The sequence below is a fragment of the Hyperolius riggenbachi genome, chromosome 10, assembly GCF_040937935.1.
Source record: "Hyperolius riggenbachi isolate aHypRig1 chromosome 10, aHypRig1.pri, whole genome shotgun sequence".
Lineage (NCBI taxonomy): Eukaryota > Metazoa > Chordata > Amphibia > Anura > Hyperoliidae > Hyperolius > Hyperolius riggenbachi.
The window spans coordinates 149,498,799-150,060,393 of record NC_090655.1 but is presented as its reverse complement, the minus strand read 5'-3'; the positions used below and the strand labels follow the sequence as shown (position 1 = coordinate 150,060,393).

At 44.1% G+C, this 561,595-nt stretch overlaps 6 protein-coding genes across 12 annotated transcripts; 2 read left to right on the top strand and 4 right to left on the bottom strand.

The window, feature by feature from the left end:
* Positions 1-9,187: 9,187 nt before the first annotated feature.
* Positions 9,188-45,754, bottom strand: LOC137536537 (nuclear receptor coactivator 4-like). 2 transcript variants are annotated; one of them, XM_068258757.1, is made up of 10 exons: positions 45,646-45,754; positions 30,042-30,190; positions 26,613-26,753; positions 25,041-25,129; positions 24,292-24,400; positions 22,386-22,487; positions 20,939-21,088; positions 15,857-16,867; positions 15,262-15,354; positions 9,188-12,051 (listed from the first exon to the last, which is right to left on the bottom strand). In XM_068258757.1, the coding sequence occupies exons 2-10, from the start codon at positions 30,174-30,176 to the stop codon at positions 12,046-12,048; spliced, it is 1,836 nt and encodes a 611-aa protein (XP_068114858.1). In that variant the 5' UTR covers positions 30,177-30,190; positions 45,646-45,754; the 3' UTR covers positions 9,188-12,045. The 2 variants fall into 2 exon arrangements, with proteins under 2 accessions (XP_068114858.1, XP_068114857.1); XM_068258756.1 differs by lacking the exon at positions 45,646-45,754 and adding an exon at positions 33,238-33,325.
* Positions 45,755-66,517: 20,763 nt separating this feature from the next.
* LOC137536532 (elastase-1-like) lies at positions 66,518-120,422 on the bottom strand. Its single transcript, XM_068258748.1, has 6 exons — positions 120,144-120,422; positions 92,028-92,137; positions 90,667-90,761; positions 88,575-88,855; positions 85,108-85,271; positions 66,518-68,849 (listed from the first exon to the last, which is right to left on the bottom strand). The coding sequence occupies exons 1-6, from the start codon at positions 120,238-120,240 to the stop codon at positions 68,670-68,672; spliced, it is 927 nt and encodes a 308-aa protein (XP_068114849.1). The 5' UTR covers positions 120,241-120,422; the 3' UTR covers positions 66,518-68,669.
* On the bottom strand, positions 100,996-105,455 carry LOC137535786 (uncharacterized). The gene is made up of 2 exons (XM_068257689.1): positions 105,382-105,455; positions 100,996-105,307 (listed from the first exon to the last, which is right to left on the bottom strand). Exon 2 carries the CDS (start codon positions 103,018-103,020, stop codon positions 100,996-100,998), a length of 2,025 nt encoding a protein of 674 aa, XP_068113790.1. The 5' UTR covers positions 103,021-105,307; positions 105,382-105,455.
* Positions 120,423-153,781: 33,359 nt separating the features above from the next.
* On the bottom strand, positions 153,782-464,236 carry LOC137536527 (GRIN2-like protein). Of its 6 annotated transcripts, XR_011024575.1 has the most exons (5): positions 464,120-464,226; positions 460,076-460,167; positions 454,815-454,881; positions 447,366-447,469; positions 430,536-430,757 (listed from the first exon to the last, which is right to left on the bottom strand). XR_011024575.1 is itself a non-coding variant. In XM_068258743.1 (4 exons), the coding sequence occupies exon 4, from the start codon at positions 156,440-156,442 to the stop codon at positions 154,628-154,630; it is 1,815 nt and encodes a 604-aa protein (XP_068114844.1). In that variant the 5' UTR covers positions 156,443-156,462; positions 454,815-454,881; positions 460,076-460,167; positions 464,175-464,236; the 3' UTR covers positions 153,782-154,627. The 6 variants fall into 6 exon arrangements, 3 of the variants coding, with proteins under 3 accessions (XP_068114844.1, XP_068114843.1, XP_068114845.1); XM_068258743.1 differs by lacking the exons at positions 430,536-430,757; positions 447,366-447,469 and adding an exon at positions 153,782-156,462 and having other exon boundaries at positions 464,175-464,236; XM_068258742.1 differs by lacking the exons at positions 430,536-430,757; positions 447,366-447,469 and adding an exon at positions 153,782-156,462.
* On the top strand, positions 168,799-541,838 carry LOC137536528 (synaptotagmin-15-like). Its single transcript, XM_068258745.1, has 9 exons — positions 168,799-168,845; positions 401,928-402,210; positions 428,331-428,529; positions 433,166-433,308; positions 436,867-437,162; positions 453,309-453,479; positions 455,203-455,317; positions 534,420-534,602; positions 540,622-541,838. Exons 2-9 carry the CDS (start codon positions 402,204-402,206, stop codon positions 540,756-540,758), a joined length of 1,251 nt encoding a protein of 416 aa, XP_068114846.1. The 5' UTR covers positions 168,799-168,845; positions 401,928-402,203; the 3' UTR covers positions 540,759-541,838.
* On the top strand, positions 335,719-372,116 carry KIAA1586 (KIAA1586 ortholog). The gene is made up of 3 exons (XM_068258958.1): positions 335,719-337,720; positions 337,832-337,949; positions 371,582-372,116. Exons 1-3 carry the CDS (start codon positions 335,719-335,721, stop codon positions 372,114-372,116), a joined length of 2,655 nt encoding a protein of 884 aa, XP_068115059.1.
* Positions 541,839-561,595: the final 19,757 nt, after the last annotated feature.

Sequence of the window (561,595 nt, the reverse complement as noted above, 5' to 3'; positions counted from 1 at the left end):
AGATGCAGCACTACGATAACCGCTCATAGGCATCTGCCTATGAGAGGAATCAGATTATGAGCCACTCTAGGGGACAGCCAAGTGACAGGGCTGTCCCCAGTACAGCGCTGTACAAAAAAAAGGGAAAGAAAAGAAGTTTTTGTCCCTGCAGCCTTTCGTCTTTGATCGTGGCTGGCAGCGGATGTTTATGAAGCTGTATCTCAGTGGGGATATATGTGCGTACATTCCCTGCTAATCTATGCCCTCTGCTCTTGATGCCAATCGGTGTTAGGGGGTCCTGGGGGAGGTACTGTGCAGCAACTCATCTGCGTTTGGCGGTCGCAGAGTGGTTAAAGGTGCCCATACATTTTAACAATGGTGGGCAGACTCGACCAAGAGACAAATCTCTCTCATCAACCCTGATTAGAGAGAGATTTGTTGGCTGCTCATACACTGCAGGCTGATTCCCGATCCAATTTGTGCATGAAATCTCTCAAGAATCGGCTGAGCCTGCTGCATTTGTCGCCTCACCAATTTGTAATTGTGTATAATTGTATTTCTAAATTACCTGTCCTGTGACCAGCGTGTATAGGTAAAAATGTATTTGAAGACTGACAGAGTGGCATGTGTGATGACTTTGGCAGCGTGTATGGAAAGTGTAGCGGCAGATTCAGAAGAGGACAGGCACTGCGACACAGGACAGGTAATGTATAAATACACCTACACACATCTATACATTAATGGCAGGAGTTATATTGCTTGCCGTTACTGCCGCACACCCGACTGACCACGATGGCCCGCCCTCTTGCATCATGTCTGATCGACTGTGCCCAATTTATTTAGGCCTGAAATTGTTTGCATTGTCGATCTGGCATGCACTTGGCGGCATTGATTTTCATCTGATTGTAATTGTATTGGTTGGTCAATCAGCCGCCAAGTCTCCTGATGTATGGCCACCTTAAAGGACTTCCAAGGTGAAATGAAAAATCTGTTTTACTCACCTGGGGCATTTTCCAGTCCTGAGCAGCAGTCAGTCCCTTGCTGCAGCCCCGATCCTCTTCGGTGTGCCCGTGCACAATGATAGCGACCCGCCAGTGTGGTCAGCTCTTCTGCGCGTTCACTTGTGCCCGCGCATCGTAATCTGGTGCATACTGCGCCTGCGCTGTAGTTGTGTGCAGTATGCGCCAGATGACGTGGATGCACAGAAGAGCCATCCCTGCCGGGGGTTGTCCTCATTGCGGGCGGTCAGCAGGTACACCAAAGAGGACTGGGGCTGTGGCAAGGGACTGAGACTGCTGCTCAGGGCTGGAAGAAGCCCAAGGTGAGTAATACATAGATTTTTCATTTTGCCTCTGAAGTCTTTTAACACTTGCTGTACAGGGAAACAAAGCGACTTCAATTCTTTAGGTTAACCACCTGAGCGGTCTGGACGAGCTCAGCTCGTCCAACACCGCCGGAGGTCGCCGCTCAGGCCCTGCTGGGCCGATTTTCATCAAATAAAAAGCAGCACACGCAGCCGGCACTTTGCCAGCCGCGTGTGCTGCCTGATCGCCGCCGCTCTGCGGCGATCCGCCGCGAGCAGCGGCGAAAGAGGGTCCCCCCCAGCCGCCTGAGCCCAGCGTAGCCGGAACAAAAAGTTCCGGCCAGCGCTAAGGGCTGGATCGGAGGCGGCTGACGTCAGGACGTCGGCTGACGTCGATGACGTCACTCCGCTCGTCGCTATGGCGACGATATAAGCAAAACAAGGAAGGCCGCTCATTGCGGCCTTCCTTGTTTATTCTGGGTGCCGGAGGCGATCGGAAGATCGCCTCCGGAGCGCCCTCTAGTGGGCTTTCATGCAGCCAACTTTCAGTTGGCTGCATGAAATAGTTTTTTTTTTTATTTAAAAAAAACCCTCCCGCAGCCACCCTGGCGATTTAATCAGAACGCCAGGGTGGTTAAAGAGACTCTGAAGCAAGAATAAATCTCGCTTCAGAGCTCATAGTTAGCAGGGGCATGTGTGCCCCTGCTAAACCGCCGCTATCGCGCCGCTAAACGGCGGTCCCTTCACCCCCAACTGCAACACTTGGTCGCAGACTTGGTCGCTCCTGGAGGCAGGGCTAACAGCTGCAGCCCTGCCTCCAGTCGTGTCTATCAGACTCGCATCGCCGCCTCTCCCCCGCCCCTCTCAGTGAAGGAAGACAGAGGGGCGGGGGAGAGGCGGAGCGACGCGTCTGACAGACGCATGTGGGGCAGGGCTGCGGCGGTTAGCCCTGCCCCAACCAGGAAGCGCTTCCCCGCTGCACCGAGGTGATTTGGGGGATCAGGGACCCCCGTTAAGCCGCGGGATAGCGGCAGTTTAGCAGGGGCACTCATGCCCCTGCTATTTGAGGTCTGAAGCGAGATTTATTCTCGCTTCAGACTCTTTAACCTCTTGACGACCAGCTAACGCTGATTGGCGTAAACTGGTCGTCTGCGGATTACCATGGAAACGGCCGCTCGATCGGCCTTTCCATGTCAGTTCACGGAGAGTTTCTCCGTGAACAGCCGGAGAGCCGGCGATCGTGGCTCGCCGGCAAAATGTAAACTGGCAGGGAAGAAATCCCCGCTGTTTACATCATACGGCGCTGCTGCGCAGCAGCGCCGTAAGGCAGATTGGCGATCCCCGGACTCTAATTGGCCGGGGATCGCCGGCATATGATAGGCTGAAGCCTATCCTTCAATGTGCAGGACGGAAATCCGTCCTGCGCAGCTGAGGGGGAGGGAGTGGCGAGACGGCGGAGAACGCTGCGGAGGGGGGCTTTGAAGAGCCCCTCCCCCGCTAAGCAAATGCAGCTGGCGGCGATCAGACCCCCCCAGCAGGACATCCCCTAGTGGGGAAAAAGGGGGGTAATCTGATCGCCCTGCTGCACTCCTGATCGGTGCTGTGGGCTGTAGAGCCCACGCAGCAACGATCATTGAAAAATCCCCTGTGCTATATGGACCTAGGTTTATCCCCTAATGGGCCCGATGCATAAAAAGGCAGGAGCTTTACCAGTCCTAATGCCCGAGGAACACTGCTTGCTATCATAACACGTGTTGATAATTGTAACAATGAGCATGGCACTAATAGAGTAACAGGTGGGGAGAACCGATAAAATTGCTGTTCACTGCCTGCACATTCCAAAATTCCTAGCCTTTTGTGTATCGGGCTTAATGTCGCATGTCCATTCGGGTCTCTTGGCTCAGGCCTGCACTTAGTAAACCTCCAGAAAAAAAAAATCTACTCAGCAGCACTGAAAAGGCTTGGTACTGAAACAGTTTCACAGCATCAGAACTTTGTTTTTCTTACCCAAGCCTTATTTTAGCTGCACAGAAGAAATCTGCTCAGGCATGATGGGATTTCTGATGTTCTGTTTCGGCACAATTTTTATTTTATTTTTTTGAATTTGAGATTTGAAGCCTAGCGCGCACAGCTGGGAGGGGTGATCAGGACAGTTGGAACTGTCTCATGCTCCCTGTCACCTCCTTTCAACCAAAAAGATGGCTGCCCCATGAAATCAAACATATGCCTGTTCTTTTTAAACATAGTGGTTAAGGGATTATTTTTACTGAACATAACTAATGTAACTTAATGACAGTACAGGAGTGCAGAATTATAAGGCAAGTTGTATTTTTGAGGAATAATTTTATTATTTAACAACTCTGTTCTCAATGAACCTAAAAAACTCAATATCAAAGCTGAATATTTTTGAAAGTTTTTTCAGTTTTAGCTAATTTAGGGGGATATCTGTGTCCAGGTGACTATTACTGTGCATAATTATTAGGCCACTTAACAAAAACAAATGTATACCCATTTCAATTTTTACCAGTGAAACCAATATAGCATCTCAACATTCACAAATATACATTTGACATAAAAAAACAAATCAGTGACCAATGTAGCCACCTTTCTTTGCAAGGATACTCAAGACTGCCATCCATGGATTCTGTCAGTGTTTTGATCTGTTCACCATTAACATTGCGTGCAGCAGCAACCACAGCCTCCCAGACACTGTTCAGAGAGGTGTACTAATTTCCCTCCTTTTAAATCTCACATTTTATGATGTACCACAGGTTCTCAATGGGGTTCAGATCTGGTGAACAAGGAGGCAATGTCATTAGTTTTTCTTCTTTTATACCCTTTCTTGCCAGCCACGCTGTGGAGTACTTAGACGCGTGTGATGGAGCATTGTCCTGCATGAAAATCATGTTTTTCTTGAAGGATGCAGACTTCTTCCTGTACCACTGCTTGAAGGTGTCTTCCAAAAACTGGCAATTGAGCTTGACTCCATCCTTAACCCGAAAAGGCCCTACAAGCTCATCTTTGATGATACCAGCCCAAACCAGTACTCCACCTCCACCTTGCTGGCGTCTGAGTCGGACTGGAGCTCTCTGCCCTTTACCAATCCAGCCACGGGCCCATCAAGACTCACTCTCATTTCATCAGTCCATAAAACCTTAGAAAAATCAGTCTTGAGATATTTCTTGGCCCAGTCTTGACGTTTCAGCTTGTGTGTCTTGTTCAGTGGTGGTCGTCTTTCAGCCTCTTACCTTGGCCATGTCTCTGAGTATTGCACACCTTGTGCTTTTGGGCACTCCAGTGATGTTGCAGCTCTGAAATATGGCCAAACTGGTGGCAAGTGGTATTTTGGCAACTGCACGCTTCACTTTTCTCAGTTCATGGGCAGTTATTTTGCGCCTTGGTTTTTCCACACACTTCTTGCGACCCTCTTGAATATTTTGAATGAAACGCTTGATTGTTCGATCACGCTTTAAAAGCTTTGCAATTTTAAGAGTGCTGAATCCCTCTGCAAGATATCTCACTATTTTTTAATTTTCTGAGCTTGTCAAGTTCTTCTTTTGACCCATTTTGCCAAAGGAAAGTAAGTTGCCTAATTATGCACACCCGATATAGGGTGGTGTCAGACCACACCCCTTCTCATTACAGAGATGCACAAATGTACTTAATTGGTGGTAGGCTTTCGAGCCTATACAGCTTTGAGTAAAGGCTCATACACACATCAGACCATAGTCTTTGGAGAATGAAAGATCAGACCAATTTTACCCCCTTCCAGGTAGTATGAGAGCCATACCTTCAGTCTTTTCTATGGAGCTGAACTCCCCATCAGATAGAAATTTTTGCAGGATGCTGTACACATTCAAAAGATCTGTTCCTTCAAAATGCATTCATAGTCTGAGATCTGCAGATCCTCATACACACCTTGTTTAACAGACATTCATCTGCAGATCAGATCCACCAGGATGGATTTTCAGATCTGCAGATGAATGTCAGTTAACCTCCTTGCCGGTCTAAAAAATCCAGCAAGGAGGCAGCGCCGCAATTTTTTTTTTTTTTTTTTTTTTTAAATCTCGGGGCTCGCTACATGATAGCCGCTGAGCAGCAGCATCCCCCCACCCACTCCGATCGCCTTCGGCGATCAGAGTATGCAGGAAATCCAGTTGAGAATGGGATTTTCTGCAGGGCTTCCCCAGTCGCCATGGCGACGGGGCGGGATGACGTCACCGTCGTCGGGACGTCACAGGGAATCCCGATCCGCCCCTCAGTGCTGCCTGGCACTGATTGGCCAGGCAGCGCAGGGGTCTGGGGAGCAACTCGGCGGATCGGCGGCGATCGGAAGTTACAAGCAGCTAGCAAAGTGCTAGCTGCTTGTAACAAAAAAAAAATTATGCAAATCGGCCCAGTGGGGCCTGAGAAATCCTCCTGCGCAGGTTACCCCGAGCTGAGCTCGGGATAAGCGGCAAGGAGGTTAAACAAGATGTGTATCATGATCTGCAGATCTCAGACTATGAATGCAATTTGCAGGAACGGATCTTTTGTGTCTACAGCATCTTGCAAAGATTTTTTTTGACGGGGAGTTCAGCTCCATAGAAAAGACTGTGAAGGTATGGCTCTCATACTACATGGCAGGGGGTAAAATTGGTCTGATCTTTCATTTTCAAAAGACTATGGTCTGATGTGTGGATGCGGTCTAAGACAGCATGCATAAAAAGGATGATGTGGTCAAAATACTCATTGCCAATTAATTCTGCACTCCCTGTATGTTTTAGGCTGAAGTGCCCCTTCAACCATGGTGGACAATTTGACATACAGAAAGTGCCCTGTATGCATTTTTTTTTAAGACAGTGGGATTGTTTTGCCATTCATCCAATCCAGATAAACATACCCTGGAGCTGTACTTAATATGGATGCTGTAATGCTCCCACATACATTAAAATGGACCTGAACTCTTGCACAGGACAGAAGGAAAACCAAGAGAAACACACCCTGTATGTATCTACAGTGTTTAGCCTGTATAATTCTTCCTCATGTATGACTAATCACAACTTGTAATTTGATCTCTCAGCTGGCTGCCATGGCAGAGATAATTGATGAACACAGGATTTTAACAATGTCTGCTTCCATGAAAACAGGAAGCAGAAACACTGCAGATTTGTATCGGCTGTAATGATTTTCCTTAACCACTTAAAGGGAACCTAAACTGAAAAAGATATGGATTTTTCCTTATAAAATAATACCAGTTGCCTGACTCTCCTGCTGATCCTGTATCTCCAATGCTTTTAGCCACAGCCCCTCAACAAGCATGCAGATCAGGTGCTCTGACTCAAGTCAGACTGGATTAGCTGCATGCTTGTTTCAAGTGTTGTTCAGCCACTGCTGTAGTCAAAGAAATCAGCAGGACTGCCAGGCAACTAGTGTCGATTAAAAATAAACTCCCATATCCCTCTGTTTAGGTTCCCTTTAAGGACTGCAGTGTTAAACCCCCCTAAAGACCAGGCCATTTTTCACTAAGGACCCATTTCCACTATCGCAAATTCACATAGCAATACAAGTGAATGGGACTGTTTCCACTTGTCAGGATTCCTTTGCGCTTTTCTGTGCAGAAAAAATTTGCATGGCAGAGCCATCAAAATTCGCATACCGCTATGCGAATCGCATACAATGTATTTAATAGGAAATTTGCATGAGGTTTATGTATGCAAATTTTCATGCAAATTCGCATAGAAACAATGGAAAAGCACACCAGCACTGCCATGGTTAAATTTGCATACATTGTCATCCATGCGAATTCGCATGAAAATTCAGACCTGCATGCGAATTTTTACTGTGGCGATTCGCACGGCACAAGTGGAAATGCAGCCTAAATGGGCCACACAACTCAGCACAGAAGTGATTTCTCTCCCCACCAACAGAGCTTTCTGTTGGTGGGGTCTGATTGACCCATCACTAGCCTGTCTCCCAGGGGGACAGCCGTGTCACACGGCTGTCCCCAGTACAGCGCTGCTGTAGAGCGCAGTGCAGTACTAATTAGACAGTGGTTTCACCGCCTAACAGTCTCCTAGCAGCCGCTGGGAGGCTGTTGGTGGAGCACTGCTCCATCATTCATGCGGAGATGCGCGTGATCTCCTGCAATCCCTGCCCCAAGGACCATATGCTGATTGGCGTTAAGCGGTCCTGGGGCTGCTTGCACTTCCACGCCCATCAAAGTGACTCGGTCGGCAAGAGGTTAAAGGTTATTATGCTTTTGCATATCTTATTGAGCAGAGGAAGTTCTGAGTTCAGGTCTGCTTTAACACTGCCTGAACCATACAGTATGTCGTGCACAGCTGTTTTGAAAGAACATTAAAGGCAGCCATTTTTGCAGACTTGGGGAGGGGGGGGGGGGGGTGACTGAGCAAATTTATTTATCATAGAATCCTCATTCAGGTTTAAAATAATCCAAACCTAAAGTGTACCTGAACTGACATTTTAGTATGTCCGTTAAATATGTTTGGGGGGGGGGGGTTTAGAACTCTCTGCCATCCTATCTACCTACCATTTGCCATTATCCCAGCTATTTTTCAACTGCCAAGGAAGTCAAATCTATTTTCTGAGAAGAGTCCAGTTGTGCTTCCATTGCCCGCTGCATTCAAGCTTTCCAGCAGTGGCATGTGCAAGATCACAATAAATGCATGCCCAATAGGATACACTCATGCATGCTTGTTTTCTGCACAAGTAATTCTTTTTACTGGATTTTAATCTGAGAATTTTTGAAATTTCATTTGCTGGCATCTTGTTTTATGTATTAAAATGTTACCGTTCAACTAAAAAAAAAAAAGCATGTAGCTCGTTCAAGCAGACTTTAGTCAGAGTACTTGATCTGCATGCTTGTTCAGGGTCTATAAATGTATTGGAAGCAGAGATCAGCAGGATAAACAGGTAATTTGCATTGTTTAAAAAGGAAATAAAGACTGGCCTGTCACATGTGCAAGGTAGATGCTAGCAACTGGTTCCTGTGCACCTCTTTGCGTCCCCTCCTTGTGCATGAAGGGCAGATAACTGGTAAAGACTATAATTGTGGAGGGGAATCAGACTGAGCACCATTGATCAACAAGACAATGACAGAAGAAGTCAGTGCTATACAAATGCATGATAACAGAAGCAACAGCAGGAGTAGCATGGTGTGCCAAAAATATTGGTAGGACAGATAGAAGCCTTTGGTCACTCAGCTACCAAGGTGTAAACAAAATGTTCTTTAACCACTTAACGACCGCCTAACGCCCATAGGCGTCGGCAGGTCGTTAGTAGTATAGCATGGAAACCCCATGCCAGTTCACGGAGACTGCCTCCGTGAACAGTGTGCGAGCCGCCGATCGCGGCTCGCACGCATAATGTAAACATGCGGGGAGGGAATCCCCGCTGTTTACATCACACGGCGCTGCTGCGCAGCAGCGCCGTGACGTAGATCGGCAATCCCCGCCTCTGATTGGCTGGGGATCGCCGGCATCTGATAGGCAGAAGCCTATTCTATCAGGCGCAGGAGGGATATCCGTCCTGCGCCGCACACAGGAGAAGGGAGAGGGAGGGAAAGCAGGGGAGCCCGGAAAGCGCTGCGGAGGGGGGCTTTGAGGAGCCGGCGGCGATCAGACCCCCCCCTGCAGGACATCCCCCTAGTGGGAAAAAAAGGGGGGGGGGGGGGGGGGGAGTCTGATCGCCCTGCCTTTTACCTGATCGGTGCTGCGGGCTGTAGAGCCCACGCAGCACCGATCATTCCAAAATCCCCTGGTCCTTAAGTGGTTAACATCTAATGCATGCTCGAAGTATCTGCAGTTAATCTATTTAGTCCTCTTGTACACGTTTTTCTGTTCTGAATAACAGGATGAATTTATAATACAAGTGAAAGTTGAAAATACTACACAGAGTCAGAAATATTGCTACAAGATTTTAATGATAAAATATAAAGGAAAAGATATTGTATTTTTTTTTTTTTTTTTAAAGTCGTGTTACCCATACGGACAAAACCATGATGGCTGATAAATAAAATGATGCACCACAGTGATTCATTCATTAGGTACAGACATACATTAGGCTTTAGTTACTAAGGGTTTACCAGGCTGGAGCTCAGTGAAGAGCATAGGTGATTGTGCAAGACTGGCTTTAACATTTAGGCATGGTTCACACGCATTTTTTTTCAGACTGTAAACCAGCACACATCCCATGTTAATCAGTGGGTAGTTCACATAACGTGGAATTTTTAGCTCACCTTGTATACACAGTCTGGACAGGCTGCAGCATTTTCTCAGACCCAGTGTGCGTTTGTTTTGTTTTTTTACAATGTGCTGCTGTGGACAACAGCAGATCTATTTTCACATACAAACAGCATGGTATTCCAAAAATAAAATGTGCAAAAAAGGTGCACAATTTCCGTGTATATAAGTGTGAGGCTACCCTAAATAAAAGAACCTCTCCCTCTAGTTTTAACTAATTCTCTCTATCCTTTCCTGCTTGTTTGTAATTTGTTTTAAAAGCTCCAGTAAAAACTGTAATGGCGATAATATAATTTAACTCTCCTGGTGTGTTATTGGCCATACACAGTTTCTTCCTGATAGAACCCAGGCATTCTATTATATTTACTGATATCTATTATACCATATCTGTCCCTCTAGATATCCCTAACTCATTCAAATAGCAGGAATCCGACAGCTGTCTAGGGGGAGTTTCAGGGCCCTTTCACACTGTTACGTTGCTAAATCGCAATGGAGCTGAAAAAGTAGGACTGTGACCTATACAGTACAATGAAAGTATGCCTCACATTGTAAATGCATGCATTGGCCGTCACCACACTACATATGAAAGCCCCATAGGAATATCATTGCAATGCAATAACTTGGTTCATTGCAATCCAATTGACTTAGGGTGAAAGTGCCCTTAACCACTAGCAGTTTATAACATTTGATCAACGCAAAAAATAAAAAGTAATAAATATTATTCCTATTCAATGCTAAACCTAATGACACTTTCTAAAATTCTTTATATTCGTGCTGTAAGTACATGCAGGCAATCTTTGCATAATTCATCACTAGTTTTCAAGCCTGGGAAAACCTTAACAAGTCCAGCCCATTAGAACAATTCAGAGGATGAGCTGCAAGCTTCCCACTGGGAATCCAGTCTAGGAACAACTGGAGCCAGCGTTGCCTCACACCGAAGTCAGTTTTCTGCAGGCTCTTCCAAATGATGAATGGCTATCCTAACGTTATGGGAACATTCAACAATAAAAAGTTCACAAATAATAAATGTATCCTAATAGATAATCAATAAAAATATATAAGTCACTTTAAAGTAAGATTGGAAACAGAAATTGTAATGTTAGATGTTAAAGACATACATTTTTAAAATAAATTGCATGTTTAACTTTTGTGCAAAATTTTAAATGGCTAGAGAATGTATCTGCTCATTTTGTAAAACCTAGGCAGTGACAACTAGTCACGATGGAAAGTGACCTTCAGAGGACAACACATGTGACTGATCAGACGTTTCATAAATATAGGCCGCTGGAATAATATGCAGATTTTTTTTTCCTGTAAGATTTGAATAGGAGGTTTCGCTGACAGAAACATTAAGCCACTCAGCTCCCATATTCAAATATAAATTTTGAACTCAAAAGCCGAGATAGGCATTACTGATTCTGTTGCCATGTAGCCTTCACTTGATTGTCACCTCAACTAGTGTATTTTTCATCAAATGCTCAGGTTGTTTTGCCTAGCTTTGTGATTGTTTTGCTTTAAAGTATCCCCAACCAAAAGCGGTACTAATATGCCCATTTATCTGTTATCCTGATGCCTACCCTCCAAAGATCCCAGAATATATCAAGTACCCTGATGCTTGGCTATACACTTCCTGCATCCTCGCCATTCAATGCCACAGTACTGGCAAGGCAACACAGCTTGCAGCAACTGTAGCCTTCACATGTGCAAAAAGAAAATTCAGATCTCTCTCCACATTTTTCCCTTCCACAGCGATTATGGAAAACTACTGCTTTCACCGTTACATTTTTTTTAATTCTGTTAAAATATTACCAGGAAATGCTAGGGTGGGTGGGTAGACCTGACTCAGGTGCAAAGGTGACTACAGCCAATGAAAGATTAGCATAAATCAAACTTTATTTACCCCCTCTCACCACACAAGTGTACTTTTATCACAAATCAAGTGCTGCCTATAACTACCAGTAACGCCCAAAGACAACATAAGGTAAAGGAACCACATGCATCTTTATGTTCAAATCTCTAGTGTGATTGTAAGTAGACAGGAAACGATAAATGGTTTTTGAAGCATAGCACCAAAATGTGATTCAAGTAGCTGAGGCTCTTTTCACAGAAAGGTCTGGGACAGAAAGGTAGACTGGACTAGGATTCTGATTAAAAGTATTTCTGAATATTCCAATTAAAATATGCCTAGAATCAAAAATTCCAGTTCTGTGCCCCGTTTTTAAAGAAAACATCAGGACACATACGGTACATAGAAGGAGCTAGGGTTATGCTAAAAACAGAAAAAGGTTGTATGTTACAGCATCACATAGTGGCAATGCCAATACAAACACTGAGGGCATTTTCCTGCATAACACTGCAAGCCACATAACCTAAAATAAGTTTGGTGGGGACTTAAAAAAAAAAAAAATGATGTTGTGAATAAGCAGAACAATCATCTTGATGTAACGGCAGATCGAGTGCCATGAAGATTTGTATGTGCGTTGTTAGCGAGGATCATCTGTGGTGAGATCACAAGGTGCTTCACATCTGAAAGTAGAGAATTTCATACATGTAAAACTAGTCACGGTTTCAGTTAGTTTAGCACTAAAGATTAAAAAAAAAAAAAAAAAAAAAAAAAAGACTAGTAATTGAAGTTTGAATGCAAATCTAATGCAATTGTAGCTTTGAAATTGGGGATGACGTCGCTGAGGTTTCATTTTGGGACCCTTTATTGTTGCACCGCATACAGAACTGTCTATATCAGGGCTGTGGAGTCAGCACAAAAATCATCTAACTCAAAATCTGACAACTCAGTTTATGAAAACACCAACCCAGACTCCAGGTACCCAAAATTGCTACAACTCCAACTCAACAGCCCTGGTTTATACAGGACTATTCAGAAATAGGCATATGTGTTTCAGGGATATGTCTACTCTCTTACTGTTTGCCAGCCACTAACATCAAATGACTTTGGGTTATGTTCAGACATCACATGCAATGAGGTTCGTTTTTAGGTCATGTACATAGCTGGAGGTTTGAAGGAAATCTATAATAAAATACCCATTACAGTTCATGGCAGAATGTAATGTAAATAAACAGGACTTGCAGCATGGCTGTGCTGCTCACACAGGCAAACCTCAAATTTCTCTTTCACCAGTATTCATTTTATAACCCAACAGTGATATGTGACAATTATACTCCATTTCAATGCTTGCCTCTTGACAAACAGTACATGTTTTACAGGAAATTGCATATATTTACAGATGGTGATTAATTAGTGACTCACCAGAGCTGATTTGTCCCTTTATAGATTCCCCAGAACAGAAAAATTGGTGTGACTGCAAAAGCGCAGGTTTGTGGGAAATGCAAACAAATTAGCATTGATAATGGGAATTCAACCCACCAATGCCAATCTGAGGGTGAACATAAAGACTTTAGATTGAGCGGACAATAAACGCTCAATTAAGAAATAAGGGTGCCCATAAATCAATTGATTTGCAGGCCAATTGACCTTTCGATCCAATAATTTTAGTCGAATCAATACCGCAACAGTCTTCTGATTTTCACACTTACCGTATTTTTCGGACCATAAGACGCACTTTTTCTCCCCCAAACATGGGGGTAAAAAGTGCCTGCGTCTTATGGTCCGAATGCAGCCTGGCGCCAGGTGTCCCCCTCTAGGACTTGAAGCAGTAATGTGGCCCGTGTCCCTGCAGCTGTCCTGTTATTTCCCCGTCTCTGTAAGGTGTCCGTGGGGAGTGTGAAGGATCGTTATGCCCACCCCTTCATGTCCCCGGAACTGCCCCGTCTCCTCTGCCCGGTCCTCTGCTATGTCCATCTCTGTAGCTTGGAAGTGTGCAGGATCGTAATGTACCCCCTTCGTGTCCCCGCCGCTGTCCGTCCTTACAAGCTCCTCTGCCCCGCCTCCTCTGCCCCGTCCTCTTCTTTGCCTATTGGGGGAGTAGTCTGTGGCTTACCGATGCACGGCACTACAGTGCAGAGATATCGAGTGGTAATCCTTCTGGGAAGCCGCTGCGGGGTCCGTGCACGTTGCTGAATGTTTATCTCCCTTCACTTCCGCTTACGTCATCAATGCGGAAGTGAAGGGAGATAGACATTCGGCAACGTGCACGGATCCCGCAGCGGCTTCCCAGAAGGATTACCGCTCGATATCTCTGCACTGTAGTGCCGTGCATTGGTAAGCCACAGACTACTCCCCCGATGGGCAAAGAAGAGGACGGGGCAGAGGAGCTTGTAAGGACGGACAGCGGCGGGGACACGAAGGGGGTACATTACGATCCTGCACACTTCCCAGCTACAGAGATGGACATAGCAGAGGACGGGGCAGACAGGCTTATAAGGACGAACAGCTGCTGGGACACGAAGGGGGTACATTACGTTCCTGCACATTTCCCAGGTACAGAGATGGACATAGAGGAGGCGGGGCAGACAGGCCTAGAAGGGCAGGGAAGTTGTGGGGACACGAGGGGGGCATTACGATCCTGTACACTCCCCGTGGATACATTTAGAGAGATGGGGAAAGAAGACAGGAGTAAGAGGGGGATGGACAGACCAGTACAGGGGGCATCTAAAAAAAATCAGGGGTCACCTATTTGCACACAGGGGGCACTTTAAATGGCACAGGGGCACCTAATAGCACACGGGGTACTTTAAATGGCACAGGGGCACCTAACAGCACACGGGGTACTTTAAATGGCACAGGGGCACCTAAAAGCACATGGGGCACTTTAAATGACACAGAGGCACCTAACAGCACACAGGGGCACTTTAAATGACACAAGGGCACCTAAGAGCACACAGTGGGCTTTTTAAATGACACAGGGGCATCTAACAGCACACAGGGGCACCTAAGAGCACACGGGGACACTTTAGAACACCCAGCGGGCACTTTAGAGAACACAGGGGGCACCAAAGAGAATAGGGGAGCATTTAAGAGGACACAGGGAAGTGGAGATCATAAAGGGGACACAAGAGGTACAAGGGTGACATATTAATTGAGGAGGAGAGAAGATCCACAAGATGCCCCTGAACCATGGACACACCAAGTTTGTTGTTTTTTTTTTCCCCCTGGTTTTTGTCCTCTAAACCTAGGTGCGTCTTATGATCCGGAGCGTCTTATGGTCCGAAAAATACGGTAATGATCAAAATTAACTCCTATTAAAGGGATACTGTAGGGGGGGGTCGGGGGAAAATGAGCTGAACTTACCCGGGGCTTTTAATGGTCCCCCGCAGACAACCTGTGTTGGCGCAGCCACTCCCCGATGTTCCGGCCCCGCCTCCGGTTCACTTCTGGAATTTCTGACTTTAAAGTCAGAAAACCACTCTGCCTGCGTTGCCGTGTCCTCGATCCCGCTGATGGCACCAGGAGCATACTGCGCAGACACAGACCATACTGGGCTTCTGCTATACACTCCTGGTGACATCGGCGGGAGCGAGGACACGGCAACGCAGGCGCAGTGGTTTTCTGACTTTAAAGTCAGAAATTCCAGAAGTGAACTGGAGGCGGGGCCAGAGCATTGGTGAGTGGCTGCGCCAACACAGGATGTCTGCGGGGGACCATTAGAAGCCCCGGGTAAGTTCAGCTCAGTTCACCCGACCCCCCTACAGTATCCCTTTAACCCTTTCAGACTGAGAAAGAAGAGAAGCAACACAGCATAGTCAATTGTGTGCTTGGCACTAAACATACACATATCCATCTCATCATGTAACTTAAAATATAAGGAAATTAGCATTTACCTGCAAGGGAGTGCGATATAACCACTGGTCTTTGTCTGCTGCCAATTTCATACAGGTAAAAAGGTCACAGACATCAGGAAGGCCATAATATTCCTATTTAATAAGCAAAAATGACGACATTTTACAAAGGCAGAAAAATTAAAGGTAACTTGTTACATTTAAGATTTCATACTATGTAATGAGAAAGCAATTCCTCTCAGTTCAGCTGTGTTTTAACTTTTAGTATATGGAGGCTGCCATATTTATTTCCTTTTAAACAAGATCAGTTGCCTGGCAGCCCTGCTGATCCCTCTGAATCACATACCTAAAACAAGCATGTGTCAAATCAAGTCAAATTTCAGTCAGAGCACCTGATCTGCATGCTTGTTTAAGGTCTATGGCTAAAAGAATTGGTGGAATTGGAAGATGATCAGCAGGACAGTCAGTCAATATACATTGTTTTGAAAGGAAATAAACCTGTCTGCCTCCATATCTGTCAAATACCAGGTGCACTTTAAATTAATCTTCAGAAAACATCTATAAAATAGCAGCATTTAGAATTTTTTCTTTTGCCACTGATAAACAGAGATAGTTAAAGAACTTTTGAGATACGTACATGTGCTTTTTTACGCAAGAGCCATTTATCTTGTAGTGCAGACTGTTCTGATGTTTCCACATTATCAGTGCTCTTGGAAGACAACACCCAGTTAGAGGCATCTATTGGCAAATGGAATGGTGAAAGTTCTTCGGTATGGTTCAGCTTCCATTTACTGTCTGATAACTCCTTCTCAACTTTCTCCTGTGTTATTGTAGATTGGACAACCCAGTTGCTCAGGGGTGTCTCGAGCAAAGATTTGAAATGCCTCAGTGCTGGATCACATTCTTCTGCTGTTTTGGTGCATGTCTCATCTCCAGAGGGTCTTTTCCATGGATGTAGCCACATGGTGATGGAAGGTTTCGACTTCTCAGAATCCTTGTTTCGGGTCTTGTGTTCAGGGTTTAAAGGCATGCCATTTTTATCTTTACCCTCCTTTTTTAAAAGCCACTTCCTCAGCGCATCTTTTTCACAACTTTCATCACAAATACACTCTGAGAAGGTGGAACAGGGCTCATTGGCTTTGCAGATTTCTTCCATCTTAAAAACTGGTTGCTGTTCCTTTAGAAGCCACATATCTATATTTGATCCGGAGTTTTTCTTTGCTCCAAGTTGCTCGTTCAAGCATTTGAGATTCACAAGGTTTTCTATTTCCAATGCAGCTATCTGACCACCACAACAGTTGCCACAAGGCTCTACTTTGTGAAGCCAATCACTCATGTTATAGTCCTGAACAAATGGATGAAAGATGACCTTCCATTTATCTACATTCTCAGACTCTGAGATACTAGCTGGAGAAATCAACCACTCTGAAAGATCCATTTCCTCCTGATCATCCAATTCAAAGTCAACATCCTCAACTTTTTCAAAAGAGGAAGAGGAGGTGGACTCTGAGTTGTCACGTGTACGGATTCCAGTTTGCTCAGGAAGAGCTTCTGTTTTTTGAGACTGTAGCAGCCAATTGTGCAATTCTCCCAGTGAGCCCCAGATTTTCTCCAGATCAAATGTGGGTGGCGCAGGTAGCTCTGAACACTATAACAGAAGAATTTATACAACAGGTTACATTTTACAACATGTAGACAGTCAAAATGATATTTACAGAACACTATGTGATGGCATGCACCAGAGATTCTGACTTGGCCATTCAACAGTTGATCACTTCTGATCTGCAACTTCTCATCCACCACATGACTAGATTTTTACCAATTGATAATGCAGTGGCCTGCAGCATTCACTTCATTAGGTACCCAGGGTATAAGCAAAGCAGGATTCCATCTGTATAAAGTATGCAGGTAACTAATGTATAACAATTGTGTTTCATTAGTTAACTTGCACACATACACACGATTCAATTTTCTTGCAGATTTACCTGCCTGATCAATTTTTTCTAACATTTCCAATCTGAATTTTGAACGATTTTTTAATTGATTCCCATTCACTTCTATGGAAATCGATTGGAAAAATCGATGGTAATTCAGATCGGACATGTTGAAAAAAATCGATCTGACAGGTAAACCTGCCAGAAAATGGTATCATGTGTACTTAGCGTAAGGCAGAAAATTTAAGCAAGGCTTGAAGTACCATGTTATACCCAAACAAACAGAAGTGATACAAATGCTTTCATATTTTATAGTGAACCTGAAGTGAAAAACTTATAAAATAAGCAATTGTATATGTGTTATGGATGAAGCATTATAGAAAAGTCTCATTTTTATTTTCAGTTTGATAACTATTTTTAAGATTGTATCATACAGTCACTGGTGCTGTTTAGAATCCACACACTGAACTTAACTTCAGGCTACTTACACACCAAGACGTTGCGTATTAGGGGTCGTTATGTATGGTGGTGTTGAAGTTGGACGTCAGATTGAGCTGCGTTATGCAGGTCTCAAAGCAGCCGCTCTAGGTTAGTGATAGGAAGTCCGGATCTTTTTAAGGATTCGGATCATTTGAATCGTATCATTGAAAAGATCTGGATCTTTGATCCGAATCATTTGAATCATTTTACTAGGGAAGCAGACTGGGTGACATGACTAGCAGGACAGGACTTTCCATGCACTGTACATTCTGTATGTTCCTGTTTCTTCCAGACAGACATCCACTGTGAACTGAATCTTTCATTGTGATGATCCGGATAATTCGACTAACAAAAAAGATCTGGATCAAATGAACGATTCGTTCATGATCTGGACAACACTACAGTCCTACCACAAGTCTCTGCAGTGCAGTGAATATTAATGAGCCATGTGGCTGGCTGCGGAGGAGGAGGGGAGACCTCCTCCTCCAACATTACTGAGCATGTGTAAGCAGTCTAACGCTGCTTAGCCCAGTATAACGTACAGCATGCAGTACTTTGTTTAAACGTGCTGCGTTACTGTGTAACAACGTGGGCACTGTGAACAGCACAATTGATTTTACAGTGCTGTGAGTTAGGCTGTGTTACTGGCTGCTGTAACGTGGGACTTTAACGTCCCACTGTGAAACCAGCCTTAGTGAAACCTGAATAGATTCCTTATCTCCTGGTTTCTCAACTGCATTGGCTTCTATTCACTATTCAGGAAACCAGACTGAATTTAACAAGCTGTTGGCAGGCTCTTTCGCATAGAGAACAACTCAAGTATAAAAAAAAAAAAAAAGAAAAGAAAGAAAAACTCTTGCTGTACTGGAAAACAGATAGGGTATTCTGTTCATTTTAAGGTTCTCATCATGTCACTTCAGGCATGTATTAAAGTAAACCTGTCATCAGGGCTGTGGAGTCGGTCCAAAAATCCACCGACTCCGACTCCTCAGTTTAGGATTCCACCGACTCCTCGACTCAGACTCCTCTAATTTGCATATTACAATTTTGTTGATTAAAAGTATGCAACATGAAATTCGTCTCTTAACTGCCAACGCTTAGGAATTTTACAAGACAACTGAAGTGAGAAGGATATGTAGACTACTATATTTATTCCCTTTAGACTAAAACTAGTCCTTGGTAAGAGTACTTGTAAAAGGTACAAACCGGAACAAAGAACATCTATCAGGCCCAAGGCAATGTAAGTGTGGGTACATGTAAGAATGATGTGCAGGTACTCTGCAGGGGAATGAGGAGATTGTAAACAGACAACACCTCTGTGTTCAATGTGCACAGCATTCTCAGTGGATTCCCTGCAGCTTTGTGGGAAATGCATATGTAGAGTATAGTACTACTGTGTAACAAAGTAAACCTGAGACAGATGAAATTAAAGTTTTATACATACCTGGGGCTTCCTCCAGCCACCTTCAGGATAATCAGTCCCTCGTTGTCCTCCTCCACCACCTGGATCTTCTGCTATGAGTCCAGGTACTTGAGCCAGTCGGGCGTAGTGCGCATGCACACACTCCGCCGCCAGGAGCATACTACACCTGTGCAGCACTATTGCGCAGGTGCAGAATGTTCCTGGCTGTGGGAGCTTCATGCGGCTGGACAGCGCTGACTGGCTGAATTACCAGGACTCATAGCAGAAGATCCGGGTGGTGGAGGACAGCGAGGGAATGACTAGACTGAAGGGGGCTGGAGGAAGCCCCAAGTATGTATAAAACTTTACTTTTCATCCGTCTCTGTTACCCTTTAATTTGTAGTCACCAAACAAATTTTAACAACATATCAAATTATTTGATTTCATCAGCAAAGGGAGTGCATACATTTGCATAAATCAGCATCAATGCAGAATTATTTCCATCTCGTTGACCATCTCTATTAGTGACACAGCTACACATCAGGCTTTATTCTTACAGCATAGATGTTATTTAGTATATATAAGAGATTCCTGTGTACACATCATATATACAGTCACAATCAGATGTATATCTGACCTTAAAAATATGGGGACTGCTTTATTGAAGCAGCACAAGTAACTAATTTTGATTGGTTTATTTCATTTTTGTGGACTGAACACAGCTATTACTGTATATATACATTATTTTTAATGACTTATGTGAGAAATAGAACATTTTATCATATTTTCTATTTTAATTACAGTTACAAATTCATTAGGAGTCGGAGCATTTTTTCCCGACTCCGACTCCAGGCACCCAAAATTGCCCGACTCCACGACTCCGACTCCACAGCCCTGCCTGTCATTACAGAAATGAAAGCTGCCACTTTAGTGTCTAAAGTTGTCAGTTTTAAAGCAGTCATGGGACATCCCAGGACTTCATTACTTTAGTGGTTTACAGATGTGACAAACTTGTAGGGTAAGAATTTTAAATACATTGGCTACTTGTGTGTTCCAGGTCAGTGTTTTTCTATATAGTGAAGTTATTTAAAAGAAGCTACACTACTTCAAAACTGAAGTCAAGTAAATAAATCAGTTCAATGCATTATATACAGTCACAGTGTTGACTATATTAAATTGAAACTGAACTCTTGCACAGGACACAAGGAAAACATAACCGAAATGCACCTTGTATGCATTTAAAGAGTTTATCCTGTGTAATTCCCCCTCATTTGTGTCTAATCAGTAGCTGTAATTTGATTTTTCCCCTGTGTCACATGACTGTCTATGGCAGGTAAGCCCATTTGAACGCACAGGAAACAATGTCTGCTTCCTGAATCAGAAAGTAAAAACTGTGCAGATTTAATTTAGGATTTCTATAGCTGTAACAAAGAATTTTTTTTTGTTTAAAAGGTTATTATGATGTTGTGCATCTTTTACAGCAGAGAGTTGTGAGTTCAGGTCCACTTTAAGGTGAGGGAAACAAATACGGAAAAAAATATATAGGTGGGCTTTACAGCACAATTAAACCCTGGGAGCATTGCTGCTGTACTCTAAAAAGTAAAGAGGAATGTGTCTTGTTGTGTACATTAGTGATAACAGTCACGCTGGAATAGCAAAGCAGTTGTGGCGTAGACTGGAAAATGGTAGTCAAGCCAGAAGTAGCTGCAATGGGAGTGCTCAGTGCTGCTATCATGTTGCAGCTGATTTGTTTTTCCACAAAAAACTTGGAGCATACAGCTTTACCCCTTACTGCAAATTAGTTGTAAACTGACAGTGGATAATGTTGCCAGGATTTAAAGTGGGCTTTATATTTTCAATAAATGACGACAATTCAGTGGAACATGTTTAAGCAAGAACTTACATCAACAGACTCTGTGATATTAGATTTCATCAACCAATCTTGTGGAGAAGTATTTGTAATGTACAGTGGAGGGCATGAAGGTACACTGCTGACTTTGTTCTCCATCAACCATCCAGATACAGAAGTGCTCAGACTTCCAGACAAGGTTTTCTGATAAAAATAATAAATAAATAAAAAAAAATAAAAAAAAAATCACTTAGTCAAACAAACCAGATTCTGTGTGAAATGCAAATCTAACACTGGGTGCCGTGCCAAAAATCCCCCAATACTTTAACAGGCCAACAACAAATTTGCAAGTAAAAGCTACTAAAATACAAAAACATCTTTATGCAAAAATATTTTCGCTGCGCTGCGTAATATGTTGGCGCTTTATAAATACAATAAATAAACCAAGCACACAGGATCTATCTTGAGGGGGCCCACAAACTAAAGCAGAAAACCATGGAACACAAAATTCACTGAGCAGTTTCACATTACTGGATTTAAACAATATTGCTGTCAAGCTTAAATCAAGCTTAAAAGGGAACCAGAGACAAAAATGAAAAATGTTTTTATGCATACCTGGGGCTTCCTCCAGCCCCATCCGCATGGATTGCTCCCACGCCACATCCTTCGCTGTCTCTATCGCCGGTACCGGGTCCCGTCACTTCCGCCGGACGCGGCCAGTTGTACGCATCCACAGGGTCTCCCTCGCCGGCGCCTGCACAGTGCGGAGAGCGCACTGCGCTTGCGTCAACTGGCCGAAGTGATGGGACCCAGTACCGGCGATATAGGCAGCGGAGGACAGCGGCGTGGGAGAGATCCATGCTGATGGCGCTGGAGGAAGCCCCAGGTATGTATAGTTCTAATTTGGTCGTTCGTCTCTGGCTCTCTTTAACCCCTCCACATTCCTGGGTTTTTACCCCATACCTTCCTGACACTTCAGCTGTATTAATACTGAATTTTTTCATTACTTATCACATTCAAGTGATTTATTTTAGATAGATAGATAGATAGATAGAATCTATTTAGTTTTTTATTTTTCAGGACAATCTAACATCATTCACCCAGTCTGTAGCGATCGGTTATAATTGCTAAGGCAACAGTTCGAGGGCCCCAGTGCTGTACGGATACAATGCTAGGAAATGGCAGAGCAATACATCTGTAAAGCATTGGGACCCCGAACTGTCACCCTAGAGATCGCAATTGATCACTATAGGCGGCAATCCTGAAAAGTATATTAACATGTATAAGTATTACAGGGGTTAAAAGGCTAGGTAGGGGTTAAAAATTAACTGAAGGGGAGAAAAAAAGAACAGAAAAACACTTTTTTGTGACAGTCACTTTCACTTATTTTCTAAACTTAAAAAAAAATAATAATAATATATATATATATATATATATATATATATATATATATATATATAAATCTGTAGGCGAGATGTCAGACATAGCAGGGCTAATATACCTGTTCCGTTGGTGGGACATAACAATGGTTGAGAAGCCAGGGATTGTGGGTAACAAAACTGCATGATGCTGGGTTGGCAGGTGCTGGAACCTCTTCACAGTTCTTTGAAAGACAGCAAAAAAAATAAAAATAAATTAATACAGAACATACTGAAACCTGGAAATATAAATATTCTAATCTTAAAGTGTACCTGAGATGGGGCCCCTTTCAAAAATGTATACATACCCAGGGCTTCCTCCAGCCCCCTCCGGCCTGATCGCTCCCTAGTCGTCCTCAGTTGCCTTCTCCCTCGCCCGCAACCAGAAAATCCTTCAGTCGGGGCCAGTTGGCACAGGCGCAGTCCGGCCAGGGAGCGTTCTGCGCCTGCTCAGTAGTACTGTGTAAGTGCAGAACGCTCCCGACGACGTGAACGCAGCAGGAGCGCACTCGTGGCCAGGCCGCACATTAGCAGTTGGCCACGGACTGAGGGACTCTCCAGGGCCAATTCTGGACGATCAGGGAGTCGGAAGAAGATGGCGTGTGAGCGATCAGCCCAGATGGGGCTGAAGGAAGCCACAGGTATGTATATTTTAAACGCCCATCCAAGGTTCCCTTTAGAGCCTATATCCAGGCCGATGTTTTAGTTATACTAATTAGACCCACCTTATCCCGCTACACTAGAGCTTTACAACACAATTTTCAAATTGAGAGCAACAGCCACCTTCGGACTGGAACATGCTTTCCATCCCATAAAAAAGTTCATGTGGGGGAGGGGATTTAAAGCTAAAGGAGAATAAAACATTCACAGGCAGACACTGGAGAGGTCTCACATCCTTTCACTATTAACTTGAATGTGAAATCTGGAAATCTAGAAATTTAATTATACGTTTACAAAACCAGCTTTGTCAAAAAAGATGTAATTGTTTATACACACACAATGGAGAAAGGTTAGATAAACTGGGTTTATTTAGTCTAGAGAAAAGACGCCTTAGAGGGGATCTAATTAACATGTATAAATACATCAGAGGGCAATATAATACCTTGGCGGATGAGCTTTTTGTCCCTAGGCCTTCTCAAAGGACTAGAGGACATGATCTGCGCATGGAGGAAAAATGTTTTAGCCATTTATTTAGGAAAGGGTTCTTTACAGTAAGAGTGATTAAGATGTGGAATGCATTGCCACAGGAAGTCGTTATGGCAAACTCTATACCTGCATTTAAAGGGGGCTTAGATGCTTTCCTTGCGTTGAAAGACATCCATGGCTACAATTACTAGGTAATGCCTAATGATGTTGATCCAGGGATTTTATCTGATTGCCATCTGGAGTCGGGAAGGAATTTTTCCCTTTAGGGGCTAATTGGACCATGCCTTGTAAGGGTTTTTTCGCCTTCCTCTGGATCAACAGGGATATGTGAGGGAGCAGGCTGGTGTTGTACTTTATACTGGTTGAACTCGATGGACGTATGTCTTTTTTCAACCAAAATAACTATGTAACTATGTAATGGCTCTAGTTTTGTGAAAGAAAAGTGAAAAGAGTTAGAATTACTACCTTCCCCATAAATAATATGAGGACATCCCTCATTATAATGACATTCCCCTCCTCCAAAAATGGCTTTAGACTGTAGGCTTGCAAGAGCAGGGCTCTCTTACATCTCGGTCTTGGAATTTGTTATTTTGGGTTGTGCAAATTGTTATACATTGTATTCATCATGTTACATTTGTCACTGTAATTACCAATCTTGTCTTTTGTACCAATTCTGTATATTGGTGTATACCATTTTTGTATTATAATGTACCCAATGTTACTTTCTTACTTAGTACACACAGAATATGTTGTCGCGTTATAAAATCAATAATAATAAGAATCATCACCTAGCAGACAAGTCAGTTTGAAAACAAGGCACTGCATGAACAGAGGTGCTCTTACCACAGTTTTAATTGATCCAAATGCGGTTATAGCTTTTCTGAGAGAAACAGGATCAGCTTCGAAACTGAGAGTGGATGACTCTTCAGGTTTTAGTGCAAGACTGCCCAGCCTGATAAGTAAAACCAAAACACCATGAAAAGGATCTCCAGATGAAATGGCAGTGAAAAACTAAATAGATCAGAGCGCCAACAGACATGCATCAATTCATATTCAAGGTACAAAATGCTAGATATGGAAAAACCTTACACTAGGAATCACAGCAGATGGACCCTGAAATCCCACACAAACCACTATTTCAGGGTTCTTGTAAACAATACAATGGATTTCTAGCAGATAAAGAGTTTGCTACTTCCTTTTACATATTAAATTTACCCTTGATGGTAGATGTTGCAATGCTATTCAGATGCCAGAGTTGTTTTGTTGAGGAACATGCTCTGCCATCCCACGCTGCCCACAAGCCCCCTAAAATAAATGATCTGTCTGAAAGTCTCCATCACTGCAACTTCCATCCTTCAGCATAGATGCTGATATAAACGGGTTTCCAATAAACTAAATGTGGGAAAATGATTACAGGACTAAATAAGGGATTTAGCATAACTATTCTGCAAAATAAAGAATTTGTAAATCTACTATTACAAGACAATGAAAAAACAAAAAGAGCACAAAAAATAAATAAATTACTCAATGAACACCCATCGCCTTATGCCCTTTTCTGCAATTTCAGCTGCACCATTCAAAAGACCACTTACTTTTCCAAACAAACTGTGATCTGGTTGGCAAGATCATTGCTATGGGGGGTCTCCAACTGGTGAATGAGGCAATTGAATTGTCCCAAGAGCTAAAATGTAAAGGAAAAACAAAACACTTTTACAAAAGCAAAGTGGTTACTTGACAGCCAGGCTATACACAAGGAGACCTCTTCCTGCCTGTCATTGCACACTGCCAATGCCTACTGACACGCTTTCCCTCCAACACAGCTGAGTAATCTAGGTAGCATAAAGTATCCAAGATCGCATCTACTATCACAGTGTAATACACTGGCACATCCTGACGGCGTGTCACGTGACACCCTGTTGCCATGGAGACTTGATGCTGAAAGTGGCTGTTAAGTGTTAACCCTCTCTTATCGCCCCCTGCAACTCTGCAGGGAGGAGAGGAATCATAAAAGCGTGTGCAGGCCAGATAGGGCCCATGGGCTGTAGTTTCCTAGCACTGGAAGAAGTCAATCTTGGCCAGGGCACTATGAGCATGAAGATTGTACATCCTCCCCATGTTGCCTGGGTTTCCTTCATGCATTCCAGTTATCTCCTATGCCCCACAAATTGACCATAGACTATTATTATTATTATTATTTATTGTATTTATGGTATGGTAGAGAAATTAGACTATGACCATAAGTGAGATTCTGAGCTCAAAGTTAAATTTGGTGACATATGTACTCTGCTAGATGTAAGATATTAGTGCTATGTAAATGCATAACAGAACAAAAATCCGTTGGGGGGGGGGGGGGAGCACATGTTATCACCTAACCACTGACCCAGACATGACCGGAAAGTCACAAACTACTTCTTGAAAACTACAAAAGGATAGGATAAGAAAATATATGCAAGCGGCTCGTGCGCGCACCCGTGCATGTGCAGAATATGATGATCCGGCCATGGACCATTACAGAGTGAACATGAACAGCTGATTACTGGCCGACTGCGCAGCTGCTACACAGACACTACGAGGGGCTGGAAGACGCTCCAGATGAGTCAAGCTTTTTTTTTTTAAGCTGCCTCATGTATCCTTTAGTCTATTTGAATTACTCATGTTGTCAGGCTATGTTTGCGCATCATTCGACATCTGTCATCCATGGTGATAAAGAAGGAACAATTAATATAAAGATATTTATGAATTCATAGTAAAACATTGAAGCTCAATATACTGGTTTAGAATCAGTGTGAATACTATCACGCTACAAACACACCAGAGATATTGTAGAATATATCACATTTTCAGCCCATGGTGAAATTGACTAAGCATTCATTTGCTCCTCATGCGTCTGAAAATAATGTGCATAATTTTACCAGGCTGTCTGGTCTTACAGACCTCTGTTCACAATAAACTGACACTAATTTTGGGGTGTCAAAGACTTCTAGCTGCACATCTCAAGCCCCTAAAGTAAGAAGCTCTCTAGTAGCAGCTCACATTGTAATCATAACACACGTGGTTAGAATCCTATCTTGTCATACATTTCCAAATGTAAGTTTTTGTTAAATAGAATACAGGCCAAACAGTCAACAGCAATTTCACACTTCATTACGCTTAGAAAACCTTACCCAGTACAACTGCTGAGCCTGTTGTTGTAAAGCCTCTTCCTTCAGCTGTTGAATCAAGTCTGCCTGCTCCAAGAGCCAGATTTCACGACTGCGCAGGCACTCCAAATGGCGACTAATACAGGACTGGATCTGTGCTTTTACCTGCATGTGAAAAGATTAAGCATTATGCATGGTAGATGTTCTCTAAAAAACAACACAAAGAACCCCCACAAGTGTAAATCCTTTCCCATATGATAGCATAAGTGGAGAGGAGCCCCTTCCTTTACACACACACACACATCTTCAAATGTGTGTCACGCAACAACAATGAAAGAAACAAAACACTCCTCACAGCTTAGAGAAAAAAAAACAAAATACGTTTTAAATATGCACTTGATATGGGGTGATGAGAATTATGGCGGACAACCATTGTGATACCCCTTTTTCATTCAGCTAATGCAAAAAAAAAAAAAAAAAAAAAAAAAAAAAAAAAAAATTGGAAAACTACACTACTTTCTTCTGAGGGGACCACAGTATTCTACTACAAAGGATTTGCTACATTTCCCTGCATGCCAATTCAGATCGGGAAATGCAGCCTATTAAAATCAAAAGGTTGCTGTCCGATTTGCATGCGGCATACAGTGCACTGAATGCATTTTAATGCATTCTGCTGCATTTTTAAGTTTCCATAGCAGTGCATTGAAAAGCTTTTGGCATCCACAAGAAAAAAAAAAATGCAGCATGCTTTTTTTGTGGATGCGAAAACGCACATCGCAACGAAATGTATTAAAAATAAAAAAGGCCCTTAGGCTTCTTTCATGCTGTACGTTGAAAAACGGATGCATTTTAACTCCTCAGTTGTTCCATAGCAGTGCATTGTGAAAAGCTTTCAGTTCTATCGCTTACAATGTAAATGGCTCCACAGGGAAACATGGACATCACCTTCACTTGGATTGCACATCAGTTGTCTGTTCAGTTATAACTGACAGCAACTAATAAAGTATGAAAGGACCCTACATCAGTTATAACCCTAGTTATAACTGCAGCCCATGTGAAGGTAATGTCCCTATTTCCCTTTTAGCAAGTTCTTATTATACGAGTTTTAACTGAAAGCTTTCTCACAATGCACTGCTATGGGACAAATGATCACTTAAAAAGCATCAGTTTTTCAGCGTACAGCGTGAAAGAGGCTTTACTTTAACAAAAAAAAAAAAAAAAAAATCTTCATAAAAGAATTAAAAAAAAAAAATGGATTTGTGCATTCTCTAACATACAAAGTATTTACCTAGAAAAACATCACAATTACTGCTCACTACAGAACATATGGTAATGAGCAAACAGCTTAACTTCCAAAATATTGTTAACAACCAATTGTTTTTCTGGCAGAAGCTATAATTAACTGAGGTTTGTAATACACTGATCACCTCAAGAAAAACAGGGTTAAGGGAAGACTTCGTTCCAAAAGTCAACAACCTATATCTTACATAAAAATACAACAACAAAAGGTCATTTTTATAAACCACAACAAAATATACAAAAAAAAGTAGTGGTAAAATTCCACATAACTCATCCTGAAAAATATTCATCTTTTTAGGTGTGGAGTTATCCACGTTCTTTACCATTAAATACAGTAACACAAATTCCCAATCTTAAATAGTAGGTAAGGTTCACAAAGTTTCTTCCTTTATGGGAATTAGAACTGTCCATAAAAAACTGGAGGGGGGGGTTAACTACATAGACCAAATCTCTATGTGCGAGTCTAAGTGGGTATATAGTATGGGTAGCCTTGCACCGTGCGGACTATATACCGTACTTTTCGCCGTACAAGACGCACTTTTTCTCCCCAAAAAATGGGGAGAAAAAGTCCCTGCGTCTTATACGGCACAGGCAGGGATTCCCCGACTTACGAACGCCCGCCGATACGAACCGCCACCCGCCGTCGGGGATTCCCTGCCTGTGGTGCTGCTGTGGCCGTCTCCTTCCTCCCCGCTTGCCTCTACCCGCTTCCTCGGGTCCCCCCTGCGTGTTCTCGGGTCCCCCGTGTGAGAAGCGTCAGCACTTACCTCCTCCATCTTGCCCGCGGCGATTGAAGACATCCGGCTTCTGTGGGCAGCTTCCTCTAGTGCCAGCTTGTAATGACGCGTCATCGATGACGCATCATTACAAGCCGGCACTAGAGGAAGCCGCCCACTGAAGCCGGATGTTTTCAATCGCCGCGGGCAGATGGAGGAAGTAAGCGCTGCTATTTCTCACATAGGGGGACCCAAGGACATGCAGGGGGGGGACCGAGGACACCAGAATGAGGGGTAGAGGCAACCCGGGGGTGGCAGAGAGCAGACACATGGGGGCCAGAGGGCAGACACCTGGGGGCCAGAGGGCAGACGCCTGGGGGCCAGAGGGCAGACGCCTGGGGGCCAGAGGGCAGACGCCTGGGGGCACACAGCAGACGCCTGGGGGCACACAGCAGACGCCTGGGGGCACACAGCAGACGCCTGGGGGCACACAGCAGACACCTGGGGGCACACAGCAGCACACAGCAGCGCACTGGGGGCAGACAGCAGGATACATGAGGACACCATTTGGGGGAGGTAATGTACAAGGTGCTTCTGAAATATGGATGCACCAGATTTAGTTTTATGTTTTTATTTTTTTGTTTTTGGCCTCTAAACCTAGGTGCGTCTTATATTCCGGAGCGTCTTATACGGCGCGAAATACGGTAATAAAATGTAGTATTTTGCATTTCTAGCAGATTAGGCTACACATGGATGTATGGCTGCATTAGTTTGTTTGGGAGTTTTCCTCCTTTTAGAGTTCCACTTTAAAATCTGATCTATGGTTGTGGGCACTATGTTAATGTTTTCTTTAATTTTTATCACTGTTTTTTGGGGTAAAAATTGCTCTATACAGAAGATCATCTGCTATCAGGCAATATTGATGTGGCAATCTTTTGTTTTAAATAATGTAGGTAAAAAAAACAAAGTCTTGTAAAAGCAATACCTTTTAATGGCTAACTGATAAAGTTAAATTATGCAAGCTTTCTGGTATTTAGAGCCAGTCTTCAGACATATTTCCAGATGTGATTTGTTTTAAATAAGATTTGTAAAATCAGATACCTAACAATGACGTCATGCGAAGGTGCTATAAAAATTGTGGGAACACAAATAATGCCAGAAAAGCCAGGCATGCATTCCAGACTGCTAGATTATAAACCACTATAGCATTAGTTATGGCACACAAGCATTCAAAAGACTCATTTTCTTCTGTTTCAACAGGTTCAGAAGTTTATTATGTAACTGAATTAGCAGACCTGATCTTATTAAAGAGAGAACAAAAGCATACACAAAAGAAACTAAAAGAAAATCATTTATTGCTTAAAGAATTTGTAGATCTGCTTTATTTTCCTTTATGTAAAATAATGAACATGCTGAGTATAAAGAAAGCAAGCAATACCTCTCTGCCATTTTCCTTCACTTGCTGCTCAGTTTTAAGTAGTGTTTGTATTGCAGCTTCCAATTCTTTTTTGGCTTGGAGACATTTGGAGAGTGGGTCTCTGCCACAGGAACTGAGGTCTTGGTCCAAATCCATGTCTTTTGGCACTTCTGGAAGGTAAAAACAAACATGTATGAGGCAGACTTCCTGATATTTGAAAGCAAAATGTTCTCTCCATGTACCTTTTAGCAAGCTCAGCAAGATAACATCAAGCAGCAAGAGAGAACTGCAACTAAAAGATAAAGAGGTGTGTCTCTACCAGGGAAAAATGCAACTCAGGATCTATCAGACAAAACAGCTGCTCAGACAGCATAGGGTACCCATATACACATCGAATTCCCTGCTGATGCAACAAAACGATCAATTCCTTTCCAAACTTGGTCAAACTTCCACTCAGCACATCAATCCTAAATATATATCAACTGGAGAACTATTGAAAATCGGTCTAACTGCAATATTGCACGGTGCTATGGCCAAGAAAATCAATGTGTGTATGACCTGATTCAGCCACCTGTATATTTAGCCACCAGAACGTCTTGCTTAGAGAAAACAGGTCATCTCTGCAGATGTAACTTCTGCTAAAGCCATAGAATAGTTCCCTCACTCTTAATGTTACTGCAGGATTATATACGAGCTTTGGGTTTTAATATAAACAAGAGCAAGAGATGGGAATGAAAACATGACATGATGTTGTAAACATTCCCTACTACCTTACAGAAAAAGAAAACAAGGAAGAGGATATGTAAAGAAATGGGATTAGTTGGGATTTACTCCTTTTCCTGTCCTCTGTTATGGTCATGGAACAGGAAGTGAGGTATAGTCTCTCCAGTGGGATATCCTGGAATCTCACAACAAGGGAAAAAAATAAACAAACCAAAAATACTGCATTATTGGTCACAGTCCTGTTAAAGTGATTTGTAACTGCAGACATACTTTGGTTTTAGGAGCAAAAGTATAACCACACCTATGCCTAAAGTGATCATATACTGCCTAATGCTGCACATTAAATATAGGGTGCATACAAACTAGAGATTCACAGGACAAGTGGACCTTGCCTGGCATACTACCATGGTCCTTGAAGGATCCTGTCTGTGAAGGCACCTGACACTTTTGCCAGCGTCAGAACTGCATCTACAAGACACACATGGCAGTTTGACCTAGTTGTTCCTTTCAAGCTGGGTTATGCCTGGGGCCAGAGCAAGGCAAACATTCCAAGCTGTTTATAGCACATCACCTCAGAACAGACAGATAGAAAACTGAACTTCATGTTGACCTAATGGTGGCCATACATGATACAATTTTTTCATACAATCTTACCATTTCTATGTAATATAAGGGAACTGCCTAAACTATCCTTTCAGTATATTCACTTAATTTACCCTCATACTACATAGAAATGGTAAGATTGTATGAAAAAATTGTACCATGTATGGCCACCATTACACTAAAAAGCAAATTCACAAAAACATATGCAGTATTTTTATGTGTGTACTGATATCGCTGCCGGTTGCATATTTTTGGAAAGTTTATCTGAGGGATTTTTATTAGCAACATCAAGCTATTTTCTATTATCCACCTCTTTAGGGTGCCCATTAACATTACAATTTTTAGCGATCATATTTTTGATAAGATCATCCAGATTGAAAGAAAAGACTGTATTTAATCTATCCACATCACTAAAATGTTCAACTTGCAATATCTAAACCAGTTATGATCATATCTATGGAAAAATTCACCAAGCAGAATTATTTATTTAAAGGGATACTGTAGGGGGTAAGCCCCGGGTAAGTTCAACTCTTTTTTCCCCCGACCCCCCTACAGTATCCCTTTAAGGAAACAATCAATACATTGTTCAGGATTGATTGGGCCATCAGCTTCTTGATTTTCATGCAATACGAGCAGTCACTATTTTTTTTTTTTTTTTTTACCATTAGCAGGCACCTTAAATCTCCTTGGCCAGACCTCTCATACTAGCAATAATTAACAGAGTAACCAAGCAGCTTAGGGCCCTTTTCCACCAGCGCGTTTGCGCTGGCTGAATCGCAAAACCGCAAACCGCTAGCGATTTTACAATCGCTACGGTTTGCTTTTTAACATAGGAATCGCGGTAGGTCATTTCCACTACCGCGATTCGCTTTTGTCGGGAACGCGAACGCGCGGCGGAGCGATAATTGCCGCGATTTTTTGCCGCGATTTTGCTATGCAGTGCATAGCATAGCAAAATCGCGGCGGCGAACGTCGGGGAATCGCCGGTAATTGCGATTCAGCAATCGCTAGCGTTCAGCGTGAACGCTAGCGATTGCAAGTGGAAAAGGGCGATCCAAACTACTAGGAATGTATGGAGGGATAAAAGGAACCGTCCTCATCAGTACATGGCAGGGATTGATAAAGCTGTATGAAATAGGGCTTGGACGAGTACAACAGAGTAACCAAGCAGCTTAGGGTGATCCAAACTACTAGGAATGTATAGGGGGATAAAAGGATTAATAATTAAGTTTTGGTACGCAGTCCCTATAATTGCTTAGGCACAACCGTGTCCAATCTAGCGGTGACAAACACAGGTTCAAGTCACCATCAAAAGAAATGACAAGATGGAAAGGAAAACAATGAAACTGGGAATAGGCGCTGCTGTAGGCATCATGCTGTGAATTTTACACTGCTTAATGTCAAGTACATTGTGGAACTAGCAGACAAATCACCAGGGAGATAGATATATTATGTATTTATTGCAAAGGGACCTCTCTATGGACAAACGTAACGATGACCTAAATGTTCTGATTATTATTCAATCTGAAATAATAATAACGGTGCACAACACAGACGGCCACTCGGCCAGCACCGCGCGCGCGCGCGCACACACACACACACACACACACACACACACACACACACACACACACACACACACACACACACACACACACACACACACACACACACACACACACACACACACACACACACACACACACACACACACACACACACACACACACACACACACACACACACACACACACACACACACACACACACACACACACCCAGTTCTCCAACACAGATTGCGGTCATAGGGAGCTCTCGCTCTCTCTCTCTCTCTCTATGACTATGCTGCACACGGCAGTCTATTTGCAGCAGTAAGGTGACCTCGCCATACCTGACTCCGCGCGCAGCCTCATGCCCCGGTCACCGGCACAGCACTGATAACCGGAGCGGGCCTAGTATAAAGCCACCGCTGACGTCAAGGAATGTGGGCGGGGCCTCGATACCAGGACGCTACTAGCAGGAAGCTGCCGCTCACGTACGCACGCAGCCAGCTATGAAGCCAGAGGAGAGCTAGAGAGGAGGGGTGTGAGGTAAGAAGACACAGAAGGGCCCTGCGAGAGAAGAATGTATGCCACTGATAAGAGCTACAAGACTCCCACTTTCCACACATGCACATCTGATTCATCTGCTACGGAACTGAGTGCGACTCCTCCACAACTCCGGGGGAAACACGATCACCAATGCGAGATCCATGATTCACAAACGCTTCAAACAATGATAATGCTATTGAACAAAGGACTAAATTGTATACGCAACCCCAGTTATCTATAGTCACTAGTTTCCAAAAACGCCAATGAATCAGCGTAAGCGTTTCTACTTTTAGGCAGAGTACCGTAAGTTTCCTCTACAAAGGGAAAAGCAGCTAAATTGGACTCCAGTTTAAAGCCTACACACGGTACAATTTTCCATCAGATCGTCTGTTGATCTGATAAATTGCATCATGGGTAGGCGTCTAAATTGCTCCCGATCGATTTTGCTGCCGATCGAACTTCCCAAAATCGATTGCGTTCCGATCAGAAAATTGCTAGGTACACACCATTATTATTATTATTTAGTATTTATATAGCGCCAACATATTACGCAGCGCTGTACAGTGTATATATATATATATATTGTCTTGTCACTAACTGTCCCTCAAAGGAGCTCACAATCTAATCCCTACCATTGCCACATGTCTATATTATGTAGTGTAAGTACTGTAGTCTAGGGCCAATTTTTAGGGGGAGTCAATTAACTTATCTGTATGTTTTTGGAATGTGGGAGGAAACCGGAGTTCCCGGAGGAAACCCACGCAGACACGGAGAGAACATACAAACTCTTTGCATATAGTGCCCTGGCTGGGATTCGAACCAGGGACCCAGCGCTGCCAGGCGAGAGAGCTAACCACTACGCCACCGTGCTGCCCACACCAATTATTATCTGACATGTCTGATCTGCTCTCGATCAAAGGGATATTTTTAGACCACTAAATCGATCGGGAGCAGATTGGACATGTCGGAAAATATTGGTTCAATCTGATAGGAAATAGAATGGTGTGTACTTAGCATAAGGGAACCGGAAGTGAAAAATAAAAATTTAACTTTTCCGCATACCTATGTGGAGGTATGTTTGTGATGTCCCGCCAGCCAGGGCATTGGATCAAATTGGTGAATCGCAGGGACCAGGAGGCTCTTGCTGTTTGCTGACTGGCTGCCTTGTCCATCAGTGTTATCGCATGGTAATTGTTCATTAACTGCAAGTCCACTATGGTGAAAAATTGTAAAATTTAAAATATATGCAAACATACAAAAAAGAAGTGCATTTTTTCCAGAGTAAACCGAGCCATACATGACTTTTCTCCTATGTTGCTGTCCCTTACAGTAGGTAGTAGAAATCTGACAAAAGGGACAGATTTTGGACTAGTCCATCTCTTCATGGGGGATTCTCAGGGATTTATTTATTTTCAAAAACACTTACTGAATGGCAGTTGCTCTGTTCAACTGCCTAAAAAACTGTGTAGCGAGCAGGGAAGCTGGCCAGCATCATTGTTTAAATCTTTTTTTTTTTTTTTTTTTTAGGGAATATCTTTAGGGCAGCAAAAGGGATTCAGGAGGAGCACCACAAAGTGTAAAGATTAGTGTGCCACAATCTTCATCTCAATGCCCATAGAGACTCCCAGCAGTCAAAATCCAAGATGAGATCGGCACCACTCCAAAAAGTAGTATTAAAGCTCTTTTATTGCATTAAAGTGGTGGCATACACAATGACAGACGCTGTTTTGGGCATTGCCCTTTCTCAAATTGTAATAGCCAAGGCTATAACAATTTGAGAAAGGGCAATGCCCGAAACAGCGTCTGTCATTGTCTATGCCACCACTTTGATGCAATGAAAGTGCTTTATTACAACTTTTTGGAGTGGTGCCAATCTCATCTTGGATTTTGACTAGGGAATAGCTTTATAAAGAATAAAAGCCTTGCTGAGAATCCCCTATGGAGAGATGGACTAGTCCAAAACTTGTCGCTTCTGTCAGATTTCTACTACCTACTGTAAAGGTGCGTACACACATGCGACTATAGTCGTTTGAAACAATCGTTCCCCGATCCTTTCAAACGACGATCGTTTGAAAAATAGCAGCCAACGACCATGTAGTCTAACGACGGACGAGCTAGATCGTTCAAAACGAATGATCTAGCTTGGCGGATTTTTTCCAACGACGATCGTCTGCAAAAGTAGTACATCATTGGAAACGATCGTTCGTACTAGGCTTGACATGCGCATTTCACTATTTCTCCATGGAACTTTTCATTTTTATGCGCAGGCGCAGTAGTTACTTTTACGTGATGTAACATTTTTTATAACGATGTGATCGTTACACACCTTTTAAAACTAACTTTACTTAGGTCGTTCTTTCATCAATTAAAAGTTCGTTCGTCGTTGACAACAAACGATCGTTGTCGTATGTGTGTATGTAGCTTTGGTGACAGCAACATAGGAGAAAAGTAATGTATGACTCATTTTACTCTGGAAAAAACATACTTCTTATTTGTCTATGTTTGCACATATTTTTCATTTTTAAATTTTACGCCATAGTGCCCCTTTAAAAATACTGAACATTTTACTTGCTTTACTGACTGCTCTGATGTTTGCGAATTGACATTAGACATGTGCTGTGAGAGGTATTTACCACACAAATCGTTAATTTACCTCACTAGTCAGTGGTTTTACTTTTCAGGGTGGTAATCGCTTTAGTGAATTTTATTAGATTTCAGTAAAAGCTCCCATTTTCTGCTTTGCCGAATGCGTTAATGCAGAAAACAGCTGATTTTTCTGGAACATTTTGAGAAATGTCGTCACTAAGGCTGTTAATACATGGCAAGCTGACATTTCTGACGAGTGAGGTAAACTGTTGGCTTGTGCAGTAAATACCTCAACACATGTCAGTAAATGTCAATTCACAAGATTGGAGCATAAGGTAAAGCCAAGAGAGATGTTTGGTTTTTACCTCCTCCTTCTGATCTGTCAGAAACTAGCAAATAGCAAGCAGTAGCATTGACATATAGCAGAAAGCCAATAGGAAGAGAATCCCCCTCCTTCTCACCCGATTTGATCAGGTGCACTTGTGGGCAGGACTTCAGAGTGGCAGAGCAGGAGAAGCAGACATTCAAAGAGGCTTTTCTGCATCATTTTAGATGCGCAGATCTGTATAGAGATACACAGAAGAGAGACCTCCAGTGGCATGTAAGCACATCTAAAATGATGCAGGAAGCCTTTTCCTCTGTAATAAGTTGCACAGGAACAGCTTATGCAGAGCAGTCCACACAGCTTGCTGCAGAAACTTCTCCACTTTCCACTACATACTGAACAGTGCTTGGTGAATTGAAGCAACATTTTTCGGTACATTACCAAACTTCTACTGCGCCTGAAAATCTTTGTGACTTTGGGGGGAAAAAAATCTAAAATACCAAATGTGGTATTTTACTGACCTGATTTTTTTTTTACCTGTTTTCAGGTGATTAAAGAAAAATATTCCACACTCCACTGATATCACTGAGACAGCATACATAATACAAAGTTGAAACACCACTTGATAAATAGGGATGAGCACCTGGCTTCGTGAGCTACATTTACTTCTTCAGGCAGAGCGTTTAGCCCTAAATTGGGCGTAATAATAGATATACCTAATACAAATATAGATCTGGGATACTTGAATACTATAACAGAATTTAAAAGATTAGCATCTAGGCCAATTTGATACAGGGAATCTCCTTGTACAGCCGACCTGACAGGACTCTACGGGGGAAAGCAACACGGAAGAAAGCAACGTGGAAGGAATTGGATAAAACTTGTGCATGTTAATATTATGGATGTATTTGTGAACATTATTCACAGTACTTCTGAATACTTATGTCCCATAACTCAAAAACAAGGAAATTACCCTGGATTCTCTTTTCTTCTTCCTCTTTCCCCCTGACGAGGCAGGATTCCCCGTATTAAACTGGCCATGTTGCTCATCTTACCAATCGAGTATCCCAGATCTCTACTTGGATACATTTATTATGCCCAATTTAGGGTCAAATACTCCTCCTGAGGAAGTAAATGAAGCTCACAAACCTCATTGAGCCAGGTGTTCGACCTACCTATCAAGTGGTGTTTCAACTTTTATTATGTATGCTGTCTCGTTGGTATCTTATGGAGTTTGGAATATTTTTCTCTAATCAACCTGAAAACAGATTACCTCACTCAAAGTGGGTTTGGAATACCGGTAATAATAAGATTGTACTTATACTGATTACTTTTATTATGGTGTGTATTTCCCCATTTTTAATTGTTTGCATAGTTCTAAAACATGTTTGAAATAAAAATCCTATTTTTTAAAATAATGAATGACATATGACTATTATTCTACTACTGCATTTGTGATTTACATCCCCTCTAAAGTCCCAAAGACCAAACCATTTATCAGTTAAGAATTTTATGGGATGTGAGGAATCTAGCAATGAATTACCTTGACCTATTAATGTCAATGCCTATAAGGCCTTCTGCATATCCAAAGCCTTGTACAGAGATACAACGCATGTTGCCTAGAAGAAATCAGGGGTAAGTGAGGGGTAACAATGGTCTCAGCTAGCTCTCGGCTGAGTAAATCCACCATGCTGATCGGCACTAGGGGCCGCTGTACATACACTAGATTCCAGGGCTGTGGAGTCGGTACACAAATCATCCCACTCCAACTTCCCAGTTTATGAAACTACCGAATCCAACTTTGACTCCAGGTACACAAAATTGCTTTGGCTCTGACTCCTACTCCACAGTCCTTGCATGGCTATGGAGTGTGTACAAAAATATTCCAACTCCTCAGTTTATGAAACCTCTGACTCCAGGTGCCCAAAAATTTCTACGAATGCCCTGATTCTCGGCAGAGGCAGTTATTGGCCACCTTGGTTTTTACATTATCTAGTGTGTGCATGATGCATTAAGGGGATCAAATGCTATTACTCCAGGTAGATCAATCGTTTACCCAATTACTACCTAACAAGATACAATATTAGAATAGGTTCCAACAGTAATCCGCTACTTTTATACAGCCTATTACAGCACATAGCTAATGCAGTCTTGGATTGTGTACCACTCCTACCAGTGCTTAGGGCTAGTTCATACTGGTCACTTTGGTAGCGTTTTGCTGATCGCCGGCAATCAGCCAAAAGCAGTTTTTTCACTGTTCAGGAAAGCGATTTAGGAGTGATCGCGTTTTGTGATTCTATAACACTGAAATGCAATCGCTCCAAAAATTCTGCATTCACCATCAGCAAATTGCTAATCATTGGTGATCGCTACAGTGTGAACACTACCATTGACTTGCATTAGCAGCAGCATTTTGCTGATCACCGGTGATCAGCCAAATACTGAAAAATCGCCCAGTGTGAACTAGCCCTCATCCACGTCTGCTCAATTAAAGAATGCCCTTTCCTGTTCATTCGATAAAACATCGATGTACAGAGCCTTCACTTTTATTAGATTTTCGTTCGATTTTATGCTTTTATAGAATCTAATGTCTAATCTATTAAAATCTATTAAATGTCTAATAGTGCATAGGCAAAGCTAGGCATACATTGCACAATCTATGCATGAGAAGTACAATATATATTTCCTGGATGGAATCTCAAATGGGAATTACTACTGATTATTTATCGTCTTGTAACCCTTGATATTGACACTTCAGCAAAAATTTGACCAAATATCGATTAATCTGCCAGTGCTAGATTTCTACTGCCCATTGCTATACAAACATAAAGGTGGCTATACACGCATAGATTTCTGTCCAATGTGGCAAATAGATTCCTTCATACACGGCACACATTTTTAATATATTTCCCCACAAAATCTATTGAAAATCTATCAAACTGTAGCATTGCACTAATCGATACAGTGCAACAATATGGGCAGTCGCTCCCCCACCGCGTCTGATCGACTAAAATGTCTTGACTGGTCTAATCGTAATTTTGATCGATTTTTGCTGTAAATGGATCGATATTACAATCAATTCAGCTCGTTGCATCACAGATAGCCGGCAGATTCGATCAGCTAACAGAATCTTCTGTTTTATAAGAAAACACTTTGCACAAACTTGTTTGATGAGAAGACTAAATGCAGCACATTCCAGTATTACGGTAATATTCTTTGGGTTTTCTTGTACAGTAAATTACATCTAAGCCTGTAGAGCTCGTGTTTAGGCCCTTCAGTGAAATTGGAGGAGAGCTGACTGAATGCAAGAACAACAACCCTGGAGAAGTCAAACAAGTTTACACACGGATCATGTATAATCAAATAATCAAGGATTGGTATTATCCCATAGTAAACAGCCAGTTCCTATAGAAAAATGTCTTCAAATGCTGCTCCTGCACAGTTCAAAGGAAAAGCAGGGCTGTTACACAGCACTGAATTCACCACCTGATGTATTGCTCCATTGCTTGCTTTGCCAGTGACTTCAAACACAGAACACCTTGTTCTTGTACTGTATTTAATAGGCAATTCAAAGCACATTAGTTATGCAGTAAAAGCAACTGCCTATTTTTCCATGACATCCTGCAAGTCTCAAATGAAGAAATGATCCGCTTACATAGGCTCTAATTTACTAAACGTGCCAATACACAGACGATGACCATGAGACAGCTCTCTCTCTCTGATCAGAAAGGGATATATTGCCTGTCCACACACAGCAGATTACCAATATCCAAAATCAGTCTAGCGCTGTTGCCTCACACCCCAAGGGACCCCCAATATAATAATAAAACTATCCCACTGGTGTCCAGTGCTCCATAAAGGTTCACCTGTCCACTGGCAGGATTCCTGGCCTCCTCCACCGTCCCTGGTGGCCTTGTGGCGGGGCCCGACCAGGGGGGCCATCAAGTACATTGCCATATCGTTACTGCCACGCTCCCGATCGAGCACTTGCAACCAAGTAATTCCAGCATGTCCGAACGATCCTTTCAAGTGATTTGGGGGTTTCAATTGGATCCCTCCAAATACTTTCCCAGAAGTTCCCTGGAGCTGCACTGGGTGTTTCAGAACTGCACAGGCGTGAGTTTCACAAGTGTGAGCACAGTAACAGTGAGCACTCACCCATGAGCATTTTCTTTCACTGCGAAGTGCAGTTTGAAATTTGTGCATGTGAGGTTCAGAATCTTTTGCACTGCTCAGAGGAACTTCCGGGAGACTGTAATGAGAAGAGGACCCAGCACAGGGAATAGGAGGGGTCATGGAGACAATCTGGGGACTAAATCCTGGTACACACTTTCAACACTGAATGAAGACCCTCATACTACATGGAGGTGGTAAAATTGGTCAGTGATTGGTTAATCATAATTGAAAGCTTGAGGAGGTAATCTAGCCCACCATGGGCTTCATTCAGTATTTTTCCCCCAATTCAGGGGTACCAAGAGACAGATCTCTGTCTGAACTGAATCTGATCGGACCCAGATCTGTTGCCAGCACATACTATGCAGGCTGATTCCCGTTTCAGCATGAAATCTCTCGGGAATCAGCCTTGTGAATCCGCGTCCACTGCTTCCGCTGTTCTCTCCTCTACTGTAAAATCCCCCAATCTCCCCCCCCCCCCCCCCCCCGTGTGTGAATACTTAACCTGTCGGTGTCCACTGCTGACTTTGTGCTCTGTCCACATACACATACCCCACATGGTTGCCAGCGTTACGTGGGTGACGTCACACATGCACCCAGGTATCCGCCGGCAACCACATGGGGCACGTGTATGTGGAGCCAGTGGCGCACGCCGACAGGTAAAGTATTCACGCACGGGGCACCTTTTACACTGGGGGGGACAGTACCGGGGGTTCCATCGCTTGTCCCGATATCACATGCCGTTAATGCTGTGCACCTGATTGAGCATGTCGGCCCTACAGCTTTCCGAATATCTGATCGATACATGCAATCAATTTCAGCCCAAATTTGGTCGCACCATCGATCGGGCATACTCTTGGCACCGATTTTCATCCAATTAAATTATAATAATCAAATCAGATGGTCGATCGGCGGCAACGTTGCCTGATGTATGGCCACCTTATGGTGCACTGATAGCACTTGTCCAGCTCTCTCACTATCTTATGTTGACTTCAAACTCAAACAGAAGCCATTGAGTTTACTTGGTCCACTCAGGCAGTCCTTGAGACACAAACTTTTAAACTTCCCCCCAAAAATATAAAGGATAACCGCAAAAAAAGATAGCATGTGAACTACTAATGATTAGTTAAACCTCAAGATAGTTATTTGATTGTTCTAGGGAAAAACTTCTGGCTTTCCCACGCCATACCTTGTGCACAAAGGATAACATTCCAAATTTGTTTAGTTCAGGAGGTTGAGATAGCTGTACAGATGCTGATTGTCAGTAATAAGAGTCCAACACTTAAGCCGATTACACACATACGAGGACTGTTGCTTACAGGGATCAGGCAATAAATGCATCAGACACATACTGTTGCTATGGAGGGGGCAGTGGGATGACGGCACAGCCCACGACTGAGCGACATGGAGCGAGAGGGTTATAGAAAACCCAAGACTGAGAGAAAGATAATTTATATCTACCTGGGGCTTTCTCCAGCCCTATCCAGGCCGTGGGCTCCCTCACTGTCCTCCCGGGCCACCTCGATCCTCCGCTTTCAGTCCCAGACCAGGACGGTGGTAAGGGAGCGGCCTGAAGAGGGCTCGAGGAAGCCCCAGGTACGTATATTTGTTGTCTCAGGTACACTTTAAAGGACTTCCGAGGTGAACTTACAAATCTGTTTTGTACTCACCTGGGGCTTCTTCCAGCCACGAGCAGCAGTCTCAGACCCTTGCCGCAGCTCTAGTGTCCCCGCTAGCCGTGCGCAATGATGGCGACCTGCCAGTGGGGTCGGCTCTTCTGCACCTGCGTCCATGTGACGTCATCTGGCGCCTACGCACCACTACTGTGCAGACGCAGTACGCGTCAGATGACGTGGGCAGGCAGGCGCAGAAGAGTCGATCCCGCCGGCGGGTCACAATCATTGCGGACGGCCAGCGCGGACACAGAGGACCACCATAGCTGCGGCGAGGGACTGAGACTGCTGCTCGGGGCTGGAAGAAGACCTAGATGAGTACAAAATAGATTCATAAGTTCACCTCAGAAGTCCTTTAAGGAGAACAATATCCCTGGCCTGTGCTAAAACAAGATAATCCAGATGGTTAGATCTCTCACCATGCACACACTAAATTATTGGCAGAGGGGGCCCTGAATGGCTGCTTCGGCCAAGAACCATCTAGCATGTGTACAAAGCTGTATGGGATGAGAGATATCTGGTAAAACTATTGTGTCACCACTCCCTCCCTTTAGATTGCAAACCTTTGGCAGGGCCCTCCCCCTTAGTTTATCATACTTGATATTCACACAGAATAACATGGATTTGTATTAACGGGACTACTACAGCACATGATCTGATATTGGGCATCTAATTGCTCATTACCTGCACTGTGTGGTCTGTCACCCCTATTATTATTGTTTGTAACCTTATTTATTGTACAGCGCAGAGTAATATATTGGCGCTATATACATCCAATAAATAATAATAAAAGCCAGAAACACACCTTAGATAAATGTCACCTGAACTGATCACTCAATATTTAGAGTAACAGTTTAGGAGCTATCGTTTACCAGACACGCTACTCACAGACTGCTGTGTTCTATGGCGAGGGGAGGTGGAAGGACAACTAAGAGGCTTTCCTTGTGTAGACAGGATTTTCTGGGCTTGGCCGATCGCAGGAAAGGAGGCCATAGAAAACAGGTGACATACATGCACACTAGATTTTCAAATGAAAATCACAAACTATCATTTCAGGGCATGTAACTAAGGCGTGTGCATAGTCTAAAGCTTACCTGAAGCAAAATTTATAATCCAGAGAAGTCCCTGATCCTGCAGACCACAGTTCCAGCTCTGAGTCCCTCTATACATATTCAACAAAAGATTGCTAAATATGTCTGTTTAAAGTGGATCCGCTCCCACCACATACAAGCTCTAGTGTTCTCCTCAGGCTTTTAGCTGGGTGCTCCACCCGGCTAGTTTTGGGGAGCACCCAGCTGTCATCGGCTCACCTCCTTCTCGAGTTGTGCAGAGAAGACATGGCCCTGCATTCTATCATCTCACCCCAACCGGCTACTTTTTCATGCCACCCAGCTGGAAAAAAATTTCTGGGGAGAACACAGCTCATCCGAGTATGCACAAATAAATTCTGTGCAGGACAACTAGAAAAAAAAAGCTGCTTGTGGACTTCATCTTCCCTCTGTGCATGAATGCGTTGTCCTATAGCAGTGACGGCTAACCTTGGCACTCCAGCTGTGGTGGAACTACAAGTCCCATGAGGCATTGCAATACTCTGACAGCTCTAAGCATAACTCAGGGAGGCAGAGGCATGAAGGGATTTGTAGTTGTAGTTTTGTGACAACTGGAGTGCCAAGGTTAGCCATCACTGTCCTATAGGGTATGTTCTTACTCATGCATACTCAGTTCTGATTTGCTCATACTTGGACAGGAGCGCGACCACAGGAAGAAGATGGTCTGGTGGAGGAACTATGGGCTAGAAGAGGATCTGAAAAGCCTCTGGACCAGCCAAAGACTTCCGACCACTGAGGTTAGTATCCACAATTGATCCTCTTCCTCATCACAGGTCTGCTTTAAGCTATTATGCTGGCCAGAACTATTGCGGATGGCGCAACAGTGACATCAGGTTGTGGGAGGGGTGAGGGAGTCAGCCACTGTGCTGTACTCTAGATTACAATAATGACTGCCTCTGCAGATTTTCATCTATTGTGTATACGAGGCTCAAAGGATGCCCAAGGCAAATGCCTTTGTACAAACGGAGGGAGCAGGCGTGTATGTGTTTAGTGGAATTTGCCTCGGGTATCCTTTAAAGGGAACCTGAGATAGGGCCACAGCATAAAAACATACACACCTGGGGCTTCCTCCAGCCTCCTCCGGCCTGATCGCTCCCACGCTGTCCTCTTCTGGCTCCCCGTTCACCCTGGAAAGTCCTCTGCTCCGGGGCCAACTGCGCATGTGCGGCAAGCCATGTGCTCCCGTGGCTGGGGACGCTCAGTGCCTGCACAGGCGCAGAATGCTCACAGCGACAAGAGCGAGACTGGGGAGCATGCCTGGCCGAACTGACCCGGACAGGCGGATTTTACGGAACCAATTGAAGGCGAACAGGGAGCCAGAAGAGGAAGCATGGGAGCGATCAGGCCAGAGGGGGCTGGAGGAAGCCCCAGGTATGTATGTTTTTATGCTGTGGCCCCATCTCAGGTACACTTTAAGGCCTTGTTCACACCATATGCAATGTACAATAAACACAAGGTGACAAACTAGAGCATACATTTTATGCACATTTTGAACTCGGCTATGACAGACGATAAAGAACTTCTCGAGAATCGTGAGTCAATCTAGCATGTGTACATGCCAGATCTGTAGCAATCCCAGGCACCAAACAAGCAACGATCGCTTGTTCTCCCCACTCCCCCGTCTGCAGGAATCCACTCCATTGCCCACTGCTTGTTCTCCCTCTATACCTTGAAGCTGGTGACAAGTACATACTGTCGCTCAAAAGTTCTTACACTGATCACTGCTGGGCAACAGAAATCCCCCAATGTGTATTAGGCTTAAACCGGTGTGTGCCGATGAAATAGCCTACCCCTCGAATCTGCCTATATACCAGGGCTGTGGAGTCGGGGCAATTTTGGGCACCAGGAGTCGTAGTTGGAGTCGGAGCCGTGATTTCATAAACTAAGGAGTCGGAGTCAGGTGATTTTTGTACTGACTCCACAGCCCTGCTATATGCAATGAAAAATTCATATAGACAGGAGGGTTAAGGTTAGGGCTGGTTCACACGGACGCTTGGTGGCATTTACCACCAAGCGTTTGGGACTCGACGGCTAAACGCTCGCTCCCATTCGTGAATGGGAGCGTTGACTTTCCAATCCCGATTTACCGCATTGTTTCAGCCGGCCCTAGCCGCCTGCCGTCTGTGTGAACCAGCCCTAAGGATAGTAAAGACATATCAGATAATATATTGGTAGTCGACAGATAAGGCCGCTCTGAAGGATGGCCACAGCTGATACCGCTGGGCATGCGCACTGCAACCCCCCGGAAGGAAGGACAAGGACAGCAGGCCGCAATGCTCCAAGCTGTCGCTGCTCCTTCCTAGGTCATCGTGCCGCTGCCACCAGTACGGCGTATTCACTCACCGCTCAGTTTCAGCGAAGCTCGGGGCTCCCAATTGAACAATGAATCCGATACTGCGACCGAGTCCCCACGTCTCGGCTCAGTCGTGGCTGTCCACGCAAGAAAAGGAAGCAGTGTAGTGTAACAAAACCTCGCAAGATCCTACTACAATGCTAGCCAAGAGATACTATGGCGCCCTCTGCTGCATGGGAGACACCGATGAGAAAAAAATACACAGTTTCCGTGCAGTTTCATCTCGCAGAGGAGCTGCTGTTTGGCTATGGATATTAACATTTCCTGAAGTGGAAGGCAGTGTCTGTTTTTCGAAAAAATTATATTTTATTACTGGATTAGGACCTTAGGGGTTTTTAATTAATGTCTGTATTCACATGAGATTTCTCCCTACTTCTTGTCTCCCGGTTCTCATTATGAATTTGTTTAATTGCCTGTAAACTTACAGCAGTTTGAGAGCTGGATCAAAGAGGGCGAAATGAGCAGGGGCACATAGCTCCAAAACAGAGGGGAGGCAGCTGAGGGGCCGCTGACTTTATGGGGGCATTAAAGAAGCCCCGGCCCTAGACTTTTTGCCTCCTGAGGCAAATTTTGAAAAATTTGTCGCTGCCGCCCAGACACCCCCCCCCCCCCCCGTGGGGGGCCGCCGAGCTGGAGGGGTAGAGGGCAGGACGGGGGTATTGGGCCTAGCCCTCCCTCGCCTGGGTCCCCCGATCTGCGCTCCCCTCCAGCTTTAAATAGTGAGTAAGCAGCCGACAGTAAGAGGCACGGGCGGGGGATCACTCACCTCTTCCTCGTTCCAACGTGCGCTCCACTGACGTCACTTCCTGCAACGCCGGCCACCTACAATACAGTGGGCGGCGTTGCAGGAAGTGACGTCAGTGGAGCGCACGCTGGAACGAGGAAGAGGTGAGTGATCCTCCGCCCGTGCCTCTTACTGTCGGCTGCTTACTCACTATTTAAAGCTGGAGGGGAGCGCAGATCGGGGGACCCAGGCGAAGGAGGGGGCGGTCCGACCCCCCTCCCCACCGCTAGGCCCAATACCCCCGTCCTGCCCGCTACCCCTCCAGCTCGGCGGCCAGCGCCCCCCCTGCTCCCACGGACGGGCGGATGCCGCCCCTAGAAGTTTGCCGCCTGAGGCAAAAGTTTCACCCCGCCTCATGAGCGGGCCGGCCTGGCCCCAGCTATGACCATCTGGTATATTTTTACTTAGGACTCATTCACATAGTGAGTTGATATGCATGAATAGAAAAGGTGAATGGGATGGCGCACAGAACCCCAGAACATATCCGAAAACAGCTTATTGGATATGTTATCTTTGCCATGCTCTCTGCTGAGCACAGTAGCATGGAGTTGCTTGTTGACAAGTGTCTACGGCTTATTGCGCAGGAGCAGCGCTACCCACACAGGAGCATGGCCACGATAGCAAATCAACAAGCTCTTTTTTGAATATGTTCCAGAGGTCCGAGCGTGGAAACAGTGGTCTCCAGGAGGGCACAAGAAGTCTCTGGAGGATCCAGGGGCTTCCCTCTTTATAGGCAAGTGTCTCATTTTTTCCATTGGGTTTGCCTCAGATACACTTAAAAGGAGTAAAAAGGGACGAATGGATTTGAAACCAAAACATCAAATATAGGAACCCGTGTTCACTCCCAAAGTGCTACGTGCTAAAATGCTGCAATGTGAATACTCCCAAACGGGGACACTGCACTAGCGATTTGCTGAATGTTGGCGATCTACAATCACAGTGCAATCGCCATGGAATTACCAGCGGTGCAAAATCAGAATCAAGTTTATTTCGCCAAGCATGACTGGGTCATGCCCGGAATTGGGTTCGGCACAAACAGAGAACTCAGCGACACAAAAAGGCAACAACAAAGACATTAAAAACAACCATGACATCTTACAACCAAAAACAGTAGATGGATGACGCATTACAGTAAAAAACACAATGGTGCAGTAAGTTGTACACTAAAAATAGCCGCAATACATATTTAGTGACTGGACAATGCATGGAGGAGAAGGGATCAAGGGAGGTTTCTTAAAGAGACTCTGTAACAAATTGTTTATCTTTATTTCTTCTATGCTATAAGTTCCTATGCCTTTTCTAATGTGGTCTGGCTTACTGCAGCTTTTCCTAATTGCACAGTAGCTGTGTTATCTCTGTTATATGATCTAATCTTCTCTCTATAGTCGGCACAGTCAGGCTGAGGCAGTCAGACTGGAATGTGCAGGGCTGCTTGTGATTAGCTAGAAGCTGTACACACCCCCTGCAGGCTCTGTGTGACTAACACACTCTGCTTAGCTGAGCCTATTAGAAGCTGGTTAGTTTGTTTGTAAACACTGCCTAAAACTGGCAATTACAAGCCAGGTTTGCAGCAGAGAATGGCAGAAACAGCACAGAGGGGACCAGGAGCACATAATGAATAGAATGGTATGCTTTTTATTGTAAGAATTTCAGAGTACAGATTCTCTTTAAAGGGAGGGCTCACGGAGTTACAGTAGTTAAAAAAAATAAAAATACTAATCCACTTACCTGGGCTTCCTCCAACCCGTGGCAGGCAGGACGTACCCTCGACGCCGCTCCGGAGGCTCCCGGTCTTCTCCGGTGGCTCACCCGACCTGGCCAGTCCGATGACGTCAGCCTGACCGTGTGAGACGCAGGTTGGAGCGCAAGGAGAAGCCGGACTGGCAAGGTTGGGTGAGCCACCGGAGAAGACCAGGAGCCTCCGGATCGGCGTCAAGGGCACGTCCTGCCTGCCACAGGCTGGAGGAAGCCCCAGGTAAGTGGATTAGTATTTTTATTTTTTTTAACAACTCCGTGGATCTTCCCTTTAAAGAGGAGTTGTCAACCATAGTATCTCAGAAAACAAAACCACATACAGTATATAAGTAGATAAATACTTGCTCTACTTACATAACATATGTATTGCACTGTCCACATTTTTATTTTAGTGATTTCTCTACAGTAAAAGAGAAAATCCTTCTTAGTATTTCCCATTTTAAAGAGTAACTGTTAGGCATTATATGTGAAATAAATTTTCTATATTAGTCTATTACATAGACAAAAAGGATGCTAAAAAGGCAATGCAACTAGTTAAAATCATTCTTACTTTTTTTCCCTAAGAGGTTTTTCTCTCCCCATGCCTGCAAAGCCGCAGAACAGAAAGCCGTAGAACAGAAATGACAGGCAGGCTGATTGGCTAAAGCCTCTGTCAATCACCTCTCTGCTCTGTGATAGGCCGCCTGCTCTCCCCTTTGTCTGCGGCGGTTGTAGCCGCTGTAAGAGCGCACGAAAGGGGGCCAGAGGCTATCTCCTGTCACTGTCCTCTGCCCCCCTCCTCCAGTGTGATGTCCGCGCCCCCCCTCTGCCCTTCTGCCGCCCGCCGCCGCATTATTCTTCTTCCCCGCACAGAACTTTGGGGAAGGATAAAGGCAGTGCACAGACTCCAGGAATAATGTTCCCAGGCGCTGCAGTTCCCCCCATACTCTCTGCACTGCCGCCGGTGGTAGTGCAGAGAGTATAGGGGGGAACTGCAGCACTTGGATCTATTGTTAGGTGAGTCTTTGCTGTCTGCAGCTTTTCCTCCCCGCTGTGCTGAGGATAAGTGCGGGGAGGAGGGGAGTGCGGGGGGGGGGGGGGGGGAAGAATATACCCGGAGGAAGCAAGATGGCCCCTGCCATGAAGAGAATGTCCCTTTATTTATAATCTAAAATTATATGGATGGAAACCGAGGACAGTGCAATTCATCTGTTATGTAAGTAGAGGAAGTATTTATCTGCTTACATATGTATTTTCTTTGGGGGGCATGTTATTGCTAATAGTGCCTCTTTAAGTGTGGCTATTTTGAAGCCAATTCTGATGTAATTTCCTCCCTAAAGCCCAATCTACACGATACGATTCTTTGTGTGAGTCGATTACGATTCTATTTACGATCCGATTAAATCCGACATGTCCGATCGGGAAAAGATTCGATTCAATTAGATTTGCCATTGTTTTGCAATGGCAAATCGAATCCCGATCAGACATGTCGAATCGGATCGTAAATAGAATCGTAATCGAATTGCACAAAGAATCGTATTGTGTAGATGGGGCTTAGTCTCCTCTGCCTGATTTGCCCGCCCTTCCTTATAGAAAGTGCATTGTCTCAGCATGAGAAATAGTGGCCAATCAGGGAGGAATAGAGGTTGGGGAGGGGAAAACAGGAGGGAAAGAGGCTTCAGCCAATCAGGCTGCATTAGTTAAGTCTGAGTGGAAGTACAGAAGCAAAAACGGACAACCCAGCATGCCCTGCAACATCCTTTTTGTGTACCAAATTTTGTGTGTACCAAATAAGTAAAGGTAAACTGGGGAATGATCATTTATCAACAAGAAAAGTAATAGAGATTTTAACTTTTGGATTGCCTGGTTAGCATCCTTATTACTTTGCCCTTTCTTGACCTCTGCCACCACCAAACTTCTCATCCATGCCCTCATAATTTCCCGCCTGGACTACTGTAATGCCCTTCTGTCTGGTCTCCCTATGACCCGCATAGTCCCACTGCAGTCCATTATGAATGCGGCAGCCAGAATTATCCACTCCTCCCATCGCTCCACCAGTGCGGCTCCCCTCCGTGAATCCCTCCACTGGCTGCCTATCCAGTCCAGAATCAGATTCGAGATATTGTGTCTGACCTACAAATCTGTCCACAAAACCTGTCCAACCTACATTTGTGATCTTACTCAGAGGTACACACCTAGCCACTCACTTCGTTCCTCCAATGAACTTCACCTGACCGCCCCCCCCCCCCCCCCCCCCCGCATCACACAGTCCCATGCACGCCTCCAGGACTTCTCAAGAGCTGCTCCAACACTTTGGAACTCTCTACCTCCACCCATTAGGGCAGCCCCCACCTTCAACATCTTCAAGAAGGCCCTCAAAACTTACCTTTTCACTCTGGCCTACCACCCCTCACAATTGCTTTAAACCCACAACTGAACTCTGGTCCCTACCTTTCGTGTCTCTACCTTTCCTTCTAGATTGTAAGCCTTTGGGCAGGGTCCTCCTCCTTTTGTGTCCTACCTGATCATGCACCTCCATTACTGTGAACCCATGCTATGCACTTGAGTGAACCTAACTTGCCTAATCTCCATGCTCCATCCAGTGACTGACTAAGCATTACTATATGCTCATACTGTGCTGTGTGATCTGGTTTTCTTGTATTCCTGTATCGTCATATTGCTGTATGTCACCACTAAATATTGTCTGTAACCTAAATTAATGTTTAGCGCTGCGTAATATTTTGGCGCTTTATAAATACAATAAATAATAATAATAATAAATTACTTGTTTACCAGATAAAAAATAAAGAATTGATTTTCTGCCTGACAGTTACTCTTTAAAACTTTGCCGACAGCCACAGGTAGTCCACCAGGTATCCTACTTGTGGTTCAACCTGGAATTCACCAAAATGCACCCATGATATGGCATCCCTTGCTCACTGATCTGGAAAAAAAAAGACATTAAAATAACGAAAATGCCTTTTTAAACAAAGGGTAATAAGATGGCATAGAATTTCAAGTCTCAGCCCCATGCTTTGACTTTTACCACGCTGGGGCTTGCTGCTTCTCAACGACTAGAAAAATGCAGACTGTTAAATGTAACGATCGGTGAAGCACAGAGAGGATCTGATTACCGGTGATCTGCAGTATCACTGGGAATACAGATATATACCAGATTATAAGTGATCTGCAGTATCACCGATAATCCGATATACCAGCTAACCTCTGTTCACCTGAGTAGAGTGTAGTGTTAGGTGCAACAGTAACACTTAGAGGACTAGGCCTCAGCGCAGTAAGGAGTACTGCACGGATTCCTTCCGAAGACCTGAACTCTCCAAGACGGGGAGGAGTCAGGCTGAGAGTAGGAAGGATTGTCTGAAAGTGACACTCTGGAGGAAGTGTCACTAACAGGATGGGGAACCGCCTTCAATAGTAAGGTCGGTTCTCGAGGTCGGACAAGCCAGGTCGTAAACACACGGACAGATAAAGTACAGATTCAGAAGGCAGAGGCGGAGTCTAAGGTACAGGCAGAGTTCGGCAACAGGGCATCAGATATATCGAGGTACAAGATCAGGATGCAGAAGCAGAGTCTAAGGACGAGCCAGGGTTCGGCAACAGAGTGTCAGAATGGCAAGGTACAAGATCAGAGTTCAGGAGGATAGTCAGGCAGGCAAAGGGTCATAACAGGAAATCACAATCAAACTAGTACTTTAAGCTATCAACAAAATCTAGCTAAGTGTAGGATTACAGCTCCAGCTGGTCCCGGCACACTTAAGGATCTGACTAAGGGTCTGAGTGCTCCCACGTTGTGTTCGCAACGCCAGACAACCAGCAACTGAACATCCTGCAGTATATATACACATAAAGCTGCCCAGCACCTCCCTAAGTGCTGGACCAATGAAAAGCGAAGCCAGCGTCAGCTGACCAACCTGGTCAGCTGACTCACTTCTGGCCGTCATATATTCCCTGCCTGAGTGCGCGCGCGCGCGCGCGTCACTCTAAACCTGGAGGGACTATGTGTCCCAGCCACACCAGCACCGCTCTGCGATGCCTCTGCAATGGGGCCATGCGCGCTAACCGTCCAACGCGGCGGTTTTTCCGCGCTCCGCTACGCCCTGCACGGGGACAGCCGCCTCAGACTGAGTGGAGACGGCTGCCTCCCTGTGCTCTGCCACGCCGTGCGCGGAAAGAGCCGCCTCCCATTGACTCATGGCGGCGGCTCTTCCGCGTTTCTTAACAGTAAACCATCCTTGCATGGAAGTTGCAAAACCTCTCTAGTCTATGGCTAAATCCTACATTGCTAAACAAAGCAGGTAGGAGATCCTCCTCCAGCAACTATTAGCCACACAGTACATGATATACACCTAACCGTATGCTGGGAATAAACGATGAGATTCTTTAGCAGATTTACTGTACGATCGATTTTCCAGTCGTTTTTCTATTTGATTTCTATTCACTTCTATGAGAAATCGATCGGAAAAATGAACGAAAATAAGATCGGACCTGTCGGAAATTATCTATCGAACCATCTATATGCCAAAAAATCTCATGGTTTATTCCCAGCATAATGCTGGGCATACACGGCTCATTTTTGAGCCATTTAGATGCCTCAATAGATTATTTCCGACATGTCTGATCTCCCACTCACATTCCGAGGGTCCTACTCCAGTAGAGACCCTCTTGGCAAAACACGCTTCCCACTCAATGTGGCACTAAGCACAAATACTTGCGATCAGGTGTGCAGTGATGCCCGCTCTCGTCCCGACTAGTTTCGGCCTTTCGCCGTCATCAGGGGATACGGATATGATAGTATCCCCTGATGACGGCGAAAGGCCGAAACTAGTCGGGACGAGAGAGTGCATCGCTGCACACCTGATCGCAAGTATTTGTGCTTAGTACCACATTGAGTGGGAAGCGTGTTTTGCCAAGAGGGTCTCTACTGGAGTAGGACCCTCTGAATGTGAGTGATTTAATTGCATTCTTGTACACCCATACTTGAATAAAATTGCCTTTTGAACTTTCCACTGAGAGACCCCTTTTTGACTCTTTCCTGTGCACTGAGCTGCACATTTAGGAACGCTAGAAATCTATATGGGATCTCTGGAGGTGGAAGAGGCACATGGTGACAATCTGCTATGGATTATATAGCGCTACTGAGTGACTTTGATACATTGCATATGGTGACCAGGATACACCCTGCAGTGGCAGCTGTGTGACAAGTGGACGTTAGCCAAGTTACCATCTTGGGGCGCCTCTCACACAATATTTACTATGGCCTAGTGCACACCGAGCGGTTTTTGAAGCGATCCGCCGGCCGCATCCGCCTGTAAAAACGCTTGGCTAATGTATTACAATGGGATGGTGCACACTGGCGGTTTGAGGTTTTTGACAAGCCGCAAACGCGCCTCCTGCTGCACGTTTGCGGTTTTCGGAAGCGTTTCGTCCTCAATGTAAAGTATAGAAAAAACACAAACCGCTCTGAAAAACGCTACTTCAGAGCGGTTTGCCAGGCGTTTTTGTTACAGAAGCTGTTCAGTAACAGCTTTTACTGTAACAATATGTGTAATCTGCTACACAAAAACACTCCAAAACCGTTAGGTATGTTTAGAAAACCTCTCTAAACATGCCTAGAATCGCTCTGAAATCAGCTCCCAAAAGCGCTAGCATATTGCGGATCTGCTAGCGGTTTTGGTGTGCACTGGGCCTATGTTTGATCTCCCGCTCAATCGTTTCGCTGCTTGATTCCTGATAGCAGTGAATGGAAAAAGATAAGAAAAACGAGTGGAAGATAAGAGAATCGACTGCAGAATCGAGCGGCGAAACAATCGAACAGATGACTCGAGCGGCAAAAACGAGCCGTGTATACCCAGCATTACACCTTTCTTCTTGTGCTGCCAATGCCAGCAATGTTTCTTCTCCTCTTACCTTCACTTCATTCTAAAGCTTCCCACCTGTGCTCTCCACCTGGTCTAAGTGGGAGCTCCACTCAGTGGTTAAAAGAGGAACTGCAGCCCTGATTTGATTGTCCTTCACTTCATCTAAACTTCTAAAGCTTCCCAGCTGTGCTCTCCACCTGGTCTAAGTGGGAGCTCCACTCTGTGGTTAAAAGAGGAACAGCAGCCCTCATTTCATTGCCTTCTACATATTAGGTACTGTATATAGTGTAGCTGGGGAAGAAGGAGGTAACTGGCATTTTATGAGGAGAAGACAGGAAATGGGACTTGAGGGTAGAATCTCTGATTGCCTGCCCCCCCCCCCTCCTCCCCCAAATTAGGATTATTGGGCACCATACCTGTGTTTGAGAGTTAAATGGAGATTGATTGAGCTGATTTAACTTTCCTGATCTGCGTACCTGTTTCAGGCCCTCACAGAGCAACATGCACAGATATGAGGGGAGATGGCTAACCTCCCAGAATCTGGAAGCTGCTGTCCCCATAGTAAGTGCTGCTTGTTAGGAAAACTGCCCTCACAATAGCATACCAGCAGTGATGTAATATTGGCTGCAAATGGGACAGGATGGAGTACAAACTCTGAGGCCGTTAGATTAAGGTAGTGTCTGGGGGCAGCAGTGTACTGGCACCCCTGGGAGCCTTAAAGGACCACTATAGTAAAAAAAAAAAAAAAAAAAAAGTAAGTAAGTAGTTAAAATCTGACAAAGCTGACAGGTTTTGGACTAGTCTATCTCCTCATGGGGAATTCTTAGGGGTTTCTTTGTTTTCAAAAGCATTTCCTGAACTTCAGTTGCTAAGTCTAACTGCCAAAATAGTAAGATAACAGTCAGCTTACATACTCACTTGCGTTTGAAAACATAGAAAATGCGTTTTAAAACAAAGAAAACCTTGAGAATCCAGCATTAGAAGATGGACTAGTCCAAAACCTGTCAGTTCTGTCAAATTTAGCTGCCTATTGTTTCCCTATAAAGTGGTCCTGTAAGAGTAAAGAAGCAGCTGTGAAATGCCTAGTTAATGGATCCCTCTCTGATCAGAAATTGATATGGTAGAGATCAGTTCCTACACCACACTGCTAACATACTCTCAGTAGATTTTAGAGTTTGTAATGTGGTGTAGAAATTGATTACTACCACCCAGTCAATCACTTACCGTGTCACAGGGCCAGAATTTTACCAGTATGGCCAGTAAAATGAGAAATAATTTCTGTGAAATTAACAGGAAAAGTAATTCCAGCAGGAAAGATTCAGGAAATATGGCAATCCTACTTCCCAGTGTAAAAAATATTCCCTCTGTATATCCTAGCAAAGCAAAAGTCCTCTTTTCTATCACAGGAAATTGCAAAAGCAGCCAACAAACCTGACCAGCTATTCCACACAGTTGACAGTCTATGCAAACCATCCTGCTGGAAACCCAACATCACATCCTCTAAGGATCTTTGTGAGAAATGTGCCCTCTTCTTCACTGACAAAGTCTCATCTGTTTGGTCTGCTATCAAATCCACACCAAAAACCAATGCAAAGCCTCATAATGGATGTCATCACACCCTACTGCAGTGGTCTGACTTTAAGGTAATTACTCAGGAAGACATCTCAAACATCCTTCTAAACCTCTGCTAGAGTACCTGCGACCTGGACCCTGGCCCAACACAGTTCATGTTGAAATGCCCTGATCTGTTCAGGCCAGCATTTCACAAGATAGTCAACCGTTCCTTGCAAGCAGGGAAGTTTCCTACCTGTCTGGAAGAAGCAATCAGCAGACCACTACTCATGAAATCATCCGTTGATCTGGATATTCTGAGCAACTACAGACCTGTCTCCAACCTCCCATTTCTGGGAAAAGTTATTGAGAAGGCTGCTTACCTCCAACTTTAAGCCAGGCAGTCAACAAATAACATTTCTGACCACCTACAATCTGGCCACAAGAAGCACCACAGCTGTGAAACAGCCCTTGTCCAGCTTTGAATTGACCTGCTCATGGCCAGAGACAGATGCGAGTGTTCTATCCTGATACTACTTGATCAATCTCTCAGCAGCTTTTGATACAGTTGACCATTAAATCTTGCGTAACAGGCTGTAAGAGTACTGTGGTGTTAATGGGTTAGTCCTCCAAGGGTTCTCTTTCTTTTTTGGCTTGCAGAACACAAAGGGTAGCCTTGGGGCCTTTCCAGTCCAACTTTGAACCACTAAAATATGGTGTGCCCCAGGGCTTAAAGTGAACCTTAAGTCAGAAAAAAAGGTGAGTTTTACTCACCTGGGGCTTCTACCAGCCCCCTGCAGCAGTCCTGTGCCCTCGCAGCCACTCACTAATCCTCTGGTCCCCCACTGCCAGCTAGTTTCATTTTTGCCGACAGGCCCGTCAGGACTGGCCACGCGTAGCTTTCTCCGCATTCCCGACTGCAATTAGCGCTATTGCAGGCCGCAACACATACAAAAATACGCATTGCCGCATATCTATGCGTTCGTAATGCGACAACGCGTATTTTTGTACGCGTTGCGGCCCGCAATAGCGCTAATTACAGTCGGGAATGCGGAAAAAGATACGCGTGGCCAGTCCTGATGGGCCTGTCGGCAAAAACGAAACTAGCTGGCAGCATGGGACCAGAGGTAGTGAGTGGCTGCGAGGGCACAGGACTGCTGCAGGGGGCTGGTAGAAGTCCCAGGTGAGTAAAAAGAATTTTTTTTTTCTGGCTTAAGTGTCCATTTAATACTATCCATTTTGTTGTTTACCATATAGATGCTGCACTCAGGAAAATCATCCAAAAACACGGTCTGACATACCACTGCTATGCTGATGACTCCCAGGTATATTTTTCATTCAACCCCAACATGACAGACCCCCCAAAAGAAAACACATGCTTAGCTGAGATGCAGGAGTGGATGAGTGAAAACTGGCTTAAACTATATGCTGACTAAACTGAGGTGCTTTTCATCTGAGGTCAGCGCCTGACAGCAAAGCATCTCCAGCAGGGCCGGATTACCGACCAGGCAACAACAGAAGTCGCTTGGGGCCCCCATTCAGAGTCAAAGGGGCCCCATCAGCACATAAACCAACCCTCGCCATCCTGTCAGCGGTGGCTGGATGGTATAATGGTTAAAGGGACTCTGAGCAGTGCAGTAACTATGGAAAGATGCATATCATTTTAAAGCTCTCTTTCTCCTCTTTCCAATGTCAGATAAACTGCCACCCTACGCCTTTTAGTTTTCGCTATTTTCACGATCGAAATCGCAGCAACGGCAATTTTCGATCGCGAAAATAGCAAAAACTAAAAGGCGTAGGGTGGCAGTTTATCTGTCATTGGAAAGAGGAGACAGAGAGCTTTAAAATGATATGCATCTTTCCATAGTTACATTGTATTACACAGGACGACTTTTCTCCAAAATCGGCAGCTCGATTCAGCACAATGTAATGAAATATAAGGAACCCAGGGGGATATAATTACAAACATCATGCTGGTAGGTGTGAGGATGTAATTAATTAGTTGTGGGTATGCTTAAAGGCATACCCACAGGCACTGCCCGGAGTCCCTTTAAGGGCTCTGCCTCTGACACAGGAGACCAGGGTTCGAATGTCGGCTCTGCCTGTTCAGTAAGCCAGCAACTATTCAGTAGGAGACCTTAGGCAAGTCTCCCTAACACTGCTAATACCTATAGGGCGCGTCCTAGTGGCTGCAGCTCTGGTGCTTTGAGTCCGCCAGGAGAAAAGCGCGATATAAATGTTATCTGTCTTGTCTTGTCTTGTCAAATGATGCCGTGTGCTGCTGATTGTCTTCAGAGCCAGGCTCTCCTCTTAGGTCCACCTCCTGCTACTGTGCGCTCTGCCGCTGCCCACTCCACCCTCCCTTCCCACAGAGAACCACAGCTGCAGCAAGAATGATAGCAGCAGATGGCAAACGCTCACTCACCTATCCATGATCCAAGCGATAGAGATCCCATCATCTGAAACCCATCTGTCTCTTCTACAGTGCAGCCGCTCGCTCTGAACTTCCTGATTCTCAGATCAGACAGGAAGTAGGAAGTAGTAGTAGTAACAGAGCGGCAGCACTCTAGAGCAGACAGATGGGCTCCGGATGATGAGTGACCAGATTTTTGTGGGTCCAACCTGGGACGGGGAGGGGGGGGAGCGGCGCGCGCAGCGGGCCGCGGCGAAAAGTAAGGAGTACTGAGGAGCGCGCAGCGACGAAGACTGGGGGGAGGGGCTGCGGCGCACTCAGCGCGCCGCGGCGAAAAATGGGCGTGACCATGACATTGTATGGGCGGAGCTAACATAATGATGTAACAGCGAGGCATAAGAAAGCAGTGTTTACGCCATGATGTGGACAAACGAGACTTTGCATCATGGGTGTGCAGAAACTGTGTGATGCTAATAGTATACCGTAACCACAAAGCAGCAAACATAGCCATCTATGACCATTAAATAATAAATGCAGTAACAGTTACCCCGGACACCAGAAAATAAACGCAATAGGCAACAGGTTCCTCTGGATCAACAGGGATATGTGAGGGAGCAGGCTGGTGTTACTGGTTGAACTCGATGGACGTATGTCTTTTTTCAACCAAAATAACTATGTAACTATGTAATATGTCAGCACAAAATAACCGCAATGCGGGCAACATGTCAGTATAAAATAAATGCAATGCGGGCAAACATGTCAGTATAAAATAAATGCAATGCGGGCAAACATGTCAGTACAAAATAAACGCAATGCGGGCAAACATGTCAGTACAAAATAAACGCAATGCGAGCAACATGTCAGTACAAAATAAACGCAATGCGGGCAAACATTTCACCAGAAAATAAACGCAATGCGGGCAAACATTTCACCAGAAAATTAGCGCAATGCGGGCAAACATTTCACCAGAAAATAAACGCAATGCGGGCAAACATTTCACCAGAAAAGAAACGCAATGCGGGCAAACATTTCACCAGAAAAGAAACGCAATGCGGGCAAACATTTCACCAGAAAAGAAACGCAATGCGGGCAAACATTTCACCAGAAAAGAAACGCAATGCGGGCAAACATTTCACCAGAAAAGAAACACAATGCGGGCAAACATTTCACCAGAAAAGAAACGCAATGTGGGCAAACATTTCATCAGAAAAGAAACGCAATGCGGGCAAACATTTCACCAGAAAAGAAACGCACTGCGTGCAAACATTTCACCAGAAAAGAAACGTAATGTGGGCAAACATTTCACCAGACAAGAACCGCACTGCGGGCAAACATTTCACCAGAAAAGAAACGCACTGCGGGCAAACATTTCACCAGAAAAGAAACGTAATGTGGGCAAACATTTCACCAGACAAGAACCGCAATGCGGGCAAAGTTCACCTGGAAAAAAAGCATTTACTCACCTGGCAGAAGTCTCCGGCCTCTGGCGCGCTCCTCCCGGGACCACCTTCCCCCTGCATATCTCCAGGGCTGACAGGGCTACGGCAAGATGGCGCCCGAAGTCCTGTACTGGAGACACAAATAGTCTCCAGTACAGGGCTTCGGCAGCCATCTTGCCGTAGCCCTGTTCGCCTGCCGGTGTTGGAACAGACACCGGAAGAGGAGGCTGGAGTGGGGCTGCAGGTAATGAACTGGCACGGCGTCTATAGACGCCGCTGCCAGTTCATAAGGATAGAGTGGCCAGAGTCCCGAGGCCGGGACGTCCCGCTGCTGAAAGCAGGACTTTTCCCGGGACCTCATTAAGCCTGGGACAGCGGACCCCGAATCCGGGACGCCTCCCGGGCAATCCGGGACGTCTGGTCACTCTAGACCTCTATTGCTTGGATCGCAATAGGTGAATGTGAGTCATCTGGTGCTGTCATTCTCCCCCGCTGCGGCTGCCTTCTCTGCTGGACTATCGTATTCACTGGGATGGAGGCTGAATGGTGGCTGTCTAGTTTGGGAGGAAATTGGTTGTTCGGTAGTGGGGGTGGTTATGTAATTCTGTCTGGGGAACGGCTTCTGGTTTGGCGGTGTCCAGAGCTTTCTGCTATTGCCAGGCTGGAGATGCAGGGGGAAAGTGCTGCTGCTGTGATATCTGGTGCCCTCTTCACAGGGGTGCCCCAGCCGCTGAGTGCAAATGTCACAGCCATTCATCTCTCACTCTGCATTTTGCTGCTGCTATTCCCTGCATTGTGCACCCACAGAGGAAAGCGGGCTGTTGCCTATAGCAACCAGTAGCTCGGCTGCCCCGGTGTGTGCGGCATGTGTCTGTGCAGCTGCATCTTCTGATTCTATTACGACATGATGGGGGGGCCAAAATCAGTTACTTTGCTTAGGGCTCCATTTAGCCTTAATCCGGCTCTGATCTCCAGACACAGTCAACAACACTGAGGTTAGGGAACTCAAATCTTACTATCTCCAACACTGTGCGCAGATTGGGTTTACTGATTGGTGGGGAATTAAACTCCAGGAATCTCTGGTGAAACATTATTTTGTTTCACCTAAGGAATATTGCAAAAATGAAGCACCTCATTCCTTCAGAGGATCTTCCAACCCAAGTTCTCACCTTCATTACATCATGGCTGGACTATTCTAAAGACCTACACCGCCTGCAGGTAGTACAGAAGACTGTTAACAAGCACACCCTGGCATTGCTACATAACATCAATTCTTTGCTCACTACACTGGCTACCCATAAAAGGGAGAATCCTTATCAAAATTGGAATACTAACATTCAAATCCCTACATGACCTAGGCCCGATACCTGAAGGATTTGTTGCAACTGCTTCACACCTCCCACAACCTCAGATCAAACGGAATAAATAACTTGACCAACCCCAGAGTTTAACTAAAAACATTTGGAGCCAGAGCTTTCTGTCATGCGGCCTGCATCCTGTGGAATGCCTTGCCAAATGTAATTAAGACAGCTCCAACCCTGGACACGTTTAAATCAAAACTGAAAAGCCACCTGTTCAGTCTGGCATTTATGATCACACAACATTTCCCCCTGTATGCACCACTTCTGATCTGAGACAAGCTTATGCGCTTTGGGTCCTACGGGAGAAAAGCACTTTAAAGGGAACCTGTACTGAGTAAAATTATTTAAAATAAACACATGAGGTAACTTCAAATGAACATTACATAGTTACCTTGCCATCAGTTCCTCTCAGAAGCTCACCATTTTCTTCTAACAATGATCCCTTCCAGTTCGGACAACATTTTGTCAGAACTGAAATATATCAGTTGCTGTCAGTTATATATCAGTTGCTGTCAGTTATAGCTGAGCGGACAACTGATGTGCTAGGTAATGTCCATGTTTCCTTATGGCTCAAGTGGGCGATGTTACAGTTTAACAGTGTGCTGACCAGGAAGCTGTTATGGGGTAATGGCCATTTTCAAAATGGAGGACAGAGAATTCCCTTGATCACAGTGGACAAACAGGTCCAGGGAGAGGAGAAAGAGATTGAGGAGTAGACTACACTGGAGGTATGACCTGTGCATGTTTATTTTGACTTTTAATTTTCAGTTCAGGTTTTCTTTAAAAATGTTTAGTTGTTGTAATGTGACTCCCCCTCCCCAATGTGTTCTAGAACGCCTCTTATGACATTATGTTTCCGTTTCTTCAGCCAACTACAGCTTTCACCTTAAGCCAACATATCTACCCCACTTGCAGAGCAGCACACGCCTACCCGCAAAGCTTTCCCCTTTACCCCTGCCAGTGTAAATACGGTCTACTCCCTCCCAGCACAGCTCCCTCCTTTTCACCTACAGGGCAGCTCATTTTCACCACTTTCTCCTGAAGCAGGTCATTTCGGCCCCTGCTTGGTGCCCGCACTGCACCGGATTTGGGTGCCACAATAATATCACTGTAATTTAGGTGCCAGCAATAGCCAGCCCCCAAATTATGTGCGCAAAGGAAGAAGTTAGATAATCAGTAGGGCAATATATTTTTTATATTCCCTGAGATTACCTAGCAAAGGGAGAGACGTTTTCCTGCTTCTCTCTGTGGCACATGTGTTCCTTTTACCCACCTTCCTGCAACACAGCTCCTTCCTTCCGCTCTCAGCAGGTAAAAGACAGGAGATTTCCAAGAATTTGTTCAAGCAGGAGCAACAGATGTGAACATGGGCATGCGTCGTGGCACAGAGTTTGCACATCTTGCTGCTGTGCTGAATGCTGCTCTCCCATCTTACCGACACTTCCACCTTCACAGTTGGAAATTGGGAGGATGGAGAGTAGCATGCAGTGCAGCTGAAAAAGGCAGCAATATAGGTAAGTTTCTCCTCTGTGCTGCTGCCCATGCCCGCGTACATGCATCTCTAATGATCATAATTGTGTATCTCGATTTATACATGAAAACCAGGGTGAAAACTAACTGCCACATAGGAGTCAGGAAGGGACTTTTTCCCTGCTGCGCCACAGATCAGATCTATCTTGTATCCTTCCTCTGTTAGTGTGGGATTCCTGCAGGCACTCAAGTTTCCACCCAAATCCCAAAAATGCACAGATATGTTATATGGCTTCCCCAAAAATTGTTCCTAGACTATGATGGACATATGACTATGGTAGGGACTAGATTGTGATCCCCTCTGAGGGACGGCTAGTGACATGACATCTGCTCTGTAATACGTTTGTGAAAGCAAAAAATGAATAAAACTAGTGAATGTAGAGTTAAATAAATTGACCTAGTACTTATAAAATGTACTGTATATCATTATCTGTTCACTTATCATTGATTAATGACAATTGTCACAAATAACAAAAGGATTCAAAAGAGTTTGATTGCATGTGTTATTTTATTAAGTCAACTACTGAATGACAATCAACCAATCTTAGAAGTGAACCTCTTTTTCCAGGACAGCTCAATCATTATGTGTCTAGTATAATTAATTAAAGATCATGATTCCATGAAATTAATCTGCTTTGTTATAGAAAAATATACTAGTCTGAAGGAAAACCAGCAAGCTTAGTGGGTTTAGATAAAACAAAGAAAGCACACAGTATTACAGTCAGGTACATGTAAGTGATGCACAGCACCAGTATGTGTGTTGGTATAATGCGCATTCACCTTGGAGTCTACAAACGTGAGTCAGTGTCATGTGTAGACATGTTGGATTACAAGTGCAATTCAACCACAAACAGCAAGCCTGATGGGCATAAGAATTGTGTGATGCCACTGAAAAGCTAATCAGGTGCATGTATGATACAGTCAAATTAAGAAATGTACATTAAACTGATAATTCAAGGTCCCTTTTATTACTGTTTGTTTGGCCTGCTCTCAGTAATGTTCTCATTCCATTCATGAGTAAACCTTTTTTTGAGGTTGCAGGGTTGTTTGAGCTCTACAGAACCTTTTACATAATCCTCATTTCTAGGTCAAAGCAGGATCACCCGCAAGGCAATCTAGGCAGGTGCTTGGGGCCTAAAGGGTATCAAAAGGTCTGGCTCAGCCTCTCACCTTTTTGTCCTCTCTACCATCTTCGATTACCAGAAAGACTGTGTTGGAGCCCAAACTATTATCTTGCCTATGACCCTAATGTGTCTTATTCCTTCTCTGTTCCAGCCCATGCTCTCCAACCTTTACCTAAATATACCTAAAACTTACTGTAACCCCACCTATATGCCTGACCCTAAAACTACATACACAAATAGATTTTTGTCCCCCAAAACAATCATTTGTTTATTTGTTAGTATGAGGTTTTCCACTAAGTCCTTGATGATTTTCAGGATTTTTTTTTTTTTTTTTTTTTGCTGGATCCCTAACAACCAATACTGCTGCTGTTTATTATTATTATTTTGATGGCCTAGCAATGGAAGGAGCAGTAAACCCCCTAATCGGCTACAAGGTAGTTAATTGAAAATTTGCAATTGGTTTGTACTGATATTGTTCATGGAGTAATATAACTGTATACAGTGTTGCTCATCTAGATCCCGGATATCCTAGTAACCCGGATATCCGAGCATTTTTTACGCTATCCGGGTCAGACTCCGGATCCCGGATAGCTATAGAGATCCGGATAGCTATCTGCGGATAGTTTGACGCATGACCCGGATATCTGCGGATATCCGGATCCGAAATACTGTAACTAAGGTGATGACGTCCTGGAGCCAATCAGAGGGCTCCCAGCAGACGCCCTAGCAACCAATCACAGAGGGGAACCCTGGCCAGCCCCACCTGACCTCATTGAGCCAATCAGAGGCCTCCTAGCCTAAGCCCTGGCACCCAATCACAGAAAGGAACACTGGCCAGCCCCCCTTGTATAATAAGGAGGGCTGCCATGATGAGACAGATCATTATGGCTTGCTGAATGCTTCCTGAGAGACATGCTCCAGTGCTGGTGGCCTAGCAAGGGCTGCCTGTACACAGTTATAAACCTAAAGCTGTTCATTGATTAACCCCTTCACTACTCTATAGTAATCGTTAATTAGCTTGACTGATGTCTCATAGTGTGACAGTTAGAGTGTGTGCTGTACAACTGCAGTGCTGCTGCTGGGCCAAAGGCTGTACAAGTGATAAGCTCAGTGATTAACCCAGACGCGTATTTGGAGAGATGCAGGCATGACATGTGCCCCAGGCGACCTCCCTCTTCAATCATCAGGGGGGCGCAGTGCTGCTGACAGCATTCCTGAGTCTAAAGGCCCATACACACGTCGGATTTTAGCGAACGACCCGTCCTTTGAACGTTCCGTCATTCAGACGTTTTCGCGTCAAATCCGACGTGTGTACAGACTATCGTTCGGGTGATAAGACTGGTTACCAGCGATCCGCCCGGCGGATCGTTGGTAACCAGTCTTATCACCCGAACGATAGTCTGTACACACGTCGGATTTGACGCGAAAACGTCCGAACGACGAAACGTTCAAACGACGGGTCGTTCGCTAAAATCCGACGTGTGTATGGGCCTTAAGGGAGTAACAATCATCCAGCAGCCTGCCCGTCTCAGCCTTTGTCTTATATCTACATTAGAGGCTATTGAGAGGTGAGCTCCAAACTTTTCCCACTCTCCCTGATCATGTCTCAGTCCCCTGAGATAGTGGCAGATGCTAGGGGTCTGGAGGTTACAAGATCTATTAATTCTCCTCTCTGTCATTCACACATTCCTCAGCCTTGTCTCAGTGTGCTGTTTACTTACTTTTATTTATGACACTCTCTGCACTTTAACCATTATCCTGCTGGCATCTCTGTGGCCAGATTTAACAACATCTCTCTTGTACAGTGTATCTCAGTTGTTAAAATGCATTATATTTCTAGCTCAGTATCTATCTACTAATATTTAATAGGTTGTCAGCCTTTTATTATGTTATTATCGTCACTGAAAATGTTTCATTGCTTTCATTCATATGAGAGTGGTGGCTGCCATATTTATTTCCTTTTAAACAATACCAGTTGCATGGAAATCCTGCTGATCCTTCTGGTCACTAGGGTCTAAATCACACACCTGAAACATGCATGCAGCTAATCTTGTCAGATGTGTCATAGATATTTTATCTGCTTGCTTGTTTAGGGTCTATGGCTAAGGCAGGGATCACACTTGTTTTTCAGTTTTCAACTCAGCTTTTTCTGCGCACATTTTCTGCACACCAAGTGTGTTTCTATGCAGAAAAATGTGTGCTTTTTTCACAACAGTTAAAAGTAATGTAATTGATACAGAAAACTGACAAAATGAGCAGAATTATCATGCAGAATGTCAGTTTTTTTTTCTGTGCAAGAAAAACACATTAAGTGTGAACTAGCCCCTTGATTAACATGAGTTTTCAGTTCTTCTGTGCAGAAAACGCGTATGAAAACAGTCAAGTATGTTCCCTGCCTTAAAGTATTAGAGGCAGAGGATCAGAAGGATAGCCTCATTTATTTCATAGTGACTGTTACATTCTGGTATTTGTGTGTGCGTGTGTGTTCTGAATGCATGATGGGGTTACCCTGTCTAAAAAGGTGAGACCGGATGCTGTTGATTGTAGGTGTGTGTGTGTGTGGGGGGGGGGGGGCTGGGGGGGCGCAATTTTAGTATTTGCCATGGGCGCTGCCTTGCCTAGATACGCCACTGGATTAACCCCTTCACTATCACTCCACTATTGTTAATTCATTAATGTGTTAGTGTGCACCAGTTAGTGTCTTCTCCTCTGCTGTCTGTCACTCTGCACTTGTCACGTGACACTTGGCAAGTGCCACGTACCACGTCTGTCATACTCCTGGCTGGCACACGTTACACCTGCTGCTGCTGCATTGCCCTGCTCCTGCTGTCTGTGCAGCTCCCACCGCCAGGACAGGGTGCCACAGGCCACTGATACCACCTATATTTAACCCAAAACAAAATTGCAGCATCAATTTTTGGAGGTGTCTTGACTGAAAACTGTCATGTCCCAGTTGTGCGGTTGGACTTTGGACACAATGTGGGCTGCACGACCGCTGTCTGGAATCTAGGCCTAATGTTGACAGTCATCTTTTTTTTTTTTTTTGGGGGGGGGGGGGGGGTATCGAAGTCCCCACATCATCAATTAGTGTTTCCCTTTGCAAAATAATGATGACACATGCCTCATTTACCCTCAAAACCCCTTTTAAAGCTATTTAAAGGGCACTTCCGGTTTTTCTATCCAGATATCCTAATAGGCCAGATATCCGCGGATAATGCGACCGGATATCCGCGTTCACGCGGATATCTAAAAGGCGGGATTCGGATATCCAAGCCGGATCCAGATATCTAGGTATCCGGATTGGGGTCAATTCGGATTTTAAAAAGTACTATCCGAGCATCACTAACTGTATCTATTTTAACGTAACTGGGAGCCACATTCAGCTGCTGATTACAGACCATCCATCATTCACTGTTCCTTCTGCGGATTCTTTGTTAAGGCAATCTCTGGGAATCCATTGTGTCTTGTCATTCATTACTCTGCACTGCATGATACAGAGGATCAGGTAGCAACAAAAGAAGGGGTAAAATAGTCCACATTACCCAGGGCAACAGTGGCTGTGAATATTGCCCTGAGAAGTTCTCTGAAGAGCAGTGTACGGAAAAAGGGTCTTCTCATGGAAGAGAATACATTTGTCCCTAAATGTTAAAAACTCATAGCTTACAAAACATAATGAAGAAAAATCCCACTACAGAAAATTGAATGTCAGGTGTCCTTCCTACTGGCCAGGAGTCTAATGTCAGGTGTCCTTCCCACTGTTCAAGGGTCTAATGTAGGGTGTCCTTCCCACTAGCCAGGTGTCTAATGTCAGGTGTCCTGCCCACTGGCCAGATTTTTAATGTCAGGTGTCCTGCCCACTGGCCAGGTGTCTAATGTCAGGTGTCCTTCCCACTTTCCAGGGGTCTAATGCCAGGTGTCCTGCCCACTGGCCAGGGGTCTAATGTCAAGAGTCCTTCCAACTGGCCAGGTGTCTGTCAGGTGTCCTTCCCACTGGCCAGGTGTCTAATGTCAAGTGTCCTGCTCACTGGCCATGTGTCTAATGTCAGGTGTCCTGCCCAGTGGCCAGGGGTCTAATGTCAGGAGTCCTTCCCACTCCCCAGGTGTCTAATATCAGGTGTACTTCCCACTGGCCAGGTGTATAATGTCAGGTGTCCTGCCCATTGGCCAGAAGCATTATAAATTGTTCCTTTAACTCGGCTTTTTTGTTTATTACAATAATATCTAAGCTTATGGCTGCATTTGTATTACACTATATTTAAACCTACACCTTTTATGCGATATATGTTTTAATCTCCCGACCTGTTTTTTTTTTTTCAAACCTATACAACAGTAACTTGTAGTTGAATAACAGTAAAAATAATAGGTGTATGACAGGTGCTCTTTAAATAACTGTAGAAATCACAGGAGTGTGATTGCTGTGTTATAATGCAAATTACACATTTGCAAGGTAAAATAATATTTTCACCTAGAGTTCTGCTTTAACAGAGTCTGAAACTTTTTTTTTTCCTCATAAGTCCATAAGTAAAATTATTAACACCTTTGCCTTTTCAGTTTAAGACATTTCTTTTTTGCTTACATAGCCCATTGACATTACGATGTGGCATCATATTTGCACTTTAGCAGATACGGTATATAGGAAACACCATGTAAAGGATTCAGGTGAATGCCAAAGTGACAGCCTCTGAAAACAACATTTACAGGTGAATACAGAATACTACAATGACAGCAACAACAATTATCTTTTTTTTTTTTCTTGCAAAATAATGCCATCCTCTACTACGTGTGGAACAGATACAGATATGGTCTGGGACATGAGATTGCTGAAACTAATGTGTAAGTTGTATATGACAGGTGTAAATATTTGATGTACAGAGATTGCAGTCACTTTAATGTTTACCTAAACTCCCTAGCACTGATCAGCTGACATTAGCCTAGTGACCACCAGTAATACCAAGGTGCAACACTGACCTCTGCCGAGCACATGACACTGTATTAAACTCACATCTGTGCGGACTGCCCATTTCTGTACTGCAAACGCAAGTAGCTACTGGGCTGCCCACTAATCTAACAATACTGAAGTTGTTGTATGCACAGGCTGTGCCATGTGATAAGACTAAATCCCTTCTATAAAGAATAAGCATAAATCCCTTTTTACAATCCAAGATTTGAACAGCTGCCACACTTGAGCTCCTGCTACTGTCTTCAGTGTAGGAAGAAATCACGGATCCGCGTGGCCTCAATCCAAGGAATGTAGGTGGAAGTTCTAGTGAAAACACTGGGTTTGTTCTCCACTGTGCAGCCAATGGGTCCGAAGCTGACTATTCCATGGACTTCCCAGCGCTCTCTTCCATTCTGACAGACGAGGGGCCCTCCAGAATCTCCCTGCAAATAACAGTGCCATTTAGGAATTAGCAACACTGAAGATATTTACAATAATAAGGGAAGATCATCCCTCCTAATAAGATCTACTCATCTATAGAGGCAGCGATGCTGTGCAGAGTACAGTAACCCGAGAAGAGCTAATATAGCACATGAATTCATCAGTCATCATTTGCATTACATGTGCTAGCAAGCCAGAATTATCACCAGCTCATTGATCGTCTCTACTAAAGAGGTCAAAAAGTATCCCTTATCAAGTCTGGATTTACACTTTTCTTGCTCTTATGCCAACGCTCTTATAGCTTCCCTTCTATGTTCAACAGGCGCCTCGGCCATTCTACGGGCAGCCTCTTCTTTCATGTGTAACATCCACAGTCCATCTCTCTTATGTACAGCTCTTTTGGACAACAGATCGTCTCCATGTCTTGTTCCCCATTTGCAACTTCCCTTTTTTAATTTATAGCCTCCTTTTTATATGCAGTAGCTGCCTAAGGCCCGAGCCTTTATGGCCTTTCCAGAAACCCAGACCTGCCTCCTGAATTAAAATAATACTAGTGAAATAATCAATGTTAAGATGAGTATGCGCTCTGCATTACAGTTGTCAATGGAGTCTGATAAAGACCACTGCGAGCGAAATATATGTTTACAGGAGTCCAGGTCTTTAGTGATGTCAAACACCCGAATGACCCCCGAGCACATTGTTGCCCCACTCACCCCACCAGCCAAAATCTTCATTCGTCAATTCTCTATCCCCCCCCCCCCCCCCCCCCCCGGTAGCAACAGATGTGATGTGTCATTAGCCTCTAGGCTGGTAATGCATTTGTAAACAAGTCAGATTTGAACTGTCGGCCGAGGGATCAAGTCCCAGACCCAGTCCCAATCCCTGTGGGTGTCCTGCCCACTGGCCAGGTGGCTAGTGTCAAGACTTTATGAACATACAATGCAAAGTGCTGCAGAAAATATCAGCAATATATATGTGCATAATAATCATCACCCGTTCACTTCTGTTCACCATAAATTTCACCCTTACTAGTTAAATTGAAAATCAATTAAATCATTTTACTAGAGGAATCTGAAATTAAGACACAGGAAAAACGATTTTGCTGTGTGCTGTGTGTTTTATAGTGTGAATGGGCTCTTAAATAGGTCACTGCATTTTGCACATCATTCTTGCTGCTTACAACGATTAACTGCATGTGCCAAAATGAGTACAATATATTATGGAAATAAGAATGTTTCTGCTCAAACTATCATATGGCCCCAGCGTTTTAAACCAATAATTATTTTTAACATGTTGCTCTTTCATACTTCTGTATTCTACATTTTGCCATACAGTGGTGTGTGATAAAACACATATTATGATTATACATCTTTTCATTATTGCTGATATAACACCCCTTCTTTTCTGGTACTTTGAACATTTTGGGCAAAAGTGTGAAAACCGGTGTCTAGGAGTCATATGTACATTTTTAGCACAACAATGTATTAGGGTTCTTTCACACTGTGCCCATGCATTCTGTCACAACAGGCCATATCATTGCAATACAATGCCACAATATTCTTAAAGAGAATCTGTATTGTTAAAATCGCACAAAAGTAAACATACCAGTGCGTTAGGGGACATCTCCTATTACCCTCTGTCACAATTTCGCAGCTCCTCGCCGCATTAAAAGTGGTTAAAAACAGTTTTTAAAAGTTTGTTTATAAACAAACAAAATGGCCACCAAAACAGGAAGTAGGTTGATGTACAGTATGTCCACACATAGAAAATACATTCATACACAAGCAGGCTGTATACACCCTTCCTTTTGAATCTCAAGAGATCATTTGTGTGTTTCTTTCCCCCTGCAGCTATCTTCCACTGAAGTGTCAGGCTGTTTCTTCCTGCAGAGTGCAGACAGCTCTGCCTGTATGTAATTCCTCAGTATGTGAAAGCCCAGCCAGCTCAGAGGAGGATTTATCCAGCTTGTAAAAGATAAGAGAGAAGCTTCCCTAATCTAAATAATACACAGGCAGTGTGCAGAGAGGGGCTTGGAGGGGGGAGATGCATCACAGAACCACAACACCGAAGAACTTGGCAGCCTTCCAGACACAGGCTGACAAGTCTGACAAGAGAGAGATAAGTTGATTTATTACAGAGATGGTGATAGTAGAACGTGCTGCAGTAAGCCAGAACACATTAGAATAGCTTTTAGGACCTGTAGGATGATAAAAAACAGGATGCATTTTTTGTTACGGAGTCTCTTTAAGGTGCTTTCACAATGAGTGTGGTGCAGTGGGTTTCGTTCCACTAACGCACAGCATACTGTAACCCACCACATGCTGTACGTGAAATGGACAATGTGCTTGTTTACAGTGGCAGTGAGGCTTCTTTTACACTGCAAATCAGATTTGTGATTCCAATTTGCGATTTTCTCTGGATGCTAGCAACACAAAAAGAAAAACGCAGAAAAAACACAACATGCAGGACTTTTTTAAATTACATCAAATTCTGAATCGCATGCAAAATCACATCAAAATCGGAATTGGAATGCTTCTGTGTATAGTCACACCACACAACTAATGCGCAGTGCGACCTTTTGGCACAGTGTGAAAGGATGCTAACCTGTAGTGAGAAAGGTACGCTGGCAGTTGTCTTTATTCCCTGAAAATGTGATACATCTGGTATTTCTGCTGCTGCATTGCTTCTGCTTTCTAACGCTAACCACAGAAGGATCACATTTTCACATTTTCCCCTTTTTAAAAAAAAAAAACAATAGATTTTAAAAATCGTCTGAATACAGTTTTCCACCACAAATGATCGGATATTTTTTTTGCTGAATATTTCTACAAAACTGATCGATATCCTTCAATCGAAATACAAGCTTTGTTCAGTTTTTTCTGTTCAGTTAATTATTTTATTGAATAAACTTGTTTGTATTATGTGTGGCCATGTATATGAAATATATCCTTTGGCCACATCTAAGCCAAAACACTGTATATGCTGTGTGACTAACCTGGCTGAGCGCTCATGGCAGATCTGTAACTCTGACACTGATGCAGGCAAGAGTATGATAGCCAGCAACTGGCATTTTTTTGGAAGACAATAAACAACGTGGCCTCCATATTCCTCCAACTACAATTTTCAGCATTAAGAGCTGATCCCAATTTTATTAGCTTTTTAAAAACAAATTATACTTGCATATTATGGATTATTATGTTGTTATTATGTTGTTAAGGTTGCTTAACAACATCTTTTTTACTGATTACTTTTTCCACTTTGTATGCCAGATTTTTGTGCATTACAAATACCTGGACTTTTTCCAATAGAATTACAAAGCCAAAAAGATAACAGTTCCAGAACGAGTGACACAGCATTGAGTCATGCTGCTGACTCAGCCTACCAACACAATAACAGCCAGGCAAAGGCTTTTTCATATTGCTCTACTGGTAACAGAATGATCTGGAGATGGACATTGTCAGAGTCCCTGCAGCATCAAACCATACATGTCACTGATATTACACAACAGTCACCAGCACTGTACATTTATTTATTTGTACTTAGACAACAAAAACAAAAGACCGAGAGCCCAAATTGTGTAGTATATTCAAACAGATTAAAATTATAAAAAGTAAATTAGTTATACTCACAAACATGGGTTGCCCCTAGGCAACCACTCCATGTGCAGGTGGGGAGAATTAGTACCTGACCCCACTCAGGTATAAGATGTCGCTCTCTGTAGAAGAAAAGTAGGAAAGATCCTTACCACCCTAGGTGGATCGCTTTGTTAGGAGGATATAAACCAGAGGCGCCAAAAGAGTAAAACCATAATGAATAAAAATGGGGGGAGATATATTCACGACTCACCACCCATAAAAACCAGATTACACCTCAATGTTTAGTAAGATCAAAACAATTTATTGGTACTCCCAGGTGCTACGCGTTTCACGGGATTATCCCGCTTCCTCAGGCAATTTAGACAGGAGTACAAGCTATAAAAAAACACACAGAACAATATCATAAATCACTAAGGGACCCCGAAAGCTTGTAGTTAAATATACACAGTCTAGCAAAATGGTCAATGTCCTAAAAAGACAACAATACGAAGTACATTGTAACCATATATCATGTCAAAAAAACAGAGTTCATTTAGAACTACTATTGCAGTTGCATTAATAAACATTGATCAAAAGCTGTCACTTTGTTATAAAAGTACATCAAAAGGAAATATGCTGAAGTACATTGACTTATATGTCAAGTGCACAATGTCCTGCTCATAAATCAACGGCTCATAACGTAATTCTATGCGGAATGGTGTAAAAGGGACTTACCACTTCGGGGTCTGGTAAACATTTAACGCCTCAATGCGGAGTGAGGCGTACTGAGTGCTACATATAGGGGATGTATTCGCGGAGAACGCCGTCTCCGCGAGGTGCTGTGTTACTTCCGGTAGGCTGAACGGAAGTGACGTAGGTCACGCATGCGTCTGAGGCCGTGGGCGCCATGATGGATATGGGTACATAGTCATTAAGCGGCAAGTGGTCAGTTAGGTGCGTCAATTCAGACGCCTATACGCGTGCGTCAGGCCAAAGTAGATGAACATACGTGGTGCTGGTACGCGTTAATCCAGCGGTCATAAGCGTACATTAGAACGCCCATGCGGCTATAGGGCATGTAGAACAAGATTGGCATAAGAGCGTCTGACTGACTATTTAAGTCGCATGAAGCATATAGATGCGTGTATCTGGATGCCAATAATGACCCTGATTTGGAGAAGTTTTATCATCAACACACCGGGACGGCCATGGGCAGTTCATTTGCACCGTCCTTCGCTAACCTGTCCATGGGCCTGCTGGAACATCTCAAACTCCACCCCCAACATCCTTTTGAAAACAATATTATCTTCTACAAGAGATATATTGATGATTTAATCTTTATCTGGCAAGGAGATTTCAACAGTATCACACATTTTGTTCACTTTATAAACCATAATACAGCAGGTCTTCAGTTTACAGCTCAACACCATCATAACACTATTGATTTTCTAGATTTGTCTCTGTTCACGGACGGGAATAGAATCAAAACAAAAACTTTCTTCAAGAAAGTAGATGCAAATAACTATATTCATTTCAATAGTCACCACCACAGACCCTGGACCACCAACACCCCCTACTGTCAATATAAACGTATCTTCCGCAACTGCACCGACCACAAGGATTTCCATTCACAATCTACAATTCTAACAAACAAATTCACTGAACGCAAGTACCCCAATAAACTACTTAGGGACGCTAAATTTCGAGCAACTCAGATAGAACCCATCCCATCCACAACAACCATTCCCCGTGATTCCCCCTTCCCACGGTTCATTACCCGATTTAGCGCTCAACACAAGACTATTAGATCTATCTTGCAAAACAGGTGGGATATCCTACTTCAGGACCCCTATTTGAAAACTGCAATACCCGACAAACCATCCTTAACCTATAGAAGAGCCCCAAACCTGCGGAACATGCTAGCCCCCAGTCGATTAAGAAGTTTAAATTCCAAAAGTAATGTCAGGCCCGGATCTTCTCCCTGTTATAAACCCCGGTGTACGGCGTGCCAGTTTGTAAATGAAACCAATAGTTTTCACTCGGCTACCACATCCAGTATCTATCCTATTAAACAATTCATTAACTGTGAGTCCCGTTTCATCATTTACCTCATCTCCTGCCCATGCGGCCTTCAATATGTGGGCCGTACTACTCAGGAGGCCCGCAGTAGGGTCGGCCAACATAAGAGAAACATTATCAATTTCCTGGCACTGCATAGTGTTTCCAGACACTTTGGCACACACCATGAAAAAAACCCTCAACTTTTCCGTATTACGTTCATCGAAGCCATTTCACCACACATCCCAAATACGTTTGAAGTCTTGCGCCAGAAGGAGATTTATTGGATTACTATTCTTAAAAGTCTGGTCCCCAATGGTCTTAATGAAGTTTTGGAAAAGGCCTTTTAAATACCTAAAATGAATACAGAGTTATGCTCTAAAACATCCGTGCGCCATATTTGGCCCACAATTGATAACGAGTAAATGGTTTTTATCCTTGTCCTCTCTTTTATTTTATTTGATCTGAACTATGTTTACATCATGATATATGGACCTCCATTCGTGGGGTCTTCATCCATATATATATATATATATTATATATACATATTCCGTGTTGTGGGTGTATTTATACTTTCATTTTATATTTTATGTACACTGCTCTGTTCATACACACCTTTTTTTATTGCTTCTATTGTGTTTACATGTATATATTATGTATGTTCAGTGTTTGGTACTCCCAATTTTAAGGAAATGATAACGTATGCATTCAATATTAATATTATTCAGGTTTTTTAAACTAATTTCTCCCTAGATATATTTCCCCCCGTTCTTAATCTTTTGCATGCTGATATCATCCCAAAAACCCCTCCCTTTGTCGCTTCTGTACTCCCTTATACTTGCCTATAGTTCACCACAATTCTACACTAATCAGTTTGGCCAGTCCAAATCAGGGTCATTATTGGCATCCAGATACACGCATCTATATGCTTCATGCGACTTAAATAGTCAGTCAGACGCTCTTATGCCAATCTTGTTCTACATGCCCTATAGCCGCATGGGCGTTCTAATGTACGCTTATGACCGCTGGATTAACGCGTACCAGCACCACGTATGTTCATCTACTTTGGCCTGACGCACGCGTATAGGCGTCTGAATTGACGCACCTAACTGACCACTTGCCGCTTAATGACTATGTACCCATATCCATCATGGCGCCCACGGCCTCAGACGCATGCGTGACCTACGTCACTTCCGTTCAGCCTACCGGAAGTAACACAGCACCTCGCGGAGACGGCGTTCTCCGCGAATACATCCCCTATATGTAGCACTCAGTACGCCTCACTCCGCATTGAGGCGTTAAATGTTTACCAGAACCCGAAGTGGTAAGTCCCTTTTACACCATTCCGCATAGAATTACGTTATGAGCCGTTGATTTATGAGCAGGACATTGTGCACTTGACATATAAGTCAATGTACTTCAGCATATTTCCTTTTGATGTACTTTTATAACAAAGTGACAGCTTTTGATCAATGTTTATTAATGCAACTGCAATAGTAGTTCTAAATGAACTCTGTTTTTTTGACATGATATATGGTTACAATGTACTTCGTATTGTTGTCTTTTTAGGACATTGACCATTTTGCTAGACTGTGTATATTTAACTACAAGCTTTCGGGGTCCCTTAGTGATTTATGATATTGTTCTGTGTGTTTTTTTTATAGCTTGTACTCCTGTCTAAATTGCCTGAGGAAGCGGGATAATCCCGTGAAACGCGTAGCACCTGGGAGTACCAATAAATTGTTTTGATCTTACTAAACATTGAGGTGTAATCTGGTTTTTATGGGTGGTGAGTCGTGAATATATCTCCCCCCATTTTTATTCATTATGGTTTTACTCTTTTGGCGCCTCTGGTTTATATCCTCCTAACATTTATTTATTTGTGTTGTGAAAAATTGGCTAGTGTGAAAAAGCAAGTAAAAGATTTGTATTGTTAATCAGAGGTGTATCAAATAAGATGCATTTATAATCTCCAGTTACAAAGATAAGACAATATAACTTGTGGTATGATCATGCTGAAATCAAATAGTGTATCAGTAGATGTAATTATTTTAAATATTTATGACAATTCTTTGAAAGGTGCTACAGACATTTCCTGTGTTATGGTCTCTGACACCAAGCTGCAGCTTCTATAGCTGGTGAAAAACAGGTCATAAGCTACATACACAGCTTAAGCTAGAGGCCTGCAGCGGGTCGGGTACCCGCGGGTACCCGTGGGTAACCCGAAATGCAGGTTGGGTACCCGAATTGATTTAAGGTGCGGGTCGGGTGTGGGTAGCGAGTTGCGGGTGCGGGTAGGGTTGCGGGTAGCGGTCTGCGGGTGCGGGTCGCGGGTAGTGAAAGCAAGCATGTAAACCTTCTTTAGCTTTGGTTTGTGTATAAAAATAGGTTTTATTAACTTTACAGCTCCCCACTGTTACTTTACTTTAGAAGAAAATGTAAAAAAGCGGGTCGTGTGCGGGTAGCGGTTCTGCGGGTGCGGGTCGGGTTGCAGGTATCAAATTCACCAGAAAGCAGGTCGGGTGCGGGTAGCGGGTCGCGGGTGCGGGTCGGGTATAAAAAAAGTGGACCCGCGCAGGCCTCTAGCTTAAGCTATACCAGAGCCGAAAGGCTCTGGTAAAAACTGAAGCTGTAGTGGGTAGGGGGCAAAAATCAAATACCCTCCACACCTCCCGCTCACCTCCGTTACCTGGCGCTCTTCTCTGGTCAGTCCCTTTCTCCTGGGCGACTTCGGTGCCTCCAAACCCGGACTTACTGCACCGGCCATGTGCAGTATGTCCGTTCTGCTCCCCTGGGGCCGTACCGAGTGATGTCATAGGACAGGAGCGCGCTCGCTCTCCTATCAGAGCTCACGGCAGGGTGCAGTCCACTCCTTTCCTGTGATGTCGCTACATGGCCACAGGGGAGTAGAACGGACATACTGCGCGGCGCGGCACAGTATGTCCTGGTTCGGAGTCACTGAAGTCATCCAGGTGAACAGGACTGACCAGAGAAGAATGGCGGGGGATGGAGGTGAACAGGAGGTATGGTGAGTATTTAATTATTGCCCCCTAACCACTACAGCTTCATTTTTTTACCATAGCCTTTCGGCTCTGGTATCCTTCAAAGAAAACTTGTAGGGATAAAAGGAAAGTTAAATACTCACCTCAGTGGTTGATCCAGAGGCTTCTCCGATCCTCCATCACCCCACTCCCCTCACTGCTTGCATGAACTCTACTCTTCTTCATTGTGGCTGCGCTCCTGTCCATGTACGAGTGTGACCACACAGCACAGGCACAAGTATGGTCCCAGCCTGCTCAGTAGCACAGAACCCCTCGGAGGAAAAAGTTGTGTACGAGTGGCTCCTTCATACTGCACAAGCACAGGCCATACTTGCACGTGTGCAAGTATATTGAACATATTCAACAAGCCATTCTCGAATATGTTCACAAGGTCCCAGCGTTTGATTGGATGTGACAAGGAGGATAGGTGAAGCCTCTGGCCTATACAGAGGCTTCCCACTACAGAGATTAGTATTTAATTTTCCTTTTTCTTTACACTTCATGTACCATTTAATGATTCATCGTGTTGGATTACTAATGACCAATCTCTGTTCTTCTTGAAGACTTTTTTTTACATTTTTGCAAAAGTTGCCCTTTAACAGAATTTTTGGTTCTGCAAAAGAGTGCCTGGGCATAAATTTTTTGTGAACTTCTGCAAATGGGGAGGGAGCGAATGTACATAGAATACTGGAAACTTTCCATGCACTTTCAATGAATGTCGAAGTAAAATATTGTATACAGTGTAGTCGGTAAGACCACAAATTATTCAGTGTTTGTAATGTCAAGAAACATTGCAGCATGGACCAGTAGGATCCATAAAAACTGTGTGAATTACAAAATACTTTAAAAAACTATATCTATTCAGCCATATAATAGAACTTTGGAGTATAGATGATCTTCAAATAAAGGATGGTAGAGCAACAAGGTTCCAGAAAGCATCACATTCCTTTAAGCCACAGAGCCTTGATAAAGGAATGTTATGTGTTACAAAATGTCCCTCAACCAGTTTAGTTCACATCAAGCCAGATTGTCAAAGAGCCAGTCAGAGCAGCCACTACCGTCAGTGTCTGGTCTAAAGGAAGGCTGTGGAGTCTGGTGCTGATGCATTTTTACCACAGGGTTCTGTGGGAAACACATTTGCAGTCTGGAAGAATTGTGCAGGTTGTTTTTTTGCATTGTGGTTAGCAGGGGCGCTGCCAGCGTACAAGAGAGGTACTCCCCCGCTTTAGGCCTCACTGTAGAAGGGGGCTTGTTCAGCGGCTGGGGGCCACCCACCGACCTGCCCTGGGGGTCCCCAGTAACTCACGTAACCCCGCTTCAGTGCGGACTCCTTTTACCGTGCTCTCCTCCTAATGCTGGGCCCACTCTCTCCTCCTGTTGCTTCTGCCGGGTTAGTGTCGTATCTCCATGGTTACTCGGCGGTGCCCATCATGACGTCAGAGGTGCCGCCGAAAGTAACCATTGCGATAGGATGCAGCGAAAGGAGAAGAGCATGGGGAGAGCAGAAGAGCCTGATGAGAGGAGTCGACGTTGGAACGGGGTTACATAAGTCACTCTCCAACCTATACTGGGGCACCACCTGTACCTGGCTACCTATATACTGCAACACCTATAGCTCGCTACCTATACTGGGGCACTACCTGTAACTGCCTATCTATATACTGCAGCACCTATAGCTCATTACCTATACTGGAGCCCCACCTGTACCTACCTAGCTATATACTGCAGCACCTATGGCTCTCTACCTATACTGAGGGCACCACCGGTACCTGGCTACCTATACTGGGGAACCTATAGCTAAGCTCGGTACCTATACTGGGGCACCACCTGTACCTGGAAACCTATACTGGGGCACCTATAGCTCGCTACCTATACTGGGGGCACCTGTACCTGGATATCCTATACTGGGCACCTATGCCTGGATGCCTATACTGGGAGCACCTATGCCAAGCTACCTATACCGGGGGCACCTATGCCTAGCTACCTATACTCTGGACATCTATGCCTGGCACAAGGGAAGAAAAGAGGCACAGGGGGACAGAGGTGACACAGAAGGGGACAAAAGAGGCACAGGGAGAACAAAGATGAGACGGGGGCATGAGATGAAACAGAGGGGGATAAAAGAGGCACAGGGAGAACAGTGGGGGACAACAGAGAATGGATTCAGGTTAAGTGTGGACATACAGTCCCTATCTGATTTGTTAACCGGGAACTACCTGTATTTTGCTAGTATTTGTCCCCACCCACATGGCATGGTCACGCCCACTATTTACCACGGCACACTTTCTTCAGTGTTGAGGCCACGCCTATTTTTTACTGTGGCATGCTTTGTGTGCCGCTCCCTTCAGGGAGGGGCCCCAAATTATGGACTGCTTAGGGCCACCAAAACCTTAGCTGCACCCCTGGTGGCTAGATCCGTTGTGGACTGATAAGTGTAAACGGATCCTACTAAGCCATGTTCACAGTGGCCATTGCCGTTCCCTATGACAGCAGGATCGCAATGGATCGGGAAAGCGGCACCGCACATTATCTGTGTGTTGTGTCTGGTACCGTGAAGCATACAGTCAATGAATAGTATGCTTCACTGTTACTGGTAATGTGTGTGTTTAGCAGTAACGCACTGCATGCAGTGCCTGTTATATCTGTTATACCTGTTATACAGCAGAACACCTGCCACACTGTGAACGTTGCATATGTGGTGCATTACAGCGCAGTAAGCCATGTTACAGAGTGGTCATTACATCGCACTGTAACGCACCACTGTGGTACCGCTGTTGCCTTAATAATACAGAATCGGTTTGATTGTCACTTTTTCTATTGAAAATCTATTGAAGATCCATTGAACCATAACATTGCACTGTTTGATGCAGCCTGGTTGGATTTGATGGATGAATGTCTTTTTTCAACCAAATTAACTATGTAACCAAGATTTTTGTCCTATTCAATCTATACTTTCGATCGGTCAAAATTGATTGAAATTTGATTGATTAAAGGAGTTAACATAAAAGTGTGTGGGTAGGGTTAAGTATCAGGAATAGGTTGAGGTTAGAGCTAGGTATGGTGAGGGAATCTATGTGAAACAGTGAGATAAAGGTTAAGGATACAGAAAAGGGTGTATGTTAAAGAGGAACTCCAGTGAAAATAATGTAATAAAAAAGCGCTTCATTTTTACAATAATTATGTATAAATGATTTAGTCAGTGTTTGCCAATTGTAAAAGCTAATCCTCTCCCTGATTTACATTCTGACATTTATCACATGGTGACATTTTTACTGCTGGCAGGTGATGTCAGTGGAAGTAGCTGCTGCTTGCTTTTTTGGCAATTGGAAACAGCTGTTAACAGCTATTTCCCACAATGCAACAAGGTTCACAGAGAGGAAACTGCCAGGACCATGGTCCTCACAGTTTCCTGTGGGAGAGCTTCACCACGATATCAGCCATACAGAGCCCCCTGATGATCCATTTGTGAAAAGGAATATATTTCTCATGTAAAATGGGGTATCAGCTACTGATTGGGATGAAGTTCAATTCTTGGTTATGGTTTCTCTTGAAGAGGAGAAGATAGGGGCAGGAATTACAAAGCAGTTGACATAATAGGGAAATGCTAAGGTTAGGCATGAGGAAGGGGTTAATGTTAAGGGGGTTGGTTAGGTTTAGGAGTGATGAGGTTAAAGCTATCCTTATAATATGTATTATAAAATGTATCCTTATAAATTAAACTGTATTATAAAATGGGAAGATAGGGTTAGGTTAGGGTTAGCCAAGAAATGATTAACAATTAGGAGCGGGGGTTGATTAGGGTTAGATATGGGTTAGATATGGGAAAACTGACTGGTGCATGATCACCAACAATAGCAGCATTGCATAACCAAGATAGCAGTGTGCCAGTAAATGCATTTATAAATCAAGCTAATAATAATAATAATTCGGCTTACACACCATATCTACCAGTGCCAAAATTACATATAGCTTTCAAAAATATCCTATATGCACTTTCAGTACAAAGGCTGTGGATACTGTTGTCTTGTATGGGAGCTAACTTGAGTGTTCCACCTCCAATCAGTAACGGGAAACGGGCTCTTTCCACTATGAAATGCGAGCGTAATCACGTTTCAATTTCAACCATGTGATTGCGATTGCAATTGAGCTACTATACTCAGTATAGTAAAGCCCAATCGCATCCAAAACGCGTCAGTACAACGATTGCATTTTGACCAAAATCGCATCGCAGTCAGATCGCACTAATAGAAATTGCTGCTGCATTTTCCATTAATTTAATGTACCTTGAGTTGTAGATGTTAACATAACAAGATTTTAATTCTCTTAACTTGCATTACAGCTGTAGTGTTGCCACACAAAAAAAAAAAACAAAGACATTAATTTGGTGGTAGGAATATTTTTACTGTGTTTACATGTCCTTTCAACCACTTGACTGTAAATACACTGCAGATCAGTTTATTAATTTATGAAGAAAAAGTCAATTCAGAAAAGATTTAATGAAGAATCAGTTTTATTTGTCTTAAAATGCTCACATAGATGAATAATATATGATCACATGTAAATAAACACATATGACAAAAGAGGACATTTCTGTCCCTGGTTTCATTTCCACCATTCATTTTTCTGAAGGCCTTAGGAAATGGCACCCAGAGGCCAGTGCTGGAGACATGAGCATTGACCAAGTTTCCACAGTAATGGCCTAAATGCACCATTCTCCTAGAACATAGGTGGCTACTGGAGGTACAGTGCAGAGAAATCAAGAAAGGAAATAATAGGTGGGTCTTATTGGACTGGACTGATAGCAGCAAGTGGTTGTGAACACATCTGTAAAAATACAACTACAAATTCTCGTTTAAAAGCAAGAGAGAAACAGGTAAGATGAGAGAGGAAAAGCAAGAGCAAATGGAATAGTAAATACAGTGAGAAAGAATTATACAAAAGACAAAAAATTACAAATAAAAAATGCAAGTAGCTTGCAGAGAAGTTCAGTTCTGAGTTAAAACCAGTACTGGAGCAGTTGAGCCAAACTCCCTGGGATAACTAGACCCAGCTTTGTAACAGCGAATGACTTGCAATGGGGTTCAGTGGGCAAATGGCGAAACCTGCGAGAAAGCATTTGTTGCCATGCGGGCTTGCAGGCGAACCCACAAATGCCAACACACATGTGGGAACTCTATGTAGGGATACGTTTTTTGCTTTGAAACTTAATGGGTTTAAAAAAGACATTCCCTTCCATGTACCACACGTTGAATAAACAACATTTATTAAATCAGGAGGCTGTCATAGCTTGACAAAGGAGCATGTCCAATTCTCCGAAACGTCGCTTGCTTGTACTATGTGTACTGTATGACAGCCTATAAATAAAATTGTAAAAGAGCTATTGATGGTGCCGGCTTTACTTATCTCTTCAAATTACTCAAGTGGTGACTGAGCCAGCCTAGGCACATCTGTTGACCGACTCTGTGGGGTAGTGCAATCTTCTACCCTGCTACGATTAAATCTGGAGCAGGCAACAGCATTACTGTTCCTTGTTGTTTGCTCTCACAATTTACAAATCTTTCATAATCCAGTAATCATACAGCATGCATGTAATGGAACAGTTGTTGTACAGAAAGCTAGGATTCGATTAACCAATGTTGTTGCACCAACGGATTTGATGTGCAGGGACCACCCCTGGAGTCACAGGGAAACTTCAGCAATCACCAAAGGTCCGCACCATCTATTCTTCAAGTTTCTTTATTTATAGCTCATAGTACAAAAAAACATGATAAAACAGGTCTGCAAGTAGATGACACACAGGCGTTTCGACTCTTCATTCTCAAATCAGACTCTGCAATGATTTGAGAAAGAAGGGTCGAAATGCCTGTGCGTCATCTACTTGCAGACCTGTTTTTATCATGTTTTTTGTACTATGAGCTATAAATAAATAAACTTGAAGAATAGATGGTGCGGACCTTTGGTGAGTACAGAAAACTAGGGACATAACTACATTGGGCCCCAAGGCCGCCCTGCCAAGATCTGTCACCTACCACAACCTCCATCACTGGAGGGCTGGGAACTAGGACAGGACAGTGCTGCCCACTGGCAAGCTGCACTGAATTAATCAGCCCTCGAAATTACAGTAACTCCTAATGTGACGTCTTCATACATACCATATTGGCATCGGGAATTACTGGGCCCAGTCCTGTACATAAGGCTGAATGGCAGCAGAGCTGCTCCCTACATTTCCTGTTCAGTTTGCAAGTGCCACGCTGCCAGCCAATCACCATGCGGCTTTAGTCTAATGTCATGTGACAAGGGCGGAAGCTGCATGGTGATTGGTTGTCTGCACGGCACTTGTAAACTGAACAGGAGGTGAAAAGGGTCCTGTATTGCTGATAGGGATGGCCGGAAAATCCGATTACCTTTCTGCAGAAATCTGAATTTCCAATACCAATTTCCGCGGAAAACGGAAAAGTTATGTTTTGTTTTTTTTAGTTGTTTTGCAGAATCCACTATTATACGGACATCCTTGATACACTACCAAATTCTCTGATTGGCCAAATACTTCTGAGTTGGAAGCATTGGACCAATCACAGGCTGCAGAATTTTTCAATTTTCCTAAGGTAAACCTCTGCATTTTCTGATTGGTCCAATACTACCGAGTATTTTGAGTCCTGCAATTGGCCTATAATTTCTGATTTCAGGCCAATCACAACACTCGAAATTTGGAAATACTAGTAGTATTGCACCAATCAAAGAATGTGGTGGTTTACCATGGAAATCAGAACGCCATGGAAATTTTAGACCAATCACAAGCCTTAGATACTACCGAGTTTTACTGAATCCTGTGATTGATCTAAAATTTTTGCGGCATTTCAATTTCCAAAGAAAAATTCTGCAGCCTGTGATTGGTTCACTGCTTCTCAGCTCTGTCATTGGGCTAACATTTGTAGCAATGAGACCGCACTCTCTGGCTTCTCCCCAAGTAGGGAAATGGAGCGTGCAGACCATGTATCCCGGGTATCACAGGATCTTCGTATAGCAATCAAACTGTAGAGATCTGCACCGCTTCAATATTCATCTCAGTTTATTGAATGCTTAAAAAGACATACAATTTAAAAGAACTGTGGGGCAAGACAGTCCGCTGTTTAAGGCTCCCGCCTTTCTTCATGTTGCCCAGTTCAACTTGGGCAACTTGAAGAAAGACGGGAGCCTGAAACAGCGGACTGTCTTGCCCCACAGTTCTTTTTAATTGTATGTCTTTTTAAGCATTCAATGCAATTCAACTGAGATTAATATTGAAGTGGTGCGGATCACTACAGATTGATTGGACTAACTGCGGTAAACTCATTTCTGCAGAAATTTTCCGACCATCTCTAATTGCCGCCGGAAACAGGTAATATATAACTCTAGGCTCCACTGCCGCTGTGCAGAACCGCCCCCCACAGACAACTGTGATATGAGTTGATATCAACACTGGGCCTATTGTTGGTGGCTTCACGAGAAAATGGATGGAAGCTAAGTAAAGTGTTGTGTATTTGGCCCTCAGTCTAAATGCTCGGTGGAGTTATGAAGGCCAGCAACATAACAAGCCATATTGGTACCTGGCAAGCAGCAGGAGGTTCTCCGATGTCTCGGAATCCAGCACAGATCATGGACTCCCGCACTCTCTCCCCCCAGAATTGTTTCTGCTTACACGTCTTGTTATCAATAATGGGCAGCTTGGCTTGGTTCAGGACTTCTGACAGTGTCAGGTTCTCCTTCCCACCTACAGGAAAATGGATGAATAGGATTATATATATTCTAGAACATTTACAATTTTGCTAATATATTTATGCCAGTTACTAACAAGTACAACAACAACAACAAATAACATTTGTAAAGCGCTTTTCTCCCGTGGGACTCAAAGCGCATAAGCATGGCTCCGACCATCGTGGTACAGAGGAAGAATTTTATGAATCTGGAAATGCCAGGCTAAACAGGTGGCTTTTCAGTCTGGATTTGAATAGCTCCAGGGATGGTGCTGTCTTTACTGGGTGTGGTAGGGAGTTCCAAAGAGTAGGGGCAGCATGACAGAAGGCTCTGTCTCCAGATTTTTTGAGGTGCACTCTGGGAGTGACCAAGTTTATAGAACTTGCTGATCTGAGGTTGTGCGAGATGTGGTGCAGCTTCAGCAAGTCCTTCATGTATCCAGGGCCCAGATTGTGCAGGGATTTGAATGTCAGCAGTCCAATCTTGAAGAGTATTCTCCATTCTACTGGTAGCCAGTGCAGTGAGCGAAGGATCGGTGTAATGTGACAGTGGCGAGGCTGGTTTGTTAGCAATCTGGCAGCAGCATTCTGCACTAATTGCAGGCGACGCAGGTCCTTTTTGGGGAGGCCAGCATAAAGGGCATTGCAGTAGTCCAGCCATGATGTGATGAAGGCGTGGACTAGGGTTGGAAGATCCTCTGGGGGAATCAGATGTTTAATCTTTGCAATGTTCTTCAGATGAAAGAAGGAAGATTTAACTACAGATGAAATTTGGTTTCTGAAACTCAATTCCCCATCGATTAGTACGCCAAGGCTGCGCACAAGGTTGGAGCTGTTTATGTCTGGATTCCCAATCCTGATTGTTGTTGCTTTAGGATAGAGCTGTTTTGATGGCGAGCACTGGCTTTGGACAAACAGGACCTCAGTTTTGTCAGCATTCAGTTTCAACCAGTTATCATTCATCCATGCCTGAAGCTCAGCTAAGCAAGAGTTTATTTTTGGGATAGGGTCTGTTCCACCAGGTTTGAAGGACAGGTATAGCTGTGTGTCATCGGCGTAGCAGTGGTACGTCAGGCCATGTCGTTGGATAAGTGTACCGAGTGGCAACATGTAGATTGCAAACAGCAGAGGGGATAGGATTGATCCTTGTGGCACTCCGAATTGTAGAGGTGCAGGTTTGGACATTATAGGTCCTAGGGATACTCTCTGTGTTCTGTCAGTCAGGAATGATCTGAACCACTGGAGGACTGATCCACTGATGCCACAGTACTCCTGCAGTCTGTTAAGCAGGATTTCATGGTCAACTGTATCAAAAGCTGCTGAGAGATCCAACAGGATTAGGATGGAGCATTCCCTTCTGTCCCTTGCCATGAGCAGATCGTTGCAGACTTGGATGAGGGCTGTTTCACAGCTGTGGTGTTTCTTAAAGCCAGATTGTAGAGGGTCCAGGATGTCGTTTACTGACAGCCTGGTTTCAAGTTGCAGATAGACAGCCTTTTCAATAACTTTACCTAAGAAGGGGAGGTTGGAGACAGGTCTGTAGCTGCTCATAGCATCTGGATCCATGGAAGGTTTTTTAAGAAGGGGCTTGATGATTCCTTCTTTTAGAGAGGTAGGAAACCTCCCTGCTTGCAGAGAGCAATTTACTATTTTGTGAAATGCTGGACCAAGCAGGTCAGGGCATTTCAGCATATGTTTAGTTGGTCCAGGGTCCAGGTCGCAACAAGTAGTATAGTGAAAGGTTATATTTATCACTTTCCAGTGTCATAGCAAAAGGGGTTGCAGAGGTTGCGACCGCATTGGGGTCCCTTGGGCCAGAGGGGCCCCGAAGGGCCCTTCCTCAACTACAATATTAGCTCTCTATTGGTCCTGTGCTTATAATAATCACTTCTATAGATACTTTGAATAGTGGTAATCATTAACAAACTGTTCTCCATCCCCTTCTTGCACTGTAATTGCCATTGGCAGGTTTTGGTGCGCCGTATCAATTGTTATGTATAGAGTGCTTGGGGGGCCCCATTGTAAAACTTGCATCTGGGCCCACAGCTTCTTAGCTACTCCACTGTCACTTTCCTTTAAATGTTTTTCCTACATAACATGCAGAAACACTTACATTAGAATTCTAGGGGCAGATACAGTATATAGCTTAATAGACAGAGTTGCTAAATGTTACCTTTTTATGAGAAATCAGGCTTCTGCTTATAAAAACCCTGTTTTATGTTATGCTGTTGAATCTTGTCAATGTATTAGTACAGGTTTATAAAATGGAGCTATTTACTTGTAGATGGAGTAGCCAATTTACTAACATTTGAAATAAAAATAAATATGAACGGTAATGGCTGGATGGCACATATGGGTGGAGAACAGGCTGTGCTCTGCTGCTGATGGTGATGCCAGCCAATAGGATCCTCGGTGGGTTAGTGATGTCACCAAATTTCCTGGAAGAGGGAAGCCAACTGACAACGAGAGTGTGGAGATACATCACCTGCAGCTGCGAGGGACAATTCAACTCATGGCTAGCATGTATGTACTGCATACGCCTGGTACCGAGACTCTGCAAGCCCCGTGCATATAACAAGTCAAAGTCCCAACTGTATTTATGCAAAGTTCCATACACCTGTACAGATTACTGTTTGATGACATCTCTGACACAAAGAATTCACAGGCCCAATTTTCACTATCATTAATAATTAATATGATCACTGAAAGCAAATACATTTAATGGACACATTTTGTTTTTAACTATTGTTTTGCTTTGAGCAGCACAGATCCATGTTTATAGCAATTTTTTTTAACAAAGTGAAAACATCACTACTAAAATCAAGTTTTTATGCAGCCCTTGATTGTAGTTCCAGCTGATACTGTTTGCTATGTAAGTATGCTTTATGATTGTTGCTCTCTGTATGGCCATCTTGATAGAAAAGCAAGAGGCTTTTGAAACATCTGAAAAAATAAAATTAAAGGTTTTCATCCAGCTTAATATTATATGCAGAGAGGGTATATTTTAAAACCTGTTCTACAAATAATAGATGCAGCAGATTTTCAGAATATACAAATATATTTAGATATCAGTGATGTCATTTTTTAACTGCTACAGTAGTAAGAAGAATGGAAGATAAGAAAGTTCTAAAGTTTTAAATGTTACAAAATAGAGGCAGTTCTAGTTTTAGAACTTGAGGGCTGGTAACTTTTTAGCTCCCAAAGCTTCTTTTATGTGTGTATCTGACACTATAGATACATAGAATATAGACATTGTGATGCAATTAGAAGAGTCTTTATCAATCATGTTACCTCTTGCATCTCCCCATCTGGTGTCTTACCTCTGGTGTCTCCCCATCCAGTTACCCAGCACATGTGGCCTGGTCGCAAAGTGTTGTCTTTCTTGGGGAGGCAGGCATACTGGATGAAATGAGTAGGCAGTATGTCCCCTACAGGCTTGACTAATGCAATGTCATAGTCCAGCTCATTCAGATGGGGGTAGCGAAAGCGTTCATGTCTATATATGCGCTTCACATCGTAAACCTTTTCCGTAGGTTCTGTACGGTTGAGGTTATGTTTCCCAAGGACAATCCTCCAGTTGGCTGCATCTTCTGCCTTCCCCCTGCAGTAGAAATCAATCATTATTTATCAGAAGGCGAGGGTTAAAATGTCTTAAGAAATACATTTGTGTTTAAAGAGAAATTATTCAGCCTTGCATTCAGATCTCTTGTCAGTGCTTTAGGGCTTATCAAAACACACACATTTTTAAATTGAGCAGGGAACAGATTTGTGCGTGATTTGTGGGGGTTTTGGCACGCATGGCAAAACAGCACTGCTGCATTTTCCATTGTAGCCAATGGCCCTCTTGGAAATCACACATCCGTTTGCATTCATTCATGTTCGGTGTTTGCGCTTTTCCCATGAATTTAAATAGGACAGCTTTTTGCTTTTTTCCATACGATGCACGCTTTCACAATTACAATGTAGTCTGCCTCATCTGAAAATCAGGGGACAAATATGAATAATTGTGTGTGGGAAAACGTAGAACAACGGAAAAGTGCACAGTCAGGAGGGGCCAGCTAAACTTGGCTGCCTAATGTAGCCACGCAGAGTGGGCAGCAGGGTGTTGTCACATTTACGATTGGACGACTGGATTGGCTTTCCTCTCCTCTTCCTCCACCTGCAGCGGCGCTGCCATGCCAACATCGTCTTTTGGCTTCTGATTACATGATACGGCATATGATCGGGGCTCAGAGGATCCCGTCAGTGTTACACCACCACTCGGTGGTGGGAGAGGGATGATGGAAGAGTCTCTTCCACCTCTTCTCTTCCACCACCAAGTGGCACTGTAACGCTGACACCATCCTATGGGCCCCGATCACATGTGATGTAATGATCTCATGTGATCGAAAGCCAGAAGACGATGTCGGGATTGCAGCGCTGCAGTTGAGGAGAGGAGAAGCCGACCCAGCCGTCCAGATATGTAACAATGACAGCTCCCTACTGCCTGCTCTGCATAGCCTGACAAGCTGAGGAAGGAAAAATGTGACCCTGCAGAGCACATATAGATTTACTATATGTGGCTGCTAAAAGGTTAAAGCTCATCTCCAGAAATTTGCCTTCTTAAAACAGAAGGTATTTGCGATTATTCAGGTTCGAGTGAGCATATGAGGTGTTCCACAATGCATCACTTGCTGAATATGCAAATCATCCCTTTCATGTCCCTGAAAGCTAAACACACCTCCAGAACCGCTGGAATGCAGTGATGTGTCATCTTGTTAATTGTACAGAGCCGTAATAATCCAACATGCATACAGACTGTTTCAGACTGGTTGGTCCTCACCAGTGCACGGCATGGCTTAATGTGGCTCTACGTGGTAGGACTTAAAAACACCCAGAGTTACAGATTGCCCAGCAAGCTCATGGTGAACCAGAACTCCTAGCAGTGTGTAATGGACTAATAAGGCCCAAACCTTTCAGGGACATCAAATTATGATATGCATATTCAGCAGTGATGCATTGTGGGATATCTCATATACTTACTCCAACCTGAATAATTGCAAATACCTTCTGTTTTAAGAAGGCAATTTTCTGTCTCATGGCATTTTAATAAGAGGGTCTTTTGGTCCCTTTTAGGCCCATAATACAATACAATACAATACCATTTGTAAAGCTCTTTTCTCCCATAGGACTCAAAGCGCATACACAAGCCTAGGAGTTCTGGTTCACCATGAGCTTGCTGGGCAATCGTAGCTCATCTCCAAGCACTTTTCCAAATATGCCATTTCCATGTTACTAATCAAAATTCCCAAATGACAAGGTGCATTCTCAATACTTGATACTACAATAATAGTGAATAAAACAAAATGTCTTTTTCACTACTTTAGCTGTGTTTATTATAATCTTATTAATACGTTGCAACCAAATACTTACTTCTGAAAGCAGTGGGCTGCAGTGAGAACCCAATTCTTGTGAATAAGTGTGCCACCACAGACGTGAACATACATCTTACTTCCCCTAGACCGCACCTTTCAATGGAAATCACAGATAATATCAAGCACAAATCATGTTCAATAAAATGCCAAAAGTTGCAGATAACAGTTTTCTCTCAGACCCAAAGTAACACAAAAATCTAGAAAAGTAAAACAGAAAAAGAAAAAAAAGATAAAGAAATAACAGCACTCCTCTCCACAGGACTTCTTGTCCCTCATGTTGGTTGGTATACCCAGTATGGCTGAGACGGAAAGCATAGGGCTCCTCCATACTAAACTATACCAGCCTGTATGATCCATAATATGGGGGGACTCGGCACGAGAGGAGCAGAAATCCTTCTCCTCTCTTGCAAAGCCCTGTCTATGTCTAGGACAAGGGGCTCATTGCCAGTTCCCAGGAGGAGGTGGGAGTAATTACCCCCATGCATGTGAGCATAGGTCCTGGGTGATTTATGTTGGAATCTGGAGACCACCAGATTTCTCTCCACTTCCAGGTAAATGGTAAGTCGAGTCAATTTTGACCCCCCTGCCCCCCCCCCCCCCCAACCTATTTCATCTGCCTGACACTCCAGGTCATTGCATAGACCAATAGGAAACCTTGGCAGCAATTTCAAAAATGCTTTTTGCTAGGCTCGCCTTCTACTACTGTGGCTTGAGTACAGAGGGAAGTGGTGGTGCACTGGTGGTCCTGATGGTGTAATCTGTGATGCTGGGGAGCAATGGTGTCGGGATGTCATCAAAAGGAGAAGCTCCCACTGTAGCTGAAAAGATTTCCACTCCAATCCAGATTTTTTAAGGCCACTTTTCCATGGACGGCTGGACTGCTTGTTTGTCTCATGTCCCATGCTCAGATGCAACTACATGGGGGGGGGGGCACCTGTCCACTGTCTGTGCCAAGCACTAGCAAGCCTCTGGCCGGTGTACAGGAGCAGCTGACAGGCCGTGAATTCACCGCCTTCAGCTGCTCGGGGAATAAACTGAGTCCACAAATTTGCATCACTGTGTAGGCTTTGTAATTTTTGGGTTATATATACAGTATATTTTATTTTTCTGTTTGATTTAGTTTCAGCATTTGGCCGAGTAATGTTAGCACTCTGCCAAGCAACCGTCACATTTAGCTTCTGCATTATTCATGTTAAAAATAAACATGTAAAATCTTTTTGCTTTGCATCCTTAGTCATACTGCGGTTTGGAATGTAACCTTAATGCCTGCTCAAAACCAGCAGAGGCATCAGTATGCAAATCATAAATATTCATCAAGCCCTAAAAAAAATTGTCAGACATATCAGATATAAGCCTCACCTGCAAGGAAACCTGCCAAGGCCAGGAGAACGGGCGCACTTCATTCCCAGACACAATCCGTCCAGCTGTGTTTTGTTGGAAAAATGCAACTCCACAATCTGCTGGCCAGTCTGACGTGAAAAAAGGACATAAAAAGGTGATCTATCAACTGAAATTTCAAGTATTAAAATCAACTACAAATTTGAACTGATGTCACTTGGTTTTTTTCATTTTAATTAATGTTACGTTCACAGTGGGGAGCTGCATTGCGTTCCCTATAAAAACAGGATCGCAATGTAAGGGAGGGGAAAAATCGATTGATTTATTAACCTGCTCGTTTTTTTAAGTAATAGATTTATTATATCCTCCAATCCCTAGCTCAGTGGTTATTGGTGACGTTAGTAGGCAACAATCTTCATTCCACCTGTTATAGTTTTTGAGAAATAAATAAAATGATAAGGCTACCGTTAGCAGTGATATACAAACCAAATGGTGTTATCATGTAGGGGGGCTGGGTATTGAATACACAATTAGCAAGAGGAGAAAAAAAAGAGTAAGGAAGGAAATTATGTCAGGATTAGCTTCATTCAAAGGTAACCAAGATGGAAACTGTCTAGAACAGGATTCTCTGCTATTACGTTACAAAATTCACAGGAATCATAACGTGGACAGTGCAATACATCTGTTATGTAAGTAGAACTAGTATTTATCAATGGCGTAGCAATAGGGGTTGCAGAGGTAGCGACCACATCGGGCCCCATGGGGCCCTAAGTCAACCGCAGTATTAGCTGTTTATTGGTCCTTTGTTGGTAATAATCACTTCTATAGATGCTTTGAATAGTAGTAATAATTAACAAACTGTTTCTCATCCCCTTCTTGCACCTCTTATACTGTGGATGACCTTGGCAGGTTTTGTTGTGCTGTATCAAGTGTTACATATAGAGTGCTTGGGGGTGGGGGGGGCAATGTAATACTCGCACTGGGGCCCATAGCTCCATAGCTACACCACTGGTATTTATCTACTTATATACCGGTATGTGTTTTTTATTTCTAGGTTAGCATGGGTGTCACTTTTTCTTTAATGGCTACCTGTGGCAAGTTTAATTCAGTGTGTGTACATAGCTTTTAGTATCAGGCAAACATAAAACTCACTTAAAAAGATCTAGCTAATAGAAAACGGAAAGTCCATAATATAGCCCCAAGCAGAAGTGCCAGCATTAATAATTTTTGTAATGCCTTCACAAGGATGACAGCCATACTATTTTCTCTCCTAGGGCTTAGCCTAGCATCTTCCATCTGGTGATATGCACCATAACTGTGGCTATGTTTCCTTACTTTGCATGCATGGCTTATGTATTACATGTGATATAACTCTTCCACAATGCTCCTGTGAAACAAATATATTTTTCTAGGCAAAACCCCTTAATGGCAGCTCTAGTGGAGCCATTTGCTTAAAGAGGAGCTGTTAGGTATAAGGTCTCAGAGAAAATAAACACATATATCAGTAGCTAAATATAGGCTGTACTTACATTACATATGCATTTCACTGTCCACGTTTGGATTTCACAGATTTCACAGAAATTTTATATAGTATATGCAGAGATTGATGCTCCATGTTTTTCTGTCTTCTATGAAGCCAAATGTGTCGTCATGTCCCGCCTGCTTCCTGATCACAGAAAAGCTCGTACTGAATAACACAGTGTGCAGTGAATATTAATTAGCCATGTGGCTAGGAACAATAGCTGACTCCTGCAGTGTACTCTGCCCGGAGATTTATCAGTGCTACGCGCTGGACTGATTACAAGCTGCTGTAACGTCTCATTAGCAGCCGAGGGGAGGGCCCCAGAATGCTTTGCAGTATAGTATGCGGCTTGCGTCCTGCTTGGGTCTAACAGCTTTTCTGATAAGCACACATCAAAGGTAAGAGAGATTTTTATCTTCACTTTTTGGCTTCCTTCTAAACTGTTTAACACAGGAGAATAGAGGTTTAAATTAGCTTCTGCAGCCTGACAGTTACTCTTTAAAAGAATATTGTCCCTGACATTCCAGACTCATGAGTTCTTCCTCATAATTTTACCACCTTGTCTGGTTTTATAGAATTGTGTTGGCCTGAGTTTAAAATTCTACATCATTGCTCACTGGTGGTGAGCCACACTCTCTGCTGAAGCATTTTCACACTTCAAATAAATTTTAAAGCCTTGTTCATACTATCACTTGAAGTGATCAAAAATAGATCCCTCGGGTGATATTTTGGGGCCCAGTCCTGCACAGCCATGTCGCTAGCCTGCAGGCTAGTGATGCATTCTCTTGCTATGTCAGTAAGGAAGGGAGAACAAGATGGTGCACAACAAAGCGGGAGGGGTAAGAAAGAGAACACTGGCCTCGGGCCTGCACTCAGACAAGATGATCTGGTACTCCAGATCTCTTGCTGGCACATTGGGGCTGTTGCATATGTGCTAGATTCTCGGCAGAGCCATCCATGACCATCCACCTTGGTCGAGAACCATCAATCATGAATACAAAGCCTTCATGGCACAGTAATACCTGCTCTTTGTCAGAGAATCGGTTAAACATGTCTTTGCTGTCTGGTATTTGCCAGATGATTACTTTGGTCTTCCTGATCATTTTTGTTCCTTGTTCCTGGATATTGTATTACCAACTAATTCCTGAGTTGTTCATTTATGTTTGCTTTTCCTTTGATCTCCAGTTCTCCATTTTGACCATGGCTTGGTGATCATTATCCATCTCACTTGCCACCTGCCTCAACCTCAGCTTGATTCCACCTATTGGCTATTTCGGAAGGAATCAGGTAGATATACCGCTACACTCCGGCAATAGACAGAACTGGATCTGGGCGGCCTGGGCCAATATTCAAGCTAGAAGAAGGAAGTGGGTCCACTTCAATATCTCCAAAATTTATTAAGGACCACACCAGGTCCGAAACATGTCAGCATCGTGCATGTCTTTCTGCTTTGGGATAAGTCCTTAATAAATTTTGGAGATATTGAAGCGGACCCACTTCCTTCTTCTATTGGCTATTTCCCCGCATAATATGCAGAGGCTTCCTTCTACTGAGGTAAGTATCTAACTTGAGGTACGCATTAATGTATGCTTTGTATACAAAGACAACTTTTTTTATGTATGAAATGTACATTTAGTCATTCGTACATAGCAGGGGCGTAACTAGACATCACTGGGCCCCCCTGCGAAACTTTGGATGGGGCCCCCCACCCCCCTAGCTTTCTGCACAGGAAAACTGAGGACTAATGTGTTTTCCCCATGCAGATAAAAACACTTAGACTTAAAGGAAACGTCAGGCAATCTATGCTACCCCCAGATCTACTTACCCGGGGCCGGGGCTTCCTCCAGCCCCTTGCAGCCGACAAGTCCCTCCTTGCAGCTCTGCTCCCAGTACATACATACACACAGCCATATTATTTTACTACATGAGAGCACATACTACATGGAGGAACATCAATGACATGCTGAACATAAGATATATGTAACGATTGGTGTCAGCACGCAGAGAGAATCTGATTATTGATGATCTGCAGAATCACCTATAATACAGATATAATGCTAACCTCTGGACACCTATAGGTATGTGAGTGTTTGGTGTAACAGTAATACTTTGAGTGATGCACCTGCTGAGCAGGCGATATAACCGTAAACAGACACTGCTTCTGGGAGCACAGGAACCTTCCAGCAGCCTGAGGCTCTCCAAGGGGAGGAGTCAGGCTGGAGACAGGAAGGGCCAGAGAGTGAGTGACACCTAAAGGTGGATGTCACTATCTGATCTGGAGACTATCTCTTAAGGGGAGAAATAGCTCTCGAGGTCGGGCATGCCGGGTCGGCAACACACTGACAGATAAAGTACAAAGACAGAAGGCTGATTCGGTATCCAAGTCAAGCAGGGTCTGGCAACGGCATATCAGATATGCGAGGTACCGAATCAGAAGACAGAGGAGTAGTCAGAAAAGCTATAAGTCATAACATATATCAAACAATGCCTATTCTGGGTGCGAGGTCCTTGGTCTCAGCACCCCGGAACTAGTCTGAAGTATACACAGATGATAATACAGTTCCCTAGACTGGGTGCGAGGTCCGTAGTCTCAGCACCCTGGAACTAGTCTGAAAGATAACACAGATGGCAATACAGTTCCCTAAGCTGGGTGTGAGGTCCTTGGCCTCTACACCCTGGAACTAGCTTGAAGTATAACACAGATGATAACACAGTTCCCTAAGCTGGGTGTGAGGTCCTTGGTCTCTACACCCTGGAACTAGCTTGAGGTATAACACAGATGATAACACAGTTCCCTAAGCTGGGTGTGAGGTCCTTGGTCTCTACACCCTGGAACTAGCTTAAGCATAAACAGAATACAATTCAAATAATCTGGCTAAGTGTGAATTCCCAGGTCCACCTGGTTCAAACACACTGAAGGATCTGACTAGGTCTGAGTGCTTCCACGTAGTGCTCGCAACGGCAGACAACTTGCAAGTGACCAGCAGGAACTATATATGGAGTAGTGCTCTCCAGCTCCACCCCTAATTGCTCAACCAATAGTATCCTGCTCTGGAGTCAGCTGATCGGCGTGGTCAGCTGACTCTTCCTGCTTAGTATAAGAATTCTGCCTCTCAGCGTGCGCGCGTGTATTTCTAAGCCTATGTGCACTAACAGACTCAGCCACACCAGACACACGCTGCCGCGTGCAAACCGCCGCGTGGGACGCGGAACCAGCCACCTTACTGTTGTTGCATGCGGCGGCTTTTCCGTGTTCTGCCCTGCTACCAAACACACGCTTCCGCGTGCAAACCGCCGCACTGGACGTGGAATCAGCCGTCTGCTCAATAGCACATGCGGCGGCTTTTCCGCAATTTCTCACAATATAGTATCAGTGTAACTTTGGCAAAACATTCAGAATGTCACAACAAGCTCTCTATGAAGCAGCAACAGTAATGCTGGGGATGCACGGTACGTTTCTGCACCATGTATCAACCAGCTGATCCGGACAGCTGATAATATTCAGCTGGCCCGATCAAGCCGCTCGACCCCCGCCCGCTCGATGAGCGGTAATCTATCCACGCGTACGCATTGACGAGCGGGGACGCGGCTGGGGTCCCGTGTATTCCCAGCATAAGACATCAATCTCCACTCCATTGAGTTGTAAAAGTATTCAGAGGCCATAAAGTCATTAGCCCGTGTGATAAGAATCTTGGAATCCTTTTGCTGAAAAGGGAAAGTCTACAACTTTTTTTTCAAAATGTAACTCATTTGTTTGTAAAGGCATTGTCAAGTCTTTAGACCTTAGCTGCAGTATGAGACAGATGTTTTTTACGAACCCTAGGAGGCAGGGACAGTGTACAAATTCCAAAGTGTGTGTGATTCCTTATCTGTGTGGTGGACACATACAGTCAATATAACAATGCTGTGAGAGCAGAATAAGTTTTTTTTCTCCATGCCCTTAGCTGTCAGTCTCTCAAACTTTTCCCCCCACGGGGCCCCTGTGGCGTCTGGGCCCCCCTGCGGAGGCATGCCTTGCAGGGTCTATTGTTACGCCCCTGATACATAGGGGACTGTCTATTCTACTGTGTTAGCCTCCAGTCAAAGCAAAAACTTTGGCTATACACAGTATTTCATATTCAATATGTCCTTTTCATATTCTTTTATGTATAATGTTTGATGAGAAAACCTTATGTTTCTACAGCTTGCTCTTTCAATCTATTGAAATTGCCAATAGGTTGTATAATCCTAGTTCCACAGTGAAGAATATAATTGCAAAATAAATATATATTTTTCATCTGTCTAATTACACTGGTCTTTTCTTCCTTCCTTAACTTTATATTAGCATTTAAAGAAAAGGTAATATAAAATGTAGCACGATGTTAGTCATTTTTTTGGGTAAATCTTTACATCAAATCAAAAAGAAGACTGATATCACAAGAGATAGATTGATGGATGGATTTACTTCCAAAAAGGAACAGCTGTGATCTTTGTTTTAGGTAACAAAGAATGGGACAGAATCACTGGGAGTAAGGGCTTTTTTACACAACACAAGATTCCTATTCCGATTTTCAAAAGTCCTGCATGCTGCGTTTTTTTCTGAATTTTATTCTTGTGTTGCTAGCATCCAGTGAAAACAGAATCGGAATATCATTGCAATTTCCAGTGTAAAAGAGGCCTAAGAACGCTAAAGATTATAGCTACAGAATAAGGAACTAGGAATCTGAAATAAAGTGTAGGACAGAATCAGAGTTAAAGGCCACAGCAGAATCAGAGTCAAGGGCCACAAAAGAATTAGAGTCTTAGGTCACAGCAGAATCAGAGTCAAAGGCCACAACAGAATCAGACTCAAAGGACACATAGGGCTTGATTCACAAAAGGGTGCTAACTTAGTTAGCACGCCTAAAAGCCCCTTAGCACTCCTAAAGCCCTTTAGGCCGCGCAAAAGTTTTAGTTTAAGCGATGTGTGGTGCGCGCGAAACCTTGCACCGGGTTCGGCTAAAACGTTGCATCTAGTGCGACGTTTTGGCCGCACCCAGTGCGACAGTTTAGTCGTGCGACGTTTCGCGCAGCGCTAAACTTTATGCGCAATCAATAAAACCTTTGGGCTTAGCACCCTAGTTAGCACGCCCAAAGCTTTTAGACGTGCTAACTGAGTTAGCACCCTTTTGTGAATCGAGCCCATAATCTTTAGGTAAGAACACAGTAGCCCCAGTAAAAAGCAGTAGTACCAGCCACAGCAGAAGCAAGGACAGAGAGGCCAGCAAAGCATTCTGCTGACATGAGTTGATCCCCATTAACTGTCTACGACAACCACACAGCTAAGCAGTCTGGTTTAATTAACCATTCCTGTAAATTACAATAATTTCTGACTGATGACAACCATCAATACTTCTGCTACCTAGATATAACATGTATGGGACAAACTGGATCATAAAAAACAAATAAACAACAAATGCTTGGAGTAAATTTAAATCTGTAACATAATGATTTACTGTAAATAATTCAACTTTAAATCTAGGCACTCATGGCTAGTTTTCTGTAGCCATTAATTCCAGGGTTTGTGTGATGGTTAGCTGATACCAAATAAATAACTCAATGGCTAAGCAAAGACATTTTAAAGAAGCATTCCTTCAAGCGCAATCGGCCCGAAAATGCTGCATGCAGAGTGATTGTCATTTTATACAAATCGCAATGCTGCAGTGTGAACACTTCCATTGTATTACATTGTCACAGCACTTTGCTGATCACCAGTGATGAGCAAAGTGCTAAAAATCTCTGAAAAAAAGTGTTACAGTGTGAACTAGCACTTTAAGTAATCCGCCAAGAACTCATTGACAAGCCATTGACAAGACATTCTGAATTGAAGGCTGCAATATTCTGTGAAAGCTGTGCCAGGGCCCCACCCACTCGCAGCTGTAACATTATGCTAAGCCAAGCAACAGACAAAAAAAACCACACATTTTGAATCAGGGAGAACTAGTTTCATAATTTTAGTTAAAACTAACCTGGAGTGAAAAAAAGTATGAGATATTGTATCAGTAGAATTAATCCTATATAGAACCTTCCTGGAGACCCAGGGCCGCCATCAGAAATTTTGGGCCCCTCACACATCATCAGGCCTGGGCCTCCCCTCCCTGGGCCCACCCACTGGTTGCTGTGCCCACCCACTGGTTGCTGTGCCCGCCCACTAGCCACCCCACCCCCAGTGTTGGTGCGGGAAGTGCGCTGCGCCGAAAAATGTGCATGGCTCCGACACTGAAGAAAGCAGCATGCACAGCATGATATGGCAAAAAGTAAGCATGACCATGGCATGTTGTGAGTGGAGCCAAATACTAGCAAAATACAGGTAGTCCCCGGTTAACAAATGAGATAGGGACTTGTAGGTCTGTTCTTATCCTTTATCCTTTCTCTTTTGTCCCCCTCTTTTCATCCTGTACCTCTTTTGTCCTCCTCTGTCTCACCTCAGTTTGTGCCTCTTTTGTGTCCCTCTGTGTGACCTCATGTTCCCATCTCATCTCTTTTCTCTCTGTGCCTCTTTTTTCCGCCTCTGTTACCCCTGTGCCTCTTTTATCCCCCCGTGTAACCTCTTGTCCCCTTCTGTCTCTGCTCGTCCCCCTGCTCTAGCCAGGTATAGGTGCCCCCAGTATAGGTATGCAGGCATAGATGCCCCCAGTATAGGTAGCCAGTTATAGGTTCCCCCAGTATAAGTAGCCAGCTATAGGTGGTGTTCCAGTATAGGTAGCTTGGTGTAGATGCCCCTAGTATAGGTATCCTGGTATAGCTGGTACCCCAGTATAGGCCAGCAAGATACAGGTGCCCCCAGTATAGGTATTCAACTATAGGTGGTGCTCCAGTATAGGTAGTCTGGTATAGTTGCCCCCAGTATAGGTAGCGTGGTATGGGTGCCCCAGTATAAGTAGCCAAGTATAGGTGGTGCCCCAGTATAGGTAGCCAGGTACAGGTGGTGCCCTTAGTATAAGTAGCCAAGTATAGGTGGTGCCCCAGTATAGGTAGCCAGGTATAGGTGGTGCCCCAGTATAGGTAGCTAGGTATAGGTGGTCCCAGCCCCGGTATAGGTAGCCAGGTATAGGTGGTGGCCCAGTATAGGTAGACTGTAGCCAGATTTTGGAAAACTGAATACTCACCTTCGGTAGTTTTCCTTTCCTGGTGTTTCTCCATGTCAGCATACTAATGGGCAAAAGCCCCGCCTCCTTTTGCCCAGTAGGACGTCTTAATATGTTAAATAGCCTAGTTTCACCCCATGCTGATATTCTATGTAATTTAGTACGAGCCGACAGCACAGGGTGGGCCCGTATGCTGACATGGAGAAACACCAGGAAAGGAAAACTACCGAAGGTGAGTATTCAGTTTTCCAAATTCCCTGGTGTTTTCCATGTCAGCATACTAATGGGCAATAACTAGACAGAACAAGGGATGGGTATGCTGAACACACAATTTAACGAGAATCATATAAACAAAAATCGGTCACAAGGCATTAGAGACTGATAAAGAAATTACTTTTTTACCAAAGTCTACAGCAGTCAAAGCTGCTGGATCTACACAGCGGTGCCTTAAAAACGTATGACCCGAAGCCCAATTGGCCGCTTTACATACATTCGAGAGAGACACCTTTCCAAAGGATGCCCAAGAAGAAGCAAGACTTCTTGTTGAATGGGCAACAATGTCCTGCGGAGGCTGTAAACCATTTGATTTATAGGCCTCTTGGATAACTGATACAATCCAATTCGCTAATGTTCTTGTAGAAGCCATTTTGCCTTTTCTATATCCCCTCGGAAGAATAAACAGGCGATCAGAATCTCTGAAAGCTATTGTCGCTTCTAGATAGGCTTTGACAGTAGAGGGCAAATCCAAAGGATGAGGTTTTGACGGATCCTCTACAGACTTAAAACTTGGCAGTGTCCACTCTTGGTTAAGGGGGAATATTGAAGTTACTTTTGGCAGGAATGATTGAACCGGATGCAAGACCAGCCTATCTTCATAGAACACTAGAAAGGGGTCTTTGTGTGAGAGAGCTTGCAACTCTGACACCCTTCTCCCCGATGTAATGGCAACAAGGAACACAGTTTTCTTTGATAGATTTTGTATGGAGGCTGAGTCGTTTTGCCAGTCTTTTGATTCCGACAGAAAATTTAACACCAAAGGTAGATCCCACTTGGGAAATCTGGGTCTTATTGGAGGTTTAAGTTTAATTGCTGCTCTAAAGAGCTGCTTTATTAGAGGGTCTGACGACCAGGAGATTCCTGAAATAGAGGATATTGCGGAAACATGTCGCCTCAAGGTTGAGTAGGAAAGCTTCAATTCCAACCCTTTTTGCAGAAAAGATAGTAGATCAGTAACTTTCATATTGGATACTTGAAAATTAGCAGCATTTGCAAACTCATTAAACGTTTTCCAGACCCTATTATATGATGCAGAGGTTGACGGTTTCTTTGACTTTAAGAGTGTATTGACTACGCTGGATGTACACCCTGAAGCTAATAGCCTAGCCCTCTTAAACGCCACCCCATCAGTTTGAGACGTTGAGCATTCCGGTGGTAAACTACTCCCTGTGACAGGAGACCCGGGAAGACTGATAACGGGATCGGATCTTCCATTTTTAACTGCCACAGGAGAGGGAACCAGGGCCTCCCTGGCCAGTAAGGCAGAACTGCTAGCACCGTTACCTTGAGGACTCTTAGTTTCAGAAGAAATCTGTGAATCAGAGGAACCGGTGGAAATGCATATGCTTTTGTGAATCTCCAGACCTGTGTTAGGGCATCTGTTGCTATCGCATTGTGATCCGTTAACCTTGAATAGTACAGAGGCACTTTGTGGTTTTTCGATGAAGCGAACAGGTCCACTTGGGGATGACCCCACTTCTGTACTAACAGGAGAAAAACAGAGTGGTGTAGGGACCACTCGTTGTTGTTTAGTTGATGTCTGGAAAGGTAGTCTGCTTGAACGTTCTGTTTCCCCAGCAGATATACTGCAGTCAAATCCAGGAGGTTGGACTGGGCTAGAGACATGATTGGAGTTTACTCTTCCATGAGACTTAGTCTGTGAGTCCCTCCTTGTTTTTTGATATACGATACAACTGCTACATTGTCTATTCTGAGCAGAACTGCTGAACCCCTCAGGACAGGCAAGAAATGCAGAAGAGCCTGATACACAGCTCTCATTTCTAAGATATTTGACACTAGATCTTTTTCTTGAACTTTCCAAGAACCCTGAGCTACCTGATCCGTATACACTGCTCCCCAGCCTAGACCACTGGCATCTGTGGTCACTATTTCCCATTTGGGCTGAAACAGGAAGCGTGAATTGTCCAGATTGTGAATGTTCATCCACCACGTCAGGGAACTCTTCACACGATGAGATAGGTAGATTTGCTGATTCATACTTCTCTTGTCCCACTGAGCAAGAAAATTTAGCTGAAATGGCCTCAGATGCCAATGTGCCCAGGACACCATCTGTATTGTGGATGACATTAGGCCCACTATCTTCAGACATCTCCGAACTGAAATGTATCTCATTTGGAATAGATCCTCCAGAGAGTTCCAGATCACTTGCATCTTGTGCTGAGGCAACGATACTGAATTTTGGACTGTATTCAGTGTTGCCTCAAGAAAGTCCATCTTTTGTTGCGGTACTAGCTGACTCTTCTTGAAGTTTATGATCCACCCAAACTGCTGAAGAATCTCTATGAGGATTTTCTGATGTTGTAGAAGGAGTTGTTCTGAAGATGCCAGGAGAATGATGTCGTCCAGATAATGTAGGACGCGTATTCCCTGAACCCTCGTGAACGAAATAATGGCAAGGAGAACCTTTGATAACGTACGCGGAGAGGTCGCTAGACCGAACGGCAGGCATCGAAACTGTAGGCGAAGCCGACCTACCGCAAAACGCAAAAACCGTTGGAAACCGTGAACGAATCGGGACATGGAAATATGCGTCTTTGAGATCTATGGACGACATCCAATCTCCTGGCTGAATTGACATTATAATTGACCTGAGAGTCTCCATTTTGAGCTTTGGTATGAGTATGAATCTGTTTAGGCTTATGAGGTCTAAAACAGGTCTCAGGTCTCCTATTTTCTTCTTTACTAGAAATATCTTTGAATAGTAACCAGTACTTTTCTCTGAATGAGGCACTACACTGACCGCTTTCTGACGTATTAAGTCTGAAACATAATCTTCTAGAATTTTTTTCTTTTGTAAAGTCTTTGGAATCTGTGTCTCCACAAACCTGGACTTTGGAGGACGTCCTTTGAACGTCCACCTGTGCCCTTCTGAGACTGTTTTGTTTACCCAGGAATTCTCTATCTTTCCCGCCCAGATGTTGCCAAAACAGAGTAGTCTCGCACCCACTGGTACACTCTGGACGGGCCTCATTCAAAAGGACTTTTTGGCTTCACCAGCCTGTTGAAAAACTCTAGACTTGTTCGCTCTCTGAAAGGGTTGTGACTTCCAACTTCTTTTAAACTCCCTTCCAGGTCTATAGGATTTTGCCTCATTAAATCTGTTATACTGCTGTTTCTTTACTTGAGGATACTTTGTTCTTTTAAACTTTCTGTCCTGTGGAATAAGTCCGGATTTACCCCCTGTGACTCTTGAAATTGCACTATCCATTTTGGACCCGAAAAGATTTTTTCCGTCAAACGGTGTTTTAGTCCAGGACTGTTTGGACGTGGGATCCGCGGACCATGGCTTTAGCCATAGTGCCCTTCTGGCCATAATATTATAAAGCATAGACCTACTGGAACTTCTCACTGTATCTTCTGCTGCTGCGCCCACAAAATCTGAAGCTAGGCTGAGCTCTTCTAAACCAAAAGTCACATCTTCTACTTCGGCACCTGCATGAATTGATTTCTGAACATCTTCTATCCATACTTTTAATGCTTTTGCTACTGACGTCAGGGAAATTCCTATTCTTGTGACTTCTCCAGAGGCTAAGAACGCTCTTTTCAAGTCCTGGGCAATCTGGCGATCCATAAGATCGCTGAAGGAAACTGAATCTTCCAGGGGTAAGGTGACATTTTTAACAATCTTCATTAATGACGCATCTACAAGCGGATTTGATGCCACCAATACTTCATCATTTTCGGACAGCGGATACATTTTTTGTAATTTGTTTTTTAGTGAGGGTTTTTTAACTGTCTGTTCCCACTCGTCTGTGATCAATTCCCTTATTTCTTCTAACAATGACACTTAATTTTATTTAACTGTTTATAGTATCTCTTTTTCTTAGGTGATGTGATCTCATCTTCCCATTGTATTGCCTCTTTAACGCTTGAAATAAAGGGAGGTACTTAAGAATAAATCAAAACCAACAGTCTCTTGATCAGATTCATCCTCTGAAGAATATTTTTCTGGAGAGAGAGAACGAGAAGGACCTGGTCTGGAAGTCGTCTGACTAGATGTCAACTCCTAGACTGTGTCTTTAACCACCTGTTTGATTAAAGTGGAGACCTCTCTATCTTCTCTTGCAATATCCAGGTGGCAAAGGTCACAAACTTTTTTATTAGGTAATGCTAGCCTTCCACAGATCCAGCAAGTCTCTTTGCTAGGAAATGCAGGTTTCTGTATATCAGGGTTAAAATATGGTTCATATCCCCCTAGAGAGGCATTGGAAGAAGACGACCTCTTGTGAGATGGTGAGCGAGAACGTGACTTTTTGTCCCTTAAAGTAACCACAGATTTAGTTTTGGGCTGGCTTTTAACACTGGAAGGACGTGAGTGATGGTCTGTGCTGCCTCCCTCCCAGGCATCTTCCTTATTGTTTGATTGAGATTCTTTTCTGCAAAGAATATGCAGAGTCTTAGTATAATCTTCTGGCTCAATTAAATAAAACCCATCACTTACCAACCTTACCTATTTGATTTCGACTTCGATTTCGATTTAGACTTCGAATTCGAGTTGTGGTGTTTTCCTTTCCTTTTCCCCATAATAAGCAGCTATACAAACAGAAAGATATTGGATTTACCAATCTTTTATTGGCAGCCAACCAAGTACTAAACTCAACATATACCGTAGAGTTTAATACAATGCGAATCAATCATTATATGCCTAACATAAAGTATATGTATATTTATATGTATATACATTTCAATCAAACATATACCTAAATAAAACATCTATATAAACAAAATATACAGATATCATATGCATATCCTACACATATAAATACATATACACACAATCAAATCCTCATCAGACTCAGTGTATATGCATGTATATATATATATCTCTTCCAATTTAAGCAGCTAGTACAGGCTGAGAACAAAATGTACTAAGGAATTGCACCAGAGACACACACACACGCTTGCCATAAGAGATACTCTTTTGAAAATCATACTCACTACTTCAGTAGAGGTGGAAGACCTGGCCACCACGGAGAGAGCACTGCACCACGACAGAAGGAAGGTGCCATAACGCTTCCTTATATACGCGACGGAAGCGCGTCAATGCAAGGGCAACAGCGCCCACAACCAAGATGGCCACCAGAGTACTTCCTGTTTTCGGAAGTAAAAGAGGAAGTTGTCACGCGCGCGCGCGCATAGGAGCTGCAGGCAGACTAAGTGTAGGACGCTCTCCCGGGATCCTGTAATAAACAGACCACAGAGGGAAACAGCGCGCCGCCACCAGCAACAGGTAAAATGTTTAAATAGAATAACACTGCTGGCACAACATAGCTGCGGGGAAGCTCAATACCATTTAGGTATCTAAAGAGCATGCAGGAACTTTTGAAAGCAAATGCCCCAGAGAACACCAGAGGGGGCTACATGTCTTGTGAGAGCATTTAGCTGCTTAAGACATGGACCACAACAGCTGAGCCACACTGTTGGTACCCGCTACAAGCGGAGGTAAGGTTCAAGAGAGTAGTCCTGCTGGAGGCGAGGACATCAAAAAGAATATCAGCGGGGGCGCATGCGCGGCGCGATCTGAGATGGCCGCCTGATCTCCAAGCTGCCGTCCAAGTCCCTGCGCCGCTACGGATAGCAAACGGCAGTGCAACCCGAGATCGACAATAATGGTGGGGTGAGAATCCGGAGTGTCGGCGGAGCAAATCTATGGGCTGCAAACGCTGTTCCGGGTGAAAGCAGAGCCGAGCAGTGGACCATTACTTCCTGAGGCCTAATCCTCCCTCACAAGTCGAGCACTCCAAGATGGCGTCTAAAGCATCCAAGACGGACCCAGCGGCTGAATACATTACGAAAGAGGTACTAGAGGGGTGTTTAGCAGACCTGCACAAAAGGGTGTCACAATCTATAAAGGACACAATAACATCAGCTTTATCTGACATCAGATCTGATATTTCTATTGCGCTATCGCGCACTTCCACCCTTGAGCAAGACGTAAGCTCTTTGCAAAGCAGGTGCACATACCTCGAGGAGGAAAACGCTAGATTGACGGACTCAGTGGCGGCCCTGCAAAGATCTCAAGAGGATAGTGAGAACAGAGATCGCAGACAGAACTTACGTTTTAGAGGAGTTCCTGATTCAGTTCGCCCTGCAGACATCAAGCAGTTCTAACTAATCTCTGTGAGACTTTTTCACCAGAAACTCCAAAAGAGATGTGGCGTTTTGACAGGGCTCATCGTGCAATAGGCCCCAAACCCACTGGAGCCCCACTCCTCCGTGACATTATTGCCAGCTTTCATTTTTATGAGGCCAAAGAGTCTATAGTAACGGCAACCAGAAATACGATCTCCTACAACTATCAAGGTATGGAAATACAAATCCTAAACGATATTTCTCCCATCACTTTAGCAAAACGGAAGAAACTCAGACCTGTTACTCAGCTGTTACGGGAAAAGGGAATCCCCTATAGGTGGGGATATCCCTTTAAACTGATTGCCGCTAAGGAGGGAGTAGTACATGCAATCTCAGACCCAGAAGATTCTGGAGATCTTTTAAAAGGTCTGGGCCTCCGTCTACCAATTCCGGAGCCCTCTCCTACCAAAGACTCAGATAACACTCACTCCCCAAATCATCAATCCGGATCTCCTATTAAAGAGCAGGATGACTGAACTAGGGTGCCATTTCTGTAACTTTTACAAGATCTGCGGAATGCAGGGACAGGGGGGATTCGCTTGTTGATCGGATGTGGCCGGTCGAGCAGTGTATGTTTCCCCTTTCGCGGTGTGAAGAGGGTCACACCCAGCCTGAGTTTATGTTAAACTCGGGTAAAGGTAAACTTAAACATGTTCCGCTCTACCTATTTACATTATATACTGAGGTGCTTACAGGTAGAGTCATTTTCTTAGCCAACAGTATGCAATTTGTTCTTTGTTCTCTCTCTATACTTTTTTCTTTTCTCTCATCTTTTCTTCCTTCTTCAGAGTCGGGGACCCAATCAGTAGTTAAGGAAACTTTGGGAGGGGGTAGTTCTGGGGCTCTTGTGCTATATTGGTCAAGCAACCTAATCTGGGACGATCATGGTTAAATTCTTAACATTAAATGTTAAGGGACTTAATTCGATCAGAAAGCGCTACTTGGCATTACGAGATTTGGAAAGATCAAAAGCAGACTTTATTTTTATGCAAGAGACAAGGTTCTCTAGTCTCAAGCCAGGCTTTCTGAAAAGCAAATCATATCCTGTAACGTATCTAGCCAGTTCACAATCCAAAAAAGCAGGAGTAGCTATTATAATTCGCCATTCTTGTCCCTTTTTAGTGACTGATGTTTGCAAGGATCCCCAGGGCCGCTATCTGATTATACGTGGTTCACTACATGGAATTGACATGATTGTGGCAACTATTTATGCTCCAAACGAACATCAAACACCATTCCTAGACAAAGTACTATCTAAAATTTCAAATATGGGCTGTGCTAATATTGTAATAGGCGGGGATTTTAACATGATTTATTCTCCTACTATGGATCGGAAATCTGGCTCTCGTCTGCTCAATTTTAAAGCAATATGTTCTGTTTCTCGTAGATTCAGGGATCTCTTAAAGCAGTATGGCCTTCTTGATGCTTGGAGAATACAACATCCTCTCGAACACGATTACACCTTTTATTCACATAATCACGGTACCTTTACCAGAATCGACCATATTTTTATTTCCCCTCCTCTTCTTTCCTGCTTAACAGATTCTCATATAGGACCCATATCGTGGTCTGACCATGCCCCCATTGATGTCATTTTAAATTTGACCCACTCTCCCTATATCCCTTCAGTCTGGAGATTAAACGATAGCATACTTATAAACGAAGAAGTGGTAGAGGATATTACACAAACACTGCAGGAGTTTTTCTCTATCAATGAGGGGTCGGTTACCAGTAAAGCAATTATTTGGGAAGCTCACAAGGCCACTATAAGGGGTAAATTCATCTCACTATTGTCCAGGCTTTCTGCCTTATATAGCAAACTAATCCAAGAAGAGGAACAGTTTAAAAAATCCCCAACCTCTGCAAGGTTTAGCCTCCTTGAGAGCATCCGTAAATCGATTTCAGACCTTCATTTCACTAAAATTGAAAGAGCTATATCCTTTACCAGACAATTATTCTATGAAAGAGGGAATAAGGCACACACCATCTTAGCCAAGAAGTTGAGGGGGATGAGAGCCAGAAATACGTTTTTTGCATTAAAGGACAAAAAAGGGAACATGAAGTATGATCTCAGGGAAATAGCCTCCATATTTAAATCATATTTTTTAGCCCTATATAACTTACAGCAAGACAATAGCACACCCCAGCCTAGTCTAGCCCAGATAAGTAACTACTTAAGAAGTTGCGGGTTATCCAGACTATAACCAAGTCAGGCGGCTTCATTAAATGCTCAAATTACATTAGAAGAAGTCAGAAATACCCTGAAACCCTTGAAACCGCATAAGGCACCTGGTCCGGATGGATTTACGGTGGCATATTATAAAAAATTTGCTGATCTTTTACTCCCTAAATTAACAGATTTATTCAACGCCTTTACTGATCAAGAGCGGATTCCGAGCTCTATGCTACGCTCTCATATGGTGGTGATAACCAAACCTGAGCGCGACCCCTCCGATTGTAAGAACTACAGACCAATATCTCTCATAAATACGGACTTCAAGTTATTTTCTAAACTCTTAGCAAACCGATTATCAGTACTCATGCCATCGTTGATCCATCTAGACCAGGTGGGGTTCATTACAGGGCGATATGCTGGAGACAACATCAGACGTACATTAAATATTATTGATTATATTAATCATCATAAAACTCAGTCACTTATATTAAGTTTAGATGCCGAAAAAGCGCTTGACCACTTAAATTGGTCTTTTTTGTTTCAGACTCTGACCTTTATGGGGATCTCAGGTAACTTTTTCCATACCCTACAAAAATTATATCTCAATCCATTAGTAGCACTTAAAATTCCATATACAGATCCTAATAACTATTTCTCCATTTCTAACGGAACACGTCAGGGCTGCCCCCTGTCCCCTTTGCTATTTGCGCTTTCTATTGAGCCTCTGGCGGCTAGGATAAGGGGCAGCCCTGATATCAGAGGTATCTCTATTGGGGATCAGGAATATAAAATTTTGTTGTTTGCTGACGACGTGTTATTGACAGTGAGTAATCCACTAATCTCCCTGGCATCTTTAAAATCAGAACTTGAACTGTTTGGATCTTTTTCTAATTATAAGATCAATGATACTAAAACAGAAGTTCTTCCTTTAAATATTCCTGACCGCCAACTTTCCTCCATTATGATGGGATACCCTTATAGACTACAACACTCTTCATTAAAATATCTAGGCATAAACATCCCTAAATACATATCTCAAATAGTTCAATATAACATCACTCCCATGATTTCTAAATTGATGGTAGATCTAGCTAAATGGTAAAACTATCCAATTTCATGGTTTGGCCATATGGTCTCATTTAAAATGACCTCCCTCCCAAAGTTACTATACCTAATGTCTGTCATGCCATTAAATATACCTAAACATACTTTTCTTCCTCTACAGCGTAAGCTTTTTCAATTTATTTGGCACCATAGACCACCTAGGATAGCAAAATCAGTATTAATGCTTCAGCGCCAACATGGGGGACTTTCGGTTCCAAAACTTTATAATTATTATGTAGCCTGTCAACTACGTCAGATGCTAGCCTGGATTTCTAAATCCCCACATGCCTCTTGGTCACAAATGGAATTTCATCACTTTTCACCATGGCACCCTAGTTCTGGTCTTTGGACTACTTCTAAAACAATACCACAATCAGCAAAAATATTTTCATCCATTACAAATAATCTACATTAATGGAAGCTACTCAGAAGAAAAATGGATCTGCTCCCACAGAACTCAATTCTACGTCCTGTATTAGGGTCTCCTGATTTTGTTCCTGGCTTAAGTTACTCCAACTTTTCAGGATGGCACCCTCATCACATCCGGTTCATTGAGGACTTACTGGACCCTTACGACAACAGATTGCTATCATTTGATGCTCTAAAAGAAAAATTTCATTTTGATAACTCTCAATTTCTCCAGTTTATGCAAATCAGGAACTTTCTGCGTTCTTTATCATCATCCCTGACCTTTCCTAAACAGTCAGAATTTGAGCGTATTTGGGAGATGGGTCCCCAACAAAAAGGTCTAATTTCATTATTATATTCTTGGGTGAATGACCCAACTTGTTGCAATCCTAGTATTAAGCACAAATATATGACTTATTGGGAGGAGGCATGTGATATTGAGATAACACAGGACTCATGGTCTAAGATATGGGTTAATGCAGCCAAGACTTCTATTTGTGTAACAACAAAGGAAAATATTTATAAGATCATGATGTTATGGTACAGGACCCCCGAACGCCTTCATAAGTGGTACCCCGAGGTTTCCCCACTTTGTTGGAGATCTTGTGGGAAGATTGGATCATTACACCACATTTTCTGGTCCTGCCCCTACATTAGTACATTTTGGGATGAGATTCTTTCACTCATTTTACAGCAAACGGGAATTTCGGTCCCTAAAGATCCGTGGATATGCATTTTGGCAAAACCAATGTTTGGAATTAAGACTTATACCCAGAGGTTACTTAATCATTACCTATCAGCTGCCAGATGCTTGATCTCTAAACACTGGAGAGACCAGAATGCACCCACAATACAGGAGGTCTTGGCTAAATTATCCCATGTATATAGAATGGAGTTACTTACAGCTAAGGTTACAGATAAATACTATCAGTTTAATAAGGTATGGGGAGAAACCACTTTCCATTCCTCTATGTGATGGCAACAGGACATTACTGTTGAAGTCCCCGACTCATCCTCATCCTCTCATCTTCCTATCTTCCTTCTCTTCTTTTTTTCTTTTCTCTACTTTTTTCTATTTTCTAGTAGTTCTATAGATTCTTTTCTCCTTTCTTTTTCTCTAATTTCCTTTAAATAAGGTTCAGCGTATTGGAGGGATTTAATCAGTTAGTTATAAACAAGTCATAATATGAGGACTGTGTTGTGTAGTTGTGTGAGTCCCCCTCACACCCAACACAGTGAGTTATATATCTGCATAATTTGTTATGACATTTATCTATGTATGATCCCTTTTATATGTAATAATTCAGATGTTGTTGTAAGTATGACAGCTTAATTTCCTCCAAAGTTGTTATGTACCATTAACATTTTTATTAAGATTAATAGAAAAAAGTTACGGTAAGTAAAAAAAAAAAAAAAAGAATATCAGCATGGGGTGTAACTATGCTATTTAACCTATTAAGACGTTCTACTGGGCAAAAGGAGGCGGGGCTTTTGCCCATTAGTATGCTGACATGGAAAACACCAGGGAAATAGGTGGTGCCCCAGTATAGAAAGTCCGTTGTAGCGCAGGGTCACTCATCTGCTCCCCACGTTCAAGTGCTGATGTCACTCTTCTCTCAGTGGGGGGCCCAGGACCCCCAGAAGCCCTGGGCCCCTCACTGCAGTGTTAGTTGTGCCCCCCTGATGGCTGCCCTGTGGAGATCCATAGTCTTATTTTGGATTTAAGGGCTGAAAATCTCAGTCTGAAGTATAAGCCATGTTTAACGTCACACTCACATTCACACTGAAAATTCAGTGCCCACACAGACAAATGATGACCTATGAAACCGTGATGCTGCAATTCCTTTAGGGTACCCTTGCTGATGCGAATTTTTTTCAAAATGCTTTAACTGTGCCATGCATGGTTATGGAGATTAGGATGCATTGTGTGGAAAAATGTAGCTGGCAGCATTTTTCATCCGACGTGATTTGGATGCAGCCTATTGGTTTCAATAGACCGCAATTCTGCATCCAAAATTGAGTGCAGGAAACTGCTGCAATTCAAGTGCAGTGGACCCTAATGCTATGTCCACACTATGTACATTATGTAACGCATCGCACACTCTGCACATAATAACATGCATTTTCAAATCATGAAGGATTGCTATGTGACATGCGTGTAATCACACACCAGATAACGTGGTCCGTTACTAGATGTAAACATGTCCATGTATGGATAGTGCAATTTACATGCAGCAATGCACATGGTGTGAATGCATGTGAATGCACTATTAGCCGCTATGGTTGGTTTATCCAATAATTAATAGTTTGTGTGCACAAGTGATTGAGCCACATCTGAACTATGGTTGCATTGCATTGCACTATTCTAAACGTGTGGTATTCCATAGGCAAACACAGGAAGAGGGGGGGGGGGGATTACAGCTGTCCAGAATCCCCCCTCAGACCAGGGCAGTGTCTTGGGAAAGGCACACGTTGAGACACCAGAATATCTGCAGGTATCCTGCAAGCGCACAGCATTGCCCCTTTCTTTCCCTGCTACAGCTGACTTTGGATGGAGCAGCAGAGTGTGTACAGAGCATGGAGTAGCTCTGGGGAACTTAAGGCCTCTTTTTCACGGACTGTTGAACGTCATGAACGACGTCACACTGATGCGTAGAGAGTGCCCGGCAACAGGAGCACAATCTAGGACGCGCTCCGCCGGCCAGTGCAGGCGTACTACTCCGGGTCAGAGCGACCCGGAAGTAGTAAACCCCCCAGAGATGTTCGCCCGGCGAACCGTTCGCCACATCACTGCCTATCAACTGTCTGTGGAAATGAGGCCTGAGGGAGACCTTTAAAGATTCACCCCCCCCCCCCCCTTGAAAATTGCCCATGGTATTCTGCTGTATCCAAAATATCACAGATGCATTACAAAAGTGATATGAATGCAGTGCAGCTGAAGCAAGCATATGATGCAATCATTTATTGCATTTGTACCATAGCTTGTGTTGTAAACAGGCCTCAGAGGATAATTTAGCATACCGTGTAATAGAAAGATCTTACGTATATAGAATGGTGGTAAACAACATTTCCTGATGAGTCTTAAGTTAGTATTTGCAAACTAGACATTAGGCCCGTATATTAATTGGGGCTAGGTTGCCATTCTGTGCATGTGCAGGATCACAATTCCACGTGTGCGCCCACTGAAACTCCCATTAAAACACTGATATAAAATAAATGGCAGTGAAACAAGTATATTGTATACTTTTTTGCATTCCCTGCTAGTAAATATTATCTACCATAAGCCACTTTTTGTTCTGAACATATTTTTATTTGTTGTCAGTGGACACATTGAGTAATGAAACACCTGTGTCATTATTTGCCATGTGCCGTGTGATGACACAGAGCTTCACCTGACCTTGTCAACACATATGGGTCAATAAGCAAAGTAAAAAAAAGGCCTGTTTTGCTAGTTACCTACATAGCTGAGTTTTACCAGTATTTGTATACAGTATGCTTCCAGTGAGTTTTGCTGCTCTTTGGCAGAGACTCATACCATGCCATATCTGATCACACATTACAGTAAGCACACTTTTATTATCACATTTATTACAGTTATTTTATCTTTGTGAATTGAAGACATGTAATCAGAGGTGTTACAACACCCCCCAGTGCAGGGACACCCAGGGGCTAAAGAGGGCCCCCTTCACCTTCATAATATGCAAAGTAGTGCAGAAGAACAAACATACCTGCTCCAGCGTCTCCGTAAGGCTCCTAATGCATGCCACTCCAATTTTCTCTCCTCGTCACAGCAGTCGTTCAGTATGCAGCAGCGTACCTCTATTAGGCTGCCAATGCATATCATATGACATATATTCTGGAGTCTTACAGGGGAATGGTACTGCACACTGAATAGTTGCTGTGAAGAGGTGTGGAGATAAGAGTGCCCATTGGTGAAGCAGGTATTTATGCTCTGCTGTGCTGCTCTGCATAATTGGATGGCGTTGTCTTTGAGAAATGGAATGGAAGTACGAAATCACTGCAAGCCTGTTGCAAACTCTGCAGTGCGTTGCTGCATTATCCGTACCTACCACACAGATTGTTATTACACATTATTAGCAATGCTAGTCTATGGCAATGCATGGTGACATGGTAAATGTAAACACTCGATCGCAGCATGGTAATGCAGTGACGTTCTTCCTGTTCAGCAGGGAGTACGTCACTGAGTGGGGGGTGGCGCTACGCATATTACCCTGTTGGCGCACTGAGCGCAGGGTAATATGGAAGCGGACTTTGTGCGGTGCGATCATCCTGCCCCCAGACTTTTCTGCCGCGTATCGTGTGAAACTAGCCTCAATCTTCCTCCTATTATGTTGACCTTGAAAAATTGGTAAGCAAGAGAAATTTAATTTTCTTATGCCTCTCATGGATACTGAAATAGTCATAAAAAGATACTAGATGCACACAGCACACTGTAAACTAAGCAATGTAATTATTCAGAGGTCCCATGTACATGGTTAAAGCGGGATTGTCACCATAAAAATCACATTTCAACAGCAACTGGTCTGAGTGTATTAAGTGACAAAGATGCTAATCCTGCATTCAAAATTTTCAATTTTTTTTCTGCTGTTATGGTTTGGAGTTATCACATACTTTAGGAGTACTGGCCCTTTAACCCCCTTGCCATTATGATTCTTTCCAGATTTTAGGGTCTAAAAGAGGTGCAATTTTTTCCACTCTTTCAGACCCTAAAACCTGAAAAAAAATCACTCTGGTGGGTAGATCTGCGGCAGAATTAAAAATTTACCTTCCTGGGCTCCAGCACTGCAGTTTTCACTTTGACCACAAGATGCCGCTTATATACATATAAACAAACTTCTCTATATTTCTCTAATAAGTCACGCCACCACCGCTGCTTCGCTGTTCCGATTGGCTGCCGGGTCCCCGGAAGAATAGCAGGGACATGGGGATCCCGGCGGCCAGGGAAAGACCCCACACTGCTGGGGAGAGAGGCTGGACTCCCGCTGTGCAGCGCGATCGCGCGTGGGACTCCAAAACTAGAGGTAAAGCACTGCACTGCCTACCCCGACCTGAGCTCGGGATCACCGCTAACAGCTTCTTTTTTCTACCCTGAGCTCAGGTCGGGAAAACCGCCAAGGAGGTTAATAGTCAGTGCCAAACATGCATGCTGGGAGTTATTTTTATCTATAATATATTCCTCCTCTTTCATTTATTTCCCTGCCTAGCTGCCTATCTGAAAACGAGATCCTCTTCTCACTTGTGTTTACAAGCAAGGCTGAGGTGACTCAGCGATTGGAGGAGAAAAGAAAAAAAAGCTAAGAAATGACATCAGTATTTAACCTCAAACTGTGGGCAAAAGCCATGGTTCCTACCAGGAACAGAATTCTCTTAATATATATATAAAATTCACTGAAATCATGTGGACAGTACATTACATGTACATGTGTTATGTAAGTAGATCAAGTATTTATCTACTTATACATGTGTTTTTTTTATCCCTGGCATAGTATGGCTAATCCTACTGCTTTAACATTCTAGTAGTGAAATAATACATATGTAAAGAGCTATACATACTGTAAGTCCTGAAAGAGGGACAACTTAGGTGCAAGGTTGTCATACTGCACATGTGCAGGCTCGCGGAGCCGCACAGGTGCTTGCTTGCAGACACCACACTGTAATTTGAAATGTCGTGACCCCTGAGCATTGTTCACCCCCTTACCCCACTGGAATCTGCTCAGTTGTGTGCCATATCATAACCACCCCCCTCCCCCCCCCCCCCCCCCGTTTTTGAGTATCAAATGGAATAATACATTAACATTAATAATACATTAACAAATGCATTTTCAATTAGACCACAATGTGAGACTGATGTGTAACACAGGTATATTTGTCCTTCCAAATCCTACATGATCTGCATTCTCACTTTTCCTAATAGGATAGCATTTTTTTATTTTATTTTTATTAAATCATTTGAGCACTCAACAAGCAAAAAGTGCTACAAATTTCACAAAAAAAGGCATACTGAAATAAAAACAGAAACAACTTATTGTGAATATTTTTTAAAAAAAAAATTGCCTGCATCTGATACTCTTTATCAGATACAGTTTATTACTCCTCTTGCATTTCTGAGATAACTCTGTTTACATTATAGGGTTGGGAACACTGCAGGGAGATGATAGCTGCTCCTGATCAAATCTTTATTCAGAGCATTACATTCAAATATCTTTATTTCTAAAACGACAGCAAAAGTTCAATTACACTTTAATTCTTTAGGAATAGATATTCATTCCCCAGAAATGAGGGGCTGGTATTGTTATCAGGAGCCTATTAGAAGGGTGTTATCAGATGATTCCCTTGTAAGCCAACCCCAGGTCCTGCCCCTTGATGTGTGATGTGGTTGCCCCCTCTTGTTCCTGAGCACCATAGATGGTGCCCAGGAACAAGAGGGGGTAACTACATCACACAGCCCCTTTTCCTTAACATGTACAAGAGTGTTTATCAAGGGGGAGGAGGATTTCTGCCCATTTTGAAGAACATTCACCCTTCCCATGCTAAGAACCATGTTGGCTGGTAATGTTCAGATAGTGAAGCCCCATGCCATTTTGGCAATGCTTGAGCGTTAAAGGTACATGGGATTTGTTTTTGTTTTTTTTAAGAAAACAATTTAAAATAAAAACTTAAACTCAATGTGGTGTGAAAGATTGCTTCATTCTGCACCATGCTACATTTTGTACATTGCATCATGTGAAACTAGTTTCCCCTAGTCATCGGCGTCCGCATGATCGGTAAATGGGGCATGCGCACTCCCCTGGCCAGCTCGCTCCCCCCTTTAGAATGAAGTGATGCGGGCGGCAGCGGCGGGACACTTACGCTATTAGCAGGCGCTCGAGTGACTCTCTCTGTCTGTGAGCCACTGTGCTGGTCTGAACTAGATACAGAGAGTTACTCGCGCCTGCTAATAACGTAAGTGTCCCGCCGCTGCCGCCCGCATCACTTCATTCTAAAGGGGGGAGCGAGAGAGAGAGGGAGCCCCAAAGGTGAGGGAAGGGGGGGGACTTCCTCCCTTCTCCACCGCTGCCACACGCTCCCTTTTGTCTCTCCGCACTGATCGGATTGGTTGAGCAATTTTACGCTACAAATTGGATCATTAGTGGCCACCTAAAAGGGGCACTATGGCGAAAAATTGTAAAATTTAAAATATGTGCAAACATAAACAAATGAGAAGTACTGTATATTCTGGCGTATTAGACTACTTTTTAATCCTTGAATATCTTCTGCAAAGTCAGGGGTCGTCTTATATGCCGGGTGTCATTGATGCCGGGTGATATGCCCTGTCCTGTGACCGTCTCTCAGATCTCGCTGCAGACGACTGTAGTGAAGTGACGCAGGCGCACATATGCGAGATCTGAGAGGCAGAGGGAAATGGGATACAAGAGCGGGCCAGAAGGGTGAAAGACACGTGTTTTATGGGCACAGCTCGATCTATTCTTCCATACCGCTCTGATAAACAGGTTGACATGGAGAGCTGACCAATCCAACTAGTCAATCCCCTGTATATTGTTATATACCGGGTACCACATGCAGTACAGCACCAGTATCTGTTTTTACATAGCACCAGTATGTGATTTTTTTTAAAAAAAAGTATTTGGTGTGCGTTGGAAGAGGGGTAGTCTTGTGTGGTGAGTGTATCCCATACATATATATTTTATCTGGAAAACTTGGAGGGTCGTCTTATATGCCCAGTCGCCTTATACAACTGAATATACAATATGTTTTTTCCAGAGTAAAATGAGCCATAAATTATTTTTTTCTTATGTTCGCTTGACTTACAGTAGGTATTAGAAATCTGACAGAAGCGAAGTCCATCTCTTCATGGGGGGATTCTCAGGGATTTATTTATTTTCAAAAGCACTTAGTGAATGGCAGTTGCTCTGTCCAACTGCCCAAAAACTGTGTAGGGAGCAGGGAAGCTGCCAAGCATCATTGTTTAAATGCTTTTTAAGGAATATGTAAAGAATAAAAGCCTTGCTGAGAATACCCTATGGAGAAATGGACTAGTCCAACACCTGTCGCTTCTGTCAGATTTCTATTACCTACTGTAAGTGACAGGAACATAGGAGACAAGTACTTTATGGCTCATTTTACTCTGGAAAAAAACATATTCTTATTTGTTTATGTTTGCAAATATTTTAAATTTTAAAATTTTTCCCCATAGTGCCCCTTTAATGTAATTGATAGAGAAATCTGACAAAATGTGCAGAATTATCCTGTAGGATGTCAGTTTTTGTTTCCTTGAACATGAAAAACACATTAAGCGTGAACTAGTCCATTGATTGACATATGTTTTTCTGTGCAGAAAACATGCAGGAAAATAGTCAAGGGTATCCCCTGCCTAACGCTATTAAGCACAATAAGAGGTCATTCATGAAATAGTTTTTTGTGAATCAACCATACAGTGGCTATCATCAGGGGATCACTAACAATGCTGCTATCATGTTATGTCTGTTCAGTTGCCCAAGTAAGTAAGGGTCTACAATTAAGTACCATTTAAAGTCAGAATTATCACAACATTGGTCACATATTGGTGTCACTTCTTGCTTTTCATTTACATACTGTATTTATATTAGTAGCATTGCGTGAAGTACTGCCAGCGCTCCACAGATGGCTTGGCTGAAAGGAGGACATCTTTTCCCATCAGTGAACCCTGAGGGATCTCCCTCCTGCAACCGTCTGTCTCCTTTGCTACACAATCTTTTTTTAATTACACAGAATTATTTTTTTTTTATGCATTATTTATATACGATTGATAAGACATACAGTTTACTCCATTCAATAGTTTGTGTCTTAGGAATAAGATACATCTTTCTCCCTCATGCCTACTCTCCTCTCTCCTCTCTCTCTACTTCTCTCCCCACCCATCCTTTCTTTTCATCCAAACCCCCTTCCTCCCCCATGGGTCCTTATTTCTCTTTCAGCCTTTTCTCTTTTTCTTTCCCATTCTCTTTCTAAATCCCCTAACACACTCTCTCTCTCTCCAACTTAAACAATATCTCCCCTCCTTGAACAATCTCTCTCTTCTCTTTCTATATCCCCTATCTCTCTCTTGCCCACAGTCCATCCATTTTTTACTTTCCTTCCTTTTTTCTTTTCCTCTTTTTTATTGTTTATCTTTCATCTCACCTCTTTGTCTCTCCCCTCAACCCTCTCTCACCCTATGTTTTTCTCTCTCAACCACAACAGACAAATAATATTTTCCAATATCTAAATATTGCTAATTTTAGCAAGAGATAAGAAAACACTAACTCAAAAGCATCATACGTTTACAGAGCTGTGGTCTAATAGCATCAGCAAGTATTCCACGGGTAAGAAACTGTCTATCCTGAGGGACTTACCTAGGTGTAGAAACTTGGGGTGGATGATGTGCTGTGGCGAGGTTGCCTGTGCTAATGACAGCACAAAAAGCAGGATAAGAAGACCCTTTACAATCATTTCCAGGTGCCTGAACTGCGGCAATGAGGACAGTGATGGTATTTATACAGCAGAGGCTGTGTCATGATAAGCTTTACACTGGGGACACAACACAAACTTTTGCTGTTACCAGGGTCCTGATAAATGCACATACAACAATACACTGGGATCAAAACACATAGGCCTGGATGGTTCTTCATGTACCTAGCATTCTAGCTAACTGACCACTGATAGTAATATCAGCACTTTTATACTGAGTGAGAGAAAACAGGCTTAGCTTGGACCATGTCACACCATGGCACGACAGAGAAATAAATACTGTATGTATCTCTTTATGGAAGCAGCAAATTAATTCTATTTATAATGTTTCAAAAATAGAAATTGCATTTCTTTTAAGGAAATGTCTTAACTGCTACAGAAATAAGAATCTATTCTAAGTCAAGGGTCCTTATTCAATTCACTTTTTCTCCGAAGGGCTTGTTTACACAGGCTTCTACAGGCAAGTGTCCTCATCACTTAATGCCAGGGTCAAACACCCAACATTAAGATGAATAACAGCATTAATCTCAATGCATTTATCATCGATTGTCAGCTATTGAACGAATATTGCCTGCAATCAAAATTCCTGTAGCATCCCGTGGTGGTTTTGTTTGGCGGTTCTGTGTCCCCATGGGGTTAAACCGCATATGCTGTGCAACAACGGAATGATGGGAACCATGCCTTTTAATCAGGTCCCCACTACTGCATCATATATATAGTATATATATATATATATAAATAAAAAACCTGAAGACCAGGTATACATATATACATATTGCCATGTTTACAAGCCTTCATGAAAGATCATGTGCATGTGCATCTGTGCCCAGACGTTAGTGCATGATTGGTGAAGCGGAACATGTGTTCCCAAAGCCAATAAAAGTGCCGGATGAATGAATAATCACTGCTCCAGCGAACAGCAGTGATTATTCATAGAAAAGAAAGTTAAAACCAAAAAAAAACCTCTGTGTACTGTCCTAAGTACACAGGATAAAGTATGTGGACACCTAGTGGATAAACAGTAACATTAAAATAAAAAATATATCAAAAAATAAATTTCCTTATTTATTCCTTCTACCCTCTCCCCCATAGTTAGCAATATAAAACACTTGTAATAGCATTTAAAACAAAATACATAAATAGTTACCTTAGGGACTTAGCTTTTTTAATATGTATGTCATGCTATTGTTATATTACTTATTATTATTATATTACTTTTTTTTCCAAATAAGAACTTGCAATTATTGATAAAGTATAAACAAACACATAAAGAAAGTATTTTCCTGTGTCCAATAAAATTGTTATCTTTAAACCTCCTGCCTGAGGTCTGCTTCATTACCCACATTGCATACTACATTGGCGCGCCTCCTCCCATTGTGTATACATATTGAAAAAAATACACCTTTATTTCCAAATAAAATATTGTCACCATGCATTGTACTAGGGACATCATTTAAATGATCAGGACAAATGTGCAACTATAATGTGTGGGTTTTATCTACAGTAGCACTTTTTATTTTTAAAGGGAACCAGAGACGCCGGCCACAGAAAAAGAAAAAAGATTTCATACATACCTGGGGCTTCTTCCAGCCCCGTAAGCCTGGATCGCTCCCACGCCGCCATCCTCCGCTTCCTGGATCAGCCGGTACCGGGTCCCATCACTTCCGGCGGACGCGGCCAATTGTCCGCATCACAGGGGCTCCCAGCATACCCTTATGCGTGCGGCTGCGCAGTATGCAGCCGCACGCATAAGGGTATTTAGGACTGTGATGCGGACAATTGGCCGCGTGCTGCCGCCGACTGGCCAAAACTACGGGACCCGGAACTGGCTGAAACAGGAAGCGGAGGACGGCGGCGTTGGAGCGATCCGTGCGTATGGGGCTGGAGGAAGCCCCAGGTATGTATAACTTCTTTTTGCTGGCGTCTCTGGTTCCCTTTAAAGCGGACCCAAACCAAACATTTTTTTTTAATTAAAAATATTTAGTTGCACCACTCTGACACATACAAAGATAAATAAACACTCCTTCAAGCCTATGAGCATTTCAGTGCATGCTTTTCACCCTTCTCTTTTCATTACTAGGGTTATCCTGGGGGCAGCCATTAGCAATTCCTCCATTGCCGGACACCACCTACTCCACCAGTTTGCCGGATTTTGTCCCGGCAATTTGAAAGGAAGGGAGGGGTTCCTCCAATAAATGTAAAATATTTTATATTTGTCATCATGCAGCTGAAAAAAGGCTGCTATTTATTATTATAATTTAGACAATAGATTTTATTTCTGAAATCTTGTATTTTTAATTTGGGTCCACTTTAAACTATAATGGCTAAAAACTGATAAATAATGACTTATTCCTTTTAAAATGCATACAAAATAAAATAATTCTTAGCAAAAAGTATTAGCCAAAGAAATCCTAGTCTGTCATGGGAAAAACAATATATAGGTGTAATAAGTAGTGCTAAAGATATTGATGAGTTAATGGGAGGAGTGTGACATCTATAAATTGCTCTGGCTTTTAAGGAGAAATAGCCTGTGGTTAAAAAGGAACTGTAATGAAAAACATGTAGTAAATAAAGTTGCTTATTTTTTTACAATATTCATTTATAAATATTTTAGTCAGTGTTTGCCCACTGTAAAATCTTTCCTTTCCCTGAGTTACATTCTGAAATCTATCACAGGTGCGACATCTTAAGCCCTCCAGGTGATCTCTGCAGAATGTTCATCTACTGAGAGTTCTATGCACAAAGGGAGATACTGTCTGCTGCTTGGCAGTTGGAAACATCCATTATTTCCCACAATGCAACGATGTTCAGAAACAGCTAACTGTCAGGGCCATGGCTCTGACATCACACAGTGGGAGGGGTTTCACGTCAATATCAGCCAAACAGATGACTCTGATGATTGATTCGAGAAATGGTAAAGATTTATTTTGGGAAAGGGGTTGAAGTTCAATTGTTGTTTAAAGTTCCTCTTTAAGCCACCAGCAAGCAATGAAATACTAAACAAGGGAGTTTGTGTGGCACTCAAACATTAATTTAGCAGAGAAAGTATTAAGGTTAGATCTCACCACATCCAGTTGCGGAATTCGACCGTCAAAGGTTCCTGATGTGCTCAGTTTTTTTGTCAAACTGATGCTATGCGAAGAAACGGGACTGGGCACCAACAGTAACCATACTGTGACTTTAATGTATTAGAGTCCAGCATACACTTGAATAGCACAGTGGCATACAATGTAAAGGTGTATTCATTCCTCATGTACAAGCGTGTATGGCTTAGACTGGCATGGGACACACACATACACACACACACACACACACCACATGTACACAGACCACATGCAAACACACACACATACACAGATCCAGCCACACATACACACTGCCACAGCCTCTCTCTCTCATACCCTGGCTATCTTTACAGGCTAGAAACTGAAATTGTCTTGGCAGAGGAGGAAGCCGGAAGGGTGAAGCTACATCTTGCTTGCGTGTGCTTCTCCCCTCCCTGCATGTGAAAATAGGTGATAAATTAAAGAACAACTTTTAAAGAAACTGTCATTCTGTAAACCCCACATACCTATAGAGCTTTTAGCCAGCAACAATAGAAGGCTTTTCAAAAGTCTCTCATCACAGCCTGTGTAAAAAAATGCATTGTTTATCAGCTGTTTGTAACAGATTGTGTTGACGTTGAGGCTAGAAGCTAGAACTAAACCATATAAATAGGTTCCACTTCTCTGTCACTAATCACAGAGGAATGATTTACTGCTTGTTCCTGCACTGCCCACACACACTGCTTTATTACAGATCATATGAGAACAGCTGAGGGATTTGTCAGCTACAGAGAAAGGATCTGAAGAGAAGGACCTGTACGTTATTCATGTTATTGCATGCTCCCTCCCTCCCATTCAGAATGAGCTGTTCCTGTCTGTAACTGTTTACTTTACACTGCAAGGCAGAGAGAGAGAGAGACACACAGGATCAGGCACACAGTGCTGCAGCTGATCAGTTATTAACACACCTATTTTAGGCTACATTTCTGCTTTCTATCATTCTGAACAGATTCCAGTCACAGTATTACAGCCAGTGAAGATTGTTTCTGCATTCTGGATGTGCTGGACACAGTCCTCCATAGTAATGTCCACAGTGAATACTGTCCTCTGTAAATGTCATATTTTCTTCGCATAAAACATGAAAAGATGAAAAAAAAAAACCTTTGTATTACTACTTGCTGGTAAGTACAGGAAATATATGTGGCATTTATAATTTTAGTTAACTTTGATAGTTGTCCTTTAACCACTTCACCCTTCAGTGTCGTTTCACCTTATGCATCCAAGCAACTTTCACATCCTATTCATTCGCCAATAACTTTATCAATACTTATCACAATGAAATGATCTATATCTTGTTTTTTCCGCCACCATTTAGGCTTTCTTTGGGTAGTACAGTTTGCTAAGAATTATTTTATTATAAATCCATTTTAACAGGAAGATTAAGAAAAAAATTGAAAAAATTCATTATTTCTCAGTTTTTGGCCATTATAGTTTAAAAAAAATACATGCTACTGTAATTAAAACCCATGTATTTTATACAATAGGTGTCCGTTTCATTGCCAGCTTCGCTACAGGGGTCCTTGCCGGGCAGCGTAATCCGTGCGACTGCATCCTGCTCAGCAGGCGGATGCGTCCCACTCTGGACGGTGGCTGCGTCCCACTCTCCACAGCAGCCGCATCCAGCACTTTACGGCAGATTGGGGGTGACCTCTGTAACGGCACAATAGTGCAGTTGGAAAATGGAAGGATCCTAACTGAGCTGGCCAGAGGGATGGGCAATAACGGCAGCTCCAACAACATAAAAAGATGCCTCCTACTACAACATGGATTAGCCTGAGTCACGTCAGTATGGTAAATCTGCCGACGTGACTCTAAAGCTGTAAACGTAATTGGCTGTGTAAAAAAATGTTTTTTTAATCTGCCACAATACATGTTCCTAAGTATGGTACACATACAAATATTAATATTATAGTGACAAAAAACAAAGAAAATAGCCATAGTGCCCCTTTAAGTGTAAAGGGGACAAAGTATATAGATATTGTAACGATCGGTGTCAGCACACAGAGAGAATCTGATTATTGGTGATCTGCAGTATCACCAAGAATGCAGATATATACCTGATTATTGATGATCTGCAGAATCACTGATAATACAGATATATTACTAACCTCTGGACACCTATGTATATAAGAGTGTTTGGTGTAACAGTAATACTTTGAGAAACACACCTGATGAGCAGGTGAACTTTGGCAGTGTAGGCAATACTGCTTTAGAGAGTACAGGAACCTTCCAGCAGCCTGAGACTCTCCAAGGGGTGAGAGCGAGTGACACCTGAAGGTGTATGTCTCTATCTGATCCGGAGACTATCTCTTAAGGGGAGAGATAGCTCTCGAGGCTAACCCCAGGAACCTCTGGAGTGCCTTCAGTCCTACAGGTTGGGGCCACTCCAAGACAGCTGAAACTTTTCCAGGGTCCATAGAGAGGCCAGAGGTCGAAATTATGTACCCCAGAAAGGCGACAGAGGTCACTTCGAAAATGCACTTCTCCAACTTAGCATACAGCATATTTTGTCTTAATTTCCGTAACACAAACTTAACATGTTTCCTGTGCTCTGAGAGGTTGGACGAGAAAATTAGTATGTCGTCTACATACACCAAGACAAATTTGCCCAAAACCTCTCTGAAGACTTCATTAATCAGCTCCTGAAAGACGGCTGGGGCATTACACAACCCGAGTAAATAAATCGTCTATTAAATGCAAAGGATAACGATTTTTTACTGTGATTTTATTTAGCCCCGATAATCAATGCATGGACGGAGGCCTCCATCCTTCTTTTTCACTAAAAAGAAACCTGCCCCAGCTGGGGACCGGGAAGGACGAATAAAACCTTTGGCTAAATTTTCTCGGATGTATTCTTGCGTGGCTAATTTCTCTGGCCCAGATAAATTATAGAGATGACCTCTAGGCGGCACACAACCAGACCTGAGATCAATGGGGCAGTCAAAAGGACGGTGTGGAGGAAGTTTATCTGCTGACTTGGGACAAAACATGTCCACAAATTCTGAATACTGATCTGGCAATCCCTCCATGTGAATCTTGGTTTTACCTAAGGTTACTTTCGCTAGACAATGATGATAACAATGGGTAGACCAGCTGACCTGTAGCCCAATTGATCTGAGGCGAGTTAATTTGTAACCATGGCATGCCAAGAATGATCGTGGAGGTTGTCATTCGTAACACCAGGAATTGTAAACTTTCTTTATGTAACATCCCTATTGTGACCCTAACACTGGGGTCTGAGACAAAGGGTGGTTACTCTGCAGGGGGGAATCATCCACTGCAGTGACCCGAATCTGTTGTTTTAATGGGGAGATCGGGATCCCCAATTTCTTAGCAAATTCATAATCCATGAAATTGGCTGCTGAGCCAGAATCAATGAAGGCTTCAGTGATCTCTGTCTTATCCTTCCAAGATATAGTACAAGGGAGGAGCAAACGTTCATCGTCTGGAGACAAAGACTGCTTGGGACAACTCTGCACTATATGACCCACCTCTGCACAGTATAGACAGAGCTGCTCTGTTTTCCTGCGCTTCTGCTCTACCCGGGACAATTTTGAGCGCCCAATCTGCATTGGTTCTGGTGGAGGTGAAGCGGGTGGAGATGAATCAGGTTGAGGCGCGGCGTAGGAAACTAATCTCATATCTTTCCTACTCCGAGTCTGTCTTTGATAACATAAGCGACGGTCAATCCTGATGGCCGATGAAATGGCCTCATCAATAGACTTCGGCTCAGGATGACCCAGCATAAGATCAGAAACTGCGTCTGACAAGCCTGACAAAAAGCAGTCTAGCAGAGCGAATGAGCCCATCTAGCTGACACTGCCCATTTTCTGAACTCTGCAGCATAGTTCTCTACCGGACCCTTGCCCTGCCTCAGTGTCTTAAGCTTCCGCTCAGCGGTAGAGGCAATGTCCGGATCATCATAAATTATAGCCATAGCTTTAAAGAATTATTCCACCGAAGTTAGGGCAGGATGCCCTGTCTGGAGATTATATGCCCAAGTCTGGGAATCCCCTGACAACAAGGTCTTAATAAAGGTTACTCTCTGGGCCATGGTTCCTGACGAATTAGGCCTTAACTCAAAGTATGATAACACTCTATTTCTAAAATTCTGAAAGTCAGATCTATGGCCAGAAAACTTTTCAGGTACAGGCATCCGTATGTCTGTGCTAAGAGGAGATCGCACTGAGTTTATAGCTGATTGAAGTTCCTGAATAGCCCCAAATAGCTGGCTGATCTGGGTCTGTTGGTTCAAAACTGCCCCACAAAGATTGTTTACCGCGGCGGTCAGGTCTTCAACATGACTATACAGTGCGTCCATTTGGGTTTGGTCTGCCGTTCTGTAACGATCGGTGTCAGCACGCAGAGAGAATCTGATTATTGGTGATCTGCAGTATCACCAAGAATACAGATATATACCTGATTATTGATGATCTGCAGAATCACCGATAATACAGATATATTACTAACCTCTGGACACCTATGTATATAAGAGTGTTTGGTGTAACAGTAATACTTTGAGAAACACACTTGATGAGCAGGTGAACTTTGGCAGTATAGGCAATACTGCTTTAGAGAGTACAGGAACCTTCCAGCAGCCTGAGACTCTCCAAGGGGTGGAGTCAGGCTGGTGGTAGGAAGGACCAGAGAGTGAGTGACATCTGAAGGTGTATGTCTCTATCTGATCCGGAGACTATCTCTTAAGGGGAGAGATAGCTCTCAAGGTCGGGCAAGCCAGGTCGGCAACACACGGACAGACAAAGTACAAAGACAGAAGGCTGATTCAGTATCCAAGGCAAGCAGGGTTTGGCAACGGAATATCAGATATGCAAGGTACCGAATCAGAGATCAAAGGAGTAGTCAGGAAAGCAAAAAGTCATAACAGATATCAAACAATGCCTAGTCTGGGTGTGAGGTCTGTGGTCTCTACACCCTGGAACTAGTCTGGTGTATAACAAGTTCCCTAGTCTTGGTGTGAGGTCCGTGGTCTCTACACCCTGGAACTAGTCTGATGAATAACAGAATGATAACACAAGTTCCCTAGTCTTGGGTGTGAGGTCCATGGTCTCTACACCCTGGAACTAGTCTGATGAATAACAGGATGATAACACAAGTAATCTGGCTCAGTGTGAATTCCCAGGTCCTCCCGGTTCAAACACACTGTTGGATCTGACTAAGGTCTGAGTGCTTCCACGTAGTGTTCGCAACGGCAGACAACTTGTGACTGGCCAGCAGTAACTATATATGGAGTAGTGCTCTCTGGCGCCACCCCTAAGTGATCAACCAATAGTTACTAGCTCTGGGGTCAGCTGACCGGCTTGGTCAGCTGATCCCCCCTTGCCTACCATAAAAGCTCTGCCTCTCAGCGCGTGCGCATATTCCTAAGCCTGTGTGAACTAACAGACTCAGCCACACCAGACACACGCTGCTGCGTGCAAACCGCTGCGCTGGACGCGGAACCAGCCGCCTTGCTGTCAATACATGCGGCGGCTTTTCCGCGTTCTGCCATGTTACCAGACGCACGCTTCCGCATGCAAACCGCCGCATTGGACGCGGAATCAGCCGCCTTGCTGTCAGCACACGCGGCGGCTTTTCCGCGTTCTCTCACAGATATAATATTAATATTGATTTATAAAGCGCCAACATATTATGTACCGTATATATATATATAAATTTATACTTACAAAGGTGGGTTGCAATCCCTGCAACCACCGTAAAGGCCTGCAGAGATTTAACTGTCCCCACTCTATGTCACTCGTTGCTCCAGATAACTGCAAGGTTATTATTACCTGCAAAAGAGATCTGACTGATATTGGGGTAGAATGGAGGCGCCCAAAAGCATGTCTTCTATTGGCGTTTTTAAACTTTAAAATTATAAATAATAAAAGAGAGAATCTCTCACCTCTCCAGAAGATTCTGAAACGAGTTCAACCATATTTTTTTTTTTTAGCAGCATAGGGGGTAGGAGAGGCGCCTACACTCTACCCCCTATGCTGCTAAAGGCATTTTCTTGACCTGAAGAAGTGGCCCATGACTCATGAAACACGTTGTCAGTATTTTTGATTAATTATTTTTCCAGTTGAACTGGTGTCTGTACCTTCTGGAGAAGTAAGAGATTACCTCTATTTTATAATTTATATTTTACATTTTTAAAACTCCAATAGAGAACATACTTTTGGGTGCCTCCATCCTACCCCAATATTGTCTAAACATACCACCAAATGAAACTGCAAGTCACTTCTGTGAAATTTCATGCATCAACAAAAATGACAGTTTGGCTTCAAAATTGCAATAGGCAAGATTTGTCATAAAACGACAACTAAAGCATAAATACATATTAATGTTAACAGCACAAAAATAAAATACAGTTAGATATTTAAACAGCAGATCAAGTTCTAGTTTCACCACTCAATTATATACAGTAAAGGTGTACTTGGTGGAGAGAGGACTAAAGCTCCACAAGGGGGAACTAGAGTCCTAATTCATGAGCTCTTAATCATAATGCACTGAGGCACTTCAAAAGAAAGAATCTGAATAGGTTTCAAAATCTGCAACATCTAACAGAAGTTTCCACACTCATTATTCCTATTCATACGCTACTACAGTGCTGTGACTTCACATTTTTTCTACTATTAATTAGAAATATACCATTGGTTTAAGCAAAAATAATTTTCACGTCAAAACTGCTGCTTTAAATGCAATTGATTCAAAACAAGTTTTTGCAAGCTTTCCTTTGATTTTGCTTCAGTAAGTAAACACTAGTGATGTGCAAAAAAATGCTTCTTGACATGCAAATCCATTGTCCTAGGGTGGGAATTAAACTGAGCCAAACAAAGCCTGTAACTACTTGGCAAATGTTTTATTGGACGCCAAAGGCTCCTAAAGTTATATAATTTCCGACAGGTCTGATCTGATTTCGATCGTTTTTCTGATTAAATTTTTTCATAGAGGTGAATAGAAATCAATCAGAAAAACAATCGGAAAATCGATCGGAAAGTAAATCTGCAAAAAAACAAACAAACCTCATTGTGTATTCCCAGCATTAGAGCATCTGTAATGCTGTATTATCAATATTCTACTATCAGCTTGCATATCACCTTACACAATCCTCTCTCTCAAAGCAATTCCATGTGTATTTGCCTAATGGTGCCCAAGCATGGCACAATTTTTTAATTTATTTATAATTACATAATTTTGTTTGATTATTCCATTAGATCGAATAGAGAGATTTTTCCAACATGTCTGATCAGAATTTCATTGAAAAAATTGGATAATCGTTTGTTTTTCTTGATCGAACAAAAAAATATTCTATTCAATCATATTGGTCGAATAAACATTTTTATTGTACCATATATAGGCACCATAACAGTAACCACCGCCAAAGTATACCCCTATCTTGTAAGCCTAATACTGACCCTCCTACCTTCATACTAAACCATGGTGCTGATATCCAGTGCTATATAGAAGCTGTGACACGGTATCACATAGCCACTAGCTAAAGGAGCTCCAGCACTATGTGGCCTGTAGCAGACACTCAACTACACGGTAGCCATGCACCAGCTATCAAATAGCTGAACACCAGAGCTTTGCTATACAGTAGCGGAACTCCGGTGCTCCATAACCACATATATTTTATGACAGTGCCTACAATAGCTTAGAGGCGCAACAAATGTAACTAATTCAGGATAATTAACCAACAGTCAGAAAATTGCTATACAGCTGCTAGGCTAGCTCTGATTAGCTTGACTTTTTTCTCTTCTCAGGTCAGTAGAAATTTGCACAGCAGAATATATTGCTCACCACTGATAAACAATGCTAATCTACAACAGCAGTTACTATTCTAAGTACACTGGTCATTAGCACTGTGTGGTGTCACTTTTAGTGTTGCTTGAATATGCCTCTATTTGTTTCAAAGACTGTTTATTAGAACAGGGCAAAATAATCACGGTGAGTAGGTGACAAATTTGAACCATATTAAGGTCAATGGGGAAATATTCTAATGATTTGTTCTGTTCTTTAGAGTATCCAAATGAACCAAAATGTCACTGTAGGATCACCAAATATTCAAGGCACTGGCTCCTATTTAATAAATACTGTAAACATGTGTCAGCAGTATAGAGGGACCATTTTATTCAGTGTCAATGCTAATCTACAACAGCAGTTACTATTCTAAGTACACTGGTCATTAGCACTGTGTGGTGTCACTTTTAGTGTTGCTTGAATATGCCTCTATTTGTTTCAAAGACTGTTTATTAGAACAGGGCAAAATAATCACGGTGAGTAGGTGACAAATTTGAACCATATTAAGGTCAATGGGGAAATATTCTAATGATTTGTTCTGTTCTTTAGAGTATCCAAATGAACCAAAATGTCACTGTAGGATCACCAAATATTCAAGGCACTGGCTCCTATTTAATAAATACTGTAAACATGTGTCAGCAGTATAGAGGGACCATTTTATTCAGTGTCAAGACTCAGAGCAACATGGGAAAGACACAAATCTATCAATTTAGCGCAGTGGGTTATTTATTTATTTTTTACTTTTAAGATGGATGGTCCTTGGAGGGATAGTCCTAACAAAAATGTACCTAAACTTATTTCGACATAGGAAAACCTGGCTGCCCCTAAGGGCACCAACAGCGTTGGCCCCTTTAGATCAAAGTGTAAGGCTATTGACACTTTCATCCCCTTCAGTACCGCACTGCACCACACAATATCATTATTATGTTGGTGCACATGCATAGGGGTGGAGCTAAAGCTTACTAGCTGGTGCCAGCCCTGGACCCTGCTGATGATGAGTTTCCTCTTTGCTCTAGTGCGAGGAGTTAGAGACCTGATCGGATGCCCACTTACACAATCACTTGCGTCCCCCCGCATACCGGATAAAAGTAAGTGGGGAGGGATGTGGATGGAAATAAAATGGTTTGGAAAGGGTTAATTCACCCACCTTGAATTAACTAGCATTTGAGGAAAGTAATCAGTCCAGGAGATCTTGAGGTGATTTATGCTGGTTATACGCAGATGTATTGTCTAACCTGGACCTGAGAAAATAGCTTTAGCCATGAAACACATTCTTGAGTGTCTATCTTTAAAAAAGTGTCCGTTGCAATTATATTTATTTTTTATGTAAATAGCACTGATATCTTCTATCTACAGTACTTTACAAAGCATGAAGTTTTGTGACTTATTATCTCTCAGAGGGGCTCAAAATGTAATCCTTACCACAGTCATATGTCCATCATAGTCTAAGGCTAGTTTTTTGGGGGAAGCCCATTATTTTATCTGTATATTTTTTGGGGATATGGGAAGAAACTGAAGTGCCTGGAGAAAACCCACACAGAAACAGGGATAACATACAAACTATACACAGATAGTGTTCTGGCTCAAATTCAACCCAGAGACCCAGCACTGCAAGGTAAGAGTGTGTTCCGCTACGCCACTGTGCTGCCAAAAGAAAGTGTTGTCCTTTGGAAGTACTGTAAGTGAATAACTGACTAGCTCGAGGTGAGGCGCCTGGATTAACCTCCTTGGCGGTTCAATTTTTCCGCCAAGGAGGCTGCATTGCACTTTTTTTTGAAATTTTTCTTTTTTTGTTTCATGTAGCTACCTGAGTGGTAGCTACATAAAACACCACTAGAGGGCGCATGTGTCCCTCTAGTCCGATCACCGACGGCAACAAAAGTAAACAGGAGATTGCGTATAGAACGCGATCTCCTGTTTGGCTTCTCCTGTCGCCATGGCTACGATCGGAATGACGTCATGGACGTCAGCCGACATCCTGACGCCAGATCCATCTGATCCAGCCCTTTGCACTGCCCGGGGCTGATTGGTCCGGGCTGCGCAGGGCTCTGGCGGGGGGGGGGCCCTCTTCCGCCGCTGCGTGCGGATGATCGACGCAGAGCGTACAGCAATTTACAGAACAGGAATCGCCCCACCAGGGGCTGAGATATCCTCCGCGGCGGCTTACCCCGAGCTCAGCTCGGGGTTACCGCTAAGGAGGTTAAAGGACCACGATCACGAAAAATCTAAAATACATGTGTACGCATACAAATAAGAAGTATGTTTCTTCTCGAGTAAAATGAGGCATAAATGATTATTATTATTATTGATTTATAAAGTGCCAACATATTCCGTGGCGCTGTACAAAGTAAGAAACAAACATGGGGTACATAATACAGACAATGGTGTACACTAATATACAAGATACATAATTAGTGACAAAATACAAAAAATGATACAGCATACAGAATACAAAATACAGAAGTGGTAATGACAGTGATAAAAGTAACATGATGAATAAAATGTATAATGATTTCCAAGACACAAAAGGGAGAGAGAGCCCTGCCCTTGCGAGCTTACAATCTAAAGGGAATGAGGGGAAACAAGAGGAGGGGTAGTATATGATAAAATATATAAATGTATTTTCTCCTATGTTGCTGTCACTTGCAGTAGTTAGTAGAAATCTGACAGAACCGATAGGTGTTGGACAAGTTCATCTCTTCATTTATTCTTTAGAACGTCACTCCCTGGAAAGGATCTATACAAAGATGCTGGCCAGCCTCCCTGCTCGCTGCTCACTTTTTTTGGGCTGTTAGACAGAGTAACTGACAATTACTATGGGCTTTATAAAATAAAGAAAACCCTGAGAATCTCCCATGAGGAGATGGGCTAGTCCAAAACCTGTCGGTTCTTTCAGATTTTTATTACCTACTTTAAGTCACAGCAACATAGAAGAAAAGTAATTTATGGCTCATTTTACTCTAGAACAAATGTACTTCTTATTTTTATGTGTTCACATGTATTTTAAATGTGCATGATTTTCACTATAGTGGTCCTTTAAGTGTTTTTTCTTTCATTTGATCCTTGTGGGCAGGATTTATGCAGTGCTCTCCCTCTTTTCCCTTGTACATTGTCAGCATACACACAGCTTATGCTGGTGCATGCATGGTACATATCGGGCCTGGATTTACCTCACAGGATCCTATAGGCACAGATGTCCTGGCACCCTAGACTTAGCCCTCCATGAACCTACAAACACCCACCAAACTGCGACGCAAGTGTGTTGGCCGGCCCAGCTTTGACCTCCCCACACTTTCCCTGCCTGGCATAGGTAGCCACAGGTGCCCTTTAGTATTAGGAAGTACCGTCAATATTAATTATCTTGAGGTGCCTCAAAGTATTAGGTAGCTAGAGATGCCCTCTATTGATAGTGGAATAGAGAGAGCTGGGTGGGTAACCTCTCATTTATGCTCTACTCAGGACTCTACTCAGGACCTGATGATGGAAAGGTGAGCCACCTTTCCATCATCAGGTGCCTGTAGGCACGTGCCTACAGTGCCTTATGGTAAATCTGCCCTGTTACATATGGATACTGGTTGAAGGTGAAGTGAATAATTTATTCTCCAATGTTTATAATTTGTATTTATTTTAATTGTTTTATAAGATTTGTGGCACCTCCTTCTCTAGTTGTTTATAGCTATTGGGTGAATTATTGTAGGCCCTTTTAGGCTTTACATAATACTATTTTTTTCTAATGTAACCATCATTTGGCTCATCCATCATCCAAGTAGAAACAGGTTTGTTTTCTTTTCAAGCCTGCTCAGTGGTTGTTGTCTATTAGTTACAGTTACCACATTTTGTGAGCATAACACTGATAGCATAATATGCACGCTATTAGTATTAGTAGAAACTACGGTACATTGTATTGGTTCCCCGTGTTTTTGTGGTGTTGTTTTTTTTTCCTTTGTCTCTTTGATTTCAAGGTTATCCCTACAGCCTATTTAAACTAAACTTGTTTACTACACCTGAGCTGTAAAAGTTAAGTTGGCACTACTCTTTTTAAGTGCACTCTGAGAATGAGGGCTCATCCATACATCCAAACAGTCCCCTGCCCTTTTTAATCATTGATATTGACATCACTTGATGTATATATCACATGATAACATAAGCACCACTCCACTGTCACGTGACCCGTAATTTCAGTATCTTAGCTTATATCACATGATGTAAGAGGAAACAGTACCCTGGTACCTTATATAAGGCCAGATTCATAGAAGACCCCTCTCAGTGACAAAGATCACTAAAAAGGGTGCAGCTCTTGTACTGTAGATTTTGGGGTATTTGGTGTATGTATTTAGTTTGGGGTGTGTGTACAGTGAGAAGGGGAGTGTGAGAATCTGCTCAGCTGCCTGTGCAGACAGGCAGCTTTTTGACCATTGTTTAGGTTTGCATGCTGCAGGACTCTGGAAAGAAGAGCTTCTGTCAGTTTTGCAGCTTGTGCTTGCTGAGGAATTTGCATACGTTGTCATGCAAATTGCCTGGCCACATTCATTGGAGGCGTGTACTATAAGTACTATGTGTTTCCCACAATGCTTCGCTGGTCATAAGGATCTAGTCCTGTGTAACACTCCTGGAGGGGTGTCAGCCTAAGGCCCGGTTCACACTTGCGGTTGTCTGCCAAACGGACCGGATGACCTGACCGGATCCGGACCGGATCCGGATCGGAACCGTACAGTTCTGATCCGGATCCGATCCGGATCCGGTCAGGTTGCATTAGGTGTTCATCAGGATGCGATCCGGATCCGTTTGGCAAAAGTAACGTAAAAAACAAAAAAAATGTTGGGGTCTGGGAGGTCAGCAGAAGGGGGACCTGTGGAATCAGGCCCTCTGCTGTTTAGCACTCACCTCCACCTGCGACATGCTGCCAACATCTCCGGATCCGGATCCAGCTGTGCTGCTCCACTCCAAAATGCTTGCCCACGTGTCCCCATCCAATATCGCCGCAACAATCCGCATAGGAAGTGGGGTAGAACATCCGGATTTCTCAGCCAGTGTGTTGTGCGCTCTCCGGTTCCCATTGGTTTGTATTGGCCGGATGGTGCAGTCCGGCTCCGCCCCGGATACGGCTGCCGGAGGAGCCGGATCAAAAAATAGCGCATGTTGGAACGGAGGCCGGAGTCCGGATCCGGCCCGGATCCGGTCCGGCTCCGGTCCGGCAGAACGGACGCATGTGAACGGACGCATAGGCTTTCATTGCTATGCCGTGCGTCCGTTCCGTCCGTTCTGCAAGCGGTGCGGCTCCGGCACGGCGATTCCGGACGGCCACCGCTAATGTGAACCGGGCCTTACTCTCTGTTTGAAGATCAGCTTAGAGTAATTCCTGGAAAACTGCACTAGGCAGGTTTCCTTAGTGCAGTTAGGATTGCTTATCTGTTTGTTTGTTCTGTTGCTATTGTCCTGTCCCAGCGGTGGTCGACAGGAAATGGTTCTGATCTCTGTTTTTGGAGTATAGCTGGTGCAGCGGTTGCTACCAGCTATCTCTTCTGTTCTGTCTCCTTGGATCGCGCTAGCCACTTTGCGCTAGCGCTGTGGATCCTTCTGTTCTGTCTCCTTGGATCACGCTAGCCACTTTGCGCTAGCGCTGTGGATCCTTCTGTTTTGTCTCCTTGGATCGCACTAGCCACTTTCCGCTAGTGCTGTGGATCCTTCTGTTCTGCTACTCTGTACCTGGATCGCGCTAGCCACTTTCGCTAGTGCTGTGGATCCTATCTCTCGCTTGTCCCTGTTTTCGTGTGACTGTCTTGTCTGCTACGAACGCTTGCTGGAGGCTCGGTGAGGTAACCGTTAAGCAAGCGCTCGCGTCCTCTGTTTCATGTTTGTCTGTCAATGGTTAGTTAGGCGTGCTTGTCTCTATTGTGCTTATCACGTGGAGACCGCGCACGAACGCGTGCACTGTTGCGAATGAGTGCGGTGTTCGCGTTCAGTTAGCGTTTGTTATTTTCCTTGTTATTCTCATTGTATTATTTGCTGTGCCTTTGCTGACCTCGTATTCTGTTCTGATCTGCCTTGTGTCACGTCTGACGATCGCACCTCTCGCGATCGCGTTCCTATTTCATATCTGCTGTTGTGTGTGCACTGTCGCGGGGTGGCGACTAGGTTGGCGCACACACATGCAACCTGTCCCTTTGCTCGTTATCATTCGCAATCGCCTTTCTTGCGATGCGTTCTGCGCTTCGTACAATTCCTGTCTGGCATTTGTGGAGGTACAGAGGATTGGTTCCTCTGCACTCTCCAGCGCCATCTGCCGACAGGAATTTCCCTCTACGGGTGCGTATCACCTTTTGCTGGGTGCCTGCAAATATACGCTTGTGGAGGATTTCCGCCGTATCAGCGCACACGTTGTGCGCTGATCACGGAGAAAGTTCCTCAATCGTTACAGGGAGGGGGCCTAAAACTCTACTTATGTATGAAAGAGTTCTACTAGAGTACTGAAACTATTTAGATCTGCTTATTGCGTTTTTCTTTATGTTTGAAAATTGATCTGACTATTTACCACACACTATGTTGCGTTTACTGATACGCTCCCAAATATTTTGTGTTTCATTGAGAAAAGATATAGGTACATTTGTTTGTTAAAATAAACCACTCTCAACTATGATACATTTTTTTCTTTAGCTTTTGCTGTTTGCTGAATTTAATTTTCCCTAAACAAACCTCTTGGCGCTGGCAGGGATTTCAGAGCAGACAGCAATGTCGGAATTTAAGAAGGTGCATTTAAATGGATCAGGCAGAGCTTCCGATTAAATAAGCTTTTCATGCTGGCAGGACATTTTAGATAATATCAGAGGCTGACGTCTATCTCATTGCTATCAAATGTTATTAGTTAAGTTGTTTTATTCCTTATATTCGTGATGATGCAAGTCTAGTTGAATTCCTCAGGTACACAATAATGAAACAGATTTCTGAAGATATGACGTATTATTATTATTGATTTATAAAGCGCCAACATATTCTGTGGCACTGTACAAAGTAAGAAACAAACATGGGGTACATAATAATACAGACAATGGTGTTCACCAATATACAAAATACAGAAATGGTATGATAATAACAGTGACAAAAGTAACATGATGAATAAAATGTATAACAAAATGCAAAACTCAAAATAAATAACAAATTCCAAGAAACAAAAGGGTGCGAGAGCTTGTCCTTGCGAGCATACAGTCTAATTTCTTTGAATGTTGGATTTTATGATCCAATCGGAAGAGAAAAAATGCCCCAACTGACCCATTTATGGGAGCAATTGATAATTAACTTCGGAGTACTTTCAATCATAACAATCACGTTGAAAGATTGCATCTGATTAAAAAATGTATCCAATGGGAGAAAGAGAAAAAGGGGGGAACCACTTCTTTAAAATCCCTTTATTTCAGTTGGGAGAAAGCAGGTGCAGAGTAGTGGAGGTATCAAGTGCCCTTTATACCCCCACTGCTCTGTACCTGCTTTCTCCCAACTGGAATAAAGGGATTTTAAAGAAGTAGTGCCCCGTTTTTTTTTCTCCCATTGGATACTACAAGGCCATGGGACCTTGTGTCCCAGCTCCGTTTGTTCCACCCTACTGCATTTGGTGCCAGGTGCTGTTTTCTTTTTCACAATACCATTGATTAACATTTTTTACCCTTTAATAGGTACCTTTAGAGCAATATGTATTGTACAGGCAGCATGGTGGCATAGCACTCTCGCCTTGCATCTCTGGGTCCCCGGTTTGAGCTCCATCCAGGGCACTCTGCATGGAGCTTGGATGTTCTCCTTGTGTCTGCTAGGGTTTCATCCAGGCACTCCAGTTTCCTCCCACATACCAAAAACATACAAGAAAAAACGGGTGGTTGTGGCACACCTTACACAAGGGTGGGTGCAGAGCCTGTAAGTGCCAAGCCGAGGCACTCGTTCACATAACACAGGGTATAAGTCCAGGCTCGCACACCAGATTCAAAAATGCAACAATCTTGTTTATTGCTCCATCAGCACAAAATAGTGACAATTGTTTCGGGGCCACTAGGGTCCCCTTCCTCAGACAGTGCAGACAAAACGGTTTTGTCTGCACTGTCTGAGGAAGGGGACCCTAGTAGCCCCGAAACAATTGTCACTATTTTGTGCTGATGGAGCAATAAACAAGATTGTTGCATTTTTGAATCTGGTGTGCGAGCCTGGACTTATACCAAAAACATACAGATAAGTTAATTGACTTCCCCATAAATTGGCCCTAGACTACGTTGGACATATGACTCTGGTAGAGATTAGATTGTGAGCTCCTCTGAGGGACATTTAGTGACTAGACTAAATATACTCTGTAAAGCACTGTGGAAGATTTTGGACTTATATAAATTCTAAATAATAATAATAATAGTACGTGTGTACTTGGCACTACATGTAAGTGGAAAGATCCCCCCTCTTCAAGCACAAAAATATTATGAAAAAAAAGTGATGAAGGTATGCTGTTGAAGCTCAACGGAGGAGTTTGCTTGCAACAGCATTCTGTACTAGCTGCAGGCAGTGTAGGTCTTTATTTTGAAGGCCTGCATAGAGGGCATTGGAATAGTCCAGCCGTGATGTGATGAAGGGTTGGAAGATGCTCTGAAGGAATGAGGTGCTTAATCTTTGCAATATTCCTTGGGTGAAAGATGGAATGTTTCACAAAAGATGAAATTTGATTCCTGAAGATTAATTCCCCATTAATTAGTAAACTCAAGCTGTGCACACTGTTGGAGCTAGTACAGTCTGAGTTACCTACCCTCCGTGGTGTTGACTGTGTCTAGATGTTCTTTGCTGTTAGGTGCTGACCTTCAATGAAAAGAACATAGGTTGTGTCAGCATTTAGTTTAAGCCAGTTTTCATTCATCCACTCCTGAAGCTCAGCTAAGCATGTGTTTATTTTTGGAATGGGGTCTGTCATGTTGGGTTGAAATGACAAATATAGCTGATTGTCATCAGCATAGCAGTGGTATGTCAGACTGTGTTTTTGGATGATTTTTCCAAGTGGCAACATGCATATGGTAAACAACAAAGGGGGTAGTATCGAGCTATGGAGCAGATCATATTTTAGTGGTACAGGGTTGGACTGGAAAGGTCCAAGGCTACCCTTTGTGTTCTGCCACTCAGGAAGGAGGAGAACCATTGAAGGACTAAATCATCAATGCCACAGCACTCTTGCAGCCTGTAATGCAGGGCATACACGGGTCGATCCGGCGGCCGATTAGCCGCCGGATCGACCCCAGCCGCGTCCCTGCCGCATCCCCGCTCGTCCGCGCGTGCGCACGGATCGATTGCTGCTCGTCCCCGCCGGCGCTTCCTTATCACCGCTCGATTCCCTGCCATTGTCCGCCGGCGGGGATCTAGCGGGAGTCGAGCGGCTTGATCGGCCTAGCCGGATCAGCTGGTCGATACACAATACAGAAATGTACCATGTATCCCCAGCATAAAGCAAAATGTTGTGATCAACTGTATCAAAAGCCTCTGAGAGATAAAGCAGTATCAGGATGGAATACTCACCTCTGTCTCTGCCCATGAGCAGGTCATTGCAAATCTGGAAAGGGACTGTTTCACAGCTGTGGTGCTTCTTGCAGCCAGATTGTAGGGGGTCAAAGATGTTGATCATTGAGGGCCTGTCTTCAAGTTGGAGATAAGTAGCCATCTCAATAACTTTTCCCAGAAAGGGGAAGTTGGAGACTGGTCTGTAGCTGCTCAGAATATTCAGATCTAGGGATAGTTTATTCAGTGGTGGTCTGATGATTACTTCTTTTAGACAGGTAGGAAATCTCCCTGCTTGCAAGGAACAGTTTACTATTTTATGAAATTCTGGCCTATACAGATCAGGGCAATTCAACATGAACTGTGTTGGGCCAGGGTCCAGGTCACAGGTAGTCTGGCGTAGGTTTAGAAAGATATTTGAGATGTCTTGTTTGGTAATTACCTTAAAGTCAGACCATGGTAGTAGGCTGTTATGACATCCATTATGAGGCTCTGTATAGGTTTTTGATGCTGTGGATTTGATAGCAAATATAAAAGTACAAAGCCATCCATATGGAAAAACTGTAACATCTCCATGCACGTCACCAAGATATAGTGTCAAAAATTCACATTTTGATGACAATGAACTGAGAGAGGTCTGCTAACACATGAGTCTCCAGTATCTGATGAAGGGAAATACATTTAAGCCAGCAGCTATTGATCAATTAGCTGGCCAGTGGCCACTATTTAATTAACATCCTTGATTAATTAAATTTAATCTATGCTCTGAGTCAGGGGAGATATGCATGCTAGAATTTTTTTTTATAAATACACGAAACAGGCAGCACTGCAGCAGTCCAGGCTTCAAAACTTTAATCTAGGGAAACAACACTTCGCAGGTTAATTAAACCTTTGCAGGTAAATCAAGAACGGAGCAGCACCTGACCATGAAAAAAACATGTTTGCTCATCATTAGTTATAAAGAAGCATATAAGCTGCATTCCTAGACTTCTGGCCTTATGATTATTGCAGGACAGTAATGCATATGACACCTTATGAAGAATATAACAACATAAGTGTACCAGAGATGTTATATAAAGTAAAAGTTTTATGCATACCTGGGGCTTCCTCCAGCCCCATGCGCACAGATCGCTCCCACGCTGCCGTCCACAGCCTTCTGTATCACCGTTACTGGGTCCCATAACTTCGGCCAGTCACAGCCATTCTGTGCAAGAGAAGTGTGCTCTCTACTTATCTCTCCGGTGGCTGGATCCATGTGCATGGGGCTGAAGGAAGCCCCAGGTATGTATAAAACGTTTACTATATACTGTCTCTGGTTTCCTTGAACTCGATGGACATATGTCTTTTTTCAACCCTAATGACTATGTAACTATGTAACCCTTACGTATGAATGATGTACAGTTTTTGTTGAATGGCCATCCATTAGTGAAGCACTAAGTTGTCTTCATCAGGGATGTAATCATAATAATTTTTCCTTCTTTGAGGTACACCTTGGGCTAGAAAAACCCTTTCAAATAAGACACCACACTCAATAAACATATACCCATTATCTCATCAGTAAAACTTCTGTGCTGATGTGAACTTCCAATCACTTTATATGGCCACTTTATGCTTAAACTGACAGGAAAAAGGTGGACTTAAGCCTCCCTTAAACAAAATGTGAATTCACCCTGCAAATGGTGCAAATTTGCCGAGGTGTGCATACTGCATCTTGTAGTAGTAGTGTGTACCTGAGGCAAACTTCAGTATTTTTAATGCCTTACATATTAACATATACATTTTCAGCCTGTGACCATTGAAGAGTTGAAGACTCATAACAAAAAACATCATTGCTTCATAAAACTGCGAACGCAGGCAGGCATCTCTTGTTAGCATCATGTTTATTTTCTGTGAAACCAAAAACAGAAAGGAATGCTTTGTGACTAAAAAAGCCCTCCCCCAGCTAACATTTACTTGGCTGGAAGTGATGTGTGAATAATGTGAGGGGATGTGTGTCTCCCAACTGAGAGAGAACACTTCATCACACATGATTCTGGAAAACATACATATTGAATTCAAAGAGCCAGACCATATCTGAAGCAACTCAGTTGGTATTCTTCATAACCTAAAGAACCACACAAATCAAAACAAATCTAAAACAACAATCTGAAAAGGACACATTCCACTATCCAGGTAAAAGGAAAAAATAACTGGATACACCCGAGTCCTCCTTAAATTTCAGTGCTGAAAAATGAGAGGCTTAAAGTGTACCTGAGCCAAAGCTCGGGTAGACAATATCACATACTTACCTATAGAGAGGAAAGGCTCAGGATCCTATTGAGGCTTCTCTCAGTGGTCTGCTGACCCCCGTCGCTAAGCACAGCCCCCGAAGATTAGCGACAATGCATTGCCTCCTCTTCTGAATTACAATCAGTAGCTGATAACACTTTTCCACAAGAAATCTTTACTCTTAAAGGGAAGGTTCAGGGAGGGAGGTAAAAAAATAAAAATCAATATCCACTTACCTGGGGCTTCCTCCAGCCCGTGGCAGGCAGGAGGTGCCCTCGCCGCCGCTCCGCAGGCTCCCGGTGGTCTCCGGTGGCCGACCCGACCTGGCCAGGCCGGCTGCCAGGTCGGGCTCTTCTGCGCTCCAAGGCCTGGCACTTCTGCGTCCCACGCAGCCGCGCTGACGTCATCGGACGTCCGCCGGGCTCTACTGCGCAGGCAGCCGGCCTGGCCAGGTCGGGTCGGCCACCGGAGACCACCGGGAGCCTGCGGAGCGGCGGCGAGGGCACCTCCTGTCGTTTACTACAAATCACTTCTCTCAGCAAGAGATCAGTATTCTCATGGATTGGTTAATTTTACACTTACAAGCTGGTACTGTACTGCAGACATCCTAGGTACACTGGGCAAGCTCAAGGTAGTGCCTATGGTGAACAAGTAGAGGCAGCAAGCCCACGTCTGCTTTTTCTCATGTTTTGGGTAAGGGATCGGGGGAGATATAAAAGATAAAACTGTTTCAATTGTTAACTTGTATCTGCACTTACTCTCCCTTTGTTTATTGTCTGCTGGCCATAGACTATGTTATGTGTGTGATGGTAGCACTATGTATTGTGTGGTAGCTCAGGTAGGATCTGATTATATTTTGCTGATATCTATATTTACTGTCAGAACCACTATATAGTCAATTACAGAAATCTGACAAAGGAATGTGGCCATCAATCATATGCCAGCCCCACTTGCTCCTCAATTTCCTGTATCTGCAAAAGAACAGACTTTTCAATGTTCAAGCTTTAGCTTTGAATAGGTTTTCATTAGGTTTTTATGGAATCTAATGTCTAATCCATACACATTGGGCATGGGCCAGCTTTATGCTTGCCATTTGCTGTTGAACTTCTAGATCAGGTAAACAGACAATTTCTTTCTGATAACAATCATTTAACTGGTTTGCCACCAGGGCCGGCCTTAGGTTTCACAGCACCCTGAGCGAAACCTGATTGTTGTGCCCCCCCTTCATCCTCTTCACTCATGCGTGCACACACACGCACTCACACACACAGGCCCATATGCAATTCACCTTTTCTCCTGAGATATCTCCTAGAACAGTGGTTCCCAACCTTTTTGAAGTAGTGACACATCACGCCAAATGCTCAGATCTTTGTGACACGTCACATATGTATAATAGGAAAAATACTATTAACCTCCTTGGCGGTAATCCCGAGCTGAGCTCGGGGTATGCCGCCGGAGGTCGCCGCTCAGGCCCTGCTGGGCCGATTTTCATTCTGAAAAAAGCAGCACACGCAGCCGGCACTTTGCCAGCCGCGTGTGCTGCCCGATCGCCGCCGCTCCGCGGCGATCCGCCGCGTGCAGCGGCGAAAGAGGGTCCCCCCAGCCGCCCGAGCCCAGCGCAGCCGGAACAAACAGTTCCGGCCGGCGCTAGGGGCTGGATCGGGTGGCTCTGACGTCAGGACGTCGACTGACGTCCATGACGTCACTCCGCTCGTCGCCATGGCGACGAGGAAAGCGAAACAAGATAGGCCGCTCATTGCGGCCTATCTTGTTACTTTCGATTGCCGGAGGCGATCGAAAGTACGCTTCCGGAGCGCCCTCTAGTGGGCTTTCATGCAGCCAACTTTCAGTTGGCTGCATGAAATATTTTTTTTTTAATTTAAAAAAAACCCTCCCGCAGCCTCCCTGGCAAAATAAATAAACCGCCAGGGAGGTTAATAACCACGAATGGATGGAAAGAGTGCATTATCTTGAATATACTTAAAAATGAAGACTAGAACCTTTCAGTTATATTAATAAAAAACAATCAGTGGGACAGTTAGCCGCCCCCCCCCCCCCCCCATTTAGAATGATAGCACATCACCGACAATTTGCACCATGCGTTATATCCTCAGTGCACCCCCCCCCCCCTTCCCGATCTCATGTGTAGGTGCCCTCAGTATAAGTTGCCAAGCATAGGTGCCCCCAGTATAGGAAGTCAGTTGAAGGTCTCCATCCCCCCCCCCCATAGGTTGCCCGGTGTTGGTGCTCTCAGTAAAGGTAGCCAGCTATAGGAGCCCTCAGTATAGGTAACCAGCTATTAGGCGCCCCCTTGGAAGCCGGCGCCCTGAGCGACCGCTCTGGTCGCACAGGTCAAGGCCGGCTATGTTTGCCACCTTGTACCACTAAACATTCAGTAGAAATCTTATCACATTCCTATAATTTAATGCCATCCCATTATCCTATCCGAAAATGCAATCCTGTTACAGAATTTTATAATCCCACCCACCCCACCCCATAATCACACCCACCCCACCCCATAATCACACTCCTTCATCTCATCACATAATATCATCTCATATTCCCACTTTATAATAGCATCCTACTCCATAATCTCATCCCATGAGCCTTTATTATAATCCCAGTTCACTCTATAATCCCATCCCAAATTATCATCCCATCCCATGATCTCATCCAACTAACGCTCCGAAGTCAAAATCCCACCACATACCTTATTCCCATGCCATCAAGCTTTCCCATAATCCCCTTCCATCACAAAATTAACTCCCATCCACATATACACTAATATACAGAAAGGGAACAGCCCCCCCCCCCCCCCCCCCACACACACACACAAACACTCACACTATATATAAATGTACATGCACTCCATGAAAATATAAAGTGACACAAATCCACTACAATGCTAGAGTTCAGTCCATTTTCACCCAGCATGTGCAGTGTGTACCTAACAGCATTTGTTCCCCAGCCATACTGACTCACTATCTCTAACCCAACCACAAAACATAATGAAGATTATTTAACCTTCATTATGTATTCAATCAGAGAGAGATTTGCTCTTGGTCGAATCTGCCCATCATCACTATATGTATGGCTACCTTTATTTTAAACAGAAGATGAAACATTATCTCCTAAGAGAAAAAGCAGGAGAAAAAGTTAATTGCATATGTGCCATGGTGTAGGATCTTATTTAAGCTTGTTCTCACCTACATTTGTCATATTTGTTAGATTTAAAACAAATGTACAAACATACGCTTAATATAACATCATTTTTATTAGCTAAAGTATATACAGAATATCAGTATAAATGTTATTTAGAAAACAAACAATGTAGGGTTTAGATTAAATATTTCTGTAATTTTAACCATATAGTGCGGGTATAATGTAAATCACACTTTCAAGTTCATAAACATGTATTACATGATCTAGTGCTGTGTGTTCAGAAGTGTGGCTTTTTACAGACTTGTAAGCATTGTAGACAATAGCATGAAAATAATACACCAGTTATTTAGAGGGTACATTGGTATAGGTGTGTAGATAGAGAATGGTGGGAAACTATTTAAGGGAGCAATTACACTTGTGTCTGTGGGAACCGCAGACAATCCCCCGCAAGTTTTTTGCCGCACAATATGTGTGGGTTTTGTGTGCATTTCAACGCATATGTTTTTTTCTACAGTTTCCAGTGATTTCAATGAGGAATCTCATGTGTTCTGCAGAAAACTAGTGCAAGTTGTATCTTTTTTTTATAATATGCAGAATCGCTGATGCCTTCTGAAAACGCAGTGCCCCTGTAGAAAATTAATACATGCGTTTTCACATTTTGGCAAAACGCTGCTGAAATGCATTTTTGCGATTACTGTCTCAGATCTTTGGTCTACCTATTCAAGGGATTATTCTAACTTTCTATTGCAAGACACATTACAGGATGTGAAAACATTTCTTCAATGGAAAAACATAAAAAAAATGAAAATATGCCAAAATTGTATCCTTTCCTCAGATTTCCAAATCATTTTTTAAGTAAATAATTTTTATAACTCTCAGTGTCATTTTAATACAGTTTCCACTTGACAGTGCAGATAGTGTAAGGAAATCTTTGTTTGGTGACACAAATAGCAACGGAAACAAGACATGTTTCATTCTTCCCCAACCATTGTTTGAGGCCTGGAACCCACTACAAAACGCTATTGCTAATCGCAAGCGTTTTTAATGAGCAGTTTGTAAGCGATTTTATGGTAGCGTTTTTAAAAAGTCTCAGATTTTTGGCAACGATTGTGTAGCGACTAGTGTTTTTAATTCTGATTGGTCCTTTCAATTCATTTTAATTTTTTTACAGTGTGCAGTAATGTAAAAATGCTAGCAAAATCTCTGTGTAGGATTTGACAAGCGATTTTGCCAGCGTTTATATACTTTACATTGCAGAAACGCTAATGCTAATCGCTAAACATGCTGCATGTCCTGCGTTTGCGATTTTGGTAATCGCTCCAGTGAAATTTGGCCCACCCATTAACATTAGCTGAGCGTTTAGGGAAATTACTAGCGTTTTGAATCGCTCCCTAAACGCTCACAAAATTGCTCTAGTGGGTTTGAGCCCTCAAACAGCTTTTCCTAGACTTTATTTACTCAAATTTACATTGAAGTTCCATTAAAATGTATAATTTTAGATATCTGGATAAGTGCTTGGAATGTCTGTTATATTTCATTTGTATCTTTTGCAAAGCTGTCCCCTAAATTCCTCTCCAATAACTGGGGTCACTGGGACAAGAAGTGAGTGTGAATTGTATCACAGGCTATAAACAACAACAAACATACTTCTACTTGAACCACTTTCAAACTGCAGATAGTTCAATCCTGACAGTGCATAGATATATTTACCAGCATGCTCCCATTGCAATCGCTCACATGCACTGGCGTTAACTCAGCTGTCTCCTCTTAGTAAGTTAAAATGGGACTGTAGCCTAAATAAATCAAGAACTTTACAAATGTTAACAACTACTTGCTAATTACTTGCATTCATGTAAAACTGCAGCAGCCTCAGGCCCCGTTTACATTGCCTGTCGTGTTTCAGCAACGTGTGCGGAAGGCAGAAACGCGCGGCATCAGAATTGCATAGACTGAACTGTCTGATGTTCACACTGCATGCGTTCCGGACCAGTGCGGTCCGTGAACGCATGCTGCATGCATTTTTTCCAGAAAGGCGTGGCTGACCCATTCACTACAGTGAATGGGTATCAGCCACGCAAAGCATGCAAACCCAGATGGCGTGCGTTCATACGCGTTGTGCTCCGATCGCACTGCCAACTGTGTTTGGTAACATGAATGGGGCCTCACTCTTCTGGCATGCACACTAGCACACTTCTCAGCACCTGAATTACATGTTAGTTATTGTCAGATACCTGAAGGGAGCCCATTTGATGCAGAATCTTACACTTGGCTTCTTTATTTTTTGTTGAAGGGAACCTAAACTGAGAAGGATATGGATTTTGCCTTTTACAATATTACCAGTTGCCTGACTCTCCTGCTGATCCTGTGTCTCTAATACTTTTAACCACAGCCCCTGAACAAGCATGAAGATCAGGTCCTCTGACTGAAGTCAGACTGGATTAGCTGCATGCTTGTTTCAGGTGTGTGATTCAGCCACTACTTCAGCCAAAGAGATCAGCAGGGCTGCCAGGCAATTAGTATTGTTTAAAAGAAAACATCCATTCAACATCTCAGTTAAAGCGGATCCGAGATGAAAAACTAACTATAACAAGTAACTAGTCTATATATCTTATCTAAAGTTTAGATAGTTTACACAGCAAATCTAGCTGCCAGCAGCTTTAATAGAAAATGATTATTTCTTCCTGTGATACAATGACAGCAGCCATGCTGTTTGTAAACATTACACAGAGGCAGGCTTATCTGCACCATCAGCACTGTGGAAAAAAAATAATCCTCCCTCCTCCTCCTCCCCTCTGCCTCTGAAATCAATGGCTAGTAACACCTCCTCTTCCTCCTGCCCAGACTGAGCTCCCATGAGCCCTTGCTACTGCCAAGGCTCTCTGAAAACCTGTGGGTGTGGCTTCTTTAGTTTATAGGGAATTAGAGTATTAAAACAAAAAAAAAGGATTTGGCTTGAGGAATGCCCTATAAACAATAGGAAAGGAACACAAATATGCAATGAGTAAAAGTTCACCTCGGATCCACTTTAAGGTTCCCTTTAAATAGCAAAAAAAGTAAACATGTCTCTTATCTATCCAGGTCACGGTATACCCAATGGTAACATAATATTTAACAGGACACCTTTTTGTGTTCAAGAAATTTTTTCATGCTTACTTCAAATAATGTATTTAGTTTAAATAGAGCCACATTAATCCATGCCATGCACTGATGATGAGGATCAATCAATCAGAATGCATGTTGGGTTATTGTGACTCTGTAATATTAATAAGCTGACACATCATTGCATTCCAGCAGTTCTGGAGGTGTGGCCAGCTCCCTGGGACAACATTGGATAATTTGCATATTTCAGCAGTGATGCACTGGGAGACATCTCGGAGCTCACTCCAACCTGAATTATCGCAAATTCTTTATGTTTTAAGAAAGCAATCTTTTGTTTTCCAAGTTTAAATAATGGAAGGACATACCCAAGTATAGGTGCAGATAATCGACTTACTCCATCCATTAGATGCCCAAAATTTTTTGCTGTTTATCCCCTTCACATCATTTAAACTAGAGAAGGTGCTTGTAGTAACAATGAAAAAAGCCCACTCGATGCTATCTTTAAAGAGGAACTCCAGTGAAAATAATCTAATAAAAAAGTGCTTTATTTTTACAATAATTATGTATAAATGATTTAGTCAGTGTTTGCCCATTGTAAAATCTTTCCTCTCCCTGATTTAAATTCTGACATTTACCACATGATGACATTTTTACTGCTGGCAGGTGATGTCAGTTGGACCCAGTTGTAAACAGCTGTTATTTCCCACAATGCAATGAGGTTTAACAAACAGGAAACTGTCAGGACCATGGTCCTGACATCACACTGTGGGAGGGGTTTCACCACAATACCAGCCATACAGAGCTCCCTGATGATTCATGATTCAAAGGAAAAGATTTCTCATGGGAAAGGGGGTATCAGCTACTGATTGGGATGACGTTCAATTCGTGGTCACGGTTTCTCTTTAAAGGGAACTTGAATATAGTAAAAAAAACAACAACAAAAAAAAAACCTTGCTCAAACTTAACTTACCTGGAGCTTCTGCCAGCCCCCTGTAGCCACTCTGTGCCCACACGGGTCCTCAACGATCCTCCGATCCCCCATTGTGGCTCAGTTTTACTTTCTTCAGTTGCCGTCCAGCGCTGTGAGGGGAAATGGAGGATCGTTGAGGACCAGCGCGGGCACAGGGTGGCTGCAGGGGGCTGGCAGAAGTGGAACTTTTTTTTTACTATCTTCGGTTCCTTTAAATAAAGGAAGGAAAGGCCAGAAAAGAAAATGTGAATTATTAACATGCACTGTGCCTGGTAAATTACAGTACTGTTTTGATATAGTGGAAAGTGTACAAGCCCTCTAATGGTCTTCATTGCGGTCTGCATAGCCATGAAAGAGACTTTTCTTCAATTCTTGGTCCTTACTCATTTCACTTCTCTCCTGAGTTTTCTCAAAGGAGATGTTTTGACACTTTATTAATAAAATTCTTTTTACGTCCTCCACAAACATAAAAATGCTTAAAATAAGTTTCATATTACTTTAACTGCCTTTTTAGTACTTTTTTTTAGTTGCTTGGTGCTGAAAAGGTATTTTGTAGATAAGATGAAAATGTACCCCCTAGGAGATAACTTAGAAAAAAAGTTCACTGAATAGTGGCCCCTGTCTCATTGGCAGGTGTTGTATAGGACTGGAAAGTAGCTGAAACACAGCAATAAATGTGACAGAAGTTCCACCTGGACAAGTTTTGTCTGCAGTTCCACTTAGCAGGTAGAGCTGTGTAAAGTCAGAGTTGAAGCAGTAGCAAAGCCAAACTTTCCCAGTACATTAAAAAAACCTTCAGTTAATATTTACGACATTTTCTACATTTTGGCAAATCTATTGCTGATCATTCCCTTTGTATGTTTCTAACATATAAAAATATTTGTATTACAGCAGCAGATAAATGGTCTGAGCATCTAAGACACACTCACAGTTTTTCATATTCTGTCTTCAGAAGCCACACAAGGATGTTGTGCTGATAATTATCCACTGGCCACTCTCTGGCTTTCTGGCTTGTTCCTACAGGCACTTGTATGTTCTCTTGGCTATGACTTCTAATTTATGTCATAGTAAAAGTTCAGAAATCTTGCACATCATCAATAATACTTAGGGAAAGTGAATCTTGCAATTTTCTACCCACTGTATTATCCTTCCCCAAGTCTGTATATTTTGAATTATGACATTATGTTGTGTCCATTCTTGTCCCAGTTTGCTAAAAAAGAAGCAATAGTTCTATTGTTTTCTTAATTATGATGTTTTAAAATAACACAAGTAATTTGGCCAATATGGAAATTTACATGTGAATACTTCACTTTTACTACATGAAGCCATCATTATTTTATTGACTTCTGTGAGATCATAACACAATGGCCTATAGGCAATTACCTTCTTCTCCTGAGTTATCTCTTAGGAGACAGTTTTTGTGTTATCTTTAAAATAACTTTTTTAGTATTATCAGCTGAAAAAGTTCCCACCAAAAAAGTACTATTAAAATGTTTTTTAATATTTTCTTGCTTGCAGGTGGTTTAAAAGGCATTTTATAACAAGGTGTGAAAAATTCACCTAGGACAAAACTCCGGAGAAATAGTGAATTGCATATGTTCCAATGGCCCATACCCAATTCACTTTTTCTCCTGAGTTTTCTCCTAAGTGATATTTTCATACCTGATCATAAAATGCCCTTTAAATCACCAGCAAGCAAAAAAAAAAAATACTTAAAATAGTTTTGAAAGTACTTTTCCATTTACTTTATGGTACTTTTTCAATTGAAAAATGCTGAAAAATTATAATAAATAGAAGATGAAGAATTATCACCTAGGAGAAAACACAGGAGAAAAAACTAATTGCATATGGACAAATGGCCCATATGTAATTAACTTTTTCTCTTACAGTTTTTCCTATGAGATTATTTTTCATCTTTTCTTTAAAATAACTTTTCAGCTATTGTCAATAAAAAAATTACCAAAGGGAAGGTGAAAAGTACTATCAAAATTATTTTAAATATTTTCTTGCTTGGCGGTGGTTTAAAAGGCATTTAATTTGCAAGGGATGAAAATATCACCTAGGAGTTAGTTGCATATGGGCCATATGTTTTCTCCTTTATGCCTTTTAAACCACCAGCAAGCAAGAAAGTGCTCAAAGTACTTACATTAGTACTTTTTTTTCACTTGCTTTTTGGTACTTTTTCAATTTTTTCAATTTTAAAGTGAGCATGAAAAATTATCTGCTAGGAGAAAACTCAGGAGAAAAGGTGAATTGAATAAGGGCCAATATCTTATAGTTAAATCACCAAATATTGGTAATTTAGTTAAAGGGACTCCGAGCAGTGCAGAAACTATGGAAAGATGCATATCATTTTAAAGCTCTCTTTCTTCTCTTTCCAATGATATATAAATCGCCGCCCTACGCCTTTTAGTTCTCGCTATTTTCGTGATTGAAATTGCCGCGATTTCGATTGCAAAAATAGAGAAAACTAAAAGGCGTAGGGTGACGATTTAGGGGTCGTCAGAAAGAGGAGAAAGAGGGCTTTAAAATGATATCCATCTTTCCATAGTTACATTGTATTACACAGGGCGACTTTTTCTGCTGAATGGAGCTGCTGACTTTGAGAAAAAGTCGCCCTGTGTAATACAATGTAACTATGGAAAGATGCATATCATTTTAAAGCTCTCTTTCTCCTCTTTCTGACGACCCCTTAATCGTCGCCCTACGCCTTTTAGTTTTCTCTATTTTCGCGATCGCGTTAATTTCAATCGCGAAAATAGCAAAAACTAAAAGGCGTAGGGTGGCGGTTTATATATCATTGGAAAGAGGAGAAAGAGAGCTTTAAAATGATATGCATCTTTCCATAGTTTTTGCACTGCTCGGAGCCCCTTTAAGGGACTCCGAGCAGTGCAGTAACTATGGAAAAATGCATACCATTTTGAAGCTCTCTTTCTCCTCTTTCCAATGATATATAAACCGCCACCCTACGCCTTTTAGTTTTCGTTATTTTCACGATAATCCTGTAGTTTATCACTTTGAAATATCCAAATATATGCCAAGAAGTCAGTGGCTTTTCAAAAATCCCCTAGATGGTTCGTGTAACGCCCATGTATTGTACTCAATGGTACTTCAGTTTAGACCTACCAAAAAGTATAATTTCTAAACCAATAGCAAGGAAATTCAGTCCCAGCCCAACAATATATAAATATGAATGAAGAAGGAGTAGTATGAAAAGCTACTCCATAAAAGCTGAAACATTTATTCAATTGTTTTACATTTTTACACAACTAATTGATTAGCAGTAATCAATTAGCTCTGCAATGTGTGGACTGCCACTTCTCCATTTTCCATTGTCTTTGGCTGGTTGTTTCAATGTTGTGATATTAATATGATTGAATAAGGCCAGGGGCATAACTACACATCATCAGTCCCCCCAAAAAAACTTTGACGGGGCATCCTTAATGTTCACACTCCTCTCGTAGCCTCCCCTTGTTGATCATCACAGCCTGAGGGCCCATCTTACAAAGGTAATAAAACAAGTGTGGCCACCAGGATCTAGACATCCATAAAATTTGTAGCCACAAAAACACCTGATCTGGAGTATTAGAGGGAGGGATGCTTATTAGTTGGAACACACACTCACACACACACACACACACACACACACACACACACACACACACACACACACACACACACACACACACACACACACAACACACAACACACAACACACAACACACACACACCTTTGGGCCCCCTTTAGTTATGTAGTTATGCCAGGTTCACTCTACAGGGAGAAACATACCATTTTCTGGAATGGACCACAATGGACCAATGGACATGTTAATGAATGCTGATAAGTATAGTATCCATTCACAAATGTTCTGACATGACAGATGTGTCTATTGCAGTGATGGCAGACAAAGTTATGTCCTGCACACCAGATAGAAGGTGGACATATCATAGATAGTAATGCAATGGGATGGTCACTGTACATTGTACATTGGATCCACTGTGCTGTCCAAGGCATGACCCTTTTGTAATGTGAACCTAGCCATCAGCTGTTAATATAGCACACTGGTTCTTTCATACTCATATTTCTATATTGCTGGGCTCAGACTAAATGACCTTGCTATTGGTTGTTGAGCTCCCATGAATAGCTTTACATCACTTCTCTTATTACATAACTCCTTTTCTATATCACCTCTGTAGGGCTTAAAGCAAAGCATGAACAAACACCATGGAATAAGGGGAACAATGAAGTTCAGTATTGCTTGGTAAAGACCACTGGTCAACAGGAAAAGTTAACATGTACAAGTTAGCCCATCATTTCAGGAGTTTTTAGCAATATCCAACCCATTAATTATATTGCAGACATTTATGGATCTGAGTTGACTTTTGAAGTAATTAACAGGATTACTGTGAAGATCACTGAAACATGTTGTCAGACAACACTTATGTAAACTCTTGAAAATCACTCAGATGTTGAGTCAGTCCGCCCACAACAGTTAGATTGTCTTATTGACTCAATGACCGTTCTAAATGATCTCCTCTTCTCTTTAATAGACAACTCAGTTTCGCCTGATAGTTCAGAAGGCTGTGTATGTTGTTCTATTTGAATCTCTAAGTGCTTTTGAATAGCTAAACCAAGAACTTCAGGATCTACTGCTGCCCCATAGACTTCCCATGTCATTCCTTCATCATCCCAGCGCACCTCACGCATAGGAGACTGTGGACATTGCAGGCTAAACCCTACACCAGCCTCTAAATGTGAATGACTAGTGGTTTGAAGACAAGGAGTGGTTGACACTGATTTATTTTTCATGATGATTATAGTTTGCACCTCAGCATCTTTGTAACTGTGAGGAAGTATCTGTTCTGTGGACAAATTATTCATGGAAGTCATCGTCCAGCTGTCTTTCATCTTTGCTCCTAAATCTGGGAGCTCCAAACCTTCTTGTGGATTTTCAATGGTTTTAAGTAGAAGCTGATTGTTAACTATCGAAGAATTTGTCAAGTTTGACTCTTCTACAGAGATAGGAGGTTGAGGAAAAGTAAGTAACCCACATTTAATGAGCTTCTTAGCATCCAACCCAGATTCACTGACAGACGACGCAAGTTTTGGAAAAGAAAATTTATCAGAAAGTTGCAGCTGTTGACACAGTTGTGGTGGAGCATGCAGCGAGCCTGTATCACCAAATGAGTGCCCCGGTACATTTGAGAAGTGTACAGACGATATGGGCATGGAGTGGCAATATGCAGATATGGTGTCATCTACTTTCATCATGGATTCATGGCCTTTGCAGCAGTGCACTGAACAGCTGTTATGAATAATCATGGCTGGAAGAGAGAGTTTGGCTTCTGAAATATTGCAGGACATTGCACTAGGTATATTATAATGTGACTGACTGCATACATGTTCATTATTTGGGCAAGTATTCCCGGAATTCCTTGGTCCCAAAATATCATGTTGATATACCCCTGGCACTGCATAAACTGTGATGTTTTGCTGAATAGCACTGCTATCCAGATAACACAGTGGAATATTATGATGTACATCCAGCAAAACAGCATCAGTTAAGTTGTTCTGAGCATTGGAAGGAGAATGAACTATACCAGAGTCCTGGGTAACATTACTGAGATTACAAGTCCTGTCACTGCCTGACCCAGAGATACTGCTGGAAGATGAGAGGTTTGAAAATGTGGCACTGTTTTTATTGTGCATTCTGACAGAATGAGGCACTGAACTTCGACGACTGCAACAGTAGTCTGAATAGCTCTTCTGTACCATCACAGTTGGAGTGTCCAACATTTCAATGCCTTCAGACTCAAACATGGACAATTCTGATCGCCCCAAGAGTGAAATATTTTCAGAAACATCATATCTGACAAAGTTGTTTGTGCTCTCCTTCTCGGTGGTAGCTAAAGAGGAATCCGCTGAGAGATAGTGATTCTTGTGCTGTATCTTCTCTCCCACTAATTCTACAGAAAGATTGTTATAGTTTGATTTCAGTGAACAGTGATCAGCTGTTGAGTCCTTGTTAGGAGACCAGTCAGAGCTGTGTGACTGCTGAATAGTGTTCTCATTACACTTGGGCACACAAAGAAGGCTGGTAAGGCTTTTATGAATCTCTGGCTTCGTCTGTGATCCTGCAGGACTGCTATAAGCTAGAACTGAATAACTTTTTGTTAGGGAACAGCAATTAGGAATAGTCTTCTCATGGCAAATTAAGTTCAGTGTTTCTTCTTGACAAGAGTTTGTTGATATATTATGGTTCTCATCAGCCATGACTGGTAGTTATTCAACACCTGTTTAAACAGCAAACAAACATGCATATTAATTTTTATCACTAGACAGTCTGGGTATTTTTTTACAAATTCTTGTAGTTGGGTTGGTCAGTATAATATCATATTTCAGTTATAAGTTATTATTATTGCAACTCTAGGCCTGAGATCACATGAGATTATTATACTTGACTGCAAAACAGGCCTGGATTTACCATATATTTCACGCTCCGGACTATAAGACACACCCAGGTTTAGAGGACAAAAACCAAAGGAAAAAAAAAATTACTAAATCTGGTGCGTCCATGGTCTAGGGCCACCTTATGGACCTTTCCTTGCCAATTAGTATGCCCCTATGTGTCCTCCTCTGTCTTCCTGTGTCCTCTGGTGTCCCCCTGTGTCCTCCATTCTGCTTTGTCCCCTTTCCCCTTTGTCCCCCTGTGTCCTCTGGTGTCCCCCTTTTTTTCCGTTCCCCTGTGTCACCCTATGTCCTCTTTCCCCCTGTGTTCCCTCTGTGTCCTCTGTTCCCCTGTGTCCTAAATTCCCCTGTGTCCTCCGTTCCCCTGTGTCCCCTATGTCCTTCATCCACTTTCCCTCTGTCCCATGTCTGGTGTACACTATCTACATTTCATAAAGGCCATATGGCTTGGATCCACAATACAGCAGGCTCAGATTGTTAGTGACAGAGCTGGGGGCCCTATGGGATCCTCCCAGCTGTACACAGTTAAATTAGCAAATCCTGCTGTTATATACACAACCAGTTGTGCAACTTAATTAATTAAATATACAGGTATCACGTGTAGTGTGAAAAAAATCATGCAATTTATTATATCAAAAGGAGGATAAAATTAGACAAACATTTAAAAATAACAAATAGAATGCGCTGCAGAGCCTGTAAAAATCACATTCCTGGCCGGCCAAATGAACATGCACTCAAACACCAGCCACTCAGACATACTCCCTAACTGCCTGAAAAGTAATGTACATTAGGATTAGCAGTCTATTCAAAATAGACAATAGACAATGGTACACTATCTACATACTTGTACGCTGCGATCAGTAGGAAGAAGTCGTGCTGGTTTGTGGGTTATCAGTCACACAGCTGACTACTCCTTAATCCTTTCTTAATAGGAGCCAATGGTCTAGACTCTAGACTCTAGAAGGTGGGATCAAGGGTCTGTCATTGGGCCAATCACTGCACTCCCTGCTACTGAGGGTTGCAGTGATTGGCCCCAATGAAAGAGCTTTGGTATCGCCTTCAAGACCATTGGCTTGTAAGTAAGGAGCAGTCAGCTGCGTGATTGGTGGTCTGGGACAGTAGTCCCCACCTGATTGGAAGATGGCCCACAAACCAGCGTGGCTTCTTCCTATTGATCATGGCGTGACTGCAAGTATGTATATACTGTATACTGGACACGGGACAGCGGCTTCTTCCTATTGATTGCAGCATGTCTGTAAGTATGTAATGTATATATTGTACATCAGACACAGGACAGAGGAAAGGGGGACAGAGGACACAGGGGGACACATGAGAATGGAGTGCATGGGAATGTAGGACATAGGGGAACACAGGGGAAGGGAGGACACAGGGGGACACAGAAGAATGGGGGACACAGAGGGACAGGGGACAGGATTTTTTGGATACATTCGGACTATAAGACACACTGACTTTTTCTCCTAACGTCTGGGGGAGAAAAAGCGTGACTTATAGTTCTAGAATACAGTATGTAAAACAGAGCTGGGACAAGGTTCTCCAGCACTAAAGGCTGAAACACCAAAGTGCGCCCCTCAATCCCTCCCACCCCAGCCGTCACACACTGATTGCTATTAGACTAAGAGGCACCCCAGAGCCCCCAACCCCCCAACACCTTAAAGGGGTTCTCTAGTATGTTTAAAAAAGCTAAAACTGACACTTACCTGTGGCTTCTATCGCCCCCTGCAGCTGTAATGTCCTGCACCTTCCTCCTCTGATGCTCCATTCCCTGCCGCCGGTAACCTGCTAATTATTCATCTAACTAGATGACTAGATCTGTGGCTGCACGGCCGTGGCCGCACGTGTGCTCGCTCCCTTGCGACATCGGGAACTTACTGCGCAGGCGCAGTACAAAGTTTTCTTGTACTGTGCCTGCACAGTAAGCTCCCGATGACACGCGCAGGAGCGAGCACGCGCGTGCCCACGGCTGCGCAGCCACAGTTTTATTCGTCTACTAAGACAAACAATTAGCAGGTTACTGGCGGCGGGGAATGGAGCATCGGAGGAGGACAGCCTGGGACATTACAGCTGTAGGGGGCCTATAGAAGCCCCAGGTAAGTGTCAGTTTTAGCTTTTTTAAGCATACCAGAGAACCCCTTTAATCTCTAATTATCTGGCTTGCAGTCACTGCTATGTATCCTTTTCTTATATCTCTTTGCTTCAAACACAATAGGGGAATGATATGAATGAGTTGTGCACCCCCTCCTACACTGCGTTCTAAGGCTGGAGCCTCTCTCACCTCTGCCCGACCCTGATGTAAAATTACCTGTTATTAGGTGATGCCTCATTTTTTTTGGCACTGGCGCGAAGGCCAAGGTATTTAAACCCTGGCCAAACAGTGCTTAGTGTTGTTTTGTAGTTTGAGCAGTCGTGGTGTATTTCCATTCCATGTGCGACTCCAGTCACGCCTTGTCCTGCCCTGTCCAGTCTGTCAGTCTGTCATAGCAGTCAAGTTAGTCTCTTCTGTCATACCTGCCCAGCCCGTCCTCTGTCAGTCTGTCACAGAAGTTAAGTCAGTCTGCTCTGTCATCTCTTCCCAGCCCATCCTCTGTCAGTCTGTCATAGCAGTCAAGTCAGTCTGCTGTGTCATACCTGCCTTCCTCGATCAATCCTGTCTCAGCAGTCCAGTCAATCTGTCCTGTCACATCAGTCCAGCCAGTCCTACTGTCATCAGCCCAGTTTGTCCTCTCATATAAGCCTAGTTGGTTCTCAGTCTGTACTGTCACGCCAGTCCAGGCCATCATAAGCCTGTCTTGTTTCCAGTCCACCCTTTTCCCCTTACTGCAGGTTTCATCCCTCCTGTTCTTCTCCAAAACTAATGGGGCAGCCCTGAGGGTCGTGACCTGATGGGCACCAAGCAGTCCGTCACACATTGGGGTGACGGCCCATTATCTTTTGCAGGGTGCGCCGGTGAAGACCCATGCTCACTTAAATTTCACGCCCTAAGGGCGTCCATACCATAGTTTGTTGGTCATCAGTTCTGATGATGAAATCTTGTTCCACATTGTCATTTAATGTACATTATTCATTACAACATAAAGCAGAGGTTCATTTATGACCACACCCCTCAAATAGACCATTTTATAGGTCCTTCTTGGCTGGTTGGCAGAAAAGTGAAATCTGCATTTAGTTAGCTGATGCTTACTAAATGCAGATCTCACTTTTCTGTCAACCAGTCTAGAAGGACCTATAAAATGGTCTATTTGAGGGGTGTGGTCATAAATGAGCCTCTGCTTTATGCTGTAATGAATAATGTACATTAAATACAAGTCTGTTGTTTTCAAATTGAGACAAATACATTATTAGGAATTATAATTGTTTACTTGTGATTGGTAAAATCGTTTTAAAGGAGTATTTTTGAACTTGCATACTAGATATATTAGTAGGAAGTGTGCAGCTCAGTCCAAAACTGTAATTATCAATATGAAAATATATATTCATGTATTTACTACTACAAAAAGCAATCAGTGTCAGTTAGCTTTTAATTTAAACTGAATAAATAGTGTGTTTTTAAACGTTTTTTTTCAGCTCTAGGACAAGGCGGACAGGTGAGCGGTTAGGGAGGGACCCCCGTGGGAGGGATGCCTGCACGAGGCGGTCCTGCTAGTGACGCAATCTTGCAATTGCGTCCAACTGAAGCCTCCCACCTGAATGCTAATGGTTGCTAGATGTGGTATGGCAGGTAAAGAGTGTATGACAGTGCATCCTGATTCCTGATTGGCTGACGAGCGCCTGCTGACCATTTAAATGTAGCTGGATGCATGTACTGCTGTGTTCTATTGCTTGTGTGTGTTGAATTTAGCATTCAGTATGGAGGCAGTGTTGGTGGGCTTTCTGGATGTGAGAGGTCCAGAGCCTGGGTGTGAGAGGTCCGGGCCCACCTGCACTCCCCTCCAGGTATCGCATGTTGGCCTTGGGGCCCCGGCCAGTGAGAGAGGTCCGGGGCCCCTGGCCATCGTGTGAACCAATCGTGTGTTTTTAAACGTTTTTTTTCAGCTCTAGGACACCGCGGACAGGTGAGCGGTTAGGGAGGGACCCCCGTGGGAGGGGTGCCGGCACGGGGCGGTCCTGCTAGTGACGCAATCTTGCGATTGCGTCCAACTGAAGCCTCCCACCTGAATGCTAATGGCTGCTAGATGTGGTATGGCAGGTAAAGGGTGTATGATAGCTTTTAATTTACCCTAAATGTTTATATGATAAATAGTACAAAGTAGTTGAAAAGACTTTGTAGAACCACATTATTCTACTACAAAAGTATAAACGAATGTCAAGAAAAAACATCAATTATACAGTAGAATGTAAGAATATTGAAAAGTTATATCAAACTGCATAAGGTAAGTAATATACAAATCATCATGTAATACCAAACAGCATGGTAATAAAATATAAAATGAATAAAAAAAAAACACATAATTCATCCATATAAGCTTTCTGAACTCTTTAACTATCATAAACCTGATTTTATGCTCCACAAGAAGATTGTCTACACTTAGACCACTCCTGCCGATCAAACTGGAATTTTTAAAAAAAAAGTTACCTGAAATATTGTGGGCCAAAAATGCAGTTTCCATGATTGTGACAATTCTACTTTCAAATTGAGGAATAGGAAGGAAAAACTCTTCCAATTTATAGCTGTTGTCCATATGGCAGCTAGCAAAAAGGCAGTGTAAAGCCTTTTAAAGGCCTAAGGCACTTCTGTATTCTGAGCTAAAAGCAAGGCATGTACAGCTGTAGGCTTAATACCTTGTTTAGTAACTGTTTTAAATACACTTCAGATTGCCTTTCAAAACACTTGAACCTTTTAAAATGTGAACTAGGTCTCCATTGGACCCACAATTATAAGAACAGCGTGGTGAAAGAGAGGGATAGATCTTGTGAAGCCTATAAGGGGTGTTATACTAGTGTAAAATACCATAACAGCTTTCCCCAATGCGAGATTATCTGGAAGATTTTTTAATTTGCTGAAAAATACTGAGTCATTGTTTTTTGTTTTTTTTTCAAAGCGGTACACCTAGATCTAATTTACATGCTAGTGTACAACTAGTTTTCAAAGTGGATTAGTAAGTGGTGAAACACTTATTTAAAGGGAACCTGAATAGAGAGGAATATGAAGGCTGCAATAATTATTTCCTTTTAAACAATACCAATTGCCTGGCTGTCCTGCTGATCTTTCATGCATCAATAGTGTCTAAATCACACACATGAAACAAGCAGGCCGCTAATCTAGTTAGACCTTCGTCAGAAAGATCTGATCAGTGCTGCATAATATGTGGCGCTTTAAAAGTACAATAAATAATAATAATAATAATGCTTGTTTAGGGTCTGTGGCTAAAGTATCAGAGGCAAAGGATCAGCAGGACAGCCGGGCAATTCGCATTATCTAAAAGGAAATAAATGTCAGTCTCCATATAACTTTCACTTCAGGTGTCCTTTAATACTGAAATAGCACTCCTTGCCCTGGAGTCAGCAAAACACATGGGGGGGGGGGGGGGGCGTCATTGACAATTAAATGTCTCATCTGAAGATTTCGGAATCTCTCGACACTTTATGCTTTAAATGCTTCAGACAAAGCATCAAGAACAATAGATGCAGCTCATGACTTGCGAAGATGTGTTTGTAGCTTGCGAGAAGGATTAGAGGGAGAGATATAGAATTAATGCATACTATTTTTGGATAAGCTTCCGTTGGCTTCATGGCTTGTAAGACTGATCCTAAGTCTCTTGCTCTAGTTAATTCATTTTATGAAAGCAGCACAGTTTTTACTCAACCTTATAAGCAATGTATTTGGGAATGTAAAATGGTTATACGAAATGAAGAAGCATATTCCAGGTGACTGATTGCAGGAAATGTATTGATTGTACCCACCAACTGGGAATTTTATAACATCACTTGGCTTATGCTGGAAAGGAACTTCTAGCCATGGGCTATATTAGGCTTTGGGCCTATCAGAAAACCATAACAAGAGCAATTTCCACAAAGCCTTGCCATAGCAGTTGCTGTATATGCTTAGTGGAAAATCCAACAGGAGTGTTTTCTAGCTTCAGCTTTCAACTGTGGCTATGTTGGAGAAACCATCCCTATTTGGCACCAATTCTCTTGTTTTCTCTGTCATCCCTTAGATCTTTAGTGTAGATCAATACAAATAAATGCTCCATTTATCTTTTAGGATCATCAAGAGGAACTCCAGTAAAAATAATGTAATAAAAAAAGTGTTTCATTTTTACAATAATTATGTATAAATGATTTAGTCAGTGTTTGCCCATTGTAAAATCTTTTAAATCCCTGATTTACATTCTGACATTTATTACATGGTGACATTTTTACTGTTGGCAGGTGATGTAGCTGCTGCATGCTTTTTTGGCAGTTGGAAACAGCTGCAAACAGCTATTTCCCACAATTCAGCAAGGTTCACAGACAGGAAACGGCCAGGAGTATGTACTCAGAGTTTCTTGTGGGAGGGGTTTCACCACAATATCAGTTATACAGCACCCTCTGATGGTCTGTTTGTGAAAAGGAATAGATTTCTCATGTAAAAGGGGGATATCAGCTACTGATTGGGATAAAGTTCAATTCTTGGTCGGAGTTTCTCTTTAAAATGCAGGGGTTGCAGAGGTAGCGACTGCATCGGGGCCCTTGGGCCAGAGAGGCCCTTCATCAACCAAAGTATTAGCTGTTTATTGGTCCTGTAGTGTTAATAATCACTTCTATACATGCTTTGCATAGTGGTAATCATTAACAAACTGCTCCCCATCCCCTTCTTGCACCTCTGACACTGTGGATGACCTTGGCAGGTTTTGTTGCGCCGTATCAAGTGTATAGACTGCTTGGGGGCCCCCATGTAAAACTCGCACTGGGGCCCATAACTCCATAGCTACGCCACTGAAAATGCAGTATACTATTATCCTTTTTTTCAATCAACCTTATTTGAGATTAAAAATCAAAATGCTGAACAAACATCCATTCAAGAATTTTAAACATGGCAAACCAAAGGAATACTGCAACAGTAGCAACAGACAGACAGGATGCACATTATGTCTATGCACATTCAGAAAACAAGACATTAAAATGATGTCTCTATGCATATGTCATAGCGTTGGTGCTCAAGAGAAAATTAAAAACACTCAGCAATCAACTACTTGGTGTAAAGGCTTAAAAAAAAAAAAAAACTTCACGATTTAGTCAAAGTCAAAGCATGTGTTGGTCAGATAAACATGCCAGGCTCAGAATGAGTGAAGAGCTCACCAGTACTTTATATACTCATGTATAAACCGTCCTGTGTATTAGACAACCCCCCAACTTTTACCCCTGAAACATCCAAATAATGTGTGACCCATGGATAATCCGACCCCCACCCCAATGTCTCCCACTAGTCTACTCCCTGTATGTGGTGCAGAGTGCCTCCCCCTGTATGTGGTGCGGTGTGTGGTGCATGTGATGCAAAGTGAAGCGTGCTTGCAAAATGCAAGTATATGGTTATGCAGTCCATATATATGTATGTATGCTGAGTGTGTGTATATGATTATGCAGTGTATGTATAGCAGTGTGCATGTATATGATTATGCAGTGTATGTATAGCAGAGTGCATGTATATGATCGTGCAGTGTATGTATAGCAGATTGTATATATATATATATATATATATATATATATATATACACACACATATATATATATATATATATATATATATATATATATATATATATACACACACATATAAATATATATGATTATGCAGTCTATGTATAGCAGAGTGTATGTGGTGCAGAGTGTTGTGAAGTGCACATAGTCTCCCTTGCAGCTCTGTACCTGCTAAAGGTCCATGCTTCAGTGTCTTGTGGTTTGTGGGCAGCTATCTTCCCATCTCCCTTTCAGCTTTGTACTCGCCACTGACATCTAGTACAGTACTGCAAGGTAAACAGGAAGTGGCTAACTGGACAGCACCTTAGAGGTTTAATAAATTTAGTAAGACGTTAGCACTTAGCACTTTATAATGTCCATCAGAGCACCTTTGCACTATAAAGCACTTTATAATTTATTTAGGAGGGGAGTGCGTTGAACACAAGGTGAGACAGATTCCAAAATGCGAGGAGAGCACTAGTACTAATCAAATTATTAAGAGGAAAATAAGAAGGCACAAATGAGAGTGTAATTGTAAAAAATCACCACAAGATGGAGCACTAAATAGCTTTAGCAGTATATGACACAGAATGATACAGATGAACACAGAGGAAGCATAGTACCAATCACAAGAGGGTGTACCCAGGAGTGTATTAAGAATTATGAATAGAGGATATGCATATTGTGTCAAAAGAAATATATGGAGCAAAGGTGATATATGTGGCTAATAGCAGACAGGTTTTAATATGTTTTAGAATGATGCATGTGACTATGTAAACAATGCCCATCCGCAAACAGTGAGCAGTGCCCTCCAATCAGTAGGCGGCAGGCACTATGTATAGAGACGTCAGACGTCAGGAGGCGGAGCCCCTGATGAGTCTGGCGTGAGGACGAAACGCGCGTAGGGCGGAGCTAAGCGTCTGACGTCGAGAGGACAGCGCACAGACCGGCCGGTCGAGTAAGAGGCGCACGCAAGTGACCCCTGCGACTGAAGGAGGAGGCGGCGGTAACGGGAGAACGTGAGTGAGGCTGACACACACCCGGAAGCAAGGCGGATGGGCATTGGCAGCCAACTGTAACTGATATGCGCAGAGTACTTCTGAGTGCGTAAGTGAGATTTTGTATTGCGCACAGAGGCATTGTCAACAGTGTTACGCTATATGCGGTTTTTTTCTCTTTTTATGTTTTATGAGTGATTTTAGCGAAGAAAATAAACCAAAGTCCTGATAAGAGGCTTTTTCTTGTATACTACTGAGGATCGTGTTGTTGTTTGGAATAACAGAAAGCGCTGTCTCCACCTAATAAAGAGGTGGGATACATCTGGTGAGCAGTGTGGCATGGAGTGTGGTGGATTGGCACTTGTCACAGGTGTAAATACAGAGACACGTTTGTCAGTGATTTAACCGTACTGCTGCTTGAACTATATTACCCTATGTAGAGATTTTTTTCTCTGTAGGAACAAGTGTGTATGATACCTGTAAAAACCCACCCAATAGCTGAGGTGGAGAAAATCTGGAACAAGTCTTTCAGTTATGCGCAAGATCCACCTGACAACTGAGGTGGAGAGAATCTGGTGAGCATATACTAACAAGGGGTGAGGGAGATAGATGTGATTCAGCACCCGGGGAGCACAAAGCACAAGTGACCTGTAGGTGGTGGAATAGTGTGAATAACAGAACTGAACAATATTACCCTATGCGGAGTCTTTCTTTATGATTACAGGAGTGGAGAGCGCGGCAGTGTAACTGAACCTTGTTACTCATGGTGTATTAACCAATTCATGGTTGTAGTACAGTATATCTACACCGTTAAAAACGTAATCTTAGCCTCAGGGGGCGTAGATATACGTACTCTGCTGCGATCACCACTAGGCATGCTCCTGCTCGCTCGTGCGCATTCTGCCACGCTCGTTCTCGTTGCCGCCCGTTAGTAGGGAGATCATTGATCTAGGTACCTGTGTCAATGATCACCGGCATCAATGAGATGCCTGCAGTCATTGTAACAAAACAGTAACACAGCCACGCATTACTTCCTGTACTGTACTAACAGTACACACAGGAAGAAAAAAAGTGCAACGATAGCTTGTGGCCAAATAGTAAAATTACACATACACACATTTATTTTAATAAAAACACATAAATGAATGATTACATTTAACCCCTTACCTCCCCCACTCTCACCTCCCCCATCCCGTCAGCCTGGAAGTCATCTTAGTCTTTGGCGATGCAGGGTTTTTTTAAAAAAGTTGACGTTGCGGCACACACGCATGTAAGCATAGTTTTACAATACGCCTCCGTGCACTTCCGCATACCCCACGTGCTTGCGGTCACTTCCTGCTTGGCTGGTGGCCAGACAGGAAACACCACATACTAATGCTGTATTCCCTGGAGGCCTGTTTTTGATAATGTGGTGCAGAAAGCATGATGCACCGCACCCCTGATGCCGGTTGGTAATGTGAAACCGGCCTGTGTGGTGAAGTGGTTAAAACGTAAATATCTATAACAATAACAAATAAATTATAAACATTGGACTAGAATGTAAAATAGTAAAGTTCATCATCATCCAGTATAAGAAGGTGTGATCAAATGGCTCCCCACTCCAAATACCACAGCGCTAAACCTTTTATGCACCTACAATAGAAGTAAAATAAATAAGAAAATATACTGCCACAAGGTTAACCATCACTATGTAATGCATATTCAGCAGTTATAAATCGTTCATAGGTTGATAAAGCCATCATCACATAACTGAAAATGGCATTAATGCTTATTCAACTACAACTCTTTAGACATATGTAATAAACACCAGCTGTAAATGCCAGATATGCGTTTCATGGTTCAGTCAGAGGATGACATGCAGTAAAAACTAAAAAGACAAACAGAATGATAGATAATAATATGCCAAAAGGTGGTAAAATTAAGAGATCACAGAGCAAAAATGCGTACATGTTCAAAGATTTTCATAACTAAGACAATTGCTTGTGACTGTCTCAGGTGAAATTCTATCATTAGTACAGGCGTCTGATAAGGTAATTCAGCGATACACACTGGATCAATTTACGGGATTACTAGAACTGAGAACTGACATGAAGGCCCCTTTTACACTTAATCAGTTGCTCTCAGTTATAGCTGAAAGAAAACTGATTTCCAAAGTAATGCCCATGTTTTCCTCTGGCACAGTTCTCACTTAACACATCTTAAATGAAATATTTTCCCCAATGCACTGCTATGGAAAAACCGCGTACCAACGTGTACTAACGCATACTAAAGCGTACTAACTCATACCAACGCATTAAGTGTAAAAGGGCAAGACTGTTCAGTGCCTCATGTTAACTTACTGCTCTTTGTCTCCCTTCTCCTCTTTGTAGATCTAGTTGAGCAGAATTTATGTACAGTGATCATTCCTAAAACTTTCACCCAGAACGATCAACTTCGATCATTGTGGATGACACTAAGGGCCCTTTTCCACTAGCTGCGATCCGCTTTAAAAAGCAGATCGAAAACATTTTGCCGATTGCTAGTGCACCATGATTTACATGTAAATCGTGATGCACATTTCCATTACCATGGTTCAATTTTTTCCAAATTGCAATCATCGGGCGGCACAATTATTGGTTCAGTCCCGTTTCAACCTGACGGTTCACATCACAATTGCAGCAAGTCGAAAAAGAAGCTTTTGCAATCGCAAGCGCAATTGAGATTGCACTTGTAAGTGGAAAAGGGCCCTTACTTAGAATCTGTGTGTGTGAACCTTTTCTTCTATACAACTGCAGATCCACAGGCAGCAAAATACATAGCTTGTGCTATTTATGTACAAATAACTTAGCGTTTCTATATCTGAGGTGTAGTTGGAAACCACATTAAAATGATACATCCCATCTGCTCTATAGGATTATGGAATTAAGTCACACAAATTCTTACACACGGAACTGCCATAGAACGTAATGCTAGAAAGGTCTTGATGTATTGCAAAGCTGGTTTCCGTAAGCTGGTCATCTGTATCTTGCATATATAAATGTACCAGATTATCTGTTACAAAAGGGAAACGCATGCAGTACATTTTATTTCCCTCTTAGCACCACAAAGATTAAATGGAGGCAGATGTTTTGCTTTTGCATCATGAACACAATTTAGTGAGTCCTCATTTACTTTAACTATTGTCTTAAAATACGTCATAGCTGCAGAGAACACAGCCTACCCTTATAACACCTCTAATTTGCATTCTAGCACTGAGCCTGTGCATAAAGCTCATTTGTTGTGGATAACCCAGACACTGGAAACTCCCTGACCTGCAATCATGTAAACCAACCACCAGGTTCGAAATACACATTGATGAACATTTTTTAAATGGCAAGCTTGTAAAAGTGCCTGTATGCTTTGAGACATTCTTCTGCAAATTAAATTACAGCTACCGCATTTGCCAAACATTGATGCCTTTGCATGCTGCCTGATCATAATTTTGATCAATTTCTTGCAGATATCGATGGACATTGCCGATCGGACAAGTCTTTTTTGGTGGTCGATCGGGGGCTGAGGTGCGGTGTGTGTGTGTGGGGGGGGAGGTTTGCAGGATGTTTGCAGAGGAGTCAATCTCTGGTCATGTGTGTTCCCATGTTATTGCTGCTCTCTATGCAGAGTATTAATGCAGCAAAGCACTCATGCCCCATTCACACCTAAAAAACGCAAACACATGCGTTTGTGTGTGCTGGTTTTTTTCCCTCCCGGAAAAGTGATTTTGTGAGCGTTTTTCCTATACCTTTCATTATAGCAAAACCACCTCAAAAATGGCACAGGCACCACTTTTCTGAGCGGAAACAAACCGCTCAGCTGTGAACTCTCTCATAGGGAATCATTGCCCTAGCATTTTGTTGGGGGCGATTTTAAAAATCGCCTGCGCTTGAAAAAAGGCAGAAAATACCCCTAGTGTGAACGGACCCTCACAGTGACAGAGGCAGGAGTGTTCTTGCCTCTCTGCTGTCATTTCCTGGTGCCATTAGTAATCAGGCAGCGGTGTACATAACCACCTACACTGCCAGGTCACAGGGTCACTGGGAGGTGATGGCAGCACAGAAGGAGGAGCGTCCCAGCTGCAGCAGTGAGTGTCAAAAGTGCATTGCTTCATTAATACTCTGCATACAGTCTGGGAAAGAGCAGGATTAGCAGGGGGGACATGTCTGAAAAAAAATCTGCCAGTATATGGGGCAATACGGTGGCGCAGTGGAGAGCACTCTTGCCTTGCAGTTCTGGGTCCCCAGTTTATATCCCAGCTAGGGCAGGGCCACCATCAGAATTTTCTGGGCCCTAAACTAGGCAAACCTACTGCTCCTTCCCCCCACCAACTGGGAAATTTGGGCACCAGAAATTGCCGCTAGTGAAATACCTGTAAATTACTGATAGCTTACTACAGTTAAACCTAACCCCCAATTCTCACAAAGAGCCCTTTCTGAACCGATGGCTCACCCCCCCCCCCCCCCAGTGATGCCTAACTTGAACCACCCCCTCCGATGTCTAATCCTAACCAACACCCCACCCAGTGAAGGCACAACCGACGCCTAACCTTAAAGGAGAACTGTAGTGAGAGGTATATGGAGGCTGCCATATTTATTTCCTTTTAAGCAATACCAGTTGCCTGGCTATTCAGCTAATCCTCTGCCTCTAATACTTTCAGCCATAGGCCCTGAACAAGCATGCAGCAGATCAGATGTTTCTGACAAATTTAGACAGATATGACAAGATTAGCTGCATGCTTGTTTCTGGTGTGATTCAGACACTTCTTTAGGCAAATAGACCATCAAGGCTGCCAGGCAACTGGTATTGCTTAAAAGGAAATAAATATGGCAGCCTCCATATCCCTCTCACTACAGTTCTCCTTTAAAGAGAACCTGAACTGAAAATAAAAAGTCAAAATAAACATACACAGGTCATCCTTACCTCCTGTGTAGTCTACTACTTAATCTCACTCTTCTCTCCTGCATCCCATTTGTCCACTGTGATCAATGGAATTCTCTGTCCTCCATTTTAAAAATGGCCATTACCCCATAACTGCTTCCTGGTCAGCACACTGTAAAACTGTAATATCACCCACATGAGCCATAGGGAAACATGGACATTACTTTGCACATTTAGCTGTAACTGACAGCTGCTGATATATAGCTGACAGCAACTGGTAAATTTCAGTTCTGACAAAATATTGTCAGAACTGGAAGGGATCACAGTAGGAAGAAAATGGTGGGCCTCTGAGGAACTGACGGTGAGGTTAGTATGTTATATTCATTTGCATCTACGTCATATGTGTATTTTAAATAATTTTACTCAGTTCAGGTTCCCTTTAAAGAGGAACTCCAGTGAAAATAATGTAATAAAAAAGTGCTTCATTTTTACAATAATTATGTATAAATGATTTAGTCAGTGTTTGTCCATTGTAAAATCTTTTAAATCCCTGATTTACATTCTGACATTTATCACATGGTGGCATTTTCATTGCTGGCAGGTGTTGTGGCTGCTGCTTGCTTTTTTTGGCAGTTGGAAACAGCTGTAAAACAGTTTCCCATTCCCACAATGCAACAAGGTTCACAGACAGGAAACTGCCAGGACCATGGCCCTCAGAGTTTCTTGTGGGAGGGGTTTCACCACAATATCAGCCATACAGAGCCCCCTGATGATCTGTTTGTGAAAAGGAATAGATTTCTCATGTAAAAAGCGGTATCAGCTACTGATTAGGATGAAGTTCAATTCTTGGTCACGGTTTCTCTTTAAGGACATGCAAGCTGGGGGGGGGGGGGGGGGATTAGATTTGCTAACCTAGGGCTTCTTCCAGCCTCTAGCAGTTGATCTTGTCCCTTGCTGTAGTTTCGCTGCCCTCCAGGGTGCTGCTATCCCCTCTGAAAGATTCTTGACCACAACTGTGGTCGTGGACTCTGCAATTGCGCATTTGCATGCCTCTTTTGATTGTGCTCCCATAGCTGGAAGCTATTCACAAAGACTTAAACTACACAAGTGAAGAATGCAAGCACGCAGACTCACCCTTCCCTCTCCCGCAGTATAGTAGTCAGATGTGACTCCTTACCTCCCTCTCCCCTAGTATATTAGTCAGAAGAACCCTTCTCCCTCTCCCCTAGTAAAGTAGTCAGAAGAACCCCCCTCCCTCTCCCCCAGTATAGTAGTCTGTTGTGCCACCCTCCCTCCCTCTCTCCTAGTATAATAGTCAGAAATGCCCCTTCCCTCTCCCCCAGCATAGTAGTCAGACGTGCCACCCTCCCTCCCTCTCTCCCAGTATAATAGTCAGATTGTCAGACGTGCCCCCCTCCCTCTCGTCCAGTTTAGTAGTCAGATATGCCTCGCTCCCTCTGCCCTAGTATAGTAGTCAGAATTGCCACCCTCCCTCCCTCTCCCCCAGTATAGTAGTCAGACGTGCCCCCTCCCTCTCGTCCAGTTTAGTAGTAAGATGTGCCCCCCTCCCTCCCTCTCTCCCAGTATAGTAGTCAGATGTGCCACCCTCCCTTCCTCTCTCCCAGTATAATAGTCAGATGTGCCACCCTCCCTCCCTCTCCCCCAGTATAGTAGTCAGATGTGCCACCCTCCCTCCCTCCCAGTATAATTGTCAGATGTGCCACCCTCCCTCCCTCTCCCCCAGTATAGTAGTCAGATGTGCCACCCTCCCTCTCCCCCAGTATAGTAGTCAGATGTGACACCCTCTCTCCCTCCCTCTCCCCAAGTATAGTAGTCAGATGTGCCACCCTCCCTCCCTCTCTCTCAGTATAATTGTCAGATGTGCCACCCTCCCTCCCTCTCCCCAAGTATAGTAGTCAGATGTGCCACCCTCCCTCCCTCTCCCCCAGTATAGTAGTCAGATGTGCCCCCCTCCCTCCCTCTCTCCCAGTATAATAGTCAGATGTGCCACCCTCCCTCCCTCTCCCCCAGTATAGTAGTCAGATGTGCCTCCCTCCCTCCCTCTCCCCCAGTATAGTAGTCAGATGTGCCACCCTCCCTCCCTCTCCCTCAGTATAGTAGTCAGATGTGCCACCCTCCCTCCCTCTCCCCCAGTATAGTAGTCAGATGTGCCACCCTCCCTCCCTCTCCCCAGTATAGTAGTCAGATGTGCCACCCTCCCTCCCTCTCCCCAAATATAATAGTCAGATGTGCCACCCTCCCTCCCTCTCCCCCAGTATAGTAGTCAGATGTGACGCCCTCCCTCCCTCTCCCTCAGTATAGTAGTCAGATGTGCCACCCTCCCTCCCTCTCCCCAAGTATAGTAGTCAGATGTGCCACCCTCCCTCCCTCTCCCCCAGTATAGTAGTCAGATGTGCCACCCTCCCTCCCTCTCCCCAAGTATAGTAGTCAGATGGGAGAACACTGAAGGGAAATGGCAAGCTTTTAAACTTATTCTCAATCAATATTGTAGTATGTATATCCCATATGGAAACAAAATGTCTAGGAATAAAAAAAATGCCTCTATGGGTGGATAGAAAGGTTAGGGATAAAATGAAGAGGAAAAAGAATGCCTATAAGGTCCTAAAACAGGAGGGGAACGAGGCTGCACTAAGCAATTATAAGGAGTGCAATAAAAATTGTAAAAAATAAATTAGGTTGGCAAAGATCGAAGCTGAAAATCAAATCGCTAGGGATATCAAATCTAACCCAAAAAAGTTTTACAAGTACATCAACTCTAAAAAAAGAAAGGTTGACTGTATAGGACTCCTAAAGGATGAGGGTGGGAACTCAATGGTGGATGACCAAGGTAAGGCAGAGTTATTAAATGCTTTCTTTGCTTCTGTCTTCACAAAGGAAACAGCACTGTTGCAAATTACAGAGGCAGAAGAGTCTCAATCTTCTAACTGTAATATTAAATACTTAACGCAGGAAGAAGTGAAGGCAAGACTAAATAAATTAAAAATAGACAAGGCACCTGGCCCGGATGGCATGCATCCTCGGGTCCTAAGGGAATTAAGTTCAGTTATAGATAAACCACTTTATCTTATCTTTTGTGACTCTCTTTCAACTGGCAGAGTCCCAGTGGACAGGCGTACAGCCCACGTTTTCCCATTATTTAAGAAGGGCAAAAAATCTGATCCAGGAAATTATAGACTTGTAAGCTTAACATCAGCTGTATGCAAACTATTTGAGGGGTTACTAAGAGATACTATACATGACTTCATAGTAGAAAATAATCTTATTTCTCAGCATCAACATGGGTTTACTAAAGACAGGTCCTGTTTGACTAACATGCTCAGCTTTTATGAGGTAGTGAATGCTAATATGGATATTGGGAATGCTGTAGATGTGATATACTTGGACTTTGCAAAGGCCTTCGACACTGTTCCCCACAAAAGTCTGGTGTTAAAGTTGAGGATGCAAGGACTGGGGAAGAGTCTGTGTGCATGGATGGGGAACTGGCTAATGGACAGAAAACAAAGAGTTGTGGTCAATGGATCGTACTCAAAATGGGAGACTGTTAGCAGTGGGGTCCCACAGGGGTCTGTACTGGGTCCAGTGCTATTCAATTTATTTATTAATGACCTAGTAGATGCAGTAGTGAGCAATGTTGCTATTTTTGCAGATGATACAAAGTTGTGCAGAATCATCAACTCTAAGGAAGATAGTGTCATATTGCAACAGGATCTGGATAGGATGGCTATATGGGCACATCAGAATCAGAATCAGAATCACTTTATTTCGCCAAGTACAGCAAAGCTGTAATCGGAATTAGTTGTGGTTCACATGGCATAGGCAGGAGTATAAGACAATTTACAATGCGTACAATTTAAAATGCAGAATCAGTTCATATCATCCATTTCACTGCTGTGCAAAATACAGCCCAGTAAATAATAATAATAATGATATTAGTAATAATAATAATAGGGGTGCAGGTAGTGGCCCCGAGTCTATCTGGATAGGCCAGGCAGGCAACAGCGGGGACCGGTTTGATCGATCCAGCTAGAGCGCAATGGTATGCGAGCCCGTCAGGGGGAGGTTGGAGTTCAGTAACCGGACAGCTTGAGGGAAGAAGGTATTCTTCCGCCTAGTGGTTTTGGATGGTATGGTCCTGTAGCGACGGCCCAGCGGGAGGAGCTTGAAGTAGTGGCTGCCTGGGTGAGAGGGGTCACGGGAGATCATGGTGGCCCTTTTCCTCATCCTGGCGGAGTGGAGGAGATCGAGACGTGGAAGAGGAGATCCGATGATCTTCTCCGCGTCCGTTATGACTCTCTGAAGTTTGTGTTTGTCGCTGGCCGTTGCGCCCGCGTACCAGACAATGACTGAGGAGCAGAGGATGGACTCAATGGTGGAAGTGTAGAAGCTGGTCAGCAGCTCCTTGGGCATGCCAAATCTCTTCAGTTGGCGCAGGAAGAACAGCCTCTGCTGAGATTTCTTCTGGATTTTGGTGGTGTTTAGCTCCCACTTCAGCTTGTTAGTAAGAGTTGTGCCGAGGAACCGAACAGATGTCACCTTAGAGACTTCTGTACCCCCAATGAGGACAGGTGGGAGGGGGGTAGGGTTTCGCCTGAAATCTACCACTAGTTCAACAGTCTTTGCTGCGTTGAGGACAAGGTTATTGTCTATGCACCAGTTGCATATTCTCTCGACTTCGCTGCGGTACTCCTGCTCCCCGTTTTTACCAATAAGGCCGATGATAGTGGTGTCGTCTGCAAATTTGATGACTTTCACAGAGTCAGCGGATGAGATGCAGTTATTGGTATAGAGGGAGAACAGTAGAGGTGACAGAACGCAGCCTTGTGAAGCCCCCGTGTTGGTGGTTCGAACCCTGGAGAGGTGGTTGCCAAGCTTCACCTGTTGTGTTCTGTTAGTCAGGAAGTCATTGATCCATGCGCGAAGAGTAGGGTCAACTCCGAGCTGCGACAGGTTGGCGAGCAGGATGTCTGGGCAGATCGTGTTGAACGCTGAGCTAAAATCCAGGAACAGGATCCGAGCGTAGGAGGCAGGGCTGTCTAGATGCTCAGTGATGTAAGCCACGCTGGCATTGATGGCATCCTCCACGGATCTGTTTGCCCTATAAGCAAATTGGAGTGGGTCTAAAAGGGCGTCCGTGGACTTCTTCAGATGGGCAAGAACCAACCGCTCGAGGAGTTTCATGATGTTCGAGGTAAGGGCCACTGGTCGGAAGTTATTGTGCTCGGTACTGCCAGGTTTTTTTGGGACTGGTAAAATTATAGACTTCTTAAAGCAGGAGGGGACTATACCATCCGTTAAGGACTGCTTAAATAAGGAGGTGAGCACAGGGGCGAGCTGATCGGCGCAGGATCTCAGACAGGTAGACGACACTCCATCTGGGCCGGAGGATTTCCTGGGGTTCAACTTATGTAGGTGCCGGAGTACCTCTGATTCCAGAACAGTGACAGGAGCCAGGGCGGCGAGTTCACCCGATGCTGTTTGGCCCGCGGGTTGGTTGGGATGATGCTCAAATCTGCAGTAGAACTCGTTGAGCTCCTCCGCCAGTTGAAGGCTCGGGGTCGCCATTTGGGGTACCGGTTTGAAGTTCGTGGCTGCTCTCAGACCCTTCCATACCTCCCGTGTGTTTGATGACTGAAGGCAGAGCCTCAGTCTGTCGGCGTAGGCCCGCTTTGCAGATCACAGTTCTTTTTTCAGGGCATACCTGGCTTCTCTGAATTCTTCTGAGGAGCCAGACCTGTGCGCCTCCTCTTTGCGTTTCCGAAGTCGGCGAAGCCTGTCGTTGAACCAGGGTTTGTTATTGGGGTAGACTCTGAATGGCAGATGAAATTCAATGTTGAAGAATGTAAAGTCATGCATTTTGGTCGTACCAATGGTCTAGCACCATACAAAATAAATGGGATACAGTTGGGGACATAAAACTTGGAGAAGGACTTAGGAGTATTCCTCGACAACAAGTTAAATAACCGTACTCAATGCCAAGCCGCTGCAGCTAAAGCTAACAAAATTTTGGGATGCACTTCAGAGACAAAAAACAAAAGACCGAGAGCCCAAATGGTGTGGTATTTCAAGGTAATATAGACACAATTTAATCGAAACAGATTTATACTCACAAACATGGGTTGCCCCTAGGCAACCACTCCATATGCAGGTGGGGAGAATTAGAACCTGACCCCACTCAGGTGTAAGATGTCGCTCTCTGTAGAAGAAATTAGGAAAAATCCTTGCCACCACAGGTGGACTGCATTCTGATTAGGATAAGGACCAGAGGCGCCAAAAAGAGTAAAACAATACTACGTTTTAAAAAAACATGGGGGGAGACGTACTCACCACCCTTTCAACAGACCAAAAGCCAATGGAAACCACAATATTTGGTCAAAAATTCAACAATTTATTAGTACTCCCAGCCCCCAGGTGCTACGCGTTTCACAGGATTATCCCGCTTCCTCAGGCAATCAAACAGGAGCACAAGTCAGACAGACAATAGCACTGGAGATGCTCAGTACCACATAGTCACAAGCAAGGCTTGCTTGTGACTATGTGGTACTGAGCATCTCCAGTGCTATTGTCTGTCTGACTTGTGCTCCTGTTTGATTGCCTGAGGAAGCGGGATAATCCCGTGAAACGCGTAGCACCTGGGAGTACTAATAAATTGTTGAATTTTTGACCAAATATTGTGGTTTCCATTGGCTTTTGGTCTGTTGAAAGGGTGGTGAGTACGTCTCCCCCCAAGTTTTTTTAAAACGTAGTATTGTTTTACTCTTTTTGGCGCCTCTGGTCCTTATCCTAATCAAAATTTTGGGATGCATTGAAAGGGAAATAAAAACTCGAGATGCTAGCATAATATTGCCCCTGTTTAACTCTCTAGTAAGGCCACATCTGGAATATGGAATTCAGTTCTGGGCACCACATTACAAAAAAGATATTGCAGTTTTAGAGCAGGTGCAGAGACGAGCAACAAAATTGATACGTGGGATGGAAGGTCTCACTTACCAAGAAAGGTTAGATAAACTGGGTTTATTTAGTCTAGAGAAAAGACGCCTTAGAGGAGATCTAATTAACATGTATAAATACATCAGATGGCAATATAATTGCTTGGCGGATTAGCTTTTTGTCCCTAGGCCTTCTCAAAGGACTAGAGGATATGATCTGCGCATGGAGGAAAAACGGTTTAGCCATTTATTTAGGAAAGGCTTCTTTACAGTAAGAGTGATTAAGATGTGGAATGCATTGCCACAGGAAGTCGTTATGGCAAACTCTATACCCGCATTTAAAGGGGGCTTAGATGCTTTCCTTGCGTTGAAAGACATCCATGGCTACAATTACTAGGTAATGCCTAATGATGTTGATCCAGGGATTTTATCTGATTGCCATCTGGAGTCGGGAAGGAATTTTTCCCTTTTGGGGCTAATTGGACCATGCCTTGTAAGGGTTTTTTCGCCTTCCTCTGCATCAACAGGAATATGTGAGGGAGCAGGCTGGTGTTGTACTTTGTACTGGTTGAACTCGATGGACGTATGTCTTTTTTCAACCAAAATAACTATGTAACTATGTAACTATGTGCCACCCTCCCTCCCTCTCCCCAAGTATAGTAGTCAGATGTGCCACCCTCCCTCTCCCCCAGTATAGTAGTCAGATGTGCCACCCTCCCTCCCTCTCCCCCAGTATAGTAGTCAGATGTGCCACCCTCCCTCCCTCTCCCCAAGTATAGTAGTCAGATGTGCCACCCTCCCTCCCTCTCCCCCAGTATAATTGTCAGACCTAGCCCCATCTCTCCCTCTCGCCCAGTTTAGTAGTCAGATATGCCACCCTCCCTCCCTCTCTCCCAGTATAATTGTCAGACCTGGCCCCATCTCTCCCTCTCGCCCAGTTTAGTAGTCAGATATGCCACCCTCCCTCCCTCTCTCCCAGTATAGTAGTCAGATGTGCCACCCTCCCTCCTGTAATAAATCTTTGTTAGTTGCTATGGGCAACAACACTACACCTTCGTTCGGCATCATATCACAGGAAGTGTGATAACTCGACTCTCATCACAGCAACAGCATAGGAGATAGAACTTCTTAGATGCCATCAAAGTTTCAGGAGTTTATTCAGTAAACCGATATACAGATGTTTATCTCTACATGTTCGTTACACCTCAGCGAAGCAATTGGTCTGTAGTAAGTCCTCTTTGCGTTACAGGCTCTTGGTTCATTCCTTTTGAATGACAACCAGGCTTTCTCTTATGTTACATCTATACTACGTTGCACTTAGACCTATATACAGCATACAGTTAGATAAGATGACAAGACATCAGGGCCGTGCCGAGGCAGAGGCGAGAGAGGCTCCAGCCTCAGGGCGCAGTATAGAAGGGGGCACCCAACTCACTCAGCTATCATTCCCTTATTGTGTTTGAAGCAGAGAGAAATAAGAAAAGGGTATACATGGCAGTGACTGCAAGCCAGATAACTAGAGATTAAGGTGTTGGGGGGTTTAAAGAGTAACTGTCAGGCTGCAGAAGCTAATTTAAACCTCTATTCTCCTGTGTTAAACAGTTTAGAAGGAAGCCCAAAAGCCATTAGTGAAGATAAAAATCTCAGTTACCTTTGATGTGTGCTTATCAGCAAGTCTGTTATAGACCCATAAGGACGCAAGCCGCATACTAAACTGCAAAGCATTCTGGGGCCCTCCCCTCGGCTGCTAATGAGACGTTACAGAAGCTTGTAATCAGTCCAGCGTGTAGCACTGATAAATCTCGGGGCAGAGTACTCTGCAGGAGTCAGCTATTGTTCCTAGCCACATGGCTCATTAATATTCACTGCACACTGTGTTGTTCAAGTAGGAGCTTATCTGTGATCAGGAAGCAGGCAGGACATGACGACACATTTGACAGAAAAACATGGAGCCTGCCATGAGCTGTCAGGAGCATCTATCTCTGCATATACTATATACAAATTCTGTGAAATCCAAACGTGGACAGTGAAATGCATATGTAATGTAAGTACAGCCAATCTTTAGCTACTGATATATGTGTTTATTTTCTCTGAGACCTTATACCTAACAGCTCCTCTTTAAGGGCCCTGGGTCGCCTCTTAGTCTATTAGCAATCAGTGTGTGGCGGCTGGGGTGGGAGGGATGGAGGGGCGCACTTTTGTGTCTCAGCCTTGGGTGCTGGAGGACCTTGTCCCGCCTCTGCAAGACATTACAAAAAGAGTAGAAAGTGGAGTCTAAACAGTAAGTTGTCTTCCACTAAACATCCTGCAAGTGTCAATGGGCCACTACCCCTAGTGAGCAGAGGGCTACTTGGCTTGAAGTGACCTGAGATTGACTCACAAGTAATAATATAAAGAATAATGCGGATAATTCGTACAGGAAAATATAAATATACAACACGGGAGTCAAAACTGGCTCAAACTTCCTAATAAGTACTGAAAAGAGTGTCCCAAATCTCGACCAAAAGTGTGGCAGTAAGTGTGCAGGCAGCTGTATGTCTGGCTGCACACGCTGTGGGGTGTGGCTAGCCCTAGAACACTGGGTTGCAGTATACAGGTGTTTATGATAAATTACCAAGGTTGTGTAGAGCATAAAGGTGTCCAAACCTGCAGCAATGGAGGCAGGCAGGTAGCAACTTAGGCTGGCTGATATGCTTGATTCTGCCAGCCTGTTGTTTCAATAGCGGACAATCACCTTGCTCACACAAAAAAGTTACAATGCAGCTGAGGAGTTATATACAGGGTTTAGGGAGTGCTATACATATTATATACAGTGCTAACAGTGCTCTACATGTTTCATCTTAACAGATTTCGTCAGGAGCATAATAACGTGCAGAAAATGATAAACAAAAAACCCCACACCCACCAACAAAGTATCCCCCAGCAGCAAGATAGCTCAAGTCAGAGCTCTGCCAGCCTAAGTTTCTACCTGCCTGCCTCCATTGCTGCAGGTTTGGACACCTTTATGCTCTACACAACCTTGGTAATTTATCATAAACACCTGTATACTGCAACCCAGTGTTCTAGGGCTAGCCACACCCCACAGCGTGTGCAACCAGACATACAGCTGCCAGCACACTTACTGCCACATTTTTGAGTGTACTGTGGGGGGGATAGGCAAAGACACCCGCCTGGGCATACAGTCACAATATCAGTTGTTATTATTATTTTTATTGCATTTTTTAATAATCATTATGTAGTCTGTGCAGACACACAAATAAACAAGTGGTCGAGATTTGCGACACTCTTTTCAGTACTTTTAAGGAAATTTGAGCCAGTTTTGACTCCATTGTTGTATGTATTGACTCACAAGTAACAGACCGTGGAGAAGGAGCAGGGAAATGGAATTCAGGTTGCTGCTCAACTGGAGTCAGTACCATAGGCTAAAGTTTAGGCAAGCAGAATATTATTATCATGATTTGTAACTGTATTTTACTTGGTTCATTTATGTAATTAATTAAACAGAAATAACTGAGAGTTTGAAGCAAAATAATGTGTGGCAAATGCAGTTGTAGGTAGCAATTGTTGTTCAATGGCAATTGTAATGCTAAAAAGCAAATGATGATCGCATTAGATATTGATACACATATACAGAAGAAAATGGTGATAAATGTCGCAGTGAAAAGAGTACTTCTATGAAAATACAACATTAAAAGTTGTTTTATTGAGTGAAAAGTTGCAATGCAAGAGGGTTTTTATAACCTTTTAACGACCGCTCCACGCCAATTGGTGAGGAGGCGGCGGCAGACCCAGGGCCACCTGAAGCCAATCAACGTGCAGCCCTGGGGGCGTGGTTTGCAGGAGATCACACGAGCTGATGCGTGCACATCTCCGCTTGAATGACGGAGCTCCGCTCAGTTATCAGTCTCCCAACGGCAATCGCTGCTCGTAAATAGACGGCAAACCTGTTAGCCGGCTATTTACAATGTACATCGCTGCGATCTACGGCAGCCGTGTGACATGGCTGTCACCCTGGGACCCACAGGAGTGATCGGCTGTCATAGGCTGATGCCTATGACAGCTAAGCATGGTGATTTGCTGGTGGGGGGGAGGGAGGGCATGTTGGGAAAGTACAAATAAAAAAAAGTAAAATTTATTTTAAAAATAATGCAAAAAAATAAAAATAAAAAAAGGTTTACAATATTTTTGCCTGAAATTGTGGCAATCTTCAACATGTGTGTGTTAAATCGAACAATTTCTTTAAATCTTCTGAACAACCAAAATATTGGATCAGATTGGTCAGAAAAAAATTGTATCGTGCGTGGCCACTTAAAGACTATCTATGTGCAACATTTTTAATTATGCATGTTGGTCTTATATTGATTTGATCAAAGGATATGTTTTAATTCTATATCTACCATTTGATCCTTTGAAACCGCTATTGCTTTTAGGGAATACAATCCCATTTTTGTTCAGTCTTAAGCTGTAGAAGCTACATGGAGGTGCTCTAATGAAGTGACATAGTTGTGATTTGGCATATGCCCCCATGCATGGCCTCTGTGCCCATACATGTGCATTGGTGCAGTCACAAAAATCTTGCACACATGTCTAAAACTTTGTACACACCCCACATGCCTTTGTGCATCTCACAGTGGTCGAATTGCACTGTAGCATGTGAGCTGCCAGGATGCCATCTACCACCAAGTAAGCCAGGGAGTCTATGACAGTATGACTGTATAACAAGAACATGCGCTATGAAGCCTTACTAAAACATACAGCAATTAGGTTCTACTACATGAATGATAGGATGGGAAAAATGTAGGGAGTCCCTGTCCTATGGTTTCAAGCTTTGCACAAGTGACCTTACAAAAAGTCCATAGTCACTGTCATTTTCACAAATGTATTTTTCAATGTTCCCTAGGGTTTTGGAAATGAGATTTTAAGCTGCTTGAATAGACCAAGTTAGATGCTGTTATTGAAACAACCCACACTGGGCTGGAAATAACAGCGCCAAACTACAATCACATTGTGTAAGAATATTTTTATACACATATTAAAAACTAATCCCACATTCACTATTTACTGTGACAATTCTTTTTAATCTTCAATCTACTTATAAAACACAAAGTTAAAATTACAGGGCAAAAAGGCTTACAGTAAACACTGGATTATAAATGATTTGTTTTATAATCTTAGAAATAAAACAGAAAATTCTATCATTATTGTACTGGTAAATGTTGTGTATCCAATGGAGCTGCACAGCTCTGTAGAAAGGGTTGGGTGTGTGCTTCTCTCTTTGTATGCAAAGAATTGTGAACAATGTTGTTTACTAAACCACCTCTGCCTCAAATACACCTGGGTCCTTTAACGTGTACCTGAAACCAGAACAGTCTCAGGTACCATACTTCGGAGCAGTGCTTTTCAGCACTGCTAGATTTGGGCGCAGCCGGCGCCTCCATAGACTACAATAGGAATCACTCCTATTGCAGCGCTCAGTGAGTAACGTCGGCTCCGTCAGAAGACGGAGCTGAAGTTGCTTAAAAACATAATAATTCGGCCTCCAGCAATCGCTGGAAGCCGAATTATTTCATTCCCCCACTATCCATGTCGGCCTAGAGGGGGAATAGTAATTAACACGGCCCGGACTTGTGCAGAAGCAGGATCAGCCGTATACTGCTGTATCCTGCGCCCAAGTCTACCGGCGCCGAATTCAAATGTACTCACCATACTTACCTAGGGCAACCTTAATCCTCCTTGAGGCTGCTTGTCCCTTCTCATCTCCCAGGTGTCTCCTGTCACTGGCAATAGTGCCCAAAACCCTGGCCAGGCTTTCGGGCACTATTGCGGGTGACCAAAGCCACCTGGGGAGATGGCAAGGGACGAGCAGCCTCAAGGAGGCTTAAAGCCCTAGGTAAGTATGAAACCTGAGACGCTTCTCATCTCAGATTCTCTTTAAGCTACAAAGTACCAAAAGCACTTAAAGACTTTAAGTGATTTTGGTACTTTGTAGCTTTCAGTTTATCTGAATGCAAACTCAAAACATGATTGGATTCATTCCAGTATATAGATGAAACCATAAGGTACCGTCTGTACCAAATATTTACCATTCCATTTTTCTTGATGGGTAGGGAATGTGTTAATAAACTCTGAAGCAACAGGGCACAAACTGTGAGAAACCCAGAGCTCCAGGAGCTGGCCTCAGTAGATGGTTACAACTAACAAACACGATGTGCCCTGTTTGGTAGAACTATTAGAATTATAAAAATTGGTGTGAACTTACCTCCCTATAAAAAAGACAAACATGTAGATGAAACTTTATTAAAGCAATCCTGAAGCATAGTTAAATAAACAAATATGTGCTTGCGGGTAGTTGGAAGCCACTAGGTAGGATTGTCAGGGTGCTAACGTGGCCATGGATGAGTGTGGCTGTACTGTGCACGAAGTAGAATGAAGCGCTTGTGCACGGTGGGAAAAAGCCATGAACCAGCACTTGCACTCTACTGAGCCTGCATGGAACGTTCTTGTGTATGTGCAGTATGGCCACATTCATACACTGAAGAAACATACTGTATTCGACTGGCTGGGTAAGATGTTTAGAGGCATCCAAAGCTGAACCTCTAGGGTGTAAGAAGATACATGAAGCCTCTGGACTACACAGAGGCTTCCCACTAATGAGGTAACTATTTTTTCTTATACCACTCCAGAGTTGCTTTAACTCATTAGGCCATATACAATTCGCTTTTTCACCTGCGCTTTCTACTAGGTCAGTGATCTGCAAACTTGGCACTCCAGCTGTTAAAGGGAACCTTAACTGATCGGGGGGTAAAGAGTTTCACTTACCTGGGGCTATTACCAGCCCTCTGCAGCAGTCCTGTGCCCTCGGAGCCGCTCTGGAATCCTCCGGTCCCCCGCTGTCACTTAGTTTCGTTTTTGACGACTCACCAGGCCGGCCGCCATGCGTATTATTGGACGCATTCCCTATTGCAATTAGCGCTGTTGCGGACTGCATATCTACGCGTGCGGAATGTGGCAACGCGTATTTTTGTACGCGTTGCGGTCCGCAACCGCGCTAATTGCAGTAGGGAATGCGTCCAATAATACGCATGGCAGCTGGCAGACTGTTGAGTTGTCAAAAACGAAACTAAGTGACAGTGGGGGACCGGAGGATTTCAGAGTGGCTCCAAAGGCACAGGACTGCTGCAGGGGGCTGGTAATAGCCATAGGTAAGTGAAACTCTTTACCCCCCGATCAGTTAAGGTTCCCTTTAAGGAACTACAAGTCCCACAATGCATTGCAGGAGTCTGACAGCCAGTCATGATTCATAAAGGCAAATACATTGTGGGACTTGTAGTTCCTTAAAGTGGACCCAAATTAAAAATACAAGATTTCAGAAATAAAATCTATTTTCTAAATTATAATAATAAATAGCAGCCTTTTTTTCAGCTGCATGATGACAAATATAAAATATTTTACATTTATTGGAGGAACCCCTCCCTTCCTTTTAAATTGCCGGGATTTTTCCGGCAAACTGGTGGAGTAGATGGTGTCCAGCAATGGAGGAATTGCTAATGGCTGCCCCCAGTATAACCCTAGCTATGAAAAGAGAAGGGTGAAAAGGATGCACTGAAATGCTCATAGGCTTGAAGGAGTGTTTATTTATCTTTGAATGTGTCAGAGTGGTGCAACTAAATATTTTTAATTAAAAAAATGTTTGGTTTGGATCCGCTTTAACAGCTGGAGAGCCAAGTTTGCAGATCACTGTCCTAGGTGATATTTTGAAAACTTGTCATACAATATCTTTTAAACTATCAGCGAGCAAACAAAATATTTAAAATAATCTTGACAGTTTTTCACCTACTTTTTGGTATTTTTCCTATTGCAAATTGGTAAAAGTTATTTTAAATCGAAGATGAAAAATTATCTGCTAGGTGAAAAGTGAATTGCATATGGCCCATTATCTCAGAATGCATATCTTGGGTTAAATCTGTTTGGTGTGTGCAATCTACATACCGGCAAACTATTATGAGTAGTTCAGCAGCGGAGTGGTTTTTAGAAAAAAAATGTTTTGTATTTATGGTTTAAAGGGGGAGGTGGCAGAAAAAGAGAGCATCACGTCTATGATTAAAAGGGGCTGGTACCCACTTTTGTGTATGCATAGAGACTGCACTGGCCACATTTATCAAAGGCTGGGCCTACCTACTCATACATAATCATACAATTTCATACCTTGCCCTAACAAAGACTATAATAGCCTGGAGCAGCATGTAGGCTGGAGTAAATTAATACAATTAAAGCTATAGATGTGCTATAAAGCAGCACTGCTGGATGCATGCTTTTCATTCAAGAGAATAAAGAATGACCGGCTTTGCACATTGACCTTAAGTGACTTATTATTAACTTGCTCTTTGGACGTGTGCTGGAGGTGATGACCTACACTGGCCTGTTATTTTAAGAAAGCATTAAAAGCATTATGTAATCTATTTGTGAAGCAAGTTGGGTGATTCGGAAGATCGTTGTCTGAGGCACTCTTTATTTCTATGCAATACAGCATGGCCGGAGCTTTAGCTTACAAGATAGCAGGCTGCAAAGGGCTCAATAAACTTCCCTCTGTGGGTAAGTGGGTGAGCAAATGCACAAACAAGGCAGCCTGGATTATTTATTAGATTAAATTCTGGCTATTTGATTAGCTGATGTGAAGTAAATTACTTTAAAATTACTTGTTCAAGAGCCCAGACACTGACCACTGCCTGCATCCAGGGCTGTCATTGCTATATAGACTTTTATCTTTAAAGAGACCCCGAGGTGTGTTTAAAGAATGTTCTCTGCATACAGAGGCTGGATCTGCCTATACAGCCCAGCCTCTGTTGCTATCCCAAACCCCACTAAGGTCCCCCTGCACTCTGCAATCCCTCATTAATCACAGCCATGCTGTGAGGCTGTGTTTACATCTGTAGTGTCAGTCTCAGCTGCTCCCCCGCCTCCTGCATAGCTCCGGTCCCTGCCCCCGTCCCTTCTCTCCAATCAGCAGGGAGGGAAGGGATGCAGGCAGGGACTGGAGTTCTGCAGGAGGCGGGGAGAGCAGCAGACTGACACTATAGAGATAAACACAGCCAGCTCTGACAAGCTGTTTGTCAGCAGCGTGGCTGTGATTTATGAGGGATTGCAGAGTGCAGGGGGACCTTAGGGGGGTTTGGGATAGCAACAGAGGCTGGGCTGTATAGGCAGATCCAGCCTCTGTATGCAGATAATATTCTTCAAACCCACCTCGGGTTCTCTTTAAAAAAAAAAAAAAAAACTCTTTTCCAACCTTCATGCAATCTTAATACTGATTTAGGCTTTGTTCACACTTGCTTTAAAAACATATCCGTGAAATACGTTTTTAAAACGACTTGAAAACGCAGGAAGTGGATCCTATGCAACACAAGATGGAACGTAGAGTCTGGACTTTGCACTCTTTCTTGGACTGGACGGGAAAAAGTGCCCAATAAAAGCCTATGAGAACGTACTCTGTCCGTTCTCACTAGACTAGTCGCCACATGCGCGTCCCCCATTTTCCTTGCATCAACGCCACCTCCGTGACGTAATACTTACGTGTCCCGCTGCCCATCGCCGCTGCTCGGTCCCTTCTGAACAGCCCGGTGGTCGGGGATTCTCCATTGAGCTGCAGCAGACCAACGGGGATCCTCAGCAACAGGGAGAATTCTCTATGGTTCATGTTGGACCAATGAGCATTGTCCTTGTTGCTAGGGAGACTTGGCCTGTTGCAGCCTATGGAGAGCCATGCTTCTGCTGGCCCCGGGCTGCTGCAGGGACCAAGCACAGGACGAGCAGCAGGATAAGGGGGGCAGCGAGACAGGTGAGCGGCGATACATACGGGCTGACATAGCGACGCTGCGGACATGGAACAGACGTGGAACGTTCGGGTATTTTGCGCAAGATGAATGCAGAATGGATGGAAAGCATCTGCAGAATGGATACACGTTCCATTTCCGCTTTGCATCCGCACCACTGTGAACCGCGCCTAAATTCAAACCTTTGCAGGATTAAAAGAGACTGAAAGTCTTTGTACTCAACTACTTCTGGCCATGTGAACATATTTTCAGGACCTAGGTTTTAGCTGCAGAACCTTCTTTCCTGCAAAAATGTAACATTTGGACTCCTCTGATCAGTCGTAAATAATAACATTTGTTATAGATTTGATCTATTTTGGTTACATACGTGTAGAAAATTGATTTATATTGCTATGCTTGAGGGTACTAAAAGACTAAAAAAATTATTGATTTAAGTGACTACCTATACTGATCATTTGAACAAGTGTATTAGAATTGCACCATCAATGGCCACCATAAGATACAGTATATGGCCTTATTCAGTAAACAGAAGAGTAAGATGCAACATGACTGGTGCACACTGCAGTATCTCATAGCAACCAAAAATAATTATTTATTGAAGTGAAACAAGATTGATTTACATTGGATGTTTTAAGTAGTAAGCTGCAATGGCTATCATCCATAAAAGTGTGTTCGGTAAAAAAAAATCTGCATTCGGTATTTTAAACTTCTGTGTGCTAATTCATAAAAATGTTTACACTTGCGATAGAAGTTGGTATTTTCCCGAACTAAGGCTTGCGGTAACAGGAGAAGCTGGCTGAGTTGTTACATTTCTCTGTGCAGAGACAGCATTACAATAAAAGAGACAGTCCGAACTTCCCTTTAGATGTGCATTTTTTTTAAACTGCCTCTGTTAGCCCTGAATCTGTGTAATAGTCTTTCTAAACAATTGATTTAATTGCCACTGCTTAGAAGAACTTCAAGAAATGTTACACATGCAGGCTTTCTGATGTGAAATATATCTGAAAACAGGTACCCAAGAGGTTAAAAAACGCAGCCTGGGTATTCTGGAAAGCCTTTTTTGTTCTGATCTCACTGCTACTGCTGCCTGGGAGGTCTGTTTCCATTAAAATTGCTGTTACCCGCATGCTTATCGCCTATTCAAAGCAAGCGGTATTCTCCGTCCCAATTCCGCCTGCTCTAATCTTTATGAATTGACTTTTAGTGACATGTGTTTAGATAATCACCGCGCAAGGCAATAATTTACCGCTTTGCTCGGGAATGTCAGCTTTTCATGCAGAAACAGCTTTTATGAATTGACATTTTGCTAAGTGGTTGGCAAACTCAGCTGTTTTCAGCATTACCGCATGCGGGAATGCTTTATGAATGATAGCCAATGTGTTTCTGCTACTATTTCAGTGAAGACATACAGTATAAAGTGACCCACAGATATCAAGGGCACAGTAGCCCATGGCCTTGATTGTTTGGTATGCAGTCCTTAATTCTTTGAACAAATAATATATTTTTACATGACAAGACTTTTAACCCCCTTTTCAGTCATAGTTTTTTCTTTTCCTTGTTCCCATCTTGCTTACTTACAAAACTTATACAAAAAGATGTCCCTCCCTACTCACTAATTCCCTTGAATGTCCAGGAGTGGCATTTGGTGGCCCAGCATCTAACAGTTCTTTCTGGTAGAAGCGGAAGGCCCAGCCGCCCATGATGCCAAGTGAGGCGACTTCCTCAGGCAGCAGAAGTCTGGGGGAAGTACCTGGCAGAAACAGGAAGTGAAGAGAGTGCCTGGCCAACCTATACTGGGGGCAACTGTACCTGGCTAACCTATACTCGGGCAAGTGTACCTAGCTGCCAATACTGGGGGCACCTATACGTGGCTGCCTACCTATACTGAGGGTGTTTTTTTATGGGGACCGGCACTGAGAGGGGGGGGGGGTACACATGCCATTCATCCTTTCCCACCTTGCTTGCATGTTAGAGATGTAATGTGGATATTACATCCCTCCCATTTCTGGAAATTGCCATAGGGTGGGAAATGCATTATTGTACAACTTTGTGGGATGCCGTTGCCGTACAGGAGGTTTCGGGTACGAAATGAATGGGGATGAAGGCAGCTGGGATAGCTTGCTATTTAACTTCCCTTCTGTTCCTTAACCCTAATGGTGCCCATACATGGTAAAATAAAAGCGCTCAATTTTCCTGTTTATTCGACCAAAATGATCGAATCGAATGAAAGTTTAAAATAATCTTTTTTTCGATCAAGAAGGAATGATTATCCCTTTTTTCAATAAAAATCTGGTCGGACATGTTGGAAAAATCTTTATATTTGATCTAATGGAATAATCGAACAAAATTATCTAATCGGAAAAATTTGTACCATGTATGGGCGCCATTAGACTGCTAATTATTTTGTTAAAAAGCTACATGGCCATGCCATCTATGTTTTAATTGTGTTTATTAAATGTCTTGCCCAAATCTACACGTACCAAATTCCACATCAGTCAGTAGCTGGCTGCTGGGAACCCTCCAGGTTTCCTTCCCAAACAGAACTGCACATTCCAAAGCATCTGAAATGTCTGAAGGAACATACTGTACTCTCACAATGAAACACAACTAGGAAAGCTCTGGGACACCCCAGCAGACCTAACAGAGTTGGTTCAGATAGCTTTCCTCCTTCTATGTTTCAGTATTATCCTAATTGCCTCTCTGGGCATTACTCTCAGCACTAATCATAATGCTGAGAGATTCATTGCCTTTAAGGAACTTACTTACACACCAGCATAACCTAATGCAAAATTATAATTGAATGTCATTAACAGAAAGACACTTGCTTGTTGGAAGTGTCTGTACATTTATCCCTTGCAAGGTATAACACTTCTTTCAGTCTTCAGCCTACTTGTTGTGATGGCTAAAAAAAAGCTGACATATCATTGTATTCCATTCCATTCCATTGTATTCTAGCTTGCAGGGACAACAATGGGTGGTTTGCATATTTCAGCAGTGATGCAAAGGGAGACATCTCGGATGCTTATTCCAACCTAAATTATTGCAAATACTTTACTCTGACCTAACCTTGTCCTGAACCCACAAGCCCTTCCTCTTGATGCCTAACACTAACCGATCCCCCAGCGAGGCCTAATCCTAAGGACAGACTGCATCCAAATGACTACCAGCACAAAGTGTGCAAGGACTGCTAGTAGACAAAGTACACACCATGCATTCAAATGAGATGCACCTGACTTAATAGCTTGCATGCAGATTATCAAGTACTCGACCCTCCCACCACGATGAGGTCATCCTCGGCTGGGAGGGTCCCTATCTCTAACTAAATTAAAACCATGCATATGCATAACTTGGGTGAGACATGAAGTGAGATTCAAAATACAAAGGAAGGTAGATCAGCGCATCACCAGGCCGCCTCAGATTGGTATCCCTTAGAGCTAGGGCCCATCCCAGCTGAGAATGACCTCATCGTGGTGGCAGGGTCGAGTACTTGATAATTTGCATGCAAGCTATTATGGAAACTAACATCCTCCAGTGGTAGTCAGGTGCATCTCATTTGAATGCTGGGTGTGTACTTTGTCTACTAGTAGTCCTTGCACACTTCATGCTGGTAGTCATTTGGATGCAGTCTGTCCTAAGTAGCGCTTTCCATTGTTCACTGTCTACATAAACTGTAAGTCTTGTTCGGTTAGCTGCTCCCATTTAATAGTTTTGCATATAATATTACTGTATATACTCAGCTTCTGTTTTGGATACAAGGTACGTTTGGGGGGGGGGGGGGCTCAGCGCATCTATGTAGCTACACCAATCTGAGGCGGCCTGATGATGCGCTAATCTACCGTCCTTTTAATCCTAAGGACCACCAGGGCCACCTACAAACTGCAGTGCCCCAGGTGCCCAAAATACCACTGATAGCTTCTAATTGCCGCTTTTAACATTGCCGACCTATGGTAGTGTCCTTTTTACCTGTTTTGTGACACATTGTCTAGTTTGCCTTTTAGCTAATCCACCTTTACAGCTATCAAAAACATACAGTATGTGTTTATCTTAACCTCCCTGGCGTTCAATTTTCCCAGGATTTCTGTGCAAAAAAGTGATCCAATTAATTTTCATAACATTTTTTTTTCCCCTGTAACTTGCCAAGATGTGTCAAGCAAGAGTCTAGTATACAGTGCAGGAGAGTATTGACATGTATGCCCATCAATACTGTTCACAGAATATTTTGTATTGACCTCTGCAAACTAGGGTGTGATTTCCTCATTAGAATAGTCCTCCCCCAGACTGATATAGGCTGAATCCAAGGTATACTGCAATACCATCACTTATTTAAAGGGTTACTAAGGTATAAAAAAAATCAGTTTAACTTACCTGGGGCTTCTTGCAGCCCCCCTTAAGTCATATTGTGCCCATGCCGTCCTTCCAAGTTCCTCCGGCCAGCACCTGCAAAGCTGGTTATCACCGCCAGTTGGCAGCTATTGTACATGTGCGGTCCCATCCTGCATGCCACCCTTTTGCGCACTTCCACTGCCGGTAGCGCTCTGTGCGTGCGCAGTAGTAATTTTGCAGAATGCTCTCAGCATTGGGGCGCGGTGAGGCGGTGTGTGGTTGGCCATCTTTGCAGGGGTTGCCATTCCTGGCCGGAGGGATATAGAAAGACGACGTGGGCGCAGTTTACGTTAAGTTTTTTTTTTAACCAAGAAAAATGTTATTAAACAGTAAAAAAGGATATCTTTACAGAATTTATACAGGTAAAATTCACATTAGTAGGCCGGGCATACATAGTGCAGAACGATGCAAAGGAACATCATATTACACATAAAGAAATACAGAGTGCATGTCCAATATAATTATCTTATTACAGAGTACAGAATGAGCTGGGGGTTAGGGGGGGTTAGGTACAGCCAGATCATGTGTGACATTATGTACATCGGAGACTATTATTACACACAATTCAGGATAAAATATTACACACACTTGTGGCAAATGTTGTATATTTTGTGCGACTTTTGGATATCCATACATCTAGGTCCTATCCTTCCAACCGTCCCAAATCAAGTGAAATTGTTGTTCTCACCCTCTATGAGTGTATACTAGCTTTTTAAAGGTTAGAGCATTATCAAGCCTTTTAATCCAGCCTTGTAGTATTGGAGGTTCAGCAACTAGCCAGCTCAAGGCAATTTCCTGCCTGGCGGCAAACAAAGTCTCTCTAATCAAGGATTTGGTGCACGCACGTATATCTTTGTCTCGAATAACACTTAGGACACATAGTACCGAGTTCATAGTAACCGGGCAGCCCATTTTTTCATGTAGGAAAGCCACAACCTGCTTCCAAAAGAGGGCAACCTGTGGACATTCCCAGATCAAGTGAAAACAGGAGGGGGAGATAGCAGTGCATTTGGGGCATTCGTCTCTAGCATTAGGTTTATATTTAAGTAGTCGATTGGGGGTTAAGTAAGCTTGGTGAAATATATATAGTTTGTGGCCCGAGGCATGCGCTAGTTGCATGTAGCGGAAGTAGTGAGAGGAGAATGCAGGGTATTTGCTGCTAAGAGCAGAGAAGGAAATTAATTTCTGTTGGACCACAATTTGACCAAGAAAGATTATACCACAACACTTACAGAAGAGGGGGTCTGGAATTGTTCACAGTTCCTGGAGATGAGGGTTCTGCAATAGGGGAGTGTGGTAATTATAGCTGGATTGTGAATATAGGCCACCAACTCGCTTCCATACTAACAGGGCTTGGTTAAATACTGTATTTAGAAGTGTAAGGCTTGGTGGTGTATTCTCCACAGTCAGCATGCAATGCATGAGCTGACGTGGAGGAGGTACATACACTAGCACAAGGAAACAGGCTATCCCTAGTATAGTGGAGGGGAGGACTGACTCCAACAGGAGATTGTGGCGCACAGAGCCGGTGCAGATCTGACAGCCACAAACAATGCTTTCGCTATAACGTCTCAGCGCAAAGTAGCGCTGAGCGCACAAACCAGAACTGAGGAGATCAGGACAGGTAAACGGAATGAACGCTTGCTAAACTAGCCACTACTTAGTGACAGCAAGCGTCCACAATAACACAGACTGGAATGAGGCAGCCAATGCGTTGCGGCGATGGCGTGCCTCACAAAGACAGGACAGGATAGTCAGGAAATAGCAGGATCAAGATAGATGAACGTAACACAGACAAATATACAATAAGTATGTATTCCTAGCGTATTACAATTACAGCTATCAATGAAACTATTTGTAACGTCTGAATAACATATGTATATATCGGCAATGAACCGATATATGACATAAGCAGGAACGCTGACTAGGACTGGAGTAATACAGGGAACAGGACTCAGAAGGATTCGCTATCTCTTCGCAGAGATGAACGCAATCCACAAACGGTAACAGAACAGGATTCAGAAGGATTCGTTATCTCTTCGCAGAGATGAACGCAATCCACAAACAGTAACAGAACAGGATTCAGAAGGATTCGTTATCTCTTCGCAGAGATGAACGCAATCCACAAACGGTAACAGGACAGGATTCAGAAGGATTCGTTATCTCCTCGCAGAGATGAACGCAATCCACGAACAGGACCAGGAGCAGGATACTAGCTCAGCACGGGTGCTCACGATACGCGCAAACTACCAAAACGTGCTGGAAAGCTGACTAACTGCACACAGGATATAAACAGTTCGTGTACGTATACATCAGCGACACTGATGTATCAACGTAACACGAATACAAGGAAAATAATAAACGTGCTGGTATGCATATATATGGCCAATGAACCAATATATGATGCAAAACCAGCAAAGTATCTTTTAGAACAAGAAACACGATCGGGGCTGAAGCGACAGCAAGACTAGCTTACACTGAAGCTATGAAAACCCAAGGAAACCCTGCAGGAAGCAGATCTTTATACTGAGGTCATCCAATGGGAGCAGACATGCAGATTCCCACACAGGTGAATGATAATCAGTCACAAGCTGACAACAGGGAAAGGCCGACAAAGCTATGCAGCTTGCATGAAAAGAGATCAGAACTACCTGAGCTGCAGCACTACTACTTCCAGCAATGCCTGCTGCAGCAGCGATCATTACAGTACCCCCGCCCTTAAAAGCGGATTCCAGACGCTTTTCAAAACTGAATATTCCCAACAAAACAGTCTGACTGATAATTCATGATGACCGGGACAGCCCGGCAAGACCGAATTCCAGAATCAGTCCCCACAAGACTGGACCCATCAGAACCAGAACCTACAGAACCATGCCCATCAGTACTACAAGCCCCAGTGTGACACCCATCAGAACCATGATTTCCAGAAGAAAGCCCTCCGAAACTCCCTGAGCGATACCCACCGCCTTCCAGGAACCGTTCAAAAACGCCAAAGCCTTTGCAATGCCCACCGGGACTGTCTTTACCAACACAAAACCCACTGTTGAACCAGTCCAAGGCACCAGGACAAGTTTTCTCAGAGACCTCCCAGAACACCTTGAAGCTCCAAAGAGATCCCCATAGGTCAGAACGCCCCTTAGGCTCACATGGAGAACTATCAAGAACCCCTATGGAACCTAGGGCAATTCCCGAGTCAGGGCCACAAGGACAAACATCAAGATCAGGGCTTTCAGGGACCAGAACCATCTCTGGGCATGCAGGCAGACTGGCAACATCAGAACATGTTCCCACTAAGGAAGCATCAGAGCACGCTAACACCTTAGACACACTTGGGCATTCTGGCACACAAAGAACATCTGGGCACACTGGCACAAGAGAAACCTCTGGGCATGTCAAGGAACTGTGAGCCTCAGGGTCAGCCAAGACAGGACCAAAACCAGGACTGGCCAAAAAAAAATCATCATGACTAGACTTCGCAACTACTGGACTTTTACACGAGAATGCAGGATCAGACTTAGATGTCGCTGATTCCAGCAAAGTCAGTAACAAATCAGATTCAGGGGCACTAACAAGACAGGACAAATCTTCTGATGTATGCACTGAACCAGATAGGGACTCCACAACTACCTCTGGACTGGACAGAGACTCATCTAATACACTGGATTGGAGCTCATGAGGTGCTGCAGAACAAGTCAGTATTGCAGCAGCCCCCACTGGACTAGGCAAAACTGAGGAATTCCCTGGACAGGAAGGGGACTCTGGAACCTCTGCCACAGCGGCCAGAGAACCAGAATCTTTCAGGATACAGGGCTGGGTTTCAGGAACACTCATCAGACCGGACTGAAATTCTGAGATTTCTATTATTTTGACCAGAGAATCAGAATTATCCATGTTACAGGGCAAGACTTCTGAAACATTCAGAGGACAGGGCTGGAGTTCCTCGGCTGTTACAACACTGGAGAGGGACTCAACAACATTGGTTAAATCAGACTGTGTACAGGGCAAGGTATCTAACACACTTGCTGACGAGGACAATATTTCAATGGCTTCTGCTTTGCTGGGCAGAAATTCATCAAGTTTTATTAGGGCAGACTGTAATTCCAAAACAGCTGCTAGACAAGTGAATATTACTGCAACACCAACTGAGGTAAGCAGTGCCTCAGACTCCTCTGCTAGAGGGTTTGAAGTATCCAAAGTACTGGGTGAAGCATAAGACTCTGCGACCACAGCTTCACTGGACAGGATCACTGAACAGTCCATATTGCAGGGCAAAACCATGGAAGCACCTGCTGGACAGCATAATGATTCTGTGACCTGAGTTTCATTGGAGAGATCTACTGCACAATTCATGGTACAGGGCAAATTTACTGGAACATTTTCTGAACAAGGTAATAATTCTGCGATTTCAGGTTCACATAGCAGATGCTCTGAGCTATTCACGAAACTAGAGCGAGGTGTAGAAACAGGAAGATCAAGACACAATGTTTGCGCATCTGAATCACCATTCATTTGTAAAATTGGAAAATTCAGATGCTGGGGTTCTGAGGTTTCTAGACAGGATTGCTGGGACTCGGAAACTGATGTAGTGCATCTATTGGCATCTGCTGGATCAGACAGGAGTTGAACTTTATTAACACAGGTAATTTCTGCAGAAGTGTTTGCAGAGGCAGGCAAGATTTTTCTGGTGTCTGTTTCACTGAACAAAGAGTCATGAGTACTGGCTAGGCTGGACTCGGAAGTCAGCAGGACCTCTGGATTCTCTGCTGAGAAATTTGCGCAGGGCAAGGTTAAGAATGTATCAGTGGCTTCTGTTTTACTGGTAAGTAACACTGAGTTATCCATGGTACAGGGTGGAATTGCAGGAACTTCAATTTCACACAAAAAGAGCTCCGAATCACCTGCTGAATCAGCCAAAGGTGCTGAAGCAGGCGGGTCAGAACGCCAAATTTGCGAATTCGGAGTCACATAAAAATCATCCAAAATCAGTTCCCACACATCAATCAATGGAGCCACAAAGTCATACCCACACACACCAGTTTTTATTAGGTTATAGGCAGACTTAATGCATGCATTCAATACTAATTCACTTTTTGCACTGTAAAATTGACAAAATGAACTTGAATCATTCTTCCATTCCTTGACCAGAGCTTCCATCTCTCCTTTCTCAAATGGAGGATTCCAAGCATACTTAACAGGCAGATCATGGTTTGCAGATATGATTGTAGCAGGGACATATATTGGGTTAATTAGCAGGTGATTGGCAGATTCCTTATTCCTAAGAATCTCCAATACCTGTAGCAAGTGCTGAACTGTAGTGTATGCAAACTTTCCTTGCTTCACAAATAAGTTGATTTGTTCAATACTCTGTAATATCTCCTCATAATCATACTCAGATAATTCTTTTAAACAAAAATCTTTATTTTCCCTAGCCAGGGAGGAAAGTTCATTAGTAGTTTCATAAGTCCATTTAACTCCCCTGAAAGACAATTGCATTTCATTATCTGTTAATGGCAGAATCTCATTATAGGTCTCAGTCGCTAAGGATAACGACTCTGCAGATCGGACACGTTTCTTAGAACGTTTGCGTTTTGCCTTAGACCCTGCTGTTTTTGGTGATTTATTCAAGGCTGCAGGAAAATTATCAGTAACACTTTCTGCTTGCTGAACATTTTTGCAAGCAATTGAAGGAGAAGCTGATTGGCCTGCTGCCAGGAGTTCATTAAGAGGAAAAGGCAATGGATCTATGCGCAACCAGTTATGGATCACAAACACTAGAAATTCCAGCGGTCTCTCTTTCAAATCGGAATGATTGAGAACATCAAATGCCCACTGGAATAATTCCCCTTTAAACAAAATATGACTTAGTTGGAGTGCCCAGGTTGAAACAGGAGTCGCTTGGAGATCGGGATTGGCCAGGAACCTGGCACATTCAGAGAAAAACTCATTTTCCGTTTCAGAGTTAAGTTCTTCAAATTTCTTAAAGGAACAGGAACCATAATTAACAGTGTCATACTTTCTGGGAATCCCCCCCACAATGGGGATTGGTAATGGGGTTTTCATAATGTAAGGCTTGGTGGTGTATTCTCCACAGTCAGCATGCAACGCATGAGCTGACGTGGAGGAGGTACACACACTAGCACAAGGAAACAGGCTATCCCTAGTATAGTGGAGGGGAGGACTGACTCCAACAGGAGATTGTGGCGCACAGAGCCGGTGCAGATCTGACAGCCACAAACAATGCTTTCGCTATAACGTCTCAGCGCAAAGTAGCGCTGAGCGCACAAACCAGAACTGAGGAGATCAGGACAGGTAAATGGAATGAACGCTTGCTAAACTAGCCACTACTTAGTGACAGCAAGCGTCCACAATAACACAGACTGGAATGAGGCAGCCAATGCGTTGCGGCGATGGCGTGCCTCACAAAGACAGGACAGGATAGTCAGGAAATAGCAGGATCAAGATAGATGAACGTAACACAGACAAATATACAATAAGTATGTATTCCTAGCGTATTACAATTACAGCTATCAATGAAACTATTTGTAACGTCTGACTAACATATGTATATATCGGCAATGAACCGATATATGACATAAGCAGGAACGCTGACTAGGACTGGAGTAATACAGGGAACAGGACTCAGAAGGATTCGCTATCTCTTCGCAGAGATGAACGCAATCCACAAACGGTAACAGAACAGGATTCAGAAGGATTCGTTATCTCTTCGCAGAGATGAACGCAATCCACAAACAGTAACAGAACAGGATTCAGAAGGATTCGTTATCTCTTCGCAGAGATGAACGCAATCCACAAACGGTAACAGGACAGGATTCAGAAGGATTCGTTATCTCCTCGCAGAGATGAACGCAATCCACGAACAGGACCAGGAGCAGGATACTAGCTCAGCACGGGTGCTCACGATACGCGCAAACTACCAAAACGTGCTGGAAAGCTGACTAACTGCACACAGGATATAAACAGTTCGTGTACGTATACATCAGCGACACTGATGTATCAACGTAACACGAATACAAGGAAAATAATAAACGTGCTGGTATGCATATATATGGCCAATGAACCAATATATGATGCAAAACCAGCAAAGTATCTTTTAGAACAAGAAACACGATCGGGGCTGAAGCGACAGCAAGACTAGCTTACACTGAAGCTATGAAAACCCAAGGAAACCCTGCAGGAAGCAGATCTTTATACTGAGGTCATCCAATGGGAGCAGACATGCAGATTCCCACACAGGTGAATGATAATCAGTCACAAGCTGACAACAGGGAAAGGCCGACAAAGCTATGCAGCTTGCATGAAAAGAGATCAGAACTACCTGAGCTGCAGCACTACTACGTCCAGCAATGCCTGCTGCAGCAGCGATCATTACAGTACCCCCGCCCTTAAAAGCGGATTCCAGACGCTTTTCAAAACTGAATATTCCCAACAAAACAGTCTGACTGATAATTCATGATGACCGGGACAGCCCGGCAAGACCGAATTCCAGAATCAGTCCCCACAAGACTGGACCCATCAGAACCAGAACCTACAGAACCATGCCCATCAGTACTACAAGCCCCAGTGTGACACCCATCAGAACCATGATTTCCAGAAGAAAGCCCTCCGAAACTCCCTGAGCGATACCCACCGCCTTCCAGGAACCGTTCAAAAACGCCAAAGCCTTTGCAATGCCCATCGGGACTGTCTTTACCAACACAAAACCCACTGTTGAACCAGTCCAAGGCACCAGGACAAGTTTTCTCAGAGACCTCCCAGAACACCTTGAAGCTCCAAAGAGATCCCCATAGGTCAGAACGCCCCTTAGGCTCACATGGAGAACTATCAAGAACCCCTATGGAACCTAGGGCAATTCCCGAGTCAGGGCCACAAGGACAAACATCAAGATCAGGGCTTTCAGGGACCAGAACCATCTCTGGGCATGCAGGCAGACTGGCAACATCAGAACATGTTCCCACTAAGGAAGCATCAGAGCACGCTAACACCTTAGACACACTTGGGCATTCTGGCACACAAAGAACATCTGGGCACACTGGCACAAGAGAAACCTCTGGGCATGTCAAGGAACTGTGAGCCTCAGGGTCAGCCAAGACAGGACCAAAACCAGGACTGGCCAAAAAAAAATCATCATGACTAGACTTCGCAACTACTGGACTTTTACACGAGAATGCAGGATCAGACTTAGATGTCGCTGATTCCAGCAAAGTCAGTAACAAATCAGATTCAGGGGCACTAACAAGACAGGACAAATCTTCTGATGTATGCACTGAACCAGATAGGGACTCCACAACTACCTCTGGACTGGACAGAGACTCATCTAATACACTGGATTGGAGCTCATGAGGTGCTGCAGAACAAGTCAGTATTGCAGCAGCCCCCACTGGACTAGGCAAAACTGAGGAATTCCCTGGACAGGAAGGGGACTCTGGAACCTCTGCCACAGCGGCCATAGAACCAGAATCTTTCAGGATACAGGGCTGGGTTTCAGGAACACTCATCAGACCGGACTGAAATTCTGAGATTTCTATTATTTTGACCAGAGAATCAGAATTATCCATGTTACAGGGCAAGACTTCTGAAACATTCAGAGGACAGGGCTGGAGTTCCTCGGCTGTTACAACAATGGAGAGGGACTCAACAACATTGGTTAAATCAGACTGTGTACAGGGCAAGGTATCTAACACACTTGCTGACGAGGACAATATTTCAATGGCTTCTGCTTTGCTGGGCAGAAATTCATCAAGTTTTATTAGGGCAGACTGTAATTCCAAAACAGCTGCTAGACAAGTGAATATTACTGCAACACCAACTGAGGTAAGCAGTGCCTCAGACTCCTCTGCTAGAGGGTTTGAAGTATCCAAAGTACTGGGTGAAGCATAAGACTCTGCGACCACAGCTTCACTGGACAGGATCACTGAACAGTCCATATTGCAGGGCAAAACCATGGAAGCACCTGCTGGACAGCATAATGATTCTGTGACCTGAGTTTCATTGGAGAGATCTACTGCACAATTCATGGTACAGGGCAAATTTACTGGAACATTTTCTGAACAAGGTAATAATTCTGCGATTTCAGGTTCACATAGCAGATGCTCTGAGCTATTCACGAAACTAGAGCGAGGTGTAGAAACAGGAAGATCAAGACACAATGTTTGCGCATCTGAATCACCATTCATTTGTAAAATTGGAAAATTCAGATGCTGGGGTTCTGAGGTTTCTAGACAGGATTGCTGGGACTCGGAAACTGATGTAGTGCATCTATTGGCATCTGCTGGATCAGACAGGAGTTGAACTTTATTAACACAGGTAATTTCTGCAGAAGTGTTTGCAGAGGCAGGCAAGATTTTTCTGGTGTCTGTTTCACTGAACAAAGAGTCATGAGTACTGGCTAGGCTGGACTCGGAAGTCAGCAGGACCTCTGGATTCTCTGCTGAGAAATTTGCGCAGGGCAAGGTTAAGAATGTATCAGTGGCTTCTGTTTTACTGGTAAGTAACACTGAGTTATCCATGGTACAGGGTGGAATTGCAGGAACTTCAATTTCACACAAAAAGAGCTCCGAATCACCTGCTGAATCAGCCAAAGGTGCTGAAGCAGGCGGGTCAGAACGCCAAATTTGCGAATTCGGAGTCACATAAAAATCATCCAAAATCAGTTCCCACACATCAATCAATGGAGCCACAAAGTCATACCCACACACACCAGTTTTTATTAGGTTATAGGCAGACTTAATGCATGCATTCAATACTAATTCACTTTTTGCACTGTAAAATTGACAAAATGAACTTGAATCATTCTTCCATTCCTTGACCAGAGCTTCCATCTCTCCTTTCTCAAATGGAGGATTCCAAGCATACTTAACAGGCAGATCATGGTTTGCAGATATGATTGTAGCAGGGACATATATTGGGTTAATTAGCAGGTGATTGGCAGATTCCTTATTCCTAAGAATCTCCAATACCTGTAGCAAGTGCTGAACTGTAGTGTATGCAAACTTTCCTTGCTTCACAAATAAGTTGATTTGTTCAATACTCTGTAATATCTCCTCATAATCATACTCAGATAATTCTTTTAAACAAAAATCTTTATTTTCCCTAGCCAGGGAGGAAAGTTCATTAGTAGTTTCATAAGTCCATTTAACTCCCCTGAAAGACAATTGCATTTCATTATCTGTTAATGGCAGAATCTCATTATAGGTCTCAGTCGCTAAGGATAACGACTCTGCAGATCGGACACGTTTCTTAGAACGTTTGCGTTTTGCCTTAGACCCTGCTGTTTTTGGTGATTTATTCAAGGCTGCAGGAAAATTATCAGTAACACTTTCTGCTTGCTGAACATTTTTGCAAGCAATTGAAGGAGAAGCTGATTGGCCTGCTGCCAGGAGTTCATTAAGAGGAAAAGGCAATGGATCTATGCGCAACCAGTTATGGATCACAAACGCTAGAAATTCCAGCGGTCTCTCTTTCAAATCGGAATGATTGAGAACATCAAATGCCCACTGGAATAATTCCCCTTTAAACAAAATATGACTTAGTTGGAGTGCCCAGGTTGAAACAGGAGTCGCTTGGAGATCGGGATTGGCCAGGAACCTGGCACATTCAGAGAAAAACTCATTTTCCGTTTCAGAGTTAAGTTCTTCAAATTTCTTAAAGGAACAGGAACCATAATTAACAGTGTCATACTTTCTGGGAATCCCCCCCACAATGGGGATTGGTAATGGGGTTTTCATAATGTAAGGCTTGGTGGTGTATTCTCCACAGTCAGCATGCAACGCATGAGCTGACGTGGAGGAGGTACACACACTAGCACAAGGAAACAGGCTATCCCTAGTATAGTGGAGGGGAGGACTGACTCCAACAGGAGATTGTGGCGCACAGAGCCGGTGCAGATCTGACAGCCACAAACAATGCTTTCGCTATAACGTCTCAGCGCAAAGTAGCGCTGAGCGCACAAACCAGAACTGAGGAGATCAGGACAGGTAAATGGAATGAACGCTTGCTAAACTAGCCACTACTTAGTGACAGCAAGCGTCCACAATAACACAGACTGGAATGAGGCAGCCAATGCGTTGCGGCGATGGCGTGCCTCACAAAGACAGGACAGGATAGTCAGGAAATAGCAGGATCAAGATAGATGAACGTAACACAGACAAATATACAATAAGTATGTATTCCTAGCGTATTACAATTACAGCTATCAATGAAACTATTTGTAACGTCTGACTAACATATGTATATATCGGCAATGAACCGATATATGACATAAGCAGGAACGCTGACTAGGACTGGAGTAATACAGGGAACAGGACTCAGAAGGATTCGCTATCTCTTCGCAGAGATGAACGCAATCCACAAACGGTAACAGAACAGGATTCAGAAGGATTCGTTATCTCTTCGCAGAGATGAACGCAATCCACAAACAGTAACAGAACAGGATTCAGAAGGATTCGTTATCTCTTCGCAGAGATGAACGCAATCCACAAACGGTAACAGGACAGGATTCAGAAGGATTCGTTATCTCCTCGCAGAGATGAACGCAATCCACGAACAGGACCAGGAGCAGGATACTAGCTCAGCACGGGTGCTCACGATACGCGCAAACTATCAAAACGTGCTGGAAAGCTGACTAACTGCACACAGGATATAAACAGTTCGTGTACGTATACATCAGCGACACTGATGTATCAACGTAACACGAATACAAGGAAAATAATAAACGTGCTGGTATGCATATATATGGCCAATGAACCAATATATGATGCAAAACCAGCAAAGTATCTTTTAGAACAAGAAACACGATCGGGGCTGAAGCGACAGCAAGACTAGCTTACACTGAAGCTATGAAAACCCAAGGAAACCCTGCAGGAAGCAGATCTTTATACTGAGGTCATCCAATGGGAGCAGACATGCAGATTCCCACACAGGTGAATGATAATCAGTCACAAGCTGACAACAGGGAAAGGCCGACAAAGCTATGCAGCTTGCATGAAAAGAGATCAGAACTACCTGAGCTGCAGCACTACTACTTCCAGCAATGCCTGCTGCAGCAGCGATCATTACAGTACCCCCGCCCTTAAAAGCGGATTCCAGACGCTTTTCAAAACTGAATATTCCCAACAAAACAGTCTGACTGATAATTCATGATGACCGGGACAGCCCGGCAAGACCGAATTCCAGAATCAGTCCCCACAAGACTGGACCCATCAGAACCAGAACCTACAGAACCATGCCCATCAGTACTACAAGCCCCAGTGTGACACCCATCAGAACCATGATTTCCAGAAGAAAGCCCTCCGAAACTCCCTGAGCGATACCCACCGCCTTCCAGGAACCGTTCAAAAACGCCAAAGCCTTTGCAATGCCCACCGGGACTGTCTTTACCAACACAAAACCCACTGTTGAACCAGTCCAAGGCACCAGGACAAGTTTTCTCAGAGACCTCCCAGAACACCTTGAAGCTCCAAAGAGATCCCCATAGGTCAGAACGCCCCTTAGGCTCACATGGAGAACTATCAAGAACCCCTATGGAACCTAGGGCAATTCCCGAGTCAGGGCCACAAGGACAAACATCAAGATCAGGGCTTTCAGGGACCAGAACCATCTCTGGGCATGCAGGCAGACTGGCAACATCAGAACATGTTCCCACTAAGGAAGCATCAGAGCACGCTAACACCTTAGACACACTTGGGCATTCTGGCACACAAAGAACATCTGGGCACACTGGCACAAGAGAAACCTCTGGGCATGTCAAGGAACTGTGAGCCTCAGGGTCAGCCAAGACAGGACCAAAACCAGGACTGGCCAAAAAAAAATCATCATGACTAGACTTCGCAACTACTGGACTTTTACACGAGAATGCAGGATCAGACTTAGATGTCGCTGATTCCAGCAAAGTCAGTAACAAATCAGATTCAGGGGCACTAACAAGACAGGACAAATCTTCTGATGTATGCACTGAACCAGATAGGGACTCCACAACTACCTCTGGACTGGACAGAGACTCATCTAATACACTGGATTGGAGCTCATGAGGTGCTGCAGAACAAGTCAGTATTGCAGCAGCCCCCACTGGACTAGGCAAAACTGAGGAATTCCCTGGACAGGAAGGGGACTCTGGAACCTCTGCCACAGCGGCCATAGAACCAGAATCTTTCAGGATACAGGGCTGGGTTTCAGGAACACTCATCAGACCGGACTGAAATTCTGAGATTTCTATTATTTTGACCAGAGAATCAGAATTATCCATGTTACAGGGCAAGACTTCTGAAACATTCAGAGGACAGGGCTGGAGTTCCTCGGCTGTTACAACAATGGAGAGGGACTCAACAACATTGGTTAAATCAGACTGTGTACAGGGCAAGGTATCTAACACACTTGCTGACGAGGACAATATTTCAATGGCTTCTGCTTTGCTGGGCAGAAATTCATCAAGTTTTATTAGGGCAGACTGTAATTCCAAAACAGCTGCTAGACAAGTGAATATTACTGCAACACCAACTGAGGTAAGCAGTGCCTCAGACTCCTCTGCTAGAGGGTTTGAAGTATCCAAAGTACTGGGTGAAGCATAAGACTCTGCGACCACAGCTTCACTGGACAGGATCACTGAACAGTCCATATTGCAGGGCAAAACCATGGAAGCACCTGCTGGACAGCATAATGATTCTGTGACCTGAGTTTCATTGGAGAGATCTACTGCACAATTCATGGTACAGGGCAAATTTACTGGAACATTTTCTGAACAAGGTAATAATTCTGCGATTTCAGGTTCACATAGCAGATGCTCTGAGCTATTCACGAAACTAGAGCGAGGTGTAGAAACAGGAAGATCAAGACACAATGTTTGCGCATCTGAATCACCATTCATTTGTAAAATTGGAAAATTCAGATGCTGGGGTTCTGAGGTTTCTAGACAGGATTGCTGGGACTCGGAAACTGATGTAGTGCATCTATTGGCATCTGCTGGATCAGACAGGAGTTGAACTTTATTAACACAGGTAATTTCTGCAGAAGTGTTTGCAGAGGCAGGCAAGATTTTTCTGGTGTCTGTTTCACTGAACAAAGAGTCATGAGTACTGGCTAGGCTGGACTCGGAAGTCAGCAGGACCTCTGGATTCTCTGCTGAGAAATTTGCGCAGGGCAAGGTTAAGAATGTATCAGTGGCTTCTGTTTTACTGGTAAGTAACACTGAGTTATCCATGGTACAGGGTGGAATTGCAGGAACTTCAATTTCACACAAAAAGAGCTCCGAATCACCTGCTGAATCAGCCAAAGGTGCTGAAGCAGGCGGGTCAGAACGCCAAATTTGCGAATTCGGAGTCACATAAAAATCATCCAAAATCAGTTCCCACACATCAATCAATGGAGCCACAAAGTCATACCCACACACACCAGTTTTTATTAGGTTATAGGCAGACTTAATGCATGCATTCAATACTAATTCACTTTTTGCACTGTAAAATTGACAAAATGAACTTGAATCATTCTTCCATTCCTTGACCAGAGCTTCCATCTCTCCTTTCTCAAATGGAGGATTCCAAGCATACTTAACAGGCAGATCATGGTTTGCAGATATGATTGTAGCAGGGACATATATTGGGTTAATTAGCAGGTGATTGGCAGATTCCTTATTCCTAAGAATCTCCAATACCTGTAGCAAGTGCTGAACTGTAGTGTATGCAAACTTTCCTTGCTTCACAAATAAGTTGATTTGTTCAATACTCTGTAATATCTCCTCATAATCATACTCAGATAATTCTTTTAAACAAAAATCTTTATTTTCCCTAGCCAGGGAGGAAAGTTCATTAGTAGTTTCATAAGTCCATTTAACTCCCCTGAAAGACAATTGCATTTCATTATCTGTTAATGGCAGAATCTCATTATAGGTCTCAGTCGCTAAGGATAACGACTCTGCAGATCGGACACGTTTCTTAGAACGTTTGCGTTTTGCCTTAGACCCTGCTGTTTTTGGTGATTTATTCAAGGCTGCAGGAAAATTATCAGTAACACTTTCTGCTTGCTGAACATTTTTGCAAGCAATTGAAGGAGAAGCTGATTGGCCTGCTGCCAGGAGTTCATTAAGAGGAAAAGGCAATGGATCTATGCGCAACCAGTTATGGATCACAAACGCTAGAAATTCCAGCGGTCTCTCTTTCAAATCGGAATGATTGAGAACATCAAATGCCCACTGGAATAATTCCCCTTTAAACAAAATATGACTTAGTTGGAGTGCCCAGGTTGAAACAGGAGTCGCTTGGAGATCGGGATTGGCCAGGAACCTGGCACATTCAGAGAAAAACTCATTTTCCGTTTCAGAGTTAAGTTCTTCAAATTTCTTAAAGGAACAGGAACCATAATTAACAGTGTCATACTTTCTGGGAATCCCCCCCACAATGGGGATTGGTAATGGGGTTTTCATAATGTAAGGCTTGGTGGTGTATTCTCCACAGTCAGCATGCAACGCATGAGCTGACGTGGAGGAGGTACACACACTAGCACAAGGAAACAGGCTATCCCTAGTATAGTGGAGGGGAGGACTGACTCCAACAGGAGATTGTGGCGCACAGAGCCGGTGCAGATCTGACAGCCACAAACAATGCTTTCGCTATAACGTCTCAGCGCAAAGTAGCGCTGAGCGCACAAACCAGAACTGAGGAGATCAGGACAGGTAAACGGAATGAACGCTTGCTAAACTAGCCACTACTTAGTGACAGCAAGCGTCCACAATAACACAGACTGGAATGAGGCAGCCAATGCGTTGCGGCGATGGCGTGCCTCACAAAGACAGGACAGGATAGTCAGGAAATAGCAGGATCAAGATAGATGAACGTAACACAGACAAATATACAATAAGTATGTATTCCTAGCGTATTACAATTACAGCTATCAATGAAACTATTTGTAACGTCTGAATAACATATGTATATATCGGCAATGAACCGATATATGACATAAGCAGGAACGCTGACTAGGACTGGAGTAATACAGGGAACAGGACTCAGAAGGATTCGCTATCTCTTCGCAGAGATGAACGCAATCCACAAACGGTAACAGAACAGGATTCAGAAGGATTCGTTATCTCTTCGCAGAGATGAACGCAATCCACAAACAGTAACAGAACAGGATTCAGAAGGATTCGTTATCTCTTCGCAGAGATGAACGCAATCCACAAACGGTAACAGGACAGGATTCAGAAGGATTCGTTATCTCCTCGCAGAGATGAACGCAATCCACGAACAGGACCAGGAGCAGGATACTAGCTCAGCACGGGTGCTCACGATACGCGCAAACTACCAAAACGTGCTGGAAAGCTGACTAACTGCACACAGGATATAAACAGTTCGTGTACGTATACATCAGCGACACTGATGTATCAACGTAACACGAATACAAGGAAAATAATAAACGTGCTGGTATGCATATATATGGCCAATGAACCAATATATGATGCAAAACCAGCAAAGTATCTTTTAGAACAAGAAACACGATCGGGGCTGAAGCGACAGCAAGACTAGCTTACACTGAAGCTATGAAAACCCAAGGAAACCCTGCAGGAAGCAGATCTTTATACTGAGGTCATCCAATGGGAGCAGACATGCAGATTCCCACACAGGTGAATGATAATCAGTCACAAGCTGACAACAGGGAAAGGCCGACAAAGCTATGCAGCTTGCATGAAAAGAGATCAGAACTACCTGAGCTGCAGCACTACTACTTACAGCAATGCCTGCTGCAGCAGCGATCATTACAGTACCCCCGCCCTTAAAAGCGGATTCCAGACGCTTTTCAAAACTGAATATTCCCAACAAAACAGTCTGACTGATAATTCATGATGACCGGGACAGCCCGGCAAGACCGAATTCCAGAATCAGTCCCCACAAGACTGGACCCATCAGAACCAGAACCTACAGAACCATGCCCATCAGTACTACAAGCCCCAGTGTGACACCCATCAGAACCATGATTTCCAGGAGAAAGCCCTCCGAAACTCCCTGAGCGATACCCACCGCCTTCCAGGAACCGTTCAAAAACGCCAAAGCCTTTGCAATGCCCACCGGGACTGTCTTTACCAACACAAAACCCACTGTTGAACCAGTCCAAGGCACCAGGACAAGTTTTCTCAGAGACCTCCCAGAACACCTTGAAGCTCCAAAGAGATCCCCATAGGTCAGAACGCCCCTTAGGCTCACATGGAGAACTATCAAGAACCCCTATGGAACCTAGGGCAATTCCCGAGTCAGGGCCACAAGGACAAACATCAAGATCAGGGCTTTCAGGGACCAGAACCATCTCTGGGCATGCAGGCAGACTGGCAACATCAGAACATGTTCCCACTAAGGAAGCATCAGAGCACGCTAACACCTTAGACACACTTGGGCATTCTGGCACACAAAGAACATCTGGGCACACTGGCACAAGAGAAACCTCTGGGCATGTCAAGGAACTGTGAGCCTCAGGGTCAGCCAAGACAGGACCAAAACCAGGACTGGCCAAAAAAAAATCATCATGACTAGACTTCGCAACTACTGGACTTTTACACGAGAATGCAGGATCAGACTTAGATGTCGCTGATTCCAGCAAAGTCAGTAACAAATCAGATTCAGGGGCACTAACAAGACAGGACAAATCTTCTGATGTATGCACTGAACCAGATAGGGACTCCACAACTACCTCTGGACTGGACAGAGACTCATCTAATACACTGGATTGGAGCTCATGAGGTGCTGCAGAACAAGTCAGTATTGCAGCAGCCCCCACTGGACTAGGCAAAACTGAGGAATTCCCTGGACAGGAAGGGGACTCTGGAACCTCTGCCACAGCGGCCAGAGAACCAGAATCTTTCAGGATACAGGGCTGGGTTTCAGGAACACTCATCAGACCGGACTGAAATTCTGAGATTTCTATTATTTTGACCAGAGAATCAGAATTATCCATGTTACAGGGCAAGACTTCTGAAACATTCAGAGGACAGGGCTGGAGTTCCTCGGCTGTTACAACACTGGAGAGGGACTCAACAACATTGGTTAAATCAGACTGTGTACAGGGCAAGGTATCTAACACACTTGCTGACGAGGACAATATTTCAATGGCTTCTGCTTTGCTGGGCAGAAATTCATCAAGTTTTATTAGGGCAGACTGTAATTCCAAAACAGCTGCTAGACAAGTGAATATTACTGCAACACCAACTGAGGTAAGCAGTGCCTCAGACTCCTCTGCTAGAGGGTTTGAAGTATCCAAAGTACTGGGTGAAGCATAAGACTCTGCGACCACAGCTTCACTGGACAGGATCACTGAACAGTCCATATTGCAGGGCAAAACCATGGAAGCACCTGCTGGACAGCATAATGATTCTGTGACCTGAGTTTCATTGGAGAGATCTACTGCACAATTCATGGTACAGGGCAAATTTACTGGAACATTTTCTGAACAAGGTAATAATTCTGCGATTTCAGGTTCACATAGCAGATGCTCTGAGCTATTCACGAAACTAGAGCGAGGTGTAGAAACAGGAAGATCAAGACACAATGTTTGCGCATCTGAATCACCATTCATTTGTAAAATTGGAAAATTCAGATGCTGGGGTTCTGAGGTTTCTAGACAGGATTGCTGGGACTCGGAAACTGATGTAGTGCATCTATTGGCATCTGCTGGATCAGACAGGAGTTGAACTTTATTAACACAGGTAATTTCTGCAGAAGTGTTTGCAGAGGCAGGCAAGATTTTTCTGGTGTCTGTTTCACTGAACAAAGAGTCATGAGTACTGGCTAGGCTGGACTCGGAAGTCAGCAGGACCTCTGGATTCTCTGCTGAGAAATTTGCGCAGGGCAAGGTTAAGAATGTATCAGTGGCTTCTGTTTTACTGGTAAGTAACACTGAGTTATCCATGGTACAGGGTGGAATTGCAGGAACTTCAATTTCACACAAAAAGAGCTCCGAATCACCTGCTGAATCAGCCAAAGGTGCTGAAGCAGGCGGGTCAGAACGCCAAATTTGCGAATTCGGAGTCACATAAAAATCATCCAAAATCAGTTCCCACACATCAATCAATGGAGCCACAAAGTCATACCCACACACACCAGTTTTTATTAGGTTATAGGCAGACTTAATGCATGTATTCAATACTAATTCACTTTTTGCACTGTAAAATTGACAAAATGAACTTGAATCATTCTTCCATTCCTTGACCAGAGCTTCCATCTCTCCTTTCTCAAATGGAGGATTCCAAGCATACTTAACAGGCAGATCATGGTTTGCAGATATGATTGTAGCAGGGACATATATTGGGTTAATTAGCAGGTGATTGGCAGATTCCTTATTCCTAAGAATCTCCAATACCTGTAGCAAGTGCTGAACTGTAGTGTATGCAAACTTTCCTTGCTTCACAAATAAGTTGATTTGTTCAATACTCTGTAATATCTCCTCATAATCATACTCAGATAATTCTTTTAAACAAAAATCTTTATTTTCCCTAGCCAGGGAGGAAAGTTCATTAGTAGTTTCATAAGTCCATTTAACTCCCCTGAAAGACAATTGCATTTCATTATCTGTTAATGGCAGAATCTCATTATAGGTCTCAGTCGCTAAGGATAACGACTCTGCAGATCGGACACGTTTCTTAGAACGTTTGCGTTTTGCCTTAGACCCTGCTGTTTTTGGTGATTTATTCAAGGCTGCAGGAAAATTATCAGTAACACTTTCTGCTTGCTGAACATTTTTGCAAGCAATTGAAGGAGAAGCTGATTGGCCTGCTGCCAGGAGTTCATTAAGAGGAAAAGGCAATGGATCTATGCGCAACCAGTTATGGATCACAAACGCTAGAAATTCCAGCGGTCTCTCTTTCAAATCGGAATGATTGAGAACATCAAATGCCCACTGGAATAATTCCCCTTTAAACAAAATATGACTTAGTTGGAGTGCCCAGGTTGAAACAGGAGTCGCTTGGAGATCGGGATTGGCCAGGAACCTGGCACATTCAGAGAAAAACTCATTTTCCGTTTCAGAGTTAAGTTCTTCAAATTTCTTAAAGGAACAGGAACCATAATTAACAGTGTCATACTTTCTGGGAATCCCCCCCACAATGGGGATTGGTAATGGGGTTTTCATAATGTAAGGCTTGGTGGTGTATTCTCCACAGTCAGCATGCAACGCATGAGCTGACGTGGAGGAGGTACACACACTAGCACAAGGAAACAGGCTATCCCTAGTATAGTGGAGGGGAGGACTGACTCCAACAGGAGATTGTGGCGCACAGAGCCGGTGCAGATCTGACAGCCACAAACAATGCTTTCGCTATAACGTCTCAGCGCAAAGTAGCGCTGAGCGCACAAACCAGAACTGAGGAGATCAGGACAGGTAAACGGAATGAACGCTTGCTAAACTAGCCACTACTTAGTGACAGCAAGCGTCCACAATAACACAGACTGGAATGAGGCAGCCAATGCGTTGCGGCGATGGCGTGCCTCACAAAGACAGGACAGGATAGTCAGGAAATAGCAGGATCAAGATAGATGAACGTAACACAGACAAATATACAATAAGTATGTATTCCTAGCGTATTACAATTACAGCTATCAATGAAACTATTTGTAACGTCTGAATAACATATGTATATATCGGCAATGAACCGATATATGACATAAGCAGGAACGCTGACTAGGACTGGAGTAATACAGGGAACAGGACTCAGAAGGATTCGCTATCTCTTCGCAGAGATGAACGCAATCCACAAACGGTAACAGAACAGGATTCAGAAGGATTCGTTATCTCTTCGCAGAGATGAACGCAATCCACAAACAGTAACAGAACAGGATTCAGAAGGATTCGTTATCTCTTCGCAGAGATGAACGCAATCCACAAACGGTAACAGGACAGGATTCAGAAGGATTCGTTATCTCCTCGCAGAGATGAACGCAATCCACGAACAGGACCAGGAGCAGGATACTAGCTCAGCACGGGTGCTCACGATACGCGCAAACTACCAAAACGTGCTGGAAAGCTGACTAACTGCACACAGGATATAAACAGTTCGTGTACGTATACATCAGCGACACTGATGTATCAACGTAACACGAATACAAGGAAAATAATAAACGTGCTGGTATGCATATATATGGCCAATGAACCAATATATGATGCAAAACCAGCAAAGTATCTTTTAGAACAAGAAACACGATCGGGGCTGAAGCGACAGCAAGACTAGCTTACACTGAAGCTATGAAAACCCAAGGAAACCCTGCAGGAAGCAGATCTTTATACTGAGGTCATCCAATGGGAGCAGACATGCAGATTCCCATACAGGTGAATGATAATCAGTCACAAGCTGACAGCAGGGAAAGGCCGACAAAGCTATGCAGCTTGCATGAAAAGAGATCAGAACTACCTGAGCTGCAGCACTACTACTTCCAGCAATGCCTGCTGCAGCAGCGATCATTACAAGAAGCTTGTGAGTGGGAAAAGTTTCCCTAAGTAAGTCGAGTGCAACATTTTCTTTAGAGGGGTCTATGTCATAACCCAACGCTTCTGGGTTATAGAGGTTGTTTGTAGTGGACCAGGAAGCGACATGTTGTTGTTGGGCAGCAAAGTAGTACTGTTGTATGGAGGGTAAAGCAAGACCACCCATTTCATTAGGGTTTACAAGCAGGGCATGCTTTACCCTTGGGCGTTTGGAATTCCATATAAATGAAAGTATTATTGACCTGAGTTTCTGAAAAAAGGAGACAGGGACATATGCTGGAGAGTGATGCAGAACATATAATAGTTTGGGCAACAGTATAATTTTAACTAGATTTATTCTGCCCACAACTGTTAGATGAAGTTTAGACCACACCCTACATTTCCCTTGAACCAATGTGATAAGAGGGAATACCTCCACATGCAAATAAGCTTTGGGATTCAGATGTATTTGGACTCCAAGGTATTTGAAGGATTGAACTAGCTGGAGGGGAGCAGACGAGGGCGTTGCAGACTGTGCCGGGGGGGGGGGGGGGGGGGGAGAGATCAATGTATATCAGAACAGATTTGGACTTGTTTAACCTTAAGCCTGAGTAGTATCCTGATTCCTCTATAACATCCAATGCTGTAGACAGTGAGGGCCCAGGGTCAGCTAGATAGAGTACTGTGTCATCTGCATATAAACTAAGCTTTTCTTCGGAGTGTTCCGTGCGGTAACCATGTATTTGCAGGTGTGACCTAATACAACAGGCATGAGGTTCTACAGCCAGAGCGTATAACAGAGGAGAAAGCAGACACCCCTGCCTTGTGCCTCGTCCTAAAGGGAAAGCTTCGGAGATCCAGCCGTTTGTACAGATGCGGGCTCTTGGGGATCTATATAGGAGTTGCACCCACTTACAGAAAGATAAGGCCACTCTACAGTATCAAATGCTTTGGCCATATCTAGGGATGCCACTACTCTATTTCCAGTGTTGAGATGTTTTGCTTGCATGTTTATCATTAGAACCAAAAGAAGACAAGCGCTGTTTAGCGCGAACCGTCGTCAGGCATCTTGTGCCCAGCACCCACCACCACCTACGCCTCCTCTCACCAGGGTATGTGTTTTACTCCATGCTATTTTGCAAGATGATGCACGTTTGCACTTTACCTATGCCACAATACATTGAACACTTGCAGCAGTGCCAGCTTTTCTGCTTTCTTCGTTTGCTTGATGTTTATCATTAGTCTTCTGATGTTCATTGCAGTGTTCTTACATGGCATGAATCCAGTCTGGTCTGGATGGATAAGAGTTAAGATAACATTATTTAGTCTAATGGCCAGCAGTTTAGCTAGAATCTTAATATCTACCAGAAGTAACGATATTGGGCGATATGAATCGCATAGCAGGGGGTCCTTGCCAGTGCCTCAAGCTTGGAATCCGGGAGAATTCACGATTCAATGCGGTTTCATATATCTGAAGCAGGATTAGTGCTATGTTCTCTGAGTACTTTTTATATACCTCTATAGGTATACCATCCATGCCCGACGCTTTTTTATTGGGAAAGCTATGTATAGCTAAGATTTTGCAGTAGGAGAACAGAGGCGCCAGCAGAATAAAAGTGGATAAAAGCTTTAAAATTTGCTTGGAGGAAGTGGTGGACTTACCTCCATAAAGCAGACATGAAAGACTGTCTGAAAAGTAGCAATCACATTTATTATATGGTACCACAAAAGTGCAACGCGTTTCGCAGGCCGAGCCCGCTTCATCAGGCAATAAAGTGGGGACAAAACAGAATTCTAGCAGTAGCAGGTGTAGCGCCTCAGTCCCCTCCTCCTGAGTTTCCTGTTTGCATAATAAGTAGTAGCAGATTTGCATATGATTTGCATCTGAATTGAATGCAAAGTGGGCAGAAAATCTATTTAGGTGCTGCACACTGAGCTGGTGGTCATTTCGGATGCAGCCTTAGTGGTATGCGCTGGCGTTCTCCTCGCTGTTCAACCAAATGTAAGTTACACATTTTTTTTGCTTAGCTGCTCCCAAGGTTTTAAATTTAGGTTAGGTCACTTGCCCGGAGGTTTGCCTCATCGTGGCGCAAGTGTCTAGTATAATATACTTTGCATGCAAACCATATTGGAAGCTAAAGTTCCTCCTAGTTTAATAAATGTTAGCATTTGTCTTGGATGCAGGGCATGCATTTTTCAGTCTAGCAGAGGCGGTGTATGCCTGTGCGATTAACCATTCAATTGCAGCATGTGTTTAGGGACACGCAGCCTTTCCCCCCACCTTTTCTTAACGTTGTAACTATGTAACTGTCAGGTTAGCTGCTCCCAGCCCCTCCTCCTGAGTTTCCTGTTTGCATAATAAGTAGTAGCAGATTTGCATATGATTTGCATCTGAATTGAATGCAAAGTGGGCAGAAAATCTATTTAGGTGCTGCACCCTGAGCTGGTGGTCATTTCGGATGCAGCCTTAGTGGTATGCGCTGGCGTTCTCCTCACTGTTCAACACTGTAGGATCTGACTAAGGTCTGTATGCTTCCACGTAAATGTTCGCAATGGCAGACAACCAGCAACTGGCAAGCAAGCTGTATATATAGTTGCAGGACTCTGCCGCCCCGCCCGAGCCACTCAGCCAATTAGGAGTCCAGCAGGAATCAGCTGATCGTCCTGATCAGCTGATCCATCTCCAGCTGGTATAAAGGTCCTGACTTCTGGCGGGCGCGCGCGTAGCTCTCCATGCAGGTGCACTAACAGACCCAGCCACACCAGACACACACTGCTGCATGAAAACCGCCGCGTTGGACGCGGAAACAGCCGCCTTGCTGCCAGTACATGCGGCGGCTTTTCCGCGATCTATCATAGTGTCAGACGCATGCTGCTGCGTACAAACCGCCGCGCTGGACGCGGAGCCAGCCGCCTTGCTGTCAGTACACGCGGCGGCTTTTCCGCGTTTTCTCACATTTATTGAATAAGAGTTTGCTTTTGGTGATACCTTCCACAAACTGCTAGTGTTGCCTTTCAGCATGTCTCCATGAGGACAAGGTCTCAGATGAAGGACTGCTAATATAATTAAGTTTAGCTGCTTCAGAAACTTTAATAAGATCTAGTTCTTGTTTCTTAGAGTCACTTTTGCATTTGGCGACCGCACTAATGAGTTCACCCCGAAGAAAAGCTTTAAATGTATCCCATATTAAGTTAGTGCCTGTAATCTCTCTTCATGTGATGCCCCTAAACAACATGACAACAAGGGGGTTTGAAAAAGAGATTGACTACTCTGCAGCAGCGAGTCATCCACTGCAGTGACCAGAATCTGCTGGTCAAGTGGGGACAAAGGTATCCCCAATCTTTTAACGAAATCGTAATCGATGAGGTTTGCGGCAGAACCGGAGTCCACAACGGCTTCTGCCGAACGCGTCTGACCCTCCCAGGTAATAGAGCAGGGAAGGAGCAGACGATCATTGTTTAGGGGTAAAGACTGCTCGCCTATGGTGTTGACCAACCCCAGACGGCAGCATTCTCCTGGCACCTTATCACCATCTAGATTGCGTTTTCTTGGCCCTCTGTGACTCTCTTTCTCCTGACTCAACCCTGAACACCCGATTTGCATCGGCTCGTCTGCGGGTGATGGAGACCGAGAAGAGTCGTGTAAGACAGACCTTCTAGCATTCCTACCACAAACCTGTCTCTGGTAGCGCAAACGGCGATCTATCTGTACGGCCAACGAAATTGCCTCGTCTACAGATTTGGGCTCAGGATATCCAATCATCACATCATAAACTGTATCTGACAACCCTGCCAAAAAACAGTCCAACAGTGCAAATGAGTCCCATCTTGCAGATACTGCCCATTTCCTGAACTCAGCTGCGTAATTTTCAACCGGATCCCTGCCTTGCCGCAACGTTTTGAGCTTCCGCTCAGCAGTAGAGGCAATGTCCGGATCATCATAAATTATAGCCATAGCTTTAAAAAATTCCTCAACCGAGGCCAAAGCCCCATCTCCTGGCTGAAGATTATATGCCCAGGTCTGGGAATCCCCTGACAACAGAGTCTTAATAAACGTAATTCTCTGTGCCACGGTTCCAGATGACTTAGGCCTCAACTCAAAGTATGATAACACTCTATTTCTAAAGTTCTGAAAGTCAGATCTGTGACCAGAAAACATTTCGGGTACAGGCATACGTATGTCTGTGTTAGGAGGAGATCGCACTGAGTTTATGGCTGATTGAAGTTCCTGATTAGCCCCAAATAGCTGGCTGATCTGGGTCTGTTGGTTCAAAACTACCCCAGAAAGATTGTTTACCGCGGCAGTCAGGACTTCAACATGCCTATACAGTGCGTCCATTTGGTTTGGGTCTGCCATTCTGTAACGATTGGTGTCAGCACGCAGAGAGAATCTGATTATTGGTGATCTGCAGTATCACCAAGAATACAGATATATACCCGATTATTGATGATCTGCAGAATCACCGATAATACAGATATATTACTAACCTCTGGACACCTATATAGTGTGTTTGGTGCAACAGTAATAACTTTGAGTGAGGACCACCCGAGGAGCAGGTGGTCCTTGGCAGTATGAAAAATACCTCCCTTTGGAAGTGCAGCAGCCTGAGACCTCCAAGGGGCGGAGTCTCAGGCTGAATAGCAAGAAAAACCCGGTGACTAGTGACCCCTGGAAGGTGGGCGTCACAAGCAGGTCTGGAGAATAACACAAATGATAATAAAATTCCCTAGTCTTGGGTGCGAGGTCCGTGGTCTCAGCACCCTGGAACTAGTCTGGAATATAACACAAATGATAATACAGTTCCCTAGTCTTTGGGTGTGAGGTCCTTGGTCTCTACACCCTGGAACTAGTCTGAATAACAACACAATAATAAATAGAAGTAATCTGGCTCAGTGTGAATTCCAAGGTCCTCCTGGTTCAAACACACTGTAGGATCTGACTAAGGTCTGTATGCTTCCACGTAAGTGTTCGCAATGGCAGACAACCAGCAACTGGCAAGCAAGCTGTATATATAGTTGCAGGACTCTGCCGCCCCGCCCGAGCCACTCAGCCAATCAGGAGTCCAGCAGGAATCAGCTGATCGTCCTGAACAGCTGATCCATCTCCAGCTGGTATAAAGGTCCTGACTTCTGGTGGGCGCGCGCGTAGCTCTCCATGCAGATGCACTAACAGACCCAGCCACATCAGACACACACTGCTGCGTGCAAACCGCCGCATTGGACGCGGAAGCAGCCGCCTTGCTGCCAGTACATGCAGCGGCTTTTCCGCGATCTATCATAGTGTCAGACGCATGCTGGCTTTTCCGCGTTTTCTCACATTTATTGAATAAGAGTTTGCTTTTGGTGATGCCTTCCACAAACTGCTAGTGTTGCCTTTCAGCATGTTTCCATGAGGACAAGGTCTCAGATGAAGGACTGCTAATATAATTAAGTTTAGCTGCTTCAGAAACTTTAATAAGATCTAGTTCTTGTTTCTTAGAGTCACTTTTGCATTTGGCGACCGCACTAATGAGTTCACCCCGAAGAAAAGCTTTAAATGTATCCCATATTAAGTTAGTTATTCTTATTCATTTGTAGTTAGCCAATAAATGGTATCATCCTGATTTAAAACTTCTTGCTTTTACTGATGGCTAACATGGTACAATACCCTACTGCTAATATTAGGTTAGTGTTGGGCTCGTCTCTATGATCAAATATGAAGTTGTCAATATTTGTAGTGATTTGATCATGGGTAGTAAATAAATCTACTAAAAAGGATTTAGCTTCCAGAATTAATAGGGAGGTTTGAGGCCCCATTGAAGCGACAGCGTGATGGGAGAATTATCACATACCAGGCGTGGCAATATTCCTGATTTAGAAACACTTTTCAGGAGGTCTGAAGAAATAAATAAATAATCGAGACGGGAGGAGGTCTTGAAAGTAGCCGAGTAGCAGGTGAATATTTGTTGTGTAGCGTTAAAGTGGCGCCATACGTCACAAAATTTGAGTTCTGGCATTAAATTGGCAAATGGTGTAGGTTTATTTTGCTTAGGGGGGCATTTATCCAAAAAGGGATTACACACTGTATTAACCACCTTAGCGGTATGGACGAGCTCAGCTCGTCCATCACCGCCGATGGCTGCCGCTCAGGCCCTGCTGGGCCGATTTTGCTCAAATAAAGAGCAGCACACGCAGCCGGCACTTTGCCAGCCACGTGTGCTGCCCGATCGCCGCCGCTCTGCGGCGATCCGCCGCGAGCAGCGGCGAAAGAGGGTCCCCCCAGCCGCCTGAGCCCTGCGCAGCCGGAACAAATAGTTCCGGCCAGCGCTAAGGGCTGGATCGGAGGCGTCTGACGTCAGGACGTCGGCTGACGTCCATGACGTCACTCCGCTCGTCGCCATGGCGACAGGAGAAGCCAAACACGGAAGGCTGCTCATTGCGGCCTTCCGTGTTACTTCTGGCTGCCGGAGGCGATCGGAAGAACGCCTCCGGAGCGCCATCTAGTGGGCTTTCATGCAGCCAACTTTCAGTTGGCTGCATGAAATAGTTTTTTTTTTATTTAAAAAAAACCCTCCCGCAGCCGCCCTGGCGATCTTAATAGAACGCCAGGGTGGTTAAAGTCACCTGTCCAGATGACATAAGTACCAGGGTATTGTGAAATAAATGTTATGCCTTCCTTTATTACGCAAGTATTAAAGGGAGGAGGTATGTAAACATTTAGTATTAAAACCTCGGTTCCATTAATTCTGCCTTGCATGAAAATGTATCTTCCGAATTGGACAATTTTAGTGTGGAGGGCTTGGAATTGAAGGGATCACCTAAATAATAGAGATACTCCTCGGGAGTACTGAGAGAATGTTGAGTGGTATGACCAACCAATCCATCCTCGTCTGAGAGCTAAGAGTTTGCCTCCAGATATGTGTGTCTCTTGGAGGGCTACCACATCGGGCTTATGGCGGTTGAGATAGGTTAGTATCAACTGTCGCTTCCTGGGGTCGTTCATCCCCCTAACATTCCAGCTCACAAAGTTCAACTCAAGTGACTGCACTGTCCTGGGGTATGCACTGTATAAAATGTTCCATAATATGCAATATGTTATGTAGTTTTGCCCTAGTCAGAGACCAATTCGAGTGTGAGTACCTGTATTTGCTTGGTATAAAGAAAACAACAAGAAAGAAAATAAAAAACTCAAAACCTCCCAACTCCCTATTCCCACCCTGGTCTGTCATAAACAAGGCAGACCCTTGTACCCAAAACAACAACAAAATAGCTAACAGCAGCTCTTAAAGGTATTACCCAGGCTGCTGGGGCTACACAGAAAAGTCCTGAGATGTACCAACACTGTACCGGATCTTGCTCACAATGGCCAGAATCCGATGTACAGCTCACCTGCTCAGAAAGAGAGTCAAGTGAAAACAGTACTGTAGTGCAACAAAATAAAAAATCCCCTCAAGATGGAGGGAAGGGGTGTCAAGGAAAAGGGAGAAAGCCCACGCGAAGAGGGTCAGCTCCTATTTCCGTGTCCACCCGCTCTAACAGTGTATATTAATAACATTACGTTTCCGCATCTGACATATGACATATCACCATCGATTTTGCCACGATCATATTGGATCCAAAGAGGAGAGGTGGGGAGAGGGAAGGAGGGATAAAGGAGTGGCCAGTGACAGGGTGGTGACGTATAACTCCTCCGGGGTATAGGCTTGGCTGGGATAGGTTAGACATGGGGGGAAAGGAAAAGACACAGGCAAATACAAAGGGAGATTATATAAATAGCCAATATATGATCTTAGGGGTAACACTATGAACAGATCTCACATAGCTTTGCCTTGCAGCATATATCCTATGTAGGGTGCTGTAAGGGCACAGTTCCCGAGATGAATAGCTGTATATTGCAAAAGACATTTTAAAAAGGACCTTTTGTGAGATAAGACCCAAACTAATCAAAATCAGAATCAATTTATTTTCGCCAAGTAAGTTTGCACCTACAAGGAATTTGTCTTGGCAGTTGCTTAACAAACACAAACAAAAACAATGCAAGGACAGACAGTGGGTATATTACAAGTCAAGGACATTATGCAAGTATAGTGGCAGTAAGCAATGTGAGAATTGTTCATTTTCAGTTCTGTGCTGATTACTTTCAAGTCCTAGCAGCTCTAACGTGGTTCAGCATTAAAGAGACACTGAAGCGAAAAAAAATATATGATATAATGAATTGGTTGTGTACTATGAATAATTACTAGAAGATTAGCAGCAAAGAAAATATTCTCATATTTTTATTTTCAGGTATATAGTGTGTTTTCTAACATTGCATCATTCTATAATATGTGCAGATTACACAACACTCTGCATTCAAAATGAGTCTTTCAGAGCAGTCTGTGAACTAATGACCTCTCCTCTGGCAGAGAAAAAGTAAATAGTCCAGGAACAGTTGAGATAATAAAAGTCAGATAACAGCCCTCTCCACGACTTTGAAAGTCGTAGAGATAATGGCTTTTTTGCATAGAGATAACAACTGGAGTTTCTTAACTCTTCCTGTACTGGAAACAATTACACTGATGTATCTGATCTTAATGTTTTATTTCTTAGCTGTACTACACATACAAATCATAATATCATAATTTTTTTTTTCGCTTCAGTGTCTCTTTAAGTATGGCTACCGCTTGAGGAAAAAAGCTGTTCCTGTGTCTGGAGGTTTTGGTAGCGATTGACCGGAATCTTACTCCTGAAGGCATGCGCTGGAAGATGGAGTGAGTTGGGTGAGAGGGGTCAGAGGCAATTTTGGTTGCTCTTTCTGCACCTGCTAGCGTAAAGATCCTGCAGGGAAGGTAAGCTACAGCCAGTTATCCTTTCCACTGATGATGTGCTGCAGCCTCACCTTTTCTAATGCTGAGCAGGAGCCGAACCATACAGTCATAGATGATGTTATGGTGGATTCGATGATAGCAGTGTAGAACTGCACCATTAGATTTTGAGGTAGGCCAAACTTTTTCAGCTGCCGTAGATGGTACATCCTCTGTTGCGCTTTCTTGACAATAGTGGCAGTGTTGTTGTCCCATTTTAGGTTGTTTGAGATCGTGGACCCAAGAAACTTGAATGACTCTACTTGGGTTATTGTGGATCCATATGGTTAAGGGGAGTTGCTGGGAGGGAGATCTCCTAAAGTCTATTATCATCTCCATGGTTTTGAGAGCATTTAGTTCCAAGTTGTTGCTGCTGCACCAGGAGGAAAGCTGTCCCACTACATGCCTGTATGCAGACTCGTCCCCGTTTTGTATGAGACCAACTACTGTTGTGTCGTCTGCAAACTTCAGAACCTTAACAGATGGATCTGTGGAGATGCAGTCATTGGTGTAAAGTGAGTAGAGCAGTGGGGAAAGCACACAGCCCTGGGGTGCACCAGTACTGACTGTCAAAGAGCTTGATGTGTGTTTACCAAGTCTAACATGCTGTCTCCTGTCAGTTAAGAAATCGGTTATCCATTTGCAGATGGATTCAGGTATGTGTAGCTGGGAGAGCTTGCTGTGCTGCAGTGATGGAATTATGGTATTAAATGCAGAGCTGAAATGCAGAGCTGAAATCTATGAATAAAATCCTGGTGTAGGTTCCTGGCCTTCCTCCTAATTGAAGACGGGCCTAATATAATTACACATGCCTAACAAATTATAGTGTGCGTGCTGCATCTTCAAGGATACTTAGGGACTGTTGTGCCTGATAGCGTAGGGCTGTCCATAGTACTGCACAGTGAATATTTGTAGGAAAGTCTACTATCGCCATAGCCCATAGTATGGTGGTTATATAGACAAGTTATGCATGGCAATTGCATTGGCACAGAAAAGAAAAAGAAAGAATGTGCAGGAAAGATTGAATCATTCATTCTCAGGTGAGGCCAGGTCAGGGCCTGGAGAGTCTGGAGCATGTTCCGGAGAGCTTCGAGGCGAGTTGCGGGATGCAGGTTTAGCATCCAGCCATTCCACCACTGATTCAGGCGTAATAAAAAAGAGAGTTTGGCCGTCTGCCACCACTCTGAGCTTAGCAGGGTATAGCATTGAGTAAGTGTACCCATTGTCCCTTAGTTGTTTCTTGGCGTTGGTAAACTGGGTGCGCTGTTTCTGTAGGTCTATGGAGAAATCCGGGTAGAATGATAAGCGGGTGTTCTCATACTTTATTTTGCCTTTGTTCCTTGCTGCTCGGAGAAGTGCATCCCTGTCGCGAAAGTTTAGCAGCTTCATAATAAAAGTGCGTGGAGGAAGGCCTGGAGGAGGAATCTTCGACGACACGCGGTGGGCATGCTCCACTATGAAGACTGAGGAAAAGGTGTCTCTACTGAAGAGCTCAGTGAGGAGGTTTTCAGCAAATGGTTCAGGAGCAGTGCCTTCTGCTTTTTCCGGTAGGCCCACTATATGTATGTTCGACCTGCGGTTTCTATTTTCCAAGTCCTCCTGGCGCTCACTAAGTATTTTAACTAAATTTTATCATGTTGCATCTGAGGTACCTCCTTCTGTATAGGCCGGAGTTTGTCCTCAACATGGCTGATCCTGCTTTCCGCCTCTGTGGTCCTGCCACGCATGGTGTGCATATCAGCCTGAAGTAAGGAAACGTCTGACTTCACCTCTTCCAACTTAGTGTTAATTGCGGTAAGTGCAGTTTGACATGAGGTTATACTTTTCATTATCTGTTTTAGGGAGGGCGGCGGCGTTTCGTCTTCGGATGACTTGTCACCATCTTGGTTCACGTGCCTGAACTTGCAGAGCTTTGCAGCCGCTTCTGAATCCCTCCGCGTCATGCTTGGATGGTCACCGACAGCTTTAGGGAAGTCAGGACACTGACCTCTACCAGTGTGCGGTGATTTGCAGCAGGATTAAGAAGGTTAGGATAGCTTTTTTCGGAGTCTAGAGCGGGAGCTCATCCCTAGTACGTCTTCACCGCATGGACTTCCGGTCACGCCCCCTCGTTTACGTTAAGTTTAGGCGTTAGGGAGGTAGTGTGTGCAGGAAAAGGGGGGTTTAGGTTTAGGCATTAGGCTGGTTTCACACCAGGACATTGCGTTTTAGGGGACGTTATGGTCGCACAACGTGCCCCTAACGCAACGCCTGGTGCTCTCTGCTTTGGACGTCAGAGTGAGCCACGTTGTGCAGCTCACTCTGGCGTCCGTGATGCCGTGATGCACACTCTTGGACGCATGCAGCATCACGTGGTCCCGCCGGCCAATCGCCGCACAGAGCGGCGGCTCCAGGAAGTAAACACTACACGTCACAACGTGCAGTGAATATTAATTAGCCATGTGCCTGGCCGCTCTCCGCTCCTCCCCAACGTTACTGAGCATGTGCAAACAGTCTAACGCGGCTCTGCCGCTTACAAAGTACTGCATGCAGTACGTTATATCAGGGCGCAGCGTTACACTGCAACGCAACGTGGGCACTGTGAACAGCCCATTGATTTTTCATTACTGTGAGTTGGGCTGCGTTACAGGCTGCTCTAACGGGCGCCTGTAACGTCCCACTGTGAAACCAGCATTAGTGAGGTAGTGTGCGGGGGGAAGGGGTGAGTTGAGGATCAGGCATCGCTGAGGTAGTGTGTGTGTGTGTGTGTGTGTGTGTGTGTGTGTGTGTGGGGGGGGGGTGGTTAAGGTTAGGCGTTGGGTAAGAGGGTTCTATGTGAGAGTAGGGTTAGGTTTAGCCATAGTAAAATATCGGTATTTAATGCTTATATTTTATACTTTAATAGTAAAATATATTTTACTATCACCATTACTGGGTGCCCAAATTTCCAGGCTTTTATTTGTAAGTATGCATATTAGGAGTTTCCTTTCAAAGGAAAGATGCAGTTGGCTATGGCTAGTAGTATTCAAATGTATATAATGATGGGCATATTGTTCTCCTCTCCTTTTTTAGTAATACAGTCAGTGCATGTGCAGCAGTGAATGAGGAGCAAAGTGAATTTATGCTAAGGTTCCTCCCTCTTCTAAAGACGCAAAGTTTTCTTTGTAATGTCAGCTAGGGATGAGCAAGAAAAAGCAAATCATTTGTACTTGCATTCAATTTTCATTTAAATATAAAGATCAAATATAAAGATTTTTCCAACATGTCCGGCCAGATTTTTATTGAAAAAAGGGATAATCGATCCTTCTTGATCTAAAAAAAAATCTTTTAAACTTTAATTCGATTCGATCGTTTTGGTCGAATAAACAGGAAAATTGAACATTTGTATTGTACCATGTAAGGCAGGGGTCTCAAACTCGCGGCCCGCGGGCCATTTGCAGCCCTCGATACAATATTTTGTGGCCCTCGCCGGCAAAAGCTTCCTTATAGTTCACTTCAGTGCTCCCAAGTAATCTGCCGCATCCCCGCCGCTAAACGAGGGCTGCAGAGCCCCCAAATCGCCCGGGGGGCAATACGCTAGCATTTCCTGGAAGGGGCAGAGCTTTCAGCTTCAGCTCTGCCCCTCCTGACGTCAATCGCCGCACGGATCGCCGCCTCTCCCCGCCCATCTCTGTGAAGGAAGAGTGAGAGGGGCGGGCAGAGGTGGCAATGCACCACGATTGTGAAATTCCTTATGCGGCCCAGCCTCATCCTGACTTTGCTTCCTGCGGCCCCCAGGTAAATTGAGTTTGAGACCCCTGATGTAAGGGCACCATTAGGGTTAAGAAACAGAAGGGAAATTAAAACTTGAACCAATAAAAATTGACAGTAAGTTATTCTGATTGGTCCAATTTCAAGCTCTATATAATTTACATGAAATTTGAATGCAAGGAGAAATTACTTGCATCTCATTGATCATCTCTGCAGGCGTTTTCTCAATTTTTTCTCCCGTGTGCGCTTTTTAACCACTTCAGCCTACAGTGTTGTTCACTTTATGCATCCGAGCAACTTTCACCTTCCATTCATTTGCCAATAACTTTATCACTAATTATCACAATTAATTAATCTATATCTTGTTTTTCCGCCACTAATTAGGCTTTCTTTGGGTGGTACATTTTGCTAAGAATAATTTTTTTCTAAATCCATTTTAACAGGAAGATTAAGAAAGAAATGGAAAAATTCCTTATTTCTCAGATATTGGCCATTATAATTTGAAATTAATACATGCTACCGTAGTTAAAACCATGTATTTTATTTGCCCATTTGTCCTGGTTATTACACCGTTTAAATTATGTCCCTATCACAATTTATGGCGCCGATATTTTATTTAAAAAGAAAGGTGCATTTTTTCAATTTGCGTCCATCACTATTTACAAGCTTATAATTTTAAAAAAATATAATAATATACTCTCTTGACATGCATATTTAAAAAGTTTAGACCTTTATGTAAATATTTATGTGTTTTTTTTTAATTGTATTTTTTTTTTATTTATTTTTTTGGGGTAATTTTTGGTGTGGGAGGTAAACAACTAATTTTAAATGTAAAATAATGTAATTATTTAATAAAAAATGTATGTGGGTACAGTTTACTATTTGGCCACAAGATGGCCACAGTCACAAAAGTCCTGGAAGGGTACAATCACACTTCCAGGAACTAGAAAGAGGACGGGGAACTTTTTTTTGCAGAAAAAAACGCAGTCTCTGATAAGAGACCTTCGGTTTTTCTGGGGTGGGGGGGGGGGCTTAGATCGGTGAATGGGAACTATATTCCCATTTTCTGATCGGGGTGCTAACAGCAGGCAGCGGGAGCGTGCGCGCCTCAGGCAGCAGGAGCTGCACAGTCTAACTGGATGAATATATCAAAGTGGTTAACAAAGTGGTTAAAAACGCCCCACGACCACTTGTGCAATGAATGTCTATGAGAAGGTTTATATCAGTGCAAGTCGTGCGCTGTGCAGGCAGCAAAGCGGTGCGTGGACCATTTTTGAGGCGATTCCGCCTCAGTGGAGGGTATAGGAGAAACGCAAAACGCTCACAAAATCGCTTTGTGCAGCAATTGCATTCGCATTTTTAAGAATAAATACATTGTATATAAATACATTGCGTCAGGGAGTGAATTACAAAACCGCTCAGGAAAAAACGCTTAGAAAACCACTTAGCACAAAAACAAAACAACGTGTCAAAAACCGCCCAACGCTAACAGACACGCGAACGAAACGCAAATGTGAACAAGGCCTAATATCAACACCATTTAATGGCATGTTCTCTTTAAATTTATTCTTGCCTCCCCTTTGTGGGTAAGCTCTCTTTGATTTCTTGCCCTGAGCTGACAGCTGATTGGTTGCAGACAGGAAGTAGTATGAATGCATCACAAGGAAGAACTTGTTCCAGTGTAATTTTGTATTAATAGTACAAATACAAATGCTGCATTCATCATTGCTTCTATGGTCTCTTTGATGTCTTTTTTACCTGGACCTGGAGTTTTTAATATGTGGTAGGTGTATAAACATGCAGAGGGTGGTTTTACAATTGTTCAAGTGACAGGTAATGGGAGTTATACCCTGGATTCAGGCTATATCAGTTTGGGGGAGGGCTAATCTAATGAGGGAACCACACATGATTTCCACCTCATCCATTTAAATACTGGCACATCTAAGGCCACATACACACATCAGACCATAGTCTTTTGAAAATGAAAGACCACAGACCAATCTTACCACCCTTCATGTAGTATGAGAGCCATGCCTACACAGTCTTTTCTATGGAGCTGAACTGCACATCAGAAAAAAATCTTTGCAAGATGCTGCACACACATATGCTGTACAGACACAAAAGATCAGTATCTGCAAAAGATCTGTTCCTGCCAAAAATCCATTCCTGCAAATCGCAATGATAGTCTATGAGATCTGCAGATCATCATACACACATGATTTAACTGACATTCATTTGCAGATCAGATCCACCAGGATGGATTTTCAGATCTGCAGATGATTGCTTGATCTGCAGATGAATGTCAGTTAAATCATGTGTGTATGATGATCTGCAGATCTCATAGACTATCATTGCGATTTGCAGGAATGGATTTTTGGCAGGAACAGATCTTTTGCAGATACTGATCTTTTGTGTCTGTACAGCATCTGTGTGTGCAACATCTTGCAAAGATTTTTTTCTGATGTGCAGTTCAGCTCCATAGAAAAGACTGTGTAGAGTATGGCTCTCATACTACATGAAGGGTGGTAAGATTGGTCTGTGGTCTTTCATTTTCAAAAGACTATAGTCTGATGTGTGTATGAGCCTTTAGGCCTCCTTTCCACGAACTGTTGAGCTGTGTGCTCAGCAAGCAATTACCAGGCAGCAGTAAGCAGTTATCATGCAGCAACAAGCAATTACCAGGCAGCAGTGAGCAGTTGAGAGAGTTTGAGAGGCATTTCACTGCCTAACAACAGTTCGTGGAAAGGAGGCCTAAGGGCCTGTTTCCACTACACGCAGATTGGATGCAGAATGGATGTAGAAAAACTGACTCTTAGGGCCCTTTTCCACTAGCAATCGCTAGCGTTCACGCTGAACGCTAGCGATTGCTGAATCACAATTACCGGCGATTCCCCGACGTTCGCGGCCGCGATTTTGCTATGCTATGCACTGCATAGCAAAATCGCGGCAAATATCGCTCCGCGCGCGTTCGCGTTCCCGGCAAAAACGAATCGCGGTAGTGGAAATGACCTACCGCGATTCCTATGTTAAAAAGCAAACCGTAGCGATTGTAAAATCGCTAGCGGTTTGCGTCTTTGCGATTCAGCCAGCGCAAACGCGCTGGTGGAAAAGGGCCCTAAGGGCTCTTTCACATTAGGGTATATTTTCTGCGTTTCAACGCAAGGGGTAAAGTTTGCGTTACCCAAGGTGAAATGAAAGTCCATATACTTTCATTTTAGCTTTCACATATAACTCAGGCTTTTTGTGCGTTGCGTTACACTGCACCCAGGCGCAGTTTTTCGGCCGACGCTAGCTTTATGCGTTACAATGTTAGTCAATGTAAAACGCACACTATGCGCAATCAGTCCCAGAATGCAACAGAGGAACAATGTAGAAAGTTGAAAACTAAAAGAAAAAAAAATTACCTGCGTTTTTCTATGTGCTGTAACGCATTGAAAACGGATTAAAAACGCACACTCACTGCAGTGCAACGTATATTAAAACGCATTAAAACGCATACAACAAAACGTATGCTTTGAGCGTTCTCCAACGCAAGCTCTGATGTGAAAGAGCCCTAATGAAAGCCTATGGGCCTGTTTCCACTAAACGCGATTTTTCTGATGCAGATTTTCCCATAGGCATTCATTGGAGTTAGTTTTTCTGCATCCATTCTGCATCCAATCTGCGTGCAGTGGAAACAGGCCCTAAGTTATACAGGCTCTGGGGCTACTCATACAATACATAATCAGTGCCTAAACTGCATCTAACTAGCCACAAGGTGTATAATTCATATGTGTTGGTATTTAAAGGGTCACTTAAGTCTATAAAAAAAATGAGTTTTAGACCTCTTTTCCACGAACTGTTTCTAGGCAGTGAAATGCCTCTTAAACTCTCACAACTGCTCACTGCTGCCTGGTAACTGCTTGTCGCTGCCTGGTAATTGCTCACTGCTGCCTGGCAACTGCTTGCTGAGCACACAGCTCAACAGTTCGTGGAAAAGAGGGCTTCCACCAGCCCCCTGCAGCCTGTCGCCGGAAACAGAAGTGGCTGCCGGCGGGACCAGGAGCCTCAGAGCGAGACTGCGTGGGCACCAGACAGCTGCAGGGAGCTGGTGGAAGCCCCAGGTGAGTAATGTATGTTCACACTTGCGACTATGGTCGTTTGAAACAGCAGCTCAACGATCGGTCTGTCGACAATCGGTTAAAGAACTTCACCAAACAATCATTAACTACAACGACGAACGAACGATATCAGCACGATGAGAAAATCTAACAGGACGGATCATATTGAATGACAATCATTACAAAACTACAGTGTGTACAGTTTTCTGCCGAGCACGATCAGTACAAGGGCCAATGTGCCTGCATTGGATTTTGACCAGCTTCCGTACTTCCTGTGTAGCGCGGCCTGTAAAAATTGTTACATTACAAATTTCAAAAAAACTTTGTTTGCAAGTTAACTATCATATATTTGTATCTATTGTAACCCCATGTTTGTGTTTTTTTTATTTTATATAAATATGTACGCAACATTTCCCTCTGATCTTTCTTTTCTGCGAGAATGATCGTTAAAATGTGTATGATGATTGCTGCATCCCATTGTATTCCAATTGTTCCAATATTGTTCGTCATTTAACTATCGTTCCTTGTAAACGATCGTTATTGCAAGTGTGTACGTACCATAAAACTCTTTTTTTTTTTATAGACTTAAGTGTCCCTTTAAAAGGGATGAGGTGGCAATTCTGGAACCACACCCTAATTTGGGGAGGTCAATGACATTCTTTTATATACTTACATAGCCATTTTATGTTGGAGCTCTTACTATCGAATGCGCTGAAACCAGCGCAGGAGATTTGGGTGCAGCCGGCGCCACCATAGGCCGTAATAGGAATTACGGCTATAGCAGGCACAGGGACTAACTTCAGCGCCGTCAGAAGAGCTGAAGTTACTTTTAAAACATAATAATTCGGCTTCCAGCAATTGCTGGAAGCCAAATTATTTCATTCCCCACCATCCATAGCAGCCTGGAGGGGGAATAGTATTTAATACGGCCGGGACTTGTGCGCTAGCAGGATCAGCCATATACCGGCTGAATCCTGCGCCCAAGTCTCCAGCTCTATTCTCTCTCGTACGCCTTACCATGGGCTAATGTTATGTCTTCTCCATTAGTAATCTGTCATTATCTTTTTGTGTGACATTTTGTATACTATGTATACCACTTTATATGTATGCAACGATCTTTTCAGCAGCAGTTGTTCTACTGCTTTCAATAGCAGTGTTTGGGACCTTTGCTAATTGGGGTTCATATATAATGTTGTTTGTTAGGTCAGGAACCTCATTACCTGAGTGGGAGCTTTGCTGCTCCTTTTTGCTAGAGTGTCCTCCAATGTTATGGATAATATAAACTGTTATTGCTCAGAATTCCCTGGGTAGTTTACGGCTATATTGAGAACAAGAGGTTTAATGGGGATTTTGAAAGGGAAGAGGCATGCTCATTTCTTTTTATGTCATGGAAAATCTTTTAAAGGACAACTGAAGTGAGAAGAATATGGAGGCTGCCATATTTATTTCCTGTTAAACAATACCAGTTGCCTGGCAGTCCTGCTGGTCTATTTGGCTTCAGTAGTGTCTGAATCACACCATAAACAAGCATGCAGCTCATCTTGTCAGATCTGACAATAATGTCAGAAACATTTGAGCTGCTGCATGCTTGTTCAGGGTCTGTGGGTAAAAGTATTAGAAGTAGAAGATCAGCAGGATAGCCAGGAAACTGGTATTGTTTAAAAGGGGGGTAAATATGGCAGTCTCCATATCCCTCCCACTTCATTTGACCTTTATTTACATCCCGCGTATTGTAAAAGTATCGGCTTCAGCCGGCAAGCTATGCAAAGCTATCTTGAACTGCTGGTCATGCATGCACGCACGCAGATAGTTTTTGCTTATGGTAGTTGATGTGCACGCCATGGTCTTTGGTTTCTATACTTTTTCATTACAATAATTAATCACCTATTGATTGTGGAACCCACTTAAAAATATTTTTTCATCACAAGAAATAAAGGTCTGTCAGAGCGGAACGCTGCAAATCGTTATTACAAACACACAGCAAACTGATTGTGATTTGCATCTATTTGCAAACACAATTTTCCATGCATTGAGGCACAATTTTTCATGTAACCGTCATTATGTATAACACAATTGTCCAGAAATGGGGGGCAGGGCTTCACACTGCATATGAAAATTTACAAGAAAATTGCATAATTCCATGCATGCTATGCGATTTTTGTGTGCTCCCAATGCCTCCCATAGACAACTGAAAGGCTAATGCAGGAAAACTGCAGCAAGCGGTGTGCTATAGGTTAAAATCACTTAGGCCTCAAATTCACTAAGCTTTATCAAACACTTTATCGACCATTTGATAATTTACCTCATAGTAAAATCTAATTTTGAATTCACTAAGGTGTTATAGATTTATTGAATGTTTTATTGATAAAATCTATATATATATAGATAGATAGATAGATAGATAGATAGATAGATAGATAGATAGATCGATAGATCTATATCTATCTATCTATCACTCTAATATATATATATAGATAGATAAAGTGCCTCAACCCTCAAGCTAGAAGAAGTAGTAGCGCCCTGCCTCCAGGGGCGGTTTAGACTTGCCTCCGAGCTGGAGGGGGTAGCGGGCAGGAAGTATTGTGCACAGCAGTGGGGAGGGGGGTCGGACACCCCCCCCCTCACCTGGGTCCCCCATATTCGCTCCCCCTCTAGCTTAAGTTCAGCAGCAGCAGCCGCTATTAGTAAGAGGCAGTGGGCGGGGATACTCACCTCTTCCGCGTTCAAGCGTCGTCACTTCCTGCAATGCCGTCCACTTACAATACAGTTGGCGGCATTGCAGGAAGTGACGACAGTGGAACGCACGCTGGAAAGTGGAAGAGGTGAGGCATCCCTGCCTGCTTCCTCTTACTAATAGCGGCGGCTGCTGCTGAGCTTAAGCAGGAGGGGGAGTGCACATGGGGGACCCAGGTGGTGGTGGGGGGGGGGGGTCTGGCTGAGCTTAAGCTGGAGGAGGAGCTCACATGGGGGACTCAGGTGAGGGAGGGGGGTCCTGCTGAGCTTAAGCTGCAGGGGGAGCGCACATGGGGGACCCAGGTGAAGGAGGGGGGGTTCTGCTGAGCTTAAGCTGCAGGGGGAGCGCACATGGGGGACCCAGGTGAAGGAGGGGGGGTTCTGCTGAGCTTAAGCTGGAGGGGGAACGCACATGGGGGACCCAGGTGAGGGAGGGGGGGGGGGGTCCTGCTGAGCTTAAGCTGGAGGGGGAGTGCACATGGGGGACCCAGGTGAGGGACCCCCCCTCCCCGCGGCTGTGCCCAATTCCCCCGTCCTACCCGCTACCCCCTTATGCGGCGTATGCTACACCGTGGGACGGCTAGTATATAATAGAGTAAGTGCCTCAACCTTCAAGCAAGAAGAAGAAGTAGCGCCCTGCCCCCAGGGCCGGTCCAAGCAAGAAAAAGGGGCCGGTCCAAGCAAGAAGAAGAAGTAGCGCCGCGGGTTGGCTAGTGTTCAATAAATCTATAACACCTTAGTTAATTCAAAATTCGATTTTACTCATGAGGTAAATTATCAAACGTTCGATAAAGTGTTTGATAAAGCTTAGTAAATTGAGGCCCATAGTGTCTGATAGTCGCAGTGGAAATGGGGAACCACAATCATATTGATATTTACCATGTCCATATGATTTCCTAATCACCGGAAAAACAACAAAAAAGTTATCTAAAGTAAAAATTTTTTCATATTAGACGTTAGTTGTACTTTAACGGAAGGGAAAGATCACACTGAATTTGTTGCAATGGATATGCAGCACTTTGCAATGGATTTCTCTACTTAGGGCCCATTCACATTTGCGTTTTCAAAACGGCGCCAATTTTTGCCGGCGTTTTGCAGGACTGATTTTCCAGCGATATGGAAAAATCACTGAACACTGTGACGATTTTGCCGCGATCGCGTTTAGCACTTCAATAGCACTGAAATGCGATCGCCGGGAAATCGCCTGAAAATGGTGCAGGCGACACGTTTGCGTTTCGCGTTTCTAGCTGTTTTTGGGCGATTTGCGGCAATTAGCGCAAATCGCCCAAGTAAGAACGGGCCCATAGGGTTTCATTACACTAGCGCTTTTGAAAAACACTAGCGTTTGAGCGTTTTGCCAAAACCGCAGCAAAACGCTCTAGTGTGAATGGGCCCTAACAATGCGTTTGTCGCAAATCATGGTACATCATTGGCTATCATTAATAAACCCAGGGTAACGTGCACATTGTCTGGTTGTGCATGGTTATGAAAAAATGCAAAAAAAAAATAGATGAGCAAAAAAATTGTAAAAATTGTTGCTTGCAGCAAAAATCACTTACTTAATTATTTTAGCTGGTGGATTTTTTTGCTCATTTCTTCTTCTTATTATTATTATTTGCATTTTTTAGCTAAGTATACCCTAGCACAGTGGTTCCCAACCTTTTCCGGCCCGGGGAACACTTTATGACCAAATTTTTCTCCGGGGAACAGCGGGTGGGGGGGGGGGGTTTGCTTGAGCTAGTGGACAGTGCCGTGCGCAGCAGGCTATGGGGGGGGGGGAGGGCTGGGGTGCGGCTGCATAGCTAGCATAGTTGCCCCAGTATAGGGAGTTTAGTTGCCTCAGTATAGCCAGGATAGTGCCCCAGTATAGTGCCCCAGTATAGTGCCCCAGTATAGCGCCCCAGTATAGCTAGTATAGTGCCCCAGAATAGTGCCCCAGTATAGCCAGTATAGTGCCCCAGTATAGCCAGTATTGTGCCCCAGGATAGCCAGTATAGTGCCCCAGTATAGTGCCCCAGTATAGCCAGTATAGTGCCCCAGTATAGCCAGAATAGTGCCCCAGAATAACGCCCCAGTATAGTGCCCCAGGATAGCTAGTATAGTGCCCCAGTATAGTGCCCCAGGATAGCCAGTATAGTGCCCCAGGATAGCCAGTATAGTGCCCCAGTATAGCTAGTATAGTGCCCCAGTATAGCCAGTATAGTGCCCCAGTATAGCCAGAATAGTGCCCCAGTATAGCCAGAATAGTGCCCCAGTATAGCCAGTATAGTGCCCCAGGATAGCGCCCCAGTATAGCTAGTATAGTGCCCCAGGATAGCCAGTATAGTGCCCCGGTATAGCCAGTATGGGTAGGTGGTGCCCCCCGCCCGTCCCCGCCGCTGTTTTTACCTTAACATCGGCCGCTCTCCCCTCTCCAGCGCGTGTATTTATTCAAGCAGCGTATCTCCCGGCTGCTCTGTGTGATGCGGCAGGAAGCAGAGCAGCAGCTTCCTGTAACGGCGATATGTATCGCCGTTACTATGGTAACCGAGCCCTGCTTCCTGCGCATCACACAGAGCAGCCGGGAGATACGCTGCTTGAATAAATACACGCGCCGGAGAGGGGAGAGCGGCCGCTGCTAAGGTAATAAAAGCAGCGGCGGCCGCAGGGACGGACGGGAGGGGGGAGGAAGAGGACAGTCCCGTGGACCACAGGTTGGGGATCCCCGCACGGCACACCAGGCAACATCCGGCGGCACACTAGTGTACCGCGGAACACCGGTTGGGAAACACTGCCCTAGCATCATTGCCTTTTTTCTCCCTTATTTGTGTATGGTGGTTGGGAGCTAAAACAAGGCACGAGCAGCTTATATACTAGCCATTATAGCAACTTCTTTAATTCTTTGATTTTTTTAAACTGTTAAATACAAAACAAGGCTACCAGGACAGTCCAGCATTATGTTGAGAGACATATGGAGGCTGCCATATTTATTTCTTTTTAAACAATACCAGTTCCCTGACAGTCTTGTTGATCATTCTAATCAGTAGGGTCTAAATCACACACCTGAAACAAGCATGCAGCTAATTTGTCCGATTTGTCATATACATCTGATCTGCATGCTTGTTCAGGGTCTATAGCTAAAAGTATAGAGGCAGAGGATCAGCAGGACAGCCAGGCAATGTGAATTATTTAAAGGACACCTGAAGTTAGAGGGATTTGGATGCTGCCATATGTATTTCCTTTTAAGCAATACAAGTTGCCTGGCTGCCCTGCTGATCTTCTGCCTCTGAGGGCCCATTTCCACTATCGCGAATTTGCATGCGTTTGCCGCATGCGAATTCACATAGCCAATACAAGTGGATGGGACTGTTTCCACTTGTCAGGATTTCTGAGCGTTTTCGTCCGCGTCAAAAATTTGCATTACAGACTCATCAGAATTCGCATACCACATAGCGATATGCGGGTGTATGCGAATTTTTATGCGAATTAGCATGGAATCAATTGAAAAGCACACAGGCACTGCCATGGTTAAATTCGCATACAGCGTCATTCATGCGAATTCGCATGAAAATTCGCACGAAAATTTGCAAAACGCATAGCGGGATGCGGTATGCGAATTCTGATGGCTCTGCCATGCGAATTTTTGACGCGGACGAAAACTCTTCGCCACATGCGAATATTTTCCGCGCCGATTCGCACCACACGAGTGGAAATGGGCCCTGATACTTTTAGCCATAGACCCTGAACAAGCATGCAGCAGATCGGGTGACATTATTGTCACATCTGACAAGATTAGCTGCATGCTTGTTTCTGGAGTGATTCGGACATTACTGTAGCCAAAATAAAACAGCAGGGCTGCCAAGAAACTGGTATTATTTAAAAGGAAAAAAATATGGCAGCCCCAATATACTTCTCACATCAGGTTCCCTTTAAAGCGGACCTTAACTCAGAAGTCCCTCTCTGCTCTAAAAGATACGCAATGGCATAACTTTTAAAGAAAAACATTTCTGTTTGGGCTTGTTCGCACTGGAGGCGCTTTTGGAATTTTTTAAGCGCTGGCGATTTTTCATAATCGCCCTGAAAGCGATTGTGCAATGATTCTCTATGAGAGAGTTCATATCTGAGCTCCCCCGCCGCACTCCTGTCGCTGGGAGTGATCGGCGCCTGGTTTAATTTAAAGTGAACCTGAGGTGAGAAGTGTCTCAGGTACCATACTTACCTGGGGCTTCCTTAAGCCCCGTTAGGGCTGCATGTCCCCCTTCCTCTAGCAGCTTAAACACGTCTGAGTCCCACGGCGTCCTCCCGTGGTCTGCCATTCAGCCACGGTCAGCCCCGGTAACTGGCTCAGTTGTGTCAATCTGGGTCTATTGGTCCGCGCATGCACAGAAGACCGAGACTGGACCCGGCTGACCCTGTCACCGGGGTTGATGGTGGCTAGACAGCAGACCACGGGAGGATGGCGTGAGACTCCGACGTGTAAATGCTGCTAAAGGAAGCCACAGGCGAGCATCAAATCTTCTTCTTTGGTACACTTTAACTATTAGAAGTTTATATTTTTACACTTGGGCGCCTCCATCTTAGTATGATGGCTTAAAAGGCATTTCATTGATAAGATGTGAAATAATCACCTAGGTTTAGGAGAAATGAATTGAATTGGATCAGGACCATAGTGTCCTGTCATTAGGTTAAAATATGGACTCTGTTAATTTCAAAGAAATAGAGAACCTTTTTACTGTTGTCTGCATGCATATTAATAATCTGACACTGATTTGCTGGTAGACTTCTGTGATTTTCCTCCTGCTTGCCTCATTTCACAGAATAACCCAGTTCCCTCTGTAAAGAGATGGTATTACAGCGAGGCAGAAGAACTGTTTAAACTGGCAGTGAAGACTGAGCCGCAGGGAATTCTGTACAAAGCCATCAGGTGATTGTCAGCTTAGCCAGTTGTAAGAAGGTCAGATACAGCTGAGGGAACGCACTAGCTCAGGGGAGCCAGAAAGTCTTTTTAAGCCAGAAGGATATCTGATTTGCTCAGCTGCTCATGTGCATGCAAACTCAAACCTCCCTTTCTATTTATTTTTAGACTATATTATTCTTCTTACGATATCCATATATATTCTATATTGTAAGCTCACTGTAGGCTTCATCTTCATTGATATAACACTATGTTTATCATTATTTGTATGTATCACTATTGCTATTAAAGTAAGAGAATTTATTATGGTTTTATTAACATTGATAATAATTATGGTTTTATGAGCATTACACACAAAAAAATATATATTCATGTTATCATATTGTAACTACTTCTCCCATGCTCACAATGTTTCCCTGAGCAACTTCACCTCCTATCACCTGCTCCTGTCCAACGGTCAGATGCCGTGCTCAGAGGCAACATAAGGCCTGGAACCCACTAGAGTGTTTTTTTGAGCGTTTAGGGAGCACATTTAATCGCTAGTGATTTCCCTAAACGCTATGCCAATGTAAATGGATGGGGCTGATTCCACTAGAGCGATTGCGATTAAGCAAATCGCAATCACAGGACATACAGCATTATGGGAGCGTTTCCATTCTAATGAATTGTACAGGAGCAGGGAAATCTCTCCCAAAATCGCTTGCAAAACGCTATCACAAATCGCTAGCAATTGCGATAGCGCTTAGCGCTTTCTAGTGAGTTCCAGGCCTAAGACACTTTTTTGCCACTGGGTACCGCCATGGTGTGTCAAACATGATATGTGCTGTGTTACCAAGTGTATGTAACTGCAGCCGAATGGTGCTTGTGGCCGGCAGCTAGGAGGCTGAACTTTTCTGGACACAGCAGAAGCTGCTGTTGCCAATGGAAACAATTAAAGTTTACAGGAACTACTAAACCTTGGACGGTTATTTTCAGTACTTCGTGTTTATAGATGTTACACTTTAATTACCTGGAGTTATCACTGTATGTTGCTACTGTATTGCTAGACTATGTCTCTGCTACACTGCCTCACTAATTTGAAGTTGGAGTCCAGGAAGCGGCAGTGAGGAGGTGGTGGGAGACAGCATAGACTGCTTGTATGGTTTTTTTTTTGTGTGTCTTTAGTATATTTTTTTTTATATTAGATCTGTAGCTTATGTAACCTAGATTTGACAAGCATGGATTATGGAAATCTGGAGGAAAGAAATGTAGGAGCAACTTGTGTTACTATTAGAGAAGCTGTACTTGTTGCCATGACACACTGCCCTATATGAAGCGGGTAGGGTGCTGAGCAGCAGTCAAATAAAGGGTACCCACAGTGGTAAGAAAACTAGAGCAATCATTGTCATTTATCATTCGGAAATTTGTCATGATGGTTCACTATATTATGCTTGTCACGGACGGTTGCGGGGCCGCAGGCGCGTCCTGTAACCGCCCGTGAAGAAAAGCGATCGCACTCGATTCTCTGCATCGATTGCGCTTCAAATCGATACAATCTGGGTTGAGTGTGTAGGGGCAGCTGAAGTCCTTTTCCCAGCAGAGAGGTAGCATCAGCCGAACTGCAGGATGGCTCTTTTGATATGCTAATGAGCCTGGGCCCAGAGAGTCCCTGGCTTCAAGCTGTGCTGATGGCCCATCCATCAGGTATAGACCAAGACAGAAGCAATCTAGTTGGGAGAAAAGCCAGACCCTCCGGCTCCCTCCCAGCAGGGGAGCTGACACCTAGCTAGCTGCCCCAAACTTCAAAGAGCCTTTGCCTGGGAATGACCTGCTATCAATCCCAGGGGTATATCATATTCCATAAATGGCTATATGTGTCATATTTTCTGTGTTGCCAGGCTGGCAGACCCTCCAAACTAACAGAGCATGCTTGGCCCTATCTGGCGCTGGTTCTGAAGAAACTTCAGACCATTCTGAGGTAAGGACTGCCCGTTAGGCAGTTCAACAGTGCCCTAATGATACCACAGGGGTCCCACCCCTCATGTTTGGTATCAGGCTGCTGGGTACATCGAGGCAGACCTGAAAATATTAGTAAATCTGCCCTGACCTGTACGGTTCTGTGAGATAGAGCCCATATATGGTTAAGGCATGATTTCTGGTTCCCAGGACAAGGGGAGGACTCATCTCATGTTCTAAGGGGGTGTGGGGGCCCGCCCTCACTACCTCCTACTGAATCAGGGGCATAAGAATGGCAGAGGAGCCAAACTCAGTGTCCTCCACCCTGAAAACATCTTGAACTCATCTTTGCCAGCTTGAGGATATGCTGGCATCCACCTGGTCTGAACTCTGAACTTTGATTGAAACCCAGAACTCTGATTTTTCCCACAAAAAGGACATCTTTCCAGGAACTAAGTATTTTTCTCCCTTCTTTTATTTTTTATACTGGCTATTACTGTTTTAACCAGCTGAGCGGTCTGGACAAGCTCAGCTCGTCCAGTACCGCCGGAGCCTGCCGCTCAGGCCCTGCTGGGCCGATTTGGCTCAAATAAAAAGCAGCACACGCAATCCTTCTGTGAACGCAATCTAACTCTTATGGTATGATCTGCGCTTATTTGAACTATCGATTTTACTGCAATCCTTCTGTGAACGCAATCTAACTCTCATGGTATGATCTGCGCTTATTTGAACTATCGATTTTACTGCAATCTGTGAATATTCTGAAGTTCTGTAATACTTTACATTTTACTATAGCTAAATGACTGGCTTTGTATATTCCATGAATTAGTCTGCTCTCCTCTGGCTCCATGCTAATTTGGCCCCAACACCTATAGACAATCAAGCAGCTTCCTGCTTAATTACCTGAGTTACTGTGATCTGCTACAGGCTGAGCTCTCATTCCCTCACCTGCATCAGTCAGGCTACAATCAGGCCTGCTAAGCATAGGCTTATCAGGCTTACTATATAAATGCAACTCTCAGTCGATTAGACCTTGGTCGATTTATGCACCGGTATTTCAAAGTACACCGGTTTCTAAGTACAAAGAGAACGACCGAATTACACCAGAATTAAGCCAGAAGAGACCAGAAGGAACAGACACAAGACTTTAGCAATCTGATTCACGGTTAGTGCAATAATGTTGTCTCTGCTCTTCATGATTAGCCTGCTTTCCCCTGCTATTCTCAAATCTGTACACTCACTGCATCCTCCTGCTGTCAGCAACACGCTCTACATTTCTCCCTCTCTTTTATCATCTCCACAGGTTGCTTCTCACGAAACTTTCTTATTTATACAACCGCGCTATACATTTCATACTCCAACTACCCATAAATCTAAATCCCACCCTATCCCCCGCTCTCTCTGCCTCCTATTACTCCTTGCTGCAGGTGACATTTCACCAAACCCCGGACCCTCTCTGCCGGCTCGCTCCTCACTCTTGCACACTAATCGCACTGCAAACAGCCAACCACATGCACACCGAAACTGCCACAACCTTATTAATATTCCTCTTCTCCCCCCTCCTCCCCGACCTATCTCTGCTGCTCTCTGGAATGCCCGCTCAGTCTGCAACAAACTTCCTTTCATCCATGACCTTTTCAATTCCAACGCCTTCACCTTCTTTGGGGTCACAGAAACATGGCTGACGCCTTCTGACACGGTCTCACCTGCCGCCCTCTCTTATGGGGCATTCCACTTTAGTCACACGCCTAGAAGTGGGAATAAACATGGCGGTGGTGTGGGCATTCTTTTCTCTGATAGATGCTCCTTCAAGCCACTCACCCCTATTCCTTCTCTTTCTCTACCTTCCTTTGAAGTCCATGCAGTCCATCTATACTCTCCCTCTAACCTCCAGATCGCAATAATCTACCGCCCTCCTGGCCCTCCTTCCTTCTTCCTAGATCACTTCTCTGCATGGCACCTCCAGTTCCTGTCCTCCGATATTCCTACCATCATTATGGGCGACTTTAACATTCATGTTGACACCAACAATTCTGCCGCCACTAAACTTCTGTCACTTACTTCCTCCTACGGCCTGTCTCAGTGGTCCACTGCTCCAACTCACTCTAATGGTCATACACTTGACCTCATATTCACTCGTCTCTGTTCTATCACTGATTTCACTAATTCTCCTCTCCCGCTCTCTGATATGAAATCGCACCCCTCACCAATGTCCGCCCGCACCGTGTCAGTCGCCAACCCTGGCTGACCAAAGCTACTAAACAGCTAAAGGGGTGCTCTAGGGTAGCTGAACGCCGTTGGAGAAAAACTAATACTAATGAGGATTTCATTACTTACAAAAAAGAGTTGAACAAGTTTAAAACCGCTCTCTCTTCTGCAAAACAATCATACTTCTCCTCCCTCATATCCTCCCACTTGCACAATCCAAAGCGCCTGTTCAGTACTTTCAACTCCCTTCTTCGTCCACCCCCTCCTCCTCCTTCTTCATGCTTATCAGCTGAAGAATTTGCAACATACTTTACAGATAAAATTGCAAAAATCCGTAGTGTGTTTTCCACGCAGACATCAAACTCCATCTCCACTCCTCTTGTTGACTGCTCTCTTTCCAGTTTCTCTCCACTCTCTGAACATTCGCTCTCTTCCCTTATCTCCAAATCCCATCTAACCACCTGTTCTTTGGATCCTATCCCATCACATCTCATTCCACAGCTATCCACATCCCTCATCCCTGCCCTAACATCGCTGTTTAACCTATCCCTCTCCTCCGGAATTTTTCCTTCCTCACTCAAGAGGGCTGTTGTAACACCACTACTTAAAAAACCATCTCTAGACCCCACCGAACTTGCTAACTACCGCCCAGTGTCACTTCTTCCATTTGCATCTAAATTACTTGATCGCCACATCCATGCTGAACTAAGTCAGTATTTATCTGCAAATTCCTTGCTCGATCAGTTCCAATCTGGCTTCCGGCCAAACCACTCCACAGAAACAGCACTCACCAAAGTAGCTAATGATCTCCTCACAGCTAAATCCAAAGGCTATTATTCCATACTCATCCTTCTAGATCTGTCATCAGCATTCGACACTGTCGACCACACTCTACTCCTACAGATCCTTTCATCTATAGGAATAAAGGACCTCTCTCTCTCCTGGATATCTTCCTACCTGTCTGGAAGGTCTTTCACTGTTTCTTATTCAGATCAGGCCTCCTCTTCACATCCTCTGTCTGTAGGGGTACCTCAAGGCTCTGTCCTCGGTCCCCTCCTCTTCTCCATCTACATGCACGGTCTTGGTAACTTAATCAGCTCATTCGGTTTCCAATACCACCTATATGCAGACGATACACAACTGTACCTCTCGGCCCCAGACCTTAACTCCCTCCTCACACGGGTTCCCGACTGCCTGTCCGCTATCTCCTCTTTCATGTCCTCTCGCTTCTTAAAACTCAATATGAATAAAACTGAACTAATAGTCTTTCCACCATCCCTGTCCACCCCTTTGCCTGATATTACAATAAATGTTAACAACACGTCTATAACATCAGTTCCCAAAGCACGGTGCCTGGGGGTAATATTTGATTCTTCTCTCTCATTTACTCCTCACATTAACTCCCTAACCAGCTCCTGCCATTTCCAACTGAAAAACATAGCACGTATCCGACCTTTTCTCTCCCATGACACAACCAAAATGTTAGTACATGCTCTCATTATATCTCGTTTGGACTATTGCAATATATTGCTTGGTGGACTTCCAACTAACCGACTAACACCGCTCAAGTCTGTACTGAACTCTGCTGCTCGACTCATTCATCTCTCCTCTCGCTCTTCCTCTGCTGACCCTCTCTGTCAAGCTCTTCACTGGCTACCAATTAATGAGAGGATTCAGTTCAAACTCTTAACCATAACCTACAAAGCTCTCCACAATCTCTCTCCCCTGTACATCTCCTCACTAGTCTCCAGATACCAACCCAACCGCAATCTCAGATCTGCACACGAGCTTCTTCTATCCTCTTCTACAATTACCTCCTCACATTCACGTGTACAAGACTTCTCACGTGCCTCACCCCTCCTCTGGAATGCCCTTCCACAACACATCCGCCACTCTCCCACCTTTGAAATCTTTAAACGCTCCCTCAAAACCCACCTTTTCCGACAAGCATATTCTCTAGCTTAGGCCATGCACCCACTAAATAACCTAATTACACACTGCCTGTACATATACTGTATACTTCCCCCACCTCTTGTTTCCACCCCATTCCTTTAGATTGTAAGCTCGCAAGGGCAGGGCTCTCACCCTTTTGTGTCATGGAATGTTATTAATTCAATTGCTTGCACACTGTTAGAAATTTATACATTTTAGTCATCCTGTTAAATCAAATTGTAATCAGCAGTGCTGTATCTTGTATCAGTGTTCATATTTTCATGTATATCATTGTCTGTATCATTATGTATCCCTTGTTTGTTTTCTTACATTGTACAGCGCCACGGAATATGATGGCGCTTTATAAATAAATAAATAATAATAATAATAATAATCGCCGCTGCAGTGCGGCGATCCGCCGCATGCAGCGGCAAAAGAGGGTCCCCCCAGCCGCCTGAGCCCAGCGTAGCTGGAAAAAAAAAGTTCCGGACAGCGCTAAGGGCTGGATCGGAGGCGGCTGACGTCAGGACGTCGGCTGACGTCCATGACGTCACTCCGCTCGTCGCCATGGCGACGAGGTAAGCGAAACACGGAAGGCCGCTCATTGCGGCCTTCCGTGTTATTTCTGGCCGCCGGAGGCGATCAGAAGATCGCCTCCGGAGCGCCCTCTAGTGGGCTTTCATGCAGCCAACTTTCAGTTGGCTGCATGAAATAGTTTTTTTTTTATTAAAAAAAAAACCTCCCGCAGCCTCCCTGGCGATCTTAATAGAACGCCAGGGTGGTTAATAATTGTTGATTTTAATAATTGTCTGTATATATTAATTATTTATATTGCGTGAATAAACGACTTTCTCCAAGCCATTCACTGTCCGCTACCCTGCTTATCAGCACACACAGAACTGATCCCGGGTCTCTGGAGAGACGCTACTACTGTTTGTTTGTTGTTGGCTAGACAGAATACCGTGTGTTTAACCGTTTTATTCGCAGGACTAGTCAGTCAGTAAATCAGGTCCACTGGCCCATACCAGTGGTGGTGGCAGATACCGTGGAATCGTGTGTACGTTGTAATTACCCGTGTCTCACAGGCCCCCTTCTGGGTTGTCTGCGGCTAATTCTTAACGGTTCCTGCGCATTGACTGCGACCAGAGTTCGCACGATCTGTGCGCTGGCACCGTTTAGAAGGCTAAGTGCGGTCAGACCACTAGGGCTCCTGTGACAATGCTGTTTAGGACAGCTGTGCCGATTTTCAGACGAACAATTATCTCTTGGGACAAAAGTCTAGTGTCTGTATGTATTTTACAGTACTGGAGATAGTTGGGACAGGAGTAACATTAAATGGGCTACTTATAATTTGTGCTTTGAGGATGACCCAAAATTTATCAGAGATTCCCAAAAGCAATTCAAAGATATGACAGATAAAACCAGTAATAGCGGCAAGGGATTTATACTGAGAATAAACATGAAGAACAACTACAAGTACTAAGCACCCGGAATGAATCATGAGGAGCTGAAGGTGAAATTTGGTGGAGAACATGGGGTAAATGAAATGGCATATCTGAGAGGAGTGACTGACTGAGGATGGACAGAAAATAAAGGAAATCATACAAATGCATAATGATGTAGCAAACATCAAATTTTCGGTTCGTGAACCCGAATTTACTGCAAAAGTTCGCAAGCTGGCAAACCGTGCGTACCACCATGGACTTCAATGGGCAGACAATTTTTAAAACCTATAGGGAGTGTTTTTGGCCACAAAAGTGATGAAAAAGTTGTTTAAAGGGGCCTAACACCTGGACCGTGGCATGCTGGATTGGGATCTATAGTAAAAGTACCCCCAAAATTTACGTAGTTTACGCAGAGTCCTGTCTTAATCTCTATAGGGCAGAAATCCACAGTACATTCCTAAATTTGTGGAGTTAAGTTCTTTAAAACATCCGGCTTGCATACACGGTGATAAGGTAGTGTAAGGGTTAGGCCCGGTTCACACTGACAGATGAAACACCATGTTTAACGCACCACAAACTGCAAAGAGCTTAAAGTGGACCCAAATTAAAAATACAAGATTTCAGAAATAAAATCTATTTTCTAAATTATAATAATAAATAGCAGACTTTTTTCAACTGCATGATAACAAATATAAAATATTTTACATTTATTGGAGGAACCCCTACCTTCCTTTCAAATTGCCGGGACAAAATCCGGCAAACTGGTGAAGTAGATGGTGTCTGGCAATGGAGGAATTGCTAATGGCTGCCACCTGTATAACCCTAGTTTTGAAAAGAGAAGGGTGAAAAGCATGCACTGAAATGATCAAAGGTTTAAAGGAGTGTTTATTTATCTTTGTATGTGTCAGAGTGGTGCAACTAAATATTTTGAATTAAAAAAAAAATGTTTGGTTTGGGTCTGCTTTAAGTGATAACACCACGGGAGCAAATCATTGTTTTTACTAGTTGACACCTCCAAGACATAAATGTTAGTCCTCTCGGCGGCAATCTTTGTGTAGTGGTGTGTAGTGGCCACTGTGCTTGTGCGCACATTCGCGGGAATGCAGTTGATCGTGATTTTCCAGCCCCTATGGTCAGGCTGAGGTAGTTCAATGACAGTTAAGTGACCTGGAAACTCAGGTGTTTTTTTTTTTTAACTGAATGTCACTTCGCAGAAGTCAGGTGACAGATAGGTTTATGCTATGTGCAACAATCAACTAAAAAATCAAGCCTGCCAGTGAGGCCTTATGCAGGGCAGTAGTGGATACTAGATGCCAGTAGTGGTGGTGAAGGATTATTGGGTTATGGTCGGTGCACTACTAGGACCAGCGAGTCTCTAACAGCTATCATGTGCACTGGACACACAGAACTGCTATATAACAATAGCAAGAAAAAGCCCTTAGAAGTGCGATTGGGTGAACTACTGTAGCAATAAGCACTGACTGCAGCTGTCTGCAATAGCTAAAGTGTATGATGTGGACACACTCAACATCAATATCACAAGAACAAAACACAGCCCTCAGATGAGCTCTTGGGGTTATGTAGATAGTGAATTTGGTACTGTAGCAGCAAGAAACTGCACTGGTGGGGAGACAGTACAAAGGCCTAACTACCGCTTTCCCTATGTGCAGCACAGCTCTCTCTCTCTCTAAACTGCTCCACACAGCACACAGGCAGAGTGTAAAATGGCTGCCGTGCTGGCATTTTTTATAGGGAGGGGGTGGTCCAGGAAAAAGGGATAGCTGATTGGTTGCCATGCCTGTTAACTCTATTTTACAAGCTATGGGAAAATTAAGCTACTCAACTTCCCTCAGGGACTCTGTGAGGCATGCATGAAGTGTCTTAGGCTAGGCTCACAGAGGCTGCAGCGTTCCTTGTAAAAGCAGGGAAACAACGTAACAGGAAACTTCCACCACACATTATCCACACATTGTGTCGTATACAGTGGAGCATATCAATGAAACAACAACAACAACAACAACAACAACAACAACAAATAACATTTGTAAAGCGCTTTTCTCCCATGGGACTCAAAGCGCATAAGCATGGCTCCGACCATCGTGGTACAGAGGAAGAATTTTATAAATCTGGAAATGCCAGGCTAAACAGGTGGCTTTTCAGTCTGGATTTGAATAGCTCCAGGGATGGTGCTGTCTTTACTGGGTGTGGTAGGGAGTTCCAAAGAGTAGGGGCAGCATGACAGAAGACTCTGTCTCCAGATTTTTTGAGGTGCACTCTGGGAGTGACCAAGTTTATAGAACTTGCTGATCTGAGGTTGTGCGAGGTGTGGTGCAGCCAGGGCCGTGCCGAGGCAGAGGCGAGAGAGGCTCCAGCCTCAGGGCGCAGTATAGAAGGGGGCACCCAACTCACTCAGCTATCATTCCCTTATTGTGTTTGAAGCAGAGAGAAATAAGAAAAGGGTATACATGGCAGTGACTGCAAGCCAGATAACTAGAGATTAAGGTGTTGGGGGGTTTAAGGGCCCTGGGTCGCCTCTTAGTCTATTAGCAATCAGTGTGTGGCGGCTGGGGTGGGAGGGATGGAGGGGCGCACTTTTGTGTCTCAGCCTTGGGTGCTGGAGGACCTTGTCCCGCCTCTGGGTGCAGCTTCAGCAAGTCCTTCATGTATCCAGGGCCCAGATTGTGCAGGGATTTGAATGTCAGCAGTCCAATCTTGAAGAGTATTCTTCATTCTACTGGTAGCCAGTGCAGTGAGCGAAGGAACGGTGTAATGTGACAGTGGCGAGGCTGGTTTGTTAGCAATCTGGCAGCAGCATTCTGCACTAATTGCAGGTGACGCAGGTCCTTTTTGGGGAGGCCAGCATAAAGGGCATTGCAGTAGTCCAGCCGTGATGTGATGAAGGCGTGGACTAGGGTTGGAAGATCCTCTTGGGGAATCAGATGTTTAATCTTTGCAATGTTCTTCAGATGAAAGAAGGAAGATTTAACTACAGATGAAATTTGGTTTCTGAAACTCAATTCCCCATCGATTAGTACGCCAAGGCTGCGCACAAGGTTGGAGCTGTTTATGTCTGAATTCCCAATCCTGATTGGTGTTGCTTTAGGATAGAGCTGTTTTGATGGCGAGCACTGGCTTTGGACAAACAGGACCTCAGTTTTGTCAGCATTCAGTTTCAACCAGTTATCATTCATCCATGCCTGAAGCTCAGCTAAGCAAGAGTTTATTTTTGGGGTAGGGTCTGTTCCACCAGGTTTGAAGGACAGGTATAGCTGTGTGTCATCGGCGTAGCAGTGGTACGTCAGGCCATGTCGTTGGATAAGTGTACCGAGTGGCAACATGTAGATTGCAAACAGCAGAGGGGATAGGATTGATCCTTGTGGCACTCCGAATTGTAGAGGTGCAGGTTTGGACATTATAGGTCCTAGGGATACTCTCTGTGTTCTGTCAGTCAGGAATGATCTGAACCACTGGAGGACTGATCCACTGATGCCACAGTACTCCTGCAGTCTGTTAAGCAGGATTTCATGGTCAACTGTATCAAAAGCCGCTGAGAGATCCAACAGGATTAGGATGGAGCATTCCCCTCTGTCCCTTGCCATGAGCAGATCGTTGCAGACTTGGATGAGGGCTGTTTCACAGCTGTGGTGTTTCTTAAAGCCAGATTGTAGAGGGTCCAGGATGTTGTTTACTGACAGCCTGGTTTCAAGTTGCAGATAGACAGCCTTTTCAATAACTTTACTTAAGAAGGGGAGATTGGAGACCGGTCTGTAGCTGCTCATAGCATCTGGATCCATGGAAGGTTTTTTAAGAAGGGGCTTGATGATTCCTTCTTTTAGAGAGGTAGGAAACCTCCCTGCTTGCAGAGAGCAATTTACTATTTTGTGAAATGCTGGACCAAGCAGGTCAGGGCATTTCAGCATATGTTTAGTTGGTCCAGGGTCCAGGTCGCAGGTAAACGTATCCTTTACTGTCACTGTTGACATGAGCATTTTGCGGTAACACATTGAATACAGTGCATTAGGATGCCGCTTGCCATTATGCTACACCACACTGGCCACACTGTGAATGTTACAGAAGTGGTGCTCTGCAGTGTGGCAAGCTGTGTTACAATGCAGCCATCATGCTGCAATGCACACTGTGAACGTAGCCTAAATGTAGAGCAGTTCTATGGCTTTGCTAGTAGCAATTTACAAAAGCTAACATTTCTTAGTAACAGGTAGACAAGAATCTGACAGGCTTTTATGAGAGAAACAGAATCAGTTATACAGTCAGACCCTTTTTATACGAGGTCCTTTATGTCTGGATTAGATAAAAATAATTTCACAGTAAAATGATAAAGAGACTAAGTCTGGAGTTCAGGCCCTGTAAACCCCGCAAAACTGCTCCTCACCACACCTCTGTGGGACCTGCCAACACCACTGCTCCTTTGCCAGCCAATGGCACACGGCTACCAGGCAGCCACAACACCACTGGGCACTGGTGCACTTTTGCCAGGCATCCTTACCATTGCCACTACTCAACACAGCACCCCGACAGTACCAATGCACCGCTGCTCCCTAGTGCACACCGCCACAATAGACTTAATGCGTTCTCACCAGAGTTCCCCAGTAGTCCATTGATTGGATCAATGATAATTCTACCAGAGGAGGATTCACATCGGTCAGATTAAGGGATCAATTTTGAAGTCCTAGCAATAGATAAAAATGATGCTTTCTGCTTGGGTTCCCTACACTTAACTATTACAGCAATCCTGGTAAAAGCATATTTGAATTTACTGCCAGGGTTATTACATAGACTTTATATGAAACCCTTTATTGAAAAATTCAACGATGCTTTTTCCCAGTGTTCCAGTTACTGTACTGCCACAGCAGTATAGTATAAGGGGCCCCAGCATAACTACCCTTTAAATCTGCAAACAATGCTCCTAACTGATCTACTGATCTGACTAATGTAATTCTTCTCAGGGAAGATCTTTACTGGTCCAACCAATAAACCAACCCAAATGGAGAGACCTGTTAGGCTGTTTAAACATGCTGGGGCTCCCCATATTCTACTGCGGTAGTGCCCCGACAGGGAAGGACAGTTGGCAATAATGCTTGGTTGTGTTTATGGTGCTGCAGTGGTGTCCAATGGTATCAGGAGTGCCTGACAGAGGTGTGACGTGGAGTGGTGGTTTTGGTGGGTTCCGCAGAGGTGTCACAGGGAGAGGGGGGAGATGGGCAATCCTGCAATCAAGATTTTAGAAAAGACAGAAAAAAAGAAGCAAAGAAGATTAAAAAAGAAGTATACTGAAGAATATGCCATCACAAGATAGAAGTACAAGGATGAAAGAATACAATTTAATTTTCTTTTTCAAAAAAGTTTTACATTTAAACTTTTTTCCTAAATAGGGAGGTGGATAAAAAATAACTGCCTGTATCTATTTACCTGGGGATGAGCATCTAGGTGTACCCTTGTTATAAAAAGGGCCTCAAAGATTCTACCACGAGACTGCCCAGCACTCCCTCCTTTTATGCATGTTGGTGGGGAGAAGTCACCATCCCTTGGCAGTTGCTATGGGGACTTGGACGCTACCTCTAACACACGCGTAGAAGCGTAGGTCTTATGTCCTTTTATTAAATTTTATTTTACTATACTCCACGTGTATGTGCTTTCTGCACTATCTTCCTCCCACTGTGTTTACACCGCTGTCTGTGGAGGACTGGACGCCGCTCACCACGCTTCTACGCGTGTGTTAGAGGTAGCGTCCAAGTCCCCATAGCAACTGCCGTCTGGACTCCTGGGAAGGTGACGTCACGTCCGCCCTGCCGATACGGAGAGCCCGGTCCCCGGCTGGCTTAGAGGGACGCCTGCTCATCGCGGCTGCATACGCTGTGCCAGCCACATTAGGATTAGGTGAGACCATTCCATCTTTTGCCTGCACCTTGCTGAACTGTTTTCTCAGAGCGCTCCCCTTTTCTCTTCTTCTTTTAATTACATACACAGTGTTTGTGGGAGCAGCCGAGTGATCCAATTGGGTGGCCAGATCGCGCCTCAAGGGGCTCACTACCCCTAACTTTCTCTAGATTTATACATTAGACACGTTGATTGGCTTTGGGAACATATATTCCCATTCACCAATCTGTGCACTACTGTATGACACCGCGGGCGCATGTGCCATTCGCAAATAAGAAGAGACAAGTATTTACATCCCTGGGAGCTTAAAGGACAACTGAAGCAAGAGGGATATAGAGCTGCCATATTTATTTCCTTTTAAGCAATACCAATTGCCTGGCTATCCTGCTGATCCTCTGCCTCTAATACTTTTAGCCATAAACATGCAGCACGCAGATTAAGAGTTTCTGACATGATTGTTTTGATTAGCTGCATGCATGTTTCTGGCATTATTCACACATTACTGCAGCCTAATAGATCAGCAGGGCTGCCAGACAACTGACAACTGGTATTGTTTAAAAGGAAATAAATATAGCAGCCTCCATATTCCATCTCCCTTCAGTTGTCCTTTAAAATGGGCCCGATTTACCATAAGGCACTGTAGGCACATGCCTACAGGCGCCTGATGATAGAAAGGCGCCTCACTCTGCTCATCGAGTGCCTTCCTCCCTCCTTCCCTATGCAACTCAATACTGAGGGTATCTCTGGCTACCTAATACTAAGGAGCACCTGTAGCTACCCATGATGGCAAGGGAGGTAAGGGAGAAGCGAGTGCTGGGACAGCCAGCACACTTGTGTTGCGACCTGGTGGGGGTTCATGGAAGGCGAGGTCGAGGTCTAGGGTATCAGGACATCTGTGCCTATAGGCTCCTGTGACGTAAATCCAGGCCTGCCTTTAAGTGCAGTTTTCAGGGATGTAGATACTCATCCTGTGGGAGAGTAACCAGTTAAATTTTATAATTTTTCATGATAGTGGTCCTTTACATTTTGTGATTTGCTGATATCTGTATGTAGCTTAATTTGTCAAATAAGCATATTTTGATCTTATGGATATATCTGCACTAAATACTACTAGCACTAATTTATGACAAAATATACAAATACACTGGCCACCTTTTACCTCTGGTGAACTTTTCTACAGGAAGCGACAAGACAGGACACAAAATGGAAGCAATATTATTTACTGTTCTTTCTTTTTAAGAGAAATTGTAAAGACATATAGTAGAATACAGTCAATTTTTCAGGATACCCACTTTTACTGTAATTTTCCAGGTTTCAGCATCAGAAAATCTTCCTCTAGCTATATATTGCTGTGTACTGTATGCAGCCCTGTCCTTCCAGTGTTGTTTAGACAAGACACAGAACATTTATATTGCGCTTTTCTCATAGAGAGACTCAAAGCGCCAGAGCTGCAACTACTAGGGGGCGCTCAGTAAGCAGTAGCAGGGTTAGGGAGTCTTGCCCAAGGTCTCCTACTAAATACTGTAGGTGCTGGCTTACTGAACAGGAAGAGCTGAAATTTGAACCCAGGTCTCCTGTGTTTAGCATAGGACGATTAGGTAAGTAACTCTCAGTAGATATGAATCGGGGTGAGGAAAGACTTGTCAATGGGCAAACACTGACTAAATAATTTATAAATGAATAATGTAAAAAATAAGCAATTTTATTCCTTATGTTATTTTCGTTACAGTTCCTCTTTATTTACCTCCCACTGTTGATACATCAAGCTGTATTATCTCTAAAATTAACAGAAAAAGTAGGAGGAAAAAAAATTGTGTACAAAAGGTAAAGTGGAAACCTGTATTGGCCTCTAAAAATAGATGTTTAAAGAAAATGGCTTCATAATGAAAAATATATAATATCTAAATCTATAAGAACATTAAAGAAGTACATATGCTCAGCTGTTCAGAACATTTGTATATCAGCTCGCCCAGTTTAATACATTTTATTTCGTTTTGTCAAAAAAAATGTTGTCAAAATTAAACCATCTCTCTCACACACAAATAAGACATCACAATATTTATGCCACAATGTAATACTATTTACATTTGATTTGTCCTTTTATACTATGCTATAATAAACTGTGCAGTCCTAATGACATGTTGCTATTATACCTGTGCATTTTCTAGATGTGTTACTGAAATATCTGCAACTTTCAGTTGTATATCATAAATACATATTTTAAGGCTATTGGTTCTACTTATTACTATCACAGGAACTGTAGTGTAGTGTTTTAAAAACACCATTGTGTGCTTTCTTACTTATCTGCATTGTAAAAATTATCTAGCATTTCATAAAAATTAAGCCTTTCATTATTGTTCATTATAAATGTTTATCACATCTGCAAAAGTACAATCTCTTTTTAGTAATGTCAAGGTCTGATCACTACTAAACAACAGCTGTGATGGAACAATGGGAAAACAATTGTTCTTCAATGTTTCCAATTATGTTCAGCAAGCTTTAAAGTACACAGAACACACTGTAGAGTAAATGTAAATGATTGATGTACTGATGTTCCAGAATCAATGGAGTTTAACAGTATGACTTTGAAACTACCCTCTATATTATCCTTAAAATAATAGTCCTTACCTTGAGTTTTATTGATGACACAGTGAAGTCAGAGATGGGAGACGTGATTTTCCTTGGAGAAAAGGAGGATATTGTCTGTGACAGCTGTGAGTGATGCTACTGTGGGTGATTTTGTCCTTGCGGACGAGGAGGGAGTGAGAGTGAGAGTGCTTCCACAGGTGCCCACATGTCCCTCCTCCTTTCCACCCTCTCTGTGTACTGGGGACAAGATGGTGTTACAGGAGGAGGAGGGAGATAAGCTAGCGTCTCAGATGATTATAGGGAGGAGCGCAGAATAAAGACGAGGGATGACCAGCATGAAGTGCAGGTCAGGGAGACACGAGTTTCATCACAGTTTACAAAGTGTAAGTGAGCAATGCACACAAATGCACATATCATTGAATAGAATGTTATACTAATACATAGATTACAGTACTGTGCAAATGTTTTAGGCAGAAGTAAGAAAAAATGCTGTAAATTTAAAATTCTTTCAAAAATATACATGCTGTTTATTCTGATCAATATACAAAATGCAAAATGAGCTTAAAAAAGAAAAATCTAAAACAAATCAGTGTTAGGCATGACTACCCTTTGCCAGTTGTCTTCAAAATAGCATCATTTCTTATAGGTACACTTGCACAAAGTATGGGTCTTTGTAGAATTATACTCTGGTATATCATTAACCAGTTATACCAAACAGGTGCTAATGATCATCATTTTCACATGTAGCTTGAAAACACAGTCATTAACTGAAACAAGAACAGCTTAAAACTGGAAAAGAAACAGTCAAACTCTGCTACCAAGCATGAGCATGGGAGCAAGACACAAGTTAGTTATATTATCAGCAAGGGATCTCTCAAGAAAATATTTCAAAGTAGACGGAGCATTAATGGGAAATGTTGCGGACCGTAAACTCGGTAGTTAGTCAAGGAAACTTTGAGTAACACATGAACGATACATTATGTTTAGTTTCCATCTAAACTGAAACATGTCCAACACTCCCATTAGTTCCAGTGGCTACTCTATCTACTGTCCAGTGGTACATGACATACAGCCAATGTTATTAAGAACTATCGTCAATGCAAACAAAAGCAAAGTGTCTTGAAAGTGGTATAATCTACACAAAACCTGAATCTCAACATCATTGAGTGTGGGATCACATGAAGGGACAGGTGGATATGAGGCAGCCTATATCCACAATCCACATAAGATCTGTGTTTTTCCCCTCAAGTTGTTTCCAACAACCTATCTGCCGGGGAACCTCCTTAACATTATGATTCTTTTCGGATTTTAGGGTCTAAAAGTGGTGCAATTGTTTCCATTACCTTCATTTATTTATTTTTTTTAACTAATAATAGTGCTAAGAATTTTTATAATAAATACACAAGCAGCTACTTTTTTCAGTGCAATACGATAAAGTGTACCTGAGACGAGTACACTAAAAGATTTTATACTTACCCGGGGCTTACTCCAGCCCCATGAGCACTGAAGTGCCCCTCGCCATCCTCCGGAGTGCCCTTGTTCGCCAGGTATCGGTCCCAGTAATCTGACTCAGTTCTGCCAGTCAGCTCTTCTGCACTTGCATGCGCAGCAGAGCATGACTGGCGCGGCTCAGACAGTTCCCGAAACCGAAACAAGGTGCTCTGGAGGACGGCGAGGGATACATAAAAGTGCATAGAGGAAGCCCCGGGTAAGTATTCAAATCTTTTAATTTGCCCATCTCAGGTCACCTTAGGTTTCCTTTAACAAAAACAATTTGCTAATACTTAGGAATAACTTACTAACAACAGTGCTAAGAATTGTGGTAATAAAGACACACCTGCAGCTACTTTTTTCAGTGCAATAAGTTAAAGTGTATCTGAGACGAGTACACTAAAACTATTTTATACTTATCTGGGGCTTCCTCCAGCTAGTCTAATGTAATCAAAACTTAATGATAAGGCTACAGTGTATTAGCATGCAATGTGCGTCTGTGTATTACTTTTGTTTTATATTCCAAACTGTTTCTTTATTACTTTCAAAACATTTTTGTTCGTTTTTTTGCATTCAAAACTTTTTTTATGATGGCCAGGTGATAAGTAGCCCTCATGCTGCAAGCAACTTGTCGCCTCGAATAAGGCTATGGTCCTTTTTCTGGAGACAATTTTTCATCTTCTGTTTAACCAATTCAGCCCACTGGCATTATGTGGTCGCAGAGCAGTTAAAGAGAAGATAAAAAATTATCTCCTAGGGTATATGCCACTGCACTTGACAATGAGCAGGAGACAGTTCGAGGCGGCGACTGTCTGTTGTGCTGCTTTGACCAGCTGCAATGTAGATACACTCCCTTCCATGTGTATCCTACAGCGCTGTGAGCATCTGAGAGCTTTATACATCTGAGAGCTACACCTGATTCCAACATTGGGTGATGGCTATGTATTCACTATCTTGTGAATAAAACTGCGAATTGAAAATCTTCACTGCTGGTCGATTTGCTTAATACCCCCCCCCCCCCCCCCGAAATAAAAACACCACACATTAGAGACTATAAACCATGTGCCATATAGGGTGGATGCATAATACAAGGAGTCACTGAGATACAAACAACCCGCTGATCATGTCGCTTTTTGTTGCACACTCCCTTCCTGCACTCACTCAGTTAGTGTGTAAATGCAGAATATTGTGCAGAAGAGGCTGTGCTCTCACCTCTCCGCTGGAGTCCAGTGCTATGCTTCCCCCTGTTGGCTCATTACTTGCTCTAGTGCCCAGCATCTCCTACTGCATGTAGCATGATTACACACTTCATGAGGAGAGCCAGCACTAGAGGGAGCAGAAAACAGACAGGATGGTTACACAGGCACAGCACTGGACTCCAGAGGGGAGCACTCCAGAGCACAGCTCTTCTGCGCTATTCTCTGCCTTTACACACTGGACTGGGGGAATGCAGGAGGGGGACAGGAACAGATAGTGGGACTAGGGGACAGAGGGAGGCAACACGTGAGACAGAAGGAGGTACAGTGGGACCGAGGGACGCACAGAGGGGCACACACAGAGCCAGATCTTCCACAAGGCAGTTTAGGCAGGTGCCTAGGGCCTGGAGAGAGTCTAGGGTCCTGTTTATGCTAACCCCCAACAAAACTTGCCAAAAAAGATAGGTGGCCATAAAGCATGGGCCCAAAGTCGTTGCTTGCCTAGGGCACCAATTCACTTTAATCCATCTCTGGATGCACAGAGCGTTGAGGTGGCACAGGGGGACTGAAGGTGGCACAAGGAGACACAAAGGGAGACAGAAGGAGGCACAAAGGCAGACAGAAGGAGGCACAGGGGACAGAAGGTGGTACAAACAACCTTGGGGGCATGGCTTTGTCCAGGAGGCAGGGCTTAGTTCAGGGGGTGCGGCTTAATCAGAAGCTTGGCGCCCCCCTGGACCAATGGCACTCCAGGCAGTGGCCTGTAATGCCTATGCCTGAAAATGCCCCTAATCAGATGGATATAGATTGTCTATCTAAATTATTACCAATCTAACAGTGTTGTAACGATAGGTGTCAGCAACCAGAGAGAGCATCTGATTCTTGGTGATCTGCAGTATCCCCAAGAATACAGATATACCTGATTATTGGGGATCTGCAGAATCGCCATTAATCAAATATGTCTAACCTCTAGACAGCTGAGTGTGTAAGTGTTTTGGTGCAACAGTAACCTTTGGACCACCGGGGTAGCAGGTGGTCCAATAAGTAGAGAAGACTCTACTGCAGTCAAGGACACCTGGAGAGGGAGTCCTAGACTGACAAGGAGCAGTGTCCCCTCTGTAGAGCAGGGGACCCCTGCGGGAAGGCTGAACACCCTGAGGGAGGGTGACAGCCAGAAGGTCAGACAGGCCGGGACGGCAACAGTGTATCAGATATGCAAGGTACTAAATCAGAGAACAGAAGAATAGTCAGGAAAGCTACAGGTCATAACACATATCAGAACAAAGTCTAGTCTGAGGTGTGAGGTCCGTGAACTCAACACACTGGAACTATGCTAGAGAATAACACAGATGATATACAGTATTCCTAGTCTAGGGTGTGAGGGCCGTGATCTCAACACACTGGAACTATGCTAGAGAATAACACAGATGATATACAGTATTCCTAGTCTGGGGTGTGAGGGCCGTGATCTCAACACCCTGGAACTATGCTAGAGAATAACACAGATGATATACAGTAACTGGCTAAGTGTGGATTCCCAGGTCCTCCTGGTTCCACCACACTGAAGGATCTGACTAAGGTCTGAGTGCTAACACATAGGCATTCGCAACGCCAGACAACCAGCAACTGAACAGCAGGAGATATATACAGTATAGTAAAGCGCCGCCCAGCTCCCATCAACCAATCACTGACTGAGCAGGAATCAGCTGACCGCCCTGATCAGCTGATCTTCCTCCTATTGGTATAAAGAGCTTGTCTTGCAGCGCGCACACGCGTAGCTCTCCATCTGTGTGCACTACTAGTTCCAGACAGCCCAGACACATGTTGCTGCGGGGAAACCGCCGCACTGGACGCGGAATCCGCCGCCTTACCGTTAGAGTGGGGCCGAACCTCCGATTTTCGGTTCGCGAACCGGGTTCGCGACCCTTCGCGGAAAGTTTGGTTCCCCGAAAAGTTTGCGAACCGCAATAGACTTCAATGGGGATGCAAACTTTGAAAAAAAAAAATTATGCTGGCCACAAAAGTGATGGAAAAGATGTTTCAAGGGGTCTAACACCTGGACCCCCAGGTGGGGGAGTGGGATACATGCCAAAAGTCCCCGGGAAAAATCTGGATTTGACGCAAAGCAGCGTTTTAAGGGCAGAAATCACATTGAATGCTAAATGACAGGCCTAAAGTGCTTTAAAACATCTTGCATGTGTATACATCAATCAGGTAGTGTAATTAAGGTACTGCTTCACACTGACACCCCAAACTCACCGTGTAACGCACCGCAAACAGCTGTTTGTGTAGTGACGGCCGTGCTGGACTGGTGCGCACCATGGCGAGAGTGCAGGTTTTGGTGGCTTTACAGCCCATATGGTCGCCTGGCTGATGTAGCTGAATGACAGAACAGGTATACAGTGGCGGGTTCACTGAACAGAACAGGTATGCAGTGGCAGGTTCACTGAACAGGAATACAGTGGCGGGTTCACTGAACAGAACAGGTATGCAGTGGCGGGTTCACTGAACAGAACAGGTATGCAGTGGTGGGTTCACAGAACAGGTATGCAGTGGCAGGTTCACTGAACAGGTATACAGTGGCGGGTTCACTGAACAGAACAGGTATACAGTAGCGGATTCACTGAACAGAACAGGTATGCAGTGGCGGGTTCACTGAACAGTACAGGTATGCAGTGGCAGGTTCACTGAACAGGTATACAGTGGCGGGTTCACTGAACATAACAGGTATGCAGTGGCGGGTTCACTGAACAGGAATACAGTGGCGGGTTCACTAAACAGAACAGGTATGCAGTGGCAGGTTCACTGAACAGGTATACAGTGGCAGGTTCACTGAACAGGTATGCAGTGGTGGGTTCACTGAACAGGTATGCAGTGGTGGGTTCACAGTACAGGTATGCAGTGGTGGGTTCACAGAACAGGTATGCAGTGGTGGGTTCACAGAACAGGTATGCAGTGGTGGGTTCACAGAACAGGTATGCAGTGGCGGGTTCACTGAACAGGTATACAGTGGCGGGTTCACTGAACAGAACAGGTATACAGTGGCAGGTTCACTGAACAGGTATGCAGTGGTGGGTTCACTGAACAGGTATGCAGTGGTGGGTTCACAGTACAGGTATGCAGTGGTGGGTTCACTGAACAGGTATGCAGTGGTGGGTTCACTGAACAGGTATGCAGTGGTGGGTTCACAGTACAGGTATGCAGTGGTGGGTTCACAGAACAGGTATGCAGTGGTGGGTTCACAGAACAGGTATGCAGTGGTGGGTTCACAGAACAGGTATGCAGTGGCAGGTTCACTGAACAGGAATGCGTGGTGGGTTCACTGAACAGGTATGCAGTGGTGGATTCACAGTACAGGTATGCAGTGGTGGGTTCACAGAACAGGTATGCAGTGGCAGGTTCACTGAACAGGTATGCAGGTATCCAGTGGGCTCACTGAACAGAACAGGTATGGTGGGCTCACTGAACAGAACAGGTATGCAGCCAGGAACAAGCTAAGCCTAACTAATCTTTCCCTATGAGAGACAGTCTGCAGCAGCTCGCCCTACTCTCACTAACGCAGGCACACGAGTGAGCGTAATGGCCGCCGCTGCCTGCCTTTTATTAGGGGGGGAGTGGCTCCAGGGGCTAGTGTAGCCTAATTGGCTACACTGGGCCTGCTGACTGTGATGTAGAGGGTCAACGTTGACCCTTATGGTGCATTATGGGGCGAACCGAACTTCCGCAAAAGTTTGCCTGCGGGACGCGAACGCGAACCACTTAAGTTCGCATGGAACCGTTCGCAGGTGAACCGTTCGGCCCAACTCTACTTACCGTCAGAACATGCGGCGGCCCCCACGCCATTCTTCCCATGTGCACCATTAGTTCCAGATAACCCAGACGCATGCTGACGCGGACAAACCGCCGCATCAGACGCGGAATCAGCCGCCTTACTGTCAGAACATGCGGCGGCCCCCACGCCATTCTTCCCATGTGCACCATTAGTTCCAGATAACCCAGACGCATGCTGACGCAGACAAACCGCCGCATCAGACGCGGAATCAGCCGCCTTACTGTCAGAACACGCGGCGGCTTTTCCGCTATTCATCACAAGTGTATTGCTGGTGCGAGTTGGTAGATTGGGTAGATCAATATCAGATATGATATTGGTTGTCTAAACTATTACTCTAACAGTGTATTGCTGCATTTAGCATGTTAGTGACCTGGGCCAAGTAAAAAAAAGAGTCTCATTTCCATCATCACTGATTCAGTGACTCATTAAACAGTGGAGCCGTGGAGTAAACACTGACACTACTAATAAGGCATTCATGTACTGTAAAAAGGGTGCCACAGTAATTTGGGCACCTGGAAAAGCTGCTCGTGGAATATTGGTAAAATTACCGATATTTCACTATAGTCAGTTGCTAATTTTGATAGTAAAATATTGGTAATTTTTACAGCTTTTTTTTTTTTTTACTGACACCTAACCATGTTCTCCCACGGGCACTCCCTCTACTGATGTCTATTCCTAATCAACCTCCCGCCGCAATATATGCCGATAGTTTACACTAAATCTAACACACACAAACCCTCCTTTTACTGATGCCTAACCCTAATTGATCTCCCCCATCGCAAAATCCCCCGACATCTGTGCTACCTTTGCCGCTGCTGCTACCAGTCCGATGTCCGGTGCCCTCATTTTTTTGTTGGCACCAGCTATTGCCAGGCGCTGACAATAGCCGCAATTTTGCGCTTACCATCAGAGTTTGGTAACTCCGAAGCCCCCAAATTACCTGCTAAGGAAATTAGCATTGTGATCAGTGCGGCACTTGCGCCGAAATTACCTGCATTCACGTATTTGTTATCACAAGTACAGTGGTCGGTTGCATAACGCACATGTTATAATGAGTGTGAACTGCAATGGAGACTGGATATAGACTTTAATACAAAAACCTGCACGAAGCAAGTTAGAGTAAAGCAATCCATTACAACACAGTACTGTCAACAGGCCCATGTAATTGTATAGGTAGTGAGTTGACATGCAGAATTATTCTTCAATGCAACTGAGCACTGTGAATTAGTCCTGAGCCTTAGAGGTTATGTGTGGATTAGCAGTGCCACCCACAGCACACTCTCGGCTATAACTGCTGGTAGATCTGAAACATTTGCTTAATCATTTTTAAAGAATAATTCTCCTAGTGGCTTTTGTAACAAATTGAAAACAAAAGTGAGTCTATTGTGTGCTCTCTCTGTTTTCATTCCAAGGTAGTAATTAAAAGCATCAGCTATGCAGATGTAATTAGCAATGGTGCATTAATATCCAGGCCATAGTTTAAAGTGTAATCAAGTAAGGGAAAGAGGGACATGGAAGTTATTGTTAATAGTCTGATGCAGTGTGTCAACATTTACTGCACAAAAAACACACAGTAGAAACAATACAATGATTGATTTGAGTTGTCAATATATTAACCATTTCAGCCCACAGATGGTGTCATGATATGACATGAGAATTGTCTGTAAACAGTGAGCAGACATGGAATCCGATGATGAACACTTTATTCTGAAGCATTTAGGCTCGTACACACGTCTGACTGAAGCCAACGACGGGTCCGTCGGCACCTCCCGCTGGGCGGGTTTTCAGCAGACAGTACAGCGTGTGTACAGTCGCCCGGCTGATCGTTCAGAAACAGCCTTATCAGTCCGCCAACAGACTGCACACATGCTGTACTGTCTGCTGAAAACCCGCCCAGCGGGAGGTGCCGACGGACCCATCGTTGGCTTCAGTCAGACGTGTGTACGAGCCTTTTGTAAGCAGAATTACATCCATTGAGTAGCATACAGCTTTCACCTGGCTGTCTGACACCACAACTGACTGTCTCGACCCTCTGACCAGACAGTATATCAGGCTTGTCAACAAACACCTCAAATGTTATCATGTTATACAAGTGATAAGGACAATGCAAGTCTGCTAACACACAACAGAACAATAGTATATCCCCACCTGACTCCAGTAACTCAATCAATGCAGGGTCCAATCACAACAAACAAACAAAGCAGGAACAAAATACATTAACCCATTCGCGTTCCGTCGTTTTCACTTGAGCAATGTTCACCTCCCATTCATTAGCCTATAACGTTATCACTACTTATCACAATGAACTGATCTATATCTTGTTTTTTCCGCCACCAATTAGGCTTTCTTTGGGGGGTACATTTTGCTAAGAGCCACTTTACTGTAAATGCATTTTAACAGGAAGAATAAGAAAAAAACTGAAAAAATGCATTATTTCTCAGTTTTCAGCCATTATAGTTTTAAAATAATACATGCCTCCATAATTAAAACTCACGTATTGTATTTGCCCATATGTCCCGGTTATTACACCGTTAAAATTATGTCCCTATCACAATGTATGACGACAATATTTTATTTGGAAATAAGGGTGCATTTTTTCCGTTTTGCATCTATCACTATTTACAAGTTTAAAATAAAAAAAAAATAGAAATATTTCATCTTTACATTGATATTTAAAAAGCTTAGACCCTTAGGTAAATATTTACATGTTTTTTTTTTTTTTATTGTAATGTTTTTTTTTTTTTTATATTAAACATTTTATTTGGGTATTTTTGGGAGGGTGGGATGTAAACAGTAGTTTTATAATGTAAATGTGTGTTGAGTTTTATTTTTTTTTAGTTGTAGTTTTACTTTTTGGCCACAACATGAGTTTGTTTACATGACGTCACTCTAAGCGTAACATACGCTTAGAGAGACGAATGGGGACGCAACAGCCAGAAAAAGCGAAGCTTCCTAGAGAAGCTGTCACTTTTTCTGCGGGGGAGAGCAATCAGCGATCGGGCACCATGGCCAGATTCACTGATTTCTGGGCTAACTATCGATCGCGCGCTCTCGGCCGCGGGAGCGCACATGGTTCCTGGACGTAGTTTCTACGTCCAGGAACCAAAATAGGTTAAGCAAAAAATACAGTTTTTACATATTCTACATCACATTTTACATATCATACATCACAGATGGTTTTCACCTTATGGACATTTCAGCGCTTCTCCCTTTCATTCCCAAATAACTTTATCACTACTTATCACAACAAAATGATATAATAATAATAATAATAATAATCTGAATATTTGTATAGCGCTTTTCTCCTTTCTGACTCAAAGCGCTCAAGAGCTGCAGCCACTGGGACGCGCTCAGGAGGCCACCATGCAGTGTTAGGGAGTCTTGCCTTGAACTCCTTACTGAATAGGTACTTGACCTAGCCAGGATTTGAACCCTGGTCTCGCATGTCAAAGGCAGAGCCCTTAACCAGTACACTATCCAGCCACCACCTACCTTGTTTTTTGCCACCAATTAGGCTTTCTTTGGGTAGTACTTTTTGCTAATATTTATTTTATCCTTAATGCATTTTAAGAGGAAAAATAAAAAAAAACATTGAAAAAAATGCATTATTTTTCAGCCATGTTTTCAGCCATAATAGTTTTAAACAGGAGGGTGTGTACATCAAGCACCAAGTGAAACCTGATAAATCTGGCTTTGCAAACTTTGCCTAATTGGCTGAATCAGGAGGCATTGTTCATGCAAATTTGCATTTGCTTTCATTTGCCAGAATATGCAGGGTCTTACCAACTAATTACACCGCAAAATTTTGCCCTGTGGGGATTAGTCCGCGCATCATTTAGCACTTTACTAGGGGCGCCACGAGGGCGGAGGCCCCCATGACCCCATGAAACGGGGATCCGCATAAACAGAGCTCCAAGCCCTCTCACTCCTCAGAAACCCTGTAGCTGCCCCCTGGAGGGGGGGGGGGGGGGGGGAGACGAGACTGAGACGTGCAGACGGCCCCTCCCCCAAGCGCTACCACAGCCAGGAAGAGCCATCCACACCTGCCTCCCAAAGGATAGGTACCTACTTTGTAACGCATTGCATATATGTATGTCATTTAAAAACTGCCATATGAGCTCGACTTGGGAGCACCACAAGAAAGGGGAGTGAAGCATGGACCACCCCAAGCTGGTTAAGGCCTCTTTTCCACTGACGGTTGATAGGCAGTGAAATGCCTCTCAAACTCTCACAACTGCTTGCTGCTGCCTGGTAACTGCTCACTGCTGCCTGGTAACTGCTTGCTGATTCAACTATCCGTGGAATCTTGGCCTAAACTTGGCCAAACTTGGACTAATTGGCATAATCAAAAGGTATTGCTCATGCAAATTTGTATCTGCTTTCGCTTGCCAGAATATGCAGGGTCTTACCAGCTAATTACACTGCAACATTTTGCCCTGTGGGGATTAGTCCGTGCAACATTTAGCACTTCACATGGGCGCCGCGAGGAGACCACCCATGCCCAGGGAATAGGGGGGCAAAGCATGGGTTTCCCCAAGCTGGTTACAGCTCAGGGGTGGCTCCCACGCATCACACCACAGAGGGGGGGGGGGGAGGACAGGCATAGACGGCTCCCTGGAAGAGAGCCATCCACCTCCAAAAGGGACAGAAATGTAGCATATCAACAACAGGAGGGTGTGTGTATCAAGCACCAAGTTAAACCTGATATATCTGGTTTTGCAAACTTGGCCTAATTGGCTGAATCAAGAGGCATTGCTCATGCAAATTTGCATTTGCTTTCGCTTGCCAGAATATGCAGGGTCTTACAACTAATTACACCGAGAGGGCTTGGAGCTCTGTTTATGCGGCTCCCCGTTTCATGGGGGCATGAGGGGCCTCCTTGTGGCGCCCCTGGTAAAGTGCTAAATGCAGCACGAACTAATCCCTGCAGGGCAAAATTTTGTGGTGTAATTAGTTGTAAGACCTTGCATATTCTGGCAAGCTAAAGCAAATGCAAATTTGCATGAACTATGCCTCTTGATTAAACCAATTAGGCCAGGTTTCAAAATCCAGATATATCAGGTTTCACTTGTTGCTTGATGCATGCCCTCTCCTATTGTTTATAGTTTTAGAATAAAATGTTCTACTGTGGATAAAAGCCATACATTTTATTTTCCCATTTGTCTCGGTTATTGCAATGTTTAACCACTTCAGCCCGCAGGTGTTTTCACCTTCAGGACGAAGGCAATTTTCCCCTGTCAGTGCTCCTCCCATTCATCCACCAATAACTTTATCACTACTCACCACACGTAAATGATATATACCTTGTTTTTTTTGCCACCAATTAGGCTTTCTTTGGGTGGTACATTTTGCTATGAATTATTTTATTCTACAAACAAATAAACAAACAAACAAACAAACAAACACAGAACACTTATATCGCGCTTTTCTCCTGGCGGACTCAAAGTGCCAGAGCTGCAGCAACTAGGACGAGCTCTATAGGCAGTAGCAGTGTTAGGGAGACTGTCCCAAGGTCTCCTACTGAATAGGTGCTGGTGGTTTACTGAACAGGCAGAGCCGAGATTCAAACCCAGGTCTCCTGTGTCAGAGGCAGAGCCCTTAACCATTACTCCATTCAGCCACTTTTAAAAGCATTTTAACAGGAATAATAAGAAAAAAATGGAAAAAATCATTATTTCTCAGTCTTCAGCCATTATAGTTTTAAAATAAAAAATACTACTGTGGATAAAATCCACACATTTTATTTGCCCATTTGTCCCGGTTATTGCAACGTTTAAAATATTTCCCTAGTACAATGTATGGCGCAAATATTTTATTTAGAAATAAAGGTACATTTTTTCAGTTTTGCATCCATCACTAATTACAAGCGATATGGGCTCAAGGTAATAAGTTGTATAGTAATATACCTCCACAACATACATATTTAAAAAGTTTAGTCCCTAAGGTAACTATCTATGTATTTTTTTAAACTTTCGTTTTTTTATTTATTTTCTTAAACGTGTGTTTTTATTTTTTTCGTTAATGGGCAGAGTCAGTTATTTAGTGTGTATTGTGTTTTTTTTTCCATTGTATGTGTTGTGTACTTTAATTTTACTTTTTGGCCACTAGGTGGCACTAAGCACTCTCCTGGAAAATACCAGGGAGAGCAAGATCTTTTGTTTGGTTCATGAATCAAATACCTCCTGTTTGGAGGCAAATGATTCATTTGCAGGGAATTGTTTGCCTCAGGGGAACACTGGTTCCTCTTCAGCAATCGATTATCTGTAATAGCAGCGGGGAATGAGCCACGTGCAGGCAGATATGCATGCACAAGGGCAGCAACACTGCAGGACTGATATATTCATCCAGATTGCCTTTGAGTGGCGATTTTTGGACAAATATTTTCGTCCAGATTGGCTTAAGTGGTTAAATTATATCCCTAGTACAATGTATGGCGAAAATATTTTATTTGGAAATAAAGGTGCATTTTTTCAGTTTTACGTCCATCACTAACTATAAGCACATAATTTAACAGTAATATACCCTCTTGACATACATATTAAAAAATGTCAGTCCCTAATATATGCAGGTTTAATTTTACTATTTGGCCACAAGATGTCCTCACACATTATTTCCTATTAGCACACTATAAGTACGCAAATGAGAAGTAATGTGTGTCTAAGTTACTTCAGATGTGACGCAGGCATCTCATTGATGCTGACGATCAAGGGGACTTAGAGGGGAGATGAATGGGAATATGAATGGGTTACGTCCCCTCTGCACTTTCTGTAAGCGTACTTGTTATGCTTGCAGAACAAAAAAAATTCACTGTGGCCATCTTGTGGCCAAATAGTAAAACTACATCTACATACATTTTTTAAAAATAAACCCACAAACAATTACATTTAAAATTAACTGTTTACCTTCCAAGCTCCAAAAACATACTCAAATAAAATGTTTAATTTTAAAAAAAGACAATTAAAAAAAAACAACATAAATAGTTACCTAAGGGTCTGAACTTTTTTTATATACATGTAAACAGGGTATATTACTATTATTTTTTAAATTATAAGCTTGTAAATAGTGATAGACGCAAAACTAAAAAAATGCACCTTTATTTCCAAATAAAATATTGGCGACATACATTGTGCTAGGGACATAATTTAAATGGTGTAATAACCGGGACAAATGGGCAATTAAAATATGTGGGTTTTAGTTATGATAGTATGTATTATTTCAAAGCTATACTGGCCGAAAACTGAGAAATCATTAATTTTTTTAATGTTTTCTTAAAATTCATTTAGGAAAAATAATTCTTAGCAAAATGTACTGTACCACCCAAAGAAAGCCTAATTGGTGGCAGAAAAAACAAGATATTGATCAATTCATTGTGATAAGTAGTGATAAAGGTATTGGCGAATGAATGGGAGGTGAAAATTGCTCGAATGCATAAGGTGAAAAACGACTGAACGCTGAAGTGATTCAGGGTGGCTTCTTTCACCTGCATAGAGAGCAGTTTTGACCACATGTTGTCTGTTCCCAGCAAAATCTTTAGCATTAGCAAGCACTACACCTCAAATCAACTCCAGGCCTTATATTTTCTTCATTGATAATAACATAACAACAGACTTGCCCACACCTGCCCATGAAATAGCCTTTGAGTCAATTGTCCAACTACTTTTGAGCACCTAAAATGAAAGGATTTAGGGGCGTAGCAATAGCCATAGCAACCATAGCAGTTGCTATGGGGCCCTGGAGCACAGGGGGCCCAGGTGATACTTGATGTATTCACTTTAACTTTCTTGCGTTCATCCACCCTCAGTACGAGTGACTATATGCAGTGTGATAATCTAAATTGTCAATTAATTCATATCCATAGTGTAGGGGAAGGTGGCAAAGCTAAAGAGTGCCTACATCTGAGGGCCCCTTGAAAATTTTGCTATGGGGCCCCATAATATTTAGCTACACCACTGAAAGGATTGTGTTAAAAATGGTTTAGTTACCTCATTTTTATGCAACTGTTTTTGTTCACTCCACTGATTTAAAGCTGAAAGTCTGCACTTCAATTGCACCTGAGTTTTTTCATTTAAAAGTCATTGTGGTAATGTACAGAATCAAAATTTAAAAAAAAGTTGTTGTTTACCTCCTTAGCAGTAATCCTGAGTTATAGCTAAGCACAGAAATCCACAGTTTAGAGTGGCAATCCTTTTTGCTTTTAGGATCTAAAAGCTTGTGAAAAAATTCCACGGCTTTTAGACTAAATCTGGAAATAATCATAACGCCAGGGAGGTTAAAGTGTAACTGTCAGGCATAAAATCAAAAATCAATTATTTTTATCTGGTAAACAAGTAATAAGGATGCTAACCAGGCAATCCAAAAGTTAAAAATCACTATTACTTTTTTTGTTGATAAATGATCATTCCCCAGTTTACTTGACTCTTGTTTGGTACATTGCCGCACAAAGGAAATTGCAGGGCATGCTGGGTTGTCTTTTTTTGCTTCTTTACTTTCCTCTTAGACTTAACGAATGCAGCCTGATTGGCTGAAGCCTCTTTCCCTCCTGTTTTCCCCTCCCACACCCATGTTCCTCTCTGATTGGCCAATATTTCTTATGCTCAGACAATGCACTTTTTATTGCAGAGCCTGGGTGGGAGTGCTTGAAGACTGGGGGAGGGCGGGCAATGCATACAGAATCAGGCAGAGGAGAGTAAGGGAGGAAATGGCATCAGGATTTGCTTCAAGATAGACAGGTAAAATGGAGAATCCTAAGAAAGATTTTCTCTTTTTTTCTATAGATAAATCACTAAAATCAAAATATGGACAGTGCAATGCATATGTTATGTAAGTAGAGCAAGTATTTATCTACTTATATATGTGGTTTTTTTTCTGAGATAGTATGGCTGACAGCTCCTCTTTAAAGGGAGTAGGAGTGTAGAGTGATATGGAGGATGCCATATTTATTTCCTTTAAAACAAGTCTTGTGAAGTATCGTGAACGCGAAACTTCACTAGCGGGCGCTACTATGTTAATTAACATATTTACAGTAACTGGAGTTAGAGTTCAGTGGAGTTCCTATTGTTTTTTGAGTGGAGTTCCTATCCAGGCTGTGTAATAGAAAAGAATAGTAGAAAATAAACTCCAAATATTTTCTGGATTTTTTTTTTTATAGGGGATGTCTATAAATATACTTTCCATAGGATACTACATAATCAGATACACCTTCTCCCCTTTAAAAAAACTTCCAAAGACTATGCTAACTTATGGAAGACAAGTAGAGACTACTATTATTTATTTACCGCATGCTTACTACTGAAATACCACACTTTTTACTGCACTTTTTACCAAATGTTCGTAAATGCGAAAAACTCTTTCAGAATTGCTAAAAAAGGAGGAAAATACTGTCAGAATTCTAGCGGTTTTATTTATGCAGGAAAAGTATGTGTATGTTTTAAGTTTTAATGTTCTATGCAAAATTTCATTGTAAACTGTAAAGTTAGAGTACTTTTTTAAGATATTGCTCTGTGACATCTCAGCATATTCCAGGCAGTAAAACTCATAATTGGATTATTTTAGTTAGAAGCCAAAACATTCTTTGTTATTATACAGAGAATTGAATGTGTCGAAAACCAAAACCAATGCCATTTGAAAAGGAAAGGAATGAAGCATGGTTCGCACTGAGCTTTGGAGATCAGGGCTGGCTCACACACAGCACTCCAGGGGAGGGGGGAGGACAGGCGCAGACGGCCCACTCCAGGGCTCACACCACCTGGAATGAGCCATCCACCACCCGCATTGCATTGGTTTTTGACCCTGCATAAGTTGGCATGCGAAAGCGAATGCATATTTGCATGAGCATTGCCTCATGAATAGCCAATTAGGCCAAATTTGCTTAGCCAGTTATGTCAGGTGTTCACTTGGTGTTTAATGCACACATTTAATTCTCTGTGTGTAGTACATTCTTTGTTATGCTACAAGCATCTTTCAAATGTCAAGGTTATAGATGCTTCTGTGAGTAGACTGGAAAGAAACACATTTAAAACTCACATTACTGCAGCAGATATATATATATATATATATATATATATATATATATATATATATATATATATATACACACACACACATATATATATATATATATATATTTATATATATATATACATTTACTTATTACACATAATTATTATTAATCTAGATATTAATAATCAATACCGTCCTTCCAAAGAAAGCAATAGTTCTTTTTAAACCCTATATAATATAATTTAATACTTTGAAATTCATTTAAAAGTTGGATTCTACCAGTGATAGATGAGACAGTAAAACATTCTTGTGAGATTGTTATGATTCTGGAGGATTGTTGACGTGTTCTAGTCTCAGCTAGCTGATATTACATGATGTTTTGGGAACAGGCCTTATAAAAAAATAAAACAATAAGGGGTTTTCCCAATCAACCAACCAGGTTTTCCCAATCAGTTAAAGATGAGGAAATGCTGAGATCTGCCGGTTGAAGTTATTATATGTATTCATAAGAAAGGCAAATATATAGAACATGATTTTATATTATTACATTTTAATGTGCAGTTATTTCTTATATGACTAATTGTTATAAGAAGAATTATATAATAAGCTTTATATTTAAATGAGTATATTAAAAGCCCTGTATGCTTCAATAAGCCTTAAATTGCTGAAGACTCTCACAGGTCTGGTTACAGTGTTAACCTGACCAATCTTATTTCTGGGAAAAAAGACACACATTCCAAACTCATTAGCAGATGGACATATTATCAGAAATGCATCATAAATTACATTGTTTAATGTTTTTGGAAGTCCAATGTCTGGGTCAAAAAAGTCAACCAGCAGACAAGATGGCTGGCGACGTCCATTTTTAATTAACTGCGTCCAAAATGACCTAATCAGAATTTATATACAATAATATTATGATTTAGGTATTCAAAACATGATAAAGCATTGACGCACGGAAGCTTTAGCCAATCAGAACCTGGGATCCAGGGAAATTCCAGATTAAGCAGCCATATTGTATCCAATCACTATAAAAGTAGGAGCTGAAAGCTCATAGTTTGCAGAAGCCCAACAATCTCCTGAGAAGACACACAAGGCAGCTACCTTCCCACACGTGGTCCTAGATGCTGAAAGGATGACAGAGAACAGGTAATATGCTTAGTATTCTGGTGATTTACTTTATTAATTTTTCAGCATTAAGTTCTGTTAAGATGTTAGCAAGAAGTTTTTTTAGGAGTTATTTTTTTATGCTATTTCTTTAAGAAGATTACTACAAGTTTTACACAGCTACTAGATATGCAGCTATTGAGACTACGTTTGATCTTATTCTACATAACACAATTGTTATATTCTTTTTTGAATGTACTAAGATTGATGATCGCTTGGCTATAAAGCCTTGATGAGATGGAATGCTGTTAGAAGGAAACACTACTTCGAACTGTTCATATTTTGTATATATGCTGTATGATAAGAAAATACAATTTTTTATATAAAATCATATACTGAGTGCTCTGATTCATTTCAAGGTACACCGTCAATCTATAATTACTGTTATAGAGGGTTCAGACCCCGCTATGCCGGATTTATATGATAGCAACGCTTAAAAGGCTGGTCCTTTACTGAGTTACCAATCATGAAAAAGGCAAGAACCGCTCAGTTTTTTGACAATACAGCATGAGGTATTTTACAGATGAAAAAATATTTACCAATGACTCAAACTCAAGGCGGATGTGGCAACGCATTCAACTATTTACAGATTACAAAAAGAATTATGGCACACATTACACACTACATAAACAAATGTTTGAACAGAGGTGCCAGGTAAGTATAAAATAATTACAATAATTAAAAACCATTTAAAATGGGAGGCAGTGGTGGACTTTCCTCCCTCAAGTAGACACAAAGGTCAGCTTTCACTGAAAAAGCTTCTTTATTCAATAAAACTCCAAATTTATGCAACCTGTCATGAGTAGCGACAGGTGGAGGAGGTTGAATTGTAAAGAACTCAATATTGGTACCTGGGAGTTGATAGGGGAGGAGTGCAGGAGTATACATACAGTAAAAGTGAAGGAGCGCATTATTATATTGTTAAACTCACCAGCATGGAGTCAAGGGATCACTCGGCATCTCTGTGCCGGACTGTTGTAACTGATCAGCTTTAAATAAGGTGGACAGTGGGGTGGAAGTAGTCGGGGAACGGTGGGTGGCTAGTTAATCTAATACGAACTGAGAGTCGCATTGAACTAAATGTATTAGCAAGGTGGACTGTGGGACAGAGGTGACATGGCCGCCGGACGGTGTGCGCATGTGCGGGTCGTCCGAGAAGGCGGAGCATTGAGCGGAGTGAGTCAGAGCCTGTCCTCACTTCCGCATCCGCATCCGCAGCGGACATGTTGGTTAAGGGAAGAGGGGAGGTTGGTTTAGACAGGGGATACTCTGGTAGTGAGAATAAGGTTAAATTAAAAAGATACTTATAACATTTTCTAAACATTCTTAAAATTTAATAAGTGCAGCAACAGTTTAAAGGGATACTGTAGGGGGGTCAGAGGAAAATGAGTTGAACTTACCCGGGGCTTCTAACGGTCCCCCGCAGACATCCTGTGTTGGCGCAGCCACTCACCGATGCTCCGGCCCCGCCTCCGGTTCACTTCTGGAATTTCAGACTTTAAAGTCTGAAAACCACTGCGCCTGCGTTGCCGTGTCCTCGATCCCGCTGATGTCATCAAGAGCGCACAGCGCAGGCCCAGTATGGTCTGTGTCTGCGCAGTACTCTCCTGGTGACATCAGCAGGAGCGAGGACACGGGCGTGCAGGCGCAGTGGTTTTCTGACTTTAAAGTCAGAAATTCCAGAAGTGAACTGGAGGCGGGGCCGGAGCATCGGTGAGTGGCTGCGCCAACACAGGATGTCTGCGGGGGACCATTAGAAGCCCCGGGTAAGTTCAGCTCATTTTCCCCCGACCCCCCTACAGTATCCCTTTATGGAACACATTCTGCTGCTGGGGAAACTCTGATAAGAGCGCTGCTGACACCTGCTGGTATAGATAGGGAAATGCACGCAGTGTGTGTTTAACATGTAATTGATACCAGTGTTGTTACAAGAAGCTGTAAATCAACCAACAGGTGTGTTAATTGATTTGTTTAATCAAGGACAGTGGATTAAAAACCATGTAACATAAAAAACATAAAAACAGAATCTAAACAGTAAAAGATGTCAATGTCTAAACCATGCAGTAAACATATTTTAAGAAAACATAAAAATGATGGTATATAAATAATTGAAACTTCATAAAACGAATAGAACATTATTGTTACTCGTGACACTCGTCTATGAGGTGTCACGTGTGTATGAATGCTTTCGATAGACTTGTTCTAAGATAAAAGAGAGGACAAATTTAAGAGGATAAAACCAAGACTGATGGGATAATTGGTTAATACAGTGGGTTGCAAAAGTATTCGGCCCCCTTGAAGTTTTCCACATTTTGTCACATTACTGCCACAAACATGCATAAATTTTATTGGAATTCCAAGTGAAAGACCAGTACAAAGTGGTGTACATGTGAGAAGTGCATAAAAAAATCATACATCATTCCAAACATTTTTTACAAATAAATAACTGCAAAGTGGGGTGAGCGTAATTATTCAGCCCCCTGAGTCAATACTTTGTAGAACCACCTTTTGCTGCAATTACAGCTGCCTGTCTTTTAGGGTATGTCTCTACCAGCCTTGCACATCTAGAGACTGAAATACTTGCCCATTCTTCTTTGCAAAACAGCTCCAGCTCAGTCAGATTAGATGGACAGTGTTTGTGAAAAGCAGTTTTCAAATCTTGCCACAGATTTTCGATTTGATTTAGATCTGGACTTTGAATGGGCCATTCTAACACATAGATATGTTTTGTTTTAAACCATTCCATTGTTCCCCTGGCTTTATGTTTTGGGTCATTGTCACTGGCGTAGGGCCCGCGGTCGCAGGGGTCGCCGTGGCGACCGGGCCCGCCTCCTGAAGAGGCAGGGGAGGGGCCCGGGGGCTGTGTGTTGGTGGACCTGGGCCCCCCGCTCTAGTCGCTGCTGTGGCCGCTCCCTACCTCCCTCCCTCTAGCCGTCAGACCTCGATCAGACGGCGCCGCGGCGACCAATAGTGAGCCTCACTCACTAGCTAAAGAGACTCCCTGTCACTCACTGGCTAAAGGGGCTCCCTGTCACTCACTAGCTAAAGGGGCTCCCTGTCACTCACTGGCTAAAGGGGCACCCTGTCACTCACTGCCTAATGGGGCTCCCTGTCACTCACTGCCTAATGGGGCTCCCTGTCACTCACTGCCTTAAGGGGCTCCCTGCCACTCACTAGCTAAAGGGGCTCCCTGTCACTCACTGCCTAATGGGTCTCCCTGTCACTCACTAGCTAAAGGGGCTCCCTGTCACTCACTAGCTAAAGGGGCTCCCTGTCACTCACTAGCTAAAGGGGCTCCCTGTCACTCACTAGCTAAAGGGGCTCCCTGTCACTCACTGCCTAATGGGGCTCCCTGTCACTCACTAGCTAAAGGGGCTCCCTGTCACTCACTAGCTAAAGGAGCTCCCTGTCACTCACTAGCTAAAGGAGCTCCCTGTCACTCACTAGCTAAAGGAGCTCCCTGTCACTCACTAGCTAAAGGGGCTCCCTGTCACTCACTGGCTAAAGGGGCTCCCTATCACTCACTGGCTAAAGGGGCTCCCTGTCACTCATTGGCTAAAGGGGCTCCCTGTCACTCACTGGCTAAAGGGGCTCCCTGTCACTCACTGGCTAAATGAGCTCCCTGTCACTCACTGGCTAAAGGGGCTCCCTGTCACTCACTAGCTAAAGGGGCTCCCTGTCACTCACTGCCTAATGGGGCTCCCTGTCACTCACTAGCTAAAGGGGCTCCCTGTCACTCACTGGCTAAAGGGGCTCCCTATCACTCATTGGCTAAAGGGGCTCCCTGTCACTCACTGGGTAAAGGGGCTCCCTTTCACTCACTGGCTAAAGGGGCTCTCTGTCACTCATTGGCTAAAGGGGCTCCCTTTCACTCACTGGCTTAAGGGGCTCCCTGTCACTCGCTGGCTAAAGGGGCTCCCCATCACTCACTGCCTAATGGGGCTTCCTGTCACTCACTAGCTAAAGGGGCTCCCTGTCACTCACTAGCTAAAGGGGCTCCCTGTCACTCACTGCCTAAAGGGGCTCCCTGTCACTCACTGCCTAAAGGAGCTCCCTGTCACTCACTGCCTAAAGGGGCTCCCTGTCACTCACTCCCTAAAGGGGCTCCCTGTCACTCACTGCCTAAAGGGGCTCCCTGTCACTCACTACCTAAAGGGGCTCCCTGTAATTCACTGCCTAAAGGGGCTCCCTGTCACTCACTGCCTAAAGGGGCTCCCTGTCACTCACTGCCTAAAGGGGCTCCTGGTCACTCACTGCCTAAAGGGCTTATTATGTGCATTTACTGGTGAAAAGCTGTCTCTTATTATGTGCATTTACTGGTGAAAAGCTGTCTCTCATTATGTGCATTTACTGGGGAAAAGCAAGGTAGAGAGGAAGGTGCACAAGACCACTATACAGGGCTTTCCTGGGGTGCTCTAGGCTCAAAAAGAATTTTCCATGACTGTACGGGTTACTGGGGAAAAGCTGTCTCTCATTATGTGCATTTACTGGGGAAAAGCTGTCGCTCATTATGTGCATTTACTGGGGAAAAGCTGTCTCTCATTATGTGCATTTACTGGGGAAAAGCTGTCTCTCATTATGTGCATTTACTTGGGAAAAGCTGTCTCTCATTATGTGCATTTACTGGTGAAAAGCGGTCTCTTATTATGTGCATTTACTGGGGAAAAGCTGTCTCTCATTATGTGCATTTACTGGGGTAAAGTTGTCTCTCATTATGTGCATTTACTGGGGAAAAGCTGTCTCTCATTATGTGCATTTACTGGGGAAAAGCGGTCTCTTATTATGTGCATTTACTGGGGAAAAGCGGTCTCTTATTATGTACATTTACTGATGAAAGGCTGTCTGTCATCACGTGCATTTACTGGTGAAACGGTGTCTCTTATGTGCATTTAGTGGGGAAATTTTGGCAGTAAAAATAATATTTGTCAGTACATTTTTAGGTATTTGTCAATAAAAAATAACGTGAAAGGTTGGCAACACTGGCAGGTTGCGCAGCGCAACGGGAAAGATACAGGCAGCCCACCTCACGCTTGGGCTTGGCGGTGGGGGGAGCCGACAGCGAGCGAGAGTAGGGTGGCCGCAGGCAGCCATAAATACGCAGTGTGTGACTGCGTCGCACTCGCAGAATCTCTCAGCCTGCGTCAGTCCAGAGACTAGCAGACTTGCAGGCAGCCAAAGCCAGCCAGGAGCAAGCCAATGGAAGAGTGGTAGGAATGGGGTATCACATGCATGCGTAAAGAGGTGGAAGGTGTGGGTGTGATTAGGCAGGACATGGGTGTGGTTATGTGGTTGGGCGCAGTTAATTTAACCACTCCCATAGGCGCCAGAGAAAATCTTGCACTTAGGTGCCAGGCACCCCAGGCTCACCCCTGATTGCCTGGGTATGTTTGTTGTGTTGGTCCTATAATCTGTCCAGGGAATTTATGCTTTATAATGTAGCATTTTATTGCAGTGTTTTTAGTATTCTGGAGTGGTTAAAGAGAGTCTGAAGCGAGAATAAATCTCGCTTCAGACCTCAGAGTTAGCAGGGGCATGTGTGCCCCTGCTAAACCGCCGCTATCCCGCGGCTTAACGGGGGTCCCTGATCCCCCAAATCCCCTCCGTAATGCGGGGGATCGCTTCCTGGTTGGGGCAGGGTTAACCGCCGCAGCCCTGCCCCACGCACGTCTGTCAGCGCGTATCTCCGCCTCTCCCCCGCCCCTCTCAGTCTTCCTTCACCGAGAGGGGCGGGGGAGAGGCGGCGATGCGCCGCTGACAGACGCGACTGGAGACAGGGCTGCAGCCGTTAGCCCTGCCTCCAGGAGCGACCAAGTCTGCGACCAAGTGTCGCAGTGGGGGGTTTGGGGGTCAAGGGACCCCCGTTTAGCGGCGCTATTGCGGCGGTTTAGCAGGGGCACACGTGCCCCTGCTAACTATGAGCTCTGAAGCGAGATTTATTCTCGCTTCAGAGTCTCTTTAAGCACTTGTATTATTATCCTATTTAAGTGTGAAGTTTAATTAGGCATGTTTGTATAATACAAATTGGTATTACCAGTCAGCTTTGTGACCCAGTGCTAAGGTGTGTGTGTGCGTGAGTGTGTGTCAGTCAGTCAGCAGCAGTGTGTGTTTATATATATGTGCGTGTTGGCAGCAAAGTTTTTAAACGTAAGTGTGAGCCGGGCCTTATGCTGGGAATACACGGGTTGATTCTGGGGCTCGATTCTGCGCCCAATGGTTTTTGCCACTCAAATCTGTGGGCGATTCTCTTATTTTCCGCTTGTTTTTTTTATCTTTTTCCATTGTCCCCAATGCAGAATCGGACGATCGGACGTGTCGGAAATTATCTATCGAGCCATCTTATCAGCTCAGAATCGAGCCGTGTATTCTCAGCACTAGGTTCGGGCTGATCTCTGCTACTTTCAATGTGTACAGTATAAGCTGTTATTCTGTTCCTGTACTGTTAGTAAACTAGCGGCAGTGTGTGCTGATCTCTGCTACCCCCAGCGTGTACAGTTTAAGCTGTTGTTCTGTTCCTGTACTACTAGTAAACTAGCGGCAGTGTGTGCTGATCTCTGCTACCTCCAGCGTGTACAGTATAAGCTGTTACTATGTGCCTGTACTGATAGTAAACTAGCTGCAATGTGCTGATCTCTGCTGCCTCCAGCATGTACAGTATATGCTGTCACTCTGTGCCTGTACTGATAGTAAACTAGCTGCAATGTGTACTGATCTCTTCTACCTCCAATATGTACAGTATAAGCTGTTACTCTGTGCCTGTACTGATAGTAAACTAGCTGCAGCGTGTGCTGATCCCTGCTACCTCCAGTATGTACAGTATAAGCTGTTACTCTGTGCCTGTACTGATAGTAAACTAACTGCAGCGTGTGGTGATCTCGGCTGCCTCCAGCATGTACAGTATAAGCTGTTACTCTGTGCCTGTACTGATAGTAAACTAGCTGCAGTGTTTGCTGATCTGTTACCTCCTGTATAAGGTGTCGCTCTGTGCCTGTACTGACAGTAAAATAGCTGCAGTGTGTGCTGATCCCTGCTACCTCCAGTATGTACAGTATAAGGTGTTGCTCTGTGCCTGTACTGATTGAAAACTAGCTGCAGTGTGTGCTGATCTGTTACCTTCAGTATGTACAGTATAAGGTGTTGCTCTGTGCCTGTACTGATTGTAAACCAGCTGTATTGTATGTACAGTATTAGCTGTAAAGCTTGGTACACACATACAATTTTGAATAGCCAATTTTACTACTTCTAGGTATTATGAGAGCCCAGCTCTGTTCACAGTATTCAAAGTCTCTTGGGCCTCATACTACATGCAGTGGTAAAATTGGTCAGTGATTGACCAATCAAAATTGAATGTGTGTATGCATCTTTATTATATGCCTATACTGATAGTAATCTATCGAATTAAAGGCATCTTGCTACTAATTGCCCTATTTCCTCTGGGTGCTGCGTATGTCTGCAAATTGAACGTGGCACCCATGCTGCTGCAAAGCTGAATTGATATAGCCATGCCATGCACAGCTATAGGGATTCGGATATGTGTGTGCGTCAGGTGTTGTGGGGGGGGGGGGGAGGGGGGCGTCTGGTTGTTGCCGGGGGGGCCCACATCCAGATTCCGCATCGGGGCCCAGAGGTTTGTAGCTACGCCACTGGTCATTGTCCTGCTGAAAGGTGAGCCTCCGCCCCAGTCTCAAGTCTTTTGCAGTCTCCAAGAGGTTTTCTTCCAAGTTTGCCCTGTATTTGGCTCCATCCATCTTCCCATCAACTCTGACCAGCTTCCCTGTCCCTGCTGAAGAGATGCACCCCCCGAGCATGATGCTGCCACCACCATATTTGACAGTGGGGATTGTGTGTTTAGAGTGATGTGCAGTGTTAGTTTTCTGCCACACATAGCGTTTTGCATTTTGGCCAAAAAGTTCCATTTTGGACTCATCTGACCAGAGCACCTTCTTCCACATGGTTGCTGTGTCCCCCACATGGCTTGTGGCAAACTGCAAACGGGACTTCTTATGCTTTCTGTTAACAATGGCTTTCTTCTTGCCACTCTTCCATAAAGGCCAACTTTGTACAGTGCATGACTAATAGTTGTCCCATGGACAGAGTCTCCCACCTGAACTGTAGATCTCTGCAGCTCGTCCAGAGTCACCATGGGCCTCTTGACTGCATTTCTGATCAGCGCTCTCCTTGTTCGGCCTTTGAGTTTAGGTGGATGGGCTTGTCTTGGTAGGTTTACAGTTGTGCCATACTCATTCCATTTCTCAATGATCGCTTGAACAGTGCTCTGTGGGATGTTCAAGGCTTGGAAATCTTTTTGTAGCCTAAGCCTGCTTTAAATTTCTCAATAACTTGAGCCCTGACCTGTCTTGTGTGTTCTTTGGACTTCACGGTGTTGTTGCTTCGACTATTCTCTTAGACAACCTCTGAGGCCCTCACAGAGCAGCTGTATTTGTACTGACATTAGATTACACATTGGTGCACTCTATTTAGTTATTAGCACTCATCAGGCAATGTCTATAGGCAACTGACTGCACTCAGATCAAAGCAGAATAATTATGCACACACCACTTTGCAGTTATTTATTTGTAAAAAATGTTTGGAATCATGTATGATTTTCGTTCCACTTCTGATGTGTACACCACTTTGTGTTGGTCTTTTACGTGGAATTCCAATAAAATTGATTCATGTTTGTGGCAGTAATATGACAAAATGTGTAAAACTTCAAGGGGGCCGAATACTTTTGCAACCCACTGTAGATTTTCTCCAGCTGTTCGTTTAGACCACCCGGAGTTAGGGATTTCAAGATCTGTATCCAATACATCTCACGTGATTTTAAGAGCTGAAAAGAGTTGGACCGGTTGTGTGGAATGGCTTCGATCAGTGTAATGCGAAAAAATTCTGGATTGCTGTCGTGATGGGTAGTGAAGTGACATGACGCTGTGGAGGGGGTATTTATTGAGTATGTTTTTTTATGCTGTCCTATTCTACATCTTACGGGTTGGGTGGTTCTGCCCACATACTGGAGCTGGCACGGGCATGAGATAACATAAATGATGTATTTTGATTCGCAGGTGATACGGTATCTAATCTGGTATTATAGGTTAGTGACCTGCGATCCTTGCCTGGCGCCTCTGTTTAAACATTTGTTTATCTCCTGTTTCCACCCTGGGTGTAGGGGTGTTACCCCTCTTTCTACTTCTACAGATAGTGACATTCTTAAACCTGAGCGGGGTCCTATCTCCACACCTGCCTACATAGTGGTTATTAGTGGTAACCCACCTTTATAAGTATTTTCTCATATTTAATCATTTAAACCTATTGAATTAACATATTGCACTATTGGGGCTCTCGAATTTTTAAACACACACTGGCCAATAACAACCTCAGCCTAGCAGAGGAATTTAACAACTTCTTTGCTAGATTTGACATCAATAAGCCTCCAGTCAACTTTTGGATAACTACAGACTCACATCATTTAGTCCTTCACATACATGAGGTATGGAAAACTGAGTGAAAACGGATTTGATCGACAAGTAATCAAATGCGTTTTTACGGATCCGTTTACTACTTACTGCAAGTGTGAACCGGGTCGAACTCAAATATAATTGTTAAAGAGAACCTGAACTGAAAATAAAAAGTCACAATAACCATACACAGATCATACTTACCTCCTGTGTAGTCTAATACTCAATCTCTTTCTCCTCTCCTGCGTCCTGTTTGTCCACTGTGATCAATGGAATTCTCCGTCCTCCATTTTAAAAATGGGCATTACCCAATAACGCTTTCTGGTCAGCACACTGTTAAACTGTAATATCCCCCACCTAAACCATAGGGAAACATGGGCATTACCTTGCACATTCAGTTGTAACTGACAGCTGCTGATATATAACTGACAGCAACTGGTATATTTCAGTTCTGACAAAATATTGTCAGAACTGGAAGGGATCACTGTAAGTAGAAAATGGTGAGCTTCTGAGAGGAACTGATGGTGAGGTAAGTATGTAATATTCATTTGCAGCTATGTCATGTGTTTATTTTAAATAATTTTCCTCACTTTAGGTTCCCTTTAAATTTGCAGATGATACTACTGTCATTGGGCTTAAATCAGACAACGAAGAAGCTACATACAGAGAAGAAGTTAGGAACCTGACTGCATGGTGTGACATTAACGGCCTGTTATTAAATTCAAAAATCTCCAAAAGTTATTCTGGAGTTTAGGACCACCAAAAAGACCAATCAGATACCAATGATGATCAATGCAGAGGTTGTGGAGAGAGTTTCCAGCTTTACGTTTTTGGCAGTCACCATTGCAGAAGACCTGCCCTGGGCTGACAATGCTTTAGCTGTAACTGGCAAAGCACAGCACCTCCACTTTTTGAGAAAACTAAAGATTGCTAACCTTCCAGAGAAGCTGCTGGTTAATTTCTACAGATGCAATATAGAAAGTGTCTTGACCAACTGCATGACAACTTGAAACAACAACTGCACCAAGGCTGGTAGAGAAGCCCTGCAGCAAGCTGTTATAACAGCAGTGTAAGGCTTGGTGGTGTATTCTCCACAGTCAGCATGCAACGCATGAGCTGGCGTGGAGGAGGTACACACACTAGCACAAGGAAACAGGCTATCCCTAGTATAGTGGAGGGGAGGACTGACTCCAATAGGAGATTGTGGCGCACAGAGCCGGTGCAGATCTGATAGCCACAAACAATGCCTTCGTTATAACGTCTCAGCGCAAAGTAGCGCTGAGCGCATAAACCAGAACTGAGGAGATCAGGACAGGTAGACAGAATGAACGCTTGCTAGCTAGCGGCTACTTAGCGACAGCAAGCGTCCAAAACCAGACAGACTGGAATGAGGCAGCCAATGCGATGCGGCGATGGCGTGCCTCACAAAGACAGGACAGGATAGTCAGAAAATAGCAGGATTAAGATAGATGAACGTAACACAGATAAATATACAATAAGTATGTTTTCCTAGCGTATTACAATTACAGCTATCAATGAAACTATTTGTAACGTCTGACTAACATATGTATATATCGGCAATGAACCGATATATGACATAAGCAGGAACGCTGACTAAGACTGGAGCAATACAGGGGACAGGACTCAGAAGGATTCGCTATCTCTTCGCAGAGATGAACGCAATCCACAAACGGTAACAGGACAGGATTCAGAAGGATTCGTTATCTCTTCGCAGAGATGAACGCAATCCACAAACAGTAACAGAACAGGATTCAGATGGATTCGTTATCTCTTCGCAGAGATGAACGCAATCCACAAACGGTAACCAGGAGCAGGGTAACTACCTCAGCACGGGTGGTCACGGTACGCGCAACCTACCAAAACGTGCTGGAAAGCTGACTAACTGCACACAGGATATAAACAGTTCGTGTACGTATACATCAGCGACACTGATGTATCACGTAACACAAATACAAGGAAAATAATAAACGTGCTGGTATGCATATATATTGGCAATGAACCAATATATGATGCAAAGACCAGCAAAGTATCTTTATAACAAGAAACACGATCGGGGGCTAAAGCGACAGCAAGACTGGCTTACACTGAAGCTATGAAAAACCCAAGGAAACCCTGCAGGAAGCAGATCTTTATACTGAGGTCATCCAATGGGAGCAGACATGCAGATTCCCACACAGGTGAATGATAATCAGTCACAAGCTGACAGCAGGGAAAAACAGACAAAGCTATGCAGCTTGCATGGAAATAGATCAGAACTGCCTGAGCTGCAGCACTACTACTTCCAGTAATAGCTGCTGCAGCAGCGATCATTACAGTACCCCCACCTTTAAAAGCGGATTCCAGACGCTTTTCAAAACCGAAATTCCCAACAAAACAGTCTGACTGATAATTCATGATGACCGGGACAGCCCGGCAAGACCGAATTCCAGAATCAGTCCCCACAAGACTGGACCCATCAGAACCAGAACCTACAGAACCACGCCCATCAGTACCACAAGCCCCAGTGTGACACCCATCAGAACCATGATTTCCAGAAGAAAGCCCTCCGAAATTCCCTGAGCGATACCCACCGCCTTCCAGGAACCGTTCAGAAACGCCAAAGCCTTTGCAATGCCCACCGGTACTGTCTTTACCAACACAAAACCCACTGTTGAACCAGTCCAAGGCACCAGGACAGGTTTTCTCAGAGACCTCCCAGAACACCTTGAAGCTCCAAAGAGATCCCCATAGGTCAGAACGCCCCTTAGGCTCACATGGAGAACTATCAAGAACCCCTATGGAACCTAGGGCAATTCCCGAGTCAGGGCCACAAGGACAAACATCAATATCAGGGCTTTCAGGGACCAGAACCATCTCTGGGCATGCAGGCAGACTGGCAACATCAGAACGTGTTCCCACTAAGGAAGCATCAGAGCACGCTAACACCTTAGACACACTTGGGCATTCTGGCACACAAAGAACATCTGGGCACACCGGCACAAGAGAAACCTCTGGGCATGTCAAGGAACTGTGAGCCTCAGGGTCAGCCAAGACAGGACCAAAACCAGGACTGGCCAAAAAAAAATCATCATGACTAAACTTCGCAACCACTGGACTTTTACACGAGAATGCTGGATCAGACTTAGATGTCGCTGATTCCAGCAAAGTCAGTAACAAATCAGATTCAGGGGCACCAACAAAACAGGACAAATCTTCTGATGTATGCACTGAACCAGATAGGGACTCCACAACTACCTCTGGACTGGACAGAGACTCATTTAATACACTGGATTGGAGCTCATGAGGCGCTGCAGAACAAGTCAGTATTGCAGCAGCCCCCACTGGACTAGGCAAAACTGAGGAATTCCCTGGACAGGAAGGGGACTCTGGAACCTCTGCCACAGCGGCCAGAGAACCAGAATCTTTCAGGATACAGGGCTGGGTTTCAGGAACACTCATCAGACCGGACTGAAATTCTGAGATTTCTATTATTTTGACCAGAGAATCAGAATTATCCATGTTACAGGGCAAGACTTCTGAAACATTCAGAGGACAGGGCTGGAGTTCCTCGGCTGTTACAACACTGGAGAGGGACTCAACATTGGTTAAATCAGACTGTGTACAGGGCAAGGTATCTAACACACTTGCTGACGAGGACAATATTTCAATGGCTTCTGCTTTGCTGGGCAGAAATTCATCAAGTTTTATTAGAGCAGACTGTAATTCCAAAACAGCTGCTAGACAAGTGAATATTACTGCAACACCAACTGAGGTAAGCAGTGCCTCAGACCCTTCTGCTAGAGGGTTTGAAATATCCAAAGTACTGGGTGAAGCATAAGACTCTGCGACCACAGCTTCACTGGACAGGATCACTGAACAGTCCATATTGCAGGGCAAAACCATGGAAGCACCTGCTGGACAGCATAATGATTCTGTGACCTGAGTTTCATTGGAGAGATCTACTGCACAATTCATGGTACAGGGCAAATTTATTGGAAAATTTTCTGAACAAGGTAATAATTCTGCGATTTCAGGTTCACATAGCAGATGCTCTGAGCTATTCACGAAACTAGAACATGGTGTAGAAACCGGAAGATCAAGACACAATGTTTGCGCATCTGCTGGATCAGACAGGAGTTGAACTTTATTAACACAGGTAATTTCTGCAGAAGTGTTTGCAGAGACAGGCAAGATTTTTCTGGTGTCTGTTTCACTAAACAAAGAGTCATGAGTACTGGCTAGGCTGGACTCGGAAGTCAGCAGGACCTCTGGATTCTCTGCTGAGAAATTTGCGCAGGGCAAGGTTAAGAATGTATCAGTGGCTTCTGTTTTACTGGGAAGTAACACTGAGTTATCCATGGTACAGGGTGGAATTGCAGGAACTTCAATTTCACACAAAAAGAGCTCCGAATCACCTGCTGAATCAGCCAAAGGTGCTGAAGCAGGCGGGTCAGAACGCCAAATTTGCGAATTCGGAGTCACATAAAAATCATCCAAAATCAGTTCCCACACATCAATCAAGGGAGCCACACAGTCATACCTACACACACCAGCCTCTATTAGGTTATAGGCTGACTTAATGCATGCGTTCAATACCATTTCACTTTTTGCACTGTAAAATTGACAAAATGAACTTGAATCATTCTTCCATTCACAGACCAGGGCTTCCATCTCTCCCCTCTCGAATGGAGGATCCCATGCATACTTAACAGCGAAACATTTAGGCTGATCACAGTCTGCAGATATGATTGTGGCAGGCACATGTATAGGGTTAATTAGCAGGTGATTGGCAGATTCCTTATTCTTAAGAATCTCCAATACCTGTAGCAAGTGTTGAACTGTAGTGTATGCAAACTTCCCTTGGTTCACAAATAAGTTGATTTGTTCAATACTCTGTAATATCTCATCATAATCATACTCAGATAATTCTTTTAAACAAAAATCTTTATTTTCCCTAGCCAGGGAGGAAAGTTCATTAGTAGTTTCATAAGTCCATTTAACTCCCCTGAAAGACAATTGCATTTCATTATTTGTTAATGGCAGAATCTCATTATAGGTCTCAGTCGCTAAGGATAACGATTCTGCAGATTGGACACGTTTCTTAGAACGTTTGCGTTTTGCCTTTGACCTTGCGGTTTTTGGTGATTTATTCAAAGCTGCAGGAAAATTATCAGTAACACTTTCTGCTTGCTGCTCATTCTTGCAAGCAATTGAAGGAGCAGCTGATTGGCCTGCTGCCAGGAGTTCATTAAGAGGAAAAGGCAATGGATCTATGCGCAACCAGTTATGGATCACAAACGCTAGAAATTCCAGCGGTCTATCTTTCAAATCGGAATGATTGAGAACATCAAATGCCCACTGGAATAATTCCCCTTTAAACAAAATATAACTTAGTTGGAGTGCCCAGGTTAAAACAGGAGTCGCTTGGAGATCAGGATTGGTCAGGAACCTGGCACATTCAGAGAAAAACTCATTTTCTGTTTCAGAGCTAAGTTCTTCAAATTTCTTAAAGGAACAGGAACCATAATTAACAGTGTCATACTTTCTGGGAATCCCCCCCACAATGGGGATTGGTAAGGGGTTTTCATAATGTAAGGCTTGGTGGTGTATTCTCCACAGTCAGCATGCAACGCATGAGCTGGCGTGGAGGAGGTACACACACTAGCACAAGGAAACAGGCTATCCCTAGTATAGTGGAGGGGAGGACTGACTCCAATAGGAGATTGTGGCGCACAGAGCCGGTGCAGATCTGATAGCCACAAACAATGCCTTCGTTATAACGTCTCAGCGCAAAGTAGCGCTGAGCGCATAAACCAGAACTGAGGAGATCAGGACAGGTAGACAGAATGAACGCTTGCTAGCTAGCGGCTACTTAGCGACAGCAAGCGTCCAAAACCAGACAGACTGGAATGAGGCAGCCAATGCGATGCGGCGATGGCGTGCCTCACAAAGACAGGACAGGATAGTCAGAAAATAGCAGGATTAAGATAGATGAACGTAACACAGATAAATATACAATAAGTATGTTTTCCTAGCGTATTACAATTACAGCTATCAATGAAACTATTTGTAACGTCTGACTAACATATGTATATATCGGCAATGAACCGATATATGACATAAGCAGGAACGCTGACTAAGACTGGAGCAATACAGGGGACAGGACTCAGAAGGATTCGCTATCTCTTCGCAGAGATGAACGCAATCCACAAACGGTAACAGGACAGGATTCAGAAGGATTCGTTATCTCTTCGCAGAGATGAACGCAATCCACAAACAGTAACAGAACAGGATTCAGATGGATTCGTTATCTCTTCGCAGAGATGAACGCAATCCACAAACGGTAACCAGGAGCAGGGTAACTACCTCAGCACGGGTGGTCACGGTACGCGCAACCTACCAAAACGTGCTGGAAAGCTGACTAACTGCACACAGGATATAAACAGTTCGTGTACGTATACATCAGCGACACTGATGTATCACGTAACACAAATACAAGGAAAATAATAAACGTGCTGGTATGCATATATATTGGCAATGAACCAATATATGATGCAAAGACCAGCAAAGTATCTTTATAACAAGAAACACGATCGGGGGCTAAAGCGACAGCAAGACTGGCTTACACTGAAGCTATGAAAAACCCAAGGAAACCCTGCAGGAAGCAGATCTTTATACTGAGGTCATCCAATGGGAGCAGACATGCAGATTCCCACACAGGTGAATGATAATCAGTCACAAGCTGACAGCAGGGAAAAACAGACAAAGCTATTCAGCTTGCATGGAAATAGATCAGAACTGCCTGAGCTGCAGCACTACTACTTCCAGTAATAGCTGCTGCAGCAGCGATCATTACAAGCAGAAGTCAATATCAGCACTGAACTACTATCACTTGAACTCTTTTATAAGTATGAGAAGGGCAAAAAACATTATCAAGGACAACATTCACCCCTGGAACACCTTGTTTGAGCACCCTCCATCAGAAAAACATTTTAGATCAATCTGTATAAACACAGACTGAAAACTGTTTAGACATTTGAAATACCTGGCATACTTGTATAATTCCTCTATCTTTACCTTTGTCACTATCACTATGTTCCTTATATGTTTCGTGGGGCTGTCATGAAAAGTAATTTTGTTGTTTTACAGTGACTATAAAGTGCTAGAATCTTGAATCTACAGTATTTACATTTAAAAATAAGAAATATATCAATTTAAAGGATGGGAATAAAGTTTAGAGTTAATTAAACACATTTTCAGTGGAAAAATACAGACATTTACATACGTCTGTACATCAGTCCTAAAAGAGAAACAGATGAGGAAGTAAGATGGATAAAAGGATTGGGTTCCCAAATCTCAAAGAGGGACTGTCCTTCCAAAAGAGGGGCAGATGGGGGCTACTATGGATACTGTCATTAATGTACCTAGAAATTGTTCAAACCACCACAGAGATTGGACGTCCTGGATGCTGGCCTGGGAGAACAGTCATTGATCTCTCTAAATGGAAATATTTTTAAAAGTTAACCAGGAAATCTTGAGATCCATTAAAGGGGCACTATGGCGAAAAATTGTAAAATGTAAAATATGTGCAAACAAACAAATAAGAACGTTTTTTTTTCTATATTAAAATAAGCCATAAATTACTTTTCTCCCATGTTGCTGTCACTTACAGTAGGTAGTAGAAATCTGACATAAGTGACAGGTTTTGGACTAGTCCATCTCTTCATAGGGGATTCTCAGCAAGGCTTTTATTCTTTATAAAGATATTCCCTAAAAAGGATTTAAAGAATGATGCTGGCCAGCTTCCCTGCTCACTACACAGTTTTTGGGCAGTCGGACAGAGCAACTGCCATTCACTAAGTGCTTTTGAAAATAAATAAATCCCTGAGAATCCACTATGAAGAGATGGACTAGTCCAAAACCTGTCGCTTCTGTCAGATTTCTACTACCTACTGTAAGTGACAGCAACATAGGGGAAAAGTAATTTATGGCTCATTTTACTCTGGAAAAAAAATGAACTTCTTATTTGTATATGTTTGCACATATTTTACATTTTACAGTTTTTCGCCATAGTGCCCCTTTAATGTTAAAGACACCTCTAAAAAGATGTTTGTTTGTTTTATTAATTGTATTGAAACATTATAACACAGGATGTTTTTCAATGCTTTATGCTGGCACAAGTGATGTTGTATTTCTTTCTCTAAATTGTTGGTTAACAAAATTCCACTTGCAAATCAATTAAAACATCTCTTTGATGTCACACAGTAGTATCAATAATATACCATTAGATGGCACCATAGCTTTAAAACAAGTCTATGTTAAATTTTAATGTAGAAATGTCATATAGGGCTTGATTTACCGAACTGAAGGACAACAAAATGTGATTCCTCAGGTTATTATGCTGCTGAGAAAGAGATTGCTGGATGGCAAGATGTAGAGAACCGTGGACTGTCAGGGCTTGCACATCAGGAGCCACAATCAGCTCCATTTAAATAATTAGGGAAAATGCATGCCTTGGATTAAAGTGGACCCGAGATAAACGTTTACTCCTTACATAATTGAGTTCCTTTCATATAGTTTATAGGGCATTCCTCAAGCCAAATACTACTTTTGTTTTGTTTTAATACTCTAATTCCTTGTAAACTAAACAAGCCTCGCCCACAGCTTCTTCAGTGCCTTGGCACTCAGACCCATGTAGCAAGGCCTTATGGGAGCTCAGTCTGGACAGGAGGAGGTGTTACTAGCCAGAGATTTCAGAGGCAGAGGGGAGGAGGAGAGGGGAGTGAAGTTTTCACAGGCTGAGGGCTGGAGATGCACAGCAGCTTGCCTGTGTGTAATGAAGACAAGCAAAACATGGCTGCTCTCATTGTATCACAAGGAGAAATAATTGTATGCTGTTGAAGCTGTTTGCAGCTAGATTTGCTGTGTAAACTCTAAACGTTAAATAAGATATATAGACAAGTTACTTGTTATAGATTTTCATCTCTTATCTGCTTTAAGGCAGAGTACCGTGTTTCCCCGAAAGTAGGACATCCCCTTAAAGTAAGGCCTATCACATATTTCGAGCATGCTTGAAATATAAGACCTACCTCTAAAATAAGCCCCAGTGGCTTTGGAAGTCCTGTCCAATCTTTCTGCCCTCCCCTTCCCCCACCACCACTTTATCTCCTCATGACCCCATCCTACAGAAAGATGCATCCCCGCTCTCCACTGCCCGACATACCAGTAATTCAAGCGCAGATCAGCGGTAAACTTCTGATTCCCCTACCACTGCTTTATCCTCTGCTGGCCCCATTCTCCATTGCCAGTCGTCATAATTCAAAGCTGTAAACTGCGGTGAAGGCAGCTCGTTACACTGTAACAGCACTTCCGTGTACAGGAAGTGACATCTCTGTTTACTTCCTGTACAAGGAAGTGCTGTTACAGTGTAACAAGCTGCCTTCACCGCAGTTTACCGCTGATCAGCGGTTTGAAATATGACGGCTGGCAATGGAGAACGGGGCCAACAGAGGATAAGCAGCGGTGGGGGAATCAGAAGTTTACCGCTGATCTGCGCTTGAATTACTGGTATGTTGGGCAGCGGAGAGCGGGGATGCATTTTTATAGAGGAGGGGGTCATCAGGAGGTAAAGTGGCGGTGGGGGAATGGGGATCTAAAATATATAAGACCTCCCCGAAAATAAGACCTAGCACATCATTTGAAGGACAAAATAATATAAGACAGTGTCCTATTTTTGGGGAAACACGGGTAGACCATTTATTTAAAAAATTACATGTAGAGTGATGCCCAGCAAACACATTCACTTTGGAACATAGGCAAAAGAATAATAATTATTTTAAATGTGTATCATAACAAAACAAAACAAAAAGTGTAGCCCCCTCCTCTTTCAAAACTTTTTAACTCCCTCAATTCACCGTGTAGGTTGGTTGACTGGGCGTGAATAGCCAGCAAGCTTTGAGCTCTGCTCACTGACTAATACCAATCCACATGGCTCCTAATACTGAGGGTACCTTGCGGTGTCAGGGTATAGCAAAACCTCCCTGCCTTGCAAAGTACCTGTGCCTGAATGTTAAGGGTCATTGGTTTATTTCAACTCCTGTTTCTAGAAGGGAAGTGGAGGCATTATATTGAGAGGAGTTTATGTTTTTATTGTCACCTCCTTAAAGTGGACCTGAACTCTTGCACAGGACAGAAGGGAAACAAAGAGAAATTTAGAGAGTTTAGCCTATTTCCTCCTCATCTGTGTCTAATCACAAGTTGTAATTTGATCTCTCCCCTGTGTCACATGACTTCCATGGCAGAGATGGCAGATAAGCTCATTTGAAAGCACAGGATGTTAACAATATGTCTGCTTCCATGAATCAGGAAGTAGTAACAGTTATAAAGGTATCCTTATTACCTCAGAAGGAGGCAGATATCACCAGACCCCATTGTTGTTAAATGAAGCTTCTAAATTCCACCATGTTATTTCCCCATCTCTGTCTATGCACCCAAGTTAGTTAGAGCTTCTTGGCCCATATGCAATTAACTTTTTCTTTTTTCTTCTGAGTTTTCTCCTAGGAGATAATTTTTCATCTTCAATGTAGTACAGGTTTTCAGTACTTTGCAATGGAAAAAATACCAAAAAGTAGGTGAAAAAGCACTATCAAAATTATTTGTAGTAGTTGTTTAATTGCTGGTGGTTTAAAAGGTATTTTATTTATGTGTTATGTAAAGGGGGCAGGAGAATTTACCGAACCCACCTTTTGCAAGGTTCCCCACAACCATAAGTACCATGTGGGCTGGTACTAACTCTCTCACACAAATGTCCTGCATGAGGGACAATAGTGTTGATACACCTTTAAAAGTAGGCCCTCACAACAGTCCTTTCCACCCAGAGAACACTTGGAACTCCTAGTGGTTTCCTGCAAAGATCAGCTTTTACTGATTTTACCAGGCAGAGCTGTGGGAAAGAGGAGGGCCACTAGATTATGGGAGAATGCCTTAAAAGTGAAAACAATACTACCAGGGAATTCATTAAATGGATAGGGGGACCACCATTCTCCCCCCAAAAATTATATAAAGTGGAGGGTGACCACAAGACCTCAGGGAAAGCTATAAATAAGATGGGGAGCTAGATCATCAGTACAACCTTTCATAAAAAGAGGGAGCTACTATTATAGAAATACCGTATTGCTACCTTCTACAACCTTCTACAACCTTCTACAACCCTACCAACCTTTGAAACCACCTCCCCTGCATAATATATATATATATATATATATACAGGATCTTCTAAAAAAAATTAGCATATTGTGATAAAGTTCATTATTTTCTGTAATGTACTGATTAACATTAGACTTTCATATATTTTAGATTCAAATACACACAACTGAAGTAGTTCAAGCCTTTTATTGTTTTAATATTGATGATTTTGGCATACAGCTCATGAAAACCCAAATTTCCTATCTCAAAAAATTAGCATATTTCATCCGACCAATAAAAGAAAAGTGTTTTTAAAACTAAAAAAAGGCAACCTTCAAAAAAGTCCATCTGCTGAAAAGCTTTATGGAGATGAAGATTTAATTTTTCAGCACGACCTGGCACCTGCTCACAGTGCCAAAACCACTGGTAAATGGTTTACTGACCATGGTATTACTGTGCTCAATTGGCCTGCCAACTCTCCTGACCTGAACCCCATAGAGAATCTGTGAGATATTGTGAAGAGAAAGTTGAGAGACGCAAGACCCAACACTCTGGATGAGCTTAAGGCCGCTATCGAAGCATCCTGGCCCTCCATAACACCTGAGCAAAGCCACAGGCTGATTGCCTCCATGCCAGGCCGCATTGAAGCAGTCATTTCTGCAAAAGGATTCCCGACCAAGTATTGAGGGCACAACCGAACATAATTATTTGAAGGTTGACCTTTTTTTTGTTTTAAAAACACTTTTCTTTTATTGGTCGGATGAAATATGCTAATTTTTTGAGATAGGAAATTTGGGTTTTCATGAGCTGTATGCCAAAATCATCAATATTAAAACAATAAAAGGCTTGAACTACTTCAGTTGTGTGTATTTGAATCTAAAATATATGAAAGTCTAATGTTTATCCGTACATTTTAGAAAATAATGAACTTTATCACAATATGCTAATTTTTTGAGAAGATCATATATATATATATATATATATATATATATATATATATATATATATATATATATATATATATATATATATATAATTTTATTTTTTGGTACTGCACCCAAGAGAAATACTAGCTTCATTGAAGCACTCTCATGTTTGGGTAAGACTTGCATCATTGTCTATTTTTTTTCCTTTTATTGTTCTATTCATGATATGATATACTGTAATACAAAAAAAAAAAAGAAGAAAAGTACAAAATGCGTACATAAACACAAAAAGAGAGAAGACTATAGAAGGATATCTTATTAATAGATCCTTTTTCCTATTCTTATTCTCCGAATGTTGCAGTACCACATACCACATTCAAAAAGTTTAATACACCATACCACTTGTAACTATCAATGATTCTACCTTCAACATTCGAAAGCCAACCATTATCCGGCATATCATTTTAGTCCAATCAAAACACCCCAGCCATTTCATACATCACATCACTTGTAGCTATCCATCACTCTACCTTAAAAATCCAAAACCCCTCCTTCATTCAGAAAATAATTTTTATCCAGCCAAACACAACAACCATCATATCCCATAATCCCAAGCAACCATCTCACTCTAACCCACCTTCACCCTCCCCCCACCCCCACAGGAACAGGGATTCCAAGGAACATTTAAGTTTTTTAACCGCTACTGACCACGCACTGGGTTTGCTGCCCGCACTTCTTTTCATCCCAATTCAGAGGATGACAGGGAGAGTGAGAAAACTCAACCTCAAGGACCACTTTCCTATAAACGGGAGTTGAATTTACTAACGTGTTTTGCTTCTGATTACCAGAGGGAAAAATTATATTCCTCCTTTCTTTAGAATCCCTATTGCTACTCCATCCCCCAGTCATGCAAAAAATTTTCCCAGATCTCTCAATATTCTTTTATTTTACCCCCTTTTCCTGCCACCATTTCCTCACAGGTTCTTAGGGTGATATTCATGTAGTTACACCATTCCTCTATAGTTGGAATTTGGCTACTCTTCCAGTATTGAACAATTAGTGCTTTTGCTACCAATGTTCCTATTTTTTTTAGAAACTTCACAGCACTGTTATCTTCCGGTTCCGAAATGCCAAAGATTACTCCGCTGTCAGAGTTTTTTCCTCCTGTCCCCCATCTCCAAGTACATCCCCTCCTCCCACAAATAGCTCCAGCTCATCCCAGAATTTCTGGATCCTTATGTGTACTAACTCCTTATTGCACCGTCCACACCTGTCCCTATTTAACTTCATTATTTTATTTAACCTTTTAGGGGTCATGTACCATCTTGCTAAAAGCTTATATTGTATTAACATTAAACTCGTGTCATGGATTGTACCAACTCTCCGCCATATATTGTGCCATTTTTCAGAAAAGTCTTTCCCCAGATCTCTCTCCCAGCCATCACAAAACACTGGCAACTTTGGGCAGGCCAGCAAAGAAGTCATGGTAAGCGGAAATCATTCCTATCGGGCTCTTTCTTGCATATATATACTTTGTACTAATGTAATTCGTTTTTGGTCAGCTGCTCCCACTTAACAGCTTTGCTTTTGGTATATGCAGAGCTTCTGTTTGGGTTCAAGGTGCGTTTGTAGTTCCTGGGGGGGCTCAGCGCATCTCTGATGGAGGCCATTCGGAGGCGGCCTGGTGTTGCGCTGATCCACCTTTTGCGCAATTTTCAATTTTCGATTTTATTTGATTAGCCGCACCCAGGCTATGCATATACATAGGTTAGGATTTAGTTAGTGTTAGGCCCCTCCCATGGAGGATTGACTTCTTCGCAGTGGGAAGGACGAGTAGTTAATAGGTTGCATGCAAGCTGTTAATGGAAACCAACATCCTCCTCTAGTGGTAGACAGGTCATGTGTATGCTCGGTGTGTATTCGACCCCACAAGTGGGGCTTGCACTCTTTTGCAGGTAGGCACTAGTCTGTTTTTAAGTAGCGCTGCTCATTTCCTTGCTATGTACTAATGTAATTCGTTTTTGGTCAGCTGCTCCCACTTAACAGCCATGCTTTTGGTGTATATGCAGAGCTTCTGTTTGGGTTCAAGGTGCGTTTGTAGTTCCTGGGGGGGCTCAGCGCATCTCTGATGGAGGCCATTCGGAGGCGGCCTGGTGTTGCGCTGATCCACCTTTTGCGCAACTTTCAATTTTCGATTTTATTTGATTAGCCGCACCCAGGCTATGCATATACATAGGTTAGGATTTAGTTAGTGTTAGGCCCCTCCCATGGAGGATTGACTTCTTCGCAGTGGGAGGGACGAGTACTTAATAGGTTGCATGCAAGCTGTTAATGGAAACCAACATCCTCCTCTAGTGGTAGACAGGTCATGTGTATGCTCGGTGTGTATTCGACCCCACAAGTGGGGCTTGCACTCTTTTGCAGGTAGGCACTAGTCTGTTTTTAAGTAGCGCTGCTCATTTCCTTGCTATGTACTAATGTAATTCGTTTTTGGTCAGCTGCTCCCACTTAACAGCCATGCTTTTGGTGTATATGCAGAGCTTCTGTTTGGGTTCAAGGTGCGTTTGTAGTTCCTGGGGGGGCTCAGCGCATCTCTGATGGAGGCCATTCGGAGGCGACCTGGTGTTGCGCTGATCCACCTTTTGCGCAATTTTCAATTTTCGATTTTATTTGATTAGCCGCACCCAGGCTATGCATATACATAGGTTAGGATTTAGTTAGTTTTAGGCCCCTCCCATGGAGGATTGACTTCTTCGCAATGGGAGGGACGAGTACTTAATAGGTTGCATGCAAGCTGTTAATGAAAACCAACATCCTCCTCTAGTGGTAGACAGGTCATGTGTATGCTCGGTGTGTATTCGACCCCACAAGTGGGGCTTGCACTCTTTTGCAGGTAGGCACTAGTCTGTTTTTAAGTAGCGCTGCTCATTTCCTTGCTATGTACATATATATACTTTTCCAACGTATTCAATTTTTCCTTTATTTTTTTACCTGTTGATTTTAGTTATTTTTACTTGCATCACCCACCAAAGCATTCTCTTTTCCTGCTTATTAATCAAACTATCAATGTTTAATGCTTTATTGCCCAATAGATTGAGGATTCTGATATAATATGCAATATTGTTCTTATTAAACCAGTTTGAAATAGTCGCAGGCGTAAACTTTTTGTTGTCTACTTTAGTCTATCACTTAGTTCTATGGTCTGTGAGAGTGTTTTTAGTGTTGGCTTAATTAAGATATTGGAGGTTCTTTTTACTTTGTAGTTTAATATTTTCAGGGATCCATGAAAAAATATAAGCAAAATCTATTTCACTCTGTTCCAAAGCTGTCCAAATCAAACTAAAATCATCTGTACCCTCCACCCTTCTCCATATAGTTACCCTTGCAAGATGTATACTTTTCTAATACTACATTAGATTCGGTGCTGCCAGACCCCTATCCTCCTTATTCCTATAAATTGTACTATATTTTCTTTTTCTTTTATTATTTGACCATATGAAATCCTGAAAGATTCTGTGCCTGGTCTTGAACCATGTACTAGGTAGACTTATTGGGACGCATTGCATTACAAATAATATGCATTACAATGGTAATATCATCATTTTTATAATTGCGATGCGCCCCAGTACATTGAAGAAAGGCCTATCCCAATTCTTCTATTTTTTTTGACACACACAGTGATATTTGAGAAGGGAAATGAAGTTTATTGGATTTACAGAAAGTGTGCAAAAATTGTTTAAACAAAATTAGGCAGGTGCATACATTTGGGCACCACAAAAAAGAAATTAAATCAATATTTAGTAGAGCCTCTTTTTGCAGAAATTACAGCCTATAAACGCTCCCTGTAGGTTCCAATGAGAGTCTGGATTCTGGTTGAAGGTATTTTGGACCATTCCTCATTACAAAACATCTCTAGTTCATTCAGGTTTGATGGCTTCTGAGCATGGACAGCTCTCTTTAACTCACACCACAGAATTTCAATTATATTCAGGTCGGGGGACTGAGGTGGCCATTCCAGAACGTTGTACTTGTTCCTCTGCATGAATGCCTTAGTGGATTTAGAGCAGTGTTTAGGGTCATTGTCTTGTTGAAAGATCCAGCCCCGGAGCAGCTTCAGCTTTGTCACTGATTCTTGGACATTGGTCTCCAGAATCTGCTGATACTGAGTGGAATCCATGCGTCCCTCAACTTTGACAAGATTCCCAGTCCCTGCACTGGCCACACAGCCCCACAGCATGATGGAACCACTACCATATTTTACTGTAGGTAGCAAGTGTTTTTCTTGGAATGTTGTGTTGTTTCTCCTCCATGCATAACGTCCCTTGTTATGCCGAAATAACTCAATTTTAGTTTCATCAGTCCACAGCACCTTATTCCAAAATGAAGCTGGCTTGTCCAAATGTGCTTTAGCATACCTAAAGCGGCTCTGTTTATGCTGTGGGCGAGGAAAGGCTTCATTTGCATCATTCTTGCATACAGCATCTCCTTGTGTAATGCTGGGCATAGACGGGTCGATCTGGCAGCCGATTAGCCGCCAGATCGACTCCAGCCGCGTCCCCGCTCGTCTGCGCGTGCGCGCGGATCGATTCGTGCTCGTCCCTGCCGGTGGTCCTTATCAGCCGCTCGATTCCCTGCCATTGTCCGCCGGTGGGAATGGAGCGGGCGCGGGTCGAGCGGCTTGATCGGGCCAGCTGAATATTATCAGCTGGCCGGATCAGCTGGTCGATACACGGTACAGAAACGTATCCCCAGCATAAAGTGCGCCGAATGGTTGAACGATGCACAGTGACTCCATCTCCAGCAAGATGATGTTGTAGGTCTTTGTGGCTGGTCTGTGGGTTGACTCTGACTGTTACTCACCATTCGTTGCTTCTGTTTATCCGAGATTTTTCTTTGTCTGCCACTTGGAGCCTTAACGTGAACTAAATCTGTGGTCTTCTATTTCCTCAATATGTTCCTAACTGTGGAAACAGATGGCTGGAATCTCTGAGACAGCTTTCTGTATCCTTCCCCTAAACCATTATGGTGAACAATCTTTGTCTTCAGGTCATTTGAGAGTTGTTTTGAGACCCCCATGTTGCTACTCTTCAGAGAAAATTAAAAGAGTAGGGAAACTTGCAATTGACCCCCTTAAATACTCTTTCTCATAACTGGATTCAGTGTGTATGTAGGTTAGGGGTTACTGAGCTTACCAAGCCAATTTGAGTTCCAATAATTAGTTCTAAAGGTTTTGGAATCAATAAAATGACAACAGTGCCCAAATGCACCTGCCTAATTTTATTTAAACAGTTATTGCACACTTTCTTTAAATCCAATAAATTTAATTTTAAATTGTCTCCTATATGATATATTTAACTGACATTTTTTATTGTAACAACCAACAATTTATACAGGAAAATCATACCAATTAACAAGGTTGCCCAGACTTTTGACATCCCACTGTATTTCCTTCTTAATCTCCTCTTTTATTGTCAGTGGACATCCCAGGTCCAGAATATAAGTTTTTTTTTCGCATTTATTATAAATGTGCGTGACGTGACGTCACACTCATGCGCAGAGAGTGCCCTGCAACAGGCGTGCGATCAAGGACGCGCACCACCGGGCCAGCGCAGCCGTACTACTCCGGGTCATAGCGACCCAGAAGCAGTACAGGCACATAGAGATTCGCCCACGAACAGTTCGGGCCATCTCTATCTAACGCCATTCGTAATCCTGAATATTTCATCTAATGTTACATTTATTATTACCTGAGTTGTTTGATTAGCATATAGTTTTTTAACTCTTTCAATAATGTCCCCCCCCCACCCATTCCACATTTTTGCAACACATCAAATAAAAAGGTTCTTGAAATTCTATCACATGCTTTCTCTGCATCGAGAATTACCATTATAGCTTCTAACTTAACCTTTTTACATTTCTCAATGATGTTGTTTGCAGTGTATATATTGTCCTTAAAGAGACTCCGTAACAAAAATTGCATCCTGTTTTTTATCATCCTACAAGTTCCAAAAGCTTTTCTAATGTGCTCTGGCTTACTGCAGCACTTTTGTACTATCACAGTCTCTGTAATAAATCAATGTATCTTTCCCCTGTCAGACTTGTCGGCCTGTGTCTGGAAGGCTGCCAAGTTCTTCAGTGTTGTGGTTCTGCTATGAACTCCCCCTTCCAGGCCCCTCTATGCACACTGCCTGTGTGTTATTTAGATTAGAGCAGCTTCTCTTTTCTCTCTTATCTTTTACAAGCTAGATAAATCGTCCTCTGAGCTGGCTGGGCTTTCACATACTGAAGAATTACAGACAAGGGCAAAGCTGTTTGCAGGAAGAAAAGAGCAGCCTGAAACTTCAGTGCATGAGAGATGCAGGGGGAAAGAAACACACAAATGATCTCTTGAGATTCAAAAGGAATGCTGTATGTATACAGCCTGCTTGTGTATGGATGTATTTTCTATGTGTGGACATACTGTACATCAACCTACTTCCTGTTTTGGTGTCCATTTTGTTTGTTTATAAACAAACTTTTTAAAACTGTTTTTAACCACTTTTAATGCGGCGGGGAGCAGCAAAATTGTGACAGAGGGTAATAGGAGATGTCCCCTAACACACTGGTATGTTTACTTTTGTGTGATTTTAACAATACAGATTCTCTTTAAGTTCTTTATTTTTTCTGAAGCCACACTGTGAGGTGCTTAGTAATTTATCAGAAATCTTCTCTAGTCTACCAGCTATTATCCTTGTATATATTTTTATATCAGTATTTATTAAATGAAATTGGTCTGAAATCTGCACACACCCAATTCCTTCCGTGGTGTCTTTAGGGATTAAAGTTATCAGTGCGCTGTTATTTACACTAGAGAATGTATGTTCTTCCTCTGAATTTAGCATCCAGCAGAAAAACCCTGATATTTCATTTGCGAATGTTTTATAAAATTCCATACTAAATTCATCCGGACCTGGACTTTTACCTAGTTTACATTTGTTGAGTGCTTTATGAAACTCCCCCTCATTAATTGGTTTCTCAAGTTCTAGTTCTTCCTCTGACGTTAGCTGACTAGTTTTTAAGTTTCTTATAAAAGTTGTCGATTTCTCTATAGGGTCTTCAAGGTTACAGAGTTTAGTATATAAGTTAGTAACTTCTCTTCTCTACTTATCTCTCTGCTTGAGTATCTTACCCTTCCTTCTTCGCATATTTTCCTACTTATAACGTTTCCCCTTTTTTTCCCCTTAAGAATTTCCGCTAGAGTTTTCCCAGCTTTATTTCTTCCTTGTTTAATTTTTTTTTTTTTGCCTCACTATACTCTGTTCCACATTTATCATTAAGGAGGTCATTTAATTCTGCTCTAATGCCAATTACGGCCCGGTTCACATTAGCGGTTGCCATCCGGATTCGCCGTGCCGGAGCCGGACCGCATGCGAAACGGACGAAACGGACGCACGGCATAGCAATGAAAGTCTATGCGACCGTTCACATGCGTCCGTTTCGTCCGGACCGGAGCCGGACCGGATCCGGACTCCGGCATCCGATCCAACATGCGCTATTTTTTGGTCCGGCTCCTCCGGCTGACGTATCCGGAGCGGAGCCGGACTGTTGCATCCGGCCAATAGAAACCAATGAGAACCGGAGAGCGCACAACACACTGGCTATAAAAACCGGACGTTCTACCCCACTTCCTATGCTTTCTCTATGGTATAGTGGCCATTTTGGATGGGGACCACATGGGCCCAGCGTGCACAGAGTGGAGCAGCAGTGACTTCATGCTGGAGCTCTTTGGCAGCAACATGGCTCAGGATCTGTCTGATAGCGAGAAGGTGAGGCCCTACACAGCAGAAGACCTCATCCTACAGGTGCAGCAGATACCAGCCCTGTGGGACAAGGGGGATGCGGACCACAGCAAAGTCAAAAAATGCAGAGGCCTGTGGAAAAAAATTGCCAAGCTGTATGTGGAGGACTTTGAGCACTTGAGCAAGAGACAGCAAGGCACAGAGGGTATGTTGACTAGAAGTTTTTGGGGGGGCTTGTGGTTAGCTTGTGATGTATTCCACTTTTGCTATGGATTTGTGTCACCCATGTGTTGCCCATCCACCCGTGGCCCACCCACCTGTTCCCCACCCACCTGTACCCCACCTGTGATGTATCCCACCCACCTGTACCCCACCTGTGATGTATTCCACCCACCTGTGATGTATCCCACCCACCTGTACCCCACCTGTGATGTATCCCACCCACCTGTACCCCACCTGTGATGTATCCCACCCACCTGTGATGTATCCCACCCACCTGTACCCCACCTGTGATGTATCCCACCCACCTGTACCCCACCTGTGATGTATCCCACCCACCTGTGATGTATCCCACCCACCTGTACCCCACCTGTGATGTATCCCACCCACCTGTGATGTATCTCACCCACCTGTACCCCACCTGTGATGTATCCCACCCACCTGTGATGTATCCCACCCACCTGTACCCCACCTGTGATGTATCCCACCCACCTGTGATGTATCCCACCCACCTGTACCCCACCTGTGATGTATCCCACCCACCTGTACCCCACCTGTGATGTATCCCACCCACCTGTGATGTATCCCACCCACCTGTACCCCACCTGTGATGTATCCCACCCACCTGTGATGTATCCCACCCACCTGTACCCCACCTGTGATGTATCCCACCCACCTGTGATGTATCCCACCCACCTGTGATGTATCCCACCCACCTGTACCCCACCTGTGATGTATCCCACCCACCTGTGATGTATCCCACCCACCTGTGATGTATCCCACCCACCTGTACCCCACCTGTGATGTATCCCACCCACCTGTGATGTATCCCACCCACCTGTACCCCACCTGTGATGTATCCCACCCACCTGTGATGTATCCCACCCACCTGTACCCCACCTGTGATGTATCCCACCCACCTGTACCCCACCTGTGATGTATCCCACCCACCTGTGATGTACCCCACCTGTGCACATAAAACATACACAATGACCAATTATTAAACATCAATTTATTGTAAAAAATTAACACATATAAATCACTTAAAAAATTGAAACTACAAAATAAACACATTTCAACAAAACATATTAAAAACCAAACATTCACCCTCGTCCTGGTGGTGTGTTAAAATAAAGTCTCAGTTGGTCCCTGTTCCGCAGTGACACTACCCTTGGCCTGGTTGCATACCTCCTCAGGGGCATTAGTGGAAGCACATTCGGGGGTTCCGGAGTCTCTCTTTCCTCCTGCCGCACAAAGTTGTGGAGGATGCATGCTGCCTTCACCACGACAACTGCGTTGGCCGGTTTCAGCAGCATGGGCGTGTGGAACACCCTCCACTTTGGCACCAGGATCCCAAATGTGCACTCCACCATTCTCCTTGCACGGCTCAACCGAGCATTGAAGTGTAGCTGGCTGGCATCAAGTCCCCTGTCTGGGGACGGACGCATTACATGGTCGGACAGGGCGAAGGCCTCGTCCCCCACAAACACATAGGGGTAGGCCGGTGCCCTTGTCCCAGGCCAGGGTCTGTCACGGGGGAGACGCAGTCTGCCTTCCTCCATCAGCCGGCAAATGGTCGTACGCTGGAAAATTCATGAGTCATTGGAACTACCGTACGACCCCACGTCCACGTACACAAATTTGTAGTCTGCATTTGCCACTGCCATTAGAACAATGCTAAAGTATTTTTTTGTAGTTGAAATAATGGCTGCCACTCCCCACGGGTTTCTGAATACGGATGTGTTTCCCATCCAGTGCGCCAACACAATTAGGAAACTTGCACTCGGTCCAGAAGCCCTGGGCGATCTCCTCCCATTTCTTGGTGTCTGGCACTGGCATGTATCTGGCCCTCAGTCGTGTCCAAATGATCCTTGAAGCCCTCACGACGATGCCTGCCACCGTGCTCTTCCCAATAGGAAATGTCACATGTAGCGATGTATATGTTTCTCCAGTTGCCATGTACCTACAAGAGAAATAATCAAAATCAATTTTTCATGTCGTTACAGGAGAAAGGTTCAAGACAAGGTGGCGCAATATACGTGATGCCTACGTGAAATTTCTACGCAGGAAAAAACTTGCCGAAAGAAGTGGCAGTGGCGGGGGAAAGCGCCTAAAGGAATACCAATTCGCCAAGCAATTATCTTTCATAAATGCAAGCTTGGAACCTAGATTGTAAGTACCACTACTGTGGCCAGGAACTGAGAACTCATTGTAGCAGACAACTACCATGACTTTGGACATGTATTGCTATAAACTGGCCTCAATTCCCATGGCTTTAGCAAACTTTTCTCAAAAGCTTTATCAAACGTTTGGTACAAACGGTTGATAAAGTGTTTGATTAGTGTGTGCTAGCTCTGTGAATTGACGCCACATGCTGTTTGGCAAACCAATAAATATTGTTTTTATCTACAGGACTGAAGACAATTTTGAGCAAGAGGAACCGACCCAGGAGGCACGCTTCAGCAGTGAGGAGAGCTTGGTGGATGATGAGGTAGCCGATGTGACTTATTGCCCCGAGGAGAGGAGTAGGAGGAGGGAGTCCTTCCCTATCGAAGCTCTCGACTTTGACGATGACTTGGGCGAAGAGAGCTGTGATTTGCAGGTTGCAGGACCGAGTGTGGCAGAAGCTGCACCTCCACAATCGACCGGTATGGAAGCGCCAGAGGACCAAGAGCAAAGAGTTGAGCACAGAGAGACTGCAGCACAACCAGCGCGCAGGGCAACCCCGACGCAGGCCAGAGGACGGGAAGATGCTACCACCCCACCAGTGAGGCGTCGAGGTGCCCTCCCCCCAACAAGAAGAGAGACAGAGTCCGAGATGTCCGGGGCTGTCTCCGGACTTCTCGGGATTCTGCAGAGCCACCAAACTCTCATAACCCGGCAGTTGCAAGATGGGGACAGGGGCTATATCATGGAGCAGTACAAGGCCCACATCAGTTCACTGCAATGTGAGCTCGAAGCTGTACATGGGCACTACAGGGACGAGCTTAAAATGATGCATGAGATGCACAGAGGAGAAATCGACCAACTGCGTGCGCAGCATCATCAGTCGGTGGGCCAGCTGCAGAACATGATGCAGCAAATGCATCAACAAAGTAAGGAACTGCTGAAATTGCAGGCACACCCGTGTTTTCACACTGTGATGTCTCTACTACCGTATTTGGAAAAGGTGCCTTCCCAAAACATGATGGCGTGCCATTCCACTTTGCTGGAGGCGATCAAACAACACATGGACACGCCATTGCTCCAACCACTAACTTTTAGACACCCACAACCTACAGTGGTGCCCCCCTGGCAATCTTCATCACAGATGTACACTGGCTACAGATGCAGTCAATATGGACCGCCACTGTCAGGGTCCAGCTCATCCACGACCAGCACCCAAGAAAGTCCGGATTTCCAGGCAGCAACTCCCACCTTCTCTAGTAGTGGTGTCGATACAATTTGAAAAAAACAGTCATATTGTTCCTGGACATGCTCCTCTGAATATCTCCGAACCTCGGAGGAAGGATACCATCCCAGGGCTTTTTAGCCCAACCTTTTCCCTGCCCCATCTCCTTCAACCAAGGTTCAGAGGTGTTCAGATGACCATGTCAGGGTACTTTTGTTTTTGCTGGACTTGAACGTTAGGGCCTGGTGTCCCCGAAAGACACTACCTGGGTCACAACCTTGTGCCTGTTGCACTGCACCTGTAGTCCTGCACCTGTGCCTTTGGTTCCTCTTGCTCCTTACTTTGTTGTTGTCCCTAACCACTTGCACAAGACTCTTGGAACCATGGATGAAGGACACCTTGACTGGTCGGTGAGAGGCCTAGCCTTTTCACTGACCTGTGTCCTTGATCCATGGCTCTGAGGGTCATGTGCCAGTGGTTAGGTTTTGGAAGCACTAATTTAGGGCCTGGTGTCCCCAAAAGACACTACCTGGGTCACAACCTTGTGCCTGTTGCACTAGACCTGTAGTCCTGCACCTGTGCCTTTGGTTCCTCTTGCTCCTCACTTTGTTCTTGTCCCTAACCACTTGCACAAGACCCTTGGAACCATGGATGAAGGACACCTTGACTGGTCGGTGAGAGGCCTAGCCTTTTCACTGACCTGTGTCCTTGATCCATGGCTCTGAGGGTCATGTGCCAGTGGTTAGGTTTTGGAAGCACTTTAATGTTAGGGCCTGGTGTCCCCGAAAGACACTACCTGGGTCACAACCTTGTGCCTGTTGCACTAGACCTGTAGTCCTGCACCTGTGCCGTCGGTTCCTCTTGCTCCTCACTTTGTTGTTGTTCCTAACCACTTGCACAAGACCCTGGGAACTATGGATGAAGGACACCTTGACTGGTCGGTGAGAGGCCTAGCCTTTTCACTGACCTGTGTCCTTGATCCATGGCTCTGAGGGTCATGTGCCAGTGGTTAGGTTTTGGAAGCACTTTAATGTTAGGGCCTGGTGTCCCCGAAAGACACTACCTGGGTCACAACCTTGTGCCTGTTGCACTGCACCTGTAGTCCTGCACCTGTGCCTTTGGTTCCTCTTGCTCCTCACTTTGTTGTTGTTCCTAACCACTTGCACAAGACCCTTGGAACCATGGATGAAGGACACCTTGACTGGTCGGTGAGAGGCCTAGCCTTTTCACTGACCTGTGTCCTTGATCCATGGCTCAGAGGGTCATGTGCCGGTGGTTAGGTTTTAGAAGCACTTTAATTTTAGGGACTGGCGTCCCCAAAAGACACTTGGGCAGCTATGCCCTGCAACTCTTCCCGCACAAAGTTGGTGGTTGGTGTTCCTTAACACTTCAACCGGGCTATACCATAGAAATGTTTTGTCTTCTATGTTGGAAGAATATTTTCATGTTGAAAAGGTTAATAATTGTTTTTTAAAATAAAAAAAAAAAATTGTTTTTACATACCTCAGTGTGATGAGTAGTTGTTCTTGTGGTGTGACTGCTCTCCTGAACGTGGTATCCTTCTTCCTTAGGTCATCCTTCACCATCTCCAAGAGGGTATCAAACCTGTCAGGAGATGGAAAGGAAGAAGCTGTAAAGTCTGTTGTGGGACAAGGTGTTGGGTGGAGGATGGGGGAGGTGTGTTTACAGAGGTTTGGGAGTGTTTTGGAGGGTGGGGGTGTAGTGTATAGCTAGGTATACAGGGGTGTGGGGGTCAGGGTGGTGTGTTTAGCTAGGTATACAGGGATGAGGTGTTGTGGGGGTGAGGGTGGGGTGTTTAGGGATGGTGGGGGTTGGTGTATTTAGGCCTAAATACTTACAGGGGAATAGACATCCGAGTGTGGCTGTAGAACTTCTGTGGGTGTCGTCTGAGGTCCCGGTAGAGGGCCTGGAACTCTCCCTTCCTCTGCCTCCTGGCTAGTAGAGGGTGCACCCACCATCTCCTGCGAGGAGCACGCCTTCTCCCCACATAGTAGTAGGTGAACAACAGGAAGGAGAGAATTCCCAGGTAATAAGCGTAAAAAATGACTGGATCCATGGTCCCAACTGCAGTCTCTGTATCCAAGGATGGTCTCCACACGTCCACCTCTCTCCAACAATGACCCCAGAGCTTCTGCTGACCTCCCAGAACCCCAGGTATTTATACAGGCTGTTATCTCTTTAAGAAACCGGATCCGGACCGCAACCGTGTTCACACCGCACGGAAAACGAATGCAAACGGACCGGATCCGGACCGGATCCGTACCGGAACCGTACGGATCCGGTCCGGTCCGGATGCGGTGCGGTCCGGACATCCGGTGCGGTTTTTACAAAACCGCAAGTGTGAACGGGGCCTTAAGTTAGCTAAAGAACTACTGCACATTTGTTTCTTGTGTTTCTGTTCTGCATTACTTAATTCTTTCAGTAAACAATTAGTTTTTGCTTTTTTAATTTTCCTAATCCTAGCCCGCTAGTTCCATAAGAGCTCCCCTAATTAATTACTGTTTATTATCTATGGTAGCACCAATTATTTTTGAAATAATAATAGGTGAAAACTGAGAAACTGTATTTTTTATTTTCCCCTTAAAATGCATTAGAAATAAATTAATTCCTTGGTAAACAGAAGTCTTGTTTGTCCTGAAGTAATGATGTATACATATTTCACTAATGTGTTATAAGTAGTTATGAAGTTATTATGAATAAATAGGGGCATAGCTTAAAGGTAAAAACTGCTCTAGTCCATAAGGATTAAACAGGTCTAGGAGCAAAGTGGTTAAAGAAAAAGGGAAAATGACAATGATGTTAGTTTTCTTGGCCATTCCAAATTTCTGAGAAGCAAGATTTTACAATTTTTAACCAGCACAGAAGGTGTCAGAATTAAGTTATGATTTAATAGATACTAAATACAGTATGATGTGTGTGAATAATAGTTTTCATAGGCTGGCTAACGTCTTTTTCTCTTAGGATCATGCAGGTTGTGTCTTTTGTGTAAGTGACTCACCGGTTCTGCTACTGCTCTATATCTACTTTGCATCACTATAATCCCAAGCACATTATGAGTTGTGATGTATGAGCATAATTTTTATTGGTATTTGGTTCATCAAGAGTCAGGGTAAAAAACAAAACTAAACTTTTATCATTATCATTATTGTTTTCTTGTTTTTTAGTTGTCTTTCTTTTTATTTCACAAGGAGTTGTATAGATAAGTGACTTATTAGTACCCTGTTTGAATCTCAACTGAAGTGACTGTTTTCATACTCCCTCACATTTCTATAGTGCTCTGGCATTCTTGTAAAATGATGCTGTCTCTGCTACGGTATGATTGTCTTGAAGGAGAACTGTGACTGATTAAATGACCCTAAAGAGGAAACTCTGTTGTCTGGGTTATGACAGACCTTGGCAGAGGGAATTCATTTTCTCCACAAATATTATTTGATCTCTGTTTTACGCCACTAAGCCTGATAAAATAAGCCTAGGGAAAGTGTTTGTCAATGTTATTATACATGTGAAAAGTTTTCTTTGTATTATAATTTTTTATCAGCTAGACACTGTGTCTGCATAGTGCTACATTGTTAAAGGGAACCTAAAGCAAAGGCAAGAAAAAGAGTTTCACTTAACTGGGCTTCTACCAGCCCCCTGAAGCTGTCCTGTGCCTGTCCTATGCATCCTGGTTCACACTCCCGTCGGCGGAGTTTGAGAAAACCTTGTACTGCGCCTGTGCAGGCTGCTCTCGACCAACGAGAGCGCAAACCAGGGCCAGTCTGATCACTCGGCAGAAACAGAACAAAGCTGCGGCGGGGGACAGGAGGATCATTGAGGATTGGCGCAGGCACAGGACGGCTGCAGGAGGCTGGTAAAAGCCCCAGGTAAGTGAAACTCTTTTTCTTGCCTTTACTGTAGATTCTCTTTAAAATACCTTGACATTGCTTGCTTCACACATGAAAGATGCATGGAAGAAAGTAAAAAAAGTCAGTTTAAAAGGTCACTAAGTGTTTAGTGCCAGCCCAGATCCACTATTTCATTTGTCTATTTGTGCCTCTTACAAGGACTGCTTCTCATAGGATATTGGCTATAGCATGTGACCCACAGATGTAGTCATTTACCTGGCATCTACTGTATGTTATCCATTTAATTTACTGTTGCATTTTTCCTGTAAAGTTGAAATATTCCATTGCAGGGCTGGAATCAGGAGGTTACAAGAGATGCTCCTGTACTGAGCTCAGGAATTGTTTGGGCCAGTCTGCCCTCAACATCCTGGCTTCCCCTGTCTGGCCCCAAGGCATAGGTAAACTAGGCATATTCCTGGAGTGATACGTTCGGGAGGGGGCACCAAAGAGTTAATATTAGCACACTGTACTTTATGGAAATCTTACACACAACTGATAGTTTCATTAAAGGGAACCGAAAGTGTTTTTAAAAAAGCAAGTTTAACTAACCTTTGGCTTCTACGGGCCCCCTGCAGCTGTCCTGTGCCCGCACGGCACTCAGTGATTCTCCAGTCCCCGGCCATGGCTCAGTTTAATTTTACCATGACTGACCCAGTGGATGGCCACTGCGTATGCGCAGCCCTGGCAGTGCGCGTCTTAGTTCGCGGTCCTGTCGGCGAGAGCGTCCTGCGCAGACACAGTAAGAGTGCGAATGTGGATGCGTATGGCCAAGGCCACACAGGTGCAGTACCATCGACTGGCTCAGTCGCCAAAAGCAAAGCTGAGATGTGGTGGGGAACCGATGGATTGTTAGTTATCGGCGCGGGCACAGGACAGATGCAGGGGCCCAGGAGAAGCCCCAGGTAAGTTAAACTTGCTTTTTTTTAAAATGCTTTAGGTTCCCTTTAAAAAGGGAATGGGTAGTAATTTTAACTCCTAAATAGGCACTGCAAATTAGCATAACACAGGAGGTCTGATTTGCATAACAATAATATGGCACGCATTGTTAATGTGCTAATTTAGCAGTCGTTATTTTAGAATGGGGTATGTATTAATTGTTGCCTGGATTTCCAGGACAATATTTTGACCTGTAAAGACTCAGAATGTACATAAACAAGTATAATTGGTATACCCCTTATAACATTGAAGGAAGGATCTTAATAATTTATGTATCCTTTAAAGACTTAAAGAGAATCTGAAGCCAGTAAAATTACCTCTTTTTATTTTCCAGTCCTCTTCAGCATTAACATCAAAGATGATTCGCTGCATCTCCACGGCAGAACAAGGTATTTATCCCCCAGAAATCCTGTGGCAAAATTCCATGACTTTCCAAGTCGCCGATTTTGCTGCGCGGAGGAGGCAGAGCTGAGCGTTGTAGCTCTGCCTCCAGTACAGTCAATCTCTGCCGATCTCCACCTCTCCTCGCCCCTTTCAGTGAAAGAAGACTGAGATGGGTGGGGAGAGGCGAAGATTGACTGTACTGGAGGAAAAGCTACTGCGCTCAGCTCTGCCTTTTCCAGGAAGTAATGGAGAATTTTGCCCTGGGGATTTCAGGGGGATAAATATATAGCTCTGCCGCGGTATTACGGGGAATCATCTTTGATCTTAAAGCGGTTTAAAACCCTGATATAATATTCAATAAAAACATGTTTTCCTACTTTTTATATGCCATACGGTTATCATATTTGCATTTGTGCATAAGTATTATTATTCATTTAGATATTATAGGTTCCCAAAAGTACAGTTTTTTGCTTTGTGAGCTGACTTGGCATTTTATTAATAACTGGTTTTATTCATTATGTATTGCAGGCAGACATGCTTTGACTCTTTGTCTGTGTGGAGCTGCTTCTCCCCAGTCAGAGAATGTGTCACATTCCTCACTTGATACATTTAAGTAAACACAAGATAACATAATCTAAAGTTCGGATGCATCCACATTTCACTACACTAAACTTTCAAGCTCTGTGTGTAACCCTTCGAATGCTGGTCTAGTAAAAAAAAAATTGCTGGTTGCATTTAATATGCTGTAAATAATGTTTTAGAGCAAAGATGAAATGCTGGGTTATATTCCGCTTTAATTAATGCTGAAGAGAACTTGGAAATAAAAAGAGGTCATTTTACTGGCTTTAAACTCTCTTTATGGTGTATACACATGCACAATGCTTGTTGATCATCAATATTACATGGCATAAGCATATTTTAACTAGGTAAGCAATAGGTGGTGTCCTCCAGTTATGTCAGTGGCCACTATGGTTCCCTCAGGGGTAGCCCTACCATATGGTAGACTGAATTACATGATTCAGGGCAGCAGACTGTAGGAGGCTGCATCAGCTCTACACACTTGATCTTTTTCAGTATCTCCCTCTGCTCTAATGCTTCTGCCTGACTCATGGAGCACAGGGCTTGCTTGCTGTTAGTCTGTGTGTGCTGGCACACCCCTTAATTAAATATGCACTGCTCTTTGCTAGCCCCACCTCCTCGCCATGTACCATTCTGTCCTCTGGTTTCACTGCAGTTTATTGCTGTGCATGTATGACTAAGACGAGAGAGAGAGAGAGAGACACCTTTAGCTGGCGACACTTAGCCCAGTACCTACACATCTGCACTCAGCCATACACCTATCAGCACCCGTTCGACAACCAGCCCGAATCAGGTAAAAAGGGTACATTATCAAAAAATGTAAAGACACTTCACAAAGATATTTACTTCATGCAATATTTTATTCAGTATTGTAAGGGATCGTTAGGTATTTAATCTGGTATTTGAAGATTTACAGCAGTGCATAGAAAATGGTAGCCAGATGCGATACAGATAGCACTTTTTTGTATGCTGCCAAATAAAGAGCCAGTCCAAGCTGCATAAAATGTACATAAAACAATTAACATCTTATTAACCATTTTTAACCTCTTGAGGACCGCAGTGCTAAACCCCCCTAGTGACCAGGCCATTTTTAGTAAAATAGGCCACTGCAGCTTTAAGGCTAAGCTGCAGGGCCGCACAACACAGCACACAAGTGATTCCCCCCCCCCTTTTCTCCCCACCAACAGAGCTATTTGTTGGTGGGGTCTGATCGCTCCCCTCATGTTTATTTATTTTTTTTTATAAATATTATTGTTACTGTTTTTTAATTAAAAAAACTGTTTCTTTAAATATCTTCCCTCCCTCCCTCCCTCCCGCCCTCCCCACAGCCAGCCAATTATGGCGATCGGCTGTCATGGGCTTCTGCCTTTGAGAGCCGATCGCTCTCTTGTCCCCCAGGGGGACAGCCGTGTGACACGGCTGTCCCCAGTACACCGCTGCTGCCGATCACAGCGCTGTACATGTAAATAGACGGCAATCACGCCGTCTAACAGTCTCCCGAGCGGCAATAGCCGCTCGGAGACTGAAGGCGGGGCGGAGCTCCGCCCCCCAAGCATTAGCTGACTCCAGGACTTCACGCCCATCGGCGTGACGCGGTCGGCAGGAGGTTAATTACTACACAGTAATTTTGTGTATTTGTGATAAAGAACATATGTTAAATTAGGAACAAATGTTTTCAATAATTTTCTTACTTTTCTGAATAGTTTAATTAGCTTTCCTCTTTTCTCTGCTTCTGCTTCTCACCCTTCTGTAACGTCACAAATAGCTGTTTATTATCTTAACTATTTTATCCCATGGGTTGCTTTCACCTTATGGACGAGAGCAATTTTCATATTTCAGCGCTCCTCCCATTCATTTGCGATTTACTTTATCACTGCTTATCACACCTGATTTATATCTTGTTTTTTTTGCCACAAATAATGCTTTTTGGAGGTGTTTTTTTTTTTAAGTAATTATTTTATTCTCTATGCATTTTATTGGTAAAAAAGAGATAAAAAGTACGCTTTATCTCTATTTTCGTCCTCTATAGTTTTACAATAAACAATGCTACTGTAGATATAACCCACACAAATGTTTACCCAGCATTTCAAAGATGTCCCTAGTGCAATGTATGGGTTATTATACTGTTTGTAAATAAAAGTGTATTTTTTCTGTATTGTGATTTTCATTTTTTCATAGTACCCTACCAATAATTGCAAGACATTATTTGCAAAAATAACAGTAATATACCCTTATGGCATACATATTTAAAAAGCCGAGTCCCTAAGGTAACAATTTATGTATTCTTTTTTAAATTGTGTCACTTTGTTTTCTTTGTACAAGCTTTTTATTTTGATACAGAATATATGAAAATAAAAATTGTATTGCTTTTGATTCAGTTTATCACAGTTTGCCACTAAAAATAATTCACAAGACATAGGCTTCAACCCTAAAACACCCTAAAAATACTTTTTTGAAGTATATTTTTTATTTTAAACATTTATTAAATATATGTTTTTACTTTTTTTTTTTTTAACTTAACAAGTCAACTTTATTGTGGACATGAATAAAACATACAGGTATTGACCGTACGCAGACGGCTTGCATGATACAATTGCAGGTAAGTGGTACAGAGAGGAGAAAAAGGTATAAAAAGCATTGTCTTGAGGGTGTTGGTTTTAATGTGGAAGAAAAAACCTGCATGAGAGAGACTGCTGTCTCTCTTTTTGTTAAGGAGAGATTAATCAACAAAGTGACATGTTATATGCTAATTAACATGAAAGAAGGCCCAACAAAAAACAAAATATAATTAATATAATATAATATAATCCATTAGCAGAGATTAAACTCTAGAACGAGTGTAGCGGGAAGTGATCCAAGTGTCCCAGATGGAATGAAATTTTCGTTCTGCTCCCCTACGGATATATAGTGCTTTGTGGAATGGTAACATGGTGTTTATGACTCTAATCCAGTCAGACAGTTCAGGGACCAGTGGTTGTATCCAGGCCTGAGTAAGGACCTTGCGGGCAACGTGAAGCAAATTGAGCAGGAAAAGTTTGGTGAATTTGTTATGGATATTGTGTGAAAACATGTTAAGCAGGCAAAGTTTGGGGTCAAGAGTTACTGGGCAGCCCATTTTGTCATTTAGAAATTTTACTATTTGTTGCCAATAAAGGTTCACTTCAGGACAGGACCAAATCATGTGATAGACGGTACCCCGGGTTAGGGCGCATTTAGGACATAGAGGTGAGTATCCGGGTCGAAATTTAGCTAGTCGGACCGGAGTGAGGTAGGCTCTATGTATCACGTAGAGACTGAGTAATCTATCCGGTACGTGGGGGGAAACCCTAGCAGAATCTTCAAGAGCCCCCTCCCAATCTTCATCGTAGATCTCCCCAAGATCCTGCACCCACTGAGATTTCTTAACAAAGGCTCTACGCGTAGCACCAGTAATCATAATGGCAGAGTACAAGGCAGAAATTAACTGACTGGAAGAGGGGCCTGTAACAATGTTAAGTATACCGGAGTCAGAAAGAGAAGGTGGCATTGTGGAGAACTGAGTTTTTAAGGCATGTGATAATTGTATGTGGTAAAATTGCATAGATGATGGCAGTGAGAATTTGGACACTAGTTGCTCAAAGGGGACAATAGATCCAGAGTCAATGACCTGATGCAAGTAGAGTATACCACAGTCAGCCCATAATCTGCTATTAAAAAGCTTACGGAGTTCAGGAAGGCCTCGATTTTCCCAGAGAGGGGTAAATTTCATAGGGGCATCTGGTTCAAGAAATTTATGTGCAGTATCCCAGACTTTAAGAGTTTGGCGGAAAGTATCCGGAAATGACTTGATATGGGGAGTATTTTTGGCTCCGGTTGCTATAATGGAAAGGGGGTCCATGTGGTGGAGTGGAGGAATGTCACCGAACAGACCGCAGGTGCGATTCCTGTTAATGGTGAGATCGAAGAATATATGTGACAGTTGAGAGGCCAGGTAGTATATATGGCAGTTAGGAACTGCTATGCCCCCTAAATCTTTTGGGTTTTGGAGAGTAGTCAGAGAGAGGCGGTGTCTCGAAGACCCCCATATAAATTGAGTTAAGAGAGTATTTATTTTAACAAAATTAACATATGGTAGGTAAATCGAGGCATTCCATGAAACGTAGAGCACCTTAGGAAGTAGGATCATTTTGAACAGATTAGCTCGACTAACTACACCTATAGGGAGCTTGGACCAGGCCTGAAATTTAACAGTTATATAATGTAGCAACGGTGTCCAGTTTAAGGACACGAAGTCCTGTGATGTACGTGAGATCTTTATACCAAGGTAGGTGATCACTGACGCCCATTGAAGAGGAGAGGAGGCTTGAGACAGGGTTGGGGGGAACACATCAATGGGAAGTATGTAAGATTTAGACCAGTTAATGCGTAATCCTGAATATTGACCAAAGCTATTTATAATTTGGAGGGAACGATGCAGTGAGGGACCAGGGTCACTTAGATATAAGAGCATATCATCTGCATAGAGACTGATTTTATCAATGTTATTAGCTTTTTTAAGGCCTTGAATCAAAGGGTCTGATCTTATCAGAGCAGCCAAGGGCTCGATTGCCAGGTCAAATAAAAGGGGGGATAAGGAACAACCCTGTCTCGTGCCTCTTGTTATAGGAAAAACATCAGAGATCCAGCCATTAATACGTATTCTGGCGTAAGGGTCAGTGTATAAAAGTTTTACCCAAGAAATAAATCGGGGACCAATGTTATAGCGATGCAAGGCTGTCAGCAAGAAATCCCACTCAATTGTATAAAAGGCTTTGGCGGCGTCAAGAGACACCACCACCCTGGTTCCAACACTCTCATGCTCTGTCTGCATAGCAAGAAACAGCCTACGAATGTTTAAGGAGGTTGATCTGCCTGGAATGAATCCAAGAGGCACAGACTAACCAGCAAGCTCATGGTGACCCAGAACTCATTGGGGTGTGTAAGGGACTACAATGGTCCTAAAAGCCCCCTTACTAAGATGTTAAGAAAAACAAAAGTTTGCTTTCCTAAAACAGAAAGAATTAGCAATAATTCAGGTTGGAGTGAGCTCGAGATGTCTCCCAGGCACCACTGCTGAATATATGCAAATTAACCATTGTACCCTTAGAAGCTAAACACACCTCCAGAACCGCTGGAATGCAATGATGTGTCAGCTTGTTAATATGTACAGAGCCATAATAATCCAACATGCATACAGACTGTTTCGGATTGTTTGATCCTCATCAGTGCATGGCATGGATTAATTTGGCTCTATGGAGTAGGGCTGAATGAATCCAGATTGGTCTGGGTGTACCAGAGAGGTTATTACTTTGTTTAATCGTATTGAAAGTAGCTTGGCAAGAATCTTAGTATCGGTCTGAATTAGGGAGATTGGACGATATGCATCACATTGGAGGGGGTTTTTGCCTGGTTTCAAAATTAAAGTTATTAAGGCTTCTCTCATAGAGAGGGGGAGAGACCCCGATTCTAGGGCATGGTTATATAGTGCTAAAAGCTTAGGTGCTAGTAGGGATCTGTATTGCTTAAAGAATTCGCCTGGCAGGCCATCAGTGCCTGGAGATTTGGAAACAGGAAGAGAAGAGATAGCATCCTCGATCTCTTGAGTTGTAAGTGGGGCATCTAGTAGCAGCTTATTAGAATCGTCTAGAGAGGGAAGGGGGATGGCCTCTAAATATGTATTTATTTCAAATACGGAGGCAGAGGAGGACTTTGTATATAGGGATTTATAGTAAAGGGCAAAGCATTGCAGTATATCATGGGGGGAAGAAAGGACAGAGCCGTCTGCGCCTTCTATTTTAAGGATAACCTGTGGGGCGGTCAGTTCTCCAGATAATTTGGCTAGGAGTGCGCCGCATTGCTCACCCATCTCATAGATTCTTTGTTTGGAAAATAGGATTTTCCGCTTTGCCTTAACTAGAAGGAGCTGTTCATAAGCAGCAAGTTTAGACTTGTAGGAGTCATTATAGGAAGGGGTAGGATTGGTTGCAAAGTCGGATAGGGATTGTTGTAGCTCTAGGAGAGCAGCGCGTTCAATCATAGCAGAACTAATCTTGATGCTTTTTATTTCAGAGGAGAAGTGCTGTCTAGTAAATTGTTTGAAAACCTCCCATATTGATGTAACTGATGCGGATTAACCTTGTATGTCGAAGAAGCGAGATAGAGCTTCTTCAATTGATTTTGCCTCACTTATTTTGGTTAGCCAAAAGGGATGCAATCTCCAGAAAGGTATCTTAGGAGGAAAGGACCAATTTAGATGGATAAGGTATGGGGAATGATCTGACATGAGGGAGGGGAGGAAACCTTGCGTATATTAGCAAGTAGAGATGATGATACTAGGATATAATCCAGACGAGAGTGAGATTTGTGCGATGCAGAGTAACATGAGAATGCCGGAGTGTCAGGGGATTTTACAGATCAAGTGTCATATAAGGATACCTCCGTAATAAGAGTTAGCAATTTAGTGACTCTGGGAACATTAGAAGTTGGAGTATCCGGCTGGGGGATTTTATCAGTGCTAGGGTATAAGACATAGTTAAAATCCCCGAGCCAGATCGAGGGTACCTGTGGATGAAGAGCAATAAAATTTAGTGCAAGTTTCACTACAGCAAAATAAAATGGAGGAGGTATGTAGATGGCAATACGTAGGGTAGGGACATTGTACAGCAAGCAGTGAAGGAACACGTATCTGCCCTCATTGTCGGTGACTTGATCTATTAATTGAAATTGAGCACTTTTAGCAATTTTACTTTTTTTTTTTTTTTTTTAATCAATGATCACTATATAACAGTGATCATTTAGGAACACTGAGGACACTGATTGGCCAATGGGTCACATGACTCCTTGGGCCAATCACTGCAGCCACAGGGGTCAAGGAATTACAAGATCCCTTTGACCAATTACTGCTGCAGTAGGGGAGAGTCTTGTGTCATGATTGTTTTTACTAGCTATGATCATTTTCACTTAACAGGCACAGATTGGCTCAGGGGACACATGTCCCCTTCCACCAATCTCTCCTGACTTGCGGGCCATGGGGAACGCACACAGACATGACTATCACGTCCGTGTAGCTGAAGCGGTTAAGTTCCTTACAACATAATTTTTTGCAAATTTTTTTCACGACTGGCGACTTTTGTGTGGCGATTGTTTTTCATGATATTATGTTACATAGGTTAACAAAAATTCATTAAACGATGTTAAGCAAAATGCAGCGATCGCAACTGTCATGTCGGATCATTGAACGACGTTCTTTCAGATCTCCATTGCCAGCCACAGACATTTCACCACGATCGTATGAAGGTCGTTTAAATAATCCTTTGCACCATCATTGGCGCGATCGTGAAGGTGGATCGGGGACTGGTCGTTGGTCGCCACAGATCACTGGTTAATTTTCACATGGGTACTTAGCATTAATGACAGTTCCAGGCTGGAGGTGAAATACGTTTCATAAAAAAAAACCTCTATCTCAAGGTGGCCACACACGATACAAGTGATCCAATTTCATGGCAATTCAAAATAAAGGATCGGATTGTCCAAAAAATCGAAAGCTTTTTTTTTTCATCGAATTGGATTTCTCATTTTCTTCGATTTTTATAAATCCAGAATGTTGGAAATTTTTAATCAATTTTTCCAAAGATTGTATAGTGTGTGTTAGATTGTAAATGTATGTGCAACCAATTAAAATTGAACAGACATATTCAATTTGTGAATAACTTTATTAGTTGGAAGTATAAACAAGAAATAAAATCCGTTTTGGTTTCTTACAGCTTTTCCAATACAAAAAAAAGTAAAAGCTACTTTCACATGACGCAGTCTCCTACTTTGGTAAAATCAGCTGTTTTCTAATTTACCACATGCAGTATTGCTATGTAAATGGAGCCCTAAGAGGGGAATTAGAATCCTGAAACACATTTTGGAGGGCACATGAAGATCTGTAGTGACATATAGTAGAATGCAGTAAATATTTTCTCTATTATTATATCTATATATTGTTGTATATTGGTATATAACCCCCACCCACTCAGTGATGTTTAGCCTAGGCTGATTAGATATGCAGAATTCATCCCCCCAAGAGGATTCCGGGAGACCAGGTATTTTTTTTACTTGCTTTAGAATCTAAATAAACAAACATTCCACAGAGCTGCGCCTGCCAGGACTGAAGATGTCACTTCCCGTGATAAATGTCAGAATGTAAATCGGGATGAGGAAAGATCTTACAATTGGCAAACAATAAATACATTTATAAATGAATATTGTAAAAAAAATAATTAATTGTATTCATTACCCTATTCTCACTACAGTTCCTCTTTAAAGGGAACCTTAACCAAGAGGGCTATGGATGTTTTCTTTTAAACAATACCAGTTGCTTGGCAGCCCTATTGATCTCTTTGGCTGCAGTAATGGCTGAATCACACCTGAAACAAGCATGCAGCTAATCCAGTCTGACTTCAGCCAGAGCACCTGATCTGCATGCTTGTTGAGGGGCTCTGGCTAAAAGTATTAGAGACACAGGCTCAGCAGGAAAGTCAGGCAACTGGTATTATTTTAAAAGGAAAAATCCATATCCTCCTCAGTTCAGGTTTCCTTTAAGTGTATACAGAGCTGGGACAAGGTCCTCCAGCACCCAAGGCTGAGACACCAAAGTGCGCCCCTCCATCCCTCCCACCCCAGCCGTCACACACTGATTGCTATTACACTAAGAGGCGCCACAGGGCCCACAACCTCCCCAATACCTTAATCTCTAGTTATCTGACTTGCAGTCACTGCTATGTATCCCCTTTTCCTATTTCTTTCTGCTTCAAACACAATTGGGAATGACATGAATTGTGCGCCCCCTCCTACACTGCGCCCTGAGGCTGGAGCCTCTCCAGCCTCTGCCTCGGCCCGGCCCTGAGTGTATATGATGAAAGGGTATTTTTTTCCTGCAACCAGAAGATTGTAATAGTGGGCTTACTGCATTCTACTAATGGAAATTTAGCACAGCAAGTGGTGAACGTTTATAATATATAGAGTAATATTATTATTAGCTTTAAATTCCACTTTAAAGTGAGCTTTTTGAACTACTTTCCTCTACTGTAAATAATTAAGGTATAACAACTAACCTGTTTTGACAGATTTATTTCCAGTAGTTTGTCTTCTCAGGAAAAGTTGCCAACTGTAATTAAAAATAAATCCCGAGCCCTAAATCCCCATAGTATGTTCCATGTTGAGTTATTGTGTGCCTGCAGCATCCTGGCACAACTTCACAAATCAAAGTATCACAGCAGACAAGATAAACTCTGCACATGTATAATCTCATCTGTTACGTTATATTGGATTATTGCTCATCCTACAGTTGTTTTCTAAATCCAATAACTAAACAAGATCTCAGTTTGCATTTTCATTTCATTACAGTAGTAATATTATTATTAACACTCCTGTTTTGTTACCTGTAGTTGAACTCTGGAATAAGCCTTATAGAAATTTCTGGTTTTAACAGCACTGAGCCTGGATGGGTAAGAAGTCTTTCAAAGTCCTTTTCAGGTCTATGAGATTTAGACTAATAGGTCTGTGGGCACGGGGCACGGGCATATCTAGCCTAGGGCAGGCATGGAAACTGACTCTACAGGGGGTTACAAGGCTACAAGTTGTTGTAAACCTGTCCAACTCAAAGTGAGATTTGGCTACTAAGAGGTATGGCAATAGGTCAATCATACAATGGCTTGCCAGTCATATATAGCTCGTACACTTGTAAACCTGGTTTCTCAAAATTATTGTTCATGATAATTTCAAGAACCTTTGCAGAGTATGCACAGGTGTCCCTCTGCATTGGCAACAGGGCTTTTTGCCAACCCCTTTATTGGCTGCCAATCACAAAAACACTATCTTACAAAGCTCTACTCAAGCTATTCCCTTCATACATTTCTTCATTAGTCTCCAGATACCACCCCTCCCGGAACCTTCACCCCTTTCATGAGACCCTCTTATCGTCCAGCTTGGTTGTCTCCTCTCACTCTCACATCCAGAAATGTTCATAAGTAACACCTCTCCTTTGGAACTCTCTGCCCAGGAAAGCTGAGTGACAGAGAGGTTTAAATTGGAGAGGGGATTATTTTAACGATTACCACTATTCAAAGCATATTTAGATGAGGTCATTTCCAGCACAGCACCAATGAAGAGCTAATGCTTCTCTAGTCCTGGGGCCCTGGTGCTGTTGTCACCTCTGCATTAGAGATGGCCTGAATTTTTCGCGAACTGGAACCGACGAACTTCCGGGGTTCGCGATCGCGGAGAACTGCAGACTTTTCTGGAAGTTCGATTCGCCCCCATAGTGCATCATTAGGGTCAACTTTGACCCTCTACATCACAGTCAGCAGGCACATTGTAGCCAATGAGGCTACACTCCGTCCTGGAGCCCCACTTCCCCCTTATAAAAGGCAGGCAGCATCAGGCATTGGACTCACTCGTGTGCCTGCAGTAATTAGAGAAGGGAGAGCTGCTGCTGCTGCTGCTGCAGAGAGAGCTATAGGGAAAGCTTAGTTAGGTGTAACGATTGGTGTCAGCACACAGAGTGTATCTGATTATTGGTGATCTGCAGTATCACCAATAATACAGATGGTATACCTGATTATGTGGTGATCTGCAGAATCACCAATAATACAAGTATAGCTAGACACAAGACACCTTGAGTAATGTGAGTGTTTGGTGCAACAGTAAGAAAGGTTATCTCCCAAGGAGCGGGAGATACAGACACTACTGCAGCCAAGGATTGGACTGTGCTGCAGCCAGTGGACACCTGAGGCGCAGGTGACCTCTGACTGTGTAGATCCAAACCTCCTTAAGAGGAGAAGGTGGATAGTGTACTGCAGCCAAGGATTCCCTGATGGACTGGGAATCAGACTGTACTGCAGCCAAGGATTTTCTGACTGCACTGTAAGGAGGACTACCTGAGGAGCAGGTAGTCTTAAAGCTAATGGACACCTATAGAGTTGGTGTCACAAGGATGACAGAGTAACTGTTCACCCAAAGGACGGGTGACAGCCAGAAGGGTCATACAAGCCGGCAACACACGAGCAGATAAGGTACAGAGACAGAAGGCTGATTCAGTGTCAGGGTACAGGCAAGGTTGGCAACAGGTAGAAAGATAGGCGAGGTACCGAATCAGAAAGCAGAAGAGAGGTCAGCAAAGCTAGAGATCATAACAAGTATCAATAAAGCACAATCCTAGTCTGAGGTGTGAGGTCCTTGGTCTCGCCACCCGGGAACTAGTCTGAAGTATAACACAGTAATATCCTAGACTTAGGTGTGAGGTCCTTGGTCTCAACACCCGGGAACTAGTCTGAAGTATAACACAGTAATATCCTAGACTTAGGTGTGAGGTCCTTGGTCTCAACACCCGGGAACTAGTCTGAAGTATAACACAGTAATATCCTAGACTTAGGTGTGAGGTCCTTGGTCTCAACACCCGGGAACTAGTCTGAAGTATAACACAGTAATAACACAGTAAACTCCTAAAGCAGAATCTGGCTAAGTGTGAATTCCCAGTTCAAACTGGTTCTAACACACTGTAGGATCTGACTGAGGTCTGAGTGCTCACACATGAGTATTCGCAACGGCAGACAACCAGCAACTGACAAGCAAGTTCTATATATACTTACAGTGCTCCGCAGCGCCGCCCCAGCCACTTAGCCAATCAGGATTCCAGCTGGGATCAGCTGATCGGGCCGATCAGCTGATTCCCCTTCTGCTGGCATAAAGGTCCTGCCGCCTGGCGCGCGCGCGTGTAGCTCTCCATCTGTGTGCACTAGAAGGACCAGGCAAACCAGAGACATGTTGCTGCACGGAAACCGCCGCCGGCTTGAACGCGGATACCGCCGCCCTGCCGCTTGTCCGCGTGGCGGCATCTCCACTATTCATTACATTAGGCTCTTGTAGGCTTGTTAGCTTGCTCCTTGCTGATTCTTATTGCTAAAAAAGCACCCCTCAACAGCTCTTTTCAGAGCTAATCTTGTTCTTGTGATCTATTTTTTGTGTGTGTGTGTGTCCCACAGACACTTGTGTTGCATAGACAGCCTTGGTAATTCCTACTGTGCCACTGCCAGGCCCAGCACATTCAGTGACTACCTGTGTGTGATTTGTAATCCCAATCACTGCACCTGTTTACTATTCAGTGCACCTACCTACCTATACCTACTTGAGCACATGCATAGTTAAAACCACCAGTCATTGCACCTGTTCACGGTACCTTTGTGTGTGTGTAACAGGCAGCTGCACATTTGTAATCCCAATCACTGCACCTGTTCACTGTTCAGTGCACCTACCTATACCTACGTGAGCGCACGCATTGTTAAAACCACCAGTCATTTCACCTGTTCACTGTACCCGTGTGTGTGTGTGTGTGACAGGCAGCTGCACATTTGTAATACCAATCACTGCACCTGTTCACTGATCAGTGCACCTACCTACCTATACTTACATGAGCGCACGCATTATTAATATCACCAGTCATTTCACCTGTTCACGGTACCTGTGTGTGTGTGTGTGTGACAGGCAGCTGCACATTTGTAATACCAATCACTGCAGTGCATACCTGTAACCTGTTCAGTGCACTTTTGTGAGCGCAAGCAGTGTAATATACCACCAATAGAGATGGCCCGAACCTCCGATTTTAGGTATTGTTCCGCAAAGCAGCGAAAAATGACATTTTTTTTCTTTTCAGTGAAGGCATGTGTGTTTGATTAACTTGTTCAAACAGAATTCCTTGCTGGCCAGTGACTTGTTAATTAGGCAAGGGTTGTGAAACCTAGCCAGAATCCGGGTGTAATATGTCAAAGGTTGCTCTGGCTGGTCACACTCAGATGCTAATTGAGCACCAAAAGTTCCTTTCATCACAGGAAGGGCTAAGGCAGCTTTCCCAGCGGGGGTCCAGCTGAAGCGGCACCGCTGGGGAACAGGTTTAAATGCATATGGTTTTTAATTTCGGTCTGTTAAATGAAAACCGTGTATAGCATAGCTATGTAATTAATATAGTCTTGTTCGTTAAAATCTGCACAATGTGCTGATATAAAAATCATAACCCTAGCCCATCTGGTTATTGGTGTACAACCCTTCTCAGGGACAGGACAGCCTAACGCACTCATGCAAGATGTCATATTAATCGGTATTTTCTGACAAGTATGAATCTGCTATCCACCTAAATATGACATGTATGGTTTACGAGTTACAGTGTTTTACCATTTAAGCTCAAAATCCTCCTAGGAGGAGGTGGACTGTCATTGGTGGGTAATTCAGAGGGGACAGGCGTGGCCACACCCCCAAACCAGCTTCATCAAAAGCACATTGCCAGCAGGCGGACTTCAGTCCTCCAAATCTCATCTTCACGAGAGCCTGCTGCTGCTAACCAGAGGACCATGTGGTTAGCGGCCATCTTGGTACTGTAACATCTGCTTGGATTACAAAATATACCTAAAGGCCTATGATTCTGAAACCAAGGACTTTGCAATTCTTTTCCCAGAAGAAAATATCCCCACACAGACTGCATTTCGGCTAAGTAAACCTTTTCACAATTATTCCCTTTTTATTTTAAGCTTTGTGTGTATATATTAATTAGTGTATGTAAATGTGTGTAATGCATTTTTGTGATTAAAACGTTTAAAAATCGTTTTACGGTTATGACCTGTTCCTGAACATACACAATCGTACTTACTTGCTTGAATCGGGCACAGATAGACAGATCTGGCCCTGATCCCTGCATACAGCTAAGGGTTAACTTACAGTGTTCGCAGTGTGCTAATATATTTACAGTCATGTGCTAACTCACATGTGGTGGCAAGTATTTGAATTGTACGTGTGTGTGTGGTGAATCCTTTGGAGTCAGGACGCTCCTCTCAGCTAGTCGGTTCATAGATTGCGAATCCACATATGGGCATCTATGTGCAAAGCGACAATGAGACCGAGTTTCTGACTCTGAGCGATTGACCCGATCAAGGATCGGCCCGTACGGTCTATGACACCATTCACCGCGGAAAGGTAATGATCACGAAGAGGAATGTGCAGATGTACATGCCTTTTGTTTTGTTGTTGCAGCTGCAGTGCAGCCAGAAAAATTAGGTAGGCATGTACACGCACCAGAAAAATTATTATAGCGCCCGCTGCTGCAATTCAGGAATCCACCTGGAGTCCTGGACCCTGTTAGTGGTGGCAGAGAAGGCAGTCAACCGGCCTGCAGGCAGAGATGCTGTGTGGGGAGCGACTTAGTCTTGGGGCAGGCAGTCACACGGCGTGCAGGCAGAGATGCTGTGTGTGGGGAGTGACTTAGTCTTCGGGCAGGCCTGAGCGTGCTTTGCAGACCAGGCATCCATGGTCAGATGGACCCTTGACCCAACGCTGTGTGCCAGAGATGTCACCACTTGCCTTTCAACATCACGTTTAGGTATCGCCTTTTTTGAGAAAAAATTGCGGACTGGTATCTTCCACTGCGGTGTGTGGCTTTGCTTTTGTTTGCTGCTTTTCCTCAGGTGGTCATCCCATTGCAGTTTGTGCTTTGTAATCATGTACCTTCGTAAGGTAGTTGTCCCTACGCGGGTCTTGGTCTTTCCACCGCTCAATTTTCGGTGGCAGAGAGTACAGAGGGCATTGCTCTCATCTGAGGCAGACACACAAAAAAATGTCAACACTGCTGAGCCCTGGGGTGATGGCACTTTGGTGGTGGCGGCCGAGTTTTAAGTGGGGTGCCAGAATCAGAGCAGGAGGAGGAAGATATGTCACGCTTCCTTGCGGAAACTGAGAAAGATGAGGTGTTCTGCGTTCAATAGTCAACTACGTCCTGACAATATTGGGGGTTGATGGCACGTGCCTTCTTCTGAACACTGTACTTTGGTCGAGGGCCGCACGAAATCACGACAGCGCGACCTCGAACAGACCTTCCAGGTGGCCTGCCTCTGCTTTTTGTTTTGTCTATATTGGGGGGATGAAGTGAAAGGTATGCACTGACTTGATTAATACAATGTGCAGTCACACAGGTGCAGTTAACAGGTATGCACGTGTGTGGTATATCACACTCTGTGGTATATCACACTGTGTGCACTCAGGTAGGTAGGTGGGTGCACTGAACACAACAGGTAGGTATATGCAGTGATGGGTATTACAATGTGTACCTTTCACACACAGACAGGTACCCGACAGGCACAGTGACACTGCGTGTTCTCATGTAGGTAGGTGGGTGCACTGTGAACAACAGGTAGGTATATGCAGTGATGGGTATTATATTGTGCTCCTGTCACACATAGACAGGTACCGGACAGGCACAGCGACACTGCGTGCACTCACGTTGGTGGGTGGGTGCACTGAAGTGAACAACAGGTAGGTATATGCAGTGATGAGTATTACAATGTGCACCTGTCACACACACAGGTAGTCACTGAATGTGCTGGGCCTGGCAGTGGCACAGTAGGAATTACCAAGGTTGCCTATGCAACACAAGTGTCTGTGGGACACACACATAAAAAAAAAATAGATCACAAGAACAAGATTAGCTCTCAAAAGAGCTGTTGAGGGGTGCTTTTTTAGCAATAAGAATCAGCAAGGAGCAAGCTAACAAGCCTACAAGAGCCTAACTAAGCTTTCCCTATAGCTCTCTCTGCAGCAGCAGCTCTCCCTTCTCTTATTACTGCAGGCACACGAGTGAGTCCAATGCTTGACGCTGCCTGCCTTTTATAAGGGGGAGGGGGGGCTCCAGGAGGGAGTGTAGCCTGATTGGCTACAATGTGCCTGCTGACTGTGATGTAGAGGGTGAAAGTTGACCCTAATGATGCACTATGAGGGCTAACCGAACTTCCGGAAAAGTTTGCATTCGTCCGCGAACGTGTACCACCGAAATTCGCCGGGAACCGTTCACCGGCGAACAGTTCGGGCTATCTCTAACCACCAGTCACTGCACCTGTTCACGGTACCTGTGTGTGACAGCTACACATTTGTAATACCAATCCCTGCATACCTGTTCACTGCACCTGTGTGACCACACGCTGTTTAGTATACCAGTCCGTGCATACCTGTTAACTGCACCTGTGTGACAGCTGCACATTGTATTGTAATACCAGTCACTGCATATCTTTCACTGCACCTGTGTGACTGCACATTGTATTAGTTAAGTCAGTACATACCTTTCACTTCATCCCCCCCGATATGGACAAAACAACAGGCAGAGGCAGACCCAGGGGCAGGCCACCCGGCATGTCTGTTCAAGGTCGTGCTGACGTGATTTCGTGTGGCCCTGGCCCAAAGTACAGTGCTCAGAAGAAGGCACGTCCCATCAACTCCCAAGATTCTCAGGCCGTGGTTGACTATTAACACAACACCACATCTTCCGCAGCCACCAGCGCTACTACAAATACCACATCCGCTACATTTGACACTTTGCAGGAGTTATTTGGTGGGGAAATCACTGATTCACAGCCATTATTGTTACAACCAGATGAAGGCGCTAAGCAAGTTACACCACCTCATATGTCCGAGTTAGGCGACACTATGAACGTAACGTGTGAGGAGGATGATGATGAAGTACCTGCTGTTGGTGCAGTTTTGGAGGTGTTTGATACAAGCGAAGCTGGGGAGGAGGATTATGATGATTATGATGATACGGATGCCACGTGGGTTCCCAATAGAGGAGATGAACAGGAGGACAGTTCAGAGGGGGAGTCAGAGAGGAGTAGGAGGAGACGAGTTGCTGAAAAAACCAGGGGGAGCTCGTCGTCAGAAACAGCTGGTGGCAGTGTCCGGTGCCATGTATCGCCACCTATGGACAGCCAGCCAACATGCCCTTTAATGTCAGCTGCTGACACCACCATAGTGCCCACACCCCAGGGTGGCTCAGCGGTGTGGACATTTTTTTAGTGTGTCTGCCTCAGATCAGAGCAATGCTATCTGTTCTCTCTGCCACCAAAAATTGAGCCATGGAAAGGCCAACACCCACGTAGGGACAACTGTCTTACGAAGGCACATGCTGAAAAGGCACAAACTGCAATAGGAAGACCGCCTGAGTAAGAGCAGCACACAAAAGCAAAGCCACCCTCCTTCTCCTCTCCCCCCTCCAGGTGCATCATCTTCTTCAGCCGTTTTCTCCCTTGCACCTTCACAATCACAGCCAACCTCCACTCTGCCTCTTACCTTGAGCAGCTCCTGCTCCTCTGCCCACAGCAGTAGCCAGGTGGACAAAGAGGGAACGAGAGCGCACCGCTGGTGCAATAACGTTTTTATACTTCAATCAGTCACGCTGATACAAGTTACACTTACAGTGTATAGAAAATCAATGTGCCTGTTAGGCCTGCTGTCTATCCTCTCCTGTGTCCTGTGCTTGGCCAGAGCGGCGGGGTGCGTTGGAAACAGCGTGGGAGTCGGAGGCGGTGGGCGGAGCCAGGACGCGGGGATGCCGTCTGACGTCACAACGTTTCGGTGTAGACCACGCCTTCATCAGGTGACGTCAGCGGCAAGGACGGTAATGTTTTATACCCACGTATGTGGGTGGTAGCGGCAAGAGAGCCTCCTATTGGCTATTTCAGAGTGTGCATGAAGTGTAGTTTAAAAACCACGCGTGTATGTGGTGAAGACTTGGCAGCCTCCTATTGGCTGTCATAACAGGTACTTAAAACTTTATTTAGAAAATTTGAAAAACTTAGGGCAAATATATAAAAAAGAGATAAAAATTGTTAAAACAATTATGCTGAGACATGGTCGTTGTCTCAGCTGTCCTAAGAAATGAATAAAAATCAAAATCAATAAAAATCAGACTTTCCCCCGTCATTAGGAGCTGTTCCCCTAGGATTACCGAAGCAATTCCGCTCATACAGGGGAATACAATAGGGGTGCAGCTCGATATCCTCGGTACAGAATATACTCTAATAGGTGGTGCTGTTATGTCCCCAGGCTCCCAATAAATGTAAATAAAATAAAAATAAAATTTTTGAATAAGAGAACATACAAGTGTTTGCCCATGGCTTCTTGTGGGCTTTCTCTGCCTAACGGGGCTATCTATTGCGATTAGCCTGAGGAATCGGACGTACAGACAGCCAGATTCTGTCATGTATGTGACGATGGTGTACTTCAATGGTGCTATATAGAAACAGGGTCCCAGCAGGATAGGCAACTGTGTGTGGCCATAACTATGTCAGATATGACCCAGTCATGGTCATATTAAAAAGGGGGGGGGGGGGCAACTGTCTGGCCTGGTGGGACTGAGGATTTTCAAACTGGTCACCTATAATAGACCAAAGGGTTCTATTGGAACCGTAATTACCACGAGGGCTATTAGAATGCGACCTTTCGGTCGCATATTAGCTGGATGCGACAAAACTATCATCAATGGATGCCAGATCATCCAGGAAGGGCTGGTTGTCCAGTACCGAAATGTTAGTGCTGCCTAGTGGCCACCTTGACTAGATTTTATTGCGGTCACAGGAGGGGAAAGAAAGCTACCCAGATTACAGATGTCCATATATACATATGCAATGCCCATTGGGGGGGGGGGGGAATAAAGGGGGGTAGTGGTGGAAGAAGGGGAAGGGAAAAAGGGGGGGGGTTGGGACTAGGGAAATGGGTAGAAGGGAGGGGGGATGGGGGAGGGGAGGAGGGGAGGAGAAAGGCGTTGGGAGAGGGGGGGAGGGGGAAAATAGGGGGGGGGGAGGGAAAAAAGGGGCTGGTCAAAGGGAAGCTATGCCATTAGTTTCTTCAATTCCAGGTGTTCATTGAAGGAAACTCCGTACTTCGAGGTCTTCATTAAGTCCTTTGGGTGCCAGAGTGTTGAGTTTGAAGATCCAGAAAGTTTCTTGTTCACAGAGTTTCTTAAACCGTAGACCTCTATGTAGAGTGGATGGAATACTCTCCAGGCCTAAGATCTTAAGGCCGTTGGGATCTGATCCGTGATATTTAGTGAAGTGCCTAGGTATACTGTGTTTCTCAGATTTTGCAAGTATGTTGCATTTATGCTCCCCCAATCTTTTCCTAAGAGGCCTGGTTGTTCTTCCTACGTATAATTTTTTGCAGGGACAGGTTAATACGTATATAACAAACTCAGTGGCACAGTTAATGAAGTGTTTGAGTGGTACAAATCCCCCATCGAGGTGCTCGAATTGTTTTGCACCATGCAGTATAAAGGAACAACAACCACAGCGGGAATGGCCGCACCTAAAATTTCCCACAATTACGGATCTCAACCATGTTTGTGGGAGTTCCTGCTTCTTGTTGCTCGGTGCGATCTGATTTTTGAGAGACCGTGCTTTCTTAAATATTACTTTGGGTGCTTCTGGCATAGAGGGTCTGAGTAGAGGGTCCTGCAAGATGATCGGCCAGTTCTTTTTAATTATGCTCTGAATACGTCGTGAACTCTCTGTATAGCCTGTGATGAAGGTTGGTATTGGGACTTTTTCTATGGGATCCTTTGATTGGGTCGTTCTCTCATCACTTCTAAATTCTTTAATTGCTGCACTTATCTGGGCCTCTGGATATCATTTTTCTATGAATTTCTCTGCCAGCTGTGCTGCTTGTCTGTTGTAATCATGATCCTTGGTACAGTTCCTCCTAAGGCGACAAAATTGGCTACGTGGAATTTTCGCCACCCATTTGGGGTGATGACAGCTGGCAGCATGTAAATATGAATTTCCAGCTGTTGGTTTGAAGTGTGTTTGTGTACAAATATGAAGTTGATCATCGATAAATAGCTCAAGATCTAAAAACACTAGTTTTTCTCTGTCAAAAACTGACGTAAACTCAAGGCCGGTGGGATTTGTATTACAATAATTCACAAACTCATCAAACTCAACCCTTGCACCATCCCAAATTATTAAAATATCATCAATGTAATGGGTATACAGGATTAAATTATTTCTAAACTTATGGTTAGACCAAATATATCGATTTTCCCAGTAGGCCATGTATATGTTGGCAAAGCTGGGGGCAAATCCTGCCCCCATCGATGTCCCACAGGTCTGTAGAAAGAACTGATTCATATGGGTAAAATAATTGTGTTTTAAAGCAAATTCGAGTAGGTCCAGAATGAATTTGGCTTGTTGTGGATTAAAGGCATCGTCCTTCATCAAGAAGTAACCGACTGCCTCTATTCCTTTGTCATGTGGGATGCAGGTGTATAATGAACATACATCCAAGGATGCCCACGAATAACTATTTTCCCACTGATATGTTTCCAAAATTTCCAACACATGCATCGAGTCTCTTCTGTGTGCTGGACGATCGGCTGCAGAAAATGATCAATATAATCTGATACTGGGGATAAGATACCCTCCATCCCAGCCACGATCGCCGCCCTGGTGGTGAAGTTTCATTTTTATGGATTTTGGGGATGTGATAGAAATAGGGTACTAGTGGATTTGAAGGCATTAGAAATCTATGTTCTTCCTCTGTTGTGATTACTAGGCTGAATCCTTTGTCAAGAATGACACGAAGTTCCTTAATAAACCCTTGAGTTGGGTCAGAAAATAGTCTTAGATAGGTGTTCTTATCCCCCAACAGTCTATTACCCTCCTCCCGGTATTTTGCAAAGTCCTGTATAACAATGCTACCTCCTTTATCGGCCTGACGGATGACAATTTCTTTGTACTTTTTGAGGCCTTCTAGAGCTGTTTGTTCGTCTCTGGTTAAATTACTGAATTGATTCTTATCATTTTTAGACCTGCATATTCTATTGTATTCATCCATTACAATGTGGTAGTAACTATTGATAAATTGCCCCTTGGACTGGGTTGGATAGAAAATAGATCTTGGTTTGAGCCCAGATTCCCTGACTGGCTCTTCGAGGAAATTCATATCTATCTCCACACTATCATCGTTGGGATTTTCCTCTCTTAGTTCTAACAGATCAAGCAGGGTCCCTCACACAATTTTGATACAGCTCAAATGAATTGATGGGTCTGAATCAGGAAAGGTGTGGTCCATCAGGTAGAGCACATTCCTTTCTTTCTCAGTCCATCCTAAACACTGGCATAGATCTGGCCTTCCAGGCCTGGAGTTCGACACATGTGGCATAGACCATGAACAAACAAGCAGAGCAGATGTTTCTGACTGGATTAGCTACGTGTGTGTTTCAGTTGTGTGATCCCGATAAAATTGCAGCCTAAGAGATTAGCAGGACTGCCAGGCAACTGGTATTGTTTAAAAGGAATTAAGCCACCATATCCCTCTCACTTCAGGTGTACTTAATAGAATGGTGCGATGGTGGAGCCGGTGATGCCAGTCAGAAACTGCATTTGGCACCGAGCTATTGTCAGTTCTGCAGACAGTCTGCTTCCTTTGATAGACATCTGATTACAACATTGGCTCATTTTCCATTTACTTTAGATTCATTTCCAAAGAAAATACATTTCTTGTTAATTTGCCAGCAGGAACCTACAAAAGCAGATCTCGTTGTTTTCCACAGTTTCTAGTAGTAATGGCTTACACATAAATTATTTATTATCATTTATTTTATTGCCTGTTCTTTCTTAAGAAATGCCACCAGCAGTTAATAGGAACATTAGATCCCATGAAATGAGTAGAGTAGTATGGAAGTAAATGGGTGTGCACGCTCTCATCAATACACTTAACTCAATCATTGCCTGCCAGGCTGCCGTATAACTACAGAATAGTCACCTTCTGCAGCACACCTACAAACGAAATAAAAAGAGGAAGAAGTGCTCTATAAAAAGAATAATTTGCATGATGTATGAGGAATCATAATGAAACTCATAGTTTAAATCCTGATAAGCAAATTGGCGGAGCAAATTGGAAAGCATATACAGTGTGGACTCATCCATGTACTAATCTATAGTTGTTTTTAAAGTTATATAATACTCAGCATCTTGCGTATATGAAAAAAAGGTGCCCAGAAAAAAGGGCACAGGGGATTGCTGTTAGTATAATATCATTAAAGTTAGTGATATTGTACCACTGAATTCCAATTCTTCACTGATATTTTACTATAACTAAGCCTAACCCTACTCTCACACATAACCCTACCTCTATCAGTGTCTAACACAACTGTCCCTCTGCCTATGCCATACCCTTGACCTTAGGGTCTGTTCAGATGGATGGCTGCCAGCTGTTGCCTAACCCCCTTGGTGGTGGCTAAAACTAACCCCCCCCCCCCTCCCCCTTGCAGAGCTGCAATTTGCAGCAATGAGAATAAAGTTGGGTGCAGGGGGGGCTCTCGATAAATGAGGTCAGTGCCCACTTTGTAATGCCGCCTCCAGCTGCCCAAACTTCACTTTATTGCCGCAAGTCGCGGTGGCTCCCTTCGCCCAAATTTCCCTACTTTGCCACTAATAATGGCTTTTTAATGAGCTTCTATGGCCCTTTTTTTCTGCTAAAGCTCCTGTGCCCTTTTTCCTATTTCGCAGCATCTCTTCTCTGCACTAAAACATTAATTGAAACCTAATCTGAAGAAAACAATTGGCAGCAGAGCAGCATTCAAATAGTTAGCGTCTGTTCAGATGGATGGCTGCCAGCATCTTGTTTAGGCTATGCTAAACACTTTTCTGCTACCCGTAGTACCCATTATCACGGTGCAATGCAGGCTTACAAAGTAGCGAAAGTTGTGATCATACCAAAGTTGTTATCAGATTTTTAGTGTGTATGGCTCTTATTTCATCCGCTTCCAGACCAGCAGACTCTGACCTCTTAAGGACCAGAGAGATTTTGGTCCTAAAACATGCTCAATGACGTCATTCCGCATGGACCTGCCTCTACCGCCGATCGCCTCGCTCTCCCATTGCTGAAACTCACTCACTCTGCTGTAACTGTGACAGCAGAGCTCCGTCAGCTGGTTAGGCACAAATTTCACTGGCTCCTGACCTTGTGATCACTGTGAGCCAATCAAATTGACTCAGAGTGATCACAGGATCAGAAGCCAATGAAATCAGCTCCTGAATGGCTCACGGGGCTTTGCTGTCATACCGTCAGCAGGGCGAGTGGGCTGCAGCGGCGGGTACGCGGTGAGATCAGCGGTAGTGGTGTAGATGTGTAGCGAGGTAATTGAAATCTATGCCCTGGCAGGGATAACATGTTTCCAAACAGAGTGTAGATTTCAATTAGCAACATCCAAAAGTGGTTAAGATACTTTTATTTGTGATTTGAATATGTAATTCAACAGTACATACTGGTATGTCTGTCAGCCAGTGATGTATATAACCGTGTGTGTGTCTGTTTATGTATGTATATGTATATATATGTACATATATATATATATATATATATATATATATATATATATATATATATATATATAGTGGCTTGCAAAAGTATTCGGCCCCCTTGAAGTTTTCCACATTTTGTCACATTACTGCCACAAACATGAATCAATTTTATTAGAAATTCCACGTGAAAGACCAATACAAAGTGGTGTACACGTGAGAAGTGGAATGAAAATCGTACATGATTCCAAAAATTTTTTACAAATAAATTGTATAAAATTGTAAATTGTATAAAGAGTCACCATGGGCCTCTCGACTTCATTTCTGATCAGCGCTGTCCTTGTTTGGCCTGTGAGTTTAGGTGGACGGCCTTGTCTTGGTAGGTTTACAGTTGTGCCATACTCCTTCCATTTCTGAATCGTCTGAACAGTGCTCTGCGGGATGTTCAAGGCTTTGGAAATCCTTTTGTAGCCTAAGCCCAGTGGTCGAGTGGGGCGTGAACGCGGGTGGACGACGTTCACAAACCTTTTCTTCAACGTGAACGCCGTCCACCCTGTCCCCATTTCCTGGTTGGCGGCGCTGGCAGTTGGGCTACACTATGCAGAACAGCCGCAGCGGTCATGTGACCGCTCGGCGCGCTGGGCACTTCTCTCCCGGCTTCTCCCCTCCTCTAGTGGGCGGAGCCGGAGTGGCAGCTGAGCTGCGGTCATGTGACAGCTTAGTCACATGACCGCTCGGCGCGCCGGGCATTTCTTTCCCGGCTTCTCCCCTCCTCTAGTGGGTGGAGCTGGAGCCGCAGCGTAATGACGGCCGCTCGCGTAATGCGGCGTGACGTCTTACCTCCCAGGCCCAGCCCAGCCCAGCCAGGCTAAGCCCAGCCCAGCCCAGCAGCCCCCAGCGCCATTTTAGCCACACAGGCAGAGAGAGCAGACAGACAGAGAGAGACAGTCTGCTGCTCCTGAGCTCTAGTGCGACACTGCGACTGTGAGTGATCATCTGTTCATTCATTACCTGCTACTAGGCTAGCTAGCCTGCCCTATTTGCTCCCTGAGACGAGTCACTGTCTCTGAGTCTGAGAGTGACCCAGTCCACACTCCTCCAGAGAGTCTTCTTACCGGACTGACTGACTGCAGCACTGTCAGTCACAGAGACAGTGTGTGTGCCAGGCCTGCTAGTACAGACAGGACTCAGCAGGAGACTTAATTTAACTCTGCCTGCCAGTGCCAGTCCAGCCAGATATAATACCAGACCAGTCCATTACCACCCACCAGTCAGACCAGTGTCAGTGTAATTATTTGCCTGATAATATTATTGACCTCCTGCTACCTGCTTTCTCCAGATATTTTTGTCTAAAAAGTGACCACCTGTGACCTGTCACCAGATATATTGTCTAAAAAAGTTACCTGCTGCTGCTGTCTCCAGATATATTGTCTAAAAAGTGACCTGCTGTCTCCAGATATATTGTCTAATAAGTGACCTAATTTCTCCACAAATTTTATCTAAAAACTGACCAGTTGTCACCAGATATATTGTCTAAAAAGTGACCAGTTGTCACCAGATATATTGTCTAAAAAGTGACCTGCTGTCTCCAGATATATTGTCTAAAAAGTGACCTAATTTCTCCACAAATTTTATCTAAAAACTGACCAGTTGTCACCAGATATATTGTCTAAAAAGTGACCAGTTGTCACCAGATATATTGTCTAAAAAGTGACCTGCTGTCTCCAGATATATTGTCTAAAAAGTGACCTAATTTCTCCACAAATTTTATCTAAAAACTGACCAGTTGTCACCAGATATATTGTCTAAAAAGTGACCAGTTGTCACCAGATATATTGTCTAAAAAGTGACCTGCTGTCTCCAGATATATTGTCTAAAAAGTGACCTAATTTCTCCACAAATATTGTCTAAAAAGTGACCTGCTGTCTCCAGATAGCACCACCTTGCTCTTGCAGGCCAGGCCTGCTAGTACAGACAGGACTCAGGAGACTTAATTTAACTCTGCCTGCCAGTGCCAGTCCAGCCAGATATAATACCATTACATTACCACCCACCAGTCAGACCAGTGTCAGTGTAATATATTGCCTGATAATATTATTGACCTCCTGCTTTCTCCAGATACTTTTGTCTAAAAAGTGACCACCTGCTGTGACCTGTCACCAGATATATTGTCTAAAAAGTGACCTGCTGTCTCCAGATATATTGTCTAAACACTGACCAGTTGTCACCAGATATATTGTCTAAAAAGTGACCTGCTGTCTCCAGATATATTGTCTAAAAAGTGACCTGCTGTCTCCAGATATATTGTAAAATAAGTGACCTAATTTCTCCACAAATATTGTCTAAAAAGTGACCTGCTGTCTCCAGATAGCACCACCTTGCTCTTGCAGGCCAGGCCTGCTAGTACAGACAGGACTCAGGAGACTTAATTTAACTCTGCCTGCCAGTGCCAGTCCAGCCAGATATAATACCATTACATTACCACCCACCAGTCAGACCAGTGTCAGTGTAATATATTGCCTGATAATATTATTGACCTCCTGCTTTCTCCAGATATTTTTGTCTAAAAAGTGACCACCTGCTGTGACCTGTCACCAGATATATTGTCTAAAAAGTGACCTGCTGTCTCCAGATATATTGTCTAAAAAGTGACCTGCTGTCTCCAGATATATTGTCTAAAAAGTGACCTAATTTCTCCACAAATTTTATCTAAAAACTGACCAGTTGTCACCAGATATATTGTCTAAAAAGTGACCTGCTGTCTCCAGATATATTGTCTAAAAAGTGACCTGCTGTCTCCAGATATATTGTCTAAAAAGTGACCTAATTTCTCCACAAATTTTATCTAAAAACTGACCAGTTGTCACCAGATATATTGTCTAAAAAGTGACCTGCTGTCTCCAGATATATTGTCTAAAAAGTGACCTGCTGTCTCCAGATATATTGTCTAAAAAGTGACCTGCTGTCTCCAGATATATTGTAAAAAAAGTGACCTAATTTCTCCACAAATATTGTCTAAAAATTGAACAATGAACAAACGAAAGCAAAATATTACTGATTTTTTTTCTAAGATTTCTAAGAAATCCCACACTGAGTCTGCAAGTTGCTCATCACAGATTGAACCTCTGCTTCAGCAAGATGACCCAGTATCAGAAACTACACCAGTCAGTAATTTGGACGTAATTACCAGTGATGTGGCTGAAGATACAGCTGCTGATATCAGTGAGAGAATTATTCTACCAGAATGCTGGGACCACAATCACTGGCTAGTGGTTAAAATAAAGTACCCTTGGCTATTTGTAGAAAAGGGCCTTTTGGGATGCACTGTATGTCGTGAGGTTAAACACCTTGGAGTGTCTATTGCGAATGGTCTGTCTATTTCAAAAGAATGGAGCACTGGTATAATTTCTGCACATGGATTGAACAAAAAAGACATGCTGACATCACTGCGTAAGAAAATACATAGGCACAAGGTTTCCGAATCACACAGAAAGGCAATAGATATTCAAGCTGTATCTAAAAAGCAGATACTGCAATCCAATATTGAAGAACAGCAAAAGCATAAATTTGCAACCACCTCTAAAGTGTTCCGCATTGCCTACTATTGTGCAAAAAAAAATCGCCCTTACACAGACTTCCGTGATCTTGTTAGCTTGCAAGCTGCAAATGGTACAGATGTGGGACGTATTCTTCATAGCGAATATACCGGTGCGCAAATAATAGATTGCATTGCCAGTGAAATGAGGAAAAGGCTATGCCAGAAAATTGTTGAACAGGCTCCAAAACTGTCATTGTTTATTGATGAGTCTACTACAGTTTCTTCACAGTCAGTGTTAATTGTTTATATTCGTACCACTATTAATGAAAATAAGCCAGTCACTTTTTTCCTTGATTTGCTTCATTTGCCTAAAACTGATGCCCAGTCAATTGAAGCCACTCTTCTAACTTGTCTTGGTAAACATGGGTTCAATCATGAGTTTCTTAAGGAAAACCTGATTGGGGTTTGTAGTGATGGTGCAAGCGTAATGCTTGGAAGAAAGTCAGGTGTTCTAGAACGACTCCGTGCAAAATATCCAATGATTGTGAAATGGCACTGCTTATGTCACAGGCTTGAATTGTGCATTGCAGATACAGTTGATGCTATTCCTGGACTTCACCATGTAACCTCTTTTTTTGAGAAGTTGTATAGTGTGTATCACCAGTCACCAAAAAACCTATCAGAGCTCTCTAAATGCGCAAAAGAATTAGAAATGCAAATTCTTAAAATTGGAAAGGTTTTTACAGTTCGGTGGGTTGCTTCCAGCCAAAGAGCTATACGGGCAGTTTGGGAGTCATATCCTGCATTACACAGCCATTTCATACAAGCAAGCTCAAGTTCTGCTCATAACAGTAAGCAGAAATGTGTATTTAGTGGCCTTAACAAGGTCCTGACATCAGCAGAATATTTGGTAAACCTTGCAGGGGTTGCAGATGCTGTATATGAAATGGGAATCCTATCTGAAGCCCTACAACGTGATGACATCACACTGCCACGGGCCTACCAGCTCATCAATAGGTCAGTTCGTGCAATTGAAAAGTTGAAAGAGAAGCCTGGCAAACACCTGAAAGAAGCACTGGAATCTGTAGAGAAAGGGAATTTCAAAGGTGTTATCATCAATACAGAAAGCACCAAAGGCCAAGTAAAGATAAATCTCCCCCAATTTTACCAGTCTTTAGTGGATAATTTACGTTCCAGACTATATACCTCAACTGCAAGCAACAGACCTTTAAATTCATCACAGACCGATGATTTTGAAACTCTGGTCTCTGAACTTGACATACTGAATTGCCAACGCTGGCCAATGAATGTGGAAAGCCCTTGGACTGAAGGAGAAATAAAGCTGGAACAATTGTGTAAGAGATTCCGAATCCACTATGCATCCATTTGTGAAGGTTTCAGAGACTTCATTGATAATGGTGGTGAAGAGGTTCCTGATAATCTAAAACCAATTATGACAGCAGTGAACAGCCTTCCAGTGACATCCGGTGATTGTGAGAGGGGATTCAGTACGATGAATTTAGTGATGTCACCCATTAGGAATATGCTTGGCATTGAACGCTTGTCTTCGCTTTTATTTATTAGTCTCCTTGGTCCTCCTGCAGATGAATGGGATCCTTTACCCTATGTTAAAAAATGGGTGACCACACATCGCAATGCAGATGACTCTCAATCTAGAAAAGTTCAGCATGAAAACCATGGCCGCCGTTACTCTAGTTTATGGTCTGTTTTCTAAAGGACTGTGTTCACGGTTTATGAGCACTAATCGTTTCCCTGCATATTAAGTAACTTTGTTTTACAACGTGTTACTTTTTGGAGATCTTCCAATGTAAAATTAATGTTGCACTCATTTGTAATTAATTAATATATATATATATATATATATATATATATATATATATATACATACATTGGGATGCAAAAGTTTGGACAACCTTAGTCGTCATGATTTTCCTGCATAAATGTTGGATGTTACGATAAAAAATGTCAGTTAAATATATCATATAGGAGACGCACACAGTGATATTTGAGAAGTGCAATGAAGTTTATTGAATGTACAGAAAGTGTGCAATAATTGTTTAAACAAAAGTAGGCAGGTGCTGGTGCATACATTTGGCCACCACAAAAAAGAAATGTCTGACTGTTCTCACCATATAGCGCTACTATCTATACAAGATTTTTCTTGGTCTGCCACTTCGAGCTTTAACTTGAACTGAGCCTGTGGTCTTCTATTTCCTCAACATGTTCCTAACTGGAAAAAGACAGCTGAAATCTCTCAGACAGTTTTCTGTCTCCTTCCCTTAAACCATGACAGTAAACAATCTTTGTCTTCAAGTCATTTGTGAGTTTTTTTTAGACCCCCATGTTGCTACTCTTCAGTGAAAATTCAAAGAGGAGAGAAAATTATTATTCTTGACCCCCTTAAATACTCTTTCTCATATTTGGATTTACCTGGGTATGTAGGCAGGGGTGACTGAGCTTACCAAGCCAATTTGAGTTCCAATAATACTTGTAAAGGTTTTGGAATGAGTAAAATGACATCAGTGTCCAAATTTATGCACCTGCCTAATTTAGTTTAAACAATTACTCCACGCTTTCTGTAAATCCAATAAACTTAATTTCACTTCTCAGATATCACGCTTTGTGTGTCTCCTAAAGTTTAAAGCTTTCAAGGTTTATATCTAACTGACATTTTTTATCGTATCTATCAACCAATGATTTGTACAATAAAATCCTGACAATTAACAAGGTTGGCCAAATTTTCGAATCCCACTGTATATATCCTTTTTTGGGGGGGGTGGGGAGTATGGGGGGTGGCATCCGTGGCTGGGGTGAGCCCACTCACTACTTTTTCCAGGACTATGGCCCACCCATGACCACGCCCATGACCACGCCCACATTCTGCTGCATGGCCACGCCCATTTTTAGTGTCGGGGTAGAGTCCACCCACCTTTTTTCCCAGGACTAGACCCCTGCCTAAGCCTGCTTTAAATTTCTCAATAACGTCATCCCTGACCTGTCTGGTGTGTTCTTTGGACTTCATGGTGTTGTTGCTCCCAATATTCTCTTAGACAACCTCTGAGGTCATCACAGGGCAGATGTATTTGTACTGACATTAGATTACACACAGGTGCACTCTATTTAGCCATTATCACTCATCAGGCAATGTCTATGGGCACCTGACTGCACTTAGACCAAAGGGGGCTGAAAAATTACGCACACCCCACTTTGCAGTTATTGATTTGTAAAAAATGTTTGGAATCATGTATGATTTTCATTCCACTTCTCACGTGTACACCACTTTGTATTGGTTTTTCACATGGAATTCCAATAAAATTGATCCATGTTTGTGGCAGTAATGTAATGTGACAAAAGGAGGAAAACTTCAAGGGGGCCGAATACTTTTGCAAGCCACTGTATATATATATACAGTGGGATGCGAACGTTTAGGCAACCTTGTTAATGGTTATGACTTTCCTGGATAAATCGTTGGTTGTTATGGTTCAAACTTCCGCAAAAGTTCAGTTCGCGCAAACTTTTGCAAACCGCAATAGTCTTCAATGGGGAGGCGAACTTTGAAAACTAGAAACACTTATACTGGCCAGAAAAGTGATGGAAAAGATGTTTCAAGAGGTCTAACATCTGAGTTTTTCCATGGATGAGTGGGATAGATGCCAAAAGTCCCGGGGAAAAAATCTGGATTTGACGCAAAGCAGCGGTTTAAGGGCAGAAATCACATTGAATGCTAAACTGCAGGCCTAAAGTGCTTTAAAACATCTTGCATGTGTATACATCAATCAGGGAGTGTAATTAGAGTACTACTTCACACTGACACACCAAACTCACTGTGTAACGCACCGCAAACAGCTGTTTTTGTAGTGACGGCAGTGCTGGACTGGTGCGCACCATGGAGAGAGTGCAGGCCGTGGCGGTTTTCAAGCCCATATGGCCGTCGGGATATGGTAGCTCAATGATAGAACAACAGTGACTGTCCAGCTGATCAAATTTGGTCTGTCCACAATGAAGCAATGACCTTATTATCTTGGGTGTGCCCCCCCCCCCCCCCCGAGACACTCATATAGCCGTCGGTCATTGTTTCACTGTGATACGCAAGCCCCTTCACCGCGGCAAGGTGATGATCACGAAGCGGAATTGGCACATGTACATGCCTTTTGCTTTGTTGTTGCAGCTGCAGTGCAGCCAGAAAAATTAGGCAGGCATGTACACGCACCAGAAAAATTAGTATAGCGGACGCTTTTAAAAATTCAGGAATCCACCTAGAGTCCTGGACCCTGTTGGTGGAGAAGGCAGTCAAACGGCAGAGATGCTGTGTGAAGAGCGACTTAGTCTTGGGGCAGGCAGTCACGCGGCATGCAGGCAGAGATGCTGTGTGGGGGGACTGTCTTGGGGTGGGCAGTAGCCCTCCGAGATCCATGCCTCATTCATTTTGATAAAGGTGAGGTACTGAACATTTTTGTGACTTAGGCGACTTCTCTTCACAGTGACAATGCCTCCAGCTGCGCTAAAGGTCCTTTCTGACAGGACGTTTGAGGCAGGGCAAGACAGAAATTGGATGGCAAATTGGGACAGCCCTGGCCACCGGTCAAGCCTGCGCACCCAGTAGTCCAAGGGTTCATCGCTGCTCACAGTGTCTACATCCACACTTAAGGCCAGGTTGGTGGCATTGGTGGAGGGTGGATCCGTAAGTGCTAAGGACTAAAGAATGGCTAAGGACTAAAGGACTAAAGATTGTCCGCATGTCTGACATCACCATGAGATCATTGGAGCGTCCTGTCCTTGCCTGCGTGGACATGGGGCAGTGGCACCTTTATTGCGTTGTGCTGTGACATCACCCTTAAACGCATTGTAAAGCATATTTGCCAGCTTGTTCTGCAAGTGCTGCATCCTTTCTGCCTTCATGTGATTTGGAAACATCTCCTCCAGTTTTTGCCTATACCGAGGGTCTAGTAGCGTGGCCACCCAGTACAGCTCATTCCCCTTGAGCTTTTTATACGGGGGTCCCTTAATAGGCTGGAAAGCATGAAAGACGCCATCTGCACAAATTTGGAGCCAGACGTACTATCCATCTCCTCTTGCTCTTCCTCACTGACGTCAGGTAAGTCCTTCTCCTCCCCCCAGCCATGAACAATACCACGGGAACGTTGAGCAGCACAAGCCCCCTGTGACGCCTGCTGCGGTTGTTCTTCTGCCACCGCCTTCTCCTCCTCCTCCAAAGAAAAACCTTCCGCATCATCCGAGTCTGACTCCTCTTCCCCGCACGACTCTTCCTCCTCCTACTCCTCCCCCCTCTGTGCTGCCGCAGGTGTTGAGGAAACATCTGGTTCTGATGAGAATTGATCCCACAATGCTTCCTCCTGTAACTGTTCCTGTGCACGCCCCTCCACAGCTTGATCCACCACTCTACGCACGGCATGCTCCAGGAAGTAAGCTTACGGGATCAAGTCACTGATGGTGCCTTCACTGCGACTCACCAGGTTGGTCACCTCCTCAAACAGCCGCATGAGCCTGCATGCATTCATTTCGCATAAGTTTCCAGTTCTTGGGCCAGAACATCCCCATCTCCCCAGAGTGTGTCCTTCTACTGTAGTTGTAGAGGTACTGGGTGATGGCTTTCTCCTGTTCTAGCAGGCGAGAGAACATAAGGAGGGTCGAATTCCAGCCAAGGACGAGGAGGATGACGACAACGAAGAGGATGTAGCAGGAGGAGAGGAGGTGGCAGGAGGCCTGCCTGCAAGCCATGGAGGTGTCACAAGTTGGTCCGCTGCACAGCCACGTACTCCCTGCTTTTCAGCGGTCACCAGGTTGACCCAATGGGCTGTGTTAGTAATGTACCTGCCCTGATTGTGCTTGGCAGACCAGGCATCCGTGGTCAGGTGGACCCTTGACCCAACGCTGTGTGCCAGAGATGACACCACTTGCCTCTCAACTTCACGGTACAGTTTGGGTATTGCCTTTTTAGAGAAATAATTGCGGCCTGGCATCTTCCACTGTGTCATCAGCCAGCTGTCAGACGCCGGGCAAGGGGGTGACTGGCAGAAATTTGCCTCTTCCGCTCAAAGATTTCCTTCACAGACACCTGGCTGCTGGGGGCAGAGGAGCAGGAACCGCTCAAGGTCAGAGGCGGAGAGGAGGAGGGTGGCTGTGAAGGTGCAAGAGAGAAAGCGGCTGAAGATGCTGCACCTGAAGGAGGAAGAGGAGAAGGAGGGTGGCTTTTCTTTTGTGTGCTGCTTTTCCTCTGGTGCTCTTCCGATTGCAGTTTGTGCCTTTTCTCCATGTGCCTTCGTAAGGCACTTGTCCCTACGTGGGTGTTGGCCTTTCCACGGCTCAGTTTTTGGAGGCAGAGAGAACAGATGGCATTGCTCTGATCTGAGGCAGACACACACAAAAAAATTCCAAACCGCTGAGCCCCTTGGGGTGATGGCATTATGGTGACATCGGCAGCTGACGTTGAAGGGCATGGTGGATGGCTGTACATAGGTGGTGATACATGGCGCCGGACACTGCCACCAGCTGTTTCTGACGACGAGCTCCCCCTGCTTCTTTCAGGAACTTGTCTACTCCTACTCCTCTCTGAATCCCCTTCTGAACTGTACCCCTGTTCATCTCCTCTATTGGGAACCCACGTGGCATCCGTATCATCATAATCATCCTGCCTAGCTTCGCTTGTATCAAACACCTCCAAAACTGAACCAACAGCAGGTACTTCATCATCCTCCTCCTCACACGTTACGTCCATAGTGTCGCCTAACTCAGACATATGAGGTGGTGTAACTTGCTTAGCGCTTTCATCTTGTTGTAACAATAATGGCTGTGAATCAGTGATTTCCCCACCAAATAACTCCTGCAAAGTGTCAAATGTAGCGGATGTAGTACTTGGAGTAGCGCTGGTGGCTGCGGAAGATGAGGTGTTCTGTGTTAAATAGTCAACCACGTCCTGAAAATCTTGGGAGTTGAAGGGATGTGCCTTCTTCTGAGCACTGTACTTTGGTCCAGGGCCGCACCAAATCACATCAGCATGACCTCGCACAGACCTGCCGGGTGGCCTTCCTATGGGTCTGCCTCTACCTCTGCCTCTACCTGTTTTGTCCGTTTTGTCCATATCGGGGGGGGGGGGGGGGGAGAGGGGATGAAGTGAAAGGTATGCACTGACTTGACTAATACAATGTGCAGTCACACAGGTGCAGTTAACATGTATGCACAGAGTGGTATTTCACACTGCGTGCGCTCACGTAGGTAGGTGGGTGCACTGAACACAACAGGTAGGTATATGCAGTGATGGGTATTACAAATGTGCACCTGTCACACACACGTACTGTGAACAGGTACAGTGACTGGTGGTATTGAATATCACACTGCGTGCGCTCATGTAGGTAGGTGGGTGCACTGAACACAACAGGTAGGTATATGCAGTGATGGGTATTACAAATGTGCACCTGACACACACACACAGGAACCGCCGTGAACAGGTGCAATGACTGGTGGTATTAACAATGCGTGCGCTCACGTAGGTAGGTAGGTAGGTGCACTGAACTGTGAACAGGTGCAGTGATTGGGATGGGATTACAAATATGCAGCTGCCTCTCTTTTATAAGGCGGGGAGTGGCTCCAGGAGGGTGTGGAGCCTGATTGGCTACAATGTGCCAGCTGACTGTGATGTAGAGGGTCAAAGTTGACCCTAATGATGCACTATGGGGGCGAATCGAACTTCCGGAAAAGTTTGCGGTTCTCCGCGATTGCGAACCACGGAAGTTTTCCGGGAACCATTTGCCGGCGAACCGTTCGGGCCATCTCTACTACATACACAGGTGAATCCAATTATAGGAAAGAGTATTTAAGGGGGTCAGTTGTAATTTAATTTTCTCTGAAGAGTAGCAACAAGGGGGTCTCAAAACAACTCTCAAATGAACTGAAGACAAAGATTGTTCACCATCATGGTTTAGGGGAAGGATACAGAAAGCTGTCTCAGAGATTTCAGCTGTCTGTTTCCACAGTTAGGAACATATTGAGGAAATGGAAGACCACAGGCTCAGTTCAAGTTAAGGCTCGAAGTGGCAGACCAAGAAAAATCTTGGATTAACAGAAGTGACGATTGGTGAGAACAGTCAGAGTCAACCCATAGACCAGCATCAAACTGCAGATGGTGTCACTGTGCTTTGTTCAACCATTTGGCGCACTTTACACAAGGAGATTCTGTATGCTAGAGTGATGCAGAGGAAGCTTTTTCTCCTCCCACTGCACAAACAGAGCCACTTGAGGTATGCTAAAGCACATTTGGACAAATCAGCTTTATTTTGGAATAAGGTGCTGTGGACTGATGAAACTAAAATTGAGTTATTGGGCATAACAAGGGGCGTTATGCAAGGAGGAAAAATAACACAGCATTCCAAGAAAAACACCTGCTACCTACAGTAAAATATAGTGGTGGTTCCATCATGCTGTGGGGCTGTGCGGCCAGTGCAGGGACTGGAAATCTTGTCAAAGTTGTGGGACACATGGATTCCACTCAGTATCAGCAGATTCCAGAGACCAATGTCCAGGAATCAGTGACAAAGCTGAAGCATGCGCCGGGGCTGGATCTTTCAACAAGACAACAACCCTAAACACTGCTCAAAATCCACCAAGGCATTCATGCAGAAGAACAAGTACAACGTTCTGGAATGGCCATCTCAGTCCCCAGGATAAATTAATTGTAGCAAAAAAAGAGAGGTCATAAGGCCACCATAATTATACCAATATCCAAAATATGTTTATTACAATATATAATTCATACAAAGCACAATCCCCTATAGCCCATTATTTAAGTACAAATCCCTCCCCATATTAAAAACCAGAGAACCATGTGGAGCATAAGTTATGCATGAGTAGTGCAGTGCCTGCAACTTGAATAGTATATCAATCACTGGCCTAGGCCTATACGACTATATATACCAACACAGTCGCCCGTGCATACAATCCTTTCAACCTTTCATTCTGCCACAATGTCTCAATTTGTTTCGGGGGCCCCCTCTCTCCCTTTACATACGGATAAAGATATCCATTTGCAGATAACAAGTTCCAGTTGTAACAGCCAAAGGCTTCCAGATATCTTGTCACATCATTGCCTTAAGCATAGTATGTTTAAAGGGACTCAGAGCAGTGCAGAAACTATGGAAAGATGCATATCATTTTAAAGCTCTCTTTCTCCTCTTTCCAATGATTTATAAACCGCCGCCTTACGCCTTTAAGTTTTCGCTATTTTTGCGATTGAAATTGTCGCGGTCGCGATTTCAATCGCGAAAATAGAGAAAACTAAAATGGGCGACGATTTAGGTGTCGCCAGAAAGAGGAGAAAGAGAGCTTTAAAATGATATCCATCTTTCCATAGTTACTTGTATTACACAGGACGACACTTTCCCCAGTGTCAGCAGCTCCATTGAGCAGAATGGAGCTGCTGACTTTAGGAAAAAGTCGCCCTATGTAATACAATGTAACTATGGAAAGATGGATAACATTTTAAAGCTCTCTTTCTCCTCTTTCTGGCGACACTTAAATCGTCGCCCTACGCCTTTTAGTTTTCTCTATTTTCGCGATTGAAATCGCGGCCGCGGCAATTTCAATCGCGAAAATAGCAAGAACTAAAAGGCGTAGGGTGGCGGTTTATATATCATTGGAAAGAGGAGAAAGAGAGCTTTAAAATGATATGCATCTTTCCATAGTTTCTGCACTTCTCGGAGTCCCTTTAAGCAAATATGGATGGGTCTCACCGGTGGAGAAGTCCCCTCTGAGTACCGAACAGTACCGCTCACTCCTCAAGGATGTTATGGCGATCTGGAGGCCATGCGCATGGTGGTCCCGGTGTCCCTTCAGGTTGCCGGTATAAGGGATTCCACCTCGTGTTATTTCCAAACACGCTAGATACGCTGGTCCTGTGTACGGGGTTTATGCGGCCGCCAGGGGTGATGTCACTCGGCACGCAACCACTCAGCCAGACGGAGCTCCGCCCACCGATGCGTTTCACGCCCACATTGGGCGTTTCATTAGGGTGTGGCCTATACGCCCATTGCAGTCTCTTAAGAGCAATCCCATAGCCCCTCCTGCTGTGTAACCACGGTAACCAGCAAACTTTCACCCGTTGATTTACATGGAGGCTGTATTGGGTCATAGATATAAAGAAGACAATGCCAATTGTTCTGCACATAGCTTCCAAATGGATTTATGAGTTCTCTCATGTTAATGCCATTGCTGCTGTATATGTATTTCAATAGATAGTCCAAACAGACCGAAAGTCCAGTACTTCTTGTGGGGTAAGTAAGGCACCGTACAGCAATGCCCCAAACATATCAGTGGCCGCACATATCAAGAGTATATACGGTCTAACGACTGCTGATGTATATTTATCTGGGCAAATAGGTCACAAAAGGGAAAATAGAAAAAGAAAAAGAAAAATCCAATTCTTCCTGTGGCATAATATAAATCATGCACTGCGGTACCATTCATACTGCATGCATTACCCTTATAGCACTAATGAAATGTAGCATACAGGGGATATACTTAGATTTAATTATTTAAGAACTACCGTATTTCGCGCCGTATAAGACGCTCCGGCATATAAGACGTTTAGAGGGCAAAAATTAGGAAAAAAATATACGTATACAGCAGCAATGGTATTAACCTGATAGAACTAATAAATCCAATTGGAAGCTATGTGCAGAACAATTGGCATTGTCTTCTTTATATCTATGACCCAATACAGCCTCCGTGTAAATCAACGGGTGAAAGTTTGCTGGTTACCACGGTTACACAGCAGGAGGGGCTATGGGATTGCTCTTAACCCCCCTGGCGGTATAAAAAATTCCGCCAGGAGGGAGCGCAGCAGTTTTTTTTTAATTTTTCTTTTCTTATATCATGTAGCGAGCCCAGGGCTTGCTACATGATAGCCGCTGCTCAGCGGCATCCCCCCGCCCGCTTCAATCGCCTTCGGCGATCTCCGATCAGGAAATCCCGTTCAAAGAACGAGATTTCCTGGAGGGCTTCCCCCGTTGCCATGGGGACGGGGCGGGATGACGTCCGTGACGTCGGGACGTCATTGGGAGTCCCGAACCACGCCTCAGCGCTGCCTGGCACGGGGTCTGGGGGGGGGGGGGGGGGGGCGCGGCGCAACGGATACCGGCGATCGAGCGCCGGGCAGCGTGCTAGCTGCGTCCAGCAAAAAAAAAAAATTAAACAAATCGGCCCAGCAGGGCCGGAGAAAACCTCCTGCGCGGCTTACCCCGAACTATGCTTGGGGTTTCCTGCCAAGGAGGTTAAGAGACTGCAATGGGCATATAGGCCACACCCTGATGAAAGGCCCAATGTGGGCGTGAAACGCATCGGTGGGCGGAGCTCCATCTGGCTGAGTGATTGCGTGCCGAGTGACGTCACCCCTGGCGGCCGCATCAACCCCGTACACAGGACCAGCGTATCTAGCGTGTCTAGCGTGTTTGGAAATAACACGAGGTGGAATCCTTATACCGGCAACCTGAAGGGACACCGGGACACCGGGACCACCATGCGCATGGTCTCCAGATCGCCATAACATCCTTGAGGAGTGAGCGGTACTGTTCGGTACACAGAGGGGACTTCTCCATCGGTGAGACCCATCCATATTTGCTTAAACATACTATGCTTAAGGCAATGATGTGACAAGATATCTGGAAGCCTTTGGCTGTTACAACTGGAACTTGTTATCTGCAAATGGATATCTTTAACCTTACGTAAAGGGAGAGAGGGGGCCCTCGAAACAATTTGAGACATTGTGGCAGAATGAAAGGTGATTGTATGCGCGGGCGACTGTGTTGGTATATATAGTCGTATAGGCCTAGGCCAGTGATTGATATACTATTCAAGTTGCAGGCACTGCACTACTCATGCATAACTTATGCTCCACATGGTTCTCTGGTTTTTAAAATGGGGAGGGATTTGTACTTATTAATGGGCTATAGGGGATTGTGCTTTGTATGAATTATATATTGTAATAAACTTATTTTGGATATTGGTATAATTATGGTGGCTTTATGACCTCTCTTTTTTTGCTACAATTATTTTATCCTTCGTGTTTAGGTTGGCCCCACCCTATATTGTGCAGTGTATATTAACCAATTTATGAGGCACCATTGCTCTCTTATTTATTGGTGTACATCTCAGTCCCCAGACCTGAATATAATTGGAAATCTGTGGTGTGAGTTAAAGACAGCTGTTCATGCTCGGAAGCCATCAAACCATTATAAGAATAAGATATAATATGGCAAGTGATATCAACAAAGAAGTCCCTTTTCAGTTCTGATTCACCCTTAAGGGCTCTTTCACATAGATGCAAAACAGCAACCAAATGGAATTATTTGCAACCACATGAATGTCTGTGGTTGACCTGTGCTTTCAGCAAGTATTTAGTGAGGAACAAGAATACAGGCCTAGCTAATGCTCTTCCTACCTATCTGCAGCAAGTCTGACCCCGCTCTCACTAACAGCAGCCAGCAGAGAATGAATCCAATATGGCCACCACAACTGCTTTTTAATAGTGGGGGTCCAGGAGGGGGTGCTAGCTGATTGGCTGCCATGTGTCTGCTGACTGAGGTAAGGGGTCAAAGTTTGGCTCCATGATGATGTATAGGAGGCGGGTCAAGCACGCCAAATGTTTGCAGTTCGCCGAGAACACAAACAGCGGAAATTCACTGTCCATCGGCGAAAACAGTTTGGGCCATCTCTACCTGCAGTCACCTGGCAGATAAGCAAGAATGGCTCGCAGTAAACTGAACCGTGTCAGTTGTCTTTACGAAAAAGAACCCTGTTGGCTGGTATAACCATTTTCTTAGCAAGAGGCTTGGATGGCAATGGAGGGTCTTGAGAATCTGCCTTACCTCTAGTAGAGATGTTCAATGAGATGCAAATAATTCCAGCTTGTGTGCAGATTTAATGAAAATTGTAAGCAACTTGAAAGAGGGCCAATTCAAATTGGCAGGAAGTGCATTTGATGGCCATATTGAAGAATTGAGAAGAGTTGACAAACTATGAAGCACTGTTGTAAATAGATCCACACTGTAGATAAATAGAATGCAATTATCATAGAGACAGATGCTGTAGTATTTTCTCTGTTACCTTAATTTGCTTAAGCCTTGCTCTGTTTATTCTTTATAAATCACAGATGTTACTTACTCAGAAACATTAATTTTAGTTTTAATAGTCGTCATCCATCTGACAACTGCTGACCTTACAGGAAGCAATATATTGCAGCCTCGGCTCCTGGCACTGCTAGATCCAATTATGTTCTTCATAGGGTAGCTTGCTGCTGCTGATTTTATACACTAATTCCCCTCTTCCAATTATCAATACTGTTCTCAAAAAGTTGCTATTCATTTCTGACGTATACAACTAAACCAACAAATTATTTTCAGCAAGCCTGTTTCAGGCTGAGACGGAGAATAAATATAGGTTTTTGGATCACAGATCAGAATATGGCCTTGCATCTGGCCACCTGGCCACCTGCATGCCCTTTCTCCACTTTCACCATTTAATTATACTGGAAGAACGATTGGGTTCAGCTCCCACAGCTATATTGCTGCTGTTTATGCAACCCTATATTTATAGAGACCTATCATATTACACAACCCTAATTTATTAAATAAGAGGTGTAGGTTAACGTAAAATGATTAATCAGTAGGAGAGCAGTATGCTACTAGGACTGCCACCTACCCACTATTGGAGTGGATAGAACACGATTTTGCCCTTTTCCAGAGTCCTGGTACTCCCCCCCTAAACTATCTGGTTCTTTAGCTGTAGAGCCTTTGAAATTGGAGCCTCCTGCATAGACATATTTACCAGCTCTACTGCATCACCCACCTACATCTACTGAATTAGTGACTCACATTAGCTACTTAGTTCTACTAGAAGTCATCCTTGAAATCAACAGCTGGAGAGGAGGGGGAGCTCTATGGCACAGGAGGTAATTATACCTAACGTGTCTAGCAGCTGCTCAAACTCGGTAAAGAGGACTGACAGACAAGCAGTGGCGTACCTAAGGCATTTGACACCCGGTGCTGGGTATTATAAGAACCCCCCCCAAAAAAAAAGTAAAGGGACAAAAAAACGGGTGGGGCTGTAACATGCGGCGCACGAAGCATAAAAATTGGGCGTGGCCATGACTGGGTGAGGGCGGAGCTAACTGTAATTTAACGTGAACCCGGGTTGAGAGTGATATGGAGGCTGCCATATTTATTTCCTTTTAAACAATACTAGTTGCCTGCCAGCCCTGCTGATCTATTTGGCTGCAGTAGTGAACTGAATCACACCAGAAACAAGCATGCTTGTTCAGGGTCTATGGTTGAAAGAATTAGAGGGAGAGGACCAGCACGGCAGCCAGGCAACTGGTATTGCTTAAAGGGGAACTGAAGAGAGAGGTATACGGAGGCTGCCATATTTATTTCCTTTTAATCAATACCAGTTGCCTGGCAGCCCTGCTGGTCTATTTCTCTGCAGCAGTATCTGAATAACACCAGAAACAAGCATCTTGTCAGATCTGACTTTTAAGTCTGAAACACCTGATCTGCTGCATGCTTGTTCAGGGGCTAGTATTAGAGGCAGAGGATCAGCAGGGCTGTCAGGCAACTGGTATTGCTTAAAAGGAAATAAACATGGCAGCCTCCATATACCTCTCTCTTCAGTTCCCCTTTAAAAGGAGATCAATATGGCAGCCTCAATATTATTCTCTCCTCGGGTTCCCTTTAAAAGTGCAACGCAAAGACAGTGGACCCAAGTTTTGGTGACCCTTTCCCCAGAACAGAGCAGATTTGCCCAGAGAATATGTTCAATCATGTCGGCAGATTTGCCCAGAAAATACATGCAATCATGTCGGCAGATTTGCCCAGAAAATACATGCAATCATGTTGGCAGATTTGCCCAGAAAATACATGCAATCATGTCGGCAGATTTGCCCAGAAAATACATGGAATCATGTCGGCAGATTTGCCCAGAAAATACATGCAATTAAGTTGGCAGATTTGCCCAGAAAATACATGCAATCATGTCGGCAGATTTGCCCAAAAAATACATGCAATCATGTCGGCAGATTTGCCCAGAAAATACATGCAATCATGTTGGCAGATTTGCCCAGAAAATACTGTACATGCAATCATGTCGGCAGATTTGCCCAGAAAATACATGCAATCATGTCAGCAGATTTGCCCAGAAAATACATGCAATCGTGTGCAGACCTTTCCAGAACACACTTCAATCGTGTAGCAGACCTGGCCAGAACATAAACGATACACCTGGCTGCTAATATAAATTAAAAAAAACAAAAAACATTTACTCACCTGCAGCAGAGCTCCTGTTCCGGCCTCCGTCCGGTGCGCAGCTTCCATGATCCTCTGCAGCCAGCAACTGAAACTCCCAAAGTCTCCAGAGCAGGGCTTCGGACATTTTACTATAGCCCTGCTCTGCCGCTGCAGTGAACTGAAACGGCATCTATTAGATGCCGAAAGTCAGTTCATGCTGGGGGGTGCTTGGAGAATTTTAGGGGGTGCTTAAGCCACCAAAGCACCCCCTCGGTGCCGCCACTTCTCCCACTATAGGTAGCTAGCAGTTGTCCCCAGTATAGGTAGCTAGTTGCCCCCAGTGAAGGTAGTACAGTTGCCCCAATATAGCTAGTATAGTTGCCCCCAGGATAGGTAGCATGGCTGCTGCCCCCAATGTAGGTAGTGTTGCTGCCCTCAGTGTAGCTAGTATAGTGGCCCCCGTACAGCTGCCCTCCAGTATAGGTAGTATAGTGGCCCCCATAGTTGCCCCAGTATAGCTAGTATAGTGGCCCACAGTTTAGATAGTATAGTGGCCCCCAGTGTAGCTAGTAAAGTTGTAGGTAATAATGTGGCCCCCATAGTTGCCCCCGGTATAGCTAGTATATTGACCCCAGCCCAGGCCCAGTGTAGCTAGTATAGTGCCCCCCCCCCATATAGCTGCCCCCAGTATAGGTAGTATAGTGGCACCCAGTATAGGTAGTATAGTGGCCCCCAGTATAGCTAGTATAGTGGCCACCAGTCTAGCTAGTATAGTGGCCCCCTATTGTAGGTAGTATATTGCCCCCCCCCCCAGTGTAGCTAGAAGGAGGGGTGACAGCAGGGATAGCGGTGGAGATGGGGGGACATATCCCCCCTCACCTGGGTCCCCTCCTTCTGCCTCTCTTCCCCCCCCCCCCCCAAAATGCGGGCAGCAAACAGGGCGAGCAGGCGGGCGCGGAGAATACTCACGTTACTTCCGCGTATCAGCCTGGAACGCTGCGTCGCCGTCACGTGCCTCTTCTGCGCCTCCAATGATTGGAGGCGCAAAAGAGGCACGTGACGGCGACGCAGCATTCCAGACTGATATGCGGAAGTGACGTAAGTATTCTCCGCGCCCGCCTGCTCGCTGCCCAATGCCCCCGGCCCGCTGCCCGCATTTTGGAGAGGGAAGAGAGGCAGAAGGAGGGGACCCAGGTGAGGGAGGGGGGGGGGATATGTCCCCCCTCCCCGCCGCTATCCCTGCTGTCACCCCTCCTCCTAGCGCTGCTCTTCCCCTCCTGGCTCCTGCAGGCTGCATCTATGGGGGGTCGTGGCGACACCCCCTGGCTGTCTGGCACCCGGTGCGCCACGCCCCCCTGCGCCCTGTGGTAGGAACGCCACTGCAGACAAGTAAAGGGACATATGAGGGGCATGCAAGTGTTGTATGGACAGATTTTCAGTCATTTGTACTGTTTAGAAGAAGAGAGGAGACCAGCACTGCAATCAACTGATGTATTCCATAGTGCAGCATGTATCAACAAACATTACAAATCGTGATATAAACGACATATGCTGAAGCAATGTGGGTAGCGGTGGGTGCTGGGCACTATCAGTGCCAGCACCCACCATTACTCACATCGCTTCAGCAATGGTATGTCGCTTATATCATTATTTGTAATGTTTGTTGATACATGCTGCACTATGGAATAAATCAGTTGATTGCAGTGCCGGTCTCCTCTCCTCTCTCTCCTTCTTCTATACAGTACATTGCTATGTTCTGTAACCATAGCACGCAGCCACAACCATAGTGTAAAAAGCAGCGTGGATCCTGCCTGTTAGGATTCCTCCTGTGGCGTGGCGTATATGATAATCCACAATAATGTGGGGTGTTCTATGTCATATGTAATGATAATCCACAATAATGTGGGGGTGTTCTATGTCATATGATAATCCACAATAATGTGGGGGTATTCTATGTCACATGATAATCCACAATAATGTGGGGGCGTTCTATGTCATATGATAATCCACAATAATGTGGGGGTATTCTATGTCACATGATAATCCACAATAATGTGGGGGTGTTCTATGTCACATGATAATCCACAATAATGTGGGGGTATTCTATGTCACATGATAATCCACAATAATGTGGGGGTATTCTATGTCATATGTAATGATAATCCACAATAATGTGGGGGCGTTCTATGTCATATGATATACCACAATAATGTGGGGGTATTCTATGTCACATGATAATCCACAATAATGTGGGGGTGTTCTATGTCATATGATAATCCACAATAATGTGGGGGTATTCTATGTCACATGATAATCCACAATAATGTGGGGGTATTCTATGTCACATGATAATCCACAATAATGTGGGGGCGTTCTATGTCATATGATATACCACAATAATGTGGGTAGCTGGCATCATTCTATGCACGTGAAACTCTCAAAATGAATAAACAATGTTTCCGCTCATCTCATATTTTACCACATATAACAAGCTTTATTTTTGTATCATAAATATCAGAAATCCAGTGTTTTTTTAATGCAATTTAAATTGCATGCTTTACATCAGCACATGTTCCTCAAAAATTCATGTGTGCATAAACAGGAGCGCTTTTAAAGAGACTCTGTAACATTAAAAAGATCCCCTGGGGGGTACTCACCTCGGGTGGGGGAAGCCTCCGGATCCTAATGAGGCTTCCCACGCCGTCCTCTGTCCCACGGGGGTCTCGCCGCAGCCCTCCGAACAGCCGGCGACTGTGCCGACTGTCAGTTCAATATTTACCTTTGCTGGCTCCAGCGGGGGCGCTGTGGCGGCTTTCCGTTCCGAACTACACGGAAATACCCGATCTCATTCGGGTCCGCTCTACTGCGCAGGCGCAGGAAACTTGCGCCTGCGCAGTAGAGCAGATACGACGGCGATCGGGTATTTCCGTGTAGTTCGGAGCCGACAGCCGTCAGAGCGCCTGCGCAGGAGCCAGGAAGGTAAATATTGACGTCGCCGCTGCACGGACTCCACGGAGGGCTGCAGCGAGACCCCTGACGGATGGAGGACGGCGTGGAAAGCCTCATTAGGATCCGGAGGCTTCCCCCACCCGAGGTGAGTACCCCCCAGGGGATCTTTTCATGTTACAGATCCTCTTTAAGCACTGTCAACAAGCATAGTGTGATGATCTCCCCTGTGGTGTCCCTTCTGCTTTCAGACACTACTGCAGCCAGGCAATGCTGACTGCTGTTTGCATGGCTTTTCTGGCATTCACAGTGAGGGCTCGTTTCCACTAGTGCGGCGTGCGTCTCGTAGACGCACGCCGGCACTGAGCGGGTGGGCGGGATCGCAGGCGATTCCCATCAGCCGTGCCATGCACGGCTATGGGAATCGCAGCCTCCGCCGCGAATTCTGTGGGGGTTTCCGGCCGAATCGCTACTGCAAGCGATTCGGCCGGCGGCGCCGTTGTCCCCTATGGCAGAGTTTCCCCGCGCGATTTGCCTGCGGGGAAACTCTGCGGATTCGCGGCCGTTTCCGCGAGAGTGGAAACGGGCCCTGAGTGTTCTGTCCATTTGCAATTCTTCTGCATTCCTTTATAGTCTGGCCTGCTATTCTGAATCCAAATGTTATGCTGTTTGCATAATTATGCATGAGTTTATGAGATGCAGTTCTTGCTCTCAGCCTGCAGTCGGCAGGCTGAGTGAATGCAGATTGCTTCTTTGGCTTTTTGCATGTTTGTTTCTGATTGGTGCTTGCATGCATAAATGTCACTTCCTGAGTCTGCTTCGTTGCCCGACATACTGTCAGTTCACTCTGACTGTGGTTCCGGGTTCATGTTATTTCATGTCTTGTTCTTCCTGTGATATTTAGTCTAGTTAATCTTGTGGAGTTGCGTTTGCCTCTCCTTCTAGTTCAGTGAGCTCCAAGCCTAGTTTATCTTAGTTAACCCTTTGGAGTGCGTCAGGCTCTCCTTCTAGTGCAGAGAGAGATCGTTTTGTATCTGTTATTGTTAGTTAGGGCATTCAGTACGCTTGGGACTATTGTACATATTACGTGGTTTCTGTACTGTAGCTAGTTGTTAGCCATCACTGGTTTGCGTCATATGCTGGTTCGCCAGTGTATGCGCAGACTAGCGCGTTTGTTATTTTCCATGGCGTTCGCGAATTACTGTGTTGTATTTCTGTGTCTCGATTTTCCTTACTACTCTTGTCTTGGGCCAATTCTGGTCAGCTACATTTCCGGCTACTTTTTCCGTACCTGCCAGTGGGTCCTTTCCACTGGCAGATGGTGTACTGGCTGTGGCTCTCCCCACAGCCAGCTGTTATTTATTTCTGCCTACCAGTGGGCCCTTGCCACTGGTAGATGGTATATTGACTGTGGGCCCTCGCCACAGTCACTAGTCATCCTTGCCTGTCAGTGGGCCCTTGCCACTGGCAGATGGTGTACTGATAGTGGGCCCTCGCCACTATCAGCTGTTTATTATCATTGATCTGTTTCTAATCTGCTCTGTGTGTGAATGTCTGTCCTCACAAAGTCTGCAATCAGTTTAACAGACATTCATCTGATCTGTTCCAAATCTGTTCTGTTTCTATACTGTTTTAAGGTCCGTACACACGCCGGACTGGAGGAAAAACGGGTCCGTCGTCACCTCCCGCTGGGTGGGCGTTCCAGCGAAAGTCCGGCGTGTGTACAGTCTGTCGGCGGACTGATACGGCTGTTTCAGAGCGATCCGCCGGGCGGATCGCTCAGAAACAGCCGTATCAGTCTGCAGACAGACTGTAGACACGCCGGACTGTCGCTGGAATGCCCACCCAGTGGGAGGTGACGACGGACCCTCCAGTTCGGCGTGTGTACGGACCTTTAAGTATTGCTCATTGGTACATTTGCACTGAGCAATCTCTATCTGACATCTGTGGGATATTCAGAGGTGTTAATCCTTTGTGCTCCACAGCTCCTCCTGCTGCCTGGTCTGTTCCTCCACAGGTGCATTTGCACTATAACAGGGGTCCTCTGTCTGAGCGCTTGTGGGAGATCCCCTCAGTGTCAGCGTACACGTTGTGCGCTGACCGGGGAGATTATTCCCCAATCGTTACACATAGTTCATGTGTTAGTCAAGCGGATTCCCAAGTATATAATCTTGCCTTACCAAGGCTCTTACCCTCCTGAGGCTATTGGACTCTGTTACTTGGTTCTGTTTGGAGTTGGCAGTCTGTGCATAGAAGTACACAGTTACAGCCAGTCAATGGATTAGTTCAGGTGTAAAAAATTAGTAACCAGAACTACTGCTTTCCTTTGGGTAAACTGGGCAATTATCCATGGACCTGAGCTACTTAGGAGCTTCCAAATCAAGCATTGCAGTGGTCAACAACTTCACTGTTAGCACAGTGCTGAAGTGTTAGCGGGCCTCATGTTCATTTTTACCTATAGGGCTCATTTAGTCTAAAACCATACCTGTGAGTAAGTAAAAAAAAATTCCGAGGTGGCAACACTGATACTTGGTTGCCAACTGAAATTATATGGTATTTTTTGAGGACTCATAAATGTTTTAAGTAACTTTCAGTAAATGTTAATTTCACTGGAAAGCAAATCTGAAGTGACAGAAACACTAACAAAGTGGCCCCGTAACAATAGACCCTGCAAGGGATGCAGCCGCAGGGGGGCCCAGAAGCCACAGGGGGCCCCGTGGGGGAGGACGTTTCTTTTCCCTCTCCTGAAAGACTGCCAACTAAGGGCATCGAGAGAAAAAGCTTTCTGCTCTCTGCACAATTGCTCTAATGACTGCCTTTGCTAAGCCACAGATAATGAATCATACAAAGTTTTGTAGACACAGATTTGTAGACAGTCCCTATTCAGTGTGCAGCAGGCTCGTGTGTACAGTGGGCTGCCCCCAGCCCATCCACTCCCTCCTCAAGTGCTCTGTAATCTAGTGATGCTGGCGAAGTCTGCAGAGCTGAAGTTTTTCTCCATCAAAGATGGACAGAGTGAGTGTAATAAGCGGAGGCTGGGAGCATTATTTATTGGTTTTTAATTTATTTTATACAGTGCGGCCCATAATTATGACTTGAAGTTACTTTTATTCAACCAGCAAGTAATTTTTTGAGGGGAAATGACATAGATGTCTCCCAAAAGATAATAAGATGATGTACAAGAGGCATTATTGTGGGGAAAAAAATCCTCAGCTTTTATTTACATTTGAGCAAAAAGTGTCAAGTCCAAAATTATTCATACCCTTCACAAACAATCACAGTTTGTGGGAAAATCCAAAGTTATATACCATTCCAAATAGTCTAAGCTGTTCTAAAAAATCCTAATTATTATTATTATTATTATTTAGTATTTATATAGCGCCGACATATTACGCAGTGCTGTACAATGTATATATATATATATCTTGTCACTAACTGTCCCTCAAAGGAGCTCACAATCTAATCCCTACCATTGCCATATGTCTATATTATGTAGTGTAAGTACTGTAGTCTAGGGCCAATTTTTTTTTTAGGGGGAGCCAATTAACCTATCCGTATGTTTTTGGAATGTGGGAGGAAACCGGAGTGCCCGGAGAAAACCCACACAGACATGGAGAGAACATACAAACTCTTTGCAGATAGTGCCCTGGCTGGGATTCGAACCAGGGACCCAGCGCTGCAAGGCGAGAGAGCTAACCACTACGCCACCATGCTGCCCAATTACCCTGATTAACCTCCCTGGCGGTAACCCCGGAGGGTGCCGCTCAGGCCCTGCTGGGCCGATTTTCATAATTTTTTTTTTGCTGGACGCAGCTAGCACTTTGCTAGCTGCGCCAGCACTCTGATCGCCGCCGGCCCCCGCCCGATCGCCGCTATTTGCTGCGGCGCGCGGCCCCCCCCCCCCCCAGACCCCAGCGCTGCCTGGCCAATCAGTGCCAGGCAGCGCCGAGGGGTGGCCCGGGACTCCCAATGACGTCCCGACGTCAGTGACGTCGGTGACGTCATCCCGCCCCGTCGCCATGGCGACGGGGGAAGCCCTCCAGGAAATCCCGTTCTATGAACGGGATTTCCTGATCGGAGATCGCCGAAGGCGATCGAAGCGGGCGGGGGGATGCCGCTCAGCAGCGGCTATCATGTAGCGAGCCCTCGGCTCGCTACATGATTAAAAAAAAAAATTTTTTTTTAAAAACTGCTGCGCTCCCTCCTGGCGGTATTTTTCATACCGCCAAGGAGGTTAATTGGGAACAGCTGTTTTAATCAACTCAACAGGTGAAAAACAGCAGCTCTCTGCAGCTGGTTTGTGAATAGCTCATCGAGGACCTGCGGCTGCGCATAGTGGCTGCTCACAAGTCAGGAAAGGGCTACAAGGCCATTTCAAAAATGTTTCCAAGTTCCAGTGGCTACAGTGCAAAGTATTATTAAAAAATACAAGATGTTCCGCACTGTGGAAAATCTCAGAGGACGTGGTCGGAAGCCAAAAGTGACACCTGTGCTGGCCAGGAGGATAGTAAGAGAGGTGAAGAAGAATCCAAGGATCACCACCAAGGCCATCCTGGTGAATCTAGGGGCTCTGCTGGTTGCAGTGTCTCAAGGCAGACAATCTAACAGACACGGCCCACTGCTGCGTTCCACGGATGCAGACCAAGGAGGATGCCACTTCTACAGATAAGGCACACAAAAGCTTGCATAGTCTTTGCAAATGCTCATCTGGACAAAGAAGACTTACGGTCTTGTGTGTCATGGTCAGATGAAACAAAAATTAAAAATTAAATTAATAAATACATTCATTGAAATTGAGAGACTCTGATTAAGCAGGGAAAAACAAAAGTTTGCTTTCCTAAAACAGAAAGAATTTGCAATAATTCAGGTTGGAGTGAGCTTGAGATGTCTCCCAGAGCAACACTGCTGAATATATGCAAATTAACCATTGTACCCTTAGAAGCTAAACACACCTCCACCTTGTAGTCCCTTACACACTCCAATGAGTTCTGGGTCACCATGAGCTTGCTGGTTAGGCCTCGTTCACATCTGCTGCGCTGAAAAACGTGTTAAAGCGCATGGTAAAAAACGCATGCGCTTGTGCGCGCTTTAGTCCGCGTTTCTGTGCGTTGCGCTGCGCTTCTTTAAAGCACGTTTTGCTTACTGTAGCAGCAGCAGTTGTCAATAAAACTTTGTTTTTGTATGTAAATGTATTTTTTTCTCCAATTAGGGGTAAAAAACGCATGCGCTTCTATGCGCTTGTACGCGCTTCTATGCGCTAAAAAAGCGGACCCATTCACTTGCATTGCTGTGCGCTTTCCAGCTCAACGCACAGAAATGCCTGCAACACTACGTTTCTGTAACGCTGCTCAGCGCAGCGCATAGATGTGAACAGCTACATTTAGTTACATGGAAAAATCGATACCTTGCTGAACGCACAGGGCAGTGCGCTGTGGAAAGCGCACAGAAACGGCCCTGATGTGAACGAGGCCTTAGTCTGTGATTAAAGCGGAATATAACCCTGCATTTCAACTTTGCTCTAAAACATTATTTACAGTATATTATATACAACCAGTATTTTTTTTTTTACTAGACCAGCATTGGAAGGGTTACACAGGGCTTTAAAGTCCCTGGAGATTTTTGCAGACGCACCTGAAGCTGAGTTAGATACTTTTTGTTTACACAAATGTATCTAAGTGTTTATTGTGACTCATCTCTCTCACGGAGAAGGAGTTGGAAGACAGCCAAAGAGTGTGTAACATTTCTAAATATATACATATAACTAAATAGAATGTAACTATCTGAACGTCTGCTCGGAACTTAAAACCTCTGTGTTTAACCCTTCCAATGCTGGTCTAGTAAAAAAAAATGCTTTTTGCATATAATATGCTGTAAATAATGTTTTAGAGCAAAGTTGAAATGCAGGGTTATATTCCGCTTTAAGCAGGGGTAATCCCTGCAAAACAGCTGTCAGACATCTCCTCCCCCCCCCACTGCTGTAACCATTGTGTCTACCCAGTGACAATAAAGGGTATTTTACGCAGCTGTGCCCATCTCTTTTTCCTTTTTGGCTTGAATGTGGTTCAATGTGGTCCAATGTGGTTTTTGATCCTTTCCTGATGCATTTAGTGCCAGTTTGCTATTTCTCCTATCCCTGATGTTTCCTTCATTTGGTGTAACAAAGGAGAAGCCTTCAACCCAAAGAACACCATCCCCACTGTCAAGCATGGTGGTGAGAACCGAATGGGGGTGTTTTACAACCAATGTGTAACGATCGGTGAAGCACAGAGAGGTCTGATTACCGGTGACCTGCAGCGTCACGGGGAATACAGACGTATACCAGATTATATGTGATCTGCAGTATCACCGATAATCCAATATACTAGCTAACCTCCGTTCACCTGAGTAGAGTGTAGTGTTAGGTGTAACAGTAACACTTAGAGGACTAGGCCTCAGTACAGCAAGACGTTCTGTACAGATTCCCTCCGCAACCGTGAGCTCTCCAAGACGGGAGGAGTCAGGCTGCCAGCAGGAAGGATCTTCTGGAAGTAACCCTCAGGCGGAAGGGTCACTAACAGAACAAGGAACCGCCTCCAAGAGTGAGGTCGGTTCTCGAGGTCGGACAAGCCAGGTCGTACACACACGGACAGATAAAGTACAATACAGTAGGCAAAGGCGGAGTCAAAGTACAGGCAGGGTTCGGCAACGGGGTATCAGATATATCGGGGTACAAAATCAGGAGGCAGAAACAGAGTCTAGGGACGAGCCGAGGTTCGGCAACAGAGTATCAGAAATATCGAGGTACAAGGTCAGAGTTCAAGAGAGTAGTCGAGCAGGCAAATTGTCATAACAGATAATCACAATCAAACTAGTACTTTAGCTATCAATATCTAGCTAAGTGTAGGATTACGGCTCCAGCCGGTCCCGGCACACTTAAGGATCTGACTACGGATCTGGGTGCTCCCACATATGTGATCGCAACGCCAGACAAAGCAAGAGTGAACAGCCGGCAGTATATATGCCCCTATGCATCCCCAGCACCTCCCAGATTGCTGGACCAATGAGGAGCGGAGTAAGAGTCAGCTGACCTGCCTGATCAGCTGACTCTCTCCCGGGTGTCATAAGGCCTGTTTGAGTGCGCGCGCGTCACTCTAAACCCTGTGGGACTACGAGTCCCAGCCACCGCAGCTCCGCTCAGCGGTGTCTCCGCTGCGGGGACATGTGCGCGAACCGCCGCGTCCAACGCGGCGGTTTCGCCGCGTTGCCCCACCTGCTGCATGGAGGCAGCCGCCTCGTGATGTGAAGAGGCGGCTGCCTCTCCGTGTGCTGCGGAAAGAGCCGCCCGCCGCTGGCTCATGGCGGCGGCTCTTCCGCGATTCCTCACAGTACCCCCCCCCCCCCCCCGAGGAGTGGACTCCGGACAGCTCCTTCTGGGCTTCTCTGGATGTAAAGCGTGAAATTCCCTTACTAGCTCATCCGCATGCATGCGGTTCCCAGGTACCCATTGCCTCTCCTCAATGCCGTACCCCTTCCAATGCACGAGATACTGTACCGAGTTCTGTACAGTACGTGAGTCTATGATCTTCTCCACCTCATACTCGGGTTGGGCATCGATTAAGACAGGAGGAGGCGGAGTGGGACCCACCTGGGCTGCGGGTTTGAGAAGTGATACGTGGAAAGACCTCACTCCACGCATGCTGGCGGGAAGATCAACGGTATACGTGACATCGTTGATCTTCCTAGTAACTGGGAATGGACCCACGAACCTGGGACCAAGTTTGTCAGAGGGTTGTTTCAGGGTCAGGTGACGGGTTGAAACCCAAACCAAATCTCCTGGTTGAAATTTCCACTCTACCGAGCGTCTCTTATCAGCCTGACCTTTCTGACTCTGAAAAGCTTTAACGAGATTATTCTTGATGGTCCGCCACATGTCTTTAAATGATCTTTGCCAGGCCTCCAAAGCTGGGAACGGAGTGGATGCAACTGGCAAAGGAGAGAATTTAGGCAGTTTACCTGTCACAATCTGAAATGGACAAAAACCTGAGGAAGAGCTCTTCAAGTTATTGTGGGCAAATTCTGCATAAGGTATATATTTAACCCAATCGCTCTGTGTCTCGGCAACAAGCACCTCAAAAATTGCTCTAAGGATTGGTTAACCCTCTCCGTCTGGCCGTTTGTCTGCGGGTGGTACCCCGAGGAAAATGACAATTTCATGCCCATTTGGTGACAAAATGCCTTCCAAAATTTCGAAACGAACTGGACTCCCCGATCGGATACTATGTTTTCTGGAATGCCATGCAGTCTGAAGACATGGCTGATAAATAAATCGGCCAGTTCCTGGGCCGAGGGAAGTCCTTTCAGAGGCACGAAGTGGGCCATCTTACTAAAACGGTCGACCACCACCCAAATAACTGACATGCCCTCAGATCTCGGAAGCTCTCCCACGAAATCCATGGACAAATGGGTCCATGGTTCACTCGGGGTGGGCAAAGGCTGTAAAGTACCTACAGGTGCCAGGCGGGAGGGCTTGCTTTTCGCGCACACCGCACATTCCCTGACCAATTCCTTACAGTCGGCGGCCAGCGAAGGCCACCATACACATCTGGCCACGAGATCTTGCGTTCTAGACGCTCCCGGATGCCCCGCGTTCTTATGGGAATGAACCATCTCCAAGATCTGGAAACGGAGTGGTAACGGAACAAATAATACCCCGTCCGGTTTCCCTTCTGGGATATCCTGCTGAAAAGGACTCAAAGTCTCTTTCCAGTCCTCCCAAGTCTCGGTGGCGGCTAACACCATACTTCGTGGGACAATGGTCTCGGGAACAGAGGGCTGTGCTGTCTCTGGCTCAAAACACCTAGAAAGTGCGTCCGCCTTGGTATTCTTACTACCTGGCGTATACGTGATCAAAAATGTAAATCTCGAGAAAAATAGCGACCACCGAGCCTGTCTCGGGCTCAACCTTTTAGCCCCCTCGATGTATTCTAGGTTTTTGTGGTCAGTATAAACCGTGATCGTGTGCTCAGCTCCCTCTAGCCAATGACGCCACTCTTCAAAGGCCAATTTGATGGCTAGGAGCTCCCTGTTGCCTATGTCGTAGTTTCTCTCTGCCGGAGAGAACCTTCGAGAAAAATAGGCACACGGGTGTAGTCTACCCTGAAGACCAGAACGCTGGGACAGCACAGCCCCCACCCCGATCTCCGAGGCGTCTACCTCAACAATAAACGGAAACGAAGTGTCCACATGTCTGAGTATGGGGGCTGAGCAGAACAACCCCTTTAACTTAGAAAAAGCCTGTAAGGCCGCGGGAGACCAATGAGTGGTGTCTGCCCCTTTTTTAGTAAGGCTAGTGAGAGGGGCGACAACTGTGGAGTACCCCTTTATAAACCTTCTATAATAATTTGCAAACCCCAAGAACCGTTGCAATGATTTTAACCCTACCGGCTGTGGCCATTCCAGGACTGCGGAAACCTTGGCAGGGTCCATAGACAGACCTGAGGTGGAGATTATATACCCCAGAAAAGCCACCGACGTGACCTCAAAAATACATTTCTCGAGTTTGGCGTATAACCGATTCTGCCTCAGTTTGTCTAAAACCATCCTGACATGGGTTCTGTGTTCCGGGAGGTTGTTAGAAAAAATGAGAATGTCGTCAAGATAGACTAGGACGAACTTCCCCAAGACCTCCCGAAAAACCTCATTGATGAGTTCCTGGAAGACGGCCGGGGCATTACACAAGCCGAAAGGCATCACCCTATATTCGTAGTGCCCATCAGGGGTATTGAAGGCCGTCTTCCATTCATCGCCCTTTCTTATACGCACCAGGTTGTATGCCCCCCGTAAATCCAGTTTTGAAAATATCCTAGCCTCAGTGACCTGTGTGAACAAATCGTCTATAAGTGGTAACGGGTAATGATTCTTCACCGTGATTTTATTGAGGCCACGATAATCAATGCAAGGCCGTAAACCCCCGTCTTTCTTTTTAACAAAAAAGAAGCCTGCCCCAGCGGGTGACCGGGATGGCCTAATAAACCCCTTTGCCAAATTCTCACGGATGTACTCCTGCATGGCGAGTTTCTCGGGACCAGATAAATTATATAAATGGCCTCGAGGAGGCATACAACCAGAACGAAGGTCAATGGGACAGTCAAATGGGCGATGCGGGGGTAATTTATCCGCGGCCTTGGGACAAAACACATCGGCATAATCTGAATACTGTTCCGGTATACCTTCCACCTGTACCTTAGTTAGACCTAATGTTAGTCTCCCCAAACACTGCTGGAAACAATGAGGTGACCATGCTGTCAACTGTCCTGTGGCCCAGTCTATTTGTGGAGAGTGAACCTGCAACCAAGGCATGCCTAGGATTATAGTGGAGGTGGACATGTGTAAAACAAAAATTGTAACTGCTCCTCGTGCAATACCCCTATGGTGAGCTTCACAACCGGAGTCTGTGACAGGGGACAATTCCGCTGCAAAGGGGAATCGTCAACAGCCGTAACCTGAATGGGGGGTCTCACGGGAGTGAGTAGTAGACCCAACTCCTGAGCAAACTTAAAATTCATAAAGTTAGCCGCTGAGCCGGAGTCAATGAAAGCCTCAGTGGCAACAGACTTATCATCCCATGTGATAGTACAAGGGAGAAGTAATTTTTTCTCTTTAAGGGGTGAAGGTTGTGTGCCTAGGGTGTCACCCCCCACTACTCCTAGGCAGACCCGTTTCCCACCCTGTTGGGGCAATTTCGCACCCTGTGCCCTGCCTCTGCACAGTATAAGCACAGTTGTTCCGTCATCCTCCGCCTTCGCTCCACCTGGGTCAGTTTTGATCGACCAATCTGCATCGGCTCTGGTGGAGGCAAGGCCGGAGCGGGCGAGACAGGCGGAGATGCTGTTACAGAGGATGCAGCAACCGGTGCCGCATACGAAGTCGCCCTGACACGGTGACTACCCCTAGCCTGCCTCTGATGGCGTAGTCTGCGATCTACTCGAATGGCCGATGATATGGCCTCATCAAGAGTCTTGGGCTCGGGTACCGTTAACATTAAATCGGAGACCTCCTCCGTCAACCCAGACAAAAAATAATCCATTAGTGCGAAGTTATCAAATCTGGAGGTGACTGACCACCTGCGGAACTCCGCCGCATAATCCTCGACCGAACCCCTGCCTTGCCGCAAAAGTTTGAGCTTCCGCTCTGAGGATGCAGCAAGGTCAGGGTCGTCATAGATTATGGCCATGGCCTTAAAGAATTCCTCTACCGAGGTCAGGGCGGTATCGGTGGGAGACAGGTTATATGCCCAGGATTGGGAGTCCCCAGTCAACAACGTTTTAATAAAGATGACCCGTTGGGTCTCAGTCCCCGAGGATCGGGGTCTTAATTCAAAATATGATAACACTCTACTCCTGAAATTCCGGAAGTCAGACTTGTGGCCGGAAAACTTCTCAGGGACAGGCATACGTATGTCATCACTAGGAGGGGATCGCACTGAATCAACTGATGTCTGGAGGGTTCTCACGGAGCCGGATAAGGCATCAATTAAGGCTTTGTGCTGGCCTAGTGCTTGGTGAATGCTATCCACCGAAGTGGCAAGCACAGTCAGAGGATCAGTGCGTTCCATCAGTTGTTTTGGTCTGGCGTTCTGTAACGATCGGTGAAGCACAGAGAGGTCTGATTACCGGTGACCTGCAGCGTCACGGGGAATACAGACGTATACCAGATTATATGTGATCTGCAGTATCACCGATAATCCAATATACTAGCTAACCTCCGTTCACCTGAGTAGAGTGTAGTGTTAGGTGTAACAGTAACACTTAGAGGACTAGGCCTCAGTACAGCAAGACGTACTGTACAGATTCCCTCCGCAACCGTGAGCTCTCCAAGACGGGAGGAGTCAGGCTGCCAGCAGGAAGGATCTTCTGGAAGTAACCCTCAGGCGGAAGGGTCACTAACAGAACAAGGAACCGCCTCCAAGAGTGAGGTCGGTTCTCGAGGTCGAACAAGCCAGGTCGTACACACACGGACAGATAAAGTACAATACAGTAGGCAAAGGCGGAGTCAAAGTACAGGCAGGGTTCGGCAACGGGGTATCAGATATATCGGGGTACAAAATCAGGAGGCAGAAACAGAGTCTAGGGACGAGCCGAGGTTCGGCAACAGAGTATCAGAAATATCGAGGTACAAGGTCAGAGTTCAAGAGAGTAGTCGAGCAGGCAAATTGTCATAACAGATAATCACAATCAAACTAGTACTTTAGCTATCAATATCTAGCTAAGTGTAGGATTACGGCTCCAGCCGGTCCCGGCACACTTAAGGATCTGACTACGGATCTGGGTGCTCCCACATATGTGATCGCAACGCCAGACAAAGCAAGAGTGAACAGCCGGCAGTATATATGCCCCTATGCATCCCCCAGCACCTCCCAGATTGCTGGACCAATGAGGAGCGGAGTAAGAGTCAGCTGACCTGCCTGATCAGCTGACTCTCTCCCGGGTGTCATAAGGCCTGTTTGAGTGCGCGCGCGCGCGCGTCACTCTAAACCCTGTGGGACTACGAGTCCCAGCCACCGCAGCTCCGCTCAGCGGTGTCTCCGCTGCGGGGACATGTGCGCGAACCGCCGCGTCCAACGCGGCGGTTTCGCCGCGTTGCCCCACCTGCTGCATGGAGGCAGCCGCCTCGTGATGTGAAGAGGCGGCTGCCTCTCCGTGTGCTGCGGAAAGAGCCGCCCGCCGCTGGCTCATGGCGGCGGCTCTTCCGCGATTCCTCACACAATGGACCAGGGAATCTAATCACAGTAAACGGCACCATGAAAAAAGAGCAATACATTTGGATTCTCAACGACAACATCAGGCAGTCTGCAGAGAAACTTGGCCTTGGGCACCAGTGGACATTTCAGCATGACAATGACCCAAAACACACAGCAAAAGAGGTGAAGAAATGGTTAGCAGACAACAACATTAACGTTTTGGAGTGGCCTAGCAAGAGTCCTGACTTTAATCCAATTGAGAATCTGTGGAGGGAGCTAAAGATCAGGGTGATGGCAAGAAGACCCTCCAAACTGAAAGATTTGGCGCTCATTGCTAAAGATGAATGGGCAAAAATACCTGTGGAGACAAAAAGCTGCTCTGCAATTATAGGAAGCGTTTTATTGTTGTAATAGCCAATAAAGGCTTTTCTATTGATTATTGAGAAGGGTATGAATAATTTTGGACTGGACACTTTTTGATCAAATGTAAATAAAAGCTGAGAATTTTTTTTTTGTTTGTTTTGTTTTTTCAAAGTAATGCCTCTTGTACATCGTCTTATTATCTTTTGGGAGACACCTACAGTATGTCATTTCCCGTCAAAAAATTACTTGATGGTTGAACAAAAGTAACTTTAAAGAGAGTCTGAAGACTCCTAAAATGCCACTTTTTATTTAAAATTTCTCTTCTACACTATCACCCAAGCTAAAATGCTGCATCCCCGCGGCAGAACGATTTGTATAAACACCCCAAATTAAGGGGGAAAATGTATGAAATGGAAGATGAGTAACAGTACCTGGCACCAAACGCAGCAGGGCAGACACACCAGGACTGGGATGGAGGGCGTGCTCATCCGAGAACTTTATAATCCAGTAGAATTGAAGAGAAAAACGGGGCACCACTCCTTTAAAAATCCCTTTATTCCGGTGGGGGAGACAGCAGGTACATGCAGTGGGGGTATCAAGTGCCTGACAGCTGTTTCGCTGGTTTAAGCCAGCTTCTTCAGAGGCAGTATGTACACGGGGGGAAAATGTGGGGAGCGCTTCCTTGTAGAGGCAGCGCTTAGCGCTGTAGCTCTGCCTCTGCTTGCATCAATCCCCACTGAATGCCATCTCCCCCCCCCCCACACACACACACACTCAGTCTTCTTTCACTGAGAGGGGCGGGGGGGAGGCGAAGCTGTGCCTCCCCTGGCAGCATAATCCACGACTTTGAAAGTAGTGCATTTTTGCCCCGGTATTTGGGGGGTTTATACACAGCGTTCTGCCACTGGGATGCAACATTTTAGCTTGAGTGATAGTGTAGAAGAGAAATGTTCTTTAAGTCAAAATTTGACAGGGTATGAATAATTATGGGCAGCACTGTATATATATTTCTTATTTCACTTCACCAACTTAGACTATTTTGTGTAAACTCATCACATAAAAATAAATTATAAAATTAAGAAGCATTAAAATTACATGTTGGTATACACAGCATCTGTAGGGACACCAGGTATTGCTTATGCCCGCTGTTCTTTACAGATTAATGGGATGTTAGTAGCCTGCTCCGATACACCATACCTTTCACTGCACTATCTCCATGATACAATAAAGTACGAGTTCTATTGATGCTTTTAGTTCACGTTCCTATCCCTATTCTAACCCAATCCCATGCACGCCTCCAGGACTTCTCAAGAGCTGCTTCAACATTATGGAACTCCCTACCTCCACCCATTAGGGTTTCCCCCTCCTTCAACATCTTCAAGAAGGCCCTAAAAACTTATCTTTTTACTCTGGCCAACCCCCTTTACTAGTGCTCTAAACCCGCAGCTGAACTCAGGTCCCCTACTTTTCGTGTCCCCACCTCTCGCTATAGATTGTAAACCTTCGGGCAGGGTCCCCCTCCTTATGTCTCCTACCTGATCACGCACCTCCATTACCGTACACCCATCCTATGGATCTGAGTGAACTCAACCTGCCTAATCTCCATGCTCCCATCCAGTGACTGACTAAGCATTACCTTGTGCTCATACTGTGCTGCGTGATCTGGTTTGCATGTATTCATGTATTGTCTTATTGCTGTATGTCTGTAACAGCCGGCGGGGATACCGCCGCAGCGGAGAGCGGCATGGACGCCTTCTCCACGAGTCAGCCAGCGGCGGTCCCCGCCTCGCTGCCACACGCAGGTCCTACGGCCGCAAACAGGGCACGCATTACGCGTGCGCGCGCCCGGCGGCAGGACCTTTATGCAGCCAGACGGGGAGTCAGCTGACTTGCAGGTCAGCTGACTCCAACTAGCTCTGGGATTGGCTGGGCGGCTGGGTGGCGCTGTAGATGCGCTCCCAGCATATAAGGAGCTAGGCATCAGTTGCTCCTTGTCTGCTGTCATGAACACATTCGTGTTAGCGCTCAGACCTTAGTCCAGTTGCCTAGGTGTTGATACCAAGGACGTCACACCTTAGATTAGGATTGTAATTGTATATTTACCTGTGTTTTGACTCTGGCTATCCCTGACTACTCTTTTCTCTAATCGCTCTTTTACTTCTGCCTATCTGATTCAAGTTGCCGACCCTGCCTTTTTACCGACTCTGAATCAGCCTTCCGTTTCTGTACTGCTGCCGCCTTCTCTGTTGCCGAACCTCTGCTTGTCTGACCTTTCTCCCTTCAGTGGAACGTCTCCCACTGTAGGGTTATCTCTGAGGCTTGCCTCTCCGAGACGCTTGCCCTAGCAGACGATTACTGCCAGGAGCCGAGATTCCTCTCTTTGCCTAGGTTGAGGATCTCACACACGGGGTTCCCATTCAGAGGTAACCACACCTCTGAGGAATCACCGTGTGGTGGATTTTTCCACGATCGTGTGAATTATTTATTGCCGTTATTGTCTATTACTGTATTAGGTGTCCGGAGGTTAGTTACACTTGTATTATTGGCGATACTGCAGATCACCAATAATCAGATTTTCTCTGCATGCTGACACCGATCCTTACAGAACAGCAGACCCGATATTATGGATGCATTACGCAGCCAGGTTGAGGATTTAACCACCTCAGTAAATAACCTCATCGAGGTGGTTAATACGCAACGTGCCCAGATCACTCAACTGACTGGATCTGTGCAGGTCCTCCAGACGGCTGTTACTACTATGCAATCCCCTCCAGTCACAGATCTGCGTTTGTCAGTACCTGAGAAATTTTCAGGAGACAGGTCTGACTTACAGAACTTTCGCAACCGTGTGTTGTCTTATTTTGAGTTGAGACCCAATTTGTTGGGTACCGAACCTCAGAGGGTGACGTTTATAAAGACCTTATTTTCCGGGGACTCACAAACCTGGGCATAGTGTCTCCCGCCTAAAGATGTGGCATTAACCTCCGTCTAGGAGTTTTTTAAAGCTATGGCCATCATTTATGATGATCCGGATGCTTCGATTACTGCTGAGAGGAAGCTCAAAACTCTCAAGCAGGGTCGAGATACGGTTGAGGTTTATGCGGCAGAATTTAGAAGGTGGGCTGTGTCATCTAGGTGGGGGCCCTACGCCTTGTTAGACTGCTTCCTTTCAGGCTTATCAGATGCAGTTTCTGAATTAATGTTGGGTCATCCTGAACCGAAGTCAATTGATGACGCTATTTCACTGGCGGTGCGAGCAGACCGCCGGTTACGTTATCAGCGTCAATCCAGAGGAAGGAATGCAGTAAGGGTACTCTCCTATGCGTCCTCCTCACCTACCCCGCCTACTGATGAACCGATGCAAATCGTACATTCCCGATTGACTCGGGCTGAGAAAGAATGCAGAAGGGCTGAGAGGCTCTGCTTGTATTGTGCTGAGGAGGGTCACATTGCTCAAAATTGTCCCAAGAAGTCGGGAAACGCTGCCGTCTAGGTGCAGTCAGAGGTAATACCCTGGGCGAGCAGAGTTTACCTCTAAATAAGAATAATCGTTTACTCCTCCCTTGTTCCATTTCTTGGAGGAATTTGACCACTTGCACCGAGGCCTTCATAGACTCAGAGTCTGCGGCCAACTTTATAGACTATGAGTTTGTGAAAGGCCTGGGAATTCCACTACATCCTTTGGATCGACAAGTGGTAGTTACCACAATTGATGACTCCCCATTACAGTACAGACGGCCTCTCTCTCAGATTCCGATGTTGTTTTGCACTATTGGCATTCTACACAAGGAAAATTTACAGTTCCTTGTACTGCGCATGGCAACCTCCACTATTGTCCTTGGTATGCCATGGTTACAACTCCATTCCCCGCAGATAGACTGGGCCTCAGGTCAGTTGCTCAGTTGGTCACCTCATTGTCATAATCATTGTCTGGAAAAAATTGCTATTGGTACCACCAGGTTAGAGGTAAAGGGCGTCCCGATACAATACGCTGAGTTTACTGATGTGTTCTGCCCTAGGTCCGCAGATAAACTTCCACCTCATCGGAGTTTTGACTGTCCCATAGACTTAAGATATGGTTGTATGCCCCCTAGAGGACATCTCTACAATTTGTCGGGGCCAGAGAAGTTCGCCATGCGGGAGTACATTAAAGAAAATCTGGCAAAGGGTTTTATCCGTCCGTCCCGGTCACCGGCCGGGGCCGGGTTCTTTTTCGTACAAAAGAAAGACGGTTGTCTTAGACCATGTATTGATTACAGAGGTCTAAACAAGATCAACGTAAACAATCGTTACCCTTTGCCTCTGATAGATGATCTTTTTGCTCAGATAACCAATGCCAGTATTTTCTCGAAATTGGACTTACGTGGGGCATACAACCTGGTGCGCATTAGGGATGGTGACGAGTGGAAGAAGGCCTTCAATACGCCCGACGGGCATTACGAGTACCTAGTTATGCCCTTTGGGTTTTGTAACGCCCCGGCTGTCTTCCAAGAGTTAATAAACGAGGTCTTCAGGGAGGTTTTTGGGGAAGTTTGTGTTGGTTTACCTCGATGACATATTGATTTTCTCTCCCAACCTTAGAGAGCATCGTAATCATGTCAAGTTCGTGTTGAAGAAATTGAGACAGAATTCTCTGTATGCAAAACTGGAGAAGTGTCTCTTTGAGGTCACTCAAATTCCTTTTCTGGGTTATATTATTTCGACCTCAGGTCTCTCTATGGATCCAGAAAAGGTCTCTGCTGTGTTAGAGTGGCCCCAACCAGTGGGCTTGAAGGCACTTCAGAGATTCCTTGGTTTTGCTAACTACTACCGGAGATTCATCAAGGGATTTTCTTCGGTAGTAGCCCCTCTGGCTAGTCTTACCAAGAAGGGGGCTGACCCTTATCATTGGTCATCGGAGGCCCAGGCCGCCTTCAATACTCTGAAAAAATTATTTTGCTCTGCACCCATACTGAGACATGTTGATGTCACTCTCCCCTTCATGGTAGAGGTAGATGCCTCGGAAATTGGGGTGGGGGCTGTGTTGTCTCAGCGCTCGGGTCTGCAGGGCAAGACACATCCTTGTGCCTATTTTTCACGCAGGTTTTCCCCTGCTGAGAGAAACTATGATGTGGGCAACAGGGAACTCCTGGCCATCAAGCTAGCCTTCCAGGAATGGCGTCATTGGCTTGAAGGTGCAGAACACACCATTATTGTTTATACTGACCATAAGAACTTGGAGTACATTGAGGGGGCCAAGAGGCTCACTCCTCGACAGGCCCGCTGGTCTTTATTTTTCTCTTGCTTCAGATTTGTCATCACGTACACTCCAGGTTCTAAGAACGTCAAAGCAGACGCTCTCTCCAGGTGTTTCGAGCCTGAGACAGCTCAGCCCGCATTTCCCGAGAGCATTTTGCCTCACAAGGTGGTGCTAGCGGCCACTGAGACCTGGGAGGATTGGGCAGTCACATTAGCGGCTCACCAGCTAGATACCCCGGAACGGAAACCAGAAGGAGTTCTCTTTGTTCCGCTTCCGTTCCATTTACAAATCATGCAGCTGTTCCATGCCCATAAGAATGCAGGTCACCCTGGGGTCACCCGCACTCTGGATCTACTCACGAGGTGTGTTTGGTGGCCTTCATTGGCCTCTGATTGTAACGAATTTGTCAGAGAGTGTGTGGTGTGTGCCAGGAGCAAACCTTCTCGCCAGGCTCCAGCGGGTACCCTACAATCCTTGCCTATGCCAAGTGAACCATGGACCCACCTGTCCATGGACTTTGTTGGCGAGCTCCCCAGATCTGGGGGTATGTCTGTGATATGGGTGATCGTGGACAGGTTCAGCAAGATGACCCATTTTGTTCCTCTTAAAGGATTTCCTTCAGCTCAAGAGTTAGCAGATCTCTTCGTACAACACATCTTCCGGTTACATGGAATTCCGGATGATGTGGTGTCTGATAGAGGAGTCCAATTTGTATCGAAGTTTTGGAGGGCCTTTTGCCGTAGTTTAGGTATGAACCTGTCCTTTTCGTCTGGGTATCACCCACAGACCAACGGGCAGACCGAAAGGGTTAATCAGGCACTGGAACAATTCCTTAGATGCTATGTGGCAGATGCGCAAACTAAATGGGTTAAGTTTTTGCCCTTTGCAGAGTTTGCACACAACAACCTGAAAAGCGCTTCAACAGGCTTGTCCCCTTTTCAGGTTGTGTCAGGAAGGTCTCCTAAGTTTTCCCCATTGCCGGTGTGTTCCTCTCCCTTCCCAGCCCTGGAAGATTGGCAGAAGGTTTTGAGGGAACTTTGGGAACAAGTAAAGGAAAATTTGGGAGTAGCCTTCCGGAGTCAGAAGAAACAGGCCGACAAGAGACGGTCTGTTGAGTGGCACTTTTCTCCTGGAGACATGGTGTGGGTGTCGACGAGACATTTGGCATTCAGACAACCATCCACCAAGTTGGGGCCCAGGTTCATAGGGCCTTATCCGGTGGCCAAAAAGATCAATGATGCCTCTTATGTGATTGATCTCCCAGCCAGCATGAGAAGTGAGAGATCATTCCATGTCTCTTTATTGAAGCCAGCAGTGTATGTGGATTCCTCTCCCCCCCCCCCCTCCAGTGGTAGTAGAGGGCCAGACAGAGTACGAGGTTGGGGAGATTTTGGATTCCCGGCTGGTACAGAATTCTGTGCAGTATCTGGTCCATTGAAAGGGGTATGAGGTGGAGGACAGATCCTGGGTACCAGAAGATCGCATGCATGCTGAGAAGTTAAGAAAGAGGTTTCATCAGTTACATCCTGAGAAACCATGTAGGAGGTGTCCGGAGTCCACTCCTCAAGGGGGGGGGGGGGGGGGGGGGTACTGCAACAGCCGGCGGGGATACCGCCACGGCGGAGAGCGGCATGGACGCCGTTTCCACGAGTCAGCCGGCGGTGGTCCCCGCCTCGCTGCCACACGCAGGTCCTTTGGCCGCAAACAGGGCATGCATTACGCGTGTGCGCGCCCGGCGGCAGGACTTTTATGCAGCCAGACGGGGAGTCAGCTGACTTGCAGGTCAGCTGACTCCAACTAGCTCTGGGATTGGCTGGGCGGCTGGGTGGCGCTGTAGATGCGCTCCCAGCATATAAGGAGCTAGGCATCAGTTGCTCCTTGTCTGCTGTCGTGAACACATTCGTGTTAGCGCTCAGACCTTAGTCCAGTTGCCTAGGTGTTGATACCAAGGACGTCACACCTTAGATTAGGATTGTAATTGTATATTTACCTGTGTTTTGACTCTGGCTATCCCTGACTACTCTTTTCTCTAATCGCTCTTGTACTTCTGCCTATCTGATTCAAGTTGCCGACCCTGCCTGTTTACCGACTCTGAATCAGCCTTCCGTTTCTGTACTGCTGCCGCCTTCTCTGTTGCCGAACCTCTGCTTGTCTGACCTTTCTCCCTTTAGTGGAAAGTCTCCCACTGTAGGGTTATCTCTGAGGCTTGCCTCTCCGAGACGCCTGCCCTAGCAGACGATTACTGCCAGGAGCCGAGATTCCTCTCTTTGCCTGGGTTGAGGATCTCACACACGGGGTTCCCATTCAGAGGTAACCACACCTCTGAGGAATCACCGTGTGGTGGATTTTTCCACGATCGTGTGAATTATTTATTGCCGTTATTGTCTATTACTGTATTAGGTGTCCGGAGGTTAGTTACACTTGTATTATTGGTGATTCTGCAGATCATCAATAATCAGGTGACATCTGTATTATTAGCGATACTGCAGATCACCAATAATCAGATTCTCTCCTCGTGCTGACACCGATCCTTACAATGTCACTCCTAAATATTGTCTGTAACCTTCACTAATGTACAGCGCTGCATAGTATATTGGTGCTTTTGAAATGCAATAAATACATAATAAATAAATAAATGAAGACTATGCTTTGTACCTTGGGATGTTATGCAATACTTGTCTCACAAGATTTATTATATTGTAAACCAATTTTCATACATACGATGCCTCTTGTAAGACTTTTTATGCTGTCTGTTTTTCTTTTTATGTTAATGAAAAAAACAAAATAGTTTTCTTAAAGAAAATGTGTCTGGAAAAAAATGTACATGTTGGAAAAAATACTTTTGCAAGGCACTGCATTTTTTTTTTCTTTACAGAACATTGAAAACAATATTCCATTACATCCATATAAAAACAACTGTACCATCTTTGGGGACTTAAATAATTGTGATTTGATATGGTAACAGTTATGTTTGAAATGTATCCAATATTAAAAATCACAGAAAAATATTGAATCCAATGCTTTTAGATTATTTTTTAACTCCTTGTAATGACACACATCCTGAATCAGTGAAACTATCCAATATAAAAAATGTAATGAAACCATTTTAAAGAGCACATGATTCAGTAGGTAAAATCCTGCTTGCCTTCTCCTGTAGAGGAAGGCAATGTATGCTCGGAATAGGCTGTCCTGTGCGCCCACTTGTGAATAAGCATAGAGGTATCTGTGGGTTGGAGGAGACTGTTTAGTCCAAAGGTCACCTTATTGTATTATCCATAGTATTGCTTAAAGGCTTCTTCCCAGATGATGTTAGATGATGTTCTAATTAATTAAGGTAGGCTAGGGCTATGTGGGCGAGCATGATTGTTTGAGATTAGTGGGTTTAACTCCATGTTGACAGCTAGCTCTTAAAGGGATACTATGGCGAACAATTTTAAAATTTAAAATATGTGCAAACATAGACAAATAAGATGTATGTTTATTCCAGAGTAAAATGAGTCATACATTATTTTTCTTCTATGTTGCTGTCACTTACAGTAGTTAGAAGAAAACTGACAGAAGCTACAGGTTTTAGACTAGTCCATCTCTTCATAGGGGATTCTCAGCAAGGTTTTTATTCTTTATAAAGATATTCCCTAAAAAGGATTTAAACAATGATGCTAGCCAGCTTCCCTGCTCGCTACACAGTTTTTTGGCAGTTGGACAGAGCAACTGCCATTCACTAAGTGCTTTTGAAAATAAATAAATCCTTGAGAATCCCCCCATGAAGAGATGGACTAGTCCAAAACCTGTCGCTTCTGTCAGATTTCTACTACCTACTGTAAGTGACAGCAACATAGGAGAAAAGTAATTTATGGCTCATTTTACTCTGGAAAAATGTACTTCTTATTTGTCTATGTTTGCACATATTTTACATTTTACAATGTTTTGCCACAGTGCCCCTTTAAATAAAATCATCACATTTCAAATGTAGCACATGCTGACAAGGAGTTAAATTTCCCAATCTCCAACGGTCAAACCTTGCTTGTGTAGCCCAGGCTCGGAGAATCCTTTCCCATTTCAGAGGACTGATATCCAGAGAAATAACCACACACAGCTCTGGTAAGAGCCCTTATTGAAAAAGTAGCACGATAGATGTATGAAGAATGACTTTGATAATCCCTATTTAAAAAATTTCAGTCGCCTGGCATCTAGAGCAAGAATGCAGCAGAGAAGTGTGGACGCCTGATCTTCATTGTCACTCTAGTTCAGTGATTAAAATTGTGGAATGATTAAAATGTATATTTCCTTTTACAGAAACCATCTATTTAGCTTAGTTGCTGAAAAGAGTCACTGATGTTGAGTGCAGATTCGGACAAGCGTACCTAAAGTGACATGATGAGATAAACATACGGTAGGTGCTTATAATACTAGCACTAGTAAGAAATTCTCTGAAGTCCCCTTTTTTCCAACTACAGCAAGAGATAAAAAGAAAAGATTGTCTACAGCTTGTTCCTGAAAAGTAAATAGAGAGATATATACAGTGGGTTGCAAAAATATTCTGCCCCCTTGAAGTTTTCCACATTTTGTCACATTACTGCCACAAACATGCATCAATTTTATTGGAATTCCACGTGAAAGACCAATACAAAGTGGTGTACATGTGAGAAGTGGATCGAAAATCATACATCATTCCAAACATTTTTTACAAATAAATAACTGCAAAGTGGGGTGTGCGTAATTATTCGGCCCCCTGAGTCAATACTTTGTAGAACCACCTTTTGCTGCAATTACAGCTGCCAGTCTTTTAGGGTATGTCTCTACCAGCTTTGCACATCTAGAGACTAAAATCCTTGCCCATTCTTCTTTGCACAACAGCTCCAGCTCAGTCAGATTAGATGAACAGCGTTTGTGAACCGCAGTTTTCAGATCTTGCCACAGATTCTCATTTGGATTTAGCTCTGGACTTTGACTGGGCCATTCTAACACATAGATATGTTTTGTTTTAAAGAGACACTGAAGCGAAAAAAAAATATGAAAATATTCTCATACTTTTATTTTCAGGTATATAGTGTTTTTTCTAACATAGCATTATTCTATAATATGTGCAGATTACACAACACTCAGCATTCAAAATGATTCTTTCAGAGCAGTCTGTGAAGTAATGACCTCTCCTCTAGCAGAGAAAAAGTAAACAGTTCACTTACAGTTGAGATAATAAAAGTCAGATAACAGCCCTCTCCACGACTAAGTCGGAGAGCTTAATGGCTTGTTTGCATAGAGATAACAACTGGAGTTTCTCAACTCTTCCTGCACTGGAAACAATTGACTGATGTATCTGATCTTAATGTTTTATTTCTTAGCTGTACTACACATACAAATCATAATATCATAATTTTTTTTCGCTTCAGTGTCTCTTTAAACCATTCCATTGTTGCCCTGGCTTTATGTTTAGGGTCATTGTCCTGCTGGAAGGTGAACCTCTGCCCCAGTTTCAAGTCTTTTGCAGTCTCCAAGAGGTTTTCTTCCAATTTTGCCCTGTATTTGGCTCCATCCATCTTCCCATCAACTCTGACCAGCTTCCCTGTCCCTGCTGAAGAGAAGCACCCCCCGAGCATGATGCTGCCACCACCATATTTGACAGTGGGGATGGTGTATTCAGAGTGATGTGCAGTGTTAGTTTTCTGCCACACATAGCGTCTTGCATTTTGGCCAAAAAGTTCCATTTTGGTCTCATCTGATCAGAGCACCTTCTTCCACATGGTTGCTGTGTCCCCCACATGGCTTGTGGCACAGACTAACCAACAAGCTCATGGTGACCCAGAACACACTCCAATGAGTTCTGGGTCACCATGAGCTTGCTGGTTAGTCTATACCTCTCGGATTTACAAGCCCTACTCCATAGAGCCAAATTAATCCATGCCCTGCACTGATGAGGATCAAACAATCCGAAACAGTCTGTATGCATGTTGGATTATTATGGCTCTGTACAAATTAACAAGCTGACACATCATTGCATTCCAGCGGTTCTGGAGGTGTGTTTAGCTTCTAAGGGTACATGTAACGATTGTGGAATTCTCTCCGTGATCAGCGCACAAGACGTGTGCGCTGACACTGCGGAAATCCTCCACAAACGTATAATTTGCGGAAACCCAGCAGAAGGTGCAATGCACCTGTAGAGGGAAATTCCTGTCGACAGGGGGAGCTGTGGAGTGCAGAGGAACAGCTCCTCTGCCCTACCACACGCCAGACAGGAATTGCACGAAGGGACAGAACGCAATCGCAAGAGAGGCGATTGAGAATGAGCACAGAGACAGATTGTATGTGTGTGCACCAAACTAGTCGCCAACCCGCGACGGTGCACACACCACAGCAGATATGAAGTAGGAACGCGATACAAGGTTACAGCAAGGCAGAGCACGAGAGTAGCAAAGGCACAGCAAATCATACAATGAGGAGATACGGAAAACAACAAATGCTAGCTAAACGCGAACACCGCACTCATTCGCAACAGTGCACGTGTTTATGCGCGGTCTCCACGTGATAAGCACAATAGAGACAAACACGCCTAACTAACCACCGACAGACAAACATGAAACAGAGGACGCGAGCGCTTGCTTAACGGTTCCCTCACCGAGCCTCCAGCAAGCGTTCGTAGCAGACAAGACAGACACACGAAAACATGAATAAGTGAACGATAGGATCCACAGCACTAGCGAAAGTGGCTAGCGCGATCCAGGAAGACAGAACAGAAGGATCCACAGCACTAGCGCAGGATGCTAGTGCGATCCAGGTACAAAGTAGCAGAACAGAAGGATCCACAGCACTAGCGCAGGATGCTAGTGCGATCCAGGTACAGAGTAGCAGAACAGAAGGATCCACAGCACTAGCGCAGGATGCTAGTGCGATCCAGGTACAGAGTAGCAGAACAGAAGGATCCACAGCACTAGCGCAGGATGCTAGTGCGATCCAGGGAAACAGATCAGAAGGGGCTACCGGTAACAACCGCTGTTCGGGATAGCACCCAGACACACAGAACGATTTCCTGTCGACCACCGCTGGGACAGGACAATCGCAACAGACAAACAAAACAGATAAGCAATCCTAACTGCACTAAGGAAACCTGCCCAGTGCAGTTTCCAGGGATTACTCTAGGCTAATCTTCAACAAAGAGCAAGGCTGACACTCCCGGCGAGTGTCACACAGGATCTAACTCTTATGACCAGCCAAGGTCTGTGATATCACATGATATATATAGAGCAGGCCTACAAGGGATGTGGCTAGGCAATTTGCATGACAAACGTATGCAAATTCCTCAGCAACAGCAAGCTGAAAAACTGACAAAAGGTCTCTCTTCCAGAGACCTGCAGAATGCAGACCTGAACAATGGTCAAAAAGCTGCCTGCCTGCCTGCACAGGCAGCTGAGCAGATCATTACAGTACCCCCCCCCCCCCCCCTCAAGGGTCAAATTCCAGACAACCCTCAAAACTGCTATTAGCAAAAGACTCCAACCGAAGACTCATGAAGGTCGGGACAGCCCGACAGGGTCCAATTCCAGAGTCAGTCCACCCGAAACCAACCTCATCGGAAGCAGAAGCCACCAAAACATGCCCATCAGTACTACAAGTCTCAGTGTAACACCCATCAGGACTGTGAATGCCAGAGAAGAAGCCATCGACACCCTCCAGACCATACCCACCACCTTCCAAGGAGCGTCCGAAGACACCATACCTGCCACAATACCTGTTCGAAGTGTCTCTTTCAAAACAAAAGCCACAGTTTATCTTATCCAGGGTACCAAGCAAAATTTCTCCCGGAATCTCCCAAAACCCTTTGGAGCCCTGCAGAGATCCCAAGAGGCCAGAACGCTCACCAGACTCACATGGAGAACCGCCAAGAACCCCTATGGAACCAATGATTATTCTGGATTCAGAATTACCCAGACACCCATCAAGATCAGGACTTTCCGGGACCACTTCTGGGCATGCGACCAGGCAGGCCATATCAGAGCATGTCTACACTGAGGAAGCATCTGAGTATGCGGGTAACCGAGGCACACTTGGGCTTTCTGGGTCACAGAGCACACTGGGGTACACCAGCACAGGAGAAACCTCAGGACATGTTGGGGAACTGCCAACCTCAGAGTCTGATACGAGGAAACCAAAACCAGGACCGGGCATAAATTCATCACGAGTAGGGGCCACAGGCACTGGTCTTTCAAAAGAAGACTCGGACTCAAATTCAGAAATTTCTGTGACTGCAAAATCATCATTGACTACACAGGCGTGAAGCTCCATCAGAGCTGCAAAGGTAGTCAGCACAACAGCAATGCCTACTGAAGTGGGCAACACCTCAGAAGGACTTGGGGGGCAGGAAACATCTCCTACAAGTTCTGCACCCTTTGGGAGGAACTCGGAGGTCTCCAGGACATCAGACAAGACCTCAGGAACATCATTTTTCAAGTTTTCTGAGAAGGATTCTGAACTATCCATGTTACAGGGCAAAACTGAAACTTTATTTTGTGAACAGGGCAGATGTCCCAGGGCAGGTTCCACCATAAACTGAGACTGAATTTCATCATCATGAGCGGAACGTACAGGAATATTTACTGGAACACACACTGACTCCCTAACTTTAATCTTGCTGCACCCAGAATTCTGCGTAGCAGTCAAACTAGCTTGCAACTCCAAAACTGCAGAAAAACAGGTGAGTATAGTGGCAATACCTAGACGAGCCTCTAGGGACACTGCAGGAGACTCTAAACAAGGCCATCTTAACTCATCCAGAGTACAGGGTGCAGAATCAGCATTTTCCTCAGAACAAGAAAGGGACTCACAAATGTCAGTGTGATTGGACATCATATTGTTATTCATGGTACAGGGCAGGCTCAGAGAAACTTTCTCTGGACCCAGCAAAAATGTTTCAGAGTCAGATTCGCAAAACCGAAGCACTGTCTCACTCTTAGATTCGGCTAACAATGTCAAATCCGAGGAGCCAGAACGCAAAACCTGCGAATCAAAAATCGCTTTAGGTTGTGAAACTGAGGCTTCCATAGCGCAAACCTCCGCGATCTGCGGGGCAGACTGTAAGGTGTTCAGGACAGAAACACTGGAGCAACTGTCACCAGGCAACGGGCCCTTACGGGTGTGAACAGGGTGAGACAAAGACGCATCTGCAGTAGAAATAGCGACAACATCAGGAAAAAGTTTATTAGACATATTAATTTTACTTTTGATGCTGCAAAATTTAGAAATTTTCCCCATGGCAGGATCACAGATGGAAGATCTTAAAGATCTGTCTCTAAATGACAAGGGGTCCCACATATCCTTGAGAAAACTGGCACATTCATGCTGATCACAATCTGCAGGAACATCAGAGAAACAGGCATTAGATCACACAGATTTAAACTGCACGCAGTCAGGACAGAATCCTACAGGATTCGCACAGGAATCAACCACAGTGGCGCACCCACTCACTTCAGATCGCACAATGTCACGACTCACATGCTTTACCCCAGAAAGGCAGGAACAATCATCCGACAACGATGTCTCTTTATTGGAATCAATTGGTTGGTGTGTGTGCAACTCATCCAAAATCGTCTGCCATACATAAATCATCAGATCCACATCACCCTCGTCACATTCATCGGAATCAATCAATAGGTACATAGAATCGAGACAATCATTCAAGACATCTACGCTTTTTGCGATGTAAAAATTGCAAAAGGCTTTCCAATCAAAATCAAATTCCTCCATCAAGGCCTCAATGTCCCATGAAGCAAATGGAGGTTCAAACAGGCCAGTATCCAGATAATCTCCATATGGGTGGAGTTCAGGAACAAGAACAGATCTTTTAACTGCTTTAATATAGTGTGCGATCCTACCTATAGTAGGATCCACATAAGCTTTGGATTGAGGCAAAAAACCAGGAGACAGATCAACATCATGGTAAACATCATTATTATACTGAATGGTTTTGCATGGAAGGGAAAGATCAGCTGACTTATCAGCAGCTACACATTCAATCAGAGTAGGTGGTAAGCCAGGCAGTCCAAACCAGTGAGAGAATATCACTGCAAGAAACTGATACAGATTATCATTCCAAGAATTGTTTTTTTAGCACATCATATGCCCAGGTGAACAAATCGTCTTTTAAGAGCACATAGGCAAACTGAAGAGCCGACGTAGACGGATCAGCAATCTGAAAGGTGGTATCCAGGCAAAACCTCACACATTCAGAGAGAAATTCCGCTTTGGTCTCTGAGTTTAGCCTTTTAAAGTTCTTAAAGACACAGGACCCATACTCGACAAAATCGTACAAATCAGAAATTCCCTCTACACTGGGAATTTTGGTTGGGCTGGTCATACTGTAACGATTGTGGAATTCTCTCCGTGATCAGCGCACAAGACGTGTGCGCTGACACTGCGGAAATCCTCCACAAACGTATAATTTGCGGAAACCCAGCAGAAGGTGCAATGCACCTGTAGAGGGAAATTCCTGTCGACAGGGGGAGCTGTGGAGTGCAGAGGAACAGCTCCTCTGCCCTACCACACACGCCAGACAGGAATTGCACGAAGAGACGGAACGCAATCGCAAGAGAAGCGATTGAGAATGAGCACAGAGACAGATTGTATGTGTGTGCACCAAACTAGTCGCCAACCCGCGACGGTGCACACACCACAGCAGATATGAAGTAGGAACGCGATCGCGAGAGGTGCGATCGCCAGACGTGACACAAGGTTACAGCAAGGCAGAGCACGAGAGTAGCAAAGGCACAGCAAATCATACAATGAGGAGATATGGAAAATAACAAACGCTAGCTAAACGTGAACACCGCACTCATTTGCAACAGTGCACGCGTTTATGCGCGGTCTCCACGTGATAAGCACAATAAAGACAAACACGCCTAACTAACCACCGACAGACAAACATGAAACCGAGGACGCGAGCGCTTGCTTAACGGTTACCTCACTGAGCCTCCAGCAAGCGTTCGTAGCAGACAAGACAGACACACGAAAACATGAATAAGCGAACGATAGGATCCACAGCACTAGCGAAAGTGGCTAGCGCGATCCAGCAAGACAGAACAGAAGGATCTACAGCACTAGCGCAGGATGCTAGTGCGATCCAGGTACAGAGTAGCAGAACAGAAGGATCCACAGCACTAGCGCAGGATGCTAGTGCGATCCAGGTACAGAGTAGCAGAACAGAAGGATCCACAGCACTAGCGCAGGATGCTAGTGCGATCCAGGGAAACAGATCAGAAGGGGCTACCGGTAACAACCGCTGTTCCGGTTAGCACCCAGACACACAGAACGATTTCCTGTCGACCACCGCTGGGACAGGACAATCGCAACAGACAAACAAAACAGATAAGCAATCCTAACTGCACTAAGGAAACCTGCCCAGTGCAGTTTCCAGGGATTACTCTAGGCTAATCTTCAACAAAGAGCAAGGCTGACACTCCTGGCGAGTGTCGCACAGGATCTAACTCTTATGACCAGCCAAGGTCTGTGATATCACATGGTATATATAGAGCAGGCCTACAAGGGATGTGGCTAGGCAATTTGCATGGCAAACTTATGCAAATTCCTCAGCAACAGCAAGTTGAAAAACTGACAAAAGGTCTCTCTTCCAGAGACCTGCAGAATGCAGACCTGAACAATGGTCAAAAAGCTGCCTGCCTGCACAGGCAGCTGAGCAGATCATTACAGTACAATGGTTAATTTGCATATATTTCAGCAGTGTTGCACTGGGAGACATCTCAAGCTCACTCCAACCTGAATTATCGCAAATTCTTTCTGTTTTAGGAAAGCAAACTTTTGTATGGCTTGTGGCAAACTGCAAACGGGACTTCTTATGCTTTCTGTTAACAATGCCTTTCTTATTGCCACTCTTCCATACAGGGCCGGCCCTAGACTTTTTGCCGCCTGAGGCAAATTTAGGAGAAAATTGCTGCCGCTTAAGGAAGCAGCCGCTTGCAGATCGTAAGAGGCACAGGCGGGGAGGACTCACCTTATCCGCGTTCCATCGTGCGCTCCACTGACGTCACTTCCTGCATCGCCGTCCACTTACAATACAGTGGCCGGCGATACAGGAAGTGACGTCAGTGGAGCGCTCGCTGGAACGTGGAAAAGGTGAGTCCTCCCCGCCCGTTGCCTCTTACGATCTGCAAGCGGCTGCTTCCTAATTACAGCTGGAGGGGAGCGCAGATCGGGGGACCCAGGCGAGGGAGGGGGGGTCCAACCCCCCTCCCCACCGCTAGGCCCAATACCCCCGACCTGCCCGCTACCCCTCCGGCTCGGCGGCCGGCACCCCCGGGCGGGTGCCGCCCCTAGAAGTTTGCCGCCTGAGGCAAATGTTTCACCCCGCCTCATGAGCGGGCCGGCCCTGCTTCCATAAAGGCCAACTTTGTACAGTGCACGACTAATTAGTTGTCCTATGGACAGAGTCTCCCACCTGAGCTGTAGATCTCTGCAGATCGTCCAGAGTCGCCATGGGCCTCATGACTGCATTTCTGATCAGCGCTCTGCTTGTTCGGCCTGTGAGTTTAGGTGGATGGCCTTGTCTTGGTAGGTGTACAGTTGTGCCATACTCCTTCCATTTCTGAATGATCGCTTGAACAGTGCTGCGTGGGATGTTCAAGGCTTTGGAAATCTTTTTGTAGCCTAAGCCTGCTTTAAATTTCTCAATAACTTGATCCCTGACCTGTCTTGTGTGTTCTTTGGACTTCACAGTGTTGTTGCTCCCAATCACAGAGCAGCTGTATTTGTACTGACATTAGATTACACACAGTTGCACTCTATTTAGTCATTAGCACTCATCAGGCAATGTCTATAGGCAACTGACTGCACTCAGATCAAAGGGGGCCGAATAATTATGCACACAGCACTTTGCAGTTATTTATTTGTAAAAAATGTTTGGAATCATGTATGATTTTTGTTCCACTTCTCATGTGTACACCACTTTGTGTTGGTCTTTCATTTGGAATTCCAATAAAATTGATTCATGTTTGTGGCAGTAATATGACAAAATGTGGAAAACTTCAAGGGGGCCGAATACTTTTGCAACCCACTGTAGCTGAGAAACAGTGAGAAAAAGCTTCTAATGAGGCCTAAGTGCAGGAAAGTTCAAAGGGCTATTACTTTGGTTTATTTTCAGCTTAAAGGATTTACGAGGCGAAAATTAGTAAAAAAAAGTTAAATACCTATTGTGCTTTAACATCCTTGGGGACGCCATCCGTGCCCCCGGGTCCATTCCACTGCGTCTCTTTTATAAATTCATGGCTCCTGTGGGGTCCCGACTCGATCCCTCGGGTCGTCTTCATCTGCCCCCATTAACATGGCCGCAGGGTCCTGCCGCGTCTGCGCTGTTCTCATAGCCACAAGTGCGGCTGCACAGCTCTGAGTCCTCCTCCAGCTCTGACCTTGCTCCCGGCAGTCTCGTGGACGCAAAGCACCCGAGACCGCCGGGAATGAGGTCAGAGCTGGAGGAGGACTAAGCTGCGCAGCTGCGCTTGCGGCTATGAGAATAGCGCAGGCGTGGCAGGACCCAGCGGCCATGTTAATTGGGGCAGATGAAGATAACCCGAGGGATCGGGTCAGGACCACACAGGAGCCATGGATTTATAAAAGAGACGCAGTGGAATGGACCGGGGGGCGCAGATGGTGTCCCCTAAGAATGTTAAAGCACAATAAGTATTTAATATGTTTACAAATGTTTGCCTCGTAAGTCCTTTAATAAGGCAGAGTGTGGATTCTAAACATCAACTGTGACAGTCTGATGCAATTTAAAAAATTAAGCCATTAAACTGAAAATAAAAATATGGGACTCATTTCCATGTTACTAATGTTCTATTTATCATCCATACTACACATAGAATGAATGATCTCATACGTTTATTTTCACTACAGGTGCACTTAAAATCCAAGTTTTAAATTCATGGATTTGCTGTTCATGGGACACATCCAAATTTTTTGCACTATTTACACTGGAATGCAAGTCAGCGCAGAGAGTGTTGCAGTCCACCCCCGTTACACCATTGTTACTGCTTATTTCAGATGGCACATTCATAAACAAGATTGTTGCATGTATTGTATGCAAGTGTACATTCCTAATTGTTTACACCTTAACCACTTGAGGACCACAGTCTTTTCGCCCCTTAAGGACCAGAGCCTTTTTCTCCATTCAGACCACTGCAGCTTTCACGGTTTATTGCTCGGTCATACAACCTACCACCTAAAGGAATTTTACCTCCTTTTCTTGTCACTAATACAGCTTTCTTTTGCTGCTATTTGATTGCTGCTGCGAGTTTTAGTTTTTATTATATTCATCAAAAAAGACATGAATTTTGGCAAAAAAATGACTTTTTTAACTTGCTGTGCTGACATTTTTCAAATAAAGTAAAATTTCCTATACATTTGAGCGCGAAAGTTATTCTGCTACATGTCTTTGATAAAAAAAAAAACCATTCAGTGTATATTTATTGGATTGGGTAAAAGTTATAGCGTTTACAAACTATGGTGCCAAAAGTGAATTTTCCCATTTTCAAGCATCTCTGACTTTTCTGCGCCCCTGTCAGGTTTCATGAGGGGCTAAAATTCCAGGATAGTACAAATACCCCCCAAATGACCCCATTTTGGAAAGAAGACATCCCAAAGTATTCAGTGAGAGGCATGGTGAGTTCATAGAAGATTTTATTTTTTGTCACAAGTTAGCGGAAAATGACACTTTCTGACAAAAAAAAGAAAAAAAAAAAGTTTCCATTTCTTCTAACTTGCGACAAAAAAAAATGAAATCTGCCACAGACTCACTATGCTCCTCTCTGAATACCTTGAAGTGTCTACTTTCCAAAATGGGGTCATTTGTGGGGTGTGTTCACTGTCCTGGCATTTTGGGGGGTGCCTAATTGTAAGCACCCCTGTAAAGCCTAAAGATGCTCATTGGACTTTTGGCCCCTTAGCGCAGTTAGGCTGCAAAAAAGTGCCACACATGTGGTATTGCCGTACTCAGGAGAAGTAGTATAATGTGTTTTGGGGTGTATTTTTCCACATACCCATGCTGGGTGGGAGAAATATCTCCGTAAATGACAATTGTTTAATTTTTTTTACACACAATTGTCTATTTATAGAGATATTTCTCCCACTCAGCATGGTTATGTGGAAAAATACACCCCAAAACACATTATACTACTTCTCCTGAGTACGGCGATACCACATGTGTGGCACTTTTTTGCACCCTAACTGCGCTAAGGGGCCCAAAGTTCAATGAGTACCTTTAGGATTTCACAGGTCATTTTGAGAAATTTCGTTTCAAGACTACGCCTCACGGTTTAGGGCCCCTAAAATGCCAGGGCAGTATAGGAACCCCACAAGTGACCCCATTTTAGAAAGAAGACACCCCAAGGTATTCTGTTAGGAGTATGGTGAGTTCATAGAAGATTATTTTTTTGTCACAAGTTAGCGGAAAATGACACTTTGTGAAAAAAAAAAACAATACATATCAATTTCCGCTAACTTGTGACAAAAAATAAAATCTTCTATGAACTCATCATACACCTAACAGAATACCTTGGGGTGTCTTCTTTCTAAAATGGGGTCACTTGTGGGGTTCCTATACTGCCCTGGCATTTTAGGGGCCCTAAACCGTGAGGAGTAGTCTTGAACCCAAATGTCTCAAAATGACCTGTGAAATCCTAAAGGTACTCATTGGACTTTGGGCCCCTTAGCACAGTTAGGCTGCAAAAAAGTGTCACACATGTGGTATCGCCGTACTCAGAAGAAGTAGTATAATGTGTTTTGTGGTGTATTTTTACATATAACCATGCTGGGTGGGAGAAATATCTCTGTAAATGACACATTTTTGATTTTTTTTTACACACAATTGTCCATTTACAGAGAGATTTCTCCCACCCAGCATGGGTATGTGTGAAAATACACCACAAAACACATTATACTACTTCTCCTGAGTATGGCGATACCACATGTGTGACACTTTTTTGCAGCCTAGGTGCGCTAAGGGGCCCAATGTCCTATTCACAGGTCATTTTGAGGCATTTGTTTTCTAGACTACTCCTCACGGTTTAGGGCCCCTAAAATGCCAGGGCAGTATAGGAACCCCACAAGTGACCCCATTTTAGAAAGAAGACACCCCAAGGTATTCTGTTAGGGGTATGGTGAGTTCATAGAAGATTTTATTTTTTGTCACAAGTTAGTGAAAAATGACACTTTGTGAAAAAAAACAATAAAAATCCAATTTCCGCTAACTTTTGACAAAAAATAAAATCTTCTATGAACTCATCATACACCTAACAGAATACCTTGGGGTGTCTTCTTTCTAAAATGGGGTCACTTGTGGGGTTCCTATACTGCCCTGGCATTTTACGGGCCCAAAACTGTGAGTAGTCTGGAAACCAAATTTCTCAAAATGACTGTTCAGGAGTATAAGCATCTGCAAATTTTGATGACAGGTGGTCTATGAGGGGGCAAATTTTGTGGAACCGGTCATAAGCAGGGTGGCCTCTTAGATGACAGGATGTTTTGGGCCTGATCTGATGGATAGGAGTGCTAGGGGGGTGACAGGAGGTGATTGATGGGTGTCTCAGGGGGCGGTTAGAGGGGAAAATAGATGCAATCAATGCACTGGGGAGGTGATCGGAAGGGGGTCTGAGGGGGATCTGAGGGTTTGGCCGAGTGATCAGGAGCCCACACAGGGCAAATTAGGGCCTGATCTGATGGGTAGGTGTGCTAGGGGGTGACAGGAGGTGATTGATGGGTGTCTCAAGGTGTGATTAGATAGATGCAAGCAATGCACTAGCGAGATGATCAGGGCTGGGGTCTGAGGACGTTCTGAGGTGTGGGCGGGTGATTGGGTGCCCGCAAGGGGCAGATTAGGGTCTAATCTGATGGGTAACCGTGACAGGTGGTGATAGGGGGTGATTGATGGGTAATTAGTGGGTGTTTAGAGGAGAGAAGAGATGTAAACACTGCACTTGGGAGGTGATCTGATGTCGGATCTGCGGGTGATCTATTGGTGTGGGTGGGTGATCAGATTGCCTGCAAGGGGCAGGTTAGGGGCTGATTGATGGGTGGCAGTGACAGGGGGTGATTGATGGGTGGCAGTGACAGGGGGTGATTGATAGGTGATTGACAGGTGATCAGTGGGTTATTACAGGGAATAACAGATGTAAAAATTGCACTGGCGAATTGATAAGGGGGGGGTCTGAGGGCAATCTGAGCGTGTGGGCGGGTTATTGGGTGCCCGCAAGGGGCAGATTAGGGTCTAATCTGAAAATGGGCGTGACCATGCGGTGGGTGGGCGTGGCCATGGGTGGGGCCAAATGTACATGAACTTAGCAGCGGTGTAAGCTACGGATAACGGGCCTGCCCATCGAAATATTGGACGGAGCCCCCTGTCCTTTATTTCGATCATTTACAATCAGTATAGGCATAGATCAAAGATGTATACGCACATACAATTTTGATTGGTCAATCACTGACCCCCAATTTCCCACCCCCGTGCAGTAAGTGGGCCAACAGACAATGAATTTTATGAACAGAGCTAAAATTGGCTAATCAAAATTGTATGTGTGTACCAGGCTTTACAGCTAATACTGTACATATTGAAAGTAGCAGGGATCAGCATACAATACAGCTGGTTTACAATCAATAAAGGCACAGAGTAACACCTTACACTGTACACACTGGAGGTAAATCAGCACACAGTGCAAGCACTAGAGAACAGCGTATACTGTACATACTGTAGGCAGCAGAATTCAGCACACTGCAGCTAGCGTGCCAAAAATATGAGGATCACGTTGTGTGGCGTGCTTATCGCGCCGCACCAAAAAATGGGTGGGCCATGGACCAGAATATAGGTGTGGTAACGGGTGGAGACAAATTTACATGAACCTAGCAATGGTGGGACATCAGATTAGGACAGTGGTGGCGAACCTTTTGGAGGCCGAGTGCCCAAACTGCAACCCAAAAGTCACTTACCGGTATCTATCGCAAAGTGGCAACAGCAATTTAAACTAAATACTGTACAAACGTTTTAACTCATACATGAACATTATGGAAAATCCAAGTTGAAAATAAACTGTGAAGATAAACAATTTCATCCATCCTACTCCTGAAAAATGTATTAAATTTTTTAGAACCTCCCAGTTTTATTTTTTGTTTTAAAACGCTAAAAAAGTAGGTTTAATGCTATTGTCTCATATGATAAGGATTCAGCTTTTCCCATAGTCTCGCAGTTAGCAATCATGTGACCCCCAACAAGACATATTCAGCAATCATGAGGCCCCCAACAAATCAGGAGGCCCCCAACAAGACAAATTCAGCAATCATGAGGCCTCCAACAAATCATGAGGCCCCCAACAAGACAAATTCAGCAATCATGAGGCCCCCAACAAGACAAATTCAGCAATCATGAGGCCCCCAACAAATCATGAGGCCCCCAACAAGACAAATTCAGCAATCATGAGGCCCCCAACAAATCATAAGGCTCCCAACAAGACACATTCAGCAGTCATGAGGCACATAAATAGACAGCATTTCACATAAATAGGCAGAATGCCCCCTTAATATGGTAGCCCCCCCAAGTTAGGTAGTGAGTGACAGGGACCCCCAGGTTAGCTAGTGAGTGACAGGCGCCTCCAGTTAGGTAGTGAGTGACAGGGACCCCGATAGTGAGTGACAGGGAGCACCTTTAGGTAGTGAGTGAGTGCCAGGGAGCCCCTTTAGGCAGTGAGTGAGTGCCAGGAAGCCCCTTTAGGCAGTGAGTGAGTGCCAGGAAGCCCCTTTAGGCAGTGAGTGAGTGCCAGGAAGCCCCTTTAGGCAGTGAGTGAGTGCCAGGGAGCCCCTTTAGGCAGTGAGTGAGTGACAGGAAGCCCCTTTAGGCAGTGAGTGAGTGACAGGAAGCCCCTTTAGGCAGTGAGTGAGTGACAGGGAGCCCCTTTAGGCAGTGAGTGAGTGACAGGGAGCCCCTTTAGGCAGTGAGTGAGTGACAGGGAGCCCCTTTAGGCAGTGAGTGAGTGACAGGGAGCCCCTTTAGGCAGTGAGTGAGTGACAGGGAGCCCCTTTAGGCAGTGAGTGAGTGACAGGGAGGCCCTTTAGGGAGTGAGTGAGTGACAGGGAGGCCCTTTAGGGAGTGAGTGAGTGCCAGGGAGCCCCTTTAGTGAGTGAGTGCGTGCCAGGGAGCCCCTTTAGTGAGTGAGTGCGTGCCAGGGAGCCCCTTTAGTGAGTGAGTGCGTGCCAGGGAGCCCCTTTAGTGAGTGCGTGCCAGGGAGCCCCTTTAGGGAGTGGGTGCGTGCCAGGGAGCCCCTTTAGGGAGTGGGTGCGTGCCAGGGAGCCCCTTTAGGGAGTGAGTGAGTGCCAGGGGAGCCCCTTTAGGGAGTGAGTGAGTGCCAGGGAGCCCCTTTAGGGAGTGAGTGAGTGACAGGGAGCCCCTTTAGGGAGTGAGTGAGTGCCAGGGAGCCCCTTTAGGGAGTGAGTGAGTGCCAGGGAGCCCCTTTAGGGAGTGAGTGACAGGAAGCCCCTTTAGGGAGTGAGTGAGTGCCAGGGAGCCCCTTTAGTGAGTGAGTGAGTGCCAGGGAGCCCCTTTAGGGAGTGAGTGAGTGCCAGGGAGCCCCTTTAGGGAGTGAGTGAGTGAGTGCCAGGGAGCCCCTTTAGGGAGTGAGTGAGTGACAGGGAGCCCCTTTAGGAAGTGAGTGAGTGCCAGGGAGCCCCTTTAGGGAGTGAGTGAGTGCCAGGGAGCCCCTTTAGGGAGTGAGTGAGTGCCAGGGGAGCCCCTTTAGGGAGTGAGTGAGTGACAGGGAGCCCCTTTAGGGAGTGAGTGAGTGACAGGTAGCCCCTTTAGGGAGTGAGTGAGTGACAGGGAGCCCCTTTAGGGAGTGAGTGAGTGCCAGGGAGCCCCTTTAGGGAGTGAGTGAGTGCCAGGGGAGCCCCTTTAGGGAGTGAGTGAGTGCCAGGGAGCCCCTTTAGGGAGTGAGTGAGTGCCAGGGGAGCCCCTTTAGGGAGTGAGTGAGTGCCAGGGAGCCCCTTTAGGGAGTGAGTGAGTGACAGGGAGCCCCTTTAGGGAGTGAGTGAGTGCCAGGGAGCCCCTTTAGGGAGTGAGTGAGTGCCAGGGAGCCCCTTTAGGGAGTGAGTGACAGGAAGCCCCTTTAGGGAGTGAGTGAGTGCCAGGGAGCCCCTTTAGGGAGTGAGTGAGTGCCAGGGAGCCCCTTTAGGGAGTGAGTGAGTGCCAGGGAGCCCCTTTAGGGAGTGAGTGAGTGAGTGCCAGGGAGCCCCTTTAGGGAGTGAGTGAGTGACAGGGAGCCCCTTTAGGAAGTGAGTGAGTGCCAGGGAGCCCCTTTAGGGAGTGAGTGAGTGCCAGGGGAGCCCCTTTAGGGAGTGAGTGAGTGACAGGGAGCCCCTTTAGGGAGTGAGTGAGTGACAGGTAGCCCCTTTAGGGAGTGAGTGAGTGAGTGACAGGGAGCCCCTTTAGGGAGTGAGTGAGTGCCAGGGAGCCCCTTTAGTGAGTGAGTGACAGGGAGGCCCCCTCTCTAGCCGCCGCCGCTCCCCCCCCCCCTACCTCTCAGCAGACCTCAGGATCAGCGGCGACCCGACCAGATGTACGAGCGGGCGCTGGACGCACCCGCTCGATATGCGGAAGTGATGTCACTTCCGCATATCAGTGCGGGCGCTGGGTCCTAGCGCCCGCACGATTGGTCGCCGGCTCGCCGCCTGATCCTGAGGTCTGAGACGCGGCGGCGGCGGCGGCTGGAGGGAGCCGCTGACAGAGGGGGCAGCGGCGGCCGGGAGATCCGTGGCACCCCAGGAAAGATTGGGGGCACGTGCCCCCCTAAAACAGGGCTAGCGACGCCCCTGGTAACAGTGACAGGTGGTAATAGGGGGTGATTGATGGGGGATTGATGGGTAATTAGTGGGTGTTTAGAGGAGAGAAGAGATGTAAACACTGCACTTGGGAGGTGATCTGATGTCGGATCTGCGGGCGATCTATTGGTGTGGGTGGGTGATCAGATTGCCCGCAAGGGGCAGGTTAGGGGCTGATTGATGGGTAGCAATGACAGGGGGTGATTGACGGGTGATTGACGGGTGATTGACGGGTGATTGACAGGTGATTGACAGGTGATCAGGGGGGATAGATGCATATAGTACACGGGGGGGTCTGGGGGGGGGTCTGGGGAGAATCTGAGGGGTGGGGTGGTGATCAGGAGGGGGCAGTGGGCAGGGGGGGGGATAAAAAAAAAATAGCGTTGACAGATAGTGACAGGGAGTGATTGATGGGTGATTAGGGGGGTGACTGGGTGCAAACAGTGGTCTGGGGGGTGGGCAGGGGGGGGTCTGAGGGGTGCTGTGGGCGATCAGGGGGCAGGGGGGGGGAAATCAGTGTGCTTGGGTGCAGACTAGGGTGGCTGCAGCCTGCCCTGGTGGTCCCTCGGACACTGGGACCACCAGGGCAGGAGGCAGCCAGTATAATAGGCTTTGTATACATTACAAAGCCTATTATACATATGTGCAGCGGCGATCCGGGAGCTAGTAACCCGCCGGCGCTTCCGAACGGCCGGCGGGTTACTACGAGCGGTGGGCGGAGCGAGTCCCCGGCGGCTGATCGCGTCACGAATGACGCGATCGCCGCATAGCCACTCCCGCAGCCGCCCCCGCCGATGGGCGTATTGCGGTCGTTTGGGCCCGGACTTTGCCGCCGCCCATCGGCTGGGGGCGGTCCTCAAGTGGTTAATCTGGCACCCACTATTATGTATGTAAAAAAAAAAGTAATGGTTACCCATTTTTTCCAAATTCAGTTCCCAAAACACATAGTTACATAGTTACGTAGTTACATAGTTATTTTGGTTGAAAAAAGACATATGTCCATCCAGTTCAACCAGTACAAAGTACAACTCCAGCCTGCTCCCTCACATATCCCTGTTGATCCAGAGGAAGGCGAAAAAACCCTTACAAGGCATGGTAATTAGCCCCAAAAGGGAAAAATTCCTTCCCGATCTCCAGATGGCAATTAGATAAAATCCCTGGATCAACATCATTAGGCATTACCTAGTAATTGTAGCCATGGATGTCTTTCAACGCTAGGAAAGCATCTAAGCCCCCTTTAAATGCGGGTATAGAGTTTGCCATAACGACTTCCTGTGGCAATGCATTCCACATCTTAATCACTCTTACTGTAAAGAACCCTTTCCTAAATAAATGGCTAAAACGTTTTTCCTCCATGCGCAGATCATGTCCTCTAGTCCTTTGAGAAGGCCTAGGGACAAAAAGCTCACCCGCCAAGCTATTATATTGCCCTCTGATGTATTTATACTTGTTAATTAGATCTCCTCTAAGGCGTCTTTTCTCTAGACTAAATAAACCCAGTTTATCTAACCTTTCTTGGTAAGTGAGACCTTCCATTCCACGTATCAATTTTGTTGCTCGTCTCTGCACCTGCTCTAAAACTGCAATATCTTTTTTGTAATGTGGTGCCCAGAACTGAATTCCATATTCCAGATGTGGCCTTACTAGAGAGTTAAACAGGGGCAATATTATGCTAGCATCTCGAGTTTTTATTTCCCTTTTAATGCATTCCAAAATTTTGTTAGCTTTAGCTGCAGCGGCTTGGCATTGAGTACGATTATTTAACTTGTTGTCGATGAGTACTCCTAAGTCCTTCTCCAAGTTTGATGTCCCCAACTATATCCCATTTATTTTGTATGGTGCTAGACCATTGGTACAACCAAAATGCATGACTTTACATTTTTCAACATTGAATGTCATCTGCCATGTATGTGCCCATATAGCCATCCTATCCAGATCCTGTTGCAATATGACACTATATCTTCCTGAGAGTTGATGATTCTGCACAATTTTGTGTCATCTGCAAAAATAGAAACATTGCTCACTACTGCATCTACTAGGTCATTAATAAATAAATTGAAGAGCACTGGACCCAGTACAGACCCCTGTGGGACCCCACTGCTAACAGTCTCCCATTTTGAGTATGATCCATTGACCACCACTCTTTGTTTTCTGTCCATTAGCCAGTTCCCTATCCATGCACACAGACTCTTCCCCAGTCCTTGCATCCTCAACTTTTGCACCAGACTTTTGTGGGAAACAGTGTCGAAGGCCTTTGCAAAGTCCAAGTATATCACATCTACAGCATTCCCAATATCCATATTAGCGTTCACTACCTCATAAAAGCTGAGCATGTTAGTCAAACAGGACCTGTCTTTAGTAAACCCATGTTGATGCTGAGAAATAAGATTATTTTCTACTATGAAGTCTTGTATAGTATCTCTTAATAACCCCTCAAATAGTTTGCATACAACTGATGTTAAGCTTACAGGTCTATAATTTCCTGGATCTGATTTTTTGCCCTTCTTAAATAATGGGAAAACGTGGATTGTACGCCAATCCACTGGGACTCTACCAGTTGAAAGAGAATCACAAAAGATAAGATAAAGGGGTTTATCTATAACTGAACTTAATTCCCTTAGGACCCGAGGATGCATGCCATCCGGGCCAGGTGCCTTGTCTATTTTTAATTTATTTAGTCTTGCCTTCACTTCTTCCTGCGTTAAGTATTTAATATTACAGTTAGAAGATTGGGACTCTTCTGCCTCTGTAATTTGCAACAGTGCTGTTTCCTTTGTGAAGACAGAAGCAAAGAAAGCATTTAATAACTCTGCCTTACCTTGGTCATCCACCATTGAGTTCCCACCCTCATCCTTTAGGAGTCCTGTACAGTCAACCTTTCTTTTTTTAGAGTTGATGTACTTGTAAAACTTTTTTGGGCTAGATTTGATATCCCTAGCGATTTGATTTTCAGCTTCGATCTTTGCCAGCCTAATTTCTTTTTTACAATTTTTATTGCACTCCTTATAATTGCTTAGTGCAGCCCCGGTCCCCTCCTGTTTTAGGACCTTATAGGCATTCTTTTTCCTCTTCATTTATCCCTAACCTTTCTATTCATCCATAGAGGCCTTTTTTTATTCCTAGACATTTTGTTTCCATATGGGATATACATACTACAATATTGATTAAAGATAAGTTTAAAAGCTTGCCATTTCTCTTCAGTGTCCTCCCCTTGTAGTACATTATCCCAGTTCACCAAACTTAGTGCCTGCCTAATTTGATTGAACTTTGCTTTTCTAAAATTCATAGTTTTAGTGGTCCCGCTGCCCCGTGGCCTATCAGTCACCAGATTAAACGTTATCATGTTGTGATCACTATTTCCCAAATGTTCTTGAACCTGCACATTTGATACATTATCTGGTCTATTAGAAATTATCAGATCCAGTAACGCTTTCCCCCTAGTTGGTTCCGTTACCATTTGAGTCAAGTAATTGTCCTGTAGTGCTGCCAGAAATCTGCTGCTTTTACCAGAATGGGTAGCCTCAATACCCCAGTCAATGTCTGGAAAGTTGAAGTCGCCCATAACTATGACCTCATTTTTACTTGCAGCTTTTTAAATTTGCTGTAGTAATCGCATAAGAAAGTAAAAAGAACATGTCTATGACTCTTGGTTAAACAAAGTTCAACAGTCCAGAGCATATTGTTTTTCTCCTTACTCCTCCTGCCCAAAGCCATTCTGCCATGTGCTGCACTGGCATCTCGCCTGTGGGCTAGCGATAGATGTACAGCACTTGGACCCAAACTGTCTCTTGAGGGATCGACTAACAGCATTAGTGGTGCACAGGACAACTACAGCAATACACGCAGGACCTGGTTTACTAAGACAAAGAAATGCAAACTATGATCCTTTGGCTTGCTGCAGCAAATGGAATCCCTGGGGGAAGTGATGTCTCCAGCCTGGCCTGAGACATGCCTCTCTGTACACAATGAGCCTCAATTATCTCGAGTGGGCATCATTTATAAAAAAAAAAAAAAAAAAAAGATAAGCTGCAACTCTACAGAATGATGCCTGGCAAATATTCTATATAAAATGCATTTGCTTATACGTACAGTATAAATAATGGGTCTTATGATCTTCTTTCCTTCTGAGTTCTTCTACATGTATTACAATGAGCTAGTGGAAACACCATAAGACTGTATCGTGGTGATCACCATGCCACCAAATTCTCAAACACAATAAACTGTATGCCTTGGGTGCATATTTTAGCAATCATCAAATGTATTGATTTGTATATAAATATACATAAATACTAAATAATAATAATAATAATAATAATAACAATAGGTGGCCTACTCAGTCCTACAACACATAAATGTAACTGCGACAGAACATGTCCTTTTCGTATCATGTGTGATCCTTTCTCAAGCATGATCTGTACGTAGAAATTGGTGGACAGAGTCATAGTCATGCAATAAAATGTGCCTCTGAAGAGAAGACATTGCATGCCTGTGACTCTGTCCACCAATTTCTATACATGGATTCTGCTTGAGAAAGGATCACACATGACCTGAAATGGAAAATTTCCATCGTGGTTAGATTTCTGTGTCTTTGGATAGAGCAGACTATTGTTTATTCTAGATTGAAGATTGTGGCATAGTACATAAGACTATTATGGTTTTATAGATCAATAAAATTGCTGGTTAATTGTTTTCTTACCAGTTTATTGTCTTCTGTGTTTTCCTGGCTTGATTGCAGCCCCACTGACCCGACATCTGTACATGATGCAATAACTATCACAACTGACTGGGAACCCCAGCATCTTGTTATTTAAAGTCCTTGCTGAGGCGTTACATTGGTCCAGACTGTGGTGGACCAATGGAATCTCTTTGCATAACATTTGCAAATAACTGAGAAGGAAATTGAAAATATTTCCTGCTGAAGTTTATTTGAGTTTGCCATAGCGAATCCTCAATGGTCTACTTATCTAGACCAAAGGTACATTCAAACATTCCACTGCCACAATTCTTTGTCAGTTACGACAGTAATTGTAACACTTTTAACCAGAGTTTCAATTTGTAATAAATTATTTTTTTTTATTTTTTCTTTATTTTCACTTTCAATAATTTTTATTGAAATTTATAACATTAACAGAAAAAGCCAGACAGCGCTGAGGGGTGGATCGGGACTCCCGATGACGTCAATGACGTCAATGACGACCTTCGCCATGGCGACCGGGGAAGCCTAGCAGGAAATCCCGTTCTGAACGGGATTTCCTGCTTCCGCTGATTGCCGGAGGCGATCGAAGAGGGTGGGGGGATGCCGCTGCTCAGCGGCTATCATGTAGCTAGCACTAGGCATGATTTAAAAAAAAAATAGTGCTGCGCTGCCCCCTGGCAGTTCTAATTGACTGCCAGGGAGGTTAATCTGGCCGCTATATTGTTTTCTAATATAGTTATATTAGCGTTGGTATACGCGATTATATGAGGAATCAGGTAGTTCTGGAGATCTCCAATAGCTCAATATGAGTTGTCTTGTTGCAAAGAGAAGACGTGAAATAATGGGCCTGCTAGTTTGTTTATAATTGTCTAGATTTAGATGTAGTATGCTAAGGCAGGATCAAGAGGAACTTGATATCCTTCTAATTTAGATATAATGGAGAATAATTGTTTCCAAAGGGTTAAGATATTTGGACAATATCATAGAAGATGTGGTAGAGTTCCAATGTTCCCACAATTCCTCCAACAAAGAGGGGATTGGTTGTTAGTAAACGTGGCTAGTCTACGTGGGGTTAGATACCAATTGTGAAAGGTCTTTAGTATTGTTTTCAAGTGAGTTGTGCAGTGGGAATGTTTTTTGATATTCTTTATAGCTCTATTGAAGCGGACCCAAACCAAACATTTTTTTTAATTCTAAATATTTAGTTGCGCCACTCTGACACATACAAAGATAAATAAAGACTCCTTCAAGCCTATGAGCATTTCAGTGCATGCTTTTAATCCTTCTCTTTGCATAACTAGGGTTATACAGGTGGCAGCCATTAGCAATTCGTCCTTTGCCAGACACCACCTACTCCACCAGTCTGCTGGATTATGTCCCGACAATATGAAATATTTGTCATCATGCAGCTGAAAAAAAGCTGCTATGTATTATTATAATTTAGAAAATAGATTTTATTTCTGAAATGGAGTGATATCTGATTTTAAATCGCAAGACCATTGGGTGAAATGTTTATTATTGGGGTTAGGATCAGTATGGGTTTGGGTAATAATTGATTTTTATACACATGTAAATTTAAATCGTCCACAAACATTTCAATTCATAGCTGAATTACAATCATAGCTCTCATGAATGTACGGTAAATATAGCTCAAGCTGCAGTGTGCCAGGGATCATCTTAACAGATCAACGGCGGCTTCTGCACATGCCAATCTCGTGGTTGCGCTCCCACTCTCGGTGGTGGGAGCACAATCACGTAAGGCATCCGCACAGAAACTGCCAACCCTGCGGCGCAACGATGCACTCAAAGCTGGCAGCGGGATCCTGTAGCACATCAAAACTGCGTATAGGGACACAGACTTCTAAGGGCTGAAAGAAGCCTCAGGTGAGTAAAGCTGTATACACTTTCTTCACCTAGGATTGCCTTTCCTCAGAACTAATTTCCTTGAACAACTGAAAAAATGGACAGCATTAACAAAACACCGTTAACCTCTTCTTTCACCCGTATGGGTTTCTGTACTCTGAGCAATACCAGTGCACATTTTGGGAGGTATTATGAACCATATGGTGCCTTCACCCCCATTTCGCCACAACTATCCTATTGCTTCTGGGAATTACCTAAGTTTCAAGAATTTTAAAAACACTACTGGCAGGACAAAAAAAGATATGTTGTATCCTGTCTTGTCCCAGTCTCAATGGCTTAAACCCTCCATACACACACTAAAATAAAATCATGATTGTATAATACATACAGTAGGTGTATTGTACAATCATGATTTTATTTTGTATGACCAGCTTTAAAGCCAAAGTCAAATGCAATATAAAAACACACATGCTGGTGTACACAGCAGGCGGGGGTCCCGAGCTCTGTGACTGCCTGGGACCACAAATGCAATATAACAGAACTTAAAGAGGAACTTTAACTAAGGTTAAACTTCATTCCAATCAGTAGCTGATACCCCTTTTCCCACGTGAAATGTTTAACTTTTTTTTTCGAATAGCTCATCAGGGGGTATGTATGGCTGGTATTGTGGTGAAACCCCTCCCACAATGTGATGTCATGACCATGGTCCTGGCAGTTTGCGGTCTGTGAACCTCATTGCATTGTGGAAAATAACAGCTTTCTTTTTTCAACTGACAAGCAAGTAATTTCTCCTTCTGTGCACAGAACTCTCAGTAACGAACATTCCGTACAGATTACCTGGCAGGACTAAAGATGTCGCTACATGTGATAAATATCAGAATGTAAATCCGAGAGGAAAGATTTTACAATGGGCAAACATTGACTAAATAATCTATAAATTTTGGAAAAAATAAGCAATTTTATTAACTTTGGAATTCTCACTACAGTACAGTCTTTAAAGCACCAGTTAAGTGGGAGGGATATGGAGGCTGATATATTTATTTATTTTTAAACAATGCTGATCCTCAGCTTCCAATAGTTTTAGTCATAGACCCTGAACATGCATGCATGCAGGTGCTCTGACTGCTGTCTGATTGGATTAGCCATATGTTTGTTTCAGGTGTGTGATTCAGACATTACTGTAGAAAAATCACCAGGACTGCCAGGCAACTGAAGTGAGAGGGAGGCAGCCATATACATTTCCTTTTAATTAAACAATACCAGCTACCTGGCAGTCCTGCTGATCCTCTGCCTCTAATACCTTTAGCCATAGCCCTTGAACAAGCATGCAGATCAGATGTTTCTGACAAAAATCTGACAAGTTTCATGCTTATTTCAGGTGTGCAATTTAGAAACTACTGCAGTCAAAATAGATCAGCAAGACTGCTAGGCAACTGGTATTTTTTGTAAAAGGAAATAAATATGGCAGCCTCCATATACTTCTCGCTTCAGGTTCCCGTTAATTGGCATACAGTACATGATTTCCATTCAAGCATGACTTTTGAACACAGGGGTTTGGGAAAACCAATGTAGAGAAGATATTAGATAGTATGCTAGCAGAATGTAGAAGCACTATTTTTTGAATGAATGCTTTTCTATTGGGAGTATTTGCTATGTGTCTAGAGGTCTGCTTTAATGGCTTATAACAGAGTCTTCTCCCCGCCTCTGCCTTCAGTCACAACAGAAGACTGGCGATCAGACCGTGCACAGTACAAGGGAGAGGACTCTGGAGTCTATTCACAACCAGCACACTGCATTTGTGACAGATCAGCGAGCTGATAATGACTGCAGATGCCTGCAAAAAAGAGTCTGATCCTAGGACTTGAAGAAAAGTGCCTGAATAGAGTAAAGAGATCTTCATGGACTAAGGATACAGGGATATATAAGGTGTGCTGCCCGGCAGCTACCTATACAAGCAGCTGCTGCTCAGTGCACTTCTGGACAAGCAGCAATGTCTGGTGAGTTGAAAGCAAGTTCTTATGTTATTATGAGGCTGTTTATAGTAGATCATTTTGGATGCCAGGGCTACAGATTCACTTTTGAACACATTGTGTAAAATAATACTGTAATATGAAAAGGTACTTATTTATAGAAGTTTGGAGTAGGGCTAATTCACAAGGATGATGAAACAGATATTCAGGAAGCATTCCTGATGCTACCAGGGATTGACTTAAGGTGGCCACACACACCATACAATTTTTTAAATATCTGTTCAATTTAAGAATTGTAATCAATTTTTCTGACTGATTGTAACATTTAAAAAAATCTGACCAATGTACCACACACGTATGTTCAATTTTTCCCCAATTATGATAAAATGATTGGAAACTATGACAAAATTGCTAGGGTGTGTATATTAATACAATGACAATCTAACACACACCATACAATCTTTAGAAAGATTGAAGTAAAATATCTGGCATTCCGGATAGATAAAAATCGAAGAAAACAGGAAATTCGGATTTTTCAGTCAAATGAAAAAAAACTTTTGATTTTTTCGGGAGATCCGATCGTTTTTATCGAATTTCCGTAAAATCAGATCATTTTATTGTATCGTGTGTGGCCACCTTTAAGTAAGACTGTTGCAAAGCAAACTGGAAAAAAAATGGAGCAGTTTCCCAGAGCAACTAATTGGAACTCTTGTTTAAATTAGCAACTGAAGCCTGATTGGTTGCAACAACGACTCTCCACCACAAAAGCTGTGACATCTGGGGACTGTTACAGGCATTTGATGTGCAGTACCATCCACCATTGATATGAGTTACTCCTGAATGAGTTCCAAAACATAAGTCTTAATATATTTGTGTACTTACATGGAACATAATTTAAATTAAGGAACTGATCAATAATGTGGTATGTTTGCATTATGTGTTTAAAGCAAACCTGAAGTGAAAATAAACTTGTGTAATAATGAATTGTATGTGTAGTACAGCTAAGAAATAGAACATTAGTAGCAAAGAAAATAGTATCATATTGTTTTCCAGTACAGGAAGAGTTTACTTTACTTGCTATCTATGCAAAATAGCTACTCTGAGCTATTCAAACCAACTTGGGTCGAATACATTCCTGTTTTCTGAAGCACTTAACCAGTCAAGAAACAGTGAGAGACAGCTTGAGATATGGTTTTACTGCAGGAACGTTCAAAAGGTCATTATTTCTGCTTTGCTTTATAGCTTAAAATACAGAGTGTTGTTTGTAAACGGAAAATATTACAGAATGATGCAGTGTTATATAATAAAAGCTATATAACTGAAAAAAACATGAGACACTTTTCTTTGCTACTAATGTTCTATTTATTATCCGTACTACACATACAATTCATTATATCATAAGTTTTTTCTTCCGCTTACGGTTTGCTTTAAAGTGAACTGCCAGACTAAAAATCTACTCAGCAGCACTGAAAAGGCTTGGTATTTCTTTTACAGTCTCACAGCATCAGAATTTTGTTTTTCTTATCCAAGCCTCATTTTTGGCTGCACAGAAGCTAAGCTCTGCCCATTAAAGAAAACTGCCTGGGCATTTTTCCCCTGACACTTTGCAAAGCATGATGGGATTTCTGATGTTGTTGTTCTCGTTACCTAGCAACTGGGAGTGGTGATCAGCCCACAGGACAGTTGGAACTGTGTCTCATGCTCCCTGTAACCTCCTTTCAACCAAAAAGATGGCTGCCCTCATGAAATCACAAACCTTTGCCTGTTCTTTTAAAACAGGGTGGGTAAGAGATTATATTACCTATCTATTTTAATTAACGTAACTAATGTAACTTAATGACAGTATGTTTGTTTAGGATGAAGTTCCTCTTTAACTCTCTGTTTTGTACAGTATAAACCACCATAGTGATGGCACGCTAGCTAAAATTTGTGCTGGTCTGTGCTTGAATAATGTTTTTGACACTTTCCCCAATAAATAGTTAGGGACCATTTCCATTAGATGTGGTGCGATGCGGCTACATAGCCGCATCGCAGCAGGTGTCCTGAAACACATGCACGGCAATGAAATAGTTTCCATTGTGTGCGGAGCGGTACGGAGCGATCCAAGAATCTGCAGCATGCTGCAGATTCTCGCACGTCTGCATCCGCCTGCAACCGTGTCCCATCTCCGCAATTCACTTCCGCATCCAGAGTGAATTGAAGTGAAGCGGCCAACAGCAGAAGTGATGCAATGCAGCTAGGTAGCCGCACTCGCATCACTTTATGAATGGAAGCGGGCCTTAAAACTGACTGTCTGCACTCATAGGGTGTGTACTCGCATCCAATTTCAAATGGCAATGTATTATAAGAGCTAAAGTCTAGTACACACATCCAATTTTGATTGGCATAAATTTGGCCAATTTTACTACTACATTCAGTGTGAGAGCTTACCTATATAGTCTGTTCATTCAAAATTGAATTCAGTATTCAAAATCTGTTCACCCTCATACACCATAGAGGTGGTAAAATTGGCCAACAATTGGTCAATCAAACTTGAGGATGTGTATCAGACTCTAAGTACACAATCTGTTCAAAGCTGTATTAAAATCTGTTGGCCCTCATATGTTATATGTAAAGGCGCATACACACACCAGCTTTTTTCAAACTACGGGTCGTCAGACCTGCTCCGCGGGGCGGTCGTTCTGACGACAGTTCCACGTGAGTACAGGTTGTCGTCAGACTGACAAGACTGCTTTTGACTGATCCGCCGTTTTTGATTTTGATTATCCGTACTACACATACAATTCATTATATCATAAGTTTTTTCTTCCGCTTACGGTTTGCTTTAAAGTGAACTGCCAGACTAAAAATCTACTCAGCAGCACTGAAAAGGCTTGGTATTTCTTTTACAGTCTCACAGCATCAGAATTTTGTTTTTCTTATCCAAGCCTCATTTTTGGCTGCACAGAAGCTAAGCTCTGCCCATTAAAGAAAACTGCCTGGGCATTTTTCCCCTGACACTTTGCAAAGCATGATGGGATTTCTGATGTTGTTGTTCTCGTTACCTAGCAACTGGGAGTGGTGATCAGCCCACAGGACAGTTGGAACTGTGTCTCATGCTCCCTGTAACCTCCTTTCAACCAAAAAGATGGCTGCCCTCATGAAATCACAAACCTTTGCCTGTTCTTTTAAAACAGGGTGGGTAAGAGATTATATTACCTATCTATTTTAATTAACGTAACTAATGTAACTTAATGACAGTATGTTTGTTTAGGATGAAGTTCCTCTTTAACTCTCTGTTTTGTACAGTATAAACCACCATAGTGATGGCACGCTAGCTAAAATTTGTGCTGGTCTGTGCTTGAATAATGTTTTTGACACTTTCCCCAATAAATAGTTAGGGACCATTTCCATTAGATGTGGTGCGATGCGGCTACATAGCCGCATCGCAGCAGGTGTCCTGAAACACATGCACGGCAATGAAATAGTTTCCATTGTGTGCGGAGCGGTACGGAGCGATCCAAGAATCTGCAGCATGCTGCAGATTCTCGCACGTCTGCATCCGCCTGCAACCGTGTCCCATCTCCGCAATTCACTTCCGCATCCAGAGTGAATTGAAGTGAAGCGGCCAACAGCAGAAGTGATGCAATGCAGCTAGGTAGCCGCACTCGCATCACTTTATGAATGGAAGCGGGCCTTAAAACTGACTGTCTGCACTCATAGGGTGTGTACTCGCATCCAATTTCAAATGGCAATGTATTATAAGAGCTAAAGTCTAGTACACACATCCAATTTTGATTGGCATAAATTTGGCCAATTTTACTACTACATTCAGTGTGAGAGCTTACCTATATAGTCTGTTCATTCAAAATTGAATTCAGTATTCAAAATCTGTTCACCCTCATACACCATAGAGGTGGTAAAATTGGCCAACAATTGGTCAATCAAACTTGAGGATGTGTATCAGACTCTAAGTACACAATCTGTTCAAAGCTGTATTAAAATCTGTTGGCCCTCATATGTTATATGTAAAGGCGCATACACACACCAGCTTTTTTCAAACTACGGGTCGTCAGACCTGCTCCGCGGGGCGGTCGTTCTGACGACAGTTCCACGTGAGTACAGGTTGTCGTCAGACTGACAAGACTGCTTTTGACTGATCCGCCGACCCATAGTTTGAAAAAATCCGGCGTGCGTATGCGCCTTAAAGTTATACCTTTATTCAAGTGCTGATAACATATGCAAATACTGAATAGCAACAACCGACTGCTGCTCACTCATTGTTACAATATTAACAAGAGATACGTTTTTAATGTAGAATAGAATTGTAAGGATCCCTCCTGTAGCGTATTCTGTCCGTTGCAGTGGAGCTGCAAATGGACAGTTCTGGCTTATCTGCTTGCATTCGGTTGTGCATTTGCAATGGGTCTCATTGTCCTTTGCAATCGCTCTGCAGTTCTGGGCAGCTCAGGATGCTGTCATCATTCCACCAATTGCTTGTTGCAGCTGAGCTGCGGCCAGATAGCCCTGGATTTCCTGCATGCATGTTGTTACATAATTCTGCATGTATTTCTTATGAGGGTCCTTTGCATTCACAGTTAGCTAGCAAATGGTAATCAAGCCAGCTCAGGATTGAGTGATTACCATTCAGCTGTGTGGAGATTTGCATACCTGCATCCATTGGCTGATGCCAGCATAAAAGTCTGCCTCCCATTTCATACCCCGCCCGTCATAGTGGTCAGTACGCTGATCTACTGGGCACCTTGTTACTCTGTATAGTTCTGTTATTGTAGTTCTATGCGACCTTATTACTTGTGCTTTAGCTAGTTCTTGATAAATATATATGCAGACTTGCTATTATATATTTATCCATTAGTTGAGCCATTTGTTATTTTTCTTATTATTGTGTTTTGCCTAGTTCCATGCTTGATGGACATTAGCTGCATCCGCGGTGGATCAGTGAAGTCCATTATCCAGATAGCTTGGATTCTGCCGTCACCACGTTGGTGACTAGTATTCCTGCTACTCTAGTTTCTGGGAACGTAACTATAGGCTGCAGTTGCTATTAGTTACATTCTATCCTGTAGTCTTGCCTGGGTGGATGCTTGCTGGTGACTGTTATTAGCCTGCTTGCTCTGCTTCTGTGGACGTGACTGTGAGCTGCGGTTGCTACTAGTTACGCTCCAATCTATAGTCCTGTCCTGTATCTGTCTGAAAGCTTGCTATCGCTAAGGCAGCACAGTGCGAACTAAGGCAGCGCAACATCGCACTGCGCTGCCATTGTGTTTTGATTGTAGCGATATCGGAAGTCCAGAGCTGCAGTTGCTCTAGGCAGCCTGTGTAACCTCTTCCATTATCCAGCTCTTAGCCTTGTTGCGCTGGGTGGTCAGAAAGTATGACCCCCCAGCATTACAATAATCAAATTCATCAGGTACATGTAAGCTCATACTGTATTTTTTATAAGAAGACTTAATGTGCTCATCAATAATATAACCTTGATTGTACAATCTAATCAAATCTATGTAGCAGAGGGATTATAGGAGTGAATATAATGTGGATGGATACTTTGGGTGGTACTTCCTACTACATAGAAGTGGTAAACTTGCACAGTCAAGAATTATTAGTAACAACAGTTTGGATAGTGGGCAGCTCTAGCACCTGCTATTTAGCACACAGTGTTGGGGGGTTTAAGGTCATCCGCTGCTGGGGGGTTAAGATTAGGCACCCACTAGAGAAGGTTAAAGGGGCACTACAGCGAAAAACTGTAAAATTTAAAATATGTGCAAACATACACAAATAAGACGTACATTTTTTTCCAGAGTAAAGCGAGCCATAAATTACTTTTCTCCTAGGTTGCTGCCACTGACAGTAGGTAGTAGAAATCTGACACAAGCGACAGGTTTTGGACTAGTCCATGTCTTTATAGGGGATTCTCAGGGTTATATTTGTTTTCAAAAGCACTTAGTGCATGGCAGTTGCTCTGTCCAACTGCCCAACAACTGTGTAGGAAGCAGGGAAGTTGGCCAGCATCATTGTTTAAATCCTTTTTAAGGAATATCTTTATAAAGAATAAAAGCCTTGCTGAGAGTCCCCTATGAAGAGATGGGCTAGTCCAAAAGCTGTCACTTCTGTCAGATTTATACTGCCTACTGTGACAGCAACCTAGGAGAAAAGTAATTTATGGCTCATTTTACTCTTCAAAAAATGTACTTCTTATTTGTATATGTTTGCACATATTTTAAATTTTACAGTTTTTCGCTGTAGGGCCCCTTTAAGGTTAGGAACCACAAGGGCGGTTGTGTGTGAGAGTATGGAGTATGGTGGGTTAAGTTTCGGCCTCCACCATGGGGATGGGGGGGGGTTAAGGTTAGGCACCCACCAGAGGGGGCTAAGTTTAGGAACATCAGTTCCTAGTGAAATATCCGCAAATATTACCGTTATTTAACTATATGACTTAAAGGACCGCTATTGTGAAAAATTGTAAAATGTAAAACACATACAAAGAAGAAGTGTGCTTCTTCCAGAGTAAAATAAGCCATAAATTACTTTTCTATGTTGCTGTCACTTACAGTAGGTAGTATAAATCTGACAGAACCAACAGATTTTGGACTAGTCCATCTCTTTATAGGGGATTCTCAGTATGGCCTTTATTCTTTATAGACACTCCCTGAAAAGGATTTATACGAAAATGCTGGCCAGCCTTCCTGTTCACTGCAGTGAGTGCTTTTGGACATAAAGGAAACCCTGAGATTCCCCCATGAAGAGGTGGGCTAGCCTAAAACCTGTCGATTCTGTCAGATTTCTACTACTAACTGTAAGTGATAGCAACATAGGCGAAAAGTATTTTATGGCTCATTTCACTACGGAAGAAACATACTTCTTATTTGTATGTATTTACATGTATTTTAAATTTTAAGATTTTGTCAATAGTGGTCCTTTTAATTTGTAGTATATTGGTACATTTACTGATATTCTACTTCTGGCAATTTCCTGCAGCTTTTAAACTGAGGTTTTTGTTTTTTTTGTAACGTTCAATTTTTATTGAAGAATAAAATGTTTTACATTGCTTGTATAATGACAATAACAATAAGTTGGAAAACATACTATTAGAGATAATAATAATGCACGGTTCTATTTGACAACAAGATCTCAGCGACAATTTAAGTAAGTGAAAATCTTCCTTTTGGCAGAGCCAAGCTGCGTTTACTTTACAATGAGTCTGTCGTGAGTAGAGATTACCCGAACGGTTCGCCGGTAAACGGTTCCCGGCGAACTTCCGGGGTTCGCGATCGTGGAGAACCGCAAACTTTTCCGGAAGTTCGGTTCGCCCCCATAGTGCATCTTGAGGGTCAACTTTGACCCTCTACATCACTGTCAGCAGACACATTGTAGCCAATCAGGCTACACTACCTCCTGGAGCCACCCCCCCCCCCCCTTATGAAAGGCAGGCAGCGTCAGGCTTTTCACTCACTCGTGTGCCTGCATTAATTAGAGAAGGGAGAGCTGTTGTGCAGAGACCTATAGGGAAAGCTTAGTTAGGCTCTTGTAGGCTTGTTAGCTTGCTCCTTGCTGATTCTTATTGCTAAAAAAGCACCCCTCTACAGCTCTTTTGAGAGCTAATCTTGTTCTTGTGATCTATTTTTGTGTGTGTGTGTGGTCCACTTGCATTATATACAGCCCTGTCAGTCAGTCGCCGCTGGCCTTTGGCCCCTTGGTGGTATAATTACTGCTGTGCCAGGAGCACATTATAATACCCATCACTGCATATACCTACTACCTGTTATTCACTTCAGTGCACCCACCTACCTACGTGAGCGCACGCAGTGTCACTGTGCCTGTCTGGTACCTGTGTGTGTGTGACAGGTGCACATTGTAATACCCATCACTGCATATACCTACTACCTGTTATTCACTTCAGTGCACCCACCTACCTACGTGAGCGCACGCAGTGTCACTGTACCTGTCCGGTACCTGTCTGTGTGTGACAAGTGCACATTGTAATACCCATCACTGCATATACCTAAATGTTGTTCACAGTGCACCCACCTACCTACGTGAGCGCATGCAGTGTCACTGTGACTGTCCGGTACCTGTCTGTGTGTGACAGGTGCACATTGTAATACCCATCACTGCATATACCTACCTGTTGTGTTCAGTGCACCCACCTACCTACGTGAGTGCACGCAGTGTCACTGTGCCTGCTCGGTACCTGTGTGTGTGTGACAGGTGCACATTGTAATACCCAGCACTGCATATACCTAAATGTTGTTCACAGTGCACCCACCTACCTACGTGAGCGTGTATTAGTCAAGTCAGTGCATACCTTTCACTTCATCCCCCCCCTCCCGATATGGACAAAACGGACAAAACAGGTAGAGGCAGAGGTAGAGGCAGAGGTAGAGGCAGACCCAGAGGAAGGCCACCCAGCAGGTCTGTGCGAGGTCGTGCTGATGTGATTTCGTGCAGCCCTGGACTAAAATACAGTGCTCAGAAGAAGGCACATCCCATCAACTCCCAAGATTGTCAGGACGTGGTTGACTATTTAACACAGAACACCTCATCTTCCGCAGCCACCAGCGCTACTCCAAGTACCACATCCAATACATTTGACAGTTTGCAGGAGTTATTTGGTGGAGAAATCACTGATGCACAACCATTATTGTTACAACCAGATGAAGGCGCTAAGCAAGTTACACCACCTCATATGTCTGAGTTAGGCGACACTATGGACGTAACTAGTGAGGAGGAGGATGATGAAGCACATGCTGTTGGTGCAGTTTTGGAGGTGTCTGAGGCAAGCGAAGCTGGGCAGGATGATTATGATGATGACGATGATACGGATGCCACGTATGTTCCCAATAGAGGAGATGAACAGGGGGACAGTTCAGAGAGGGAGTCAGAGAGGAGGAGGAGGAGACGAGTTCCTGAAAGAAGCAGAGGGAGCTCATCGTCAGAAACAGCTGGTGGCAGTGTCTGGCGCCATGTATCGCCACCTATGGACAGCCAGCCAACATGTCCTTCAGCTTCAGCTGCTGAGGCCACCATAGTGCCATCACCCCAGGGGGCTCAGCGGTTTGGATTTTTTGTGTGTGTCTGCCGTAGATCAGAGCAATGCAATCTGTTCTCCCTGCCTCCAAAAATTGAGCCGTGGAAAGGCCAACAACCACGTAGGGACAACTGTCTTACGAAGGCACATGGAGAAAAGGCACAAACTGCAATGGGAAGAGCACCAGAGGAAAACCAGCACATAAAAGAAAAAAACACCTTCCTTCTCCTCTTCCTCCTTCAGGTGCAGTATCTTCAGCCGGTTTCTCCCTAGCACCTTCACAGCCACCCTCCTCCACTCCGCCTCTGACCTTAAGCGGTTCCTGCTCCTCTGCCCACAGCAGCCAGATGTCTGTGAAGGAAATCTTTGAGCGGAAAAAGTTAATTTCTGCCAGTCACCCCCTTGCCTGGCGTCTGACAGCTGGCTTGGCGGAACTGTTAGCTCGCCAGCTGTTACCATACCAGCTAGTGGACTCTGAGGCCTTCCATAAATTTATGGCCATTGGGACACCGCAGTGGAAGATGCCAGACCACAATTATTTTTCTAAAAAGGCGATACCCAAACTGTACCGTGAAGTGGAGAGGCAAGTGGTGTCATCTCTGGCACACTGCGTTGGGTCAAGGGTCCGCCTGACCATGGATGCCTGGTCTGCCAAGCACGGGGAGGACAGGTACATTACTTACACAGCCCATTGGGTCAACCTGGTGACCAATGGCAAGCAGGGAGTACGTGGCTGTGCAGCGGACCAACTTGTGACACCTCCAAGGCTTGCAGGCAGGCCTCCTGCCACCTCCTCTCCTCCTGCTACATCCTCTTCGCTGTCGTCATCCTCCTCCTCCTTGGCTGAGTGGCAGTTCAACTCTACTGGTGCTGCGATCTCCTCTCCAGCTACACAGCCCCTGCTCCCCAGGGCCTATGCTGCATGCCAGGTATGACGGTGTCACACCATCTTAGACATGTCTTACCTCAAAGCCGAGAGTCACACTGGAGCAGCTCTCCTGGCTTAACAAACAGGTGGATCAGTGGCTGACCCCGCACTAGCTGGAGATCGGCAATGTGGTGTGTGACATCTGCAGCATTCTCATTTCCGCTTAAGTGTGGATATTGACACTGTGAGCAGCGATGAACCCTTGGACTACTGTGTGCGCAGGCTTGACCTATGGCCAGAGCTGTCACAATTTGCCATCCAACTTCTGTCTTGCCCTGCCTCAAGTGTGCTGTCAGAAAGGACCTTCAACGCAGCTGGAGGCATTGTCACTGAGAAGAGAAGTCGCCTAAGTCACAAAAGTGTTCAGTACCTCACCTTTATCAAAATGAATGAGGCATGGATCCCGGAGGGCTACTGCCCGCCCCAAGACTAAGTCAGTCCCCACACACAGCATCTCTGCCTGCACGCCGTGTGACTGCCTGCCCCAAGACTAAGTCGCTCCCCACACAGCATCTCTGCCCACAGGCCACTTGACTGCCTTCTCCGCCACCACCAATAGGGTCCAGGACTCCAGGTGGATTACTGAATTTTTATTGCTGCTGCTAGCAGTATCCGCTATAATAATTTTTCTGGTGCGTGTACATGCCTGCCTAATTTTTCTGGCTGCACTGCAGCTGCAACAACAAAACAAAAGGCATGTACATGTGCCAATTCCCCTTCATGATCATTACCTTGCCGCAGTGAAGGGGCTTGCGTATCACAATGAAGCAATGACTGATGGCGATATGAGTGTCTCGGGGGGGCACACCAAAGGTAATAAGATTGTTGCTTCATTGTGGACAGACCAAATTTGATCAGCTGGACAGCCACTGTTGTTCTATCATTGAGCTACCACAGCCCGGCGACCAAATGGGCTTGAAAACAGCCACGGCCTGCACTCTCGCCATGGTGCACACCAGTCCAGCACAGCCGTCACTACACAAACAGCTGTTTGCGGTGAGTTACACAGTGAGTTTGGTGTGTCAGTGTGAAGCAGTACTCTAATTACACTCCCTGATTGATGTATACACATGCAAGATGTTTTAAAGCACTTTAGGCCTGCAATTTAGCATTCAATGTGATTTCTGCCCTTAAAACGCTGCTTTGCCTCAAATCCAGATTTTCCCCCGGGACTTTTGGCATCTATCCCACTCCGCCATGCCCCCCTCCAGGTGTTAGACCCCTTGAAACATCTTTTCCATCACTTTTATGGCCAGTATAAGTGTTTCTAGTTTTCAAAGTTTGCCTCCCCATTGAAGTCTATTGCAGTTCGCGAAAGTTCGCGCAAACCGAACTTTTGAGAAAGTTCATGAACCCGGTTCGTGAACCAAAAATCGGAGGTTCGGGCCATCTCTAGTCATGAGATATGCATTAATATATAACTGTTATATCTATCTATATGATATAACTCTTATTTTGCTACTTCAAGAAGTCTCAAGGTTCACAATAATGAGGGCAGATAATTTCTCTAGGGCGAAATATATTTTCTGAAACCTATTCAGTGAGCCATAATTTACATTTGGAATCTATGTTCGAAGGCTTTGTTTCTAGACCACAATAATTTTTCCAATTTTAAATTCTGCTTGGTTAGGTTTGTGATATAAGACAGGGAAGGGGCGTCTTCGTTTTTCCAATGTGAACATATCATATGCCTAGTAGCTGCTATTATATGAAAAATGATTAATCTATAAGTTAAAGGGAACCTTAACTGAACGGGGGGTATAGATTTTCACTTACCTGGGGCTATTACCAGCCCCCTGCAGCAGTCCTGTGCTCTCGGATACGCTCTGGAATCCTCCGGTCCCCCGCTGTCACTTAGTTTCGTTTTTGACGACTCACCAGTCGGGTGGCCGCCATGCGTATTATTGGCCGCATTCCCTACTGCAATTAGCGCGGACCGCAACGCGTACAAAAATACGCGTTACAGCGTTCCGCACGCGTAGATATGCGGCAATGCGTATTTATGCATTGCGGTCCGCAAACAGCGCTAATAGGGAATGCGTCCAATAATACGCATGGCGGCCGGCCGACTGGTGAGTCGTCAAAAACGAAACTAAGTGACAACGGGGGACCAGAGGATTCCAGAGCAGCTCCGAGGGCACAGGACTGCTGCAGGGGGCTGGTAATAGCCCCAGGTAAGTGAAACTCGTTACCCCCCGTTCAGTTAAGGTTCCCTTTAAAGGAATATTATCTATTCCTATGTTTAGTAAAGCTAATTGAGGAGTCAAACAGAAGGAGGAGTTAATTATAGATTCAATATAAGCTTGTACTTCCCACCATAAGCCTTGAATATGAACATATTCCCATATTAAGTGGATGAGTGTGTTTCTACACATCCACATTTTCCTCCAGCATAGGGTTGATTCCGTAGAGTTGAACCCAGTGGGATAAGCAATGAGAGTACAGTAGTAGGTAGCAGAGTTTAAAGCTTGTCGCATATCATTTATTGTAACAGGCGATCTGAGATCATAGTTCCAGACATTTAGATATTTAGAGAGTTTAGATATTGATTGAGAGGAAAATTATTTTTAAAATAAAGAAATTCCACCTCTTAAAGGGATAGAGCTGTTCATAAAATTATATATATATTACGAGGAAGCCATGGAGAAATGTGAGAAATTGTAAACTAAGGGTTTTTTTGCAATAAACCTTGCACCCAAATTATCAGCTCTTTTGAATGTACGCCACCTACACCTCGTGAATCCATGGCATGTACATGGTCATGTACTTGCCACCGGGTAATAGGGTACAGGCACACCAGCGGCAATAGAGAGAAGATACAGGAGGAGGCGGGCTGGTGAATAGGTGAGCATTTGCTCTGATGTAAAACAACATTAGATGGAGGAAACAAGGGGACTGGCAGGTGGCTGCAGCTGCACAGATTTCCAATAGATTTCATGCTGAAATTTATTGTAAATTTGTGTACAGTGTGTTGCAGTAATAGATACCTTTCTGATTAGATTTTGATCAGAAAGGGATCTATCTGATAGTTAAATCCTAGTGGCCATCGACAAGTATATAGGCACCTTAAAGTGGTATGAAACTCAGCATTCCTGCCTTGTTCTAAAATACTATTTACAGCTTAAAACTGGGGCGTACCAATAGGGGGTGCAGAGGTAGTGACCACATCTGGGCCCTTGGGCCCCAAAGGGCCCTCCCTCAACTACAGTATTTGCTCTCTATTGGTCCTGTGTTCATAATAATCACTTCTATTGAATAGTGGTAATCATTAACAAGCTGTTCCCCATCCCTTCCCCATCCCCTACTTGCACCTCTGACACTGTAGTTGCCATTGGCAGGTTTTGGCGCGCCGTATGAACAGTTATGTATAGAGTGCTTGGAGGGCCCCATTGTAAAACATGCATTGAGGCCCACTGCTCTTTAGCTACGCCACTGGCTTAAAACTTACCATCAGAAAAAGATGGTAGCATTCAAACTGTTAAACACAGCACTTTCTTCTTCAGTGGGAAGCTTATTGCCAAAGTTAGGTCAGAACCCAAGTGATTACATTATCTTGTTTATGTTTGTTTAGCAGCCAGAAAGTCACTATTAGTAAACATTCATATGCAGTGTTTCAGCTTGCATGGATAACAAAAGATTAAAAAAAAGAAATCTCACTAGGTACCTTATAATATATAAATATAGCTATGCAATAAAATGCAATGTCAGATTTCAGAGCAGGTAAACTGTACTTTGGGAACTTGTAATTTGTAAATGGACAACAATGCTTGTGCACAAAAGCAAATATGATAACTGTATGGGTAATAAAAAGTAAGAAAACACATTTTTGTTGAATACTAGCTGATGGCCCGGCGTTGCCCGGGTATGTATTTGGCTGGTGTTGGCTCCGCCCACTTCTTCTGACCCTAACACACAATTACTCAATTACTCAATGACCTAGTTTGTAAGTTTTGCAGTCTTTGGCACCAATAATGTGCAGTGAAATAAAACAAATCTGATTGTACCAGGTTTGAAGAAAGGCAGCAATTAAATATTCCCCTTGAAAATCAATAGGTGATTTTTTTATTGACTTTTGTAGGCTCCACCCACTTTTCTGAATATTAATCCCAGTCACCCAGTGACCAACAGTGCATAGTTTGAGAACCCTACCATAAAAAATGTAAGAATGGCTGCAGTTTACATTTTCTCAGTGAAATTTGTATTTGTCTCTGCCCACTTTTTGGTTATGTGGATAAAAAGTATCCTATTTGTTAATCCAGGTAATGTACTATGTGTGTGCCAAATTTCACACACATAGGACCACTGTTGCAAACAATTGTAACATTTAAAATACATGTGAACACAAACTGTACAAACAAGAAGTATGTTTCTTTCAGAGTAAAATGAGCTATAAATGAATTGTCTTCTATGTATGTTATAACTTACAGTAGTTAGTAGAATTCTGACAGAACTGAAAGGTTTTTGACTAATCCATCTCTTCATGGGTGATTCCCAGTATTTCATTTATTCTTTACAAAAGCACTCTCTGGAAAGGATCTATATAAAGATGCAGGCCTCCCCCACCTCTTTGCACACTGTTTTGGCAGTTGGACTGAGCAACTGTCATTCACTAAGTGATTTTGAAAGTAATGAAAACTCTGAGAATCCCCCAAGAGGAGATGGGCTAGTTCAAAACCTGTCAGTTTTGCCAGATTTCTACTACCTACTGTAAGTAACAACAACATAGGAGAAAAGTAATGTGTAGCACATTTTGCTGTGGGAGAAATGTACTTTTTTTGTATTTAAATCTTTTTATTGTGGCACATATACAACATATCAGTCATATACATCAAGACCAATAATTTACTGTCCGCATTTCAACAATAAAAAGACAGTTTTCATATGTTTTCATCTGTTTTAAATTTCACAATTTTTCGTGTTAGTGGTCCTTTAAAATGAACCTGAGGTAAAAAAATAAAGTTAGATACTTACCTAGGTAGAGGAAGGCTGAGGCTTCCCGGGTCTTTCTTGACGGACATGGAGTTTATGGTTATCTCTGCATATAAGAACCTCGATAAACGTAAGTTTCATAACTCACCTTGTCAGTAGCCCCTTCATCAGTACAGTCCTTCAGAGTTAGAGAGCTTCGTCTCTTTGTCTACCCTGACTCTTACAGTCTGAACAACCAGGGGTGTGGAGTCGGAGTCGAGGATTCAGAGTTGGAGCAATTTTAGTAAATCTGCCGTCAGAGTCAGTGGTTTCATAAACTGAGAAGTTGGATGATTTTTGAACCCACTCCATAGCCCGAGAGTCAAGGAGTCGGAGCAATTTAGGTACCTAGGGTGCTTCAATTAAATGTGCTTGTATAAATGAGGAAAGGGATTGAGAAAATATAACGCTAATTATAAACTCACTCAGTAGAAGGCAAGCATACATCTTTGTATTCAAATTGTCCATGTATTTTTTTACACCTGCTGTCTCATGAAATCGAATATTGAAATACTAGTGCGGGGAGTTTCCATCTGTCCTTATTTACATGTCATGAGCTGTGAACGTCGCTGCCTCAGCTTCACATTCATCAGCACATGGGAGGAGTAGTTGCACAACAGGTTTCAGGCAGAGCCTTTTCCGACACCTCAACTCAAATATCCTCAGTGCTGCTTCATATAACACAGTGAGGATTTATAGGAACTTACTGAACTCACTTGGTAAGCAGCACACTTTGGAATGCATTATGTGGTAGCAAAATGTCAGCCAGAAAGAAGAGAGTGACAAAGGTTTGCCAGTGAGGCGAGTCAGCCTAGGCTGTCTACACCTAAGTTTGTGACTTTAGTGTGGGGTCATCCCACTTGGTCTGTCAGACTTACTGCAGGTCTTCCAGTAACTTCTGCTATATCTTGTCTAGCAAGCTTTGAAAAAATGTTATTTGTTTAGTAAATTTGTGAACAAAGGCAAAAATATTGTGTATATGCAAAAAGGGCATGCAGAAAAAAAGAGCGCCCAATAAGGCTGAACATAGTAAAACATTGGTATTAAATACCAATATTTTACTATAAAAGCGTAAATTATCAATATTAAATACTTATATGTTACTATGGGCAAACCTAATCCTACTCTCACACAGAACCCGCCCACCCGACGTCTAGCTGGTGCACCCACACCGCCGCCCTGACTCCGGAACCTGTGTAACCTTTACTGGAACCTGTGTAACCTCCTCACCAAAGTTATGAGCAGCGCTCTTGTGCCCAGCAGCCAGGTGCACCCTATGCCACTCATCCCCCTGTCTGGTGCCCACACTGCACCCCAGTGGAGCTCCCATCCTTCTCCATCCAGATACCAGACCTGTTACTGCTGCTGTAGCCTGCCTATACATTCCTCAGCGCATGCAGCGACCGGAGTAAATAGGTGCCGCCACAAGCGGCAATACAAAATATCGGGATTTGGGTGCCCACGATGCCCGATATATAGCGCCGCTGTATCAGTACCGGCTAGATATCAGGCATCCAAATTCCCACTCTGGCGCCCAAAGGCTGCTAATTTGTTTTGGCGCCTATTTACTCCACTCGCCGCATGCGCCCTTTTTTCCTGCTCCGAAAAATATTAGCAGCATAGGTAAATCTAATGCCTGGTACACACCATGCAATTTTCTGTCAGATAGACAGGTCGAATTGATTATTTCGGACAGATCTGATTTCCAATTGTTCTGATAGATTTAGTATAGCAGTGATCGGAAATTCAGTCAGAAAAAAGATCAGATGGAACCTGTCGGAAAACAATCAATTCGATACATCTATCTGACGGGAAATTGCATAGTGTAAAGCAGTCATAACTCAGTTTACTATTACTAAAAAGCACTCTTTATTGCTGTAAGTGTTTCGGTGTGAATATTGTAATACACGTGTTTGGTTGATCACAAGAACATCGCTGGTATAAAAGAAAGTGCTGTGTACTATTTCAACAGCTGTCAATGCTATGCAGTTTCATTTTCCCCCCAAAAGCAAGAAAGCATGCTGCAATTTTTATTGTGATTGCATTTAGGTTAAAGTCAATAGGAGTGGAAAAAAATGCATACCAAATGGGTGCTGTGCCCAGTTACATTTTTTTTTTTTTTTTTTGCTAACGAAATCAATCGTTGGAAAATGCAGATACAATCACACTGGGAAAAAGTAAAAATTGCACAGAAATCCTACTGCACAAAAAAAGTGTGTTAAAATTTGAAAAATCACAATTGCAATGCAATTCAATACCAAATATGGTGCTGTGCCCAGTTTAATTTTTTTATGCCAATTAAATCAATCGTTGGTAAAAGGCAAATATAATAATCACACCAGTAAAATGTAAAAACTGCACAAAAAGCACACCGTCTGGAAAAACTTGTGTTAACATTTGAAAAAATGTAATTGTAATGCAGTGTATTTGCAATTTTCAGTGGAAAAATGAGCCCTAAGGCCCTGATGCACAAACTGCAGGCCCAGAACAATATACTGAAGGCTCTATCACAAGTAAAGATGGCCCAAACCTCCGATTTTCGGTTCGCGAAGTTCGGTTCGCGCGAACTTTCGCAAACCGCAATAGACTTCAATAGGGAGGCGAACTTTGAAAACTAGAAAAATTTATGCTGGCCACAAAAGTGATGGAAAAGATGTTTCAAGGGGTCTAACACCTGGAGGGGGGCATGGCGGAGTGGGATCAGTGCAAACAACAGTACTTAGGTAACATGAACTGCATGCCACACTAGATGCGCATTGCGCTGTACTCTGCTTGCATTAGTGCCATTAGTATTGCTGTGCTCTGTCTGTGCATGGCAATATTACTGATGATTCATGCATTAGGCCCAGGCGCCCAGCATGTTTCAAAATATGGTATACATTGCAATGCATGCGGCATCAGCTTTGATTTTCTATAGCATAAGACTTGACTGTAGCACAAATGCAGTGCTGTCCATAGTGTGAAAGAGGCCTTGGAACTCTATGCTAAAACACTTTATATGTACTTTGCAAACATGCATACACCTGTAAAAAAAAAAAGAAGCTGCAATAAACACAAAATGTGAAAGATCCTCTAGCTAGCTACAAACTGAAATGGAAAATACATTTTTAGTAGCATCAAATTGCAGAATGACTTGTGCAGCACTGATCTACGTATATGACAATTTAATATTAAGAGTAAAAATTCCCTTTAACTCTGGCTGCAAGAAGGGAAAAAGTTAAAGTTATGATTATTAAATTTACTTTCCAGCAGTGGCGTAACTAAGGAGCTCGAAATCGGAATCCGTGATCAGCCGTGATCACGGATAGTGATTTGAAATGCATTTGTAATTTCATCTGCATTCAACCTGTAATTCTGGCTTACAAGCCGTAATAACGAGTCAGAACCCGTGATGATTACTAAGAGGGTAAATAGCAAAGCCCCCTTACATGCTAGAAACTTTGCCAAATTTGCAGGGTAGTTATGGGAAAAAACAGCTTTTCTTCTAGTTTTTGAGAAAATCTCAAAGTTCTCATTCTGAGTGTAGGAAATGTTTCAGCAGCCGCCAACTTCAGAGGTTAATAGCAAAGACCTCGTATGTGCTAGAAAGAACAATTTTGCAGTGTGTGTTAAGAAGAACACTGGGAACTAGAGGAAACTTTTTTCAAAAAGACCTCAGTTTTTGAGAAAATCGGTGTTAAATTTAAAATAACAGATAATGTATCAACATGTATATAAATATATTTTTCTTTATGTTCAGAGTGTGGGAAATAAAATAAAAAAATTAAATGGGGTCCCCCCTACCGAGACTCTTAAACCCCTTGTCCTCCAAAGCGGCTGGGATAGCCTGAATCCGGAGCCTCGGCCGAGTGGGGCTTCGCACCCTGAGCTAAACCAGTCCGCATGGTCCATGGTATGGGAGGGGGCTCCGGGGGAGAGGGGCGGACAATCCATGCACAAGGCACTCTTCCCCACCTCAGGTGCCCAAGAAGGAGGCGGGTGCCTAGGACGCCCTGAGGGGGGTTCGCTGTGTCATCTGGGAGGCTCCTTTAAGAATTGGACCCCCAGATGCCCATTCCCCTCCCAGGAGAAATAGGTACATAGTGCCCACAAAGGGTTGAGTGAAATAAAAATGCAACAACAAGAACATTATTTTATTTGTCTTAATTGACCAGAAATTGTTACCTGTCCCTTTAATAAAATGTTCCCACGCCAATATCCTCAGAAAAGTCCCACACCAATATCCTCTAATCTTGCGAGCTTCATTACGTTGATTGAAGATCTCCACTCACCTGCCACCACACACCACCGCACGCCACACAGCTCTAGCTGTACTCTGTATAGCTAGAACTAAAGCATCTTTAAATTTTAGCTATAAGGCTCCCCATTGGTATTAACCGCTAAAGTCGGTGGCTGCTGAAATATTTCCCACACTCAGGATGAGAACTTTAAAATCAATTATCTCAAAAACTATAACATTCTCTTAATTTCTTTTGTTCACACTGTGCTTCTTAAAGCGGAATATAACCCTGCATTTCAACTTTGCTCTAAAACATTATTTACAGCATATTATATGCAACCAGCATTTTTTTTTTACTAGACCAGCATTGGAAGGGTTAAACACAGACGTTTCAAGTTCCGTGGAGAGAACTGCAGAAGTCAGATTGTTACATTGTATTTAGTTAGATGTATTTATTGATAAACAGTTACACACTCTTTGGCAGTCCTCCAAGCTCCTTTTCAGTGAGAGAGATGAGTCACATTCAAGAATTAGATACATGTATGTAAACAAAATGTATCTAATTGCAGGTTCGGATGCGTCTACAGAAATCTCAAGGGACTTTAAAGCCCTGTGTAACCCTTCCAATGCTGGTCTAGTAAAAAAAAAAATGCTGGTTGCATATAATATACTGTAAATAATGTTTTAGAGCAAAGTTGAAATGCAGGGTTATATTCCGCTTTAACATACACAGCAAATTTGGTGTTTCTAGCCCATACGGGGACTTTGCTATTCACTATAAAATTAATCACGGGTACCGACTTGTGATTACGGATGTAATGCGAGATTCCAACTGGAAACTGCATTCGAATTCAAAATTAACTGTAATCCGTGATTCTATCCGTAATCACGATCACGGTCAACCGGAAGTGGGTGAAGCAGTGATCGAAACCACTTGAATCCAGAATTGGGCGCATCTGAGCATCACTGTTTATTACCAGTATAGCACCAATAAAATGCTAATAAGATGGTCCAGAGGCCCCGGTACAGTACGCTACCTCTGCATCCCCTATTGCTATGCTACTGCTTCCCAGAAATCAACAGGGGACATGCTACTCTCACTAAAAATTGTTGTTTTGAATGAATGCATACTTCTTTCTTGCTATGAATAAAAATAAATGGTCCTAAGTTTAGAAAGGGATTCAAAACTAGGAGGTAAAAAAGGTCTGTAAATACACTATTAGAATACTTCATTTTCTTCCATATGAACTCCTTCTGTGTGAGAAAGCTGCTAAAATGATCATTAAAATTGAACTGAAGCTTCTTTTTTATTATGATAGTTTAGTTGTGGCTGTAATGTGCGCTGCATAGACAGCAATGTTAATTGCAGCTATAGCTACCATAATATATTTATTATCTACAATATTTAGAGAAAAATGGATAAGAAAACATAGTTTAAAAAACCTTCCCACTAAATGGGCTTCTAACTAAACATAAAGTTGAGAACTCCTCTGATGCAAGCCTAATTCTTGCCACTAACAAAGCACAGTGTTTAACTGCTGAAACTTGAAATTACTTTTGGTGGGAACTTGGAATTCCTGTCGTGTTTACAGGGTAAAAAAACAACAACCAAGAGAGTACTGTGAGCCCTCTAGTTTAGTTTATCAAATAATGCAAATAAAATAGTAGAAAAAAGTAATGGATGGGAAAAATTAAAAACAGATGGTTGCCCAAACTGTACACAACTTTCAAATGTTCTCCCGTCACACACCTTTCCAAGTCCGATAAACAGACCTCCGTACCGGTGCCCACCTCCTGCAGGTACACCACCCCTGCACAGCCGTAGTCAATGTACAAAACGGAGACGGCACACAAATGGCTTCAGTAGAAAAACTGTATTAAAGCATGTAGAGGCACACACTTCCTCAGGTGTGACACCTGAGGAAGGGCTCCGCCCGAAACATGTCGTGTGTGCCTCTACATGCTTTAATACAGTTTTTCTACTGAAGCCATTTGTGTGCCGTCTCCGTTTTGTACATAAACTGTACACAACTCCCTTAGGAGTTAAAAAGTATATTACTGTGAGGGAGGATACCCCCCAAAAAGTATAAAATAATTAAAACAGGTTAAACTTACTTAAAAAAAAAGGACTATAATCAAGATAAAAAAAACCGCATTTTGTGGGTATCCGCCTACTTTCTCAGGTCAGTAAAACAGTGTCTAAAGGTTAGGATAGACTAGCTTGAAGCACCTGTAGCTATTAAATTATTTTTGCATCTTGACTATAGTCCTCTTCTTGAGTTAAGCTCTCCTTACCTTTTAACCTATTTTTGATCATGATATGAAATGGCTCCGGTGGATAACGAAATCTGATAACAATAAACATTGTTGTCAAACTTGGTTAACAATAAATACCGTTGTTAAAACAGACGGGAAATAATAACAAAAAGATATTAATGTTAAAAATCATTACGTAATTCCACAATACAGCTTAACCCAACCCTACTCTCACACAGAACGCTCCACTGGTGGTGCCTAAAACTAACCACTCCCCTGGTGGTGCCTAACCCTAACTACCCTCTGGTGGTGGCTAACCCTAACCTGCTTTTTATTAATGATAATTGCATTAAGGTCTATGGCGGGGCCCTTTTTGTCCACCCTCAGCCGGCGGCCTTTTTTCCTGCTACCACTTTTTTGGCGTTTGTCTCCCTCCCAATGATGTATTAAAATGATCTTTGTTTATCAGCCATGCACAGAGCAGGCTAATTCCAGCTTTGAAGAAAGTTATTAAATTAGACTATAATTCATCCACTTCTGCAGTGAACTTAACAGGTTCAACAAGGATGAAAATGCTAACAGTCCTTAAAGTTCAAGATATGCATTTTTCTACTTAGTAAACTGTTATTTGCTTAAAGGGCTACAAATTGTTTATTAGGTACCTACGTGATACACAAACCATGCCAAGCATGAAGTTCTAAGGCTTTCTCCTTTGATGATGGGACACATGAAAGTACCAGTTCTGAAGCAAAATAACATAAATTGGTCTGAACAGGTTTCATTGATGTTCATTTTTACATAGACTTTGATCGCTGTAGAGATTACTGGTTACAAAATGTAATGGTTTACAGAGTTGAAAAAATCTTAAAATGAAATCATTGCATATAACTTTTTTCAACATCTAGTAAATAATATCAACTATTCTGACTATAAAACCATCAATCTCAATGCAGGACAAAGTGAATCCTGGCGCTAAACAAGGTGCATTGACACCAACAGCCATCCATCTGAACCAACGCTAGGTTTCCACATCTGCTGTTATGTATGCATGGGCAGGGCCATCTTGGTTGTACTGTCAGCACTTTGCACAGATGCTTGGAAAACCCTGTGCATTAACTACTCAAATTATTATCACCTTGTTGTCCGAAATCAGAAAGAATATCAATGAGACCATTTATTGGCACAACACAGCTGTTTTCTGAAGTAATTTTTAAGAGCCATACACACCATAAATTAAAGTCATTAGAAACAAACAATCTTCATAAGGTTATTCAGACATTGTTTGCATAAAAAGCTGCCCAATGAACCCCAAAGACAATGCCAAATGTCAAAGGTCTACCAAAAAGCCTGGAACCTTACCCTCCAGTGCAAGCACTCCAATCTATTCAGAAATGTTTCTGCTGTAATAAATCTTATCAGTCAGACTGGCTCTACTCTCACCATCACCGAAGACAGTGAGAGAGGAAAGCTTGTCATCTCACAAGGGAGACCGAGGGAGGGGGGCTGGGGGTTGGTTAATTCACCCTTGACGCAGCCTGTGCGCTGCCCATGGTGCATTCCAGCTACTTCCTCCTTTTGGTTCTAAATGAGAAAGTCTTGAGATCTAGAATGCATCGTGGAGGGCAGCGCACAGAGTTAACCCCCCTACCGTGGTCCGCTGTGCTTGGAATTCTGCTTCGGAACACTCATGTTTACTAAATATCATGTTAATAACTCAATGCGGGCATACTATGCAGTCACATTACACATACCACAACACCTAAATTCCCTTGTCTGGTCTGGGGTTTGAATCCTGGCTGAATCCAGTATCTATTTAGTAAGGAGCCCTTAGGCAAGACTCAGTAACACTGCAGAGTGGCCTATCAAGAGTTGCAGCTCTTGCAGCTCTCAAGTGCTTTGAGTCCAACAGGCATGTTAGCATTATGTTAATGCTTGGACAAATTAATATTCACCCTAGCATCCTTAGCATTGCTGAATGCTGATTGATTTTAGTCTTGTTACTGAATCAGGCCCTAATCCTCACTGAGATAGTTCTGTTTGTATTGGTGTAAAATAAGCAGTGCAGAGAACTATCTCAGGAATGACACAGTCAGTAAGTAAAAGTCCAGCAGAACCGATGGATACCTTTAATTTAATTTTAAAGAAAGATCATTCAGGGTTAAGGCAGAGTTTTAAGACCATAAAGTGAAAGTACTGACTTGGCTTTCACAAGAATTCAGACCTGAATCCCATGAATGATTTGTGAACTGAGCTGAAAGGCTTGTCAAAGCAAGGAAGCCCACACACTTTTCTGTTTTACACCATTTAAAGTAGAACATTTGAGTAAAATTTCAAGCAAACATATTGTGAGAAGCTTGTAAAAGACTATCCTATAGCCCAGTTCATACAGGCGGCTGACAGCTTGTTTGTGTAGGCCTTTCTGGGTGGCATTACAAAACACTGCACTAACATTAGTACATTTAGGTAGGTAGCAGTTGCTCCTAAAATATTGTATTTGGTGGATTTGAACTGCAAGTATGATAGCCAATCACAAATGGTCTGTGTAGGCCATTCTTTATACAGCCCAACCCAATTTAGTTGCATATTAGAGATGTCGCAAACATAGAATTTTCCATTTGCGAACACAAACCTCAAAAAAACGTTTGCAAACAGGCAAATCTGGCAAACTGCCATAGACTTCAATGGGCAGGCACATTTTAAAACCTACAAAGATTGTTTTTGGCCACAAAGGTGATGAAAAAGTTGTTTCAAGGGGTCTAACACCTGGACAGTGGCATGCCAGAGGGGGATCCATGCCAAAAGTCCCACCAAAAATTACGGAGTTGACACAAAGTTGGGTTTTAACCCCTAAAGGGCAGAAATCACATTATGCACAGCTCTGGGTGTCAGTGGGCTGTGGAGTGTCTCACACAGAGAAATGCAATAGTATTATCAGAATACAGTGAAATGAGTGGTTCTGTGCCTGCGACTCAATGAGGCAAAAGCAGTAGTGTGCACACAGCTCTGGGTGTCAGTGGCAGAGCAGGGACAAGATCCTCCAGCACCCAAGGCTGAGACACCAAAGTGCGCCCCTCCATCCCTCCCATCCCAGCTGTCACACACTGATTGCTATTAGACTAAGAGGGCCACAGGGCTCACAACCTCCCCAACACCTTAATATCTAGTTATCTGGCTTGCGGTCACTGCTATGTATCCCCTTTTCTTATTTCTTTCTGCTTCATACGCAATTAGGAATGACAGCTGAATGAATTGTGCGCCCCCTCCTACACTGCGCCCTGAGGCTGGAGCCTCTCCAGCCTATGCCTCGGCCTGGCCCTGGTCAGTGGGCTGTGGAGTGTCACACACAAAAGAAACCACAGGAGACCATTGTGCTAGCTCTCAAAAGTACTGTTTGGGGTTCTTTCACTGCTAGTGAGGAACAAGGACACAGGCCTAGTTTATGCTTTCCCTACCTATCTGCAGCAAGTCTGACCCTGCTCTCACTAACAGTCAGCAGCCAACAGAGAATTAATCCAATATAGCCACCGCAACTGGTTTTTGATGGGGGGGGGGGGGGTACAGGAAGGGGTGCTAGCTGATTGGTTGCCATGTGTCTGCTGACTGTGAGGTAAGGGGTCAAAGTTTAGCTCAATGATGATGGATAGGGGCTAATCGAACACGCCAAATGTTTGCTGTTCGCCACGAATGCAAACAGCGGATGTTCGCAGAATACTGCTCGCCGGCAAACAGTGTGGGCCATCTCTATTGCATATACAGCACCTAAGCAGCAGTTGACTCCCAGCTGTTGGGCAGCTGAACCCCACAGTACACATGCACTTCAATCACCATATTATGCATTCCCATGTATTACTGAAGTTAAACAATTAAAAGGCTAAATACTAATTGGAAGTAAACTTTTGTACTACAGGAAATCAGAGGTGGTATATAAAAGCTCTAATAACCTGATATGTAAGCTTTAACTTTAAAGCGTACATTGTTTTTTTATTTATTTATTTTGGCAAAGAATTTTGTTGTGCTTCATACTTTCCATATTCACCCAATAAATTGTCCATTGGCTCAGACTGGTGTGAGAGTGAGCACAGATCATTCTTTTTTTTATATTTTTTAATAATGCAGAGACTACTTTATTAAATTGTTTGAATATAGTTATACAGTACTTTATATTCTGAAGCATAAAAGCAACTTTACCAATATTATCCTGCTTTTAAAGGGACCCTGGGCAGTCATTAAAAATGAAATTGTGACTTACCTGGGGCTTCCTCCAGTCCACTGTAGGCCGCAGGGTTCCCCAGCGCACTCCTGGCTCCTTTCCCGGTCCCGGCTGGTGGCTCCGTTATCGTACGACTTCGGCCTGAAGTCGTCAGCAGGGCTGCTTCCCACTTTGCTCATACCCGTCATGATACTCCGGCCGGCGCGAGAGTCCTACGCATGCGCAGTTCAATATTAGAGAACTGCACATGCACAGGCCTCTCACGCTGGCGTGATGACGCGTATAGGCAAAGTGGGAAGCAGCCCTAACGACTTCAGGCTGAAGTCGTACAACAACAGAGCCACCAGCCGGGACCGGGAGAAGAGCAAGGAGGATGCCGGGGGACCTCGTGGCCTACGGTGGGCTAGAGGAAGCTCCAGGTAAGTGACAATTCCATTTTTAATGACTGCTCAGGGTCCCTTTAACAAAGAAAAACATGCATTTTATTCTATTAAATGATTTTTGTTTTATTTTATGTTTTTTTTTTTTTTTTGCCATTTAGAACAGGTGGCAGCAGTCGCTGGAGGAGTTGTAGGAGGAGTACTGCTGTTGTTCTTGATCGGCATTGGAGTCTATTTCTTATGGAAGAAAAGGTGTATTGGCCCTTCATATCAAGAACTGCTTAATGCAGCATCACCAATACACACTGAAGTTACTGGTGTTGAGAAAGGGCTGTCTCCATCATATGGCAAGGACTGTGGGTAAGAAACAATATACATGTATCTGTATTAATTACAAGCTAGTACAGACTTTGAAGCATTATTAGAAGAGGACCTCCTGCCCAACCTACTTTCTAAAAGGTGGGTAATATAGGATGGAATATGTAGGAGAAAATGAAATGTGGTTATTTAATAATAATAATGACTTGTTAGGACAGAGAGAAAATGGGTAGAATTTTTTTTTTTTAAAAGTGGCTTTGCAGTAAATCTAGCAGGTGGTGGAGTGGAGCTCCAGAGATTGGGTGCAGACCTAGAAAAGTTTTGGGAAGAGGTTATTATGGAGGGAGAAATCGGTAGGTCACTGGAAGAGTTTATTTGCAAGTTAGAGATGTATTCTTGTATGAGGCGAGAAATGTGGAACCATGAGGTGATTTAAAGTCAAAACATAGGAATCTGAATTTGAGTTGAAATTTTAGCGCGTTAGAGCTATGCAAGGAAGATCTGCAGATAAGGTGTAGTGAGGTGGACAGACTATTCTAGCTGTAGTATTCATGATGGTAAAGGATTGTATAGGAGAGAACTATGATGGTGGAATATCACACAAGAGGATGGTGCAGTGGTGAAAATTACTAGCTTACTAGTGTGTACTCTAGGAGTTTCATAATCTGTGTCTTTTTTTATGTAAAAGTCGTCTTGACTATGCTTTTATGCTGTCTACAGACATTTGTTGTTGAATGACCCAATCACTTATTGAATATATGTAGGATCACAGATGTGCACCTTGCCTTCCATAACATCTCTCTCTCCCTAAAGGTTATTTATGGCCGATTTGATCACTATTGATTGTTTCAACTAGTGATCTAATGAACCTCGGTAGCTCAATTAATAAATGGCTTACAGTACAGGATTTTTAGTTTGCATTGCATTTTTCTATTTTTCAAAAATGTCATTTTCTTTTTTTAGGTATTATTTTATTTTATAAGCACCGGAAGGTACTTTAGATCTATTGTTTGTAATCCTTAAAGGAACACTTTAATGACACATAGAAGATCACACTAAATTATTCAGGCTACCCATTTTTACCTTAGTTACCCTGGTTTCAGCTGCAGAAGCACTTCTTATGGAGAGAGGAAAAAAGGGCGCAGGAGCCCATTTGGATAAAACAGCACTGCCATAGGCGCCTATTGTAAAAGCTGTGATTTGCCTTCTTGCCTCCCAGCACTGAAATTTACCTTCTTTGCTGCAAATCATGGCTTGGGAGTTAAATTTCGGCACTGGGAGGCGCCTGATTAGTAGCAAACATAGTAAAGGAGCTTGCAGAAATCAAAATTGCGGCATGCATAGCCGGTGCTCCTGGCGCCAAAGTTTACCTCCCTAGCCACATATTGAGGCTTAGCGGCAGAGGGTTAATTAAGGTTGGGGGATAGAGTTAGGCACCACAGTGGTTGGGGTTAGGCCCACGGGGGGGGGGGGGGTGTTTGTTGTGGTTAGGTCCCCCAAGGTGGTTTTAAGGTTTAGGCACGGGGGGGGGGGGATTCTTAGGGTTAGGCACTAAGAACATAGGGTTAGGCACCATCATAGGTGGGTTTTGTATGGAAGGAGCGTTTAGTAAAATATCAGTAATCATCATCGGAATTCAGCAGAATATCGCTAATTGTAACGATATTCTACTAGTGGCAATCCCCTGTGCTGTTTTTTCCAGGTGCCTTTTTTCATGTATGCTTTCTTATTTCTATATGTAGCAGGATATTAGTATGTAGTCCCGCACCCCTCAGTGATGTTCTGCCATAGCAATGATGTAATTTGCCCTTCTTCTCCAGAGCACTCAAAGAGATCAACTGATTCCCCTCAACAGACAGGGTAGGAAAATAACAGCAGTATACCTTGCCAGCATTAAAGATGCCAGCACCAGTGATAAATGTAGGAATGTAAGACAAGGATGAAGCAAGATTTTGTAATGGGCAAACACGGATTCAATCATTTAATAAAATATTGTAAAAAATGTGCTACTTTTTAAATGGAATTACTAACAGCAAAGTGTACCTTTAAGAAGCTATTTGCAAAACCAATAACCATACCAATGTTATAAGTGTAAGCAAGAATCTTATTTCTTATTGTATCTATTAAAGTGTAACCTCTTCAATCCAGATACAGAGATGCCATTAGTACAACATTACAGTAAAATCATATTAGTTCCGTTTGACCTGCAGCCAATGCCAGGCATTCTGGTTTTTATACTTGATTAGTCTTGCTGAGCAGTTTAGCTGTGTCTGCAGAAGAGGAGAATAAAAAGAAGCATATTTCAGCAGTGCCAGCGAGTGCAAACACAAAAACGTAAGGCACTTAAAGTACACCTGAAGTGAGAGGAATATGGAGGACGACACATTTATTTCATTCCCCATAAATGACACCTTGAGCTCCCATTTCTCTTTAAGTAATTTTCAGCAGCATTGATGACCTGCTCTGGTGAGACTTCTCTTCTGCCATGACAATTCTTAAAGAGAATCTGTATTGTTAAAATCGCACAAAAGTAAACATACCAGTGCGTTAGGGGACATCTCCAATTACCCTCTGTCACAATTTTGCCGCTCCCCACCGCATTAAAAGTGGTTAAAAACAGTTTTAAAAAGTTTGTTTATAAACAAACAAAATGGCCACCAAAACAGGAAGTAGGTTGATGTACAGTATGTCCACACATAGAAAATACATCCATACACAATCAGGCTGTATACAGCCTTCCTTTTGAATCTCAAGAGATCATTGTGTGTTTCTTTCCCCCTGCATCTCTCATGCACTGAAGTTTCAGGCTGCTCCTTTCTTCCTGCAAACAAACAGCTTTGCCCTTGTCTGAATTTCCTCAGTATTTGAAAGCCCAGCCAGCTCAGAGGACGATTTATCCAGCTTGTAAAAGATAAGAGAGAAGAGAGAAGCTGCCCTAATCTAAATAATACACAGGCAGTGTGCATAGAGGGGCCTGGAAGGGGGAGTTCATAGCAGAACCACAACACTGAAGAACTTGGCAGCCTTCCAGACACAGGCCGACAAGTCTGACAGGGGAAAGATAAATTGATTTATTACAGAGACTGTGATAGCAGAAAGTGCTGCAGTAAGCCAGAACACATTAGAATAGCTTTTGGAACTTGTAGGATGATAAAAAACAGGATGCAATTTTTGTTACGGAGTCTCTTTAATTCATTCTCACAGACACTTTTATATCATGTGATGACACTTCAACCATGAAACATAACAGCAAAGAAAATTATAGTGCAGAGACTAGAGGATGTCCCTAGCTGAAATTAAATTTGCAGACCAGGTAATTGTGATTCTTAACATACACTATGCTCAACCCTGTTGGAGTAAAGAAGGCTTTTGGCCTTATCAAATCATAACACCCATTACAAATGCATACAGTATCTGTGGGCATCCATTCAAAAATCGTATCAGGAAATTTGGGCGACTGGCAATGCTGATAATACAATATCTTTAATTATCGCCTTCCTTAAACTATATCTCACACTAACCCTCCACCATGTACGCGTAACACTAGCTCTGCTTACCTAAACCTAACACTACCCCCTCCCCCCCACGTATGCCTAACAGTAAACTATCACTGATGTGGAGTTCAGCTACATAATTACCAGAGACGTATTTAAAGGGGTGCAGGCATGGGTTGTGCCATGGGCGCCACAGCATCAGGGGTGCCATACCTGCTCCTGTGCTGCAGCACTATGCCTGCTCCTGTACTGTGCTCCAATGCCTGCTCTTGTGCTGTGCCCCCATGCCTGCTCCTGTGCTGCGCCCCCATGCCTTCCCCTGTACTTTGCTCCCATGCCTGCTCCTGTGCTACACCGCCATGCCTCCCCATCACTCAGATCATATTAATTCTGTTATCTGGGGAATGTGGCTACTTAATTAATGTATGTAGGGCATACTTGGCCTAATGTTTGAAAAGAGGATAGAGAGGGAATAAGGAGATATGTTTCCAAAAAAGTAACTTCAGCAATATCCCGAGCCAAAAAACACAGGCAGTTATAACACACATACGCAAGAAAGGGAATGGGAGCTGTGTGTGTGTGGAGGGGGGGGGGGGGGGGGCGCAATTTCAGTGTTTGCCATAGGTGTTATATTACCCAGATACGCCCCTGATAGTTACTTACCCCCATGGTTCATCTGCTCTGGTTACTGAACCCCTCTGCCAATATTCAGGCTTTATCTACATAGTAACTAAGACCCTGACTCAGCTTACAGACCTCCACTGCTATTTGGAGTTTTGGTACATAGTAGTTGAACTCCATGTGCCATTACTTGCTCCCCTCCGACAATAGTCAAATTGTACAGTTGGCGCAGCCATAACTGCAAATTATATTACAGTCTATGGTGGCACCCAAGTTTCTAGCCAGGCAATGCACCCAAATTACCTGCTTCTTGCTTGGTACTATTGCATACTCCCTCACTGGAAAATCCCTTTCTATCTATACATCCTACTGTGATCAGAGTGACTAGGTTGTCCCTGTTAATGAGAATTCCTTGTCTTTCAGCACACCTTTTCTTTTAACATCGTCTCTTTTGAGGCACTGCTCATTTTTATTTCTTCAAACCACAGTGATGATTGTCACTTTGACAAATCCATGCTTGATGTTTTGATGTTGATCTTCATATCTTTTTCTGTTGACTTCAGAACAAAAAGTGTACCCTTCATTGTGCCACCCAAGTTCCATGGACGAGACTGGGTTGGGTTACAGAATGGAGAACGTATACAGGAAGACAGTGAGCCATACATGGCACCAGATTTTGTCCCCCGATCATCCTTCTGTTCTTTGGGTATGTTTATTTACTTTTGTAAGCATTAAGGTGCCCATAAATGATACATAGGAGAAGGGTGAACTGAGTGAATATACTTTGAATGGATACTTTAGGTAGTCCGTTATCAGTGTCAGACTGGGATGCAGTAAAGCTGAGGAAATGCACTTGCTGGCCAAGCAGCAGTAATCATGTGTTGCTGCTCACAGTGAAGACTTGCTACATGTTTCTATTGGGAGTGATTACACAGGGTTTCTGCTGCTTGGCCAGCAGGTGGATTTCCTCAGCTTTTGCAACTCCCAGTCCGACTCTGTCCGTCATATTATATAAAAGTGGGAAAGTTGTACAATCAAGATTGTGTCATTAGTGGGTACCCTGGAATAGAAAGGGCCCAATTCAGTTCACTTTTCCTCCTTGAAGATTATTTTTCATCTTCTGTTTTAAATAACTTTCTTGCTTGCTTGGGGCTTAAAGCGAAACTGTAAAGTTATTTTAGACACATAGTTTCACTTACCTGGGGCTTCCCTAAGCCCCCAGCAACTGCCCTGTCCCGCGCCGGTCCTGTCCGAGCCGCTGTTCTCCTGCCGCTAGCTCCGTTCCGTAGACTTCTAAGTCGGCGCCAGTGCAGCCCTGTCACGCGTATCTTTTCATCGCATTCCCCTCTGCAATAGCAGGGACGCGATGAAAAGATACGCGTGGCAGAGCTGTGCTGGCATCGACTTAGAAGTCTATGGCACGGAACGGAGCTGGCAGCGGGAGAACGGCGGCTCAGGCAGGACCGGCGCGGGACAGGGCGGCTGCTGGGGGCTTAGGGAAGCCCCAGGTACCGTATATACTCGGATACAAGTCGACCTCGTGTATAAGTCGACCCCAGAATTTGACCCGCTTAAGCTGGTATTTTTCAATGTTTCAAGTATAAGTCGGCCCACGAAAGTTGATAGCTGCAGGTGGGGACTAGGAGGGTTACTGGTTCTACACTTGGGTACCAGAAGTAATGTCTGCACTCGGAAACTAGGAGAGGTTATTAGCTAACTCCCCAGTTGCAGCCAGCACCTGCCCAACATTGAACCCCTGTGCCCTGTATGGCTGCAGCTGTGTCCTCCCTTCTGTGTGCCTTGTGATTCCTTAATTTGCCCACCTATAGACCCCTCTCTCTCTCCCCCACCCCAAGTGCCCTGTATGCAGAGTGCACATTGCAGCACAGCAGGCATACATTCCTAGGGCAGAGTTTCCCCTTAAACCTCCCCTTCCTTCCCAGCCGCTGTGGTGCCTCCCTGTCTCTCTAGCTCTGAGTGCCTGCTGCCCTCTCCCTACGCCCGCCTCTCTCTCCCTGTTACATGAATGCAGTGTAAGCCGGGCTGACATACATTACCTAATCCCCCGCTGCGCGCTGTGTCCTCTGATCTCCTCTTCGCTGATGCTGGTAAGCGTACTATAGCGTCTCTCCCGCTTCCGGTACCATGTGACATCGGGAGTCACATGGTACCGGAAGCGGGAGAGACGCTATAGTACACTTACCGGCATCAGCGAAGTGGAGATCAGAGGACACAGCGCGCAGCGGGGGATTAGGTAATGTATGTCAGCCCGGCTTACACTGCATTCACGTAACAGGGAGAGAGAGGCACACATCCAATCTTGATTGGTCAATTTTATAACTTCAATGTAGTTTGAGGGGCAACAGATTGTGAACTTTGGACAGATTGTGTAGGTAAGTTGTCATACTACATGGAAGTAATAAAATTAGTCACTCAAGATTGGATGTGTATATGTACCTTTACTATCAAGTTAAACCTAATGAACTCAAAAGGAAGTGCAAGAGAATCTTAGTAAAGTAACAGAATAAAAAACTGTCAATTCTAATTAAAAATAAATAAGAACAATATTTTTTATTCATTTCAAATTAAATAAATAATTTTTAATAAGAACTACTGTACATGAAGCATTACTAACAGTGTCCAATAGTCTTATCAGTCTGTGCAATTCATTTTTAAAAGCATGTTTGCTTTACTTCTAATCAGTGGTGTAGCAATAGGGGGTGCAGAGGTAGCCACCGCATCGGGGCCCTTGGGCCAGAGGTGCCCCGAAGGGTCCACCCGACTATCACAGTGTTAGCTCTCTATTGGTCCTATGCTTGTAATAAAAACTTCTAGAGATGCTTTGAATAGTAGTGATCATTAACATACTGTTCCCCATCCCCTTCTTGCAACTCTGACACTGTGATTGTCCTTGGCAGGTTTTGGTGCGCCGTATCAATTGTTATGTATAGAGTGCTTGGGGGGGGGGGGGGAGGGTTAGGGCATGTAAAACTTGCACCGGGGCCCATAGCTCCTTAGTTACGCCAGTGCTTCTAATGTGTAAACATTGTGTTCTTGTTCTGTATTATGTCAGGAGTTTGAATAACAATTTGGAAGTACCATACTACGTCTACTGCCAGTGTCAACAGCAAGAAACATCTCCCAGTCCGCACCTATGCATTATTTTTTCCCTGAAGCTTTCTCAATTGATTCTCTGCCAAGTTCTTAAATACATCTGTCTGATTCCTGGTACAAATGACAGGGAGGTCAATTTGATAATTTTAGTCAGGTCCGATCTGATTACCGATTGTTTTTCTGATTGATTTTGTATTGATTGGAAAATCGATCAGCAAATCGGATCAGACCTGTCGGAAATGATTCATTCAACCATCAATCTGGCAGGAAAGGAAATTGCAGTGCGTTTACCAGGCATAAAGCTTGGTACACGCATCCAACTGTGATTGACCAATGACTGGCAAATTTAACCATGTAGTATGAGGGCCAATAGATTTTGAATACAATGTGCATATAAGCATCAAAATTGGATGTGTGTAGCGGGCTTAAATAATTAGTTGGAGAGATAACTGAATTTGGAATACTAGATTATTTTTAAGTTTAAAGGTTTTTTTTTTAAATTTGAAAAAATAAAAAAATAAAACCCAGAATGTATAAAATAAACATATTAAATGTACTGAGTGCCCAATGCAGTATAACTCCATGTAGTTATTTTTAAGGTAAATGTGTGTGTTCTTAATAAAAAAACAGCATGTCTGGAAGTATGAATGGTCAATAAGATGCAAATTATTCAGAGCTGATGTAGAATTATGCTAACTATTTGTGCAAAGTTAGAATAAAGATGAGGTGGGATTTGATTTGACCATTTTCTAGCTGCATACAACTGCATAAAAATATGAAACATTATGCATTAACTAGTGGTAAGTGTGAGTTTCTACTGTCCTTCCTCTACTGGTGAAAATTGGGATTACAGCAGGGCAATGTGTGCACCTGGTGCTCTGTCTGACTTGATTATGCACTGACAAACATCGTCAAGAGTGTATCAACACAGGCCCAATTTTATATATAAAAAAGTAGACTAGTGAAGAAGAGTCCATTAAGATCACTAAATAGGGGAGTAGGAAGCAGATGGAGGAGATGTTTTCAAAGTGAACCTCTTTTAGTTGAATCATTTTTTCCTTATTATTGGTGTTCGATAATGCAGCTGACACTTGAAAGCTAAATTCATAATAAAAATATAACTTAAAAAAATCTGTTCTTTATTTATAAGGTGGAGCATACGTGTTGGGTTCCATCAACCCAGCTTTATACAAATATCCTGATGACAATGAAGAAACAGACTTTCCAGAAGGAAACATTGGTCGGATCTGGTTTGCTGTGGAATATGAACATGAAAGTGAGAGGCTGGTGGTTTCTCTTATAAAAGTGAGGAACCTCCGCTTTAGCTCAGACTCATGCAATCCATTTGTGAAGATGCATCTTCTGCCTGATGAGAGGCGCTACTTACAATCCAAGACAAAGCGCAAAACCTTGAACCCACAGTTTGATGAGAATTTTGTTTTCCAGGTATGTTTTTACATTATCATGATTAGTTGATAATATTGTGAGAATTGCTAAGTGTTCTAACTTACTAAAGGTTCCTATAAACATTGGGTGGCTGACACCCGATCAAGCCTTTTGGCCAGTTAGGCAGTCATTTGGTATTATGTTATTATATTTGTAACTGATTGGTGACTGTTTTTATGGGAAGTAATGTTCAGACAAGTTTAAAAACTTTGCAAGATTAATTATGTTATATCTTTGGATGTAAAGAATCTATAGTGTTTGCTACCACTCACTCTTTCTAACACTTCCTTGATCCCTGTGCATAAACGTAAATGCTAAGGGCTGGTAAAGATGTGCCCCACATTTAACAATAACAATAATATTTATATAGCGCTTTTCTCCCTGGGGACTCAAAGCGCTGTGACCCTGCATTATGCAGTCTCAAAGGCTAGGGAAAAGAGGTGAGTTTTTAGCCTTTTTTTAAAGCTGTCCAGAGAAGGAGCCTCTCGTACTGATTGTGGAAGTGAGTTCCATAGAGTAGGGGCTGCATAGGAAAAGGCCCGAGCACCAAATGTTAAGTGTATCCTGGGAATAACCAGCTTCATCTTGTTGGCAGAGCGGAGGGTGCGTGGAGGGGCATAAAGTTCCAATAGATCCGCTATGTATTTGGGTCCCATGTGGTGTAGAGCCTTGAATGTCAGCAGGCAGATCTTAAAATTGATTCTCCATTTTACTGGCAACCAGTGAAGAGTTTGCAGTACTGGGGTGATGTGTGAGCTGCGGGGGGCATTGGCTAGGAGTCTGGCTGCAGCATTCTGTACTAGCTGTAAGGGGCGCAGAACCTTATCTGTAGATCCGATTAACAGGGCGTTGCAGTAGTCTAGGCGGGAGGATACAAATGCGTGAACCAGGGCAGGTAGGTCTTCAGCTGGGATAAGGTGTTTGATTTTCGCTATATTTCTTAGATGGAAGAAGGAAGACTTGACGACAGCTGATACCTGCTGTCTGAGTTTTAGATTTCCATCCAGGATCACCCCAAGGTTTCGCACAGAGTCTTTATACTGTACAGTATCTCCCCCAATTGCTAGTTTGAGGTGGTGAGCGTTTTGAACTTTATCCCTCATGTGTGGACCACCTACCACCAACACCTCTGTTTTGTCAGAGTTCAGCCTCAGCCAGCTGGTGTTCATCCAATTTTGTAAATCCACTAGACACGCATTTATGGATGCTGATGGGTCTTGGGTGCCAGGCTTGAAGGACAGATACAGTTGTGTGTCATCTGCATAACAATGGTATCTTAAACCATAGTTCTGGATTATTTTGCCCAGTGGGAGCATGTAGACTGCAAAGAGTAATGGTGATAGTACAGAACCCTGTGGAACTCCATAGGCAAGTGGCACTGGATTAGAGTAGTGTGTGCCCAGACATACTTGCTGTGTCCTGCCAGATAGGAAGGTCTGAAACCAGCTAAGAACAGTACCCCTTAGGCCACAGTAATTCTTCAGTCGCTGGATTAGTATTTCATGATCCACAGTATCAAATGCTGCTGACAAGTCAAGAAGAATCAGAATTGAGCAATCACCCTTGTCCCTTGCAGTAAGTAGATCATTCATTACTCGGACTAATGCTGTTTCAGTGCTGTGCCTTTTCCTGAATCCTGACTGAAAAGTATCAAAGATGTTGTTATCTGTAAGCCTGGCTTCTAGCTGGTTGGCGACTGCTTTCTTGATAACTTTTGATAGGAATGGTAAGTTCGCCACAGGTCTGTAGTTGGTTACAGAATCAGGATCTAGTGATGGTTTCTTCAGGAGGGGTTTTATGATTGCTTTCTTTAGTTCTTCTGGGAAAAGTCCACTTTGCAAGGAGCACTGAGTGATTTTGTGAAGTGCTGGCCTGAACAGCGCTGGGCACTGCATTAAGGATCCAGTTGGGCCAGGATCCAGGTCGCAGGTAGTGGGGCGGAGACTTTGAATGAGAATTCCAAAATCTTCTACACTCAGAGTGTCAAAGACTTGCCATGGTGGTACGGTAGTAGGCATATGCAACGTCCAGTGGTCAATTGATGTTGTTGGTGTAATGCTGGCACGGATGGTAGACACCTTGTTTGTGAAGAAGGCAGAGAATTCTTCACACCTTTCCCTGGAGTATGTGGTTGGGGCTTTTAGGCAGGAAGGATTGCAGAGTGATTCCACTGTGTGGAAGAGTTGAGCAGCTCTGTTGTTGGCTGTAGATATTTTGTGCGAGATAAAGTCTGATTTTTTCTTGGTTATTGCTTGTTGGTATTGTCTGAGGTGTTGAACTAGGCTAGATTTGTGCTCCCCAGTCCCTGATTTACGCCACTGTCTTTCTAGTCTGCGCCCTTTCTTTTTTAGATCCATGATGGTTTTGTCAAACCAATTAGCTTTCTGCTTTTTGGTTGCTGATTTGGTGCGCCATGGGGCAATACTGTCAAGTGTTTCATATATCGTGTTGTTGTACTGGGTTACTAGAGAGTTTGGGTCCATTTGACTGTGGAGCAGATTTGTAAAATCCAGGTTGGCAGTTATCCTCTCCGGTGTTAATTTACTCAGGGGACGGGTTTTGATTGTTTCTTTAGGGAGCTGCTTGATAGGGTGATGTTCAATAGTAAACTGTATTATGTGATGGTCTGACCACACCACTGGGGTTACTGTTATGTTACTAATGTCCATTCCGAGGTGGAACTGTAAGTCTAGCGTATGCCCTCCTCTGTGGGTAGCTGATTTTACAACTTGTGTGAAGCCTAGTCCACCCATGAGATTTATTAGTTCATTTGCATCTTGTGATTGAGTGTTATCAGCCCGGATGTTGAAGTCACCAAGGATGATCCATCTCGGATAAGACAGAGTCAGCATTGCCAGAAGTTCTGGGAATTCCTGTAGGAAAGGGTCAGCATCTCCGGGGGGACGATAAACCACTAAAATTTTGAAGCCTTTACCAGCTGAGATCTGGGCACCTATACATTCAAAGGACTTTGTTGAGCCAACATTCAGGGCCCTGAGCTGCAGAGTTGTTTTGCCACAAATTGCTACACCCCCTCCTCTGCGGTCTCGTCTTCCCTCACTTAGGACTGAGTAATTGTATGGGATGGTTGCTTCCAATGTGGGGCCCGCATTGGCATCAATCCAGGTTTCAGTGATGCATGAAAAATCGCATGTCTGAATAAGGTCCGCAATAATGGCTGTCTTATTGTTTATAGAGCGGGCATTGCAGAGCAATGCAGTGACTGCATGGGGTTTAGCATTGGCGACTGGGTTCACTGCCGGGGTGTTACTGCATCTCTGACTAGGGACATGGTAACTTCTGCTACTTTCAGCCTCTGATTTCCAGTACACATCACTGGAGATCGCTGGAAAGTTCTTTTCTTTGAATGGACCTGGGTCCCTGAAGTTGGACTGAGTCTGAGTGTGGCACTTTTTATGGGCCTGGCCGCCTTTTTTACCTCTGTGCGTTTTATTTAAAATCCCTAGAGATTCCAGCAAATTAGCTTGTTTTTTTCCAATGTGAGATGCAGCTCTCAATGGCCTGAGAGATAGTAAGAAGCTGGCTGTATAGATTAACATTGCTCTTTGGAAAGGAATGGGTTAAGTAAGCTCTTCCTTTGATTGTTGTTGTTTATCAGTGGGGGGTAGACAAAAGCAAATGCTGGCCTTCAGAATCTGCTAGAATAGGTGTGAAAAGTCCATTGATATGCAGAAGCATGGGGCCTACTAAGGTTTACTTAGAAAGGCAATGGAGTCAATATAATTTCAGCCTCTGAATGCATTTAAAGTATTTGTACAGTCTGCAAAAACGGATTGCCGGCTGAAAGATATTACTTCTGTTTGGGGAAGGAGGATGAATTCCCTTACCTTGGGAAGAAGACTTGGGAAGGTAGGAGATCTGCTTGCTGTGTTGCATGGACATGCTTTTTATTGTGTTGGTTTGTTTGAAGCTGTGGACCTCATGAGTATCCAGGTGGAGAAATCCTATTCCATTGTGTGTCCTTGTAGGAGTAGAGAAGGCTTTTGTTTGTTTGTGTGGATTATCAGCTTCCCAATCCCATGCAGGACTCCAAAACCAAGGTCAGCTACACATGACTTTCATGGTGAGTACAATCCAGCTTGTAACTTAGCCATCCATAAACTTCCACGTTTCCCAGAAGGTTCCAGTTTTAGCCAGAGATTTCATGGTGCAGAATCTGTAAGTATTTTTGTTCCTTCTGTGCATATATGTGATTAATGCTTCCCAGAGCCGAGACAAGGTGTGGAGCAGGTAAAAGGAGAGGCTGCCATCTTGAGCGCGCTCAGATAACCTGAATGGCAAGCGTTCATCTCAATGCATTTACCATCAATTGCGCCAACGTTGTGGGCAATCGAAATTCCTAAGATACTGTGTTCTGCGGTTCTGTGTCCCGAGGGGATGCAAAATGTGATGCAATGATTGAATGATGGTAACCAATGTCAAACGCTTTTTCTGATCGGTTGCAAAAAAAGCATTTAGCATTGGTTAAACACGCCGCTTACAGAAGCCTATCTGAATGAGCCATTAGTCAAATTGAGAAATCCAGTTTATGAATTATTTTGCTGTCTCCAAAGTTTGGAATGCTAGAAAGCTAAAGTTAGGTTTAAAATTAAATTGAGGACTGTTGGGATAACAGTTAGAAAGGGGTAGGTTTGGCAAAGGAGATGAGGCTCAGTCTGGTTACAATTAAGCATAGTACAGGGCCTTAAGATGTGTTGGTAGTTAAAGGCTAATATATCGTGGGCACAAAAGAGCAGAATATCATGTTTACCTTAAAGCCAACCCATAGAGGCTTGGGTGACAATAAACTGTTGGTAAGACTGTGTACTATATGAACAGATTATTACCTAGTACAGGTTTTTGGTGCGCTCCACACCTTACATATTTATTTATTTATTGCATTTATAAAGCGCCAACATATTAAGCAGCGCTGGACAATAAATAGGGATACATACGATATTTAGGTGTGACATACAGAAAAATGACAATACCTGAATACAAGAAAGATCAGATCATGCAGCACAGTATGAGTACAAGGTAATGCTTAGTCAGTCACTGGAGAGGAGCATGGAGATTAAGCAAGTTAGGTTCACTCAAGAGGCCTAGCATGGGTTCACAGTAATGGAGGTGCATGATCAGGTTGGACACAAAAGGAGGCGGACCCTGCCCAAAGGCTTACAATCTAAAGGGAGAGGTAGGGACACGAGAGGTAGGAGACCAGAGTTCAGCTGTGGGTTTAGAGCACTTGTGAGGGGAAGTAGGCCAGAGTGAAAAGGTGAGTTTTGAGGGCTTTCTTGAAGATGTTGAAGGAGGGGGCTGCCCTAATGGGTGGAGGTAGTGAGTTCCATAGTGTTGGAGCAGCTCTTGAGAAGTCCTGGAGGCGTGCATGGGACTGGGTGATGCGGGGGGGCGGTTAGGCAAAGTTCATTGGAAGAGCGGAGTGAGCGGCTAGGTGTGTACCTCTGAGTAAGATCGGAAATGTAGGTTGGACAGGTTTTGTGGACAGATTTGTAGGTCAGACACAGTATCTTGAATCTGATTCTGGACTGGATAGGAAGCCAGTGGAGGGATTCAAGGAGGGGATCCGCCATGGTGGAGCGATGGGATCAGTGGATAATTCTGGCTGCTGCATTCATGATGGACTGCAGTGGGGCTGTTCGGGTCATAGGGAGACCAGAAAGCAGGGCATTGCAGTAGTCAAGGCGGGAAATTGTGAGGGCATGGATGAGGAGTTTGGTGGTGGCAGAGGTCAGGAAAGGGCGAATCTTACAGATGTTACGAAGGTGGAAGTTGCAGGACTTTGTGAGGTTTTGGATGTGGGGAGTGAAGGAGAGTGCGGAGTCCAGGGTGACACCCAGACAGCGGGCTTGAGAGGTAGGGTGAATGGTAGTGTGGTTAACAGTGACATGCACATCTGGGAGGTTTATGGATGTCCGGGGTGGGAAGATCATAAATTCCGTTTTGTCTAGGTTTAGTTTCAGGAACCTAGCGGACATCCAGGAGGAGATGGCTGATAGACAGGAGAAGACCTTGTCCATGGTAGTGGTGGATATGTCAGGGGTGTGGAGGTAGATCTGGGTGTCATCTGCATACAGATGATAGTTAAAACCCATGGAGGAGATAACCTTGCCAATGGAGGATGTGTATAGGGTAAACAGTAGGGGGCCAAGGACTGAACCTTGGGGGACTCCCACCGAGAGGTGGTTGGGGGTGGACGAGGACTCTCTGAAGGCGGTCGTGAAGGAGCGGTTGGAGAGGTAGGATGAAAGCCAGGACAGGGCAAGATCGTGAATGCCCATGGACTGGAGGGACTGGAGGAGTAGGGGATGATCTACTGTGTCAAAAGCTGCTGAAAGGTGGAGTATTTACCTTCAGCTTTAGCTAAGGCAAGGTCATTGACCACTTTGGTGAGAGCAGTTTCGGTTGAGTGGGCAGACCGAAATCCAGATTGCAGTGGGTCTAGCAGTGAGTTGGCATTGAGGAACTGGGTCAGGCGTTTGTGAACCAGACGCTCAAGGAGTTTTGAGGCAAAGGGGAGGAGGGAGATAGGACGGTAGTTGAAGGGTAGCGAGGGGTCGAGGGAGGGTTTCTTGAGCAGGGGTAGTACAGTGGCCTGCTTGAAGTCTGAGGGGAAGGTGCCTGTGGATAGGGAGAGGTTGAACAGGGTAGTGAGGACTGGGGCCAATTCCGTGAAGTGAGGCTGGAGTAAATCAGAAGGGATGGGGTCAAGGGGGGAAGTAGTGGTATGGGAAGTCTGCAGTAGGTGGATGAAGGATGTGAGGGGAGGATAGGGTGGAGGAGGAGCTGGTTGGGAGGGGGTGGGAGGTGAAGATTTGAGATATGAGATTACATTCATCTATTATCCCCAACTGCAGGTCTGCCGCACAGGTATGAGTATCACATCCACATTCATATAAGTTAAACAATCAGGGGCGTAGCAATAGGGGGTGCAGAGGTTGCAACCGCATCGGGGCCCTTGGGCCAGAGGGGCCCCAAGGGGGACCTTCCTCAACTACAGTATTACCTTTCTATTGGTCCTGTGCCCATAATAATCACTTCTATAGATACTATGAATATTGGTAATCATTAACAAACTGTTCCCCACCCCTTCTTGTACCTCTGACACTGTAGTTGCTATTGGCAGGTTTTGGTGCACCGTATCGGTAGCGGTCCCCGCCGAAGGTGTTCCAAGCAGTCTACGCTATGATCAAATTTTAATCTTTATTATATATGCCTGAGGATCATCGCAAGAGCTGAGGAATCGGAGAGCCTGCGAATTTGGAGTGTTTATGCTGGTTAAGCTGTATGTGGGCCAGGGCAGCAATAACAGAAGGTGAGAGTGGGCCCTAGTGGTGGTGGAGCACGAGAAGGCAGTGAATTGTAACACATCACACGGGGACATAGAAGGTGGCAGATTCGCTCAGCATTACAATCTATGCGATGAACTCTGTTTTTTTCTGTTTTTATGAGGCACATTGGAGGTGAAGATTTCAAGAACAAAGCTTGAACCAAGGTTTTTTCTGTGGACATTGACTAGTGGGCTGTAAGGCAGCGCAAGGTTTCCTGTATTGTTTAAGACTGTGAACTGCCTACTCAGCAGTGTAGACTGTTACCCCAAACAAGACTCTTCTAAGTGTTCATGAGTTCCAGTGTTTACTGTAGCTGAAAGTGCTGGATCAGAAACCTGAACACACTCCCCTTCTTTTATTTACTGTACCTTTTCCCACCCTATGCCCTGCCTCTGCCCACCCGTTGCATGATTTTCCTGTGTGGGAAATCAGTAGTTGAGACAGCATCCAGACTTGCTGAGGTAGAAGTGCAGCCCTACTATCAGATACATATACTGTGATCCACTACAGGGCCTCCTCCTCATTCCTTTAGTTGACTCTGACACTTTATGACAAAATGTACTTTTGCACGTCAAATTTGTCTGTCACTCACTGCTTCTTTCAGCTGTTACATAGACATGTTCATAGCTTTACAGATACTGTCTATCCTTCTAAGCCTCTGCCGTCCTCTTCTTCTTTGGCCCTCGATTTTTCCAAGCCTCAAGGATTTCTCCAAAGAATCCAGTCTTCTCATTATGTGACTAAAGTAATTGAGTATTAATAGTAGTATCAACCCTTCTAGTGAACACCCTGGCCTTATTTATTTGAAGAGACTCTGTAACAAAAATGTCATACTGTTTTCTACCATCCCACAAGTTCCTAAACCTATTCTAATGTGCTCTGACTTACTGCAGCACTTTCTACTATCACCGTATCTTTCCCCTGTCGGACTTGTCGCCCTGTGTCTGGAAGGCTGCCAACTCTTCAGTGTTGATCTGCTATGCACACCCCCTCCAGGCCCCTCTATACACACTCCCCTGTGTGTGTGTGTGTGTGTGTGTGTGTGTGTGTGTTTTACATTAGCCAGCTTTTCCCTGCTCTCTTATCTTTTACAAGCTGGATAAATCCTCTGTTGTGAAAGCAGTCACATGCTGAGGAATTACAGACACGGCAGAGCTGTCTGCAGGAAGAAACAATCAGCCTGTAACTCTTCAGTGAGTGAGAGCTGCAGGGGGAAAGAAACACACAAATGATCTCTTGAGATTCAAAAGGAAAGTTGTATACAGCCTGCTTGAGTATGGATGTATTTTCTATGTGTGGACATACTGTACATCAACCTACTTCCTGTTTTGGTGGCCATTTTGTTTGTTTATAAACAAACTTTTAAAAACAGTTTTTGACTACTGCGGCGAAATTGTGACAGAGGGGAATAGGAGATGTCCCCTAACGCTCTGGTATGTTTACTTTTGTGCGATTTTAACAATACAGATTCTCTTTAAGTACTGACTGTAAGATCTTCAGGCAGGGAACACACTTGACTGTTTTCATGCACATTTTCTACACAGAAAAACTGAGAACTCATGTTAATCAATGGGCTAGTTCACACTTAATATGTTGTTCGCACACATAAAAAAAATGACATTCTGCATGATGATTCTGCACGTTTTCTCTATCAATTACAGCTGCTGTGAAAAAACATGCGCGTTTTCCTGAATAGAAACACACTTGGTGTGCAGAAAAAGTATGCAGAAAAACGCGTGCAGAAAACTGAAAGACAAGTGTGTTCCCTGCTTCAGCAGTCCAGGGAACTCTCAGTAGCTTTCTCCACACCCACAATTCAAAAGCACCAATTTTTCTCTGCATGATCTTATTTCCAATTCAACTTTCACACCCATATGTTACTACTGGCAAGACCACAGTGTCACTTTAGCCCAATATGCTGCTTTCCATTAAACAGCCACAATGGCCCTTATTCAATTCATGTTTTCTCTTCTAGGAAATATTTTTTCATCTCCTCTTTAAACTAACTTTTCAGCACCTTGCAAATGAAAAAGTACAAAAAAGTAAGTGTAAAGTACTGTCAAAATTATTTGGAGTATGTCCTTGCTTGCTGATGGCTTAAAGGGCATTTTATTGAATGATAAAGTGTGAAAATATCACCCAGGACAAAACTTAAGATAAAAAGTGAATTGAATAAGGGCCTATATCTGTACTGAAAACAACTACTGTTGATAGAGGTGCTCACTTATGCATTTAGACCCATTGAGTTATACTCCTGTTTACCTGATGAAGCGGAACCACACTTGCGAAATGCGTTAGTGGAATTAAATAAAATATTTGTATTGATATATTGTGACTCAATTGAGTTTTATATTTTCGAGGGGGGTAAGTCCACCTGAACATCCCCCTCTTTTAGACGGTTTTTAAACGTTTTTATTCTACTCTGGCGCCTCTGTACACCAAGCCTTGCTGAGAACAACTACTGTTTAATTTGTGTTATGCTGCACTACCAGGCAGGGTCTAGCACAGGCATGGGCAAACTCGGACCTCCAGCTGTTACGAAACTACAAGTCCCACAATGCATTTGCCTTTATGAGTCATGACTGTGGCTGTCAGACTCCTGAAATGCATTGTGGGACTTGTAGTTCCTTAACAGCTGGAGGGCCAAGTTTGCCCATGCCTGGTCTAGCAGCTAGCTGATTGAAAATATGAAGTTTTTATTATGATGATAATTCGTATCATTAACTTTTATTTATAAAAGGGCCAACCTATGATGAATTGCAATACAATACAGTAAATAGGTGCAGATGACTAGCACACCTGACAAGCACAAACTAAGACATAAGAGAAGAGCACTCTGCCTCATTAAACTTACAGTTAATTGGGTTACCCATGTCTGTATTGTGCATTAAGTTTCTAATGATGTAAAACACCCACAGCATGCAGTCCCTAGAAATTGAATTATGAATTCTTGCCAGGCTGTAGATGACACAAAGGGAACATGGGTGATGCATTTCTTAGTAATAACAAGAAACAGATATTTTTCATTTACTCCTCCATAGCCATTAATATGCGTGCCCACAGCTCAGCCGACCCAGCATGTATGTTCATGGAATGATTTGGCAGTCAGATTATAATTGTCTTTTAGTTAAAATACACCAACGTACTACAACATCACCAATATAGATAATGCTCACATTTGATGATTATGAAAGACTTTCTGATTACAGCGGGAATAAAGACATGTATCTTGCTAGAGATAAAGCATGTATAAATTCAAAATAAACTGATGAGATAAACAATAGTACCTATAGTCCTAATCCTGGATAGGGACGGTCAATCAGATGCAAATAACTGCATTATTATAGATGATGCAGGATTATGCAATTCTTGAACTATTGACCTTTTTATCTGTTCTCTGGACTTATAAGGGTTTCTGTGCCATGCAAGAGATTTATGGGATGTAATTATTTATTATTGAAAGTTACACTACAGTCTGACTCAAGTCCTACCGCAGAGAAAGTATCATTTACATAACAAAATTCTTAACACTTACAGTGGAAATAAAGGAAAACTGGCTACAGCCTAGTTCTATGTAGGTATGATTGGGATTGTAAATACACATGTTTGTCTCATCATTAAGGTGAGTCACAAAACTCTGTTAAAATTGGTGTGTGCACACTGCGCACAGCAGTTCTACTGGTGTTTACAACAGAAATGTAGAGTGCTTTGTGCGCATAGCACAATTTAAGCCATGTACACAATACACGTATTGCCAGTATAACGTGAGCAACAATACTTACATAACATGCGCTGTACTAGCAACACCCGTGATGTGTACATAATGCGAGTTGCACTTATGCGCAAATTACATTACTGGTGTAAGCATTGGTGAAATTGCTGTGTGCGCATCACAGTTTTACTGGGGTCTTGTGAATCAACCCCAATGTCACTTTTCACTTTAGATACCCTTTAATGATACATTTTTCGAATAAACACTCCAAATAGCAAAGTACATAGCAATTTTAAAACTCTAAAAAAGTAAAAAACAAAAACAAAACTGGCTATTACTGCTTAGTTTTACATTTAGTTTAGCTGTTTTGATTTCTTTAATCATGTATATCTCTAGTGGAGATCAGGTAGAGATGATGTATGTGTAAAATGCAATGTTGATTGGCTGTCACTGCTGCCATTTGTCATAAAGCTAAGCATTGTGATGAGAAGTGGGCAGGGGAGTGTCATGCTGGTGGAGTTCTGTTCAGAGAATAGTAAAACCAGGGTTTAACCCTTAGCAGAAGATTAAACAGAACAATGCTGCACAGTTTTAATCAATCAGTCGAGTGGATGAAAGTTATGTTATGACTTTCGCTTTCCAGAAGGCATAACTACCAAAATACATGCTTAAGGGTAAAAATCTTAAAAATGAGGAAACCTGTGTATGTTTAACAGGTTTATCGAGATATTTGTTTCCACTGCCAGACATCCAGATAATATCTTTACTCCTTTGAGGCAATGTGCCAACTTGTTCATATGTATGTATTTGATTCCATTCCTGATGTTTCCATTTGTTCTGGTTTTAATAATTTGCATATACTTTACAAGGTACAGAGACTTCTTTATGTAATATGCCATACAATGCTGCCAAGACTGCAGTATTTCAAGTTTTTAGCAGTGCAGGTTCAATGCTTATAAGTTGTAGTAGTGTCACTCGTCACTTTTTATATACCTGTATTGTTCAAAAGTATAACGTATTGCTTTGGGAACATTAAGCGAAAGTATTGAAATGACAATAGTGAAAACTGATTATTGTACATTGATGAGCCTTAAAAATTCACAAACATAGACCTTGCTTAATTTCCAATAATTGAAGGATGCTTGAACTAAGAAGGATATGGAGGCTGCCTGCCATATTTATTTCCCTTTTAAAAATGCAAATTGTCTGGCTGTCATTCCTAAACATCCAACTATGCATGCCAATAGCTAGTTTGTGGGCTAACAGGCATAAACAGAGCAATTATATTGCCAAATATAGTTCCCCAGGAAATGGTAGTAAAAAATATGCACTGTCTATGCCAACTTTTCACTGTTCTTGTAGTTGGTTGTAAGTTACATATTCTCTTTCAATAATAATCCCTAGAACAACAGGTGTATCTATCAGTACATACAAACACATCCTTCAGCAACAACCGAGTGAAGTGTTTAATTGCTATTGAGTGAGGAGCAGGGACAACAGCATAGTGCACAAAGAAGTGGCTTCTGTCACATGGGGTAAGGAAGGAAACAATGAGGTCGACCATTGCTATTGCTTTAGGGCTTCGTATGCCAGAGGTTTAAGTGGCCCCCGAGGACACTAGTACACTTTTTAGATTCTCATATGATATAGCCCTGACCAAGATCACTCTTGCATGTAGCTTTGATGTTTTGAGCTGTGATTCCCATTTGCTATGGAATGTTGCCTTCTGGGATTTTGTGCGGCCAATGTGTGCCCATGCCCAATTGGCCAATGTAAAAACCTTGACAGGATCTGAGACATTTTGCATATTTATTACTGTAGATAGTAGAACGATAAAGCACATAAACTCAATGGGAGAATGCGGGTATGAAAATACAAAACACTGGGCTTTAAAAACCAGTTCTCCATAAAGCCCTTCTCTAAATGTGGGAGCTGTGGTAGACAAGAAGAAAAAAACCACAGAGACACCGGGAGCCCCTATAGTGTATTATCTTTGTAAGCTGGTCTAGATATAAGAGAAATACTACTCACAAGTGTAGGTTGCTGAAGGCAACTACTCAAATAGTCATATGGGGAAATCCCGTCCCCACTCGGTCTTTTCGATGGAAGGTCGCTGCTCCTTTACAAAAAAACTTTCTTACCACAAAATTGTGGCAAGAATAACACTCCCACTGTGTGGGATGCTATACATTAAATGTGAAAACAGTAGGAGGCGCCCTTGTTGTTGGTTCTGTGATGTTACACAAATTGAAGTATATGGTAGATAATATAGCTTGCCTACCTTATGAAAAGATACTTCACTCAGTAGGAAAGATGAAAACATTTATTGGTAGACCACTCAATCTAGCTATACAGCACGATATTTTGACTTGATGAAGCGGTTTGTGCCGCGAAACGCGTTGTCCTGAAGTGCTTCCTACCAATAAATGTTTTCATCTTTCCTACTGAGTGAAGTATCTTTTCATAAGGTAGGCAAGCTATATTATCTACCATATACTTCAATTTGTGTAACATCACAGAACCAACAACAAGGGCGCCTCCTACTGTTTTCACCTTCTCTAAATGGTATTTTAATACCTAAAATGTAACTTGTAATGCGCTATGTCAGCCCAGTTACAGTAAGCCATTGATAGACTCTGTAGTAGATGGTTCACCGTGACCTTAGAATATTGATCTCTGAGCTTATGACAAATACGTACATCACTGCACATTCTGTTCATTAGGGTGTAGTTATATACCTGCCCCCCTGTCTATTACTAAGGAATTGTGTGGGCTGGTGGTACAGTATACCATCTAGAGAAGGATATTAGAATGATACACAGAAACTGAACAGAAAACAAACATTTACAGAAAACACAGCTGCTGGCATAAGTTTAACAGTTAGGGCCTGTTTCCACTAGGGCGGTTTCGGCGGCGATTCTGCAGAGTTTCCCCGCACATGATTCGCACGGGAAAACTATGCCATAGGGGATGACGGGGCCGCGGCGGAATCGCTTGCGGGAGCGGTTCGGCCAGAACCCCCCGCAGAATTCGCGGCGGAGGCTGCGAATCCCATAGCCATGCATGGCACGGCTCATAAGATTCGCCTGTGATCCCGCCCACCCGCTCAGTGCGGCATGCGTCTGCAAGACGCACGCCGCACTAGTGGAAACTAGCAGACAATTAGCTGGATTATTACCTGCTTCTATGCCAAACCACCCTTGGTTCATGGGTAACTAGTGTTACTGCCCATTAGTTATCAGCCTGGCCAGCAGTGGCTGAAGATGTCTACAGCATCTCTATGACAGTCCGTAGCATGAAGCTAGATTGCACAAAGTAATCTAAACCATGAGTTTAGTTAGGTCAGAATAGATGAGAATAAGACTTAACTTATTAGGGGATGGAATTACCTGGAAATAAGGAGTGGTTGTTTTGAAAAGGAGTGACTACAGAGGATATTACCATGTCTTCCAATTTCCATAACCTAGCTGGTCCCCATGCTTGTTAATCTTAAGAAGATTTTCACCCAAGGACATTAGGCTAAGAACAGATATGCATAATATGCTACAAGAATTATTTAACTGCTTGCATGCTATATGTGTATATGTGTTTCTGAAACTGCAAGATGCATTATAAATGCATCTTACACTGTTAAGTCAAGAAGTTAAAAGCACTTCCCTAACACTGATAAATAATGTACTTTCTTGTGTCAATGCATACTAGTTATGTGCCTACTCCACTGCTCTATGTACTGGTGGGGAATTATCTTTAGCCTAGATTAATCTTCACACTTAAGCCTGACGCTGGCATGGAGACACACACACACACACACACACGAGGAGGCAGGGATGGCCGTAGTCAGCCAACTTCGCTATGCTGGAACTACGCATAGTTTTACGCAATTACGCTACGCCAAACTACGACTTCGAAATCAAATATTTGCTTCGTATGCATTTCGTAGAATACGCGTTAAAATACGCAATTATGCGTAGTGCGAAGCGTAGTGTATGCGGATGCTTATGCCCGCATGCAGAAAATTTTACACATTAACTCCTCTTTAAATGCATTAGCTCGTAACTCTTCTATGTGTACATTTCCCTTTCCAATGCGTAAATTTGTAAGCATGCAATCGCACGCGTAAAATTAGACGCGAGTAACGCATTCGTAGTTCACAACGAAATATACATGTTAACTATGCATAGTGGGCGTAAGCTACGCGTACCGGTACTTCGCTACGTGTAAATTCGTAAGCGTAGTTTTGAAACGTCACCTACAAACTACGATGCATAGATGCGAACTACGATGCGTAAATTCGCACTGGCGTAGTTTCTGCTCACCCCTGGGAGGAGGCTGGGTCCCACAGTTTAAGTTGCACAAGTCACAAGTCTCCTCCTTTCTGTATGCTTTGTACTGTGACAATATGATTTGTATATAGGGAGAGGCTGCAACATTGAATGTACAGAAAAAACTAAAATGAAGCTTGCAGGAAATTTACCATCAGATAATGGAGTAGAAAGTCATAATTTGGCATTATCACATGACAGGACAACATTAAACCAATAAACAAGGCTTTTTCCATCAAAGGTACATTTTTGATTGCAGTGAGCAAGTTCTATCTAATTCACCACCCTATAGGTGGAAGCTGAGTCATATTGCATGGTTTCAGAACAGTTTTTAAGTATTGTTGGGCAAGTTTTTAAGTATTTTTGGGTAACTAAATGGGGCACTGTAAATTTGCTTTTACACTTCTTAAGAGGATGGTGCCCAGTGGGGTTGGAAAATCTGCTTCTTATCTGCTAACAGGAATAAAGCTATTTCATCCTAAGCAGGTAATCACCATGGTTTGTTCTGTCTAGCCAGTTTTCCAAAGAGTGTGGTGTGCTCAGATGTTTCCTGTTAGAGCAGCATGAGCCACTCAAGGTTACTACAACTATATAGTCACACTACATAATTCTTTCAGTGTGATCTAGAAGAAATACAGTATGTTCTTTTCAGACTTAATATTTTCAACATGGCTCGTGTATTTTCTTAATGATTATGTCTCTTGTTGCAGTCAGCAGTGGAGGCAGCACTGAAATTAGTTCTGTTGTGTTTTCTTTTCTGCAGGTTTCTGGTAAAACACTACATCAACGAGTGCTGAGGTTTTCTGTCTACCATGTGGATAAAATAAAGAAGCATCACTTATTAGGACAGGTTCTTTTTGCTCTGAAAAATGAGAATTTGACTGATGATGGCAAGCTTGTCATTTGGCGTGATCTGGAACAAGACAGCTCGGAGGTAATTGATTTCAGAGCATTACATCATCTAATTGCTTGGCAACATATGCTGGGTAATTTGGGCTGAATCTTAAAATGAAAATGTACAGTGTAAAGCTATGCCATTTCTTCAATATGACTATCTCTGGGCTTGTGCATCTGTTTCATGGGAGAATTACAATGAAAGGCAACTAGTGTTCACCTGGTTTAAAGGAGAACTCTTGAGTAAATCCAATAAATGTATTCATGGAGCATTCTTCCTAAAAATGACATCAGGGTGCTTCCATTTGGTGTGCTTGTGGCTTTTGGAGGCAGTCTGCATGTAATTGCAGTATATTACCTTGCATGAGGTGGGTATGGAGCATGCACCACTCTCCTTTTTGATCTATTGCAGGATAACATTGACTGTGAAAGCCATAAAACTTCCCTTCCATTGGCTGTTATAAGAATGGACTTGGCTACTCCATTAGAGGTTGTAGGATGTAGTGTAGGCTTTGAGGGAGCTGGCACAAGGACCGTGATATGGAGTAGTTCCAGGTTGACATGCAACCTTCCTTCAGTGTTATTCTTTCAGGAAGGTGTGAACTCAGAGGTAGCACCTGATAGCAGGCCTTGAGGTTGCTGTGGGGAACAGTAACACAGTCCATTCATATAGGGCTTGGAGCATATGCTCTCAAAGATGAAGACTCTGTAATTGACTGGGAGTGGGGTTTTAGTGGTACGGCAAACATTTATGTAAAGTTGGGGGTTGCAGAGGTTACAATGCTAATTATTTTCCCTAGGCAGAACGGGCCTATTTTTTGCATTTTGATTGAAATATCATTACCTTTGTAGCTGCTAATCAAACAATCTAATTCTCAATTAATTTCAGACTCATTGAAGGAGCAGAAGTCAGATAAGTAGCTAGGGAGAGACCTTTAGTAATAGAATATTCTTTAGCTGATAACTTTTGAAGGGCAAACCAGGTAGCCCTTGTCAGCAAATAGTCTGGTGCCCACTTGTTGGACTTGGCAATTATATTCTGCAGATAGCTCCTGCAAAGGGGGCTCTTTAGACTGTGTGCACTGGTGATCCCACACCACCTACTGCTGACTGGATTGTAACAGCCCAATCCAATCAAAATTCTAAATTCATGGCATTTTCCTTTAGACTACCTGGTAACTAACTTACAAGGGCCATTATCTATATAGTAAAAAATAATCAGGTAATTAAAGTAAAATTCCTCTTTCACTTAAAAATTGCTGTGGGCTCAGTAATCTGTTGGTGTACTCTTTGAAGTACAATTTGTGCCCCACTAACTGCACAGATGAATACATTTCAACACGTCTTATCTGACAGATTCAAAAAACGTACTCACCCATCAAGCAGTTTACTGTGATAGCTCTCTGGAATGCCTGTGCTTTTGTCACTGTGCGTAAAACAAGCTGTGAAAGTTGAAATAATATTTGTCAAAATTAATATAGCTGAACTAATAAGATTGCTTTTTCTTAGCAAACATGCAACTTCAACTTAATTATATTTTTGTGCATGGATTAGATAAAAAAGGGTCAATAGTTCATAGATTGTGACTCTAAACTTTGAAAGACAATAAAACATTAAACCTACTTTTTTAGCCTTTAAACTGAAAAAAAATGTGGGACATTTTTAGGAGTAGAAGAATGGATGGAATTGTTAAATCTCATCAGTTTATTTTCAGTTTAGCTTTGCTTCAATAGTAATCATAAATGTCCCTTTTCCCTCAACAGCCACCATCAGAGTATGGAGACATACAGTTTTCTCTTAGCTATAATGACTATCTTGGACGATTGACAGTGGTGGTGCTCCGAGCAAAGGGAATACAGTTCCAGGACCGTGTTGTCAGTAAGTAAAGTCCATTATGAGAACTTTTTCAGCAATAATGGGAATATCTAGTGCTGAATGAATCTTTCAACAGATGAAACTGTATGTGTTTGTTCTCCTTTGTCCTTCACAAAAACCACAGAAGGATTATTGTAGCAGGTGATGCTTTTAACTAGCCAATTAACTGCACAGGTATTAAGCCCCATACACACGCTCAACAGCGGTCTTTTATGCAGCACAATTGTCAAAAGACTTTTGTTGTGAAACAAGTTGAAATAACTAAAAAAAGTATTTTGCTATTGTTTAAAAAGCTGATAAGACTGATAAGAAATCAATCCAACTGTTGGATAGACTTCCTATCAGTCTTATCAGCTTTTCGAACAATAGAAAAATACTTTTTTTAGTTATTTCAACTTGTTTCACAACAAAAGTCTTTTGACAATTGTGCTGCATAAAACAGTGGTTCCCAACCTTTTCCCGCCCGGGGAACACTTTCTGACCAAATTTTTCTCCGGTAAACGGGGGGGGGGGGGGGGGGGCTTTTGCGGCTGCATAGCTAGCATAGATGCCCCAGTATAGGGAGTTTAGTTGCCCCAGTATGGCTAGTATAGATACCCCAGTATAGTGCCCCAGTATAGCTAGTATAGTGCCCCAGTATAGCTAGTATAGTCCCAGTATGGATAGGTAGTGCCCCAGTATAGTGCCCAGTATGGGTAGGTAGGGCCCAGTATAGCTAGTATAATGCCCAGTATAGGTAGGTAGTGCCCCAGTATAGTGCCCAGTATAGCTAGTATAGTGCCCAATATAGCTTACTTAGTATGGGTAGGTGTGCCCCTCCCCCCTCCGAGGCCACCGCTCCTGTTACCTTATCATGAGCGGGTGGCCGCTTGTCCGATTAGATTCCCCCGTAGTATCCGCTCTCCTCTGTGGCATCTCCTATTACAGCAGCGCGCGCTCGGCGGGTGCTGTGATAAGCAGGAAGCGGTACAGCGGCTTCCTGTATCGGCGATATGCATCGCCGTTACCATGGGAACCGCTGTACCGCTGCCTGGTCATCACAGCAGACGCCGAGTGCGCTGCTGTAATAGGAGAGGCCACAGAGGACAGCGGCTACTATGGGCGAATGTAATCGGACAAGCGGCCGCCCGCTCATGATAAGGTAACAGGAGCGGTGGCCGCGGGAGGGGAGGAGCGAGAGGCCAGACCTGTACGGCACACCAGGCAACATCCCGGAACAGTGGTTGAAAAACGCTGGCATAAAAGACCGCTGTTGAGCGTGTGTATAGGGCTTTAGAGATTCAGGCTTCTGGAAATGTTTTGTTCATTAATCATGACTCAGAATGCCTGCTTAATTAATATTTTGCCTCTCCACCCATGCACACTGTGCTTGTGAATGTATTTAGGTTTGCAATGTTTCAGTCATGCCTGCCAAACAACAAGACAACTAGTAGACAAGCCTTTACTTGTGTTTGATTTATGTGTTTTTGAGATAAAACAATAATCCAAACTGACTGCATTGTTTAATTTATGTTTGAGTTTTTGTAATAACACAAATTCCCTGGAACTGAGTTATATTTATCAGGGTCTGAGTAGTGGCGCAACTATGACTCATAGGCAGCGGTGGGCCGAAATTTCGCATCGAAATGTGCAATTACGCATCATAATCGTAGTGCGAAATTTCAGAGAAAATCGTAATGAATTTCATATGTAATAGTAGTATTTCAAAATTTCGTGTAAATTTTTGCATCATTTTGTGCAGACTTTAGAGGTTAATAGCAAAGCCTGCATACATGCTAGTGCTACCAAAATTGCTACATTAGTTAAGCAGAATAGTGAGTATAAGTCACAAAAATAATTTTTCTAAAAGACTTTGTAGTTTTTGAGACACTCGATTTTACAAATGCAATGAAAAATGGTTTTTAAACTGAAATTTTTCTAAGTTTAAGAACCATTTTTTACTTGCATTTTTACGATCAAGTTTCTCAAAACTTTAAGGTCTTTTTGCAAAATTCTTTTTTTGACTTGTACCCACGATTTTCCTTTATATATGTAGCAATTTTGGTGTCAATAGCATGTATGGGGGCTTTGCTAATCACTGCTAAAGTCAGCAAGAAATTACGCGAAATTTTATGTGAAATTTTATGTGAAATTACGAATGACTACACGAAATCAATTGAATTTGCAAATCGTAATTAAGTATAAGCGTAATTGCGAACTTTTACACGAAATTTAGCGAAATCGTAATTAGTTGATTACGATCATCACTACTCATAGGGCCCCCATTAAAAACTCTGGTGGAGCCCCCAATGTTCACACCCTTTCCCTTACCATAACCTCTTGTGACCCTCACAGTCTCGAGGACCATCTTGCAAGGATCACAAAATAAATGTTGTGGACATTGTAATCTTCAGACCCTTAACAAGTGTAGCTACAAAAATATGGATGCTGGGGTATCCGAATTCTGGATTCCAGTGGTTTTGATCACGGCTCTGCCCACTTCCGGATTGGCTGTGATCGTGATTCTGGCTAGAATTGGAGTTCCGAATTCTAATGCAGAATTTTTTAATTACAACCGTAATCACGAGTCGGAATCAGTGATTACCTGTGATTATGTTAACGATTAATAGCAAAGCCCTCATACATACTAGAAACACCAAATCTGCGGGGTGTGTTAAGAAGAACAGTGGGAACAAGAGGAAAATAAATCAAAAAGACCTTATAGTTTTTGAGAAAATCGATTCTCATTCTGAGTGTGGGAAATGTTTCAGCAGCTGCCAACTTTAGCGATTAATAGCAAAGCCCCCTTATGTGCTTAGAAACAACAAATTTGCTGGGAAGGTTAAGAAGAACACTTGGAACAAAAGGAAAACATTTTTTCAAAAAGACCTTATAGTATTTGAGAAAATCGGTGTTAAAGTTGGAGGAAAAATGTATGTATGTAAATGTATTTTGTTTTTATGTCCGTAGTGTGGGAAATCTTTTTTAAAAATATGATGTGGGATCCCCTTTCCCGAGCCTCTTTAACCCCTTGTCCCCCATGGAGGCTGTGATAGCCAGATTGCGGAGCCCCGGCCAAATGGGGCTTCACACCCTGAGCTATACCATGGTATGGGGTGGCTCCAGGGGAGAGGAGTGGCCAAGCCTCCCCCTCTCCCCTGGAGCCCTTGTCCAATCCATGGACAAAGGGCTCTTACCCACATCCGGTGCCCTAGGAGAAAGTGGGGGCCAACGACACCCTGGAGGGTTTCATGGTGACATGGAAGTCCCCTTCAAGAAGTATGAGAGGGGCGCTCAGAGCTTCCGAAGACTGCATACAATCCTCCTATTAGACAGGTCTCACCTGGTTCTCCGTGAGACCTGTCTAATAGGAGGATTGTATGCAGTCTTCAGAAGCTCTGAGCGCCCCTCTCCTTTTTATATATTTTCTGCAGTGGTATATCCTGGGAGCAGCCGAGCATTCACGTGCGGGGGCCTGATCGCACCTAGGGGATCTATCCACTACCCCATTATCTTTTGTTGCCCTTTAAGAAGGAGACTCCCTCCAAGGAGAAATGGGTATAGGGGTACATAGAAATAAAAACGCACTGACGACATCATTATTGGGAACACTTAATAGTGGATCTGAGAGTAATAATGACCAATGTTTCTGTAGGATATGGTCGATACACCTATGATAAATTTGAATAATAGTTGATTAAATTGATATTCTTCTCCAGTTGTATGAGTTCCTGGTCTGGACACCAAATCAGATTGTGTCATGGTTCTGGCTTTGTCCCTTGCTTCCTGAATTAGTTTTTTTCTTTTAATGTTTTAGTTAATACCTTGGCTTTTTTATTAAAAGTCTTTGTATCTGTACAATTACACCTAATTGGCTGAAATTGTCTAAATGGAATATTGGTTTTTAAGGGCTGATGATGACTGCTATTGAAATGTACAGTATATAGGCATTTAAATCAACTGTTTTGAAATGGTTTCTGGTTATGATGTCATGATCCTTGTGGGAGAGGTTTAAATCTAAGAACTCTATATGCTCGCTATTAGTGCAGTGAGTGAAAGATAGACACATCTCATTATTATTCATATATTTTGTAAAATTTGTAGCTAGAGTCCATCGCCACCCCTTGGATCTGTAAATAAATCTTATCCATGAACGTGAAGAAATAATGGTATGGTAATGGTATGAATTTGGTGGCTTCAAATAAAAAGATATTTTGAGGGTTGGGCAACAGTCTTAGGTGAGAAAGCATTCAATGGCTGAGAGTCCTATTGGATGTGCTATATTAGTGTATAAAGATGTGATGTCTAGTTTCATCCATCTATAAGTGGGCAACCAGTTTACATTCTCCAAGCGGTTCAGGAGATGCCTGGAATCCTTAATATTAAGAGGATCCCATAGAGCCTTCTTGGTTGTCCCTCTGTCCCCTCGTTCCCCAGCAGTTCCTCCATTGAACTTATTCCACCTGCAGATTGAATACATCTTCAGCCCACCTTGGGCAGCCTTTCTGAAGTACTCGTGTCCTCAAGTACTTCTAGATGCAAACATTCAAATCGCAGTATACAGCGCTCAATGGGATATCAACAATACTAAATTCTCATATACACAGTTCATGGACTGAAAACACCATAGGTCTCTGATGGTGCGTTCCACTTAGATATGTGTTATATCTTGATAGATCTATGCAGCAGAGAATGGCAGTGCTCTATATCAGTCCATACAAGGTGCAATGTTGAAACTTCAAATGGGGTTCCCCCCCCCCCCACCCACGTATAGTCACTCACCTGATGTTGTGGCCAGCCGGGCTCATTATCGCCTCTGGGGTATATGGCCACCCCACTGCCTTCTCTGGCAGCCACCGTCACCTCCGTATCCTCTGTGGGTATTAAGATAAAGCATCCATCACAAAAAAGTATTTCAAAAAGCTTTATTAAAAAATGGTGACATACACCTTTAAAGAGACACTGAAGCGAAAAAAAAAAAATGATATAATGAATTGGTTGCGTACTATGAATAATTACTAGAAGATTAGCAGCAAGGAAAATATTCTTATATTTTTATTTTCAGGTATATAGTGTTTTTTCTAACATTGCATCATTCTCTAATATGTGCAGATTACACAACACTCAGCATTCAAAATGATTCTTTCAAAGCAGTCTGTGAACTAATGACCTCTCCTCTGGCAGAGAAAAAGAAAACAGACAGTTGAGATAATAAAAGTCAGAAGACAGCCCTCTCCACGACTTTGAAAGTCGTACAGCTTAATGGCTTTTTTGCATAGAGATAACAACTGGAGTTTCTTAACTCTTCCTGTACTGGAAACAATTAGACTGATGTATCTGATCTGAATGTTTTATTTCTTAGCTGTACTACACATACAAATTATAATATCATAATTTTTTTTCCGCTTCAGTGTCTCTTTAAAAACAACGTGTTCCCAAGCTAATTACAATTACTGTGACCATCAGGTCATTATTAGGGATCACAAGATGAGTAAAGCTCTGCGTGGGGTGAATGTAAAATTAGTGATCCTGCCGCTCTCCATCACCTAAAATGGCTGCTGCGCAACTTCAAAGTGCAGCGTGTAACGCCCAGCCGCGTCCAGCTCGCGTCACGTGGTTTGTTCGTCACTCCATAGCTCCACCCTGAGCGGAGGTGACGGTGGTTGCCAGAGAAGGCAGTAGGGTGGCCATATACCCTAGAAGCGATAACGGGCCTGGCTGGCCGCAACATCTGGTGAGTCACTATACACAGGGGGGGAACCCCATTTGAAGTTTCAACATTGCACCTTATATGTACTGATATAGAACTTCCAAAGATGAGTGGATCTGTACTTCCCACATTCAAGTCTTCGGTTGCGCAGTATGGATGTGCCCGTGTTTGGAAGCCCTCAGGAATGTGAATGCTTCCAAAGCCTTCTAAAGACTCCAAATTGTGAAAAGGAAAAGCGAGGGAATGATGAGCAATAGGGCCAGATTTATCAAAGCATTACTGACAGTTTTTTCTTCTTAAACAGTCCTAACCAGCAGAGGAACTGTTCTGCATGATAATAAGAAACTTCTTAACCCTCTGGGCGATACAATTACATCGCCCAGGAGATGGCGCAGCACATTTTTAAATTTTTTTTTTTTAAATCATATAGCTAGCACTAGGCTGTGCAGCGGCATCCCCCCACCCCCTCCGATTGCCTCCGGCGATCAGCGCAAGCAGGAGATTCCGTTTAGAACGGGATCTCCTGCTTGGCTTCCCCCGTTGCCATGGCGGCGCTCGCGATGACATCACCGACGTCATCGACGTCGTGACATCAAAGGGAGTCCCGATCCATCCCTCAGCGCTTTCTGGCACTGATTGGCCAGGCTGCGCAAGGGGTCTGGGGGGGGGGCTGCGCGGCACGGCGGGTAGCGGTGGATCGGCGGCGAGCGGCGGCGAGCGGAAGTTGCACGCAGCTAGCAAAGTGCTAGCTGCGTGTAACAAAAAAAAAATTATGCAAATCGGCCCTCCAGGGCCTGAGAAATCCTCCTGCGGGACATACCCCGAGCTAAGCTCGGGATTATCGCCCAGGAGGTTAAAGTGGATGGGAACCGCATTTTTAAAAAAATGAAGCAAATACCTACCTAAGGAGAGAGAAGGCTCTGGGTTGTATAGAGCCTTCCGTCTCCTCTCTCGGTGCTCTCTATCCTGTGCTGGCTCCAGCCCCCCCCCCCCCCCCCGTTTCAATTCAAAGGGTATTTGGAAGTCTTCGGGAGCCGTGTCCTCCCGAAGACGTGCGGCTCCATACTGCACAGGCGTGAGTGTGCAAGAGAGCGTGCTTGCGCAGGCGCAGTACAGAGCCGCCGTTCTTCAGGAGCACTTGGCTCCCTGAAGACTTCTGAAGCCTCCTCCGGCCGGGTAAAGCAGTATTTGACTAATTTAGTCAAATACTGCTTCCGGGCGAGCCAGCACTGGAACGAGGGGACAGGGAGAGGAGCCGGAAGGCTCTATAGGACCCAGAGCCTTCCCTCTCCTTGGGTAAGTATCTGTCTAATTTTTTTAAATGCGGCTCCCATTCACTTTAAATCCTACTTATTAGCAGCAGTTTAACGTGGATTTCTAGAGCTGCACTACAGTTAAGAAAAGTGCAAATCCTTCCCTAAACTGCCACAGATTAAGAAGTGCTTAATAGCAGTTCTGCAGTGCAGGCTAGACATGATTAGTAAAGTGCTCCTCTCCTCTGCTGCCAGGTGTCCTGTTTAGCTGTTCTGTGCTTAACCCTTCCAGTGCTGGGCAAGGATGCAATACAGCAGATGTATTGGTTATCTCAGCAACCGCAATTGATGTTTTAGGATGTCTGAGACCACTCTGCACGGATTTCTAAATACCTACTAATATTTTGTCTCAGACACTCTTGATAAATGTCTCCCACAGAGAGGACTAGGAATGTTCTATGGGATACAGAGCCCTCCTTCTTCTTGATGAGTATCTACGTTTTTTTTGTTTGTTTCAGATTACATCAGGTTTCTTTAAGCTGGGTACTCACATACGAGTAAAGTCCCTTGGTAGGGATCGAGACTAAATCCCTCGGGAGACAGGATTGGGGCTGAGGCTATACAAGGGCCTCACTAGCCTGTTGCTATGGAGGGGGAGGAGGCCTGGCTGAGACTGGTACATGACAGAGCAGGCAAGGCAAGGGGACTGCTGTACACACACTAGGTTATATAGTACGACAACCTATGTACATGTGTACAAAGCTTTGGATCTAATGTGTCATTGGCAGTAAAATATGTTATTGACAGTTGCCAGTCTGTGGGTGTGAAATCCCCATGGGACAGAGGTAGTTTTGACCAGTTGAGCAGAAAAGCTCAACAAGGAGCAGCCCCAAGCGGAGTACAGCAGGAGGGAGAAGTACATCAGACACTAGCCTGGTATATATTTCATAACCTACTCCACCCTCCCTTAGCCTGAAATGCTATGCCCTATGCTAGTGACACCTGGTGCGGTCCGCACCTACTGCACCCCCTAGTGACACTACTGGGAAGAGTGTCATTGGTAGGTTGCAATATTAAGAAGGACACATATAAGGTGGTGAGACCCTGCCAAAGGCTTACAATGTAAAGGAAAAAATTTGTAATATATAAATACAGCAGCTATGCAAAGAAAATGCAATGGCAGCTTTCAGAGCAGATAAACTGTACTTTGGGAATTTGTAATTTGTAAACAGACAATATTTCTTGTGCACAAAAGCAAATATTATGTGTAAGGGTAATAAAGGTAGGAAAACCTGTTTTTATTGAATGTTATGTCAGAGTTTTATCCCACTTTAAAGGGAACCTAAACTAAGAAGTATATGGATCTTTCCTTTTAAACAATACCAGTTGCCTGGCAGCCCTGCTGATCTCTTTGACTGCAGTAGTACCTGAATCACAAACCTGAAACAAGCATGCAGCTAATCCAGTCTGACTTCAGACAGAGCACCTTATCTGCATGCTTGTTCAGGGTCTGCAGCTGAAAGTATTAGTGATATAGGATCAGCAGGAGAGTCAGGCAACTGGCATTATTTTAAAAGGAAAAATCCATACCCTTCTCAGGTTAGGTTCCCTTTAAGTGTGTTCTCTATGAAGAGTTGTTATTTCAGGTAAGGTTATAAACCTAGACCTGGGTTGTATTGGTAAGTAAAAATTATGTTTTTCTTATTAATAAAATTATTTCAGATTTAGAGAATAGTCTTACGATAATAAAATGTCATAGAGCGAGGGATACATTATACCTTGCTCCTTTTATTATGACATTTCAGTATAACAGAGGCTATGTATTTATTTAAAACTAGTAAAAAGGCCAGTCCGTTAAAAAACCTGGTGCTAGGTCATGCTGCTACCCCCCTCCACCACAATGCACTCGCAGACTCGCCCTGCTCGCCTGTCCCCCACCGCTGTCCGAAGTATATGCACACAGGGAGATGTTGCTTGTTTGGCAGTTGATAAAAACTGTTATTTCCCACAATGCAATGAGGATCATAGACAGCAAACTGTCATGTCTGGAAGTGTGGACACAGGGACACAGGAAGACGTAGAGACACAGGGGTTTTATTATATGGGATAAAGACTTCATTGACATGCACAATTACAGTGCTTGCAGCCATTAACAGCAAGGTGCTCAGGTAATTGCCAATTAAAAGACCACCAGATGTAAAGATCTCCTGTATTTCTTAACAGATGACTGCGATGGTTAATCTAGCTCTTGAGCCATTTCTTGTTTTTATTACATTTGCTTGTACTGTAAATGATAGTTTAATGGATGTGCAGATGTGATTTGGTGTTCCATTATTACCCACACACACACTCACATGCACACGCACATGCACACGCACACCTGTGAACTTAAAAAAAAACCCCTGGTTGTCAATTATTTACACAATTCTAAGCATTTATTTTCCTTTGTAATCTGCGCATCTTAACCATTTAAGTACCAGCGGTGTCTGCCACCTTAAGGACTTCAGCGGCGAGCTCGACGGGGAGCGACGAAAATGGCGGATGCGCGCTGCGGCGGTGATTGAAATCTACACCCTGCCAGCCAGGTAACCACCACAACAGAGCATAGATTTCAATCACCTCAGTCCTTAACCTCCCTGGCGGTAAGCCCGTGCTGAGCACGGGCTATGCCGCGCAGGGGGATTTCTCAGGCCCTGCTGGGCCGATTTGCACAGTTTTTGGTTTGCAACACGCAGCTAGCACTTTGCTAGCTGCGTGTGCAGTCTAATCCGCTCGCCGCGCCACCCCCCCCCCCCCAGACCCCGTACGCTGCCTGGCCAATCAGTGCCAGGCAGCGCTAAGGGGTAGGCCGGGACTCCCAATGACGTCACGACGTCGATGACGTCGGTGACGTCATGCCGCCCGTCGCCATGGCGACGGGGGAAGCCCTCCAGGAGATCCCGTTCTTTGAACGGGATCTCCTGATCTCCGATCGCCGGAGGCGATCGGAGGGGCTGGGGGGATGCCGCTGAGCAGCGGCTATCATGTAGCGAGACTTTGTCTCGCTACATGAAAAAAAAAAAAATTAAAAAAAAAGATTTGCTGCCCCCTGGCGGATTTTTTGCAAACCGCCAGGAGGGTTAAAGGAGTTATTTCGCGAAAAAAAAGTAGGCAGTTAAAAAATGTGACAGATGACAGGTTTTGGGCCAGTCCATCTTTTTAAGGGGGATTCTCAGGGCTTTCTTTGTTTTCAACAGCATTTCCTGAACAACAGTTGCAAAATCTAACTGACATAATAGTGTGCAAGTGATTAGGGAGGCCGGCTGGTATCTTGCTACTTTGGCAGTTAAACTGTTGTTCAGGAAATGCTGTTGAAAACAAAGAAAGCCCTGAGAATCCCCCTTAAAAAGATGGACTGGCCCAAAACCTGTCATCTGTCACATTTTTTAACTGCCTACTTTTTTCGCGAAAGAACCCCTTTAAGTAGTTAAAGGGCACCTGCAGCTCCACCCCCACAAAACGTTAGATACTTACCTCAGTAGAAGGAGGCTGCTTCCCCTCTTGGGCTGCATTAGGAACCTCTAGACACTCTTTGACATTAATGTCGAGCATTGCTTGCACCCACACTCCTCTTCATGTATGATTGTGCCCACACTGCACAGGTGCAGGAAATGTCCCGTGACTGTGCAGCAGCATGGAGCCGCTTGTGCACAGTCTTTTTCTCTATGCATTAACAGCTCCTTGTGGCTACACAGAGGGGAGAGAAAACAGTTCCTGTCCAGCAGCAGAGGGTTTGTAGACTTTGGGGGAAGCTTTTGGATTATCCAGAGGCTTCCCCCTACTGACGTATGGATGTAACTTTTTGTTTTAACCTTACTGGTTTGTTTAAAGCTTTTTATATATTGTAGGTGCTGAATGTGATGCATGTTGAATACTCATGCATGGTCTGCTCTCTTATGGAGTGTATCTTAACATTAGTGTTGGGCGAACATCTAGATGTTCGGGTTCGGGCCGAACAGGCCGAACATGGCCGCGATGTTCGGGTGTTCGACCCGAACTCCGAACATAATGGAAGTCAATGGGGACCCGAACTTTTGTGGTTTGTAAAGCCTCCTTACATGCTACATACCCCAAATTTACAGGGTATGTGCACCTTGGGAGTGGGTACAAGAGGAAAAAAAAATTAGCAAAAAGAGCTTATAGTTTTTGAGAAAATCGATTTTAAAGTTTCAAAGGGAAAACTGTCTTTTAAATGCGGGAAATGTCTGTTTTCTTTGCACAGGTAACATGCTTTTTGTCGGCATGCAGTCATAAATGTAATACATATAAGAGGTTCCAGGAAAAGGGACCGGTAATGCTAACCCAGCAGCAGCACACGTGATGGAACAGGAGGAGGGTGGCGCAGGAGGAGAAGGCCACGCTTTGAGACACAACAACCCAGGCCTTGCATGAGGACAAGAAGCGTGCGGATAGCATGCTTTGTACCACCATGCAGTCATAAATGTAATAAAGATAAGTGGTTCAATAAACAGGGACCACGCGGCAACGCTAACCCAGCAGCAGCACACGTGATGGAACAGGAGGAGGCGCAGGAGGAGAAGGCCACGCTTTGTGAGACACAACAACCCAGGCCTTGCATGAGGACAAAAAGCGTGCGGATAGCATGCTTTGTACCGCCATGTAGTCATAAATGTAATAAAGATAAGAGGTTCCATAAACAGGGACCGGCAACGGTAACCCAGCAGCAGCAGCAGCAGCAGCAGCACACGTGATGGAACAGGAGGAGGCGCAGGAGGAGAAGGCCACGCTTTGTGAGACACAACAACCCAGGCCTTGCATGAGGACAAAAAGCGTGCGGATAGCATGCTTTGTACCGCCATGTAGTCATAAATGTAATAAAGATAAGAGGTTCCATAAACAGGGACCGGCAACGGTAACCCAGCAGCAGCAGCAGCAGCAGCAGCACACGTGATGGAACAGGAGGAGGCGCAGGAGGAGAAGGCCACGCTTTGTGAGACACAACAACCCAGGCCTTGCATGAGGACAAAAAGCGTGCGGATAGCATGCTTTGTACCGCCATGTAGTCATAAATGTAATAAAGATAAGAGGTTCCATAAACAGGGACCGGCAACGGTAACCCAGCAGCAGCAGCAGCAGCAGCAGCACACGTGATGGAACAGGAGGAGGCGCAGGAGGAGAAGGCCACGCTTTGTGAGACACAACAACCCAGGCCTTGCATGAGGACAAAAAGCGTGCGGATATAGCAGCAATGCTTTTTGCCGCCATGCAGTCATAAATGTAATACAGATGAGAGGTTCAATAAACAGGGACCGGAAACGCTAAACCATCCCAGATGTTCATCGGTCATGTTACTTGGTTGGGGTCCAGGAGTGTTGCGTAGTCGTTTCCAATCCAGGATTGATTCATTTTAATTTGAGTCAGACGGTCTGCATTTTCTGTGGAGAGGCGGATACGCCGATCTGTGATGATGCCTCCGGCAGCACTGAAACAGCGTTCCGACATAACGCTGGCTGCCGGGCAAGCCAGCACCTCTATTGCGTACATTGCCAGTTCGTGCCAGGTGTCTAGCTTCATGCCCGGTTTCAGGTCCAGCGGTGCCAGCCACAAATCCGTCTGTTCCTTTATTCCCCTCCAAATTTCCTCCCCTGTGTGCTGCTTATCCCCAAGGCAGATCAGCTTCAGCAACGCTTGCTGACGCATGCCAACAGCTGTGCTGCACTGCTTCCACGATCCTACTGCTGCTGGTGCTGGGTTAGCATTTCCGGATGAGGTACAGCTTTGAGATGCGTTGGAGGAGAAGGAGTCAGAGAGGTAGGTGCTGCTGTTGTTATCCAGCTGTTTGCGGCGTGGGCAACACCCGCGCCGTAGCAGGTGAGGAATCGCTGCCAGGCTCCACAAGGTTCACCCAGTGCGCGGTAAGGGAGATGTATCGACCCTGGCCGAACGCACTCGTCCAGGTGTCAGTGGTGAGGTGAACCTTGCAGGCAACGGCATTCTTCAAGCTTCGGGTTATTTAGCTGACCACGTGCTCATGCAACTCAGGCACTGCAGAGCGCGCAAAGTGGTAGCGGCTGGGAACCACGTAACGTGGGATGGCCACTGACATCATGCCCTTGAAGCTGTTTGTCTCCACCACTCGATATGGCAGCATTTCGCAGGCCAGAAGCTTGGCTATGCTGGCTGGCTGTTACTGCCACGGCCCGGGGGTCATTTGCTGGCAATTTCCTCTTGTGCTCAAACATCTCAGAGACAGACAACTCAACCGTAGCGCTGCACACCGAAGGGCTGTTGGTTGTTGTGTTTGATGAACACTGGGAGACCTCAAGAGCACTAGTCCGGAAAGTGACAGTGTCAGCATCGTCTGATGTTTGTGAATGTTGTGAACCACGCAATGGCTGGGCTACTGCTGCTGCTGAGGCGGGTCTGGTGGTGAGTCTGGTGAACCCAAGGGAGGCAGTGTTTCTGGTGGTACCCTGTCCTGCCGCGTTTGCCCACAGAGTGGGATGTTTGGATAGAATGTGGCGGCTCATGCTGGTGGTGGAGAGGTTGTTAATACTTTTCCCCCTGCTCAGGCGGGTCTTGCACACCTTGCAAATCGCCATGGTAACATCCTCAGTGCAGTCTTCAAAGAAAGCCCAGACTTTAACTGGCTGAGGACTCGGACCTCGTGCGTGATGTGCTGGTGCTGCTTAACCCACTGCTGGACGCTTGAGAGGTCATCCAAGTAATTATCTGGTCCTGTTCTTTTGGATCTGTGAGGGTTGTTGTCCTGGACAACATGGGCAGTATTGAGTGGGTTTTCTTGGGTGCTCCCCTGTGGCCTGTACGTGAACCGTCAGGGGAAACACCTCTTCCCTTGCCCCTCCCTCTTTCACCGGATTTCTTCCTCATTTCACTTATCCTTAAAGTACACGCTGACTGGCAGCAGTACAGTGGCAGTACAGAAATGCTATACAGTGGTGGGTGAGCGGTGTACCACTATTGTCAGCAGTGACACAGAGCACAATGCTATACAGTGGCGGGTGAGCGGTGTACTACTGTTCCCAGCAGACACAGAGTGGAAGTAAACACAATGCTATATAGTGTGGCTGAGCCGTGTACACAGAGTGGCATTAAACACAATGCTATATAGTCTGCTATATAGTCACCCCGAACAGGGTGATGTTCTGCAGAACCCGAACAGTGGCAAACACTGTTCGCCCAACACTACTGGGAGGGAACGCAGATTTTAGTACCTAAACACACGATACAACATGTTTTCCGGGATCGGACTCTGAGGCACATACAGATGGTCCCGATCATCATCCTCATCATACAACTCTTCTCCTGAGTCTGACCCACCCACCACCTCTGCCACCCCAACATCCCCAGACACAGACCCCTCATCGTCCTCAACATTAACTTGGGATGCTGGCCTGAGCCAGACCTCCTCCTCCACATCAGGCCCCATCATCTCCTCAATGGCAGCCCTCATTAATCGCTCTGGCGACAGACTGATGGACACAACGTTCTCCTCCGGGGAGGGCTGCTGCTGACCACTGGCTGCTGGGGTGGATGTTATAGCTTGCGTGGGGCGTTGGCTGTTGCTGTTGTTGGGAGTGCTGCTCACAGCGGAGGTCTCTGGGGAACTCATGTTGAGCTCATATAGTGGTTGACGGTGAGTGGAGTATTACTGATCCCAGCAATATACACACTGACTGGCAGAGTACGCAATGCTATATAGTGTGGCTGAGCGGTGTACACAGAGTGGCAGTAAACACAATGCTATATAGTCTGGCTGAGCGAGCGGTGTACTACTGTTCCCAGCAGAATCAGAGTGGCAGTAAACAATGGTATATAGTCTGGCTGAGCGGTGTACACAGAGTGTCAGTAAACAATGGTATATAGTCTGGCTGAGCGAGCGGTGTACTACTGTTCCCAGCAGAATCAGAGTGGCAGTAAACAATGGTATATAGTCTGGCTGAGCGGTGTACACAGAGTGTCAGTAAACAATGGTATATAGTCTGGCTGAGCGGTGTACACACAATGCTATATAGTCTGCTATATAGTGTCAGTAAACAATGGTATATAGTCTGGCTGAGCGAGCGGTGTACTACTGTTCCCAGCAGAATCAGAGTGGCAGTAAACAATGGTATATAGTCTGGCTGAGCGGTGTACACAGAGTGTCAGTAAACAATGGTATATAGTCTGGCTGAGCGAGCGGTGTACTACTGTTCCCAGCAGAATCAGAGTGGCAGTAAACAATGGTATATAGTCTGGCTGAGCGGTGTACACAGAGTGTCAGTAAACAATGGTATATAGTCTGGCTGAGCGGTGTACACAGAGTGTCAGTAAACAATGGTATATAGTCTGGCTGAGCGGTGTACACAGAGTGTCAGTAAACAATGGTATATAGTCTGGCTGAGCGGTGTACACAGAGTGTCAGTAAACAATGGTATATAGTCTGGCTGAGCGGTGTACACAGAGTGTCAGTAAACAATGGTATATAGTCTGGCTGAGCGGTGTACACAGAGTGGCAGTAAACACAATGCTATATACTCTGGCTGAGCGAGCGGTGTACTACTGTTCCCAGCAGACACAGAACAGTAAACAGAATGCTATATAGTGTGGCTGAGCGAGCGGTGTACCACTATTCCCAGCAGACACAGAACAGTAAACAGAATGCTATATAGTGTGGCTGAGCGAGCGGTGTACCACTATTCCCAGCAGACACAGAACAGTAAACAGAATGCTATATAGTGTGGCTGAGCGAGCGGTGTACCACTATTCCCAGCAGACACAGAACAGTGAACAGAATGCTATATAGTGTGGCTGAGCGAGCGGTGTACCACTATTCCCAGCAGACACAGAACAGTGAACAGAATGCTATATAGTGTGGCTGAGCGAGCGGTGTACCACTATTCCCAGCAGACACAGAACAGTGAACAGAATGCTATATAGTGTGGATGAGCGAGCGGTGTACCACTATTCCCAGCAGACACAGAACAGTAAACAGAATGCTATATAGTGTGGCTGAGCGAGCGGTGTACCACTATTCCCAGCAGACACAGAACAGTGAACAGAATGCTATATAGTGTGGCTGAGCGAGCGGTGTACCACTATTCCCAGCAGACACAGAACAGTGAACAGAATGCTATATAGTGTGGCTGAGCGAGCGGTGTACCACTATTCCCAGCAGACACAGAACAGTAAACAGAATGCTATATAGTGTGGCTGAGCGAGCGGTGTACCACTATTCCCAGCAGACACAGAACAGTAAACAGAATGCTATATAGTGTGGCTGAGCGAGCGGTGTACCACTATTCCAAGCAGACACAGAACAGTGAACAGAATGCTATATAGTGTGGCTGAGCGAGCGGTGTACCACTATTCCCAGCAGACACAGAGTGGCAGTAAACAGAATGCTATATAGTGTGGCTGAGCGAGGTACACAGAGTGGCAGTAAACAGAATGCTATATAGTGTGGCTGAGCAAGCGGTGTACTACTATTCCCAGCAGACACAGAGTGGCAGTAAACAGAATGCTATATAGTGTGGCTGAGCGAGGTACACAGAGTGGCAGTAAACAGAATGCTATATAGTGTGGCTGAGCAAGCGGTGTACTACTGTTCCCAGCAGTGACACAATGACAGGGGGGACCCTGGCTAGCGTGGCTGGAGCGCGAACTACCCTGCCTGCCTACCCAAAGCTAAACCCACAGACAAATGGCGGAGATATGACGTGGTTCGGGTATTTATTTACCCGAACCACGTGACAGTTCGGCCAATCAGAGCGCGTTCGGGTCCGAACCACGTGACCCGTTCGGCCAATCACAGCGCTAGCCGAACGTTCGGGGAACGTTCGGCCATGCGCTCTTAGTTCGGCCATATGGCCGAACGGTTTGGCCGAGCACCGTCAGGTGTTCGGCCGAACTCGAACATCACCCGAACAGGGTGATGTTCTGCAGAACCCGAACAGTGGCGAACACTGTTCGCCCAACACTACTTAACATCACTACAGCTTGAACTACTTGATGAAAGATGATGTCTGTGGAGTACCCCCTACTGTTAACAAGACCATCTCAATTACCCCTTGACACATACAGTATAAATGTTAGGCATATTCATTATTTCCATTTAATTGCTTTTCAAACATTCATTTATGCTAGAAACCAGGGTTGTGCAGGCTTGTGCAGAGGGGGAAAATTTTCAATAAAATAGCCCCTTTGGCTGCGCAGAGGAAGCTCCGCCCTGATCATAATAAGCTCCGCCACCCATGCGACACTTTGGAGTGATTGGACAGGAATCTTAGTGTGGCCATTCCCTCAGCTGTGTGGGAGAATGATGCTGTCTCCCTGACAGCAGCACCCACTGTGACTTCTCCTTCCCCCAGCATCCACAGTGACCTCTTCCTCCACTTGGCCCCACAGTAAAACTAAACTAAAAATACTTATACATGCATTTTAATAACCCACAAAACTCACTTTAATAGCATGAAAATGACTGTTCCAAATACCACCTAAAATCAACCCAAGTATCCCCAGGGGTTTCTGACCCTATTTCTATTCTGTTTTGCAGGAAGATTATAATTTTATTTTGCAATCCATATTGAAATAACAAAGTGGAAAAACACAATTCAACAAATCTTCCTAAATGATAATAAGCTAAGACCAGTGGCGTAGCTAAGGAGCTGTGGGCCCTAATGCAAGTTTTTTGGGGCCCCCCAAGCACTCTACACATAACAATGACACGGCGCACCAAAACCTGCAAATGGCAACTACAGTGTCAGAGGTGCAAGAAGAGGATGGGGAACAGCTTGTTAATGATTACCACTATTCAAAGTATCTATAGAAGTGATTATTTATGAGCACAGGAACAATAGAGAGCATATACTGCAGTTGAGGGAGGGCCCTTTGGGGCCCCTCTGACCCAAGGGCCCCGATGCGGTTGCTACCTCTGCACCCCCTATTGCTACGCCCCTGGCTAAGACGGACCAGTGGGCAGGATTCAGAAGTTGTATACAGTACTTCCTGACAGTTCTCAGATGCACATAGCCTAAGGCTACTTACATGCACTCAAACAATTTCACCCTTAACAATCATTCATCGATTTTTAGGGTGTTTAGGGAAAGCTGAGGAGCATGTACTGTTAAGTGGAGAGGAGAAGGGTGACGTCGGGAAGCCATTGAGTGAGTGGAGTCCTGCAGCATGGGTTAACTCAATCCATTATGTCTTGGGGCAGCTGTATACATGTTAGATTCCCGGCCAAGACAGCCCAGTGCAATTGTCTCGGTCAAGTTTGCTTAAATTTGCGTATGAGGCTTAAGATGAGGCTTGACATGATGAGATTGACATGTGTATGTACAGTGCCAAGCGCACAAATAAATATGCTAATGCTGTGATGCTTTTCTTCTTTTTCTGAAATCTAAAAGAGTTAATATTCAGCTATACAGCTAAGAGTTTTTCTCCTCACTGATATGGAATTACAGTCATAAAATACTTTGCTCTCAGAAGCCCAGTTTTCTGTCAGGAGAGGATAGATAAAAAAAGGTCAAGAGTTCATATATTTGAGCACTCTGAGACACAGGGACAAACTGTTTCAATGAGCTAAACATAGCATAAATAAATATCTAAACGTAATTCTTAGAAATGGGAGGATAGATACAATTGTTTATCTCATCCCTTTATTTCTACTTAGGTTTCACTTTAAGGACTATTTGCCTTTCTTTATAAAAAATGGAACACTTGCATTAAAAGTAAAACTGTACAAGCCAGGTAAAAATGTCGAGTTGTGTTGAGTTTATGGACCTACACACAATTGGATAGCTTTAGACATCAGGGGTTGCGGAGGATTGGTAAAGCCTCTGGATCATCCGGAGGCTTCACCCTACTGACATTTTTTTCTTTTAAATTTACATATTTACTTTAACGACTTCAGGATCACAGGTTTTTACCCTTGAAAACCAAAACAATTTTCACACTTCAACGCTCCTCCCATTCATTCACCGATAACTTTATTGTTCCTTATCACACCGAAATAATCTATATAATGTTCTTTTTGACGCAATTTAGGCTTTCTTTGTGTGAGACTTTTTGCTAAGAATTATTTTATATGCATTTTAAAGAAAATAATAAGAAAAAAAGAAGAAAAATCATTATTTTTTAGTTTTCAGCCATTACAGCTTTAAAATAAAATGTGGTTCAATACATAAAACCCACACATTTTATTTGCCCATTTGTCCTGGTTATTACAATTAAATTGTGTCCCTAGTACAATTTATGGCAACAATATTTTATCTGGAAATAAAGGTGTATTTTTCCCCTTTAGTGATTATTAATAATATATCACTAATCACAAGATTTTATTTGCAAAATTAACAGCAATATACCCTCATGACATACATAACCTGCAGCAGTTCCACACTGCCCTTGCTCATGCGAAGCAGGAATACTTTACCAAGCTCATCGGAGCACAAGCTTCCAATCCCCGGCGTCTTTTTAGCACCTTCAACTCCCTGCTTAAACCCACCCCCCCCCCCCACCTTCTGTTTCCTCCCTCTCTGCCACAGATTTAGCCACCCACTTCACCAACAAAATAGTCTCCATCCGTCAGGAAATATCCAATCTTCAATCTTCACCTCCCACCTGCTCACAACCTACTCCTTCTCCACCCTATCCTCCCCTCACCTCCTTCACTCCTACTACCACTGAGGAGGTCAACCACCTACTGCAGACTTCCCATACCACTACCTCCCCCCTTGACCCTATCCCTTCTGATCTACTTCAGCCTCACTTCACGGATCTGGCCCCAGTCCTCACTACCATGTTTAACCTCTCCCTATCCACAGGCACCTTCCCCTCAGACTTCAAGCAGGCCACTGTACTGCCTCTGCTCAAGAAACCCTCCCTCGACCCCTCGCTACCCTCCAACTACCGCCCGATCTCCCTCCTCCCCTTCGCCTCAAAACTCCTTTAGCGTCTGGTTCACAAACGCCTGACCCAGTACCTCAATGCCAACTCACTACTAGACCCACTGCAATCTGGATTTCGGCCTGCCCACTCAACCGAAACGGCTCTCACCAAAGTGGTCAATGACCTTGCCTTAGCTAAAGCTGAAGGTAAATACACCATTCTCCTCCTCCTTGACCTTTCAGCAGCTTTTGATACAGTAGATCATCCCCTACTCCTCCAGTCCCTCCAATCCATGGGCATTCACGATCTCGCCCTGACCTGGCTTTCATCCTACCTCTCCAACCGCTCCTTCACGACCTCCTTCAATGAGTCCTCGTCCACCCCCAACCACCTCTCAGTGGGAGTCCCCCAAGGCTCGGTCCTTGGCCCCCTACTGTTCTCCCTATACACATCCTCCATTGGCAAGGTTATCTCCTCCATGGGTTTTAACTATCATCTGTATGCAGATGACACCCAAATCTATCTCCACACCCCTGACATATCCACCACTACCATGGACAAGGTCTCCTCCTGCCTATCTGCCATCTCCTCCTGGATGTCCGCTAGGTTCCTAAAACTAAATCTAGACAAAACGGAATTTATGATCTTCCCACCCCGGTCATCCCTGGACCTCCCAGATGTGCAAGTCACTGTTAACCACACTACTATTCACCCTACCTCTCAAGCCCGCTGTCTGGGTGTCACCCTGGACTCCGCACTCTCCTTCACTCCCCACATCCAAAACCTCACAAAGTCCTGCAACTTCCACCTTCGTAACATCTGTAAGATTTGCCCTTTCCTGACCCCTGCCACCACCAAACTCCTCATCCATGCCCTCATAATTTCCCGCCTCGACTACTGCAATGCCCTTCTGTCTGGACTCCCTAAGACCCGAATAGCCCCACTGCAGTCCATCATAAATGCGGCTGCCAGAATTATCCACTCCTCCCATCGCTCCACCAGGGCGGCTCCCCTCCGTGAATCCCTCCACTGGCTTCCTATCCAGTCCAGAATCAGATTCAAGATATTGTGTCTGACCTACAAATCCATCCACAAAACCTGTCCAACCTACATTTCTGATCTTACTCAGAGATACACACCAAGCCGCTCACTCCGCTCCTCCAATGAACTTCGCCTGACCGTCCCCCGCATCACCCAGTCCCATGCACGCCTCCAAGACTTCTCAAGAGCCGCTCCGACACTATGGAACTCCCTACCTCCATCCATTAGGGCAGCCCCCTCCTTCAACACCTTCAAGAAGGCCCTCAAAACTCACCTTTTCACTCTTGCCTACCACCCCTCACAATTGCTCTAAACCCACAGCCGAACTCTGGTCCCCTACCTCTCGTGTCCCTACCTCTCCCTCTAGATTGTAAGCCTTTGGGCAGGGTCCTCACTCCTTTTGTGTCCTACCTGATCATGCACCTCCATTACTGTGCACCCATGCTATGCATTTGAGTGAACCTAACTTGCCTAACTCCATGCTCCCATCCAGTGACTGACTAAGCATTACCTTGTACTCATACTGTGCTGTGTGATCTGGTTTTCTTGTATTCCTGTATTGTCATATTGCTGTTTGTCACCCCTAAATATTGTCTGTAACCTAAATTAATGTCCAGCGCTGCGTAATATGTTGGCGCTTTATAAATACAACAAATAAATAATAAATAAATAAATAAATATTAAAACGTCCCTAAAGTAACTATTTATGTAGTTTTTTTTAATGATGTAATTTTTTTTGTATTTTATTTTAACAAGAAATTGGAATTAAAAATACAATAAAAAAATATATTTTTCTATGTAACAGTGTATAATGGTGTATTTGGGAATATTTTTACTTTTTGGCCACAAGATGGTGCTTCACTAACCGTGTTCTATTAATAGAAACACTGAACCATCAGGTTTTTTGAATGAGAGCCTGGGTCTCGCTGCTGCAGGCTCTGATTTTTCACAGGCACGGTGATCAGTTCTGGGAACAGCTGTTTCCCATACCTCAATCATGGAAGGAGGGGATTGTGATGGCAAGGTGAATGGAAATGGCGCAGGGATCACGAATGGTGGCGGTAAGTAAGCAATATGCATAACTACGCCCCTGATCCGCAAGTGAAGTATACAGGGGATATGTGTAACAAAGATCCTGAAGTAGTTAAAGCAACTTAACTACACAAGAGTTGTGTTTTACACACTGTGAAATACTGGATTTCTCATTTTTGAGATACTTATTGAATTTGGTGTCAATATCAATCAATATCAATCAACTGCGAAAATCGTCCCCAAAGACTTCAATACAAATTAGCAAAATAGTGGAAATTTAAGGAAAATGTTGCAATTTTATGAAAAAGAACTTGTGAAACTGGTTTAGGCAAATTCGCCCATCCTTAAACCTGATACACACATCCAATTTTGATTGGTAAGTCATTGGCCAATTTTACCACTTCCATGTAGTATGAAAGCTTACCTGCAAAATCTGTTCACAGTATTGAAAATCTGTTGGCTCATATGGTAAGCAGGTGGTGAAATTGGCCAGTGAATGGCCAATCAAAACTAGGTGTGTGCATGCACCCTTAAAGCTGGTACACCCCTTTGATTTTGATTGACTAATGATTGGCCTATGTTACCACCTCAATGTAGTATGATGACCAACTTATATTGAATCCTATCAACAGAATGTGTAAATAAAGTTTCATACAACATGGTGATAAAATTGGTCAGTGATTGGCCAATCAAAATTGAAGGTGTGCACCAGGCTTATGTCTTTCCATGGATGAATGCCCTGGCCAACTATCAGCAGACCAAAATGTAGTGTGTATACTTAGCTTTTTTTCAACACTATTCAGAGGTTTTGTTGTTTATAACTTTTAAAAGACAAAATAATAATAATAATAATAATAATAGACCATAAAACCGTATATTCCTATTTAATTCACAATGCAGTAGCACTAAAATTGCTGTATCCAGGTGCAGTACTTTAGTACTGGCATGTGTGCTGAGACCTAATGCTGCCATTCAGATTTCAAGTTAATAATTTTAGGGCTTGGTACAGTAGGTTTTTCTTGATTTTCCAGGAGATCACTCAAGGTTGACAGTGAAGCAATTCCCTCTGGTAGAAAAAGAGGTCTTACTGGCAACTGCATAGAGACGTTAATCTGTCTACTATTACTGAAAATAAAATAATAGGTCAATGTAAAATATCCAGTACTTTTTGTAAACCATTGTAGGTGCTTCTCATCAAGTAAATTGTGAGTGTATTAATACAGGATTGGGTTTCATGGAGGACTCTAATCACTAGTATGAGGTTAGGTTTCCATTAAACTAAATATATAACAGATGGACAACTGATCAAAGATCCTTCCCTGCTTTGATATAGAGCACACATAGTACATAAATGTGATTTAAATTGCTATCCGATCCAGGCTGTAATTCACTCGTTGCCTTGATACAAACAACCGTACAATGTTGAGTCATTATAACAGGTCTCGCTTGATGGACACCTTGAAAATGTCATCAGATTTCTTTGCCTTTGAAGGTCAATGAAGAGCAATTAACGCATCCTTTTACAGCAATCATGTTGTCCAGAGATGCTGAATTCATTATAGATGTGATGCTTTTTGCCAAGCTAATTAAGTTGTGTTGAAATAGGAATGCATTTATACTATGGATTTACTAACTATTGTCATGCTTATCTTTATTTTTATAAGTGAAGAGATCTAGCAAGTTACATAAAAAATTAGGTGATATATATATATATATATAAGACACACAAAAAGACTGTGACAGTTTGTGAAGGGTATGAATAATTTTGAACTGGACACTTTTGCTCGAATGTAAATAATAGCTTAGAAATATTTTTTTTCCCACAATAATGTCTTATTGCCTTTTTGGAGACACCTATGTCATTTCCCGTCAAAAAATTAGTTGCTGGTTGAATAAAAGTAAATTTAAGTCAAAATTTGCCAGGGGTATGAATAATTATGGGCAGAAAATTGAACATTGGGGGGACAGCGTCAGGGGGTTTCATTTAATTCATCACTCGTCCTTACCGCTACGTACCTGACTGACCACAACGGGCTCAACATCTTGCAGCATGTCCTATCGACATTCTCAGACAGAAATTGGTTGCATCGTCAATTGGGTGTGCACTTGGTGCCACAGATTTTTATCCGATTTGATAATTATTATCGAATCAGATGGTCGATAGGCCACCAAGTCGCTAGATGTATGGGTACCATTAATGTTTAGCTAATACAAATCCACGAACCATATGACATTACATTTTCTTATTGCCACTATTGAGATTATTATAGTTCTTGGCAGGACAACGTAACCTAAGCGTATTTTGAAGGATTTTTTGGTGTCAGATACATTTTGTCGCCATCTTAGCCAGTGAAGACCCAGTTAATGAGGGGTTAAATGGTCTCTCTAGGGACCTGGGTGGCGGTTTGATACCTTTGACCGTGTTAGAATGCTGCAGTGAGACAACCTTGTGACACAGGTGGAGAGTGACTGTGCGCAGACGGCGGTCAGCAGGGATGCACAGCAGGCCATTAACACTGGAATTAGGAAGCTTGAGTAATTATATGAGAAAAAAATCTCATTTGTGGTGGAATATTAAATACAATAAAGAATACATAGATGATAATTTTTCCCCCCTATTGCTCAGGTTTCAAATACTCCCACACAGAATAAATTGGAGTCCAGAATTCAAAAGGAAGTGGGAAGCTTTTGAAAACTGTGCACACGTGTGCTTGTCACTGATGAATGATTTAGATGAGGCTGAATTAATCAATCTTGATGGTGAAATTGAGAAAATAACAGCTGAGCTGAAAACAGCTGTTATATAAAAAAAACTGAACGAACAATTGGAACAGCATATTAAAAAATACAATAAGGATCTTGTAATTCTATGGGATAAAAAAATTATTTCATGACCGCTTGGCAAATAAATCGGGCCAAGCTTATAAGTGGGATGTCAGACCCACTCCTTTGTGTCAGCTGACTGAGTGTCAGCTCAGCTGCTTCAGAATCAAGTCAAAACTCAGAACCCAAAAAATCAAGATACCCAATACGTTTTCAGGAAAAAAATTAACAATAAATAGTCCACTAATAAACGGCAACAAAAATGTGGGAAGGATTTGGGAACAGCCAGTTGGGGTGGGTGGGGGGGGGGGGGGGGAGGGGTACAGCCGCAGTCGTCCTCAGTATCATCTTCAGCTCCTTTTTTAGAGTAAACAGACCCATATTGGGTGAAGTTGTAAAAGATAATGAAGGGACAGATTTGTACGTGACAATTTACAAGTGATTAACCTTACGGGTGAGGATTTACCCAGTTCAGTTAGCCAATTATTAAATCGAGGTTTGGGCTTCTGTCCACCGCAGCAGGTGTATAGATTTGACCTTGTTGTTGATTTACATCTATTTTGTAGGAAACTGTTTTTACAATCCACTATGCAGAAGCGAAATATTAGAAAATCTGTGCCATCCTCGTTATCATTGACCCTTACTCAGGGAGACAGTGAGGCCTTGTAAGACCTTAATTTTCGTTTTGATTTGAATAAGTTTGATACTGGGAATGATCTGGAGACGTCTGCGGCTGCCCTATATGGTGATTCTTTAATACCACACTATGTCACCATTAACGAGCAATTCACAAGTAGATCTACACGTTTTCCACCTTTGTCCACTAATGTGGGTATACGTTGCTTCATTGGGGCAGTTGAAAGGTATGTTGCTAAGCTAAATGTGACCAATGATGGGGGATCAGTGGCATAGCAATAGGGGTTGCAGAGGTAGCGACTGCATGGCGCCCTTCCTAAACCAAAGTATAAGCTGTTTATTGGTCCTGAGGTGGTAATAATCACTTCTATAGATGCTTTGAATAGTAGTTATTAACAAACTGTTCCCCATCCCCTTCTTGCAACTCTAATACAGTTGATGACATTGGCAGGTTTTGTTGCACCGTATCAATTGTATGGAGTGCTTGGGGGGCCCCAATGTAAATCTCGAACTGGGGCCCATAGCTCCATAGATATGCCACTGTGGGGGATCTGATTTGACTGAGAGTGAATGTGAGGCTTTTGACTTTCTAACCACTCGTAGAGACTGGATCATAAAACCCTCTTACAAAAGGGGGCAGTGTTGAGGTGTTGACAACTCTTGAGTACAGGGCCATGTGCATGGACCTTTTGGTCCAGCAGGGGTGCTGTGTGATGGCCTCGGCGTCGAGAGCTTATCGTTGTGAATCTATTTTGTTTTCCTTGATTGAAGATGCTAGAGTGAGAGGTGTCATTAATGATGAGGTGACATCCTTTTTTAAAGTATTAAACCCCATACTTCCCACTTTTCATGCACTTCCAAAGGTGCATAAGTGCCTTCAGAAGCCTCCTGGACGCCCAACTGTCTCGGGCAGGGACTCTTTGACGGAGAAAATAAGCATATATGTAGACAAACACCTACAACCTGATGTACAGGGGTTACCCTCCTACATCAAGGACACTACACACTTGTTACATGTATTAGATGATATTGTGGTCCCACAAGGCACCCTTTTAGTGTCTCTTGATGTCGAGTCCCTCTACTCATGCATCCCCCATGGCCCCGGGGTCTAGGTGGTGGCCAATTTCCTGGGGGAATTGGGGGTGCAGGATGCTGCGCACACTAGTTTTGTTTTGGACTTATTAAAATTTTTGTTTACGAATAATATCTTCACACTTGACGGTGACAGATACCTCCAGATACAGGGTGTGGCGATGGGGACGACGTGTAGCCCGTCATTTGCAAACCTGTATCTGGGAGATTGGGAAAGACTCATTGTAAGGTCTCGGCAGGTCACCGCCGATGGCCCTGCCGCTGACTCAGTTTGTTCCGGTCCCTGCCGCTGACTCACAGGCATGCAGGGCGGCAGGAAGAGGACACGTCTCAGTGCGCGCTCCGTCTACGCAACAGTAGCCACGTGTCTCCCTGCGTGTCAGCTGATAAGCTTACATGCCAAGCTCCAATTGGTCAGGACTAGTATTTGAACCAGGTGAGCGCTCTGGTTGGCGCCCGTGATAGCCAATGCTGGGCTTGTAGCTGAGATTGTGCTCACACCAAGTGTTTGTCTTGCTGCAGATTGCTATCTGTCTTTGGATCAAACTTCTTGCAGATTGGATTACTCGTTATTGACCCGGCTTGTACCTGACCGCGCATCTCTATTGGACTACCTGTTGCCAACCTCGGATTTTTGCAGAACGCTGCCTGCCCTGAACCCGGCCTGTCTGAACACGCATCTGTATTGTTATTACACTTTTGTCTGGATTGCCTCAGCTCAAAGGCCTCAGGTGACTATTCAAGTATACTGTGTTTGCACTACCTTGCTGTGTATGGTGATTGCTATTTGCCAGGTTGTATGATACATCTACCTGCAGGGGGTTTTGTAGTTTTATTACTAAACAGGCGTTTCCTCAGGTGTTAGGGCTGGGTTATAAGTCAATCATATGGGCATACAGCCTGACCTATAGCACGTAGCCAGACAAGCCTGACAGTGTCACAGGCCCGAATCCCCTATTCAAAGGAGACTAACGGGGGGGGTCTCCATCATGGAGGAATTACAACAGCAAATATTGATCCTCACACAGGCTGTTAATGTCCTCACTGAACAAGTTTCTGCTCAACAACAACAGCTGACTCAGTTGGCCAATGCCATATCACATATCGAACTTTCTGCTTCTGCTTCTGGATGTTCTCTACCTCCTCAAAAGGACCCTAAAATGCCTATACCGGAAAAATTCTCTGGCGCCAGATCTCAATTCAGCAATTTCATGAACAACTGTTTAACCTACTTCAAAGTGCGTTCTCAATCCTTTGGTTCAGAATCTCAAAGAGTGTCATTTGTTATATCTTTGCTTCAAGGATATTCCCAATCATGAGCTTATGGCCTACCAGCTGAGCATGAAGCCTTATCCTCAGTGGAGAACTTTTTTAAAGCAATGTCTGTCTTGTACTCTGATCCTGATGTCACCTCTACTGCAGTTCAAAAGTTAAGGAACTTGCGACAAGGTCGCTGGATAGTAGAGGAGTATGCCACAGAATTTAAATAATGGTTTGTTTTGACTAATTGGAATGATTCTGCTCTCATGGATAAATTTCTGTTTGGACTCTCAGATACTGTTAATGATATCCTAGTCAGTCATCAAGTATCTGCTTCTCTTGAAGATGCTATTACTTTGGCAATCAGGGTTGACAGGCGTGTCAGACAATGCCGTCAGGCAAAGTTTCATGTGACAGTTTCCCCGATCCCTGAGGATCCTCTGGATGATCTCCTATTCTGGAGTCTCCTATTCTGGATGATCTTATGGAATCTACTTCAGAATCTCCTATGTTTGATGATCCTCTAGAATCTGTTTCAAACCCTTGTATGTTCGATGATCCTGAACCCATGCAGTTAGGTGGTGCTAGGTTAACTGTAGTGGAGAAAACCAGGAGAAGGCTTGGGGGTTTGTGTTTGTATTGTGGGGGTGCAGGCAGGGCACTTTGCAGTTACGTGTCTTATAAAGAAAAATAAGTTGCAACTTCAGCACTTAAATGGGGTCCAGGGACCTCCTTTAAGTAGACGGGTACTGCCCACTAAATGTGATGGTGTTTAAAAATCTTCATGTATTGCTCAAAGGTCTAATGTGATTATTCCTGCAACTGTTCCTCTTAACAACACCAATACTATTGTCACTGAGAAACCAATGCAAATAAGGGTTTCAAAAGTCTCTAAGTTAGAGAGAACTCATAGGAAAATTAAATGTTTATGTTTCTATTGTGGTGATTCAGGACACATAGTCCAATCATGTCCCAACAAACCTAAGAGTTGGAAAAACTACCATGCTTAGCTGAGGTGGAGAGAACTCAGCTAAGCACGCAAGATATCTATCCAGAAAAGCATTTTGTCATGTGTGCTCCTCCTTCACCCTTTAAAAGGGATTGAGGACAAGTTAATGAAGTTGGTTTGGAGTGTTCGGAGTACACTCCTAGGGGGAGGGGTACTGTAAGGTCTTGGCAGGCCGCCATCGCCGGCCCTGTATCTGGGAGATTGGGAAAGACTCATTGTAAGGTCTCGGTAGGCCACCGCCGATGGCCCTGCCGCTGACTCACAGTTTGTTGCCGTCCCTGGCACTGATTCACAGACGTGCAGTGCGTTAGGCGGACGTGCAGTGCGGTAGGCGGAGGACGCGTCTCCGTCTATGCAACAGTAGCCACGTGTCTCCCTGCGTATCAGCTGATCAGCTGGCACTCTGAGCTCCAATTGGCGAGGGCTAGTATTTGAATCAGGTGAGCGCTCTGGTCGGGGCCCGTGATAGCCAATGCTGGGCTTGTAGCTGAGATTGCGCTCACACCAAGTGTTTGTCTTGCTACAGATTGCTATCTGTCTTTGGATCAAACTTCTTGCAGATTGGATTACTTGTTATTGACCTGGCTTGTACCTGACCACGCTTCTCTATTGGACTACCTGTTGCCAACCTCGGATTGTTAAAGGACTTTGCATGAATGCTGCCTGCCCTGAACCCGGCCTGTCTGACCACGCATCTGTAGTCATTACACTTTTGTCTGGATTGCCTCAGCTCAAAGACCTCAGGTGACTATTCAAGTATACTGTGTTTGCACTATCTTGCTGTGTATGGTGATTGCTATTTGCCAGGTTGCATGCTACCTGCAGAGGTTTTTGTAGTTTTATTACTCAACAGGATTTTCTGCAGGTGTTGGGTTATAGGTCAGTCATATGGGCATACCTCCTGACCTTTAGCACGTAGCCAGACAAGCCTGACACTCGTCTTTTTCTGACGAGGGTGTGTCTGAGTATTTGTGTCATGTTTTGGCATGGCACAGATGCATAGATAGAGAGAAAAAGAAATAATTGAGAGCCCCCGATAGTGTATTACTGGTAACAATGGGCATAAATGATGAAAAAAAGATGAGTTATACTCACAAGCAGACGCGGAGCTAGGGGGGGTCGGGGTAGGACAGGTGCCCCCTGTCCTACCCCGAGGGAGAGCTGTGAGCAGCGGTGGATAAGGGGGGCCATCTCCCCCCTCCTTCTCTCACCTTAGGGGGCTCTCCCTCCCTCGCTGTCCCCTCCACAACTAATACCTGGGTGGCTGGCGCAGCGGGCGGGACTCACCTCCGTCTCGCTCCAGCGCCACAAGTTCGGGTCCTGCAGCCACTGCTCTGGTCTGGACTAGACCAGAGTAGCGGCAGATCCATCCGGCGCTGCGACGAGACGCAGGTAAGTCCCGCCGCTGCCAGCCAACCGGACATTAGTTGTGGAGGGGAGAGTGAGGGAGGGAGAGCCCCCTAAGAAGAGGGAGGGGGGGAAACGTCCGCCCCTCCCCACTGTGCCCATAGCTCTCCCTCCACTGTGCTGCTCCCCTCCTGCTGGGGGACACACCTGCCTACATATACTGGGCACATATACCCCCTGACTACATATACTGGGCACATATATACCCCCTGACTACATATACTGGGCGCATATACTCCCTGACTACATATACTGGGCACATATAACCCCTGCCTACATATACTGGGCGCATATACCCCCTGCCTACATATACTGGGCGCATATATACCCCCTGACTACATATACTGGGCGCATATACCCCCTGACTACATATACTGGGCGCACATACCCCCTGACTACATATACTGGGCGCATATATACCCCCTGACTACATATACTGGGCGCATATACCCCCTGACTACATATACTGGGCGCATATACCCCTGACTACATATACTGGGCGCATATACCCCCTGACTACATATACTGGGTGCATATATACCCCCTGCCTACATATACTGGGCACATATACCCCCTGCCTACATATACTGGGCACATATACCCCCTGCCTACATATACTGGGCACATATACCCCCTGCGTACATATACTGGGCACATATACCCCCTGCCTACATATACTGGGCACATATACCCCCTGACTACATATACTGGGCGCACATATACCCCCTGACTACATATACTGGGCGCATATACCCCCTGCCTACATATACTGGGCGCATATACCCCCTGACTACATATACTGGGCACATATACCCCCTGACTACATATACTGGGCACATATACCACCTGACTACATATACTGTGGACATATACCCCTGGCTACATATACTGGGGACATATACCCCCTGCCTACATATACTGGGGACATTTACCCCCTGCCTACATATACTGGGCACATATACCTAAGTCCCGCCGCTGCCAGCCAACCGGACATTAGTTGTGGAGGGGAGAGTGAGGGAGGGAGAGCCCCCTAAGGTGAGGGAGGGGGGGGGAAACGTCCGCCCCTCCCCACTGTGCCCATAGCTCTCCCTCCACTGTGCTGCTCCCCTCCTGCTGGGGGACACACCTGCCTACATATACTGGGCACATATACCCCCTGACTACATATACTGGGCACATATATACCCCCTGACTACATATACTGGGCGCATATACTCCCTGACTACATATACTGGGCACATATAACCCCTGCCTACATATACTGGGCGCATATACCCCTGACTACATATACTGGGCGCATATACCCCCTGACTACATATACTGGGTGCATATATACCCCCTGCCTACATATACTGGGCACATATACCCCCTGCCTACATATACTGGGCACATATACCCCCTGCCTACATATACTGGGCACATATACCCCCTGCGTACATATACTGGGCACATATACCCCCTGCCTACATATACTGGGCACATATACCCCCTGACTACATATACTGGGCGCACATATACCCCCTGACTACATATACTGGGCGCATATACCCCCTGCCTACATATACTGGGCGCATATACCCCCTGACTACATATACTGGGCACATATACCCCCTGACTACATATACTGGGCACATATACCACCTGACTACATATACTGTGGACATATACCCCTGGCTACATATACTGGGGACATATACCCCCTGCCTACATATACTGGGGACATTTACCCCCTGCCTACATATACTGGGCACATATACCTAAGTCCCGCCGCTGCCAGCCAACCGGACATTAGTTGTGGAGGGGAGAGTGAGGGAGGGAGAGCCCCCTAAGGTGAGGGAGGGGGGGGGGAAACGTCCGCCCCTCCCCACTGTGCCCATAGCTCTCCCTCCACTGTGCTGCTCCCCTCCTGCTGGGGGACACACCTGCCTACATATACTGGGCACATATACCCCCTGACTACATATACTGGGCACATATATACCCCCTGACTACATATACTGGGCGCATATACTCCCTGACTACATATACTGGGCACATATAACCCCTGCCTACATATACTGGGCGCATATACCCCCTGCCTACATATACTGGGCGCATATATACCCCCTGACTACATATACTGGGCGCATATACCCCCTGACTACATATACTGGGCGCACATACCCCCTGACTACATATACTGGGCGCATATATACCCCCTGACTACATATACTGGGCGCATATACCCCCTGACTACATATACTGGGCGCATATACCCCTGACTACATATACTGGGTGCATATACCCCCTGACTACATATACTGGGTGCATATATACCCCCTGCCTACATATACTGGGCACATATACCCCCTGCCTACATATACTGGGCACATATACCCCCTGCCTACATATACTGGGCACATATACCCCCTGCGTACATATACTGGGCACATATACCCCCTGCCTACATATACTGGGCACATATACCCCCTGACTACATATACTGGGCGCATATATACCCCCTGACTACATATACTGGGCGCATATACCCCCTGCCTACATATACTGGGTGCATATACCCCCTGACTACATATACTGGGCACATATACCCCCTGACTACATATACTGGGCACATATACCACCTGACTACATATACTGTGGACATATACCCCTGGCTACATATACTGTGGACATATACCCCCTGCCTACATATACTGGGGACATTTACCCCCTGCCTACATATACTGGGCACATATACCTCTGGCTACATATACTGGGCACATATATCTCCTGACTACATATACTGGGCACATATACTCCCTGACTACATATACTGGGCACATATACCCCCTGACTACATATACTGGGGACATATACCCCTGACTACATATACTGGGCACATATATCCCTGACTACATATACTGGGCACATATTCCCCTGCCTACATATACTGGGCACATATACCCCCTGACTATATATACTGGGCACATATATTCCCTGACTACATATACTGGGCACATATACCCCCTGACTACATATACTGGGCACATATACCCCCTGACTACATATACTGGGAACATATATCCCTGACTACATATACTGGGCACATATCCCCCTGACTACATATACTGGGGACATATATCCCTTACTATATATACTGGGGACATATACCCCCTGCCTACATATACTGGGCACATATACCCCCTGAGTACACATACTGGACACATATACACCTGGCTACATATACTGGGCACATATACTGGTCACATATACCCCTGGCTACCTGTTCTGTGGACATCGCTACCCCTGGCTACCTGTTCTGGGGACATCTATACCGCTGGCCACCTATTCTGGGGACATCTATACTGCTGGCCACCTATTCTGGGGACACCTATAGACCTGGGGCTATCTATTTTTGGGGAACCACTGCTGTCGGATTGAGTGTATTTTGGGGAACTGCTGCCAGGTGAGAGGTGTCTACCTACATATACTGGGCACATATACCCCCTGACTACATATACTGGGCACATATATTCCCTGACTACATATACTGGGCACATATACCCCCTGACTACATATACTGGGCACATATACCCCCTGACTACATATACTGGGAACATATATCCCTGACTACATATACTGGGCACATATACCCCTGACTACATATACTGGGGACATATATCCCTTACTATATATACTGGGGACATATACCCCCTGCCTACATATACTGGGCACATATACCCCCTGAGTACACATACTGGACACATATACACCTGGCTACATATACTGGGCACATATACTGGTCACATATACCCCTGGCTACCTGTTCTGTGGACATCGCTACCCCTGGCTACCTGTTCTGGGGACATCTATACCGCTGGCCACCTATTCTGAGGACATCTATACTGCTGGCCACCTATTCTGGGGACACCTATAGACCTGGGGCTATCTATTTTTGGGGAACCACTGCTGTCGGATTGAGTGTATTTTGGGGAACTGCTGCCAGGTGAGAGGTGTCTACCATATTAAGGGGGCATTCTGCCTATTTATGTGAAATGCTGTCTATTTATGTGCCTCATGACTGCTGAATTTGTCTTGTTGGGGGCCTCATGGTTACTGAATTTGTGTTGTTGGGGGCCTCATGATTTGTTGGGGGCCTCAAGATTGCTGAATTTGTCTTGTTGGGGGCCTCATGATTTGTTGGGGGCCTCAAGATCGCTGAATTTGTCTTGTTGGGGGCCTCATGATTGCTGAATTTGTCTTGTTGGGGGCCTCATGATTGCTAGATTTGTCTTGTTGGGGGCCTCATGATTGCTGAGTTGGTCATGTTGGGGGCCTCATGATTGCTGAAATTGTCTTGATGGGGGGGGGGGCTCATGATTGCTGAATTTGTCTTGGAACATGCTGGAAGGTACATACTGAGGGAGGGTGGGTGAGCGTGAGCCTGCTAACTTCCTGTACATTTGGCTCCACCCATGACCACTCCCACATTTATTATATGGTCATGCCCCTTTTTTGGCGTTACGCGCGCCTCGGCCTTCACCTTAGGGGGCGCATTAATAGTCTTTGTCCCCGGGCGCTGAAAGCGCTAGCTACGCCTCTGCTCACAAGTCTGGGTTGCGGGGAGATTAGACCTGTCCCTGCTCAGGCTAAAAAGTTGCTCTCCGTAGAAGAAAGAGGGTGTCCACACCTATCCTCCTGGTGGATATTTTTGTACTAAAGAGTACAGAGGTGCCAATAGAATAAAAGTAGCATCAATTAAAACCAATTAAAATGTGGGTGGTAATGGTGGGCTTACCTACCCAACAATCATCACAACCAATTTGTATAATAAGTATTAAATGTAATATGTACTCCAAAAAACAAACAAAAAAAAAAAAAAACAAAACCACAATCTGCAACGCATTTCATGAGTCCCAAGCCCGCCTCCTCAGGCAACAAAGTATACACAGATAGGAGCAACAGATCAGTTGTATGTACTGGTGTAGCGCCTCTGCCTAGGTGCTACACCAGTACATACAACTGATCTGTTGCTTCTATCTGTGTATGCTTTGTTGCCTGAGGAGGTGGGCTTGGGACCCGTGAAACGCGTTGCAGATTGTATTTTTTTTTTTATTGTTGTTGGAGTACATATTAAATTTAATACTTATTATACAAATTGGCTGTGATGATTGTTGGGTAGGTAAGCCCACCATTACCTACATATACTGGGCACATATACCCCCTGCGTACATATACTGGGCACATATACCCCCTGCCTACATATACTGGGCACATATACCCCCTGACTACATATACTGGGCGCACATATACCCCCTGACTACATATACTGGGCGCATATACCCCCTGCCTACATATACTGGGCGCATATACCCCCTGACTACATATACTGGGCACATATACCCCCTGACTACATATACTGGGCACATATACCACCTGACTACATATACTGTGGACATATACCCCTGGCTACATATACTGGGGACATATACCCCCTGCCTACATATACTGGGGACATTTACCCCCTGCCTACATATACTGGGCACATATACCTAAGTCCCGCCGCTGCCAGCCAACCGGACATTAGTTGTGGAGGGGAGAGTGAGGGAGGGAGAGCCCCCTAAGGTGAGGGAGGGGGGGGAAACGTCCGCCCCTCCCCACTGTGCCCATAGCTCTCCCTCCACTGTGCTGCTCCCCTCCTGCTGGGGGACACACCTGCCTACATATACTGGGCACATATACCCCCTGACTACATATACTGGGCACATATATACCCCCTGACTACATATACTGGGCGCATATACTCCCTGACTACATATACTGGGCACATATAACCCCTGCCTACATATACTGGGCGCATATACCCCCTGCCTACATATACTGGGCGCATATATACCCCCTGACTACATATACTGGGCGCATATACCCCCTGACTACATATACTGGGCGCACATACCCCCTGACTACATATACTGGGCGCATATATACCCCCTGACTACATATACTGGGCGCATATACCCCCTGACTACATATACTGGGCGCATATACCCCTGACTACATATACTGGGTGCATATACCCCCTGACTACATATACTGGGTGCATATATACCCCCTGCCTACATATACTGGGCACATATACCCCCTGCCTACATATACTGGGCACATATACCCCCTGCCTACATATACTGGGCACATATACCCCCTGCGTACATATACTGGGCACATATACCCCCTGCCTACATATACTGGGCACATATACCCCCTGACTACATATACTGGGCGCATATATACCCCCTGACTACATATACTGGGCGCATATACCCCCTGCCTACATATACTGGGTGCATATACCCCCTGACTACATATACTGGGCACATATACCCCCTGACTACATATACTGGGCACATATACCACCTGACTACATATACTGTGGACATATACCCCTGGCTACATATACTGTGGACATATACCCCCTGCCTACATATACTGGGGACATTTACCCCCTGCCTACATATACTGGGCACATATACCTCTGGCTACATATACTGGGCACATATACCTCTGGCTACATATACTGGGCACATATATCTCCTGACTACATATACTGGGCACATATACTCCCTGACTACATATACTGGGCACATATACCCCCTGACTACATATACTGGGGACATATACCCCTGACTACATATACTGGGCACATATATCCCTGACTACATATACTGGGCACATATTCCCCTGCCTACATATACTGGGCACATATACCCCCTGACTATATATACTGGGCACATATATTCCCTGACTACATATACTGGGCACATATACCCCCTGACTACATATACTGGGCACATATACCCCCTGACTACATATACTGGGAACATATATCCCTGACTACATATACTGGGCACATATCCCCCTGACTACATATACTGGGGACATATATCCCTTACTATATATACTGGGGACATATACCCCCTGCCTACATATACTGGGCACATATACCCCCTGAGTACACATACTGGACACATATACACCTGGCTACATATACTGGGCACATATACTGGTCACATATACCCCTGGCTACCTGTTCTGTGGACATCGCTACCCCTGGCTACCTGTTCTGGGGACATCTATACCGCTGGCCACCTATTCTGGGGACATCTATACTGCTGGCCACCTATTCTGGGGACACCTATAGACCTGGGGCTATCTATTTTTGGGGAACCACTGCTGTCGGATTGAGTGTATTTTGGGGAACTGCTGCCAGGTGAGAGGTGTCTACCTACATATACTGGGCACATATACCCCCTGACTACATATACTGGGCACATATATTCCCTGACTACATATACTGGGCACATATACCCCCTGACTACATATACTGGGCACATATACCCCCTGACTACATATACTGGGAACATATATCCCTGACTACATATACTGGGCACATATACCCCTGACTACATATACTGGGGACATATATCCCTTACTATATATACTGGGGACATATACCCCCTGCCTACATATACTGGGCACATATACCCCCTGAGTACACATACTGGACACATATACACCTGGCTACATATACTGGGCACATATACTGGTCACATATACCCCTGGCTACCTGTTCTGTGGACATCGCTACCCCTGGCTACCTGTTCTGGGGACATTTATACCGCTGGCCACCTATTCTGAGGACATCTATACTGCTGGCCACCTATTCTGGGGACACCTATAGACCTGGGGCTATCTATTTTTGGGGAACCACTGCTGTCGGATTGAGTGTATTTTGGGGAACTGCTGCCAGGTGAGAGGTGTCTACCATATTAAGGGGGCATTCTGCCTATTTATGTGAAATGCTGTCTATTTATGTGCCTCATGACTGCTGAATTTGTCTTGTTGGGGGCCTCATGGTTACTGAATTTGTGTTGTTGGGGGCCTCATGATTTGTTGGGGGCCTCAAGATTGCTGAATTTGTCTTGTTGGGGGCCTCATGATTTGTTGGGGGCCTCAAGATCGCTGAATTTGTCTTGTTGGGGGCCTCATGATTGCTGAATTTGTCTTGTTGGGGGCCTCATGATTGCTAGATTTGTCTTGTTGGGGGCCTCATGATTGCTGAGTTGGTCATGTTGGGGGCCTCATGATTGCTGAAATTGTCTTGATGGGGGGGGGGGGGGCTCATGATTGCTGAATTTGTCTTGGAACATGCTGGAAGGTACATACTGAGGGAGGGTGGGTGAGCGTGAGCCTGCTAACTTCCTGTACATTTGGCTCCACCCATGACCACTCCCACATTTATTATATGGTCATGCCCCTTTTTTGGCGTTACGCGCGCCGCGGCCTTCACCTTAGGGGGCGCATTAATAGTCTTTGTCCCCGGGCGCTGAAAGCGCTAGCTACGCCTCTGCTCACAAGTCTGGGTTGCGGGGAGATTAGACCTGTCCCTGCTCAGGCTAAAAAGTTGCTCTCCGTAGAAGAAAGAGGGTGTCCACACCTATCCTCCTGGTGGATATTTTTGTACTAAAGAGTACAGAGGTGCCAATAGAATAAAAGTAGCATCAATTAAAACCAATTAAAATGTGGGTGGTAATGGTGGGCTTACCTACCCAACAATCATCACAACCAATTTGTATAATAAGTATTAAATGTAATATGTACTCCAAAAAACAAAAAAACAAAAAAAAAAACAAAACCACAATCTGCAACACATTTCATGAGTCCCAAGCCCGCCTCCTCAGGCAACAAAGTATACACAGATAGGAGCAACAGATCAGTTGTATGTACTGGTGTAGCGCCTCTGCCTAGGTGCTACACCAGTACATACAACTGATCTGTTGCTTCTATCTGTGTATGCTTTGTTGCCTGAGGAGGTGGGCTTGGGACCCGTGAAACGCGTTGCAGATTGTATTTTTTTTTTTATTGTTGTTGGAGTACATATTAAATTTAATACTTATTATACAAATTGGCTGTGATGATTGTTGGGTAGGTAAGCCCACCATTACCACACACATTTTATTTGGTTTTAATTGATGCTACTTTTATTCCATTGGCGCCTCTGTACTCTTTACTACAGATGCATAGATGATATTCTGATATTAATTCCAATACCCAAAGGTAAAAGATTGCGCTCCACAGCACAGCTATTAGTAAACAGTTATTTCACCAGTTAATTATGAGTAGGGGATGCGCTGACTCCTCAAGAACACATCTATTCTCCAATTCCAAATCCAATCCAATTGAAGCCACAGTCACAATCCAAATATCCGACTATCCTGCTTTCCACAGACAAAGGGTATAGGATTTCCCTGTAAAAACAGACTCTACATGGTTCCAATCGCGGCTTCAATTGGTTTGGATATTCTGATATTGTGGACAGGTACATCTGCACAGGTGGTTAACTTTGTATTGCTTCTTTTTTTTCATATTTTCTATTTTATCAAAAATTTATCAAATATTTCGAAACAATCAAGTTACAGACACCTAAATATGTTAGCTCCATATATCTGACCCTCCCCCCCACCTGGGGTTAGACCCCCAATCTCAATCAGCACTCCCCCCCACTCCACCCACCGCCCACCACCCCCCACGTTTGGCCCTTCTCCACTGTACCCTCTCTTTATATGAGGGGCTGAGCTCTACCCTAGATCACTGCTAAGACCAAGCCCTCTCGGGGGGCGTGGTGGAAGAGGGGGGAGGGGGGCAGTACCATCTGGGGCACCCCACCAGGAGAGAGAATCAAGGCACGGAGCCATCACCAGAAGGAGTGAATACAAGCAAAAAAGAAAAGAAACTAGGAAGAAAAGAGAAGAAAGATTAAGATTCCTGTCTCCCTGGCCCAGTTCTTAAAGGTTGGTACCCCTCTCCTTTAATTCACTTAAACCAACTCATTGTTCCCCGTCGATGTCCATATGACCATTCATTACTTCCATCCCTCTTACCCTGAGTCCCTGATATTCTGCCGAGCTCTTAAATTCTATCCATCTATCCCAACTCCCCTCCTCTCTCCCATAGATTATACTGGAGAGCTCCTCCATTTTCTGTGTCTGGTTTATCTCATTCAGCCATTCCTGCAAGGTTGGGACTATCTGTGATCTCCATTTTCTACATATTACAATCCTTGCCGCATTTATCATATGCATTCCCAAAGAACCTCTGTATTTTTTTTTTACCTCCGCTATTGAGGTGCAGGAGATAAACGCCCGCATCCTCCGAAACTGGGATCCCGGCCAACTTAGATATGTAGTACCTAACCCCCTTCCAGAAGGGATATAATTTTCTACAGCTCCATAGTATATGAAAAAGTTCCCCCCTTTCCTCCCCACATCTCCAGCAGAGGGGATCAGCACCACAGATCTTATTAAGTTTCGCAGGGGTATAATACCAGCGCATCATTATCTTATAGCCTGATTCCTGCAACCTTGTTGATACTGATGCACCGCATGACATTTTAAATACCCTGTTCCATTGAGCTATAGTCAGTTCTTTACCCAAGTCTCTCTCCCAGCTATCCTTATATATCCGTGTCCCATCCACTCCCTCTCCCAAACACGAATATATTCTTGCCAACGTACCCTTTGTTTGTCCCTTTTCCACACAGAGTTTCTCAAATTGTGTCAAATCCCTCGATGGTTGCTCCCTAGTACCCAGGGTCATGAGAAAATGTCTAAACTGGTTCAGACTCCAAGAGTCTACCTTTTCCACATGCATCGCCTGTGCCACCTCCTCCTCATTTTTCCACGATTTATTTGCGATCAGTGTTCTGATTTGCAATCTTTCCCCCCCTCTCCACCGCTTATAATTCCTACTTTGTGTTCCCGGTCCAAATTTTTGGTTCCCTAGAATCGACATTAACGGGGAGGGGGCCGGTGATAACTTTTTATTTAATCTTTTAAATATTTTAAGAGTATAGTCAATCAACGCCCCTGCCGGTAAAAGACACCTAGGCAAGTATGACAGCCAGGGAGTGGCGTCTATTGATTCCTCAATGAACTCTTGTTCCAGAGATACCCACTGTTTGGTATCCTTATTCTTACTCCAATCAATTATCCTAGTGAGGACTGCAGCTTTGAAATACCTGTGTGGGTCCGGCACTGCCAATCCCCCTTTACTTTTCGGTTGCATTAGGAGAGTTTGTTTTATTCTTGCTTTTTTGGCCCGCCAGACAAAGCTCATAAAAGTTCTACTTACCTCGTCCAGATAACCCCTGGGGGGAGGGACAGGGAGAGTCTGGAAGAGATATAGCAACCTCGGCATGATATTCATCTTCACAGTGTTAATCCTCCCAAACCATGACAATTGGAGCTTACTCCATCTATCTAAGTCTCTCTTAAGAGTATTCCATAGTGGGATATAGTTCAACTTCACCATTTCCAATACACTTGGTGCCAATCTGATACCCAGATATTTTAGGGAATTTTCTGCCCACTTGAAAGGAACATTTTTCTTTATCCCCATTACCTCTTCCTTTTTTGCACCAAGTATCAGGGCCTCGCATTTATCCCAGTTTATTTTTAGGTTAGAGATTGATCCATATTCATCAAAGGTCTTAAGAAGGTTAGGTAGAGTCAGTCTAGGTTTTGATATAAAAAATAATAGGTCGTCCGCATAAGCGGCGACCTTGTGCTCTATCTGCCCTATTTTCACCCCCGAAACGTCTACGCTCTTTCTAACAGTTCTTAGGAATGGCTCCAATGTAAGGGCAAATATTAAGGGGAAGAGCGGGCAACCTTGGCGGGTGCCATTCTTTATTTCAGTGGGGGAGGAAAGTGTCCCATTCACTTTGATCTTAGCCAACAGATCTCTATACATTGCCATAACCCAGGAACGCATATTTTCGCCCAAGCCTATATGTCTTAGTACTACCTCAATGAATCCCTACCTGACCCTGTCAAACGCTTTTTCCGCGTCTATTGATAGCAGCACCACAGGGTCAGGTGAGGATCCAGCCCACTGAATTATATCCACCGATCGGATTGTATTATCCCGAGCCTCTCTCCCCTGTATAAACCCCACTTGGTCAAAATGTACCAGGTCCTTCATACACCCTGCCATTCTGTTTGCCAGAACTTTTGCAAACACCTTTAAATCTATATTAAGCAAGGATATGAGCCTATATCCTGTGCAGGAGGCGGGGTCCTTCCCCTCCTTCAATATTACGGAGATGTGTGAAACCAAAGAATCCCGTCCAAGTCGCCCATGGCCCCCATTTTCTCCACTTAAGGCATTTAGAGCCCTCAACCAAAAAGGGGCAAGAATGTCCTCATACTTTCTATAATATTCCAACGAGAAGCCATCAGGTCCCGGCGCTTCCCCCCTGACATTTGCCCCACCGCCTCAGAGAGTTCCTCCAATGTTATCCTTTCCTCCATACTACTTATATCCAGGGGGTCCAATCTACCCATGCCCGAGGCTGCCACATACTCCTCCATTCTCCCCCTGTCCCCCATGGGGTCCTCTTCTATGTTATATAACCTCTCATAGAAAGTGCCAAACATCCGAGTGAGGGATTCGTTTCTATGGTGCTCCTGACCCTGTGAGTCACACAAAAACGGGACATAGTTGGATCTCTGTTGCTGCTTTAATGTTCTAGCTAATAGTCTTCCCCCTTATTTCCAAACTCGTAGAAGTTCCTTTTACATCTGGAGATCGCATACTTAGCCTTTGAGAACAAAATATTCTTAAGCCTCTCTTTTTTCGAGGTTAGTTCTTCTAATTTATCTCCGGCCAGCGAGCTCTTATGTAATGACTCCAATCTTTCAATATCTGCCAGACAAGTCCTGATCTCTCTTTCCCGTTCTTTTTTTTGTCTACTACCCTACCTTATCAGGGCCCCCCTTATAACCACTTTATGCGCCTCCCACAGTACCACGGGAGAGATTCCCTCCCCAGAGTTCTCTTCAAAGTAAAACTTTATTTCTCTCGCTATTTTTTCTGCTATCTCCTCATTTTTTAAGAGGGAATCATTCAATCTCCAGTTCCAAGGGCCGCCCCTCTCCCTCCCATACCCAATTTGCAGTTTAATAGGGGAGTGATCAGAGATCAGTGAGGTGTCTATCATAGTATTAATTTCTTCCGAGAGCAAGTTATGCGAAAACAAAAAATAATCTATTCGAGAATAGGAATTGTGGGGATAGGAATAAAAGGTGTAGTCCCTAGTGGTCGGGTCCTGAATGCGCCATACATCAACTAATTGTCGTTTAGTCAAGGCTCGTCTACCTTTATGAATGGCTCCCAGAGAAAGAGAAGATCTCCCCTTGGAGGAATCCAATGAGGGATCCAATGCAAAGTTTAGATCTCCTGCGACCACCACTGTCCCCTCAGAGAATTCATCCAATTTGTCTAGGAACTGTTCCAGGAATCCAACTTGTCCCCAGTTTGGTGCATATAACACTCCCAAGGTCATTTTACGTGAATTAAAGAGTCCTCTAACCATCAGGTATCTCCCTTGCTGATCCCTACATACTTCCATTCCCTCTATCCTTACACTACCTGCAAACATTATTGCTACCCTGCTACTTTTAGCGTCTGGGTTATTACTATATATTGCTATAGGGAATCTCTTATTCGTGATCTTGGGGTGCTGATCCCCTCTAAGATGTGTTTCCTGCACAAACGCAATCTGAGCTTGTGATTTGTATAGCTGCTGTAGGAGTATTGATCTATTTTCGGGGATATTTAGGCCATGGACATTGAGGGAAAACATGTTAAGTTGCACCATCTAAGATCCCCCTTATCCTATCCTTTTGGTACCACCACTCATCTTGTACCCATGTCCCCCCATCGAGGCACCGGGGGGCAAATAGAGAGGCAGGGAAACAGAAAAAGAAAAAGAGGACAGAAAGAAAAGAATCAAGCAACAGGATTAAAATAGGCTGTATCAACAGCCTCCAAAGTTGTAGTGGACGTCGTCCACTCGTCCCCTCTCGGGGAACCTCGAGAACTATTCTCATACGGGGAAGTTCTCTACTCCCCTTTTCATGGGCTTCTTGCCCCTCTGGAGGTTGAGTCATCATCTCGGAATCCTGGGCTCCCCCCCCCCCCCCCACCCCGAGCTTCCCATTTCTCTCCTATCCCCTGCCTTCTCCATTACTCCAAATTCTCTTCACATGTTTGTAAGATATATAAAGGTCCATGGAAAAGGGCCTTGCGTCTCCCCTTAGCGCCCCAAACATTATCTACCACACTTTCTACACTTTCTAATCTCTCATCAGAGGCGTATCTAGAGGGGTGCAGGCATGGCTTGTGCCATGGGCGCCACAGCACCATTGGGCGCCATGGCTGCCTCCTCCTCCCTCATGCTTCACCACCATACTGAAGGATGCCTCACAGGCATTTGTACCTGCTCTTATACTGGAGGACATCTCTCACTACATATGCTGGGGGGGGGGGGGGGGTCTACTTATGCTGGGGAACACCTGCCAAATCTATACTGGAGCGGGTTACTTATACTGAGGGGAACCTCTCATTACCTATACTGAGGGACTACTTTTACTGGGGGGATACCTCTTGCCACTTATGCTAAAGAAGGCTACTTATACTGGGGAGACATCTCTAACTAAATATACTAGGAGGGCAACGTAAACATGGGTCTACTTATACTGGGTGAACTACCTCTGGTTACCTATACTAGGGTGCTACCTCTGGTTACTTTTACTTGGGGGTTAACAACCTATACTGGGGAGATGTGTATCATTGCAAGAAAAGAAGCTGTTATTGTGGGACAAGGTGGTCTGTTGAGGGAGGAGGGGCGCAATTTCAGTGTTTGCCATAGGCGCTATGTCACCCAGATACGCCCCTGTCTCTCATATCCAAATCCCCTCTTGCCCCTGTTCAAGGGGGCACATAACAAAAAGGGAATCAGGAGAGAGAGGGGGAAAGGAAGAAAGAAAAAAAAATCCACTATATTCTACATCAATCACCCCTTTTATCCAGACCTCATGCAAAGATTCCCCTATCAACTAAACATCCTTGAGGGTGCAATCTGGGTGGGGGCCCCCTCGGCCTCTCCCCAGGGCGCACCCCCCTCCTCCAGTGACACTTCAATCCCAAACATTTCTCTATATTTCACACCAAATATACTTTCAGTATAGTATGCTATATTCTTATATTACAATCTGATCAATACCAACATCTAGTACTCCTAACCCCAACCTCTTAATAAACTCTTTAACCTCCCTGGCGGTTAATTTTTTTTTTCAAATGGTGAAAAAAACTTTTTTTTGTTTCATGTAAAGCTACCAGAGTGGTAGCTACATGAAACACCACTAGAGGGCGCATGTGGCCCTCTAGTCCGATCGCCGCCGGCAACAATAGCAAACAGGGGAACGCGTATATAACGCGTTCCCCTGTTTGGCTTCTCCTGTCACCATGGCGACGATCGGCATGACGTCATGGACGTCAGCCGACGTCCTGACGTCAGGCGCACTCGATCCAGCCCATAGCGCTGCCCGGAACTCATTGGTCCGGGCAGCGCAGGGCTCTGGCGGGGGGCCCTCTTCTGCCGCTGCGTGCGGGTGATCGCCGCAGAGCGGCGGCGATCAAGCTGTGCGCGCAGCTAGCAAAGTGCTAGCTGCGCGCACAGCACTTTACATTGTGAAAATCGCCCCACCAGGGGCTGAGATATCTCCCTGTGCGGCATAGCCCGAGCTCAGCTCGGGCTTATCGCCAGGGAGGTTAAGTGAATCCCTCTTACTATTCAGACAAAAAAAAAAAATCAGCGAGTCAACCCTCTTCACCCCCGTCCCCCCCCCCCCCCAATTATCCCAAAATCTGTGTAAATATTATCTCACAACCTCCTATGGATCTTTAAGGGTGCGGTCTGGAGGGAAGCCCCCACGGCGTCCCCCCAGAGCGCCTCCCTCCCCTCTCATGACACACCTCTCCCCAATATTTCCTTTTATCCAACCTCGTGCAAGCTCACCCCAACCACCCCTATACGTCTTTGGAGATGCGGTCTGGACGGGAGCCCCCTCGGCCTCCCCCCAGAGCGCACCCCCCTCCTTCAGTGACACTTCAATCCCACACCTTCCTCTATATTCAAACAAAATATACTTTCAATACAACATTCTGTATTCTTGTATTACAATCTAATCAATCATAACATCTATTACTGCCTAACCTCAACCTTTTAGTGAACTCTTTATGTGGGTCCCTTTTTATCAAGGCAAAAGAAAATAGCAAATCAACACTCCTCACCCCTCACCAGTCCCCCCCCCCCCCCATTATCTAGAAAATCCGTGTAGAGATTATCCCACTACCTCCTATAAATCTATAAGGGTGCAGTCTGGAGGGAAGCCCCGACGGCGTCCCCCCAGAGCGCCTCCCTCCCCTCTCGTGACACTTGACTCCCCGATGATTTTTCCCCTCCCTCTCTCTCCCCCCACTCCCCTACCTCACCCCTCCCCCCTCGATTCTATATGTGCTATATTCTTATATTACATTTTTAAAGGGAGAAGAAAAAAAAAACCAAAAAAACTACACATATAAGCCTCTCGATACATATCGGCCCACACTCCCCTGGACAGAGCTCTTATTCCCTGTATAATTTCTGAGGCCAGATATGAGTCTTTCCAAGAGCCCCCCTTCTTCTTATGAAAGAGCATAGAGCAATGGGGGCGTATAGGATAGTTCAATAATATCTGGGGCTAGTCTCTAACCAAAAGCAATGTCACTAAAGTTTTTCAGCGGAAATTCCGCGTCTTACCCAGCATGATGCCCTCTGGATCCCAGTCTGGTACTGCTACCGCCGGTATATTCAATACCCGAAATAAATCGGGGAGTTCCTCCGGGTTTCTTAAAACAAATACTACTGCACCTTTTTTTATGTTTAGGGAGAACGGATGTCCCCACCTATATCCAGCACCTTTCTTTTGCAAAACTTAAAGCAGAGGCTTCAGGGCTCTTCTTTGCTGGAGTGTTGACGCCGCCAGGTCCTGGAACAGCTGAATCGGTTTTCCCTCTAAGGATATCTCAGGGTTCTTCCATGCTGCTGCCATGATGGCCTCTTTTTCTGCGTAGTAGTGTAGGCGACAAATCACATCTCTGGCTCTTTCTCCCGCTTTTGGCATTGGTCTCAGGGCTCGATGGATCCTATTGATTATTATCGATTGCTCTTCCGGTCTTTGCAGTATCCTATTAAAAATTCCCTGCGCCGTTATTTGCAGGCTCTCTGCATTTACTGACTCCTGGATCCCCTTAATCCTGATGTTCTGCCGCCGCGAGCGATTCTGTATATCCTCCGTCTGTGCACACAGGATTCTATTGAGCTTCACTTGATTGCTTTTATATTGCTGCAACTCCGCTATAGCAGTTTTGAGCTCCTGTGATTCCCCCTCGAGTAATTCCATCTTAGCTTTAACAGCAGCCAACTCTTCCCTCACACCTCCTACTTCAGCATGAGTGGCTGCGAGGATCTGCTCCATCTGCTCACTTATGTCCTGCTTCGTTGGTAGGATCTTAAGGTAGGCCCATACCTCCTCCAGACTTGCGTTTTTTTTATTTGACTGACTCTGTGGGGAACCACTGTGTTCGACTGTCCGTTCACGTGGACTGCTTGCTCCAGCTGGGGTAAAGAAATCGATCGTCCCTCTCTGCGGGGTTTTATGGGCATTAGTCCCCTGGTTACTTGCTGTGCCAGCACCAGATTCTGTGCCTTTTTTCTTGGTGCCCCCCGCCATTTTAAGCTGACTTTGCGTGCCAGGTTCAGTATATCACTAGGCCAGCGTGACGACTGCAGTTGTATTGCTTCTTAATCAGAATGATAAGAATTTGAGGTTTACCCTTGAGGTACAACCTCAGTCGATTTCCTTTTGGGATATTTGTATTTCAATTACACGAGAGGGCTGTCTATGTACAACCCTCCACCGTAAAGCAAGAGCGAGCAATGCGCTACTGTGTGCAGATAGCTTTCATCTGTTGCACACCATTATTAATAATAATAATAATAATCTGAACATTTATATAGCGCTTTTCTCCTGTCGGACTCAAAGCGCTCAAGAGCTGCAGCCACTGGGACGCACTCGAGAGGCCACCCTGCAGTGTTAGGGAGTCTTGCCTTGAACTCCTTACTGAATAGGTACTTGACCTAGCCAGGATTCGAACCCTGGTCTCCCATGCATTAGAGGCATACCCATCGGACAATACTTGCACGCCCGTCACAATTGTTCGGAAGACGAGTCTTTGCTTAAGTTATTCTTATGTTAAGGGTAACAGTGGTAAAAGTAAAAAAAAAATTCAACAAGACTTTGAATTTTTTAAATTGCTTTAAAATAAATGTTTTTTTTAAACTAAACAAAATGTCATTTTACTGAAATTAAAAAACATTTTTCCTTTGCATTTTTAAAATCAACTACAAGATCCTTTTTGAGAAAACTTTTTTTCATTGTTCCCACTATTCCCCTTAACATACGTAGCAATTTTAGTGACCGTAGCATGTATAAGGGGCTTTGCTATTAACTATTAAAGGTGCTGCAAAATTATCAGAAATTACAAATGGATTACGCAAAATCAATTGAATTTCAAAATCGGGATTATGTGTGGCAAAGTGGTGAAATGTTGGATAATTTACAGATTAGGATCATCCCTATTGTACAGAGATTCAACATCCATTATCAAGAATGATTCTATTAGGTGCTGTCACAATGGCCTCTGGTTGGTTAAGGTTTTATCCTTTATGTGACTGGGTCTTTTAAAAAACAGAGATTTCAATATATTTTCCAACCATCCTGAGATGTTATCAGCCCAGATAAGCTTTATCTTCCTGCATGAATAGCTAGTTGCACAGAACAGGAACGATTGTTGCTGAGTGATCAGCAGGAAAGTTTACCTATTTTGGTCCTCTTAACTCAGGGCTGGTGCACACCAAGCGTTTTGGGTAGCATTTTAAAAACCACTGCCGCATGTGAAAACACTAATGCAAAGGTATCTCAATGGGATAGTGCACACCAGCAGTTTGAGGTTTTTAACAAACCGAGAACGTGGCTCCTGCAGCATTTTTGCGGTTTGCAGATGCGTTTCTGCATCAATATAAAAGTATAGGAAAATCTCAAACCGCTCTGAAAAAAAACTCTAGATCAGAGCGGTTTTGCAGGCGTTTTTGTTACAGTAGCTGTTCAGTAACAGCTTTACTGTAACAATATATGAAATCTGCTACACAAAAACGCTCCAAAAAACGCTAGACATGTTTAGATAATCTCTCTAAACATGCCTAGAATTGCCCTGAAAATCTGCTTCAAAAACCTCCAGCGTTTTGCGGATCTGCTAGAGGTTTTTGGTGTGCACTGGGCCAGAGTTTGTATAAGCAAGTGTGTATTAGCTTGTCTTCTGAGTTCAGATATGCAATTTTTTTCCATTACAAATAATGTGTGCCATCAGTCCGTGCAATATGTAGACCAAGACAAAGACAAGACAAATAACATTTATATCGCGCTTTTCTCCTGGCGGACCAAACCAATAGGCTCAGTTATTTCTCAACAAAGGTGTGATTTCATTAAAAAAATAACGATATCAAGACAACAGATGCTTTTTCATCACAATAAGAAGATTTGTTTAATGATCCCAGACAGCAGAACATGAGTTACAGCTGTTACTAATTCATAACAACAGCTGTTATTTAATCATAACAACAAATGCCTACAATTGGATTTGGAAAAGTACAGCAAATCGCAGCTGACATAAAAACAAGCTGTGCAGGAACTTAATAATGTTTAGACTGAATGATTATCTCATTCCACCAAAAGGCAGACAACATAGCTTGACTCTTCCAGCTACCCATCTGCTTAAATGCAGCAACTATGAGTGTAAAAAAGAGTTTAAAGAACCTCACAACCCCCCAGCACTTACTTTATTTTATTTTCTTAGAAACTTTATTTTCTTACATCACACTACACAAAAGTGTGCTTACACTGTGCTGACATCTTTTGCAGTGCTTTATAAAGTACAGAGTCATGCCATTAACTGCTCCTCAGATGAGCTTCCAGTCTTGGCTCAACCACAGTCTTATGGCCCTATTGTGAAGTAGGCAAAGTTTGAGGGAACAGTTAACTTATCAGTATGAGTATGAGGGATGAAACCTCTGCAAACATGGGAAGAACATACACACTTCACGCAAATAGTTTACTGGCCCAGATTTGAAATGGAAACCCAGTGCTGTGAGGCGAGAGAGGCTATCCACTATGCCACATCTCACCAGGTGGTAGGAATCTACTGACCGCATGCTTGGTATATGACTTAGGTACAGAGGCTGAAAGGGTAGCAACCAAGCAATAAAGATGGCAACCCCATATTTATTTCACTACAGGTTTCTTTTAAAGGCATCCAACACCTATGTTGGAAAATGTTTATTTTAACCTCCCTGTAAGGGCAGTTCATAATAGAGTGGGCCATTGGTGGGGGTGACCGACATTACTCCCCATGGAAGGATTAATCTCCCAGCACGCATTGCTGAGGTCAGGGGAACAGGAAACAGCCAAGAAATTTAAAATCTAGCAGCTGCCGGTCTCCTTGCAGAAGATGGAGCATTCCATATGGATATGGAGCTTGAGTACAACCAGCTGGAAATCAAGAATGCAAGTGACCCCCCCCCCCCCCCACTTCCCAAACAGCTCACTGTATTATATACCTCTTTTATCAGGAGGATCGTTTTGAATATTTATCTACATAGGTGCTAAGTTGCTTTTAAGAGTAGTGGTATACATATGCAAGGGTTGTTTCATGTGCAGGGATGATCCTACAGCCTTCTAGGCACTGACAACTACTGAGCCAAAAATATTCACATCTTGCTTAGTCAAATATGCATGTTATCTTGTGGAGAAGGGATAGGTGATAGAGGAGAAATGCCTAGAGACAGACAGTCCTGATGAAAGCAGAATATATAACAAAGTCAGTTGTTTCTTCTTAGATCACTGCTGGTTAAGAGGTTCTGCAGATGACTATACAGACTTCATGAAGATGCCCAATTCAACCAAAACTCTTAATTTGGACATCTCTAATATGATGCCTGTACTTAGCCTTATATAATGTGCTGGCAGTGGTGTAGCAATTGGGATTGCAGAGGTTGCAATGGCACTGGGGGCCCTTGGGTCAGAGGGGCCCTGGGGGCCCACCCTCAATGGCAGTATTAGCTCTTTCTTGGGCCTGTACTAGAAGGATCACTTCTATAGATGCTTTGAATATTAAAAATTATTAACAAACTGTTCCCTTCCTCTGTTTACACCTCTCATACTGCAGATGTCTTTGACAGGTTTGGTGCACCATATGAATTATTATATATAGAATGCTTGGGGGCCCAATGTAAAAGTAACACTGGGGCCCAAAGCTCCTTAGCTACAGTACGCCACTGTGTGCTGACAAACAGATGTTGTCATTGTACCGGCGGCAGTTAGTCACATGAGAGAAACAACTTCTATTAATCCCTACAAAATATGTTCTAAAATGTTAAAGGTGTGATGAGGTGTGTCGGAAATGATCCCCACAGGCGTCTTAGGGCTTAAAGACAAAAATGTCTGCATTTTTCTTCTTATTTGTAAACCTTACACACCTAGCTGTAAAGTCTTAGTGGACATGTATATAGAAAGCACAGGTGCTCAGAGAATACACATTAGTTTTACAGCTGAGCTTAATAACAATAAAAATGACGATTATTGTGAGCTAGGTGTTAATGTAATAAATCCTTAGTCCACAACTCATTCATTCAGCATTCAAGCATCATACGCTTACAAAAATATGTTCCTTTTGTAAAGGAAACTGGGGACAAATGTGTCCCCTCTATCATTACCGTTAAAGTAATCAGTAATTATCGTTATAGCGTCATGCTCAAATTTAACAGCCTGCACCTTCGGTAATGTATAACTGCTAAATTAACAATGAAAATATAGCTGTGCCCAAATTTACTCACGTTATTATTATCATCATTTGATTTGTAAGAAAACACATTTTAAACAAAGTTCTCATTTTCACGAAAATGTATGCATTGCGAAAAGTCCGTTGTATTTTTCAGAAAATTTTGAGTCAGGTGAAAATTTAAGCTCATCCCTAGTGAGGAGGCACTGAGGGACAGTGCAGAGGGTGTGCACCCTGCTGTACCATTGCCATCGGGAAAGGGGCCTCACTGTTGATTCACTACTTGTTCAGTAACCACCTCTGCTGTCAGATATAAGAAAAGGGAGGCTTACAAGCAATGTATCCCGTCAATATCCTCCTGATAGTAATTATTTACTTGGTCTCTCACGCTGAACCAGCAGGTATTAGGGCCTTGCCCACTTCTGTGCATTAGTTGATGTGGTAAATCACCAATATATATCTAAAATCAATCATTACCACATCACCCAACTTGATATTAGACCAGCTCTCAGTAGAAATCTAATCTGATATCCCTCTCCCCACCACAGCCACAAGCTTTGTACTTCTTGCTGTAGCACAAAGCTGTGGTGCTCTGATGTTATGCCTCTCCTTCCTGTGGTTCCGCATGCCTGAGCCCACTTAGTTTCCCACAGAATGGCCTTAAAGCGGACCTGAAGATGGTTAAAAAAAAGTGTTACTTACCTGGGGCTTCTGCCAGTACCCTGCAGCCGCTCTGTGCCTGCACCGGTCCTCAACGATCCTCCAATCCCCCGCCATGGCGCAGGTTTGGTTTTGTTGACTCACAAGTCAACGGCCACTGCACATGCGCAGCCCTGGCCACGTGCATCCTTGTTCATGTCCTGCAGTACAAGAAAATCTCTACTGCGCCTGCGCAGGACGATCCTGGCGACGGGAGCGCAAACAAGGACATGTGTGGCCAGGGCCGTGCAGGCGCAGTGGACGGCGACTCTACAAAGTGAAACTGCGCCGCGCGGGGAACCGTCTTCAGGTCCGCTTTAATCAATATTCAACCAACAAAATGACTGAACATCGATCAATGGGGGCTCCTTTTTTTAATACATTTTCTCTGGAGTCTTTTTTTAACCAAATCTAACAAAACATTTTGTAAAAATATATTATAACATTTGCATGCCTTAAAAGAAGGCATATATTCTTAAACAATTTGAAAATTATAACAGTTTATACATTCGATTGAAAACAATGAGTCAAAAAATTAGAGCACACCCGATTGTATTTTCAATCAAAACAAAACATTGAATATTGATTGGACATATCTGTTCTTCACACAATTTATGCCAGTGGGGATGAGGAGGGAGTGAGGGCAAACATGGGGTGAATGACATGTGATTGACACCCTTACAGTTGTATAGCATTGAGCATCATGCTGAGCTCTTGCAAAGGCAGTGCCAAGTGGTATTAAATTATTCAGAGGCATATTTTTTCAACTATCGTTTTCACAGTAAAAAGCTTTTTTATTTCTAATTTTTTTGTAAAAGCATCTATTTTTTATTGTATTGTGGAGAAGATATCTTTTTTTGATCATGACAACAACCCCTGCATGTGCACTGAATTTCTTAATTTGAGTTGCTCATTATATTACTATTATTGATTATTTTATTTAAAAAGACAACAAAATAGAGTGCACATCAATACATGAGGTAATTGGGGTGGTGATCAAGTCCCGGTAGTTCAGTCATTCACAAGCAGAAGCACTTTGCCCAAAGGCTTACAATCCGGGGGGGGGGGGGGACTTGGGGGGTAGGAACACACTAGGTGAGGGACAATGTCTTGTTGCTCAGCAGCGAGGGTTAGGGTATTGATGAGGGAGGGTAGGACAGCAGGTGCAGGTGTGTTTTGAGGGCTTGCTTCATGTTTTTTTTTGCTTTGGCAGGGAGTTCCAGAGAGTAGGGGTAGCTCTAGAGAAGTCCTGGAGTTTCTCATGGGAATTGGTAATGAGCGGCGTGGGTCACTGGAGGATTGAAGTGTGTAGCCAGGTGTGTACCTGTGGATAAGTTCAGAGATGTACTGTAGGTCGGACAGGTATAGTGGAGGGATTTGTAGGCCAAACACATTACATGTGGGCACTTGTACACCAAGTCCTCCTGATACACATGCTAAACCAAACCCTGCCAAAGCAGTCATTCTGCATCACCTCGGCCGAAAATTGAGTGTGTGTACAGCTACCTCACAACATCTTTAAACAATCCGCAAAGGCAGATCACTAAACAAAAGGCAACCAACATGCTCATATTTTTTTCTACCTCTGCACACTCCAGAACAATCATGCAACACCCGCTGCCCCTTCCCCTCTCACCTTTGTATGTATGCAGCCAGGGTATAGCCTAAAAGCATCTGAATAACTTTCATTCCCTGAGCTGTCACCCTAATAATCGAACAACAATTGTTAAGGGTATCAGTCAATAAATGAGCATGTATATGAGTCTGATGTTCCTACTTCCTAGGGGATGTTTCTTTTAACCACTTGCCGACCGCGCACTCATAACGCGTGTCAGCAAAGTGGCAGCTGCAGGACCAGTGACGCAGTTCTGCATCGCCGGCTGCAGGCTAATTAATCAGGAAGCAGCCACTCGCGCGAGTGGCTGCTTCCTGTCAATTCACGGTGGGGGTCTCCGTGAATAGCCTGCGGGCCGCCGATCGCGGCTCGCATGGCTAAATGTAAACACAAGCGGAAATAATCCGCTTTGTTTACATTTGTACAACGCTGCTAGCAGTAGCAGCGTTGTACCAGATCAGCGATCCCCGGCCAATCAGCGGCCGGGGATCGCTGTCACATGACAGGCAGGAGCCTGTTAGAGGCTGCACAGGACAGATCCGTTCCTGTGCAGCCTCGGATCTCCGGGGAAGGGAGGGAGGAGAGGGAGGGGGGGAATTTCGCCGCGGAGGGGGGCTTTGAGGTGCCCCCCTGCAACATCCAGGCAGGCAGGAGCGATCAGACCCCCCCATCACATCATCCCCCTAGTGGGGAAAAAAGGGGGGCGATCTGGTCGCTCTGCCTGGTGTTTGATCTGTGCTGGGAGCTGCAGAGCCCACCCAGCACAGATCAGCTAAAACAGCGCTGGTCCTTAAGGGGGGGGGGGGGGGGGTAAAGGCTGGGTCATCAAGTGGTTAAAGTGAGATTTTTACATCAACACTGAAATGCATTTTAGTTAACAATGTTAAAAACCTGCATTTCTAAAAAATTTTTTTTTTTTTTGTGATTTGCTTCCTCCGTCTTTAGTCTATCATGTCAGTTTATTGTGATGTCTGGTTTTAACAAGATCTGATTAGCCACAAGTAAGAAAAACATGGCAGATTGGCCAGAGGAAGGAAACAATATTAACAGATCTTCCTTCTTTAAACTTTATTATGATAAAGGTTAAACTACATATTGAGTTAAGGCTAATCATTTCTACGAGATTTAAATAAATCAACCATTAATGAACATGACATATGTTATAGTGCTGACTGTACATTTAGATTATAAGCCTTTCCCCTTAGATTGTAAGCCTTTGGCAGGGTCCTCCCTTCCCTAGTGTATTCTACATGATTGTGTACCTTTCCTATTACTACCTCGTACTTGTATTACTGGGCCTACCTAACCAGTCCCAGCCCATGCATTTCAGGAATTCTATGACGGTATTCACCCATAATGACAACTATCACAAAAAATTGTAACATTTTAAATACACACACTGTGTAAATGCACGTTTCTCCCAGAGTAAACTAGCCCAAAACCACATGATCATGTATTTTGTTCCATGTTTGCCCTGTATAACTGTCCTATGTTGTATAACCTTGTTACCTTACACCTGCCATCCTTTGTATCATTGTATGTATTTATTGTCCAGCACTGCATAATATGTTGGCACTTTATAAATACAATAAATAATTATTATTTACTGATTAAGCAAATTATGGCAATCTGTCAATCTAATTTCACTTCAAATATCTATTCAGATGTGTACTATTACAAAAATGGCCTTATTGGTACAGTAAAATGTAGTTCAGGTCTACAGCACAACTCACTGTGCACAAGGAAGAGCAAGAGATCAATTATTTCTCCCAACATGGTGAACAGCTTCTCCCAAGTGGCTACTGAAATTAGCAAATCTGAATAATTTAGCCAACTGCTGGTAAAATGGAACAACTTCTTGATGCTGTTATTCACTAATCTCATTGTTCTCCTCCAGAATGAGATTAAATAGCATATACTTCCTTTTCATTGATAGGTCACTTGAAATGGGGAAATAATGTTAAAATCCTGGACACCACATAAAAGAGTAACCTTATGAAAGTCCACCACCTCATTACTTAGTGGAATGCCAACTTGTCCCAAAGAACAGAGCAGTAGAGATGGCCCCGAACGGTTCTCTGGCAAACGGTTCCCGGAAAACCGCAAACTTTTCCGGAAGTTCGATTCGCCCCCATAGTGCATCATTAGGGTCAACTTTGACCCTCTACATCACAGTCAGCAGGCACATTGTAGCCAATCAGGCTACACTCCCTCCTGGAGCCCCACCCCCCTTATAAAGGACAGGCAGCGTCAGGCTTTTCACTCACTCGTGTGCCTGCAGTAATTAGAGAAGGGAGAGCTGCTGCAGACTCTCATAGGGAAAGCTTAGTTAGGCTCTTGTAGGCTTGTTAGCTTGCTCCTTGCTGATTCTTATTGCTAAAAAAGCACCCCTCAACAGCTCTTTTGAGAGCTAATCTTGTTCTTGTGATCTATTTTTTTTTTTTGCCCACTTGCATTATATACAGCCCTGTCACTCAGTCGCAGCTGGCCTTTGGCCCCTTGGTGGTATAATTACTACTGTGCCAGGTGCACATTATAATACCCATTTATTTATTTATTTATTGTATTTATAAAGCGCCAACATATTACGCAGCGCTGATATACCTACCTGTTGTTCACTTCAGTGCACACACCTACCTACGTGAGCGCACGCAGTGTCACTGTGCCTGTCCGGTACCTGTCTGTGTGTGACAGGTGCACATTATAATACTTATCACTGCATATACCTACCTGTTGTTCACAGTGAACCCACCTACCTATGTGAGCGCACACAGCATCACTGTGCCTGTCCGGTACCTGTCTGTGTTTGACAGGTGCACATTGTATTACCCATCACTGCATATACCTACCTGTTGTTCACTTCAGTGCACCCACCTACCTACGTGAGCGCACGCAGTGTCACTGTGCCTGTCCGGTATCTGTCTGTGTGTGACAGGTGCACATTGTAATACCCACCACTGTATATACCTACCTGTTGTTCACTTCAGTGCACCCACCTACCTATGTGAGCGGACGCAGTGTGATATTTAATACCACCAGACACTGTACCTGTTCACGGTACGTGTGTGTGAGACAGGTGCACATTTGTAATACCCATCACTGCGTATACCTACCAGTTGTGTTCAGTGCACCCACCTACCTACGTGAGTGCACGCAGTGTTAAATACCACTCCGTTTATACTTGTTAACTCCACCTGTGTGACTGCACATTGTATTAGTCAAGTTAGTGCATACCTTTCACTTCATCCCCCCCGATATGGACAAAATGGACAAAACAGGAAGAGGCAGAGGTAGAGGCAGACCCAGAGGAAAGCCACCCGGCAGGTCTGTGCGAGGTCGTGCTAATGTGATTTCGTGCGGCCCTGGACCAAAGTACAGTGCTCAGAAGAAGGCACGTCCCATCAACTCCCAAGATTGTCAGGACGTGGTTGACTATTTAACACAGAACACCTCATCTTCCGCAGCCACCAGCGCTACTACAAGCACCACATCTGCTGCATTTGACACTTTGCAGGAGTTATTTGCTGGGGAAATTATTGATGCACAGCCATTATTGTTACAACAAGATGAAGGCGCTAAGCAAGTTACACCACCTCATATTTCTGAGTTAGGCGACACTATGGACGTAACGTGTGAGGAGGAGGAGGATGAAGTACCTGCTGTTGGTGAAGTTTTGGAGGTGTCTGAGGCAATCGAAGCTGGGCAGGATGATTATGATGATGACAATGATACGGATGCCACGTGGGATCCTAAGAGACAAGATGACCAAGGGGACAGTTCAGAGAGGGGAGTCAGAGAGGAGTAGGAGGAGACGAGTTCCTGAAAGAAGCACAGGGAGCTCGTCATCAGAAACAGCTGGTGACAGTGTCCATGTCCGGCGCCATGTATCGCCACCTATGGACAGCCAGCCAACATGCCCTTCAATGTCAGCTGCTGATGCCACCATAGTGCCATCACCCCAGGGGGCTCAGCGGTTTGGAAATTTTTTAAAGTGTCTGCCTCAGATCAGAGCAATGACATCTGTTCTCTCTGCCTCCAAAAATTGAGCTGTGGAAAGGCCAACACCCACGTAGGGACAACTGCCTTACAAAGGCACATGCAGAAAAGGCACAAACTGCAATGGAAAGAGCACCTGAGCAAAATCAGCACACAAAAGAAAAGCCACCCTCGTTCTCCTCTTCCTCCTTCAGGTGCAGCATCTTCAGCCGATTTCTCCCTTGTTAGGTCAGCTACACTCCTTCAAGGTTCTTTGCACAACCACTAGAAAAATAACCTTTTTTGGCCAGTTCATATATTGAAGTATTTAGCATGAGGAACTGACCAACGCACAGCTAATGCCAGATGCTAAAATGACACCACATGGGACTCATAGTGCAAAAGACATTTCTTTAAAATGGGGTGCTGATGTAAAGAAAACGAGGTATTTAAACAAATGATATACAGTATAGGTCAAACATGCACATTGTTGCTGTTAGAAAATCCATAAATAAACCTGAGTGATTCTCTACAGCTATATGGGGTCCCACAAAGCTATGAGTTTAAGAATTCACATTTTTCATGTATTACCATCCAAGATGCAAAACAATTTCCTCTTTCCATGAACATGTTGCCTTCTAGCAGCCACATAAAGTAAAACTTAATTTGGCTACAGGGCCGAATTTTTCCTTCCGCTGGGGAAGTGTGCCTTCTGCAGCCTGATAGGCTCGGCAGAGTATGTGGTGACAGGATAGGGGTGGCGGCTGGGAGCTCTCATACATACCTGTCCGGGCGGCTGGACTGGCCTCTTCTTTCTTCACCATGGTGGCGACGTCCCTGCAGGTCTTCTCGGTTCCCATCACGATATGACATGTGATTTGGGATTCAGGAGACCTTGTCAGTGTTACAGCACCACCCGGTGGTAGTGTCAAAAACCCAAGCGGTTCTTGCATTTTTCATGATTGCTAACTCAGTAAAGTACCAGCCCTTAAAGCGTTGCTATCATATAAATCCGGCATAGCGGGGTCTGAACCCTCTATAACAGTAATTATAGATTGACGTGTACCTTTAAATGAATCAGAGCACTCAGTATATGATTTTATATAAAAAATTGTATTTGCTTATCATACAGCATATATACAAAATATGAACATTTCCAAGTAGTGTTTCCTTCTAACAGTATTCCATCTCATCAAGGCCTGTATGTTTCATTAAGCATTTCATCATCTTGTACATAGCATGTAGTTTAATGCAGTCTTCTATAGAATCAGCTTGATTGCTGTATGTCATTATTGTGAACAGTTATCTCCTTGTTTCTCCTGTAGTATGGCTTTCTTCCTGTAACTTCTCTAAAAGTCTTTATTTTCTTTTAAAGTCTTTTATTGAATCTGCTTCTGTATTTGTAGCATGTCAGTATATCGCTGCATAGGTAGAAAAATCTATATCGTCCACATCTTTTTCATATATGGAATCAAAAATAGAATATCTATGTATACTTATCAGTCTTTTTCAAAAATCTTTACATTGGCTGTCTTCTTCAATAACTGAATGTTCTTGACATCTTAGTCTTGATCTTGAAATCTTGATCTGATGTAAGGGTCTCTTGTAGTTTCAAATATCTAATGGCCTGCTCCGGAATTGCACATTATTTGCTTTTCTTCACATTTTACATTCACGTTCTTTGACGCAGTTGTAAATTGCACAGCAATTTGCTTTTTTCCACACATTGCACACATTTCAAAAATCTATATATTATTATTATCAATATATTATATTATTATTATTATTATGCCACAATCTACATAGTTACATAGTTACATAGTTATTTTGGTTGAAAAAAGACATACGTCCATCAAGTTCAACCAGTATAAAGTACAACTCCAGCCTGCTCCCTCACATATCCCTGTTGATCCAAAGGAAGGCGAAAAAACCCTTACAAGGCATGGTCCAATTAGCCCCTAAAGGGAAAAATTCATTCCCGACTCCAGATGGCAATCAGATAAAATCCCTGGATCAACATCATTAGGCATTACATAGTAATTGTAGCCATCGATGTCTTTCAATGCAAGGAAAGCATCTAAGCCCCCTTTAAATGCAGGTATAGAGTTTTCCATAACGACTTCCTGTGGCAATGCATTCCACATCTTAATCACTTTTACTGTAAAGAACCCTTTCCTAAATACATGGCTTAAACGTTTTTCCTCCATAGTTAAGGCTGGTTTCACACTGAATATTGGAGGTAGGTAGGTAGGTAGGCACCGCACCACCAAAAACAGGCGGCAGCAGGCAGCAAAATGCCGTACCACGCCGCACTGCGCAAGTGTGAAAGGGCCCTCAAAAACACAATGATCATATAAAATCATGACCCGAAAATATGATTGCAAATGCAGAACAATCCCAGAGTGCCGCACACTTCCCTGAAACATCTGAGAAATCACCAATGCAAGTGGGCACCCAGGCTAAACCAAACCATCAGAAGTTCTTTCATTGCCTTCAGTGGTGCTCCGATCCAGGACCTATCTAATCCAGCATTTTTTAACCAGTTGGGTCAAACCACTGCAAATATGCAGCTGAAGTGAAGAAAATGTTTATAGGCAGTTAATAGGCTATTGTTCTCTCCAGAAGGTCAAATTCTGTAATGGATTATAATTGCTTTATTGACCATAGTTCCGTTTAGTAATTTGGCATATTTTTGTACTAAGCACATATTTCTTTTAAACCTCCTACAGATATTAAAATACTGATTAGATTAGATGTTTGTATCTAGCTTTACTCACTTGACATGTGTGCCATGCATTCATTACAGAGTTACATGTAGGCGTTTATACATTTGTTGTTGTTAGCATGCAGACAGCGTTGGCAGTATAAGCTTTTCAAATAACAAACTAACAAATAGAAAGACAGTGGTGAACAGAACAGGAGAAAATAATTCAAAAACAATTATTTTTTTACTTAAAAGGGAGAAGCCTATTTAAGGAAAAAATGTATATCCACAACAATATAGAATTAAACATTAAACTTCTGTAAATCTGATTTAAAGGTTGTAAATGCTTTTTATAAGATGTGCTGGTGAATGACATCTAGGAGCAGCAGCACAATCCAGTCACCTTTAAAATAAATAGGAAACACTGCCAGTTATAAAAGATGACCTGCAGTTCTACCATTGTGGGAATGCCCCATCTTCCTCCAATAGCAAATTGCAAATCATAGTTACATAGTTATTTAAGTTGAAAAAGACATACATCAATCAAGTTCAACCAGAAAATAAAGTACAACACCAGATTGCACCCTCACATATCCCTGTTAATTCAGAGAAAGGCAAAAAACCCTTACAAGGCATGGTCCAATTAGCCCCAAAAGGGAAAAAAAATCCTACCCTGGATCAACACCACCGGGCATTACCTAGTAATTACAGCCATGGATGTCTTTCAATGCAAGGAAAGCATCTAAGCCACCTGTAAAGGAATACTGTAGGGGGGGGGGGGGGGGTCGGGGGGAAAATGAGCTAAACTTACCTGGGGCTTTTAATGGTCCCCCACAGACATCCTGTGCCCACGCAGTCACTCACTGATGCTCCAGCCCCGCCTCCGGTTCACTCCTAGAATCTCAGACTTTAAAGTCGGAAAACCACTGTGCCTGCATTGCCATGTCCTCGCTCCCGCTGACGTTACCAGGAGTGTATAGCACAAGCCCAGAATGGTCTGTGCCTGCGCAGTACGCTCCTGGTAACATCGGCGGGAGCGAGGACATGGCAACGTAGGCGCAGTGGTTTTCAAACTTTACAGTCTGAAATTCCAGAAGTGAACCGGAGGTGGGGCCGGAGCATCAGTGAGTGGCTGCGCGGGCACAGGACGTCTGCGGGGGACCATTAGAAGCCCCGGGTAAGTTCAACTCACTTTCCCCTGACCCCTACAGTGTTCCTTTAAACGCAGATATAGAATTTACCATAACTACTTCCTGTGGCAATGCATTCCACATTTTAATCACTCTTACTGTAAACCCTGTAACCCTTTCCTAAATAAATGGCTAAAACATTTTTTCCATGCGCAGATCATGTCCCCTAGTCCTTTGTAAAAGCCTAGGGACAAAAAGCTAATCCGCCAAGCTTTCATATTGCCCTCTGACGTATTTATACATGTTAATTAGATCTCCTCTAAGGCGCCTTTTCTCCAGACTAAATAAACCTAGTTTATCTAACCTTTCTTGGTAAGTGAAACCTTCCATCCCTCCCATCAATTTTGTTGCTTGTCTCTGCACCTGCGCTAAAACTGCAATATTTTTCCTGTAATGTGGTGCCCAGAACTGAATTCCATATTCCAGACATGGCCTTACTACAGAGTTGAACAGGGGCAATATTATGCTAGCATCTTGAGTTTGTATTTCCCTTTTAATGCATCCAAAAATTGTATTTGCTTTAGCTGCAGCAGCTTGGCATTGAATACAATTATTTAACTTGTTGTTGATGAGTACGCCTAAGATTGCTAAGTGTGAACACTGCCATACACATTACATTGCAGTAGCACTTTTCAAAATGCTAGCGATCGTCACTGATTAAAAAAGCTGTTAAGCTAGTAAAATGCTCCAGTGTAAATGAGGCCTTATATTCTATAATATTAGCAGCCTGATTAATTATGTTGGTATGTGACTCTGCGTTGGTACGCACAGTATGGCCAAGGAAGGGCAAGTTATGTGACTCCATTATCACATATTGGATGCAGCCAAAAACTTAGATTCTAGCTCTGCTATTTGCCCATCGGTTGGGGCTCTTTTTTTTGAGCCTGGCACTGTGGGGAATGAACAGCCCGCTAAGCAAGCAGTGATGCTCTAGGATATCCGAGATACTCGGATATCTTAGCTCTTTTTTCACTATTCGAGCTCGAATACCGAGCTCGAATAGTATTAGCTATCCGGGCTGTGCTATCCGAGCGCATTCGGATAGCAATCAGCTATCCGGAGATATCCGAGCTATCCGAGCTCGAATACAGAGCTCGGATAGCGTCATCAGCGGGTGACGTCACCTCGAGTCCTCACAAGCGAATCAGAGGGCTCCCAGCCCTCTGACTGCAGCCAATCACAGAGGGGGAGCCTGGTCAAGCCCCCCTCTATAAATAGCGGGCGCCATGTTGCCTCACTCGTCCTGCTTGTGACTTACTGACTGACTGTACTGAGAGACTGCTCCAGTACTTTTTGTCTGTGCAAGTAGTGCATTTATTGTTCAATACACCAAGCGTTTTTACACTCCAACACTTGATATTCACCTGTATTGCTTTGTATTGTAGATAGATTGTATTTTAGGCAGTTTAGTTTGTGTGATTAGGGACTAGGGAGGGAGACTGTCACTGGTGCTGCTGCTAGGCCCTGTGCCTAGGCAAGGCAGCCTGCCCTGCTCTGTGCTCTAGTCTCTAGTTACCTGTGCTCTCACCTGTCCTACTCTACTGTAATACTTCTGTGTTAGATAGATTATTGTACTATTTTGTAGTTAGCAAGGCCCAGCTTTACTGCTATACCTGTCCTGTATCTGCTCTCTGTAATCTAGTCACACCTGTTCTATTGTTTAGCTAGATTCTTCTATTGTTTAGTTAGTATTGTAGTGTACTCTAGTCTGTGTATAGGGACCGTCCGTCACCGTGTTACCTAGGGTCTTTGTGTGCGCAGTGCACGTCTGCGCTGTCCGCACCCTCTCGTTAGTGCTACACCCGTCCTATTGTTTATATTACTTGTATTGTGTATTCGCTGAATTGTACTGTACTGTAGTCTGTGTATAGGGACACCGTCAGTCAGCGTCAGCTAGGGTCTTTGTGTGCACACTGCGCACTCTCTCGTTAGCGCTACACCGATCTCTGCTGTAGTGTACACCTTTCCGTCACCTCACACACCCACCACCACCAGTCCCACTCCATTAAAGTACCCCACTTGTCCCACCCGCCTTTACATACATAACTTTTTTTTTTTCATTTGTATAATCTTAAAAATATACGATGTCTGGCACTGGCAGCCACGGTTTGGGCAGGGGCAGCAAGGGCAGCAAGGGCATCGGCAAGAGAGGAGGTCGTGGCAGCCACACCACCACCACCACCATGCGCAGTTCTGCGTCTGCACCAGTGGCTATTCCGCCATTAGCCACTAGAGTTGGGCCGAACCTCCGATTTTAGGTTCGCGAACCGGGTTCGCGAACTTTCGCGGAACGTTCGGTTCGCGTTAAAGTTCGCGAACCGCAATAGACTTCAATGGGGATGCGAACTTTGAAAAAAAAAATAATTATGCTGGCCACAAAAGTGATGGAAAAGATGTTTCAAGGGGTCTAACACCTGGAGGGGGGCATGGCGGAGTGGGATACACGCCAAAAGTCCCCGGGAAAAATCTGGATTTGACGCAAAGCAGCGTTTTAAGGGCAGAAATCATATTGAATGCTAAATGACAGGCCTAAAGTGCTTTAAAACATCTTGCATGTGTATACATCAATCAGGTAGTGTAATTAAGGTACTGCTTCACATTGACACACCAAACTGTTCACTGAACAGAACAGGTATACAGTGGCGGGTTCACAGAACAGGTATACAGTGGCGGGTCCACTGAACAGAACAGGTATACAGTGGCGGGTTCACAGAACAGGTATGCAGTGGCAGGATCACTGAACACAATAGGTATGCAGTGGCGTGTTCACTAAACAGAACAGGTATACAGTGGCGGGTTCACTGAACAGGTATACAGTGGCGGGTCCACTGAACAGAACAGGTATACAGTGGCGGGTTCACAGAACAGGTATGCAGTGGCAGGTTCACTGAACACAACAGGTATGCAGTGGCGGGTTCACTGAACAGGTATACAGTGGCGGGTCCACTGAACAGAACAGGTATACAGTGGCGGGTCCACTGAACAGAACAGGTATACAGTGGCGGGTCCACTGAACAGAACAGGTATACAGTGGCGGGTTCACAGAACAGGTATACAGTGGCGGGTCCACTGAACAGAACAGGTATACAGTGGCGGGTTCACAGAACAGGTATGCAGTGGCAGGATCACTGAACAGGTATGCAGTGGCAGGATCACTGAACAGGTATGGAGTGGCAGGATCACAGTACAGGTATGCAGTGGGCTGAGGGCTCACTGAACAGAACAGGTATGCAGTGGCAGGATCACTGAACAGGTATGGAGTGGCAGGATCACAGTACAGGTATGCAGTGGGCTGAGGGCTCACTGAACAGAACAGGTATGCAGTGGCAGGATCACTGAACAGGTATGCAGTGGCAGGATCACAGTACAGGTATGCAGTGGGCTGAGGGCTCACTGAACAGAACAGGTATGCAGCCAGGAAGAAGTTAAGCCTAACTAATCTTTCCCTATATGAGAGACTGCAGCAGCTCGCCCTACTCTCACTAATGCAGGCACACGAGTGGCCGTAATGGCCGCCGCTGCCTGCCTTATATAAGGGGGGGGTGGGGCTCCAGGGGCTAGTGTAGCCTAATTGGCTACACTGGGCCTGCTGACTGTGATGTAGAGGGTCAAAGTTGACCCTCAGTGCATTATGGGGCGAACCGAACTTCTTCCGCAAAAGGTTCGCGTGCGGTACCCGCACGCGAACCCCCTATGTTCGCGCGAACCACGTTCGCCGGCGAACCGTTCGGCCCAACTCTATTAGCCACTGGCCGTGGACGCCTTGGCCGCCCAACAGCTGGGAGTCACGCTGCAGATACACAGCAGCAGCGTGTGGCGCAGATGTTCCTCCCACCGCCAGGTCGTAGCCGTCCTATTGAGGAGAAGGACGCAGACTCTGTGGTGGAACTGATGGTGGATGAGCAGGCCACCATTAGCTCTGGAACCGAGTCCTCCACCCCCGCCACCACTCCTGTTCGCAAGAGCAGCAGCAGCCGCCCAGCACTGCCTGGGGAGGAGGAGGAGGAGTGCAGTTCTCCAGCCCCAGTGGGCAACACCAGCACCCTGTCACTCAGCACCTTCTTATCCCCAAGCACAGCGAGGCTATGGAGTGCTGTTGTGGCAGAATTGGAGGTGGAAGAAATGCTGATGGGCACTTTGGGGGATGATGCTTTGGACAGTCAGACAGTGGTGAGTGTCCATCAGCCCATGCATGCTGAAGGGGGAGTTTGTGGGGTCATCCCAGCAGGACATGTTTGTGGAGGGGGAGGATGATGATGACAGGGTGAAGGACAGAGACTGGGTGGCAGATCATGGGGATGTCATCAGCTCTGAGGAGGATGCATCTGCGGGCCTTGCTAGAAGGATCAGCATCGCAGACATAGGCAGGATCAGAAGTGGGCGTGGCATGCAGGCCACACAGCGTGCTGATCCGGGGGGTTCTGCCAGTGCCACCAGCCGCACCAAGAACCCCCCTCCCAACCACCACAGGGAGACCAGCGGCAGCAGCACCTTCGAGCCGAAGGGGAAACTTCACCATCCCAATTTGGAATTTTTTCACCCTGCCATATGGGGATTGCAAGTATGCCACCTGCAACCAGTGCCGCCAGCAGCTCAGCAGAGGGAAGGAGCCCTCTGCGTACGGCACCACCTCTCTGGTGAACCATCTGGCAGGGAAACACTTTCATGAGCATGAGAAGTTCATGAAGTTGAAGGAAGCTGGCAGTGGCAGACCCGCAACCACTGCGAAGCCGTCTGCAGCAGCCATCCGCCCTCCTCCACCTCCTCCAGCAGCACCAGCAGGAGTGCGTCAGAAACGCACTGCTCCTCCTCCCTCTGCAACTCCTGCCGCCGATACTGAGGCCTGTTCTGGCAGCCAGTCCTCAGTTGCCTCCTCTGCTCCCTCCAGTGATTCCCGTGCCAGCAAAAGGCGTCGCCAGACCCTGCTCAGCGACACCTTCTAGGGGGTGGTCAGGGTTCTGCCTCCCAGCAGCCGTCGCGTGCATCAGCTGAACGGCTTGCTGGCACGGGCCATGTGCTCCCAACTCCTGCCTTATTCCCTTGTGCAGGAGGGGAGCGACATGCGTGCGCTCCTGATGTGTGCAGCCCCCGATTGGCCAATCCCCAGCCGACATTTTCTTGCACGCACGGCCATCCCTGCACTTCACCGCTCTGTGATGGCCAATGTCGGGAGAGGGCTGGATCATGCGGTGGGTCAACGGGTCCACGTCACCATGGACTCGTGGAGCAGCCGGTTTTGGACAGGCCGCCATCTGTCCTTCACCGCGCATTGGGTCAGCTTGGTGGAAGGGGGTGAGGAGGGGGGAGCAGCATCGGGCACTGTCAGAGCAGCAGCAGCAGCAACAACGCAGTGGGTAGTGCCACCATGCAGGGTCAGCGGAATTGCAGCAGGTTCCTCTGATCGGCTTCCATCCTCCGGCACACCAGCCCAAACCCCCCGCCTCAGCAGCAGCGTGAAGCCCCGCCACTGCCAAGCGCTGCTGGAATTGGTCAGCCTGGGGAAGACCAAACTGACGGCGAACCATGTCCTGGCCAAACTCCGAGAGCAGGAGAGGAATTGGCTGACCCCCAGAGGCCTCAGAGTCGGAGAGGTGGTGTCCGACAATGGGGCAAACCTGGTTGCTGCAATCAGCAGGGGAGACCTGACCCACACCCCCTGCCTGGCGCACGTCCTGAACCTGGTAGTCCAAAAGTTCCTGCGGACCTACCAGGGGATGGACCGACTCCTTGAGGCGGCAAGGAAGGTTGTGCGTCATTTCCGGCACTCGGCTGCAGCCATAGCAAGCCTGGAAGAGGTGCAGAAGGAGCTGCACCTGCCACAGCACTGGCTCATGATCGATGTTCCAACTCGCTGGAACTCCACCCTGGCGATGTTGGAGCGTCTGGTTGAACAGAGGCAGGCTGTCAGCCAGTACGTTGCACGAGCAACAGTTGCCGCCATCACTGCAACTGGGCGTGCCGCCACCAACCTCCCGTCCATCATCTCCACGGAGGACTGGGGGCACATGCAGCAGGTGTGCTCAGTGCTGGCACCCTTCCTGCAGGCCACCAACATGGTAAGCAGGGACCATGCAATGGTGTGTGAGTGGGTCCCCATGGTGTGTGTGTGCTGGACAGGGCCCTGTAGGCACTGCTGGAAGAGGGAGCGGCAGCCTTGGAGCTGCAGGCAGCTTCACAGGCCACCTCTGAGGAGGAGGGCTTGGAGTTGGTGGAGGTCCCTGACCTTGCTGCTGATAAAGGGGAGCAGCAGAGCGCAGCTGGAGTGGTGCGGGGGTGGAGAGAGGATGAGGTGGAGGAGGCAGAGGATGAGGAGGACAGCACTGTCGGCTCTGGGGCTGCCAATGATGTGCCAGCAGACGTGGCCAGACTCTTCCCAATGGCAGCGCACATGGTGAGGTGCCTGCGCAAGGACCCAAGGGTCATCCAGATGAAGCAGAGGGAGGACATCTGGATCTGCATGATGCTGGACCCACGTCTGAAGGGGAAGCTCAGCCAGTTCCTGCCTGCAGGAGGAGACCATGCGCAACAAATGAGGGATTTGCAGCTGTCCCTTGTTGAGCGCTTGGAGGAAGCCTTCCCTCAGCCATCCACCCCCACTGTCCAGCCAGCACAGAGGCAGCAGCAGGTGCCTGCATCCACCAGCAGCAAGCGCTTGCGCACCACAGACCTGCTGTCTCTGACCAACGAGCTCTACATGAGGGTAGAGCTGCCAGGGACTAGAGAGGAGGTGCCTGCAGCAGCATCCTTCTCCAGTCACAGACAGCGCTTGACCCGCATGGTGGCTGACTACATGGGGTCCTTCAGCGGACTTGACAGCGTTGCCCCTGTTGATCCCATGGATTATTGGGTCAAGCACCTGCCGATCTGGAGCGAGCTTGCGCAGTACGTTCTGGAAGTGCTCTCCTGCCCCCCTTCCAGCGTACTGTCAGAGCGTTGCTTCAGTGCAGCCGGTGGAGTCGTCACTGAGAAGCGATCTTGTCTGTCTCACAAGTCTGTGGACAGACTGACGTTTCTCAAAATGAACCAGGCTTGGGTGGAAGGCGAATTCCTGGCCCCTGTTGTCGGCGAGAGGGGGACATGAAGTGGCACACACACATTACACCTGCTGCTGCTGTTGTATTTCTTCCTGCTGTCTGTGTCTCCACTGCCAGGTAACACATTAAAAGGTGCTGCTGCCCATGCACCACCAGCTATTTACGCTCAAAAATAGCTGCATTATTTTGAAAAAAAATTTTTACATTATTTTAGAGGTGTCCGGGTTGAAAACTGTGCTGTCCCAATTGTGTATTGGACACAATGTGGGCTTCACGACCACTGTCTGGAACCTCATGGTGTTCATTTACGGCCCTGGTACCACCGCTAGGAACCAGGGCCTATTATGTCTCGCTGCCTGCCCTCCTGCTGCCTGCTGCCAGTCTGCCACACACTCAGGGCTGGGCCGAGGCAGAGGCTGGAGAGGCTCCAGCCACAGGGCACAGTGTAGGAGGGGCGCACAATTCATTTAGCTGTCATTCCCAATTGTGTTTGAAGCAGAAAGAGATAAGAAAAGGGGATACATGACAGTGACTGCAAGCCAGATAACTAGAGATTAAGGTGTTGGGGAGGTTGGGGGCCTTGGGGCACCTATTAGTCTAATAACAATCAGTGTATGATGGCTGGGGTGGGAGGGATGGGGGGGCGCACTTTGGTGTCTCGGCCTTGGGTGCTGGAGGACCTTTTCCCGGCTCTGCACACACTCATCCTCCTCACGCTGCCTGCTGTTGTATTTCCTCCTGCTGTCTGTGTCTCCACTGCCAGGGAACACATTAAAAGGTGCTGCTGCCCATGCGCCACCAGCTATTTACGCTCATAAATAGCTGCATTATTTTGAAAAAAAAAATTTAATTATTTTAGAGGTGTCTGGGTTGAAAACTGTGCTGTCCCAATTGTGTATTGGACACAATGTGGGCTTCACGACCGCTGTCTGGAACCTCATGGTGTTTATTTACGGCCCTGGAACCACCGCTAGGAACCAGGGCCTATTATGTCTCGCTGCCTGCCCTCCTGCCTGCTGCCTGTCTGCCACACACTCAACCTCCTCACGCTGCCTGCTGCTGTATTTCCTCCTGCTGTCTGTATGTTTCCACTGCCAGGGAACACATTACAAGGTGCTGCTGCCCATGCGCCACCAGCTATTTACGCTCACAAATAGCTGCATTATTTTGAAAAAAAAAACAAAAATTAAATTATTTTAGAGGTGTCCGGGTTGAAAACTGTGCTGTCCCAATTGTGTATTGGACACAATGTGGGCTTCACAACCACTGTCTGGAACCTCATGGTGTTTATTTACGGCCCTGGAACCACCGCTAGGACCCAGGGCCTATTATGTCTCGCTGCCTGCCCTCCTGCCTGCTGCCTGCTGCCAGTCTGCCACACACTCAACCTCCTCACGCTGCCTGCTGCTGTATTTCCTCCTGCTGTCTGTATGTTTCCACTGCCAGGGAACACATTACAAGGTGCTGCTGCCCATGCGCCACCAGCTATTTACGCTCACAAATAGCTGCATTATTTTGAAAAAAAAAACAAAAATTAAATTATTTTAGAGGTGTCCGGGTTGAAAACTGTGCTGTCCCAATTGTGTATTGGACACAATGTGGGCTTCACAACCACTGTCTGGAACCTCATGGTGTTTATTTACGGCCCTGGAACCACCGCTAGGAACCAGGGCCTATTATGTCAGTCACATCACACTGCCTGACACACACTACTCCTCCTCCTGTAGCTGCATTGAGCTTCTGCCGTCTGTGTGCTGCTACCACTGCCAGGGAGAACAGAAGAAGAACTATTTTCTGCTGCCACCCACTCTCCTACCAGCTATTACCGCACTACAATAGCTGCAACTACTTCCTCCTCCTGCTGATGTCTGTGTTTTACCACCGCCAGGGTACACAGAAAAAGGCACTGTGGCTTGCAATGGGCCACTAGTACCTATTTTGCCATCAACACAAATATAACTATGGTGTTATTAAAATAAAATATTTCCACAAATGAAGTAAAAAAAAATATTACAAAAGAAAGGAAAATCAAGACACATAATATAATGAGGAAGAAGAAGAAGAAGAAGAAAGAAAAAGAAGATATAGAAGAAGAAGATATAGAAGAAGATGAAGACGACGTAAATGAAGACTTCCAACTTACAACCATTTTGGACACACCTTCTCATGCAAACACTTTTCATGAAGTTAATTTACTATTTTTGATACCTTTTTTATAACTACAACATCACCACATAATCACTTGAAGTTTTTCTTCATAAAAAAGGTGGTTTCATGCATCATTGACCTCCAATACAAGTTTTAAAAGCTATTTAAGGCCAGCTCGAATATTTTACTCGAATACAGACTCAGATAGTGACGTCAGATATCCGAGTTTGAATCGGATATTTGATTAACTCGAATATCGAACTTCGAGTGAATTCGGATAGTTTACTATCCGAATTCGACCAAACTCGAATAGGATAATGAGGTATCTGATCAACACTGTAAGCAAGCACTTCAAGGCTTTTCATTTAAGGGCATCAGAGGTCTCGACCCTCTCATGTACCAATGCAAAGTCCCGTATGGCCTTACAAGTTTCTTCTAAGCATTCAGTGTCTTTAAGCAGGCTATAATTTAACCTCCAGGTAAACTCACTTTTAGACTCTGCCAGGATAGCCAAAGAACAAAAAAAAATTGACTGGTTGGATCATATTTGAACCCCAATTATAATGCATAGTGTTGGCAGTATCAACAGAATTACTGCAGTATAGTAAAGCAACCACAAGATATCACTGTCCCTCTGATGATGGTGCTTGTTTTATATCTGCACGTTGCTCTTCAGTAAAGAGTTCTAACTTGTTATACTGAGTGCTTATCTGCGTGTATGGACCATTCTGCTCCATCACATAGAGCTCTGTCCTATAGGCTAAGAGAAATGAGGATATAGTCAATTCTGCTAAATGTGTTGTGTGGGGCAGAATTAAAAGTGAAATACCTATCTTTAGGTTGAAAGGTCCTCCAACTATCAACAAGGCGTAGGTCCTGTTTCTTTGATTTTGAGTCTGATACCTTGTGGGATAGTGAATAGACCTGTGGAGGAGTCGAGGTCTGGACTGAGGCTCTGCTCCTAATATAACTTGTCTTTGTGCGAAGGCTTAATGCTTAGATAAGTGGCAGAGCAACCAGTGGCCCTGATTCTGGTTAGGGAAATAGAGGGAGGCCAAGGTGTACTGTATTCCATTTATCTTAATCTTTAAAAATAGAAATCTGCCCATATATACTGGGTCAGATAATGGTAGTGTCATGGGTAGAGCTATGGAAACCCCTTTGGACTTCTAGGGCTCGATTCACAAAGCCGTGCTAACACTTAGCACAGCAGTGAAAAGCCGCTTTGCACTTGCTAACATGCACGCAAACGCTTCACACGCAAAGTATCTTGAGCTGCAGTGACTTCACGTGATTATGATACTTAGCACGTGAAGTCACTGCAGATCACACAAGTGGAATGTATATCTTGAATTATTACTGTATATATTTCATTATGCGACGTGTGTAAGACTTTGCGCACGCCACGTTACAGTACCGCACATGTTAATGTAAGCACCATTCATAATTTAATTACCAAACTCTATCTACTGAGCGGGCGAAACGCAATTGATTTAAATGGCATACTGCACTTAGCGCAATGCGTAACGCCGTTTGTGCGCTAAAACTTTGCACTGGAAAGTTTATGCTGTTCGCGTGCTGACTACTTAGCATGCATGTTTGCACGTGCAAAGCCTTAACACGTAATAACTCAGTTATTACGGGTTAGTGAATTAAGCCCCTAGTCTGGAAATGTACTGTGGATCTATGTGGGGTAAAATTTATTGTTAATGTTGAGTATGCTATCAGTTCTAAAGTGAGTCTACTGCATGAACATGAATAGAATCTTAACCTTAGCTTTGTGTTTATTATTTAATACTCTCTCTCTCTCTCTCTCTCTCTCTCTCTCTCTCTCTCTGTATATATATATATATATGTGTATATATATATATATATATATATATATATATATATATATATATATATTTATATATATATATATATATATAGCGTTTTTGGGGCTATTAAACCCCTACGCATGAAGTGTAGAACAAGAGCACTCACTTTGTTCTAGTCTAATAAAGTGACGGCATGCCATCTAGGTTTGATGTAGAAGGAAAAAATTTGAATATACATGGCCTCAATTCACGAAGATCATGCTAGAGATAATAAGGTAAGAGAAAACTTACCTCCACACAGTGAGAGAGTTATCTTATCTCTTCATTCCTTAAGTTACCTCCTCTGTAGTTAAGTTACCTTCTCTGTAGTTAAGTTTCCTCCTCTGTAGTTAAGTTAGCTCCTCTGTAGTTACTTTCACACGCAGCTAATTAACAGCCTGTCTTTAACTTTAGAATTCTGGAGTTATTTTAAGGATTGAAGAGTTAACTTTAGGTTTGCTGGAGGTAAAATGTTTCCTGAATATTACATGCCTTATCACTATGGTGATGACTTTAGAAACGTTATTAAAGATAGGAGATAAGCTTAGTTAATTGAAGTCATGGTCTTGTGCAGGGTTTGTTAGACTAAACCAGTAAGCATAGCATGTCAAGAACCGGCCAGCACCACGCCTGTGTATACGGTTCCGGACTGTGGGTTTGACCAGATCGAGAGGGGAAGCAGCCTTAGTCGAGCTACCACAAGACTGTGACCCCTCAAACACTTCTCACTGCCACCACTAGCTGTTGCTAGATACGTCCACTCGGCTGTCGAGTGCTCAGCACGCAATCCGCGTTTTCGTATTCGGGTCAGCTTTGCGCTTTAGGCCGAATATGGGAACGCCACGCACACACACACACAGTTGCAATCTTACACTGTAGTGAAGCAAGACCACTAACAGTCGTTCCGAATGATACTGTTAGCCACTCCGAGACTTCCCACTCTGCTGTCGAGTGCAGAAGTGCCCCATACACACAATGCAATTACAATCTTATGAGTGTTAGCTCAGTACAGCAGAAGTCAAACTTATTAAATAACAATTTAATATTCCAGGAAAAAAAGTGGAACAATGCAGAAAATAATATATACAAAAGATTTACAAAACAAAGTGAAAGTTACAATGATACACACAAGATAAGCATATTGCATAAAAATTAAATGGGATAAACATTAATTGAACTTTTACCAGCGCAAATGTCCAACCGTGGAGAGACACGAATTTTCCGATTTCCTCTGGATCATCTCTAGCGATGAGCTACTCTCGGGAGAAGATGATCTGTGATTGTCCCAGGCTGCTGTTTTATAGCAAAATGTGTGCCCCGGGGCCACCCCAATGTCCCAGGTCCAGGAATAATCCAATTTCCTGTTTAACGTGTGCAACTTCAAAGCGTTCCTGTGTCAGTGTTTGATCTTTTCGGAGATTTCAGAACACTTCCATAAACCCAATTTCCACAGGTAGAACTATAGTCTAGTCCGTACATCAAAAGATTGTGGGGTGAAGCTTCCTGGCTGTCATGTGTAAATTCCTGGCCCTGTGCTGGTGTAAAAGTACACTGCAGCCAGTCCAGGTGACAATTGCTCCCAAGCACAATACACATTTGAGATAATATTTCCCAGAAGATCACAGCAGATCAAAGGTGGGGACTTGACTGCTCTTGGCATAATAAGCCATTTCCTGGCCAGAGGCTAGTTAGCCAATTAGCAGTTCCTGCTCCTATTCACAATCGTCCACGTTCAGATGCAAATGTAGTTGTCATTGACATATGGACAATTACCTTAACAGCTTCCTTGAGCCAGGTGACAATGCCTTCACAAGCCAGCTGCCCGACTGGCCTCTTAACATACATACACATCTGAGGTAGTACCCAGTAGACAGAAAAATGAAAGAAATATGTTCCTGTACTATCCTTAACATCATCAGCACCCCAATATATCACCACAAAGCATTGTGAGTGTTGTTGCATAGTATTAAAGGGTATCGCCGGATGCATGACATATCCTAACCGAGAAATAACATAGCATAGTAAATGCTTCAGTACAGACACATTGTGCAGTAAACTAGAACAGCCGATACAGTGGTAGATGTGTTGAAGCTCAGCAAAATAAGTGTATGACATGCATATCTTGTCTCATAGCTACCCATCTGTTTGAAGTACAAGGTTAAAGAGAAGCCTTATATATATTTGGATAATAAGCTGCTAATTATTAAGAAAATAGACACAGAGCCTGTCACAGGGCCCTAGTGGCCGGACTGCACAATGCCTTACAATCGGTTTCAGCACACAAACCATGCAAGCTGTGGTCGCAATCGGTGTGCAGAAACCGCTGGAATTTTGGCAGCAGACCGACTAGAAGGGAGCCTGTGAGTTACGGTAATTACAATTTACACACTATTTCAGGGTATAACTGCCACCACCTCTGTTACCATGGGACAGAGAAGCCCACTGAAAGACTGACTCTAGACCTGCAAATAGAAATGGTTAAACACACTCTATTTTATCTAGCTATCAACAATAGTAGCGACTCTTCAGAAACCAGGGTTCAGTTTGTGCGGCTGAATAATAGGGTAGCTGAACGAATAAATGATGGTAGCGTCATTTATTACAAATGCAACATAAATAATTAATATATACAGAAAATCATTAAAATCAACAATTATAGAAACATTAGTAGCCATTATGAAAATAAAAAGGAGAAAATACTTAGGTTCGTGGAAATATGTCCTTTCTGGGAAAACTCGTAAAGTTCCTTTGTTTCAGTTCAAGAGCAAAGGTCAGACAAGATGGCCGCTAACCACATGGTCCTCTGGCTAGCAGCAGCATGCTTTAGACAAAAGAAAAGGGGGTGCAAGGTCATCGACCCTCAGCAGCTTCGGCGGAACTAGTCGACGGGTGCAGGAGCGCCCACGCAGCCATCCCCAGCCCTCCACACTCTTTTATCTAGGTAAGCCCTGCCGACATCTCCTGCACTTGGCTCATCCTCTTGCTTCCCTTCTCTTCTTCACTAGGCATTCACTGTCTTCACTTTTACCCTTATATACATGTTAGTTGTATGCTTCTTCTTATTGTTGTTTGTATTTAACTTGCACTGTTCAACAGTCTTTCCTCTATGAGGTCATATTATCAAATTATTGTGTCGCACTAGTTTTATGGACACTTTGTTCAGGAGATGGTAATGATTACTGAACTTTTTGCATCTTGATTCATATGTGTTCTATTCCTATTATCTTGCAGTGGTGCAGTGTCATTTATTACACTAGTATTGTTTCATTATTGTGACACAGCAATATTGTTACCACTGCATCTTAGGAATTACACACTTTTATTTTTACAATTGACATTTATAATATATAGAATCTTTATACTATACTACAGATTGTACATTGGGCTTATTGTTATTATCCATTATCATATATGGGGCTCATTTGGGCTGGGCATGGTGTTGCCTTGTTTTTAATTGCTTTTAATTTTTGTTAATTGGCTTGATAAAGAGAGAATTCGTATTTACTCTTGGTTTTTGTACCAGTTATCTGCTTTTCATTACTACTCATAGGGGGTGCCTCTTTGTCTTTTTAGTTTTATAGCAGCAGCATGCTCTCATGAAGATGGGATTTGGAGGACTGAGGGAGGAGTCACTAGCAAACACTTTTGACTGATCCCCATCTTTGGATGAAATCTCAGGTCCAGCCCAGGGGCTGGACAGGGTGTGGTTAATCCCCTGGGTGGGTTTCAGGTGCCCACCAAATATGACATTTTCCATATCCCGGCTTACGCTTCCCACACACACTTAACGGACACAAATTCATGTTCCTTTGAATATGACAGTTCATAGCACATCAAACTCGGGCGCGTTCGCATGCCCGGTTACGAAATAGTGGACTACCTCGGGTTCTGGGTATGTCAGTGGCCTCAATTTAATATTAAAATATTCACCAGACCCGGACCAGCAGAACGAGATTACTGTCAGACCTCTCATATAAACGGTATTCCTTAAACATGCTAAAAATTATAAACTTCATATATTCCTAAGCCTGTCTACATGGCTCCGGTAAGTCTGCTGTGGGGAAGCTCCCTTTGTTGGCGCACCAAATGGTGTTCTTTTCAAAAGGCCAGCTCACAATTAGCTGTGATCCGCTTGCGACAGGAAATCCTTGGGACAGTGCAGACAACAGGCTTCATGAAAAGACTCTACTATCACCTCTGCTAAGGCCCAGATCCCAGTCACATGCTAATTAACAAGTCAACAGAGCCATCCTGCACTTTAGGTTACTGGGCTATTTCTCTGTTGAGAGCAAGGAGAGACCCCAAGCTGGGCTGCAGGTATCCACAGACAGACAATCGAGATCTGGCAACGCAACAAAGATCGATGCAGGAAACCGATTGCGACTGCGTTCTCTGGTCTCACGGCTCGTCCATCACAGAGCCTTCTTGAAATACTCTGGACCTGGGTTGTAACTGCATGGCCGGATTTCTGGCAAGGCCACATAGGCCATGGCCTAGGGCACCAGATAAACAAGGGGCGGCCTGCAGACAGTGGGCATTATTTGCAGGGCATTATTTGCAAGTGTCCAAACAAATGAAAGGGGTCAGGATAACTGCACTATTAGTACCAGCTGGCATCTGCCTGTGCTGTTCTACAGGCAGCTGCAGTCCATTAACCAAAGGTTTGTGAACAGTGTGTGACTAGCAAAAAGCCAGACCTTGTCCAATGACATAGCAGCAGCTGCAGGCAGTTACAGAAGGCCGGGTCTCACGCACTTGGTGTGGGGGATGAAAGGACCAGGGGCAGCACCAGCAAATAGTACAGAATACAGAAGGCAGCCTCTCACAATACCTATTTCTTAATTATTGATTGTCCAGCGCTGTTACCCTGGAGACAGCAGTGGGTACAGGACTCACTTTTATGTGTTGCTGACCCCACCCAATGTCCAATTGTGAGCCACTTTTGACTATGTGTGTGTGCGGTAGATGGCTCCCACCACGCCCATCACCTGTAGATCGCTTGATTGACCAGTTCCCCCGTGTGACGTGATTGATTCACTTCACGTTACCATGGAGACCTCAACACTAGCCGCAATAGTGGACACCAGCAGCCCAAAATTTTTTGGGTGGGTCTGTGTGTGGAGAGAGGTGGTAGGATACGGTTTCAGTTGAGGCGGCTGGTAATAGTCGGCCTTGGGCGGTAAGAAGTACAAATCCGGCCCTTGTAAGAAGTGTGTACATGGCTGCTAAGGAAGCCCTGACAGCCTGCTGGGTGTAACTGTGGATCAATAGTTCCTTAGAAGGCATAGTAGGCAGGAAAAGAGGGGTGCAAATCACTTTCAGCAAAAACATGCGTATAGGTAGGTGCACGGAGCAGGTGACATATATTTATAAAGATCTTTATATCAGTTTTGAAAGAGGGACGAATTAGGACGAAGGAGGGACAGAGGGAGAGGGTTCCCAAAGAGGAGCTGGCCCCCAAAAGAGGGACAGCTGGGAGCTATGTCTCGCAGTACTAAGATGATGTAAAAAGAAGTAAGTTATAGAACTTGTAAATTGTCTTATCACATGACAAGTGCATTTGAGACAAGATAACCATGTCTGCAGTTAAAGGGAGCCTAAACTGAGAAGGATATGGATTTTTCCTTCTAAAATAATACCAGTTGCCTGACTCTCCTGCCGATCCTGTGCCTCTAATACTTTTAGCCACAGCCCCTGAACAAGCATGCAGGACAGGGGCTCTGACTGAAGTCAGACTGGATTAGTTGCATGCTTGTTTCAGGTGTGTGATTCAGCCACTACTGTAGCCAAAGAGATCAGTAGGACTGCCAGGCAACTCTCAGTTAAGGTTCCCTTTAATTGAAGGGAACTTTTCACTTAGCATGGCATCTATTATTCAGCCTGTAAATTCACTTGTATTAACCACTAAATTTGTTCTTATCTATACTCCTTTGTATAGGTTCAGCATTTGTTAAAGTGTCACTCATGAATCACAACAGATTTATTAAGAGTAAGAAGACAGCTGTAGTGCTGGGCACTCCTAACCCCGTGTACAATGAAACCTTCAGCTTTAAGGTGGAACAAAATGAACTGGACACAGCAAGCCTGAGTTTTTCTGTCTTGCAGAATGTTGAAGGAGATAGTAAGTAGCTTACTTATTCATATGAGGTCTTTCCTGTCTGCACTGTTACAAAGTTAATGTGGTTACATTGGGACATAAATACACATAATTACATGGTTTTAATAAAGGCTCATGTCCTTCAAATTTAGCTTCACATCTTGGCTCTGGCTGTTTGATCCAGAAAATGGAAAAACAAAACCTGTAAGCAAAATATACTAATTTTTACCACATCTGGGATCTTTTTTTCAGGCGACATAAGCACAGTTTATCTAATCTTTTCTGGTAAATGAGACCCACCATACCTCCTACGTCTCCGGATTAGTGATGAGCACAAATTTTGCATAATTGTAATTTGCAATTAGGATGCTAAATCGTATTGTGAAATTTCAGGAAAATGCATAATTAATTTTGCATGTAAACATAATCCATCCGTAATTTTGCATAATTACTAGCCGACTTTAGCGGATAATAGCAAAGCCCCCCATACATGCTACCATAACCAAAATTGCTACGTACGTAAAGGGAAATGTTGGAAACAAGTCAAATTCAAGAATTTCTCAAAAAGACCTTGTCGTTTTTGTGATAATTGATTTTGAAAATTCAAAGGAAAATGGTTTTTAACCACTTCTGTGGTTTGCTACTGTATATCTATGTTGGGCAGGACTTCAGCTCCTGCCCAGAGATGTAGATAATCATCAATTGCTGTGGATGGCAGCCGCTCGCTCTCGCACTCACTCCCACCACCGTAGTCGCCTCTGCCCTTTAGAAGGAAGGTAAATAGGAACACATTCATTAATCTGAGTCCCCGTGTCAATGATCACTGGCATCAATGAGATGCCGCAATCATTTCTAACTTCTGAAGTAACACTTCCACGCATCACTTCCTGTTAGCGTACTTATAGTATGCTAATAGTAAAAAATGCGCAAGGACATCTTGTGGCCGAATAGTAAAATTACACTTCATTAATTTTTTTTTTTTCTTTTTTTTTTTTTCCATTAATTTATTTTAATAAAAAGACCCACACTTATATTAAAAATTAACTCCTTCCCCCACCCTCTTCCATAGTTACCTAAAATAAATTATAAGCATATAATAAAAAAAGACAAATAAAAAATATAGTTACCTTAGGGACTGAACTTTTTTTAATATGTATGTCAAAATGTTATATTAATTTTATTTATGAAATATTAGGCTTGTAATTAGTGATGGATGCAAAATTGAAAAAATGGACCTTTATTTCCAAATAAAATATTTGCACCATACATTGTACTAGCGAAATATTTTAAACATTTTAATAACCGGGAAAAATGGGCAAATAGCATGTATTATTTTAAATATATAATGGCCGAAAACTGAGGAATAATTAATTTTTTCCATTTTTTTTCTTATTTTTTCCGTTAAAATGCATTTAGAATAAAATAATTCTTGGCAAAATGTACCAACCAAAGAAAGCCTAATTGGTGGTGAAAAAAACGTAAAAAAAGTATTGATAAAGTAATAGATGAATGAATGGAAGGAGCGCTAACAGGTGAAAATTGCTCTGTTACATAAGGTGAAAAACCCTTCAGTAGTGAAGTGGTTAAACTCATAAAAATACAAGTTTAAAAACCCTTTTTTTCTTTGCATTTTCAAAATGAATTATCTCAAAAACTACAATTTATTTTTGAAAAAATATTTTTTTGACTTGTTTCCAATATTCCCCTTAAAGAGAACCTTAACTGAGAGGGATATGGATGTTTCATTTAAAACAAAACCAGTTGCCTGGCAGCCTTGCTGATCTCTTTGGCTGCAGTAGTGGCTGAATCACACACCTGAAACAAGCATGCAGCTAATCCAGTCTGACTGCAGTCAAAGCACCTGATCTGCATGCTTGTTGAGGGGATGTGGCTAAAAGTATTAGAGACACAGGATCAGCAGGAGAGTCAGGCAACTGTTATCATTTGAAAAGGAAAAATTCACATACTTCTCGGTTTAGGTTCCCTTTAACATACTTAGCAATTTTGTATGAATGGGGGCTTTGCTACTAACCACTAAAGTCAGCACAAAATTAGGCAAAATTACAGATGAATTACATGAAATCAATTGCATGTGCAAACTGTAATTACGTATGGGCGTAATTGTGAAAAATTATGCGAAATATTGCAGAATCGTAATTACGCAGATTACAATCATCACTACAGTCTGGACTTGCTCTAAAACTCCTTCCTGTAATGCTGTACCCAGAACTGTATTCCATACAGGGACATGGCAGTCAGATGATTTCCTGAATCAAATCCCCATGACTACCCTTTATCAATTGAATAAACCGAAGATACTACTAGTTGTAAGCAACACATCAAGTTCCTGTGTAGCTATCATTTTGGTTTTATCTCTCTTAGTTTAGTGGTTTACATTTTTTTTTTCATTTTCAGATTTTCTTCTCTTTAAAGTGAACCAGAGACAAAGCACCCTCATGTATTTTACCATATACATATATCAGTGGGAACATTAGAGAAAACACCTAACCTGCTCTCTGTTTCATTCTTCACTGCTCAGCCTGCTTGTTAGCAGCCTTGATAAAATACCAGACTGAGCATTCAGTCTGGCTTTGTTCAGGAATCATTATAGCTGAGTCTGTCTTCTCTGTGTCTTTTCAATCCCAAGCCTGCCCCCTTCTGGCTCTGCTATAATGATTCAGCTACATTGATTCTTGAGCAAAGCCAGACTAAATGCTCAGGCGGAGATTTTATCAGGGCTGATAACAAGCAGGCTGAGCAGTGAAGAATGAAACAGAGAGCAGGGTAGGTGTTTTCTCTAATATTCCCACTGAGATATATGGTAAAATACATGAGGTTGCTTCATCTCTAATTCACTCTTAAGTATCTAGTGTGCTGCACTGTCTTTGATCTCCTCTTACCGGTTTCCCAGGATCCAGCCCTAAAGGTTGGTACATGCCATGCAATTTCCCATCAGATAGATGGATCAATAGAATTTTTGAAGGATTCCGATCTGATTTCTGATCGTTTTTCTGATCAATTTTCTGATCACTTCTATGCAAATCGATCAGAAAAATGATCGGAAATCAGATCGGATCTGTCAGAAATTATCTATTTGACCCATCTATCTGACAGGAAATTGCATGGTGTGTACTAGGCTTAATATTTACTCCAAACACACATCAATGAGCCTTGGGTTACCCTGTCTCCAATTCACTGGTTGTCCCTCCTATCACTTTTCATAAATTCCTAAACCTGCACACCAGATTATTGAAATAGCATAGCTGATTGGTGTATATGATGATGATGATGATACCCTGATCTAAATAATGATAGCTCCCAAATCTACCGTACCTCTCACATCTAATCTCACATCTTCAACATTCTATCTTAATGACTGCCTTAATCTCATCTTCTCATTCATGCAGAGGTCTATCTAGAGGGGTGCAGGCATGGCTTGTGCCATGGGCGCCACAGCACCATGGGCGCCAAGCTTGCTCCCGTACTGTGCCCCCATGTCTCCCTGTCACTCAGACCTCACATAAGATTACTTCTGTTATCTGGGGAACATGGCTACTTAACTTTTATATGTAGGGTGCACTTGGCTTAGTGTTAGAAAAGAGGACACAGAGGGAACAGTGATATTTCTATAAAAGTAACTTCAGCAATATCCCGAGCCAAACAATACAGGCAACCAGAAAACATGTAGGCGAAAAAGGATGCAGTTTTTAGAGGGGGGGGGGGGGGGGCTCTAACGGATGGGGGGTGGGCTTTTTAGAGGGGGGAAGGGGGCTCTGTCTGGGTGGAGGGGGGTGCAATTTTAGTGTTTGGCATAGGCTCTATGTTACCCAGATACGCCCCTGCATTCATGTTATTCTACTTTTTGAAATATAACATGAAATGTGTTTCGCTATCTGAAATACCAGTAACCTGCCTCCACAAGTCCATTACTTGAATGGCACTTGATTTATCTCTCAAAATGTCAGGAAATCCAGGTAATTTGCATTAATAAATGTCAGCTTAAATATCCGTATATCCCTCTTGCCTCAGGTCCCCTTTAATAAAGACCAAGGGTCATGAACATTTAATCTTGCCACTGTTTAACTATAAGTTTGATTGTCTTCCTGACACGGGAAGCCATAGTTTGTTTCTGCTAGCAGGGAGTGTGTTCAGTTTCATGTAATGTGCAGTGGAAAATACAACAAACAACAACGTGTGAACTACCTGCCCCTGTCCAGCTGTTTACCCAACCTTCACCTGTCCCATATCACTAGCAAACAGAACTTTCATTCTATTATTACCTGGTTTCCTGTCACTGGGCACTGCAGGTCTGTGTCACACTGAAGACACAAGGATGCATATCCATCAGTCTGTCTTATTATTAATATTATTATAGCTCTCTGTTTTATACTCAGGAAGTTTTCTTCTGCAAGTTTCCAGGGATAAACAATTATATACAATATAACAGAAAAATTAGGGTAATGAAATACAATTAAATGCCAGTCTAGGCTGCATGTAGAATGCCAGCTGCTTGTGTGAGGGAGGGAGGAGAAATAGATAGGATTAAGATGGCTCTGGAAGAGAGCATTACAGTATTCTTCAAGAATTGTATTTACTTTAGTCACAGTGAGCTCCTTCCCGTAAATGTTTGGTAAAAGAGAGCTCTCAACAAATTTGAAAGTGTACCTATCTCTTATGGTAATTAAAAAATGCAGAATAAGTTGCCCCATAACCAGGAACTCATAAGCTTTGGCTCAAGAAAATGCTGTTGATGGGGAGAGGCTGCATATGAAGTAAATGGGCTAGTGCACAATAGTGGAATCTAAAGTAAAAAGTTTGTGGGCTAGTTCACAGTGCTCATTTACGAGGCAGAATAATTCTGCATGTCAACTAACTGCCCATACAATTGGGCCTGTACACAGTACTGTGTTGTAACTGATCACGTATTCTAGCTCGCTGCATGCAGGCTTTGTATTGAAGTCTATGCCCGGTCTACATTGCAGTTCACACCTATTATAACGCATGAGCTATGCAAATGACCACTGTAAACTTAGCCTGCATCTTCAAGAGGGTGGCTGCTGTAAATGGAGGAGGTATTACTGCTCATTGAGGCCTAAACAGGAAAGTGGGATTGGGTCTAGCACTGCATATGTCTGCAGATGTCAGAAATACTTCGCAGCCAAGTCACAGTTTCTGTGTATACTAATGACAGCTACTTTTAAGTAATATAAATAGCCAAATAGGAAAGAAGGTACAAATAGTCCTTATCTGATGACAAAAACACCTCCCCGTGATGGAAGAGGTGGGAATAGCTAGTTCCAAAAATGTGAGGTTGGATCCTGAAGGCATTATGGTTAAAATGAAGAGCTGACTTTAATAATCAAGAGACATCCAGTGGTATGTCTTTTCCCAGGTAAATAGGGAAAGGGGACCATGTTTGACCACAAGTATTTACAACAAAAGGGTTAAGTGAAATGTATTCAAAATAAATACACATTAAATTAAAATAAAAACCCCTGCCTTTGGTTTTCATTCTGTTCTCTTCTTCTATTCTTCTGCTCCTCTATTAGCTGGTTTGGAGATTGCCACACATTGTCCTTCCCTGCCACAACTACCAATTTCTTACCAAGGCTTCCTTATTGGTTCATGGTGTGGACTAATTACAAATCATTAGGAAAATCCTTATAACTGTGTAGATGGGCCATCACCTAACTAGTGCTATTGTTAGTGATTTATAGGGAAACGTGTGCACTGCTTCCCTATTCACTGAAGTTGAGCCATTTGAGGCTGTATCAGCAATTGCCCATAGCTCCAAAAGAGCGATAGCTCACACTTTAGGCTATACACTGAGTCAGGAGATGGCTTTGTAAATTAGGGGCACAGCTACAAGTCACGTTCAGTCTGATTGCACTAAACGGAGGTTTGGCTGACAAAGACTATATATTGCCATTGCCTGTTGATTTTCTGTTTTACATAACCCAAAAAGTAGAAGGAAATGAACAAATCTCATGGCATGTCTAAAGTTTTTAGTATATTCATCTGATTTTCCCTCTGCATTCTTTAGAAACAAATTTGCTTGGCCGTGTTGTGGTTGGACCCTACATGTACACCAGAGGACGAGAGCTAGAACACTGGAATGAAATGCTGAATAAGCCCAAAGAGCTGGTGAAAAGATGGCATGCTCTGAGCATCAATACATGAAGGAAATTAAAAGTATTAGGAAGATGTATTTAGAAGTATGCGAGATGTTAGGTGACAATGCTCTGAATGGAAAGTGTTCATATCTCATAGGATTCTTACGAACTTTGGGAACAATTGATATGACTGAATGCAGAGATTGGGCTTTCCAAGAAATATTTGGTAACCTGAGAAAAGGAAATTGTAGAACTAGCTTTGCAAACTAACAGTGTTAATTCTATACTAGGTGATGAAGAGAAAATAATAGTAATTTAATGTATGATATAAAAATGTTTGTTTGGGTCACGTTTCTAAACAAATGTTTTAAATGGTTAAGTCTTTACCTATATATTTTAAGTTTGCTTATTTTTTTTTTGCTTTCTTTAAACCTTGAAAAACTTCCTATATAGGAAATGCAGAGCATATGCTAGTAAGCATGAATACAATCCAGTTGCAAACAATTTCACCTGATCTTGAGAAGCAGGCCCAGCCCATGATAAGGAAAAAAACCCATCAACGAGCACTGTTGAGTGGTACCCATGTCAGGGTGTATGCAAAGAATGATAAGGTGGCTTCAGTGTTCTAATAACACTGTTGAAGGGAAATAAGAACATTAACAGAAATACTTATCAAAAAAACTACTTCATCCACTTGGAAGAAAATTAGGATTACATGATCACATGCTTATGCCAATTATTTGATACATGAAAAGAAATAGTGGCTTATAGAGGAACTCCAGTGAAAATAATGTAGTAAAAAAAGTGCTTAATTTTTACCATAATTACGGTATGTATAAATGATTTAGTCAGTGTTTGCCCATTGTAAAATCTGTCCTCTCCCTGATTTACATTCTGACATTTATTACATGGTGACATTTTTACTGTGGGCAGGTTATGTGGGATAAAGTTCAATTCTTGGTCGGAGTTTCTCTTTAACTTTAACCATTTCAGCCCACGGGGATTTTTCACCTTATGCATCATTTTCACCTCCCATTCATAACTTTATCACTACTTATCAAAATGTATTGATCTATATCTTGTTTTTTCCACCACTTATTAGGCTTTCTTTGGGTGGTACATTTTGCTAAGAATTATTTTTTTATAAATGCAGGATTAATAAGAAAAAAATGGAAAAAATTCATTATTTCACAGTTTTTGGCCATTATAGCTTTAAAATAATCCACGCTACCATAATTAAAACCTGTGTGTTTTATTTGCCCGTTTGTCTCGGTTATGACACCATTTAAATTTTGTCCCTATCACAATGTATGGCACCAATATTTTATTTGGAAATAAAGGTGCATTTTTTTCCGTTTTGCGTCCATCACTATTTACAAGCTTATAATTTAAAAAATGTTCGTAGTATACCCCCTTCAAATGCATTTTTAAAAAGTTCAGACCCTTAAGTAACTATTTATGTCTTTTTTTTTAAATGTAATTAGTTTTTTTCCATTAAAAATGTTATTTGGGTAATATTTTGGTGTGGGAAATAAACAGTTAATTTTTAATGTTATTATATGTGTAAATTGTAATGTAAAAAATATGTAGATGTAGTTTTACTATTTGGCCACGAGATGAGTTTATTTTTTTCTCCTTGTGCTTCTCGCTAAGCGGAAGCACAAGGGGGATGCAGACATTTTTACGTGCAGAAAGACTGAAGCCTCTAGTAAGAGCGCTTCGGTTTTTCTGCTGGGGACACGGATCGGTGATCGGGAACCACTGATCCCAGGGACAGCACAGGGGCGCGATTGCGTGCCGAAGCGCGGCACCGCAGCAGAGCAGCCTCCTGGACGTGAGCTTCATGTCCGGGCGGCAGAAATGGTTAATGACCTCACACATAATTACTTTTAATTTAGGCAGTTTAGGTCCATGTATGGAAGTCTCATCAATCAGCCGCCGCTGCGCACATCCGCCGTTTCCGTTGCTCCCGCCAATCTCGCCACTGAATTCCGACGTCTCTCGCCACGGCTCACTTGCTCTGCCTGTCTCTATGACAGCAGAGCCCTGTGAGTGGGTCAGGAGCTGATTTCATTGGCTCCTGGCCCTGTCTTTCAATATAAGCAAATCCCAGTGGCTTACATTGAAAGACAGGGTCAGGAGCCAATGAAAGCAGCTCCTAACTGGCTCACAGGAACTCTGCCATCATAGAGACGGCAGAGTGGATGGCCCAGGATCCCGACGTGCGGCGGTGATGGCGATTGTGGCGGGTATGTGCGGCAATTTGTCGTTAACCGTTAGAATTCCACCATTTGTGTACCAGCTGTCTCTGGTCCTCAAGGGGGCAGAGACCGCTGGTACTTAAGTGGTTAATGAGGGATTTATGAAAGTTTTACCTGCACAGAACAGGCATTTATTGATAACACCTCCACTCCTTTCCCACCTGGTATATGCCCCTTACTACTCATTAGCCTCCTATCCTTGCTCCCACTTCTGTCAATCTTAATAGCATTGCAACGTCTGAGAATGCATAGTTAATCATTTCACTCATGAAAAGCGCTTATATTTGGAGTGCTGACCTGGAAGCTGTACTGGGCACGGTGCCATTCTAAAAATGAAAAAGGGGCTTTTTGTGAGTGAACAGCAGATGAATGGTACAAGGAAGGAAGGATGAAAAGTGGATGCTGGGTGGAATCCGCAGGGGCTTAGAATTTAAAATAGATGTTTAATTGCTTGTTTTTTTTTTTACTTCAGGGGTACTTTAAGCATGGTGAAAACTTCAATCAAAGCAAGTTGGGGCTTTGTTGGTTAGGAGGATTGTCTGAAGACACCCTCCACCTGCCAGCAATTGGTAGAATTATCTGTGAGGAGGAGGAGGAAGCTATGTCTCCCTTTTGACAGGGTCAAGCCCCAGGGGGGGAGGGGCTAGCATTGTTTAGGGAGGTGTCACACCGTGTTTGTGTCTGCTTTCCATGGAGCTAAACACATTAAGCACCAACAAAAGCTTCTTGTGCTGCTGCAACTGAGCAAGCATGCTCAGCACATATCAAGTGGCTCTGTGTCATAAACCATTGGATGGTACACGAGCGAAAGATTATTTTGAAATAGTGAATTAAGCCTGAACGCAGGCATAAATAAGGTAACGAGTGTTATGTGTTCATGATGGCATCCTTATTGACATTTAATGCATCAGGCCCTAGGTGAAGAGCATATCTTGCCATTGATGTGCATCTGCATTTTGTTTTCTTGGTGCCTGCTAGCCAACAATAAAATCACAACTAAAAACATGGTTGAAAATCATTATTTATAAATAGGAAATGGAACCAGAAAAGGTAAAGTTTACGATTCTTTCATAGACGCAGCAGTGAAATGATGAATCCTTTTAGATACCTTGAATGTATCGGTTGTAGTCTATACACCTATTTCATGCACAGTTTCAGCAGACACATTTATAAATGTCTAGGAAGAAGATATGCATCTGGTGGAATGAGCTATCATTCCTTTAGGGCTGTGTCACACAGAGAGTTGCAGTAAATATTAAAGAGGAACTCCAGTAAAAATAATGTAATTAAAAAAAGTGCTTCATTTTTACAATAATTATGTATAAATGATTTAGTCAGTGTTTGCTCATTGTAAAATCTTTCCTCTCCCTGATTTACATTCTGACACTTATTATATGGTGACATTTTTACTGTGGGCAGGTTATGTAGCTGCTGTTAGCTGTTTTGGCTGTTAGAGACAGCTGTAAACAGCTAATTCCTGTCTGTGAACATTGTTACATTGTGGCAGTTTGCCCAGAGTACCGCGGTACTCAGAGCTTCTTGTGGGAGGGGTTTCAGCACAAAATCAGTCACACAGCGCCCCCTGATGGTCTGTTTGTGAAAATCATTATATTTCTCATGTAAAAGGGGGTATCAGCTACTGATTGGGATAAAGTTCAATTCTTGGTTGGAGTTTCTCTTTAAGCATAGCTACAGTTGATGTGAAAAGAAAAGACAAATGTCTAAGCAGGTTGGATTTTGTGAAGATAAACCTAGATTATTGTACAGACATCAAGAATATTAAAAGACTAAAAGACGAAAAGTTGTTTAGGTGATACCTAATGACTAATGACTAACTGTTTAAGATTTCTTTGCAAGCTTTCAAAATGTTAAGTTTCTTCTTCAGGTTTGATACAGAACTGGGTCAAAACCGCATAGGTCAGGTATGGTTGTTGTTCAGTTAGTCATTAAACGTATCACCTAAACAACTTTTGTTGTTATGCCTTTGGATTCTGTCAATTACTAATACCAGATGACACACAACCAAGAATATTAAGAGAGCTTGAAAAAGTTTGAAATGGAAGGTAAAGTCCATTCATGGTAACAGTGAATAAAAAAGGGTGGCCTAAAACAACAGTATTCAGAAATAAAGGAAGTGAGAACAGGTTAAAGTTTGAGTTTCAAAAGAAGTGGGATGTTCTTAATTTACCTGGACACCACACTTCAGCAACATTCAGCACTGAAACTGCGGACAGTGTCAGGGAGTGTTCACTTATTTGCACTTCACACATCTTACATGAATCCGATACTTCCTTTTTTTCAGCTTTTGAATGTATTGGGTCACATGAAATGCGCTGTGAAGCACAGTAAGTGATCTACCTCTTTAAAGCGGATCCAAGATGAAAAAGTAACTATAACAAGTAACTTGTCTATATATCTTATCTAAAGTTTAGATAGTTTACACAGCAAATCTAGCTGCAAACAGCATCAAAAGTTTATGATTACTTATTGCTGTGATACAATGAGGGCAGCCATGTTCCGTTTGTCACACTACACTGAGGCAAGCTGATAGCATCCCCAGACCTTAGCCTGTGGATTTCACCCCCCCCCCCTCCTCCTCCCTCCTCCCCTCTGCCTTTGAAATCTCTGGCTAGTAACCTCCTCCTCCTGCCCAGACTGAGCTCCCATAAGCCCTTGCTACCTGGCACTGAGTGCCAAGGCTCTCTGAAAAGCTGTGGGCGAGGCTTGTTTAGTTTATAGGGAATTAGAGTATTAAAACAAAACAAAAAAAAAGTATTTGGCTTGAGGAATGCCCTATAAACTATATGAAAGGAACACAATTATGCAATTAGTAAAAAGTTTATCTCGGACCCACTTTAACCTGTCCGCAGGTTAAGTTCTAAATGTTGCTGAAGTGTGGTGTTTGGGTGAATTTATAGCAATGTTCCAAATTTGAACACCAACACTAACTGTAAGTCCTTCAGCAGCGTGTACCAAAGTTAAAATTGCACAAATATTCCCCTGCTTCACTTTCACCACCAACAAGCACCACATTGTATTATGTGAGTAACATCATTATTTTTCTCCTGACCTATATCATATTACAATCGAAAAAAAGGTAATGCTATCAATTTCACACCACATAATAAGTAAGCACTGACATTTTTACAGAAGATCACGCGACCACTGTTAAGTTATACAATAAAGAGAAGAAGTAAGGCCCATTATGGAGGTGATAGCTGACATGGTATAAAAGGTAGAGTGACCACATGCACATCACAGATAGCAGAGTGAACATTTTATGTTACAGAAAAGTATTGCTTGGTGTAATTTGCCTTCTTAAAACAGAAGGTACTTGCGGTAATTCAGCTTTAAGTTAACATTTGTGTTTACCCACAATCCACCGCTACTGAATATGCAAATTATGTCTTTATGCCCTTGTAGCAAAGCTTGCATCCAGAACCGCTGTTATAGGAGGGCTTTTCGGTCTCTTTTAGTCCCCTATACTTTCCTAGTGATTTTGGTCTCCCCGAGCTGCTTGATTACTCTAGGTTACAGAAAACATAGTGATCCCAGTAACAGTATAAGAAGCGGAATAATCGCTTTGATAGTACACAAAACAGAGTGATCACTGGCACATGAGAAAACAGAGAAATCACCGTAAACTGTTTTTATTATCCTTAACTAACCACTTGATGCTTTGGTCACAGTATATCTACATCTATACCTCAGGGATGTAGAAATACTGTGCACCGTGCTGCTTATATGCATACCCATGGCTTCTGCTCAGGGTCCATTTAAACAAATGTCAAGTATGCAAATATTCAATTATAACACAAAAGCAATGCTATACAAGTTAAGTATATCACACAGTCCTTTGTCCTCACAGGTGGTCTTCTGACTCTTTGAGTAGATCTGATTAGTTCAGTTTCTGGTTCTCCAACCTGGTGATCATCAGTTGCAGTATGACCATATCCATCATCAAATGAAACATTGAACAAGTCCTGCCGAACAGGTGCAAGAGGACTGGCATTCCATATGCGTCTATCATCATAGGTGTAAGGTCATTGTTGCTTTCTCACTCTAAGGGGATTAGAAAATTTGCATTGTCCCGTTTTAATATTCCAGGTCTATTAACTCCAACTAGAGGATCCAGGCAGAAAGTGGACTACTCTAGCACTGTGTTTCAGATCAGTATATGCTGTACTTTTATCTTTTTGCACTTTAATTGTCTTAGCAACTGATCTTAAGGGGCCCGTACACTGGTCGATTTCAGCCATCGATCGTTTCTATAAAATCGATCGATCAGAAATCGATCCTATCAAATATCGATCGATTTGCATCCGATTTGGATCAATTTCGATTAATTTGATCTAGCTGGCAGGATGGAAAGTCTAGGTCGATCTGCTGTTGGCAGATCCATGGCCTATAGAGTTGCATTGGATCTAATGGTCCAATAATGCATTTAGATCGATTTCCAATAAATTTCATTCTGAAATCTATTGGAAATCTGTTCCTAGTGTGTGGCACACATCAGATAGATTCTTGTCAGATTCGACTTGTCAGGCATCTACAAGAAATCTATCTGATGGTCGAATCTGCTGCAAATCTGTAAGTGTATGGCCATTATTAGAGCCACTGAATGTTGTGGTGTTATGTGTGTTACAGCAGATTTGTCATGACTTTGACACACTGGTTGGACATCCGGGTGCACTTTAATTTTATGTACAGTTGAATCTTTGCAAAGCCCAATGCAATGTCAATATGTGATAAGACACTGAATATTGGTTGTACATGAGAACATGAAGCTATTGTTATAAAACCATCCCCAACTTAAAGATTTAAAAAAAATTCTGCCCATTGTAGCTGAACCTTTATTTACAATGTTGAATTTGGCTTGCACACTAGTTAATTGAAATGTAACAGTAACTGGCAGGCAACCAAGCACAGGAATATGGTTTCTTAAATAACTCACCAGCTTCACAGCAAGCACAGTAATGTGATGTATTTGCAAAGTACTGGAAGTAGATTTCCTCAGGTAGTGTAGAAAGGATGAGGGTAACAGAATGGCTCTGATTGGTAGTGGCAATAGAAACAGTGCATAACCATTTATCTGAACTGAAAGTCCCATCTTTATCCACAGTTAAAGTGACCCAGAGACGAGCGTTCTTAAAGATTTTTAGTTACTCAGGGCTTCCTCCAGCCCCATAAGCACGGATGCGTCCCGCAGTCCTCCATTAAGCCACAATCAGCTCCGGTATTCTGCTCAGTCGGGCCCAGTCTGACTCAGTGCCGTGAGCCAGGGGTCTCCTGCTCTTGCGCAGAAGGCCCCCTGCTGACGTCACTTAGCCGAATACCGGAGCTGACTTCCGGTTAACGGAGGACCGCGGGAGGACAGCGAGGGACGTTTCCATGATTATGGAGCTGAAGGAAGCCCCAGGCAAGTAAAAATCTTTAAGAATGCTGATCTCTGGTACACTTTAAAGTGATCCTGAACCAAGTAAAAATAGTTAAAATAAACATATGATGTACCTGCAAATAAATATTACATACTTACTTCGCCGTCAGTTTCCTTTTAGAAGCTCACCATTTTCATTGAACCACGATTCTTCCAGTTCTGACAAGACCTTGTCAGAACTTAAAGCCTTAAGGTGGCCACAAACTATACAATTAAAAGATCTGATTTTACACCAATTTGATAAATATGATCGTTGTCCTGAAACATTGAAAGCTTTTTTTTGTTTTTTGATCGAGAAATCTGATCGAATTTCCAATTTTTCTCGATTTTTTTTAGATTGGACATGTTGGAAAATTTAGACCAATTTTATCAAGAATTGTATTGTGTGTGATGGATTGTGAAATTGTATTCAACCAGAAAACATGTAATGTAACTATTCAGTACATTTTTCTTTCGATTTTTCTAACCAACCAATTTTTTCAGAGTTTACCATCTTTTATCCCGAAACTGCGACAATCTTGAAAATACGTATGTGGTACCTCGAAGATTCTGATCAAAACTTCCGATCAATTGGAAAATTGGATCAGAAGGCTTGAAACGAATCAAAATAAAAAAATATATATAATGCGTGGCCACCATAAAGGCTATTTTCAACTAGATCAGTTCCTGTCAGTTATAACTGAAAGGACTACTGATGTGCAAGGTAATTTCCTTGCTTCCCTATAGCTCAAGAGGGCAATATTACAGTTTAACAGTGTGCAGACCCGGAAGCTGTTACCGGGTTTTTTCGTCATTTCTAAAACAGAGGATGAAGAATTCTATCACTCACAGTGAACAAACAGGATGTGGGAGAGGAGAAAGAGATTGAGCAGTAGACTACGTGGGAGGTAAGACTGATATATGTATGTGTTTTCTTTACTTTAATTTTACAGTTCAGCGTTGGTTTAAAGAGACTCTGTAACAAATTTTTCAGCCTTAGTTTTTCTATCCTATAAGTTCCTATGCCTGTTCTAATGTGCTCTGGCTTACTGCAGCCTTTCCTAATTGCACTGTCTCTGTAATAAATCTTATCTCCTTTCCTCTGTCGTGTCTGTCGGGCTAAGGCTTGAATGTGTGGAATATGCAGGGCTGCTTGTGATTGGATAGAAGCGATACACACCCTCTGCAGGCCCCCTGCACACTCTATATGACTCACACACTCTGTTTATGTGAGCCTATCACAAGCTGGTTAGTTTGTTTGTAAACACTGCCTAAAACTGTTAATTACAAGCCAGGATTGCAGCAGAGAGTGGCAGAAACAGCACAGAGGGGCACAGGAGAAAATAAGGAATAGAATGGTATGCTTTTTAGTGTAAGAATATTAGAGTACAGATTCTTTTTAAGACAATGACTTCTAGAGAAGAAACTACCTGACCCTATCTAGCAGCAGAACCATTACAGATTTTTGCAAAGTGTCTGGTTTTCTTACATTATTGGCATTGTGGCCCATATGGAATTCACTTTTTCTCCTGAGTTTTCTTCTAGGAGATAATTCTTCATCTTCAATTTAAAATAAATTTTTAGAACTTTCCAATAGAACAAGTACCAAAAAGTAGGTGAAAAAAATATTGTAAAAATTATTTATAGTTTTTGTTTGCTTGCTGGCGGTTTATAATGCATTTTATTTACAAGTTGTGTATATATCACATAGGAGAACATTCAGGTGAAAAAGTGAATTAAATATGGCCCTGTGGGTGTTTGCAGGACATTCAGCATAGTTAGCAATATGCTATGTGGAGCCATACCTGAAACAGTACTTGTTTTATGTATGGAAAGCTCTGCACTGCCATTCAGGTGATTTCCTTAGTACACCCTTGTTTTGAGCCTGTATGTTCATCTCAGGGGAAGCAGACTCTGGACTCATAGTCTGTACAGCACTTGTAATTTGCTGACTGAGTATTTTTGCTTCTGGCACAGCGTTTTCAGTTTGACTTGCAATTGTAATAGCATTTTCAATGGTTCATTCATTTTTCAAGAGCAATTTTTCTCTAAAGCGGTCTGCGTTTTCTTTTTCTACCAGCTGATCCCTTATCATTTTCTTTGCAAGAGAACCAAGCTCAAACGTAGCTGCAAGTTGTCTCAATGCTGCAATATAGAGTACTGGAGGGTGGAGGCGCCCAAAGATAGGTAATGTGAGGTGGAGGGAGGTGTCTTTACCACTCCAGATAGAAGAACCCAAAGCACAGGGTTAATGTAAAAAAAAAATGGATTATTCAGCACGATTAAAAGGGCCCACCTTTGTGAGCATAAATAGTCTTATACTACAATCTAACATATGCACCTATTGTCTCCATCCCCACCCTTTAGATTGTAAGCCTCTGGCAGGGCCCTCCTCCCTAGTGTTTCCAGCTTGATTATGCAATCTTACTGACAATCACCGCTCAGAACAGTCTCTGTTTTGACCTATGACACTATTGTTATCAAATCATTTGCATGATCTTGTTTTATTGTGAGTTTCCTGTATGTTCTACCTTGTATGTTAACCCATTTATCTATTGTGCAGCGCTGCGTAATATGTTGGCGCTTTATAAATACAATAAATAATAATAATAATAACATCTAATACCCCACAATACTGCACCATTTGGCTCCTGGTCTCTCCTTGTCATACAGGTGACCGTGGTATCCCCTCAGTGACTACTTTTTCTACTGCAATATAGAGTACTGTGGATTCATCAGCATACTGTCCATGTTGTCAGCATTTACGTTTCTATAACCACATTTACTTTAGGTGTAAAGAAGTTCTTTAATGCAGTGAAAGCTAAATCATAAGTTTCCCCTTGTTACCTTTAAAGTGTAGAATATATGCTGTCCTTTCGCTCCCAGGCAGTGAATTAACAAAACTCTCTTTCTAGCATTAACTAAAGTAGTCTAATTTGCAGCAAGTACATAATTATCAAACATCTAAATCCAAGCAGTGAAGTGTATTGTAGGCTCACTTGGGTGTTGAAGGCAACATGGAGGTTGTTGTAGTACTAGAGCCATACTTGTTGCCAACTTGTGTTCAGTAGGGTATTGTACCGTGTTAGCCATCAGTAAAAGCAAGAAGTTTTAAATCAGGATGATACCATTTATTGGCTAACTACAAATGAATAAGACTTGTGTTCAGAAATCACAGAAGCAGAATAACTGGATCTAGGTTTATTTTCAAGTTACTGCAGTTCTGTACATACTTTGTTTTGTATATCTAGTACACACAGACAGTCAGGACAGGAATCCACAATCCTAGAACAGCTTAGAGAGATCCCATGTAACAATGCAGCATCACAGTAACAGAGCCATCTACAGACGAGAATGTCACGGTCAGTTACCTGTTCAGAGGAGGCGGCCAGTACGCACGGATACTGGCGGTCGTCCTGGTGGGTCTCGGCGGGGCGACCTGTCGATGCTCACCAGTGGGCGCTGCATCGCACGGCGTAGGCGTTGGCGTCTGGAGGCGCTGGCGTAAGCGTTGTGTGGCATTGCGTGCACAGGGATGGCTGCTGTGTATGCTCTGATCTGGCGTTTGCGCGTGTGGGCGCTGCGCGGGCGCGCGCGTGCGCGTCTAGGCGTGCGCGTACGTGACCGCATCTGCGCATGCGCGCGCGGCGTGTTGTGCGGTGCGTATGCGCGTGCGGCGCGTCATGCCGTGCGCGCCAAAGATGCCTATTTAAGTCTGGAGAGTGCATTGCCACCTTGCTGTAGTATTGCAGCTAGTGTGTACTCCCGTGCCGTGACTTGTTGTCTGCCTGTTTGTTTGTTCCCGGAAACCTGACCTCGGCTTGTCTGACTGCCCGCCTGTTGATGACCTCTGCTTGCCTGACCACCCGCTCTGTTGCCGAACTCTGTCCGTCTGAGAAACCGCTCTGTTGCCGACCTCTGCCTGTTCTGACTACCTGCTCTACTGCCGAACCCTGCCCGTCTGAGAACCCGCTCCGTTGCCGACTCCTGCTTGTCCTGGGATTTGCCTTGTTACTATCCACACTGGTCGTTGAGTCCTTGCACCACCCGACTCAGGCCAGGGGAGTGCCGCGGTTCCAGTCTGCTCAGCTCACTACCGGATCCTGCGAGCACTCCTGCCTCCTGCACACCCTAGTGCTCCTGTTCCCACTCCAGGAGTACTGGGTGTCAAGCTGCAAGAGTTGCTACCCTCAGCACAACGGTCTCCTCTGCTACCAGGTTTGTGACATAATACTACAGCCACTAATGGAGACCGCTGAGGTAGCAACGGTACTAACCACCCTCTGCAATCAGATGGCCGCATTGACAGACGCCCTGAAGGAGCTCCAAGCGGGTCACCAACGGCTGGAAGGCCGCATGGACACTCTCTCAGCAGCCGCACCTAGTCAGCCGCCTGCCCCTGCCGTAGCACCGCAAGCACAATTACCAGCAGCAAGCAACCTTGCCCCTGCACCTGCTCTGCTAGCCCCTGAACCACGAGTCCCCACGCCAGAACGGTTTTCTGGAGATAGATCAAAATTCCAAGCCTTTAAACACGCCTGCCAGCTTTATTTTTCTCTTCAGCCACTTACCTTCCCTCATGAAGAGGTAAAGGTGGGTTATGTCATTTCATTACTCCAAGGAGATCCGCAGACCTGGGCTCACCGGCTGATGGATCAAAAGCACCCTGCTTTAGCGTCAACAGAAACCTTTTTCACCCACATGGCAGTCTTATATGATGACCCACAGCGACAGGCCACAGCCGGAATAGGACTAAGCAAGCTACGCCAGGGTCAAAGACCAGTAGAAGAATATACTTCCGAATTCCGCAGATGGTCAGCAGACACGGACTGGAACGAGGGCGCATTTAACCACTTCCCGACCGCCGTATGTACAATTGGCGGCCGGGAAGTGCACCCCGCAAGGACCGCCGTATTGACAATTGGCGGCGGTCCTTGTAGGGGCATGGGCGGAGCGATCGCGTCATCAGTGACGCGATCCTCCGCCTCCGCCTGGCGCCGCTCACCCGCCGCAACATCCCGCCGGCTATACGGAAGCGCCGGCGGGATGTTAACCCCGCGATCGCCGCATACAAAGTGTATAATACACTTTGTAATGTTTATAAAGTGTATTATACAGGTTGTCTCCTGCCCTGGTGGTCCCAGTGTCCGAGGGACCACCAGGGCAGGCTGCAGCCACCCTAGTCTGCACCAAGCACACTGATTTCCCCCCCCCCCTGCCCCAGATCGCCCACAGCACCCATCAGACCCCCCCCTGCCCACCCCCCAGACCCCTGTTTGCACCCAATCACCCCCCTAATCACCCATCAATCACTCCCTGTCATTATCTGTCAACGCTATTTTTTTTTATCCCCCACCCTGCTCCCTGCCCCCTCCTGATCACCCCCCACCCTTCAGATTCTCCCCAGACCCCCCCCCCCCAGACCACCCCCCCCTGTTTACTGTATGCATCTATTCCCCTGATCACCTGTCAATCACCTGTCAATCACCTGTCAATCACCCATCAATCACCCGTCAATCACCCCCTGTCACTGCCACCCATCAGCCAGCCCCTAACCTGCCCCTTGCGGGCAATCTGATCACCCCCCCACACCAATAGATCGCCCACAGATCCGACATCAGATCACCTCCCAAATCCATTGTTTACATCTATTCTCTCCTCTAAACACCCACTAATTACCCATCAATCACCCATCAATCACCCCCTATCACGACCTGTCACTTTTACCTATCAGATCAGACCCTAATCTGCCCCTTGCGGGCACCCAATCACCCGCCCACACGCTCAGATTGCCCTCTGACCCCCCCTTATCAATTCGCCAGTGCATTCGTTACATCTGTTCTTCCCTGTAATAACCCACTGATCACCTGTCAATCACCTGCCAATCACCTATCACCCTTCAATCACCCCCTGTCACCCCCTGTCACTGCCACCCATCAATCAGCCCCTAACCTGCCCCTTGCGGGCAATCTGATCACCCACCCACACCATTAGATTGCTCGCAAACCCGCCGTCAGATTACCTCCCAAATGTATTGTTTACATCTGTTATCTTCTCTAAACACCCACTAATTACCCATCAATCACCCATCAATCACCCCCTATCACCACCTGTCACTGTTACCTATCAGATCAGACCCTAATCTGCCCCTTGCGGGCACCCAATCACCCGCCCACATGCTCAGATTGCCCTCAGACCCCCCCCCCCTTATCAATTCGCCAGTGCATTAATTACATCTGTCCTTCCCTGTAATAACCCACTGATCACCTGTCAATCACCTGCCAATCACCTATCACCCATCAATCACCCCCTGTCACTGCCACCCAACAATCAGCCCCTAACCTGCCCCTTGCGGGCAATCTGATCACCCACCCACACCAATAGATCGCCCGCAGATCCGACATCAGATCACCACCCAAGCGCAGCGTTTACATCTATTCTCTCCTCTAAACACCCACTAATTACCCATCAATCACCCCCTATCACCACCTGTCACTGTTACCCATCAGATCAGACCCTAATCTGCCCCTTGCGGGCACCCAATCGCCCGCCTACACGCTCAGATTGCCCTCAGACCCCCCCTTATCAATTCGCCAGTGCAATATTTACATCTGTTCTCCCCTGTAATAACCCACTGATTACCTGTCAATCACCTATCAATCACCCATCAATCACCCCCTGTCACTGCCACCCATCAATCACCCCCTGTCACTGCCACCCATCAATCACCCGCTGTCACTGCCACCCATCAATCAGCCCCTAACCTGCCCCTTGCGGGCAAACTGATCACCCACCCACACCAATAGATCGCCCGCAGATCCGACATCAGATCACCACCCAAGCGCAGTGTTTCCATCTATTCTCTACCCTAAACACCCACTAATTACCCATCAATCACCCCCTGTCACTGCTACCTATCAGATTAGACCCCTATCTGCCCCTAGGGCACTCAATCACCCGCCCACACCCTCAGAATGCCCTCAGACCCCAGCCCTGATCACCTCGCCAGTGCATTGCTTGCATCTATTCCCCCCTCTAATCACACCTTGAGACACCCATCAATCACCTCCTGTCACCCCCTAGCACACCTACCCATCAGATCAGGCCCCAATTTGCCCCGTGTGGGCTCCTGATCACTCGGCCAATCCCTCAGATCCCCCTCAGACCCCCTTCCGATCACCTCCCCAGTGCATTGATTGCATCTATTTTCCCCTCTAACCACCCCCTGAGACACCCATCAATCACCTCCTGTCACCCCCCTAGCACTCCTATCCATCAGATCAGGCCCAATACAACCTGTCATCTAAAAGGCCCCCCTGCTTATGACCGGTTCCACAAAATTCGCCCCCTCATAGACCACCTGTCATCAAAATTTGCAGATGCTTATACCCCTGAACAGTCATTTTGAGACATTTGGTTTCCAGACTACTCACGGTTTTGGGCCTGTAAAATGCCAGGGCGGTATAGGAACCCCACAAGTGACCCCATTTTAGAAAAAAAGACACCCGAAGGTATTCTGTTAGGTGTATGACGAGTTCATAGAAGATTTTATTTTTTGTCAAAAGTTAGCGGAAATTAATTTTTATTGGTTTTTTTTCACAAAGTGTCATTTTTCACTAACTTGTGACAAAAAATAAAATCTTCTATGAACTCGCCATACACCTAACGGAATACCTTGGGGTGTCTTCTTTCTAAAATGGGGTCACTTGTGGGGTTCCTATACTGCCCTGGCATTTTAGGGGCCCTAAACCGCGAGGAGTAGTCTAGAAAACAAATGCTTCAAAATGACCTGTGAATAGGACGTTGGGCCCCTTAGCGCACCTAGGCTGCAAAAAATTGTCACACATGTGGTACCGCCGTACTCAGGAAAAGTAGTATAATGTGTTTTGGGGTGTATTTTTACACATACCCATGCTGGATGGGAGAAATTTCTATGTAAATGGACAATTGTGTGTAAAAAAATCAAACAATTGTCATTTACAGAGATATTTCTCCCACTTAGCATGGGTATGTGTAAAAATACACCCCAAAACGCATTATAATACTTCTCCTGAGTACGGCGGTACCACATGTGTGGCACTTTTTTACACCCTAAGTACGCTAAGGGGCCCAAAGTCCAATGAGTACCTTTAGGATTTCACAGGTCATTTTGCGACATTTGGTTTCAAGACTACTCCTCACGGTTTAGGGCCCCTAAAATGCCAGGGCAGTATAGGAACCCCACAAATGACCCCATTCTAGAAAGAAGACACCCAAAGGTATTCCGTACGGAGTATGGTGAGTTCATAGAAGATTTTATTTTTTGTCACAAGTTAGCGGAAAATGACACTTTGTGAAAAAAAACTATTAAAATCAATTTCCGCTAACTTGTGACAAAAAATAAAAACTTCTATGAACTCACCAAACTCCTAACGGAATACCTTGGGGTGTCTTCTTTCTAAAATGGGGTCATTAGTGGGGTTCCTATACTGCCCTGGCATTTTAGGGGCCCTAAACCGTGAGGAGTAGTCTTGAAACAAAAATGACCTGTGAAATCCTAAAGGTACTCATTGGACTTTGGGCCCCTTAGTGCAGTTAGGGTGCAAAAAAGTGCCACACATGTGGTATCGCCGTACTCGGGAGAAGTAGTATAATGTGTTTTGGGGTGTATTTTTACACATACCCATGCTGGGTGGGAGAAATACCTCTGTAAATGACAATCTTTTGATGTTTTTACACACAATTGTCCATTTACAGAGGTATTTCTCCCACCCAGCATGGGTATGTGTAAAAATACACCCCAAAACACATTGTACTACTTCTCCCGAGTATGGCGATACCACATGTGTGGCACTTTTTTGCACCCTAACTGCGCTAAAGGGCCCAAAGTCCAATGAGTACCTTTAGAATTTCACAGGTCATTTTGAGAAATTTCGTTTCAAGACTACTCCTCACGGTTTAGGGCCCCTAAAATGCCAGGGCAGTATAGGAACCCCACAAATGACCCCATTTTAGAAAGAAGACACCCCAAGGTATTCCATTAGGAGTATGGTGAGTTCATAGAAGATTTTATTTTTTGTCATAAGTTAGCGGAAATTGATTTTAATTGTGTTTTTTCACAAAGTGTCATTTTCCGCTAACTTTTGACAAAAAATAAAATCTTCTATGAACTCACCATACTCCTAACGGAATACCTTGGGGTGTCTTCTTTCTAAAATGGGGTCATTTGTGGGGTTCCTATACTGCCCTGGCATTTTAGGGGCCCTAAACCGTGAGGAGTAGTCTTGAAACGAAATTTCTCAAAATGACCTGTGAAATTCTAAAGGTACTCATTGGACTTTGGGCCCTTTAGCGCAGTTAGGGTGCAAAAAAGTGCCACACATGTGGTATCGCCGTACTCAGGAGAAGTAGTATAATGTGTTTTGTGGTGTATTTTTACACATACCCATGCTGAGTGGGAGAAAGATCTCTGTAAATGGACAATTGTGTGTAAAAAAAATTAACAAATTGTCATTTACAGAGATATTTCTCCCACCCAGCATGGGTATGTGTAAAAATACACCCCAAAACACATTATACTACTTCTCCTGAGTACGGCAATACCACATGTGTGGCACTTTTTTGCAGCCTAACTGCGCTAAGGGGTCCAAAGTCCAATGAGCACCTTTAGGCTTTACAGGGGTGCTTACAATTTAGCACCCCCCAAAATGTCAGGACAGTAAACACACCCCACAAATGACCCCATTTTGGAAAGTAGACACTTCAAGGTATTCAGAGAGGGGCATGGTGAGTCCGTGGCAGATTTCATTTTTTTTTGTCGCAAGTTAGAAGAAATGGAAACTTTTTCTTTTTTTTTTTTTTTTTTTTCACAAAGTGTCATTTTCCGCTTAGTTGTGACAAAAAATAATATCTTCTATGAACTCACTATGCCTCTCAGTGAATACTTTGGGATGTCTTCTTTCCAAAATGGGGTCATTTGGGGGGTATTTATACTATCCTGGAATTCTAGCCCCTCATGAAACATGACAGAGGGTCAGAAAAGTCAGAGATGCTTGAAAATGGGAAAATTCACTTTTTGCACCATAGTTTGTAAACGCTATAACTTTTACCCAAACCAATAAATATACACTGAATGGGTTTTTTTTCATCAAAAACATGTTTGTCCACATTTTTCGCGCTGCATGTATACAGAAATTTTACTTTATTTGAAAACTGTCAGCACAGAAAGTTAAAAAAATCATTTTTTTGCCAAAATTCATGTCTTTTTTGCTGAATATAATAAAAAGTAAAAATCGCAGGAGCAATCAAATAGCACCAAAAGAAAGCTTTATTAGTGACAAGAAAAGGAGCCAAAATTCATTTAGGTGGTAGGTTGTATGAGCGAGCAATAAACCGTGAAAGCTGCAGTGGTCTGAATGGAAAAAAAGTGGCCGGTCCTTAAGGGGTAGAAAGCCCTAGGTCCTCAAGTGGTTAAACACCAGTACCGCCTCGGGCTATCCGAAACCCTGAAAGATGAACTGGCTCGGGTGGGAATACCAGCTACCCTCGATGCCTTGATTGATTTGGCAATCCAGATTGACCGGCGGTTACGGGAACGACAGATGGAGAAATCAGCAGGTACTGTCTCCCGTGCATTCTGGGTCCCTACTCTCCCCTCTGCCTCAGGCACAGCTTCTACTGCAACGATGGATCAGGAGGAACCAATGCAGTTAGGGGTTATGCGTTCTCCCGTATCAGCAGAGGAAAAGAACAGAAGAAGACAAGGGAACTTATGCTTCTACTGTGGAGCAGCTGGCCACATGATCAGGACTTGCCCGGTTCGACCCATGGGTATGGATTTTTCATCTAGAAATTCATCCTCTAGCTATCCTCCCAAGTTAACTAATCACCTGACCATTCCTATCTCATTTCAGTTCCCAGGAAGAACCATTAGGACCACCGCCATCATCGACTCCGGAGCCTGTAGTTGTTTCATGGACATTTCATTCGCCACTCACCATCAATTTCCAGTGCAGCCCCGCAAAGAACCACTCCACATTCATTTAGCAGATGGATCAACTGTCTGTTCAGGTCCGGTTACTATGGAAACCGTTCCCACCAGTGCTCTTATCCTCGATACTCACCAAGAACTACTCAAATTCGACCTTCTAGCTTCTCCAATGTTTCCTGTAATTCTAGGACTACCCTGGCTTCAAGCACACAACCCACTCATCAATTGGTCTTCAGGAGTCGTCTCTTTCAATTCAGTCTACTGTGGGAGTTGCTGTTTATCCGTTAATCCAATCACTTCTGGCCCATTGCTATGCACATCAAAAGCACTTCAAGAAATTGTTCCGTCCCAGTACCATGAATACCTTGATATTTTTGATAAGAAAGGGGCAGATTGTCTACCACCTCACCGACCGTACGATTGCCCGATTGACCTAGTTCCAGGATCCAGGATTCCGTTTGGGCGTATGTTTCCCCTCTCCGACCCGGAACAAGAAACGCTCAGACTTTATATTGAAGAGAATCTCAAGAAAGGATTTATCAGGCCATCCATCTCTCCAGCGGGAGCAGGAATCTTTTTTGTACAAAAAAAAGACAAAACACTAAGACCCTGCATAGACTACCGGGAGCTTAATAAAGTGACTATCAAGAATCGCTACCCACTACCTCTGGTCCCAGAACTTTTCCAGAAGCTCCGTGAAGCCAGAATTTTTTCTAAACTGGATTTAAGAGGAGCCTATAATCTGGTCAGAATAAGAGCTGGAGACGAGTGGAAAACTGCCTTCAGATCACGTTACGGACATTTCGAATACTTGGTAATGCCGTTCGGGCTCTGCAATGCCCCGGCGACATTCCAGTATTTCATTAATGACGTCCTAAAAGACTTTATCGATCAATTTATAATAGTTTATTTAGATGACATCCTAGTATTTTCAGCTTCATTGGAGGATCATCGCCATCAGGTCTGTCAAGTACTGGCTCGCCTTAGACAACACAATCTATTCGTCAAGGCCGAGAAGTGTGAGTTTGAGAAGAAGGTCATACAGTTCTTGGGACTTATCATTTCAAATGAAGGATTTACAATGGATCCACAGAAGATCCAGGCAATTCTGGATTGGCCAGCCCCCACCAACCGGAAGGCAGTTCAGAGGTTTGTGGGATTTGCCAATTTTTACCGCAGATTTATTAAAAACTTTTCCGCAATCATTCTGCCCATCACTCGGCATACACGTCAGAATAGTCACTTCCTATGGAATGAGGAGTCTCAGGCAGCATTTGATAAGCTGAAGCAGCACTTCACATCTGCGCCTGTTCTCAGACATCCGGACCCGGCATTGGCCTTTGTACTAGAAGTGGACGCATCTGATTCTGCGGTAGGGGCAGTGCTATCACAAAGACAGGGAATCAAGGCTTTGCTGCATCCAGTGGCATTCTATTCGAGGAAGCTGTCGGAGGCAGAGAGAAATTACAATGTGGGGGACAGAGAATTGCTGGCTATCAAGGTTGCATTAGAGGAATGGAGATACCTTCTGGAAGGCGCAGCCCAGCCTATACTTATCTTCACGGACCACCGTAACCTCGAATATCTTAAGACCGCCAAAAGGTTGAATCCAAGGCAGGCCAGGTGGGCTTTGTTCTTTTCAAGATTCATATTCCACATCACCTACAGACCAGGATCAAAAAACACAAAACCAGACGCCTTATCCCGTATGTTTCCAGAAGATGAGAATCCAAGCATACCTGATGCAATTCTGTCTGATCAGAACTTTTTGATTATTCAGCCAGCACTAATTAGCCAGCTCCGTCAGGCATCAACCGACCCACCGGAAGCCATCAAGGACTCTCTGGAAGAGAGGGAGGGCCTGTGGTGGTTCGGTAACAGGATGTTTGTGCCAGAAGAATTGCATCACATAGTTCTCGAATCCTGTCACGACCACAAACTGGCAGGTCACTTTGGTGTTACGAAGACTCAGGACCTGGTGCAACGTTCATTCTGGTGGCCAAAGCTTAGAAGAGATTGCAAGTTATACGTAACTGCCTGTCCCATATGCTGTCGATTTAAAGGATCAAAGTTCAAGCCATGGGGTCTACTTAACCCGCTGCCAGTACCACCCAGGCCCTGGCACTCAATTTCTATGGATTTTATTGTGGAATTGCCAAGATCAGAGGGGTGTAATACCATCTTTGTTGTTGTTGACCGTCTGTCCAAGATGGCGCACTTCCTACCTATGGAAGGTATTCCTTCAGCGCAAACAACGG

Coding starts and splice junctions, on each gene's coding strand:
- LOC137536537 (XM_068258756.1), bottom strand. CDS start 33,259: ATGAGGCTGCGCGCGGAGTCAG. Junction 24,401..25,040: donor ATCACAGTTTGTTTGGAAAA/GTAAGTGGTCTT, acceptor TTTACTTATCAG/GCTGGGCAGTCTTGCACTAA. Junction 22,488..24,291: donor TTGGATCAATTAAAACTGTG/GTAAGAGCACCT, acceptor TGTCTTTCAAAG/AACTGTGAAGAGGTTCCAGC.
- LOC137535786 (XM_068257689.1), bottom strand. CDS start 103,020: ATGTCTGAAGATAGTGGGCCTAATGTCATCCACAATACAGATGGTGTC.
- LOC137536532 (XM_068258748.1), bottom strand. CDS start 120,240: ATGATTGTAAAGGGTCTTCTTATCCTGCTTTTTGTGCTGTCATTAGCA. Junction 85,272..88,574: donor TGGATGGGGAGACACCAGAG/GTAAGACACCAG, acceptor ATTTTCCTGTAG/GTGGGAAGGAGAACCTGACA. Junction 68,850..85,107: donor AACCTCCTGCTGCTTGCCAG/GTACCAATATGG, acceptor TGTTATTTGCAG/GGAGATTCTGGAGGGCCCCT.
- LOC137536527 (XM_068258743.1), bottom strand. CDS start 156,442: ATGGCTGATGAGAACCATAATATATCAACAAACTCTTGTCAAGAAGAA.
- KIAA1586 (XM_068258958.1), top strand. CDS start 335,719: ATGAACAAACGAAAGCAAAATATTACTGATTTTTTTTCTAAGATTTCT. Junction 337,721..337,831: donor TCCAGTGACATCCGGTGATT/GTGAGAGGGGAT, acceptor GTCCTCCTGCAG/ATGAATGGGATCCTTTACCC. Junction 337,950..371,581: donor CGCCGTTACTCTAGTTTATG/GTCTGTTTTCTA, acceptor GTTCTGCCCTAG/GTCCGCAGATAAACTTCCAC.
- LOC137536528 (XM_068258745.1), top strand. Junction 437,163..453,308: donor ATGAGAATTTTGTTTTCCAG/GTATGTTTTTAC, acceptor TCTTTTCTGCAG/GTTTCTGGTAAAACACTACA. Junction 534,603..540,621: donor GCAGAATGTTGAAGGAGATA/GTAAGTAGCTTA, acceptor TGCATTCTTTAG/AAACAAATTTGCTTGGCCGT.